At 42.3% G+C, this 576716-nt stretch overlaps 2 protein-coding genes across 4 annotated transcripts; both read right to left on the bottom strand.

The window, feature by feature from the left end:
* Positions 1-25024: 25024 nt before the first annotated feature.
* On the bottom strand, positions 25025-60715 carry LOC126458318 (telomere attrition and p53 response 1 protein). 2 transcript variants are annotated; one of them, XM_050095270.1, is made up of 5 exons: positions 60369-60715; positions 60177-60248; positions 59798-59966; positions 43791-43951; positions 25025-26312 (listed from the first exon to the last, which is right to left on the bottom strand). In XM_050095270.1, the coding sequence occupies exons 1-5, from the start codon at positions 60562-60564 to the stop codon at positions 26155-26157; spliced, it is 756 nt and encodes a 251-aa protein (XP_049951227.1). In that variant the 5' UTR covers positions 60565-60715; the 3' UTR covers positions 25025-26154. The 2 variants fall into 2 exon arrangements, with proteins under 2 accessions (XP_049951227.1, XP_049951228.1); XM_050095271.1 differs by having other exon boundaries at positions 43787-43951.
* Positions 60716-88926: 28211 nt separating this feature from the next.
* LOC126458319 (uncharacterized) lies at positions 88927-417525 on the bottom strand. 2 transcript variants are annotated; one of them, XM_050095273.1, is made up of 7 exons: positions 417315-417525; positions 249155-249278; positions 120598-120708; positions 112029-112166; positions 106635-106732; positions 100335-100500; positions 88927-90359 (listed from the first exon to the last, which is right to left on the bottom strand). In XM_050095273.1, the coding sequence occupies exons 1-7, from the start codon at positions 417438-417440 to the stop codon at positions 90253-90255; spliced, it is 870 nt and encodes a 289-aa protein (XP_049951230.1). In that variant the 5' UTR covers positions 417441-417525; the 3' UTR covers positions 88927-90252. The 2 variants fall into 2 exon arrangements, with proteins under 2 accessions (XP_049951230.1, XP_049951229.1); XM_050095272.1 differs by lacking the exon at positions 100335-100500 and adding an exon at positions 102992-103157.
* Positions 417526-576716: the final 159191 nt, after the last annotated feature.

The raw sequence follows: 576716 nt of genomic DNA on the forward strand, positions 1-576716 counted from the left end.
AAAGATGAAACGTTTACTATGTGATTCAGCGTATCGCAGAATCGATGCTGACCCCACAAAAAGTGTTGAGAGAAAGACCAACAGCCTCCTGAAGAAAAGTGGTTTGTTGCAGGACACTATCAAGAGTCTTAACACCTATAGTGCTGTTCCCCCTAGGTTATATGGCCTTCCGAAGATTCACAAGGAAGGGGTTCCTTTCCGTCCTATAGTGAGTAACATCGGCACTCCAACATATCATGTAGCCAAGCATCTTGCTGCTCTGTTGAGTCCACAAGTAGGTCGGTGTGAACATCATATCAGGAACTTGGCTGATTTTTTAAATCGTTTGGAGGGACTGTGGTTGAATGACTCTGATATTTTAGTGAGTTTCGATGTGGTCTCTCTCTTCACTCGTGTTCCTCTGTCTGATTCATTGCGGTTAATTGAGGCCAGGTTTGGTGCTGAATTAACTAATCTCTTTTGGCATGTGTTGACATCCACTTACTTTTTATTTAATGACCAGTATTACGAGCAGACAGATGGAGTTGCGATGGGCAGTCCGTCGTCTCCTGTGATCACAAATTTGTTTATGGAAGACTTCGAGGAATGTGCATTGGAGTCGGCGCCTTTGAAACCCGCCTGTTTCTTTAGATACGTTGATGATACCTTCGTCGTTTGGCCTCATGGTAGGGAGAATTTGAATGTCTTTCTAGAAAATCTGAACTCGATCCACCCGAACATTCATTTTACGATGGAGATGGAAGAGAATGGTTGCCTTCCCTTTCTTGACGTGTAGGTTAGGAGGAAGGATGATGGATCATTGGGACATGCAGTCTACAGGAAACATACTCACACCGACTTGTACTTACAGACTAATAGTTGTCATCATCCCGCTCAATGTGAAGGGGTACTTCGTACCTTGGTACACAGGGCACATGTCATTTCTGACACTGAGACTTTGCCAGCTGAGCTGTCCCATCTTGAAGTTACATTTCGTCAAAATGATGAATGTGCATTGCGCAATCGACCAACTGTACATCGGGTGCTTGATGGTAATTCTGAGTCAACACCTAAGTCTACTGCCTTTTTGTCTTACGTAGGAAACACGCCCAACAAGATCGGTCATATTTTACGGAAATACAATTTGAAATGTGTTTTCCGACCTACATCTAAAATTAGAGCACTTTTGAGTTCCGTTAAGGATGATCTTGGACTGCGTAAGGTGGGTGTATATTGTATTCCTTGTAGCTGCGGTATGGCATATATTGGTCAAACTATCACGACTATGGAGGACCAATGTACTGAGCATAAACGGCACACACGATTACAGCAACCAAGTAGATCTGCTATTGCCGAACATCGCTTGGATACTGGTCACCCCATGTTATATAATAACACTGAGATATTGTCATGCACATCCAGCTATTGGGACAATGTTATTAAGGAGGCAGTTGAGATTAAATTAGCGAGCAACCTCATTAACAGGGATGGAGGTTTCTGTTTAAACTCTGTTTGGAATCCGGCTCTCTCCCTTGCCAAAAAACAGAGGGACAGAGTCAATGCTACCTCACCTGCAAATTCATAGTCTCACTATCGATAGCTCTGACTTTGGTCATCTTTGGTGGCACTAGTGTTCAGTGTGTGTGTGTTACCTTTCCTGCTTCAGTCCGAGAACCGAGGTTTTAAATTTGCGTGTACGCCGCCTATCCATTGCAGTTTGCCTTGAAAATGGCGGGGTGTTCTCCCGCCGAATATCGGTGGTCGCTGAAAGTATTACCTGACTGAATGCCGGGAAGTTATTTGAAAGTTGTATACGCCAGGAGAAACTCAGGTCTCGATATGCCTGGTGTTGACTGGGTGAAATCATTTCTGAAGAGACGATGTGATCAACTGAAAGTGAGATTAAGTGAGAACATCAATCAAGGCAGAGCTGCTGTTGATAAAGAATCAATAACAAACTGCTTTAAAACATTAGAGGTAACACTAAAGGTTATGTATCCACTGATGCTATTATAAATTGTGATGAGACCAACTTGTGTTAAGATCCAGGAAGGAAGAAAATTATTGTTTGGCAGAGACGCAAATATCCAGAAAGATTGGTAGACTCTTCCAAGTCAAGCAGACCAATAATGTTTGCTGGAACAGCTAGTGGACATTCACTGCCCCCTTATATTATTTATAAGGCAGATCAACTTTACCAAACTTGGGTGGAAGGAGGACCTCAGGGAACATGATACGACAGAACAAAATCCAGGTGGTTTGAAGGTCCAGTTTCTGAAGATTCGTTCTTTACTTTAGGTTTACCATATTTGAAATCCTTAGGAGATGGGCCAAAGGCTATTATTGGTGACAATCTCTCAAGTCACATTTCTATAAGAGTGATGCAAGAACACGAGAAGAACAATATCAAATTTGTTCTACTACCATGCAATGCAACACATTAGCATCAGCCTTTAGACCTAGCATTCTTTACACCCTTTCAATTTGAATGGAGAAAGGTACTACAAGAATGGCAAAACAAACATTATGGAATGATTCCTAAGAACACCTTCCCACATCTGCTGAAGAAGTGTTTAGGTCATCTTGCTGAATTGACAGATGGATTCCAAACAAATGGAATCAGGGGTCTTGATGCATAACAAGTGTTGGGAAGGCTATTAAAAGAACTATTGAAGAGAGTCGCTGGAAAGCACCACTGCAAGAACTTTTGCATGAAAATTCAGACTTCTGAAACTGAAATACCGAAAACCCAAAGGAGACTTCAGCTAATTGCGGCTCAAAGAATTTCAACACAAATGCTTGCAGATCTTACTAACAACAGGAGCAAGGGTCATACTAAGGAGCATATAATTGCTGACACCAGTGAACTGAAACATGAGGGCAGTTCAATTTAGTTCTGACTGAGACCACAAAACAGGAAGCAACATAACAGAGATGACTCAGAGTCTGAATCTGATAATGAACCATTCTCAGTTTGTGAAATGAGTAAAGAATTGGAGTTTGATAATTTTGTTGCATCAACTGAAGAATGTGAATCCATTGCAAATGATGACAACAAAAAAATTTGAAGAATCCTTTGGAAACATCCAGCCACATGTTAATGATACTATGGTGATTAAACTCATGTATGACGAAGGCACCAAGAAAGAGAAGGAAAAGTTTTTGTAAAGCAAGTGCTTTCAACAGAAAGTGATGGAATCAGTCAGTGCAAATTTCCTTGTAACTACCAAGGAAAGAAAACCATTATATTTCTATTTCCTACAGATGATGACACAGACAGTGTTAAGACACGTCAAATAATGAAGGTTATTGTACCAACTAAAGTATGAGAAGGGTAGATATATATTCACCATGTTTGGCCACACCTGAATCAAGTGTAATTTTCTGTATTTAGATGTACTGTGTAATAAAGATGAGATAAATGTATTAGGTTGGCAATTAATCAATATTTTTTCTTATTGGTTATTTCTGCAGTGTCTCAAATAACGTAAATAAACTTTGACATAAGACTCAGATATCTAGATATAGGAATACTATTAAGCTACAGTCCGAAATTATCTCATCTCAAGGACAACTTGGGACAGCAAGAAAAAAGTACTTTTCAGGCCTAAGCAAGAGATAAACATTCATTTCATGATGAAAACTAACTAGAACATACAGTCACTGGAGTTTATACACAATCAGTGTGTTAGTGACACTTAATTTCTAAATTGTACAGTAATTTGAAAATGGAAACCGTCCTAAGCAGTCCAATTTGACGGTAGGTTTGAAACTGAGATTGCATTTTTGTGAACATACTACCATTTTCAGTGATACAATTTTGTGTGTTCCTCAGTGAGTTAACTGATCATAACAATGTCAAAACTAAAAAAAAAAATGTTTTTCTTGTTATATAATTTTTCCTACTTCTGTCTCTTTGTGTGGCACCTACAAACACATAGTCCAGTCACATCAATGTGGCAACCACCTATGTTTGACACCAATGAGCAATAAACACTCACACACTGCAGTTGGCAGCACTGGCAGTGGACAATATATAAATCTTATGTTGGGGCTGTGAAAAATGTGCAGCCGTTGCAATCTGGAAATGGAGCAATTTATCTGATGTCCAAAAGGGCACGATCTTTGGTCTTCAGGCCATTTCTGAAATGGCCAAGTTTGTAAACTGTTTGTGTGCTGCCATGGATAAAGTACAATGTGAATGGAGAAATGGTGCTATACAACACTGGCACTAAGGCAACTGGGGTGCACCACGGGCCATAGACGACAGGTGTGAACAATGGCTGCAGAGGTGAATGGGCGCCTAGACCTGCAACTGTCGAGCTACTGCCCACCCAGATGAATCAAGCAGCTACCAACAGTGTCTCCTCAATGACCATTCAGCGAATGTTCCTTATATGGGGTTCCGCAGCAGGCTCCTGGTTCATGCAGCCATGTTTACTGCTGTTCAGTGGCATCAAAGCCTGGAATTTGCAAGTCAACTGTGCAACTGAACATCAGTTGGCGACCATGGCCTTTTCAGATGACAGATAGCTACTGGCATGTGTGGTGTGAAATGTCTGAAAGCAAACGCTGTACAACAATTGTTGGAAGGGCGCAAGATGGAGGAAGTAACTTTATGGTGCAGGGAATGTTTTCGTGGCATTCCATGGCTGAGCTCATCATTCTGGAAGACACAGTGGATCAACACAAGTATGTGTCTATCCTTGAGGACTGTTTATATCTATCTTCAAGAGTGTTCCATTTCGGCTCCTTCTGTATCTCTGTGACACTCTCACATGGATTACACAAACCTGTGACCATTCATGTTAGTGTACATTCAATATCCCCCATTACGCCTACCTGGTTCATGTCTCACATACACGAGCAATATTCTAGAACCTGTCGCAGGAGTGATTTGTAAGCAATCTCCTTTGTAGACTGATTGCAATTCCCCAATATTCTACTAATAAACCAAGCCTACCACCTGATTTACCCACGACTGACGTGATCATTCCATTTCCTATCCCTACAAAGTGTTACATCCAGGTATTTGTATGAGATAATTGATTCCAACAATGACTCATGATATTATAGTCATGAAGTGCAAAATTTTACATTTCTGAACATTTAGAGCAAGTTGTCACTTTGAAATCTTATCAAGATCTGACTGAATATTTATGCAGCTCCTTTCCGATAGTACTTCATTACAGATAACAGCACCATCTACAAAAAGCCTGATTTTACTATTAATACTGTCTGCAAGGCCATTAATATACAATATGAACTGCAAGGGTCCCAACACTTTCCATGGGGCACACCCGAAGTTACTTCTACGTGTGATGATGACTCTCCACCCAAGATAATATGTTGCATCCTCCCTGCCAAAAAGTCTCTATCCAGCCACAAATTCCACTTGATACCCCATATGATCATACTTTTGACAATAAGCATAGGTGTGGTGTTGAATCAAATGCTTTTCAGAAATCAAGAAATACTGCATCTACCTAGTGGCCTTAATAAAAAAAACTTTCAGTCACACATGCGAGAAATGAGTGAGTTGTGTTTCACAAGATCAATGTTTTCTTTCAGTATGCCATATGAGAAAGTAGCAAGTTGTGTTCCACAAGACTGATGTTTTTGAAATCCATGCTGTTTGGCACTGAGCAGGTCATTCTGTACAAGATACATCATTATGTTTGATCTCACAATATGTTCTAAGATTCTACAACTAACTGATGTCAAGGATATTGGACAGCAATGTTGTGGATCACTTCTACTACCCATGCGACTATCGTTTCGATATACACTTAAATTTTCCCCAAAAATCTCACTCCTATCAATTTCAGGTATCAACTAGCTTTCTGTACCTAATATTATGTGAGCTTCACTGCTTTTCACAAGTGTCTCAAACTTTGTTGTGAATGCGTCAGCAGTTTACCATTAGGATTTTAATAGTCTGACCTGTAGGAGGCATTTCATTTGATCTTACACTTCCTGGATTTATATCCAATCGAGAATCTGTGGGACTGCCTCAGTCAGTCTGTTCATACCATGGATCCTCAACTCAGATACCTATCACATATGGCCAAGGAACTAGAGATGGCATGGCTCCACATCCCTGTCAGAACCACCAGAAACCTCACCGCCTCTCTTTCTGCAGTGGTCCACACTGCAAAAAGTGGTTATCCAGGCTTTTGAGAGGTGGTCACATTAATGTGACTGGACAGTGTGGATGCTATGCTGCTGAACATCTCTGCTGTACATTGTCATGAACCATCAACATGCCAGTGTCTGTGTTACTCACCAAAACATGGAACAGACATGTTGCCAATTGTTGTTGATTACTTACATGCGATAGTCTCGTCATATAATTTTCTGTAATGTGTTTTATTCCCAAAAATCAAGCAATGGAAAATACAGAATGGAATGTAACAATATTATGAAAAGGAAAGTTGCTACTCACCATATAGTAGAGATGGTGAGCCGCAGAGAGGCACAAAAAAAAATAAAAAAAGAAGACTGTCACAAATAAGCTTTCAGCCAGCAAGGCTTCATCAAAAATAGATCTCTCTCTCTCTCTCTCTCTCTCTCTCTCTCTCTCTCTCACACACACACACACACACACACACACACACACACAGAGCAACCGTGTGACTTCAGTTGCCAGATACTCTGTGTGTTCTATTTTAGATGAAGCCTTGCTGGCCAAAAGCGTATTTGTGACAGTCTTTTTGTTGTGCCTATCTGCGACTCAGCATCTTTAAGAAATTATAAGTACATGTTGTTCAGTGTATGCATGTATTTTGAGGACACACACACTGATGAGCCACAACATTATGACTATCTGCTTAATAGCCTGTTTGTCTGTCTTTGGAATGAAATATATCACTGATCCTGCATGTCAGGGATCCGACAGTTTGTTAGTTAATTTGTGACATTAGATGTCTATGCACAAGTTATGTAATTCATGTAAATAACGGGCCTCTGATTTGCTTATGTGGTGACGGCACCTCATAGCGATTCTGATGAGTTCCATAGGATTTACATCAGAAGTATTTGGTCATTGAGACATCAACGTGAGTTCATTATAATTCTCCTGAAACCACCGTAGTATGGTTCTTGCTCCGAGACATGGACAATTATACTGCTGAAAGGTGACATTGCTGTCGGGACGACATCAAGCATGAAGGGTTGCAGGTGGTTCACAGCTGTCATCATGTCTTCAATTACTACCATAAGTCCTGTGCAAGCGCAGGAGAATGTCTTCCATAGTATAATACTGCTCTCACCAGCCTGTGTCTGCAGTGCACTGCATGTTTTGAGCTGCCGTTCACCTCGATGACGGCATTTGTGGAGATGACAATTGACCTAGAGTAGCACAAATGTGATTCACCCAAAGAGCTACCATAGTTACATAGATCGACAGTTGAATTCCGATGGTCTCATGCCCACTGCACCATAACTGATGACGTCGTTGGGTCAACATGTGATGGCATAGGGGTGGTCTACTGCAGACATCTATGTTCAACAATGTACAATGAGCTCCAAAACACTTTTGCATGCACCAGCATTGTGCTCTTCCAGCAGAGATGCCACAGATCACCATCTACCCTCCTTTACAGAGCACACAAGCCTCCAAACCCCACCTTCTGTGAAGAGTCATGGACGTCCAACCATTTAGCGCCCAGTGGTAGTTTCATTGTCTTTCTACCTCTTTCCATAGATGCTCATGACTAGCACATGAACATTCAACCAATTTCACTGTTTTTGAGATACTTGTTCACAAGCTGTGTGTAATAGCAATCTGCCCTTTGTCAAAGTTGCTTATCTCAATGGATTTCCCGATTTGCTGCACATACCTTCGCTACGGTGATCCCCCATCTGTGTCTGTTCTGCTTGCATACTTTCGTTACCCCGTCATGTGCCTTCAAAGCCACCAGGTTGCATCTGACTTCACAATTGTCAGTGGTTATAATGTTTCGGCTTAACAGTGTAAGAGCAGGGCATGTACAGCCTTGTAGCACAGCTGGTAAAGAGAAATGCTACATTTTCATTATCAAGACATATAGTCTCACAGATTTCACAATAATATTGCGTAACTAAAAATGTTGTGTCATCAAAGAAAGAGTTCTCGCAGGAACAATGTGAGACAGAAAGTTTATAACCTTTCTGAAGAAAAAAAATAATTTGTAACCCCACTTGGTGTATTGGAAGAACTGAACTGTATGATTTTATTGATATAACTCAGTTTGGAGATTATACTGTACACATTGCACAAACAAAGTCCTGCAACTAGCTGGGGTACACCATAAATTCAACATAATCGTACTTATTTCAGAATCTGTCAAAAACTTGGTGGTGAAGAAGAACAACACTTCTAAGAGAAATGACACTCCAGAATTGTGCTACTCCTACCCTTAAAGCATCTAGTGAGTTTTACATGAATCTCAAAATGCACAGGCTCAAAGTGCTCATTATCTTGACATGATAACAAAAAGACACTTTACTTTTCTTTTTTTAAATCATCAATCTCTCTAGCAAAAATTATTACAGGTAACAATTGTGCATCACTTAACTTTTCATTTTCTGGTAAAAATGGCCATTCATTTTGCTATCTATTTATCCAGAGCTGCTCACGTATCAAGTATTCGAATACTACGACAAGTACTCCAATACTATGACCCACTTCACTGTCTTTCGAAAGGCTAGTTTTCTTGCAGTCCACATGCAACAGTCCCAAACAATGCTGTACTGCAGTGGTGAAAAAGAACAAGTTGTGATGTTTTACTCGTGGCAATGGCAGTGTTCTGGATTGATAGGCACATAAACAAGACTACATCATTGCTAAGTTTTTAAGCAACACAGGCAGCTAAGACAATATTTACAACTCAGTGCCCCACCTAGACAATTACTTAAATGAAAGTAGAGACTCCATGTCATATAACGGAGTCACAAGAGCAGGTCAAAGTGAGGGATCAGCCACTGTGACACTGATGGCAACCAATCTCTCTTTATTACACCACTGGAATATTAAAGCCATTTTTTATTCCTCCATAGTTCTTTTTGCAAAAATTTCAGCTGTAGGCTGTTCCTTAACCCAGAATACTAATAAGTCAATACATATATGCTGCTGCTGTTATTAGCACTGACCAAACCACAACTAAAAACCGCCAATTCTAAAAGCATATCTGTATATGTTTGTACTTGACAATTTCCTTTCTACGGTTTTCTTTTCCCAAAGAAACAGGTTTTAAGAATCTCATCACAAAACTTTGAGAGTGATAGGTCACTCAAAGTGGATCTATTTTAAATATCAAGCATACACTTTTCAATCTACTTTTTGAGTTGTGCATTGTGTTGAGTGAGGCATGTTCGAAACTGTGTGCAATGCACAGTAGTCAGTTCTTAATTGGTTACTCTAATCCTAGGCCTTCTGTGTGCGTTATGAGTTGTTCAGGCGCACATGGTATAGCATGAAATATGAATTGTTTGAGATCACCAACATGATTGTGTGTTCATCTAGGTCTACTACAAAATGGTATTGTAACATTTGATTTCTTATGCTGACACCTGCATTATATAACTAACTTTAATATATTTCGACAATGACTTCATCCTTAGATGTCTGACCATGTCCAACAGTGTGACACTTGAATCACAAGTGTACAGTAGAATAAACTATCTGTACAACCAAATGGTGGAACTTCCGTTAATGTGTCTTAACAATTTACGTTTTACATTAGAGCACTAAGAGCCTCACATACATGGTTCCACTGATCTAATCTCAAAAAACCTGCCATGTCTGCAACAAGAGTCCAAGGAAATATTTTACTCAGAGGTAATTGGGCAGTTTGGACGTCTACACTGGATACGTTACAATGAGGTTATGCTCACTGGACATCGCAATTTCGCACCAAGCTCTATATGATTGGCCACAAAAGGGGGAACTTGACAAAATTAGAGAGATAATTATTTGGTCAGTATTCGTAAAGCAGGAAATTAAGAAAACAAATCTGTCATGGCAGAAAAAATAGGAAGCTTCTCCAATGTGTCACAGAGCTAACAAATTTCTTCCTAGTGTGCGAGAATTAATTTAATTACAATATTTCCAGGGAAAAAGCCTGATGAAGCTGTGAATGTGGTTATCCTGAAGAAACGTCAGATCTCACAATATGCAAGTGCCCTAGGTAAACAGGAATTGATAAGTAAAAACATAAGTGGAATAGCCATAGCATGCACAATTCTAGGAAAGCTGAAGACAATTTTGCAAGGCACTTAAATTATGACTGTACAACAAATGACAATCAGAGAAAGTTTGAAGGTGGTTACTTGACATCCAGTGATCATACCAGGACCACTAATTAGCAGACTAGAGCTCACAAAAAGCTATCTAACACCTAGTGTGATATGGCACCAAGTGTGTCAGTTTCCAACAATTATATGATGACGGCACTGTATGTTAACATACAGGGAAAAGTGACAGCAGATGTAAATAAATATTATGTTGTTGTTGTTGTTGTTGTGGTGGTGGTGGTCCTCAGTCCAGAGACTAGTTTGATGCAGCTCTCCATGCTACACTACCCTGTGCCAGCTGCTTCATCTCCCAGTACCTACTGCAACCTACATCCTTCTGAATCTGTTTAGTGTATTCACCTCTTGGTCTCCCTCTACGATTTTTACCCTCCACGCTGCCCTCCAATGCTAAAGTTGTAATCCCTTGATGCCTCAGAACATGTCCTACTTACTTACCAGTCCCTTCTTTTTGTCAAGTTGTGCCACAAACTCCCCTTCTCCCCAATTCTATTCAATACTTCATCATTAATTATGTGATCTACTCATCTAATCCTGCAGCATCACATTTCAGAAGCTTCTATTCTCTTCTTGTCTAAACTATTTATCATCCATGTTTTGCTTCCATGCATGGCAACACTCCAAACAAAAAAATTTCAGAAGAGACTTCCTCAAACCTAAATCTATACTCAGTGTTAACAACTTTCTCTTCTCCAGAAACGCTTTCCTTGCCATAGCTGGTCTAAGATTTAATATCCTCTCATTTCGACCATCATCAGTTATTTTTCTCCCCAAATAGCAAAACTCCACGACTGCTTTAAATGTCTGATTTCCTAATCTAATCCCCTCAGCATCACCTGAATTTATTCGACTACATTCTATTATCCTTGTTTTGCTTTTGTTGATGATCATCTTATATCCTCCTTTCAAAATACTGTCCATTCCGTTCAAATGCTCTTCCTGGTTCTTTGCTGACTGACAGAATTTCAATGTCATCGGCAAATCTCAAAGTTTATATTTCTTCACCATGGATTTTAATTCCTACACTAAATTTTTCTTTTGTTTCCTTTACTGCTTGCTCAATATACAGATTGAATAATGCTCAATACACAGACTGAATAACATCGGGGACAGGCTACAACCCTGTTCATGCCCTTCCCAACCACTGCTTCCCTTTCATGCACCTTGACTCTTATAACTGCCATCTAGTTTTTGTACAAATTGTAAATAGCCTTTCACTCCCTGTATTTCACCCCTGCCACCCTCAAAATTTGATAGAGAGTATTCCAGTCAACACTGCCTTGTTTGTTCCTACATTTCTCCAGAATCCAAATTGACCCTCCCTGAGGTCGGCTTCTACCAGTTTTTCCATTCTTCTGTAAAGGATCTGGGATAGTATTTTGCAGCTGTGACTTATTAAACTGATAGTTCAGTAATTTTTGCACCTGTCGACACCTGCTTTCTTTGGGATTGAAATTATTATATTCTTCTTGAAGGGTATTTCGCCTGTCTCATACATTTTGCTCAGCAGATGACACAGTTTTGTCAGGACTGGCTCTCCCAAGGCTATTAGTAGTTCTAATGGAATGTTGTCTACTCCCAGGGCCTTGTTTCAACTTAGGTCTTGCAATGCTCTGTAAAATTTTTTACGCAGTATCATATCTCCCATTTCAACTTCATCTACATCCTCTACCATTTCCATATTACCCTCAAGTACATCACCCTTGTATACTCCTTCCACCTTTCTGCTTCTCCTTCTTTGCTTACAAGGGAACCTCCCCATCACACCCCCCTCAGATTTAGTTATAAGTTGGCACAGTGGATAGGCCTTGAAAAACTGAACACAGATCAGATGAGAAAACAGGAAGTAGTTGTGCGGAATTATGAAATAAATAAGCAAAACATACAAACTGAGTAGTCCATGTGCAAGATAGGCAACTTAAAGGATATTCTGAGCTCAGGAGCGCCGTGGTCCCATGGTTAGCATGAGCAGCTGCGGAACGAGAGGTCCTTGGTTCAAGTCTTCCCTCTAGTGAAAAGTTTACTTTCTTTATTTTCGCTAAGTTATGATCTGTCCGTTCGTTCATTGACGTCTCTGTTCAATGTAATAAGTTTAGTGTCTGTGTTTTGCGACCGCACCGCAAAACCGTGCGATTAGTAGACGAAAGGACGTGTCTCTCCAATGGGAACCGAAAACATTTGATCGCAAGGTCATAGGTCAACCGATTCCTCCGCAGGAAAACACGTCTGATATATTCTATATGACACTGGTGACGCCATGCGCGTCACATGACAGGAATATGTTGTCGACCCACCTAATTGTACACTTGGCGAATGGGTAAAAAGATTCTTCTACCTTGCCCGATTTAGGTTTTCTTGTGGATGTGATAATCACTTCCAAAAAAGTGATGAAAACATATGAGTTTGTCACATAAACTGCAACAAATGAATGCAACAGTTTCACAGTCGCACAGTTTTCCCTGTGCTCTGTCAAAACATATGTTTTTAACATTTTCAAATTTTTCCGTGTATAGACCGTCAAATCCTGCATATGTCCACGCAAATCTGAACATGTCCTGGAATTTTGGAGAGCGAAGTTGATTATGTGTGAGTGCCTGAACTTTGACACACGATCACATAAACAATACTGCTCTGTGTACTGGTGCAGCTTCGCAAAACAATTGTCTGAAAATAAAAAATTAAACTTTTCACTCGAAGGAAGACTTGAACCAAGGACCTCTCGTTCCGCAGCTGCTCACGCTAACCACGGGACCACGGTGCTCCGGAGCTTACACTATCCTTTATGTTGCCTATCTTGCGTATGGACTACTCAGTTTTTATATTTTGCTTTTTTTTTCATAGTTCCATACAACTTCTTCCTGTTTTCTCGAGTGAGCTGTGTTCAGTTTTTCAAGGCCTATCCACTGTGCCATAAATAACTAAATCTGAGGGGGGTACGATGGGGAGGTTCCCTTGTTAGAACTGGTAGATAAATATGTGTCTTTTGTAATTGTGGTCTCCAATAGGAAGACTTATTTGATGCAACTCAGTGAGCTAGTCCATCAGGTGCAAGCTTTTTTCATCCCCGCACAAGTACTGTAAACTACATCCATTTCTACCTGCTTAATATATTCACACCTGGGTCTACCTGAATTTTTTTACAACTAGACTTCCTTCAGTTAACAAATTGACAGTTCCTTGATGCCTCTGAATGTGTCTAATAAAACTACCCCTTCTTTTAGTCAAGTTGTGCCTCAAGTTGCTTTTTTCCCTAATCTGATTCAGTACATTACTACTCAATTTACCCATATTACCTTCTTCAGTCTTCTGTAGCACCACATTTCAAAATCTTCAGTTCTCTTCCTGTGTGAATTGCTTATTGTCTACATTTCACTTTCGTACAAGACTATGCTCAAGACAAATACACTAAACTCTTGGTACTCCAACACTCTGTAGTCCAGACTCTCAGTAATTTGGCCACATTCAGCCTCTAGTCGCTTAAGCAACATTCTGTACATGTTTCTTCTAAAATGAAACACATTATGCTAGACCTCAAGCAGAAACTTTAAATTAGAGATAAGCTGAACTGAGGTCCTATGCAAAAAGCCATTGCTGCGGAGTACACTATTGGACGAGCAGCTATTTATGAGCAAATTTAACAGACAAAGAGATAATCACAAGTGTACAGGTAAGTTACACTAAAAGTGATGAAGGGGACGTAAAAGGAGAGAACACGAAGATACCTCACACTTCTCGGGCTGTAGCTGCAGAAATCTTCCTGGAGTGCATTATGCAACAAATAGAAACTTTCACTACTGATTTATCGCTTGTAAAGCCATTATGTGATAAAGAATACTGACATCCCGTATCATTTTGACAACTAAAAATTTGGGGTGTTTCATAGTGAGTTATACAACTGTATATGCATATACTCAATCCTCGAGTTTTCTTTAAAAATGTATGTATATTTAGATTTAATAAAATATAACCTCTATATATTTACACTTAATTTAATACTAAATAATCCAGTTATTTCCATTAATCCAGCACCCATATGTACAAGGAATGGCCAGAGCAGCTGAAGTCTACTGTACCTTCAGAAAAGACCTAACACTTCAAAGTTTATACTAAATGTTAGTCAAGTCTTTTTTCTTGCTATAGCTTGTCTGCATTTTATAGCCCCTCTACTTTCACCATCAATTACTTTGCTGCTCAAACAGCAAAACTCGCCTACTGCTTTTAGTGACCCATTGCCTTGTACCACCCCTTCAGCATCAACTACCCATTCCATTCAACTACCCATTCCATTCAACTACCCATTCCATTCAACTACCCATTCCATTCAACTACCCATTCCATTCAACTACCCATTCCATTCAACTACCCATTCCATTCAACTGCTCTTCCAAGCCCATTGCCATTCTGGACAGACTTATAGTGTCACTGGCAAACTTCCCATTTTTTTTTTTTCACCCTGAACTTTCACTTATCAAATTTTTTGTTGGTTTCATTTAATGCTTGCTCGCTGTACAGACTGAATATCAGGGATAGGCTACAGCCCTGTCTCACTACTTCCTCAACCACTGCTTGCCCTGCACATCCCTTGACTCATTACTGCAGTCTGGTTTCTGTACAAGCCATAGATAATTTTTCACTCCCTGTATTTAATTCCTGCTACCTTCAGAATTTCCAAATGTATTCCAGTCAATATTGTCATAAGCTTCCTCAAACTCCACAAATGCTGTAAACATTGGTTTGCTGTTCTAACATGTTGACTGTCAGCTAACATGTCAGAGGTTTACCCCTGAACCATGTGCCTGCTGGCACCCACACACTGCACTGTGTTTAATATAGTACATAGTGCTGGACTGTGCCTTCACTTCTGGCAGAAGGGGTGAAAGAGAAGATGGTTGGTTGGTTGGTTGGGGTTGAAGGGACCAAACAGCAACATCATCAGTCCCCTGTTTCAAAGGTGGTCCATTTGGACGGATTTACATCCCACAAGAGACATAAGGATAAAAAATGTTAAAGTGCAGTCATTTTGTCAATGGTGAAAACAAAAGGAGGGAAGTCAGCAACTGGGCAACCACAAGGCTATGCTAGAGGCAGGAAATATCCCACCCCTGATGCTGTACAGGCAAGTTCACCTGCTATTCAAAAGCATTCAACCACTAGAATCTAAAAGTGTGTATTATAAAAGGAGACTAACCAAATCTATAAAGCGATAAAAACAGAGTAAAAGCGAGAGAAAAGAGGATCTTGGTCAGGGAGGGGAGTCAGGAATCTTTAAACACAGCTTACAGTGGGAGGCACTCCAACCCTCACCGCCCTGCCCCTACTCCAGAGGGACATTAAAAACCTTAGAACTGAAATAATGAACCAATTTCACAGAAGAAACTGAGAACCAGTTCCACCATCTGGGAATCATCTGCCAATATTAAAGGTAATGTGCGGGGAAGTTCGTACTTAGTACGCAGAGCCAAAAGCAGGGGGCATTCCACCAAAATGTGGGCTATTGACTGGAAGGCCCCACAACCACAAAGTGGGAGTGGCTCATTATGCAAAAGAAAACCATGGAGCAGCTGGGTATGGCCGATGCAGAGATGACACAGGGTGGCCGAGTCCTTTTGGGAGAGGCGGAAGGAAGAACGCCACGGGACAGGTGTCACCTTAATCGCACGAAGTTTATTAGACAGGAAGGTAGCCTCCCAAGAGTTGGTCCATGATCATGCGAAGTGGGATTTGATATGAAGCTGTAAATCTGCCGCAGGAGGGGTTACAGGGAAAGGGGGTAAGTGACTGTTCCCCAAGCCAAACGATCAGCAAGCTCATTACCTGGGATACACACATGGCCAGGGACCCAAAGGAAGTCAACGGAACAAGCAGCATGGTGAAGATCAGTGAGGGCCAAGACCAAAGGATGGCAGGAAAAACACTGGTCAATAGCCTGAAGGCCACTCAGAGTCCGTACATAACAAAATGCGGTTGAGTTGGGACTGTTTAATAAAGGTAAGGGCCTGGGAAATTGCCATCAATTCCGCAGTAAACACCCCACGTGCAGTTGGCAGGAGATGATTTTCCATGCCAACAGAGAACGTGAAGGCATATCCCACACGATCATCAGATTTAGAACCATCAGTGTAAAAAACAACAGCATCCCGAAACCCCCATAAAATTTGGCGGGAAAAAAAGAAAAAAGAGAGGAACACCATCGGGGGAATGGAATCTTTTGGACCTTGGCGGAGATCCATCCAAATCCGGGGCCGAGGAACTAATCAGGGGTGGGGGGGGGGGGGGGGGGCATTTGGGAGGGAACATGGATGGGAGACAGGACAAAGAAGGAAGCTGAAAATCACAGTGAAGAGACGCAAGGAGGACCCCTACCCGTAAACCACCCCGAGGGCGGGAATCATATGGGCGATGTCCTTGGTCTGGGAACAGGATAGAATAGGAAGGATGAGTGGTTGATGAATGGACAGTGATTGCATAAGAAACCAGAAGCTGGGACTGGGACCACCAAACAGAAAGGGGGGGGGGGGGGGGGGAGAAGGATCTCAGTTTCAACCAGGAGACTATCAACAGGGCTAGTAGGGAAGGCACCGGCGGCCAAACGGATACCATGATGGTGGACCGGATCTCTGAGGCGCAGTGTGGAAGGAGCAGCCGAACCATAAACTTGACAATCATAGTCCAAGCAAGACAGCACTAAAGCCCAATAAAGGCGGAGAAGAGTGGAACGATCCACACCCCAAGAGGTGTGGGCAAGGAAGCAAAGGACAACCTATCTTCAGAAGTCTAATATGAGGCAGCCAAGTGAGCTTGTTGCCAAAAAGAAGACCCAGGAAAAGAAACTGTGGGACCACAGGTAATCATTGTGCATTGAGGTAGAGGTCTGGAGTGGGGTGGACCGTAATACAACAACAGAAGTGGACCACCCACGATTTTAAAGGAAAGAACTGAACATCTTCAACTTTTGTAGTCCTTTCTTCCTCAGTTGCGTGTAATATTACGGTATATTGATAATTTATACTTATGGACCGTCTGACAGCAACTGAATAAAACTGTTTTATTCAGTTGCTGTCAGACGGTCCATAAGTGTAAATTATCAATATACCGAAAGAACTGAAACCCGTGTGAGAGGGTCCATGCAGAGGCATGCCGTATAGAACCCTGTAGCTGCCGCTCTGCAGAGGCCATTGAAGAGGAACTAGCCCAAATGCAGAAATCATCCACATATAGAGCAGGGGTGACCAAAGGACTGACGGAGGCCACAAGTCAATCTACAGCAACGAGGAAAAGAAGTACACTCTATATGGAACCCTATGGGATGCCATTCTCCTGGGTGCATGGAGAACTAAAAACAGTACCAACCTAAACCCTGAATGGCCGACGGAACAGGAACTGGCGAATAAAAATCGGGAGTGGGCCCCAAAGACCAAACTCATGAAGTGTAAGAAAGATATGATGGTGCCAAGCCGTATCATAGGCCTTGCGAAGGTCGAAAAATACTGCAACCAAATGGCAGCGCTGAGAAAAAGCCTGCCCAACTGCAGATTCGATCAGAGACTGTCCGTCTCGGAAGCCACACTGGTAAGCGGACAATAGATACCAAGATTCAAGGACCCAATTGAGCCAATGGGCTACCATCTGTTCAAATAACTTGCACACAACGTTTGTCAGACTAATTGGCCGATAGCTTTCGACAAACAGGGGGTTCTTCCCAGGATGGGAACCATGATGGTATCCCTCCACTGTGAAGGGAAGTCACCCAAGAACGAAATACAGTTAAAAACCCAGACACGATGTTGTTGTTGTGGAGCACTGAGATGTTTAAGCAACTGGTTATGAATGGAGTCTGGACCAGGGGCTGTATCATGAGAAGAAGAAAGTGTGGAAAGAAGTTCCCATTCAGTGAAAGGTTTGTTGTAAGATTCTGACTGACAAGGGGTAAAACATAAGGTGGAAGCTTTGGCTCACTGTTTCTGGTGAAGGAAAGCAGCTGTATAGGAAGTTGATGCTGATGCTGATGCTGTTGCTGTTGCAAAATGGGTCTCAAGATGTTCCGTGAGAATCAAGGGTCAGTGCGAAGGCAATCTGGGAGCGCAAGGGCCAGGAGGGTAGACTGCCGATGGTAACCTTGGAGAGAGCAAAGTGTAGACCATACCTGGGACAGAGTGACAGCAGAACCAAGGGAAGAAACAAAGTGTTCCCAACACACCCGTTTCATCTGTTTGATTAAGTAATGGGCTTTGGCGTGTAGGCATTTAAAGGTTATAAGATTGACAGCGGATGGATGCCTCTTAAGGTGTTGCAAAGCTCGACAGTGATCATGGATGGCCGTACTCAACCATGGGACTTGCTGGCGGTGAAATGGTCCAGATGAGCGTGGGATACCAAGGCTAGCAGCGCGAACAATCGCATCAGACACGTCACATAGGACGTCACCAATACACTCTGACAATGAGGGAGAAAAAACGTCTGTGCAGTACATAGAGGCCAGTCGGCGTGTTGGAAGGACCAACGAGGTAACCTGTCCATTGGGGAGAGGGAAGGTAGTGAGAGAAACAATGGGAAATGGTCACTATTGCAAAGGTTGTCATGAGGCGATGAGTGTAATGAAGGGAGGAGGGAGGGAGAGGAAAGAGAAAGATCAATGGCAGAAAAGGTACCATGACCAGCACTGCAATGGGTAGGGGAGCCATCATTAAGAAGGCACAAGTCGTGGTCTGCAAGAAACTGGTCTATGAGAAGATCCCGACTAGATCAAAATGCACTGCCCCACAAGGGATGATAAGCATTAAAATCCCCAAGGAGGAAGGGAAGAGGAAGTTGCTGAAGACGAGCAGTTAAGGCAGCAAGTGTAAGAGTCCTGTCAGGAGGGAGATAAAGATTGCAAAGTCCAGGTGGACCCTAACAGCAACAGCTTCCTATGTAGTTTGAAGAGGAATCCACGTGCTAGCAACATCCATAAGGACCAACGTACAAATGCCACCAGAGGCCCATAGGGATCTGACACGATTTCGGCAGAAAGCACGGAACCCACGGAGGGTCGGTGACTGATCATCAGTAAAATTAGATTCCTGTAGAACCACACAAGCTGCAGAGTAAAACGAAATAAGGGATTTCAACTCCGGAAAGTAACGGTAATATCCCTTACAATTCCATTGGTTAACCACAGAGCAATGATTCAAATGGGGGTGAACAGGCTAAAGCCGGTCATGCTGCCACGTCACCATCTGTCACCGACAAGGAGGGAGCGACATCCATGAATAGCAGGTCAGAGTCAGATTGTGAAGGTGGGGACAGGACCTCCAGTGACACCAGAGGCTCCTTGTCCCGGGACGTATGTTTCTTCTTCTTTTCTACTGAGATCGAGGAGGGCTGCGCTGCAAAATGGAGCCAGCTGCAGCAAGATCTGGATCAGAAAGAAAACGAGTGGTTCTTGTGTGGCAGCAGACCTTTCACCTGAAAGGTGCCGGGAAGGGGGGTCCCGGGATGGGTGCCTTTGACTGGCAGATGCCGAAGAAGTGGGACACTTCTCCGGCTGGGGAGGGGGAGTGGTGACCTGAGGGGAGGGTGCGGGAACCGCAGGGAATGGGGAGGGGGGGGGGGGGAGAAGAAGGGTTTGGGACTGGGGTAAGGAAGGGGTGAAAATTTAACTAAAGCATAGCTAGATGTCATTGACACAGGATGAAGACGTGCACAATTCTTACAAGCCTCAGTGTAGGTTAGAAGATCAAGGGACTTAATACTCCTGTATCTTCTTTTCCTTCTTACAAGCTGGGCAATTGGGTGAACGTGGAGAATGATTGCCATGACAATTAACACATACAGGAGGGAGAACACAGGAATTCCCCTCATGAGCGTCCACAGTCACCACAGAGAGGGGTCTGCGAACAGTGGGAAGATGTGTCCAAAACGCAAACACTTAAAACATCTCATAGGTTGTAGGATGAACGGCTTCACGTCACATCTATAAACCATAATCTTGACCTCCTTAGGGAGGGCATCCCCTACAAAGGCCAGAATAAAGGCACCATTATCAATGCAATTGTCCTTCGGGCTCTTCTGAACACGTCAAACACCCCGCCATCCAAGATCAAAGTTCCTCATCAGTTTGAAGAATGAGGTTCCTGTGGAAAATTACACCTTGAACCATATTCAACGACTGGTGAGGGGTAATGGACACAGGAATTGTGCCGAGATGGTCACAGGCACAAAGGGCCGCAGACTGGGCAGCTGAAGCAGTTTTGATCAACAACGAATCCGACCACATCTTTATCAGAATCCACTTCGCCAAACTTGTCTTCAATATGTTCCACAAAAAAAAAAAAAAAAAAAAAAAAAATTGGTATTGGTGAAAGTATCCCCATCAGTCCTGTTGCAAACCAGATAGCAGGGGAAAGGTTTCGCCCCCAGCTGACGAGCCCGACCCTCCTCCTAGGGGGTAGACATGGAAGGGAAGGCCGAAGGGGCAGAAGAAGCAGCACTAAAAGAATCAGTTCAATTCAAAGAGACGGCCATAGAAGAACGGCCAGAGGTCTGGACCCGTATGCATTTCATTTGCATAGCATCCGCCCTGATGCCACCCACTCTGATCAGGGGCTCTCCCCACAGATGCCACCCAGCCACAGCAAGGGCCGTCTGGCACGGCAGCCATTGCCAGGAGGTCCAATGCTCCAGGATGACAAGCAACCACTCCTAGGCCTATATGAGGTGGTCACAGCTCAGGTATCAGAAGTGTGATCCCTGTGTGTTCAGGGGGCTCAACCAAAAGGGTAAATAGTGACCCTACGACACAGACTGACTACCGTGCTGGCTATGTACCCTAGCATCAGACGACGACTTGAAGGAAAAGAGGGAAAGAACTAGGAGGGTACACACCAGTGACACTAGGTAAAGTGCTCTTCCCCAAATGGCTCACACTACGGAATAAAAATTTAGTAATGGAGGTCAAACTCCAAACGGAGACCAGAGAACGCCAAAAGGATGAGGTAATTACTCAACAAAACCAAAATGCAAAGTCAACATAACCAAGAGGATAGCAGGGCCAACATAAACAAGGACACCAAGGGAGGAAGAGGAGAGGGCAGAGGGGAAGGGGCAAGCACAGGAAACAAGGGGAAGGGAAAGGAAATGCAGCCTGGGAAAGGAAGGAAGGCGGGAATAGCTTGGGGCCCCGTGCTCGCCACGCGTGTACTCACGAAAGGACCGTGAGTGAAGAGGAAGAAAGAGGGGTGAAGGAAAAGCACTGGAGAGGTTTTACTAAACCTCTTCAGTCCTTTTCCTTCACCTCTCTTCCTTCCCCTACAATGCTTCTGCTGGAAGAAGCAGACACCAGCTCCAAAAGCTTGCATAAGTAAAACCTCCTTTTATGTGCATGTTCGCCTCCCAACACTTGGTGAGTAGATTTTTTTTATCTATCCAATTACATTATATTGTTAATATCTGATTATTTTAATTGTTATACTGGTCAACATTTTGAATTTTGCAAATTTACACGCAATCCAATGATACACTACTAAACTGAGTGGAGCGTGTGGCCACCAATAGGCACATGATGTCAGGTGTGAACCTTAGTGTCATCCAGCAGCCTCGCAGCAGTTAACCTATCTTGTTTGTTAAGACTTAAGGTCCAGCATTGTCTCCTATGTTCCCACATTTCTTTGGAACCCAAACTCATCTTCTCCGAGGTTGAGTTCCATCAGTTACCACATTCTTCTATAAAGAATTCATGTCAGTATTTTGCAATCGTGACTTATTAAACAGAGTTCGGTAATATTCACACCTGTCACCACATGCCTTCTTTATTATTACAGTTATTTCAGTAACCAGAATACTCATGTCTAAGACAACGAGATTCAACGTCTTGTTACATCTCATGAACAGAGGTACTCCATAAACATGCTTGTAGGTATGTATGTTACAATCTATGGCCTCTACTTTTACCAGCCACCTCAAATGAGCAGCTTACTGTCAGTTTCTGCATACCACATATGCAAAACTGCTATAATCAATAACCTCTGGTTCCAATACGATATTGTACCATATAATTGTTGATGCATGAGCAAAGGTACTGATGACTTTTGGGCCATCTCACAGGTTGAAAAAGATCTATTGTCCCTGCAGTGATTTATCCACCATTTGGAGGATATCAAGAGCTCAGCACAGATTCAAATTGCCACAACAGCTGACATTACTGGTTGAATTAATGATGTGCACATCCAACACGGAATAAAATCCTACTATGCTTGAAAGAAATTAGGTGTCTGCTGTTAAGATACTATACACGCAATGAGCCTGTAAGCAGATTGTCTGCACACATGCTGGATGTTTACTGAAATACACATTTTCACAAAATTTGCTTTGTATACAACTAATCATTCTCTTAACCACCTGGTTGCCTCGCATGAAAAACTCATAAATGACAGGGTTATAAAGGAATATGTCCTAATAGCAATGAATTTACCCACTAAGTGACTTATTAATTCTCAAAATTTTGGTGAGATCCTCAAACACCCCATAAAACAATTTCAATATTTCACTGTTTGAAAAAGATTCACTGGTATTAATAGTGCTTTGTGTTATTAATTTTATTATTTTGCTTTGCAGGGGAAATATTGCATTGCCATACATAGGTGGAAAGTTAAGAAGTTTAGACAGTCACTGTGATTAAGGTTCTAGAATAAATGTGCACTTCATTCCTTTCACCCAAGTGAATCACACACAAGGTTGCCACAAATGGAATGTGTGGTGCCTCACACAACTCTAGCAAAAAGTGAGAGGTGCTGATGTCCTTTGAAGAAATATTAAAACATTATAATGAAGAGAGCTCCGTTTGAGTTAACCGAGATTTCAAATGGTAGTATACTATCAACTGCAATGAGTCTTTGTACATGTAACGACGAGAATATATTACAGTTCACAAGCCATGAAGGAATGCTATTTGAAGAATTAGTAGTGTGTAACTGGGCTAATAAATTTAAGGTGGAGAAGACTGGTTGCCTGGATGGTGTACACAGTGGCGATGAGATCCAGAGCAGATTCAGCTAAGTGGGTACAAAAAGCAGGTATGATGGCATCACAAAATATTCATGTAACTTCAGGAAAGAAAAAAAAATCCACTACAAATGTAAGAGAGCTCTCTGAATAGAGAAATTTAGCAGTTGTGTCATTATGTTGTTTAGACCTATACCTCTTATTCAGTTGATGATTATTTTCTTTATCCAGTGAAAACACACATGCACACACACACTTTGCTACTATCCTGTCCTATTCCTAGATATTTACATAAATTAACAAAAACTGATACAGCCTCAATATTTTCCTTGAGTTCTGTTTTATGAAGAGTTGTAATGTCTACTTGTCTAACATCTTAGCTCAGCAGAAGACTATTCCGGAGATAAAGGTATGTGAGAAAGACCAGAATATGTGTGAACGCAAGTAACCTTAATCTGGTAACTGCCGGATGCTGTCTTTTGTCTTGTAATGTACTGTATTATCAAACCAACAGCTAGCATAAAGTCTGGTGGGACTCAAGCCACACAATGATCTGTACTACTACTTTCATTCACTGAGACAAGTGGAGAGTGCAATACTAGAGATAAAAAAAGAAGTACATTAAGCATGTAACAACAGCAAGTTATAACCAGCTCCCAAAACTAAACGCTGGACACTTACCTTTAAGTTCAGTAAGTACCAACTCAACAGAATATTGGAAATAAATTGCATCATCACCATCTATAGTTTAGTTCAGAGTACTCTGTGGCTATAAAAGTATCAGAGAAACCGATAAGGATGCAAATTATCATTACCAAGTAATTTCGATGCAGATTGAAGAATTTTATAAAATTGTGAAGCAGATATATAAAAAAGCAGTTTGCTGTAAAATATCTTCAACAATACTAAATGTTAAAACACACTTCACAGTATAACTGCACTTTTTAAGTGCTGTAGGGTGGCTCGAAATTCAAATCTTTTGGGATGACAGGTCACCGACATGCAGTATGTAAACACACTGCAACTCAGCATGGATACAGTCGTGTGTAAAGACAAACATAAGAAAAGTCATCAGGTCTCCAACTTTGTTTGTGCTCTTTTTTTTGCCATGAACATTTACACCAACACAAGTAAATAAAAATTTCACAAATGGAATGGTGAAAAATTTCAAGAAATGTAGCCTGTATCAATTAAAGATTACAGCCCCAGCTACTTTATTGGCAGGGGAGCAAAAATGGTGCTCTGGCAGAAACAGAAAGTGAAGTAACAATGTAATGTAGGATTCTAATACAAAAACAAAGAAGCCACTGAAATTCCTGGATGGAATAATATGAAGAATAATGGTAAGGCAACTACTCACCTATACTGAATTATTGTGCGGTTGACAGACAACAGATAACAGTATTCACTCGCTTTCAAAGCCCTGGCTCTTTTTCTCGTGCTTCGCGCGCACACACACACACACACACACACACACACACACACACACACACACACACTTTCTATGACTGGCAAGACTGCAAAATACTGACATCCAGACATTTAATATATGAGTACATCTGTATCAGTTTCCCATGACAATATACTTCCAGAAGTTCACATATAGTACCATTGATGAGTATCTCTTTGATAATTGTGGAAACTCATAGGTGGCACAGTCATTTCACTAAGAGCACACAAAATTCTCGTATCAATCAAATAAATCACTACACGTAACAATAATCGTCATCGTCATCATCATGTATGGTATTCTTCTTTACAATCATAGACAGACTTGCTTGTAAGGCAACTTTTATTCTTCCCTGAATTGAGGCACAATCCAAATATTTTGGCATTTAATGCTATAATAGCAAGATTTATCACGGGCATGGCATGGAGCATAGCAGCTTTAGAACCTTGTCTTTACTAAACACAGTAAATGAATACCATATGTAACATACTGATAGCGCAATAATTACAATTTATGCTTTTACACATCAAGATGCTTCCAATTAATTATCTCAGATGTGCTTCTCATAACACAGCTCTAATTATACATAAGATAAAATACTTTTCGAGACTTCAGCAAAGAGGAAGGAGTTCTGCACCAATGGGGATTTTAAAGACAATTTGTTTTTATTAAATGTGTGAATTCAGCTTTTTTGGCAAAGAATAATAGTAATACAGAAAACATATTATAAATATGATTTACACAACTGGTTTCCGTAGCAGAAAAATAAATAATTTATCTCTACCACAAATGTTTAAATCTTCACAACATTTCGTATTTTCATTATGATGGAAGATACTCCAATTATTGACTTTTCCAAAGACCTGAGTACACTGCTTTTAAATTAATATAATCACAGTTCAACAATGAATCACTTCAGTGTAACAAAATGTCTTCTATAAATTAATAACAGTTCCCCTAAAGTTCAAGTCTTATATTCTCAACTCTAAAAACTTGTCACCTGGAAATTTTTCACAAGCTACCTGAAACCAGCCATTGAAAAATTTCTTTCTGGACAAAGAAAGATCCCCTGAATGAACTTACAGTTGTGAATCACAGAAACAAAAGAATGTTGAGAATAATTTATGTGTGAATTTCAACCTGAGAATACTGTACACACCACATAAGTAAAACGGAAATAAAAATCAACCTTTTGAAGGTGATGACATATTACAAAATTCTGGCACTAGATGATTAAAGCTTCACAAACTTAACATCACAAACATATTGGCTGCACTTTTATAGTAATAAAGCACTCCTGCTTAAAAAATTTCTTACTATAATCAAAATTTTAAGTTTTGTATAAAGCAGCTTTGACGCTGCAAAGGCATACGTGCACACTTCTTTATTCTTCTGAAGTGTTCAAGAAATTGGTGTTTTTGGAGAATATCTGATACAAATACTAATTCAAGTAACTATGTTAGTCTTGATCGCTTGTGTGTTGGCGAGTCCATACTTATATCAGACAAAGGAGAACTTGACGGAGCCGGTCGCTTGTGACGGGCAAATTCATTTGTTATAAATGAACCAAGATCTGATGAACGCTGCCGGCGTGACGCTGCAGTTGCTGGATCTAGAACAATAACCATGGGTAAGAATTTAGTCACATATTTCGAAGTTTTTATGGTCTACAAAAGATGTGCCTCTATGGGAGACAGGATCATGGTAAAGTACTTCCACTCAAAAGTTAACATTCAAAATTCGTACAAATACACAAATGCCATTTTTCTACATACACCACCAAAAAGGACTATTTGTTACTAGTTTCAACTATTTTGTCACCACATGGGACATTTTAAAGATCAAAGTAACACATCATGTGCCCATACTCCGAAATTTTGTCAAATATATAGTTAATGCTGTGAAAGCCTGTACAGATGAGTAGGAAAATCAAATCTGTAATGTAAGAATATAGTACTAGCGGTGAACTGTTTGACCCAGTCACATTGATGAAATATCTATGCTCAAGACTTAAGCAACATGACATGGTTGGTTAGGGGGAGGGGACTGAACAGCGAGGTCATCAGTCCCATCAGATTAGGGAAGGATGGGAAAGGAAGTCAGCCGTGCCCTTTCAGAGGAACCATCCCAGCATTTTCCAGAAGTGATTTAAGGAAGCCACAGGAAACCTAAATCAGGATGGCCAGACAAAGGTTTCTACCATCAACCCGTGTGCAAGTTCAGTGCACTAACCATTCGCCACTTCACTTGGTTGTGGCTTATGGAGTATGTATGTAGATCTAGATGAAGACGAGCGTAGTATAGATCACAAGTTTTATAACCGCTATTCACCACGAACTGTAGGTTTTCAGGTGCAGAAGTAGGACTGGAAGTACAGAAGGATGGACTACAAAATTGGGCAAGTTGGTTCAGTGATAGGAGTACCAATATGGGCAACAGATTGAATTTTGAACAGGATATTCTTCATGTCAGTGTAAAATAAAAGTTAGTTTAAGCTCTGACAAGGGATATAGTTGAGAAACTCAACATCAGTGTGATAAAGAACAATTCTTCTTACTGGCTGATTTTCATGGTTGTGGGGTAAAGGGTAGAAAACTTTGCAGGATACCTTTTTTTTATTGTACTAGCAAGGCAGAGTAGTGTTTTAAATTTCTAAACATACTGTCAAACTGCCAGTTAGTTCCTCATTTGTCATAAAATTGCCATGAAAGCCTCAATTTTCTAAACTTACTGCTACTGTTAAGTCAGATGTGGTTTAAGCAATGGGAGAACAGGTCGTGTAAATTGATAGCCAAAGGCAGGTTTTGAAAAACAAAAGTGGGTCTGAAGAACACATTGTTAACAATAAATTCAGATAGCTCACTACCTACTGCACATTTATCCCACACAGGTACGAAGGCCACTGAGGACACTGACTGCTATCTCCAAAAAATGTATGTGCTCTTTTTTAGTACAATTGTATGGACCATGGTTTTATAGAAGTACCAGCAAGAGGAATATATACCTCTGGGAAGGATAGTCACTGAGATGAGAAGCGCCAGATGTAGTGGATTTGGGAGTAGATGTTTAAAGGAAGAGCAGATGCTGTCCTTGCCGTAGATAAAAATCAACTACGAATCTGAACCAGACATGTAGGTTACACTGTAAGGTGGATTGAAAGAATTCCTGTATGGGCCCATTAGAAAGATCCTTATACCTATGGAAGTTCTGAATGTTTCTTTACTCTGGCAACAAAGCCAAAGGTACAGGGTGGAGGTGGCGGCAGCACCACCACCGCCGCCGCCGCTGGATTTAGGAACATATTTTGCACAGTGCCCACAGTGGTCTAAGAAAACAAACACTGCTCAGCCAACACAAGCAGTATTAAGAAAAAGGTAGGTATCTAAATAAGGAATCAGTACTATAGCATAGCTTTAGGACTTGCTACTTGTACGAAATGTGTTTCTTAAGTAAGGTCCATTTGAACGTAAGTACACAACAAAAGGTTATTTCAAAAAAGTAAATTTTCAGAAAGTATATAGTTCACTCTATTTTTGACATAGTTGTCAAGTTTGTTCAAACACGTATCATACCTCTCAACCAGTTTTAAAATAACCTCTTCATAAAAACTTGGCACCTGCTCTGATAGCCAAGAGTTCTCAGCAGTTTTCTCGTCGACATCATTGTAACGGTTGCCACTGAGGTGTTGTTTGAGGTGGAGGAATAGATGGTAATCGCTCAGCACAAAATCAGGACTGTACAGTGGGGGTCTAAAACTTCCCAGCCAAAACTGTCCAATAAATCGCGGGTCTGAGCTGCAGTGTGAGGTCTTGCATTGTCATGGAGACGGACAACTCCCTTTGTCTGCATGCCACGTATTTTGATTAGGATCGCTCTGCATAGCTTTCTCTGGGTTTGGCAGTATGCTTCTGCGTTGATAGTGGTTCCTCGTTGCATGAAGTCTGCCAACTAAACACTGTGTCTATCCCAAAACACCAACGCCATGATTTTGCGCTGGGATGGAGTCTGTCTCGCCTTAACCTTTACAGGTGTGTGTGTGTGTGTGTGTGTGTGTGTGTGTGTGTGTGTGTGTGTGTGTCCACTCCATGCTCTGTCGCTTCAATTTGGGAATGATAGGTGAAACCTATGTTTCATATCCAGTTATGATCTGACTCAAGAAGCTGTCACCTTCTTCATGAGAACATCACACACTCAAATCTTTGGTTGTTGTGGTCCTCTGTTAGGAGTTTCGGGACCCACCAGGAGCACAGTTTCCTAAACTTTAGGTAATCAGAAACAATGTTGCAAAGCACTGATTTTCACACGTCAAGAAATTCTTTTGAGAGACCTGTTATTGTGAAGCATCTGTTCTCATGAATCCTCACATCAACTGAAGCCACCAAATCATCTAATCAAAGAAGTGCGACCGGAGCGGTCCTCCTCATGGATGTTGGCACTGCTATCTTTGAATTATCTTATGCACTTCGCTTTCACTCATAACAGTATCACTGTACACTTCGCAAATCAATGAATTTCTGCAGCAGACAGGTTCCTTGCTGATAAAAACCGTATCACTGAGCGAACCTCACACGCGGCAGGCAAGTTGATAGTCAAACATTTTGAAAGCACAGAACAAAACCGTACAGGTTAGCTACAGAGCTGAAATTTAGCACAGTTGTTCCCGAGGCATGGCGATACACGACACACGCGCTTATTGCGATATGCGCGTGAACTACTAGTGTCTATAACAAAACGGGCCTTACTTAAAGAACACACCTTGTATATAGTTAGTGATCATAAGCTTTTGTAACCATTGTTTATAGTTGTTACATGGCACATTATAACAAGGTTATTAACCTCATTTTTTATTATTCTTGTAGCAGGAATACACACATTTCCACAGTTAATGAGTATATGATCATAAATAAAATCTGACCAAAATCTTGCGACTTCTAGTGAATTCTCTGAGGCCTGTTAAAAATTATCTTCCACGTAGAAGTTCAGACACAGTTAATACTGAAGTATATGTTGTACTGTCTCCTCAATCATACTGCACACTGTAATTTATTGACACAGCCTCACCTTGCCATATTAACCTGGACCTGCCTGTTCTATATATTCAAGGGCTGGCTGTAACCAGGCTATTTCATCTGTGGTTCAGAATAGACCTTATGTTCTGAGGAAGCTCTTCCTGGATTTCAGTCTTTGCATGTGCACTTCAAGTTCATTTAATGGACGAGTTACTCCATGTTCCATCTTCTTCCTTCCCTTGTTTGTAGCTATTGCTTTTCTTATGTAAGGTGGAGCTATTCCTGCCAGGTAGTGAAGCCAAACACTTGGTGTAGGTTTTAAACAGCCCATTATTAAGTCTGCACACATGACTGAGGAGTCCATGTATTTGGTGCGAGTTTCGTTACAACCCACAGGACAGGAACTCTGCAGTGGAACAACACAGTGCCACTGCAGAAGTTCAAAATGTTTCAACTTTACTACCCCATTATGTAACAGTCCACTTTATAACAACACCGTTCCTGATGGTAACTTTCCACTTTGGTGTTTATGTACTGCTTTTACAGGGAAGTATCATAGGATTGCTATTACTTTCGACTTCCATAAATGAGGTGGCACACGTGGTGGTCAGGAATCAGTGGTTGTTTGCTGATGATCCTGTGGTGTATGGGAAGGTGTCATGTTTAATGACTGTAATATAAAATATGACTTAGACAAAATTTCTAGTTGGTGTGATGAATGGCAGCTAGCTCTAAATGTAGAAAAATGTAAATAGGTAGGAGAAACAAACCCTTTGTGTTCTGATACAGCATTATTAATGTCCTGCTTGACACTCACATTGTTTAAATATCTGAGCTTAATGTTGCACAGCAATGTGAAATGGAACGAGCATGTGAGGACTGTGGTAGGGAAGGTGAGTGGTCAATTCCAGTGTATTGGGTTAATTTTGGGAAAATGTGGTTCATCTGTAAAAGGAGACCACATATGGGATGCTAGTGTGATCTATTCTTGAGTACAGCTCAGTATCTGGCATCTGCACCAGCTCATATTAAAGGACGACACCAAAGGAGTTCAGAGGCAGGCTGCTAGATTTGTTAACAGGAGGTTCGAACAATAAGTAAGTATTACCGTATTTACTCGAATCTAAGCCGCACCTGAAAAATGAGACTAAATTCAAGGGGAGAGAAAAGTTTTAGGCCGCACCTCCAAATCTAAACAAAGTTGGTCCATTGAAGTATGAGACACAATTTAGGTCGAATGAATGACGATACAGTTACAGTAGTTTGGTTAGAGTCGTAAGCTTAGCAGTTAAGCTTTACCAGGTAGCCATTGTTACGCGTCAGGCGCTCCGTCCGTATTTATGCGGGTACCCACCCTTTTTCACATGCTTCGTCTAGTTTGAATTGATTGCTTATTTTTCTTTGATCTGATAAGTGCCGTTCTCTTTGTTATAGGTGTTTACATCACTCTAAGCTGAAAATGCATTATTGTACTGTGTCATGCATTGTTTGTCGCATTCTGATAATGAGTGTTTACGACCTGTCGCCGCTCGCAGCATGGCTTGCTTTTGTGCGCGCTACCGCCGCTTCCAATTTAAAAAAAAGCGAGGAATCGTCTCATTAGCGAAACAATGGCAAGAGACTGCTATTTGTTGTTACTTACACTGCTGCTTTCTTTGATAATGATCAACAAGAACCAAATAATAGACTGCGTGTGACAGAAGATGTTGTGAAGGAGAGTTTAGCGAAAATTTTTCCCCGTTTGAAAATCTTTGCAGATGCCGTTCCAGTACATTACATCCTGTAAAGAAATTGGAGTCATCTTAGATTTAAAAATCTAGTCAGTTGTCGTGCTTCATTCCTGACTGTATCACTATTCGGCGTTAGAATAATACGAATGTAAACATGGCATGATATGTGTATTCTTCCGCGTTTGCTGTTGTCTCACTTTAGTTTCGTGGCTTATTAGGCAGACAGGATGTAAAGAAGATAGCAGCAAACAAGAAAGAATACGTGGCAAAATGTTTATATTCGTATTATTCTTATGGTCAAGAGAATATTGCATGTGATTCACAATTCATAAAAGTTCCTATTAGCAACCATCTCTTGTCACAAGTAGGAAAAAATTCAGAACGTAGAGTTGGCCATATTGACCTACATACCAAACAGTCTTGCCAGTGGGATTTTTGTAGTACATTAAAAGGCTGCAACATCCGAAGATGAACAATACGGAATTTGTATTTACTTCGTTGGATAATGTATGAAAATGCAGTGGTAGAAACTTGGGGCGGAGTAAAAAGCTCGTCTTCTACCTTTTTTTTAAATTTATTTACTGACTCAGAGGTTTTGGCACCAGTGATTATCTTTGTGCCTGCAAAGCATGCCTATGTAGCGCTACATATATTTGACGGCAGAAATTAGTTGTGGCGGCACCTACCAAAATTTTACGGACCTTCCATTTACTTTGCACTCTATTCTAAGCCGCAGGCGGTTTTTTGGATTACAAAAACCGGAAAAAAAGTGCAGTTTAGATTCGAGTAAATACGGTACAGAGATGCTTCGGCAACTCAAATGGGAATCCCTGGAGGGAAGGCAACCTTCTTTTCGAGGAACTTAGGGAACCAGCATTTGAAAACTGACTGCAGAATGATCCCACTGTCACAAAAATACATTTTGCATAAGGGTCACGAAGATAAGATCAAGAAATAATAGCTCATTTGGAGGCGTACAGACAGTTTTTTCCCCTCACTCTATTTGTGAATAGAATAGGAAAGGATATGATTAGTAGTGGTACAGAATACCCTCCGTCACACACACTGTACAGTGGCTTGCTGCTTTATGTATGTAGATGTAGGTAAGAGAGATGTGGAGTGTCAGTCCTTGGTATTTTGGAATATCACATTCTTCCGGTTCAGCTCCTAACATGACCACCTACAATTTACTTTTAATTAATTAATACTTATATATGGATTGGTTCAAGGCAGTTTTGACTGTAGCATCTCGACATTCCTTCAAACTCATTAGCAAAGAGGGTTTCACACAGATTCAAAAACATGTGCTCTGTGGGACGAGCGACATCAAAAACATACAAGAAACTCCTGATATTGGGTGCTACACATTAGTCATTTGTATATATACTGAACAGGACTCGGGCCAGTACATTTCCTTGACGGAGATCATTCTTCCATAACCTCCAGTTGTGCTGCTCTTTGAAGTCAACACAGAACCTATTATTCAGCAGAAGAATGGCAATGAAGCTGGTGAGGAAGTCTCTGGTCAGGTTGTCAGTAGCCAACATGCTATTTGGTTGACAGTGATGTAAATGAGGCATTGAAGGCATCTTCAACTACACCAGGTGCGCCACACAACGTTAAGCAAGACGTTGCACTTTCAAATTTCCTGGCAGTGTACCACCAGGCAAGGTGGAGATGTTTGCTTTTGGAATGCTCAACAGTGTGATCACCAGTGCCCATACAAAGTCCCAAGTTTTACACAGTCCAATTTTTTCACAATCCAATCTAGCCACTGTCAAAAATGACAATGACGACGACGACGACAACAACAACAACACAAACACCCAGTCCCTGGGCAGAGAAAAATCCCCAACCTGGTCATGAATCAAACCCGGGACCCCGTCCACCAGGCATGGCTGTCCTTCCTTTGCTTGTGGTCTTCTCCAATGAATGGCACCACACATGCACGCCACCAGAGGATACAAATCTGCATGACCTCACGACTGACTGACCGACCAACGCATCCTTTTAACCAAGCACAGTGCATCTCCGGACACAACACATCGAACGTCAGATGATGCTACTAAACATTACCAATATCCAGATACTTACAGAAGTGTGTCAGCATTCAAGATTATCTGAGTCTATGAAGAACATTACTATCACTGCATACACTACACCACAGACAAACCTATAGCATTAAAAGTTATGTGAAACTCAGTTACTAGTATACATAGTATAAACGAACTTATTAGTGCGGTATTTTTTGTGCACGTCTGATTTGTAGTGCCACAACCCAGTCTTTGGTTGGAAAATTATTAGTCTTTAACAAAAATAAGGAAAAGTAGTGACGAAGCACCGCGGAGTACTGTGTTAGCAGCCATGGGCTGGTAACCACAATTATGATGACATGTGGGATACAATAACAGACTACAGTGGACTATGCAGCCAAGATAGAGCTCAACAGTAGGAGTGCTGCACAGCCGTAACCGTGTAGCAAATGGGGCAGTCACCATACCAGGCCTAGTATCTGTTTTGGAAACATGACTACGTGCCGGGTTTAATGAAACAAATGGGCACTGGATTTTAAAGCACAGATCATACATCAACGGAATCCAGCGCCAAGACGCTAGAGTAACATCCCAACAGCGAGATGACTGGGTTCTACTGGCTGCAGCCAAGGACTCTAGACTGGGCTGGGCAAGAAAATATTCAGAAACTTGTTAATTTTTTTTACGAACAATAAGCAACACTCTTCACCTGCTAGAACCTTCAGCATTCAGACATTCATTTTACCTATGTTAATCTTAAGGCTGTGACCAGCATTTCCTTGTAATCAAACCAGTATACGAAATAGTCAGGTTGTTTGATAGAGTTTTAAAATCGCAATATCTTGTTAAGGGCCGCAATTACATAAATTCTTATCTTGGGAAAGTTCAGGCCATAATATTGATTAGAGGTTAATTACTTTTAAATGTCTGTAGTGGGAAAGTGCTGTCTAGAAAATAAAGAAGAAGATCCTTAAACAGAAGGTACATTTACTTACCCATTTTCAACAATCCCTTAATTTCACATGAACAGCATCGCTTAGGTCCTTTAGAAATTAATGTTAACCGATTTGGTGGATGAGCCTGGTCATGGTCACAACTATTACAAAAGTCCAATTATTCTCGTCTATAATTACAGAAATCTATAAAACTACCAATCGTTTCTCATTAAGATACCATCATTTCACAATGACAAACTCCAGTGCATCTAATGCGAGAAGAATAAAGACTATTTAAGGTTTCAGTGCTGTCAAGATCTGCCACTTCAACAGAGAGACCATATTCTTTAGCACACACAACATAGACTCTAAACTTTTCTGCTGTAACGAAACTACTTTCGTACTATGACATCCACGAAAATATATCTTGACAAAATGTTCTTAATTCTGTGAACCATTAGGTTCAAGTTATCAGTTTCCTTACACTTGCACAAAGAATTTATTACACCTAAATTAGTCACAGACAGAATATTTAATTTGCAATTAACTCAAACCAATAACACGTCAAAAGATTTAAACTTAATTCAAAATACTACACAGATCCTCTTTGTGGTAGTACAGTAGCACAATGCTACTAAACATTATTATTCAGTGACTGATACGGTTACCAGCATTGCAGACTATCATCATATATAACTCTGCGACAGAGAAGAAAGTACAGCATTCAAAGTTACGTGCAGCTCAACTACCAAGTGTACATAGTATAAACAAACATATTAATGTGTTCCCTTTTCTAGATGTCTGATTGTATTTATTGGCCATCTCAGCTACCGACACAACAGTGATGTTAAGTGGTCAGTTGAATCATTGCTTAGGTGACTTAAACGTCTCCATGCTGTATAGCTGTCTCTATTAGCATACTGAATTAATGAAACTGGTCCATACAAGCTGTCAATTCATTCTGAAATATTTTCTTCTAGAACTATTAAGTCATTCTGTAAGTGTTTGACATAACTGTTTCATGCAGTAAATAGCAGAGCCAGGTGTGGTACTTTCTGTTCTTAGGCATGTCACTGTCCTACTGTTTTCAGACACTACCACAAAAACACAAAAAACAAACTTTTGTTCCAACATTTCTTTCATTTATTCAGCAACACCTTTTTAAGTGTACATGTGAAAAGAAGGTTGTATACATGGAAGAAGCCTGGAGATACTGACAGGTTTCAGATAGATTATATAATGGTAAGACAGAGATTTAGAAACCAGGTTTTAAATTGTAAGACATTTCCAGGGGCAGATGTGGACTCTGACTACAATCTATTGGTTATGAACTGTAGATTAAAACTAAAGAAACTGCAAAAAGGTGGGAATTTAAGGAGATGGGACCTGGTTGGTTGGTTGGTTGGTTTGGGGAAGGAGACCAGACAGCGTGGTCATCGGTCTCATCGGATTAGGGAAGGATTGGGAAGGAAGTCAGCCGTGCCCTTTCAGAGGAACCATCCCGGCATTTGCCTGGAGTGATTTAGGGAAATCACGGAAAACCTAAATCAGGATGGCCGGACGCGGGATTGAACCGTCGTCCTCCCGAATGCGAGTCCAGTGTCTAACCACTGCGCCACCCCGCTCGGTGAGATGGGACCTGGATAAACTAAAAGAACCAGAGGTTGTACAGAGTTCCAGGAAGAGCATAAGGGAACAATTGACAGGAATGGGGGAAAGAAATACAGTAGAAGAAGAATGGGTAGCTTTGAGGGATGAAGTAGTGAGGGCAGCAGACGATCAAGTAAGTAAAAAGACTAGGGCTAGTAGAAATCCTTGGGTGACAGAAGAAATATTGAATTTAATTGACGAAAGGAGAAAATATAAAAATGCAGTAAATGAAGTAGGCAAAAAGGAATACAAACGTCTCAAAAATGAGATCGATAGGAAGTGCAAAATGGCTAAGCAGGCATGGCTAGAGGACAAATGTAAGGATGTAGAGGCTTGTCTCACTAGGGGGCAAGATAGATACTGCCTACAGGAAAATTAAAGAGACCTTTGGAGAAGAGAGAACCACTTGTATGAATATCAAGAGCTCAGATTGAAACCCAGTTCTAAGCAAAGAAGGAAAAGCAGAAAAGTGGAAGGAGTATATAGAGGGTCTATACAAGGGCGATGTGCTTGAGGGTAATGTTATGGAAATGGAAGAGGATGTAGATGAAGATTAAATGGGAGATGTGACACTGCGTGAAGAGTTTGATAGAGTACTGAAAGACCTAAGTGGAAACAAGGCCCCGGGAGTAGACAACATTTCATTAGAACTACTGACAGCCTTGGGAGAGCCAGTCCTGACAAAACTCTACCATCTGGTGAGCAAAATGTATGAGACAGGCGAAATACCCTCAGACTTCAAGAAGAATATAATAATTCCAATCCCGAAGACAGCAGGCGTTGACAGACGTGAAAATTACCAAACTATCAGTTTAATAAGTCACAGCTGCAAAATACTAACGTGAATTCTTTACAGGCGAATGGAAAAACTGGTAGAAGCCGACCTCGGCAAAGATCAATTTGGATTCCGTAGAAATATGGGAACACATGAGGCAATACTGACCCTACGACTTAACTTAGAGGATAGATTAAGGAAAGGCAAACTGACGTTCCTAGAATTTGTAGACTTAGAGAAAGCTTTTGACAATGTTGACTGGATTACTCTCTTTCAAATTCTGAAGGTGGCAGGGGTAAAATACAGGGAGCGAAAGGCTATTTACAATTTGTACAGAAACCAGATGGCAATTGTAAGAGTCGACGGACATGAAAGGGAAGCAGTGGTTGGGAAGGGAGTGAGACAGGGTTGTAGCCTCTCCCCGTTGTTGTTCAATCTGTATATTGAGCAAACAGTAAAGGTAACAAAAGAAAAATTCGGAGTAGGTATTAAAATCCATGGAGAAGAAATAAAAACTTTGAGGTTCGCCGATGACATTGTAATTCTGTCAGAGACAGCAAAGGACTTGGAAGAGCAGTTGAACGGAATGGACAGTGTCTTGAAAGGAGGACATAAGATGAACATCAATAAAAGCAAAACAAGGATAACGAAATGTAGTCGAATTAAGTCGGATGATGCTAAGGGAATCAGATTAGGAAATGAGACACTTGAAGTAGTTAAGGAGTTTTGCTATTTGGGGAGCAAAATAACTGATGATGGTCGATGTAGAGAGGATATAAACTGTAGACTGGCAATGGCAAGGAAAGCGTTTCTGGAGAAGAAAAATTTGTGAACATTGAGTATTGATTTAAGTGTCAGGAAGTCGTTTCTGAAAGTATTTGTATGGAGTGTAGCCATGTATGGAAGTGAAACGTGGACGATAAACAGTTTAGACAAGAAGAGAATAGAAGCTTTCGAAATGTGGTGCTACAGAAGAATTCTGAAGATTAGATGGGTAGATAACATAACTAATAAGCAGGTACTGAATAGGATTGGGGAGAAGAGGAGTTTGTGGCACAACTTGACTAGAAGAAGGGATTGGATGGTAGGACATGTTATGAGGCATCAAGGGATCACCAATTTAGTATTGGAGGGCAGCGTGGAGGGTAAAAATCGTAGAGGGAGACCAAGAGATGAATACATTAAGCAGATTCAGAGGGATGTAGGCTGCAGTACGTACTGGGAGATGAAGAAGCTTGCACAGGATAGAGTAGCGTGGAGAGCTGCATCAAACCAGTCTCAGGACTGAAGACCACAACAACAACAACAACAACAACATGCGATATAGCAGATTCTCCAAGCCCATTGGTATGTGTGCAGGAGGTGTGCTTTTGTGTGTGTGTGTGTGTGTGTGTGTGTGTGTGTGTGTGTGTGTGTGTGTGTGTGTGTGTGTGTTTTACTGATGAAGGCTGCGGCTGAAAGCTTTATGTAAGTGTTAACTGTGCCCGTCTTCAACTTGACATGTCTTCTTCACAGGAAGTAGCAATCTGTCTTGTCCTACATCATAGATCAACTATGTTTATACAAGCAGTGTAACAGAGTATAATCGTGGATTAACAATGCTTTTCACGAGTTGTTATGATACAATTTTATTTCTTCTCTCTTCACTTTCTTACAAACGGTGGCCTTACTATCCTATGTCAAACAAAAGTGCTTCGTTTTTACTGGAGCAGCACTGGTGCAGTGAATCTTTCACAGCTAAATGCTGTTTACTAGTGTGGGCAAGTGCTGAATGTCTGCAAATCAACTCTACACAAAAAGTTTGAAAACTTAACTATCTAGGAATTTCGCTGAAACCAGGCAAATTGGTACAGTCGAAATATCCAGAAGAAAAAATGAGCATGCACATGTGTGTGTTTGTAAGTCCCCTAGATAAAATATTCAGGCAAAGGTAATTTAACTGATGAAACTAAAAATTCAGAAAATACAAACTCACTTTAAATCACAATAGCTCACACCAATGTTAACTAACCATCACCAAACCAGTCATATCCAATTGTATAAAATGTCAAGGTGCCAACATTAATATGTGCTTAGAATCCTAACTGATATACAGAGTGAAACTGAACTCTATCCACAAACTTTCAGAGCTACTGTGAAACACATTTCTACTTTGTTTTTAATATTCTGATAGGTGTAAATATGGATCAAAAGAAAAAAATGTCCAGTAAACACGCGCTCTAAAGTGCGTACAAATGAGCCATGAGCACTTTTTCCATCTTTGCTACTGTGAAACCTCTCTTCCATTGAAAAAGTGCTCATAGCATTTTAGAGCCCGAGTTTTGGTTCAACCTGTATATTATAAAGACTAAAATAATTACTCAGAAAACGTGGCTGGCACAATACTTACACAAAAACAGTAGGAGCCAATCACCCAGATATTGCATTACAATAACCTTCCTAATAATTTAGCGATCCGGTCAGATGTTTCACAAAATACTTTAAGTGTACTGAACTCATCTCATTGTATGGTAAAATAGAGAACACATCAGTTCGTAAACTAGGCTCTGTTGTCTTATCTGAATAAGAAACAAAGTCAGGTAAGATGGTCTTCTCACTTAATCTTTGTACAAAGCAATATTAGGATTTCATTGTTATCAATGCTGATATTACACATTAAGGGGAGTTAGAACTTTTTTCACATTTTTGGATTTTTATCTGATTATAAAATTGGCAATTTTCGAAATAAAATGATATATATATATATCATTTATAAACTCACATGGGAAGTATTTTATTTTTTTAAACATAATCTACACTGGTTTAAACTGTTAAAATGTTTTATGTGCATTACTCCAAGATCTAATAAAAGTGGTAGTTCTTTTTTTAACATGGAAGGCTGTGGATTGCTGTGCTGTAAAGGTCATGTCCAGAAGAGGATGGCAACCAGGTTCAGGAAGTTGAAACAAAGTTTGAGAGACAAGAAACTTCCTGATGGTAAGGGATATTCCACGTAAAGTAGTACACACGATATTTGATACTTTTTATATATTTTTTGTAAAGGCTGGACTTTTTACTGTAGGGCAACAATGGTTTGTGGCTCGTTATTCCTTTCCCTCAATAATTTGTAGCCATTTTTATAGCGCCATATTTTTTCATGTGCTGAGAGTTAACTGAGAATGATATTTTCACTCTGCAGCAGCAGAGTGTGCGCTGATATGAAACTTCCTGGCAGACTGGAAACTAGGAGGTGAGGTACTGGCAGAAGTAAAGCCATGAGGACGGCGCGCGAATCTTGCTTGGGTAGCTCAGATGGTAGAGCACTTGCCCCGCGAAAGACAAAGGTCCCGAGTCCGAGTCTCGGTCAGGCGCACAGTTTTAATCTGCCAGGAAGTTTCAGAGTGTGAATTATTGAAGATTTTAGACCTTTATTTCAGCTAACTGGCAGGTAAGAATTAGCATATAAGTATTTATATTACTGTTACATATACTAATGTATTGCATCAAGAGTATAAAACAGAAGTAGGTAAATTATAGGTTGGGGTAAATAATATCATACAACAGCATGAACTTTCACGTAACATGAGTCACTTTCATGTAATTAAGTTTTTATACCAAGAGAGATATTAGAGGTGAAGTTATCTTGTTCAGTAATTTACTTAGTGTGACTGTGTAACTAATATCACTACTAAAAATTTCCAAATTTCAACCAGTATTGTAAAAACAGAAAATTAAATGTGTAACATGAGTCACATAATCTGAGTCACAGTTGTACGATTTTAAGATTGGAAGAAGAGGATGTCCTAGTAGCATCAGAAAGACAGTGTAGGAGAAGGAAAAAGTTAAAGGATGAAGGAAAATATGAAGAATTTAAGAAGAAGCATCTGGAAGAAGCTTGAAAAACCCAGCAGAAGCAGGAAAAAGTTTCTACAGTTTAGTCAACATAAGCAAGGACTGTTATTAGAAGAAAATAGAGCTAAAAATAGGGAGAGAGTTAGAAAACATAGGCAACATAAAATCCAAGGTCAGCAATCTAGTAAAGCAAGTTCATCACTGTGTAAGTCACATAGTGCTCTGGATAAAACTATGGCTTGCAAGCTGCAATTGCTTACATTAGCAAGGTACTGTCAACTATACCTGAAAATGTGAAGGTAGTTTCAATCTACTCAGATGGAACTGGCTCACAATTTAAAAACAAATATGTTACTGCTGCTGTACTTAAATTTCAATAATTCCATAATGTGGAAATCTATTGGAACTTATTTGCTACATCTCATGGTGAAGAAGCCATAGATGGAATTGGTGCAATTGCAAAATGGCTAATGGGGGAATACAGTAAAAAAGTGAAAATTCGTAATAGGTAATGCATCAACTTTCACTCAGGTAGCTGCAAGTATCACAACTATGCAGGTTTTTCATGTGTCTATTGATGAAATTCAAGGAATCAATGTAAAACTTAATCTGGCTCAAATATTTTCTTCAGCACCATCAGTGGGCATTCACTGCTTTCACTACCAGAAAGGAGTACTACAAACATCTGCTGTCTCCAAAGAATTTTGCTGCTGCAGATCATCATACCGAAGAAACTATATAAAGTGTGAAAATTGGAGACTGGTACAAAGCAGAACATGACAGTAAATTCAATGCTGGAGAAGTATGTGGAGTTTTCGGAAATTCTTTCTTAATCAGTGCAATGGAGTGTGCTGTGCACTATTGGAAATGGCCCGTAAAATGCGATGAAATTATAAAGAAAATTAATCCACTTGATGTTGTCAATGCAAGAGGATATTTTCAGTTCTCTGACTTAATTGAATTTAAAGTTCATTTTCCAAGATGTGATGCTGTTATAATTTTTCATAGTGTTTGAAGAGTGAAATGTTAATGTTAAATTTATCTTATTTGGTACATGTCATATATTCATTTCTCTGCTTGTAGGAAATAAGCTTTTCCAACAAGAAGTAGTAAGTAACATGAGTTGCGTAACATTGAGTCACATGCCCTTTTCAGTATATTACAATATTTCACATGATATAAATATTTTTAGAAATTGTGACTGTCATTTGAATGCCAACCTAATAAGCATTTTCTGTATAAAAACCAGATCCATACTCCTAATAGTTTGAGGACACATTTTGACCTAAAATGCACATTAGGAATAGGATGTCCCAAATTTGTAACGTGAGTTAAAACAAAAATTACATTCTTGTTCTTTAATTTTAATGCTCTTTGCTGTTTAAATAACACTTCAAGATCTTTGCCTGAATAACACAATTTATAATAATGATTTACAAAAGAAAATACGGGTTTATAGATTGATAACATAATAAAACACTGATTTCAAAATGTAACACGAGTCAACATGGAATCTCCCGTAACACCATAATAGGCAGGCTGACAGACAAGATGATTGGTTAACTACAGCAGTGTTATGGGATGGCCATTAGACATAATACTGAGGACTTGTTGAAAATCAAGCAGGCAGTATGGGCTACCTTCTTCCACAGACTGTCGACTGATGAAAAACCAGTGCAACACCTTTGCCCTCCCAGACCCGATTCACAGTGCAATTACTGTAAAGCCCAGTACTCAAACAGTTCATACAGCCATAAACATTCCGTCCCAGCAGCAGTCATGGATATCATAAAACTTATTTACAGAGACCTGGTCAAATACTGAATTAGTATGTAGTAGATGTAGATATTGAAGAAGTGTCTATATGGTCAGACTTAAAATCCCAATGAATCGTTCAATAATCTTATAAGGGCTCTCTTACCATACAATGTTTTTGTTAGAATAAAGACACTAAAAGTGGGGGGCAAGTAAAGCTGTTATTGCTTTTAATGACAACAACATTGGCAGGGTGAAAGAGCTACAGCATATGGGAATTAATCCTGGAGCAAACTGCATCACAGACCTAAAACAGATGCACAAGGTTCGCATTGATAAAGAGGAGTATGCAGCACAGTTGGCCACTAAGGTGTCCAGAAAGAAGAAGAAGAAGAAGAAGAAGAAACTTGGGGAAAAAAATCAAGAGGACAATATACAGTATGGTGCAGGGTGCTACTGAGTGACTAAAAATAAAAAATTAAGCATATATTAAGTGAGTTGCAGTCTTTGAAACTTTAGAAGCTGTTACTGAACACTTGCATTTTCGGTTCCATTTTTCCCTAAATCTCTGAAACCACTTAGATTAGAGTATTCAAATTTTCAGGGAGTAATAACATAGATATCCTAAGTCTGCTGAACTAAAAGAAGAACATAATGTTATGTATAATTAACATTACTTAGGATAATGTACAAGAAGTACACCGTATTTTAACCGCGTATTTAACAAATTGTATTTCCGAAAGCAGTGGCTGAAATGCAATTATTGTAGTTCAGTAGACTCAGAACATACAGTTTAATGTCCTGTAAAAGTTTCATGTCATTGGCTACAGAGATTCCTGAAATACAGAGAAGCCAAGTCACTAAACTTAAGTGTCAGGATAGGACGTTCCAACTCTCCTTAAGCTCAAGTTCTGTTGGACAACAATGGAAAAGAAATGGCCACACACTCTTTCCAGCAATCATCCTTGCATTTACCTAACGTGACTTTCAAAAACTTTGCAATGTCTAAACAATAATGGAAATGGAGGGATCTGATGCCTGACCATCCCAACAGTGTTGTCAGTTTCTTAACCAATGTGCCCTCTTGACAACCCATGCATTTTTCTTCAGCCCCCTTCAGGTAGAGAACTATCTCTCTGAAGAGACTTTCAAAGTTGTGACTGCCAATCATTGGTGGTAACTCAAACTTTTGTATGTACTTATCAATCTGGTGCCAAATGGTAAATAAATGCTTTCTTCTATTTTATGGCAAAAACTCATCCTCCAATATTGTCACCAGATGGTCACAAATGAAAACTTATGTATTTTTTTAAGAAAACCAGGAACAAAATTTTAAGATGATGAAGAGATAGTATAAAGATCACATACTCACTAGCGAAAGTTATTGCTTCCCTAAATGTACGCATATTGTCATCAGAATAGACACTGTTACAATGATTGCTGCTGATATGGAATTCGTGGTGTTGTGCATCCATCTGGAAACCAGCTGGAGAACCATGTCGCTCGATCAGAGTTCTGGGACGTGGGGAAGACCTGCATATAAAATAGATTAAAAAGAAATTAATCAAAACCAATTTTGAGAATAAAAAGTAATAATCTCTTTAATGCTTAGCAGATCAACATTCATTCAGTTTAAATGCACATTGTTTAATTCATTTAAGCCAAGGCTAGATAACATGTTTGTACAGAAGGACAGAGTAGATAAACACTTATGTTGCCCTGTAACAGACACCCTGAGCATACTTTTACCGTGTGCGCCTGATTTAAGGGCAGTTGTGGTCATTAGTAAAGACAGGAAACGAGAAGGCTGTATTTTTTGAGTCTGCATCCATATGAACATGTGCTGTTCTTGTTAAGAAAAAGGAGGAGGGGTAAAAAAAGTGGAGGGAAATGGATTTTTGTGTTAAGATACAATAAAGGAGAAAGATTTATACATGAATATGATTGGCACAGTACTGAAAAGACAAGCCAGCAAAACAAAAACAACATGTACACAGTACAATGTTTGATGAAGACGTAAGTGATAAACATTTCAACTTGCTCCGAGTTAGGCTTTGCCTTGAGGACTTCTGTATTAGGCTTAGCTCAGTTTAATTATACACTGCTGACAGTTATGCGACTGACTTCTGCAAGGGCTGTTTGCAGATATGCCTGCAGCTTTTTGATGCTGATATACTAGATCTGTTTTGCAGAAGAGCTGATTGTTCCACTCCACCGTATTACCTGGTAATAAAATAAAGTAAGACATACAATTCAAAATACATTTCGTAATGTTCTGAGCTTGTCTTCAATCTGTAAAAGTTTAATACCTAGGAAGAGTAACAATGAGACATTAAATGAACAATCATTTCATTAAATAGCAAATTATTAAGGTCAACTTTCAAGCTCTCAAGTGGTATGTTTATGACTGTAGGGTTCACAGACAAAATTCATCTATGCACTTAAGTCAATGAGTCATCAAAAATAGAAGTCATTTAAGTAAACCTATTCCTGCAATTGGCATATCTTATCTTTCATCTATATAAAGAAGCAGCCATACTGAAGTGCAGGTGTTCAAGTATGTTGCACCAATTAACATCTTATTTGAACACCAGTTTTCAGCCAGTAAACCATAGAATCTACCATTACAAAATTAGTTTTCTAATTTGCACTGAAGTGCTTAACAGCCATTAAAAAGCAGTGTCATAATTAAAACAATAAGCATACTTTTTGTCACTATCTTTGAGAACACAATACTTTAGCAAATAAAAAGATGTACTCTGTAATAATAATAATACAAAACAAAATTTAAAAGGGGAAACATTGGAACTTCAGTGATCTCAGTCAAAAGAAAATTTACAGCAACAACAAATGCTGAAAAAAGCAATTCTTTATATCAAAGTTCTTCATTTACGTAAGAGTCAACAAAAGACTGGAAAACAATTTCTGTATGAAAGGATATGGAGAGGAGAAAAGAAGCATAGTCAATACAAGCAATGAGGCTATATCCATCACACATTCAGGTGCAAAATAAAGAGACCTTAACACATATGTGGTGGATGAAGAAGATGGGTAAAACGCGCGCGCGCAATTCTTTATATCAAAGTTCTACACACACACACACACACACACACACACACACACACACACACACACACACACACACACACAGCTACATGGTGGATTTTATTTCCATTTAAAAATAAAAATAAACAATGCTACCAAGATATCAAGTTGGCATTATTTAATCATTAATGTATGTTGCTTTGGCAAATGATACCTTCACAACTTATTGCACTTGCGCATTGGTTTGCGTGTGCTTTCTGGTAACTGCCTTGCTGCCTAAACTGATGACATGTACGGTTATCCACAGAAAATTTATGTTCTGTTTTATACTCTTACTGTTTCAATGCGCATTGTCACATCCTCCTGAAGGCATTCCAAACAATTTAGTTTAACTTAAAATATGTTATCAGACATCAATCTTTTGAAACATACTCTCATTTCTCATTAATAATTTTATGTCTCAATTAAGATTATCTTTTTACTAATAGAGTAAAGTGTAAATAACCCAATTTCAACTAGATAAACAAAATGAAATCAATGTAACTAAGTTAAACAAGTAAGGTACTCAATGACCACTATATCCAGCAATCAACTGGTATGCAACAGTTGAGAAATACAAAGAAATAAGAACTCATTGCAGAGTAGTTTTCTATTATTTCCCTATTGATTTCTACCCAATTTATTATTTAAGGTCCTCAAAACTGGAAACCACTTCATATCCTCCCCTGGTGCTGTCAACTCTTGCTAAATCAGGCACCTGCCTTACAGCTTCCTGATATGATCATAATTTAGTTCCCTATAGCACTTGCAGGTGAAATTAACTTTGGCCTACTCATCAATCACAGCAGTTATGATCAAGCTACTGGCAGAAATTAAGGATAGGTTAGGAGATTCCAATGCTATGTAAATAAGAGTTGTAATAGACTCAAACGAAAGTACAAAACCCTCAGATACAGCTAGAAGCAGCTCAGTGGACAAGATAGCTCTCAAATGAGTGGCAAAGGGAACTTAAAACTATTCAACTTGAACAGATTATTGGCTGCCTGTCGGTCAACAGGAGAAAATCACACTATTCAAGACCGAAACAGCCGAGAAAGAGAAGGGGGAGACCTTTTTTAAAACAATCTCCCAGATACATTTCACCTTTTTCTAAGGCATCATCAGTGGGTTATTTCTTTGCGTTTTTGGTTGGCATCTGCATTTCTTCTCATTTGGTCACATGCTGGAGGTTGGTCTACCGTTTTGTCTCCAAAACATAAGCATGTTTTTATGTTCTGAACTTTTTCTTCCTTTTTCCTCTTGTTTGCCCTTACTGTTATGATGCACTAGAAGTCTTCCGTCACTAGTTATCGATATTTGATCAAAAACCGTCTTTTCAAGACTTAACTACTATGAGTTCCCTATGTGTCTCCACACATACATCAAACAATAAGGGCAAACAAGATGAAAAATTGGAAGAAAAAAGTTCAGCTTCTGTTTTGGAAATAGTGCCATAGAGCAACTTCCAGCATATGACCATATAAGTGGTAATGCAGATGCCAACCAAAAACGTTAAAACCTATCCCACTGGTGGCTTAAAGTGAAAAATGTAAAATGTGTCTGCGGAAAAAAGTACAGTGCAGCAGGAAAAGGCAGTTTTTATGTACAAAGCAAATATTTCTGTGCTTGCTGCAGAGGATGACCGTGAAAACAAACTTTTTTTATTACATTATCTGACCAGCAGCACAGATGACAGAGGTTCCGCTGTAGTCATACTTTTGAGGTATCGCTGAAATATTTGTTAATGAAGTTGTCACAACAAATGAATCTCAAGTACTTCATTTTCTTAAATTCTAAAATATTTTCACCATTCCTTAAAGATGTATGTTGACACTGATTGAGCAAGGGATATGTTGATAGTGGTTGAGTAGAACTCAATCTCAAAATACATTTCAAATAATAATTTGATATACATATCAGGTGTTTTTTAAAATTTTTCTTGATGGGAAAAGAACTGTTCACAATGATCCTAATGAACTAGGCATCCATGTTACATGCATATGAAGTTTCAGGAATTGTTTGGAGATATTTAGAACCTGGGTGGTCCAATATCTGTCTTTTTAACTCGGTATCATACATTCGTTCAATGATTTACATTTGCAGTATGTGATTTAAATAACTGACATACACAGTTTTCAGCACAGCACAAATTACTAAATCTACTTCGACATGCCATCACCAAAATTATATGCCAAAATTCAGTATACAACTTTGTCAGGATGGCTATATATTCTCAAAAATCAATGCCTCACATGTTTCATGAATGCATTTCTTTTATTCTGCCACAGGAATTTCTTGATCTGGTTTAGCACTTAAATGCATACTAAGTATTTCACATATGCACCACAATCAGCACAAGAGACACTGATCTTTTTTTCTTAGAGTCATCAGTCATCTTGCAGTTTGATTCCTCTAGTAAATTACCAGCATCAGATTCCACACTATAATCAGAAAAATCCTTTGGTAGCTCAATTTTAAAAATTCAGAGGGAAGGCATTTTATTCCTTCTTCCTTAGGTGATACAACTTAGAACGCTCTGTTACACCCCACCTAATGCTGGATCCCCCATTTTTTTTTGGAGGGGGGGGGGGGGCACAGTCTTCTGACTGGTTTGATGCGCCATGCCACAAACCTCTCCAGTGCCAACCTCGTCATCTCCCAAGAAGTAGCACTTGCAACCTACATCCTCAATTATTTGCTGGATGTATCCCAATCTCTGCCTTCCTATAGAGCTTTAGCACTCTGCAGTTCCCCCTACTACCATGGAAGTCATTGCCTGATGTCTTAATAGACCTATCACAGTGTCCCCCTTCTGGTCAGTCTTTTCCACATACTCTCTTTTTTCCTCAGATTCTGTGTAGGGCCACCTCATTCCTTACCTTATCAGTTCACCTAATTTTCAACATTCATCTGTAGCACCACATCTCAAATTCTACAATTCTCTTCAGTTCCAATTTTCCCACACTCCAGGTTTCACTGCCACACAATGCTGAGCTGCAAACGTACACTCTCAGAAATTTCTTCCTCAAATTAAGGCCTATGTTCAAAACTAATAGACTTCTCTTGGCCAGAAATACCCTTTTTGCCGGCGTTAGTCTGCTTAGGTAGCAGAATTCCTTAACTTCATTTACTGCCTGATCATCAATCCTGATAAGTTTCTCGCTATTCTCATTTCTGATACTTCTGATTACTTTCATCTTTCTTCGATTTAATCTCAATCCATATTCTGTATTTATTAGATCGTTCATTCCATTCAGCGGATTACATAATAATTCTTCATCATCACTCAGGATAGCAATGTCATCAGGCGAATATTACCAATGATATCCTTTCACCTTGAATTTTAAATCCACTCTTGTACATTTCTTTTACTTCATCAGTGCTTCTTCAATGTACAGATTGAACAGCAGGGGCAGAAGACTACATCCCTGTCTCATACCCTTTTTAGCTTAGCTCTATTTTTCTCAGAATTTTGAACAGCTTGCACCATTTTACACTTTTTTTCCAGGTCGACAATTCCTATGAATGTGTCTTTATTTTTCCTTTCATCTTGCTTCCATTATCAACTGCGATCTCAGCACTGCCTCTCTGGTGCCTTTACCTATTCTAAAGCCAGCACGTCCTCAATTTTCTTTTCCATTCTTCTGTATATTATTCTTGTCAGCAACTTGGATGCGCTAGCTGTTAAACTGATTGTGCAATAATTCTTACACTTTTTAGTGCTTGCAGTCTACGGAATTGTGTAGATGATATTTTTCCGAAAGTCGGATGGTGTATCACCAGACTCCTACATTGAATCTTCATTTTGCTGCCACTTCCCCAACGACTTTAGAAATTCTGATGGAATGTTATCTATCCCCTCTGCCTTATTCGACCTTAAGTCCTCCAAAGCTCCTTTAAATTCTGATTCTAATACTGGATCACCTACCTCTTCTAAACTGACTCCTGTTTCTTCTTCTATCACATCAGACAAATCTTTCCCTTATTGAGGCTTTAAACGTATTTTTTCTACCTATCCGCTCTCTCCTCTACATTTAACATTGGAATTCCCATTGCACTCCAATGCTGTGACACTTGCTTTTAATTTCACTGAAGGTTATTTTGACTTTCCTATATGTTGAGTCAGTCCTTCCAACAATAATTTCTTTTTCAATTTCTCCACATTTTTCCATGCAGCCAATTTGTCTTAGTTTCCCTGCACTTCCTATTTACTTCATTCATCACCAACTTTTATTTCTCTATACCCGAGTTTCCTGGAACATTTTTGTACTTCCTGCTTTCATCGACCAACTGAAGTATATCTTCTGTTACCCAAGGTTTCTACGCAGTTACCTTCTTTGTACCTATGTTTTCCTTTCCAACTTCTGTTAGAGCTGTTTTTAGAGATGTCCATTCCTCTTCAGCTGTACTGCCTACTGAGCTATTCCTTATTGCTGTATCTATAGCCTTAGAGAACCTCAAGCGTATTTTGTCAGTCCTTAGTACTTCGGTATCCGCTTCCTTGCATATTGATTCTTCCTGACTAACGTCTTAAACTTCAGCCCACTCTTCATCACTACCATGTTGTGATCTGAGTCTGTATCAGGTCTTGGGTAAGCATTACAATCCAGTATCTGATTTTGGAATCTCTGTCTCATCATGATGTAATTTGTAAGCTAACTGAAATCTTCATCACTGGGCCTTTTCCAAGTATACCACCTCCTCTTGTCTCTTGTGACTCTTGAACAGAATGTTTATCATCACTAACTGAAATTTATTATGGAACTCAAGTCTTTCTCTTCTCTCATTCATTGTCCCGAGCCCATATTTTCCTGCAACCTTTTCTTCTACTCCCCCTACAATTACATTACAGTCCCCAATGACCATTAGCTTTTCATCTCCCTTTACGTACTGTATTACACTTTCAGTATCCTCATATACTTTCTCTAGCTCTTCATCTTCAGCTTCAGCTTGCGACGTCGGCATCTATACCCGAACTATCACTGTCAATGTTAGTTTAGTATCAATTCTGATAAGAACAATCCTATCACTGAACTGTTCACAGTAACACTCTCTTTGCCCTACCTCCCTATTTGTAACGAAACCTATTGCCGTTTTACCATTTTCTGCTGCTGTTGATATTTCTTTAAACTCGTCTGATCACAAATCCTCGTCTTTTTCCATTTCATTTCATAGCTCTCTCTTTCCAGATTTTCTAGCTTCCCTACCACATTCAATCTTCTGAGACTCCATGCACCAACTCTTAGAACATTAGCCTTTCGTTCATTACTGAATCTTTTCCTCTTTGTCACCTACCCCTGGGCAATCCCCTCCCGGAGATCCAAATGTAGACTACTCCGCAATCTTTTGGCATTGGAAAGACCATCATGACACTTTTTCAATTACAGGCCACATGTGCTGTGGATACACATTACGTGTCTTTAATGCAGTGGTTTCCATTGTCTTTTGCATCCTCATGCCATTGATCATTGCTGATTTTTCCACCTTTAGGGGCAGTTTCCCACTCCTAGGACAAGAGAGTGCCCCCGAATCTCTATCTGCTCTTCCACCCTCTTTGACAAGGCCATTGGCAGAAGGATGGTGACTTCTTATGCCGAAAGTCTTCGACCGCCAATAATGATTATTAATCAAAATTTAAGCTGTTACAGTTTTGAACATGGGATCGAAGACGTTTTGATTACTAACCAAAGACACTATGTCAAGATATTTCTTTCACCACCACCGCCACCGCCACCCAGGTCCTCCCCTCATAGAGGCCATCAATATACTCTTTCAATCCAGCCTCCTTGTACTTAACAGTGGAATTCTCACCCTCACAATACCAAGAGGGTGGGAGGTACTTTGGCCCACACTGTAAAAAATATTTTGATCTACTCAGTTACTGTACATTTTAAAATGTTGAAAGAAATATTTATTGTTTTTATGAATCCTTCTACAGATTCCATAAATGTTTATATTTTTCAGCTGAACTTAACCCAAAAATTTAATTTTAGTAGTAGATGTCACTTTCTACAATGAAAGACATATTCAATTTTTTCATGTTCAGGACCTTCCTCACACATCTATATCTCGTTAAATACTGTCATGAGTAAAAGTGAACAACTAAATAATTTTAAATTTTGCAATTTCTCTTAAACTTCAGTCCACTCTTAATAACCACTGAATTGTGGCGCAGATCTATATCTGGTCCTGCGTATGCCTTACAAACACATAACTGATTCGGATTCTATGTCAAACCATGACATAACACAACTGGAATCTTCCCAAGTCTTCATCAAGCATACCAACTACCCTCCTTAGCCATTCCTACTACCATGCCTATATTCTCCTGTAACACTCTTTTGTTTCTTCCCCACTAACCCCCATGATTATTAGGCTATCATCATCTTTTACATAGTGCATTGCCCGTTCAATAGCCTCGTAGTTCCTGCTCTCTTTTCATCTTTTATCTGTGAAGTTGGCACATATACCTGAACTACTGTTGTTGGCATTTGTTTGCTGTCCATTCTGATGAGAACAACCCTGTCACTGAGCAGTTCACAATAACTCGCCCTCTGCCCCACCTTTCAATTCATAACGAATCCTACCACCATTATACAGTTTTCTGTTGCTGCTGATATTACCCTATATTTGTCTGGCCAAAAATCATTTACCTCCTCACCACTTCACTGGTCGCCACTCCCTACCACTTTCAAGTCTTAGAATTTTACTCTTTTCTTGGATTTTAAATATTTTTAACACTTTTTCCATTTACAGACCACATGTCCTGAGCATACACACTGAGTGCTTTTAATGTACTCATTTCCACTGCATTCTGCTGCTCCATTCCATCAGTCACTGCTGATCCTTCGGCCAGTAAGGGGCACTTTCTGGCCTCAAATGTAAGAGTGTGCACTGAATCTATGTCTGCTTCTGCACCCCCTTTCGACAAGCCTGTTGACATAATAAGGGTGACTCGTACCAAAAAGTCTTTTGCAGCCATTGCTGCTGGTTTTTATTCAAAATTAACGAATTGGCTGAGTCTGAAACCAGGACCCACAACATTTTACTTAGTAGTCAAAGACACTACCCCTAGGTCACACTTACATAGCAGTGAAACAAATGGTTGTGGTGATTTGTTATCACAGTAACTAACTTCATCTGCCATCTGACATTTCAGTGACAACTGGGGCCATCGGACAGGTAGTTCTGTTGCTCTCTTCACTTCTGACAGCTACACGCACTTAATCACTCAAATGGGAATCACTGAAGTAACACCACACACCATAAGGTGGCTTGTAGATGTAGATCAGCCTCTCTGAATGGGCCTACACTAGTTGAATAAGTGATCTTGTATTAACAGCCTTCTACACAAAACGCTTATTTTATTTTATTGCTACGACTTGTTTCCATTTATCTAGATAATCTTTGGGTCTACATATAAAACAAAAAGAAACCTCTTTTTTCATCACTGTACTCTGTGTAATTCGGCCAAAACCAGTCATATCAAAATATGTGATCCAAAGAGTGCTTTGCTGAAAAAATTATTTTAGCTTCATTTGGCCCGTACACAGTCCAATTTATAATTGTTATCTCCTTTAAGAATAATAGGGGTGAATTGCACTAATGTTAGTGTCTTGTCATTTCTGCTAGGGAGAGGGACCCCACTTCGTGTAACACCACTCCCAACAGCTCTTATCTCTCTTCAAAGTCCTCCACCTCTCAAACCCCTGCTTGGAAAACACACTCAGGAACATCATCCTAGAAGCCAGCTGTGAACTTGAGTTCCATGCCACATACCACCTGAAAAAAACTGTCCACAGTGCTAGTGCAACACCTAAGAAGTGGGGTCCCTCTCCCTATCCCTCACAAACACCAACCACAACAGCACCTTCAACAAACCCACCTCATAGCCAACAAACCTAGCCTAGCCACCCTACTCAGTCTCCAAATCCCAGCACATACCCCACACAGACCAAATCTCAACTACAACCACAGTCAAATGCCACATATCACCAGTCCCAATTCAGTTCTAACTCATCCAAATCCCTCTCTCCTCCAGAGACATCTGTTCTATCAAAAGGCTTAACCTTTAGCCCCACGCCTAAATTCAACCACACTGCTCTCGTTAATGATCTCCTCTCATTCACCCAGAACCTCAACTGGAAATATCACTTCACCCAAACACAGTCCCCAAATACTAAACCCAGTGTTGAACCCTGTCTAGAACGGTTTCGACCGCCTTCCCAAAGGGATCCTCCTCCCCTCCCCCAAAACTATCCCTTGCAGACATTTCAGGAATTCCTCACATCCAGTGTTGTCTCCCAGTCCTTCTTGAAGAAAATCCCGACAACCCCCAACATCACCCCAACTGAATCCTGTGCCATTAAGGAGCTGAAAACAGACCGCTCTATTGTCATCCTCCTGGCGGATAAAGGCTCCACAACTGTGGTACTTGACCGTGTGGAGCATGTGGCAGAAGGACTGCGTCAACTCTCCGACACCTCAACCTACAAAGCTGTTACCCAGGATCCCATTCCCTCGATCCAGACTGAGCTGCTGAAAATCCTAAAAATCTAAGGCCCCTCACAAGGCCTCACAACGGCTTCCATAGACCTACTCACTCCACCTGAGCCACTTACCCCTACCTTCTACCTATTACCCAAAATCCACAAAGAGAACCATCCTGGCCATCCAATTGTGGCAGGCTTCAAAGCCCCAGCAGAACGTATCTAGCTCTGGTAGACCAACACCTCCAACCTATCACCTGCAGACTCCCATCCTACATCAAAGACACAGACCACTGCCTAGAATGGCTCAAATCCATTCCCACTCCCCTCCCACCTGAAACCCTTCTTGTCACCATAGATGCTACATCCATTTACACAAACATCTCACATACCCTTGGTGTGTCTGCCCTTGAATACTACCTCTCCCAACGCCCACCCAAAGATCTTCCAAAAACCTCGATATTTATCACACTTACCAACTTCATCCTCACCCATAATTACTTCACTTTTGAAGGCCAGACCTACAAACAAATCGGGGGAATGGCCATGGGAACCAGGATGGCTCCGCCTTATGCCAACCTCTTCATGGGCCGCATGGAGGAGGCTTCCCTGAAGACCCAACAGCTGCTTCCCCTGGCCTGGTATAGGTTTATATATGACATCTTTGTGGTCTGGACTCATGGTGAAGAAACACTCCTTAATTTCCTCCATAACCTAAGCTCCTTTTCGAATCTGAATTTCACCTGGTCCTTCTCCAAAACCCAAGCCACCTTCCTGGATGATGACCTTCATCTTGTTGAAGCTCACATCCACACCTCCGTCCACATCAAACCCACAAACAAACAACAGTACCTTCACTTTGATAGCTGGCATTCATTCCACATCAAACGTTCCCTTCCCTACAGCCTAGGTATTCATGGCAAACGTATCTGCTCCAGTGACGGAGCCCTCAACAATTACACCAATAACCTGACCAGTGCTTTCCTCCCCCGCAACTATCCGGCAGACCTTGTCCACAAACAGATCCCCCGAGCAATACATTCCTCCCCGTCCAACAACAATGTTCCTACCCCCAGACCACACAGAAGCATCCCCCTTGTCACCCAATATTATCCTGGCCTCGAATACATCAACAAATTACTCTGTCAGGGATATGACTTTCTCAAGTCAAGCCCTGAAATGAGATCATCCCTTGACAATATTCTCCCCACACCACCCAGAGTTGCCTTTCATCGCCCCCCCCCCCCCCCTCCATCCTCCATAACATCCTTGTTAAACCCTACAATATACCCAGACCACCTTCTCTACCCAGCGGTTCCTATTCCTGTAACCGACCCCGCTGCAAAACCTGCCCCATGCATCCCCCCCCCCCCCACAACCACCTACTCCAGTCCCGCTACTGGTAAAACACACAATTCAAGGCAGGGCCACATGTGAAACAACACTTGTCATTTATCAGCTGACATGCCTGCACTGCACAGCCTTTTACATCGGCATGACTGGCTGAGCGCATGAACGGGCACAGATGAACTGTCCGCCTAGGAGATGTCCAATACCCAGTAGCAGAGCATACCGTCCAACATAATTCAAGGGACCTAGGAACCTGCTACAACGTGCATGCCATTTGGCTTCTCCCACCCAACACCAGTCCCTCGGAACTGCGGAGATGGGAACTTGCTCTCCTCCTTTTTCCCTCTCCTCTTTAGCCATTCACGCATCTTTTCATCCTATGTAGTTGTGTTATCTTTATACTATATACTTCTTTATGCATACTCTTTGGTTTGAAGCTGGCACAGTACTTAACAGTAGAATATCTTTGGCTTCCCTCTGACAACCATGCCTCCATCCCTGCTACCACCCCCTGTTTACCTTTCCCTGTTGCTTCATAACCTGGGTTGTGAGTAACTGAATCCACTTTCCCTTCTTCCCTTTTTTCTCCTTTCTCCTCCCTGATGAAGGAACAAAGTTCCGAAAGCTAGGAATGTAAATACACACACACACACACACACACACACACACACACACACACACACACACACACACACCAACAACCTGACAACAGTTTTGGCATCCCGCAACTACCCTCCCGACCTGGTACAGAAGCAAATAACCAGAGCCACTTCCTCATCCTCTCAAACCCAGAACCTCCCACAGAAGAACCACAAAAGTGCGCCACTTGTGACAGGATACTTTCCGGAACTGGATCAGATTCTGAATGTGGCTCTCCAGCAGGGATACGACTTCCTCAAATCCTGCCCTGAAATGAGATCCATCCTTCATGAAATCCTCCCCACTCCACCAAGAGTGTCTTTCCGCCGTCCACCTAACCTTCGTAACCTCTTAGTTCATCCCTATGAAATCCCCAAACCACCTTCCCTACCCTCTGGCTCCTACCCTTGTAACCGCCCCCGGTGTAAACCCTGTCCCATGCACCCTCCCACCACCACCTACTCCAGTCCTGTAACCCGGAAGGTGTACACGATCAAAGGCAGAGCCACGTGTGAAAGCACCCACGTGATCTACCAACTGACCTGCCTACACTGTGATGCATTCTATGTGGGAATGACCAGCAACAAACTGTCCATTCGCATGAATGGACACAGGCAGACAGTGTTTGTTGGTAATGAGGATCACCCTGTGGCTAAACATGCCTTGGTGCACGGCCAGCACATCTTGGCACAGTGTTACACCGTCCGGGTTATCTGGATACTTCCCACTAACACCAACCTATCCGAACTCCGGAGATGGGAACTTGCTCTTCAATATATCCTCTCTTCCCGTTATCCACCAGGCCTCAATCTCCGCTAATTTCAAGCTGCCGCCACTCATACCTCACCTGTCATTCAACAACATCTTTGCCTATGCACTTCTGCCTCGACTGACATCTCTTCGCAAACTCTTTGTCTTTAAATATGTCTGCTTGTGTGTGTGTGTGTGTGTGTGTGTGTGTGTGTGTGTGTGTGCGCGCGCGCGAGCGAGTGTATACCCGTCCTTTTTCCCCCTAAGGTAAGTCTTTCCGCTCCCGGGATTGGAATGACTCCTTACCCTCTCCCTTAAAACCCACATCCTTTCGTCTTTCCCTTTCCCTCCCTCTTTCCTGATGAGGCAACAGTTTGTTGCGAAAGCTTGAATTTTGTGTGTATGTTTGTGTGTCTGTCGACCTGCCAGCACTTTCATTTGGTAAGTCACATCATCTTTGCTTTTAGATATATTTTTCCTACGTGGAATGTTTCCCTCTATTATAACTAATATATATATATATATATATATATATATATATATATATATATATATATATATATATACACACACACACACACACACACACACTTCACAACAATAATGTCATTCAAGAGCTCACTGTTCTTCATGTGTATTGGGGATACAATTAGCTTGTGTTAGAAATTCTTAATACAATAATTTAGCTGCTAACACTGAAGTACTATTATTAGATTTAAGTCAAAATACAATACTCAATTCTTGTCGGAGAATTGTCTCCTGATGTAGTTTGGGTACAATTTACATCAGCTGTAAACTAAAAGAATTATTTACTACTACTACTACTACTATTATTACTACTACTACACGCCTGTCTACAAACAGAAAGAAGAAGACTTTGTATCTTCAAAGTCCTTCTCATGAGGACCAAATGTAAGTGTCCCACCACTTGTATGACAGAAACACATTTAACAATATTTGGTGATATTTTTTCCACCAACTGAACACAGATCACATTCTGTCTCTCTACTGGTTCACCGTGCCTGTTCAGGATTTATCTAGTACTTCATTACAGCGTTGCACTACTCCATCCATTTATTTCCATTCACTGATTCGTCATGTTCTGTAGAAATCATCATAGATGAGGCCCTTTAGGGAAGTGGAACAAACCAAGATACAACTTAACAAAAGTTAAACATATCACAAACTTAAGCTGTACATACACTTCACTATTTCCACTCATGGTAGCTAAATTTAACGTACGAAACTTAATGTACGCCATGATTTGTTCCATATCCCAGAAGGTTCTCACTAAGATTTTTCAAGCATAATGAAGGAATGAACAAAAGAGTGTTCAATAGATCAAATCATCAGTGAGTACAGTCACACAATTAATAAGCACAGGTTAATTGTATCCAAGGAAAATTCAGTTAGGAAAACTACTCATTCTGATAAAAAGTCAATGGACTGTGCTTATCTCCAGCAAGAAAAATGCCTACTACTGCTGATACACACTAATAACAGGAGTAGACACACTACTTAGCTTTGAGAACTGATAGTTCCTTCATTGGGAAGGAGAGATGAGCTGGTTAAAAAAAGGACAAGTGACACACACCCTAGAATGGGAGAGACCCAACTTTACACATTAATAGAAACGAGAAACTGTCTATAAATTTTTCCTGTATTAAGCTGCTGTATTGTATTTGCCCCTGCATTACCTGCAATAATCAAAATAAATTTAAGAGAATGGCTGCTGCTTTCTTATACTAAGCAGCTTCCGTTTATCACAAAAACACCTACCTTAATATTAAAATGACTACTCTGGTAATTATCTGACAACATTCGTAACTACTTACAGTAACATATTTATACTTCTTTAGAATTAAAATTTGTCTATTGTTTTGCTCATACGAGTCCGCACATTTGAATCTAGATAATCAAGAACACGGTGAACCAAATAAGTTTTTATTTTCTCTTGCTTTGTTTCTGCACTCAGCCCACCTGCAAAGACTTTTTGCCAGCAAAACCATATAGAAAGGTGCAATTCCACACAGAGTACTTTCAAGTTTAATGAAACATGTTTATTTTTAGCACAAAAAAATCTTTAAATTACAAATGTTCTGGAAAGTGATCAGCACTTACAATGCATCTAACAGGTATTAAAAAGAATTTACTTACGGAGGAAAAACAATGTCAATGTTTACTTCTCAAAAGCAAGCTAAATATTTATTTTCATGGCATTTTCCTGTAAAATAATTCCATAAGCCAAGAGTGTGTTTAAATATGAAAACTGAACTAATATATTTCAAGTTACGAACTGATGCACCATTTTGAATTTATAACAAAATGAAGCAAACCATTTTTTCTTATGTAAATATTTCAAACTCTGAAAGAAAATTGTATATAGTTTACTTTTGTGTCTTTGGAGAGTCTATTTGATCACAATACAGTCTTCCACCACATAATTCACAAAAATAAACTGTTAAAGAATTTTCAGTTTTAACAATGAATGTGATGACTGATACAATTCAAGAGCTCATTTGTCAATAGGAGATGATCCTTTACCGAAATAAACAAATAAAATAACTCTCTGTAGAACATAAATCAGTAAGATTTGCTTGACACTGGGCTTATTTTGAACACGAATTTTGCTAATACACTTACATCCACAGGTAACGCTCCGAACTGTTACGTATGGGGCATTTGTAAACGTGGCTATCAGCAATTCGGGTATCAGAAGTAGCTTGTCGATTTTGTGTCTCTCAAACGAAAATAAATTACAAAAATACAGAGAATCCACGATTAACTGTGGCCTCCATTATTTCCACGAACACATCAGTTAACACCTATTTAATGCTGCAAAACGAAACTGTAGTTGAGTAGCAAGCGTGACCTGCCACAAATTACAGTAAACATCTGCATGACAAAAAAGTCACAGATTAGAAACATATGAATTACCTTTGTTAAGATTATGGCTATACCAGATGCTCCAACTGCACAATCACTGCCAAGGCCAAGTACTGTTCGATTACAAACAACTATACGTTCCAGCACTCACCAAAACACTTGGCAAACATAAGAAACTCACCTATGATGTGGTCGAGGTGGAGTTGGCTTTCCAGCCAGATAAGAAAGTAGATCCTCCCGTCTTATTTTGTGTCGCATTTTCCGAACCCAGCTCAACAATTCCTTGTTTCGTCTCTGATAACCGCACTGAATTCCAAGTTCACTAGTCCGCCTTATTCCTTCCGTTGAATCTGCAAATTTACGATTTTACAAAAGACAGGTTCACATAAAGGCGTCAGTTATTGTCTTACTTAATCTTTGATAGATGTGACATACCGCTCAGAAGTCTTGATTCACATTATTTTTCTACAACGAACATACATGAGCTATACATAGTAAAAGAATACAAGGTCAGCCATGTATGTTGACATTCGGCTCATCGGCATCCATGTTTTCATTACCTTTGTACAAATTTGTCACCGTACCAGCGGCGGTTTGGAAAGGTATCCATAACGAAAGGCCTTGCTGACGTTCTGAAAACAACACAGGAAAATTATTGTGGGTGGCTCGACAATCAATAACACGCCACACAAAATGGAAGGATGCACCACTCCTATCTTAGCAACAGTGATCAATATTGACATCACAATCACCTCTATAAAGTTGCGCTATTGCAGTTGCGCTGTTTTGAAAAGTCACCCACAGTTTCTGGTGAGTTTGTTCCCTCTCCCTCTGAAGCTGTCCTTCGTAGTCGGGTTCACTTTCAACATGTTGTATACACTGCTCCTCCCAATTGGTAATGAACATATCTAACAGCGGGTCATCTTCGCGATCTCTGTCTTCGTTCATTGTATTACGGACCTCAAAATCAAATACACGACACAGCCTCCCCCGTTTCTTGTAATGGCTTGCTTTGGAATGCTTCCAGCTGATGGCACAGATGAATCACATCACCTTCCATGTATTCTGTCTGTTTCTTTCGTCACTTCTACAGACGAGAACTACCAAAGATATAGTTGCCATTAATTTCTGGAGTTTAAATCGCAGCTGACGCTGTTGAAAAGTTATCTTTGGTATCCGGATGAATGCAATTTCTTCTAATATTTCCATCTCTACAGAAGGAAATAGGTTTAACTATGGTATTTTTCTAACGTAAAAGTATATTTTAAAATATAATCCAACAAATTCGCAAAAAGGTAGTAGCTTTTATTTCAATGCTTTATCGAGCAATTTGACAATTCAACTTCACTTCAAAAGCTTTATAATGTTGACATTGTGGAAATTTTAATTGGTTACTACCATTGATCGTTACGACTATAGCAGATAACAAAACAGGATTAGCTCAAATCCACCTTCATTCCACTACAGAGATTTAACTTATTGCAAGGGGGTACTAAACAATGAGTACACGAAGTTTCATGATGTTAAACTATAATCTGCACCGTCTATTCGACTGGTACAATCATAAATGTGTTAATCACAACTTGTCTCTATTCAGTTATAGCTTAGACCTAAAATGGTTGCCCAGATAAAGAATGAAGCAAAGTAGCAATACTTCACTCATAAAACGTTTGAATCTAGGGTGGCCAAGATAATGATTTCAATAACATGTGTTCTCCAAAGGAAAGTACTGTGACAATATTGCAGATTTTTGTTGCTGCAGTTTCTTGCTACTTTGCAAGTCCTAACAAATTGTGTGGTGGGTGGCTCATTGTTGAAGTGATATGGTAAACAGAAATTTCGGTACCACCATAATAGTAACAAGAACCACCGATTCAATTTCCAGTTTCGTAAAATGATAGTTCTACTCTTGCAAAACATTATAATAGCATCGGTGAAAGTGATACAAGTTCAATGTTGCTAACAGTTCTGGTCTGGATGCATTTTATATTTCATTTTCCACCACTACAGCGGTGTGCTGTTCAACAAACTGCAAGAACACTAAAAGAATCAACAATTCAGATTCATTTTAATTTCATAATTTCCTATCAGATTTTCAATATAAGTATATATGAAAGAAGATAAATGTTTAAAACCTAATTGATGTCGAGGTCATTGGAATCAAGGCCCAAACTCAGAAATGACAACAATGAGTCAGGAAATTTGCTAGTGTGTTTTGAAATGAACTGTTCTGATATTCACCTTATGTGATTTGCAGTAACCATGGAGAGCCTAAATCTGAATTATTCAATGGCAGTTACGACCCTCAAACAATCTGTTACACTGTGAAACCTTGTTTTCAGAAAGAAAAAGAAAGTTGCATGAAACATATGCCCTTAGGAGTTCTTCCCATTCCATTTGTGCATAGGATTCAGAAATAATGACAACTTAAATGCCTGTGTGTATGAGGTAATTAGACAAATCTTTTCTTTGTCCCTAAGGGAGTGATATGTAGACTGCAGAGGGTTGTAATATATTCCTAGCTTAGTCTCTGGATCTTGAAACTTTCTAAGTTGGCCTTCGCAAGATAGTTAGTGTCTATGTTCAAGCGACTGTTAGCTCAGGTTTTTCAACATTTCCCTGATGCTCTCCCATGGGTCAAACAAATCTCTAACAACTACTGTTGACCGTCTCTCAATACAGGTTCTACACACTAGAGTAGTATTCTACTCTGAGATGCACAAGTGATTTGCAAGCAATCAAAGGAGACTGATCGATTTTGCCTAGCATCCTGCCAGTATACCGAAATATATCATCTGCTTTACCTACAGTTGAGCATGTGTGCTCATTCCATTCCAAACCCCTGGAAACTGTGCGTGAATGGACTGATTTCAGTTGTAGCTCATTGACACTGCAGTAATAGGACACTAAGTTTTGCATTCCCTAACATGCACAATTTTACAGTCATGAACCAATTACACAAATTGCCATTCCTTCTGCCAATTTCAAATATCTTCACGGTCTGACTGGACTGAATATTTGTGTAGTGTGTAGCTTTTACTTCAGACTCTACTATATTACAGATAACTCCATCATCTGCAATAAATCTGAGGTTACAGTTAATACTGTACTTGAACATATAATATGAACAGCAACGGTCACAACTCACTTCCCTACGGCATACTTGAAGTTACTTCAATATTTGTCATTTAATCTCTATTTAATAAACATGTTGCTTCTTCCCTACCAAACAATCGTCAATATAGTCTCAAATTTCGTTTGTAATCTAATATGGCAATATTTTCTGAGTAACTCTATGAAAGCCTTTAACACATTCACACCCACTATCCTCGACTAGGAACAGTCCATTTTCCCATCATTATTACAATGTATGCTCCTCCAAACCAACAATAGAGTTTTGTTGTTGTAAAGCAAGTTTTCTATCAACAATGGGTACCATTGTTATCTCGCTGCTAAAGTTATTCAGTTGAAGACTGTTAACAGAAATGGAGCATTTTTGCAGAACCTGCTGGTAACTTCCATTTTTATTTTTGTGGCTGCATAAGGCGAAAATAGTTTATTACATTTTTTGTCCCAGTGCATGAAAACTTGGTCTCTTCGTTTGAGGACACTGGGCATTTCTGCAGTAAATTATATTTCTCGATCTTTTCAGATCTCTTTATCATAACTCATTATGTTTTTAAAAGTGTTGAATAGGCAGTAGAATATTTATTTTAGGAAGAAACAGTTGCAGACGTAGGAGCGCCACCTCCATATATAGATGAGCATACTGATGAGGAAAACGTTGAAGATGATTTGTTAGGAAATATGTATATTACATGAGAGAGATAACAAAGATATTCCTCATGTTTCTTCTAAAGGAACCTCTAAATAGGAAGTTAAACAGTGTGATCAGTTTCAGAAATATTCATTTCCTGACTTAAGGATGAAAGCTTCTTGTTTGTCCGATGAACTGAAAGAAACGTTATATGATCTTACTCCCGTGCACACTTTTGAAGAAATCTCTTCAGAAGAAGTTGTAAGTATGATAGTAGAGGAAACTGAAAAATAAATTTTTTAGTTTCACCTGATGGAATTTATGTATTTGTTGGGGTTTTGATCTTTACTGACTATCATAAATTGTCAAGTGAAAGAGATTATCGGCCCGAGGATGAGGATCTAGGTGTTCAAATAGCGAAAGGTATGATGAGTCGTAACAGGTATCTTGAGTAACAGGAATCTTGAACTGAAATCTGTAATATATTTCAGTGCTAACAAAAGGGCCAATAAAAATTCAAGAGTGACAAATCTTTCTAAATAAAACCATTATCAGATGCTCTGCTAAAATATTGTCAAAAATGGAAAGTCCTGCAGGAAAATCTGGCAGTTGATGGAACGATTGTGAGATACTATGCACAAAACCCTGTAAAGCAGTTTATCAGACTGAATCCCATACGCTTTGGATATAAACTTTGGACCATATGTGGTACTGATGGGTACTATCACAATAACAGGTATGATGACAAGGCAAATCCACCACTGGGTTACAAAGTAATTTTGAAAATGTGGTCCATTATTGATGAGACTAATAGTTACAAAGTATTTCTTGGCAGTTATTTTACTAGTCATCGCCTGCTCGTCCAACTGAAGTAACTGGGTTTTCATGCAAGTGGAGCTATAAGAGAAAGCAGAAAAATTAAGTGCCCACAATCACCAGATGATGTTATGAACAAGAAAGAAAGGGGATATTTTGATTTCACACTTGACAGAGAGAAGGCACTTTTCATCACAAAATGGAATAATAACAAGTGTGTTACATTAGCAGCTAATTTTGACACTGTGCTTCCTAGTATCAAAGTTCAACATTGAAATTCATCCCAAAAAGAAAAGGTCAGTGTTCCACAACCACATGCATTGAATATAAGAATTTCATGGGAGGCACTGATCTTCTCAGCTGGCTCATAGAGTAACCTACCATTGCAGTGTGGAAGTTAGAGGGGTCGGTGGAGCATTTCTTACTACGAGAGTTTTTCCACCTGACTACCATTATGACTAAACCAAATGTTGGAATGCGATATAACATGAGTCAAATATTATTATTAATGTATCAGTGCCAGTGGTTAGTCACCTGAGAGCCTCGGTGCCACAAAAATTGTATTAAATCAGGCGCACAGTGGGTCAACGTCCTCCTAACGTTTCTTATGTATCGTAAGCACCACAGACCACAACCTTTATATTTCTCGAAGATGTTTGGCTCTCAAAGGTAGTCCCGCTCTCCCACTCGCGATGCTACTCATTGTATGCAATCTTTGGGAAGCAACAAATCAACCAAGTAATTTTGTAATGAAGAACGGTGTTGCAGCAAATAAGAACACGGACCTACCGTGATAAATAAAATATAATTCAGAAGCGCAGTTTCCTTCTACAAAGCACATGTTGCAACTACAAGATATTGCTATTCAGTAATGTTTGGCACCTGTAGTTAATCCATGACAAGGCTAACGTCTTCCCTTACGTGCCTTACGAAGACACATCTCTCATTTATGTTCATAAATTATCTACTCAATGAATTAGGCTCTATCCTTCAGAACAACACAGTTACGTTAGCCCCTTACAGAGAAATCTGTCATCTCATTACATTCATAGAATTTAGATACTGGTTTCACTTCGAGTTAAACAATTAATTTTGCTCTACCATGCGGGACTTCTAATGATGCAACTACAAAAAACACTCGCTCATCTGAACATTACCACATTACACAATTAATTTAGATTTGTTTAACTGCACTTGACTCTACGACCTTGATGACTTACGGGAAAATCACACCAACGCCGACCCATGCAAGAAATCACTTACCCATGACGATGAGACTGCATCTTGATTGGGATAAGCGGTTCTACTGTTGTTCTGCATTTCATTACAGTTCCAATGGGACTTCGTACAATACAATCAAAATCACTGCCTTGCGTACACTTTTACTGGCGTATTAAATTGTGCAATAACCTGTCACTACTCAGCTGCTGTTCCAGACACTCGGAACAGTGCCTGGAAAGCCATTTGTCCTGTAAAAGTACTAACTGACCAAATAAAGATAGCATTTCATCGGACCAGTCAGATATGGTTCTGTCCATAATGAAGGACCCAGAGCGACTCTTCAGAGCGAAACCGCCAATGCCAAAACTAGCGCTCCCCTCCACTTTATTCGTACCTCAACACTGATGTATGATCATGTCGTTTCTCATTTTATAAACTAATGAAAGAAAATAGTATGTAAGAGAGGTGATCGTTTTCTTAGACCCTGTCCTCAATTACGTGCTTTAGACAACATTTAAAACATATTTTTCTTAACCTGAAGAGTTAAGAACAAGTGGGACTACTTTCTCTCGACGCTGATATCTCGCAATATGACCATCGAAGTTTTACAGGGGGGGGGGGGGGGGGGATCCTCTAGCATACACAATCCTGTGCCCTTTCTGATACTAGAACGGTATTACTGCGCTGAAACTGTTCTAGAAAGTACTAAAAACCTATTCATTTTCCTGCACCACTGGCACTCCCATCTACATCCAGCCACATCAAACAGTGTGCCTTCCCAGCCAATATGGCTTAGAGCCTTCCATACTGATTGTTTGGTGTATGCCTGTTCACTGCCTTCTGCATACTCTCATTTACATTTATTTTGATTAATAACGACAATATATTAATTCACGTCACCCTATGGGTGGCGTGAATTACTTTACTTTAAATGTGGGTGAAGCCCTTACATTATCATTATTAAAATTACTGTTGAAGCCTTAAAATAAAATTGCGAAATAGAATGAGTATATTTATACAGTACTATGTAATGTAATTGCTACTTTACAAGTGCATGGTAATAAGTGATACTTATGGATATTTACAAGAATGGTAAATATGACTATTGTGGATGTATACTTGGCTTTCAAGAGATTCAGTGAAGGAACTTCTCTTTCAGTGAAAGAATTTAGATGACAGATTGCATGAACATACCAGACGAAAGGTCTTGAAATCAGGCCAGCTGAGCGAAGACCAACAAAACTCATTTCACCTTCCAGGAGTGATGTAACAGATGTAAGTATGACCAGAAGCTTCACATAATCCAGAAACGAGAAAAGCAGAGACGAGGCCAGCACGAGAACTGCAATGGAAAGCTGAGACATATTGTGGGATGTATAATGTTATGCTCTGTATGGAATTATTTCCCAAATATCGTATCAAATTTCACTTTTGGAGAATCTTTAGGTTAAAACTTTTGTAAATGTTTCTTATCACAAAATAAATAGTAGTTTTGAAATTTTATTTTAGGTTTATTATTACCAGTTTGTTTAACCCTTGTCATTTTTCCTAGTAAGCAGTGTCATAACAAAACAACTGCCAAGTGCCCAGCATCCTCTAATAAGAATGGCCAAAAATTTCACATTTAGGAAGCAAGTGAAGAAAATTTCTTCTTATTTCCATAAATTGGGTAGCTAGGACACAGTTTTACAAAACACACACACACACACACACACACACACACACACACACACACACACACACAATCACACACACACACACACACACACATATATATATATATATATATATATATATATATATATATATATATATATATATATATATATATATGTGTGTGTATATATATATATATATATATATATATATATATATATATGCTAATTTAAAAAATGTGGCGCTAATGGGTTAAACTACTGTAGGTTACGCCATTGTACACTAAACTGAGTCTATTGGAAGGATACTTCCAACATTTGAACATCTAATGTTCATCAGGCACATTTCCACATCTGACAGATGTCTACTAAAAACTGAATCACGTTTCTGTAGGATGCTCCAAGAAGTGTTATCCTAGTGCATACTGTTTCCCTGTCTAGTGTTTACAGAATGAACACAGCAAATCTTTCTGAATAAGTCGACATTAAATAAAATTTGCTCGACCCAAAAGTCATTTCCTTTCCTGTTCCACTCTTAAACAGAGCGATGGAAAAACTACTGTCTATATGCCTCCATATTAAAGGATGGCTCATTCGTGAAACGAGATAAATATATGTATTACTGGTTTGGGTTGCGGTCTCTCAAATAGAAATTCCGTTTTAATACTAACATAACTTTGCCTGACTTTTATGGAGACTTTCTTTTCAGTAATTTTTGCAAAGCCTCGAAGGGATAATCTCGTAAATAAAAAAATTATAATGTTATTTTGTAACATACATTCGCTGGACAAGGAAACATCAGACTTTGATATTTAAAAGATACAGGTTGCTGGTCTGAAAGGACACATATTATAATAATATTAGTTAATAGCCATTCGTCAATTATCTTCACACTGATTGCTACAAAATATTATTATACAAACTGTTTATGACAGAAGAAATTAGGTATGGTGTACAGTCATCTTAAATAAAACACTGATACTTTTGATGACTTACTTCATTAACTGAATGATTCTACAGCGACTTGTAGATTACACTAAGACATTCCTCTCAAAACTCTAACATACAGAACAGAAGAATAATAACTGAAAGTTTTTGTCTCTTGTTTTAGAAATAAAAATTACCTAAGGTATTATGTCTTACACCTACCACATGTACTAAATTAATTCTTTGCCACTCCTCAGCGTATTTATTCCATACAAATTTTTCCTTTGCCCTTAAAAGACATATTACAGTATGAGCCCTAATTTCTCATATCTTATCTTCATGGTCCTTACACCCAATTTATGTTGGCAGTGTGGAGATACTTTTTCAATATCTGTTGATAAACCAGTTTGCCAGATATCGATCGGCCAATCATAGATAAGTCAGAGCACTGATAGAATCTGAGGGACAATGACATAATTCCAATCTTTAATTATTAACTTTAGTAGTGGTCTTCTGTTCTGTTCTTGTTTGTCATAATGTGTAGACATATATTTGAAACCTGGTACTACATTTATGAAAGTTTGTTTGTATACTCACCCGTTTAAATCAAAATGAAATCTCCTTGTTTACCATCATTTATGGAAGCCTAATAACACATTCTCACTGGAACAATATTGTCATTATTTATACGAGATGGATACTGATAGCAGCAGCGATCTTCAAGACGGCGTAGTACAAAAATTGAGGTAGGTGAACAAGCCCTTTTCTTACTTTGTGGCAGTCATTTTCATTTTTTAGTTTGGTCATTTGCCGCGACACTAGTACCTGCAATTTTTATATTTCTCTTTTCTAAAGAAGTCCGATTCCTTTTATTGTAATTTCTATCTGATTCTTATTTCCACTTTAACCGATATCGTTTGCCATCAGGCCACAAGGAAAGGTAAGTCTAAGAAAACACATACGTCCACCTCTCGAGTTCACTCGTCTTATGTGAGTGACTTTTACAATGATTACAATTTGTTACCAGTATCCCCAAATGCAGTAGTTATTAGACAGACCACTCACTCGCGAATGTACGCGCCTTTTCTCGTTGTTGCAGTCAGTCTGGTGTTAAACATTAATTATATTTTATTAATATTTTGTGGCACAGTTTCCACTTGTGTATATTTCTATTGTCGCAACATTGCTTCACGGCGAGAATTATTACGCGACTTTATAAGTAAACCCATTTTCGAAATTGCTGTAAGTAGGCTGTTTAGGTTTTTATGTTGGTAACGCCACGTAGCGCTCTGTATGAAAATCACTGGATGTGCTGTGTGCGGTCTGTGGCTGGTTGGCATTGTTGTAATATTCGCTATTGTAGTGTTGGGCAGTTAGCTGTTAACAGCGCGTAGCGTTGCGCAGTTGGAGGTGAGCCGCCAGCAGTGGTAGATGTGGGGAGAGAAATGGCGGAGTTTTGAGAGCGGATGATCTGGACGTGTGTCCATCAGAGACAGTAAATTTGTAAGACTGAATGTCATGAAGCGCTATATATATTATGACTTTTGAACACTATTAAGGCAAATACATTGTTTGTTCTCTATCAAAATCTTTCATTTGCTAACTATGCCTATCAGTAGTTAGTGCCTTCAGTAGTTTGACTCTTTTATTTAGCTGATCTGAAAGTCCGACTACTTTCTCTGATAATGAACTAATTTCCTCCATGTGTCTTTCTGAACCAATTTTCAGAGTATCTACTGTGTCCTTTAAGTTTTCCTGAGTTTTTGCAAGTAGCGTAACCGAATTGGTAGATGCAACTGAGTCAATTTTAGCCCACAAGGTCTCGTGATTTTCATGAACAATACTTTGCAGTTCTTTTATGGCTGCTTCATGATTCTGTAATGCATTTTCATGCTGCGAAAAATAGGTTGAAAATGCTCACAAATTTGTATTTTTACGTCATTACAGACTTTTTGACATTTCGATTCGATGTTACGTAACTCAGTAGTTAAATCTTCACGTGTTTGTTCAAGCGTGGTGTCTAACTTTAGAAGATTTTGTCCCATTTGTTGTATTAATTGTAATAACAATGCACTGGTGTCTGAAACATGTTCCTCAGTGCTTTTCGGCAGTGCATTTGCACGGGCAACATTCACATTCTGACAAGCAGAAAATGTGTCTTGACTTATTTGAGAAAACAGCGAGGACCCAAAACCTGAATCTACAGTATTTGTGAGATTGTGTCCTGTCATTTCGGATTCCTGTGGCGAGCTGTTGCCGACCGATCGATCGACAATGCTTCCCTGTTCACTAATTGTTTCACTGTCTACACCATTATTTGCCGCCCACTCCATTTCCCTATGCAGAATTACCAAATTACTACATTGAATGTCTGTTAATTCATTACACAGTGGTGCTGACACCACACTGCTTTCGTCTTCACTATCATTTCTCAGTTTACTTTGGAGCCTAGTATTACGTTTTTCACACGCCATTATTGTCACAATATTTCACATGATAACACAGAAAAGCACAATTTGAAAAGCAAAATAAGAAAACACATTAACATAGCATTGAAAATAATATCTCGGTAATTGCAAGCGCAGCTGCGAAATACTTGGTGCAAATCTACATGCATGCCACAACTGTTTTACTGTACAATAATGAAAAACTACAACTACACAGGAAATTCTCTCTATAATTACGCGCTAGCAATAAACAAAAGCTACACTAATTACACAAACTACAAGAAAAATCAGAAGATTCCAGTGAGGTATCCTCAGCTAAGGGTCGACATATGAAATGTCCCCTTAGAAAAATTTATGAATTACTGTGCTGGAAAACCTCTTACGTTATTTGCTTTTCAAACAGCTGAGCAAAACTGAACGTACTCAGACATTACCCTCTTTACTTATTCTGATCAACACTAAACTGACACACAATATTTTTAGCGCAACGCAATCTGACTTTCAACAATCCATGCAAAAGAATGGCCCTGACTAACGATAACCTATACCTTTCATGAATCACTTACCTCACAAAAATCTTCATTACTCGAACTACTGCAATACAGCGAGCACCACTACTGCCAGCTAAATAAAAGATTCAAACTACTGAAGGCACTAACTACTGATAGGCGTAGTTAGCAAATGAAAGATTTAGATAGAGAACAAACAATGTATTTACCTTAATAGTGTTCAAAAGTCATAATATATATAGCAGTTCATGACATTCAGTCTTACAAATTTACTGTCTCTGATGGACACACGTCCAGATCATCCACTCTCAAAACTCCGCCATTTCTCTCTCCACATCCACCACTGCTGGCAGCTCACCTCCAACTGCGCAACGCTACGCGCTGTTAACAGCCAACTGCCCAACACTACAATAGCGAATATTACAACAATGCCAACCAGCCACAGACTGCACACAGCACATCCAGTGATTTTCATACAGAGCGCTACGTGGCGTTACCAACATAAAAACCTAAACAGCCTACTTACATTACTGCACTGGCTGGTGAAATAATCAGAAAGATTAAAAAACAACGGAGAAGACAAATCACAGTGGCAGTAGAATCTTTCGGCAGTCAGCTTCCGATGCTGGTTCTCTAAGTTTTCTCAGTAGCGTTCTTTGATAAGAATGTCGCCTTTCTTCCAGGAATTCACAATTGAGATCCCGAAGCATCTCCATAACACCTGCGTGTTGTTCGAACCTACTGGTAACGAATTTACCAGCCCACCTCTAATTCCTTTGATGTCCTCTTTCAGTCTGATCTGGTACAGATCCAAACAGTCGAGCAGTATTCAAGAATAGGTCGCACCAGCGTCCTATACGTGGTCTCCTTTATAGGAGAACCACTGTTTCCTAAAATTCTCCCAATAAATCGAAATCGACCATTCGCCTTCCCTACCAGAGCTCTCACATGTTTGTTCCATTTCATATCGCTTTTCAACATTATGCCCAAAAATTTAAATGACTTGATTGTGTCAAGCAGGACATTTTCAATACTGTAACCAAACATTACAGATTTATTCTTCCTACTCATCCGCATTAACTTACATTTTTCCATATTTAGATCTAGTTGCCATGCATCACACCGAATGAAGATTTTGTCTAAGTCGTCTTATATCTTCCTTCAGTCACTCATCCTCAACACCTTATGTACACCACAGCACCATCGGTAAACAACCATAGATTGCTGCCCACCCTGGCAGCCAAATCGTTTATGTATATAGAGAATAACAGTGGTCGTGCACTTCCTTGTGGCACTTCTGGCATCACCCCTGTCTCTGATGAACATTCGCTGTCGAGGATAACATACTGGTTCTCTTCCTTAAGAAGTCTTCGAGCCACTCACGTATCTGTGAACTTACTCCACGTGCCCATACCTTCGTTAACAGCCTGTAATGGGGCACCGTCTCAAATACTTTCCAGAAATCTAGAAATACGGAATCTGGCTTTTGCGCTTCATCCAAAAATCGCAATATGTCATATGAGAAAACTGAGTTTCGCACGACCGCTGCTCTCTGAAACCATACTGATTCGTGGACATAAGCTCCTCAGTCTTAAGAAAATTTGTCGTATTCGAACTGAGAATAAGTTCAAGGATTCTGCAGCAAATCGAAGGTAAGCATATTGGTCCGTAATTGTATGCGTCTGTTCTTTTACGCTTCTTATATACAGGAATCACCTGCGCTTTTTCTCAGTCGCTTGGGACTATGTGACAGGCGTGAGATTCGCGATAAATGCAAGCTAGGTAAGGAACCAATGCCATAGAGTACTCTCTGTAAAACTGAATTGGGATTCCATCCGGACATAGTGACTTATTTGCGTTCAAATCTTTGAGTTGTTTCTCTGCACCAGGGATGCTCATTACAAAGTCGTCAACACAGGAGTCTGTCAATGGTCAAATGATGGTATGTTCGTACCATTCTCCTGTGCGAACCTTTTCTTGAAAGCATAATTTAAAACTTGCGCTTTCATTTTGCTATCTTCAACTGCCGCACTGGACTGGTCAACATGGGCGGAATGGAGTCCTCAGACCCGCTTAGCAATTTTACATAGGACCAGAATTTTCTCACTTCTCTGCAGGTCTTTTGCTGAGGTATGACGGTGTCGTTGTATGCTTTGTGCATAGATCTTTGCATAGATGCACGAATCGCTACTAACCTTTACTTGTTGTCGTTTGTGCATTCTCTTTTGAACCGAGACTGCAACAGCCTCTGCTTCCTCAGCACCTTTCGAATTTCGTTATTAAACCATGGTGAGCCTTTTCCATCCTTTATGCATTTATTAGGCACATAGCTCTCCATACCGTGTTTTACAATCTGCTTGAACTTTGCCCATATTCTCTCTATGTCCATCTTACTGGAACCAAGTGACGTTAGTTCACTCTGTAAAGTGAGATGCTAACAACTGCGTATCTATTCTACTAGCAGAAACACTCCCCTAACCTTCTTAACTGATTTACTCCCTAGTGTCTTACTAGGCATGGTCCTTGTAAACTCCATTTTGCAAAAAGCTGCAGCAACTTATTAAACTTTGGCAATCGAGGCTGTTAACTGTTAACTGTACTAACACTGAAGAATGTTCTGTATGCTATAAACAAATGCAATTCTGGTATGAATCCAGGGAAGTTGGAACGAGAAAAGTTTGCAGATGTTTATTTAATTGTTTTCAGTTAATCCTTCGAAATACAGAGCATCAAACAACATCTATTTTGAAATCACAGTTTTGTCATGCATAAAAATTAGTCCATTACTAGATACATCAGTTTTGATCTCTCATTCTGATTTATCGCATGACTGTAAATGTTCAGACTATGCTCAGCAGTAAAGAGTATTGACATTAAGTACATGTGCCATAAGTCAAATATTTCTAATGAATGTATTTATCCACAATAAATCTCAGTACTAAATTATCACAAAACGAAAACGGCTATGACGGAAAGCCATGAAGTTTTAATTATCACCTCAAAAAATCAACCAATGACCATGGAACCTGGTGATAATGTTCACCCTCTACACATTCACCCATTAACACGACAGTTTTCCCTGACAAGGAATGACTTGATGCAGTCCTTGGCTATAGACATCTGCATTTTGGCTGTTCAAGGGACGTTCCAGCTCGAAAATCACCACGTTGTCATTCTGGAAGTACCAGAACTGTGTCACACAATGGTTTCTTTATACGAATATGAAGGAAGAAAAAGAATAGAGGCTCAAAGCAAAATTTGATAGATTAAAGAAGCAGATGCTTAATAGAACCCTGTGTAGAATACGCTAGGGTGTTGACATGGAGCACTTGGACAGCTTCCTGTGACTCTACATCATCCCATAATCCTGTTGGGAGTTTTTGACAGCAGTGGCGTAGCCTGGAATTTTTTTGTAAGCTAGGCTGATAATTGTGAATTTCGAAAAAAGGAAAAAATCTGAATACAAAAACTTGTAAATCAGAAAGACTGCAAAAGTAGATTAGCCACATGTTTTTGCTAAGATAGAAACTACTACAGAAATTGTTATAAATAAATGCATAAAAATATTAAGCAGCTACACATTAATAAAAATATGACACATAGTAACTCATTGTTCCATCTTTTTATGAACTAGTACCATCCTTCTGTTCCATCTTTTTATAGACTAGTTCCACCCTCCTGTCCTTTTCTGGGTGTAAACATCGATAACACGAGATATGAAATCCTGCTGTATGGTTGAATATTTCAGAGTTTTCTTCTCCATAGCCAAAACAGCCAAGTTTTACATCTCATTTGCGATTGTGTTGCGGAAGTGGGTTTTAAAGGGTTTTAATGTACCCATGCTTCTTTCGCAAGACGCTGGCATTGTATAAACCAACGATAGTAATTTCATATATTCAGAGAAAACGTTTTTTAATCCATTGTTTGTCATGAATTTAAGGAGATCCTGAGGTTGTAGTAGTTGATCCTTACTGCTGTAAACAAGCATAAGTCCTCCTTTCTGTTTTTCACTAACAAAGAAAGGATATATTCTAAGTATTTTTTCGTTTTAACTCATCTGGAAAATTTTTTGCCTACTGTAACCTAAGAACTCTTTCTCATTTACAAGTTCTGCAAAATCCGTTTTATGGAAGTCCTGGAGTCTAATTTCCATGTTTACTACTACTGTGTCAATTATCGCAGTTTCTGAATATTTGTTTCTGTTTCGTTAAAATTAATTTCTGGTACTCCTGTTAAATTTATAAGACTCTTAACAACCAATATGCATTTCAGAAAAATTTCCTCCCAACTCGGTCTTTCAACAGCCTTAATGCAGATTTAAATTTAAGCTTACAGAGTCTCATGTCCACAGTTTTACTTTGCAAGATGTCAAACAAGATACTTGTATGCTAGAAACTCGAATTCTACAGCTGTAGTAGAAAACGAAAAGTTTGACCATCTAGTACACTATTTAGCCCCATTGCTTAATGTAAAGAATTATCATCCCACCCTTCATTGTTTTTCACATCATTAAATGCTGCTCTCTGGTCCGTAATGTGAAGAATAATGGTTTCTGCAGTGCGTGAATGAAAATTCTACCTTTTTTTCACAATGATGTGACAGTTTAAATCGCCTTTCCCTCACAAATTCACTTCTTTCACTAGAATGGCTAGCAAATGCGTGAAATCCTGATAGATCCGCCACAAAAATTTTTACTTTCGTAATTCTTTTTACAAATATAGATGACGACTAGCTTCAACCAATAAGCGTAGCAGTGGATAGAGAGAGCATGAGGGTATGTTTGTTTCACAATACAATGGACACCAAAATTTTTCCCTACCATTGCACTGAATTTTTACTTGCGTAATTCTTTTTACAAATGTAGATGACGACTAGCTTCAACCAATAAGCGTAGCAGTGGATAGAGAGAGTATGAGGGTATGTTTGTTTCACAATACAATGGACACCAAAATTTTTCCCTACCATTGCACTGCAGCAGTCATATGATTGCTGGTACACTAATTTGTTTTAATCGATATTACAATTGCTTAGCACTTGTAGCAAAACAGTGGCTATGACTCGTGCACTCCGGTCTTTGGATGCCTAATAAAACCCTACGAATCTCTCTTGTGTTTCTCCTGATTAGTTAACTGCAAAACGAAAAATTACACTCATTTAACTTCTAGTTGAGACATCCGCTGTTTCGTGTGCTTGCACTGATCTCTTCGCCTACTCACCACTTACGCTGTTGAAAACTGTCGTTATCCATTCCAAATAGTATGCTGTAAAAACCAAGAAGTTTGTTTCTTGCAGCGTTGCCACGTAACCATGGTTTTGAATTGAACCATTGTGTTTTGAAACGTCTTACAAATTTTCCGTAAGACTTTTAATAGAGGGGCTTGGTGTTCCCTTTCATACTGTCACAAGTTGATCTTCCAAACAAAGATGAGTGAAGAATACACGGTTTTCAGTTAAAAAATTCAGTGGATCTTGTGATAAAATAAATACATTCATGGAAGTTTGAGGTAGTCAGCAATACCATGTACTACAAGATAATGATTTAAATATTAGACAACTTACATTTTTCCTTTCTACAACACAATAACAAGACAAGCTGACAATAACACCTCACATGTGACAGGGCACACCAGAACATTCTTCACTAATCAGTTCATCCCTACCACTGCTTACTACATTTTAACTAAAAACTTCATATTCCAGGTTTCGCTCTAAGCACATCTAATACTGTTGATACGAAAAGGTACAGAAAAAATATTTGTCATGGGGAAGTGTTTCATCTTGAAAGTCTAAAGACTCTCGCAAACAAGTCAACAATTCTGACGTAGTATACTTACTAAGATATGTGGACCTTTCGCTCTGAAATTTTAACCACTTTTCAAGATTAATGTCGCTTTTCAGTACTACCTTACGAATTAGAGGTTCATATTTTGTTGTGTGGGGTATTTCTTCCTTACTAAGGAAATACAGACTTCGAATTAACGATGACAATGCTTTTACATTTTCATTTTGTTTAAATATCTGTGTATGAATTGGAGCGTTTAATCCCTGTAATCTACCATTTTCAAGTGCAACGGCTCTTGCATGTTTTTCTGAGTTGGAGTGCTTTTCTAGTTTTCCCGTGCTTCTGGTAGCTTTTATAAATTTAGTGAAAGGTACAGAAATGAACACTCCTCCTGTTTTCTGTAGAGCTTCGATATCGTTTTTTAAATGCATTTCACACAATTTGCAGAAAGCCCCACCCCACTCATGATCAAAGTACAACCAATTGTACTTACACTCCCATTTTTGCTGATACTTAATCTCGCGTTCAATACTTTGTTTAGAATTGCAATTTATGGATAGGCCAGAAATAGCACATTTATCGTTTGAAAACTGTCGAATGGAAACTGAAGACTTGGTAGACCTATGCAAATTCGTCGTCACAATCACTAGCACTTCTTTCAGTAGACTCACACTCGTCTTTGTCTTTTGCAATACACTATCTTCTATTAGAAAAGAAAGAAATTAAAGTTTGTTGTTTCAACACTGCATTTCGGCACTAACACTTCTTTTCATGTTATGAACTGACGAAGACTGCACGTAGAACACTACATAATCACATCACACTTCCATAGTAACTTGTCGACTGACTGTTACAATGTTACAACAGTTTCAACAATGCATTGAGTTTTTATACAACAATGAAAGCTCAGATTATACTCATAGAGCAGCGTTGCCAAACGTCCCGCTCATGGTACTGCTTCTTTAGGCAAAAATTGTGTATCCCCATTGACACTGCGAAAATCATTGTCAAGTGTACACAAATATTTGGTTTGAGCTTTGGACTCATCGATTAGGAAAAATCTATATGGCTGTTAAAATTTGGAAATATTCCCAGTAATGCAAGAAAAAAATTAAAACAATCTTTTATAATGTCACATCTGTAGCAATACCCGGGGACGTGTATTTCGACATCAGATTTATTCTAAGGGCAAATAAAGTATATACGAGTGGCAGATAAGAATAAATTTCGCACCGAGGGTGGGCTGCGTAGCTAAGGGATTAGCTTACACATTAGGCCGATTGGAGGTGCGCTGATGGAAGACATGAGAGAGGAAAGGCTGACTTATTCCACAATCGGCGTTGCCAACACACCTTGCAATGCTTATCTTTACCGCACATTTATCATACAGCAACTGCTAATTTTTTGGTCTTGGCAATAATAATAATAATAATAATAATAATAATAATAATAATAATGATAATAAACAGAACAATCGACGCTAAGTGTTCCAAACCGAACCGATAAGTAACGAAACCAAATTATAGGGACCCAGCCGCCACCTAATGTGTTACACAATCATTTTGCTTGTAAAAACTGCATGTCATTACGACTTCTCCATAGTTGACTCAAAACTTTGTTAGCAACAGCAGCTGGCGTAGTTTAAATTTTGTCACAACGGTACAAGTTAACAGACTAGGTGGCAATTTTTATGTTTCACTACAACTATAGATATGAATTTTTCGGGGGGGGGGGGGGGGGGGGGAGATTTCCCAGTTTCCGGGGGAGGGGGACTTTCCCCTCTGGGCCACCCCCTGAATTCATCACTGTCTGACGGGAACCGGTGTTACCACTGCAGCAAAGCCGCCGTTGGCCTTTAAGAACTGCAGCATGATTGAATCTGGGAGTGGAGCAAAAAGTAAGGTTTTGGAAAAAGACTCATACTTCTGTAGGACTAAGGCTTTTGAATGAGAGGTTCAGGGCTGTGTTTCAGGTCTGTATAGGTTCTGGCTTCTGTATGTTGGTGGGAGGGAGTTCCTGAAGATGTTGTAAATGAATAAGGTCTGCAAGGCAGGGTTTCGCAGCTATGAGGGGAGGTTGGAGGCTCTTGTAGAGGTGGTGGATAGTGATAGTCCAAGGTGGGAGTAGGAGGTGAACACACTCGATAATTTTTTGAGGTAACACCTTGTATGCTGCTCTAGGTCCTGGAGGGCAAGAGTTTCCATACGAGAGATGGGATGTAGGAATTTGGGATTGAAGAATAGGAGAGTTTTATGGATTGAAAGGAGATACTGCAAGTAGGTTTGAGCCCGATTTACATGGTTTCGCAGGACGGTTGGTGAGCGCTAAGGACCGACGGAATTCGAACTGAGAGACATTGTGGAAGGAGAGGTTGCAGCTAGAAATGGGTAATTTGATGGTCAGGCACTTTGAGTGGATTCCATGAGCTACGCCACAACGCAGGAACAGTATGTAATACTGGGTTCCAGCTAAGATAGAGAAACTTTTCTGTGTTGTGCAGATGAAAGGGACGAGGATTCATATTGGAGGATTTTAAAAACGTGGGAATACTAAATATATAAAAATATGGGGGAAAACTCGCAAAAATACGTAAAATTCGTAAAAATACATGGGAAATATCTCACAAAAAGGACGGAAAGGATGAAATGTGGACAAAAAATGTGAACCTTGAGGGAGTAGGGCCCATAATGAAAGGCGAAAACGTACTAAAATCGACATGAAAACACAATAAGATCAAACAGATAAATAAATAAAAAGACGATAATAGTGCGGTACAGGCCAGTAGGTAGATATGTGTGAAATTGGTGACTGCAGGTCAGAATGGACTCAGTGCGGTTAGTATATGTGTGCTGAAATAAGAGGAACAAGGGAAAAGAGAGGGGTGGAGGTCTTGGTTGATCGAGGTTCAACAAGTGCATGTAGTACACGAAGCTGCAGAAAATAACATGCGAAATTCCGAGTGAGCGAGGAAGAAAATGTGATCAATTTGAAGATCTAGGAATAAGTATATCAGCAGGAAGCAAGTGGGCACCAGATGCTGCACCAAAAATCCGCGTGGTCACATACCCATGTGTTGCATGCAGATGAGACCATTAATACTGAGTGGCTCGTATGTCAGAGTGTATGACATTTGAAACCACAGGAAACAAGAGAAAGAAAACGTCAGACAATGAGTAAAGTAATGAATTAGAGAGGAAAGAGCATAGGGTTATGGGACAGAAGAAAAACCGTTAGGCAAAATCAAGCAATGGGAAGTCCAGAGTGGAATAAAAACAATATTATGAAAAGAATAGATTGCTACTCACCTTATAAATGAGATGCTGAGTTGCAAACAGGCATAACAAAAACACTACTATACATTTAAGCTTTTTGGCCAAAAGGCTTCTTCCTAGAAAATGGACACACATTCACACAAGCACATCTCACACACACACATGACCACTGTTTCTGGCTTTTGTGGCCAGACTGAGGACAGTAACTGCATCTGATAGGAGCAGTAATCTGACGTGGGTGTGTGGGTAAGGAGGAGGCATGGGGTGGGGAGGGATAGCAGGATAGAGGTGGGGGGAGGCATGATGGTGGGGACAAGGTAGGGCTGCTAAGTGCAGTCGTAATGTTTTGGGCGAGGGGAGTAGAAAAGGATGGAAGTAAAGAAGGGTAAAAGGTCTAGTGGGTACAGTTGTGCAGTAGAAGGCTGTATACTGCTGGAGTGGGAGGAGGTACAGGGAGAGGTAAGCAGAGGACAGGGGCTAGTGAAGGATGAGGCCAGGGGATTATAGGAACATATGATATATTACAGGGGGAGTTTCCATCTGCATTACTCAGAAAAGCAGGTTTTGGTAGCAAGGATCCAGATGGCACAGGCTGTGAAGCAGTTATTGAAGTGAAGCACATAACAGTGGGCAGCATGTTTGACAATTGGGTGGTTCAGCTGTCTCTTGGCCACACTTTGTTGGTGGCCTTTCATTCAGACACATAGCTTGTTGGTTGTCATGTCCACATAGAGAGGTGTACAGTGATTGAAGCTTTGTTTGTATATCACATGACTGCTTTCACAGGTAGCCCTGCCATTGATGGGTTAGGATATGCTGTTACCTGACTGGAGTAGGTGGTGTTGGGCGAATGTAATGGACTGGTATGGGATCTAGGGCTATTGTAGGTGTATGGGCCTTGAGACATGGGGTTGGGAACGGGGGTGGAGCAAGGATGAACAAGGATATTGCATAGTTTTTGTGGGTGGCACAATACCTCTTTGGGAGGGGTGGCAAGGATATTCCTAATTTCAGGGCATTATGAGTGGTAGTCAAAACCCTGGCAGAGAATGATTCAATTGCCCCAGTGCTAGGTGGTACTGAGTAACAAAGGCAGTGGTCCTTTGTGGCTAGACAGTGGGTATGTGGGAGGTGGTAGGTGGCTGGAGAAACAGTGCACAAGAGATTTTTTTCTGTACAAGGCTGGGAAGGTAATTTTGGTCTGTGTTGGCCTCAGTGAGACCCTTGGTTATTTGGATAGGGACTACTCATAGCTACAGGTGGGACAACCACTGGTGCCAAGTCCATATGGAAGGGATTTCTTAGCATGGGACAGGTTGCAGCTGTCAAAGTGGAGGTACTGCTGGTGATTGGTAAGTTTGATATGGACTGAGGTAACGATGTAGACACCCCTGCAGTGGAGGTCAACATCAACGATGGTGGCTTGTTGGAATGAGGAGGGCCAAGTGAAATGAATGTGAGGAGAAGGTATTGAGGTTCTGGAGGAATGTGGATAGTGTGTCCTTACTCTCAGTCCAGGTCACAAACAGACACCAACGAATCTGAAACAGGTGAGTGCAACCACTGTGCTGCTTTCTATGTGGACATAACAACCAATAAGCTGTCTGTCCAAATGAATGTCTACCAACAAACTGTGGCCAAAAGACAGCTAGAGAACCTAGTTGCTAAAAATGTTATGCAACGCAGTGTGCTTCATTTCAGTTACTGCTTCACAGTTTACACCATCGGTATTCTTCAACCCATCTGCATTTTTTCTGAATTGCACAGGTGGGGTGTCTCTCTGCTAGATATCCTTCACTCCTGTAACTCCCCTGGTCACAGCCTTCACTAGTCCCTGTCCTCAGCTGATCTATCCTATTTCAGTAATACACAACCTTTTATACTGCCAATGCACCCACTACCCTTTTTCCCTTTCTCTATTTCTCTCCTTTTCCTCCCCCCCTCCCCATCCCCCAACCCCTCCCACCTCCTGAGGGCACCTAGCAGCAATATCTTGGCTCCACCATGTTCATGCAAGCTCCCACAAGCAGCAGTACAGCTTCCCTCACCCCCATCATGTCATCCATACTTCTCATAATATTGTTGAAAATGAAAGGATTTAGACCAGTGTTTGTTATCTAACAATGACATGGAGCAGTGAGTTGCACTCTGCTGTGCTTTGTTAACAATGATGTGCCTTGCTCAAGAATTATATTTGAAAGTGGGACGTATCACAGTTCACACAGGAGGAATGTTATTGCCTGGCCTAAGGAAAATCCTCATTACGTAAAAATGTCATAAAGGAACCCATGTCACAGTATGATTTGGGCTGAAATGTCACCACAATATCTGTTTGGACTGTATTGTTTTGTAGGGTATTTGAACGATAGTTCTTATTTGAACATACTGGAAATAGTGTTAGTACCTCAGTTGGAAGACATGCATTTACAGCAGGATGGAGTTCTAGCACAGTTTGCTACCATTATGACACCTAAGCAGGTGTGTACATTCATTGATGACCAGTTTCGAGGTATCTGGATTGGGTGTGGTTCAGAAGCATCTCCCACCCCACTGAAATGGCCACTATGAAGTCTGGACCTTACTACACCAGACAATTCAGTGGAATAATCAAGTCTTATGTGGCTCAATGCAAGTACAAAACAGATGAAGAATTGCACGAAAGTGCTGATGTAGCCTTGCGAAACACAGCTCCTCAAATATCAAGGAGAACATAGATGGACATAGATCTCTGTGTAAGGCAAGAATATTGTTTTTATATGTAAGTACTCCAATGTGCAACACAATGTTTACACATAGGAGTACAAGGGCTGATTAGACAAACTGCACACTCATTGTTCTCTTTACAGTCCTCCTCTTCCTCTGTTCTATCTCCCCTTCCCAACCCACTCCACCACTTCATTACGTGCCACGTGCAGTTTGTCCAGTCTGCTCTAGGGCAGGCACACCGGCAACACATTCCTGCCTCATTCCTTTGCTGCTTCTTCCTTTCCCGCCTACAAGTTTCCCTTCCTTCCACCTCTCTCCTCCTCCTTGTTCCTCGCACCCACCCCTCCCAATACAACCACTCGCCCCAATTAGGCTGCACTCCTGACACAATGTTGTCAGCTGTGACAATGAAGCCACACATGGTTTGCTTGTTGCTTGTTAGTTCAGACCCAGAAAACTCTCAGTTCTTTAAAGAATCACACTCCAACGCTTTTAAAAAAAAAAAAAATGGCTTCAGAATTCTGATAACTCTTCATATGAGTTAATGTGTTAAATATTTGGTTTTAAGCATGTAAGCACGAAACAAGTTAGAAAATGGTTGAAATTATGTTCAAAGTTTGTTGGAAGTCTCTACTGCTCTCATTCTCAGGCACTGGATGAGTATATTCTAGATAATGTACACACTATTTTTAGCAAAAGGTAGTTTTTCATGCATCTCAATGCTCATGACTTTATATCTTATGAATCACGTGTCATACATTGATATACACACTTCAAAAAAAGTTCTACATCGCCCTGATTCACAGAACTCCTGAAGATAGATGTTGACTGTGTGTATTGTATCACAGACACACTCCCTTTGACTGTTCAGAGATGTCACTAAATCCGCCCAAAGATGTAAACAACCATGCATGAGCAGCGCCTATTAGACGGAGGGGGTCCAATAGCCGATCAGTTCCAGTCATTCCACCAGGAAGGAAGTACATGGCTCATGCTGTCTGTAGTTTAAAAAAGCCTAGACAGTCAATACCATGGTTTGATCGTGTCCACATTGTTACTTTGTGCCAGGAAGGGTTCTCAACAAGGGAAGAGTGCAGGCATCTCAGAGTGAACCAAAGCGACGTTGTTCAGACATGGAGGACATACCAAGAGACAGGACATCTTTGCAACCATGACACCATACAGCGCGGTACGGATGGGCCCAACAATGTGCCAAATGGACTGCTCAGGATTGGCATCACATTCTCTTCACTGGTGAGTGTCGCATATGCCTTCAACCAGACAATCGTCGGAGATGTGTTTGGAGGCAACCTGGTCAGGCTGAATGCCGTAGACACACTGTCCAGCAAGTGCAGCAAGGTGGAGGTTCCCTGCTGTATGATATGTCAATGGCATCCTCCGACTGACAGTGCAACCCTAACGGCAGCATATTGGTGAGGCATTCATCTTCATGGATGACAATTCGTTCCCCCCTTGTGAACATCTTTTGAATGACTTCCTTCAGGGTAATGACATCACTTGACTAGGTTAGGCCAGCATGTTCTCCAAACATGAACCCCATCGAACCTGCCTGGGATAGATTGAAAAGGGCTGTTTATGGACGACGTGACCAGCCCACCACTCTGAGGGATCTACACTGAATCACCATTGAGCAGTAGGACAATCTGGACCAACAATGCCTTGATGAACTTGTGGATAGTGTGTCACGATGGATACAGGCATGTATCAAAGCAAGAGAATGTGTTACTGGGTATTAGAGGTACCAGTGGGTACAGCAATCTGGACCACCACCTCTGAAGGTCTTGCTGAATGGTGGTACAACATACAATGCGTGGTTTTCATGAGCAATAAAAGGAGTGGAAATGATGTTTATGTTGATCTCTATTCCAATTTTCTGTACAGGTTCCGGAACTCTTGGAACCAAGGTGATGCAAAACTTTTTTTGATGTGTGTAATTTTACAGGTACATTAAGTGCTATACATGGACACTGTCTGCAAAATATGTTGTGAACATAATTAGCGGCAAAGAAGAAATCAATTACAATGTATTGCCTGATGCCACAATTTTACTGCATTTACAGTGAAAATTGTAGCAAGTGATAAACATTTTGCCTTTCATCATTTTGTGGGTTGCGCCAATGAGGAAAAATTTCATAAGGGTTCAAAATTATATGTAGAGTTTTTTGTTAATCATGAAGTGCTCTCATTCTCAGATACTGGACGAATATAGTCGGAGTATTTGCATACAGTGAGCTACACTGTTTCAAGATATATACACAATTTATAACTGTAATATTTCTCTTACTGTGTTGAACCTTCACATAACTTCATAATGAGTGGATTATGTTGGCATTTCAAATTTTTAAATTAGGTCACACTGAAAATCACATTTTCATTGTTGCTGCAAGCCATTAGACAGCTTAGTCACTTAATAATGTAGATAATGATGATGTCCTACAGTTCATCAATAATTTAATTGTCATTTATGTGCCTGTGACTGCAAAATGGTAAATACAGTGAGTAGTACCCTTACTCATTCCATTATTCCAGTATTTTTCTAGGCATTTCCAACGCATCATATTAATGAGGCACCTGCAAGCTGCCTTTGGATATTTTCCAGCAGAGCTCAAACATTCAAACGAAACATGTATTTTGCAGTCATTGGCACCTCCATGACAGTAGCAGACTCCCAGACAACATCCTGCAGAGATGCAATGTGTTGAAGAACATTTTTGTGAATCCTACGATAATCAGGAGTGGTTTCCACTCAATGTCAACTTGATCTATATGAGACAACTGAGTTTCTGAATGCTAGTAATCTAATGTAATTCTCTGCAAGTATAATTGGTAGAATGCTATGTATGACTGAGGGAATATGGCACAAAAGTAAATACAAAATTATTAAGACCTTTGCAGCCACTTGTTTACAAACTGCCTATTGGCTTCTACCATGGGTTCTTCGGCCTCTGCAAGTATGATTGGTAGAATGGTATGTATGACTGAGGGAATATGGCACAATAATAAATACAAAATTATTAAGGCTTTTGTGGCCACTTGTTTACTAGCTTCCTATTGGCTTCTGCGGTGGGTTCTTCGGCTTATGTTTGTTTGATGATTTTCCTGATGTTCTGCCAGCTAGCTAGCATTGTTGAAGCTTCACCCTCCATAGCTGGTAGTGGACAGGGAAATGTGACAATCAGAACTTGGTAAAAAAAATATGATCAGACTTAGCAAGGCATGAGGTCCTAAACTTAGCATATTGAAGGTGGATGGGAAACCAGTGGGAAGAGTGACAACAATTGAGCCAGTGTAGCATGGCCCCACTCCCTCACTATGGTGGCAATCATTTGTGAGTGTAAGTACTGATAGAAATATAAAAGTATGCTCGACTGACAAGCAGTCACCTGACAATATCAGCATGTCTCACTGAAAATTTCTGTAGACCAAGAACAAAGTTAAGTGTATCCATAATGGCCAATGACTAACTCTATGGAAACTGAGTGAAGTGTAGAAAATTTCATATGACAATACCTCCACATAATTGAATGATCATCTCTGTGAGCAATGTTTGTCCTAGATTAAAGTCATCTAAGTTGACTCACTACAAAATATTATATGAAGAACAGGTTGAGTGCCTGGAATAAATTATTGCTGGCAGTTGGTGATAACTACACAGTTATGACTCTGAAATAAAACTAGAACTCAACACTGCAGAGTGGAAACACCTGGTTCTTGAATGCCTGAAACGGAAGATGACTTTTTTTTTCACTGAAGGTGCTCATGATGACATTCTTCTAATCAAATAATTTATCAGAATCACTCCTCTCTTGTGCTACCCTTATAGTAATTTATACACTCCTGGAAATTGAAATAAGAACACCGTGAATTCATTGTCCCAGGAAGGGGAAACTTTATTGACACATTCCAGGGGTCAGATACATCACATGATCACACTGACAGAACCACAGGCACATAGACACAGGCAACAGAGCATGCACAATGTCGGCACTAGTACAGTGTATATCCACCTTTCGCAGCAATGCAGGCTGCTATTCTCCCATGGAGACGATCGTAGAGATGCTGGATGTAGTCCTGTGGAACGGCTTGCCATGCCATTTCCACCTGGCGCCTCAGTTGGACCAGCGTTCGTGCTGGATGTGCAGACCACGTGAGAAGACGCTTCATCCAGTCCCAAACATGCTCAATGGGGGACAGATCCGGAGATCTTGCTGGCCAGGGTAGTTGACTTACACCTTCTAGAGCACGTTGGGTGGCACGGGATACATGCGGACGTGCATTGTCCTGTTGGAACAGCAAGTTCCCTTGACTGGTCTAGGAATGGTAGAACGATGGGTTCGATGACGGTTTGGATGTACCGTGCACTATTCAGTGTCCCCTCGACGATCACCAGTGGTGTACGGCCAGTGTAGGAGATCGCTCCCCACACCATGATGCCGGGTGTTGGCCCTGTGTGCCTCGGTCGTATGCAGTCCTGATTGTGGCGCTCACCTGCACGGCGCCAAACACGCATACGACCATCATTGGCACCAAGGCAGAAGCGACTCTCATCGCTGAAGACGACACGTCTCCATTCGTCCCTCCATTCACGCCTGTCGCGACACCGCTGGAGGCGGGCTGCACGATGTTGGGGCGTGAGCGGAAGACGGCCTAACGGTGTGCGGGACCGTAGCCCAGCTTCATGGAGACAGTTGCGAATGGTCCTCGCTGATACCCCAGGAGCAACAGTGTCCCTAATTTGCTGGGAAGTGGCGGTGCGGTCCCCTACGGCACTGCGTAGGATCCTACGGTCTGGGCGTGCATCCGTGCGTCGCTGCGGTCCGGTCCCAGGTCGACGGGCACGTGCACCTTCCGCCGACCACTGGCGACAACATCGATGCACTGTGGAGACCTCACGCCCCACGTGTTGAGCAATTCGGCGGTACGTCCACCCGGCCTCCCGCATGCCCACTATACGCCCTCGCTCAAAGTCCGTCAACTGCACATACGGTTCACGTCCACGCTGTCGCGGCATGCTACCAGTGTTAAAGACTGCGATGGAGCTCCGTATGCCACGGCAAACTGGCTGACACTGACAGCGGCGGTGCACAAATGCTGCGCAGCTAGCGCCATTCGACGGCCAACACCGCGGTTCCTGGTGTGTCCACTGTGCCGTGCGTGTGATCATTGCTTGTACAGCCCTCTCGCAGTGTCCGGAGCAAGTATGGTGGGTCTGATACACCGGTGTCAATGTGTTCTTTTTTCCATTTCCAGGAGTGTATAAAATGCATGTCCAGTGGCATTGTCAAGAATCAGCTACAACTTTGTCGGATTGAACAGCAACTTCATTATGATACTGTATGGTCCCTTGTTGTGAATCAAATTAATTATCTGCAAAAAAATCATTGCAACATATTTGAATCACCTTGTTTATACTCCATATCTCATTTCCAGTTTTTTTATATTTATATATTCATCTTACTTAGGATATTAGTGACAAGAAACGTATGATAATTGATCTCAAGTGTGCAATGTGGCACAAGCTTCTACTAGGCCTATCTTCCATTGTCCTTTGCTCTGTTTCCATTCTCTTTTCTACCTGTAGCTTTTTGCTTTCTACTTCCTTATCATCTCTCCCCTCTTGTTATATTTTTAAATTGTGTTTGATTAAATCTTTCTTATTTTTTAAGACTCTTTTCCCTCTCTTGCCTGTCATTTCATTTGTTTGGCTTTTTATTCATTTTCATACTGAATAGAGAATTGCTCTTGTATTAACATGAGCCTGAGAGCTGAAATCTTCCTATTCTTGTGCTCTGCTTCCTGTTCCTCTGGGTGCCATTGCTCCATCTACTTCTTCCAATCTTCAATGTTGATTTTTTTCTGTCGTAAAGGAGCTGATACATTTGCATAGATCATCTTAATTTTTTTAAATTTTTTGGCAAACTTGTATGTAAAAACTCTCATATACATCTCAGTTCCATCAAACACTCCACAAATGTGCCCTTCAGCATTTCTTCATTGGAAATAACATATTTTCTACATATTATTCATTGAACTTTGTATGCTTCTTGATTCATTGCAGTTTTCTCACAATGGAACAATCATACCACCAATTTTCATCTTGTAATTGATTTGATATCTACCAAAATTAATGATAAAAATTAAAAGAAAAAGAAAAGGATGAGAATTTAGGATTCAAAGAAGAAAGGAAACACACTGAATACTAGGTAAAAAAATTATTTTTATTGGATTTATACATAAAATATGATACAATCTTTGTAGAAAATTGAGGCTTCAATGCCTGAAATATATCTCACAACATAAAAAAAACCTCTTGTTAATGCACTGCAGTAATTTAATAATATACATCCATCTAAAGGTCTGCTGCTACCTAAACATCAAGCACACAACATAGATGATGATGTGAATTCACAGTTTCTTGTAACTTAAACATTAAGTAAATAAATATTCTTGAAAAAAAATTACATATTTTATTTCTAGAATTTTCTCCTTTCAGTATTTTCTGTTTTGAGCTCTCTGATGTTATACATACAAACAAAAACAAAAATGATTTAATAATATTAACCCACAAATTCTATTCTGGAACTTCTACAACTTCAATTTAATTCATATATCACACTTATTTTATGGAATTTCTTCATGAATTTTAACAGCAAGCAGTTGCTTTTGTCTCTCTCTCCCTCTCACACACACTCTGTGGAAGCACAAATCATCATTCATGTTCACTGACAAGAAATATTTTCACCTCCTCTTTGGTAAATTGCAGACCAGTTTGATTTTTTAATTATTTGTTCATGTGTCTAACTCCTGCCACAGAAGCACATCTGTCCAAACAGTATTACTACTAATATGTTCACAAGACAGCAAATTTCATACTTTTTTTACCATTATTTCAGTATTCAGTTCATATGCAATGTGACTATTCATACACAAAGACAAGCACCATGTATACAGACAGGTGCATGATTATGTATCTGGTCACTTACATATAAAACACACACACACACACACACACACACACACACACACACACACACACATTCCCATCCTCACTCACAAGTAAATACATATCAGCACAAAAGCAATGACAGCAGATAGAAGAACTATATGGTGAACAGAGTATACAGCATTTCACCATATAATATTCCATCATAAATTATAACAGTTCTATGACAAAGCACCTTCGAGATATGTATGTGGATAAAAAATTAATATGCACTCTCCCTTAGTGTCCACTTACACATTCCATGCACAGGATCATACAGTCATATGGATGTAGTAGGCTTTTGTTGTGAGGGAAGGCTAGGCACTTGTTCAGTCAGTTCAGAATCTAATGTCCAGAAAACCAAAATTACATAATTTTTGAATCCTTTTGTCTGACTGAAATTTATTATGAGCATTGGTCCTTCAGCAGAGAAAAAACCATATCTGCGAACATTTGGACCAGTTGAAGGAATGTGTTGTTTTCAACACATTAACAGTGCAGCTGGTCATAAATAACATCCTATTTCTTGTGCAGGCTGCACTTAATAGTTGTATGGCCCATACTGAGAACCATGATAGTACGGCCCAGGGTATGCCGAAGGGGCTGGGTATCCTGTGGCATAAGCATACTGCTGTTTCTGTGGGTACACTGAAAAAGAGAAACAGATGATTCAAAATAGGAAAAGTTAGAAGTCCTACAAGTTTATAAATAATGCCATTTTCATAATTTCTGGAATAAATTTCTACAGCACAAGAAATTCATATAAAAATGATTAACACTGTTGTCCCCATAGAATATTTGGGTTTGCTGTTTAAAAATATTATTTAAATGTATTTCTTAACATTGAAAATCTCATGTTAAAACATTTGATGTAATGTTGCTGTAGAATATTGAAGAACTCTGGTTTAATGAAATTATCTACCATCAGGAAAATCTTCTGCCACTGTGTAGCCTCTTGATAAAATAGGTTATCCATTATCTCAAGTAATCATTAGTCAAAGATAACGAAGCAAAGTGGGTGTGGGTGTGGTTAGGGCCTCCTGTCAGGTAGACCGGTCATCCGGTACACCTCTTTTGAGCTGATGCCACTCCAGCAACTTATGTCAATAGGAATGAAATGACAATGAAGACAACGCAACATCCAGTCCCCGAATGGAGAAAAATCTCTGTCACGGGCAGGAATCGAACACCGGTCCCTCACATGGCATTTTGCTGCACTGACAACTCGGCTTTGGAGGCGGACTGTGGTGCCGCAAAGTGCATGCAGCAGACTGAAATGTATGATATCTGGTGAGAACTACTTTATGTGCATAAACTAATCATGCAAATATAAGACACTCCATATTGTTTCAATTATTTGCAACATCAACAGGTGACCTGGTGGCTACTGCACTATGATTGAGGCCTGTGGTTGACGTTTGAGGTTTGTATCAGGTGGAATAGGTGAAAGAAGAAAGTAGGCAATGAGCGGAGGGAAGAGGGTAGGGTGGCTGATGGCTAGAAGGAAGAGGATACAAGATAAAAGGGGTAGGAATGTGTTTCATGAACTCACTCTGTTGTAGGCAGGAGGATATGCATGTGGCACACGATTAAATGAAGGAGTAGATGGGTGGGGGGAGGGAGGGGGGAGAAAAGGGAATGAGGGAGACTTCAGAGACGAAAGGTTGAGAGTAGATTAATCGGATGAAGTGGGACATGTGGCTACATGGATGAGTGTGCGACAGTAGGTAGAGGATAAGATGTAATTCCCAACTCTGTAATTCAAAAAGCTGGTAATGAGAGGGAGTTTCCATAAGGCATAGCCTACTGAAGTTTAGCATATTGTGCTTAGCACATTTTCTGTCACTGGATGGTCACACTAGCCCTTGATCCCAGTTTACTGGCAGCCATTCTTTCAGGTGGACAGCTAATTGATAGTCATGACCACCAGATTCAGCTCAATGGTGCCACTTCCCCCCAGCTGTCAGCTACCCTATGTGCCTGTCAAAGGCTCAATGCTGCAACTAAAAGGCGAGTGCTTCCCTATACAATTTACATATTCTTATTCAACCCAAGACTTTCTAGTTGTCTGTATGTGCTGGATTTGTATTACAAACACTGAATCAGAGTCATTGTCAGATAATGAACCATTCTATGGCTTTGAAGAACATGGACTTCCAGTCACTAGAGACCAAGAATTCAATTCTGACACTGACTTATCATGTGATGAAGACAGTAATTCTTCACATGTCACACCTGCTCAACAGTCTGTGCCAGGAGGAGATTCAACTGATGTTTCAATTCATGATGCTAACTTCATTTCAAATGCAATAGAGATCAATGTTTATGATGGCTTATGTGGTCCAGACCATTGTGAGTAATTTGAGACTACGTATATTGAAAATTAGGTCTCTGTTGAAAAATGATTCCTGGGACGTTCTAGACAGGCCTACAAATAAAAGAGTAATTGACTGTAGGGCTGTTTTGAGAAATAAATATAGAAATGATGGATCCTTGCTGAGAAGGAAAGCAAGAATAGTTGCATGAGGATTCAACCGACAGCCTGGAGTTGACTTTGAGAAAAAATTCTCTCTAGTTGCAAGAACAATCATTTAGACTACTCAAGGCTTTATCAGTCAAATTTGACTTGCGTGTCTCACAACTGGATATCACCATTGAAATTTCTCAGTGGGTCAACTGACACATAACTACCCATGGAACTGCTGGATTTGCTGGTCAAATTTTTACAAAAGATGAAAGATGTGGAGAAAGTTAAGCTTGTTGTCAAGAAGGCAAGTGACATGCTCCAGACATTTAAGTATGGTGGTAAACTGTGTAAGTTTGAAAAAGCCATTTATGGGCTGCATCAAGCTGGTTGACAGTGGTATGCCAAATTGAATGCAACCTTCAAATCAGTTGGATTGCATCCTACAAGTTCAGATCCATGTATCTTTGTAGACAGTGTAGGAAAATGTCCAGTCTTCCTACTCATTTAAGTAGATGATAATAGAATTGCTTCAGCTGACTCAGAAAGGGCAAATGAAATCAAGTGTGAGTTACCTGACATACTTAATGTCACAGATCTTGGTGCCATAAGGCGCTATCTGTGCATCAATGGAAATCAAAGTGGCTGCATCAAAAAAGGTTTAGACCAATTCAAAATGAATGAGTGCAAGCCAGTAAGGTCTCCATTGGCAACTGGGAGCAAGTTGGATGCAACAGCTATGAATGCAGAATATGGTATTCGTTAGCCATTTAGAGAACTGGTTGGAGGGTTGATGTTCAGCACCATCGGTACTCGACTAGACGTATGCTTTGCAGTCAGTAAGCTAAGCCAGCGCAGCAACAGCTGTACAATAACAGCCAGTCTTCTCTTCACTAGACAGTGGCTAAGTGAATCCTTTAATACCTCAAAGAAACCATAAACAAGAAACTGACCAACATGAAAGGATAAGCATCTTTGGCTTCGCAGATGCTGACTGGGGAAGTTCCAATGGTGAGAGGAAGTCATATACTACCTACAATCTCATATTATCCAGATCAGCAATCTCCTGACGTTCAAGCAAGCAGGGAATTATTCCTGTTTCATCACATGAAGCTGAGCACATGAGCCTCACCGAAGCAGCAAAGGAATTGATTCGCCTGTCAGCTATCATGAAGGAGTTGTACTTAGGAAATCTGTCATACATCACCCTGTTCAATGACAATCAGTCAACTGGAAATTTAGGACATAATCAAGTTTTTCACTCAATGGCAAAGCACATTCATATAAAACATCACTTCGTATGTCAGGTTCTACAAGAGTGTCCGCTGAAACTAGAACATCTGCCTCCATCACCAAAGTATGAGAAATTTGTTGAAGGACTGGGACTTACACCCTGGAACAATAAACTAAAGTCTCAATTCTTAATTTACAAGGTCCTGCTGAAAACTAAAGCCTCTGAATTTTTTGGGTGAAAACATTTAAAGCTTTTTAAATACAATGAACATTATTAACATTCTACATCTTTATTATTCATGTATATGTATTTATTTCTCAACATAGTCACCCTGACGACAAACACATTTCTCCCAACGAGAGACGAGTCTGTTGATGATGTCACTGTACAATGTCTGACTTTGCTGGTGGAGCCAAAAGCTCACATCTGCTTGCATCACTTCATTGCTATCAAAGTGAAGTCCTCAAAGATGTTCTTTAAGATCTGGGAACAGATGAAAATCGGATGTGGCAAAGTCATGACTGTATGAAGGATGATCTATAACAGTGCACCCAAGGTGTTGGATTGTTGCGGATGAAGTGTTGCAGCACTCATGTGTGGTCTGGCATTGTCATGCTGAAGGAGATGGTGCTCCAAGTGTGGACAAGCTCTTGGAATTTGAAACTCAATTACAGGACACTATTTCTCGTGCACCAACATAGTTACGTTATATACTGCCACGTTATACACTATAATTTGGAGCTCTCTAGTGAGAGAGGACTGTGAATATGTAGACATGAAGAACAAAGATGTTGAATTTTAATAACAAAAGCTTTAAGATTTTTCACATAAAAAATTTGGAGGCATTACTTTTCAGGGTGCCCTCATGTAACTGTCTATAAAAATTGGAAGTCAGTTGTTAGTAGTTCTGTTATTCTCCGTGCAGCAAGTTACAAATAAAGTTGTTCTGTAATTGGGTGTCACACCTGTATTGTGAAACCACACCCGAACAAGTTGTGAGAACTATTTAGATAGTATTTCCAAGTGATCCACTGAGTGGGAGGTCCCTTTAAAAGTGAATAACTGCAAGATAATGTCCACAAACGAGTGAAAGAACCTGGTAGTATTTGACTGCAACATTAATACTTAATTTCTGAAGCCTGTCACATCATGCAAATAACTAATGGTAATACTATGAAGCAATATGGAGAGAAACCAGTTCATGAAATCATTATTAGGGAATGTGATGATTCTGGGAAAGAGCCTTGAATCTGTTAAGGAGATCACATATAAGATTGAGGTGTTAATCAATTGGGTTTTAACAGCAAATGTTGACAGAAATCCAGCAGAATTCATGCTGATGCCTCATCTTTGGTGATGATCTATTTAATCTTCACAGAAGTCCACGTAAGTTTGTTTGGACTCAAAACCGCTGTGATCAACGAATCTTCCGTCTATTGACATATGAATCTTGTGACCTCGTGGTACCCATGTAAGGCTGCCTTTTGAGTAGTCAGAATAGGCAACAAAAATCCCATCTTTGGGTTTACAATCGAAGTTTCCTTTGTTTGATGATTGTCCATGATGACAAGCTTTGGACCAAATGTACAAAGGTGAAATAGATCAGGTCTTCTCTTCAGTCACTTCTCATATGGAGTTCCATCAGACAGTCCTTTATTTAAGCAACAATTTTGAATGTAGTTGGCTGTATTGATAGCTTTGGCCCTAAACAATGGCAGTAGTACTGCTTTGAGCAGCATACAATGAGTTACTATGACCAAGGAACAGTTCTTTGATTCAGTGACACCATTCTGTTGTGGTGTGTATGGAACTGTTTGATGACACTGTATTTTTGCCATTCCGAGGAAGGAGTCCATTCTTTCACTCCTTACTGTTGTCTGACTACAAGGATTTAATTTTAGAACTAGTCTGATTTTCAACTAGGTTCTGAATTCAATGAATTTGTCAACAACTCCTCCTTTCTGACAAAAGAAACAGACTTGAAACTACCTGCTGCAGTTGTCTATAAAGGTTATAAAAAATCTTGCACCACTTTGAGATGTTTCTCTCACTAGTCCACAGACATCAGAGTGAATTAACTCCAGAAGTTTATTTTTTATTTCACTTATCATTTGGTGAAGGCAGTGGACATGATTTTTCTTTTAGGACACATAGTGCATCTAGTGAAATTGACAGCACTGAATTTCAGACCTGTCACATACTTATTTTTGAGCATTTTGGTCATATCTCATGAGTTAAAGTGACCTACTCAAGCATGCCAAATTTCCAAATCAAATTATCATTACTTTCAGCTCAGCAATGACACACACCTCTGGACAATTTTCTTCTAATTAAAACAAGTTAACAACAAAATTTGCAATCACTTTACCTTTACCATTGGTATCTTGTATATCTGTATGAGTTTTCTCAAATGTCACTATGTGGTTGTTGTCCACAACCTTTGCCACAGAAATTAAGATTGGTTCCAAGTTTTGGCAAGTACAAAGTGGTTTTTCAGCATTATGGAGTTGGTGCCACTGGCTGTGTTTGCGATTTGTGTGTCACTTCCAACTGTCTTTTGCATAGTTCTTTTGTCTGTACACATTAAATTCTCTTGCATTTTTGTCACATGTGTGAACACTCAAATTGTTGCACATGTGTGATGCGTAACCACTGTCTAATTACCCAAACTTTTGGAGTCACAAATCTTTCATAGAGAAACAGCAACGACCTTCGTTGACATTGTTTGCAACTTGGACACCTAGTTTCTTTTTGAGAAAGCATTCATCTCCTTTGTGTCCCTTCTTGACACAATAGCTGCATTTGTATGCTGATTCTTCCCTTTTTTGTTTTTGTTTTGATTTTTTTCTGATTTGTCACTGTCACTCACAGAACGTTTTGGCTTGTCCACAAAATGTTTACCCAATTTAAGGAACACTGTTGCACTCATACTCTCACTGTCTTTCTGAATCCTTGCTTCGTGTTCTTCCTTGACTTTTACTTTCAGCATCTCAACATCTTGTACACTGTCACAGGATTCAAAAGCACATCTAAAATTTTTGCAGCTATCTGGGAGACTGTAGAGCAACATTATTGAAAACAGATTACTGTATATGTTGATATCCATTTCTTGTAACTTGTCCATAAGATCGAAGAATTCAATAACATGTTGTGCCATGTCATCAAGAGGTTGCATTTTATGAAGCATGAGGCATTTGACCAGCACTGCTTTGCGAGCAGGTCCTTTGGATGCATAGATGGATTCAATCCATACCTGAATTGGTGTAGTGCAGTTATTTACTTGCTTCAGCTCAGTGGGGTTGATAGATAAAATCAAATCTGCTATTACTTTTCTGTCTGCTACTATCCTTACTTTGCATGCATTTTCTGCAGCACAGAGCACTTCACCTTCACCAATCACTGCAGGCTGTGGTATGTCTCTAGATAGCTCCTCCAAGTAATGTTTTTCATGTGTAGTTCTTTGACTTGCATTCTCCAATTATCAAGTGACAGCATTTATAGCCAAACCCTGTATGCATTAGTCATATGCACCATATTTGTTATGTTATCAAACTTATTTCTCTAGTTTTCAGCTTATGAATTTAAGGTTTCACCTAATCGTAAAATGTTGGTTTTCCCATTTGTTTAACCTGGGCCCATAACCTTGGGGGATGTGGTTTGACAATACAGGCATGACATGTAACTACAGAACAACTTTATTTGTAATTCACTGTATGGAGAATAATACAGAACTACTAACAACCGACCCAAAAACATTATGCATAGTGACATCTGATGGTAAAATTTGAACCTCAACACAACCGTCTAGTAATGATACTTTCCTTTAGACAACAGCAACCCCACTGAACAATCTGAGTTTCCTGCCAGCTCTTTCTGATAAATAATTTGCGTAACATATTATTCCCCACATTTATGTTTACAAAACACTATTTTTTACCATAATCTGGGTTCAGTGTGATGGCCTTACACCACCTTGCTGGGAGGGCATGTATGCCCTCATGGTATCACCCTAGTGGTCAACGTTGGAGCTAACATCTTGCTGCACCAATAACCTCTCCACCATCCACCTACTTCTTCCCGTGGAGTGCATACCTCACTGGACCAAACAGATGGTAGACAGAAGGTGTGTAGGTGGTGAGGACCCCATCGGGCACACATCTTTGAATACCCCAAATGGTGGACGAGTGTGTCAGCACTACTAACAGAAACGTCCAGTTGTGCAGTGAGAGGTTTGATTGTGATCCCTTGACTGCCTCAAATGAGAGTGTCTGCTGCTCGTTCTAACATTGCAGGAATCGCACCTGTGTATGGTTGGCTGGCATGCATTAAATCAGACAGGTTGGTGTGACCCTGTTGCAGTGATGACAGACACTTCATCCGATGACTTATTACGCAGACATTCTGCAAGCACCTATGAATATCTTCAGTGCTATAATTTTCTGTAAAAAGAAACTCAATAACAGCACTCTGCTTGGAACACACCTCTGTTACAGACACCATTTTGAAGACTACATATAGTGCTGCCACCTACTGGAACCTGCATGAAGCTATATGGGCTGAAGTGAGTATATTCCACGATGTCCAACAAAAAATTCTGCATTTATCCAACTGAAACTAACCTAGAAAAACAATTTGTTGCATAAATTGTCAAAATTCCCCCCCCCCCCCCCCCCCCCCACAGCAATCCTATTACATTTCCTTGGGGCACATAACATGCGTCTTTTTTTTCTATGTAACATTTATTTCCCATCTTCTGTATTGGGTTCTAAAGCCAAAACCAATCACATATCTAAGAAGATATTATGTACCATTGCATTTTCACCATCTTTTGACAATGTGGTAAAGTATCAAATGTTTGTCAGAAATCTAGGAAGATGGAATCTATCTGTAATCAGTCAAAAACACTGGAAAATTTACTTGCTCTATTACCAAAAATCATGTTCTTAACTTAGTAGGCTGCAGCTATTCTCCACTGTTTTGCAGTTCCCATTCTTAAGTACCATATTGTATTTCAGTACATACACTCTGCAAACCACAGTCAATACATACACTCTGCAAACTGTAGTACAGCGCATGGTGAAAGGTATTTTGTACCAGTATTATTTATGCTCTGTTCTATTCTATTATTTATGGAGTCAGGAAAGACAACTGAATGTCTGCATCTAATATTTGTATAACACTGTTAGTGGGAAAAGTGAGCTGATTACTACCCAAGTGATGCTCTTGAACCCATGAGTCCTTGAGAGAAGTTCCTCAAGAAACATTATTATGTTTGAGCTTAGGGTACTCAGGATCCTGAGTAATATTATGACCTCTTTGTCAACAGGACATTCATAAACATCTGAAGCCATTCTCTGCAAACCACTGTGAAATGTGTGGCAGAGGGTACTACACTGTACCACTTTAAACCCTATACCACTTTAAGCCCTAAGATTTTATCTTGCTGCCAGGAGCAATATGTGTGCTTTCTAATTATGTGAAACCATTTGCTATGCAACATATCCTTGATAAAAATGGACTACGGAAAGTGTAAATTATAATAGTAGAAATTCAGCTGGGGCCTGGTACACTGATAACTTTAAGTAGTTTCAATTGTTTTTATGGTAGTTCTTTCATACCATATACATTCCTGAATTTGCTCAGCAGTCAAATCTAATAGGACTGCTATGTGTTACTGCATTTTTTAAATGCAGAATTCAATTTCTCGGTTGCTTGGTATCATATGTTTTGACACTGGATTGATCCATATCCATAAGACAAGATGGAAGGCTTTGGACTACTTACTGAATTTATATAAAAATTAGAACTTCTTAGCTCTTTTACGAGCAATTAATATTTAGATAGCAAATAAACTGGAAACTATTGTTGGTAACTTATCACTATTTATACCCTAATTATATTCTGATAGCCAGTACCCCCTTTGATGCAGATTAGATTTGCAGCAACTGCACTAGTATTCTGTGAAATCTAAGCCCTCATTGACTTATTTGCTCTGACTCATGGGATGACTGATTAGGCTTTAATAAACTGACTGTCAAATCCAACACTTTGATTAAATTTGAATCTTATTCTCAGTTTATTAGTTTGCTTTGTGCTCTTATCTCAATATATCCTTAACAGCCTCAACCAGATACATGAAGCATGGTCAAGTTTTAACTGAAGCAAACCCTGCCATGTGACAATCAGTTTATTAAGATCTCAACAACCATCCCATATCTCAGAGCGCAAAATCAAAAGGGGCTACATGCTTCACAAACTTTCAGCATAGTTATTAGATAGCAAAACTAACACTCACAGAACCTTATAGAAATCAGTCAATGAGGATGGAAGTGTCAGTTCAAACTGGATACCCAGTTATGTACTTTGTATCATTAACATTAAGAAACTCAAAAATTACTGTCATTATAATTAAAATCAAAAATTACTGTCTTTATTATTACTGCTACTTTTCCTAGTGTCTTATCTCACAAGCATCAAAAATTTATTCTTACTCTGACTGAAGAATCTACTCTGCTCTTCTACATGTAACTTTTTCCTTTTGACCCCTGTTTTGGCTTTACTGCCTTCCCTTTTTCCTTCCTTATAGCTTCTTGCCCATTTTTTTATCTTCAGCTATTGTAGGTGCAAGCTTGCTTCAAAATAATTCAAACAATACAGCTTTTGCATTTAATGATTTGTGATTATCCTTTTCTCCAATCAGGTCAGCTATGCTAAACTATGTCAATATGAGAGAGTATTTATCCAATTATGCCAATTTAAGATATTCAAATAAGTATTGTGAGCACTTTAGAATGCAAAAGCCATGCAAATCTGTTGTCTGTGTACACAATTTTACTTAAATGAAATCTATTACAGTGCCTGCTTTATTAATTAATTATCCATGATTATTAATATCTATCACAGCTCTAGTTAAATGAAAGCTTACCAGGCATTAAATACTGCATGTTCATTGCTTCCTCCTTTTCTCGCTCACCTCTCAAACAAATGGCAGCAGCTGAGAATAATATGGCTGAAACCAGGGCCCAGCCAACACCGATCCAAGCAAGAATATATGACCAGTCATATGATATATGTGAGTTATCCCTCAGCACCTGTTTCAAGCATTACATAAAGCAGTTATTGCCTGTTAGTAGCGAAATGTTAAGCTGTTGGAGATGTGTTTGTTTAGTATAGCTGAAACCAGAAGATCTGAAACCTCAGTCCCTTAAAAAAAAAAAAAACCTTATGGCAGTACTATCACCTGTACTACAGTAATGCATGTTATTTGCTTTGTATATTAACCTCAGGCTTTGTGGTTAAAGAAAAATAAAAGCATGTGACATAATTAATACTTGCAGCTAGTTACTGAATCATTACACTTGTGGAGATCAATGAGAGAGAAAAAAAGAAGTTGATTGGATCTTTGTATAAATCCAAAAGAGTTTCTGGAAAACAGAAACAATCATGGACAGTCTTGCATCAAAATGATCAAAACGGTTGCACATGTCATTTACCCATTTATTAAATTTTTGTTGTGGGTCAAAGCCTACTGCAAGCCTTTTGACTTGACACAATCTTAGCAGCTTGTTTGTCAGTGGTGTTGCAGTTCTTTGTTTGGCATCACAAGAGTAAATAGAATCACTTCTAGACTTATTCCCTACATTCCTTAGAAATACCACTTCGCTTCTTGTCTTAAATTCCTATACAAATTCAAACACAACTTTAAAGGATGATGAATATTGCACTGTTCAGCATTAACTAGCAAAGAACAGTGGGCACCTTAATTGGGTACTTTGCTGACTGCTTCTCTTTACACATACAATATTCCACCCCTTAAGTGCGAAATTGTATGGATATTATAAGCCCACAAATATTTGATTGTCTTTGATATAAACAACTTACACTTTATATCAACAACTTAAACTCATAGAAACTGTTGACTGTCAGTATCAAAGCACATACTTCAACACAGCCCATGTAGAGAACTAAACTCTACATTCAAAACCATTTGCCCCTCTTCTCTGCATTGTTTATGCCATGGTGTAACTGATGCTCCAACAGTATTCACCATACTATATTCTTTGTGGTATGCACATCATGCACAAGTTCAGGGTACCTATTGACGAATCTTCTTCCAAATGATCCAATACCCTCTCCTCAAATGCTACTGTCCAAACAATTCTTCACCAAGATTCTTCTCAGTCCTCTGTAGCTTGAATGACCTAACTTCTCATAGGTTTCTATCCACATGGACAAATTCTCTCCGATTACAACAAAGCCTCTTGGATTTTTTTCTGTATACTGATAAGGCTTCCTGAGTAATACATCCTCCACCAACATATGTTACAGGCATGTCTGGAAATTCCTGTAATTAGTAATGCACCATCTTTAACTCCATCTGAACAGGACTGACTTGAGGCCCAACGGTAACGACTGCTCAGTGTGTCATTCTCAGCCCACAGGCATCACTGGATGCAGATATGGAGGGGCATGTGGTTAACACACCACTCTCCCAGCCATTGTGTTTTCATGACTGGAGTCACTACATCACAATCAAGTAGCTCCTCAATTAGCCTCACAAGGGCTGAGTGCACCCTCCTTGCCAACAGTGCTCGGCTGACTGGACAGTCACCCATCCAAGCACTAGTCAAGCCTGAGCACTTAACTTTGGTGACCAGATGGGAACAAGTGTTACCACTGCAGCAAGGCCACTGGGACCTTTAACAAAGAGCTGTGGACTATAAACAGTTGTAAACTCCACCATGGACACATGCCATGTGTTTCTATATTATTGTTCAAGGTAGTGCCACCAGGATCAATGTCGCAGGCAGCTGTTATGAAGCATAAGCAGTTTACAAGAGTTACCCAATGTGCATTGCTCATTCAATAACTCATACCGCTCTCAAAATACTAAGATTTGGATCCTCTAGTTCCTCCATCCTAGTGTATTTAGTTCATACCTGTTACTTTTAATTCACAAACTGTATCTCTGACACCGAGTTTTGCAAGGTATTATTAGTGTGTTGGTCACTGTTACTGACAATTAATTCACTTGATACCTAACTTTATACAGTACCGTAAAGTAAGATAACATCACAACACTTTTGAAGTTATATGTTAGTTTTATTCTCCCTGTTTTTAAGGATGTCTCTAATATTGACTAACAGTAACTACATAACAGTTCCTCCATCCTAGTGTATTTAGTTCATACCTGTTACTTTTAATTCTCAATTCTGAATAAAATAAAGATTATCAATGGTGGCAACAACAATACTTTCAACATTCACTATCACATTTATAGTTTACTGCCAGGACAACTATTTCAACAAGAAAATAGTAAACATCATTTTCCATTCCAGTAATTTTAGTTAAACTTGTCCTATACCAATCATCAACTTCTTTTCTCTCTCAGAACATGATCTTCACTAAGTGCTTCTCTTTAATCCTAGTCAAGGTTCCTCTCTTTTCCATAGAAGGTAGAAGGGAACTGCAGATGGGAAACAATTACCACTCACTATTTCATTGTGAGATGTTTCACTAAATGCTGAAGCTTATCTAGAAAATACAAGGGACTGGGTTTACAGATGCCTCAAGCAGCTATACCTGGCATGATGTACTGCACATTCTTCACTTTTTCTGCCTCTTTCTCATTACGTAGGCAGACAGCAGCGCTGAGGAATAATGAAGATGAAACAAGGGAGAATCCAACACTGATCCATGCCATGATGTATGACCAGTCATAGGAGATGGTCGTCTCTGCTTGTAGTGCCTAGTACAAAATACTTCTTTAACATATTTTATTTTAGAAATTATAACTTGTAAGCAAGAACCAAAAAGATTGCTGCACACCTAAATAAAAGTTAAACTGCCATTAATTGTGGCACATAAATAAGGAAAAAGAATACAAGAAGTTAATTCTTGCACAAAAGTAACATCGGCAATCAGCCACTGTTAGTAATGCAGTTTATTATGAACAAATAGTGTCATTACGAATTTAAAACGGATAGATTCATCATTCTATTTTTCTTCATGTTCAAAATTTAAATTACACTATGTGATCAAAAGTATCCGGACACCTGGCTGAAAATGACTTACAAGATCATGGTGCCCCCATCGGTAATGCTGGAATTCAATATGGTTTTGGCCCACCCTAAGCCTTGATGACAGCTTCCACTCTCACAGACATATGTTCAATCAGGTGCGGGAAGGTTTCTTGGGGAATGGCAGCCCATTCCTCATGGAGTGCTGCACTGAGGAGAGGTATCAATGTCGGTTGATGAGACCTGGCATGAAGTCAGCAATCCCAAACATCCCAAAGGTGTTCTAGAGAACTCAGTTCAGGACTCTGTGCAGGCCAGTCCATTACAGGGATGTTATTGTCATGTAACCACTCCGCCACAGACCGTGCATTATGAACAGATGCTCAATCGTGTTGAAAGATCCAATCGTCATCCCGGAATTGCTCTTCAATAGTGGGAAGCAAGAAGGCGCTTAAAAAATCAATGTAGGCCTGTACTGTGATAGTGCCACACAAAACAACAAGGGGCGCAAGCCTCCCACACCATACCACGACCACCTCCAAATTTTACTGTTGGCACTACACACGCTGCAGATGATGTTCACCAGGCATTCGCCATACCCACACCCTGCCATCGGATCGCCACATTCTGTACTGTGATTCATCACTCCACATAATGTTTTTTCACTGTTCAGTCATCCAATGTTTGCACTTCTTACACCAAGCGAGGCATCGTTTGGCATTTACCAGTGTGGTGTGTGCTTATGAGCAGCTGCTCAACCATGAAATCCCAGTTTTCTCACCTCCCGCCTAACTGTCATAGCACTTGCTGTGGATCCTGATGCAGTTTGGAATTCCTGTGTGATGGTCTGGATAGATGTCTGCCTATTACACATTACAACCCTCTTCAACTGTCAGCGCTCTCTGTCAACAGATGAGGTTGGCCTGTACACTTTTGTGCTGTATGTGTCCCTTCACATTTCCACTTGACTACCACATTGGAACCAGTGGACCTAGGGATGCTTAGGAGTGTGGAAATCTTGTGTACAGATGTATGAAACAAGTGACACCCAATCACCTGACCACGTTCGAAGTCCATGAGTTCCACGGAGTGCCCCATTCCGCTCTCTCACAATGACTAATGACTACTGAGGTCGCTAATATGGAGTATCTGGCGGTAGGTGGCATCACAATGCACCTAATATGAAAAATGTACGTTTTTGAGGGTGTCCGGATACTTTTGATCACATAGTGTAGCTAATGCTAAACACGAGATGTTGGCTGTTTCTCATTGTGATGAAAGTTTCTTGAGGTAGTGTTACCACTGAAAATCTTGCATGATTTTATGCCATTTTTAATTGTTTTGAAACAATTCATATTTGACAGTTTATTATTATTATTATTCACCTATGAGCCCAATAGGACCACACAAAGTACAGTCCATCAATATCACTTTTGATGGTTGGCCTTCCATTGTGTCCAAATTTGTTTCATCCTTTCAGAATAAACTCTCTTACTTTCATCAGACCACAGTGTTCCAATCCATTTTCTAATTTACCTCTGACTAACTTTCCAAGCAAGTATCTTTTGTCTGAATCTTTTCCTATCTGTAACATCTGCCTGAGTTTAATATACAAGATACAGCACTTTTCTATTGAATGTTGCTTACTGTTCTGTGAAATACAAACTCCTTCAAAAAGTCAACACTATCACAAAATGGTGTAGGATTTTTGATGGCACCATCATCCTACCAAACTTTCAGCACAGCAAAATACAGCCAACATCTTGCATTTAGCATACACTATTTTAAATACTAAACATCTGATGCTGAATCTGTCACTTCAAAACCTATTCTTAATAAATACAATTATTAACAATGACTGGTTGCTCTTTTTACTTTTGTGTAGTAATGAAGAATTTACCTGTATGTTTATAAAGACATGGTCACAACATGTACGTTTTCACATAAATATACAATCAATTAAAACTTAATAACTCAGAGCACTTGTGATACAAAATAGAAATAAACATTTGTTATCTCCACTGCACAAAAAGGACTGCACCAAGGATGATAATATAACAGATGTGATATAACAGGAAATATGCACAGTTAAAGACTTTACAGGTCTAGCACAAAAGAAATAAAAACCTCTATTCAGCTCAGGTTCAAAGCTGGAGATGTAGTACAGTAGGACTCTCTACTTTCCCACACTGTACATTGTTTTCATTATGGGATGGTTAACAAGTTTGAAAGTGTCTGGCTAAGACCCCACAGATGTGGAGTTTCATCTCAGGTTGCTTTTGAAATTAACCGTTTTTAATAATATTTTGTGTACGAGAAATTTGGGCAGCTGAATTTAGAGTCTGGAAACGACATTAATTTCTTCGTTGTCCTAGCAAGTGAGATCATCCACAGGTTACAGTAGGCAAGAGTATACTACTTACAAAAGGTATCATATAATCTGACAGACAATGTGAATAGAACTGTCAGATTGTCTGGTAAACAAAAGAAAAATCCAATACCATTCTACAGCATAGAGCACAATTTGTGGTATGTTACTGGTCTCAATTACATTAATTAAAAGACACAGGACAAAATTTGCAGACCAATGCGAGTGAAATTAATACTGGTTTACTGCAAGAATTATAGGAAAATGCTATGTAAATTGAAATCTTATTTTAAGTTTAACTAATGTACTGAATGCAAAAACTGTATTTTGACTCATTCAGTTGTGTACAATGTGCCTATCTATATTCTTACAAGTTAATTATTAGAGATTTTCAACAAATCTCTATGCACATCTTAATCTAAAAATGCCTTTGAACTCATATTTCAGAATTTTTCTCTGCCTCATGTACATTTTTCTCTATCTTTACTGATTCATGTGAAATCACAAGTATTACTTAATGCCAATTTTCTCTTTAAAATTATGCATGCTGAAACAATGTTAGGAATGTTATTAATCATCTATAAACATGTATTATTCATTTTTAAATATTCCATATGCAACATGAGAAAATTAATATTATAGTCATCCTGGAAAATTAGAACCTGCCAGACCACATACAATATGTCAGCTTTTGGAAACAAGCTATGTAACTGCAACTGTACAGCAGTTTTCTTAAGACTTAAATATTTTCAATCATTTGGGTTTTTTAAACTAACATCAACTATGTTCCTAGCATTTGAATTTATGTGTTAATAAATGCAACATATAAAATGCTTACGGGGTTCCACTGCCGATAGAACTCCTCACCAACAATCTTCTCTTTCTCGTAATATTCAACCCCATGCCAGAGTCCCATACCTCCTGCACTCAGGAGACCTGCAGCAAGAAAATAAAAGTAAGTACTGTATTATTATTTTCAGTATCTGATAAATGTGTTTTTTCCTGTGAATTAAATGTACAAAATACACAGGGGTTTTACAACAGTAGTCCTTCCTGTGTTTTAGAAACATATCAGACCTACAAACTATATCAGCAAATTGTTATTATTACCTAGCAGTTTTAATCTTGTCTGTTGCACCCTACGGCTAGTTCCTTTCCCACTGCGTTCCTCCGCAACCACATTGTGAGGACATTAGATTAAACTCCCCTTCCCCCCCCCCCCCCCCCCCCCCCACACACACACACACACACACACACACAAACATACACTCACTAGTCTCACTTTTAGTAATTACTGGTCACAGATTAGCTGGGTAAGAGCAAGAGATTGCTGCATTTGAGACTGTAAAAGAGCCTGGTATAGGGTAGGATTGCATCCAGAAATGGGGACTTTCAATGTTAGGCCCTATGGAGTAACTCCAAGGGACAAGCTGGTTTCAGGAAACAGAATATGGGACCTTAGTTTTGATAGTGCAAAGGCGTGTTTTCAAAAGGAACTCATGTAATATGAGATGGGATTCATCATGGCAAGAGAGGACAGTTTGTAGAGCCCAATCGTCTGTCACCAATTTATTCACAAATATCGCATTTATTTTCTTTTCCACCATCCACTTATCTTGTGTCACTTTAACTGCCAAGCTAAGTAGCTTACATTTTCTCCTGTGACTTTAGCTTTCTTTTTACACAGGTTCAAAAATTTCGTCTGTTTTCAAGACTTTTCCGATCGATTTTTTCTTTTATCATTTTTTGTATCAATATAGATCGCCCACTCATTACCTCTTATTAACGATTTCCGTACGAATTTTTCTAATTTTTCTAACTTTTTTTGTTGTTTTTCTTCCATTTTTCTACCTTTTCCATCCTCTGCTTATTTATTTTTCTGCCACTCTCAGATTTTTAACTCTCCAATCTGTCCTCCTCTTGCCATGATGAATCCCATCTCATATTACATGAGTTCCTTTCAAAAACATGCCTTTGCACTAACAAAACTATGGACCCACATTCTGTTTCTTGAAACCTGTTTGTCCCTTGGAGTTACTCCATAAGGCCTGACATTGTAAATCCCCGTTCCTGGGTGTAGCCCTACCCTACACCAGGCTCTTTTACAGTTTCAAATACAGCAATCTCTTGCTCTTACCCAGCTAATTTGTGATCTATATGCCTCATCAACAAATTTCCACTCTACCAGACTTCTCTCCTTCTACAAAATCCTGCAGTTATCTGCACCTCATGTTTCATTGAATGGTGTCATCCTTTTAGCAATGATAGATAGATGGAGCCTACATTTTCTGCCCAACAGTATCTCCCGTCTTAATGTTTTTGTTTTGGTTTCTTTAAAGAATGGCATGCTTCTAATAATTTATTCATTTTCTGTGTTATGAAGGTTTAAGTTCTTGTACAGGAATGTGTCAATTGAAATGATTTTGAATTTGCAAAACTAGTTTTTTTATTATTTTTTTATTTATTTATTGTTCCGTGGGACCAAATTAAGGAGAAGTCTCCATGGTCATGGAACGAGTCAATACATGAAATTATAACACGATATTACAAACAGATAAAATGAAATATAAAAAAACATATTCAGGTGACAAGTCGTACGTTTAAATGAAGAAAATCAACAATGTAACACTGGAATTTGCTTAATTTTTTAGCTCTTCCAGGAGCTCCTCGACAGAATAGAAGGAGTGAGCCATGAGGAAACTCTTCAGTTTAGACTTAAAAGAGTTTGGGCAACTGCTAAGATTTTTGAGTTCTTGTGGTAGCTTATTGAAAATGGATGCAGCCGAATACTGCACTCCTTTCTGCACAAGAGTCAAGGAAGTGCATTCTACATACAGATTTGATTTCTGCCTAGAATTAACTGAGTGAAAGCTGCTAACTCTGTTATTACTGTAGTTTGTACATTGTTTTGCCTTGGTGTGAAAATTACAGTTTTTGTTATGTACTATGTTTTTACACATTTGTTGAATAGCTCTGGTAATCATCTCAACCAACAATTTTAAGAAAAATTGTTACCAACTCATTTAGGCCAATGGTCGTCTAACGTTTCTGATCAAGAGCCAATACTGGCATTATTGGGCAGCACCTCAGGTCACATATGTACTAATCTTATCATTAGTTGGTGACCCCAACAGGCTAACTATAGTAAGGGTGTGATATGTTAGCTGCCGGCCCCCAAGTACTGCTTGTTAAAGTCGGCACCATTCGGAACACTTTGTGTCGACTGTTCTCAATTTCAGATTACTCAACTCCAAAGTTGTGACACAGTTGTTGCCTGACTATGTGTTGTGTTGTCTGTGTGAGTGGGTGATTAACTGCTTATTAACAGTAATTTTATTTACATTTAAATACATTATACAATATGAGACACGCTCAGAAGTGTTTACTAAAACTTCTGTATGTAACTTTTCTTCTACTCATTGTGCTACATTACAACAGCCTTAGTTTAATTTCTTATTCCTTGCTACAAATACATACCACATTTGAGGATGACTATCTCTGTGATGCGCATATTAGAATCCAGGTTACTTCCATGTCAAAATTTATACCATAGCACCTGATCGGTACGAGTTGTACATGCCCGTGAGTTGTTAGTACTATATGACAAACAATGAAACTCTCCTCCTCTCACATCCTCTAAACCTGCAGTGGTCGTGCTACTTCCCTTCTCTGTCCCTGAGGTGCGCGGCCAACTTTACTTAACTCATAGCCAAACTCACCAATGTCAATTAAGATCAAGCACATTTTAAAACATTACCATCTCTGCATGAATCTTTCTTTCTTACTGAGCAGGAAAAAACTACACTCTTAAGAAGCTCTTACCATTAATTGATGTTTTTGGATTCAGCTGTTAGTTACTAGGTGCATATTATTATAAAATGTGGCTGAGAACTGAAGGCTGCATGAATACTTGATTCAGGCCACATGCTGCCCATGGTCTGCAGTTTGACGACCACTGATTTAGATCATGTATTTTTCTCCAACAGTATTTGATTTATAGATAAAAAAGTTACTACTGGTTCTATCAGGGATTTCTCATACTGAGGAAATTTACATCAAAATTTTTTTCAGAACTTCCTGGCAGATAAAGCTGTGTGCCAGACCGAGACTCGAACATTCTGGAAACATCCCTCAGGCTGTGGCAAAGCCATGTCTCCGCAATATCCTTTCTTCCAGGAGTGCTAGTTCTGCAAGTTTCGTAGGAGAGCTTCTGTTGAAGTTTGGAAGGTAGGAGATGAGGTATTGGCAGAAGGAAAGCTGTGAGGATGGGTTATGACTTGTGCTTGGGTAGCTCAGTTGGTAGAGCACTTGCCCGCAGAAGGCAAAGTTCTCGAGTTCGAGTTTTGGTCCGGAACACAGTTTTAAACTACCAGGAAGTTTCATATCAGTGCACACTCCGCTGCAGAGTGAAAATCTCATACTGGAATATTTTTCTCCATTTCGCAACTAACTAGTTACACTCATCTTAAGTGTTTTAGTTCACTATAAAACTATGTGACTACACACCACCTTTTCACGCTGTGCCATGTTGACAAAAAAATTCTCAAAACCTTGATAGTTTAACTCTGAGCATCTGAACAACAGAATTAATGTCAGATAATAAGTCTACTTTACACTGTATGTTCAATAACAGGGGTTACACTTATGGTTATTAACTATATGACACTGTAAGATTCATTCTAATGAATCTCCATGTACCTGTAACAGTGTCCACTCCACAGTGTAAAAAGTCAATCATCATCAAAGTCTATTTCAAGTATAGCAGCTTTTGATCCCCTACCAACTTTCAACTTCATTAACTGCCATAGCTTAACAGTTCATTTAGATGCGTTCTCTTATGATAAAACACTGTCTACAGGGAAGTCATTGTCCTGTGTATGGGGTTTTTATTTTGGAAACGAACACTTTATTTCATGCTTATTTTAAAAATAAGAATAGCCTATGCATGACAATGACTTCCCTCAAGGAATTTGCAGAGCTGTGGACCCATATATACAAAAGATAAAACGTTGTTCATATGATTCATTGTCTGGAATACTTCTATGACACAAAACACATCTTACTGTACCACTCTCTTCTTTACAACAAATTGAGATTGGTTCAACCATATTCATCAAACTACAGCCCAGAATGTAACTCACCGGTAAACAGTCAGATTAAGTACATGTAATAAAGTCGCTTATCTAAAAGATTGTTCCGAAATAAATACAACCTATCTGCAGGACTATTAAATAGTAAATTATGTTAAGTTATTATTCTCATGAATATTTGAAACTAAATACCCAGCTTATGTGTCACTTGTGGTTACAGTCATGTTAAAATGTAGTAACCCGATACTCTTGAATAACTTTTGTCTTGATAACGCCACTGAACACACGAATCTTGGAAATGTGTTGCTTGTATACTACATCAAGACTTTTTATCATGTCTTTCAGTGTAGACTCTGTGATTAATGATATCTTATTTTTCACTTGTGACATATTATAAAATGTTGACTTGAACAATGCAAAATATAGTGATTAAAGGTGGAAAATAAAATTCTGATCTAGTTCAAAATCAGATGACGTTATTGCCTTTTCTGAAATATGCACTTACATGAATCTTCAAGGTTGCTTGGCATATAGGTTCACAATATTGGTCTCAGATCTGCCATCAGATCACAGTTTGTGAAGCCCACAATATTTCTACTTGACAGCAATAAACAGCAGCCACCACCTGATGATGTCAAGAAACTGCCCTGAAGAAATACTGTGGGATTTACAAAATGTGACACATCAACAGATCCAATAGCCATATATTTAAAATGTTATACACCAGAGAGTAACAAAATAAATTCTGTAGAATCTGGAAATTTCAGACGCATAATAAGTTCCACTGAAAGGGGCAACAACATGAAAGGAACAAACTGATGAACACTGGAAAGTGAGGTGAAGAGAGAAACACCTTACTCTGAGTCTCAGGCTCAGGGCTCATACATAAAAGGGGAGGGAGAGAGACAGAGAGAGGGAGAGAGACAGATAGATAGGTAGATATAAAGAGAGAGAGAGAGCACTGAAATGTAGCAAGTAAAACAGCTCACACAAAATAACGAAAATAGGTCAGGCAAAATGATGATGTTCAGTACTAAATCCATGTCTAACAGATATTTCAGCAATTTCATATATTAATCACAATAAAACAATATTTTTAATATTACAGTATTTAAATGTTAATCAATTTACTGGGAACTTACATGCCAGCAGCATCATTATCGCAGTGGCAGTCACATTTCCTGGTGATCTTCTCCAGCAACCAGCAACTCCAGTCCAGAAGGCGACAAATATAGCAATAAATGCCACAATGAAGAGTGCTATCATAGCACGACCCATGTCTGCAGAAAATATAGAGGTATAATAACTGTTAAACCAAAAAATAATTTTTAGACTTACTTAAGGCAAGTAAAATATTCATAAGAAAACCTTATGATTATACATTTTGTAAGTATTAAATATCTGCAGGTATTTCTTAATGACTGCCTGAAATAATCCAGAACATTGGTCAATCAATCAATCACAAATTAATATTTCATTTACAAAGAACAACACTTGTCTCGCAAAAAATACTTTCCAAGTGACGAATTACACACCTACTAATTGGCTTGCAAATTTAGTTTTCAAGAGCTTCAGGAAGTCTTCTGGCAAATACTCTTCTACAGTCAAAATCAGTTTCTGATTAGCAGCATACATGGATCTTTTAACCAAATCCAAACAAATATTTTACAAAAGGTAGGTGAATCTCAAAGTTGTGATCACTAACTTACTTATCTATGTACCTCACAACTGAAACAAACCCAGTAAGGGCTTTCCTTTGTTAGTTTTGATGGTTGTTGTGATCTTCAGTCCAAAGACTGGTATGATGCATTTCTTCACAATAGTCTATCATGTGCAAGAAGAATCAACTCTGAATAGTTACTGGAGCAGAATTCATGATTTGAGGAACTAAAATCAGTGTAAAACGATCACATCAACCACATTACCTTGTCAGCAAACTTCATACTGGTAACAATTTGTTCCAGTATGTAACACTTATTTAACATTCACAAGAACCAAAAAGACCAACTGATCCATACAATGTGTAATGTAATTCAGTGAAAGGTATGGCAAATAAGATAATATTATTGAATAAATTCTCATGTATTCTTCAATCTCAGTTGCACATCTTTAATTACATGACATGTTTTGATCATTCTGAATCATCTACAGATCTAAAACAAAGCAGAGCTAAATATGTACCAACTAATAATTAAAATAAGTAGGAAAGAATTATATATAAATAACTGTATGAAAAAAGACTCAAAATTCATGGTAGCCAGTCTATATAAACTAATGTGTGGAAAAAGTCCAAAAGTTCATGTAGGCCAAACAGGCAGGACGTTTGGAATATGCTTCAAAGACCTCACTTCAGTTCTCAATAATAAAATAGCATCTGCTGAACATTTAACATTGAAGCACACTGTTGGAACCATTGATACAGATTTGGATGTGCTGCACATTGAACTTACAGGACACCTCCGGAGAATATTGCAATGATTGAAGTTTTTACATATCATCTGCAAGAGGCTGGCAACACATTAAACCGGCAGAATGATTTTATTAACAGTGCATTTTTAGAAACTTTCAAGGCCTCTTCCAATCACCCACCTCGATGCAGTGCATGTATGAGCAACAGTCCCACTCGCTGAGAAGGGACAACAGCAGAGGATCTGCTCACACCCAGCAACAAGTCAGTGTGCAGACTGGGGGCATACATTTCGTAAAACTGTGTACCATACAATGCCAGCAAGCAGAGGAAAATGCAATTACCTTCACCTGCCGTAACCTGTTCCCTGTAACTTTAGTTGACACACATAGTTTCACTTATATAATTAATTTTTCATACTTTTCATGGGTTTATACATTCAATATTTTAAAATATTTTTACATTTAAAGCACTTAATTCAGTTCTAGGCACTCTACATAATTCTATACTTTTATGGTCTTTATGTCTTTTACTATTTATACATCAATTATTCTATACTTTAATGTTTTAACAAGAATTTTGATATAATATTACTTTTTATATTCTTCATTTGTGTAGCAATTTTTTGTAGTTGCAATGACAGACTATTTTATCCCTTTTACATGTCCACTGGTCTAAACTTTCAATATTTTAATGGAAAAAATTATATAAGTTATATCTTGCAATTTTAGTATAATACCCTCTCTCATTAAACCAATAACAACCACTATCCCACCCCCTCCCCCCCCCCCCCCCCCCCCCCCCCCCCGTCTTCTTTCCCTGCTCTCAACCCTCCTTGCCCCATTTTATAATTTTACTATTTACAGTTTACACATTCATTATTATAGACTTTTAATACTTTAATGAGAATATTTACGTAACTGTGCTTTTTATAGTTTTAGCATGTTGCTGCTCTGTTAAACTCATGACATCCCTACCACTCAACCTACCAGCTTCCTTTCCCCTATGCCAATCACTCTCATTCCATTTTTCCCCTTCCCCATTCTTTCTTTCTCCCTCTCACGTGCCTCAACCAGATAATCTTTTTACAACATTGACTGTTGTTGTAAAAGAGTTTCTGAACAGGCAAGAAAGATGCTGCTGCAACTACTTAGGTGAAATCTATATGTATTTCTTCTCTACTTTCTATTATGCAATATTAGATGGAAGGTATTTGGTTTTTAGTTTTGAGATTCAGACTGAAAAAACACGACATGTAATTAAAAATGTGTAACTGAAATTGAAAAATAAATAAAAATTGTTTTAAATATCAGTACATTTGCTGATTCTCTTGGGATGAATGTTGGCAAAAATGAAAACATTTACTGAAAATAGGCAATGATGTGTACAGATAAAATATAAAATGGGAAACAGATTGGAAAATGTGCTTTCAACATTCAAAGGTGTAAAAACGTAGTGTACCACAATAGGACTATTTATCCTATATGTAACTGACATATCAGAAGCTATGAATGAAAAATGATTGTATATGTTGATGACATATCTTTGATAGTCACTAGTGTATCTGCAAATGGCCTTGAGATGAGGACACAGTTGAGGTATAGAGGGCATACAAATATTTGGGTGGCAGGGGTTTGCAATGTAACTGGAAACAAAATAACTTTTATAAGACTACAAGTGAATATGGCACCCAAAGTAGATGATCTTGATATCAAGCTTTGGGAGTCAAGTGTTTCAGAAAATTATTGCAACGCTTTCTAGGATGATGGTGGAAACTTTCATGGTGTGGGAGACTCATGTGGATATAACGTGCTCAAAATTGCCACAAATATATTTATCATGAGAAAAATGATACACACATAGACAAGTAAGATAGATAAAGTGCCACATTCTGGCACCAACTGGCCAGTCGTGCCCAACTGGCCGCCATGCCGTCCTCTGCCAATGGCATCATCAGATGTGGTATGGAGAAGCATGTGGTCAGCACACTGCTCTCCCAGCCATTGTCAGTTTTCTTGACCTTGGAATCATTACTAATTGGTCGAGCAGCTCCTCATTCGACCCCAAAACATTAAGTGCACCCTGTATTAGTCGTCCCACCAAGGAAAAATTCCTGGAAGTACCGGGAATCGAGCCTGCATGGAAGTCTGCCACACTTACCACGTAGCTATGGAGGTGGACAATATACACACATGTAGATTACTTAAAACCACATAAAAAGATTATAAGGCACACTGAAAACCTATCTCCAAGGCAAGAATTATGTATACTAGCAGTGCCTGCTCTGGACATATTTGAAACAATTGTGTGTTTTTTTTTTTTTTTTTAATTAGCTGCACAGCTTTGCTGAACAAAAATACACATAATTACAATGCTAGGTGTAAAGATCTCCACCACAAGTATACAAACAGACCTATGTTAAGTGACAAAGATCCTGAAATGGCTAGATGTATATTTTATAACAATCTGCCATGTAGTATAAACAACTTTAAAATGTTGTCTGCTTTCTGGCAAAAACTAAGGTATGATTTGGTCTCAGCTTGTTGTTACAATGTACGGGAGTTCTTAGGTGCAAGAATACAAAATCCTCAGATAATAAGTTTTTTTTACAAATTCAATATAAAGATGTTGTGCCGGCCACTGCACGTATGCACAACTGTATATACTGGTATATGTCTTAACTCTGTGTGATACTACTTTGTGTGTTTATGTGTGTGTAGTTTTATTTGTACTGTGAAAACTCTAATCTTAAAAATACCTGCAAAATATTGTAAACATACTCTAAGACAAAAAAAGACACATCACAAAGGAATTATCTGAATGTGATGGAAATCACTACATGTGATGTGGTACATATGCACACAAACAAATGATCACAACTAAAGAAAAATTGGATGAGTTCTTCAAGAGAAAGAGCTTCACAAATTGAGCAAGTCAATAACATGTTGGTCTACATCTAGTTATTTGGCTTGTCATTGATTGATAAGAGTTGTTGGATGTCCTCCCGATGGATATAGTGCCAAATTTTGTCCAATGGGCATTAGATCGTCAAAAGACCACAATGGTTTTTAGGTTCTGCCCACAGTGCTCCAAACATTCTCAATTGGAGAGGAAACTGTCGACCTTGCTGGCCAAGGTACGGTTGACAAGCACGAAGACAAGCTGTAGAAACTCTCACCACTTGTGGTCAGATATTATATTGCTGAAACATAAGCCCAGGATGGCTCGCCATGAAGGTCAACAAAACGGGGCACAGAATATCATTGACATACTGCTGTGCTGTAAGGGTGCCTTGGATGACAACCAAAGGGATCCTGCTATGAAAACAAATGGCATCCCACACCATCACTCCTGGTTGTTGGGCCATATAGCGAATGACAGGTTGGTATCCCATTGCTGTCCAGATATGTCTTCGGACTGGAATCTCATTGACTGGAGTAGAGTTGTCTTCAGTGATTAGCACCACTTCGAATTGAGCCCCGATGACTAGCAAAGACGTGTCTGAAGCCAACGCAGGCAATAGTGGGATACAAACCTGACTGTCATCCACCATATGGCCCAACAGCCAGGTGCATTGGTTTGGGGTGCCATTTTATTTCAAAGCAGGACCCCTTTGCTTGTCATCTGCAGCATTCTTACAGCACAGTGATGTGTTGACAATATTAAAGGCTCCATTTTGTTGTCCTTCATGGCAAGCCATCCTGGGCTTACATTTTGTCAAGATAATGAACGCTCGCACATGGTGAGTTTCTGCTGCTTGTTTTCACACCTGCCAGCAAGGTCACTGGATCTCCCCACACCTGAGAACATTTGGAGCATTATGGGCAGGACCCTTGCAATGAACTCAGGATTTTGACAACCTAATGTGCCAATTGGCCAGAATATGGCACATTATCCCTCAGGAGGGAATCTAACAACTCTGTCAATCAATGCCAAGCCAAATAACTGCTTGCATAAGAGCCAGAGTTGCTCCACTGCATTACTGACTAGCTCAAATTGTGAAGCTCTTTCTCTTGAATAAACTATCCAATTTTTCTGAAATTCTAATTATTTTGTTTGTCTGGACATGTACTGCACATCTAGCAACTTCCGTCCCATTTGGACAATTCCATCATGATGTGTCATTTTTTTGTTCTTAGAGTGTATATTTTTATGTAAATACCAAATACTTTGTTTACACATCCATGTATAGCCCAACCAACACAAGAGGCCTATCACTACAAACAGTGATCAAAGGATGCAAAATAAATGAATAAAAGTTTTCCACGTTTAGCAGTCTCCGGGCTATGAGCGATATGTGAATGAGGTTTCAGTGCTGAGAGCTGTGCAAGTTCCTGTCAGTAGTATTATTTTTTTTAATAATGGCTGGTGTTTTATGAAGTCCTGTTATTTCCATTTCTTTGTTACATAATTTGAAGAAGGGCACTATCAGGAACTTGGCTAAAGTATTGAGGATGAAACAGTCATGTGCAAATGTCCCTCCAGCCTCATTCATTTCTGTCTGGACAATACATTCATTATCACTGTTGTAGCTAGTAATAATTTTAACAATGTGTTTACACAGGCAAACAACTGAGTACTCTGCTTTCCTCTCACAGTAGTGTTCAGCCATTAATGACAAGCTAATGAGTAAAAGTTTTCTATGGTGATGCTACAACTATGTGTTAGTGGTAATATGTCTATATTAATTTTGAACAAAGAAGTATTTTAAGAGGATAGACGGTGTTGCTGTTAGCATACGCAGTTCCATTTGCTCCAGAATCTTGTAAGAACAAAAGTCGCTTTGTAGGTAACTTGAGATGTAACTAAAGAGATGAACAAGGGCTCTCTAGTTCTCGACTGGTGGAATTCAATCGATTTCGGCCTGCTCATGTTTTCTGTCTGGCCACTGCCAACCTCAAGAGATCTAACAGAATGTTGCATTTGTAGCTACTGCAAAGTGTTTGTTTTGTATGCTGTGCTGTGTCACGAAGTAATATATCTTGCAATGAGTGACAAATCAGTTTCTGGTCCATCACAGGCACTGCCAGAGACACTTTCCCCTCCTGCAAGAAGGCAATGGATAGTACTTTATGGAGTGGAACTAGAAAAATAATTAATACTGTGTCTCTCAGCCAATGAGACAATCAGTGATGTACATAGGAGGAAGATTCAGGTCTATGAGAAGAAATTTCTGCAGAGATAATCCTGGAAATTCAGTGGAAGTGCCTGACAAGATGAAGCAATTCCAATTTTTCAGGTCGACAATACCTTGAAACTGCCGTCTCCATAGCCTGAATTATTTTAAAGTGGTCATTTTGTTTGCATGTGTAAAAGCACCATTATTTATTTTCAGAATTCTGGTTCTGTTTCCCTTACAGGGAGAGGTCTTCAGGGGTGTAATTGCCTTTTTGTAACAACATATGTGGTTGTGTAGGTTGTGCACCCTTTACCCAGGTGGGTCTGTAATATTGCAATAATAACATTGATTTTTGAAACCACACTATGGTGTAGTGGTTCAATTATTTGGCAGGTATGCTGAATGTAGTGGGTAAGAAAAAAAAAATCCCATTACAAGCCAACTTTTTTACATCTTTATGGAAATGACTGTCATCATTATCTTTACCCAGTTAATTGTGATTGCAGAATGTGATACCGGGTCCCATAACCTGCATAACAGTATAGGTGGTCTCCAAAAGTTTTCCCATCCCTTGGGACCTCTCCTTGTTAGTTGCAACTATTTTTTCTTTTTTAAATTCTCTTTCACTTAAGCCAAGATCTACTGGAAAATACAGTTGGATAGCTTCAACAGGGTGTCACGAGAAAACAATCGAAGACCTCTACTTGGTGAAGAGGATTTCTCCCAGTTTATGGAAACTTGGATCATTACTCGAGGAAAAGATCAGATGGACTCAGGAAAAAAGTTCAGAACAAGAATTCTATGTTGCTAGAGTGTGGAGACACTATTGACTGGCAGTTGTGTTTCATTGTGGAAATGAAACATATTAGGGAAGAAGCCACGGAAATATGCTGTCTCAATGAAACTTGGATCGACATTAATTTGACACTTCGGAAATGTTGTTAGAAGGATGACGACAGTGTCATGGGGGTGGGGAACCTCTAACAGACTTATTATTGGAAATGATAGATTGAAGAAGGGGCTTCTTAGTGAGGCACAACTAAAATTATGGTCTAAATCAACAAAAGGTGACTATCATAGTCAGATGAATTTGGGAAACTTATTCTCCAAAATATTCTCCTACGGCTGTCATTGTGATGGACAACACTCCATATCATAACAGACAGGTGGAAAAAAAATCCCACAGAGTATGATATCAAAGTGAAGATGTTGCAGTGGCTGGAAAGGAAGTGTGTTGCCTATAACGAGAGTGCAAGGAACCAGGCTCTGGTTTCTATAATTCAAGGACACAGACCTGCTAAAAAGTCGTATGTAGTTGAGGAAATGGCAAAATAGAAAAGCCTCACAGTTGTCCACTTGCTGCCTCATAATTGTCTTGTAAGTGTGACTGAACTGGCACAGACCAAAGTGAGAAGGTTATTTATGGAGTGCTACATTTCAGGGGACATGACTAGTGACAATATGTTTAGGACTGCCAGTGAATCCCTTCCGTTAGTAGCTGTACACGACTGGGAAGGGTACTGTAGCGGGAAGGTCCAACAACTGGAAGAACTGGAGGTGCAACAATATCATCGAAATTGCAACAGACAAAATTGTTTCTGAATAGGACAGTAGCGATGAATCGTGAACAGAAGAGGAATACAATGAGAGTGATCCTTAGTGATTTATTTCTACTTGCAATTCATTGTTACAGATCTCAGAACACGTTCAAAATATTAATCATTCTTTTTATTGCCACAATTAATTTGGAGCTGCCTATGCGAACTACACGGAATTTGTAGCAACAGGCACAATCATTCAACAGGAAGCTATAACTCTTGATTTTAAGCTTTTGTTATGCCACTGTCTCAGTTTTTACTTTCGTAGATGCGCAATACATAGCAGTTGGCAGCTGGTACAGCTGCCAGGAAATGGCACTGACAAAGCCGCTTGGAGCATGAACTGATTTCCAAACGCAAGTGTAGTGCCAGCACTACAGGGCTTACGTGTGGGTTTTTCACCCCTCTGTGTCCTTTCTATTTACCCCTTTGGCAACCAGTGTGCTCAGAGTCAGTGGGCTGAGCTTGCTCCCTCCCGGCAGCCCCCCCCCCCCCCCCCCCTCCTCGCCCATCCCAGAATCCGTTCACCTTTTGAGCAGACTACAACTATCAAAGACACGGAGCATTATGTTGTGCATAGTACTTACGGATCCTGGCCATTGCATCTTCTGAGAATGTCTTGGTAGTGTCCTCTCCAGCATGGATGTAATAATCAATGTTGTGGCAATGTGTCTCAACTGGGCTGAGGTATGTGGCAACTGAAAAAAAAAATTGTAGTTATTAAAAATGGGCCAAGTAGTAGATAAGTAATGGTTAAAAATTATCTAGTTAGCACATTTAGTACATATATTTTTCTATGCATTCTGGAGCATAAAATAACTTCAGTTATGTGAAACAACAAACACTCTACCGGAAAATATACAATTCTTCAGAGCATAATATTATTACACACTGAATAAAAGAAAAAAAAGGAAGGAGCAAAATAAACCTCAACTCAGGTTTTGGAACAGAATGGCCTCATTAATCAATGATGTTCCTTCAGAAAAAAGTAATTCCTTTAGATACTTGAATCTACTAGCTTAACCCACATTAACAATGTATTAACACAGTTTATTACACTAAATTTCTTTTTGGATTACAGCACATTTAATGACCAGTACAGTTTGTCAGATGAGGTTGGCAGAACGTAGAAGAAGTTGCACTTGCATTTGGTCTGCTGACACCACATAATTTCGTAACAAACACGAATTTGATCGCAGCCTTCACAATGCAAGAAGGCGGGAAAATATGAAGAGGTGTCACAAATTAAAACAATTTAGTAATGAAAACCAAGGAACGTGACATTCGAAGAAAAATTTCAGCGTGTGTGTATGCAGAAAAGTTCGAAATGATGTTCACTTCATAACGACTACGGTACTACGAGGGTTGCATGTTGTTAGATCGCCAGTGTTGTTAGCGGCTGGGCACAGAGTACAGTAATATCGTTTTGTAGACAAATTACTCTGTAGCGCCTATTTATGGTGCTTGAAAATTATTTTGCCCGATTGTATTACGACAGCAGACTACAGTCTCTGAGACGAGCTATAAATGAGAACAATGAAGTACGGCACTTTTTAACGAAGGTTCTGAGTGTAAATATATTTATAGTCTACGGATGGCAGACGGAAAAATTTGAAAAATGTCATGATTACCCAACTGCCTCCCGCTGTTAAAAATTTTTCATTTAACATCCTGTTTCAGTCGACAGACCATCATCAGGTTATTAAAAACAGTTTCAGCATCATACTAGGCGAAAATAGAATCACTGACATCAGGTAATAAAACCGTGAATTTGTAACGTACATTGTCAGTATATAAACTGCGCTAGAAAGAGCTGCTTATATTACGATGTGACAACACTAACAAATTCATCATATTATTGTCTGACGTTAGTGACTATATTCATCTAATGTTATGCTGTAAATGTTTTTAAAAACCCGATGATGGACAGACGATCAAAACTGGTTGCTAAATAAAGAATTTTATCAGCAGGTCAAGTGCCTTACGAGTTGAGGGCACCACCTGAAAAAATACTGATGATACACACGTTTGTATTGTGTAATGTGAAATTGATTTGCAGAATGTTGTACTGTCCCATTACAGGATTCAGGTGCTGCAGTAATTACAAAATCCGGCAGTAACCTATTCATCGACATTCATTAGAGAGGTAGTTGTCTGTAAATTGTTACTGATATGAAGTAGTTTTTATTTTTATTATGTTCAGGATAGACAAAATGGTTATTTGCTCCTCTGACGAATGCAGTCATTAATTGTACTGATGATCAATAATGCAGCTGTTATAAATAATAACGCATTCTGTTAAGGCCCATACACGGTCAAACAATCTGTCGAACTGTACTACATCTGACCGTGTACGATGCTGTTTGAAGGAAAGTTTGACAAGATGGCAGACATTATTTGTGTTGAAATAAAAGAAACCGAAGTTCTACGGTTCTTCTACGGATGATGTGGGCTATATGTTCCCACGTTGTAGTATTTTAATGAACTGTCGTTGGAGAACAAGGTGCAAGAGAATAAATTTTCGCAGGCTTGCTTCTTTTTCAATGTGCGGGCGAAGTACAGAGCCAGTGTTAGAAATGCTTTATCTGCATTTGCATCATACACAAAGGCATCTGCTTCAAAAGTAAAGTTAAATTGACAAACTTTGCTGGTACGTGTACGGCTTGTTTGACCCATCCGTACATAGATCGGAGCGAATCTGACAGACAAGTTTCCTCTTTTCCGAGGGACTTAACAAGTTTTTAAAAGTTTCAATGTTCATTCGAACAAAGTTGATGCAATCATCGGTTTCCGAGAGTAATATCTCCTTTAGCAGACTTTCATGGGTAAATCTCTCATTTTAAGCCACTCGCTAGACCAGTGACGTTTTCTTGTTCTTCTTTAAGCACAATCAAAGGGTCAGGGCCAGGATTGCTTTGTCTGCATTTGTGGCAATTCTCACTACTGTCAAAACACGAATACTAACTGCTTCTGCTTCAAAGCGAGGTTAAACTGACAAACTTTGTAAGCGTATGAGCTTGTTTGGCAAACCTGTCGCTAGACAAGGGCGCATTTCACAGACAAGTTTGTTCGTTTACAGAGGATATGTGTCGATGCGGTATCCGTAACGTGGAAATTTCCACGCAGTGGAAACAACCACGACGCACCGTGTTAGCACAAGTAACAGGGAATGGCACAGTATTTTAGTCTCGGACAATGCTCGCAATGCTGCGGAGCCCGTGTCAGATGCACCGTGAGTATTCAGACGGGCGAGTGGGACGCGCTATCGGAAGTTCTTGTGAGTATTTCCGACCAAGGCGAGAGTGGCTGCTGGCGATATGGTGCGCATACCGGCGGAGAAAGCGCGCCAGCATCTCGGCATCAGCGGGAGCATCGCCCTCTGCGACGCACCTGCCGCGTCCACGCACAGCTGCGTTTCTGTCTGCCGGCCCGAGTTCGTCCAGATTTAATAAACGGTTGCTAAGCTTAGAACATTATCAAAACAATGCAAACTTCGATATTTCTTTACACGTTGTCTATGCACTGGAACACCATCATTTTGCCCCGTGGGCTCATCTGCTACAGCAAGTACGATTAAATAAAAATAAAGAAGAAGAATTAACACGAAAAAGTATAGGAAAATAAAAAGAACGAAATGGAATGGCGAAAGAATCTGGATCGTGGAATGTTGAAGAAGATTATCGTAATAAAGGGTGAAACAATGCGACAACACCAGACCTCAGCCAGATTTCCTCAATAATCTATTCTTTCAGTTATGTTCACAATAGAAAGAGCGTCAGCAGCAAACAAATGTGACATGGCCATTAAGTATGAACACCCACTACATCCGCAAACTAAGCTGACACCTGCCGCGGGGGCTGCTGGAAGCGACCTTACAGCCATTTTCCTACTTACAGTCGTTCCCATCAGACACCGCGCCGCGTGTCGACTTTCTTTGCGCGTATGACATGTAATGAGCATAGGGTACCTCGCAACATCAACGAAATGACACGTGACTTTTGGTTTATCGTTGTGGTTACATTTAACGCAGAGATCAGCTTTAATGTTGTACGAATTTGCCCTGATTTTGCCGGCCGAGGTGGCCGAGCGGTTCTAGGCGCCACAGTCTGGAAACGCGCGACCGCTACGGTCGCAGGTTCGAATCCTGCCTTGGGCATGGATGTGTGTGATGTCCTTAGGTTAGTTAGGTTTAAGTAGTTCTAAGTTCTAGGGGACTGATGACCACAGAAGTTAAGTCCCATAGTGCTCAGATCCATTTTTGTCCTGATTTTATGCATTTATTAATTAGTAACAGCAATGGTACTCGGAGGAGCTGTAAAATATAAAAACTGTGCAGGAAGACAAAGGCTGTAATGCATCCAGCAAATATCTGAGGACGTAGGTTGGACTCCAGATGTAACGCCTCGTCTTTCCATCTCTCGATCAAATTCTCCGTCTGGCCATTCAAATTTATTTATTATTTGATGGTAAGCGAGGAATGCTAGAACCGTTTCTTTGCAATGTCTACAGCCGACTTCCTGCCCCGACCCTCTCCAATCCCCAGTTGTGCTCCGGCAGTAATGATCTCATCGTCGACGAGATGTTAACCCCCAATACTCCCACTTTCGTTTTTTGTGACTCCTCTTTCTACACTCATGCTCATAAATTAAGGATAATTGCAGAATGTGATGCCACACAATGTGGTACTACACAAAACTGGCGCTAACAGCATAAGCACATAGGGAACACACACGACACAGATCTGTAAGTCCACGGTATTGGTGATAAGCTAATAAGACCGTCCCGAAACATGTGCTACAAAACGCCATTGTTTCCTGTGCATGTACCCCGACAGCAATATGGGATATGATAGCCATGCACACGTACACAGGCCGCACTACGGGTTGGCATACTCTGGATCGGGTTGTCGAGCAGCTGCTGGGGTATAGCCTCCCATTCTTGCACCAGTGCCTGAAGTGTCGTAGGGGTTTGAAGATCTGCAGCGATACGTCGACCGAGAGCATCCCAGACGTGCTCGATGGGATTTAGGTCTGGAGAACAGGCAGGCCACTCCATTCGCGTGATATCTTCTGTTTCAAGGTACTCCTCCACGATGGTAGCTCGGTGGAGCCGTGCGTTGTCATCCATCAGGAGGAAGGTGGGACCCACTGCACAAATGTGGCGGACATACTGGTGCAAAATGGCGTCCCGATACACCTGACCTGTTACAGTTCCTCTGTGAAAGACATGCAAGGGGTGTACGTGCACCAATCATAATCCCACCCCGCACCATCAAACCACGACCTCCATACAGGTCCCTTTCAAGGACATTAAGGGGTTGGTATCTGGTTCCTGGTTCATTCCATATGAAAACCCGGCGAGAATCACTGTTCAGACTATACCTGGACTCGTCCGTGAACATAACCTGGGACCGCTGTTCCAATGACCATGTACTGCGTTCTTGACACCAGGCTTTACGGGATCTCCTGTGACCAGGAATGCACCTTTCAGGTCTCCGGGCGAATAAACCACGTCTGTTCAGTCATCTGTTGATTGTGTGTCTGGAGAAAACTGTTCCAGTGGCTGCGGTAAGGTCCCGAGCAAGGCTACCTGCAGTACTCAGTGGCCGTCTACTGGCACTGATGGTGAGATATCGGTCTTCTTGTAGTTTTGTATACTGTGTACTTCCCGTACTGTAGCGGCTAGACACTTTTCCTGTCTGCTGGGATCGTTGCCATAATCCTGAGATCACACTTCGTGGCACAAGGAGGGCCCGTGCTACGACCTGCTGTGTTTGACCAGCCTCCAGTCGTCCTAGTATTCTACCCCTCATAACGTCATCGATATGTGTTCTCTGAGCCAATTCCAACACACAGTCACCATTGGCACGTCTGAAAACGTCTACACACTCGCTGCACCGTACTCTGACACGGACCAACACACCTCTGCGTATGTGGACTGCTGCCAGCGCCACCGTGCGACGACCGCAGGTCAAATGCACCGCATGGTCATACCCCGAGGTGATTTAAACCCCCAAACCGCCCACCAGAGCGTTGTTTCACCATGTATCAGCATTATCCTTCATTTATGAGCATGAGTGTAGAGCGGCATACGTCAGGAAAGCAGTTTCGGCGAGGTGCAGGATACGAGATGAGGCTCCATGTGTCTCCGGAGAGGCTATGCGCCATTTCCGAGACGTCCTTGCGACGGCAACTTCCGCAGTTCGCGCTTTCGATGGCCCCAGTGGCATTCCGAGGCGATTGGTGTTCTGGCTGCGAGCTCCGCCCTCGCGTGGAGTCATTCACACCGCCGTCCCGTTACATAGACTCGGCCAGCCTGCGAAGACACTGCGCCAGCCTGTGGAGCAACCGCTACGCCGATGCGCTGGCGTGCCGACTGCCAATTTACTTGCCAGCCCTGTTGGGGATTCCCTGTACACCCCGACGAAAAATAGGCAATATGAGCTTCTCACAACATAGGCTGAAAAGTCTGCACAGAGGTCTCCGGCCATATTGTTTTGTCAGTTATTAAATATGAGATGTGATAAAAAAAACCTAACGGGAATTTTTAATTTCGCAGGCTTTATACATCTGTGTTGGTGCACATATTGCTGATCTATGTTTGCGTTTTCAGCTGTTTTGAATACTTAGTTTATCGTTGACGGTCAAAAAGGTTATACGTGTTTTCCGAGTGCTCGGCGAATTTTTACTTTCTAAAAAGATAGATCAAAGAATTTGCATCAAATTTTGTTTGAAAACTGGAATAAAGCGCAGCACCGCATTGGAAATGTTGACTGTGGCGTTTGACGAATCTACGATGAGTAAGTTAAGAGTTTACCAGTGGTATAAATGTTCCAAAGAGGGTCGAGAATACTTTGAAGACGCCCTGGACGCCTTAGCGCGTCAGTTACTGACGATAATGTGGTAAAAGTAAAGAAAATGGTTCTGGAAAATCGCCGATCACCATCAGCAGTTTTTCGGATGCTTTGGGCATGAAACGTGTAGCTGCAAAGTTTGTTTCTAAACTGCTGAATTTCGACCAAAACCGATGTCGCGTTGACATCGCTCAGCAATTGCTGAATGAATTCGACAAGGATCCAGAACATCTAAAGAAGTTTGCAAGAGGTGACGAAGCATGGCCGGCCGGCATGACCGAGCGGTTCTAGACGCTTCAGTCTGGAACCGCGAGACCGCTCCGGTCGCAGGTTCGAATCCTGCCTCGGGCGTGGATGTATATGATGTCCTTAGGTTGGTTAGGTCTAAGTGGTTTTAAGTTCTAGGGGACTGATGACCTCAGATGTTAAGTCCCATAGTGCTCAGAGCCATTTGAACGAAACATGGGTGTACAGGTATGACGTCGAAGTCAAGGCCCAGTGGTCCCAATAGAAACTGCCTGAAGAGCCAAGACCGAAAAAACAATCAACAAGTTCGATCACAATTAAGATTTTTCTCGCAGTTTTCTTCGATTACAATCGGTCAGTGCATCATGAGTTCCTGCATTATGGTCGTAGGGTCAATAAGGAACACTACCCGGAAGTTATGCGCCGTTTGTGTGAAACAAACCTAAGAAAAGTCTAGAATTATGGCAAAACCACCCGTGGGAATTGCGTCACGATAATACTCCAGCTCACAATTCAATGCTTGTTCGTGATTTTTTGAAAAAAAAAAAAAAAAACCGTTGTACTGCCTCAGCCACCATATTCGCCGCACATGGCCGCCTGTAACTTCTTTCTATACCCGAGGCTGAAGAGAACCATGAAAGGACGTCGTTTTGCCACAACTGGCTATATATATATATATATATATATATATATATATATATATATTACAGAACTGCTAGAGGAACTTAACACCGTAATGAGAAGTGAGTTCCAGAAGTGCTTTCAGGGTTGGAAAAAGCGCTGGCACAACTGTTATATCCGAGTGGGATTACTTTGAAGGGAACAAAGCTGATGTTGATGAATAAATGAATAGTTTTTAAGAAAAACAAAAATCCCTGTTACTTTTTCATCACATCACGGTTCCATCTTGATTTCACTTAATTTTCAGTTAAAATCGGTACGACACGTTTCGGTAACTCCATTGTCAGAAACAAAAGTACTGAAGGAGCAAATACATTCAGACTTAGCTGGACCTTAAAGATTTTTTAATTCAAATAAAAAATGTGCGATCAAACGGAATATTAAATAAGTGCGAAACAGGGTCTCCCTCGAGACGACTGTTACCTCTATGAACGGTTTGATGCTACAAGGCGCATTTGAAAAGTGAGGATTGTTTGCTTATTTTTAAATGTTGACAGCTGAAAATGAAGTTGCACTAATGCAGTGCCATCCAGTGATTGTTTACGAAGCCACTGTAGTTCTTTAACTATAGGTGAAAAAAGCAAACGATAGTGGCCTCGAAAATCGTTGCTCCCACCAGTTGCGAAGTGCGTGTTGTAATTCGATTTTAGTGTGAAAAGGTATCTACAGTCGCTAAAATCCAACAGGAGCTGTGCCCTGTTTATGCGCCAACTGTAACTGGAGAAACGGGTATAATATTGGTTGGTGTCTGTACAAAGATGCATGATGACGAGTGGAATAGCAGACCCAGTATCCCGATCGAAGAAATCGTGCAATAAGAGGAGCAAAATATGCGATCTTTATGACGATTGCTGACGAATTTCCTCGTGTTGGACGCACCACTATTTAGCGATTCTCGAGGAAAACTTCGGATAGTAAGGGGGCCGGTTCGAGAACATTTTTCCACACAAACGACGTATCATTTGGCACCCCCTCGTCCTCGTCCTCCCTCAGACGTAAATTTGCCTTTCCTTGGGGTCAGCATAAACAGGGCACAACTCCTGTTGGATTTTAGCGAGGTCTACGATGACTTAAACTGGCGTTCCCTGTCAAAGACTTTGAAAACCCTAGAGATTTGGGTCAAACCGAAATATTTTCCCAACACACACAGGGTGACGCGCGGAGCCAGCACATGAGGGTGGGGGGAGCGGGGGAGGGAGGGAGATTCTTCGTTTGTCTTTCAGTGTTGACAACGCCAGTTTGCGGATCAGCAGCCATGATACGAATAAAACCATGAGGAGTTAAAAAAAAAATCTTTATGAATTGAAACGTACATATGCAAAGTTGGCTTGCCTGGGGACAATTGTCTGGCGAACGGGTAGGTGGCGCGGTGCATTCGATAGTTGATTGTCGACACACCTTCATTGTCCTCACAATCTAGTGATCGACGAAAAGGGTCTTTTTTTTCTTTTAAAATATGTGCTGCATAGGGGATCGTCTGTCTTGTAAGTTTCTTTGAGAGATACACTGATACACTGTCCGGCCACATAAATGTGACCGCCTCTCAAAAGCTCGGATAACCACCTTTTGCAGGGCGGACCGTTGCGAGACATGCAGGAAGAGAATCTGTGAAGTTCTGGAAGCTACCGACGGGGATGTGGAGCCTTGCCGACTCCAGTGCTGTGGCTGTGCTAGGTTCCTCGGTTGAGGAACCAAGGCGTGTACAGCCTGATCGAGGTGATACCATAGATTGTCAACTGCATTTCAATTCGGGGATTTTGGTGGACGGGGGAGTATGATAAACTCATTCTGGAGCTTTTTGAACCATGCACGTACACTGGGAGCTGTGTGACACGTTGCATCTACATATATGCTCCACTAGCCACCAAGCGGTGTGTGGCGGAGGGCACAATTCGCGCCAGTCATATTCCACCTCCCCCCCCACCCCCACCCCTCTGTTCCACTCGCGGATCGCGCGAGGGAAAAACGACTGTCTGAACACCTCAGTACGAGCTCTAATTTCCCTTCTCTTTGAATGGTGATCATTGCACGGTTTGAAAGTTGGTGGTAATAATATATGCTCTACATCCTCGGTGAAGATCGGATTTCGGAATTTAGTGAGCAGCCCCTTCCGTTTAGCGCGCCGTCTATCTGCAAGTGTGTCCCACTTCAAACTTTCTATGAGATTTGTAACACTCTCGCGATGGTTAAATGTACCAGTCACGAATCTTGCCGCTCTTCTTTGGACCTTCTCACTCACTCGAATCAGACCCAACTGGCAAGGGTCCCAAATAGGCGAACAATACTCTAAGACTGGACGAACTAACGTATTGTAAGCTATTTCCTTTGTTGAAGGACTGCATCGCTTCATGATTCTACCAATAAACCGCAATCTATAGAGTTTGCCTTACCCGTTACTTGTGGGATCTGATCATTCCATTTGAGATCATTTCGAATAATCACACCCAGACACTTGACGGATGTTACCGCTTCCAAAGACTGGGCATATATTTTGTACTCTCACATTAATGGGGATTTTCGCCTTGTTACACGCAGTAGGTTACACTTACTAATATTGAGAGATAACTGCCGGTCATTACACCACGCATTTATTTTCCGCAAATCCTCATTGATTTGTTCGCAACTTTCGTGTGATACTACTTTCCTATAGACTACAGCATCAACGGCAAACAGTCTAAGGCCGCTGTCAATACCATCAACCAGATCGTTTATGTAAATCGTAAAAAGCAGAGGACCTGTTACGCTGCTCTGGGGCACACCTGAAGTTCCGCTTGTTTCTGTTGAAGTCACCACGTTCAGGACGACGTACTGCTCCCTGTCTGTTAGAAAACTTTCTATCCAACTGCATATGTCATCGGATGGACGTAAGCTCGCACTTTTTGGAGCAAGTGACTGTGCGGAACTGAGTCGAACGCCTTTCGAAAGTCGAGAAATATGGCATCAATGTCGGAGCATTATCGTGCCGAGGAAAAACAAACTTAATGTATGGGTGGATATGATCCCCAAGGATAGATGCATACTTGTGTTGATCCATTGTGCCTTCCAGAATGACGAGATCACCCAAGAAATGCCACGAAAACTTTACACATACCATAACGCTTCCTTCTCCGGCGACAGTTGCAGTGTGTTTGCTATCAGACGTTTCAGAACGTACACGCCAACGGCCATCTGTCCGATCGAGCATAAAACGTGATTCATCTGAGAAGATCACCTGTCGCCACTCAGTGGACGTCCAGTTGCATTCGTCGCCTATGATCAGCAGTAAGGCCGGTATTACAGTATCAAATTTTTTTGTCAAAGATTTGGTTCAAATGGCTCTGAGCGCTATGGGACTTACCTGCTGAGGCTATCAGTCCCCAAGAACTTAGAACTACTTAAACCTAACTAACCTAAGGACATCACACACATCCATGCCCGAGGCAGGATTCGAACCTGCGACCGTAGCAGCCGCGCGGTTCCAGACTGTAGCGCCTAGAACCGCTCGGCCACTCAGGCCGGCTGATCAAAAATTTGATCAAATATATTTGACAAAGATATTTGACGTGGCGCTAGAAAGGGGTGTTACACTGGCATCATATTTTTCGTCAAAGTTCAAGATGGCTGACAACAACAATTTGTTATTAACCGCAGTAGTTGCATGTACCACAATTGCACTGTGTCCACATGCGGAAGAGAAGCGGGGGAAAAACGGAAACGTACCTGGATGAAGCAGTGGGTTTTACGACGGCACGATAAAAGCATTCAACAAAACTTGTTACGTGAGCTTATAGTGGAGGACCTCAAGTCGTACATCAGTTACTTAAGAATGGATGACCATACATTTCAGTATGTGGTCATATCACAAAGCACAATACTCACTTACGAACTGTTATATCTGCAGAATACAGGCTCACTGTAACACTCTGATTCCTTGCTACAGGAGAGGGAGGTTAGGTTAGGTTAGGTCAGGTCTCCGATCTTCTTAATCTATTTTTGTATTCAGGGTGCCTTACGTTGTAAAGCACCTCATCAGCTTCATACATCTCTATTAATTTTGAAGTTGTCGGTACACACCAATTGTATTTACCGGCAATGTTTATAAAACACTACAGATGACAGAACGCTGCAGCGATGCTAGCGCTCGACGTGGTAACATGTCACATTGCAGTGAACAGAAGACAAGCGACTTCTTTGATCACATCTACAGCGAGGTCCTACATTTGATCAAATTTATTTGACGACGGACGAGTTTTGACCAAGTTCCCTATTACACTATCAAATTTCTTTGACAAAGAAATTCAGTAGTGTAATACTGGCCTAAAAAGGCGCATGAACTAGGCGCCTAATGCGTAGGCCCATACGCAGCAACTTTCGCTGAAAGGTCTTTGAGGAGACGCTGTTGGAAGCTCCTTGGTTCATTTGGGCGGTCTGTTGCTCAACTGTTATTCCGTACACATATCCGCACCCGTCATCTATGGCCCGTTGTGCATCACAGCTACCTGGGCACTGATTTTACGTTAGCGCTATTTTTCCATGCGCAGTATACTTTAACCAGGGCAAGTACGCGAACAGTTTACAAACTTAGCCGTTTCGGAAATATTGCACTCTTGGCCCAAAAGCCAATGATCATGCCGTTTTGGACGTCAGATAACGAGTTCCGTTTCCGCCATTACGACGACGGCATTATATTCCGCATCCGCCTCTCCCCAACACGCTTTATATACCCTTCACCGCTAGTGCTGCCACCTGCCGGCTGTGAATGGTTATTGTACGTTGGCGCCGAAAATAGGCGATGGTCACATTAATGCGAAATGGCAGAAAGATCGAATAGCCGCAGAGACAGGTCAGCGGAAAATCGTTGCCAGAACGACGGGAGAGATTGATCGGGTGTTTGCTAAAGTAATTAGGGACAATTGACTTGGCGCTGGACAGAGTAAAAGAAGGAACGAATTGCAGGTGCAGATAAACTTTGGGCGTGGCTGGTATGGATGGAGAGAATAGAACAGAAAGAAGAGTATGGCATGAAAATTGCCAGAAGTCAATTAACATAAAAAAAAGAAATAGCACCGGTGCGATGAAGTATTTGCATCTGACTGAGTTGGTGGTATCGCTGTCACACATCTACAGACAGTTTCTGTTGCCTGTGTCGGCGGGGCAGAATGTTACAGCTGTTATGATTCAGCTCGAAGAATGCGTGCCACATCCGCTTGAGCTTGTGCAGTAATTCTTGTGACACAAGTCATTCAGTCATATTCATTTGTGACTCAGGGTAAATTGTTCTTCAGTGTTTCCTCTGTCTTACCTCGATTAATCATGGCGAAGAAATCTGACCTTCACGTGTTGTACTTTGCGAGACATTAGAACGAGGAATGACAAATAAGAGTCGCGTTGTTCAGGATAGCTTTCTAACTGATAGACTCTTCCAGCGCCAGCATAATATACATTTGTTGTTATTGCTAATAGTACCAGTCTAAACTGCAATAATTATACTGAATAACGATTTGGAGATTGCAACATAGACAATGTTATTAATGGAAATGTTCTACATTTAGAAAAATAACTGTATACTTTCAGTCAAGTTTCAACTAATTCACCCTATTTTGTTAGCGTATTGTATTGTGTACATTAACGCAACGTCGGGCACTGTGTATATTTGGGTGTGGTTAAAGTCACACCGTATTTGTGATTCCCCTTAATTAGCAAGAAGGGCCGATCCACAGAGAAAGACAAGGGTGTAGAAGCACCTATATCAGTGTCATGTTCTGTAAGTGTGACTTCTAAACTGATGACGCTCAACTGTTTGCAGTTGCTAACCCCGGGAATGTCGCTTCAATCGTCTCAGGCATGAATTAATATCTTTCGAGATCAAAATGTTCATAAAAATTGGGCCCCAAACAGAGAATTAAGGAGTTAGAAGTTACCTTTATATCGCACCGGAAGATGATCAGGAAAGGCTCCCATCGCACATTTCCATCCCCACTACTTGATGGTACTCATTTACTTTAACAAAAAATAACTTAACGCCTCGGCACAGTCTTGCAAGAGCTTATAGATGAGAAAATACACAAAAAAATCTCTCTCTTGCCAATGTACAGTTCAGAAATTTAGATATTATTTGTCTACGCTGACTTTAGTCGCTGGAATCAGTCACTGCTGACAAACATCTGGGACTCGAGTGAAAGGTAGGAAAACAGATGTCCCACTGTGTTTCAATGCAGGAAACAAAGGGGGAAGAAGAAAGGAAGATAAGGATTTGACGTCTCGTCAACGATGAGACAGACGGAACAGAAGCTAGGTTTGGCGAAAGAAAAGAGTCGTCACCATTCGTAGAAACCATGCCGGCACAATGCAGGAATCATAACGAGAATTTATCGAAGAGTGCTGAGGCAGCCAAATCGTACAATCTTGCTGATTCTTGACTTTCTTCGCCGACCTTCGTACGAGAAAGAAATAGAGAAGCTTCAGACAAGAACTGTGCGATACACACCGCGTTTGTTCAGAGCACAGAGGAATACTACGTTATCGGACCTCCTATGACATCTCAAGAAGCATATTACTTCCTCTCAAATTTCCGGTAATGGCCAGGTGGGACTAGTGAACAAACTTGGGTGTGTACTGAGGTGCTCCGATAGTCCTCCTCCCCATTTGTTTCCACATTTGTAGCTGTACTCGTAACAATGCGTACTGCAAATGTAAGTGAACTAAAACGCTTCATTAATTGTTCGGTGCGCCCTATCCGTTAAGACTGTGAAACACATGTAGTCCCACAAACTGCAAACTAACTTCTTCTTGTATTTTATAATTCGACTGTTTTAATAGCTTACGTTGTATGTGAAACACCGAATTGTAGACATAAGTAGTGAGTTGTGTCAAGATTGAATTATAGTACGTTTGTGTTGAAACACATGTTGATGTGTTCAAGTAAATCATTAGCTGCCTTTTCTTTAAGAAGACAAGTACTATCTTTTTAGTTCATATTCTTGTGTGTTCTCGTATGTTGTGCAACAAGCAGAAAGTTTGGATCTTCTGACAATACAAGTGGAAAATCATTTATGCGCATCAGAAATAAGGAAAGATCCAAAACAGAAACGTGTGGTACATCATCTCTGACTGCAGCACATTCCGAGTGCCTATTGCTATTTGATCGACACAGAGCTCATACGCGCCATTTTCTTCCATACAACGTAAAGTAAGAACCACGAATCTGCTGTGTCTACTATTCCACGATATTTTTAGCTTTTGCGTGAGGATCCTCAGGAATACATTATTCCCACAGTATTTTTATGCAAATAATGAGTCAGGTATATATGACATGTGGTTGAAATTTCTCCAGGCATTCCTGAGTTATGCTTTCACTCCAAGCCTTCAATCGTAGGGGTGCTTCAGGTGCCCTACTGTCAGTAAATTTCTCCTGACAGCAGATACTTTTACAGGTGTGTGCTAATTTTGGTTGAAATTCCATCAGACATTACAGAGGTGTGCTGATATGTCACTGACTTTTCATCCTTGAACCTGGATTCATCCGAAAAAATGACGATTTGGCATTCGTGCACCCAGGTTCGTCGTTGACTACACCATCGCAGACGCTCCTGTCTGTGATGCGGCGTCAAGGGTAACCGCAGCCATGGTCTCCGAGCTGATAGTCCATGCTGCTGCAAACGTAGCCGAACTGTTCGTGCAGATGGTTGTCGTCTTGCTAACGTCCCCATCTGTTGACTCAGGGATCGAGACGTGGCTGCACGATCCGTTACAGTCATGCGGATAAGATGCCTGTCATCTCGACTGCCAGTGATACGAGGCAGCTGGGATCCAGCACGGCATTCCGTATTACCCTCCTGAACCCACCGATTCCATATTCTGCTAACAGTCATTGGATCTCGACCAACGCGAGCAGCAATGTCGCGATACGATAAACCGCAATCGCGATAGGCTACAATCCGACCTTTATCAAAGTCGGAAACATGATGGTACGCATTTCTCCTCGTTACACGAGGCATCACAACAACGTTTCACCAGGCAACGCCGGTCAACTGCTGTTTGTGTATGAGAAATCGGTTGGAAACGTTCCTCATGCCACCACGTTGTAGGTGTCGACACCGGCGCCACCCTTGTGTGAATGCTCTGAAAAGATAATCGTTTGCATATCACAGTATCTTCTTCCTGTCGGCTAAATTTCGCGTCTGTAGCACGTCATCTTCGAGGTGTAGCAATTTTAATGGCCAGTAGTGTATTTTTAAACAAATTGATTGAAACTGCTCCAGACGATCCTCATTTAAGGTTTTCACTCCTTTTCATCCCCATCCCAGGGGCTGTAGGTTGTTCTTACCTTGTCGTGCGTAAGCACAACAACTCATCAATGTTTCATCGTAATCGGATGAATGGTATAGGAACTCATAGGAGACAGACAAGACTGTTGGAATGACTACGGAGCAAACAATCTAAAACAGTTGTATAAGCTGAAGTTCCGTAATGCGTTATAAGCTGCAAGTTACGTGATTCGTGAGTGGCGCTTCGTCGGCCGGCGACAGGACAAAGGGCGGTGGTTTTTATGTAAAAGAGGCAGCGCAGGCGACTGGCGAAACGGCGCCGGCAGAATAGCCCAGACGGAGCAGCGTCGCCTGAATACGAGGAAGCGAGGCGCGCGCATTGGGAACACCGGGTCAAGGGCCGCGGGTGGCTGCTCGTCCGCTTGCATACGCTTCACGCTGCAAGCAGCGCCAGCGGCATCCGCTGCACTGGAGACAGCTTCATTTGCAAGCCTCCGATCCAGTTCTTGCTAGCCACGTGTGTTGCAGCAGAGGACTGTTGTAGCCTTAATACCATAGTCCACTAGTACCCATCTGCGTTGTTTCAATCAGAAAAATGGCCCTGAGCACTATGGGACTTAACATCTATGGTCATCAGTCCCCTAGAACTTAGAACTACTTAAACCTAACTAACCTAAGGACATCACACACATCCATGCCCGAGGCAGGATTCGAACCTGCTACCGTAGCAGTCGCGCGGCTCAGGACTGAGCGCCTAGAACCGCTAGACCACCGCGGCCGGCTTCAATCAGAAAAACTTTCCAACGTACCCTATATAGTGAGGTACCAAAAGTCATGGAATACCTCCTAATACCGTGTTAGCCCTCCTTTTGCCTGACGTTGGGCAGTATCTCGACATGGCGCGGACTTCGCAAGTCTTTGGAACTCCCCTGCGGAAATATTGAGCCATGCCGCCCCTACAGCCGTCCACAATTCCGAAAGTGTTGCCGGGAAGGATTTTGTGCACGAACTGACCGACAGACTACACAGGGTGTTACAAAAAGGTACGGCCAAACTTTCAGGAAACATTCCTCACACACAAATAAGGAAAAGATGTTATGTGGACATGTGTCCGGAAACGCCAAATTTCCATGTTAGAGCTCATTTTAGTTTCGTCCAACTACGCTCAATGGAGCACGTTATCATGATTTCATACGGGATACTCTACCTGTGCAGCTAGAACATGTGCGTTGTGTGATGTCCCTAGGTTAGTTAGGTTTAAGTAGTTCTAAGTTCTAGGGGACTGCCGGCCGGAGTGGCCGTGCAGTTCTGGGCGCTACAGTCTGGAGCCGAGCGACCGCTACGGTCGCAGGTTCGAATCCTGCCTCGGGCATGGATATGTGTGATGTCCTTAGGTTAGTTAGGTTTAATTAGTTCTAAGTTCTAGGCGACTGATGACCTCAGACGTTAAGTCGCATAGTGCTCAGAGCCATTTTTCTAGGGGAGTGATGACCGTAGATGTTAAGTTCCATAGTGCTCAGAGCCATTTGAACCATTTTTTGAAGAACATGTGCCTTTACAAGTACGACACAACATGTGGTTCATGCACGATGGAGCTCCTGCACATTTCAGTCGAAGTGTTCGTACGCTTCTCAACAACAGATTCGGTGACCGATGGATTAGTAGAGGCGGACCAATTCCATGGACTCCACGCACTCCTGACCTCAACCCTCTTGACTTTCATTTATGGGGGCATTTGAAAGCTCTTGTCAATACAACCCCGGTAGCAAATGTAGACACTCTTCGTGCTCGTATTGCGGACGGCTATGATACAATACGCCATTCTCCAGGGCTCCATCAGCGCATCAGGGATTCCATGCGACGGAGGGTGGATTCATGTATCCTCGCTAACGGAGGACATTTTGAACATTTCCTGTAACAAAGTGTTTGAAGTCACGCTGGTATGTTCTGTTGCTGTGCGTTTCCATTCCATGATTAATGTGATTTGAAGAGAAGTAATAAAATGAGCTCTAACATGGAAAGTAAGCGTTTCCGGACACATGTCCACATAACACATTTTCTTTCTTTTTGTGTGTGAGGAATGTTTCCTGGAAGTTTGGCCGTACCTTTTTGTAACACCCTGTATACCATAAATGCTCGATGGGACTCACGTCGGGCGATCTGGGTGGCCAGTTCACTTGCTCGAATTTTCCGGGCCAGCCGGAGTGGCCGAGCGGTTCTAGGCGCTTCAGTTTGGAACCGCGCGACCGCTACGGTCGCAGGTTCGAATCCTGCCTCGGGCATGGATGTGTGTGTCGTCCTTAGGTTAGTTAGGTTTAAGTAGTACTAAGTTCTAGGGGACTGATGACCTCAGATATTAAGTCCCATAGTGCTCAGAGCCATTTGAACCATTTGAATTTTCCGGAAAGTTCTTCACACCAATCGTGAACAATTGTGGCCCTGCGACATGGAGTACTGTCATCCACAAAAATTTCGTCGTTGTTTCGGAACATGAAATCCATCCTTGGTTCTAAATGATCTCCACGAAGCCGAACTAACCATTTCCAGTCAATGATTGATTCAGCTGGACCAGTGGTCCATCCCTTGTAAACACAGCCCATATCATTATGGAGATATCAGCTTGCACGGTGCCTTGTTGACAACTTGGGTCCATGGCTACGTGGGGTCTACACTACACTCGAACCCTACCATCACCTCTTACCAGCTGAAATCGGTACGAGTGGCACTTGAAAAGTCCGTGCAAAAATAAAAACTGCTTACGTGTTTGGGGTAAACTTTTTTTAATTTTTCAACGTTGTCTCCTTTTAGACTAATTCACTTCGTCCAACGCTGTTCTAATTTGTTGATCCTTTCCAAATAATAGGAATTGTCCAAGTCTGCAAAGCAGTTATTAATTACTGTAATAACCTCCTCATTTTAATAAAATCTTGGACCCACCAGCCATTTCTTCATATTGGGGAACAAGTAGTAGTCCGAGGTAGCCAAGTCTGGAGAATAGGGGGAATGTGAAACGAGTTGGAATCCTATTTTCATTAATTTTGCGACCACAACTGCTGAGATGTGTGCTGGTGCCTTGTCGTGATGGAAAATGCCTTTTTTGCGGTCCAATCGCCGGGGTTTTTCTTGCAGCTCGGTTTTTAAACGGTCCAATAACGACGAATAATATGCACCTGCAATAGTTTTACCCTTTCCCAGATATTCGATGACGATTATCCCTTGCGAATTCCAAAAGACAGTCGCCATAACCTTTCCGGCCGAAGAAATATTCTTCGCCTTTCTTGGTGCAGATTCTCCCTTGGTAACCCATTGTTTAGATTGTTGTTTGGTCTCAGGAGTATAGTAATGAATTCATGTTTCACCCACAGCGAGGAAACGACGCTTAAACTCTTTTTGGTCAAGCGTGAGCAATCGCGGAACCCATCTTGCGGCTGGTTTTCTCATGTCCAAATGTTTATGCAAAATATTATATACCCATTCATTCGAGATGCCCACAGCACTAGCAACCTCACGCACCTTAACTCTTCTTGTCATCCATCACCATATCATGGATTTTATCAATGATTTCTGGAGTCGTAACCTCCACAGGGCGTCCAGAACGTTCAGCATCACTTGTGGCCATATGACCACTCCGAAAATTTTAAAACCTCTTATAAACTGTTCTTATCGAAGGTGCAGAGTCACCGTAATGTTTATCATGCTTCTCTTTAGTCTCCTGAGGCGTTTTGCCTTTCATAAAGTAATGTTTAATCACCACACGAAATTCTTTTTCGTCTATTTTCTGACAATCAATCGACTTCCGTGATTCACATGAATGCCAAACACAAAGAAATATACCAATATGGCTGAAACTTGGTGTGCGCTCTTTCCAAAGATGCTACTAACTAAACACGACCTCGATACGCGCCAGTGGTGCCATCTCTCGGACTTTGCACGGACTTTTCAAACGCCCCTCGCACTCATCTGATCTAGCAACGGTTTTTCAGTCGTCTGGGTCCACCTGATATGGCCACGAACGCAGGAGAGGCGCTGCAGACCATGACGTGCTGTCTGCAAAGGCACTCGCATCGGTTGTCTGCTGTCATAGCCCATTAACGCCAAATTTTGCCGCACTGTCCTAACGGATACGTTTCTGCGGTTATTTCTCGCAGTGTTGCTTGTCAGTGTTAGCACTGACAACGCAAACGCCGCATCTCTCGGTCGTTAAGGGAAGGTTGACGGCCACTGCGTTGTCCGTGGCGAGAGGTAATGCCTGAAATTTGGTATTCTCGTCCACTCTTGACACTGCGGATTTCGAAATATCGAATTCCCTAATAAGTTCTGAAATGGAATTCTCCTACTACCATTTCGCGTTCAAAGTCTGTCAATTCCCGTCTTGCAGTCATTATGACGTCGGCAACCTTTTCACGTGAATCACGGGAGTACAAACGACAGCTCCCGCCAATGAACTGTCCTTTTATACAAAATATTGCGCCATTAGTGTTTACTTATTTTTTTCCTGGCTAAACGTAACTCTGTGTGGTTTGCGTGTGTAGTGCCAACTTTACCGCTACTTATTGTTTTCACTTAATCGAGAAAAAGATTCTTTTTAAGTTCATACGTTCGTTTTTGAGTATGTAAGCGAGGTGAAGGTTAGTGTGGAAATTGATGAGCTAACTGGAGATTACTTGGGGCAAAGATGAGGACAAGGTAGTGAACAGTGAAAAGAAAGTAGGGGATGAAAGACTGATTTGGTGATGAGATCGAGAAGTGGGGACGAGGTAGAGCGATTGGAGAGAGAGAGAGAGAGAGCACTGTTTCATTCCGGATTAGTTTCACTGCTTTAATTCAGTAAAACTAAACGCTTATGGTAAAATGGATACGTATTTTATTCTTAGCGTGAGAGTGGCTTCAGTATATTGAAGGTTTGACACACTAGTACTGTCAATGTAAGTGGAACGCGTGCAGACTGCTTTACGTTGAGTAAATATATTGGTTTTAGCATAGGAGTTTTTGCTGATTGCGTATCATTTTCAATAAATATTTACAAGGTGTAAGGCTGTAGCAGGAAACTCATCTTCATCAACAGCATCATCGCATGATGAGCAGGAAACACTACTCAATTTACTAAGTTGGTGTTTTTATCTTACGGCGAATATTTCGCCTGTTTGGCCTGGCTTTCGGTCGCGTTTTACGCAGATCAGACATACCGAGGCCACACCACCGCCTTCTCCAGAACCGCTTGCGGCCTGTTCCTCTCATTTCAAAGCGCAGCCCGTGCTTCCAGGGGTGTCCAGTGGCGTGCGGAAGGGCGTACATTGTCAGTGGACGCTATTCAAGAGCCAGTCGGCAAAGGGAAATATTGGCAATAGTTCATCGATGTGCGCACTTGTGCCTTGTGGCTGAACGTTGAGTGTTTATGGAATATACTTAGAGACCTTAGGAACTGCATCACAGCGTGCTGTTGGAGCTCGGTAACTGGAAACGTACTCCGAAGCTGAAATACGTGTAAACTGCACGCATATTAACAGTAAAATTCAATCGGTATGAGGACCAAATGCAACGCCGTTTCTAGCTGTAGTGAAATGGTACCAAAGATTTGACCAAGGCCGCACCAATGTGGGGGTTTCTAAACGGGTAGGTCCGGATCTTGCACCATCCGATTTCCATATTTTCGGTAACCTGTAAGAGAATGTGAGGGGAAGAGATTTTCCAACTACGACGTTCACACACAGGTTCTCGGATGGTTCCGTGACCAAGGGCAGAAATTCTTTTGTCGAGGAGCTGAACAATTGGTGCATCGTTCCTACTGTAATTTACAGAGACTTGACGACTATGTTGAAAAATACCGTCATATATCAGTGTAGCTTTGAAGTGGAGCGCAGCAATCAATAAAAATTATTTTTTCTGCCATAATAATGTGTAACTTACTTTTCGAAGTCCCCCTCGTATAATCCAAGTGGTGTCTGTGCCTATGAGAATAGCGGCGTTTTTCGGACAAATCTCTATGTGCCAGAGGATCACTATTTCTTTCACATTTTTATCTCTCAATAGGAGAGCAATACGTCTGCAGAGTTTTTTATTGAAGTTCTCTTCTTTCCGCCCGCATCTCGTGGTCGTGCGGTAGCGTTCTCGCTTCCCACGCCCGGGTTCCCGGGCTCGATTCCCGGCGGGGTCAGGGATTTTCTCTGCCTCGTGATGGCTGGGTGTTGTGTGCTGTCCTTAGGTTAGTTAGGTTTAAGTAGTTCTAAGTTCTAGGGGACTGATGACCATAGATGTTGAGTCCCATAGTGCTCAGAGCCATTTGAACCATTTTTTTCTCTTCTTTCCTAACAGCCACTGTCGCTTTCATTTCAATCGTCTCCTCTTTCATTATCCCTTCCACTTCTTCTACCGCCGAACAAGACTTCATAACTGCTAAACTGATCAATATCATTCTCAATCTTACATTATTTTATTATTACTGTCATTATTGTTATTCTTATTATTGGGAGTTACTACTTTTTAATAACAGTGCAAAGTATTATTACTGAGTTTGTTAAGTAATACTTAATCAATGTCATTCTTAAATCCTCCATTATTTTATCATAATTATTAGTGTTACTATTATTATTGCCAATTATTTTTTTTGCTGATTATGCAAATTATTATTATCGTGGATGTTAAGTAATATTTTTTTAGTGTTGTTCCTGGCCAGATGTAAGTGAAGGCCTTAAGACCGTAATTTGTCAGGCTAAATAAACAATAAATAAATGAATAATATGGATACTAAATTGCTTACTACAGTGTTATTCAATCATTTGCTCTGTGAGCACCAATAACACCGTCTATTTTGAACCGAAGAATGAGATGGCACCTGGCGTACAGTTCGACAGACAATTTTAGAGGTATACACTACCTTTTTTGTGCGTAGCATGACACCTTTCAGCAATTTATTCCCATTCTCAAATGGTTTGGAAGATTTCATTCTCACTTGCTTTGGAAGTTTACGTGGGTTAAGAGGAACATTCGATTTTTCTTCTTTATTCGTCTCCATTAGCACTGGATGTGAAATGCGTGTGTGATGCTCTGCTTCCTTCACTGCATCCATTTTTATGTTCTTACTGCGACTGGCAGATTTAAATATTGGAACTTTGAATGCTAATGTTTGAAAATAGTATTTCTGCGTACGTTCTTACAGGACTTGTGCCTCCTTCATTACGAGAAATTCAAACACACGCAACATATAATGCACACTTCCGTTTAAGTTAAATCTGTAAATAAAACCGCAGTACGTAGATATTGCGACAGTACTGCTAACCAAAAAGTTTGGATAGAATCAAATGTGTTCTGTTTCAGCGGATTACTCGTGTACAACAGTCTCTTGTATTTACATCAAAGTGTCGCTCAGTTGCTATCAGTAGCAACAATGACTTTTTGAAATAATAATTACCGGTACTCTTTACATACTATTAGGTCACATAAACTTTCACAGCGCTTAAAAATTGCAATAAATTCTTTGCAAGAAAATAGCACAACTGTCGCAATACTAATCGCGCAAACTAAGTTGACACTGGGCACAGTGGCTCATGGATTCGACTGTAAATTCATTTCCCATTTACAGTCGCTCGCGTCACCCACCGTGCCGAGTGTCAATTTAGTTTGCATGAATAAAACATTGTTATTAAAATCATTATTGACACAGCTGCTTTTGAAAAGCATTGTTTATATGGATGAAAATGTGTTATTGAAAAATTATTCGCAAATCCCGTAAATTACTTTCAAGTAAACTACATATTTCCCTACGCTCTACCGAGCGAGGTGGCGCAGTGGTTAGCACACTGGACTCGCATTCGGGAGGACGACGGTTCAATCCCGCGTCCGGCCATCCTGATTTAGGTTTTCCGTGATTTCCCTAAATAGCTTCAGGCAAATGCCGGGATGGTTCCTTAGAAAGGGCACGGCCGATTTCCTTTCCCATCCTTCCCTAATCCGAGCTTGTGCTCCGTCTCTGATGACCTCGTTGTCGACGGGACGTTAAACGGTAATATCCTCCTCCTCCTCCCTACGCTCTTCTGGTGTAATTCACAAGAGATTTTTTTTGCGTGATCCGAGGAAACAACGTGGTGTTTTGATTTCCCCGCTTTTTTCCGGTAGATACGCGACGTAATTCGTGGACAACCCTGGCGAGGGCAGCACCTGGGCCACTTACAGAAGGATGAGTGGGGGGGGGGGGAGGGGGGGGGAAGAGAAGGGGGGACCCCGTGGCCCTGTGTTCCTCCCCGCATTCCACGCAACCTGTTGCTCCCAGCCTCCTGTAGTCTCCCTCATTCAGAAGATGCCTTGGGGCGCACAAAGCACGCGTTTTTGTCAACTGCAGACCGCAGTGTGTACCCGCCCGTTACCACCAACGGGTAATGAATGACGCGCCTGGTGGAGCTACTTTTTTTGACCGAGGCGCACTGCAGATGTACCTTTGTGCCGTGTCCATAACCGTTGCTCAAATAAATAGTTGAAACTTTTTTAACGTGGAAGTGTAGTACGATGGAAAACACCAGAATACGTTAAGTATGGCGAAAAAAATCCGCGGAGACGATATTCTATTAACATCTGTACGAAAACTGGGAGGTGACCATTGTTGCTTAGACAACCTGCAGGGAAAAATTACAGTAATCGTGACAAAGTACTAGAGACTTGTCATCAATTAACATACATTTCACAGTGAGAGAGGAAGACACACGACGAGTCTAAAATGGGAGTGCCATATCTGTAGTAGCAAATAAGAGGAAAGAAGCGAGTTTCATCACGTTTAAAACAGTGGGCAAGCATTTGTGTCGGAGACAAATTGACCACTGTACACCACTGTTTGTGAAAACGGCAACACGCAGAAGGAATCGTCCGAAGCATTCCAAAATGAGGACTTGTAGAACAGTGGAACCGTGAAGAGCGATCATGTGAAACTCAGCTCGCCCTATTTGCCCAAGAAATTCACAGTGCCGTAGACACTGGCGAGCAGATTGATGCCGTATTCCTGGACTTCAGGAAGGCATTTGATACGGTTCCGCACTTACGTTTAGTGAAAAAAATACGAGCTTACGGAATATCGGACCAGGTTTGTGATTGGATTCAGGATTTCCTAGAAGAAAGAACACAACATGTCATTCTTAACGGTTCAAAATCTGCAGATGTAGAGGTAATTTCGGGAGTACCGCAGGGAAGCGTGATAGGACCTTTATTGTTTACAATATACATAAATGACTTAGTTGACAACATCGGTAGCTCCGTGAGGCTATTTGCAGATGACACGGTTGTCTACAAGAAAGTAGCAACATCAGAAGACTCGTACGTACTCCAGGAGGACCTGCAGAGGATTAATGCATGGTGCGACAGCTGGCAGCTTTCCCTAAACGTAGATAAATGTAATATAATGCGCATACATAGGGGCAGAAATCCATTCCAGTACGATTATGCCATAGGTGGTAAATCATTGGAAGCGGTAACGACCGTAAAATACTTAGGAGTTACTATCCGGAGCGATCTGAAGTGGAATGATCACATAAAACAAATAGTGGGAAAAGCAGGCGCCAGGTTGAGATTCATAGGAAGAATTCTAAGAAAATGTGACTCATCGACGAAAGAAGTAGCTTACAAAACGCTTGTTCGTCCGATTCTTGAGTATTGCTCATCAGTATGGGACCCTTACCAGGTTGGATTAATAGAAGAGATAGACATGATCCAGCGAAAAGCAGCGCGATTCGTCATGGGGACATTTAGTCAGCGCGAGAGCGTTACGGAGATGCTGAACAAGCTCCAGTGGCGGACACTTCAAGAAAGGCGTTACGCAATACGGAGAGGTTTATTATCGAAATTACGAGAGAGCACATTCCGGGAACAGATGGGCAACATATTACTACCGCCCACATATATCTCGCGTAATGATCACAACGAAAAGATCCGAGAAATTAGAGCAAATACGGAGACTTACAAGCAGTCGTTCTTCCCACGCACAATTCGTGAATGGAACAGGGAAGGGGGGATCAGATAGTGGTACAATAAGTACCCTCCGCCACACACCGTAAGGTGGCTCGCGGAGTATAGATGTAGATGTAGATTGCAGAGAAATGACGAGCACTAGGCCCTTGGCGCTGCAAGATCTGTCCGTCGTTTCCGTTTCTTATTGGCTGATTTAATCTTCCATTTTTGTTTAGGTTTCGTTCAAAACGGAAGCTGGTCAGAGCTTTGTGTTCCTGATTACGATTTCTTGCGTGTATTGCACTCTGAACTACATTTACATCTGCATGCACATTTCGCAAGCCACCGCACGGTACATGGCGGACATAGTACTACTCACAGAACATAAAAATGTCAGAAGTGCAAGGCCTATGTTATGATACGGAAACAGATATCGACAATAGCGCTCTTAGTGACCCGGCAGTGAACTTCGAATTCGGGCAAGTATGGCGCGATAATCCGTATTCTTGCTTTGCGAAATACGAGTATTAGACGATATTTTTCTTTTATACCTTATGGTTGGGTCTAGTGGTAAAGGGTATTTATATGTAAAACCCAACATTGCAATTTCGACCGCGTGGTTGTTATCAAGTGGAAATTACGTTCCAGATTACAACCTTCTTGTGTATATTACACTCTTTGAAAAGCACTGTAAAAACGTTGCTCGTATTATGCCTAATTTTTGCTCTCATCCGTAATATCGGGTGGAGTGAATGTTTCCACATTTGTTTTCGTTTTGTATGAAACAGAAGATCGTCGCTTGGTATTCTGTGGACTCAATTCTTATTATTGATTACGAATCTGTGTGTGAACTGCTCCATTTAAATACAATGTAAGTATATTACTCGTATTCTACGTCATTTTTTGTTCAAAATGGGTCAAATGGCTCTGAGCACTATGCGGCTTAACGTCTGAGGTCATCAGTCGCCTAGAACTTAGAACTAATTAAACCTAACTAACCCTGCCCGAGGCAGGATTCGAACCTGCGGCCGTAGCGCTCCAGACTGTAGCGCCTAGAACCGCACGGCCACTCCGGCCGGCCATTTTTTGTTTCCGATTTTCACACTCTCGCGTTTAAGGGAGGCCACTGAAATTTTTATTGACTTTTGTTAAAATGTACTCCTTGTAGTACCTGTTAATAATGTGCGAAAACATCTGTGAAACAACTGTCGCATTTTTAGCATTTGCAAGGAAGAATGCTCTAGTCACCAACACTGAGCATATTCATCTACAGCTACATCCTTACTCTACGAGTCACTTTGAAATGTGCGGTACTCAAGAGGCAAGAAGCAACACCATTCAAAGCAGAATAACGTACTCTTTCCGTAACAAGATGTAATAAAGTTGAGTACCAATACTGTCAAAACCTGTTAACATGGAGTTCTCCATCGAACGCGAGAAAGTATGGAAAACGGATGCGAACAAAAATAAAGTAGAATAAAAACAATGTATTTAACATGCATTAAAATCGTACAATTCACACACTTGATTCGTAAGCTGTGACAAATACACAAACACCATGCAATGAAACCAGCTTCTGTTTTACGGTACATTAAATAAAACCAAATATAGAATCGTTTACTCCACCCAATATTACGCATGCGAGCAGAACACAATCAGAATACGAGCAACATATTTACAATGAAATTCAAAGAGTGCAATACACACGAGAATTCTTAAACAGAAGCACAGCTTCTGTTGTTAACAACGAAACGAAAACAAAAATGGAAGACTAAAAATCATCCAATAAGAAGGCAATATGATGGTCTGATAAGCTTTATGGGCTCCAGGTGTCCCGGCAGCGAACCGAGGTCGTGTTACCAGAAGTCATTACGGTCCTTTAAATTTCCGAAATAGTCCCTCGCGAAAAGAGCGCGATCTTCCTTCCAGCGATTCCCATTCGAGTTGACGAAGCATTGCGAATATCCTCAGCTCGATTTTTGCCGATGGCCGTGATATTGTGTGGAGTAAATGATTCCATATTTGTTTTTGTTCCATATAAAGCAGAAGCTGGTTTTGTCGCTTAGTGCTCTGCAGTCATTTGTTTGTTCTTGCCTACGAAACTGTGTGTGAACTTCTCGATTTAAATGCATGCGTTGTATGTACATTGCTCATATTGTACATTATTTTTGTTCACATCCGTTTTTCGTACTTTTTCGCGTTTAATGGAGAACTCCACGTTAACAGCTTTTGACAGAATTTGTATTCAACTTCAGTGACTCTTGTCACAGAATGATTAGAGGATGTATTTCTGCTTCGAATAGCGTTGCTTCATGCCACTGAGTATGCTTTGTGGTATTAGTGACAGAGTTCTGTTGTGCCAAGTACTATTTTGCAGTAAAAACTATTCCACAACGAAGTGCATATTTGTATGTGGAATTCTGTAGTATAGTATGAACATACTATCGCCATACTTAATTTTACGACATTTAGCGAACTCTAGTTAACCTAAGTCGAAACAAGGCCCCGAGTAGACAGCATTCCATTGGAACAACTGATAGCCTTGGGAGAGCAAGCCCTGAAAAACTCTACCATCTGGTGAGCAAGATGTATGAGACAGGCGAAATTCCCTCAGACTTCAAGAAGAATATAATAATTCCAAACCCAAAGAAAGCAGGTGTTGACAGATGTGAAAATTACCGATCAGTTTAATAAGTCACAACTGCAAAACACTAACACGAATTCTTTACAGACGAATGGAAAAACTGGTAGAAGCCGACCTCGGAGAAGATCAGTTTGGATTCCGTAGAAATGTTGGAACACGTGAGGCAATACTGACCCTACGACTTATCTTAGAAGAAAGATTAAGGAAAGGCAAACCTACGTTTCTAGCATTTGTAGACTTAGAGAAAGCTTTAGACAATGTTGACTGGAATACTCTCTTTGAAATTATGAAGGTGGCAGGGGTAAAATACAGGGAGCGAAAGGCTATTTACAATTTGTACAGAAACCAGATGGCAGTTATAAGAGTCGAGGGACATGAAAGGGAAGCAGTGGTTTGGAAGGGAGTGAGACAGGGTTGTAGCCTCTCCCCGATGCTATACAATCTGTATATTGAGCAAGCAGTAAAGGAAATAAAAGAAAAATTCGAATTAGGTATTAAAATCCATGGAGAAGAAATAAAAACTTTGAGGTTCGCCGATGACATTGTAATCCTGTCAGAGACAGCAAAGGACTTGAAAGAGCAGTTGAACGGAATGGACAGTGTCTTGAAAGAAGGATATAAGATGAACATCAACAAAAGCAAAACGAGAATAAGGGAATGTAGTCGAATGAAGTCGGGTGATGCTGAGGGTATTAGATTAGGAAATGAGACACTTAAAGTAGTAAAGGAGTTTTGCTATTTGGGGAGCAAAATAACTGATGATGGTCGAAGTAGGGAGGATATAAAATGTAGACTGGTGGCAAGGAAAGCGTTTCTGAAGAAGAAAAATTTGTTAACATCGAGTATTGTTTTAAGTGTCAGGCAGTCGTATCTGAAAGTATTTGTATGGAGTGTGGCCATGTGTGGAAGTGAAACATGGACGATAAATAGTTTAGACAAGAAGAGAATAGAAGCTTTCGAAATGGGGTGCTACAGAAGAATGCTGAAGATAAGATGGCTAGATCACATTACTAATGAGGAGGTATTGAATAGAATTGGGGAGAAGAGGAGCTTGTGGCACAACTTGACTAGAAGAAGGGATCGGTTGGTAGGACATGTTCTGAGGCATCAAGGGACCACCAATTTAATATCGGAGGGAAGCGCGGAGGGTAAAAATCGTAGAGGGAGACCAAGAGATGAGTACACTAAGCAGATTCAGAAAGATGTAGGCTGCAGTAGGTACTGGGAGATGAAGAAGCTTGCACAGGATAGAGTAGTATGGAGAGCCGCATCAAACCACTGCTTTACTTGTTCTACGGACTTTTATGCTGCGGCCGTACTTTGCCTGGTGCATTTTAATGTAGTGTTTTTTTTGTGCAACATACTTTTTTAGATTTTTATCTCCGATTTACAGTCACCGCTTTGTATGTTTTATTTGCTGCTGTTCCGCCCTTTTTGTTTCTATATTCCGCCATGTTATCTCCTTTATATTATTTTTAAATGTCTACCGGTCTATTTATGTCTCTTGGCTGAAGAGCAGCGCTTATTCTGGTGCCAGCCCGCCCCTGATGGGGAATGGAAATGACAATAAAGGAAAAAAAAATTGACACCTGGCGCGGTGGCTGATGCGTCAGATTCCACTTAGCACAAACGCTCCAGACTGCAACGGGGACGTGACGCCATCACTGGCGTGCTGAGTGGCAACATGTAGTGTTTTCGGATGCATTCCACTTCAGCTTGGCGTACAATGATAGCTACACCGTGGTGAACGCAATCCGGCAAAGCGGACAAACGCCAAGTTTGTAATGGTGCGATGATGGCTATAATATGTGATCTTGCATCTTATGTATTGAGGGCAGCCTGGAAAGCAGCCGATAGAGTGGCTGTAGGGCCCGTAGACGTTGCTCCTCGAACAGTTATCTCCTCATACCATATTTGAACAGGACAATGCCGGCTTCCAAATTTTTGACGTCATGGCAGCTCCGCTCGTTTTTACCTCTATGGATGGCTCAACGATCGAGTGCCGCAGGAAACTTTCTGGTCAACGGGGCAGCGTCTACAATACTATCTTTGACTGGCAGGTCGCTCTGCAACAGTAGCTATGTGCGCACGCGCCCTCCAGCGTCTCGCGATATCGGCAATAAAGTATACGTTATCTGCACATAGCGCCTACATTATTTCACTGCGGGTATCCCTTTCGTGAATCCTCTCAATAAATACTTTATCTTAAACGAGATGACCGTAATATTATTCGAATTACAGTTCCGCCTATCATTTCTTCTCCTTCAGCATATGGTGGATATGCGTGCTAAGCTGTGAGCGCTGCTGGCAGTGCGTGAGACGGGAAAAGTGATGGCCGACAAGAACGATTGGAGGAGGAAACTCGGCTTGTGTTGGCGCGGACCGCTGCTTCTCAGAAAGTCTGCGGCAGCTGGGTAGTCAGTCTGGCAGTACGGCGGCAGTACCGGCCTGAAAAGGAGAGTTCACGTCTCGAAACGAACGCTACGCGGTCAGAGTTCTGCTTCCCGCGGGTGTCCGCAACTGGCAAGGAAACAGGGATGGTACAGCCCAACGTACCTGCTACAGCGAGGTTATTGTGGAAAAAGAACATGCTTGTACTGATTGATCATTAATAAGAAAGCAGATGTGCCAAGTATTTTTCAACCAAACTATCTCGGCCTTTGATTAAAAAAAAAAAAAAAGTCTGGTGGCCATTTGTGGTAAACAGAGTGTGATTATTTACGTTTTCTTGTGTTAGCAACAGACAAGCAAACTTATTTGTAGAAAGTGCTAATTTCAGACGCTTTGTCTGCATTCGTGGCGTATTTCATTATATAACTGTACTAAATTACTTTACGATTGACAACTACGAAGGAAGTGATCGGATGAGGTTAACGAGGAAAGCGCGACATGCTTTCAGCAAATCCACCAGAGCTGCAGCAGCTACCGTTTTTGTAAAGTTTCCGCACATAGTCTTACAATTTTATTGCCACAAATACAAATAAAATGGAAACATTGGGCAGGTCCAACAGGAGACACTGATGTCAGTTCTATCTTTGTACATCGAATAGTTTGCGAATTTGAGCTATCTGAATGAAAGCGTAGAGTATAAATATCTCTGGAGTGAGTGTTCATACGTGCGGAATTGATTTTGTGTTGTCACCGCGATTTGCCACCGTGGTCACGTGATCAAGACATAAGTTCGCCCGTACTGCTTCCTATAAATTTTGAATGTCATTATATCGTTAGTACAGACAGATTCCCTTCGAAGGTACTGTGGATTCAGTATCGACATTTTGTAGACATCGTAACAATTAGCATCGGAGATCTGGAATATAGTGGGTTGTTAGCTTTGAAGAGCAAAATGAAAATGCATCACGTCACGGTACGTCAAGTCAGCGTGTAGTTACCTTGTCCGTCACGTCTCGTCAATTCGTTTAGTCCAGCAGAGAAGGGCGGAAGTTAGGTTATAATTCACAGTTCTTTGCACAAACTGTCAGAGCATAGTATCGAAAATGAGGAAGTAACAACGAGAAACTTTATTATTAAACAAAGCAAACTTCATAATGTGTGATCTTGATCAATTTTGTTTGGCAATGTGCGGAGAAGTGAAACAACATTTCAAAACATCGTCATTTATTTGCTAGGGAAAATATCTACGCATGAACATTTGGAACAACAGCTATAATGAAATAAAACGAGCCTGTTTACCGAATCCCTTACGTTACCAATAACGTCACAAGCAACAGTATTTTTCTCCTTCATTAAAGCTGACCTTTTTACTTAAACTGTTACGTAGTGTAAATTGCACTGTCAAGCTTAACTTCTTATTTTTAAACATCGTATCAGTTCTGTTCTATTATCGTAAAAAAAAAATTGTTCAAATGGCTCTGAGCACTATGGTACTTAACATGTGAGGTCATCAGTCCCCTAGAACTTAGAACTACTTAAACCTAACTAACCCAACGACATCCCACACATCCGTACTCGAGGCAGGATTCGAACCTGCGACCGTAGCAGCAGCGCGGTTCCGGACTGAAGCGCCTAGAACCGCTCGGCTACACCGACCGGCAACTGTAAAATCCTAAATAATTTTTCACTTTGCGATGTCTGACCTAGCTTGAGTAAGAACACTCGATGAAAAAACTTCCAAGCTGTCATTGAACATTTGCAATTAACCACGAAAACAAAGTATAATAATAAAAATTAAGATTACGAAGACAAAGAAGCACAAAATCCACTTCTCCAACATCTGTGAGCGCGGAGAAGATATGTTAACGATATTAACAGACGACGATACCGTCAAAACTTCCTCCCGTGAAACCTTGATGTGCCAGGACGTAACGTGACGTGGCGCTCCGTTGACGACTTGTGTGAATGCCGCTATTTGAGATTCGTTGTGGAAACGACGCACTTCAGAGATATTTCTCTTCTATGAATAAAATGTAAGATCACGTGTGTGTTCTATGCAGGACGTGACAACGCAGGTCCATGTGCTCCTGCCCATGTGTTAATCCTAAAGCAATTGTAAATGGACTAGTATCAAAATACTACGCGACACGATAGACATGTGAGAGCTGCATTAAAATGAGGTCAGATTCGACAAACTTGGTTTGCACGTCATCCTGTTTGTTTGAAAAACCAGTGGAAAGCAAATGGGGCATTTGAAGAATAAATCTGATCTATTACGGGGCCTTAACATAGTTACAAACGGGATACAACTGCGTCGTCTGAAAACAGCCTCACATGGGCATGTATCTCATCGCGTGCTTTATGCATCGTTATGTGCATCTATGAAATTTTTATAGTCTCGATGCGGATAGTACGGTCAATTGCCAGGAATCCGCAGGTATTGCAAGCGACGGACAAGAATTTATTTTATTTTATGAAGGAGGAACTAAACGCTGTATCATTTTCCGTCGCTTAGGTTAGTTATGATCTAAGGCGACTGAATGGGGCCTGAAATGTTCCTTCCACTAATTCATCCAGTGTCTGAAAAGCGTTACAGGTACTTCTTAGTGACCAGCGAACGACTGTTTTGAAAAGCGTTACAGGTACTTCTTAGTGACCAGCGAACGACTGTTTCTAGACTTTTTAGTAACATATTAAAAGTTTATCATCAAAAGTTAGTATGTTCAAGACTGGTAAAATACGCAACCCGCTGATGACTGAGATTCGAAGGAGCTGCAGCTTTACACAAGATGCTCCCAGTGAGGTAACGCAGTACAGGTCTGCCATTTAGAACGCTGTTCTCATCCTTACTTCCGTGTTGCTCCGCGCACTAGTTCCGGCCCGTAGGCTGCGCTCTCCACGCTTCCGTAAACGCCGAAACAAACCGTTCAGACGCGCTCGTGTTTTCAGCCGTACTTTCTCTGTAGCAGAGCTGTGCAGCAGGCTTTCCTCGCGCATGCGCGCAACCCGCCAGGTCTCCGGTTTGTCTCGCGCATGCGCGGCAGGTCGACCACGTCTCGCGCAGTCGCAGTCGGCTGCCTCGTTTCGCCTCTGATGCCTATCGGCCGACCGCTGGTTGCAGACGGAGGGAGTTGCACAAACGGGCTGCCTGCGCCTCCGCATACCACAGCGGGCCTACGACGGCTGAGGTGGTGGTGGTGGTAGTTGCTTGTTCAGCCCGGCGCACGGCTCTCACTGCATTGTGAAACAATGCCACAAACAGCGCAGCGCAACCGCAACGCTAGTCCGCTAGTACCCATTATTCAGTTCCAGTTCAACACGCTATTCATTTAGAGCGTTTTATTTTGTGTGAATCACCAACAATGTAAACTGTAATCCCGGCTGTAGCAGGAACTAACTTGACCGTGTATCTAGGTCAGGGTTTCCCAAACTGTGCTCCGCGGGAAGTGATTTTCCGACATTTTTCCTTATTATTTTTTAATTTTTTGGTGAATTCTGTATCATTAATTATGATTTAAAATTGAAGTAATAACTAAATAAACATTTTACCTCGATTTTTAAAATTTTATTAATTTTATTAACCTTCAAAGTGAATAGGTTATTCCATCAAAGTACCAACAGTCTCCAAATGTTCCGCCGGAGTAAAAGTTTGGGTACCACTGATGTAGGTAGAATCCCGTGACAGTCCCTTATGGCGCATGTTGCAGCCCAACAATACAAACATGGAAAGTATTCGCGGAAAATGTTACCAGTGACAGGAAATACTGCTTGCTGTTCCTATTGCTCGATCGTCAACCGAATAAGGTGTGTCTGAATCTTTTACCCATTCCTTTAGTTGTTCATTTACGCTAATGGCGATCAGTCACTGGAAACAATACATCCGCAAAATATATACGCGTCATAAAGAGGAATTACCGCACGGCACCAGATATAACACGAGCTGATGCTATACGTGTTCCAAAGAAATGCTTGTTAGGAAGGATTGGCTTACAAAACCCTCTATCGACCAGTTCTTAACGCTTCTTCTTCGCTCTGGAAACCTTACCAGATATGAGTAACAGATGGGGTGGAGAAGATCGCAAAAGATTTCACGGTTTTATTAAGCAAGCGCGGGAGCGTCACGGAGATGTGCATCCAACTCCAGCAGCAGACATTGCGAGGGAGGCGTTGCACGTCACGGAAATTCAAACACATTACGTTGCTAGAAGAGTCAGACATTACTTCTGCCCGCTACTGTCTCGTGAAACAGTCATGACGAAAAAATCGAACTCATGTGGAGTCTTACTGACGGGGTTTTTTGGAGAGCATTATTCACACATGGAACAAATTAGGGAGGGGAATGACGAGTTGTGATGGGCAAAGTAATCTCCGCAAAAACAGAAGGTGCCTAGCGATTTATGGCTGCAGATGCACTGTTACTGCGAACGTCTTTGCGGCAGGACCAGTTTTTTTCTTTTTTTTTATAGGTATGTTGATAACTCAGATGAATATGTGCATGTAGAGATTTTCAGCCAGTTCTGCAGTTCTCTGCTGGGGACAATCTTGGTTTGTACACTAATCGGCGCCGTCCTTTAGCCAAATTAGCCAAAGAGATAACTGTCTAAAGCCGTGTTATCGAGAAAACTTTCAAGTCATTTCTAGAGAAATTAACTAATCATACAAAGTACATGTCATTTCTTTAAAAGAGTACCCCGATAGCTGTGGATCGTTGCATTAGGTTGGTGCGTAAGTTCGAAGCGTTTTTATTTTGCATGTTTATTTATCGATTGTCATTTTCTGTTTTTAATTCACTATTTCTATTTGAATTTGCATTTTGTCTTTTGGAGATAGTGAGTGGAACTGTGGACGCTAGAAAATTGAGAGCCAAGTGGAGAAATCGGAGTATTTCCGATGTATTCTTCTGTCTGAGTTGAACATTAACAAAGGCAGCCAGAAACATGTGCTCCGTGTATGGGGATAACACCACTGAACAAAACACGGCAAGAAAATGGTTTCCTCGTTTTAAGGAGGATTGTTTTGACATTAGGGGCTCTCCACGTCTTGGAAGACTTGTGGGGTTTGATGAATATAGTTTAAACATATTAACCCACAATGATCCAAGTTAGTGTACTCGAGAACTGGCAGTGGTATGAACTGTGATCGTTCCACCATTGTGCGACACTTTCATGCAGTGGGGAAGGTTTAAAACTCGGGTGTATGGGCACCGCATGCACTAAGCCAAAATCGCAACAGTCAGGAGGTGGCCATGTGGGCATCTCTGGTTGCTGGTTATCAACTGACTCGTGAACAATACGAACCATTCCTGTCCTGTATCGTTACTGGTCACGAGAAATGGTATCTTTATCCCAACATAAGGAAAAGAAAGGGATGGTTGAGCCCAAACAAAGCAGCAACCTGTTGTGTCTAGACAAGACAGCCTAGACACAATGAGAGGAAGCCGAAAGGCACGCGCTTAAACTCACGCAGGCTGGCGTGAGGTCTGAAACAGGATACGTAATGAATGCTATAAAGAAAAGTACGTAGCTTCTGGAATACTTAACTTTAATCCACATTTGTAGAACATCTCTCTTGACGGTACATGTTATAACCACAATATATATATATATACACTCCTGGAAATGGAAAAAAGAACACATTGACACCGGTGTGTCAGACCCACCATATTTGCTCCGGACACTGCGAGAGGGCTGTACAAGCAATGATCACACGCACGGCACAGCGGACACACCAGGAACCGCTGTGTTGGCCGTCGAATGGCGCTAGCTGCGCAGCATTTGTGCACCGCCGCCGTCAGTGTCAGCCAGTTTGCCGTGGCATACGGAGCTCCATCGCAGTCTTTAACACTGGTAGCATGCCGCGACAGCGTGGACGTGAACCGTATGTGCAGTTGACGGACTTTGAGCGAGGGCGTATAGTGGACATGCGGGAGGCTGGGTGAACGTACCGCCGAATTGCTCAACACGTGGGGCGTGAGGTCTCCACAGTACATCGATGTTGTCGCCAGTGGTCGGCGGAAGGTGCACGTGCCCGTCGACCTGGGACCGGACCGCAGCGACGCACGGATGCACGCCAAGACCGTAGGATCCTACGCAGTGCCGTAGGGGACCGCACCGCCACTTCCCAGCAAATTAGGGACACTGTTGCTCCTGGGGTATCGGCGAGGACCATTCGCAACCGTCTCCATGAAGCTGGGCTACGGTTCCGCACACCGTTAGGCCGTCTTCCGCTCACGCCCCAACATCGTGCAGCCCGCCTCCAGTGGTGTCGCGACAGGCGTGAATGGAGGGACGAATGGAGACGTGTCGTCTTCAGCGATGAGAGCCGCTTCTGCCTTGGTGCCAATGATGGTCGTATGCGTGTTTGGCGCCGTGCAGGTGAGCGCCACAATCAGGACTGCATACGACCGAGGCACACAGGGCCAACACCCGGCATCATGGTGTGGGGAGCGATCTCCTTCACTGGCCGTACACCACTGGTGATCGTCGAGGGGACACTGAATAGTGCACGGTACATCCAAACCGTCATCGAACCCATCGTTCTACCATTCCTAGACCAGCAAGGGAACTTGCTGTTCCAACAGGACAATGCACGTCCGCATGTATCCCGTGCCACCCAACGTGCTCTAGAAGGTGTAAGTCAACTACCCTGGCCAGCAAGATCTCCGGATCTGACCCCCATTGAGCATGTTTGGGACTGGATGAAGCGTCGTCTCACGCGGTCTGCACGTCCAGCACGAACGCTGGTCCAACTGAGGCGCCAGGTGGAAATGGCATGGCAAGCCGTTCCACAGGACTACAGCCAGCATCTCTACGATCGTCTCCATGGGAGAATAGCAGCCTGCATTGCTGCGAAAGGTGGATATACACTGTACTGGTGCCGACATTGTGCATGCTCTGTTGCCTGTGTCTATGTGCCTGTGGGTCTGTCAGTGTGATCATGTGATGTATCTGACCCCAGGAATGTGTCAATAAAGTTTCCCCTTCCTGGGACAATGAATTCACGGTGTTCTTATTTCAATTTCCAGGAGTGTATATATCAAAGGATTATGGCGCCTTGCTAGGTCGTATCAATTGTAGCTGAAGGCTATGCTAACTATCGTCTCGGCAAATAAGAGCGTATTTGTCAGTGAACTGTAGCTAGCTACGTCGGCTGTACAACTGGGCGAGTGTCAGTCCGTCTCTCTAGACCTGCCGTGTGGTGGCGCTCGGTCTGCTATCACTGACAATGGCGACACGCGGGTCCGACGTATACTAATGGACCGCGGCCGATTTAAAGCTACCGCCTAGCAAGTGTGGTGTCTGGCGGTGACACCACACAACCTGCGCGCATCCATAGAAGATAATTTTATGATCTGGTAGGACAGCGACGTTGTGGTGTCCTACGAATTCCTTCCTCGAGGTATAACCACCACTTCTGACATTTATCGCCAACTGAGACGTCTTACAGACGTAATCCAAAGACAACGACCAGGGACACTGCGTGAAGTTATGCTACCCCACGATAACGCCCACCCGCATTCTGCTAGGCTGACAGAAAACACTACACAGGAGTTGCATTGAGAAGTTATTCCGCACCCACCTTGATCTTGCTCCCTCAGATTTTCAACTTCTCCGCTCTCCATTTAACAGCTTTCAAGGGACCTTCACCGATCGAGGTGTTAGCGCACTGGATTCGCATTCGGGAGGACGACGGTTCAGTCCCGCGTCCGGCCATCCTGATTTAGGTTTTCCGTGATTTCCCTAAATCGCTCCAGGCAAATTCCGGGATGGTTCCTTTCAAAGGGCACGGCCGACTTCCTTCCCCGTCCTTCCCCAATCCGATGAGACCGAAGACATCGCTGTTTTTGTCTCCGCCCCAAAACAACACTACCCAACGCAAGGGACTTCCTTTTCGGATGAAAATGCACTCCGAAGACGGCTTGACGAGTTCTTCGCCTCTGTATTACGTATTTCTACAGTCGCTGAATCTAAAAAGTTACCCCAGTGTTGGCAGGCTGTTGTAAATAGTGAAGGAGAATATACTGCCGGCCCGAGTGGCCGAGCGGTTGTAGGAGCTTCAGTCTGGAACCGCGCGACCGCTACGGTCGCAGGTTCGAATCCTGCCTCGGCATGGATGTGTGTGATGTCCTTAGGTTAGTTAGGTTTAAGTAGTTCTAAGTTCTAGGGGACTGATGACCTCAGATGTTAAGTCCCATGGCGCTCAGAGCCATTTGAACCATTTTTGAGAATATATTATTGAGGACATAAGTCTCTGTTATGTGTATCTGTTACGTTTATTAAATGGAAAAACGCTACTAACTTATGCACCAACCTAATACGTAACAAAATCTAAGCACCTCATGAAGTATCTTCTCCAAGCTGCAGGTAGACCAGAAATTGCTTTATTACTCACATCTAAACAGATAAATGAACTGATTGACAGAATGACACAACAATAACTATAAATGAATTATTATAAATAAATTATAATTGTTATTAGACGCAAAGTATTAATAGCGTGAAGTCTTCGAATTTCTGCCATGTCATAGCTAAGGAACCCCCTCTATCTACTGATTTACAAACAGAGAGTCTAGTGCATACATTTTAACTTGGTTGATTTTAAGTGGGGTTGCTGGGTGTGGGTGCAGGCGAAAAGTGCCGCTGGGGAAAGGAGTAACATGTTTTGTAACTAGTGGCTACCCTAACTGTGGATAGTTAGCTTTCTTATCTGAAAGGGGTTCTAGGTAGCACACACACACACACACACACACACACACACACACACTACCCGAACACAATACATGGAAAATGAGACAATCAAGATTTGTAAATGTGATTTGGAGATGAGTTATGATATGTACAGACTGAGAACGACTCAAAAATATTTGAAAAAAAGGTTGTTAGAAAGAAGCATGAACAGTTGCCTCATTGATTCATTCTTGACTTAGTAAAACACTCAGAAAAACTAAGTATCATTCATCGTTTATCATTTTAAAAATAAAAGTGTTCAAAGAAATTTCTTTTTTCATTTTAAGTAGTATGGCACAAAAGCTGGTGGGTAGCGACAGGTGGGGGAGGGGAGGGGTTTCTAGCTAAAATCTGACTGCACTCAAGGGTAACGATCTAAGAAACGTTGGGAGTGACTGCTCTATCCTGTGCGTCCGCAGCTCGTGATCTAGTCGCTAGCGTTGCTACCTCTGGAACACGGGGTTACGGGTTCGATTCCCGGCTGGGTTGGAGATTTTCTCTGCCCGGGGATTGAGTGTTTGTGTTGTCCTCATCATTCTATCATCATTCATGAAAGTGGCTAAATCGGACTGTGTACAGACTGGGAATTCATACGGGCGCTGGTGACCGTGCAGTTGAGCGCCCCACAAACCAAACATCATCATCTACGCGATCCAATCATCAGTGAAAGTTGGTTCGGCTGAATGATGTACATGAAAAAAAAAAATACTACTCCACTCTCCTCTTCGTCGAATTTAGGCTGTTATCAAAGCTAGAGCCGGTGTTAGTATTAGAGTGATATCTCTGCTAATGGTTACTATTTTACCCAGTGCGCCTACAAAGAAATTTCTCTGTCGACCCATCGTGGATACGGGACAATGGCCAGTCAGATATTTACCAAAGAAAAATCACCTAACAGCCGTATATTTTTAGAAGTTGTTATTTTATTTACGCAACCAGTTTCTGTATCTCATTAATGGCGTCTTCGGGCCCCTGTGCATTCCAGGTATAGTGAATCAGATACATTAATGCACGCATAACCGGAGCCCTCAGTAGCTGGACTCCGTGATTTTTTTTTTTTTTTGTGTAGTGTATACGTCGAAGACTTGACAACAACTGAGCACACCTGCAGTCGAAGACTGCGTGCCCAGTTGTAAAGTCTTCGAGGTGCGTTACTCGTGCATCAATGAATCTGATTCTCTATACATGGAGTGCAAGGGGCCTGACAACGACATTAGTTCGATGCCGAAACTGGTCGTATAAATAAAATAACCACTTCTGAAAATATACGGCTGTTTGGTGATTTTTCTTTAGTAAATACAGAGAAATTAGCTAGAGCAGGAGCTTTGTGCCACAGTTTCTACTGTCGCAAGAGAGAGTTTTATTAATAAGATCTACAAATTCCTGCCGCTCGTAAAATTTCCGCCGTGGCGGAAAAAGTTGTTCACGCCGGTGGCCGGTCGGCTCTTCCGCCGTTTTCCCTTTTTCAGCCATTAATTCATGCGCGTCACAGTGTAAAAACTTTCGCAGGCAGCCTGGAGCTCCTTTATGAATTATAAGGGAGGACTGAAGACAGGTGAGGTGGTGCAGAGCTATCCAGAAACCGCTCTCCACTTCTGCTTTCACCACACACTGGCGCGCCGACCTTCCCAAAGGTCGTCCGCTGCTGCACCCGCCGACATTTCGTAGTCAGCAACCTGGAAACAGCGCTCGCTGGCTTCTTAGTACGCATTTGGCAACGGTACAGCGTTACGCACGCCGGGCTGTTCACATACCTTTTAAATCCTGCCACCCGGATTCCAAGGATTCAAAGTTGGGCGTGTCCGCAGTAAGCGTAATAACATACAGGTACAAAGGATGGACAAAGATACGAAAACACCAAAAACGCAACACAGCAACACATTACCAAGCCTAAACCGGTGTAGGGAAAAACAGTGACAAGTTCAGGTAACAATGGTGGAGGCCGACAGCGATCAAGCACTCTTCTCTCCACAGTACACCACAAGACTCAATAATATTGAGATCTGGTGACTGCAGTGGGCAGGTGAGATGCAACAATTCATCCTCGTGCTTACAAAAGCAGTCCTGGAGAGTGTGAAATGTGCGACCAGGGACCATGTCTTCTCGGAACACAGCGTCACCACTGTGGAACAAATATTGCACCATTGGATAAAGCTTGTCGGCCAAGACGAGCAGGTTAATCTGTGGCAGTAATGTGACCTTGCAGAATAACCATGGGGCCCATGAAATACGACGACATTGCTGTGCGTATCATTACCGACACTCGCCATATTTCACTCTTAGGACGATGACTCGGCCAGAAGTTGGCAACAGTGTGAAACAAGACTCATCCGACCAAATGACATTCTTCCATTGCTCCATAATCCACGTTTTATAACCTCGTTAGTAAGCTTTCCTTTTACGGGCTTTGGCACCACTGATTGGTTTTGGAATTCCAGCTTTTCCTGCACTGCCCTGCTTATGGAGCTCCCGAGTTCGTTGTTCATACTATTCTTGTCCACCCAATGAACGTGATCTGACCCATTTGGTGTGTAGTGTGGTCACAACTTTTTGGTGTGGTACACCAGGTTGAATCAGTACAGACCATTCAAAAGCACTGATCCAGAGCAGCAATGGATGTTTGTGCCATTTTAGCCATCCTATGCGGCGCCCTTCTGTGGTATGATCACGGAGAAGTGCAATATTGATATGTGCGTAAATAAAACAGCAAAGGATTCCTCTAAGAACCCCTACTTCTCGCTGCTAACCACGCACCCTTATTTATACATCAAAAATTTACCTGTGAGTGACTTACACTCCTGGAAATGGAAAAAAGAACACATTGACACCGGTGTGTCAGACCCACCATACTTGATCCGGACACTGCGAGAGGGCTGTACAAGCAATGATCACACGCACGGCACAGCGGACACACCAGGAACCGCGGTGTTGGCCGTCGAATGGCGCTAGCTGCGCAGCATTTGTGCACCGCCGCCGTCAGTGTCAGCCAGTTTGCCGTGGCATACGGAGCTCCATCGCAGTCTTTAACACTGGTAGCATGCCGCAACAGCGTGGACGTGAACCGTATGTGCAGTTGACGGACTTTGAGCGAGGGCGTATAGTGGGCATGCGGGAGGCCGGGTGGACGTACCGCCGAATTGCTCAACACGTGGGGCGTGAGGTCTCCACAGTACATCGATGTTGTCGCCAGTGGTCGGCGGAAGGTGCACGTGTCCGTCGACCTGGGACCGGACCGCAGCGACGCACGGATACACGCCAAGACCGTAGGATTCTACGCAGTGCTGTAGGGGACCGCACCGCCACTTCCCAGCAAATTAGGGACACTGTTGCTCCTGGGGTATCGGCGAGGACCATTCGCAACCCTCTCCATGAAGCTGGGCTACGGTCCCGCACACCGTTAGGCCGTCTTCCGCTCACGCCCCAACATCGTGCAGCCCGCCTCCAGTGGTGTCGCAACAGGCGTGAATGGAGGGACGAATGGAGACGTGTCGTCTTCAGCGATGAGAGTCGCTTCTGCCTTGGTGCCAATGATGGTCGTACGCGTGTTTGGCGCCGTGCAGGTGAGCGCCACAATCAGGACTGCATACGACAGAGGCACACAGGGCCAACACCCGGCATCATGGTGTGGGGAGCGATCTCCTACACTGGCCGTACACCACTGGTGATCGTCGAGGGGACACTGAATAGTGCACGGTACATCCAAACCGTCATCGAATCCATCGTTCTACCATTCCTAGACCGGCAAGGGAACTTGCTGTTCCAACAGGACAATGCACGTCCGCATGTACCCGTGCCACCCAACGTGCTCTAGAAGGTGTAAGTCAACTACCCTGGCTAGCAAGATCTCCGGATCTGTCCCCCATTGAGCATGTTTGGGACTGGATGAAGCGTCGTCTCACGCGGTCTGCACGTCCAGCACGAACGCTGGTCCAACTGAGGCGCCAGGTGGAAATGGCATGGCAAGCCGTTCCACAGGACTACATCCAGCATCTCTACGATCGTCTCCATGGGAGAATAGCAGCCTGCATTGCTGCGAAAGGTGGATATACACTGTACTAGTGCCGAGATTGTGCATGCTCTGTTGCCTGTGTCTATGTGCCTGTGGTTCTGTCAGTGTGATCATGTGATGTATCTGACCCCAGGAATGTGTCAATAAAGTTTCTCCTTCCTGGGACAATGAATTCACGGTGTTCTTATTTCAATTTCCAGGAGTGTAGATACCCACTCATGCGAGTGGTGTCTCTTAGCTACTCTTAGCACCTGAGGTCGGTTGACCCCACGTGATGGGTGTCGAGCGGGTCGCCTGCTCTCAGGAGCTAGCGCAGCTACGAGGTACCTCTCACTCGAATGGGTGTCTTAAGTGTCTGACGGGTACATTCTTTAATGTGCTCAGTAAAGGTGCGTCGGTGGCAGCGAGGGTGTTGCCGAACTGGGGATTCTTAGAGGAATCCTTTTCTGTTTTATTCACGCACATGTCAATATTGCACCTCTCTGTGATCGTGCCACAGATGGGCGCCGCATAGGAGGGTTAAAATGGCACAAACATCCTTTGCCACTTTGGATCACGTTCAGATTTCTTCGAGTGCTTTTGAATGGCCTGTAGTGATTGAATCCGGTGTACCAGAGCTAAAAGTTGCGGTCACACTACATACCAAAGGGGTCACATCTCCTTCAATGTAGCTCCGTGCAGTGTCCTTGGGAGGGGTTTCAATCGTCTTGGAGGTTTCAGTAGTATTGAAGATTGTCCTGTTGTTCTTCGCACTGTCAACTGTCGTTTTCGACCGCGAAATGTGCGGGAACCGACGCCCAAGGCGAAGGGGTGGTTTCGTTGGCGCTCTTTATGATACTTCCCGAGGGTTTCTGGTGCCGGTTCTGAGCTACAGTTTGTCTGAAATGTATAGTCCTCGGCCACCCATAAGAATATCTCGTGTATCCAAAGCTAGATGTCGCGGTTCTGACCTCCATAGTAGTGACGTCAAAAGAAGGGATGACCGAGCGAGGTGACGCTAGCACACTGGAATCGCATTCGGGAGGACGACGGTTCAATCCTCCGTCCGGCCATCTTGATTTAGGTTTTCCGTGATTTCCCTAAATCGCTCTAGGCAAATGCCGGGATGGTTCCTTTGAAGGGGCACGGGCGATTTCCTTCCCCGTCCTTCCCTAATCCGATGAGACCGATAACAGCGCTGTCTGGTCTCCTCCTCCAAACAACTCAACCCAAAAGAAGGGGTGAAATGCGCGTAGGAGGACTTGTCACACGTCCACGATGGCGTTGGGCAGAATTTTGGTGAAATTTGGTGCAGTGTGACATCATTAACCCGCTATACCCCCGAAATGATCTTCTGAGCTGTGATCTTTTCTTCGCCCGCCCGACACTTTGCTGTTAGAAGCGTCGCCAGGCTTTTGTACCATTACAGAGAAAGGTTTAGGCACCTATGTGCCAAATTTCAAACTTATGAGTCGCAGTGGGAGACAATTATACGGCCTCACCAAAGTGACAAAAATTTATTTGGTTATTGTGTAATGGGGACACAACAATATTATGAATAACAAAGTCTTTCCTAAAAGCGACAAAAATGTTTTTTGTTTAGTGTATAGTTGGGAGACAATAATAGTATGAATAACAAAGTCGGAAATCTGTCATCATGAACGTGCTTACAAATATTCGATATCATATCACAGTACACATGTAAGTTATACAAATGAAATCAAATGAACGCATGGCATCGTTGGCCGGGAGGCCCCTATTCGGGGAAGTGCAAGTCTTATTTCAGTCGACTCCACATTGGGCGACTTGATAAGGATGAAATGATGATGGCAACAACACAACACCCAATCCCTGGGCGGAGGAAATCCCCAACCTGGCTGGGAATCGAACCCGGTCCCGCTTGCATGGGAGGCGAGCACGTTACCACCTAGCTAAGCAGACGGACAGAGTTATACAATATATGTAAGTACTTGTATGTCACGAGACTCCCTAGTTCGTTATTCATACTATTTTTGTCTCCCCATTATACAGGGTGATTCAAAAAGAATACCACAACTTTAGGAATTTAAAACTCTGCAACGACAAAAGGCAGAGCTAAGCACTATCTGTCGGCGAATTAAGGGAGCTATAAAGTTTCATTTAGTTGTACATTTGTTCGCTTGAGGCGCTGTTGACTAGGCGTCAGCGTCAGTTGATGCTAAGATGGCGACCGCTCAACAGAAAGCTTTTTGTGTTGTTGAGTACGGCAGAAGTGAATCGACGACAGTTGTTCAGCGTGCATTTCGAACGAAGTATGGTGTTAAACCTCCTGATAGGTGGTGTATTAAACGTTGGTATAAACAGTTTACAGAGAATGGGTGTTTGTGCAAAGGGAAAAGTTCTGGACGGCCGAGAACGAGTGATGAAAATGTAGCACGCATCTAGCAAGCGTTTGTTCGCAGCCCAGGAAAATCGACTCGCAGAGCTAGCAGAGAGCTGCAAATTCCACAATCAACTGTATGGAGAGTCCTACGAAAAAGGTTAGTTATGAAACCTTATCGTCTGAAATTGGTTCAAGCACTGTCTGCAGCTGATAAGATTAAAAGAATCGATTTCTGTGATTTTATCCTTGCTCAAATGGAAACAGATGAATCTTTCGTTTCAAAGATTGTGTTTAGTGATGAAGCAACTTTCCACACTAACCGTCACAATGTCTGTATATGGGACACTGAGAATCCGCGGAAAACAACTCAGTATGAACGTGACTCGCCTAAGGTGAACGTTTTCTGTGCCATTTTAGCCAATAAAGTTTTTGGTCCCTTTTTCTTCGAAGGTGCTACTGTAACTGGACTACAGTATTTGGAGATGTTAGAGAATTGGCTGTTCCCTCAGCTCGAACAAGAAGCACAACAATTCATATTTCAGCAGGATGGAGCGCCACCACATTGGCAGTTATCTGTCCGTAACTACCTGAACGTCAACTGCCCGAGGCGATGGATCGGCCGCCAGGCAGCCCGTGACAGAGCACTTCATCACTGGCCTCCAAGAAGCCCTGATCTTACCCCCTGCGATTTTTTCTTATGGGGGTATGTTAAGGATATGGTGTTTCGGCCACCTCTCCCAGCCACCATTGATGATTTGAAACGAGAAATAACAGCAGCTATCCAAACTGTTACGCCTGATATGCCACAGAGAGTGTGGAACGAGTTGGAGTATCGGGTTGATATTGCTCGAGTGTCTGGAGGGGGCCATATTGAACATCTCTGAACTTGTTTTTGAGTGAAAAAAAATCTTTTTAAATACTCTTTGTAATGATGTATAACAGAAGGTTATATTATGTTTCTTTCATTAAAGACACATTTTTAAAGTTGTGGTATTCTTTTTGAATCACCCTGTATTTTATTAATACGTTATACATTGACAGACGCTTGACAATGACGAAACACCAAACTGTACTATCAGAATAAAAACTTCTACAGCCATAACCGGAAAATGACGTTCTTTAAAGCCGAAATAGTCTGAGGGGTATAACGCACGACACTCACGTGCTCACGATACCACTTGGATGACAGTAACATGCCATTTGGATGAAAGTAATGGGCGACCAGCCGTGTATCGTGAAAGAGAATAGAGTCTCTTTTAAACGATATTCAATCGTAATATGACGCGAATACCATGGATAAACAGAGAACAAATAATTTTACCTTAAAAGTAAAAGAGATTAATGGTTCAAATGGCTCTAAGCACTATGGGAAGTAACATCTGAGGTCATCAGTCCCCTAGACTTAGAACTACTTAATCCTACACCAGTGGTGTACGGCCAGTGTAGGAGATCGCTCCCCACACCATGATGCCGGGTGTTGGCCCTGTGTGCCTCGGTCGTATGCAGTCCTGATTGTGGCGCTCACCTGCACGGCGCCAAACACGCATACGACCATCATTGGCACCAAGGCAGAAGCGACTCTCATCGCTGAAGACGACACGTCTCCATTCGTCCCTCCATTCACGCCTGTCGCGACACCACTGGAGGCGGGCTGCACGATGTTGGGGCGTGAGCGGAAGACGGCCTAACGGTGTGCGGGACCGTAGCCCAGCTTCATGGAGAGGGTTGCGAATGGTCCTCGCCGATACCCCAGGAGCAACAGTGTCCCTAATTTGCTGGGAAGTGGCGGTGCGGTCCCCTACGGCACTGCGTAGGATCCTACGGTCTTGGCGTGCATCCGTGCGTCGCTGCGGTCCGGTCCCAGGTCGACGGGCACGTGCACCTTCCGCCGACCACTGGCGACAACATCGATGTACTGTGGAGACCTCACGCCCCACGTGTTGAGCAATTCGGCGGTACGTCCACCCGGCCTCCCGCATGCCCACTATACGCCCTCGCTCAAAGTCCGTCAACTGCACATACGGTTCACGTCCACGCTGTCGCGGCATGCTACCAGTGTTAAAGACTGCGATGGAGCTCCGTATGCCACGGCAAACTGGCTGACACTGACGGCGGCGGTGCACAAATGCTGCGCAGCTAGCGCCATTCGACGGCCAACACCGCGGTTCATGGTGTGTCCGCTGTGCCGTGCGTGTGATCATTGGTTGTACAGCCCTCTCGCACTGTCCGGAGCAAGTATGGTGGGTCCGACACACCGATGTCAATGTGTTCTTTTTTCCATTTCCAGGAGTGTAAATAGTGTACCCACTGATGATGTCACAGCAGGACGAAACGTATACGAGCGAAAATAAAATAAAAATGTGTTTTAACATAACGTTTTTAACTCGATTTTGAACAGTATTTATAATCAAATACGGGAAAATGTGTGAATAGCCTAATGTTACAGTTATTGGAGACGAAAGACTGGATCAGGTCATTGATATTCTCGTCCAATCCCTCCGAGTGTTCCAGCTGCAACCAACCTCTTACTGCCTACACAGATTAAAACATCGGGTGAAGTCCCCGCAGGCTACGAAAAATTAAAGCCGTCCGAGAGCTCTGCCCGTAGGCAGCGTATCCTTGAAAGTAGTGGTGAATGGCTGCGTTGTGGTACATGTCTTGTTTCTGGGCAGCTGGCGGCTGGCGCCTGACCAACACATTCACCTTGCCGCTTGCAATGTGGCACGATTAGGAGCCGAGGCCGGCGAGTAACGCACATTGGAAAGCTGCTGCGCAAGTTGCCGGGAAACGGAACACTAATATCCATTCCGGTGAGCGAGCCGCAGAGACAAAGAACAAAATAGCGATGTAGGAATATTTCTACCGACGTGTCCACCGATACCGCGCCGCACAAAGTCTCGTTAGTAGCTAAAATCCCTCACAGAACAACAATAAAATAATGAGAATCGGAAGTCCCGCGTTAAAAGATGGAAATACAGAGCAACAGCAGCGCCCCAAGTAATATAGAGATGTACTAAAGAAAACTTAACGTTGTGGGTTGAATCTCCTGTTGCGTATATACACTCCTGGAAATGGAAAAAAGAACACATTGACACCGGTGTGTCAGACCCACCATACTTGCTCCGGACACTGCGAGAGGGCTGTACAAGCAATGATCACACGCACGGCACAGCGGACACACCAGGAACCGCGGTGTTGGCCGTCGAATGGCGCTAGCTGCGCAGCATTTGTGCACCGCCGCCGTCAGTGTCAGCCAGTTTGCCGTGGCATACGGAGCTCCATCGCAGTCTTTAACACTGGTAGCATGCCGCGACAGCGTGGACGTGAACCGTATGTACAGTTGACGGACTTTGAGCGAGGGCGTATAGTGGGCATGCGGGAGGCCGGGTGGACGTACTGCCGAATTGCTCAACACGTGGGGCGTGAGGTCTCCACAGTACATCGATGTTGTCGCCAGTGGTCGGCGGAAGGTGCACGTGCCCGTCGACCTGGGACCGGACCGGAGCGACGCACGGATGCACGCCAAGACCGTAGGATCCTACGCAGTGCCGTAGGGGACCGCACCGCCACTTCCCAGCAAATTAGGGACACTGTTGCTCCTGGGGTATCGGCGAGGACCATTCGCAACCCTCTCCATGAAGCTGGGCTACGGTCCCGCACACCGTTAGGCCGTCTTCCGCTCACGCCCCAACATCGTGCAGCCCGCCTCCAGTGGTGTCGCGACAGGCGTGAATGGAGGGACGAATGGAGACGTGTCGTCTTCAGCGATGAGAGTCGCTTCTGCCTTGGTGCCAATGATGGTCGTATGCGTGTTTGGCGCCGTGCAGGTGAGCGCCACAATCAGGACTGCATACGACCGAGGCACACAGGGCCAACACCCGGCATCATGGTGTGGGGAGCGATCTCCTACACTGGCCGTACACCACTGGTGATCGTCGAGGGGACACTGAATAGTGCACGGTACATCCAAACCGTCATCGAACCCATCGTTCTACCATTCCTAGACCGGCAAGGGAACTTGCTGTTCCAACAGGACAATGCACGTCCGCATGTATCCCGTGCCACCCAACGTGCTCTAGAAGGTGTAAGTCAACTACCCTGGCCAGCAAGATCTCCGGATCTGTCCCCCATTGAGCATGTTTGGGACTGGATGAAGCGTCGTCTCACGCGGTCTGCACGTCCAGCACGAACGCTGGTCCAACTGAGGCGCCAGGTGGAAATGGCATGGCAAGCCGTTCCACAGGACTACATCCAGCATCTCTACTATCGTCTCCATGGGAGAATAGCAGCCTGCATTGCTGCGAAAGGTGGATATACACTGTACTAGTGCCGAGATTGTGCATGCTCTGTTGCCTGTGTCTATGTGCCTGTGGTTCTGTCAGTGTGATCATGTGATGTATCTGACCCCAGGAATGTGTCAATAAAGTTTCCCCTTCCTGGGACAATGAATTCACGGTGTTCTTATTTCAATTTCCAGGAGTGTATTTTGAAATTACTGTTTGTTAGGGCTAGAACATTACTCGTTTTCATTTCTTATTTTGCGGTAACGGTCGTGAGCGTTAGTTACCTTTGAGATTGGACGTGGTAACTAGTTGTTAGTCAAGATCGCCTTTAAGGCGAGAAAAACGCCATTACGAACACCTCACTGAGTTTGAACGAGGTCGTATAATAGGACTACGAGAAGTTGGATGTACCTTGCAGAAGCGCTTGGCAGGAACGTAGCAACTGTACCTGAGTTCTGGCAGCGGTGGTCCCGAGAATGTACGGTCGCAAGGAGAACGAGCTGCGAAGGTCACGTGGCACTACCGAGAAGGAAAACCAACGTTTTCGGCGTGTGGCTCTGGCGCATCGTACCGCATCTGCAGCAGCAATTTGAGCGGGAGTTGGCACCACAGTGACACAACGAACTGTTACAAATCGGTTACTTCAAGGACACTTCCGAGCCAGACGCCCTGTAGCGTACATTCCACTGACCCCAAGCCACCACCATTTGCGAATTCAGTAGCGTCAAGCGAGAGCTCATTTGAGGGCAGGGTGGAGGTTCTTGTGTTTTCTTATGAAAGCTGGTTCTGCCTCGGTTCCAGTGATGGTCGTGTGTTGGTTAGAAAGAGGGCAGTTGAGGACCTCTACTTGAAGATATGGTCTGGGGAGCGACTTCGTATGACAGAAGGGACACCCCGTGGATATCTCACGCACCCTGATTCTACATCTATATCTACTGATTACTCTGCTATTCATAATAGAGTGTCTGGCAGAGGGTTCAATGAACCACCTTCAAGCTGTCTCTCTACCGTTCCACTCTCGAACGGCGCGCGGGTAGAACGATCACTTAAATTTTTCTGTGCGAGCCCTGATTTGTTTTATCGCGATGATCATTTCTTTCTATGTAGGTAGGTGCGAACAGAATGTTTTCGCAATCGGAGGAGAAAACTGGTGATTGAAATTTCATGAGAATATCCCGTCGCAAAGGAAAACGCCTTTGTTTTAATGATTGCCACTCCAATTCACGTAGCATGTCTGCGTCACTCTCCCCCTATTTCGCGATAATACAAAACGAGCGCCTTTCTTTGAACTTTTTCGATGTCATCCGTCAGTCCCATCTGATGCGGATCCCACAGCGCACAGCAGTACTCCAGAATAGGCCGGACAAGCGAGGTGTAAGCAATCTCTTTAGTAGATGTTTTGCACCTTCTAAGTCTTCTGCCAATGTATCGCAGTCCTTGGTTTGCTCTACCCGCAATACTATCTATGTGATCGTTCCAGTTTAGGTTATTTGTAATTGTAATCCCTAAGTATTTAGTTGAATTTACGGCCTTCAGATTTGTAATCGAAATTTAGCGGATTTCTTTTAGTACTCGTGTGAATAACTTCACACTTTTCTTTATTCAGGGTCAATTGCCACTTTTCGTACCACACAGATATCTTATGTAAATCATTGTATAATTCGTTTTGGTCATCTGATGACTTAACAAGATGCTAAATGACAGCATCATCTGCAAACAATCTAAGACGGCTACTTAGATTGTCTCCTATGTCGTTAATATAGGTCAGGAACAATAGACGGCCTATAGCACTTCCTTGGGGACCATCGGATATTACTCCCGTTTTACTCGATGACTTTCCGTCTATTACTACGAACTGTGACCTTTCCGACAGGAAATCACGAATCCAGTCGCACAACTGATTACACCTGTCGCGTTGCATTCATGAACAAGATTCCAGAAGGAGTTTTCCAACAGGATAACGCTTGCCCACATACCGCTGTTGTAACCGGTCATGCTCTACAGAGAGTCGACATGTTGGCTTGGCCTGCGGCCTGCTCGATCACCAGATCTGTCTCCAGTCAAGCACATGTTGGACATCATCGGACGACAACTCCAGCGCTACCCACAATCGTCCCTGTATTAACCTAGCAAGTGCAATGGAAATCTATCGCACAAATTGATTTCCGTCTCCTGCACAATACAATGCATGCACATTACCATGCTTGCTTTCAACATTCTGGCGATTGAACTGGTTTGAACCTAAGTCTTTAATATTTTTTTATCAAACACTGACCTACAGAATTTTCCCTAACGAAGACAACTCAAACTTAACCTATTCATTTACTACCCACAATATACAAGCCCAACGCAATCTCACTGCTATACATTGACAACATGACTTCCAATAATTAACACAAAAGAATAGTCATGAACTGCAAGAAATCCTAACAATAATACAAATCCAAAAATTATGAATTTAAAGAAATATGAAATTACCTCCAGCTCCAGAAAAGAAATAAGATAATGGTTGGTTGGTTGATTTGGGGAAGGAGACCAGACAGCGTGGTCATCGGTCTCATCGGATTAGGGAAGGATGGGGAAGGAAGTCGGCCGTGCCCTTTCAGAGGAAACATCCCGGCATTTGCCTGGAGTGATTTAGGGAAATCACGGAAAACCTAAATCAGGACAGCCGGACGCGGGATTGAACCGTTGTCCTCCCGAATGCGAGTCCATAATGGAAAACAACAGTTTGGTTAAGAGTATTCGATCACACTAATTTTTATAGTGTTCCAAAAACTCATAAACAGAATAAAGGCAAAATCATATCAGTTTCACTTTAAACTTATATAAATTCCGTATCTGTTTCAGACGGGATGGCTTGTAGTTATACAGCATAATGCTACTATGATATACGCCTCCTCTACAAATGTATGTACTTTCTGTATTGACATGTAGGTTATGCACCTGTCTAGTCCCATAGAGTGAAAATCGCAGCTATGCTTGAGCATATTTTCTTCTTTTAAGGTGCTTCCTTTTGGGAAGATTAGTGCTCTGTACATATATAAACAAGACAGGGGCAGTATACTGAGATTTTTAAATATTGGTATACAAGAGTCTCTGTATTTAGCTTGTTTTATTATTTTAACAATCTTTTATGTAGTCTAAATGGTTTTCTACTAATTGTGGAGTTCCTCAAAAGATAATTCTACCCATCAGTAGTCACTCTAAACTGCCATGGTACATTGACACCACACATGCACGGTTTGTGTTTTGTGAGAGGACTCTTACAGCATAAGAGAGTGTATTTAACTTTTTATTTAGATGCATCTACCATATACGAGTCCACTGTTAAGGAATTGAGGCCTAATTGGCAGATTCATTCTTTCTTCCATTATCGTCAACAAATCGTTCAAATAAAATACAAAGACGCAAATCCACAACATTCCTAATTTTTGTAGTAAGCACAAAAATCAGATACAGAGTCCCTCAAGGACCAGTTCTTGGACTCATTCTTTTCATTCTTTATGTTAATGATCCAGCAGAAAAAGTGAGTAAGTAATGGTATCACAGTACTGTTTGTAGACGAGAAAGCTGCCCAAATTAGATCGGGCGATGAAGACAGCCTACAAGAAACAACTGAAGTTTTAATACAAAATTTAATACAAAATCTCAAAACTAGCAGCCTTATAGTAAATTCTGGTGAAACAGTGACATTCAATTTCCACATTGCAAGAATATATATACATCGTCTCACTTGCAGAGGGGAGTTTTCTTGCAATGTGGAAATTGAATGTCACTGTTTCACCAGAATTTACTATAAGGCTGCTAGTTTTGAGATTTTGTATTAAATTTTGTATTAAAACTCCAGTTGTTTCTTGTAGGCTGTCTTCATCGCCCGATCTAATTTGGGCAGCTTTGGTCTACAAACAGTACTATGATACCATTACTTACTCACTTTTTCTGCTGGATCATTAACATAAAGAATGAAAAGAATGAGTCCAAGAACTGGTCCTTGAGGGACTCTGTATCTGATTTTTGTGCTTACTACAAAAATTAGGATTGTTGTGGATTTGCGTCTTTATATTTTATTTGAACGATGTGTTGACGATCATGGAAGAAAGAATAAATCTGTCAATTAGGCCTCGAATTCCTTAACAGTGGACTCGTATTGGGCGGACGATGGTTCAAATCTGCTTCCGGCATTCAAATTTATGTTTTACGTGATTTACCAAAGTCGCTCCAGGCAAATGCGTGGATGATTCATTTGGAAGGGCACGGCCGAGTTCCTTCCCCATCCTTGAAACAATTCGAGCTTGTGCTCCATCTCTGATGTCCCCAATCTTGACAAGACGTTAAACACTAATTTTCCTTTTCTCCTTCTTCCTAATTCCATAATAATTTAGTTCCTCCTAGAATGTCGTGAGCAGTTACATCAAACGCTTCACCAAGACCACGGAAAATGACACAACATGTTTCTTATCTACTGCCGTCAGTATTTCAGTTAGGAAGGCAGTAATAGCTGACTGGGTTCACCTTCCAGTTCTGAAACCATGTTGTGAAGCACTCATTATTTCTTTATTTAGGAATGCTGTTAGTGTCCTAAGAAACTGTTGTTCAAGAATCTTGCCAAAGCCTGACAGAAATAGAGTAGGCCTATAGTTCGCAGCTTCACGTTTGTCTGCTTTCCTGTACAGTGGTGCTACGTTTGTAGTTTTCAGATTTTTCGCGAATATACAACTCATTGGGCGGACGACTACATGGCAGTACCAGTGTACCGGCGAACCTAAAAGTGTTTGTGCTGCGCATGTAAGTGCGGAGAAGTAACTGCACCTAACTGAGAATTAAACGTAAATAGACAACACGAGAATCGTGGCAGCTAAACTAACTGTTATTTTGCTCAAGGGAATTGCAGTATTGAAAATGCAGGCGATACTGCCGGAGGTACAAACGTATCACGCCAAGTGAAGATGGGTCAGAAACACTTCTTGGCATAAATTTAAACAGAGCTCCATTTTTCTATAATGGATTGTGGGACTGCGGCTGGCCGATGAATTGTAAAAATAGTATTTCAACAGTCGTTAGGTTTATAGTTTTTTTAGTTTATAGTTTTTTTTTTATTCAGGCTACCGATGACATTGTAATTCTGTCAGAGACAGCAAAGGACTTGGAAGAGCAGTTGAACGGAATGGACAGTGTCTTGAAAGGAGGATATAAGATGAACATCAACAAAAGCAAAACGAGGATAATGGAATGTAGTCAAATCAAATCGGGTGATGCTGAGGGGATTAGATTAGGAAATGAGACACTTAAAGTAGTAAAGGAGTTTTGCTATTTCGGGAGTAAAATAACTGATGATGGTCGAAGTAGAGAGGGTATAAAATGTAGACTGGCAATGGCAAGGAAATCGTTTCTGAAGAAGAGAAATTTGTTAACATCGAGTATAGATTTAAGTGTCAGGAAGTCGTTTCTGAAAGTATTTGTATGGAGTGTAGCCATGTATGGAAGTGAAACGTGGACGATAACCAGTTTGGACAAGAAGAGAATAGAAGCTTTCGAAATGTGGTGCTACAGAAGAATGCTGAAGATAAGGTGGGTAGATCACGTAACTAATGAGGAGGTATTGAATAGGATTGGGGAGAAGAGAAGTTTGTGGCACAACTTGACTAGAAGAAGGGATCGGTTGGTAGGACATGTTTTGAGGCATCAAGGGATCACAAATTTAGCATTGGAGGGCACCGTGGAGGGTAAAAATCGTAGAGGGAGACCAAGAGATGAATACACTAAGCAGATTCAGAAGGATGTAGGTTGCAGTAGATACCTGGAGATGAAGAAATTTGCACAGGATAGAGTAGCATGGAGAGCTGCATCAAACCAGTCTCAGGACTGAAGACCACAACAACGACAACAACCAGTTTTGACTCCTCAGTAGAGTCATTTTCAAACCCTTTAAAAATTACAAGACATCATACAAATACATAATAAGATAACATACACAGTATTATATAAATGAAATAAAGGTTACATATGGGTATTAATATACAGGAGTGAAAGGAAACCAGAAATGAAGTAATTCATTCAAATCAAGGATGCACTACGAATATGTAATATAGTTTGCACACATAGTGCAAGACACAAGTCACCTATCGAAATAAGTCATAAAAACTTTAATCCTATGCTGACTGAGAATTTCACTCTGCAGTGGAGTGTACGCTGATATGAAGAGCTTCTGTGAAGTTTGGAAGGTAGGAGACTAGGTACCGGCAGAATTGAAGCTGTGAGGACGGGGCGTGAGTCGTGCTTGGGTTGCTCAGTTTGCTGCCGGCACCGTGGCTCAGCGTGTTCGGTCTGAGCTGCCCTCCGTAGTAAAAAAACTGAGTGACTGGATCTACGTCCGGCCCGAACAAATTCAACGAACAATATAGAACGAAATGTGGTTAAAAAAGAAAAAAAAGATGGTAGAGCACTGACCGCGAAAGGGGAAGGTCCCGAGTTCGAGTCTCGGTCCGGGACACAGTTTTAATCTGCCAGGAAGTTTCATTCGTGCTATGCTTCATTGTGCAAAATCTCTAAGGATACAAGCGAAAAGGATTTGTTCCTTTTTTGAGCGGAATAAAATGAATAATAGCATCAGACAACTAAAGTAAAATTGCAAGAAGCGTCAAAAGTGTAAAAAAGCAACGTAAAATAATAAACAGTCGCGTTAGGAAAATTACCATGATAATTAACTAACGAAATGGTTCAAACGGCTCTGAGCACTATGGGACTCAACTGCTGAGGTCATTAGTCCCCTAGAACTTAGAACTAGTTAAACCTAACTAACCTAAGGACATCACAAACACCCATGCCCGAGGCAGGATTCGAACCTGCGACCGTAGCGGTCTTGCGGTTCCAGACTGCAGCGCCTTTAACCGCACGGCCACTTCGGCCGGTTTAACTAACGAACGTTGTGAGGATAAAGTATCAGTACTACATAATATGAATAATTCAGTAAAATAAGCATTAGTGTTATTGACGATTTAAATTGTAACAGAGCGAGGAGGTATAGAAATGTGGCCCAACTATGAATGAGAGAGAAGCACCATATAGGTATCCTGTCACAGCTAGGTAATCTACAGATAAGAAAATTCATAGTTTTCTTGCAACTTTATGTTAATTATCTGATGCCCTTCTTCATTTTATGCCATTCAAAAAAGAAAAAAAAAAGTCTTGTCGCTTATATCGATACGTATTTTGGACAATGAACGTATAGGATTAATGTTCACATTGCAATAACACAACTATTTTTATGTTATTTCTGATAATTGACTTGTGTCTTGCACTATGTGTACAAACTATGTCATATATTCATACTATATCCTCGACTGTGACCTGAATGTATTACTTCATTACAGTTTTCCTTTTACTTATATGTATGTTTCGTTTATATAATACTATGAATGACATTATGTATTTGTCTGACGTCTTGTAATTCTTACTATATATGGCTTGAAGATGACTCTTATTCAGAAGTCACAACTGGTAGCCCGAAATAAACAACTATAAAAATAGCGGCTGTTGGAATATTATTTTTGCAAAATGTTAAAGCTATTTCGCACAATCGATATTGCTCGCCCGATAAATCTCGATTGCGAAGCGTGATGATGAGCTAGGCACTGGATAGTAGGTCGCAGTAACAGTCGCACTTCCTGATATAAGCGGTCGTATTCCCAAACACAGACAGGCACGCCGGTGCGGTGCGCATGCGCGGCCGGAAGCTGTTGGTGGGTTCTGTGCGGCACCGCTAGGCGCTACGGTACTCCGCACTGGTGCTCGAGTCCGCCTAGACCCACATACCGCGGCGGCCCACCAAGGTCGCCAGCGCAGGCAAGCTTCTGCTCTGCTACGTGAGGTTCCGCCGCTGCTTTCAGCGGTATGGTACAAATGAGGACGTTTCTGACTCCAGTATGTCGAATCACAACGTCTTTCAGCCGTCTAAAATTTCCCCAATTGTTATTTTATTGAGCAACCAATTTCGGCGATATACAGGGCGATTCAAAAGTCCTTGGACACCTTCATAAGTATGTTCCCATCATCACATTTCAGTTTTCCCTTTAATCTTCCAATTAATGAAGGTGTCCAAGGACTTTTGACTCGCCCTGTATTACGCCATCCTCAGGCCCCCTGACCGACGTGTAGGAAGATTCCCACCTCTGGTCCCCTCAAAATAGGGGCCAGCATTCAATGACTGTTATCCGTAGATTTCTACTTGACACAGCGATCCCTTCGATTCTCATTTTCCGACAAGTAATGATGTGTTAAGACATCAGGGAATAATCTCCGTGGTTCTAGAGGGAGCTGCAGAGGGCAAAAACTGTAGAGGAACACAGAGACTACAATATATCCAGCAAATTATACAAGACGTGGGGTGCAAGTGTTTCCCCGAAATGAAGAGTTAAGGGCAGGAGAGGAATTCGTGGTAAGCCGTATCAAATCAGTCAGAAGACTGATGACTAAAAAAGCGGTTCCTCTGTGGGCTGGCGTCAGTAAAATATTTTCGCATTCAGAGGAGAAATTTCTGAAGTTTCGTGAAAAGATTTCTTGTCTTTGTTTTAATGATTGCCATCCCAATTTGTCTATCACACCCGTGAGATTATCCCCCTTTTTTTAGCGATAGTAAAAAACGAGCTGCCCTTCTTTGAATTTTTTCGATGTCCTCTTCCAATCCTATCTTGTAAGGATCCCACACCCTACAGCAATATTCCAAAAGAGGACGGATAAACGTAGTGTAGCTAGTCTCTTTAGTAGACATGTTGTATTTACTAAGTGTGCTGCCAATAACGCACTCTTTGGCTCAACTTCCTTACAACATTTTCTGTGTGATTGTTCCACTTTAAGTCGTTCATAATCGGAAGAATGCTGAAGATTAAATGGGTAGATCACGTAATTAGTGAGGAGGTATCGAACAGAATTGGGAAGAAGAGGAATTTGTGGCACAACTTGACTAGAAGAAGGGATCGGTTGACAGGCACGTTCTGAGGCGTCAAGGGATCACCAATTTAGTATTGGAGGGAAGCGTGCAGGGAAATAATCGTAGAGGGGGACCAAGAGATGAATACACTAATCAGATTCAGAAGGATGTAGGCTGCAGTAGTTATTCGGGGACGAGGAGGTTTGCAGAAGATAGAGTAGCATGGAGAGCTGTGTCAAACAAGTCTTTGGACCGAAGACCACAACAACAATAACACCTATATATTTAGTTAAATTGACACCCTTTAGATTCGTGCAAAACACTAATTCCTTTAAGTATGCGTGTGAATGACCTTCTCGTTACGTAGATTTAATTGACCATCAGATTACGTGTCTGAGTGATTTTGCAATTTGTTCTGATCTTCTAATGACTTTACTAGACGGAAAAAAGAAACGATCATCTGCAGACAATGTAAGAGGTTCAAAATGGCTCTGAGGACTAGGGGCTTAATATCTTAGGTCATCAGTCTCCTAGAACTTAGAACTAGTTAAACCTAACCAACCTAAGGACATCACACTCATCTATGCCCAAGGCAGGATTCGAACCTGCGACCGTAGTAGTTCCGCGGTTCCGGACTGCAGCGCCTAGAACCGCACGGCCACCGCTGCCGGCTAATCTAAGAGGGCTCCTCAGATTATCTCATAAATCGTTTATGTGGATAAGGAACAGCAGACGGCCTATAACACTCACCTAGGGGACGCCATATATCACTTCTGTTATGCTGGGTCTCTATCCGTCGTTGATTGCGAACTGTGACCTTTCTGATAGCAACTCACGATGTAGTCGCAAAATTGAGAGGATACTCCATAGGCACACAATTTGATGTCTCTTGTGGGGAAAGGCGTCAAAAGACTTTTTGAAATCTAGAAAGCCGTTCGGAGTGGCCGAGCGGTTCTAGGCGCTACAGTCTGGAACTGCGCGACCGCTACGGCCGCAGGTTCGAATCCTGCCTCGGGCATGGATGTGTGTGATGTTCTTAGGTTAGTTAGGTTTAAGTAGTTCTAAGTTCTAGGGGACTGATGACCACGGCAGTTAAGTCCCATAGTGCTCAGAGCCATTTGAAGCATTTTTGAAATCTAGAAACATGGAATCTATTTGAGATCCCTTGTCGAGAGCACTCATTACTTCGTGGGAATAGAGAGCTAGTTGTGTTTCACAAGAACGGTATTTTCTGAAAAGGTGTTGACTGTCTTTCAACAGACCGTTTCCTTCGAGGTAATTAATAATGTTGGAGCACAGTATATGTTCCAAAATCTCATTGCAAATCGACTTCAGTGACAACGGGTGCGTAAGTCATGAGTTTACTTCTACATCCTTTTTTTAGCATTGTTATGACCTTTGCAATTTTCTGGTCTTTATTTCAATATTTGTTCCTTATAGTTACAATTTGGTAAAAATATCAATCAGCATTTCTTTTACATGTATTATTTATCTGCATTACCATGGCCTTACGTCAGCGTTGTGTAAGACCATGTGTTCTGTGTTGGTAGAAGCTCGTGGGTCTTTAGTCATGTTTTCACTGTACGAATTATGCTCTCGCCTTCTTCAAAGTGTGCCGTACCTAGAGAATCCTTAAGTGCCTCAAACAGATGGAAGTCCTAGGGCGCCAGGTCTGGACTATAGGGTATATGAGTCAATGAAGTCCAATCCAGTGGAACGGTGTGTTCCCGGATTCGGAGATTTGTGTGTGGGTGTGTGTTGTCGTGCTACAGCAAGATTTCGTTTGGATTACTGTCAGATCGAGCACGTCCGAAACGGTTCTAGTGTTTGTTCAAAATCTTCACCTCTGCTTCTGAATTAATGATTGACAACACATCCAAGAGAATTACACCATCACTATCTCAAAAGACTGTCATCATGACTTTACCAAAAGAATTAGCTGCCTTGACTTCCTTCTTTTTCGGTGTTTGCGGGTGGTGCCACATCGATGACTACCATTTTGTTTCCGTTTCAAAGTGGTGCATCCAGGTTTCGTCACTTCTTACAATGCTTGCCACAAAGGCTTCTCTATTGGCGTCAAATTCCTTCAGTAGTTCACATGAAATGAATCACTCTGCTACACGCTTAATTCCATTCACACCGTGTCTGGCGACGTTATTTCAACAGCAATTTCCATAAAATAAATATTTTAACGCTAATGACAGTGTAGAGGCTACGAACTCGTTAGCAATTTTTTTACAAGTCAAATCAGACACGCAAGCTCAGGAGAAAAAGATGCAAGTTCGTCATACTACATAGTCCCACAACAGATGATTATAGGCTACTAAGAATGTGGTGTCACCGCCAGACACCACACTTGCTAGGTGGTAGCTTTAAATCGGCCGCGGTCCATTAGTACATGTCGGACCCGCGTGTCGCCACTGTGTGATCGCAGACCGAGCGCCACCACAAGGCAGGTCTCGAGATACGGACTAGCACCCGCCCCAGTTGTACGGACGACTTTGCTAGCGACTACACTGACGAAGCCTCGCTCCTTTGCCGAGCAGATAGTTAGAATAGCCTTCAGCTAAGTCAATGGCTACGACCTAGCAAGGCGCCATTAGTAACATTGCATGTATCTAAAGAGTCTCACTTGTATCGCCACAATCTCCAGATGTACCAAAAGGATGGATTAAAGTTAAGTATTACAGAAGCTACGTACTTTTCTTTATAGCAATCATTACGTATCCTGTTTCAGACCTCACGCACCTTCTTTGGCTTAGCGCGTGCCTGTCGGCTTCCTCTCATTGTGTCTAGGCTGTCTTGTCTAGACACAACAAAGAAAACAGTGTACGTTGATTAAATATCGTGGTGAGGGTTCGATAGATGTGCTACAGCTGTTTCTGCAAAGTAGGCCAAGAGACTTTTCCCTGTTATCGCAAGAAGTGACGTAAGAGATAATTCTCAGCACCATTTACTTGTCTTGGAAATTCTCGATCGGGTGGTACAGTGCTTCGGACATCTGACTCGAACTGTAACTTTAATATGGGTGACAAAATTATCTTTCTTTCGAAAATTTATTTCATTGTGCCAGTTACGTCATGGCCTCTGCTAATGTGTACTGATTCCAAAGAAAAAAAAAACCGCTTTCCAGTTAGGAATTAGCAAACTATCCACCTTAGCATTGTAATGGCCCATATGGCTTGCGTTTCTCAGCTTTTCCATTCACATCTTATATGACTACAGATAAAGGCATGTTCAGTCATGAATTCGCTAGAACACTATTCCTTTAAAAAGCTTCTGAGCGCGTTGTTGTCTTACACCACTGCGACAGTTTAAAAGAGCATCACAACGTGTATATTTATAACTAGCGGCCAATTTGAAACGTCTAGGACCAAAGTGTGCAACCTATACCGGAAATGAAAATCTTACTGAGTAAATTTTTACAGAATTTTTTAAGGCCCAACCGTCTTACATTATCCCGTATCTCGTGTTAATCTAGCGCCCCCTGTGAACAAAGCGTGCAACAACTACATGGCCATCTACAATGAATGTTAACCACCTGAAGATGAGCACAAATATCTTGAAACGGCAATAGTCCAAATTAATACAGTTTTTGAAACATATATAACTGGTCACCGTCAGTCTAATGAAACCCGTACATGGTCTCTAATTCAGGTTCCGTAACGTCGAACTGATATTGTTGGTGTACCACGATCGGAAAACTTCAGAACCAAACGTTAGTGAGATCCCGAAATCTGGACAAAAACTTAGGTGAAGGCAAGCGCCACCGAGGGTTACTACAGATCACTCCAGCATATCTGTAATCGCGTAGTATTTTTCAGGTGACATTGGTTGTAATTAATTTCCCGGCCGCTCTGCTGGCGATTGGACTCGCTTAGATAGTAAAGGAGATGCGAACTTGGATGTGTAAGACGTCTGCTGCAGTGACGTCATGAGGCGTGGGCGGGGATGACGTCAGAGCAGAAAGGTACCTCTGCCAGCTGCGAGCCTCTGACTCGCCGAACGTCACCGCAAACCTACACGTTCTGATTCACTGTGCCCAGCAAGTCCAGGATGCGCATCGGGAACACACATCTCCCAACCGCGAGGTTGCACTTCGAATACATGCAGTTCCAAATCGGATAGACGTGGATCAAAAATTGAATGTAAAACTTAAATTTATCCGTGTTGTTGTTGCGATCTTCAGTCCTAAGACTGGTTTGAGACAGCTGTCCATGCTACTCTGTTCTGTGCAAGCCTCTTCATCTCCGACCGCGCGACTGCTACGGTCGCAGGTTCGAATCCTGCCTCGGGCATGTATGTGTGTGATGCCCTTAGATTTAATTAGTTCTAAGTTTTAGGGGACTGATGACCTCAGATGTTAAGTCCCATAGTGCTCAGAGCCATTTTCTTCATCTCCGAGTAACATTCCAACCTGCATCCTTTTGAATTTGCTTACTGTATTCATCTCTTGGTCCGCTTCAACGACCCTTACCCTCCACACTTCCCTCCAATGCTAAACTGGCGATCCCTTGATGTCTCAGTATGTGTTCTATCCCTCGATCCTTTCTTCTAAGCAGATTGTGCCACATTTTTTTTCTCCCCATTCTATTCAGTACCTTACTTACGTGATCTACCCAAGTAATCTTCAGTATTCTTCTGTAGCACCATATTTCAAAAGCTTCTATTAACTTTTTATCAAAACTGTTTATCGTCCACGTTTCATTTCCATACACAGCTACACTCCAGACAAATACCTTAGGAAAAGGCTTCTTAACAAATCTATACAGATTTCTCTTATTCAGAAATGCTTTTTTTGCCATTGCCAGTCTACATTTTATATACTCTCTATACTTGGCCCATCATCAGTTATATTGCTGTCCAAATAGCAGAACTCATCTATTACTTTAAGTGCCTTGTTTCCTAAAATAATTCCCTCAGTATCACCTGATTTAATTCACCACATCTCATTATCCTTGTTTCGCTTTTCGTGGTGTTCATCTTATATCCTCGTTTCAAGTCGTTTGCTGTCTCTGACAGAATTACAATGTCATCGCCAAACCACAAAGTTTTTTTTCTTTTACCTGAACTTTAATTCCTACTCCAACTTTTTTTTAGTTTCCTTTACTGCTTGCTCAGAGTAAGGATTGAATAACATTGTGAATAGGCTACAACCCTGTCTCAACTCCTTCTCAGCCACTGCGTCCCTTTCATGCCCCTCGATTTTTACAACTTCCGTCTGGTTTCTGTGCACTTTGTAAATAGCGTTTCGCTTCCTGCTTTTTACCTACGCTACCGTCAAAATTTCAAAGAGTGAGTTCCAGTCAACATTGTCAAAAGCTTTGTCTAAGTCTACGAATGCTGTAAAGATAGGTTTGCTTAACCTATATTCTAAGGTAGGATCGGTGTTGCCTCACCTGTTCGTACATTTTTCCAGTATGCCAACTGATCTTCCCCGAGGTTGGCTTCTACCAGTTTTCCATTCTTCTGTAACGAATTCGCGTTAATATTATGCAACCATCGCTTATTATACTGATAGTTCGGTAATTTTGATACCTGTCAGCAACTGCTGTCTTTGGATTTGAAAATATTACATTCTTCTTGAAGTTTGAGGGTATTTCGCCAGTGCCATACATATTTCACGACGGATGGAAGAGTTTTGTTATGACTGGCTCTCCTAAGGCTATCAGTAGTTCTGACGGAGTGTCATCTACTCCCGGAGTCTTATTTCGACGTAGGTCAGATTCTCGCATTATCATATCTCTACCTCACGTCCATCTACGTCCTCTTCCATTTCTATAATACTGCCTTCAAATTTACCTCCCATGTATAGATCCTCTATATACTCCTTTCACTTCCAGCTTTCCCAGAATTACTTAGGACTGGTTTTCTCTCTGAGCTCCTGCTATTCAAATAGCTGCTGTTCTTTCCTCCAAAGGCCTCTTTAATTTTCCTGTAGGCGGACTCTATCTTTCCCCTAGTGAAATATACTTCTAAATTCTGATCCATGTTATCCTTTGTCTATATTACAGTGAAAATTACTGAGGTCTGTAACTATATTATAAAATTTACAAAACTTCACATTTATTTTACTTTAGTCACTTTTTATTCCCGATCATACTTCACCATGACATGTTTTGACATTTTTCTGCTGTCTTCAGGAGCGTGAATGTTTCTCCCGCTTATGCCAGTTAGATTAAGACGCGAAACTTCGTTCCTGATCCTAAAATTTATTTATATTTTTCTGCGATATTAAAATTTGCGGTCAGAGCTGACATCTTTATTTTCTCATGCCACTAACCGGCCACATCTTGTGCTATTAGCTGCAACTGTATTTTTAGAAAAGATTAGCACAAAGAAAAAAAGCACATGGCAAAAACAGAAGGTGCGACCAAGCTCGTTATCTGGCAGGTTGATGCTGTGGTAGCTCTTTTGTACTCAGCTAGCTGTCAGTCACTTTATTATTCTGATCAGATATACAGTTCTTTCCCATACCTCTTTTCTGTTACTACTGTCGATTTAATTTTTTGTATTTCTCTGCACCACCGACTTTCAGCTACTTCCAGCTACTTCCAACTTCTCCGTTTTCCTCATGGCCCACATTCAGTTTTATGCAATGATTCTTATCAGACAAGCAGTTCCAGAAATATGCAGACCTCTGAAAAGATAACGTCTGGATGAAATTCTCATTGATTCTCCAAACCGTAATTATGATATTTATTAATATTTAAAAGATATTTTCGTTTTGTTATAGTGAACTTACAGCAAACCGCGCCAAAGACATATCTGTCTTTCGCTCTAAATAGACTAGTCAGCATCTATTTCGAGGGGGAAAAAACTGGCATTCTAAGTGGAAAAGTGGTAGGAGGCGTACAGGTCAGAGATTTATGATAGAATCAAATACCTCGGTGAGGTAGTGGGTTATTTATTTAGAATTAAAAAACATGGAAATTTGGATTCAGCATCTTCTCGACTAAGAGATCATTAGAAATGGAGCACAAACTTTGCATTGGAAAAGGATGGGGAACGAGATTGGCCCCGTCCTATTGAAAGGAACCATCAAAAGATTTGACTTAACCGATTCAGGGAAAGTACGGAAAACCTAAATATGAATGTGCAGACACAGGTATGGACCCCACTCCCGAAGACGAGACGAGTGCCTTAACCATTGCACTATTTCACTCGATATGTTGAGGGTACGCGGTGTGTGTGTGTGTGTGTGTGTGTGTGTGTGTGTGTGTGTGTGTGTGTGTGTGTGCATGATCCACAATATTCGGTGTTATCTTGGGATAAGGTTCGTTTACAACTGGATTACTTGAAAAAATGATATTGGTTAAAAAACATGTATCCTAAATACGACTAAATTAATATCGTCATCCAATTTTTTTTCGTATCCTTTGTTAATCTCTTCCATGCTATAATCGCTGTTCTCAATTCGGGCTACGTACATATCTTAAATTTCAGTTTCCAGTGCATACATAGTCCTCATTTCTCTTTTTCTTATGTTACCATATTGGCTGTCTCTGAGAGATTTGGCAAATACGTACGTAATCATATGTTAGACTTTCCCTTCCGATTGCTTTGTTGTTTAGAGCACTAAATAAGGAACACTTTCCGTGGTGTACATTTATGAACTAATTCTGCATAAAGAGGAAAGCGCCACAAGCTACCATTTACAGTTACAATTGCTGCTCTAATGACCCTAGTAGTCGAAAAATAGGGCTGTAAATATCGTACCGTACGTATCCGGTATTGTCGAGACACATACCCGTCACAAAGTATTCGTTTCTCGTTGCTTTCGTCACTGAACGTCATTACGTATAAATATTCTTTTTTCGTTAATTTATTAATTTGTTGAGAATCCTCCTCTGAATGAGTGTGATTGTCTACACAAATCACACGTTGCTTTATTTCTTGGCTCTTTTGTTTAAAAAATCAGTCTGCTTTTCTGATGCTACGTGATGATTGCGTTACTCAACGAAACATGTGCTACATTACCATTAATATTGTCAAGTGAATAGTTTAATGAGTAGTTGTAAAATAGAATCTCTGCATTCGGCTCAGACAGTAATTTAATCATCCAGTCGAACAGAACTTCTTGTCAGCTTCATAGGCTGGTCGAACTAATTGTTGTCAGAGACGTAGATTTCCCGCACTCTATCTGTTGCTCGCGCACAATATTTGGTTTCAAGGGACACAGCAGATGAAATCTAGGGAACCGGAAGGAATACGAATACTCCCGACTCAGACGGAGCCGGACATGAACTGCATGCGGGAAAGTGGTGAGAGGGGAAATGTATTAGGTACTCCTTGTTGATACAGACTTGGCACGCTGAGAACAAGAAATTGTAGGAATACGAGAAGTGCCGAGTCGAGACGAACTGCATATGGAGAATATGATAGTCGTGGAATGAAACATTTCCGTCACTCCCAAGCCCACTGAGCGTAACCAAGTGGAGGAATACGAAAACTATAGTGTCGTCTCGAGTCGAACAGAACTGCGTGCGGGGAAGAAACTATGCGCGTAACGAATAGTTTCAGGCACAAACGTAACGGTACTTCGAGGCTCGCGGCACTTCCGTTGCAACAGTAACGAATACATACGATATCCAACACTATCTACTAGGTCATTTATATAAATTGTGAAAAGCAATGGTCCCATAACACTCCCCTGTGGCACGCCAGAGGTTACTTTAACGTCTGTAGACGTCTCTCCATTGATAACAACATGCTGTGTTCTGTTTGCTAAAAAACTCTTCAATCCAGCCACACAGCTGGTCTGATATTCCGTAGGCTCTTACTTTGTTTATCAGGCGACAAACAAAGTAAGAGCCTACGGAATATCAGACCAGCTGTGTGGCTGGATTGAAGAGTTTTTAGCAAACAGAACACAGCATGTTATTATCAATGGAGAGACGTCTACAGACGTTAAAGTAACCTCTGGCGTGCCACAGGGGAGTGTTATGGGACCATTGCTTTTCACAATATATGTAAATGACTTAGTAGATAATGTCGGAAGTTCCATGCGGCTTTTCGCGGATGATGCTGTAGTATACGGAGAAGTTGCAGCATTAGAAAATTGCAGCGAAATGCAGGAAGATCTGCAGCGGATAGGCACTTGGTGCAGGGAGTGGCAGCTGACCCTTAACGTAGACAAATGTAATGTATTGCGAATACATAGAAAGAAGGATCCTTTATTGTATTATTATATGATAGTGGAACAAACACTGGTAGCAGTTACTACTGTAAAATATCTGGGAGTATGCGTGCGGAATGATTTGTAGTGGAATGATCATATAAAATTAATTGTTGGTAAGGCGGGTACCAGGGTGAGATTCATTGGGAGAGTCCTTAGAAAATGTAGTCCATCAACAAAGGAGGTGGCTTACAAACAACTCGTTCGACCTATACTTGAGTATTGCTCATCAGTGTGGGATCCGTACCAGATCGGGTTGACAGAGGAGATAGAGAACTTCCAAAGAAGAGCGGCGCGTTTCGTCACAGGGTTATTTGGTAAGCGTGATAGCGTTACGGAGATGTTTAACAAACTCAAGTGGCAGACTCTGCAAGAGAGGCGCTCTGCATCGCGGTGTAGCTTGCTCACCAGGTTTCGAGACGGTGCGTTTCTGGATGAGGTATCGAATATATTGCTTCCCCCTACTTATACCTCCCGAGGAGATCACGAATGTAAAATTAGAGAGATTAGAGCGCGCACGGAGGCTTTCAGACAGTCGTTCTTCCCGCGAACCATACGCGACTGGAACAGGAAAGGGAGGTAATGACAGTGGCACGTAAAGTGCCCTCCGCCACACACCGTTGGGTGGCTTGCGGAGTATAAATATAGATGTGGATGTAGATCTACTGACAAGTCACAAAACATGTACACCCTGTGACGACAGCCGGGTAATGTCAGGCGTCTGTGAGTTGCGCTGGATCGTGGTGCGAGGTGACCTGCCCGAAGTAACGGTGCGCAGCTGCAAATTAAAACACGTGGCCCGTCTGATTGGCAACGGCCTCGAATACCTTATGGGGCTGCCGGGTGCCTTCTGAGCCGTCAATGTACCGTAGTACATACATCACGAGCCGTACGCTGCTTGCTTCCTGCACCGATTAGCCGCAGTAAAACGCCATTCATTTAACATTGTAACAGTATTCTTCCGTTATAAAACGGTGGTGTTTGTAGAATGTCGACTTGGATATAAGTACTGTACGTCGATCAGGTCGTCGTCACTACATTTCTCTGAATGCGAAGCCATGAGTATTTCTGCCAAAAAAGGCAACTCACAAATAATCTAATACTATTTCTTTATATGTCATCAGTCTTCAAGAGTAGTTGGTACAGTTCTCCGAGTTGTTTTTTCTCAATCATGTGATGTCTACACATCGGTGTACCGACTACAGCATTTTCTTCCAAATCTACATACATACTCCTCAAGCCACGATACGGTGCTTGGCGGAGGGTACCTTGTACGAGAGGACTTCAAAGTTACACTTTATTATGGCAGTTCAAGTAACTTTTGTAGAATGCTTCACTACACTTGAATGTGACACAGATACATGATATAATTTTTCAACATTGTCTGTAGACAACGGTCGGAAAGTCCTGTCGATCGTTCCTTGACCATACAGATCCACTCCTTGGTCACTGGGCCATTCGAGAATCGCTGTGTGAACGCTCTCGTCGGTCGAAAATTTATTTCCCCCAGATGTTCTTTCAGCTTGCGAAGATCTGGACTGTATGGCGGATCGCCATCACCCACGCCTGTACGGCCTTCGTCAAATTATTGGCACCATCTTACTGTGGCTGGTAGCGATGTTGCATTTGATCCATATAGCGCCACAGTTTCAGTGTAAATCTGTGTGCATTGTGGACGTCTTGCCCTCAAGATGCGTACTGTCTCACGTACTTCAGCTGTGGAGTACTTTTCCAATTGCTGTGACATTTCGCTCCCTCATGTGCTGCACCAGCACAGCAGGGAACTGTCCCTGCATGAAACCCGGAACATGTACTGTCATCTGACCATGCTCCACTCTTGTTACGCGTGGGACGAGATGTTAACGTACTCTCTGAACTCCACACCTATTACTGCTAGTCATTGTCTTTTTTATCCAACTGGCAAATGGAGCGACGGAAGCACGACTGTTTGTACTTCTCTGTACGAGCCCTGATTTCCTTTGTTTCGCAGCCGTTAGCGCGAGATGTACGTTGGTGGCAGTAGATTCGTTCTGCAGTCAGCCGCAAATGCCTGTCCTCTGAATTTTCTCAACAGTGTTTCGCCGAAAGAACCTCTTCTACCCTCCATGGATTCTCATTTGAATTCACGGAGCATCCCGTAATACTGGCCTGTGGATCGAACCTACCAGTAACTAATGTCCCAGTAGGCATCTGAATTCCTTCGGTGTCACTATTCATCCCCATTTGATGGGAATCTCGAACACCCGAGCAGCACTCAAGAAAGGGTCGCACTTGGATGTGTCTAGCAAAAAAAAAAAAAAAAAAAAAGGCTCTGAGCACTATGGGACTTAACATCTGAGGTCATCAGTCCCCTAGAACTTAGAACTACTTAAACCTAACTAACCTAAGGACATCACACACAACCATGCCCGAGGCAGGATTCGAACCTGCGACCGTAGCGGTCGCGCGGTTCCAGACTGAAGCGCCTAGAATCGCTCATGTGTCTAGCAGTACACTACTACGAGACTGGAATAGAAGAGAGAACCTAGAGGTGCTCAGAGTACCCTCCGCCACACACCGTCAGGTGGCTTGCGGAGTATGGATGTAGATGTAGATGTAGAAATACTATATCATGCGTGCATACAATGAGGTGACACAAGTCGTGGAATACTTCCTAATATCGTGTCGGAGCTCCTTCTGACTGATGTAGTGTAGCAACTCGACGTGGAATGGACTCAATATATCGTTGGAAATCCTCTGCAGAAATATTCAGGCAACTGCCTCTACAGCCGTCCGTAATTGCAAAAGTGTTGCCTCTCGATTATGTCCCATAGATGTTCAATGGGATTCATGTCGGGCGATCTGGATGTCCAAATCATTCGCTCTAGTTGTCCACAATGTCCTTCAAACCAATCCCGAACAACTATGGCGTAGTGACATAACGCATTGTCATCTACAAAAATTCTACCGTTGTTTGGAAACACGACGTCCATGAATGGCTGCAAGTGGTCTCCAAGTAGCCGACGATACCCATTTCCATATGAAGATGGTATCTGTTCCTTCGGACATGTGCGAAAGAGCAGACACCGTCTTCACATAGTTAAGGTTCAAAACGTGTGTGAAATCCTATGGGACTTAACTGCTAAGGTTATCAGGCCCTAAGCTTACACGCTACTTAACCTAAATTATCCTAAGGACAAACACACACACCCATGCCCGAGGGAGGACTCGAACCTCCGCCGGAACCAGCCGCACAGTCTATGACTGCAGCGCCTGAGACCGCTCGGCTAATCCCGCGCGGCCATAGTTAAGGCTAACCGGCCATTGACCTTCTCCTTCTGTGCTGGATGCACACGCATTGCCCGGACTCTTACGGGACTCTGCCGCAAGCAATGAGTGTAATGGGCAGGGGCACTACGAATGTAGTGTGTGGACATTAAGGTGGGAATGTGGCTCACGGGGAGCGTGCAAGGGATAAGTCCCTGCAGTCGCACTATCCTCTGTGCCCTCGGTGGCTCAGGTGGATACAGCGTCTGCCCTACAAACAGGAGATCCCGGGTTCGAGTTGAGGTCGGGGCACACATTTTCCACTGTCCCCGTTGATGTATATCAACGTCTGTCGACAGCGTAGGGTCTTGATTTAATTATCATTTCATACCCATTTCCAGTCAGTGATCGGTTCAGTTGGACCAGAGGACACAGTCCGTTTCATGCAAACACAGACCACACCATTATAGAGCCACCAACAGGGTCTTGTCGACAACTTGGATCGATATCTTCGTGGGATTTGCGCCACACTCAAACTCTACCATCGGATCTCACCAACTGAAATACGGACTTACCTGACCAGGCCACGGTTTTTCAGTCGTCTAGGGTCCAGCCGATATAGTCACGAGCTCAGGAGATGCGCTGCAGGCGATGTGCTGTTAAGCCCGTCTCACACGAAGCAAGATTCGCTGTAAGTTTCCGAGCTGGCTCGCGCGACGGCTACCTTGCGGGCTCCGTCGTCTGCTAGCGGGCTACCTTGCTGGGAACCTTGTAAGATTTCCAGAATAGGTCCGGTGCTATTTTTCTTGGAAGGTTCCCTGCGTGCCACCTGCGTTGGCCAATCATGAAACGTTTCGTTTGTGACGTCAGTCGCGGAAAGCTTGGGCGGGAAGCCTTTGTTGATAGTCGCTTTTCTGCTGTTGTGAGGTGCGGTAGGAAGTTCGTATAATTATTAAATAATGGCACCGCAGTGGTCCAAGGAAGCGATTAAAGCATTGATATGTACTTATAGGGAAGAACAGTGTCCGTACGTCATGAAAAGCGCAAACTACTATAATAAACACTTGCATGCAGCAGCACTCGGAAGAGTTGCAACTGACGTGTGTCTTCTTCGACCATATCCATACGTATAAAATTTGCAAAGTATGTACGATCTTCTATCCTACAAAATAAAGTCGTATATAACAGTCATTATTGATATATTTGTAAAGTCAAACAGTAATGAAATGGTGATACTTTTCAAACAAAAGTAGGTGTTATGCGAACTAACCTCAACTCTTTATGAAGCATGAAGAGCACACCTTTTCCAGCGTTTCTCCTCTTAATACAGTTTTTCGTCAATTCTTTCTTTCTTCTTCTCTCATTAGCATGCATTTCTGCATCGTTTAGCACCAAAACAGCTAATAATGGCAGTTTGCTCTGAACATCTGTACCTGAAGCAGCCATCTTCGTTCGATACAACATGCAGCCGATCACAACACAACTAGCTGCCGATCTTGCACCGTGGGAGAGCTTCGACATGGAAGATAGTCGGCTCCCTTCCCTGCAAGCCGGCGAGCATGCACGCCATCTCGCAAACTTGCGGCGAACCTTGCTCCGTGTGAGACGGGCTTTAGCAAAGGCACCCGCGTCGGTCATCTGCTTCCATGACCCATTAACGCCAAATTTCGCTGCACTGTCCAAATGGATACGTTCATCGTACGTCCCACATAGATTTGTGCGGTCATGTGGCTAGGGCCTCCCGTCGGGTAGACCGTTCGCCGGGTGCAAGTCTTTCGATTTGACGCCACTTCGGCGACTTGCGCGTCGATGGGGATGAAATAATGATGATGATTAGAACAACACAACACCCAGTCCCTGAGCGAACATCTCCGACCCAGCCGGGAATCGAACCCGAGCCCTTGGAATTGACAGTCTGTCGCGCTGACCACTCAGCTACCGGGGGCGGACATTTCTGTGGTTATTTCACGCAGTGTTACTTGTCTGTTAGCACTGACCAACTCTACACAAACGCCGCTACTCTCGGTGTTTAAGTGAAGGTCATCGGCCACTGCGTTCGTAATGCCTGAAATTCGGTATTCTCCGCATACTCTTGACGCTGTGGATATCGGAATATTCAATTCCCTAACGATTTCCGATGTGGATTATTCCATTCGCGTAGTTCTAACTACCATTCTTAATTCCTGTCGTGCGGCCATAATCTCCTCGGAAACCTTTTCAGATGAATCAGTCGAATATAAGAGACAGCTCCTCCAATGCATGGCCCTTTAATACTGTATATGTGCGTATTATTCCGTAACTTTTTGTAACCTCAGTGTATTTTGTTTCGTGACGTTAAGCTTAATTAGACGGTTCTCTGTCCTACTTTTAAGAAAATTGAGCTGGAAAGCACGTTAGTCATTAGTTGGCATGCTACTCTCGCTTTAGAAACGAGCAAGGTCCAAATTGCAGTCTGTTCAAGATGATTTAGGTTTTGCTCGGTTTTCCTTCTGTAGCTTCGCAAACTGCGTTTGTGGTTCCTTCGAAGAGAAAGGCGTCGTTTTTATAATGACGGGATGAAGCTTATAGACACAGCACAGTGTCGATTAGAGCAAGACTGGGCGGATACCAACGATACCCTATCATGCCATCTGCCTTAATCGATTTCTGTACGCCAAACACCCCGTCTGAATCGGTACTTGATCTTCGCTGCTCCCGAAAGGAAGTCCATTTTGCGAACTAGCTTTCTGTTCGAGTAATGTCCAATCCGAACTAATGTAGTTTCTAATAACCTCGCTGCTGTCGGAATTTGCACAAATTCCTCTTAATAGAGAATCACATTAAATGGAGACCTCCCTCATAACCAAAGACTATTTTCTGTGCAGAATTTTCACGGTTTTCATTGCAGAACTCTGAGCCATTTCTTGCCTCCTCGTAATACATCCAGCTAACTGTCTTCGGTTGGAGTGACGAGTGTTTTGATCCAATAAAACAAATACTAGGTGTGCTCAGCGTGTGTGACTGCTATGTACAATGCCCGAGTTCAGTTCGCGGTACAGCCAGGAATTTTTCGTTGCACGCACCATCGTGATGGCCGACTATGGTCGCAGGTTCGAGTCTTGCTTCGGGCATGGATGTGTGTGATGTCCTTAGGTTAGTTAGGTTTAAGTATTTCTAAGTTCTAGGGGACTGATGACCCCAGATGTTAAGTCCCATAGTGCCCAGAGCCATTCTGAATCACCGTGATGTCAAATGGGGTGCTACTTGAGTGACGAAATTGCTTTATTGCTGACTTAACCCCCTTTTCCAGACGTGTGTCGATATGAACTTTTCCCTTTCCTGTCAGGAATCGCCTCCTCAAGTTTGTCCCCTTATTTAATATTCATCTCGTATACTTAAGCTGTGTAGTCTGTTCTCGATTCCATATCCAATGTGTTTAATTTTAGTGATTTTTTATTCCTCAATTTTTTTAGAATCCTTCGTAGCTAGAAATCGATTAGAGAGCACGCACGTCTACATCGATACTTCTCAGTCCACCTTAGGGCGCATGGTGGAGGGTACTCCGTACCACTACTAGTCATTTCCTTTCCTGTTCCATTTGCAAATAGAACACGGGAAAAACGACTGTCTATATGCCTCCGTGTGAGCCCTGATTTATCGTATCTTACCTTCTTAATCCATACGCACAATGTACGAGTATGTTGTAGACAACAGAGTCGTTCTGCAGTAAACTTCAAATGCCAGTTCTCAAAATTTTTTCAATAGTGTTCCTCGAAAAACAATGTCGCCTTCCTACCAGGGATTCCCATTTGAGTTCCCGAAGCACCTCCGAAACACTTGCGTGTTGTTCGAACCTACCAGTATTAAATCTAGCAGGCCACCTCTGAAGTGTTTCGATGTCTTCTTTACCCCAACCTGGTACTGATCCCAAACACTCGAGCAGTACTGAAGAATAGGTAGCACTGGCGTCCTATATGTGGTCTCCTTTACAAATGAATCCCACTCTCCTAGAATTCTCCCACTAAACCGAAGTCTTCATTCCTACTACAATCCTCATATGCTCGTACCATCCCGTATGCAGTATTGTAACCTAAGAATGACAGCGTAGCTAGATATACCACAGGCGATAAAAAGTCTGTTCTGCTGACCAGGAAACCGTCGAGGAAAACGAAGGAATTTAAACGCCCCTGGAGCGCTGTACTTCGCAACCAGACGGAGGGGGCCCACGCATGCGCGACTTCTGCCCACGCAAAACCACACCCACTGTCTCGCGCCGTCCACAGCAATGCCAGTGCACCAGTGGACCTCGCCGGCGTACGTTTGCTGCTTAAAGCGAGCAGGAGTGGAAAGACGCGCAGCCTCTTGCACGTACACTGCTGGTTGTAAAAAATGCAGCAACATCTCACAGCAAGTGTACAAGACATCGCAACCTAACCTAAAAAAAAGTGACAGCTTGGTTTCACATCGGCGCTTTGAGCGTCATTCTCCTCCCTCCTCCCCCTCTCCCTTTAAATTTGTTTTTGCTGAAGCAGTTTACCTGTTGCATAAAACAACCTCGGTTTTCTTGCTGCGTCAAAGCCGTGTAAAATTTGGAGCTTTCGACGGTCATCCCCATCGCCTTCCTCAAGAGCTGCTGAGTGTCATGGCTGCTGTTGTCGTAGACGGCTTGTGGTTGGTCGGCGCACGTCATCATTACGTCATGCTGTCAGAGATTGTGTTGATGCCTGCGTTGGAGGCGCCACCGGTGTTGCAGGGCGAACAAAACAGTTCGGCAAATACCTGCGTATCTTCTCAGCGTCGATGGCTCCCTTCCACTCACCAGTAAGAATATATCCACTGTCACGGTTGAAGCTCTTCTAGCACATTCTCATTTCTAATGCCTCTTTTATAACAGAATTCTGCTATTAGACATGCGGGACAAGATATTGGTTTCATCGCAGTATTCTTTGTTCATTTGTGAGGCTGTGCTCAACAACTGCTGATTTCTCAAGTTCTCGATTTTTAACGTGCCTTTGGTATTTTGCAAAGCGATGGGAAACGCTAGGAATGAGCTGACGGTGTAGCTGCTACCCAAAAAGACATTACAAATTCCAGGGAGCCTGAGGCCGAGACTGTCCTTAACCGGAATTGTTCAGAACCTCCACCATTTGTCTGCTTTTCAGGCACGTATCATCCCATAATACCATTAAGAACTGTTGTGGCATTTTCCTTGCCAACACAACTAGATCTCTGTTACCCCACACACCTATATCGGTTGAAGATTATCACGTCATATTTGATATGTTCCAAGTACACGACTGCACAATCAAACTTGTATAAGAAATTGGTTGCGACAGGTTACCCCCTCCCTACCAGTGTTCCTATTTTCCTCCAACGTTTTGATAAATACAGGGTGGTTCAAACAGAATACCACAACTTTAGGAATTTAAAACTCTGCAACGACAAAAGGCAGAGCTAAGCACTATCTGTCGGCGAATTAAGGGAGCTATAAAGTTTCATTTAGTTGTACATTTGTTCGCTTGAGGCGCTGTTGACTAGGCGTCAGCGTCAGTTGATGCTAAGATGGCTACTGTAACTGGACTACAGTATCTGGAGATGTTAGAGAATTGGCTATTCCCTCAGCTCGAACAAGAAGCACAACAATTCATATTTCAGCAGGATGGAGCGCCACCACATTGGCACTTATCTGTCCGTAACTACCTGAACGTCAACTACCCGAGGCGATGGATCGGCCGCCAGGCAGCCCGTGACAGAACACTTCATCACTGGCCTCCAAGAAGCCCTGATCTTACCCCCTGCGATTTTTTCTTATGGGGGTATGTTAAGGATATGGTGTTTCGGCCACCTCTCCCAGCCACCATTGATGATTTGAAACGAGAAATAACAGCAGCTATCCAAACTGTTACGCCTGATATGCTACAGGGAGTGTGGAACGAGTTGGAGTATCGGGTTGATATTCCTCGAGTGTCTGGAGGGGGCCATATTGAACATCTCTGAACTTGTTTTTGAGTGAAAAAAAAAACCTTTTTAAATACTCTTTGTAGTGATGTATAACAGAAGGTTATATTATGTTTCTTTCATTAAATACACATTTTTAAAGTTGTGGTATTCTTTTTGAATCACCCTGTGTAACTTGCTCACAGATTATCCGAAAACCGCCAGCATCAGAATTTAATTTATGAGTTGCCGAGGTCTTCATTTTCAAATGACATCAACCAGGTTCGTAACCGGGTGAAGAATTTTGTGTTTTAATTTGCATACGGACCTCTATTTGTACATTACATTTTCAATGTTTCTCTCTTGCGCATTTTGTGTCACTGTTCTACTGGCACTATTGTACATACCGTTGGATGTATTGTGTTTGTCTGTCTATACGTTACACTTCTCACATTGTTATATGGTGTTATTTGCAATTCCGTTCTTCTACTATTGCTGTACTTATTGTACAATGTACGATATTTGCTCTTTAATGTTTTGTCTTTTCTACAAGAGCATATTATTGTTTGTCATAACGTTGCTATATAGTCCTGTTTGTAATCCTCCTCCAGTGTCACTGTCATCACTACCGTCGGCTCTCTGGTGTTTGTCTAATTGCGCTTTCATTTTACTATAAGAGTGTATTTGTGTGCTAACTTCCTCATTTCGTGCTTTTCTGCTTTTATACGATTACGTTTCTTTGGCACTTTATAACCGTTGTTGGCTGTATAGTCCTTGTAACCCAAAGCCACAATAAAAAAATCTAGATCTTGATCTCTCCGAGAAGCACTGTTCTTCTGATGGTTGACCTGGACAGGCTTACGTCGGCTTGAACGTGACTCGTGGCAGTGCATCTACGCCTACATGATTGCTCGGCAATTCACACGTCAGAGGGTTCATAGAACCAATGTCTGTACTGTTTCACCCTCGAACAGCACATGGGTGAAATGGATACCAAAACGTTACCGTACGAGCCCTTACTTTATCACAAAGGTAATTACTCCGTTGCAGGGGGGAGTCACAAAATGTTTTGACATTCGCAGGAGAAAGTTAGTCATCATAATTTTGTGAAAAGATCTTTCCACAACTAGTTTATAATATCCGTGACACTATCTCCCCTTCTTCATGATATATAAAACGAGCTGCCCTTTTTACCTCATCGACGATATGTATAGTACGGCGACCGGAAAATAACGTCGTTTCTGCGCATGTCGATATTCGTTTGTCATTTATCAGCTCATTATGTGCTTGAAAGTCGCGTCAAAGACAGTTTAACGTTAGAGTGGCATGTCTTTTTTTTTTTTTTTTGTTTTGTCATCAGTCTACTGACTGGTTTGATGATGCGGCCCGCCACGAATTCCTTTCCCGTGCTAACCTCTTCATCTCAGAGTAGCACTTGCAACCTACGTCCTCAATTATTTGCTTGACGTATTCCAATCTCTGTCTTCCTCTACAGTTTTTGCCGTCTACAGCTCCCTCTAGTACCATGGAAGTCATTCCCTCATGTCTTAGCAGATGTCCTATCATCCTGTCCCTTCTCCTTATGAGTGTTTTCCACATATTCCTTTCCTCTCCGATTCTGCGTAGAACCTCCTCATTCCTTACCTTATCAGTCCACCTAATTTTCCACATTCGTCTATAGCACCACATCTCAAATGCTTCGATTCTCTTCTGTTCCGGTTTTCCCACAGTCCATGTTTCACTACCATACAATGCTGTACTCCAGACGTACATCCTCAGAAATTTCTTCCTCAAATTAAGGCCGGTATTTGATATTAGTAGACTTCTCATGGCCAGAAATGCCTTTTTTGCCATAGTGAGTCTGCTTTTGATGTCCTCCTTGCTCCGTCCGTCATTGGTTATTTTACTGCCTAGGTAGCAGAATTCCTTAACTTCATTGACTTCGTGACAATCAATCCTGATGTTAAGTTTCTCGCTGTTCTCATTTCTACTACTTCTCATTACCTTCGTCTTTCTCCGATTTACTCTCAAACCATACTTTGTACTCATTAGACTGCTCATTCCGTTCAGCAGATCATTTAATTCTTCTTCACTTTCACTCAGGATAGCAATGTCATCAGCGAATCGTATCATTGATATCCTTTCACCTTGTATTTTAATTCCACTCCTGAACCTTTCTTTTATTTCCATCATTGCTTCCTCGATGTACAGATTGAAGAGTAGGGGCGAAAGGCTACAGCCTTGTCTTACACCCTTCTTAATACGAGCACTTCGTTCTTGATCGCCCACTCTTATTATTCCCTCTTGGTTGTTGTACATACTGTATATGACCCGTCTCTCCCTATAGCTTACCCCTACTTTTTTCAGAATCTCGAACAGCTTGCACCATTTTATATTGTCGAACGCTTTTTCCAGGTCGACAAATCCTATGAAGGTGTCTTGATTTTTCTTTAGCCTTGCTTCCATTATTAGCCGTAACGTCAGAATTGCCTCTCTTGTCCCTTTACTTTTCCTAAAGCCAAACTGATCGTCACCTAGCGCATTCTCAATGTCTATTCGTAAATAATTAAATATTATTTTTTTTGCAATTTATGGTGAATTCGCCAGCCAAATACCAGAAGAGGTGCATACCCGGCATCGTATGCCACGTTGGGTTTGTTGTTGCCGCGGAGTTTTGGTGCGCTGCATACGATTCTGAAAACGGTTGTGGATGGCAGGTTACGCTTCGAGCCTGAAAATGACGACCATTTGGTGTTGGAACTGGAAGCATGTTTTAAAAAGAATAGACGACGTTGGATTCAAATACAGCCACTGGTTTTGTTATCATTAGAAGAGTTGTTTTTGAAAGTAGCGAAGATGAACAAGTGCTCATAGCTCTTAAGGTATGCATTTTAGAGTACATGTTTACTGAACTTTCTTTTTCTTGTTTTTGTCCATACTAATACTCCCCAAAATATGGAGAGCAAAGAGATTGCAATAGAAGAGATTTTTTTCACAGTATCGAAGATCAAGAATTGCTCATAGCTCTTAAGGTATGTGCTTTACTTGTTTACTTGACTTTTTTGTGTCGAATGATCATTCCTGTCATATCCCTGAATACTGACCATCACTTCTGAAACACCCTGTATTAGTACTTGTATGTCGATATACGAAACCCATCTCTTCTACTGCAAGCTCTTTGATTTGCCTATTTTGGGACGAGGTAGTATGGACCAACACAAGAAAACGAATGTCTAGTAAACATGGTTTCTAAACTGCCTACTTTAAGAGCTGTGAACACTTGTTCCCTAGAAAAGATGTGTTTCAAACTAGCGAAGTTAAATAAGTGCTCATAGTTCTTAAAGTAGGCATTCTAGACCCTATACATTTTTTTCTTATTTTTGTCAATACTTCTTCCCCCCAAAATCTGGAAAGCAAAGACCTTGCAGTAGAAGAGATGTTTTTCACACTAGCGAAGACGAACAAGAGCCCATACCTCTTTCGGTATGCATTTTAGAGCCCATGTTTGATAGACATTTTTTACTGCCCTTTTGGGACACCCTGCATATCGAACATTAGCATCCATTTCTTACCTCGTGTATAGTATTCTTTCTATAACAATCGCCAATCTAGTCTTCTCTAAAGTACTGCTCACTCCAGCCAATCTTACGTCATGGTTTACCACAGCAAACAAAGCCACAGTCTCCTTACCTCGATTACACTGAAGACATACCAAATTACTCTGCAACTGTAAATACTTCGCGCGCAGCTTCTCCAGCTGACTTATCTCTACGGGAAGAACATGGAGCGCAGCTCTAATCAGAACAGAGCTCAAAAACAGCTAAGAAATGTACAGTATTTCGGAAAATGCGACTTTCGTGTCCTTACACAGACAGAAATAAATATCTGTGGGGGCCATGAATTATAAAGAAAGAAAGGAAGAAGGAGAATGGAATCTCCGTTGACTGCCCGGTAGAGCAAAAAAAAAAAAAAAAAAAAAAAAAAAAAAAATCGAGGTAAGATTTATCGTTTCTGGCAGCCACTAGGTTTAACTAATGGTGAAGCACAAGCGTCAATGACAGCCTAATAAATCGACAGCAGAATTACGCTCCACGCCGCAGGCTTGCGACACGGCTGTTATCGGACATGGCTCCCGTCACGCCTCTGGCCGCGTGGGACGAATTAATAGCTCTCCGCCGGCGTTCGCGTAAATATCTCAGGCGTGCTCGCACCCGGGCTGGGAAGAGACGTTACGCGCAGGATAATGGCCGGAGGACACCTTTCAGCGCAGTGGTCGGCACGTCCCCTGCGGTCCTCCGTACCTAACCGCAGAGCCGTTACGGTAATTCAGAACCCCGTTCCTTCTTCTGCACTATGTTCCGGTAATACTTAAGTTTCTTGTCGCATCTTTAAAGCTACTTACTAGGCCGAGGAGGTTATGACCAAGGTTACAGCACGGAAAATTGCCTTGCAGTTCTTTTACGTGCTTCACGACTATTATTAGACGTCCAGGAGACACGTTTACGATCAACAAGACGATCTGACTCGAACTGCCGCTCTTTGTACTGTTGCACAGCTACACAACGAAACTCGGAAATGCGGAAGACGAAGATAAGTATCTACGTCGTTAAACCCCTAGAACGGTCACCCAGTTCCAACTGCAGGTAGTGTAACTAACAGCTACCCGGAGCAACAAAAATTTGATTTTCGGCCCTTCTAGTGATTATCGACCGAAATTAAAAATTTAAACTGTTTTCATATTCACTCATTAAGAGATTTAATCGTGCGTTAAAGGTTTAACACAAACGTTCCTTGACTTTCGGAAGGCATTTGATACAGTTTCTTGCTGCCGCCTAATGAACAAAATACGAGCATTCTAAATATGATATTGGGTGGTTAGATTGAAGATTTTATAGCAAACAGAACACAGCATGTCATACTGAACGTGTAGAAGTCTTCAGACGTAAAAGTATCTTCGGGGGTGCCCCAGTGACCTGTACTTTGCACCTATATACACTGAAGAACCAAAGAAACTGGTATACCTGCCCAGTAGCTTGTAGAGTCCCCGCAAGTACGCAGACGTGCTACAAAAAGACGTGGCATGGACTCCACTAATGTCTGAAGTAGTGCTGGAGGGAATTGACACCATGAATCCTGCACGGCTGTCCATAAAGCCGTAAGAGTACGAGTGGATGGAGATCTCTTCTGAACAGCACGTAGCAAGGCATCCCAGACATGCTCAGTCACCTTCATGTCTGGGGAATCTGGTGGCCAGCGGAAGTGTTTAAACTCAGAAGAGCAACTCTGTAGCAATTCTGGACGTGTGGGGTGTCGCATTGTCCTGCTGGAATTAAGTCCGTAGGAATGCAGAATGGACAAGAATGGATGCAGGTGATCAGACAGGATGCTTACGTACGTGTCACCTGTCAGAGTCGTATCTAGGCGTATCAGGGGTCCAACATCACTCCAATTGCTCACGCCCCACACCATTACAGAGCCTCCACCTGCTGACATGCAGGGTCCATGGATTCATGAGGTTGTCTCCAAACCCGTACACGTTTATCCGCTCGATAAAATTTGAAACGATACCCGTCCGACCAGGAAACATGTTTCCAGTCATCAACAGTCCATTGTCGGTGTTGACGGGCACAGGCGATGGGTGCAGTCATGAAGAGTACACGAGTGAACCTTCGGCTCCGAAAGCCCATATCGTTGAATGGTTCGCACGCTGACACTTGTTGATGGCCCAGAAATAAAGTCTGCAGCAGTTTGCGGAAGGGCTGTACTTCTGTCACGTTGAACTATTCTCTTCAGTCGTCGTTGATCCCGTTCTTGCGGAATCTTTTTCCGACCGCAGCGATGTCGGAGATTTGATGTTTTATCGGATTGCTGATATTAACAGTACACCGAGAAATGGTCGTACAGGAAAATCCCCTTACCGCTACCTCGGAGATGCTGTGTCCCATCGCTCGTGCGCCGACTATCTATTAACACCACGTTCAAAGTCTCTTAAATCTTGACGACTTGCCATTGTAGCAGCAGTAACCGATCGAACAACTGCCGACCGCAGCGCCGTGTTCTGCCTTTTTACATATCTCTGGATTTGAATCCGCATGCCAGTAGCAGTTTCTTTGGCGCTTCAGTTTATAAATAACCTTTTAGATAACGTCGTAAGTTCTATGAGGCGTTCTGCGGATGATGCTGTTATACACAGAGAAGTCGCGAAGCTAGAAAACTATAGTGAAATGCAGGAAGTCCTGGTGCAGGGAGTGACGACTGACTCTCAACATAAACAAAACGAATTGGGAGTACAGAGTCAGAAAGACCCTTTATTGTATGATTACACAACTGCAGAACAGTCCCTGGAAGCAGTTACTTCCATAAATACCTTAGAGTACACGTACGGAGCGGTTTGAGTTGGAACGACCGCATAAAATTAATTGTGGGTAATGCAGATGCCAGAGTGAGATTCATTGGACGCATTCTCGGGAAATGTGGTCCATCAACAAAGGACGTGGCTTACAAAACAACTCGTTTGACCAATACTTGAATATTGCTCTTCAGCGCAACTAGGGTCGTAACTGATCGGTATGGCCTGGAAGAAAGTGTGACAGAAATTTTGGCGGACGCTAAATGTGATTCCCTGGAAGAAAGTCGACTTAGTTCAAGCCAAACCCTATCGGGAGTATTTGGAGAACCAATGTTTCAAGAAAGCGGTGCAACAATGATGCTGCCACCATCAGATATATCGCTTATCGATCATGACAAATGCGAGAGAGAATTCATTTTCATCACCTTGGCCTTAGCCTGTTATGATCACAGTCACCTACTTCACATGTCAGCTGATCTAGCCGGCCGTTGTGGCCGAGCGGTTCTAGGCGCTTCAGTCCGGAACCACGCAACCGCTACGATCGCAGGTTCGAATCCTGCCTCGGGCATGGATGTGTGTGATGTCCTTAGGTTAATTAGGTTTGAGTAGTTCTAAGTTCTAGGGGACTGATGACCTCAATGTTAAGTCCCATAGTGCTCAGAGCCATTTGAACCATTTTTTCAGCTGATCTCAGCGCTGTGTCATTTAAATATACTCAGACATATACAAGGTGTAACGGGTGTAAATGCAGATATTTTTATGTGTGGTACCTCTGTGTAGAATAGTCTTGCCACAAACACATCACAAACTTGAAACCTGATGTTTTCCTCATGGCCGTAATGCACCACTAACAAGGGAACCTCCCCATCGCACCCCCCTCAGATTTAGATATAAGTTGGCACAGTGGATAGGCCTTGAAAAGCTGAACACAGATCAATCGAGGAAACAGGAAGAAGTTGTGTGGAACTATGAAAAAAATAAGAAAATATACAAACTGAGTAGTCCATGCGTAAGATATGCAACATCAATGAGAACGTCAGCTCAGGAGCGCCGTGGTCCCGTGGTTTGCGTGAGCAACTGTGAAATTAGAGGTCCTTGGTTCAAGTCTTCCCTCGAGTGAAAATTTTAATTTTTTATTTTCAGACGATTATTATCTGACAAACTCTTACGTTTTCATCGCTTTTTTGGGAGTGATTATCACATCCACAAGAAAACCTAAATCGGGCAAGGTAGAAGAATCTTTTTACCCATTCGCCAAGTGTACAAGTTGGGTGGGTCGACAACATATTCCTGTCATGTGACGCACATGCCGTCACCAGTGTCGTATAGAATATATCAGACATGTTTCATGTTTTCCTGTGAAGGAATCGGTTGACCTATGACCTTGCGATCAAATGTTTTTGGTTCCCATTGGAAAGGCACGTCCTTTCGTCTCCTAATCGCACGGTTTTGCGGTGCGGTCGCAAAACACAGACACTAAACTTATTACAGTGAACAGAGACGTCAATGATCGAACGGACAGATCATAACTTGGCGAAAATAAAAAAAGTAAACTTTTCACACGAGGGAAGACTTGAACCAAGGACCTCTCATTCCGCAGCTGCTCACGCTAACCACGGGACCACGGCGCTCCTGAGCCCCCAACTTCCCTTGATGTTGCTCATCTTGCGCAAGGACTACTCAGTTTGTATATTTTCTTATTTTTTTCATAGTTCCACACAACTTCTTCCAGTTTTCTCGATTGATCTGTGTTCAGTTTTTCAAGGCCTATCCACTGCGCCAACTTACAACTAAATCTGAGGAGGTGCGATGGGGAGGTTCCCTTGTAAGTAGACTAAAAAAACTCCTCCCGAACAGGCCATGAAGGCCCAAAGGTACCGACCGGCCGCCGTGTCATCCTCAGCCCACAGGCGTCACTGGATGTGGATATGGAGGGGCGTGTGGTCAGCTCACCGCTCTCCCGGCCGTACGTCAGTTTCAGAGACTGAAGTCGCTACTTCTCAATTGAGTAGCTCCTCAGTTTGCCTCACAAGGGCTGCGTATACCCCGCTTGAGAACAGCACTCGGCAGTCCGGATGGTCACACTAACTAGACTACGCCCGTCAATATAGAGCGTCCGCCTGCTTAGAAGGGTTTTAGCGTGCTTGCCCCCCATGCACTGGGCCCGGGTTCGATTCGCGGCATGTTTGGAGAGTTTCTCCGCTCAGGGACTGGGTGTTGTGTTGTCCTCATCATCATTTCATCCTCATCCTCGGTCGCAAGTCCCCCAATGTGGGGCGCCGACTGAAATCAGACTTGCACTTGGCGGCCGAACCCGAATGGGTCATCCCGGCCAATAATGCCATCCGATCATTTCATTTCAGTATAGAGTGACTGCTGTGCATCCACACGTTCACATATCACCTAACCTGCTGCCCAGAGGAAAATAAGCATTAATGTTTTGCTCTTGCCACATGTAATTGCAGTTACTACCCAATGTAAAAACATGCGGCTTGTAATACGTACAATTATTAGTCTACAAATGACGTAAATACTTATGTAATGTTGTTCAGTTTATTGTCTTTAGTTAGCAACAGAAATATCTGCACTTATACCCTTTGCACACTGTATATATAGACTTGAGTGAGGAAAATACATTGATGGAAAAAAAAATTGCAACCCAAAGGCGGGGTTGTGCGACGTAAACGAAAATTAGTAGGCCTGTTTCTCCTTCTGAAAGGTGATGCCTGTCGCATAAGCACCACTGTGAGGATACAAATTAAGTTTACCTTAAATACACACTGTAACGGTCGTGAGCATTAGTTGCCTTTGAGACGTGGTGAGTTGATGTTAGTCAAGAATGCCTTTAAGCGACAAAGACAGCATTATCAACACCTCACTGAGTTTGAACAAGGTCGTGTAACAGGGCTACGAGGAGCTGTGTGTTCTTCCTGCGATATTGACAAAGACTTGGCAGAAATGTAGCCACTGTACATGGCTACTGCCAGGGGAGGTCACGGGAAAGTACTGTCGCAAGAAGACCGGGCTCTGGACGGCCACGTGACACTACCAAGAGGAAAGACCATAGTCGTAGGCGTACGGCTCTGGCGCATTGTACTGCATCTGCAGCAGCAATTTGAGCAGTAGTAGCAACCACAGTGACATAACGAATTATTACAAATCGGTTACTTCAAGGACAGCCTCGAGCCAGACGTCCTGTAGCGTGCATTCCGCCGACGCCAAACCACCCCCATCTGCGACTTCAGTGGAGTCAAGCGAGAGCTCTTTGCAGGGTGGGGTGGAGGACTGTTGTGTTTTCTGATGAAAGCTGGTTCTGTATCGGTGCCAGTGACGCCCCTGTGTTGTTTAGGAGGCCAGTTGAGGGCCTGCAACCAACCTGTTTGAGGGCTAGATACTCTGGACCAACACTTGGATTTATGGTCCGGGATGCGATTTCGTATGACAGCAGGAGCACAATAAGTGGTCATCCCACGCATCATGACTTGAAAATTTGTATGCCAATCTTGTGATTCGACCTGTTGTGCTGCCATTCGTGAAGAGCATTCGAGGCGGTGTTTTCCAACAGGATAACGCTCGCCCGCCTACCGCTGTTGTAACCCAACATGCTCTTCAGAATGTCAGTTTGCTGCCTTGACCTGCTCGGTCACCAGATCTGTCTTCAATCGAACAGATATAGGACATCATCAGATGACAACTCCAGCGTCATCCACAAACAGCATTAACCGTCTCTGTATTGACCGATGAGGTGCAACAGGCATGGAACTCCATCCCAAAAACTGAGATTCGACATCTGTACAACACAATGTATGCATGTTTGCATGCTTGTGCCGGCCGGGGTGGTCGTGCGGTTCTAGGCGCTATAGTCTGGAACCGAGTGACCGCTACGGTCGCAGGTTCGAATCCTGTCTCGGGCATGGATGTGTGTGATGTCCTTAGGTTAGTTGGGTTTAATTAGTTCTAAGTTCTAGGCGACTGATGATCCTGAGATGTTAAGTCGCATAGTGCTCAGAGCCATTTTGCATTCTTGTATTCAATAATCTGGCTGTTTCGCCAGTTGTTAATATATTAGCATTTCACATTTGCAATGGCTTGTCGCGCGCTTACATCAATCCACGGTATTGCAATGTTAATTACGTCCATATGTTACCCAGAATTTCATTACTCTACAATAATTTTTGTTTTTTGTGTTGCGATTTTTTTCCCTTAAGGTCTCTGTGCTTTATCCATTACACCCTGTACATAAAGACATACATGTTATGAATCAGCACTTGAAAATGGCACACCGCTGAAATCAGCTGATCGTGTGAAGTACATGACTGTGATCGTAATAGGGTATAGCCAGAGTGGAAATTGGAACTGTCTTTTTAAAAACTTGTGACTGCGGCGTCCGATGTGAACAAGCTTAAGATATGAGAGATTGGGCTATGTACGGTGACGTACAATCGCACCAAAAAGTATTGTCAAGTTACATTTTAGTTAAATTGGTTCAAATGGCTCTGAGCACTATGGGACTCAACTGCTGAGGTCATTAGTCCCCTAGAACTTAGAACTAGTTAAACCTAACTAACCTAAGGACATCACAAACATCCATGCCCGAGGCAGGATTCGAACCTGCGATCGTAGCGGTCTTGCGGTTCCAGACTGCAGCGCCTTTAACCGCACGGCCACTTCGGCCGGCTACATTTTAGTGGTTGTAGGTTAAACGAAACATATATTTCAGAAAAGAACCCAGACACGTGCCGCCTTACATTACACAGGTTACAAATATGTCCAAATCACCTGTCCGTAAAGTAACATACAGTGTTATGAAAATAAACATAGCTCTTATGCAGTCAAAAAAGTATTGGCGCACGCGTATGAATCGTTCGTTTTCTTCATTGATGTTCACCTTCGAATAGCTAGTGTGCATCCCTTTAGCATCTATAACAGCACTTAAACGCGTAGGAATGCTTTATATTAAATTCCGGGTGATATCAGGGGTAATTTTCGACCATTCCTCCAGGAGCACTTTCTCCAAGTCGTTTTTACTATGCGGACGTCTTTTTCTGTGTGTCAAGATGAGCCCACAGGTTCTCAATGGGGTTCAGATCAGGGCTCTGAGGTGGTGTTAGAACCCTTCTGGGGGCGTTGTACAGTAACCACTCCCGAGTTTTCATGGCGGTATGTTTTGGGTCGTTGTCTTTCTGGAAATGAAACGCCTCAGTAACGCCCAATGTCTGTGCACTACCGTGGAAATTACCTCGCAACACGTCGATGTATCTCAAATGATCCATTGTACCGTGGATTACAGCTAGATTTCCAACGCCGGACGCCGCCATACAGCCCCCAGACCATGACACCGCCCCCACCGTGTTTGACTGTGGGATGCATGTGTTTGATGTGTAGGTGCGTATTCGGCTTGCGCCAAACTTCCTTTCTCGCATCAAATTCGAACACACTGAACTTCGATTCGTCGCTAAATATCACAGTGTTCCAAAACTCCATCGGCTTGCTGATGTAGTCCTCGACAAACTGCAGGCGTTTCTGCCAGTTAATTTCCGATATGTATGGCTTTTTCCTGGGAGAATGTCCATGCACGTCAGCCTCATTCAACACATTTCGTACAGTTTGAACACTAACCGTCTTGACGGACGTTGTCTGAACAACCTCAGCAATAGTTGCTGCACTTGTAGCAGTGCGATGATACGGCGACGCTCTCGGGTTGTAAGCACTTTTGGACGTCCAGGACGACACTTATTCACTGTTGTTACAGTCTCTTTATATTTATGAATGATTGCTCGTACGGTGGTAGCTAATAGACACCTCTACTCCGATTTGTCTATAGCTTCTCCCATGTGAATGGAGCAATAGCAGTCTCTCACGCAACGCCACTGAAATGTTCCTCCTTCTTCGGCCCCATGCTGACCACTATCGCGCGTTACAGAAACGTAGTAGCGACTGGGCCGTCAACAACACGCAGTGTCTATTGCGTCAGCAGATGGCGTTCGGGTTCCTGAAAATCCAGAAATATACCGAGAAGCCACGCTCTGTGCCAATACTTTTTGTGTGCAGGGGAGATACATTTTTGCCCTTAACACTGCATTTCTTTGTTAATGATAGGCACTGTGGGCAGAATTGTAATGTCTGGTATGAGAGGTAGCACGCTGTGTACCGGAAGATTCGGCGTTTGTAATCTGCAACGATAAATACGCACGTGTGCCAATACTTTTTGGTGCGATTGTATATGACACTCATTTTTCCTTCGCACAGATAACAGCTAATACTGCTAACAAGGGAACCTCCCCATGGCACCCCCCTCAGATTTAGTTATAAGTTAGCACAGTGGATGGGCCTTGAAAAACTGAATACAAATCAATCGAGAAAACAGGAAGAAATTGTGAGGAACTATCGAAAAAAAAGCAGAATATACAAACTGAGTAGTCCATGCGCAAGATAGGCAACATCAAGTATAATGTGATCTCGGGAGCGCCGTAGTCCCGTGGTTAGCGTGAGCAGCTACGGAACGAGAGGTCCTTGGTTCAAGTCTACCTCGAGTGAAAAGTTTAGTTTCTTTATTTTCGCGAAGTTATGATCTGTCCGTTCGTTCATTGACGTCTCTGTTCACTGTAATAAGTTTAGTGTCTGTGTTTTGCGACCGCACCGCAAAACCATGCGACTAGTAGACGAAAGGACGTGCCTCTCCAATGGGAACCAAAACATTTGATTGCAAGGTCATAGGTCAACCGATTCTTCCCCAGGAAAACACGTCTGATATATTCTATACGACACTGGTGACGGTACGTGCGTCACATGACAGGAATATGTTGTCGACCCACCTAACTTGTACACTTGGCGAATGGGTAAAAGATTCTTCTATCTTGCCAGATTTAGGTTTTCTTGTGGATGTGATAATACTCCCAAAAAAGTGATGAAAACATAAGAGTTTGTCACATAAACTGCAACAAATGAATGCAACAGTTTCACAGTCACACAGTTTTCCCTGTGCTCTGTCAAAACATGTTTTTAACGTTTTCAAATTTTTCCGTGTGTAGACCGTCAAATCCTGCATATGTCCAAGCAAATCTGAACATGTCCTGGAATTTTGGAGAGCGAAGTTTATTTTGTATGAGTGCCTGAACTTTGATAATTGTCTGAAAATAACAAATTAAAACTTTTTACTCGAGGGAGGACTTGAACCAAGGACCTCTCGTCCCGCAGCTGCTCACGCTAACCACTGTGGACCACGACAAACTGTGAGCTCTCCCTGTCCTTGATGTTGCATATGTTGCACATGGACTACTCAGTTTTAATATTTTGCTTATTTTTTTCAGAGTTCCACACAACTTCTTCCCGTTTTCTCGATTGATCTGTGTCCAGTTTTTCAAGGCCTATCCACTGTGCCAACTTATAACTAAATCTGAGGGGGGGGGGGGGTGCGATGGGGAGGTTCCCTTGTAAGATGTACTCACCGCTACGCGCTGTACGATGAGTTACGGGACATAATGTGTAGGTATAGTGCAATGGTTACGCTAAATGTCTTGCAAATGTCCCTCACACAGATCTAGAGGTCCATCAGTAGAGTAATCATTCATCTTTTATCTGAGAAAGTCGCAATTAAAAGTGTGTGAGTCGGTGCCAGACCACTTTGGAGTGTGGCGGCGGCGGCCGGTGCCGTGGTGCCGGGTTTCCCGGATCCCGGCCCAGCCCAGCCCTCCGCAGGCTGCGCTCCGCTCCTCGTGTCCTTCCAGCAGCGCGGCAGATGCTCGGCGGACGTCAGGCGGGCCGTGGAATGCCGCCGCCTCATCTCTTCACACCGCTCTGTTGCCCCTGTTCTGTGACGCAGTAGCCTTGCGCAAGGACACCAGCCTAGCAGGAGCTGACTCCGCACCTCGCAGCCGCCAGAAAAACACACCGCGTGCTGCTTGCAAGCTCGTCTCCCTGCCTCTGGCATTTCACTACATTAACGATAATTTTTCCCCACAACGATGTCAATACACTGAAGCGCCTAAGAAACTGGGATAGGCATTCGTGTTCAAATGCAGAGATATGTCAACAGGCAACGGCTATATAAGACAACAAGTGGCTGCCGCAGTTGTTCGATCGGCTACTGCTGCTACAGTGGCAGGTTATCAAAATTTAACCGAGTTTGAAATTGGTGTTAATAGTCGGCTCACGAGCAGTGGGACACAGCATCTCCGAGGTAGCGATGAAGTGAGCATTTTCCCGCACGACCATTTCAAATGTGTACGGTGAATATCAGGAATCCGGTAAAACATCAAGGCTCAGACATCGCTGAGGCCGGAAGAAGATCCTGCAAGAACGGGACCAATGATGGCTGAAGAGAACAGTTCAACGAGACAGAAGTGCAACCTTTCCGCAAACTGCTGCAGGTTTCGATTTCATTGCTGGGCCATCAACAAGTGTCAGCGTGCGAACCATCCAACGAAACATCATGGGTATGGGCTTTCAGAACCGAAGGTCACTCGTGTAACCTTGTTGGCTGCACGACACAAAGCTTTACGCCTCGCCTGGGCCCGTCAACACCGACATTGGACTGTTGATGACTCGAAACATGTTGGCTGGTCGGACGAGTCTCGTTTCAAATTGTATCGAGCAGATAGATGTGTACGGCCTATGGCGATAACCTCATGAATCATGGACCCTGCATGTCAGCAGGTGACTGTTCAAGCTGGTGGAGGCTCTGTAATGGTCTGGTGCGTGTGCAGTTGGAGTGATATGGGACCCCTGATCCGTCTAGATTCGACTTTGACAGGTGACATGTACGTAAGCATCCTGTCTGATCACCTGCATCCATTCGTGTCCATTGTACGTTCCTACGGACTTGAGCAATTCCATTAGCACAATGTGATACCCCACAGTCTAGAATAGCTACAGAGTTGCTCCAGGACCACTCTTCTGAGTTTAAACACTTCCACTGGCCACCAGACTACCCAGACGTGAACATTATTGAGCATATCTGAAATGCCTTGCAACGTGCTGCTCAGAAGAGGTCTCCACCCCTTCGTACTCTTGCGGATTTATGGACAGCCGTGCCGGATTCATGGTGTCAGTTCCCTCCAGCACTATTTCAAACATTAGTCGCGTCCATGCCAAGTTGTGCTGCGGCACTGCTGCGTGCAGGCGGGGGCTCTACACAATATTAGGTAGGCGTGCCAGTTTCTTTGGCTCTTCAGTGTATACACAAAATGATAACCCTATGTTTGTACACGAGCGACTTCCTAGTCGCAATGGGCTACTCACGGTGGATGCCCGCATGACTTGCCGGTAAATATAGCATTGACGTTACTGATCAGTCGTGTAATTCTAAATTCTTGAGTAGACGGATGACTGCACATGTGCGGAAACGATCTCCACGAACTTTGTTTTCTTTCAGCTATATGCCGAGACATTAGACGCTTGGTTCTGCTGCTGTTGGACTTAGAGAACTCGACTAGTTGGTCTTCAGCAATTGTCGGTAAATTTCCTTCAGTAAAATATTACTAAAGTGAAATCGCGTATTTTTCAGAAAGGGAACGGACAGAAAACGCCGTGGTAGCGTTGATCGTTGTACATCATGCATAGCATAAAGAAAACAGAAATTTTTGAGAACATGTCTCTTGGAGAACAACGCTTTTTTTATGAGGTGCATTCAAGTTCTAAGGCCTCCGATTTTTTTTCTAATTAACTACTCACCCGAAATCGATGAAACTGGCGTTACTTCTCGACGTAATCGCCCTGCAGACGTACACATTTTTCACAACGCTGACGCCATGATTCCGTGGCAGCGGCGAAGGCTTCTTTAGGAGTCTGTTTTGACCACTGGAAAATCGAGGAGGCAATAGCAGAACAGCTAGTGAATGTGCGGCCACGGAGAGTGTCTTTCACTGTTGGAAAAAGCCAAAAGTCACTAGGAGCCCGGTCAGGTGAGTAGGGAGCATAAGGAATCACTTCAAAGTTGTTATCACGAAGAAACTGTTGCGTAACGTTAGCTCGATGTGCGGGTGCGTTGTCTTGGTGAAACAGCACACACGCAGCCCTTCCCGGACGTTTTTGTTGCAGTGCAGGAAGGAATTTGTTCTTCAAAACATTTTCGTAGGATGCACCTGTTACCGTAGTGCCCTTTGGAACGCAATGGGTAAGGATTACGCCCTCGCTGTCCCAGAACATGGACACCATCATTTTTTCAGCACTGGCGGTTACCCGAAATTTTTTTGGTGGCGGTGAATCTGTGTGCTTCCATTGAGCTGACTGGCGCTTTGTTTCTGGATTGAAAAATGGCATCCACGTCTCATCCATTGTCACAACCGACGAAAAGAAAGTCCCATTCATGCTGTCGTTGCGCATCAACATTGCTTGGCAACATGTCACACGGGCAGCCATGTGGTCGTCCGTCAGCATTCGTGGCACCCACCTGGATGACACTTTTCGCATTTTCAGGTCGTCATGCCGGATTGTGTGCACAAAATCCACAGAAATGCCAACTCTGGTGGCGATCTGTTAAACAGTCATTCGGCGATCCCCCAAAACAATTCTCTCCACTTTCGCGATCATGTCGTCAGACCGGCTTGTGCGAGCCCGAGGTTGTTTCGGTTTGTTGTCACACGATGTTCTGCCTTCATTAAACTGTCGCACCCACGAACGCACTTTTGACACACCCATAACTCCATCACCACATGTCTCCTTCAACTGTCGATGAATTTCAATTGGTTTCACACCACGCAAATTCAGAAAACGAATGATTGCACGCTGTTCAAGTAAGGAAAATGTCGCCATTTTAAGTATTTAAAACAGTTCTCATTCTCGCCGCTGGCGGTAAAATTCCATCTGCCGTATGGTGCTGCCATCTCTGGGACGTATTGACAATGAATGCGGCCTCATTTTAAAACAATGCGCATGTTTCTATCTCTTTCCAGTCCGGAGAAAAAAAAATCGGAGGCCTTAGAACTTGAATGCACCTCGTACTTAAGAATGATCAGTAACAACTGCAAGAGACTTCTTTTTTTATGAGCTTACCAGTTTCGGTCTGTTTTAGGCCATCTTTACCACCATGAAGGTAGACGGTGGCGACGAAAGGAGCTGGCGGTGCCTCCACGATCGCTAGCTGGCGGGTTTATATCGATAGCAGGTCGGTGATCATAATGTTCTGGATGATCAGTTTATGTATGAAACTGGTGAGTTTTTGTGAGTTACGGTTATTTCGTGAGAATTGCTCAGTTTTTCGATTTGTTGTTGTTCCTAGGGCTAATACTAGTCTTGTTTGTTCTTTTTCTGCATTTGCTTTCACTATTCAATGGACCACTTCATTCATTTTCTGGTCGTCTTCTCCAGTAGGTATTCTTTCCGAATATGCCCAGTTTCTTTTCATTCTGTCTGATCTTATTTATCGTTCTTCATCTGCAAGTATACTTTTTTATTGCTTGTTGTTTGTTTATTTTTGGTTTAAATCTTATTTTTTATATTTTCGAGTTTCTTTAATTTTGTATTTTGCTTTGCAAATCGTCTCGGGGTAATCCTAGCCCTTTCATATTCTCACTGATATCCTTTATCCATACCACTTGTTGTTTCAAGTTCCAAAGTTTCTGTATAATTTTTCTTGGTGATCTGGTTTCTGGTGTCCTTACAACGTGACCGAAAAAAAGAGATTTTTTTCGTATTGTATATGGGATCGGCACCAGTTCACCGCACACCACTTCATTTGGCGAAATCTGCCACTACTCATCTTTTTTATATTTCTTATTTACACGTGTTACATTTAGGTTTTTGTGATTCCAAATTTTCTGGATGACTTTGAAAAGAGTTTCACATCCGCATGTCACCTCTGGCTGAAAATCCGTCTTACAATTTTTTAATTTAGATTGACAGAATTTTTTATTGCTTGTAGACCATGTTAATTTTTGAGTTTTTATCATTTTGTTCCTTCTTTCTTGCCACGCAGATTTCTTTTTTAAGTTGTATGTTATGATTTCTCTTAGGTATTTAAAATGTATTACTATGCTTACTGTCCTGTTATTTACTGTTCTAGGCGCGCAGTCCGGAACCGCGGGACTGCTACGGTCGCAGGTTCGAATCCTGCCTCGGGCATGGATGTGTGTGATGTCCTTAGGTTAGTTAGGTTTAAGTAGTTCTAAGTTCTAGGGGACTGATGACCACAGAAGTTAAGTCCCATAGTGCTCAGAGCCATTTGTACCATTTTTATTTACTGTTATGTGGTTGATTGCGAGCGGATCTACTTTCATTAACTCCGTAATTTCCAATGATATATGGAGTCCTATTTTGGCGCTATATTTTGTAGGCTTGCTACTTGATTTCTGGCTCCTAGAATGTTATTAGCAAGTAACATCAAGTCATCTGCGAATCCCAAGCGGAGGCCGGAGTGGCCGAGCAGTTCTAGGCGCTACAGTCTGGAACCGCGCCACCGCTACGGTCGCAGTTTCGAATCCTGCCTTGGACATGGATGTGTGTGATGTCCTTAGGTTAGTTAGGTTTAAGTAGTTCTAAGTCTAGGGGCTGATGACCTCAGAAGTTAAGTCCTTAGTGCTCAGAGCCGTTTGAACCATTTTGAATCCCAAGCAATTCATTTGATCTTTCTTGATTCCAATTCTTATATTCATAGGATATTCCATGTACCCTCATTACGTACTCGAGTGCACAGTTGAAAAGTAATGGCGATAAATCATCTCCCAGTTAAGCCTGTTTAAGTCTAAATGACTCAGATATTTCTCCTCTGAACTTTATTTTGGATTTGGTGTTTGTTAGAGTTTAGATTATCTTTTTTATTAATTTGGGATGGAGACTGAAATTACTTTGTTCGCTACAACGCCCTGTGCAGGTTCAGAGCCGCTGAGTTAGCTGCATCACGGAGGTGTCCACGCCTGGGCGCAGCCTCCCACCGTGGAAGCGCGTGGCTCGGCCCGCTGTGCACCCTTCCTCCTGGTACAGACCGTCCAGGTTCTGAGCAGCCGCACGGCAACAGCGCCTGCTGCCCGCCGCAGACGGCGCAGGTAGGTTAAGGACCCACTCGCCAAACCTGGCCGCCGCCGCCGCTGCAGGTGACACCTCGGGCGTATCTCCCTTTGTCACTCTCTCATCTAGTCAGACGCCAGCAGTAAAATACCGGGTGATCAAAAAGTCAGTACAAATTTGAAAACTTAATAAACCACGGAATAATGTAGATAGAGAGGTACAAATTGACACAAATGCTTGGAATGACATGGGGTTTTATTAGAACAAAAAAAAAAGAAAAAAAAGTTCACAAAATGTCCGACAGATCTCTTGCCCTCGTCGCTTGGTGATGATCGTGTGCTCAGCCGCCACTTTCGTCATGCTTGGCCTCCCAGGTCCCCAGACCTCAGTCTGTGCGATTATTGGCTTTGGGGTTACCTGAAGTCGCAAATGTATAGTGATCGACCGACATCTCTAGGGTTGCTGCCGGCCGCGGTGGTCTCGCGGTTCTAGGCGCGCAGTCCGGAACCGTGCGACCGCTACGGTCGCAGATTCGAATCCTGCCTCGGGCATGGATGTGTGTGATGTCCTTAGGTTAGTTAGGTTTAAGTAGTTCTAAGTTCTAGGGGACTGATGACCACAGCAGTTGAGTCCCATAGTGCTCAGAGCCATTTTTCTAGGGTTGCTGAAAGACAACATCCGACGCCAAAGCCTCACCATAACTCCGGACATGCTTTACAGTGCTGTTCACAACGTTATTCCTCGACTACAACTATTGTTGAGGTATGATGGTGGACATCTTGAGCATTTCCTGTAAAGAACATCATCTTTGCTTCGTCTTACTTTGTTATGCTAATTATTGCTATTCTGATCAGATGAAGCGCCATCTCTCGGACATTTCTTGAACTTTTGTATTTTTTTGGTTCTAATAAAACCCAATGTCATTCCAAGCATGTGTGTCAATTTGTACCTCTCTATCTACATTATTCCGTGATTTATTCAGTTTTCAAATTTATACTGACTTTTTGATCACCCGGTTTAATAGAGGTTGTGTCACGTTTTTGGGGGTGGTTTTCGTGCGTGGGATGTGGTCCTCTTAGGGGGGGAGGGGGGTAGGACGTTAAAAATGAAAAAAAAAAATTCGATTTTTCAAAAATATGCCTATTTTGTAGCGCACATCTTCCTGAATAGTTCGATGTATAAAACAAGGAAGTTCGCTTGAAAATTAACGCCCAAAAAACTAAAGGCATTAAATGAAGCAACAAGTTTACTGTTACCAGTCACCGTTTTATTTATTTCCACGACGCATTTCAAAGGTTTAAACCTCCATCATCGGGTTGAATAAATAAAACGGTGACTGCTAGCAGTAAACTTGTTGTTTCATTTAATGTCAATAACAGTCACGGTAAACCCTAACCTAAAATGTTCGCATTTAAAACTAAAGACATGCGGGCAAATGATAAAAGCACTGCAGAGCTTAAGCTTGGCAGCCAGGTAATTGAAAAGGTGGATCAGCTTTGCTACCTAGGAAGCATGATTACACCAGGTGGCGGTGCAACAGAAGACATTAACAGCAGCGTCAACAAAGCAAGAGGAGCTTTTACAACCCAACGCTGCATCTGGAGATCGAAGGAAATATCACTGAGGACCAAATTGCGGATATTTGAAAGTAATGTAAAATCTGTGCTGCTTTATGCATGTGAAACATGGAAAGAGACAAAACAGTTAATCCACAAGCTGCAGACATTCAATAACAGATGCCTGAGGAACATCCTGTGGATACAGTGGCCAAATGTCATCTCTAACGAAACTCTGTGGGAAAGAACAAACCAGAAGCCAATTGAGCTGCAAATCAGAAGCAAGAAGTGGAGATGGTTAGGACATACTCTTAGAAGACCAAATGGATATATTGCGAGAGAAGCACTTGACTGGATCCCGCAAGGACGACGGAGACGACGCAGGCCCAAAATGACATGGAGACGGTCAGTTGAAGCAGAAGGCCGTCAGTAAGGAATAGGATGGGAAGAAATGAAGATACTAACAGAAGACAGAACAAGATGGCGATCGTTTGTTGCAGCCCTATGCTCCACATAAGGAGTTGAAGGAATTAATAATAATGTGCACCAATATGCAGCCCCATACCCCTTCGCACAGCATTCTTTTGTCATACGTAAGTGTATCTCGCTCTGTAGAACTCCAATGTTAATATCTGCGCCAGAGATTCATACGTGAAACAAAGTAGTATTGATATCGATACTTTCTCTACTGCTATCGACGTGCATTCTTTTGATCGCTGATTTTGTTTGTTCTCTGTTTTGAAAGGCTTGCGGTGTGGTGTTACGAATTTCGAAACGATTTTCATTTGGCTGCTTTGTTTTGGGTTCGTTTGTGCCATATTATCGCACGAGATACCTAGAATTCGTTGCTTCAACCGTAAACAACGTCACCATGTGAACTTGTTAGGGTTTCCGTTGTGACTGTGGTTACATTTTCTTATTAGTTTAACTCTACATGTTGCTCACTGAACATTACGCGTTGACAAACTGCTTTTTGCATTAACTGTTTTTATTGCATTGTGACTGATTTTTTAGTTTCTTTGTATAGTGTGCGTCATATTCGAGCCGTTAGCTCTTTGTGTCTGAACACAAACTTTGCTTGGACAGAAATCAAGAACCAGTAAGTTTCTGTGGTCCTTAACAAGGACATCGAGATTACGGCGATTATGTCCCCATTCGAGTAAACAGTTGTGCACCACGTAGGCATTTACTGTTAAAAATTCCGAGAGAGAACGTTTCTAGAAGAGCAATGTGGCATATTAGTCCCTCCCATACAAGTCTCGCGAAATGACCGCGACGAGAAAATCGGAGAAAGTAGAGCCCATACGGAGATTTAGTCACAGTCCTACGTTCCGTGCTGTATTGTCAACTGGAACGTGGAGTGCTGGACGTTATCGTAGTACACAGGTTTGAAGAGGAATGAGCATCTCTAAAACGGGCAATCACAGAAGTTGAACAGACAAATAGAGTTACAAGGAAAGTAGCTGCGAAGAAACCGTTCAGATCCAGAAGAAATACTTCAACTGACGGACGAAAGACGTAAGTACAAACGTGTTCGGGGAAAGACATAAAGACAGCAATACAGGTACAAGTCACTTAGGAATGAAATATGTAGCAGGTGCATGAAAGCCAAGGCGAAATGGCTGCCGGTAAAATGCGAGGGCGTCGGAAAATAATATTTCATCGGAAGGACTGATGCAGCGTATAGGAAAGTCAAAACAACATTCAGTGAAATTAAAAGCAATTTATTTCCGCTGATAAACGCAGCGATAGCTGGGACGAGTACATTGAAGGCCTGTACGAGGGGAGGAACTGTGTGATGAAATGGGAGTCGGCATGCGAGACACAGGGAATCCAGTATAAGTCAACTATTCATCATTTTATTTTTCAGCTCCCGTAGTAGTCTCGTTTGCAGTCAAAATTACTAGATTTCAGGTCCGTCTGTTACGCAAAAAGTTTATTTCTTTATGTACAGGTAAACCCAAAATGTTTCGGCGGCTTTGTGCCATCGTCAGTGCCTTACTCTTTATTCGGTTCTGTAGAACGCAAACATATTTTACGTAATAATTATTCTAACGAAATAAGGCCTAGAACTGATTTTGTCTGTTATTATCTTAATTTTCTGAAAGCGTTTGACACAGGTTTGAATTTCTAAAGCATACGGGGAAGTGGCGATCAAACGATTATTGAAGTTAATTTGTAGAATCTAATCAAATGGCTCTGAGAACTATGGGACTTAACATCGGAGGTCATCAGTCCCCTAGAACTTAGAACTACTTAAACCTAACTAACCTAAGGACATCACACACATCCATGCCCGCGGCAGGATTCGAACCTGCGACCGTAGCGGTCGAACGGTACCAGACTGAAGCGCCTAGAACCGCTCGGCCACACCGGCCGGCAGAATCTAAGAGTTTAGATACATATCATCAGACTTACGGAAAAATATCATCCACATAATTCCGAAGATAGCAATGATAGATAAGTGCGAGAACTGTCGTGCTATCAGCGTTGCATCTCATGCTTCCTAGTTACTAACAAGAATAATATAAAGAAGATTTAGAAAAGGAAATCGGATAAAGGCCCCGGAGAGGCAGTTCTGACGTTTGGGCTTGATAACGGAAACAAGAGTTAAGAAAAATAAACAAGACACGTTCATAGGTTTTGTCGACCTGGTAAAAGCGTTTCGACAATGTACAGTGGTGCAAGACATTCCAAATTCTGAGAAAAATAGGGGTACGCTGTAGGTAAAGACGGGTAATATACATTATGTACAAGAATCAAGAGGGAAGATAAGAATAGAATACCAAGAACGAAGTTCACGGATTGAAAAGTGTGTAAGGCTAGGATGTAGTCTTTCGCCCTTACTATTAAATCTGTTCATCTGAGAAGCAATGGAAGGAATAAAAGAGAAGTCCTGATGTCGGACTAAATGTCAGGGGGAAAGTATACGATTGCTAATATTCGCTGATGGCGTTGCTGTCCTACTAAGTCAAAGGGAGGATGAGTATTTCAGTACATACCAAGTGGAATGAGCAGCCTTGTGAGCACAGAATGTCGGTTAAGAGTAAACCGAAGAAAGTAACGAGAGATTAGCGATAACGTCAAAGTCCAAATTTGGGGACCAAGATGTAGATGCAATGAAGGAATTCTATTACATTGGAAGCAAAATAACACATGACGGAGGAATCAACGAGGGCATTGTATCAAGTAAAGACCTTAATTTGTCGAAGAAATTTCTGGTAAAGTACGTTTAGAGAAAACGAAGCGTTTGAGATGTGAGTGCTGCAGAAAGATGTTTAAAATTAGGTGGACTGATGAGACAGGGAATGAGGAAGTTCTTCGCAGAATCAGTGAGTATATGGAATAAACACTAACAAGAAGAAGGAACAGGATCGTAAAGCATTTGCTAACCCTTTGAGTACCATCGAGACGTATGTGTCTCACTACAGGTTATCAGAATTCTTATAATTAAAGACAGCAGCTGTAGGTTGTGCTGTCTTCAAGTTTCATTGTTAACCTTCGTCTTCGTATTGATACATCGAATTAGTACGCACCAGCAGATGGAAAACGCAACTGCCAGATTCGCAACGCGGGCTGCCTTCGCGCCTTCGCAGACACCATGGGTTCAACGACTTGCACCCATCAATTGCATCGATTGACGCTTGCCACATCACAAACAAAGCTTGCGTTGTGCACTGACGTGTATCTGTTTACAGTATGTCTTGTAGTTTTTGCAAACTTGTCTTCTGAAACCTGGAGGTACTTACGAATAATCCTGTGTGGGCTACACCTCCCCCTCCCCAATCGCCCCTAACCCACTTGGAAAAAGAAACGACAGGAAATTTTTTTTTCATATTGTTACTTCTGACCAATACATTAATTAAAATAACCATACATTAATGATTTTGAAATAATAATGTCGTGTGACTAGGACCTCCCGTCGGGTAGACCGTTCGCCGGGTGCAAGTCTTTCGATTTGACGCCACTTCGGCGACTTGCGCGTCGATGGGGATGAAATGATGATGATTAGTACAACACAACAGCCAATCCCTGAGCGGAGAAAATCTCCGACTCAGCAGGGAATCGAACCCGGGCCCTTAGGATTGACATTCTGTCGCGCTGACCACTCAGCTACTGGGGGCGGACATTTTGAAATAAAATTGGTAGTCAGTATTGTTAAGCAGTTACATAAATGAAAACATCATTGTAAATGTAATAATATGAATGCGATATAAGTTTTTTATGAAGTAAGCAAGCAAAATGAAACACTGTAAATACACAACAGAAACAGATCTCGCATATTACGCAATTATACAAAATTAATGTGTCTACTACTTAAAAAAGTTGTAGAGTTATTCTACAAAAATGTTTTTACGAGATTAATAATAGGTTAGTGATGTTATTTCTCCTACAGTTATGTAGGATCAGATTACATTGAGGCAAGATATTGTTCCGAATCTATGCATAATTTGTTTACTAACTAATTTAATTGCATTAGTTGTTATGTAACCTAACAAAACCGAGCGAGGTGGCGCAGTGGTTAGCACACCGGACTCGCATTCGGGATGGTGACGGTTCAATCCCGCGTCCGGCCATCCTGCTTTTCCGTGATTTCCCTAAATCGCTCCAGGCAAATGCCGGGATGGTTCCTTTGAAAGGGTACGGACAACTTCCTTCTCTGTCCGATGAGACCGATGACCTCGCTGTTTGGCCTCCTCCCCCAAACAACCCAACCCAACCCTAACCTAACAAACGCTGGACTTGGGATGTTCAATTCCAATTCCACTTGCCCAGGTGATGTGGGTGAAGATATACCCATATCTACTCTTTCCTGTATCCTTTTATTCTCTTCTTAAATTATACCATAAATTTATAATTTCCTACTTCCAAATTCCTGTATTTTTCTTTAAGAAATCTTTCATTTACTTACAGCAGTTATATGCTGTAAGTCAATGAAAGATAACACCAAAGTGCAGACAGAAGAACTCCATGCAGTCCCAGCCCCACGTGGTGCTGCATGAGCAACAGTGCCTCAAGTGCGCAGCACAATTTTGCTGCGCGGTAGTAGCCTTGGGTACTGGCTAAGAGATCTGTGTGGAGCACTAATGCCTGTGTAAATAATAAGATGTCAGGCCCCAATAGTTGTAATGCAGCTCGAAAAAAGAACAAAAAAATCAGTCAGAAGGTTAAGGCATAAGGCACTAGCCTCCATTGTGCGTAGAGGGAGCAGTAGGGCATAAAAACTGTAGGGAAGGGCAGAGATTGGACTACATCCAAAAAATAATTGAGACGCAAACGCAAGAGATACTCTGAAATGAAGAGGCTGGCCCATGAGAGGAATTTTTTTCAGATATTTTCGGTAATCTAGTGGCAAGCTGCACTGTTTTCCCGGTTCTTATTCCTCCTCGATGCTTAATTAGCACGTAAAGCTATTGGGCGTTCGCAAGCAGTTTCTCAGCCGTTACACAGACGCGCGCTGACGAGCTGTTCATTAGAAGGGAGCACCAACTCTGCAGCAACGACGGCCAACAAGTGGCGCCGACCACTCGCACGAAATGACGTACTCCACTCAGGCTTGCGATCTGGGCGCGATTTAAGAGAACCGGTTTCGGCGTCCTGCCGGAAGTCGCACGGCCTTTCTTTGTGCCTCTGGCGAGCCCGCCATTAGTACCACCTGATACCGGCTCTCTCATGACACACTGACGTCTTGGCAAGGGTCACATTGTGTGCTCAACACTTGCATTGTTAACCTGATCGACCCTTGTCATAACGTTTCTCTTTATCCATCAAAGTCCCGTAAGCTACTTTTATATTTGTTTTTGTTTTTTTGTTTTTGGGTCATGAGTCTTCTGACTGGTTTGATGCGGCCCGCCACGAATTCCTCTCCTGTGTCACTCTCTTCATCTCAGAGTAGCACTTACAACCTACGTCCTCAACTATTAGCGCGATGTATTCCAATATCTGTCTTCCTCTACAGTTTTTGCCTTCTACAGCTCCCTCTAGTACCAAGGAAGTCATTCCCTCATGTCTTAACAGATGTCCTATCATCCTGTGCCTTCTCCTTGCCAGTGTTTTCGAAATATTCCTTTCCTCTCCGATTCTGCGCAGAACCTGCTCATTCCTTACCTTGTCAGTCCATCTAATTTTCAACATTCGTCTGCAGCACCACATCTCAAATGCTTCAATTCTCTTCTCTTGCGATTTTCCCACAGACCATGTTTCACTACCGTACAATGCTGTGCTCCAAACATACATTATCAGAAATTTCTTCCTCAAATTAAGGCCTATGTTTGGTACTACTAGGCTTCGCTTGGCCAGGAATGCCCTTTTTTGCCAGTGCTAGTCTGCTTTTGATGTCCTCCTCGTTCTATCCGTCATTGGTTATTTTGCTGCCTAGATAACAAAATTCCTTAACGTCATGTTCTTTGTGACCATCAATGGCGATGTTAAGTTTCTCGCTGTTCTCATTTCTGCTACTTCTCATTACTTTCATCTTTCTTCGATTTACTCTCTGTGAACATTCTATACCCATTAGACTATTCATTGCACTCAGCAGATCATGAAATTCTTCACTTTAACTCAGGATAGCAATGTCATCAGCGAATCGTTTAATCGATATCCTTTCACGTTAAATTCTCATTCCAGTCCTGAACCTTTCTTTCATTTTCATCATTGCTTCTTCGATGTGCAGACTGAACAGTATGAGCTAAAGACTACATGCGAGTTCTACACCCTTTCTAATCCGAGCACGTCGTTCTTGGTCGCCCACTCTTATTATTCTCTCTTGGCTCTTGTACATATTGTATATTACCCGTCCCATCCTCTAGCTTACCCCTATTTTTCTCAGAATTTCGAACATGTTGCACCATTTTACATTGTCGAACGCTTTTCCGAGTTCACAAATCCTATGAACATGTCTTGATTTTTCTTTAGTCTTGCTTCCATTATCAGTCGCAACGGCAGAAATGCATCTCTGGTGCGCTTGCCTGTCCTAAAGGCAAACTGAACGTCATCTACGAGTAACACATCGTCAATTTTCTTTATTGTGTATTATTCTTGCCAACAACTTGGATGCATGAGCTGTTAAGCTGGGTCCGCAGCTCGTGGTCGTGCGGTAGCGTTCTCGCTTCCCATGCACGGGTTCCCGGGTTCGATTTCCGGCGGGGTCAGGGATTTTCTCTGTCTCGTGATGACTGGGTGTTGTGTGCTGTCCTTAGGTTAGTTAGGTTTAGGTAGTTCTAGGGGACTGATGACCATAGATGTTAAGTCCCATAGTGCTCAGAACCATTTTGTTAAGCTGATTGCACGATAATTCTCGCAGTTGTCAGCTCTTGCAGTCTTCGGCATTGTGTCCGACGATATTTGTCCGAAAGTCAGATGGTATGTCGCCAGACTCATACATTCTACACACCAACCAGTTCCCCAATGACTTTAGAAATTCTGACGGAATGTTATCTAACACTTCTGCTTTATTTGTTCTTAAGTCCTGCAAAGCTCTCTTAAATTCTGATTCTGATACTGGCTCCCCTATCTCCTCTAAATCGACTCCTGTTTTTTTCTTCAATCACATCAGACAAGTCTTCCCCTTCGTAGACGTCTTCAATGTACTCTTTCCGCTCATTCCTACCCGCTCTCTCCTCTACATTTAAACTACCTGTAATATTCCGCAAATTGCCAACGCGGACGTGTGTTACTGATACACTAATAGTGCTGCCAACTCGCAAAAAGGACGGAGATCAGCGTTTAGCGTCATGTCAACGTAGACGTCATAATGTAGATGTAGATGTAAGGAGATAGTTGCAGAAATTTTACGAGAAACTTGAAGGTTTGAGATTTTTCTCTAACCAAATTACGAAACGGCTCTGCACGATGTCCCGTAGTTTATTTGTAAACGTAACTAGGCAATTTTCGATTCAAAACTGCCCAAAAAAGCGATACATACTGCCGAAAGTAAATACGTTACACAGTGTCGTCTGCTTTAGCCCGAATATGGCGGCCCCATAGGGAACATTGGTGTCCAGGCCATGGAGGTAAAAATAAGAGAAGTTGTCATGACGTCACAAACTTGCTGCCGACCCGAGTGAAGACCTGCCATGTTAGCTACCCCAAAACATTCGCTTCTGGTGTTGTGATTCCGTGTAGTCGTGAAGCGTTTTTGGATAAAAAAAATGCCGGCTTGCCTCGCTTACGGGTGTATTAATCGTTCTGATTGTAGTCTAAAGTTTATAAACAAATCACATTTCATTCGTAAGTGGACTTATTTAAGCGCTATTTTCTTATATATACTTGAAATTTTGATGCACTGTTAAGTTTTACAGTAAATTTTTATTTGTGTGATTTTACTTTAGATTGCCTATCAGTTCAACGCGAAGAGCTCTCTGGAGGTGAGCAATACACTTGGTTTTCATAGTTTGGTTATTCCCTAGTAACTGAAAACTCCTGGCAAGAAATATCCTGGAAGTGGGGACTAATGTTGTAAAATGCAATAATTTAATATAAAAGTAATGTAATTACATGTAGTTAATTAAATCTTCAGTAAAATGTGTGGAACATCTGTTACAGTGGTTAAATTAGAAGTACTTAAAGGGTTACATATTTGTTAAAGCAAAGTTCCGTATACAAGTCCAGGCTATTTAGATCATTACATAAATCACTGTGTTGTCGTGTTACCCTGTAAATTGCTATTATTTGCCACACTGAATGTCGCTTGGTAGGTACAATTTAAAAACAAAGCAGATGTGTAAACTACAATGGGTCTGACAATCTTAAATTCACTTCTTTTCCTTCATAATTTAAAGAATCTTTCACTTTGTTGACGTGACAGCTGGCTTGTTTATATCATCCCTGCATACATCTATGGGATACCAAAGGAAATAAGGTAAGTTTCTTGCAAACTTGAACATTTAAAATTTGCATTTGATTTGAAAATGCAACGAATACAAATCGGCGCCTCTAAACTATCAATCATTGTTTTTGGAGTTCCGGCCTTATCAATTATCGACACAAACACAATGAAAGCGAATAGAAATGGATTACGAAAACACGCTTTTCGTGGCACACACTTCTCTTCTCGGTTATTCGAAATGAATAAACAAAAGTACTGAGGCCAGAAGCATCATATTTTCGTGTCTTATTTCTGTATCGAATACGCATTTAAGACCAGAAAAACGTTTGAAGTTGCGTTCCTTATGCGGTGTTTTTCACTAAAACAGTGTAACATTTACTATATAAAACAAATATGGCGTGCAAACGACAGAAATAACGAACAAGAAGCAATTGTAAACACTCGTCTGCTAATGTTTTGGGGGATCCAAGATGGCGACAGGCTCCGCCCACTGGCTTCAAAACAACGTACAGCGTCAAGTCTGTAAAGCCATCTCCCCTTATCCTACCTCCATGGTCTAGGCCGTTCTGTATCGACCCTGCGTTTAATAAAAATCGGAGCGAGTGTCGCGACTGGACACTCGACGACGAAACAAAGGCAGCCGTGTTGTGGTAAGAGGCGGAGGTGTTTGTCAGCAGGGCCAGCCCGTGCCACGGTCGGCGCGTGGCGCAACGAGGTGCGGCAGAGATCCGGCCGCGAGGCGGAGCAGCTTAGCATACAATGCCCACCAGCCACTCCATTCTTACACTACCTGCTGCCTGCCATTCATATGTTCGCCGCACTAGTCCCAGGCCAGTCCACTCCGGGCTCCAGAGGTCTGCGTGCGAGTCTAGTATCGTGGCGCGGAAACTGGGCTCGGGAATTCTCACGTCGAGCATATGGACTATCAGACCAATTGTGTGATTGGATTGAAGAGTTCTTAGATAACAGAACGCAGCATGTCATTCTCAATGGAGAGAAGTCTTCCGAAGTAAAGTTACGTTGTGCAAGACGCGACACTTGGCTGCGACTGCGACGCTGCCCCCTCCTCTTTCCCCAACCTGGCAGACGGCGACACGGCCGCAACACGACTGGAGTCGTCGCCGTTTCCCAAGCTCCGGTCGGCGGCGGCGGATTCAAATACATAAGAAAAATAAGAATTCCGATTTTCTTGCTGTAAAAAATATTGTATGTTAATGCAACAAAGTTACATCGGCTCCCAGAGTTAGTTTTTCGATACAGATTCTCCTTTTAATTTAAAAAATTGAAAAGTATCTCTTTCGGTTTTGCGTGTTTTTTTCGCTGTATATTACTTCTCTATCAATTGTGAGGAAAGTAAAAGGCACAAAAAATTGATGTTTGCGTATCTTACAGTTTCACATCACAGCTTGATAATGAGGTGTCTATTTTTCCGATATTCGTCACAGTTATCCCGATACTTAATTTACAAGTAACCTACTGCATAAAATTTGAATTGTGTACAGTGAAAAATGTGGTCGCTGGCTACTTTACGTATGGTTCACGTTAGGTCATACATCGTTGCCGATGAAAAGAAGCTAACATATCGAAATTATTTTTTAAGTTGAGATCAGATTGATATCGATCTCCGTTTCCGAGATTTGGGCTCATATATCTCCGGGAGCGTCGCGACTAGCCGCCAGTTCTGTCGACGCGCAACGAGAATCGTGTGGTCATCACACGATAGAGAATGCATTTGTTTTGTTTCGCTGACACATTTGGACCTAATGAAACCATTTTATGTCATATTCCTCCGGTATGAGTTACTAATATTTCTCCATATGCTCTTGACAATTTCATTTAAAATGCCACGAAACGTAGGTTTCTTAAAGCCAAGTGATCAAGCAGAACCCATTTTCTTGGTTTTGCTGAGGCATCTGAACCTGTTCCAAGCTTTCTTTCTCGTTTATTTCTCTGATACGAGTCCCGAATATTCCTCCATCTGTTTTTGCACATTTCACCTAAAATTCCAATGAAAGATAAGTTTATTAACAATAAGCGCACGCTAGCTTCATTGCATTGTTTCAAGTTCTTGACAACAAGATAGGGTTACACCTTAAACATCTGTAGAATTTTGATTCTGAACGTCTACAGTATACACTGGCAGAAATGTGGAAGAAATAATGTCCGTGCTTGTTCACAAAATTTCCCCAAATTATACTTGTCAGTTTCTCCCATGCAGAAACTTTTGGAACAAGCTAAGGCAACTTTCATAGCCGACTGAATCTTTATTCCCATCGAAATGAACTTCCATATTCTTGTATTCTGACAGCATACATCGTTATGGATGACATCAACATTTAATCCATTTAATCTTGCCAAGCTGCACTCAAAAGATGACTCCAGGATTTACAAAAGACGAATTTCAATTGTGAACTGTGTCAGACCAGAAGGGCCTTGTAAAACAGTAGTGCACTTTTGGCACAAGTTTTTTGAGCACCATCTTCTACCAATGAATTGAAGTGAATGTGACAAATTACTTATTGCAGCATACTGTTTGCGCAATCTGTTGAGAAACGCCTTCCTCAAAAACGAACATCTATTGATTACAGAAAGCTGTACAACAATCTGGCGGTGGTTTTTCACAACTAGAAGGTATCATCAAGACACCAATCTACCGTTTACTTTCAAAGTGAAGGTATTGTAAAATGTAACTTTCTCGTTGTACGTTAGATTGTTCATTTTATAATGTATTTGCCGTTTTCAATTTTTATCGTCACAAAAAAGAGTAATGCGAAAATTGACCTTCAAGTTCATTTTCATCATTCTAATTCTACATCTGCATGGATTATACTGATTTTCATAACAGGCCTGAAAAATTTGCATTAATGGGAAAATATTATATATTTCACTCACCTGCCAGTTTCAACTGTGCACAAATTTCTTCCCAAATTCTGTCTCTGAACATAGTGTCTCTATATTTAGGGTTCTTCAAATCGTAAAGGCAAGGCTGTTGCGAGACCAGCTCACAGAGCATCACATCCTGTGAGTGGCTCATTTCAGTTTTCCTTGACTGGCTCGACATCTTCTCGCAGCTGTACGTCTTTGTGTCGTGCGACTTCCGTCGCAACACTGCTCACTGGTGCAGTGCTGCGACAGCTGCCGCAACAGTCGCGCGTCGCATCCCAAAGTCGAACTGCGCATGCGCCAGCGGACAACTTCTGACGTCACGTAGCGACCCGTCGCAGTCGCTGGTGTGCGTCGCGTCTTGGACAACGTACCTTAGAGTGATTTCAGGTGTGCCGCAGGGGAGTGCTGTGGTATATCGAGAGATTGTAACAATGGAAAATTGTACTGAAATGCAGGAGGATCTGCAGCGAATTGAAGCATGGTGCAGGGAATGGCAATTGAATCTCAATGTAGACAAGTGTAACGGGCTGCGAATACATAGAAAGAAAGATCCCTTATCATTTAGCTACAATATAGCAGGTCAGCAACTGGAAGCAGTTAATTACATAAATTATCTGGGAGTAGGCATTAGGAGTGATTTAAAATGGAATGATCATATAAAGTTGATCGTCGGTAAAGCAGATGCCAGACCGAGATTCATTTGAAGAATCCTAAGGAAATGCAGTCCGAAAAGAAAGGAAGTAGGTTACAGTATACTTATTAGCCCACTGCTTGAATATTGCTCATCAGTGTGGGATCCGTACCAGACAGGGTCGATAGAAGAGATAGAGAAGATCCAACGGAGAGCAGCGCGCTTCTTTATAGGATCATTTGGTAATCGCGAAAGGGTTACGGAGATGATAGATAAACTCCAGTGGAAGACTCTGCAGGAGAGACGCTCAGTAGCTCGGTACGGGCTTTTGTTGAAGTTTCGAGATTATACCTTCACCGAGGAGTCAAGCAGTATATTGCTCCCTCCTACGTATATCTCGCGAAGAGACCATGATGATGAAGTCAGAGAGATTAGAGCCCACACAGAGGCATACCGACAATTTTTCTTTCCACGAACAATACGAGCCTGGAATAGAAGGGAGAACCGATATAGGTACTCAAAGTACCAAAATGGTTCAAATGGCTCTGAGCACTATGCGACTTAACTTCTGAGGTCATCAGTCGCCTAGAACTTAGAACTAATTAAACCTAACTAACCTAAGGACATCACACACATCCACGCCCGAGGCAGGATTCGAACCTGCGACCGTAGCGGTCGCGCGGTTCCAGACTGTAGCGCCTAGAACCGCACGGCCACTCCGGCCGGCCTCAAAGTACCCTCCGCCACACACCGAAAAATTCGGAGTAGGTTTTAAAATCCACGGAGAAGAAATAAAAACTTTGAGGTTCGCCGATGACACTGTAATTCTGTCAGAGACAGCACAGGACCTGGGAGAGCAGCTGAACGGAATGGACAGTGTCTTGAAAGGAGGACATAAGATGAACATCAACAAAAGCAAAACGAGGATAATGGAGTGTAGTCGAATTAAATCGGGTGATGCTGCGGGAATTAGATTAGGAAATGAGACACTTAAAGTAGTTAAATGAGTTTTGCTATTTGGGGAGCAAAAAACTGATGATGGTCGAAGTAGAGAGGATATAAAATGTAGACTGGCAATGGCAAGGAAAGCGTTTCTGAAGAAGAGAAATTTGTTAACATCGATTATAGAGTTGAGTGTCAGGAAGTCGTTTCTGAGAGTATTTGTATGGAGTGTAGCCATGTATGGAAGTGAAACATGGACGATAAATATTTTGGACAAGAAGAGAGTAGAAGCTTTCGAAATGTGGTGCTACAGAAGAATGCTGAAGATTAGATGGGTACATCACATAACTAATGAGGAGGTATTGAATAGAATTGGGGAGAAGAGAAGTTTGTGGCACAACTTGACAAGTAGAAGGGATCGGTTGATAGGACATGTTCTGAGGCATCAAGGGATCACAAATTTAGCATTGGAGGGCAACATGGAGGGTAAAAATCGTAGAGGGAGACGAAGAGATGAATACACTAAGCAGATTCAGAAGGATGTAGGTTGCAGTAGTTACTCAGAGATGAAGAAGCTTGCACAGGATAGAGTAGCATGGAGAGCTGCATCAAACCAGTCTCAGGACTGAAGACAACAGCAACAACAACAACAACAACATCGTGGTATTTCGTGGGCCCCATGGGTACTCTGCAAAGTCGCGTTACTGCCAATTATTATATGGCCACTTCGGCTGATCAGGTCCAACCCGTGGAAGAATGTTTGTTCCTCAATGGTGATCCTGTGTTCCAAAACGACACGGCTCCTGTTCACGCAGCTCACATTGTCGAGACTGGATTTGTGACGATGAGGAAGAATTGTCGTATCTCTCCTGATCACCACAGTCACTAGATATGAATATACTGAGCCTTTGTGGTCCACTTTGGAGAGAGGGGTGCATGATCGCTATCGACCTCTATTATTGTTACCTGAATTTGCCACTATTTTGCAGAAAGAAAAGATTACCTCGAAAGCAATAAAGGACCTGTATTTAGCCATTCCGAGACAAGTGGAAGATTTTTTGAAAGTCAACGGTTGTCCTAAACAGTATCAGGCATGGTAATGTGTTTTTAGTGTTTCCAATTTCTGTCCACATGTTCTGCACAGATTCCATAACGAAATTCCGTCTCTGATAGAAAATCCAAAGAAATTCTGGTCATATATTAACTACACCAGCCACAGGACGCAATCAATTCCTTAACTGTGCGATAGGAATGGTGAAGTTACTGACGACAACGTCACAAAAGCAGAATTACTAAACACGATTTTCCGAAATTCTTTCACCATATTAGATCAGCAAATATTTCAAAATACGAATCGAGAACAGTTACCAAAATGAGCAGTTTTGAAGAAAGTACCATCGGTGCAATCAAGCAACCTAAATCACATGATAAAGGCAAGTCTTCTGGTCCAAACTGTGTACCAATAAATTTCTTTTCGGAGTGTTGTTGTTGTTGTGGTCTTCAGTCCTGAGACTGGTTTGATGCAGCTCTCCATGCTAATCTATCCTGTGCAAGCTCCTTCATCTCCCAGTACCTACTGCAACCTACATCCTTCTGAATCTGCTTAGTGTATTCATCTCTTGGTCTCCCTCTACGATGTTTACCCTCCACGCCGCCCTCCAATGCTAAATTTGTGATCCCTTGATGCCTCAGAACATGTCCTACCAACTGACCCCGTCTTCCAGTCAAGTTGAGCCACAAATTTCTCTTCTCCCTAATTCTTTTCAATACCTCCTCATTAGTTATGTGATCTACCCACCTAATCTTCAACATTCTTCTGTAGCACCACATTTCGAAAGCTTCTATTCTCTTCTTGTAATGAAATAGCTCCATCTTTGGCAATCATACACAATAGCTCGCTCATAGAAGTATTCATAACTAATGATTGTAAACTTGCACAGATCGCACTAATAAACAAGAAAGGAAACATAAGTAATCCGCTGAATTACAGACCCATGCGACTGTGTTCAATTCGTATTAGGATTTTGGAACATGCATTGAGTTCCTGCGTTATGAAATAGCTCGAAGAAAACGATTTATTGACACGCAACCAGTACCGATTCGGAAAATATCATTTATATGAAACACAAATGTGTCTTTAGTCATACGAAGTAATGAGTGCTGTCAACAGGTGATTTCACGTTGATCCTGGATATTGGTACTGTCAGGGAGCTGACGTCACAGCTGGTCTCACGGATGTTCTATTGGTGAGAGATCTCGGGATCTCGCCGGCCACGACAGTACCTCAACATGAGAGGTAACACATGAGTACGCAGAATGTCTGTGACCGTTTTGCCGTCAGAGTCCCTTCAGACAATACCAGCCGTGACGTGAAGTCATACTCGTTGCTCCACCACGCCATGACTCCAGGAGCAACACTGATGTGCCTCTCCAAAACAATTGCAGAATGCGACCTTTCACCAGGACGCCGCCATACTCGTCCACGATGGGCATCCGATGTTCTGCGGAATCGCAATTCGTTGCTGAACATAATGCGACGCCATTTATTAGTCGTAGCATCATTTCAAACGCAGCCGTTTGTGTTGTGGTGTCAGAAGCAGCCTGCACATTGGATGGTAATTCCCTAGTCCGGGTGCTGCTAGTCTCCGACCAATGGTACAGTAAGACACTGAATCTTACAGGCAGTCCATTATTTTTTTAGACTTTGTCAGCGATTCTATATCATCTCGTGTACTCGGGTGTACAGTCGATGGTCTGCGTCTCTTCAACACAATATTTCGACGTTGTAGCTCGGGGTCTTCATCAGGTGTTTCCTGCGACTGGTCGACAAATTTTTTTTTTAGTACATTTCATTCCTTCTCCTGAGGGGAGAAGGCGGGCTTTTCTAGGGCTTATCTGTTTGCCCTTTATCAACCAGAGGTTACAATTTTTATTTTATTTCCATTTTTTCATATATTTGATTATTTGCTATTATTTTATATTGAGTGTCTTTAGTTTTACGTTACTTTTTAGCGAATTTAATAGAATATTAAGGAAAAATGATTGAGTTAATTTTTATAAAAATCGAACTAATTTAACAAAATAATTAACCTAACAGAACTAATTGGACAAAATAATTGAATTAACATGAGAAATGGTGATAACAAGTTAAATGAAATGAGTGAAATGATTTAACAACGTATATGGGGGTGATTTGACAATATAAATGGAAGTGACATTTTAACCTAATGGGAGATTCTTACAGTGTTTACACTTATTTTTTCTATGCTATTATCCCAAGATAGTGCAGAAGAATGGAGGAGGGCGTTGGTGTTGTGGGTCATATCTCCTAACTTATAACTAATCTTAAAACTAGTGTTACATGTTCTCCTTTCCTGCTTCGCAGTACTTGGAGCTGGTTGCCTTATATCTAGTTTTAGATGTTATCCTTTCCTCTTTGGTAGTACTTGGAGCTGGTTTTTACAATGGGTCTTGAACTTATCTAACATTTCCTTAAAGCTATTGTGCTCAGTGCTATGAGGTGTGTTGAATGCGGGGGCTGTCGTGGTGCATTAGGTCGTTCGTTTCTGTCTCACTGTCTTTCGCCTAGGTGGGGTGGAGTAGTTTCTCCTTTTGTCTGTTGTGTCATCGTGGGCGCTAAGTCGGGGAACTCGTCTGATGTATTTTGCGCTACTGTACGCACTGGGTAAATGTACTTGGTTTTCGCGTGCCTCGTTGTGTGTGGCTTGGTCGTCAGTATGTCTTCCTTGTCGGGTCGCTTGTGTAGGATGTGTGAGCCGTATCTTGCCCTTAGTTTTGCCAGTCTTGTCTGTAGTGGGGTTATTCCTGTTGTCTCGTATACTTCGTCGCTAGGGGTGCGGTATGGTAGCTTAGCTATGCTGCGCAGTAGTCGGCGTTCTGTCGAGTACAGTCTGTTTGCTACTGTCTTTGGTATTCCGCCCAGTGGTGCAGCGGCGTATTCGTGATTGGTCGTATGTATGTCTTGTATGTGTGTATGTCTGTCCTAGTGGAGCAGCCATACAGTCGTCCTTATACTTGTCGAATTAACTGTTGTCGTTTCGTCGTTTTGTTGAGCAGGTGTCGTAGGTGGGTTTGGTAGTTCAGGTGCTTGTCAAGGTAGATGCCGAGGTATCTTGCGGTGTCGGTCAGTGTTAAGGGCTCGTTCCATAGTCGGAGTGTTATGTCTTCCTGTTTCTGCTGTCGGTTTCTCGTGAGGTTGCGGTATTGGAGTAATAGTAGTTGTGTTTTTGTCGGGTTGGGTCGAATTCTCCATTCGGTCATCCAGGACTCTAGTTTGGTCAGGTATTTTGCAGTTTTTTTTTTGTATTACGTCAGTTCTGAGTCCCGTGCACCAATAGGCGATGTCGTCTGCATATGGGGCGATTTTTTCATGTTGGTCTGTTGGGGTCGGTATGTCGACAATCTGACCATGTCCCTTATTTATGGCTGAGCGGTGTCTGGTGTTCTCTACGCCGTACGCGCCCGCTGCGGAACACCAGACCCGCTCAGCCATTAGTAGGGGACACGGCCAGCTTGTCGACCAGCCGCTGGAAACACCTGATGAAGACCCCGAGTTACGACGTCGAAATATTGTGTTGGGAAGACGCAGACCACCGGCTGTACACCCGATTCCACGAGTATTCCGTTACTTGTTCTCGGATGGCAACCATAGATGTGAAGGGGTTAGAAGGGGTTTTAGAAGGGGTTACAATGTCCTTGGTGTACAATATGTCGCTCCTTCTTTGTGGTGGTGACATGTGGTCGGCCGGAACAGTGATGACGAGTATGTTCCCACGCAGCCCATCATAGGGTCAATGTCCCCTCCGAATGCTCCACAAATCTAGATATTAAACGATTCGACCAACCGGCCTAATGGGGACCCACAATGAGACCCTTTTCAATCTTTGCCTGGTTCCGATAACGCTGTCTCGCTGGTTACGCGGCATCTTCCTGTCCTTCACAGTGATCCCTCAACAACTAACACAGTTCACGCCCATTGTATATGCTACCAGGCCAGGTAACAACACTAAACACAAACAACATTAACGCACTCCGGTGGTCGTTAAATATGTCACAGATAACTGCAGGTCTAATCATTTACATACTCGCCGATGGCGTGCACAATAAATTACACTGACGTCCGACCATGTCATCTGGATGCTTTTTAGTTTTTTTCTTAGGCGTGTGGTACTTTACCCCCTTGTCAAGATCGCCACAACCTTGATTATTATATCTAAGGTACCTCCGCACCCAAACAGAGAATAAATTTGCTTTCCGCGATAGGAGTGTGACAGTTCGTAAAATAACGTGGATGAATGCTGTGTCTTGAGGAGTCTGTGGACGATGGTGCCCTTCTCTGACGCTTCCTAACGCCTGCGGTTTCCTGGCAGTTGGGAACAAGCAGCCGGTATCCTGCTTTCTGTGAAGGACGCCGGAGTGTCGTCATGCTGCAGGGGTCTTGCGATGTACGGAAAGACACGGAAGGCCTTTCCCACAACAAATGGCCGCAGCGCCGCTTCCTCCAGAGTGTTCGTGCTTTTGACGTAATGCCCGAAGTGGCAGAGTGACAAATGAACAATTTAAGAGCACGATGATAAGGGACATATGGAGATACTGCTTCAAACATTAAGGTTGAAGTCCGTAACAATAACAACCATATCTTCGTCATTTTATTGCTATTTGTAAATTTTCTGAAATAACGGATATTCATTTTTGTAGAATAATTCCTGTTTTATTCATTTCCATTTTTATTGTTAAATTTTACGAATGTACCGACAGACCGCGCATATGACCAAAATTTAACATGCTTCTAAATGTCTGTATGAGCTAGCTGCTGACGTTGCCCAAGTTATCTTCGAAGTGTCATTTATGATGTGCTCGTTGTGGACAATCCGTCCACGCTGTAAAGCTTTAAGTGAGCTCTTCCGGGACGAAAGAAGAAGAGTGTGTGGTTAGTCTTCCAGGCCCCATCAACAGACACCAGTCCTCCAGTGCCCGTGACACGGCTCGGGAGCTCATTCTTGTACTCTGACACAGCACGTTCCCACAATTTAGGATCCTCAGCTATGGTCCGTCGATTGCGAGGTCGGCGGACAGAGGCCTGGAAATGACTTTTAGTGTAGTTATTTAAGAATTACAGGATCGACCTTAATGTCATCATACATGTATTCGTTGTCAGGCACTCTACAGGTCATGATGGAGATACGCTTTCGTATTAGTCTGAAGTAAGGATAGATGTCTACGTACTCCATAGGTTTCGCAGTATGTGTTAACTTTTCTTAAATGAAATATATAGTTACACCAGCTGAATTATTTGAATCCGTCTCAAGCACTGGTTCTTCAAAATCAATAGATACCCTTTTTTTGGGGTAAAGACGTCGCCTTCTTCCATCTATCCTACGAAGAGTCTTTTGAGTCTTTTGAACAACGTAGCACTACTGCACCGTTCTCAGTGGCTGGCTGCAGCCGTACCAGCATGTCTCGGAATTCTTCTGTCTCCCTCTTCAGCATAATCTGCTAAGTCTTCCAAGCATCCTTATAGCACACACACCTAAGACGCTGCTGTATTCTCATTTGTGGTCTCCTTTGCTCATCCCATAATAAAAAAAGAAAAAAATCTCGTTTAAGGCACTGGACTCGTATTCGGGAGGACTGCGGTTCAAATCCGCGTACAGCTATCCAGAATCAGCTTTACCGTGGTTTCCGTAGGTCACCTAAGGAAAGAGCCGCAATGGTTCCTTTGGAAACCACATGGTCCACATCGTTGTCTACCCTTTTAGCACCGGAGCTTGTACAATGTCTCTAATGACGTCGTCGAAAAAAGGAATGTTTAATCAATGTTTTTCCGGGGGATGTGCAGAAAACTCAGTACTTTTGAAATAAAAAAATTCAGCGTTTTTGATGGATTATTACTTGCGTTAAACATGACGTGGTAGATAGCATGAAAGAGCTGTATGTCTTCATATCGTTTTCCTGGAAATAATGATGGTCACTTTCGAGAAAAGAAGCTTCTTACTTACGAAACTACTCGTGAGCACCAGAAAGACTTTCCCCTACACAGCAGGTTTCAGTACGTCACCCGATAGGCGAACATCTTGTGACTGCCAGCTGTGGCTCTTTCTACTGACATTACAAGCAGGAAATGTCACTGATGGGCATAAAGATCTTGTGGCTGGCAAATATGACTCTTTTCCCTGATATTAACTCAAGGAATTTTCACCTGAAGAGTGAACATATTATTGCTTAATATGGCTGTTTTAACTAATTGTACTTGAAGGAAGGCAATCGCTGACGAACATCTTTTTGAAGCACAATACGCTGGACGAAAATATGTCTGTGAACCTTCCTTATCTACTACAGGATGTATTTTGAGGAAACTTTAGTTTCTAGGTTTGGGTCTAAGAATGCGAAACTTTACTTGCATAGATGTTGTCCATGCCGGGTTTGTAAATATCCAAGCAGTCGTCCACAGAAGTGCTGCCGAAGAAATTTTCGAACCGTTCCAACCCGAACCGGGTCTTCTGTGACTGAGGGCGCAAATTTACACGTAATGATTAACGCATGACAGTGCAGAAGCGACATGAAATAGATTGAATTTCTGCACTCCAGAGAAGGTTGGAAAATTCACCGTCTAAAAACGCTCTGCGTCGCGACTTTTTTTCCGCTGTCAGGTTGCTCAGACCCTGGACACGTATTCAGGAGGAAAAACAGAACAAGTCGCTGGCAGGCTTTTCAGAATCGGATTTACGGTGGTTTCGTTAACTCTTATCGAGTGCCGGGGGGATTCCTTTAATTAATCACAACAAATAAGATACAGCTTTGTTTGCAATCTGTCTTTAGTTCCATGATAGCAGTATAAGGTCACGCAGCTCCTCTTACTTGCTTCACTTCCTTTCGTGCGTTCATTCATGGACAAGACGCACATTTATGTACTGGTGGTGATGGTCATTCCGGAAAGCATCTTTGAGTAAATACGATAATATTAATTCTGCAGATTAGTGTAGGACACGAAAAGTAAGCTGTTCCATGCACGCATTGAAATCACCGGGATAAAGTCGTTCTACAAGGCTTGGTTGAAATGGCTCTGAGCACTACGGGACTAGGCATGTGTGATCGTAGCGAATGCCACTACATTTTTGTGGGAAGAGGCATATTTTATAAATATCTCATAAAAAATCTGTGCTCTAGAGGGTTCCATGTATTATAGATGCTCACTAAAGAGAATAAAGGAGGGGGTAAACATTGATGCAAGTAAGCTACTTCCCAAGGTTTTACCACTCACTTTGGAGAACCGCAAAGGAACGGAAAGAAAATTTTATTTTTAGCAAGAATTTGAGAGCAATTTATCAGGGGATTGACACATAATTTGCACATGAAGCGTAGTCTTTATTTTAGATTGTCAACAGCTTAATATGTGATGTCCACTACTCAACATTTTTACCGCTTTGTGAGATTTCGTTCTGTCAGCACGTGGTCGATGTTTGGTTGATTGTTTATACACTTTCTTTTCCGGTGCTCTAGTGAGAAATGATTAACTTTGAGCGCCTGTATTTGCTGAACTATTAGTCGTACTGACATAAGTTGTTTATAGACTCGCAAGCTGTAGCTTAGAAGTTACGCTAGATGCTCGTATACGTTTCTGCATAGGCCTCAGCCGCCGCACCGCAACTCTCCCACAGCGCGGTTGTTGCTCGCGATGGACTCTCCACCACTAACTTTGTCACCTCCCGTAGGGCACTATTTGCGCATCTGTGTGCCTTTTTTTTGCGAGCACTCAAACTACTTATACGTTGTATAACGTGCGTTATTGTATTTGCACCTATTATTAGGTTTGTGCATAAATTCGTAGCGCTTTTGTTTTGCATGTTGGTATTCCGGTTGCTACGATTTGTTTATCGATTGTCATTTTTTATTTGTAGTTCACTATTTCTGTTTGAGTTTAGATATTGTTATTTTGTCATCTGGAGATAGTGAGTAGACCTGTGGACACTAGAACATGGCGTGCCAAATGGAGAAATAAGAATACTGGAACATATTATTCTGTCGCTTTGAGTTTAACAGAAGAGTGACAGCAGCGGAGGAAGACAGAAGCATTTCTGCATTGTCTGGGGCTAATGCCACTGGACAGAGCACGGCAAGAAAATGATTTTATTGTTTTAAGGTTCAAATGGCTCGAAGCACTATGGGACTTAACATCTGAGGTCATCAGTCCCCTAGACTTAGAATTACTTAAATCTTAACTAACCTAAGGACATCACACACATCCATGCCCGAGGCAGGATTCGAACCTGCGACCGTAGCAGCAGCACGGTTCCGGACTGAAGCGCTTAGAACCGCTTGGTCACAGCGGCCGGCATTGTTTTAAGGAGGGAAGATTGTTTCAACGCATTAATCCACTATGATACACGTCAGTGCATTTGAGAATTGGCAAATGTAATGAACTGTGATCATTTCAGCGTCACATGACATATGCATGCAATAGGGAAGGTTAAAAAATCGGGTGTGTGGGATCGCATGCTCTAAGCCGAAATCACAAAAGTCAGTAGGTGGCGATATGTGCATCTCTGCTTGCTTGTCGTCAATTAACTTGGAAACAAGAGCAACCATTCCAATCCTGTATCGTTAATGGTGACGAGAAATGATGTCTTTATGCTAACATAAAGAAAAGAAAACAATGGTTGAGCCCAAACAAAGCAGCAATTTCCCCTACAAGGACACGCGCGCATTCACAAAACATGATGTTAAGGATCTGGTGGGATGGCGACAGTGTGGTGCGGTACGAATTGTTTCCTCGAGGTGTACTCATCAAATCTGTCATTTATTGTCAACAACTGAGGCGTCTTGCAGAACAACGACCAGAAAACGGCGTGAATTGATTCTATGCCACGATCACGCCCGCCCGCATTCTGCTTGTCTGACGAAAAGCACTGTACAGGAGTTACTAGACTGATCTTGTACCCTGAGATTTTCACCTTTTCCGCGCTCTGTCGAACAACCTCCAAGAAACTTCTGTTCCGGATGATAATGCGCTCCGAACATAACGAGTTCTTCGCCTCAGAACCACGTGGTTTGTATTGCCGCGGAATCACAAAGTTACCTCAACTTTGGCACATTGTTCTAAACAATGACGGAGAATATATCATTCACGACTAAATTCTTTGTTATTTGTATGGGAAAACGCTACGAACTTAAGCACTAACCTAGTATAATACACTACTGTCCATTAAAATTGCTACACCACGAAGATGACGTGCTACAGACGCGAAATTTAACCGACAGGAAGAAAATGCTGTGATATGCAAATGATTAACTTTTCAGAGCATTCAGACAACGTTGGCGCCGGTGGCGACACCTACAACGTGCTGACATGAGGAAAGTTTCCAACCGATTTCTCATACACAAACAGCAGTTGACCGGCGTTGCCTGGTGAAACGTTGTTGTGATACCTCGTGTAAGGAGGAGAAATGCGTACCATCACGTTTCCGACTTTGATAAAGGTTGCATTGTAGCCTATCGAGATAGCGGTTTATGGTATAGTGACATTGCTGCTCGTGTTGTCGAGATCCAATGACTGTTAGCAGAATATGGAATCGGTGGGTTCAGGAGGGTAATACGGAGCGCCGTGCTGGATCCCAACGGCTTCGTATCACTGGCAGTCGAGATGACAGGCATCTTATCCGCATGGCTGTAACAGATCGTGACGAACAGTTCGACGACGTTTGCAGCCGCATGGACTATCGGCTCGGAGACCATGCCTGCGGTTACCCTTGACGCTGTATCACAGTCAGGAGCGCAAGCGATGATGTGTTCAACGACGAACCTGGGTGCACGAATGGCAAAACGACCTTTTTCCGGATGAATCCAGGTTCTGTTTACAGCATCATGATGGTCGCATCCGTGTTTGGCGACATCGCGGTGAACGCATATTGGATGCGTGTATTCGTTATCGCCATACTGGCGTATCACCCGGCGTGATGGTATGGATTGCCATTGGTTACACGACTCGGTCAGCTCTTGCTCGCATTGACGGGACTTTGAACAGTGGACGATACATTTCAAATGTGCTACGACCCGTGGCTCTATCCTTCATTCGATCCCTGCGAAACCCTAAATTTCAGCAGGATAATGCAGGACCGCATGTTGCAGGTACTGTACGGGCCTTTGTGGATACAGAAAATGTTCGACTGCTGCTCCGGCCAGCACATTCTCCAGATCTCTCACCAACTGAAAACGTCTGGTCAATGGTGGCCGAGCAACTGGCTCGTCACAATTCGCCAGTCACTACTCTTGATGAACTGTGGTATCGTGTTGAAGCTGCATGGGCAGCTGTACCTGTACACCCCTTCCAAGCTCTGTTTGACTCAATGCCCAGGCGTATAAAGGCCGTTATTACGGCCAGAGGTGGTTGTTCTGGGTACTCAGGATCTATGCACCCAAATTGCGTGAAAATGTAATCACATGTCAGTTATAGTATAATATATTTGTCCAACGAATACCCGTTTATCATCTGCATTTCTTCTTGGTGTAGCAATTTTAATTGCCAGTAGTGTACTTTCTATGTTCTCATTGCACTGCGTCCAGAACAGCGTTTAGAAAGCCTGTAAATTAACGACTGTGCTGCGTGTGAAAAAGCATTGAAACAATACAACAGTAATGAGTGATTTCTCCGTATTACTCAGTGTTTCTGTTCACTTTCTAGACAGCAATCAGATCACTCATTCTTCAAAAAGTAGAATTAAAAGTATGTTTTTGGTATGCAGGGAAAGCGTTTTGCTTATTTTCCAGCAAGGAAACAAGAGCGTCAGTACTATGTAAAGAAAGTTATGTGACGGTGGTAGTCTTGCGCGAAACTTGAGTCTGAGGGCGGCCGACGGGCCGGATCGTGTTCGGCTGCCACCCAGCCGGCAGCATTCGATACGGGTGCGCTCCTCTGCTACGTCGCGGTGCGGGTACCATCGTGGTCGTCTCACGCGAAGCGTGGCTATCACCGACTGGAGACTCCACAAACCAGCCGCGGCCCCCGTGCTGGCCGCCGCAGCCTTCACCTCGACCGCGCCGCCGTCCCACTGACCAGCGACTAGTAGCCCGGAAGCGATAAAGTGACCGAGCCACGCCAAGCAATGCTGCCCGGGACTCTGAGATAACGCGGACGCCTCAAGCTTTCCCTGCTTGTGGCGCCCGTCCGCCGCCGCTGTTATCTGCCACCCCACTTCCTGCGGTGCCTGCGGGTACTTACCTTGATCACATCTCATACAGCTGTCCGTTAAAATACGAATAAATACACGGTTGGCCCCTTTTTTTTTTAACTTCAAGTACGAGGGGCGTTTCAAAAGTCCGTGCAAAGTCCGAGAGATGGCACCGCCGGCGCGTATCGAGGTCATGTTTAGTTAGTAGCATTTTTGGAAAGAACGCACACCAAATTTCAGCCATGTTGTTGTGGTCTTCAGTCCATAGACTGGTTTGATGCAGCTCTAAATGCTATTCTATCCTTTGCAAGCTTCTTTATCTCCCAGTACCTACTGCAACCTACATACCTCTTAATCTGTTTAGTGTATTCATCTCTTGGTCTCCCTCTACGATATTTACCCTCCACGCTGCCCTCCAATACTAAATTGGTGATCCCTTGCTGCCTCAGAATATGTCCTACTAACCGATCCCTTCTTCTAGTCAAGTTGTGCACAAATTTCTCGTCTCCCCAGTTCTGTTCAATACCTCCTCATTAGTTATGTGATCTACCCATCTAACCTTGAGCATTCTTCTGTAGCACCACATGTCGAAAGCTTCTATTCTCTTCTTCTCTAAACTATTTATCGTCCACGTTTCACTTCCATACATGGCTACACTCCATACAAATACTTTCAGAAACGGCTTCCTGACACTTAAATCTATATTCCATGTCAACAAATTTCTCTTCTTCAGAAACGCTTTCCTTGCCATTCCCAGTCTACATTTTATATCCTCTCTACTTCGACCATCGTGAGTTATTTTGCTCCCCAAATAGCAAAACTCATTTACTACTTTAAGTGTCTCATTTCCTAATCTAATTACCGCAGCATCACCCGATTTAATTCGACTACATTCCATTATCCTCGTTTTGCTTTTGTTGATGTTCATCTTATATCCTCCTTTCAAGACACTGTCCTTTCCGTTCAGCTGCTCTTCCAGGTCCTTTGCTGTCTCTGACAGAATTACTATGTCATCGGCGAACCTCAAAGTTTTTATTTCTTCTCCCTGGATTTTAATTCCTACTACGAATTTTTCTTTTGTTTCCTTTACTTCTTCTTCAATATACAGGTTGAATAACATCGGGGGTAGGCTACAACCCTGTCTCACTCCCATCCCGACCACTGCTTCCCTTTCATGCCCCTCGACTGTTGTAATTGCCATCTGGTTTCTGTGTACAAATTGTAAATAGCCGTTTGCTCCGATTGTCAAAAAATGTACGATAAAGAATTTCGTGTGGTGATTAAACATTACTTTATGAAATGCAAAACGCCTCAGGAGATTAAAGAGAAGCTCGATAAAAATTACTGTGACTCTGCACCTTCGATTAGAACAGTTTATAAGTGGTTTTAAAGTTTTCGGAGTGGTCATATGGCCACAAGTGTTCCTGATCGTTCTAGACGCCCTGTGGAGGTTATGACTCGAGAAACCATTGATAAAATCCATGATATCGTGATGGATGACAAGAAGAATTAAGGTGCGTGAGGTTGCTAGTGCTGTGGGCATCTCAAATGAATGGGTATATAATATTATGCATAAACATTTGGACATGAGAAAGCTATCCGCAAGATGGGTTCTGCGATTGCTCACGCTTGGCCAAAAACGGAATCGTGTGAAGTGTCGCAAGGATGGTTTGCAGCTGTTCAGGAAGAACCCGCAAGACTTTAAGCGTCGTTCCGTCACTGTGGATGAAACATGGACACATTACTATACTCCTGAGACCAAACAACAATCTTAACAATGGGTTATCAAGGGAGAATCTGCACCAGAAAAGGCGAAGTCTAGTCCTTTGGCCGGAAAGGTTATGGCGACTGTCTTTTGGAATTGGAAAGGGATAATCCTCATCGACTACCTGGAAAAGGGAAAAACTATTACAGGTGCATATTATTCATCGTTACTGGACCGTTTGAAAACCGAGCTGCCCGATAAACGCCGGCGATTGGACCGCAAAAAAGTCCTTTTCCATTACGACAATGCACCAGCACACATTTCAGCACGTGTAGTTGCAAAATTAAAGCAAATAGGATTCCAACTCGTTTCCCATCCCCCCCCCCCCCCACATTTTCCAGACTTGATTCCCTCGGACTACTGTTTGTTCCCCAATTTGAAGAAATGGGTGGCGATACAAAGATTTTATTCAAACGAGGAGGTGATTGCAGCAACTAATAGAACTAATAGCTATTTTGCAGACTTGGACAATTCCTATTATTTGGAAGGGGTCAACAAATTAGAACAGTGTTGGACGAAGTGTGTAAGTCTAAAAGGAGTCTATCTCGAAAAATAAAAAAGGCTTACCCGAAACACGTAAATGGTTTTTATTTTTGCACGGTCTTTTCAAACGCCTCTCGTAGGTATGTTCGGTGATAATTGATATCGATATCATATAATATCGATGTCATACGTTTAAGAGTCGTAGTTTGAATATCGATCATTAAGTCCTTGCAACAGTGTGGCATCGATGTTAAAGAGGAAGCCAGGCTACTTGTTACCATTGTGCGTAAATTTTTCATCGTGTAAACGAATCTGTTTGTGAACGTGTCTCATAACGGCGCCAGTACAGCTCATGTCAAATGTGGCGACGGCTAAAGCTGGAATACTGGATACTGTTGTAGCTAAGCGTATTCATTGCTCATTCAGTTCACGCTTTACTGGTGTCAGGTAGTATGCGCCCGTATTGCTTGATATGTTTTCTTTTCAACTGTTAAAAAATGTTACTTCAAATTACGTGAGCATATTTTCTTTTCATGATACGCAAGAATTACGTTTGATCCACGTAAATACCGGTTGTCCCAGAAGGAATGGTCAATATTCCGAGATAAGACAGGAATGATCGTTTGGAGGAAAACAGTCTAGTAAAAATTGGCTCTTAAATATATACTTAAGAGCTACGAGCAATTCGTCTTCGATAGTGTGAAACAAATCTCTACTACTGCAAGCCCTTTCGTTGCCTATTTTGAGGGGTGGTGGTATCTAACGAAACAAAAAAAGGGTCCAGTAAACACGGGCTCCAAAGTGGACATCTTAAGAGCTATGAATCCTTCTTCAGTAGAAAAGATATGTTTCACAGTAGCGCAGATGAAAAAGTGTGCATAGCTCTTACCGTATTTATTTTTGAGCCCATGTTTAGTACACTTTTTTGCTCGAATGATCGTTCCTATCATACCTCTGAATGTTGAACAATCTTCTTGCTACATCCTCTACAAGCGATTATGTAAAGGATGCCAACATATCTACAATTAAGGTTTCTCAAATGTTCTGCCAGTGTTAGAATAATTTACTCGCTCGTCTGTTACTCTGAAAGATAATTATTGCGTCATTTTTTTTTCGTTTCCCGTCGTTTAATTGTTGCGAGTGATACAAACTTTTAACTCTCTCTAATTCTGTCACAGTCTGCGTACCGTTGAAGATCTTCACGATATGATGCGACAGTGAAGGGACGTTGTATTCGTCGACAAGCGATGGCAACGGTTGTTACTTTTTGACACTTTCGTTATTACGAAAAACACTACCAAAATGGAAGAGAATTCCATGTTACGATAACTGTGGAGTGAACAATAAGAATAAATTTACATCTGGATTATTAGTGGAGCTACGAATAGCTAATAAAATGCATTACAATCAGTACGCAAAACGTTGCGAGAACATAATGTTAACTATTGATGTACTTATTGATTAATAAATATGACATCAGATGTATTTGTGTGTTGCGATCACGCCGTTCTTCAGAGTGGACACCATAAAAGTGCCCTGGAAAATATTTCATGCAACTAAAGATAGGCAACCCAACTTACATCATATACTCCCAGCATGGATGTGTAAGTTGGGTTGCCTATCTTAAGGCGAATGCAATATTTTCCAGGACAGTTTTACTTTGCCCACCTGTATGCCGGGTACAAACGACAACTGTTTACAACATACACAATGGTGTTGATGAAGATGAGACGAACAAACTGATGCAGGACATTTGTGGTTACCAAGTCAGGAAAGAATCTCAGGCTGTCCTACAAAAGCCTCCTAAGCTACAATGCATGAGCGCAGCGAGGGTTTATTTCTTTTTATCGCAAAAAGTGTCCTTTTCACGTCAACATATTGTGAATTTTCACAGCAAAAAATGAGCAATTACATCGTTTTTTTCTGACTGACTTTCTTACTATGAAACTTCTGTCCTTATTTAGGTTAAGTTTCGATCAAATTGTAAACGTAATTAGTTTTAAAAGTCTTCTTCCTTTACTACCCTCACGGGAAAGTGCAAAGCATATTAACGAAATAGCTGTCTAAGACGGTGACGTAAGAGTGCGAGAGGATATTGAAAATCTCGCGTGATGCGCATGCGCATTAGCTTAGGTGGCTACTGTAGACCAATTTGGTATTGTATACCGGCCTGACAGACCACAATTGTCATGTATTAATTTGTTCGTCTCGACTTCACCAACAACAACGTGGAACTTTGTAATCATTTACCGTTTACACCCTGTATATGCATCACTTAACATCGATGTTACATATATCGATGTTCTGAGATCGATTATTATTGGCTATCGGTGTTTATACTCCAACAACGAAATCGATATCAACATCGACGATTTGCCAGCATAGCACATGCCTAACTTTAAATGAAACCTAATTAACACTTCTGCATCACTGACAGATTGTGGATAGTAGTATGAGGGACACCTTTTTAAGTTTTTACCACCCAGATGTTGGTACCTGTTTTTCGAACGTTTCAAAAGTTTGTTGATATGATGAAAATCGCTGTTTGTGCGTGTCACACAAAAGCACTGCGAATATCTGTTTAGGGATTTTGAGTGCTACGAACAGAAACGGCCTATGCAAACGGGTGTTCGAAACTTTTACGATCAAAAGCTAAACTATTGTAGAGAACCAGTGATCACAAATGAATGTTTCAGACAATACGACGTCTTGAGTGAGCGATACGTGCTATACGCTTGTTTATAACCTGCTTTATGTTTCTGCATCGTCGTTGATAGCGCCACCTATTCATTTCTTACCATGTCGAGTACACGGTTTAGAATCTTTTTTGCCATCTGTGTAGTTTGACCCTAAAGACTGAGCAGGTATTCTGTGTGTAGGACCAACAGCCAATAAATAAACAGTACATACACACACGCCTAGTCTGACTGTATGTCGATTAAAAACGAGGCCAGCTACTTACTTGTGGGCGGGCGCTCCTTGGGGTAGCAGATGCGGAAGAGTCCTTTGGTGCGAGTGTAGTAGTAGTACTTCTTGTTCATGTTGTCCAGCAGGTTGTCTTGGCCGCCGCGTTTCGCCGCGTATTGCTGCACACACAAACAGAGACACGTCGTCAGCGCATGATAAATACTGTAAAATTACAGGGTGGTCGTAATTAACTTTCGCTACTTGGGCCAGAGCAGACGGAAAACTGTTTACCGTATGCGTAGGCAACTTTATAGGAATGATGTTGAGACTGTGCAGTGCAGGATTTGCGTTGTTAGTAGTGTTAGTGTAATGACTTGTCGTTAGGTGCCGGTACTGGTACGGCGTCGTGGGATTGACAAACAAACACCAATGTACATTACAATGACAGACAGTCAACGTGGGTCTGGACAAGGTGAGTAGGGATTCACTCGTAAAGCAGTTTTATCAAATCAACAGCAATAGCACTGCTGCTCTTCGCCAGTATCGACGCTTTAATGGAATATGGAGAGGTCCTCTATCCACACTGTGATTGAAGAACGCGATTCGGAAGGTCGAATTAATTGTCGTTTTGGGAATTGCTCCTGGGAGAGACCGAAGGCCGAATTCGCCAAAAATTGTTGCAGAAGTTCCTGTTGCCATGGCTAAGAATGCTGGGCACAATATGCGATCATCAAGCAGCGCACAAGTTCTGTCACGGCAGGTAAACATTCCATGGTCCACCGTTCGAAAAGTGCTGTCGAACAATTGTGAAATGGTTTCTCTAATGCGCTTACAGGCAGATGGTACGCAATTAAAAAATGTTTCCTATCATGTGGAAATTAAAATGTATTTCTTTTAATGGTTTATTCAGTATTTATCTTCCACATGTCCTTACAAATGTTTCAACAATGTTTCATTATCCTACGATCACTAGTTTTTCATGGGGCCCTCTCAAGTAGCGGAAGTTTAATCGTAAGCGCCCTGTGCACCCAAGAGTAAGCTACAGTTGGTTGGAGTGGCCGACGAAATAAACGAGTATTTGTGCGACTGCCAGTAGATACAGTCTACGATGGGTGTTTGCCCACTAGAAAAAATGGCTCTGAGCACTATGGGACTTAACTTCTGTGGTCATCAGTCCCCTAGAACTTAGAACTACTTAAACCTAACGAACCTAAGGACATCACACACGTCCATGCACGAGGCAGGATTTGAACCTGCGACCGCAGTGGTCACGCGGGTCCAGACTGTAGCGCCTAGAACCGCTCGGCCACTAGAGCTTGCCCACTAGAGCTGATGATGGTACTGTCTATTGAAACTGCCGTCCGTGACCACTGACTGAAATGGTTTCTCAAGAATTTACATTGCGTTGATAATTGGCCATGGAAGTGCGATCGCTAAGACTTAACAGTATATCGTGGAATTAAAGTTAAAATCTTCTGGGTTGTTAGGCCGCTTCATATTTCCTTCTAAAATAGTTGACGTTTAGAGTTTGGCGTATTTCCTACAACACCGATAATATCGAAAGTTATACCAGTGAACAAAAAAGCCGACAAACATGATCTCAAAAATTACCGACCAGTTTCAATGGTTCGTATTTCCTCCAAAATATTTGAATCTCTCATTTGCAGCTAACTAAACAATTACTTTGAGTCACATAATCTAAATTCTAATAATTAATTTGGCTTGCGCAAGGGAAGTAATACTACCACTGCTGCCCTCTCAATTGTGAATGAATAGTTTCACTTCTTTTTTGTGATTTAAGAAACGCATTTGACTGTATTTCTCATGATATATAACTTGCTAAACTCATATTATATGGTGTGCAAGACTCTGCATTGGCAGTAATTGTATCATACCTAAACAATAGGAAACAGTTTGTCAGAAACAGGCACTCACAGCTACAAGAAGTTAAAACAGTGGTCCCACAAGGTTCTGTCCTTGGGCCCTTCTTTTTATATAATTGCAGTCTATGATTTACCTCACTGTGTTCCCAATTGTGTTATTTGTCGTGTCGATGAGACATCATTGCTAGCTCAGCATAAGAACACATTAGTTCTTCAAGATATGATTCAAGATGGCATGCAAGCAGCACTAATTTGGTGCTCATCAAATATACTGCTGTGTAACCTGATAAAAACCAGCAGATTATACTAGGATTGTCATAAGAGGTAGAGGTGAAAACAGTTAAAATTCTAGGAATTCAAGTAGACTCCAAGTTAACTTGGGAAACACACATCAATCATACCTGTGCAAAATTATCTCGAGATTCTTGTTTAATGCTGAAACTGAGTGGCTTAGTAACAAAACAATTTCAGCCCAATGTAGAGTATGGGCCGCAGATATGGGGACATTATCCTCACATCAGTAAAATTCGAAAAATTCAAAAGAATATGATATGGGCGATGAGCAATGCTGGTAGATTAGACACTGCCAGGGCTCAAAATATTAACAGTCATTAATCTATCGGATTTTGAAATGAGGAAAGACATACACCACCATAACACTAGATACAAAATAAAATTAGAAACAACAAGGAACAGGCTGCCAAGAATAGGGAATTCCCGTCTAATCAACAGCTTAAGGATATTTAATAAACTTCCATGTTCTGCCCGATCAGCTCACATAACCAGTTTCGGAAGCAAACTATGAAACTGGTTATTTATTAATCCTTTTTATAATGTAACTGAATTTGTGAATATAAAATCAATTGACATTAATTTTTAATGTTTTCGTTATGTGACGTCACAGACTGTATTTGTTTATTATTTTATTGTATATCCTATGATTTCTAGATTCTATTTGGAATATTTGATGCTCATTGTAGGAAAATGTAATATGCTATCAATTTAAAATGCCTATTCCTACTCAGGTGGTCATTGATAAAGACACTGAAGGGTGCTGCTCACCACTTCTTCCCTTCACCCAGAGACTGCCTCGCATGGTGGAGTGAAGGGCTCAACTTGTGTTAGAGTGTGCATTGGCGACAGTGGTAGTGGCTTGCGAGTGGAGCTTCGATCAGATGAACAGCAATTACCGGAGGGTCTTAGGCAGCGACACAAAGAATCAACGCCACGCATAATGACCTATCGATACTCCCAGAATTGTCTGAAAAACAACGTTTTCATCTGCACGGTTTCGACGGTAAGGACATTTTCAAGTGGAAAGTTTCATCCTTAACCACCCATCAGAATATTTAAGTATCCTCTGATAGATATAAACATTTCAAGCGAGAGTCAATATGAGATTTCCACTCTGCTGCGGAGTGTGCTCGAGTCAATATAGTTCGTATCCAGCATCATCGCAACAGCTGCACAAGTCTCAGCAAATGGCTTACTGCTGTGTACATTATAGCAGTAAGTTCGTAATATGAACGAATTTTCTCAGACCGTTGCTGATGTCTTGAAAATGTGGTTGGGCACCATGTTTAGTACACCGTACATCAAGTTTTGGAAAAGTCCACGAAATTTTCCACTTGAGTATGACCCAGCAAACTGCAGTTCTGGTGACTGGAAGTAAAGCTAAGAGTGAAAGACGAAAATATTGGACTTGAAAAATATGACATGACTTTGTTCTAAACCCAGAACAAGGAAATATATGGTTGTCACCATGTACTCGAATACATCTACATCTACATCTACATTGATACTCCGCAAGCCACCCAACGGTGTGTGGCGGAGGGCACCTTACGTGCCACTGTCATTACCTCCCTTTCCTGTTCCAGTCGCGTATGGTTCGCGGGAAGAACGACTGTCTGAAAGCCTCCGTGCGCGCTCTAATCTCTCTAATTTTACATTCGTGATCGTACTAGTTTCATTCAGTTGTAGCTAGTGGAGGTTCTACTATTGGCCAAGGCATTCTGTCGGAAAGTGTACTACCCCGTGATCATAAGGACACATACTATACAAATTTTACTAAATGTAAGTAATTACTTAATTCGTAACGACCATTTCCTCACCGAAATCACTTCTCGTTATTGGACAATTATCTCAAGGCGTAATAATAAAACTTTCGTCTTGTTGACTGTCATAGCACTCCATTGGGCTACATGGAACTAATACCTAAGTGAACAATCTGTTTACCAGCTGAACGTTAAACTACATCCAGAGAAAACTGTAGAAACTCAGTTTTACCGGTCATATATGAGCTTTGCAGCGCCACAACTTTATGAAACCCCTGGTGGAGATAAGCGCTACTTCTCATGCGGGTGCGGAAATGCAGGCAAGCACTGTGCAATACTGAGAGCAGCGTACAACAGTTCGCAGTCCCACTAAGAGGTAAAGGTTGGTTGGTTGGTTGTTTGGGGAAGGAGACCAGACAGCGTGGTCATCGGTCTCATCGGATTAGGGAAGGAAGTCGGCCGTGCCCTTTCAGGGGAACCATCCCGGCATTCGCCTGGAGCGATTTAGGGAAATCACGGAAAACCTAAATCAGGATGGCCGGACGCGGGATTGAACCGTCGTCCTCCCGAATGCGAGTCCAGTGTCTAACCACTGCGCCACCTCGCTCGGTAGAGGTAAAGGGAACCCGTCTTTATGAGCGTGGTTTTCGTCTTGTTTTCCTGTGAGGCGATGTCCTCTATTTTCTTGACCCTCAGCTTCAACGAAGATAGAATATCGTGAATTTCTAACAAGACTGGTCTTCCTGCAATTACGCTGATGGACCTGTTTTGCTTCGTCCGAAAACTAACAGTAGATACTTCACGATAAAGGATGACAGCCAAAACAGTTGCAGGCTGTCATCCTTTATCGTGAAGAATTTCAACAGTTGCTGTTTCAGCCATGTTTAAAATCTTGTAACCGTAGATACCCATGCAGAATACTGAAGATCACGAAAGGTAATATTCCTCAACGATTCTTCCTCGACTTTAGTGGAGATTTTCAGAGTAAGAATGTTGAGCACATGATTCTGCCAGGCGGAAATTATACGGTAAAAAATTAAAAGCTTTTGTGTATAGTGCGGTGATTTACTACAATTACCAAACAATATTTGCGGACACTGAGAGAAGTGGTAAGGCAGAGGACACTGAATGGGAGGACGACGGTACAAATAGTTGTCTGGGCAACCACGATAGGCTTTCCACACTTCCACAAATCCCTTAAACAATTGTCGGGATGCCTCGACATGTTCCTTTCCAATCCATTTGCTCCGTGCCTAACGACCGCGCCATCAAGGGGACGTTATACCTCAATATTCCTTCTGTCTTCTTACTGCGCCCCAGTCAGTCTCGTCTAAAGGAATAACAATCACTAAACTCACTTTTCAATTCAAAATTTCACATTCTTTGCACTGCATAAACTGTTTCGGTGTCACACCAACCATCTTTAGTTCTTATTAGTGTCACGGATCTCTAGTAACATATTATTGCATTTGCAAATACAAGCGACGTCAAAACTGAAATGCCTTAAGTCCCAAATCACCATACAAATAGTTCAAATGACTCTAAGCACTATGGGACATAACATCTGAGGTCATCAGTTCCCTAGACTTAGAACTACTTAAACCTAATTAACCTAAGGACATCACACACATCCATGCCCGAGGCACGATTCGAACCTACGACCATAGCAGCAGCGCGGTTCCAGACTGAAGCGCCTAGAACCGCTCGGCCGCAAGGGCCGGCAAGTCACCATACACTGCTCATTCGTGACACACAGTGTCCTTTCTACTTACCACCTAAGACAAAAAAAAGGACGCAGCACGAAGGAATTAAAAGGAATTACCCAGTTGGGATGGAAATCGGTAGAAGTGTTGTACATCTACAGACAAACAAATGATTAAAAAAAATGGTTCAAATGGCTCTGAGCACTATGGGACTCAACTGCTGATGTCATTAGTCCCCTATAACTTAGAACTAGTTAAACCTAACTAACCTAAGGACATCACAAACATCCATGCCCGAGGCAGGATTCGAACCTGCGACCGTAGCGCTCTTGCGGTTCCAGACTGCAGCGCCTTTAACCGCACGGCCACTTCGGCCGGCTAAACAAATGATCACAATTTTAGAAAAATTGACTTATTCAAGAGAAAGAGCTTCACTAGCTGAGCAAATGAATAAACCGTTGGTGCACCTTCGGCCCTTATGTAAGCAATTATTCGGCTTGGCATTGATTGACAGAGTTGTTGGATGTCCTGAGGGATTTCGTGCTAAATTCTGTAGAAATTGGTGCGTTAGATCGTCAAAATCTCGAGGTGGTTGGAGGGTCTTCCCATAATGCTCGAAACGTTCTCAACTGGAGGGAGAGGTAGGGTTTGGCAAATGCGAAGATAAGCAGTAGAAACACTTGCCGTGTATGGGTGCACTTTATCTTGCTGAGATTTAAGCCCAGGATCGACTGCCACGAAGGGTAGTGAAACAGGGCGTAGGGGCGCAGAATATCGTCGACGTACCGCTGTGATGTAAGGGTTCCGCGGATGACAACCAAAGGGAACCCGCTAAGAAATGAAATGGCACCCCAGACCATCACGCCTGGATGTCGGGGCGTATGGCCAGCGACAATCAGGTTGGGATCCCACCGCTGTCCGGCGTGTCTCGAGACACGTCTTCACTGGTCCTCGGGGCTCAGTTTGAAGCGAGACTCATCACTGAAGACAATTCTACTCCAGTCAGTGAGACTCGAGGCCCCGATGACCAGCGAAGACTTGTCTGGAGGCCGGCCGCGGTGGCCGTGCGGTTCTAGGCGCTTCAGTCCGGAACCGCAAGACTGCTACGGTCGCAGGTTCGAATCCTGCCTCGGGCATGGATGTGTGTGATGTCCTTAGGTTAGTTAGGTTTAAGTAGTTCTAAGTTCTAGGGGACTGATGACCTCAGATGTTAAGTCCCATAGTGCTCAGATCCATTTTTGAACTTGTCTGGACACGGTGAGAATTTCCGCTGCTTGTTACCGTGTTTACCAAACCCTACCTTGGCCAGCAAGGTCGCTGGATCTCTCCTCAATTGAGAAGCCTGGAGCATTATGTTATGTGGCGTCATAGCCTCAAAATTAGGCACTGGTGGAAATACTAATTATTTTTCGCCTTATGGTATCAGCAACAATAAATATCCCTGAACGAGATTTTCACTCTGCAGCGGAGTGTGCGCTGATATGAAACTCCCTGGCAGATTAAAACTGTGTGCCGGACCGAGACTCGAACTCGGGACCTTTGCCTTTCGCGGGCAAATGCTCTACCATCTGAGCTTCCCAAGCACTACTCACGCCCCGTCCTCACAGCTTTACTTCTGCCAGTACCTCGTCTCCTACCTTCCAAACTTTACAGAAGCTCTCCTGCGAACCTGACAGATCTAGCACTCCTGAAAGAAAGGATATTGCGGAGACATAGCTTAGCCACAGCCTGGGGGATGTTTCTAGAACGAGATTTTCACTCTCCAGCGGACTGTGCACTGATATGAAACTTCTGGAAACGTCCTCTAGGTTATGTCTAAGCCATGTCTTCGCAATATCCTTTCTTTCAGGAGTGCTAGTTTTGTCAGGTTCGCAGGAGCTTCTGTAATGTTTGGAGGGTAGGAGACGAGTCCTGGCAGAAGTAAAGCTGTGAGGACGGGGCGCGAGTCGTGCTTGGGTAGCTCAGATGGTAGAGCACTTGCCCGCGAAAGGCAAAGGTCCCGAGTTCGAGTCTCGGTCCGGCACACAGTTTTAATCTGCCAGGAAGTTTCAACAATAAATTTCCTTGAACTGTAGAATACCACGTCTTGCTAAATTGACTGTTTTTCAATAGGTTGGGCTCATGAAGTTAGTTTGACCACAAGCTTACACACTACTCAACCTAAATTATCCTAAGGACAGACACACACATCCATGCCCGAGGGAGGACTCGAACCTCCGCCAGGATCAGCCGCACAGCCCATGACTCTAGCGCCCTTCACCACTCGGCTAATCCCGCACGGCCGATTTCTTTGTAATGTGAGCCTAAACACGACTACAGTTGACGCCGGGCTTCGTGTGAAAGAGCATGCAATCAGTCTTTTTCTGAGTTGATTCAACAGAGGCGATAAGAAAACAAAATTGTAAGTATCTCACGAAACACCAAATAAACGGCGTCTGAAAACTCTTAATATGTAGTATCATACGTTACGGCTGAGTGTGTTGCTTGCTAATGGAGAGTAGTGTATGCATGGAGTGAACGGGTGTTGCGAATGTTGCTGCTTGCTCAAAATCTACTCCTTCCAAAAATCTTAAAGAAGACCGCCAATGTTTGATATTTGATCCAGCTTCAGTGGCGCGCAAAAGGGACTTTCAGATTCATTTGTCTCCTCCCGCTGGAGGCCGCATTTTAGCGATTAAAATTTCTTCTGCTGTCATGTTTCGAATCGGTTACATGTAGGTAGCGATTCACCGGTTCTTATATGTAGCCATCTCGACAGCATAGAAGGGACTTGTATCATTCACGACATACGGCAGTATCGTCAATAGTGCATCCAGACTTTTACCAACTACCGCCGTCGGTAACGATCTGCCTCGACCAGTAGCGTCCATATGAGGTACGCCCTTGCGTGACGAGGCAGCGGATCGATGTCCAGGTCGCCGCACGCCTTCACGCACTGCCGGTGACTCACTCGGCAGTCCTGACAGCCAAGTGGCGGCTTCGCCAACGCGACGTTCTCATTCCTTGCCTACACAGCGGGCCCTAAACACGATCATTCCCCCGTTCCAGTGTGCGGCTCTACGTTACTAGTTATTGGTGATCTTTTCTAGCAGCAGGTTTTGTACTATCCCTTGCATTTAATTAAGTCACTTGAGAAGTGTTCGTGTCCCAATCAAGAATCGAAGTCTCCAATGTTTTATCCACAAGTTAAAAAAGGCACCTTAATAATGATATCGGTTCCTTACCTATCTTCGATAGATTTTATGCATTTTTTCCCGGTGGAAGGTACTACCGTTGTTGAAACATGAAAGGCAGCCAAAGTAGGTGTCATTGCAAATGATATGGACTATATTGTAAATCTTTTAGTCAGTAGAATAATGGGCAGCATTAGCGAGTGGCTTACAGAAAACAGTATGCCACTTTACTGCAACTTCTCTGCGATTTATCACACATAATTCTCTAAAACTATGACATTTCAAGATCAAATGATCTATGAAAACTTGTTTACCGTCAAGTGCAGAAATCCGCTAGAGCTGAATTATTTAAATTTATTTTATTGCAAAATAATGCTGGAGTTTTTTACATTGCTTACCTGTGACGTTCAAGCACTGAACGTATGCGGATTACAGTAGCAGCAGAGTAACCAGTAGTTTGCAGGTACTGTACACAGTATCCATGGATCACTAAGGAATTTTAGGTTCCTTCAGGTGCCTTAGCGACTCTTTGACGCTGTACACATCTAGGAATGAATGTGTGCTTTGCAGTTGTATAACTCAAAGATTTTGAAAACTTGATTGTGTATAATTTTAGACTCCAATAAAAGACATTCCGTTCAAATAATTAGTTAAGTCCAAACGACTGAAAATAGACATTTAGGAGAACAATCCTGCGTGTTTTGTTTGTGACCCATCTGTCTTCTGACTGATTTGATGCGGCCCACCACGAATTCCTCTCTTGTGTCAACCTCTTCACCTCGGGGTAGCACTTGCAACCTACGTCCTCAATTATTTCTTGGGTGAATTACAATCTCTGTCTTCTCCTGCAGTTTTCGCCCTCCACAGTTCCTAGTACTTTCGAAGTCATCACCTGATGTCTCAACGTATGTTGTATCATTCTGTAACTTCTTCTTGTCATTTTTTTTTCTGTCTTCGTAGATTCTGCAGAGAACTTCATTCTTGTCCTATCCGGTAACCTATTTTCAACATACTTCTACAGCACATACTAGTACATATACTACATGCAACTTATCGTCTGCAGCATAGACTCAGTTGAGGAGATACTGTAGTATTTCATAAGTGAACAGCATCTAAAACTCATTCGTCTGCATTTGATATAAAACTCATTCGTTGGAAGAAACCATACTTGTTAGCACATGATCGCGACGCAAGCAAGCAATGAAGCATCGATGACCACCAAAATGTGATCTTTCCAAGAGAAGAGCTTGGAATGTACACCACGTTGTCCACATGCTCAATAATGAATACAAGGGTTTAGTTGCTGCGTTTACATGTAACACGACTTCTAGAGGCGGAACCCGAATGTCGGAAACCGATTTTCGTTGACGAGTTTACGTATCATTTACCGTCTTGTAAAGTCATCAGATGACCAAAAAGAATTGCAAAACTATTTAGATAAGACATCTGTATGGTGCAAAAAGTGGTAATCGACGCTAAATAAGGAAAAGTCTGAAGATATTCGCATGAGTACTAAAAAGAAATCCGCTAAATTTCGATTACGCGATAAGTCACACAAATCTTAAGGCTGTAAATGCAACTAAATACTTAAGGGTTACAATTACAAATAACCTAAATTGGAACGATCACATAGATAGTACTGCGGGTAGATCAGAACACTTAGAAGATGCAACAGTTCTACTACAGAGACTGCTTACACCACGCTTGTCCGCCCTATTCTGGAGTACTGCTGTGCGGTGTGGGATCCGCATCAAGTGGGACTGACGGATGACATCGAAAAAGTACAAAGAAGGGCTGCTCGTTTTGTATTATCGTGAAATAGGGAAGATAGAGCCACAGACATGATACGTGAATTGGAGTGGCAATCATTAAAACAAAGGCAATTTTCTTTGCGACGGGATCTTCTCATGAAATTTCGATCACCAGTTTTCTCCTCCGATTCTGTTGGCACCCACCTACATAGGGAGAAATGATCATCACTATAAAACAACAGAAATCAGGGCTCGCTCAGAAAAATTTAAGTGCTCGTTTTCCCCGCGCACCGTTCGAGATTGGAACTGTAGAGGGACAGCTTGAAGGTGGTTCATTGAACCCTCTGCCAGGCACTTTATTATGTATAGCAGAGTAATCACGAAGATGTAGATGAAGGCCTGAATCGATTTCGCTATCAATGTTTCACGCGAATGATCTCTGAAAGTCAGCTGTTCGGTTTCTGATGTAGCCAGCACTACAGTCGTTTTTCTTAAATTAAATATAGGAGGTGGGTAACTTCTTTGCCAGCCCAGTGTATCTTCTCCTCCTTCGCCACACAAAAAGTAACTAAGTTCGGATTAGCCGACATTTTTAAATGCAAGTAAGAACGTGATGACGAAAATATGTTTAAAGAATGCTTGTGCATTTACAGGGGAATGTAGCGTGCCCGAAATAAAACCGATGAAGAGAGCGAGATCAATTACAATGAATTAGATGACCTTTCTAACACAACTTCCGTATCAGCAGATGAAATAATTCTTACCAGCAGAGCTCCTGTGTCCTAATCGTGGCAGCATCAGATGACGACACTGAGGCAGGTGTTTCCGGCAGAATGAGTGATACTCTGAGAGACATTGGTAGCCAGAAACAGTAACAGACAAGCAATAATTAATGGAGTAATGCATTAAAATGGCAGGTAGTCTTGTTACAGTATGGGACGAAATCCATCCACTGGATAGCTGGTCGTGCATCAGAAATAAAGTAATAAAGATCGTCAGGCCCAAAGGAAATTGAGAAACAATCAGAAGCAACGTACAGGAGATACAGTGATTGATCATGAGAGATACGAACACAAAGGATGATAAGCACGGGTTTTCTTACCGCACCAGCATTGGTGGGTGCGTGGTGAAGATAGCTCGCAGCGCGTAGTTACGTCAGGCGAAGTAGGCGCGGCCATACTCCTGCGGAAAGTCCGAAATTCTATCGATGTGAAATTACACAAGACTGATTCACAAGTAATGGAAATAAGTTCATATTACTGAAAGACAGTAGCGACTCTCGCACCAACGACCGACAAAATTGTGCGGTTGAGTGGCTCCGTCAAAAAGATGCATCCGAATGGGCCCGGAATGTCTGTAATTAAAAAGCGTGGATAGCCATTCTGGCAATGAAATAAAAGCAGCTGGACATTTAACATACGTTCTATGAATAAATACTGTTTCAAAACACCAGCACATTGAGGTTCTCTCGAAAACACGTCGTTATTGGCACACTTTGTGGGTAATAAGACGACGAAGAATGTCACACTGGCGTTTAAAGATGTACTTTAATTGAAGACATTCTTGTTTGGCAAAGCTGTGTCCTAGCAGAATCAGCTTGTAAATTTAATTAAAACTTTAAAGATATGTGAGATGAAGCTAATTTTGAATTCTTTTGCTAATGTATCGGTATTATCTATGGTTTACATTCTGACAAGGGAACCTCCCCATCGCACCCCCCTCAGATTTAGTTACAAGCTGGCACAGTGGATAGGCCTTGAAAAACTGAATACAGAGCTATCGAGAAAACAGGAAGAAGTTGTATGGAACTATGAAAAAAATAAGCAAAATATACAAACTTAGTAGTCCATGTGCAAGATACGCAACATCAAGGAAACTGCGAGCTCAGGAATGCCGTGGTCCCGCTGTTAGTGTGAGCAGCTGTGGAACGAGAGGTCCAGGGTTTAAGTCTTCCCTTGAGTGAACAGTTTGATTTTTTATTTTCAGACAATTATTATCTGTCACCAGTGTCGTATAGAATATATCAGACGTGTTTTCCTGTGGAGGAATCGGTTGACCTGTGACCTTGCGATCAAATATTTTCGGTTCCCGTTGGAGAGGCACGTCCTTTCGTTTACTAATCGCACCCTTTTGCAGTGCGGTCGCAAAACACAGACACTAAACTTATTACAGTGAACAGAGACGTCCTGATGTTGCCTATGTCGCCCATCGACTTCTCACTTTGTACATTTTGCTAAATTTTTTCCTTGGTTCCACACAACGTCTTCCTGTTTTCTCGATTGATTTGTGTTTACTTTTTCAAGGCCTATCCACTGTGCCAACTTATAACTAAATCTGAGGGGGGTGCGATGGGGAGGTTCCCTAGTGAGTGGTAGTTTGTGTTACCAAACGTGTTTTGAATATTTATTAGCATCTCCGTGTCCCCTGCTTAATTTGTAAATTGTTGACAATGACAACTCACTCCTGAGAGAGCACTCTTATTTGTACGTAGCATCAAATACAGAAAATATTCCTATTAAATTAACGAGCAAGTCCCAGAATCTTTCAGAAACGCAAAGGCGAAAAAAGAAAGAAAGGAGGAACATTGGAAACTGTTTTATACTTCATAAATCCACACTCATAACCACTACATCACGATGACCTGACGGAAGTAAAAATCGCGCAAACAGAATTGAAACTCGGCGCGGTGGCTGATGGGCGCGACTGTAAATGGGAAATCCCATACGGTCGCTCCCATCAGCCACCGCGCCGAGTGTCAACTTTGTTTTGTTTGCGATTATAGTACAGTTATTATGTTGTAGCTTAGGCCTCATTACATTCATTATGTGGAGTTTAATTATAAAAAATGGTAGCAAGAACGACGTGTCTTTATAAGTCTGCTGCGTGTCGTTGCTTCGAAACATTTTGATAACATGCAAGCTATGATACGAAAACTATCAACTACGAAATCCAATACGGCGATCCCCAGCGCCTCACATCGAACGCTAACGATAGTCGATAGCAATTCCTGCTGTCTTTGATACTGAATGTAAAATCAAAAAGACGTCAGGCGTGTGTGAAGTCTTGTGGAGTGAGTATTACCGTGGCACAGATTGGCAGAGTCGCCGATTTCCTTATGACGTCATCGGTCTGCAGCGTGGACGGAGGCAAGTAGTCGAGAGCTGGACAGACGGACATAAAAGTGTGGCGTTCGTGGGCGCGGCAACAGCGGTCAGGAGTGGTGGACGCGGAGGGGTGGGATGGGGGGAATCCCCGCAGCAACAATGGCGCCGCATAATTAAGCGTCGCGTCCCGCGCTGTTAATCTGGCGATCCTCACAATGAGCATTGTGTGAGCGGCGCGGCCTGCGCGTGTGGGCCGCCCAGGGACGCCGGAGATTACTTCGGCCTTCAGGCGACGCGTCTGGGTGTTAATTGTCTGTTAAGGCTTTTCAAGTAATAATTCCATACATGAAATGTATGTAGGGCCTATGTAATAATAATACCGCGAGAGCCAACGTTAATGGCATCCGGTTATAGAGTCGTCGTTGATACAGCTTGTCCTGGAACCAATTCTTTTGATGGTACAGAAGAAGCCACTTATTATTTTCCCGTACATTTTGCAATCTCGGAAAAAGAATCATTACGAGCTTTTCATAGCTAAAGAAATGTGTTGTTCAGTGACTCGTCAGACCGGTTGTGGTTGCTCACCACATGGAAATATGTCACCAAGTTGAAGCAAACGTGTATTCAGCCAGAGATTGATAAGCAGAGGGCGCAAGTGGGTTAAATTATATTGTGGTAAATAGCGGACTATGAAATCCTGTCCTTGCAGACTCATTGATGGCACCGATTGTCGGGTTCACGGCTGACAACCAAACCAAGTGATCGCTGAAGTTTTCAGAGGGCATGGCCGTTTACGAGCGCAATACTTCATTTAAGGAGGATGTTGCGAATGAAATTAATTAACTTCTCGTAGTTGATGTCCACAGCCACGTCAATTTGTTTGAATGGTAGCGTGATCGCGGTTGCCGGTAATCGTTATTTACTTGCACTATTGCAATTCCAGCCGTGTGGCCGTTATCAAATTGTGCTCTGCAAAATACGGGGTGTTCAAAAAGTCTCTCCGCAATGCCGTATGATTGTTCCGCGCGCGTGCCGTATGATTGTTGGCCTGCCTGCGTTACTTCCCTTCAAGTGGACTCCCCCAACATTCCACTGTTTCGTTTATCTCAGCCAGCGTTGATGTGTGTCGTCACGTGCTGACCTGAAGGTTTTAGTTCCTTTGTTTCGTTTTGTCACTGTTAAAATGCTAACCACTCAAGAATGTGTGTTTTTAGCCGAAGAGGTGTTCAAAGCTGGCGGTAAATACACAGTTTCAGTTCGTCAAACATTTAATTTAGTTTTCCCAGAGACAACACTCCCACATCGCGATGCTGTGCGAGGTTTGATTAAGAAATTTCGAAGTACGGGTTCAATGACAGATGCATCGAGCAGTGGTCGTCCAAGCGTTTTGTGTGAGGATAAACTACTCGATATTTCCGATAAAATGTCCACGAGTCCGTACAAGTCAGTAAGAAAACTCGCCCTGGAAATCGATGGTAGTGTCGGAACGGCCCACACAGCTGTAAGGAAAAATTGGAACTGTTCGCATACAAAGTGACAGTCGTGCAAGAACTGAAAAATGCTGATCATGGCAAGAGACTGCGTTATTGTCAATGGTTCAAAAATTTCGTTCAACAAAATAGAAGGGTAATCCATCGATGAATTGAAGTCTGCAATATCCACTTTCACTGCTTCTGTTCAAATGTGTGTGAAATCTTTCGGGACTTAACTGCTAAGGTCATCAGTTTCTAAGCTTACACACTACTTAACTTAAATTATCCTAAGGACAAACACACACACCCCGCCGGGACCAGCCGCACAGCCCATGACTGCAGCGCCTTAGACCGCTCGGTGCTTCTGTTACTGAAGAAATGTTACAGCTTGTATTTGAAAACATGATTAGACGAATTGAATTGTATATTCAACAACAGGGGGGTCACTTTCAACATTTAATGTGAAAATTTGTAAGTAAAAATGAATATTCAATAAATTAATAACTTGTATTTCACTGAGTTTCATTTCGGTATATTCACTGCGGCATACGGCACGCGCGACTAACAATCATACGGCACTGCGGAGAGACTTTTTGAACACCTCGTATAAATCCCTATAGTGTGCATATTCAATGAAGCGCCAAAGAAACTGATATAGACATGTGTATTCAAATACGGAGATGTGTAAACAGGCAGAATACGGCACTGTGGTCGGCAGACCTATAAAAGACAAGTGTCTGGCGCAGTTGTTACACCGGTTGTTGTTGTTGTTGTTGTTGTCTTCAGTCCTGAGACTGGTTTGATGCAGCTCTCCATCTACTCTATCCTGTGCAAGCTTCTTCATCTCTCAGTACTTACTTCAACCTACATCCTTCTGAATCTGCTTAGTGTATTCATCTCTTGGTCTCCCTCTACGATTTTTACCGTCCACGCTGCCCTCCAATGCTAAATTTGTGATCTCTTGATGCCTCAGAACATGTCCTACCAACCGGTCCCTTCTTTTAGTCAAGTTGTGCCACAAACTCCTCTTCTCCCCAATCCCATTCAATACCTCCTCATTAGTTATGTGACCTACCCATCTAATCTTCAGCATTCTTCTGTAGCACCACATTTCGAAAGCTTCTATTCTCTTCTTGTCCAAACTAGTTATCGTCCATGTTTCACTTCCATACATGGCTACACTCCATACAAATACTTTCAGAAACGACTTCCTGACCCTTAAATCTATACTCGATGTTAACAAATTTCTCTTCTTCAGAAACGCTCTCCTTGCCATTGCCAGTCTACATTTTATATCATCTCTACGTTGACCATCATCAGTTATTTTGCTCCCCAAATAACAAAACTCCTTTACTACTTTAAGTGTCTCATTTGCTAATCTAATACCCTCAGCATCACCCGACTTAATTCGACTACATTCCATTATCCTCGTTTTGCTTTTGTTGATGTTCATCTTATATCCTGCTTTCAAGACACTGTCCATTCAGCTGCTCTTCCAGGTCCTTTGCTGTCTCCGACAGAATTACTATGTCATCGCCGAACCTCAAAGTTTTTATTTCTTCTCCGTGGATTTTAATCCCTACTCCGAATTTTTCTTTTGTTTCCTTTACTTCTTGCTCAATATACAGATTGAATAACATCGGGGACAGGCTACAACCCTATCTCACTCCCTTCCCAACCGCTGCTGCCCTGTCATGCCCCTCGACTCTTATAACTGCCATCAGGTTTCTGTACAAATTGTAAATACCCTTTCGCTTCCTGTAATTTACCCCTGCCACCTTCAGAATTTGAAAGAGAGTATTCCAGTCAACATGTTACACCGGTTACTGAGGTAAAATGCTGGAAGTACCCTAATATAGCGAGAGGTGGGAACACGGAATGGACCCAGTTTCGTTGTCAAACGTGGTCGTTTTGGTGCGCCGGGTGTTATGGTGAGGAAAGGCATAATGTTACATGGGCGTACTGTCATCCAAATGTTTGAACATGGTACACTCACCACTCAACGTTATTTTGGCACTGCGTGTGCGTCTCTTTAGGGGTTCATCTGACGCTGACTTCATTTTTATGGATTATAATGCGTGATAGCAGAGAACTGTGCAGGTGGAGGAGCTTCTGGAACAACAAGACATGGTGCGAATGGACACGTCTGCGCGTTCCCCCGACTTAAATCCCATCAAACACTCACTCGTGAGATGCATTGAGGAGACTCAATTGCAGCACGTGCACATGGAGAAAAGACCATACACCAGTCGTCAACCGCACTGGTGGAGGAATGGACTGCGGTACCTCTAGAACTGATTACCGACCTTGCCGCCAGCAAGGCAGCACGTTGCCGAGCGCGCACTGCCGTCTATGGTGACCACGCACTCTGTTAAGACCCATGACCCGATTTTTACAATGTGGGAGGTAGCATCATGAATCGCGGTGAGTTCAGTGTGTAACTACTGTCTGTTCTGTGTACCTATTGTCTGTTCGTCTCATTGTGCGTTCTTTTCAGATATCTTCTGCACTATACCGTAGCAATTCTTCCTATGAGTGTTCTAAGCTTCATCGAGCTATGTTACTTGGCAGTGACACACCATGCGGAAGTTACTTTCGCCCTTAAGTTTTGCACATCAGTATATATACCCTGAAGAGTCAAAGAAACTGGTACACCTGTCTAATATCGTGTAGGATCCCCGCGAGCAGGCGAGAAGTGCCGCAACACGGCGTGGCATGGAGTCGACTAATGTCTCAAGTAGTGCTGGAGGGAACTGACACTATGAATCCTGCAGGGCTGTCCATAAATCTGTAAGATTACGAAGGGGTTGAGATCTCTTCTGAACAGCACGTTGAAAGGCATCACAGATATGCTCAATAATGTTCATGTCTGGAGAGCTTGGTGGCCAGCGGAAATGTTTAAACTCAGAAGAGTGTTCCTGGAGCCACTTTGTAGCTGTCCTGTACGTGAGGGGTGGAATTGCCGAAGTCCGTCGGAATGCACAATGGACATGAGTGGATGCAAGTGATCAGACAGGATGCTTACTTACGTGTCACATGTCAGAATCGTATCTAGACGTATCAGGAGTCCCGTATCACTCCAACTCCACACGCCCCACACCATAGCAGAGCCTCCACCAGCTTGAAGAGTCCCCTGCTGACATGCAGAGTCGATGGATTCACGAGGTTGTCTCCATACCCGTGCGCCATGTCACGAACCGCGCGGCCCCTCCCGCCGGAGGTTCGTGTCCTCCCTCGGGCATGGGTGTGTGTGTTGTCCTTAGCGTAAGTTACTTTAAGTAGTGTGTAAGTCTAGGGACCGATGACCTCAGCAGCTTGGTCCCTTAGGAATTCACACACATTATTTCTGCTTACCCGTACACGTCCATCCGCTCGATCCAATTTGAAACGACACTCGTCTGACTAGGCAACATGTTTCCAGTCATCAACAGACGAATGTCAGTGCTGACGGGCCCAGGCAGCCGTCAACCATGCAGGTGGAGGAATGTAATGTGCTACCAGTACCAGCCTTGTAGCCAGCATGGGGGCACATTGTAGAGCATGCTCTTTTGTTCATGGGGATCACGCCCACAGCAGTGTGTTAAGTCCAAATGACAATCACGAACCGCGGTGACTTCAGTGTAATTATTGCCTCTGAATAAAAGTGTCTTTTCTGTTCGTCTCACTGCGTATTTTTTTGTTACCTTCTGTACTATACTACAGCGGTTTCCTATTTTAGCAGTAACATAACATGAGAAAGTTAGTTTTGCACACTAAAGTAGAATGCCATTAACGTGGTACCATACAGACGGTAGTTATATTATGAAAAGATCCCGAAAATAACGCATTACCTAAACTGTGCTTTAGCACATGTCAAAATCTAATAATCTTGTCATCGTCATATCCGTATGCTGGGTCTTTCAACTGTACGACGCAGTCTTCTCATGCGTTATCTTGACGTCCGGTCTCCCTTTCCGAACCAGACACGTTAACTCACACGTTCTCGACATCTTATTTCCTCCTCGTTCTCTTATTCAATCTCCTCTCAGCACGCTGCAACCACCGAACCACCGTTTTACTGAGAGACCTTACCGGAAGAGATGTTCAATGTGTAGTACCTTTACACAATCGATACCACGCAGATGACTGCCACCGTCGAAGACTCTGAAGTTGGCGGCACGATTGTAGCGGCCGTCCACCAGCGGTCGCTATTACAAAGGGCACCCTCCAAAACCGAACGGCACCAGCCAAACGCCCTAATGCGGCAGCGCCACCAGGGCCAGAGACTCGACCGCATAGAAGGTGGCGTCTGCAGCGGCAGCTCTTCAGTATGCTGATGTCCTTGCCCTCTAGCCTACCCTTCAGTGGTCCCAGCGCTCTCTTCAAACCCAGTTTATCGCTTGATGCAACCAGTGCCTCCTTCGAATCAATCCTTTCAAAACCCAGGCAATCAATAGACGACATACCACCCCTCCTCCTGGCTCCGTGACTTCTACCTGACTATCCTACCTGACTATCTAACTTACCTCCACCTTGAAATTCCTTGGCCTCACCCTTGACGGACACCTCACCTAGACTCCCCATCTCCTTACCATCCGAAATGAAGATCCACAGTGGACTCTGTCTCCTGAAACTCTTGTCTGGCCAGACATGGGGACTGCACCCTTCCACCTTTGTTATGCCAGTGATGCCCCTCCTAAATTCTATAATGCCTTCCAAATCCTTGAACGCCAAGTGCTCCGCCTCGCTTACAGTATCCGTCTCCTGTCCCCCACGAGGATCCTCTATGACCTCATCCCCTTCCCACATCTCCTCCTTTTCCTTGAACTCATCCATATCCTCTAGACCAACCGCCGCCTCGATCCCCCTCGCCCCCCCCCCCCCTTGTGTCTCCTTTCCTCTCTGCTCCCCGCCTGCTGCCGCGCCTTTACCGATGCGTCCTACCCTCTCTCCACACACTCCGCCCTCTCTCCGTAAGGAATTTCCAACGTCTCCCAGTCCCAGATGATGTGCTTCGCCGCGATGTTTATAATTTCTTCCAACTCTGACCATGCTCTTCCCCTGCGCTCCTTCCTTGGTCTCCCTCACCTTCCCCTTCCCCACCACTCTTTCCTCCCTCCTCCCCCCTGTCCTTCTCAATTCTCCTTTCCCAGTCCTTCCCGAAAGAACAGACACCACGCTTTCGTATACAATGACATTTCTTTATTCATTCCAAGTCTGATTTACTCTTCAATTCCCGTGCACCTTCCGGGAGACAAGTGTATTTTGTACGCATGTCTGCCGTTCGGAAGCCGGCCGGTGTGGCCGAGCGGTTCTAGGCTCTTCAGTCTGAAACCGCGCGACCCTGCGATCGCAGGTTCGAATCCTGCCTCCGGCATGGATGTGTGTAATGTCCTTTGGTTAGTTAGGTTTAACTAGCTCTAAGTTCTAGGGGACTGATGACCTCAGATGTCAAATCCCATAGTGCTCAGGGCCATTTGAACCATCTGCCGCTCGGACACATATCGTTTGGCGCCGACGCTAAGTGCCATGAAAATGTTATCTCTACAACACACTGGCAGCAATTAACTTTGCAGAGCTCTAAATTTCAGTACAAAAATTTTGCAATCTTTTGCGATGTGTTTTACTTTTATTGGATTGGTTTAACGGCGACTTCTTTTATATAAAATATAAATTTCAATGTAATTAAAAATAGTAGTGATACAGAGAATAAGTGAAGAGCTTCTGGTCCTCAGGTGGATCACAGCCGGCGGTGATGTCATTTTGCGCAGGCTGAGGCGGGCTCCTTGGCCTTCGTGCGCGCAGTTAGACACGGAAAGCAGTCTCGCCGTCTTCGGTCGTCCGCTTTTGCTTTGTGGGCGCTGGACGGCCGTCCGCGTTGCAGCGCCTATTGTCGAACGTAAAAGCTTATCTCGCCGGTTTACGCCGTCAGCCTTTGTGTGCGCCGTGCGAAGGTTGCAGCTGCCACGCAGCGCTCGGGTTTTAGTCTTTTGTCCGGAGGAACGACCCGACTTCCCCACAGTAAACGACATATATTCGTCCCGACCGCCAATACGTCATGCACTTTACGTCGTGGATCAGCTGCACATCGAGACAGGCCAGCCCATCACCTACATTCTACAACATACAGCGACACACAGAACAACGCTAAGAAACAAAGCCGAGAACATAAATTTTTATTTGTGTGACATCCACAACCGTTCTGCAACACGTTCGTAGTGAACAAACGAACCACAGTTGTAAAATTCTTTTATTGGCCGAAGTCTTATACGACAGAAGTCTCTATACACTACCACGGTTTCGGAGTCTTAGGCGCATCATAAGGTGTATCTGAAATCTAGCAGAAGTAGGACATCATGTCCATGCCTCTGTCTCCTATAACTTTAACTGTATGTTCATATTTGTTTACGCATGAGTCACGATGGGAGTAGAGATTCCTAATTAAATGTACTGAAGAATTCGTCATAAATGTGGGTGGACGCTTAGCTGTGAACTGCACTATCTATTGCAAATATGGTTTTCACATGTTTAGATTTCAGAGTGATCCCGAACGAAAACAAGTTGGACCAATAATTGCCGGAAAGACATCTGGAAACCACGACCTGGTGTTTAGTTGTATTTTGTAAATATACGTTGCTAAAAGTAGTTATAAACATGAAACAGGTTGTATGCAGTTGCGTTTCTTCCTCCAGTCGAAAACTATACTCAAAATATTTCGATTCCTGAGATATTTTCGCAATTGGCAAAATGCGATACTTTTAGGTCGTTATCATAAACATACGTAAAGAAACTGAATAATACAGAGCGCGGCACGTAAAAAATGTTTCAAATGGCTCTGAGCACTATGGGACTTAACATCTGGGGTCATCAGTCCCCTAGAACTTAGAACTACTTAAATCTAACTATCCTAAGGACATCACACACATCCATGCCCGAGGCAAGATTCGAACCTGCGACCGTAGCGGTCGCGCAGTTCCAGACTGAAGCGCCTAGAACCGTTCGGCCACACCGGCCGACGCGGCACGTAAAGCCGATCCGTAAAGTCAACACATGAACACAGACTGAAAGCCCTATCTTCTCGCCTCATATTGTGTGTGGCGGAAATGGCACACCGCATACCAATCTTCTCGTCATGCAAGGGTACCTGATGGATCGCCTGTGGATTTCCTGTTGACCAACACCGGTTATTTTGGGAATTCATGTAACCAGACAGGGGGAATGACGCCTCGTCACTTATGATGACCCTTAGTGGGTCCAAAACACCACAAGCAACATTTCTCAGCAGCCATGAACTGTAATTCAGTCTCTTCTGGAGGTCAGGCTCCTTCAGTTCTTGCACAATACTTATCCGCTACGATTTTAACTTCAGGCCCCTTAAAAAAGGTCTACAACTTCTCTCACTCGCATGAACCTGGTTGGAATCTCCTGGTTGGAACATTTTGAATCGATCCTGTGCGCCGCCATTTTTCAATCAGTTCCTTTATCGTGATTTTTGCTGCCACACAACGTACTGGAAATTTCTCCTGCAACAAATTCTTTGTTTTCACAAAAGATCCAGTGCGAATGAACGCTTCATCAATGGAAACACCCTCGGGTAACGAATATGGCATTATTACGCACTCACACTAACCCGGCTCAACACAACGAAGCCTTTTTCTTGACTGGTTTCGACAAGTTTCACTGACTGCGGCTGCAGCTGCCAACACAACAACGAAGTTCCGCGCAGTGTCGCATCAAAGGAAATGGTTAGTTCGCGCGCGATTGCTAGGGCGGTGTTTCTCGTTTTTCATTATTATTTACGCGCGCTTGCGCACTGGAACATTATCGTTGCGTACGGCGGGAGCCGGCCTGTGTGACCGAGCGGTTCTAGGCGCTTCAGTCTGGACGCGCGCGACCGCTACGGTCGCAGGTTCGAATCCTGCCTCGGGCATGGATATGTGTACTGTCCTTATGTTAGTTAGATTTAAGTAGTTCTAAGTTCTAGGGGAGTGATGACCTCAGATGTTAAGTCCCATAGTGCTCAGAGCCATTTGAACCATTTCGTACGGCTGACCGGTTTTACGTGCCGCACCCTGTACTTAACCCCATTTCTTACGTGGGTACGGAAGGACGAGTGATAATGAAGATATTTTTATGGCGGGTTGGTCACTGTGAGGGAACCTGTATAAGTAACATAACCGTCAAAGAATAAAGTTCTTACGACAACTCAACAATTAACAAACCTATCATGAAGTAAAAGTTACAAAATGAATACTGGTTAAAGGACAGATGAACCTATTAATAAAAATTCGTTTCACTGTAACATTTAACTATACTCTCTCCCGCCCCTCCCCCCTCCCTGTACAATAAACACGCCGTATTTCGTAAAGCGCCTATATATAGGAAAAAAGTAATACGTAGGCACAGGCTGTTTCAGCGGAACACCTATATTTGAAGATACTGGTACCGAGTTCTTAATTCATAACATTTAATATTTACGAACTGTGGTGTCACCGCCAGACATCACACTTGCTAGGTGGTAGCCATTTAAATCGGCCGCGGTCCGCTAGTATACGTCGGACCCGCGTGTCGCCACTATCAGTGATTGCAGACAGAGCGCCACCACACGGCAGGTCTCGAGAGACGTCCTGGCACTCGCCCAGTTGTACAGCCGACTTTGCTAGGAAAGGTTCACTGAGAATTACGCTCTCAATTGCCGAGAAGATAGTTAGCATAGCCTCCAGCTAAGTCAATTGCTACGACCTAGCAAGGCGCCATTTATCCTTTGCTATGTATCTAATGAAGCATATACTGTATCAACAAGACCAATGTTCACCAATTGTGGATTAAAGTTAAGTATTCCAGCAGCTACGTACTTTTCTTTATAGCATTCATTACGTATCCTGTTTCAGACCTCACGCCAGCCTGCGTGAGTTTAAGCGCGTGCCTTTCAGTTACCCGTCACTGTGGATTGGCTGCCTTGCCAGTCCACAACACAAACTACCACGTAAGTTCCGAGCCTACATTTCTATAGCCGTGTAAATTTACATTTCAGTTTTTCTCTTATATGAAAAGAGCATTCTAAAAATCTCAGTGCACAGTAATTGCTAATCGGTACACTTCATCCATGCAACTTCAAATATTTTATAACAAATACTGCAAAAAGTTGCGTGAATCGTTTAACCAATCTCAAAGTAAACATTGAAGAATCCTCAGAGTTGGGGGAAACATGGCGAACGATTCAGCATATTACAGTGGAGCTCTGTGCATGCCCAAACAACTAGTGGGCAAACATTTACCACAGTGGAGCGTCAAAAACATCCCAATTGCCACATTTTGGGATGTTACTTGACGGTCTACCTAAGCACCCTGAAGCACCTGGCTGATGCGTTTCAGAAGGCAACTAATTTCCTGACCACATTGTTGCAGGCGACGAAAACTGGTGCAACCACTAGGAACCGAAGCCGAAAACGTCGAAGATGCAACAGTGTCATCCATCCCCTCGTCTGAAGAAGTCAGAGCCACAGCGGTCTGCTGGAAAGGTAATGCTCACCCTGTTCTGTGATTACTGGGGCCCATTGCTTGTTGAATGTTCAAGTGTGTGTGAAATCTTATGGGACTTAACTGCTAAGGTCGTAAGTCCCTAAGTTTACACACTACTGAACCTAAATTATCCTAAGGACAAACATACACAACCATGCCCGAGGGAGGACTCGAACCTCCGCCGGGACGAGCCGCACAGTCCATGACTGCAGCGCCTGAGACCGCTCGGCTAATCCCGCGCGGCTTGCTTGTTGATTTCAAGGAACATGTTGTCCCCATCACAGGGGGGCGGTATTACGCAACGCCGGCCTTGTGACGCAGAAATTACGCCAACTCAAGTGGCAGACACTCGAGCATCCACCCTGTAGTGGTGGTCTCTTCCCATGCGATTATCACTCCTTTGGTCCCTTAAAAAATGCCTTGAAGGGTCGCCGATTCCTGTAGGACAGGGATGTACAGTAGGCAGCTATGGCCTTCTTCACGCAGTAGGAGTCAGGACACAGTGTTTTTCCAAATGGGTATATTCAACCCTGGTGAGTCGGTGGAATGATTGCCTCAACGTTCACTGCGATTTTGCATGACCGGCACGGAGATTATGGACTGTACAGCCTTCAAACGGAAACTTGTTAATCGCCGTTTATATAATTATATGGATGAAAGACTCCATACGTAGTGGAACAGCACCACCCCCTGTATAGCACCGTGGCGCTGAAAACAATCTTAGGGTTGATTACAGCTCACTTCTACCTTTCACAGTTGCCATATTAGTAGCACAGATGGAACTAAAGAATGTTACAAATTACTTTTTTATCAATCGAACAAAATAAGCCAGGTTTTGTACGGACCTGTACCATGAGTGTAAAACCACCAACAGCGTTACCTGTAACCGCAGTCACGTCCAGATAATATCACACAGAAGACGAAGAAGTGGAATGGCGTCGTGGAAAATTCCCAGCGCAGGTGGTCGGTCAGTAGTGGTTAGATTGTAGTTCGCCGTTGAAAAAAGAAGCGCGGCCAAACATTGTCACGCACGAGTCAATCTGGAGTTTGGCCTGTAGTAAAACGCGACTCGTCAATCACACGGCGGCATGGGCAGCATCGTTTCTTGCGCACTTACATAAATCGTTTACTGCCGCAGTTTTGGCCGGCTTACGGCAGAATGCCGAGACTTCAGCCAGATGAGACAGCGCATGCGCACGAGCAAGCGAACGGCGACCAGTGACCAGTGGCAGAAGTGTCCCGTTTCCCACAGGATCGGGCAGACACGGGGGGTCAGCAGCGATCTTTTATCGGAAGTAGTCTCCAGCTTTCGAATCGCTCTTCCGTGTCATACGGCTGACGCAGCGAGACATGGACCGCAGCCGTGAAATTTTGACCGCCGAGGTAACGCTTTCTGAACAGGGCGTCTCTTCTCACGGCATCTGGCATACCGCCTGCAGTCTTCTTTCTACCTGCGGCCAAGCTTGCAGACATCCCAGATTCACACTTACCGGATCACGGCAAGCGCCTAACACACGCGACACATAATATCTGCTTTCCGTTTCGCACACGTCTAGAGGAAAGGACATGTATGAACTTGGTCTTAAGGGACTGAATCATGTCTTCTTCTGCTTCCTGAAACGTTTTTGCTTATGCAGGTCTTTCATAGAACCTCTTCCAAGCTTCTCTTATCTCAATAAATAGCTCTGAGCACTATGGGACTCAACTTCTGAGGTCATCAGTCCCCTAAAACTTAGAACTACTTAAACCTAACTAACTTAAGGACATCACACACATCCACGCCCGAGGTAGGATTCGAACCTGCGAACGTAGCGGTCGCGCGGTTCCAGACTGTAGCGCCTAGAACCGCTCGGCCACTCCGGCCGGCTCTCTTATCTCTTTTAGCATTTTCTCCCATTGCAGTCCACTTCGGTTCACATCATCCTTCACCTGGTCTCTCCATCTTGTTCGTGGTCTTCCAGTTGGTCTTCGGCCAGATTCTATCTATTCCAGGGCTCGTCTCGGCAATCTCTCTGATCACATTCTGTTAATGTAGCCAAACCATTTAAGCCTATTGCCCATTACTGCAAGGTGTTTCGTATTGTTTACATTCCGTATCTTTTAAATTTAATCGAAACACAGTGTGTAGCGGCGACGCAAGCCGTCGGAAATGCATATACTCAATTTCATTTCACAGGATTTCACACATTCTGCAAAACGAATACACACCACTCCTCGTCCTACCCAGAACGATGCAAGCAGTTTCACATAAATTCAACCCGCGATAAAGAATGCCTCTGCATTGTTGTATTTAAGAATAAAATGCACACAAATGTTCTGCTAGTTTTGATTTTGTACTTTAGAGTGAAAAGAAAACAAATGACTTTTTGTTCCCCCAATATTTGTTTAACGTAAATCAGTTTTCTGCCTCCTGGTGCATCATCAAGTACAGCTCACTCGCGTACACATTAGACACCAGTGTGCAAGTAATCAAACCTTGAAAACTAAAGGCGTTACCAAAACACAGAATCTTCGGCAATGAAGAAAGAATTATTTGATTGAGTTTGTCACAAACCGGTTTTAGACCAATGTTCAGGTAGCAACTAATCAGCGTCCGGAAAAGTGCCAGCATGCAAGTGAAAACACTGAAGAGTGAAAATATAACAAAGTTCCTAGAGTCTTTGGTCATGACAGAAGACAAGAATTTAAGACAGAACTTCAGAATCTTAACTAATGCCTTATGAGCGTCAATCACGTTAGAAATAAATTGCGCTTACTATTTAATGGCGTACTGCTCTACTATCGGTATATTATGCTATAATCAAGGCTCGCATCATTACATGCAACGTATCTAGACGTATCAGGGGTCCCATATCACTCCAACTGCACACGTCTCAGACCATTACAAACCCGTCACCAGCTTGAACAGTCCCCTGCTGACGTTCAGGGTCCACGGATGCATTAGGTTGTCTCCACATCCGTACACGTCCATCCACTCGATACTATTTGAAACGAGACTCGTCAGTCAGGCAACATGTTTCAGCCATCAACAGTCCAACGTCGTTGTTGACGGACTCAAGACGAGGCGTAAAGCTTTGTGTCGTACAGTAATCAAGGGTACACGAGTGGGCCTTCGGCTCCGAAAGCCCATCATTGTAATCTGCAGCAATTTGCGGAAGAGTTACACTTCTGTCACGTTGAACGATCTCTTAAGGGGCTCCTGAACGCCCTATACTTGCAATGTTAAAATAACGCTTATAAATTACATCTTTCCTCACAAAGTATTTGAGGTAGGAAGTTGAACTTTTTACAGATTATTTATTGGAATATGGGCTACAACTTAACACAGGGATTCTACAAAATTTTAGTTCAGTTATTAAAGATGATTTTTTTTTCAATTGTAATGAAAATTCACAACATTTTTTTGCAATTTTTTATTTATATATTCAAAAATATACAGTTTTTTGGAAAAAGGCTGTGTTAAATTATGCAGAAGGTACTGTGTAACATTTACTGCAGGTATGAAACAAATATGTTTGGAAGGTCCTTAGAAAACATGTAATTAGTATGAGAAAATAAAAGTGTTGGGAATCGCATTCCAGGTCCATAGGATGGATTATCTTCATCCTCTGCAAACTCCTCCTCCAGCTTCCTCTTGTTCCTCCTCCTGTTTACTCTTGCTTGTATTTCTAGACTCTTTACAGCCCTGTCTGCAGCCCGAAGGCGTTCCTTGTCTAAAGCAAGCATCGCTCGTTGTTGTGTTCGTAGATTTTGCTACCATTTTCTTCAGTTGCAGTTACTGCAACACTGTTCCAAAAGGTGGTCATGTATGAACACTTATCACATTTCAGTTGTATTTCACTAGCAAGTCCTACGTGCTTTATAATGGAGAGTTCCAGACCAACTTCACTACAATGAATACATCTTACACAGTTTGAAAAAATTCCTTTGAGAACCGACATATCAAATATTTCATTCACATCCGATTCGCCCATAAAACATTCATAGTTTTCACTCATTGAACCAAGCTTCTTCTGTGAAGTATTTTCTTTCCCACTTTGACTGCTATGGGCAGGTGTACTTGAGAGGTTAGGTTCACTCACTTGGTTATCGTCTTTATTGTTTACAGTAATAACACATACCTTTGGCTTTCCAACATTTCTCCTTTTCTTAAAAGCCTTCAGAGGATTTCTAATAACTTTACTTTTACTCATTATTATACTTCAACAAAACAGAGACTCAAGAAACAGAATTAATTACGAATATTTTCGAGATAACGACAGAGTAAATAAACATGAAACAATCGACAATCACACCAGCGATATATATTGAACCATCACAGGTTAGCCACAACACATACTTTATCTCACATCACTAAAATGTACCTGATGAACACGGACGTTAATAATAACACCATTTGACAGCAGTTTAACAGCGCCACAGTGGGTCACGCCCATGTAGAACACATTTCAAAAAAAAATTAAAAATAGTTGTAGTCTTCGGCATTGAATAAGTTATATATCTATTAAAAGGTAATAGTCTGCAGATTCAGAAAACGCAAAAAAGTAAAAATTGAACTTTTCATGATTTTGAGCCTTTCCGGAGCCCCTTAAGTCGTCTTTGGTGCCGTTCTTGCAGGATCTTTTTCCGGCCGCAACGATGTCGGAGATTTAATGTTTTACCGGATTTCTGATGGTCGTACGGAAAAATCCCCACTTCATCACTACCTCGAAGATGCTGCGTCCCATCGGTGTAGCGCCGACTATAACACGAGGTAGAAACTCACTTAAATGTTGATAACCTACTATTGTAGTAGCAGTAACCGATCTAACAATTGCGCCAGACACTAGACTTATATAGGCGTTTCCGACCACACCGCCGTATTCTGCCTGTTTACATATCTCTGTATTTGAATACGCATGCCCATATCAATTTACTTGGCGCTTCAGTGTATATCCGTCTGAGGCAACGGAACACCAGGATGAGTGCGATAAAGAGATAATAATCTGTGAAGCCCGCGTTCTGGAGAAACAGCAACTTACGTTGAGGAGGAAGATTAGAGAAGCGATAGAAATAGCCAAGCGACCCGCCAAGGTGAATAGAGAGGACGGGGTTATGCTTCCGGCATCCTGGCTGCCATTAGTGACAACGCTACGGGAGGACAGCGCTCGCAAAGCAACTCACACAGGCGTACGGGAGACCGCGATGGTCGTACGTACACAGAGCACAGGCACGCCGCAGCCTGCACCTGGCAGTAAGTAAACAGCGCTACGTCACAGCCACCGCCGGTTTCTAATTCGCCTGTTTCCACCATTGGCAAGAAATAATAGAAACAACAATCAGGCTCGTCTTGATCCATCAGTGACGAGGAATAACATAAAGAGCAATAAAGAACACCTAACACTCTCTGCTCCTACCCTCAGTAGCCCATCAAATTACGTAAACAGCTTTCTCTGCTAATATATAAGATCTAAAGTCTGTCTCATTCAGCAGTCTAGCTCACAAGGGGAGGCCGCCAATTGTGAAATTCAGATTCAATTCATACTGCGCATAATAAAAGCTCATGGCCAGAGGTGTAATGTGGCAAAGCACCAAGATGCACTTCTCAGCCGTTGTCGAGAAAATCGACAGTTAAAAGTAACCGTTGCGGTGAAATACTCTCGACGATTAATAATTTTCTACAGCGTCGTGGCGCAGCGGTAAGCGCTCGAGTTCGTATCCGAAGGTCGCCGGGTCGAATCTCGCGCCATGCAATTTTTTTTATTATTAGTTTTTTGTAATTCAAATATATATATATATATAAAGTATTAATGAATTGCTTATGCATGTTGGTGAAGGCGGATCGCTCTCCAATTGTACCGCCTCCATTTTTCCGTTTTTTTTTTAACAGGGTGTACCAAAGCTCTCCCGTCCGCACTGATTTTCGACAATGTTATAAGTTGCGCTAGGGACCGCATCTACCTTCTTTCGAAGTTAGCAGGCAACTACGCTGTTATGCGGCGGCTCGTTTCGGCCCATTAAACATCTGTCCTTCAAGTGTAACGAGCGAGTAACGGAGTCTATATTTCATACCTGCCACAGCAAATTTGTGTTCGTGGGGTCTCTATTCTAATTCGAACGTTTGACTTACGCTATACGTATTCGTTTCGGAATATCGTTTCTACGTCTTCCGTTAACTATACGTGGTTAACATTATGAAGACAATTAATAACATTTGTGAAATACAACTTTGTTTGCGGAAAACATAATGATGTTCGAAGTCGCCAGTTTTTCCACGACAAACGACTTTCAACAACTTATTATATGCATAATTGTTGCAACCTTATTGCCGAGAATTATATATATATATATATATATATATATATATATATGTGTGTGTGTGTGTGTGTGTGTGTATAGACACATTTGAATAACAAAAAACAAATACTAAAAAAAAAAAAAATTGCATGGCGCGAGATTAGATCCGGCGACCTTCGGATTACGAACCCGAGCGCTTACCGCTGCGCCACGACGCTGTAGAAAATTATTAATCGTCGAGAGTATTTCACCGCAACGGTTTCTTGTAACTGTCGATTTTCTCGACAACGGCTGAGAAGTGCATCTTGGTGCTTTGCCACATTACACCTCTGGCCATGAGCTTTTGTTATGCGCAGTATGAATTGAATCTGAATTTCACAATTGGCGGCCTCGCCTTGTCAGTACAAAGCGCTGAGGAAGGCCGTTTGCAATAGTTGCCGAAACGTCGGACAATTTTATATATTCGATTATTAGCTCACGCATCACGCATGCAATGGCAGTAGTTACCTTCCTCGTCTATACATATCGGTTTCTAGTCGACACGGAAGGACATCCGGTTACAGAATCTACCGTCCGAGGTCTCGCCGCTGCTTTAAGGTCACCCACAAACGGGGCAACAGAGTTTTTTTGCTTTGTTCGTAAGAGAGTGGAGAGATGAACGTGATGCTTCTACAGCACTTGAATTCTAAAGCCGTCTTCACACGGGACGTGAAAACGACTGCGGACGTGATGGAGCTGGACTAGTTTTGTAACCTCACGACGTTTCATGCTGCGGACCACTTTGAAGTGAGAAAGGCAGAATCAGACACGACAGATTTATGCGGAGGGGTAAACAACTTGGCCAATGAGATACAAAATAGCTTTCTGCGTCAATAACAGAACTTACAACAGATCACACTGGATTACTGCGTTTGCAGCTGAAGCAAATGCTCAAATGTTCAAACGTGTGTGAATACCTAAGGGACCAAACTGCTTAGGTCATCGGTCCCTAGACTTACAAACTACTTAAACTAACCTATGCTATGAACAACGCGCACACCCATGCCCGAGGGAGGACTCGAACCTCCGGCAGCTGAAGCCCAAGTGGTTTTAATACTATGAGCTGTAGACATAAGTAGTCCCGAAAAGCCAGTACATTGAGGATGTCTCGAAACCGCGTCATTTTCGGTGCGATTTGTTGCATTAAACGACGGGAAAAGGCATATCGATGGTTAAAAACTTTTTGTATTTTGTGCTTTTTGTATTATAAGTTTTGTGCTACGAAAAAATATCGTCTCAAGAGGGGCGCAGTGGTTAGCACACTGGACTCGCATTCGGGAGGAGGACGGTTCAGACCAGCGTCCGGCCATCCGGCCTTCTTGATTTAGCTTTCCTTGATTTCCCTAAATCGCTTCAGGAAAATGCCTAGATGGTTCATTCGAAGGGGTACGGCAGATTTCTTTCCCCATCCTTCCCTAATCCGAGCTTGTGCTCCGTCTCTAATGACCTCGTTGCCGACGGGACGTTAAGCACTAATCTTCTCCTCCTCCTTCATATCAAGGCCCTAACGAATTGAAGATTTATTAAAACTGCACTGTTTGTTGTAATTAAATATCATATAATAACCTTTTGACGCTTAATGATTAGGGTATGGAAAGATCAAAGACAAGTAATAAGGTAACATCGGTGAACATTTGTTTCCTTATTGAGCTACTTTGTCAATGACATCTTGCTGAGGAAAAAATTGAATGTTTTTGTGCATGTTAATAAAAACCTCTCCAGCCATCCATTAACTTCATAGAAAATGGATCCGCAGCGTATATAAATTTTTGAAAGGACATTATATTCAATTTATGGGCGAAGATTTTCGATATTACAGTTTCGACATTACGCCATTCTCTAGCATGACACCAACTGTTTATGTTTAACAATATGTTGCGACTTGACCAGACAGTATGCTCAACACTACAATGGATTGTCGATTAGTGACTGATGGAAAAATGTATAAGATAATGGATACATGTAGGCCTGTGGATGACAGTTAATGCAGTTGATGGTTTTATTATGTATTTGATGCCAAGGAGTCTTGCTTTACCCCAAATGTAATGAACATCCGTAATTTGAAAGTAGTCGTTTGACAAAAACTGGTTGTCCGTGCGCAAACACAAACATTGCAGCAGTTGATGGTGGTTTCCGTGATGCCGTTGTTTAAAAACAATGTCAGCTGACAAATGTTAACACAAACTTTTAGAATGCTGAAGTGGTGCAAACAAAATTGAAGAGTGAAATTCGAAAACATTCGAATCGCCAAATCTCAAATTTGTGAGGAGAATGAATATGCGATGTATCTTTTTTGTACAAAACGGATGAGTTGAGTAGGACTCGCGTTCTGTGGGCTCCGTACAAACAGAATTATTTATGTAGACAGTTCATTTACAGGTTTTGATGAGTGAGTTTGCATCAAAATATTTGTTGTAAATGTTCGTAACTTTTGATTGCATTGACGTAGAAGGTTAAATTTTTTACACCGCCTAGGGGCCGCAGATCTTAGTATTTGATAGAAATTTCAGCGGTGGAATAACAAGGTGATGCAGTAAGGGTTCCGTTTTTACCGAATGAGAGGTTGTTGTAGCATAGAACTGTTGTCCCTACCTCATAAATGATTTATTAAGAACCTTCTAACTGTCCTGTCAGGAAACTGGATGGTGCTCAGTGAAAATAAGAAAGTTTTCGTTCCAAGTGCCATTAACACAGAGATATAACGTTTTAGTTGTGATAGTACAAGTACAGGAGCCATATTGTAACCAGTAGAATTGTAGTTAACAAAACCCATCGCTTATATCTTTTACATTTTTTTACAAGGAAAAAATAACATTAAAGCCATGAAGAAACGTCCCTCAGTATTGACTTCTGTTTCTCACACGACTCTATTCTTGGGATCAAATTGGGAGAATTTTAGGAACGTGTAGCTCATCTACAAAGGTTCAAATGGCTCTGAGCACTATGGGACTTAACATTTATGGTCAACAGTCCCCTAGAACTTAGAACTACTTAAACCTAAGGACATCACACAACACCCAATCATCACGAGGCAGAGAAAATCCCTGACCCCGCCGGGAATCATCTACAAAGGAGACGGCGTATAGAACACTTGTGCAACAGACTCTGGAATAGTGTTCGAGTGTCCGGGATCCCCACCAGGTCGGATAAGACAAAGACATCGAAGCAGTTCAGAGGTAGGCTGATAGATTTCTTACCGGTAGGTTCGATCAACACGCGAATGTTACGGCGATGCTTCGGGAACTCATATGGGAATCCCTGGAGAGAAGACAACGTTCTTTTCGCGAAACGTTATTCAGATAGATTTAGAGAATCTCCATTTGAACCTGACTGCAGAACGACACCACCATCGTTAGTGTACATTTCGCGCGAGGACCTCAATGACAACAGAAATTAGGGCTGGCACGGAGGCATAAAGAATGCCGTTTTTCCCTCACTCCGCTTGCAAGTGGAACAGGAAAGACAAGGACTTGTAACGGTTCAAGGTACCCTCTGTTATGCTCTATACGTTGCCTTGCAAAATATATATTTAGATGTAGATACAAACCAGAGTTGCAAAGTTTAATATAAAACTCTCTGTGCTGTTGAAGAAATGACAACAGCGTCAACAGGTCTTTCTGTTTTTCTACTGATAATCATGGCAGGTCTTTCAGATGAAGTTCGGCGTCACATACGTCTGCCATGGTCTTCCCTCTTTTGAGTACACTCACATTTTTCCATCCTTCTGTTCAAAGTAAGAATTTTTAATAGCTATTTGAGATGGATCAGCATGAGACACTTTGATCATACTGCGTTTCTAGATCTTACATGCCTGCGTTGACAACAATGTTTTAGCAGCATCTTTAAAATCAAAGAAGCTAACAATTTTGTCTGCGTGGCCATCCTCCGCAGCAAGCACAGAAATATTTGCTTTGAAAATAAAACCGCATTTTCTTTCTGCAACTGTAATTTATTTTTACCGCGTGCGTTTCTCCTTTTTCCTACTCTAAGGCATCTTCAGTGGGATCTAGAACGATACACTTTTGTCATTTTTACATTATCAAACACTTCACGTCGCATTTTTTTATGTAAATAAGTAATTACTTATAGTTTGTTGGCATCTGCGTTTCCTCTTATCTGATCTGGAGGTCGCACTACCACTTCATTTCCGCAACATAAGCACTAGTCGCAAAAGAGCAGTAGTACACCATTAAGAAGAAGGAGAACCATGACGAACAGTGTGAAAAAAAGTTGGGAATATAAAAATGTGCTTATTTTTCGGAAATGAAGTGGTAGTGCGACCTCAGACCAGATGAGAGGAAACGCAGATGTCAACAAACTGTAAGCAATTACTTATTAACAGAAAAAAACGCGACGTGAATTGGTTGATGATCTGAAAATAACAAAACTGTATCGTCCTAGATCCCATTGGAGATGCCTTAGGCCAAGAGTAAGAAAAAGGTGAAATGCGTGTGGGAAAAATAAACTACAGTTGCAGCAATAATGCGGTTTTATTTACAAATCAAATATATCAAAGGGGTTAGTTGCATGCATTTTAATTACATGGAATGGGTTTATAGCCTTAGCTCACGGAACTCCCGAGGGAAACCTGCTTGGCACAAAGACCATGCACCTTTTAGTAATGAAAGTTCGAAACGTTTTCTCCACGATTTGACACTTGGAACAAGTCTAGGGAAATGCAACAGAAAACCGAGAACAAATTATCACTGAAAAGGGATTTAAAAAAAAATGACACTAAACACATTTTCCATATCCATCTTTCGATTGACCAGACCCATATCTTAGCCTCCAAGGAAATCTCGAACAGGCAGCTTCTGATCATTGATTGTGTGAACCAAGTGCGTTCCGTCTCTACACACACGTGTTACTGGATTACCAAATGCAGTTCTTCACGCTGAGTTCGCCACTAAATCGCACTCAGCTCATCATTGGCTGACATGGGAGAAGGCCACTTGTATGCACACGCAAGTGCAAAAACTTTTCCAGTCAGGTAAGCAGCGCGGTTGATCAAAACAGTATTCTACACTCGAAATTGAATTCAGCCCATTGACCTCCGTGGCAGCATTCAACAGTACAAAAGAGCGTCACGTCTTCGACTCGTAACCTTAACCGCATCTGCAAGTTCGCATTCCCCGTTGCCTTTACCGCACAATACGAGAAAGCGTGTCTCGCGGTATTGTTCGGGGTGAGGAGACCAACGTTCAATGACTAGGTCAAGTCAAGCAGCTGGGTGAGCAAGCACAGATAAGTCACGCGGCTGGGAAATTACCTTGACGTCCTCAACCACTTGAAGCTCATTTTCTGCGTCGCTTAGTTGTTCCGTCACGCTGTGCTGGGTCAACACATCAATGGACGGAGAGGATATCCGCTTCGCTGCCTACGTCACGGTGTGTTCGGACCTCCGCTAACTGAATAATCGAAGGCGCTGGAGCGAAGTATAGAGAAAGAACACTGCTCGGATTCTTTCGCTGCTCGTTCGTACTGAACCTGAGCTCTGCACAACGATCGACTAATGCCGTCTGTTTCGAACACGTAACATATATTCTAGGGCCGACCACGGCTTGTCAAACTTCACGCTGGCCCCTGCGGACCAAATCTCAGTCTCGGCTTTGCCCGTTGTGCATCTACATCTACATCATATTCCGCAAGCCACCTAATGATGTGTGGTGGAGAGTACTTTCGGTGCCACTATCTGGCCACTCCAACCCTGTTCCACTCGCGAATAGTGATGGGAAGAATGATTGTCGGTAAGCCTCTGTATTGGCTATAATTTCTCGAATTTTCTTCTCGTGGTCAATACGCGAGATGTATGTGGGGGGGGGGGGGGGGGGGGGAAGTAATATGTTGTCCGACTCCTCCTGAAAATTGCTGTCCCGAAATTTCAATAGTAACTCATTCCGTGATGGGACAACGCCTCTCTTGTAACGTCTGTCAGTGGAGTTTGCTTAGCATCTTCGTAACGCTCTCTCGCCAACTAAACGATCCCGTGACGAAACACGCCGCTCTTCGTTGAGTCTTCTCTATCTCTTCTATCAGTCCTACTTGATACGGGTCCCAGATAGATGAACAATACTCAAGAATCGGGCGAACAAGCTCCTTATAAACCACTCCTTTCGTGGATGAGTTACATTTCCTTAAGATTCTTCCGATGAATCTGAGTCTGGTGACTGCTTTTCCCATTATCTGTTGTATAAGTTCAGACCACTTAAGGTCGCTCTGGACAGTTAAGCCTAGATATTTTACGGCAGACAATGTCTCCAGCTGTTTTCATCAATAGTGGAGCTGTACAGCAGTGGATGTCTTTTGCTATGTATGCGCAATATGTTACATTTGTTTACTTTCCGGGTCAACTGCCATAGTCTGCACCATTCACCAATTCTCTGCAGGTCGTTCTGCAAATTCTTAATATCTTCTGGGGTTTCTACTTTGGTATAGACAACTACATCATCTGCGAATAGTCTTAAAGGAAATCCGACGCTTTCTACTAGATCATTTATACGTAAAGTAAACGGCAACGGTCCTATCACACGTCTCTGTGGTTTTCCGGATATTACCTTTACCTCTGTCGATTTAGTTCCGTTAAGAGCGACGTGTTGAGTTCGATCCGCAAGAAAGTCTTGAACCCAATCGGAAGTCCGCTCCGATACTCCGTAAGCTCGTATTTTTTCCACTAAAGAGCAATGCAGGACGGTTTTTAAATGCCTTACTGAAATCAGGGAACACGGCATCAACCTGAGCGCCTTTGTCCACTGCGTTGTGGATCTCATGGAGGAACAGAGCGAGCTGAGTTCCGCAGGATCTCTGTTTGCGGAATCCATGTTGATTTTTATAGAGGAGATTTTCGTTTTCCAAAAATGTCATAACTCTTGCACATAAAACATGTTCCATAATTCTATAACAGATTGACGTGAACGATATAGGTCAATAATTGTGTGGATCTGTCTTACGGCCTTTCTTAAAAGCGGAAATGACCCGCGCTTTTTTCCAGTCGTTAGGTACCTTTCATTGCTCAAGCGATCTACCATAAATTACTGCTAGAAGAGACCCAAGTTCTTTCGTATAATCTTTATAGAATCTTATAGGTATCTCTACCGGTCCTGACGCCTCTCCACTATTAAGCGATTTTAGCTGCTTTCCCCAAGTACTCGGTACAGCGCGACATTTTATTTAATATTGCCGCGTGGGATTTTTCGGTCGACACAACTCTCTTCACTTCGTCTGGCTGAATTATGATGTCACAGCTTTTTACCTTGCGTTATTTGTTCGTGGTGTGAAGGGCATGGATGTTTGTACAAAAAGAGGCAGCTAGTCATCTATCGTCACAAGCCTTTAAAAATAAATGGGAATGGGAGAAGAGAAGGATGTGAATTCCCTACATATACTGTGCAGTCGCATAAGCGACGAGTACTGCAAATTTGCTATGAAAGGATATTACAATACCGTGCAGAAAGGATTTACAGATTTAATTGACAATGAAAGAGCAAAATATTACAACGATCGACAGACGGGATTCATTGTACAGTACATCAAGAAGACATGCAGCACATGAAGATATTGGTAATATGAATACGAAAATTTCTGAAGTCGTCCGCATCATTCCAGTCAGTTGTAACTCTCTTCGATGGAAAAGATCAAAGAGTATGGAGCTTTATATGTTAGTGCAAAGTGCGTTCGTCAAGTCAACTTGCATACCTGAAACGACTTTTTGATTTAAAACTTGCTATTGTCGAATTTACGAAGGAAAAAGAAGTGCAGGAACGAAAATTAGAACATTTGAAATGGATCGCAGGCCTCGCATTTTAAATGGACTTGACTGCGCATTGTCCAGAGTAACACACTGCAAGGTGAGAAACAACTTCTTTCAGATCTGATAGAAATGCATTTGAAAAGAAAATCGCGTCATAGAAGTGATACATTCTGACAAAAAGATTTCAGTTCCCTAAGCTTATTGCCGTTAAAGAATATTTGAGGTTCGAAGACTTCATTATGACTTTGAAAGAATTACGGCGATAGTTTCCTAAACTTTTAAGGACACTGTCAATCGTACTTCCGTTTTCGAGACTGTTTGCCGTTTCAGTTGAAAGAGCCCCTGTGCTTAACAGATGTAACTGATTGACGGGCAAGGTAACTCCGGTTTTAATGACAAATCCTTTTACGTTTAAAACTATCCAGCGCGTCTGCATTGATTTCCTCAGGTAGAGTTTCTACGTCTCCATAATGAACTTCCAGCATGCTGGAATAATTGCAGGTCAGCAACTTCTGTTAATCAGCACAACGAAAAAGTTGTACTTTTTTATTTACACAGTGAGTAGCTTCGGCCCGTTACCCATTTTCAAATCAGCGTGCCAGATAGTCAGAATCGTATTTCCAAAAATACAAAAACTATATAAAAATATATATACATATTATGAAGTGCAACTGAATAGTTACTGTGGATACCGATAACTCATAATACATATATATTTTTGACATGGTTTTTTATTTTTGGAAATACCATTTTCACGATCTGGCACAATGATTTGAAAATGGGTCGTGGCGCGAAATAGTCATCGAGTACATAAAAAAATGAAATTTGTAACGTTGACTGGGTTTTCATTGTACTGGTCTCCATAATGAGTTTACAAAAGTGCTCCAAAACTTCGATCGACACATTCGTGTGGAAGACCTTTCTTCGACTATGAAACTAAATTAAGCCGTGGCAACTTGAATGCGATAATATGAGAAATTGTCTGCGACTGTCAGTATGCAGAGAATTTGTACCGGATAAAAATTAGGCCTTCAGTGCGCCACACATAATTAAATGATACTGAAAATTTGATTTGTTTATGCTCTATGTTATTGAGAAATGAGAAATATAAAACCAAGCCGTATGCAGCGCGACTGCACAGCCATTTAAATGCGTCACGTTCGCAGTTTTCCCATCTTTCTCCTCCTCCCTCAGACAGCGTGGCGTAGCAGTGGGGGAAGTTCAAAAATGGCTCTGAGCACTCTGGGACTTAACATCTGAGGTCATCAGTCCCCTAGACGTAGAACTACTTAAACCTAACTAACCTAAGAACGTCACACCCATCCATGCCCGAGGCACAGGATTCGAACCTGCGTAGCGGTCGCGCGGTTCCAGACTGAAGCGCCTAGAACCGTTCGGCCACAGCGGCCGGCTAATTGAGTGGGGGAAGTGTGCAGTGAGATTGAGACACTACGGCAGTCGTGCCTGGCCACAGCCCATGAGCCGAAACTTGACTGTCCCTGCTATTTCCGTGGATGTTGGGAGTTACTAAATGCTTCTTTCTTCAGTCATATTATGCAAACCATTGTTAAGTGCATGGCAGAGGTACTTCCTGCTCTAACACATGGTAGGATTTCTTCCCTTTCCATTCTGTGTGTGGGAAGAGAGGATGCTTAAATGCCTCTATGCGTGCTGTAGTTACTCTAATCGTGTCTTCATGGCCTGCAGCAGCGATACAAAGAATGCTGTACTTTATATTTAAATTCCTCAATTAACATTTTAAATACTACTGGTAAACATATACATATATCACTGGTTCAAATGGCTCTGAGCACTATGGGACTTAACATCTGTGGTCATCAGTCCCCTCGAACTTAGAACTACTTAAACCTAACTAACCTAAGGACATCACACACATCCATGTCCGAGGCAGGATTCGAACCTGCGACCGTAGCGGTCACGCGGTTCCAGACTGAAGCGCCTAGAACCGCACGGCCACACCGGCCGGCTTATATCACTGGTCTTAAATGCTGTTTAGTACTGTATTTACCACATACAATGCATATTATTAGTGTTAGTATACGCAAAATAGTACTGAGTCGCTTACTATTCGGAGTTTGAGTTTCATGAATCTTGCTCAGGGTACCACAGCATAGCTTACTGTGGTGTTGATAAGGATGCTGGAACCGGCAGGCAGAGCGTGAAGTGCGACGCTGGTCATCACTACCAACTGATGGGGCACAAGACGGTTGGCCCCAAGTTAAATGGTAAGGACTCTGCACCATAGGAAAAAATAAAGCAAGGACTATTGAAATTTGATGTCCCGTTGACGATGTCATTAGAGACAAAAGGAGGACGATTAGGATTTAATGTCCCACTGACGAAGACGTCACTAGAAACAGTTGAGGTCCAGAAAAAGAGAAAGAAATAGGCCATTGCAGCATACTCTTGAGCCATTTGGAATCTGGAATTAAAGTTCGGCGTGCTATCCTTTGCGTCACCTCGCTCGGTGCCAGGAAAAACAATGTAAATAAATTGAAGACGGCCTGGTGCCAACAGTATAAATTTGAAAGTGCAGGTCATTTGTTTCTGAAAATAAAAATCAACAAGTACCTGAAGTAAATTAATCTGTTTATCCGTGGTAGTGGCCGGCCGCGGTGACCGTGCGGTTCTAGGGGCTACAGTCCGGAACCGCGGGACTTATACGGTCGCAGGTTCGAATCCTGCCTCGGGCATGGATGTGTGTGATGTCCTTCGGTTAGTTAGGGTTAAGTAGTTCTAAGTTCTAGGGGACTGATGACCTAAGATGTTAAGTCCCAAAGTGCTCAGAGCCATTTGAACCATCCGTGGTAGTGGTGATTCCGGTTTCTAGCCGGTAGCTTCATCTTTAGGTGTGCGGAAATAATTAATTTTTTAAAAAAAATATAAGATGTCATAATGAGAAACTAATCAGTAAAAGAATCTAAAATACGTAAAATAAAAGTGTTGATTACAAACCAGTTACGACACAATTTTGAATAAAGTGAGTAATTAGCCATGGTTAGTTGCTGTTTTTATTTTCACTCGTGTTTTCACGTAACCACGGTTTCGTGATTCCATTGTTCGATCAGATAATATAGAACGTTATCCTGAATAAGTAGTAGGACGTGCTGTGCAAATGACTTTTAATCATCAAGAAAAATACTGCTACACTTTTTTTTTCTTTGGCTTCTAGCACCGTTTGTTAATACGAGAAATACCGAACTGCGTCGTGGTTTCGAGTCTGTTTTCTACTTCTGGTCTCTTTTAAAAAGGCTGGATAACTTGGTGCAGAGGTTGGAGGAAGGAAATGTTATACCATCTGCTAATACGACCGCGAGCAGTGAAGCATTGTGATAAAATCAATCTTCCGTTTCCTGACAGTTTTACTTTATATTTCAAAAGCGACAAACGACACAGGTGCATCTCATAAGCACGTATTTGGACGACATAGGCTTAATGACGTCGTAACATGAAATACTTGGGCGTAATAATGCACTTGGCTTGGAGTGGAACGATGTTGTATAGATTGCCATTCACTGATAGATTACTGCGAATTTGGCCTAGTGTTTGTGATTGCGATTTGTTACAAAATTATTTGTTGGCCTGCATGGCATTCGGAATTTTGCCCAAATGCGTGAGATACATCTAGAAACAGCAGTATTATTAAGCTAGTACAAAGATGGGTAGTGCGAATGGTTTACTTGAGTAACGGGGCGAGTGCCAAACAATACATAAAAAACTATGTTGCCGTACAATTAATAAAAACTTGCTTGGAATTCACCAGGATCAAGTTTGCAATTGGATTCAGTGCGTGTCCTTCGCTCTCCATAAATGCTCCATGCATTTCAAGCTCAGTGTGTGAATGGAACTGGAAGAAATCTAACCGCCGGTATAATAACAGGCCCATTCAGCTAAGCACACAACCGTGATCTGCCAAGTACAGAGGCAGACGCAGAAACCTTAGCAGACGTAATGGCAGTCTAAATGCCGCATTCGCGCTCGCGGATCTGTGTAATTATGAAAGGGAGAAGCAGATTTAAGGACAATCACAGGAACTACGGAAGTGGAGCCGGTAATACGCACTTTCGCTGGGGGTAACGCACTTTCTCCGGAGACGCCGTTCGCCACGCTCCGGCAGGAAACGGCCGGGACCCCGTAATGATCGATTTAATTACGGCCGTGTTACAAAATAGCCCGGTGGCACCCCCTGGGGCGACGCTTTCTAAGCGCCGAGAAGCCGAAGGGACGCCTTTCACCTGTCGCCATCCACTGCTGGCCAACCTGTCTCCCTTCAGCCACACAAAAGCCGCCCCGGTGGCACTGCGACGTCATTAGCTGCGAGAGCGAGTCGATAATGACAGAGACAACAAAGTACAGCGTGGAGACAGACGTTTCCCGAGTGGACTGGGACACGCCGACACAGAAATGAAATGCCCAGGCGCCAAACATCTGCGCTAGAACAATGCGCAGATGGTAAACAGTAGCACTTGCTTTAGCACGACCCGAAGTACTCGATAGTTTACGTCACAGCTCGAGTTAATCTCGGGTTCTGCTCGATCTTTCGGTCTTTCGGGGACTGCTGTCGGTACTACCTCTGCTTGTCGTAGGGGTATTAACGTACTGTGGATTTTAATAATAAAAATAATTCTGAAACATTGACTGTAATCTCTTCTAGGGTGCAGATGTTTTACAGAAACAGCAGTTTACAGACCCGGAACGAGGACAAAAACTTGATAGTGGCGCCGCCCCCCCCCCCCCCCCCCCTTGAGTGTTTGAGATAGGACGCCAAAAATTAAAACAAATTAAAAACTATGTTCATTTTGTAGCGCATATATTTCTGAGGAGTTTGGTATGGAAACATATATGTTCGAGGAAATGCAAGACATGTTACTTGTTTTTAAGTGTGTCAAAGTGCAGTGCTACGCCTCTTCACACAGCATTCTTCTATCGCACGTCACTGTATTTCCCTCTGTGGAATTCAAGCGTATATATTTTGTAATGGAAGCCATCAAAACAATATTCAGGGCAGTGGAAAGTAAAATGTCCTGTGGTGGCTGTTAGTCGGCCGGTTTGACATCCTACCCTCCTTAAGGGGGGTAGGACGACAAATGGGCCTACTTGGAGCAGGAGAGACACCACAGGACATTTTAATTTCTACTGTCTATACTTTTTACAAATAAATTCATAAAACTTTGTCAGCATGACCAGGAAGGATTCAGAATCCACACTCATAGCAGTGGAAGTTCGAAAACATAACAACATAAATTTTTTTTTACATGTGAAATTTCATCATGTTTTTCAGTTACTAATGGCAGTATTTGTTGCTATAGGCACACTTTTCTTCGTAAGTAAGAGAGACTCTTCGATGAATTTTGCACACCATACAGACCATACTTAAAGGTGTCTGAAACTCTAGAATTTTCCAAATCTATTAAAAAATGTGGTAAAAATTGAGGTAATCAAGTATAAAAATTGTGTTTATTCTAAACGTGAAGTTTAAAATATAACACCTCATTCGTTTTTTCATAAATTAAACAAATTCTAGAGTTTCATACACCTGTGAGTATGGTATGTATGCTGTGCAAAATTCATCGAAGAATCTCTGTAACTTATGAAGAAAAGTGTACCTATAGCAACAAATGCAGCCATTAGTAAGTGAAAAAAATGATGAAATTTCGTACGTAAAAAAAAAAAAAATCATTTTGCTATGTTTTCGAACTTCCACTGCAATGAGTGTGAATCCTGAATCCTTCCTGGTGATGCTGATAAAGTTTTAGGAATTTATTTGTAAAAGTATAGACACCGGAAATTAAAGTGTCCTGTGATGCCTCTCCTGCTCCAAGTAGGCCTGTTTGACGTCCTACCCCCCTTAAAAAAGAACACAATCAATGCTTGGTGGGATTATTTGTGACCGGGAGAATAAGAACTATTCAGAAAACTTGCACTCTTTTTTGCCTATTAGCTAATAACTTTCTCTTTTGTGTGACATAAAATTAAATACAGGGATCATAAAACCAGTAAAGACAGTACACATTTCTTCAATCCTTACTCCCCAGCAATTTTTTTTCTCTCCAATCTTGCTACAGCTTTACACTGCGTGCTTTCCTTTCTGCGAAACAATCTATTGCTTCAAAGTTCGCCAAACATTTTGCTGTACGAAAAATCAAAATGTTGTCTAATACTGAAAAAGCTTTAATGCGAATAGTGCCCAAGACCGGTGTTGTTTATCGATTTGATTACGTCTATTTTGTAACTGTCTCCTAGATAATACGAAATAGGCCTTTCTAATATTGCAGCAAGTGTAACACACGCCAAATAAGCGAGACTGTTTGGATTCAAATGGTGATTTTTATGTACCTCATTTACATAAATAACACGACAGAACATAATTCACAAAATAGCAGTATCAAACGCCTACTACAAGCAAGAAGTTATATGTTAGGAAATAGTTTCACATTACTTTCACACGCTGCAGTTTCTCAAGCTTGAGATCGAAAAGTAGCTAGTATGAAATTTTGATATAAATTTGGAATCGTCGTATTCTTCCATATAATTTGTGTGATGTCCTCGTTCCTTCTCTTTCCTCGTTCTATCAAACAATCATATCATCACTAATTCTGTAACTGGTCCTGCCGTTGTCAAAACTTATTCTCCGGTTAACTTCACTAACCCTGCCAGAATTACAGGTTCAGTTATCCCGCGTTTATTTCCGATTAGGCGTTATTATAGGTTCGTACGACTCGTTTTCCGCACTATCCCTAGAATAGAACTTAAAGCGGCTGCTTACCGAGGTCTGTACAACTGGTAGTGCAGCAATCTGGCAAAAATTTTCTGTCAAAATTTGATTTTCTTGGCTACATCAAGAAGCTAAAGTGGAATCTTTCTTATATGTTATTCCTGTTGGTTATTTATTTCCACTCTGGTAATCCGAACCTATGAATTCCGCTAATAATTATAACAACGCTGATAATTCGCTCACCTAATCATCCACACAAACAAACAGTAACTGGCACTCACCCGTTCGGGTTTATTCGGCTCAGCTCTTATATTGCTGCCCCCTTTTGTCTGCGGGGAAGTTTTTTATTTCTAGATACGACGGGATTCCCTTGGCAGATAAATCACGTACTCTATGCACGCATCCAAAAATCAACTTATAATTCGTTCAGAAACCAACTTAGAATGTGTTCAAAAATGTCCAAAAACCAAGTGGGATGCGTGTCAAAATCGTATGAATAATTGATACAGCTACGTGCGTATGATTATAGGAGCTTTGTGAAACAAGAGCCGGTCGAAGTGGCCGAGCGGTTCTAGGCGCTACAGTCTGGAACCGCGCGACCGCTAAGGTCGCAGGTTCGAATCCTGCCTCGGGCATGGATGTGTGTGATGTCCTTAGGTTAGTTAGGTTTAAGTATTTCTAAGTTCTAGGGGACTGATGACCACTGAAGTTAAGTCCTATAGTGCTCAGAGCCATTTGAACCATTTTTTTGTGAAACAAGGTTTTTTTTCGTCAAGAATTATGGCATCTCCTGAAATTGCCGCCTGGGACAGATATCCCGGTTTGCATCCCTCCCACCCCTCCCCCCAGGGGACTGTTCAAGCTGGTGAGGGCTCTGTAATGGTGTGAGACGTGTGCAGTTGGAGTGATATGGGGGCCCTGGTACGTCTAGATACGACTCTTGACAGATAACACGCACGTAAACATTCTGTCTGATCACGTGCATCCAATCACGTCCGTTCTGCATTCCGACGGACTTGGGTAATTCCAGCAGGACAATGCGACACCCCATACGGCCACAATTGCTACAGAGTGGCTCCAGGAACATTCTGAGTTTAAACACTTCCGCTGGCCACCAAACTCCTCAGACATAAACCTAATTGAGCATACCTGCGATGCCTTGCAAAGTGCTGTTCAGAAGAGATTTCCACCTCCTCGTACTCTTACGGATTTATGGACTGCCCTGCAGGATTCATGGTGTCAGTTCTCCCCAGCATTACTTCAGACATTAGTCAAGACCATGCTACGTCGTGTTGCGGCCCTTCTGCTAGCTCGCGAGGGCCCTGCACGCTATTACGCAGGTGTACCAATTTCTTTGACTTTTCAGTGTATTTTGATACTCGCAAACTTACTTATTAGAACCTATAGGGTACTTCCCGTTTACCTACAGTCATGATCCACAAGAAGCAAGGTTTCACCCTATAACCCAAGTAAAAAAATCCGAAACATGTTAATTTGTTTCTATAACACACACAAAAAATATTTTTTTCGGTGGTTACATGACTGTCTGTCCGTCCGTCTTTTTAAGACCAGTTTTTCTCAGGAATGGGTAGAGGTATCAAGTTAAAATTAATGTCACGTGCTAAGGTGTAAGATCCCAAGGCGGTATAAAAAAGTCAGCCTCCAAGTCAATGCAATCAAAAGATACCGGGTACTTTAGTTCATGTCGCATATTTTGATACTCGCAAACTCACTCACTAAATTCTCCATGGTACTTCCCCTTGACGCGGAATCATGACAATTGGCAAGAAAAAAGCTTTGACAGGACAAGTAAAGGAAAATATTAGAAAATATGTAATTATATCATGTTGTTGTTGTGGTCTTCAGTCCAGAGACTGGTTTGATGCAGCTCTCCATGCTACTCTATCCTGTGCAAGCTTCTTCATCTCCCAGTACCTACTGCAACCTACATCCTTCTGAATCTGTTTAGTGTATTCATCTCTTGGCCTCCCTCCACGATTTTTACCGTCCACGCTGCCCTCCAATACTAAATTGGTGGTCCCTTGATGCCTCAGAATATGCTCTACCAACCGATCCCTTCTTCTAGTCAAGTTGTGCCACAAATTTCTCTTCAATTCTATTCAATACCTCCTCATTAGTTATGTGATCTACCCATCTAATCTTCAGCATTCTTCTGTAGCACTACATTTCGAAAACATTTGGAAAGCTTCTATTCTCTTCTTGTCTAAGCTATTTATCGTCCACGTTTCACTTCCATACATGACTACACTCCATGCAAATACTTTCAGAAACGACTTCCTGACATTTAAATCTATACTCGATGTTAACAAATTTCTCTTCTTCAGAAACGCTTTCCTTGCCATTGCCAGTCTACATTTTATATCCCCTCTACTTCGACCATCATCAGTTATTTTGCTCCCCAAATAGCAAAACTCATTTACTACTTTAAGCCTCTCATTTCCTAATCTAATTCCCGCAGCATCACCCGATTTAATTTGAGTACATTCTATTATCCTCGTTTTGCTTCTGTTGTTGTTCATCTTATATTCTCCTTTCAAGAGACTGTCCATTCCGTTCAGCTGCTCTTGCAGGTCGTTTGTTGTCTCTGACAGAATTACAATGTCATCGGCGAACCTCAAAGTTTTTATTTCTTCTCCATGGGTAGAGGTATCAAGTAGAAATTAATGTCCCATAAAATGTAGACTGGCAATGGCAAGGAAAGCGTTTCTGAAGAAGAGAAATTTGTTAACATCGACTATAAATTTAAGTGTCAGGAAGTCGTTTGTGAAAGTATTTGTATGGAGTGTAGCCATGTATGGAAGTGAAACATCGACGATAAATAGTTCGGACAGGAGGAGAATAGAAGCTTTCGAAATGTGGTGATACAGAAGAATGCTGAAGATTAGATGGGTAGATCACAAAACTAATGAGGAGGTATTGAATAGAATTGGGGAGAAGAGGAGTTTGTGGCACAACTTGACGAGAAGAAGGGACCGGTTGGTAGGACATGTTCTGAGGCATCAAGGGATCACAAATTTAGCATTGGATGGCAGCGTGGAGGGTAAAAATCGTAGAGGGAGGCCAAGAGATGAATACACTAAGCAGATTCAGAAGGATGTAGGTAGCAGTGGGTACTGGGAGATGAAGAAACTTGCACGGGATAGGGTAGCATGGAGAGCTGCATCAAACTAGTCTCAGGACTGAAGACCACAACAACAACATGGCGGTATAACAAACGTCAGCCTCCAAGTCAATGCAATCAAAAGATACCGGGTGCTGTAGTTTATGTCGCATATTTTGATACTCGCAAACTCACTTACTATATTCTTCATGGTACTTCCCCTTGACGCAGAATCATGACAATTGGCAAGAGAAAAGCTTTCGCAGTACAAGTAAAGGAAAATATTAGAAAATCTGTAATTATATAAAACAAAAAATACTTCTTTTCTCATTTGTTATCCGAATTCAAACTTCAAATGTAAAACTTCCTGGCAGATTAAAACCGTATGCCTGACTGAGACTCGAACTAGGGACCTGTGCCTTCCGCGGGCAAGTGCTCTACCAATTTTTTTTTTTTTTTTTTTTTTTTTTTTTTTTTTTTTTTTTTTAATCTCATTTTGTTCGCTTTTGTTCATTGTATATGCTCGGGGCGGACGTCGTAAGACATCCGATGAAGTTCGTTGTTGATCCATTAACTCAGTTTTTTTTTATTACAGGGAGTACGTAACACTCTGACCGAACACGCTGAGCTACCGTGCCGGCTCCAACTGAGCTACCCAAGCACGACTCACGCCCCGTCCTCACAGCTTTACTTCTGCCAGTACCTCGCCTCCTACCTTCCAAACTTTACAGAAGCTCTCCTGCGAACCTTGCAGAACTAGTACTCCTGAAAGAAAGGATATTGCGGAGACATGGCTTAGCCACAGCCTGGGCGATGTTTCCATAATGTCTCGGTCCGGCACACAGTTTCAATCTGCCAGGAAGTTTCATATCAGCGCCAACTCCGCTGCAGAGTGAAAATCTTATTCTTCAAATGTAAACATTCTCCAATGTCTTGGACTTCCTGGAAGCGAATCTTGCCAGCATCAATGTAGATATCGGGCAAAAGTCGTCGAAATCCTCGATGGATGAACTGCTACATACTTAGTTAAGTTTTTACGGAGCCCTCAGGGCGCGAGGCCTAGTCACATCTGGCTTTTTCTTTTTTTTATACGCTGTCGCATTTAATTGCGTGCACACGCACAGTGATGTATATATACTGCGAATGATTGATGAAGCAATTATTATTGCTGTTTCTATCTTCCGACACTGGACGGCTCTGCCACGCTTTGATAGACGGCAAAAATCAAAGGACCGAAAGACGGTGAAATACCACGGTGGCAGCTACGTTTGTGGGCTGTCCCGCGGTGGCCGTGTTTGGTGAGAAACCAACGACCTGGACTGGAAGGTCAAGGCTGGTGTTGGCAGCTGGGTGCGGCCGGGCTGTCTGCGAGCCTGGATCTGCGTGTGCGTGTGTGTGTGCGTGCGTGTGTGTGTGGCCCGGCGAGAGTACAGTTAGGAGGCTGGATTAACATAGCGGTCGCTAGCGCAGCAATAGCCTCCAGCCTTCGCAGAGAGCAGGTAAAAAGCAGAACGCCATCACCAGCTGACCGGTACACACTTGCTGCACCGCCGAATTTTACCGCTGCAGGTTCACGTGGAGGAATTTAGAGCGGTGGCCTGCCACTGCCCGTTTTCTGACGCTAGAATTATGAAGAGGCTTACACACTTGTTAAAAAAAAAGCAGTAACTATTTTTTTAAATAAAAAAAAGGTTCCTCATCGTAACTCCATTGCGTAACATACATCTTGTCCGGTGTTTTACCGATATCCTTTTTCTATTTCTTCTTCTCCGTGATTTCATCTTTTGTGCACCGCAGCTAAAATCTGATTTTCTCCTCTTCTCTGCAGAATTCCTTCATTTCTTTTTACATGTACATTCACACAACGCAAGCCACCGCCCGGTGCTTAGTACCTTTGTCCCACTGCCTGTCACTCCCTTTGCATTTCCACTCACAATCGGAACGATGGAAAAACGACTGTGAATATGCTTCCGCACCAGCTCTGATTTCTCTCGTACTGTCATCGCAGTACTTGCGCCAGATGTTCGTTGGTTGCAGCGGAATCGTTCTGCAGTCTGTCGCAAATACCGGTTCTCTGAACTTTGCGAATAGTAATCAATGATAAAATCAGCTGGAATTATCTCAATGAACTAAAGTCGACCATTCGTCTTCCCTGCTGCCGACTTTACATGTTCGGTCCATTTCATGTCACTTTGTAACGTTACACCTAGATTTGATCGACATGACTGTGAAGTAGCACGCCACTAATACAATACTGACACGAATTATTTATGGGAGAACGGAAAAACCGGCTCATATCAAAGCAGGTGAAGATTAATTTGAGTTCCAGAGGAAATTGGAACTCATCAGGTAATGCTATGAAAATTTTGTGTGCCTGGTATAAGTCTTTTATTGGACGCCGCTTGGGCTACTTGCGTGTTCCTTACTTTCCACGGAATCCTACTGGGGAAAGGGGATTTAAAGTTTAACGTCGAATCCGGACCACGTGTCATTCCTTGCGAATCTTCGCATAGCTGAGAGACAGACAGAAAATTCCATGGCCCGACGGAGATTCGATCCCGCGACCTTCCCGTTTCCATGCACGCGCTTTATCACTTGTTTTCTGTCTGTTTCTTGGTTGTCTTTCTGCTTGAAGGAGACCGATGTTGTGCGGAAGTCGCAAGATGTCTCTCATCGCTTAACGGCAAGAACGTCCGCCCCGATAGCTGAGTGATCAGCGTGACGGATTGCCGTCCTACGGGCTCAGGTTCGGTTCCCGGCTGGGTCGGAGTTTTCCTCCGCTCAGGGACTGGCTGTTGTCTTCATCATCTTTTTTCCCCATCTGGCGCGCAGGTCGCTCAATGTGGCGTCGAATGTAATAAGACCTGCTCCAACGCGGCCGGACCTGCCCCGTAAGGGGCCTCCCGGCCAATGACGCCAAACGATCATTTCCATTTCACGGCAAGAAATTCACTCTGATTTTTTTATTAGAGAAGGGGTGCAGCCTCCTGAGCGATCACGCTGAGCTACCGCGCCGGCTTTTCCACTAGATCCCCAGGCACGACAATAAAGCACTGGTCCTACGACATATCCAAGAAGACAGATTGAAAAGATTGGTCAGGTGCTAGTACGACTTGCGCACTGAGCGTCCAGTAAAACCTTAATTATGTATTTAGGCAGTTTATCCTTTCTGGGAACCGAAAATCTCGACCGTTTTGCCTTTAGTTACCATTAATACTGGCAGGATATCGGTCCCGAAAATTCCAAGACTTTCGAGAATGTTTTAATTTTTAGTTGGAAGTCGGATAACAAGTGACAAAAATATTTATTCGTGTAATATAATTATAAATTAATAATTTTCTGATTTCTTTTTCCTTTACTTGAACTGTGAAACCTTGCTTCTCGCCAAGTATCATGATTCTAGGTCAACAAAGAGTAGCCTAAAGATTTTGATGAGCGAGTTGGCGAGTATCAAAACGTGTGACCTAAATGGCCGTAGCTTTTGGATGCACTGACTTAGCTCGCATTTACTACACCGCCAAGGGCTACAGACCTTAGTATGTGACAAAAATTTCAATTTGATACGTACCCATTCTTGAGAAAAAAAGAATCTTAGCAGCCGGATGAACAGACGGAGAGTCAGATATGAAATGACTTTTTTTCCTTGTGATGTAATTACTATTTGACAATTTTCAAATTTTTCCTCTGATTGTACTGTGAAACCTTCCTTTTTATTAAATTTCGTGATTCCAGACCAACGGGAAGTACCGAAGTACGCTGTGGGTTTTGATGAGTGAATTTACGATTATCAAAACATGTGAGATAAATGAAGGCATCTCTTGACTGCATTAACTTAGAAGCTTCAGTGTTTTACACCGTCATGTAGCGACTTGATACGTGTCACCGTTCCTGAGAGAAAGGGTTTTAACAGCCGGACAGGTAAGCAGGCAGACGTACAACAAAGCAATCCTGTAACGGTTCCGTTCTAACCGATTGCGGCACGGAACCCTAAGAGAGCGAATTGTACACCTACAGCTTTTCTAGATTTAGAGAAGACTTTTGACGGTGTTGACTGGGATACACTCTCTGAAATTCAGAAAGTATCAGTGATAAAATACGGTACAAGGAGCGAAAGGCACATCTTCCACGGAAATCAGACTTCAGTTGTAAGAGTGAAGGATTAGCCATAGTTAAGAAGGGAGCGAGTGAGGTTTATAACCTATCCCCGAAGTTGTCCAGTCTGTGTATTGAGCAACAGCGAAGGAATCTCAGAAGAATTTTGGACAAGGATTGAAGTTCAAGGAGCAGAAATAAAAACTTTGACGTCTGCGACAACATTGTGATTCCGTCAAAGACGGCAAAGGACTTGGTTGAATGGAATAAATTCTTGAGCCACCCTTCAACGGGTTTCTAGATTTTCGCTTGTACCAGTTCACGTAAGTAGAACTGTGACAGGGCAGTTGTTTGACTGACAAAAACGGTTCGCCTTAGATATGGCTGTACGGATTTACACATAACCGAAGTTACAGTAGTTCAGACTCCAGCAGGGCAGGAAAGCCGCGCGAACTGGAGTCTGCTGCCTTGTCTGGGTCTGGGAACTGGGTTAACCCTTACAAAGAAACCGCCGCACGCTCCCCGCTCGCTGTTTTTCCACGGCGGTTTCGCACAAAGAAGGTAAGATAGTCACTCCACTTTCTCATCCGCCGTTGACAGACATCTGCTCCTTCCTCCACGAGGCGCACTTATCTGTTAGTCTGATCCTCAGTTCTCAGAGGCTATTACCTCGGACTGTATGTACTGCATGTATTCGGTATCATTCTTACAATAAAAGTAATAGAAACGATACGGCAGGGGCTGAAAAGAGGCCACAGGTTATTGGCAAACCAAGTTTCTTTCTTCCGGAAGATCTAGTCCCGCAAGGTATGCAGGAGAACTTCTGAGAAGCCTGAAAAGTAGGAGACGAGATATTGGCGGAAGTAGAGCAGTAAGGGCGGTTTTCTTGTTACTTGTCCCACAGATCATCTGAACGATTCTTGTATCGAAATTATTTGGAACGAGTCAGTTTACAGGATACGTATACGTGATTAGTGCTAACACTGATGAACACGTTATTATTTTTTTACTCTCTACCAGTTTTTAAGCAGGAATTCGTCAATGAAATGGAAGGAGTACCCCAGGAGAAATGATTTTAAATTAGATTTAAAACTTGCTTCGCTTCCTGTCAAGACATTTTTTGTTGTTGTGCATATGCTCAGAATGCTGAGCCACTGACAGCTTTAACAATGGAAAATAAAGCCCACTTTTCCCTCTAGTGTTGCATGTACGTACATCACTCTCCTCAAATTATGATGCATTATTTATGATGAATTTCATTAGTGAATATATGTATTGTGACGGCGCAGTTAAAATGCCTAGCTCCTTGAAGAGGTACGTACATGACCTCCATGGTTGAACGCCACAAATTATTCTTACTGCTCGCTTTTGTGCAATCAATACTTTCCTCCTAAGAGATGAGTTACCCCAGGACATTATTCCGTACATTATTGAGTGGAAACAGGCAAAATATGTCAGGAGATTGACAGGTTTATTTCCAAGATTAGCAGTTATACGAAGAGAAAAGTAGCGGAACTAATTTTTTTTTTTTTTGAGAAGCTCAGTAATATTATTCTTCTAGTTCAAGTTTTCATCAATACATACACGCAACAATTTGGATCGTTGTACCCTACTTACTGATTCCTGCTAATGTGCAACATCAATTGTCGGTACGACTCTATTTGTTGTACAGACCTGAATGTAATGTGTTGTTTTTTTTTTCAAAATTAGGGAGTGTCCATTTTCAGAGAACCACTTAATAATTCTTTAGAAAATATCATTTACCAACTCTTCCTGTGCTTTTTCTCTAGTAGGATTTATTATAACGCTAGTATCGTCTGCAAAAAGTATCAATTTTGCTTCTTAGGTGTTAAGTGGAATGTCTAACTAGTATAAGTAATATAAGTGGACCCAAAATTCAACCCTATGGGACTCCTTTGTAATTTTTTTTATCCCAGACACTCAAATATTATACCTTACCGACACTGTCTCAATTATTCAGCATCATTTTTGGATTCTGTTTAAGTAAGATTCAAACCAGCTGTGAGCAAGAAACTATCGTCATCTATACAACCATGCACCTTGGAAAGATCACAGAAAATACTGTGAATCGTGCTTGGGTAGCTCAATTGGTAGAGCACTTGGCCGCGAAAGGCAAATATTCTAGATTCGACTTCCAGTCCGGCACAACCGAGCGAGGTGGCGCAGTGGTTAGACACTGGACTTGCATTCGGGAGGACGATGGTTCAATCCCGCGTCCGGCCATCCTGATTTAGGTTTTCCGTGATTTCCCTAAATCACTCCAGGCAAATGCCGGGATGGTTCCTCTGAAAGGGCACGGCCGACTTCCTTCCCCATCCTTCCCTAATCCGATGAGACCGATGACCTCGCTGTCTGGTCTCCTTTACCAAACAACCCAACCCAACCAGTCCGGCACAAAGTTTTAATCTGCCAGGAAGTTTCAAAGCAGCGCACACACCGCTGCAGAGTGTGAAAGTCCATTGTGTAAATTCTTTGTAATTTTCTAAGTGAGTTTATTTTGAGAGATGTTATAAGTCTTTTTACCGTATGTCTGTTAGTTGAGAGTTTCCAACAGTTTTGTAAACGCAGGCAACTTTATGACGACAATTCGCGCTGTCCTTTATATAAATCCCTGTCTAGCTGTCAAGATTTAGTCTTTCCGTGGTTCCTCTATGTCGTTTACGTGTAAAGGTGGGATGGTTCCCCTGAAAAGAACACGATCGTTTATTTCCTCGAGCTTCTGTTTCGTCTCGAATGTCTCCGTTGTCGACGGCAGGTTGAACCCTAGATCTACTTCCCTTTCTTCGTTCTTGGTGTATCTGGAATATTCCCTACTTTGCAGGTTGTAATGTAATGCTACTAAGGTTATCCTAAAAGGAAAGATACGAATCTGCCAGAAGTGGTAGGAAACCTATTTTCACAGATGTTAACGTTGCCATTGTACCCTCAGTATTGTCTACATACATCATGGTATACAAAACTTTAATTACTACATAGGGACTTCAGAAACTGAGTTACATATGTCATCCCACGTTAAGACCATTCCGCAACAAGAGTGGTGCATTGTCAGTAGAGCGTACGTGTTCCGGGTGTCCTGCAGACTCAGTTCTGCTGCGTTACGGATAATATGTGGATCACAGAGCGGGAGTGAAACGGCGCAGCAACTGGACACGTGCTCCAAAGTTGAAGTACGCGGGGCAGTGCAATTGTCATGGGCGGAACGTCTAAATTGCACACACAATTCTGGCGGTATTTGGGCCCAATACAATGTCGCGTTCAGGCGTATTGAAATGCTGCCATGTATTCCACCCAGGCCGTATAGAAGTGGGTAGTGCCACAGAGTCCAGTTTCTGCCCCTGCGATTTCCGTCCTTTCCGCATACTGAAAGAACATCAGGCCGGGGGGAGGGGGGGGGGGATGGGGGGAGGGGGGGAGAGAGAACTTTTCCAATGAACTGTGACGACGGTCACACAACGGTTCTCCAATGGCTGCGTGATGAAGGCGCGGGTTTCTATCGCCAAAAAAAGAACGATTGGTACAAAGTTCTGACTATTGTTTACAGAGACTTGGTACGTCGCAAAATAGGTCAGTTTGAAAAGTAGTGCAGCACTCAACAAAACTTACATGGCCTATGTGTAATTTACTTTCTGAAGGGTGCGCGGAGTGGCGGCGCGGTTTTAGGCGTCCTGTTACGGGTTGCGCGGCCACTCCCGCCGGAGGTTCGAGTCCTCCCTCGGGCATGGGTGTCTGTGTTGTCCTTAGCGTCAGTTAGTTTACCTTAGTTTAAATAGTGTACTTGTCGAGTGGGTTGCTGATCAGGCAGCTGGCTAACGTGAACGTCGCTGCCATTGGTCTCTAGTTAGGTGATTCGTGGTAGAACTGTGTACGTTATCCCTAGAATTGTACCTAGATATCTTTAAATGGCTCCTTCTTTTTAAAATGCAGTTACTTTAGTCATACATGAGACATTTAGTAATTATGTACCAGTCTTCAATTTTACGTGGATTTACTTACATTACCTTAACTTAAGTTCCGCTCGATACGACTCGTGGCATAACCCTGGTTTTTGTTGTAATAGTGTACGTGTTGCCAACTTATAGATTGCTATCACGCGTTCACAGTTTTACATTTGACAGACATATTACAATTACTTATGACTGAATTACTGGCGTATTGTGTGGCCTCCTCACTGATCAATTAATAATCTGGCTTGTCTCTTACACTATTTGTATGATTGGTATTTTCGTTTGAACATTGTAATTGCATGGCTGTAATGGCTTTTGGTTTTAATGTCATCGAAAGACCTAGGTGTGTGCTGGTTACAGTATATTTATTCATAACTATATGTTATTTTAGATCTCATTTATTTCTTCGTGATCGCTTATGTTTAACACATATGAGTACTTTTTGAATGGTGTGCTAGTCCGAAAGATTTTCTAATATTTCGTGTATATATATTGTTGAGTCATTCTTTGTGATGCACTGCATCCTTGCGGGCTACTAAGTGACCCTGTGTGGGATTGTTTCATGGCAGTACATCATATGGTTCAAATGGCTCTGAGCACTATGGGACTTAACTTCTAAGGTCATCAGTCCCCTAGAACTTAGAACTACTTAAACCTAACTAACCTAAGGACATCACACACATCCATGCCCGAGGCAGGATTCGAACCTGCGACCGTAGCGGTCACGCGGTTCCAGACTGTAGCGCCTAGAACCGCACGGCCACACCGGGCGGCAGTACATGATCTATAGATACTTTCACACATGAATGCTTTTCATCATGAACAGGTTCCTGTGGCATTTTTCATAGGTTCTACATATGTTATGATTTGACGTGGGTCTTATATTCCATCTTGTGACACGTCTTGGTCATTCGTTTTATGTATATGACATAGTGCATGCCCCTCAACTGTGTGCAACTTTGTACTTCATACTTTGACGCGACACATAGGTCATGTTCCTTTTCTTTATTTGTTTATGAGGTGTTGTCTCCATTATACATTTATAACCTTTTACAGTTATTTTGTCTTTCAGTAGATTACTTCAGGGTTGTGCATATAATGTATGTCCGACTGGCCAATAAAAATCATTGAATAGTTATGTAAAGAAGTTATTAATAGATAATATAATTGCACAATGGATTGAGTGGAAATTCGTTGTGGTGTATTTTAGATATGTGACAATGGATGTATCTGTTCGTTCGATCTAATGTTTGCTATAAATTCACAGGTAGAGTTTTCTCCTTGTTTCTTATTCGGTTTTCATGTTGCTTGATTGATAAGTTGACAATGCTGTCGTTACAGGGCTGAAGATGGCACTTTGAAGCGCCGAAACTGGTTGCAAGAAAATAAATAAAATGATAAGGATGGCTGTAGGAGTTTTATTTTCTCCCAATAGTAAACGACTGTCGTCCCAACAGATTTCCTGTCAGAAGGGTGGACATACAAAAATTGACACCAATAGTTTGCAGTAAATAGGGGCACCTCTCCTGCAATAAAACCAGTCTTGCCCTGAGGAAGGCCGCTGTAATACGCATTTTAAAGTATCTGATATACAATGACGCGGTACAACAGCTAGAAGAATTTTAATCGAAGCAAGCCATGTTTCACACGGGTGCTTTTCTCTTAACTCGTGCTGTTTCTCTGCGTGAAACATGCTCTCCTCCAGAATTGTGGCGTAATCAATTCGATACACGACCAAGACAACGAATGTTATAAGTGTCGGACCGATTAATAGGATATCACATGGTGTAGTCTGTCGGTTTACAACCGTTAAGTTTGCCACGTGGAATTTTCCGCAGTCACAACAGCAAACCGACATAGCAAACATATAGCTAAAAAAAACTATAAGAAAAAAGAAACATACTAGTAACCTTCCCTGTCAATTAAAGAACGCTTCTCGTGTCGCGTTTGGAATATAGTGTTTAGCCACGGCAACTCGGTTATAGGAGTTTTACGTCCTCCTGGCTACCTGCGCCATTAAAACGGTACCATCCGCGAGTCGGCGGTAATGGAACAGGTTCCCGCCGCCACTTAACAGGCGGATTGGCACCTCTGTTAACTGTTTATGCCCTGTTTGACTCGCAGCTCGTTTTCGTAGCTGTTGCACCAGCGCCGCGATCTCTGTCCCCATGCGTTAAGTGTCAGGCAAGTTGCGAAGACGAAAACCGTATTTAGGAAACAGTTATCCACTGTCATGTTTACATATCGCCAGCCCGATGAAATATCGGTTTTCCAAGCGTCAGTTGATTTACACGAATGGTATCTGTCAATCAGTTGTTCCAATTTCGCCAGCATAATGGTGATAAACAGTATTTTCGTAATATTTTTTATAAACTTACTTTACTACAGGAAATGTATTCGCAGTTGTGAATATGAACCACCTTATGACAATGAAAATTTGTGCTGGACCGAGACTCGAACCCTGATTTGCCGTTTTACGCGAGCAGTTGCCTTACCCGCTTCGGCTATCTGTGCACGAATCACTGCCCGAACCACTCTCCCATACTAAGCATCTGACTCTCAATAACTGTGCCCTTCCTGGACGGGAGTATACGTATAGTATGAGTGCGGGTTGTGACACAAGGACGACGACATATGAAAGTTTGGCAGATGATCATTCAGATTTGGCACAACTTCTAAATATAGAAGGGTCTTGATCGTACAATTCTTTGCTAAGCGTTAAGGGTTTCAAAATTTCATCGTCAATTTGAACAAGTGCCATTCTCTTCTAATAGACAACGGCACTGTCAAATATGCATATATGAGATCTGTGTTATGTTCAGTCTACGTGCTCACTTTCGTGAGCTTTTTACTAAAATTTGATTTAAATCTTCAGTCTGATGATGAAATTTTGAAAAACGTAATTCTTAAAAAAGAACTGTGCGATCTAGAGCTTTCTGTATTTCAAAATTGTGCAAAATATGGAACGTTTCAGACGTTTTTCGAGTCACAGTCGCTACAGTAGCTTTGAGTAATAGTAGAATATGGTGATCATCTAGTTGGTTCCGTACACTCTCACCATTATTTGACTTGATAATAATTTGATCACTGTCAGATTGCTAATTTAAGTATTGGAGATGCTAGTGTTGATCCTAGATATGCTTCTGTCACTGAACATTGCCGAAGACAAATTCGAAGTCAGATTCTGTATTCAGCTGTAGTTCTCTTCAATAAATTAACAGACGTTCTAGATAAAGTCTCAAGTACAAAGGTCAGCATTAACATCAACACTAATATCATAAATGAATCCAGCAACACCCTCATAAATATCCTTCAAAGTTTTGGCATGTCCATATTGGTCAACAGTGCAACAAGGGTTACTGCAGTTACTTTATCAGTAATTGACCATGTAGCCACAAATATGGACAGGGAAAAATGTGATGTAGCTGTAAAAGATCTCGGGCTATCAGACCATCTCTGTCAAATAACAACAGTAAAATCAGGCATAGAATCATTCCCTGAACTACAAGCCTACAAACGACATCTATCAGAAATCAAAATAAAAGATTTTTCAGAAGAACTAGCAAAAAAATGCCGGGATGAAGTGTATAAGGAAACCAATGTAAATAAGATATTCCCTAAATTCTCCACATATTTAAATTGAACTTTGAAACGGCATTTCCAAAAGTATGCATGTCTATATCAACATCATACAAAAATAGATGGATACCAGCGGTATTAAGAAGCCCTCCCAAACGCTTAAATATCTCAGTTCCATGAAAAAGAGACGCAATGATCCAGAATTCTTAAATTTCTATCACAGATACAAAAAGATCTATAGGAAGGTGCTGATTGCTGCAGAAAAGTCATTTAATGACAAAATAATATATAATGCAGAGAATAAAAGCAAAGCAGTCTGGAATGGTATGAAAAAGGAAACGGGGAGAGGTAAACAAATGTAGAATAACATACTGATAAGGGGGGGGGGAGATAAGGTAATAAATAATCCACAACACTTAGCAAACTATGTAAATGAGCATTGTCAAATATTGCAGAGTAGTTACAGCAAAAATTCCCCAAAACAAATATAACAGCTGTAAATAATTTTGCACTAAATGCAATGATGTTACTTCCAACCACAGAGAATGAAGTCAATAAAACTGTTCAAAAGCTAAAAAATAAAAAGTCAGTAGGCTTAGATGAAGTACCAATGTGTGTACTAAAACAATGCATAGAGATTATACAAGGTCCTTTAACAAATATAATAAATGAATCCATAACATCCCTGCTGTCACCATTCACAAAAATAATAGAAGCAATTATGAAAGACGGATTAATGAATTACCTGAATAAAAACAATCTTTTAAGCGAATCGCAGTTTGGTTTCCGAAGTGGCAAAAATACGGAGTCAGCCATAGTAGAATTCACAAAAGTTGTACTTGATGCTCTTGATAAAGATGAGTGTGTCACAGACATATTTTTGGATCTTTCTAAGACCTTTGATACAGTCGACCACGAGATTCTATTAAATAAATTAGAAGCATTAGTAGTAAGAGGGGTAGCTAATGACTGGTTTCGATCATACCTAGCAGATAGGATACAAAAAGTCGAGATAACACATACTTCAAATAGATCTAAACATTTAGTAAAACACATATCAGAACCAAAATACATTAATATAGGGGTTCTGTAAGGTAGCATATTAGGACCAATATTATTCCTGATCTACATCAATGACTTTCCCAGTAGTGTTATTCATGGTGAAGAAATTCTCTTCCCTGATGGCAGCAGTATTATAGTCACTGAGAAAACAAGAGAACTCCTCGCAGAGAAAGCAAATGAAACTCTCAAAGAAGTTTACGATTGGTCAATAAGCAATAAAATGACATTGAATATAAAGAAAGCTAATGTCATGAATTTCAGTTTGAAGAGGGAAAATGACAATGTTAAATTAAATACAGATGGCACCTCTATAGACTGTGTAACATATGCAAAATTCCTAGGAATGAATATTGATTCTCAGTTGAAGTGATGTGAATACACAAAGGTATTTGCAAACATAATGTCATCAGCATGTTATGCCCTTAGAATCCTGTCATCAGTATGTAACATGCAGTGTCTTTTAGTTACATACTATTCATGTATACACTCAATTCTTAGCTGTGGCATTCCGTTTTGGGGAACAAATGCACAAAATATGATCACAATTTTCAAACATCAGAAAATTGCCCTAAGAATAATAACCAAAAAACAGTAGTCGAGCTCATTGTAAAGATCCGTTCAAAACATTGGGGATTTTAACTGCACCATGTGAATACACTTACCAGTCAGTTGTACACATCAAAAATAATATTGGTAATTACTGCACGAACAGCTCTTTCCATGACCATGGAACAAGAGCTAGACTCAACTTACATTTACCAAGAAAAAATAAACATAAAACTCAAAACAGCATTTTCTATCAAGGAATAAAACTGTACAATAAATTACCAAAATAGATTAAAGAAATTGCAAAAATGCACTTATTTAAAAAGGCAACTAAAAAGTACCTGTTATGCACTACATTTTATACATTGAAGGATTACTTAGATAAAACAGACTAGGGGTTTGGTAAAAAAATGTTATACAAGTAAATAATAGTAATGATTATAAAACATTCAACATTCCACATAACACCTTCACACTATGTTTTTTTCCTTTTCTATAAATACTTACCCCTAAGCTATGCATAGCACAACACTAACACCTCTTCCTGTTTCTGAGCTCAACATCTCACTCATTATAGAAGGATGCTGACTCAGTTTTACAGGATAGCAAATGGGAGGTTGTGGTACAGAAAATGACCCAGAGATCACCGGTTTGTGTGTGTGTGTGTGTGTGTGTGTGTGTGTAGTGAGTGAAGTGTTACGAAACAATTTGTATATAGTGTGTGCAATGACTGATAGTGAGATATGAGTGAACAGTATGGCATTACATTATTTAATAAGTTATTTGTAAAAAAAGTATTGTATACCAGGAGTAAATCTAATAATTGTCTCTACCTACAAGTCTGTAAATGTACACCTCTGGCCATTAAAATTGCTACACCACGAAGATGACGTGCTACAGACGCGAAATTTAACCGACAGGAAGAAGATGCTGTGATATGCAAATTGATCAGCTTTTGAGAGCATTCACAAAAGGTTGGCGCCGGTGGCGACACCTACAACTTGCTGACATGAGGAAAGTTTCCAACCGATCTCTCATACACAAACAGCAGTTGACCGGCGTTGCCTGGTGAAACGTTGTTGTGATGCCTCGTGTAAGGAGGGAAATGCGTACGATCAAGTTTCCGACTTTGATAAAGGTCGGATTGTAGCCTATCGCGACTGCTGTTCATCGTATCGCGACACTGCTGCTCGGGTTAGTCGAGATCCAACGACTGTTAGCAGAATATGGAATCGGTGGGTTCAGGAGGGTAATACGGAACGCCGTGCTGGATCCCAACGGCCTCGTATCACTAGCAGTCGAGATGACAGCCATCTTATCCGCATGGCTGTAACGGGTCGTGCACCGAGCGAGGTGGCGCAGTGGTTAGCACACTGGACTCGCATTCGGGAGGACGACGGTTCAATCCCGTCTCCGGCCATCCTGATTTAGGTTTTCCGTGATTTCCCTAAATCGCTTCAGGCAAATGCCGGGATGGATCCTTTGAAAGGGCACGGCCGATTTGCTTCCCTATCCTTCCCTCACCCGAGCTTGCGCTCCGTCTCTAATGACCTCGTTGTCGACGGGACGTTAAACACTAATCTCCTCCTCCTCCTCCGGATCGTGCAGCCAAGTCTCGATACCTGAGTCAACAGCTGGGGACGTTTGCAAGACAACAACCATCTGCACGAACAGTTCGACGACGTTTGCAGCGGCATGGACTATCAGCTCGGAGACCATGACTGCGGTTACCCTTGACGCTGCATCACAGACAGGAGCGCCTGCGATAGTGTACTCAACGACGAAGCTTGGTGCACGGATGGCAAAAAGTCATTTTTTCTGATGAATACACGTTCAGTTTACAGCATCATGATGGTCGCATCCGTGTTTGGCGACATCGCGGTGAACGCACATTGGAAGCGTGTATCTGTCATCGCCATACTGGCGTATCACCCGGCTTGATGGTATGGGGTGCCATTGGTTACACGTCTCGGTCACCTCTTGTTCTCATTGACGGCACTTTGAACAGTGGACGTTACATTTCAGATGTGTTACGGCCCGTTGCTCTACCCTTCATTCGATCTCTGCGAAACCCTACGTTTCTGGATACAGAAAATGCTCGACTGCTGCCCTGGCCCGCACATTCACCAACTGAAAACGCCTGGTCAATGGTGGCCGAGCAGCTGGCTCGTCACAATACGCCAGTCACTACTCTTGATGAACTGTGGTATCGTGTTGAAGCTGCATGGGCAGCTGTACCTGTACACGCCATCCAAGCTCTGTTTGACTCAATGCCCAGGCGTATCAAGGCCGTTATTACGGCCAGAGGTGGTTGTTCTGGGTACTGATTTCTCAGGATCTATACACGCAAATTGCGTGAAAATGTAATCACATGTAAGTTCTAGTATAATATATTTGTCCAATGAATACCCGTTTATCATCTGAATTTCTTCTTGTTATAACAATTTTAATGGTCAGTAGTGTATGTGTATACGAATAAGCTTATTTTAAATTGATCTAAATTTGTAAATACTTTGACATGTCCTACATCCTTGTAAAAAGACATCTACGGATGAATAAAGCTACTACAACTACTGCTACTACTAACGGGTTGGTTCAAATGGCTCTGAGCACTATGGGACTAAACTGCTGAGGTTATTAGTCCCCTAGAACTTAGAACTAGTTAAGCCTAACTAAACTAAGGACATCACAAACATCCATGCCCGAGGCAGGATTCGAACCTGCGACCGTAGCGGTCTTGCGGTTCCAAACTGCAGCGCCTTTAACCGCACGGCCACTTCGGCCGGCTACTAACGGGAAGAGAACTGTTTCTCAGATCAGGAGATGGCAAGGGAAGGCAATGCACCTGCAGTAGGATCGCATCACAGAATATTCACACCAGCCTTTAGGCTACTTCGTGCTTTGCCGCCTCGTATTGTAGTCTCCTCTTTCGGTTCACAATAGGGGTTCCGAGGCGCTCCGCTGCACGTGCAGCCAGCCACCTGCTGAACGGAAGTAAACAGCAGACGGTCAGCCCCGAGGGGCCGATCTGCAGGCAGAACAGGCGCCTCCGCCGGAAGCAGCGGAGTGGTGGGGGTAGCAGGTTGTGGAGGGGTGGAAGCACCGGCCGCGCACAGGGCGACGTCCGCCCTCCGGGGTATTTTTATGGTCGGCCGCAAGCAACAGGTAGTCCGCCATGATGCAACACTTCTCTCTGGCTCCTGGCAGTCTGCTACTGCAATTAGTCGGTTGTACGGCTCACGTGGAACCAGTCGTTAGACGAGAAACACGTGTTATCTAGACAAGCATCATTTCCTTCCCTCACTTGTGGCACACTAACGATACAACTGTGAAGGAAACTTAGAGCTGAAATTCAAACAAGCAATCTACCACCCGTTATTTACTGTAGTCATCATTGGTTACCAGAGTGACAGGTTCATTCGCACAGTAGTTACTTAATATGATGTCTTTAAGTAGAAATTTGGAGCGGGAATTTCAGGGAGAAGGAATAAAAACTTTGAGGTTTCACGATGGCATTTTAATTCTGTCAGAGACGACAAAGACTAGTTGAACGGAGTGGATAGTGTCCTGATATGAAATTACGAGATGTGCATCAAGATAAGTAAAGTAGTCGTAATCGAAGAATAGTGGAATTAAATCAGGCGATGCTGAGGGTATTAGATTAGAAAATGAGACGCTCAAAGTAGCAGATGCCTTTTGCTGTTCGGGCAGCAAAATAACTGATGATGAGAGAACCTGAAAAGCAGACACGCAATATCAAGAAAAGCATTTCTATAAAAGAGAAATCTCTCAATATCGAATAGAAACTACTCGTAAAATGTCAGGAAGTCGTTTCAGAAAGTATTTGTCGGCAGTGTAGAGCTGTATCGAAGTGAGACGCGCAAGATAAGACGTGCAGATGAGAACAGAATGCATTTTTCCAGAGAGACCGTAATATGCCGTTGTCAAACCCCTATTGCAGAAAGGTGATAAGAGAGGTGTCAATAACTACCGACCTATTTCACTGCTGACGTTATTTTCCAAAATTTTTGGGGAGGTAATTCAATCTAAAACAGTATCTCACCTCATCAACAATAATATCCTCAGCAAATAGCAGTCTGATTTACAGAAGAATTCCTCTACTGAGAATGTCAGTTACATGTTCACTCACCAAATTTTACAAGCATTAAATAATAAAACTGCGCCAGTTGGTATTTTCCGCGATCTATCTAGGGCTTTTACTGAGTACTCTCATTGAAGTTTCATGAGACTGATAACATTGCCGACCAATGGATATCATATCTTCAAAATAATGGAGAAAGTTGTACACTGTAGTTAGTAAACCAACCAATTTACTCCGGGGGGCGTAATTCTGACTGGAGAGAAATCACGTATAGGTTTCTCCAAGACTCAATTTTAGGTTAATATTGTTCCTCACATATGTAAACTATCTTCCGTCTAATATACAACAAACAGAATTGTTTTCTTGCCGGTGACACTATAATCTATCCACACATATATACAGAAGCAAAAGAAATAATAAACAAATGTTTTTAAAACTATCATTGACTGGTTTTCTGCGAATTATCTCACTCTCAAATTGAAACAGACACAATATATTCAGTTCTACACATGTAGGAGAACTACAACAATGATAAATGTAACACTCGGCGTAGAAACAATAAATAGGGTGCAAACGGCAAAATTTTTAGGTGTTCATATTGATGAGAATTTAAATCGGAAAAATCACGTTTTGAAACTCTCAAAAGAACTTACTTCAGCCACATTTCCACTTAGAATCATTACAAATCTTAGAAAGAGACATGGTAGTAAATTGAGATATTTCGCATATTTTCATTCAATAATGTCATATGAAATAATGTTCAGGTCTAGCTCATCTTTAAGGAAGAAAGTCTTAATAGCTCAAAAAACGTGCTGTACATGTAGTGCTCATCCACGATCATCTTGCAGACATCTGTTTAAGCAGCTACGAATTCTGATTACTGCTTCACAGTATATTTATTCCATCATAAAGTTTGTTGTACATAATCCAATGCAGGCAAAGAGGAACTGATGTGCATAATTTCAATACCATAACGAAAAATGACATTCATTACTCCACATCACGGTTGTCTTTAGCACAAAAAGAAGTGTACAATGCTGCAACTAAAATTTTTGATCACTCACCCAGGGGTATACACTGAAGAGGCAAAGAAACTGGAACACCTGCCTAATATCGTGTAGGGCCCCCGCGAGCGCGCCAAAGTGCCGCAACACGACGCGACAATGATTGGACTAATGTCTCAAGTAGTGCTGGAGGGAACTGACGTCATGAATCCTGCAGGGCTGCCCATAAATCCGTAACAGTACGAAGGGGTGGAAATCTCTTCTGAACAGCACGTTGGAAGGGATCCCAGATATGCTCAATGATGTTCATGTCTGGGGAGTCTGATGGCCAGCGGAAGTGTTTGAGCTCAGGAGAGTGTTCCTGGAGCCACTCTGTAGCATTTTTGGAGGCGTAGGGTGTCGCTTTGTCCTGCTGGAATTGCAGGTGATCAGACAAGATGCTTAGGTACATGTCACCTGTCAGAGACCTATCTAGATGTATCAGGAGTCTCATGTCACTCGAACTGCACTTGCTCCATACCATTACAGAACCTCCAGCAGCTTGAACAGTCCCCTGCTGACATGCAGGGTCCGTGGATTCATAAGGTTGTCTCCATACCCGTACACGTCCATTCGCTCGATACAATTTGAAACGAGACTCGTCTGACCAGGTAACATGTTACCAGTGATCAACAGACCAATGTCGGTGTTCACGGGCCCAGGCGAGGCGTAAAGCTTTGTATCGTGCAGTCATCAAGGACACAAGTGAGCCGTCGGCTCTGAAAGCCCATATCCGCATCTACATTTATTCTCCGCAAGCCACCCAACGGTGTGTGGCGGAGGGCACTTCACGTGCCACTGTCATTACCTCCCTTTCCTGTTCCAGTCGCGTATGGTTCGCGGGAAGAACGACTGTCTGAAAGCCTCCGTGCGCGCTCTAATCTCTCTGATTTTACATTCGTGATCTCCTCGGGAGGTATAAGTGGGGGGAAGCAATATATCCAGAAACGTACCCTCTCGAAACCTGGACAGCAAGCTACACCGCGACGCAGAGCGCCTCTCTTGCAGAGTCTGCCACTTGAGTCTACTAAACATTATTGTAACGCTATCACGCTTACCAAATAACCCCGTGACGAAACGCGCTGCTCTTCTTTGGATCTTCTCTGTCTCCTCCGTCAACCCGATCTGGTACGGATCCCACACTGATGAGCAATACTCAAGTATAGGTCGAACGAGTGTTTTGTAAGCCACCTCCTTTGTTGATGGACTACATTTTCTAAGGACTCTCCCAATGAATCTCAACCTGGCACCCGCTTTACCAACAATTAATTTTATATGATCATTCCACTTCAAATCGTTCCGCACGCATACTCCCAGATATTTCACAGAAGTAACTGCTACCAGTGTTTGTTCTGCTATCATATAATCATACAATAAAGGATCCTTAATAGTCGGCGCAATAGCGTTGGGACACAGCATCTCTGAGGTATCGATAAAGTGGGGATTTTCCCGTACGACCATTTCACGCGTGTGAATAATGTTTCGTTGAATGGTTCGTATGCTGACACTTGTTGATGGCCCAGCACTGAAATCTGCAGCAATTTGCGGGATGGTTGCGCTTCTTCACGTTGAACGATTCTCTTTAATCGTCGTTGGCCCCGTTCTTGCAGGATCTTTTTCCGGCTGCAGCGATGTCGGAGATTTGATGTTTTACAGGATTCCTGATATTCATGGAATATCGCGCGTGAAATGGTCGTACGGGAAGATCCCCACTTTATCGCTACCTCGGAGATGCTGTGTCCCATAGCTCTTGCGCCGACTATTAACACCACGCCCAAACTCACTTAAATCTTGTTAACCAACCATGGTAGCAGCAGTAACCTATCGAACAACAGCGCCAGACACTTCTCGTCTTATATAGGCGTTGCCGACCGCAGTGACGTATTCTGCATGTTTATATATCTCTGTATTTCAATACGCGTTCCTATACTAGTTTCTTTGGCGCTTCAAAGTAAAATGTCTGATAGACAGGAAAGTAAAATTTGAAAAGGCTGAAAAAGTTTTTCCTTGACAACTACTTTTGTTCCGAAGCAGTACGTTTATTATTGTAATGAGTAAAAGGTGGTGGGCAGGATTTGCTCTCAGCCGTGTACTAAGAAAAGGCCTCATAAATGTTCAGCATGTAGCCATATTTAGAAAATAATTTGCGATGTTTATGTAAAATGATTCGTTCCACATCATTATGATGTATCATACCAAATTAACCATGGAACATGAAACGAAGCCACTAACTAACTAGTATTTGAAGTGTCGTGTTATAGAGGAATGCTTAAGATTAAATGGTTATATCGAGTGACTAATGAAGAGGTAGCGCCGTGCGGGATTAGCCGAGCGGTCTGAGGCGCTGCAGTCATGGACTGCGCGGCTGATCCCGGCGGAGGTTCGAGTCCTCCCTCGGGCATGGGTGTGTGTGTTTGTCCTTAGGATAATTTACATTAAGTAGTGCGTAAGCTTAGGGACTGATGACCTTCGCAGTTAAGTCCCATAAGATTTCACACACATTTGAGGACATTTTTTTTGAAGAGGTAGTGAATCGAACTGTGGAAGAAACGGATTTATGCCACAGCCTGACTAAACGAAGGGATCAGTTGATAGGATATGTCCTGAGTTAAGAGCGGGAAGTGTGGGACGTGATAAGTGGGAGACGTAGGTATCTATACAGTAAGCAGCTTCAAATGGATCTAGGTTTCAGTAGTTATTCAGAGATGACAAATCTTTCTCAGGACTCTCGTGTATAGGTATATTAAACCAGTCTTCGGATTGAAGACCGCACCTGCAACAACAACTTTAACAAATTATGACAGTTACTTGCCGTAGTTGTAATTTTTGTGATGGTAGTGACCAACAGAAAAACAGATACCAGAAAAGGAAGACTTATTTTATTCAGTGCCTAATAGCATTTGTGGCAAACGTGGTACTTTTTATAGGGACAAATAAAGTATTGTTGGCGGTTCTTACGTGTAAAACATATTTTTATTAATAATTGACACTTGGTTTCCGGAAGTTCCCGATACAACAAACGAAGCGGAACACTTTTCTTCTCAGCTTTTGGAAGTAAACTCGGTGTAGAGTAATAAACGCTCCTCGGCATTTCAGCCACCTGGTGACTTGAGTAAAAAACTGAAACGATTAGTTCTTCATCATTATATGTAAGAAGTCCGTCAGGTCAGAGACTTCAAATGGCTTTGATATGTATGACTTCGAGCAAACAGTTTAAATACACCTAGGGACTATCTACATAAAACTGGCTCAACAACAAATCATGAAAACAAATGGAAATAGTACCGAATGTTGGCCTGCTTGTTACTTAAGAATAAATACTGTAACAGTGCACAGCTTCATAGATTAAGCGTTCTCTAAGGAAAAGGCCCCGCTTCCTTACAGATCAATAAAGAGTTTACACATAATCCTTGAGTCACCCACCAGGGTAGCCGAGAGCGCGTTAGCTTCCGGGACTCGGGTAGGAGCGCCGGCCCCGGATAGAATCCGCCCGGCGGATTAACGACGAGGGCCGGTGTGCCGGCCAGTCTGGATGTGGTTTTTAGGCGGTTTTCCACATCCTGCTAGGTGAATACCGGGCTGTTCCCCACGTTCCTCCTCAATTACACGCGTCGCAGACATTTGAAACACGTCCGCACTATTTCACGATTTCCACTAGACGCAGAAAGTTGGGGTACACTGATTCCGTCCTGGAGGGTACAGGGTGGCGGCAGGAAGGGCATCCGGCCATCCCTCAAACTAACATTGCCGATTCCGTTGTAACCACGCCGACGCTGCGATCGATGCGGGACTACGGCGTAAGCGAAAGAATATAATCCTTGAGTCATAGCTACTAAGTGACCTTTGAACTGTTTTATCTGTAAACTGAGAAGAATGAGCGCTGTAAAGATCATGATTGAATGGTATTCAAACCGGGATTTTAAGCCAGTTCCCTCGGAGTTCACAGTCAGTTATCTCGTTAGGGCATAATAAAATATTTCTAAACTTACGTTTGATAACATTGTTCATTTGTCTCAGCAGGCGCCTGAATCTGCCATATGCTCCCGGCTGTCGAACTCAAACGTTGGGCATAGATACTGCTGACGAATCGTGGCAGTACAGCACTGATGTTTTCTCCTACAGCTCACTTTATTTTCCCAACGGTTTCCTTGACCTACTGGTAGCGACCTCCTTGCTAATTGCGACGCTCACCATGTAATGCGCACGTCAAACCTCGACGCGCTGCGGCTGTGGTATAAAGAGTGTTTCATTTATGGTTGTCATTGCGGGAAATTTGTGTCTCAAATTGCGCAGACGGCATGTTTTCTAAGGGCAAGGTCTGTTCTTGGGGTCTATCCTAACGGTTGCCTTTCCGCGGAAAGTTAAATTACAATAGCAGTTATGATGAACTATTTTGTCTTTGGCTCCATCAAGCGCAGAGCTCAGAAATGGACGGAGGGGGTGGGGGAGTCATGGCCCAACCAAAAGGAAATTATTAAAAACATTTATATTTGTACAAATATCAGTTTTCAAATTTCGCGGCTCACTTTCAGAATATAGAGTAATTTAAGTACTAATCGATGTCTCTAAACTAATCGTTCTCAAACTTCCGATTACGCGGACCCCCTGCTGTGCTATCTAAAATTTCACGTGATATTAAAAAAATCTGATAACTGGAATTACCACTCACAAAAATATCAAGGAAAATAATGCGATAAGTAATTTTTTCTAAAGGTACGTGATTGTTGCCTAGTGAAGGGAATGCCAATTGAAAACAGTAACTTACAGTAATACAGTAGCAGTATAGTAATACAGAAAATATAGTAATAAAAATGTTCAAATGTGTGTGAAATCTTATGCGACTTAACTGCTAAGGTCATGAGTCCCCAAGCTTACACACTACTTAACCTAAATTATCCTAAGGACAAACACACACACACCCATGCCCGAGGGAGGACTCGACCTCCACCGGGACCAGCCGCACAGCCCATTACTGCAGCGCCTTACACCGCTCGGCTAATCCCGCGCGGCATACAGTAATACAGTACAGTAAGTATAATAACTAGAAAGCAATGTCTTTTTTAAAAAAAGAAATCCACTTGATAAACAATTTTTTGAAATGTGGGGTCGCTAATGTGAGGAACGAAATTCTTTGTGTTTTTCCATAATTCCACTGAAATCTGGAATAAGTTTTGTCATCATCGATATTACGTCTGATTCCACATTAAGACGATTTCTCTTTAAGGTTTCAATACTGCCAAGAGCAGGAAGGGTCTGCTCAAGTAACTAAGTGGTAGGGACACGCATCAATTGTTGCAACGCCTCTTTAGACAACTCTTCATACTCACAACGCAAACGTAACCAAAATCTACGAAATTCATTTTCCTTGAAGACATTTGTCCATGAAGTGTTGTAGGATAATTGCAGTAGCTGTTTTTTCTCTGTGTCTGAGAGGTTCAGCCATTAGCCGTCGTGCCCAGACTCCGTTGATAAACAGTGATATGGCACAATTTACTTTCACGACACACTAAATAGCTACACAGGAACACAAATACTTAGGTCAACGGGTAAATGTCCCAATTGTAATCTTAACGGTTTTTTAACGTAAATATAATTATTCTAGCAGTTAGCCTACTCTTCCAATTAATCATTAACGTAAGTCAGCAGGCTGTTGCCATACCTGTTCCTCAAAACACCGGCCTGTTTTCTTACCCCTCGTTCAGCTGCTCCATCTTTAACGATCTCGATGCCGACGCGGCGTTACACTTTAACGTTAGCTTTCTTCCCTTCAGGCTATAAATTTACAGCGAAGTTCCCTTATATTTGTGACATCTGACCTGTAGCAAACCTTTTTACTGACGCCACCTCGACAAATAAGGGCTTGTGGACCCTCTCTCAGCTCTCTCCTACATAAGAAAATTCAAAGTTGGTAAATAGGAACTGAACCTCGGGATTGCGGTCAGTAGTCAATGATGTAACCATGTCGCGGCAATCAGTCAGTTGTTGTTGTTGTGGTCTTCAGTCCTGAAAAATGGCTCTGAGCACTATGGGACTTAACAGCTATGGTCATCAGTCCCCTAGAACTTAGAACTACTTAAACCTAACTAACCTAAGGACATCACACAACACCCAGTCATCACGAGGCAGAGAAAATCCCTGACCCCGCCGGGAATCGAACCCGGGAACCCGGGCGTGGGATTCAGTCCTGAGACTGGTTTGATGCAGCTCTCCATGCTACTCTATCCTGTGCAAGCTTTTTCATTTCCCAGTACCTACTGCAACCTACATCCTTCTGAATCTGCTTAGTATATTCATCTCTTGGTCTCCCTCTACGATTTTTACCCTCCACGCTGCCCTCCAATACTAAATTGGTGATCCCTTGATACCTCAGAACATGTCCTACCAACCGATCCCTTCTTCTGGCCAAGTTGTGCCACAAACTTCTCTTCTCCCCAATCCTATTCAATACTTCCTCATTAGTTATGTGATCTACCCATCTAATCTTCAGCATTCTTCTGTAGCACCACATTTCGAAAGCTTCTATTCTCTTCTTGTCCAAACTATTTATCGTCCATGTTTCACTTCCATACATGGCTACACTCCATACAAATACTTTCAGAAATGACTTCCTTGCCGTTAAATCAATACTGGATGTTAACAAATTTCTCTTCTTCAGAAACGCTTTCCTTGCCATTGCCAGCCTACATTTTATATCCTCTCTACTTCGACCATCATCAGTTATTTTGCTCCCCAAATAGCAAAACTCCTTTACTACTTTAAGTGCCTCATTTCCTAATCTAATTCCCTCAGCATCACCCGACTTAATTAGACTACATTCCATTATCCTTGTTTTGCTTTTGTTGATGTTCATCTTATATCCTCCTTTCAAGACACTGTCCATTCCGTTCAACTGCTCTTCCAAGTGCTTTGCTGTCTCCGACAGAATTACAATGTCATCGGCGAACCTCAAAGTCTTTATTTCTTCTCCATGAATTTTAATACCTACTCCAAATTTTTCTTTTGTTTCCTTTACTGCTTGCTCAATATACAGATTGAACAACATCGGGGAGAGGCTACAACCCTGTCTTAATCCCTTCCCAACCACTGCTTCCCTTTCATGTCCCTCGACTCTTATAACTGCCATCTGGTTTCTGTACAAATTGTAAATAGCCTTTCGCTCCCTGTATTTTACCCCTGCCACCTTCAGAATTTGAAAGAGAGTATTCCAGTCAACATTGTCAAAAGCTTTCTCTAAGTCTACAAATGCTAGAAAGGTAGGTTTGCCTTTCCTTAATCTTTCTTCTAAGATAAGTCGTAAGGTCAGTATTGCCTCACGTGTTCCAGTGTTTCTACGGAATCCAAACTGATCTTCCCCGAGGTTGGCTTCTACTAGTTTTTCCATTCGTCTGTAAAGAATTCGTGTTAGTATTTTGCAGCTGTGACTTATTAAGCTGATAGTTCGGTAATTTTCACATCTGTCAACACCTGCTTTCTTTGGGATTGGAATTATTATATTCTTTTTGAAGTCTGAGGGTATTTCGCCTGTTTCATACATCTTGCTCACCAGATGGTAGAGTTTTGTCAGGACTGGCTCTCCCACGGCCGTCAGTATTTCCAATGGAATATTGTCTACTCCGGGGGCCTTGTTTCGACTCAGGTCTTTCAGTGCTCTGTCAAACTCTTCACGCAGTATCATATCTCCCATTTCATCTTCATCTACATCCTCTTCCATTTCCATAATATTGTCCTCAAGTACATCGCCCTTGTATAGACCCTCTATATACTCCTTCCACCTTTCTGCTTTCCCTTCTTTGTTTAGAACTGGGTTTCCATCTGAGCTCTTGATATTCATACAAGTCGTTCTCTTATCTCCAAAGGTCTCTTTAATTTTCCTGTAGGCGGTATCTATCTTACCCCTAGTGAGATAGGCCTCTACATCCTTACATTTGTCCTCTAGCCATCCCTGCTTAGCCATTTTGCACTTCCTGTCGATCTCATTTTTGAGACGTTTGTATTCCTTTTTGCCTGTTTCACTTACTGCATTTTTATATTTTCTCCTTTCATCAATTAAATTCAGTATTTCTTCTGTTACCCAAAGATTTCTACTAGCCCTCGTCTTTTTACCTACTTGATCCTCTGCTGCCTTCACTACTTCATCCCTCAAAGCTACCCATTCTTCTTCTACTGTATTTATTTCCCCCATTCCTGTCAATTGCTCCCTTATGCTCTCCCTGAATCTCTGTACAACCTCTGGTTCTTTTAGTTTATCCAGGTCCCATCTCCTTAAATTCCCACCTTTTTGCAGTTTCTTCAGTTTTAATCTACAGGTCATAACCAATAGATTGTGGTCAGAGTCCACATCTGCCCCTGGAAATGTCTTACAATTTAAAACCTGGTTCCTAAATCTCTGCCTTACCATTATATAATCTATCTGATACCTTTTAGTATCTCCAGGGTTCTTCCATGTATACAACTTTCTTTCATGATTCTTAAACCAAGTGTTAGTTATGATTATGTTGTGCTCTGTGCAAAATTCTACAAGGCGGCTTCCTCTTTCATTTCTTAGCCCCAATCCATATTCACCTACTATGTTTCCTTCTCTCCCTTTTCCTACACTCGAATTCCAGTCACCCATGACTATTAAATTTTCGTCTCCCTTCACAAGCTGAATAATTTCTTTTATTTCATCATACATTTCTTCAATTTCTGCGTCATCTGCAGAGCTAGTTGGCATATAAACTTGCACTACTGTAGTAGGTGTGGGCTTCGTATCTATCTTGGCCACAATAATGCGTTCACTATGCTGTTTGTAGTAGCTTACCCGCATTCCTATTTTCCTATTCATTATTAAACCTACTCCTGCATTACCCCTATTTGATTTTGTGTTTATAACCCTGTAGTCACCTGGCCAGAAGTCTTGTTCCTCCTGCCACCGAACTTCAGTAATTCCCACTATATCTAACTTCAACCTATCCATTTCCCTTTTTAAATTTTCTAACCTACCTGCCCGATTAAGGGATCTGACATTCCACGCTCCGATCCGTAGAACGCCAGTTTTCTTTCTCCTGATAACGACATCCTCTTGAGTAGTCCCCGCCCGGAGATCCAAATGGGGGACTATTTTACCTCCGGAATATTTTACCCAAGAGGACGCCATCATCATGTAATCATACAGTAAAGCTGCATGCCCTCGGGAAAAATTACGGCTGTAGTTTCCCCTTGCTTTCAGCCGTTCGCAGTACCAGCACAGCAAGGCCGTTTTGGTTATTGTTACAAGGCCAGATCAGTCTATCATCCAGACTGTTGCCCTTGCAACTACTGAAAAGGCTGCTGCCCCTCTTCAGGAACCACACGTTTGTCTGGCCTCTCAACAGATACCCCTCCGTTGTGGTTGCACCTACGGTACTGCTATCTGTATCGCTGAGGCACGCAAGCCTCCCCACCAACGGCAAGGTCACCAAGTCAGTAGCAAGTAGAAACGGCCGTCCAAGACGCAGCTGTAGTACTCTTGGTTAGTATCTTGAAAAGAAGTTATAAGATGAACGTGAATGATCTAAGATAAGAGTAGTGGAATGAAATATTAAATCTGGTGATGCTGAAGGAGTTAGATCAGGAAATGAGACATTGAAAGTAGTAGATGACTTTTGCTAGTTGGGCACAAAAAATAGCCAAAGTAGAGAGAATACAAAATGCAGACTGGCTCTACCACGAAGAGATTCTCTGAGAAAAGAGGAATTTCTTAGCACCGAATATAAATTTAAATGATAGCAAGTCTTCTGTGAAGATGTTTGTCTGGAGTGTAGCTTGTACGAAAATGAAACGTGGACGATAAAAAGTTTAGACAAAAAGACAATAGAAGATACTGAAATGGGGTGCTAGGGAAGAACGCTGAAGATTAGATAGGTAGATTGGGTAACTAATGAAGAGGCACTGAATAAAACAGGGGATAAAATGAATTATTGCAAACTGTGACAATGGAACGATTGGTAGGTCATATGCTGTGGCGTGAAAGAATCACCAATTTTCAAATGGTTCAAATGGCTCTGAGCACTATGCGACTTAACTTCTGAGGTCATCAGTCGCCTAGAACTTAGAACTAATTAAACCTAACCAACCTAAGGACATCACACACATCCATGCCCGAGGCAGGATTCGAACCTGCGACCGTAGCGGCCGCTCGGCTCCAGACTGTAGCGCCCAGAACCGCACGGCCATCCGGCCGGCTCACCAGTTTTGTACCGTAATGAAGTGTGAGGCGTACAAATTGTAGAGGGAGACAATGAGATAGATAAAATAAGCAGGTTCAAATGGGTTAGGTTGCAGCAGTTACTCGGAGACGAAGAAGCTTGAAACTTCCTGGCGGATTAAAATCCATGCCGGACCAAGCCTCGAACCCGAGACCTATGCCTGGCACTCTCTGAAGTAAAGCTGTGAAGACGGGTCGTGAGTCGTGCTTGTGTAGCACAGTCGGTGAGCATTTGCCGGCGGAAGGTAAAAGTTCCAGTTCGAATCTCGGTCCGGTACAGTTTCAATCTGCCAGGAAGTTTCATATGAGCGCACACTCCGCTGCCGAGCGAAATAATCATTCTGATTGATGCAGCTTGCGCAGGGTAGAGCAGCATGGATGGGTGCATCAAACCAGCCCTTGGGCTGCAGACCACAAAAACAGTAATAAGAGCTGGTAAAACTTCCATGCAAAATGTTTCCAAGAAGGAATAAAGCTGGATTCGCCAATGGTCTTTAGAGAATTTGTAAGTAGGCTGTTAAGGTTTTTTTTATCGCCACGTAGCGCTCTGTACGAAAATGACTGGCCGTGCTGTGTGCAGCACCTGCACAGTCGCAACAGATGGCTGCTGGCCGTCTCTACAAGGACTGCAGTGGGTCTGGACCTTTGATGACCCACCAATACCATTATTTCTACAAGGACTGCAATGCGTCTGCACCTCTCGTGGCTCACCAATGCCATAATCTCTACCAGGACCACAGTGGGTCTGCTCTGTGATGACCTACCTACCAATATTCTTCAAAGCTTCGACTGACTCTGCTGTGGGTTTGCTCTGTTGTGGCCCATTACCGTCTGCATGTCAAGAGTCAGCACTGTCTTTCTGTTGGAAGGACAACACTACTTCTTCAAGACTGCATGGAAATCCACTACTTCTGTGTGCATTTTCTTTTACTGCTCAGACTTTGTGCATAAAATTGTAATTAATACTGTGACCAATGATCAGGACTGTATTTATGGACTGTGAGAAAATCTTTGATTTTGACCAACAGTGTTTCAATAACTGTGTGCATTGGATATCTTTGTTATTGTAATTATGAAAAATTTCTTCAAATCTGTATTGGCCACTGCCCAAAACAATTTGTAAAATTTTTTGTGGGGAGCATGGGGAGCAATGTAAGTAGGCTGTTTAGGTTTTTTTATTGGTAACGCCACGTAGCGCTCTGTATGAAAATCACTGGCTGTGCTGTGTGCAGTCTGTGGCTGGTTTGCATTGCTGTTTGCTATTGTAGTGTTGGGCAGATGGATGTGAACAGTAAATTTGTAAGACTGGCTGTCATATATATATATATATATATATATATATATATATATATATATATATATATAGGGTGTTACAAAAAGGTACGGCCAAACTTTCAGGAAACATTCCTCACACACAAAGAAAGAAAATATGTTATGTGGACATGTGTCCGGAAACGCTTACTTTCCATGTCAGAGCTCATTTTATTACTTCTCTTCAAATCACATTAATCATGGAATGGAAACACACAGCAACAGAACATACCAGCGTGACTTCAAACACTTTGTTACAGGAAATGTTCAAAATGTCCTCCGTTAGCGAGGATACATGCATCCACCCTCCGTCACATGGAATCCCTGATGCGCTGATGCAGCCCTGGAGAATGGCGTATTGTATCACAGCCGTCCACAATACGAGCACGAAGAGTCTCTACATTTGGTACCGGGGTTGCGTAGACAAGAGCTTTCAAATGCCCCCATAAATGAAAGTCAAGAGGGTTGAGGTCAGGAGAGCGTGGAGGCCATGGAATTGATCCGCCTCTACCAATCCATCGGTCACCGAATCTGTTGTTGAGAAGCGTACGAACACTTCGACTGAATGAACCACATGTTGTGTCGTACTTGTAAAGGCACGTGTTCTAGCATCACAGGTAGAGTATCCCGTATGAAATCATGCTCCATTGACCGTAGGTGAACGAAACTAAAATGAGCACTATCATGGAAATTGAGCGTTTCCGGACACATGACCACATAACATCTTTTCTTTATTTGTGTGTGTGGAATGTTTCCTGAAAGTTTGGCCGTACCTTTTTGTATGACTTTTGAACACTATTAAGGTAAATACATTGTTTGTTCTTTATCCAAATCTTTCACTTGCTAACTATGCCTATCATTAGTTAGTGCCTTCAGTAGTTAGAATCTTTTATTTAGCTGGCAGTAGTGGCGCTCGCTGTATTGCAGTAGTTCGAGTAACGAAGATTTTTGTGAGGTAAGTGAGTCATGAAAGGTATAGGTTGTTGTTAGTCAGGGCCATTCTTTTGTAGGGATTTTTGAAAGTCAGATTGCGTTGCGCTAAAAATATTGTGTGTCAGTTTAAGCACAGTCATTTTTAATTTTTCTAAGGGGACGTTTCATAAATTGCAGGGAAACCTTGTCAAGATAGTTGAATCCACTACTCCCTAATAAGAGCTTAGAGACTTAGCACTATCAATCAATGAGGAAGGGAAAAAAATGAAAACGACCATTGTCAACATGAGTGTGAACCGCTGAGCCGCTTCCCCGTCAGTGGTTTCATTGTGGAACCGGATCCCCTGGAGGCTAGGCGAGAGGACTTCCTGCTGCGGACGGCTGCCACTGCGGGTGCGGGCGGTGGCGCGGGTTTTTGAGTCCCCTCTATCCGCAGCTGGGCAGGCTGGCAGCAGCTTTCACCAGGAGGATCGCGACTCAGCCGTAAATCCGGGCCGCCTGTTCGCCAGCGCTTTCCTCTCCCGAGGTCTGCGATCCCCACGCCTTCACCTCTCAACGCCAACTACCTGCTGCGGCGATGCCTCTCGACGTCAGGCACGCCTCTGAGAGGACGTAAACAGCGCCGAGCTAAGTGCGGTAAGTGAAGCTACTGAGTGGACTGTAATGACTCATGGCTAAACTGGGTGGACTAACAACACAACGGATCTCAGATCGATTCAGTATTCCTAGATTTCCAGAAGGCCGCGCTAAGTTCCTCACAAGCGACTATTAATCAAATTGCGTGCGTATGGAGTATCGTCTCAGTTGTGTGACCGCCGGCCGCGGTGGTCTTGCGGTTCTAGGCGCTCCGTCCGGAACCGCGCGACTGCTACGGTCGCAGGTTCGAATCCTGCCTCGGGCATGGATGTGTGTGATGTCCTTAGGTTAGCTAGGTTTAAGTAGTTCTAAGTTCTAGGCGACTGATGACCACAGATGTTAAGTCCCATAGTGCTCAGAGACATTTGAACATTTGAAGTTGTGTGACCCGATTCGTGATTACCTTTCAGAGAGGTCACAGTTCGTAGTGATAGACGGTAAATCATCGGGTAAAACAGAGGTGATATCTGGCGTTCCGCAAGGTAGTGTCATAGGCCGTATGCTGTTCCTGATTTACATAAATGATCTAAGTGATAATCTGAGCAGCCCCCTCAGATTGTTTGCAGATGATGCTGTAATTTACCGTCTAGTAAAATCATAAGATGATCAATTCCAATTACAAAATGATCTAGAGAGAATTTCTGTATGGTGCGAAAAGTGGCAATTGGCACTAAACAAAGAAAAGTGCGAGGTCATCCACATGGGTACTAAAAGAAATTCGATAAATTTGGGGTATACGATAAATCGCACAAATCTAACGGCTGTCAATTCGGCTAAATATCTACGAAATACAATTACGAGCAACTTAAATTGGAAAGACCATATAGATAATATTGTGGGGAGGGCGAAACAAAGACTGCGCTTTGTTGGCAGAACACTTAAAGATGCGACAAGCCCACTAAAGAGACAAGCTACATTACACTTGTCCGTCCTCTGCTGGAATATTGCTGCGCGGTATGGGATCCTTACCAGGTAGGATTGACGGAGGACATCGAAAATGTGCAAAGAAGGGCAGCCCGTTTCGTGTTATCACAAACTTTCTCTTCCGAATGAGAAAATATTTTGTTGACACCCACTTACGTAGGGAGAAATGACAATCATAATAAAATAAAAGAAATCAGAGCTCGAAAGGAAAGATTTATGTGTTCCTTTTTCCCACGCGCCATCAGAGAGTGGAATGGTGGAGAAGTAGTATGAAAATGGTTCGATGAACCCTCTGCCAGGCACTAAGTGTGAATTGCAGAGTAACCATGTAGATGTAGAACACGGATTTACATGCGAAACGTCTGTACTTACAGAACAGGCTATGCTGTCGTAATTCTGATTTTAGTGATAGAAATCACACAGGTGTTCTTTGTGATTATCTACACACCCCGTATGGTGCGTGGCGGCGGGTGTCTTGTATCACTACTCTTTTTTTTTCTTTTCACAGTGACTTCCTCTCCTATTCCGCTTGCAAATGGAGTGAGGGAAAAACGACTACCCATACATCGTCTTCCCTCCAGACAGCTCGCATAGCATCTCCGTAATACTCGCGTGTTGACCGAACCTACAGATAACAAATCTAGTAGTCCGTTTCTAAAGTGCTTCGATGTTTTCCTGTAATCCGACCTGGTGGCATCTCAAACACTCGAGCACTAGTTTTCTATACGCCGTCTTCTTTACGGATGGACGACACCACCTCAAAATTCGTCCAATAAACCGATTTTTTCCTACTATGGCCCTTACGGGTTCCTTCCATTTATATAACTTTGCAACGTCAGGCCCAGATATTTAATCGACATGACTGTGTCAAGCAGCATAGTGCTAATGCTGTAATGCTGTATGCGGATTTGTTTTTGCTAATCATCCGCATTAACACGTGTTGAAACATTCATCACACCAACTAGCAATTTTGTCTCATTCATCTTGTATCTTCCTATGGTCACGACGACACTTTACCGTACACTACATCTTCAACATCTTCAGCAGCCTACCGCACATTACTGCCCACACTGTTCGCCAGGTTATTTATGTACGTATATAGAAAGTAACGACGGTCCTATACGCTTCTCTGCGGCACTCCTGACTATACTCTTGTCTCTGACGAACCCTCGCCGTTGAGGCCAAAATAATGGGTTCTGTTACTCAAGAAGCCTGCGAGCCAATCACGTATCTGGATACCTATTCCATATTCTCATACCTTCGTTAACAGTCTGCAGTGGGGCACCGCATCAGACGCTTTACGGAAATCTAGGAATATGGAGTCTGTATGTTGCCCTTCATGCATGTTCAAAGGATATTATATGAGAATGGGGCAGGCTGAGGTTCGCACGAGTGTTGCTTTCTAACTCCGTGTTGATGTATGAACAGACGCCCTTACGTCTCACGGAAATTTATTGTATCTGAATTGAGAATATGTTCAAGAGTTGTGCAGCAAACCGATTTTGAGGATATGCATCTCTAATTTTGCGCGGCTTTCTTTTGCACTTCTTATATATTGAGTTGCCTCAGAATTTTTCTAGTCGCTTGGGGCTTTGCGCTGAGCGAGAGATTCGCAATAAATACAAGCTAAGTAAGGGGCCAATGCAGTAGAGTACTCTCTGTGAAACTGAACCGAGATTCCATCCGGATGAGGCGCCTTATTTGTTTTCAAGGCACCTATTATCGGGTGAGTATGTGTGTGTTACCAGTTTTTGATAAGGACTTTTGATGGGAAAACCATTCGAGATGTGAACGGTGTGCAGTGGCACGGAGAGATGTTTCAGTGGCTGTGAGAGAGACAGGAAACTAATAAACTGATCTTGGAGTGGACTGGAGTGGAAGATATAGCTATGAATCTAATGAGAATGAAACTGAATCAGTCGAATGGATGGTCTATGGAACAACGGCGCCTTTTTTTTCTTTTTTGTCCCAGTCGTAGAAATAAACCGAATCGACTAACTAATGGAAGCTAAGTGGACGACTTGGAAAAAAATGAAAGGGAGGGGCGGGGAAAGGATACAAAATCGATGCGACAAAGTGAATTCTGTAGCGTTTGGAGATGTGTAGAGGTTGCCTGAAATTGGTATATGGTTCTATTTTATATGTGGGACTGTAAATATTCTTCGTATATTGTTGTTTTCGTAAATATCGCTGGAGTTCTGTCGCACAAGATTCTATCTAATCTAATCATAAAATTGAGTTTTCAACATTTTGTTGGTAATGGGACTGAAAACAACATATACCGTTCATATACGGCTCGCGTGAAATCTTTTGTGTGATTCTGATTTCCACAACACGTCATGAAAAAAGAAATTAAAAATATTTCACAAAAAATCACAGAAAGGGCACCTGACGACTCGTAGGGGAGACTTTAACGTCGTGAGACATCTGGTATTTCACTAAAGACTCAAGATACCGACATAAGATTTATGGACGAGTATTTTGCTGTATTGGGCTAATGCGAGTACTTTCTTCTTTCTCATCAACGGTAGTAAAACAATAATGAATTTTTCCAATCGAAAACAGTTACTTTCTTACAGGCACCTGTAGTTACTGAAAAATGGTATGTGTCATGGTATAGTACGAAAAATTTTCCAAAAAATTGCGGGGAATGAGTTAATCAAAAACGTTACATTGTTGGGACAGTAGATTCGCATACTCGGTCATGTAAACATTGGAGGAGGGGGGGGGGGCGACATTATCTCCGGTCCCATCATTCCTCGATGAAATGGAAGTTTCCTTGCAGGGAACGGTATCTTGATCGCCACTCTTGATTGATGCATATCATTCCCTAACAAGATTCAAACATCGTCCTAGGCCCCAGCTGTTACCGTGAATATACAGAGCTCCGAGTTTGTGCATGCTGTAAGGGAAAAATAGGTTTATCAGTAGAGAGGCTCGTCTTGTAATTTGTCCAGAAGTTAGACAGCTTTCTGATTTCGCTGTTACATCATTGTCTGCCTGTAATTCCCGGAAGAGAAACACTTTGTGAATTGAAACAGGTAATGCTTCTGAAGGACCACGCGCAAACTTCATAACAGCACGAACTGTGGAACAGATTGGACCTTTTAGTTTTGTATCAACTGCGTCACGTTCGGAAATATTTTATTGTACACGATGTCCTTTAACGAGAAGGACATTATATCAACATCAATTCCACCTAATGAACTAATCGTTTAGGGCTACAAGCAATCTTGAATCTGCTCAGGTCGCAGTATTTTTCATTTACTCTTGATGTTCAGTTCTACCAGAACAAAATGTCCATAATGAGAGGGCAGTGTTGATGAAGTATCAGTTAACTGTCAGTTATTTTATGCAGTTGACTCGTACCTAGTACAGCATATTACTTCGTAAGTGCTGCCATCACATCGTAGGCAGACAGTCGCAAGGTAAAATTTTTATTTTATCTAGGTTTCGATGCCAATAATGGTATCTTCTTCAGAACAGTGTGTAATATGTGTCCCTAGGGGTTAATTTATAGGTTCTGAAGAAGGTACCGTTATTGGCATCGAAACATAGGTAAACTAAAAATTTTACCTTGCAATTGAAGGCTGAATTTCTTTGAACAATTCACGGTTGGTGAAGCGCTGCATTATGTTAAAGACTTGTACATAGTAGACATTGTCATCCGAGGATGGTCACCGAGAATAAATTTGAATAGCAAATTGATCTGCTTTAGATGTCACTTTAATTGCACAGCAGCTATGTCTAAAATTTACAATCATTACTGCTTTTTTTTTTCAGGCGTGAACTGCGCACTGTGTAGCTACGGTGTATGTTCTACAAGCAAACTTCTAAATAAAGTATGCAACAACTTCCTTTACGACATCAGAGGGGAAATTTAAGTGGTCATCTTGATATATCACGGGAGTAAATACTTTATTTCAATTGTATTTGATGTTTGCATTCTGGCACAAATGATGTGTTTACCAAAAGAGAAATAATGGAAACTAATGTTCTGCGAAGATTGTCCACTAGATAACGTTTTCTAAAGTGTAATTACGATTTACTATTGACACTTGATGTTATTCTGAATGGTGTAAGAAGTCACCATAATTAATCTCACCAAATTTAAGATAGTCATACACACAAGGGCACACTCGCTAAAATCGCCACAGTACTCCATCATCTATTTCACAGATATCGGTGTCTACGAAGGCCAGAGGAATAACTGTAAGATCCGTTTCGTGATATTCAACTCAAGTAGTGCGTAAATGCAAAAGTTCCACTCGATACTCAGCAGCTTCGTCACGTTAATTTGCGAAGACTGTTATTGTTTGAAAGTGTGTAACAGACTTGTACTTCAGGTTCTGAACGTGTTTTCACCGAACAGTACGACAAATTTTAAATGTATCTGCATGTATCAGTCATGTAGTTAGCTTAATCCTAAATCAGCAGTAATCATTTTAGATCGACAGTGCATGATGAGGTCACAGCGAACATATCCTGGTACTGCTTACAGACATGTCTCTGGTATTGGACCACAAACTGTCAAGATAAATAGCTTCTTTAAATTCCGATGATAATAACAAATAAGCCCACCACAGCAGTTTGTTACCGTTTCTCAAACTGGAACGCTTATATTATTTAAAAAACTCAATTAATCAAACTCCCTGTCGACAAAAGCGCTCGCTTCCATAGATGGTGGTATGTAATTACCTTGTTTCCATAAAGTGAGAGCCTTTATAACTCTGTTGCATCATAATAAAGCCATTTCGTAGTTGCATTAAAAATAAGCGATCAAGGTCGTTTTCGACGAATCAAGGTCTCCAATAACTCTCAGAAAATTTACAACCAGGTGCTCTGGAGGTCAGCACGTATTATTTGCTGCGTCCACTTTCTCAGAAACGTGTTTGGTACAGAAACCTCTTATTACAAAACCTGGAATCCAGTCTGATCTGGTTGGAGGTTTTTCGGCTTCTCATTGAGACTAACGCATCGAGCGTCCCGCTATTTGGTAGCTCGCTTCTCAGTCAACCCCCTTGGCTTCGGCTTTGCTGTTAAAATCAGACACCTTGTTTCCTTTTAATGGAAACGAAGTTCAGTTTGCATTTTTATGTAGTTTCTTTCAAAATACGAGTAACATGGACATTGATTACAAAATTATTTTGAATCATTTTATGACAGGCGTTAAAATATACATATTCAAGAGTTTAGAGCACATCAAGCACTTCATCGACCAAAAATATTTCTTATAATTGTTTACAAGACAGAGTCTGTAGAGCAAAATAAATATTAGACTGCTTTCAATCTTCCTTGCGTAATTTAAATGTAAAAAATTGCTATCCAAACATGATTGTGGAGTATTACCATGAGATAGGCTCCCTTGACATCACGAAATCATATAACGCGTGAGGAAGTTCACAAAAAATGAATGTAGGTAGATTACAAAAGCGTGAGATTGTGCAAAGTGCTATTAATAAGGACCTCTACTCACCTTTTCGAACGTTTCAGCGTTTTTACCCCCACAGTTAGGAGAGTGTTATGCAGATGTCGGAAAGGGCAGGTTCAGCCGCCTAATTGGAAAGGTTTTCTCTATCCTTCGCGCCCGCAGGCACTTTCCCTTCGCGAAAGCATGAACTGTGTGCGTCAGTGGATCTGTAATGGGAGCGAGTACAGTACAATCACTTCGTATACGTGCGACACATCTCCCGAAACACGAAAATCGATTTTGGAAACCGGCTTCCGCCCTCGTGCTTACATGTTAACGTCTGAAGCGGATTTACTACCCCAATTAAATATGACCTTTGGAAAGCCGCTGACCCAGTTGCTGATTCAGTCAACACAATCGTTATTTCTCTTCGTTTAAATATTACAGTTAGTCAACTACATGCTCATTGTAATATTTCTGTTTCTCCTTCACTGCACAATAAGTCCGTATTAAACGAATATTCTGAAAACAAGGCGTAACTTAACAAAACCAAGCGCGCTTCAAAACGGGTTGCGTTTACATAAGCGAAAATCGATAGCGAAATTGAAAATCCGGCAACTAGAAGCGGATTTCCAGAATCGATTTTGAATTGTTAACATGACCACCAGAAGCGGTATTGGGAAATCGGTTTACGAAATCCGTTTTTGGGAGTCCCAAGTAAACGGGGTGAGTGTCATGTACCTGTTGGAAATGATGAAAGAAGGGAGAGCTGAAACCAGGTGCCGGCACATAGCCTACTACTATAGAATAGCACCATGGGGACCGCCGAGTTTAACGTCCCCTTCCAACGGACGGATCATCATTTCATGAGATCCTGCGGAGACGTCTGGAATTTAATCCAGCTAATTGGCACAAAGACTGGTGATCAGGAACTTTATGCCACCAATCCTCCTGTCTTCTCTGCCGTAAAAGCAAATGGAAAATTTCAGTTGTGCATGGCTTACTCGGACGGTCACACATCCAAGTACTGGCCACGCCCGACGAGCTTAACTTCTGTGCGCTAATGAAACCGATGTATCCACTTCGGCATGGGCGCTGACCACACAGGACAGTAATCGCACGTGCTGAACATCAGTACAAGAAATCGCATACGAGACATTAATGCTAACAATTCTACGGTCCAGCGTTTGGATACCTTATCAAATAAGCATGACAACATACATGTAAGGAATTCAAAGATTCATTAGTAGTACCATAATAGGACGACACAGTCCAGTGGTTCCCAACGTGTGAGTAATTACCACCTGGGGGGTAAAATGAAATATGCTGACGGTTTCAGTCACGAAATTATATTACTTCCAAAAGATCATTACTATTATTACACTTCTGCGAGACTCTAATATTGATTGTAGAAGTTGTCAATAATCACTTTTCTCAGTTAGTAGCAGTAATGCGGTGGGGGTTACAGGTTCCTCACATAGTCCACCCTATGTTGTGCTTTCTGCTGTACTTCAGTGAGATATATGTAACAAATTCTAAATATTTCAAGAAAATGTCTTCTCTAAGTTGTAGATAGTACCTACAGTACTCCAGAAATTGCTTCATTATTAGCTTCGAAACGATAAATGAACTAAATGACAGCACGTCACTGCAGTAACTATACAGGGTGTTACAAAAAGGTACGGCCAAACTTTCAGGAAACATTCCTCACACACAAATAAAGAAAAGATGTTATGTGGACATGTGTCCGGAAACGCTTAATTTCCATGTTAGAGCTCATTTCAGTTTCGCCAGTATGTACTGTACTACCTCGATTCACCGCCAGTTGGCCCAATTGAAGGAAGGTAATGTTGACTCCGGTGCTTGCGTTGACATGCGACTCGTTGCTCTACAGTACCAGCATCAGTTCGTAGCATCAACAGGTTAGTGTTCATCACGAACGTGGTTTTGCAGTCAGTGCAATGTTTACAAATGCGGAGTTGCAGATGCCCATTTGATGTATGGATTAGCACTGGGCAATAGCCGTGGCGCCGTGCGTTTGTATCGAGACAGATTTCCAGAACAAAGGTGTCCCGTCAGGAAGACGTTCGAAGCAATTGATCGGCGTCTTAGGGAGCACGGAACATTCCAGCCTATGACTCGCGACTGGGGAAGACTTAGAACGACGAGGACACCTGCAATGGACGAGGCAATTCTTCGTGCAGTTGACCATAACCCTAATGTCAGCGTCAGAGAAGTTGCTGCTGTACAAGGTAACGTTGACCACGTCACTGTATGGAGAGTGCTACGGGAGAACCAGTTGTTTCCGTACCATGTACAGCGTGTGCAGGCACTATCAGCAGCTGATTGGCCTCCACGGGTACACTTCTGCGAATGGTTCATCCAACAATGTGTCAATCCTCATTTCAGTGCAAATGTTCTCTTTACGGATGAGGCTTCATTCCAACGTGATCAAATTGTAAATTTTCACAATCAACATGTGTGGGCTGACGAGAATCCGCACTCAGTTGTGCAATCACGTCATCAACAGATTTTCTGTGAACGTTTGGGCAGGCATTGTTGGTGATGTCTTGATTGGGCCCCATGTTCTTCCACCTACGCTCAATGGAGCGCGTTATCATGATTTCATACGGGATACTCTACCTGTGCTGCTAGAACATGTTCCTTTACGAGTACGACACAACATGTGGTTCACGCACGATGGAGCTCCTGCACATTTCAGTCGAAGTGTTCGTACGCTTCTCAACAACAGATTCGGTGACCGATGGATTGGTAGAGGCGGACCAATTCCATGGCCTCCACGCTCTCCTGACCTCAACCCTCTTGACTTTCATTTATGGGGGCATTTGAAAGCTCTTGTCTACGCAACCTCGGTACCAAATGTAGAGACTCTTCGTGCTCGTATTGTGGACGGCTGTGATACAATACGCCATTCTCCAGGGCTGCATCAGCGCATCAGGGATTCCATGTGACGGAGGGTGGATGCATGTATCCTCGCTAACGGAGGACATTTTGAACATTTCCTGTAACAAAGTGTGTGAAGTCAAGCTGTTACGTTCTGTTGCTGTGTGTTTCCATTCCATGATTATTGTGATTTGAAGAGAAGTAATAAAATGAGCTCTAACATGGAAAGTAAGCGTTTCCGGACACATGTCCACATAACATATTTTCTTTATTTGTGTGTGAGGAATGTTTCCTGAAAGTTTGGCCGTACCTTTTTGTAACACCCCGTATAAGGGCTACTATAGTGCTGTACACAGTTATTATTATTATTAGAGTGGTTAGACCCACAGCATTAACAGCCTGAAGTCTTCCAATTTCTAACAGTTCAGATATAAGTAATGCAGCAATGAAGTGATTTCCGAGCAGTAAGTATAGTGCACATATTTTAACTTGGTTGATTTCAAATAGGGTTGTTGTGTGCGTGTCAAGCAAGTGCAGCGATGGAGAGGACTAGAGCAAGGGAAGTTGTTTTGTAACAATTGTCTGTCCACACTGTGGATAGCTATAGCTTTCTTATATGAGAAGGAGTTGTGGATGGCACTGCAACGCACCACGACTTCCTTCGTCATTCATTGTAACGCCCCCCTCCCCCTCCCCGTTCCACACACACACACGCACTCACACACACACACACACACACACACACACAAACTAAATTTGATGCACCTTTCATCATTTTAAAAAAAGTGTTCAAGAATAGTCTTTCATTCTACAGTTTATTTAGTTACTAAAGTCGGTAATAATGTGGAGGGGGGAGGGGGCGGTTGTAGTAGTCAATATCTGATTGCACTCAGGGGTAATGGTCTAAGAAAGGTTATGCACTCGATACGAAAGTGCAGCAGAGATACTCAGGGAACTTAAACAGGAAATCTTTGGAAGAAATACGACGTTGTTTGAGTGAAAACATGTTGGATGATTTTAGATAAATGGAAATACGGATTTGAGTAGAAGGAGGAACTGAGTTAGTGACAGTTATCCGGAGCGACACTTGTGCGAAGATGGAATGTGTTGACATTTCTGCGGAGCCCAAGGCAATTGAGGGAGTGGACCTCGGAAGTAGGACCATCAGCTACGTGGATCCTACGGTGCGGTCTCTGTTTCTAACGGATGGAGAAATTTCTGTGCGGGAGACTACACCGTAACAACATCACCACAATTTCAGTCGAAAATAGCTTCCGTTACACTGAACAACGGAGAGCTGGTTCTCTCCATTGCCGGAAGTGGGTCACTGTGTCGAGGACTTGGGAACCAGGTTTCCGACATCTGCATACCACTCTTCAAGTGTGGGTTGAAAACGCTGAAACTTTCGAAAAGGTGAACAGAATTCCTTATTAATACGATACTGGGCAATCGTATGCTTTTGTTAACTACTTGCGTTCATTTTTTGTAAACTGGTTCGATAGAAAGGTTACGAAATTGTGACAGGCAGGTGATTGTCAACAAGATGTCGATGTGCATGTTCACCATACATTTGAACCTTAAGAATTCGCAGCCCGGAACTGTTAACGAAACAGTCACAGACGCCGTCGGCTTATTATTTAAAGACGAGTCTAGAGGGCTTTTTAGGAGTTGGTAGTGTAGACTAATTCGAATAAAATAGTCCATATAGAGTGTGTCACTAAATTCCCCTTACAGACTTTGAAGACTTGTGGTTGGGGAGTCATGTCCGGAAGCGTACAGTTTTTCCGCTACGCGCAAAATACCACAACACACGCTCAGATCTCCCGATTTTCGCGCCAGAGACTAGAATATTACGTACTTCATTCACCGGTCACTTAGCCGGCCGCGGTGACCGAGCAGTTCTAGGCGCTTCAGTCCGGAACCGCGCGACTGCTACGGTCGCAGGTTCGAGTCCTGCCTCGGGCATGTGTGTGTGTGATGTTCTTACGTTAGTTAGGTTTAAGTAGGTCTAAGATGTTAAGTCCCATAGTGCTCAGAGCCATTTGATTTTTCACCGGTCACTTGATGTCCCATGCCCAATACGGGTTTGTTTACACGCCGTTCAGTTGAGTTCATGGTCTGCCCAGAGAGGTCTGCGTCTGCTGTTGTGCCTGTGACCTTTGTTCATACCGCACTGCTGTACAGTAGTAAACTTTCACTACAGTACAGAACGCAAGCTGCACGTACATTTCATTTTAAGTGCATTCCTGTTGACCTTGGTGAACAACGCTTTTGCGAAATACGCCGACATGATGTTATTGTACGGCGAAGCTCGGTGTAATGGGAGAGCTGCTTGTCAGTTGTGTGCAGAGCGTTTTTCACACCAGCACTCTCTTTGCTACGGTGTACCAACAGACCTCTGAGAGGGTACATTTACCACCTGGAGGTCGACTGTGGTGCTCACCGACGGCGCCGCAATTGCTCTTCAGTTTCACAAACAAAGGGGCAGTCTTACCTGATGTGCTTTCGCAAGACTACTAGACTGTAATAAATCAGATAATTGCATCATAAAACATTTTTTAACACACGGCAGGGATAGTACAGCAACCACAATATACGATGAAGAAACAGTCTTGGTTGCAGAGATGTAATTATTATTCATTTACCAATGACGTGTTTCACCTGATTCAGGTATCGTCAGATTCGCTGAATATTAGATGGTGTTAGATATATGGGATACCGAGCATACAAAAGGTTTCAACAAAACACTGTGCCTAACACCATCTAATAATCAGCAAATCTGAAGAGGCTTGAAGCAGCGTCATTGATAAATAAATGATAATTACACCTCTTCAACCAAGACTGTTTGCTTCTTCGTAATTTTATCTGATTCTTCGAGGGAAGTTGTTTATTTTCAAGTTAAACAGCATCACAAAAATAACTACAGCACGTTTGTTGGTTGGTTGATTTGGGGTGAGGGGATCAAACAGCGATGTCATCGGTCTCTTAGGATTAGGGAAGGATGGGGAAGGAAGTCAGCCGTGGCCTTTCACAGGAATCATCCCGGCATTTACCTGAAGCGTTTTAGGGAAATCACGGTAAACCTAAATCAGGATAGCCGGTCGCGGGTTTGAACCATCGTCCTCCCAGACGCGAGTCCAGCGTACTAACCAGTGCGTCACCTCGATAGCGACGATTAGAGGATTAAATTACCGTCAGATGAACAAAATATATTACATGCATTGAACACTCTAAGATATGTTTGAAATTTATCGTGAATTTAACGCTACAATTTTAATGTCAAGGTCATTAGAGGCAGATCAGTTATTCAGCCGAACAAGGACGAAGAGGGATACTGGCCATGTTTCCGTTTGAATACTATCCACAAACTCGTCTGAAGTAAAAAAGGGAAACTATGCAATATATACTGATTGCGGAATGGCGGTCTGAGCTCAATACACACAGTTTACACGCATACACTGAATCATTCTTCTGCCAACTGCTGGGGTGTCATTTTGTGTGGTATTGTGGACGTGGGTCTTGCACGTATTGCTTATCTGTTATGACAGCCAGCTAGTAGCCCAAAAAAGGATATGTACCTTTAATCGATTAGATATATGTGACAAGGTACCTCTGAAGACGGGGCAGGTAGTCCCGAAATCGATCATGAATTACAGAAATTAAAAATCATCCTTGCGGCTAGAGCTTAATTTATTTATAAATGCAACACTTCTGACATATGTCTCTTTCCGTCTATGGAAAATGCCCTCGGAAATGCGGGCAGGTTTGTCTTGCTTATCCGCAACCCGAGTCACCACAGTACTGCTCACAAAGAGTGAAGATGGTGGTGTGTAAATTACGTCCATCTGAAAATGCGTCGATGAGCTGATGGGTAAGTTGCAATACGGTTCGCGGAGGTCCATCGTCCATTACGTCACCAGCTGCGCCTTTCCGAGAATGGAATCTGTGACTTCATCACTTGTGCCTTTAGTAGTAAAGAATATCTGCCACTTCACCTGTTGGCGTAGGGATACAGGAATCTAGGGAAAGTACCATTACCCCGCCACAAGGAATGTCGCAAACATCTCACCAGACACGGAACGCATTCTTTGGGACATAGTAGAATGGACTGATTATAAAAGATGATACATACACTGATTTCAGTTAATCAGGGTAAAGTCATTCTAATACATCTACATGGATACTCTGCAAACACACTTTAAGTGCCTGTCAGAGGGTTCATCGAATCAATAATAATTGCAGTCATAACTCATGAAAATAGTAGTCAAAACCAGTTATAGAAATATTTTACGTTTTCGTAATTATTTCTCGGCGTACTTCCTGTTATTACTTTAGGCATCCGGCGAACGTGAAGCGTGCAGCAAAGGCGCGCAGCATAAATGGTCAAAAGCATGATTAACTGAGGGATAGAGTAGAAATAATACTGAATTTTTTTTTCTAGAAGACACTGTCGTCGCCTTCGACTGTTAAAATTATTAATTTATAAGGTCCAAGATAGAACTTAGGCGTTTTTGCCATTTCAAGTACTACATTACGAAAATTCCATTCTTTTGCACATGTCAGCATTTGAAAATTGCAGTCGTGGACTTTATAAATAAATAATTTAACAGTCGAAGGAAAAAATGACATCTTTTTAAAGAAATTTTTACCCCTGCACGCCATCCAGAAACAGATAAATGCTGAATTTGTCAAATGACAGACATTCAAATAAATATGTCTAATATATTACGAAACGAATACAAATAAATTAAAGAAAAATGATATCCAAGTGGAATGTATGAATTTTTCTGTCAATCCTTTATCGCCACACAATTCATTTAACATCTGAATGCAATAAGGCCAATTAACTGTGGTCTTTGAAGAGCTTTGGAAATTCGGTGAGGGGTGCTAGGAGACGTGAAGATGCTGGTCGAACTGGATAGATAAGTTGGTATTAGCATTTCCCGAGAAAAACAAGGTTTCGAGTTATGGTGTGGCACACCATAAACATTTTACATGCCGCTGCTGAACGGAAATGACATTCCAGACAGAAATTGATGATGGCGAGTTGTTATGTTAAGTGCAAAACTGCCGAATAGCCAAAAAGTGAAACAGTATTTACAAGAACAAACACTCGGGACAAACTGTCGCTCCCACATGAATAACAGCTGGTAAGGAGTTTCAAAGCAGTGCGTGATCTGTGCACCTAGCGTGAGAATCTGTCACTACCATAGTCGCCTCAAAGGAAAGAAATTCTCATTATTTTCTTATTAATTTGGGGGTCCCATTCGAAATCACTTGTTCCTATGAAAGCTATTCTTTTTCCTTGTGTCGGTGGTTCATGTGTTCTGTTTTATGTGGGCTCGCATTCGAGAGGACGACGGTTCGAACACGCGTCCGAGCGTCCTCATTTAGGTTTTCCGTGATTTCCCTAAATCACTTCAGGCAAATGCCGGGATGGTTCCTTTGGAACGAGACGGCCGATTTCCTTCCCCATCCTTCCCTAATCCGAGCTTGTGCTCCGTCTCTAATGACCTCTTTGTCGACGGGACGTTAAACACTGATCTCCTCCTCCTCCACTGTTACGTTTTACTTATTCATTCGCATAACCCTTTTAGATAGTACGGAAAATCAACTTTGGTGTTGCTTCTTTGTGTTTAGTTCTCTCTATTCGCAGACTTGCTTCATCCATCGAGAGTGTCGTTCCTTTTCGTTCTGCGTCCATTTCATTCCATTTGCTGACCTCTTTCTTTCTTGAAATCCTACCTTTTGTTTACTTCTCTAAAAAGTTTTCTGTTACCTGTTATGTCAAATCTACTCCCTGTGTCTTTCTCAATTTCAGAGAATCATGTGGATATGGCTCTCCGACTGTTTAGCAAAATGGTTCAAATGGCTCTGAGCACTATGGGACTCAACTGCTGAGGTCATAAGTCCCCTAGAACTTAGAACTACTTAAACCTAACTAACCTAAGGACAACACACACATCCATGCCCGAGGCAGGATTCGAACCTGCGACCGTAGCAGTCGCGCGGTTCCAGACTGTAGCGCCAGAACCGCTCGGCCACCAGCGGCCGGCGACTGTTTAGCAATTTGAAGATCTTCTTGGTTAGTGTTACTATCCATTAAGTATAAGTCTTCATAGGATTGCAGTCTTTCTTTCCTCGCTATATCAGCTAGCTTTTCCATTTTCAAACAGAGCTCTCTGATTTTAATTTATTTCGCCATTACTATTACTTTTAGGTCCCAGTACTTTCCTTACAATTCTTCTTTCAACTTGCTTTAGTTTTTCAGTCTCCCAAAATCTTGTTAGTTTAAGTGTTTCTTCTGCATTCAGTGTTCCAGGTCTCACCACTGTTTGGGAGTGTCTTAGCTTTGTGGTCCAGGACAAAGGTGTTTTTTGTTATTTTCTGTCACATGGAATTTTCTTCCCATTTTTCGTATTCTATTTACTATTGGTATCTTTTCTTCTGTACTGGATGTTATCCATTCCGTTAAGCAATTAAAATAATTAATTTTACATATTGCCTTTTTATGAATTTTAAAATTTTTGGTGTCGTCACAGATATTTGTCATGAACAGTGTTTTTTCAAATGATGTTTTCAGACCCATTTTGACTGCTTGTTTCTTTAGTTCTGTGATTTACTTTGTGGTATTATCCAGCGAGTCAATAATTAACGACCTGTTAAAAAAGCTACATCATCACTCGTGATTATATTTGGATTACTTTCTAGTTGAATAGTCTTGCGACGAATGCGATACTACGACAATTACACTGTATAAGTATGTCCACGAAGATTGTGCAGTCGTGATTATATTTATTATTTATATTATTATTTATTGTATATAGTCAACATTCTAGTTGAATAGTCTTGCAACGAATACGATACATACATAGCCCAATTAGACTATATGTCTCCGAAGATTCTGCTGTACTCCCGCATTGCCCTGCCAATGGCTGTACACGCATGTGATATCTCGAAAATGTCACCAAAATCAGCACACAAGCTCACTGTATTTCACCAGTGATGCTTGAGACGAATTGTGAAGGTCAGTTATCGCGATCACGTTCCAGATGATGAAGTGATGAGAAGAAGTGGTCTATGCAGACTGCACGAAATCGTTGCTGAGAGGAGACTGAGGCTTGGATGAAAGATGGAAGAATCTCCAAATCAGCACTGTTGTGGAAACGAACGGACGGATGCAGAAGTAGAGGAAGATCTAGGAATGCCTGGGAACAAACTTTCCCAAATGACCTTCAGTACATACTGCGTACTATCGTACTGGAGATGGTACGCACTTTCGGACTGGCTTGTAGTAAGGATACCTGCAGTTTAACGTGGATTCCGGACCAATGTGTTACTCGGCACTTTTCACTGTAACTAACATTGCCGAAGACGAATGAAGCGATTAGTGACAGATAAAAATTCTAGCAGTGATCGGGCACCGAGCCCCACATATTTGGATGCAAAGTCTGACACACATTGACGCTACCGCTACTGCACGTAACTGGCTACAGCTGCACTAGTGTACAATTTCGGCCTTAGACCATTTTCAAGTATCCGTACAAGGATGCAGCGATGCCACATCTTACCATGCTAGACTCTGCACATGTTATATTTGTATGGCGTCCTCTGTCATTGTGCTGTCATTGTTTTTATTTATTCTACATAATTACTATTATATTACAAATACAGGTCGGACGGACGATGGAACAAGCAAAAATTACGACTACTCAAGTTCAAACCCTCTCTTAAAAAGCAATATCCGAATATAATAATAATTATAATAATAAAACTCGAAACTGAAATTGACGCCACCAAACGAAAATAATGACAGGCAGCAACAGAAAAGAAAAGTATCTGACATCAGTACCGATAGAAGAAAAATTTTGACAATGAATAAGAAATTCGAAATTAGTCACTAATAAAAATATTGTTTACAACAAAATATTATTTGCAACTGTCATGGAAATACTAATTTATAAATTACAATTACACAATCAATTAATAGTGTCACATGACTCTCCAGTTGGAGACTATGTTTGTATAGCTCAACAAGAATTTGTATTTTGACAAAATAATTCAAATACGATCAGACTCAAAGTTACCAACAATAGAAGGAAGCAGATAAATCATAAAATGACTTAAAAATAGCACAGCATCATGAAATGACAATATAGTTCTTGAATTCTGGGAACGTTCTAGCAACGACATTATTTCATGTTCAACCATAAATGAAATCTGTACAACAAACAAATACCATTAGAATAGGTCTTGGCATTCCTACTTCCACTACATAAAAAAGAAAAAACAACAGATCTTAACAATTATAGAGGAATCTCCCTCTCGCCGGTAACCTATTAGTTTCTGCTGACGCACTTGTGAAGAAAAGTGAAGCAATGCTTCACCCACAACGACGAGAGTATCAAGTAGTATTCGGGAAGGGAAGAGGTGTTCTGTAGAGCAGAATAGAAAGGAAAAATTATAAACTTGAAATAGGTGAAGAAAATCAAAAACTTGAAATATGTGATTACTTTTGAAGATTTTAAAAATGCCTATGTGTCAGTCGTTAGAAGGGCACTAATCAGCATCACAAAAGGAATTCGGATTCGGTTATAAAGCAACAGAAATATTAAAAAACTTTAACAAGCACGACAACGATAGTAAAATTTAAGGGGAAACTGTCAAGGTTACGAGAAGGAAATGGTTCGTCTGCTTTTATGTGCATCACAGAAGATGGTGAGAGAAGGAAATAAATTCATCGATAATAAGAATGTTCAACTTTCCCGAACTACAAATCCCACATACAACTGTTTGGAATGTGTTGAGAAACCGTTTGCATCTGAAACTGTACAGACTGACGATCGTATAAACAATAGAAGCCACTGATAAAATTGCTCGCAAGAACTTCTGTGCTGATATGTTAAATCGATTACAGGAGGATGAACATTTCTTGGACAAAATCATCTTTTCTGACGAGTCGACTTTTCACGTAAGTGACAGGGTTAACACACATGACTGTAGGATTTGGGGCAGTGAAAATCCACATCAAATATTGCAACATGTTCGTGGTAGCCCTAAACTGAACGCTTCTTGTGTACTGAGCAAGAACAAAGTGTATGTCCCTTTTTTTTCCGTGAGAAGACCATGAATGGGATAGTGTTCCTGGATGTGTTACAACAGTTTTTGATACCACATACCGATGAGGATGACCTACAACGAAATGTTTACTTCATGCAAGATGGTGCACCACCCCACTTCCTGGCTGACGTCCGGGATTTTCTCAGTGGCTGCTTTCTAGTCAATGGATTGGCCGTGATGCGCCAATTGCATGGCCCCCACATTCCCCAGACCTGACACCAACAGATTTAATTTTTATTTTTTATGGGGACTCATCAAGGATATCGTGTTTGTACCTCCTGTGCCGGCTTCTCTACCTGAACCTAGAGCAAGAATTTACGCCACCACTGAGCAAATTACAGCTGCAATGCTACAGCGAGTTTGGGGAGAAAATGACTTCCGATAGGATGTATGCAGGATAACCAACGGAAACCACATTCAACATCTTTAGTTTAAGATAGAAAAAACTTGATGTGTTTCCTTACAAAATAACACTAAACCCGGCTCTATATCTTCTTTCAGTAAAATTATATGAATTTTTAAAGTTGTGAAGTCCCTTCTGAAACACCCTGTATATCAGAATTTGGGCTGTTTATCAAGACTTGAAGTACAGCTGAATTTAACACCTCCAGTTTTCCCTGGTCGCATCATCGTCGCATAATAAAACGAGGACGTGCTGCGCGGGTTTCACGCGCCGACTAGCTGCAGTGCAGGACCACAAAGACTGGTAACTGACGTGCGAAAGCTGTGAGGTAGGTGGGGCTCGGCACGGCTGGCATTTGGCGCTGCGCCGCCGGTGGCCGTAACTCAGCCAGCCGCAAGGACGACGTCGGTCGGTCGCGCCCTGCCCACGTCTCAGCGTCCGTTCACCATCGGGCAGCCGCTGCCCGACTCTTTGTCCGTGGCGCCACGACGTGCTAACACTGCACGTTTCCGTATTTACCTACCCTTTCCTCTGCAGCGATACAGATGAATGATAAAATACCGATGGATTGGAGCAGAGGCAGGCTCATTGTGGTGTCACCGCCAGACACCACACTTGCTACGTGGTAGCCTTTAAATCGGCCGCGGTCCGTTAGTATACGTCGGACCCGCGTGTCGCCACTATCAGTGATTGCAGACCGAGCGCCGCCACACGGCAGGTCTAGAGAGACTTCCTAGCACTCGCCCCAGTTGTACAACCTACTTTGCTAGCGATGGTTCACTGACAAAATACGCTCTCATTTGCCGAGACGATAGTTAGCATAGCCTTCAGCTACGTCATTTGCTACGACCTAGCAAGGCGCCATTACCAGTTGCTATTGATGCTGTAAAACATGTACCGTCAAGAGCGATGTTCACCAATTATGGATTAAAGTTAAGTATTCCAGCAGCTACGTACGTTTTTTGTTAGTCTCATTTCCTTGACCTGTTCCAGACCTCACGCCAGACTGCGTGAGCTAAAACGCGTGCCTTTCGGCTTCCTCTCATAGTCGGTTGGCGCTCTTGCCAATCCACAACACTCATCAAGCTCTCCAAGAAAGGAGACCTATCGGTTTGTGATAATTGGAGAGGCATCACCCTGCTGTGAGTCCCAAGCAAGATCCTCTCGCGAATAATCCTAAACGGGATAAAAGCATATGTAGACAAGAAAATAAGAAGAGAACAAGAAGGATTCAGGGAGGATCACTCTTGCATTCAACAGATAAACACCTTGAGAATCGTGATTTCCCTAAATCGCTCCAGGCAAATGCTGGGATGGTTCCTTTGAAAGATCATGGCCGACTTCCTTCCCCATCCTTCCCTAATCCGATGAGACCGATGACCTCGCTGTTTGGTCTCTTCCCCCAAACAACCCAACCACCTTGAGGATAATAGCTGAACATTGATATGAATAACAGTAGCCGCCTTACACGTTGTTTGTACACTCTGAAAACTCCTTCGACATCATGATCAGAACAAAACTATGGAGCGCATTGCAAATTTTTGTTATTCCCAAGAAAATAATTGCTCTTGTCAAGCGTAGCGTCCTGTATGAAAATCACTGGCTGTGCTGTGTGCAGTCTGTGGCTGGTTGGCATTGCTGGTTCTAAGGACAATGGCAGAAACTTTTTGTGTGCACAAGTGGTGGTTTATGGACTTGCTATATTGTCTGCAAGACTCTTCGATGGTGATTGTGCATCTGCACAGTCGCAACAGATGGCTGCAGGTCGTCCCTACAAGGACTGCAGTGGATCTGCACCTTTGATGGCCCACCAATACCATACTCTCTACTAGGACTACAGTGGGTCTGCTCTGTGATGACCTACCTACCAATATTCTTCAAAACTTCGACTGACTCTGCTGTGGGTTTGCTCTGTTGTGGCCGATTACCTGTCCGCATGTCAGGAGTCAGCATTGTCTTTCCATTGGAAGGACAACGCTACTTCTTCAAGACTGCATGGAAATCTACTTCTTCCGTATGCATTTTCCTTTACTGCTCAGACTTTGAGCAAAAAAAATGCAATTACTATTGTGATGAATGATCAGGACTGTCTTTATGGACTGTGAGAAAATCTTTGCTTTTGACCAACAGTGTATCAATAAGTGCGTGCATTTGATATCTCTGTTATTGTAATTATGAAATTTTTTTTCAAATCTGTATTGGCCACTGCCCAAAACAATGTGTAAAATTTTTGTGGGGAGCAAGGGGGCTCTGTAAGTAGGCTGTTTAAGTTTTTATTGTCTTTAAATAAATGTGAGAAATTACGTAAACAAACCAATAGTAACTGATTCGGACCCTGTCCACAATCGTAACCGAATCCTGCCTTCCTTGAGTATCAGGTCTCAGATTTTTAGTAAAACGGGCCAACAGTACTCACCGTGCTGAGAACCTTGACAAGAGTGCTCGAGATGTTCTATCAGTAGAGGACAATCAGGAGAGACAATGGAGTCTCCTGGCATCCGCCTGGTCTCACGATATTTACCTGTGGAGCAAATCGAAGGGTCAGGTGCACTCCAATAAAAATGTTCAACTGTGTGTGAAATCTTATGGGACTTAACTGCTAAGGTCATCAGTCCCTAAGCTTACGCACTACTTAACCTACATTATCCTAAGGACAAACACACTCACCCATGCCCGAGGAAGGACTCGAACCTCCGCCGGGACTAGTCGCATTGTCCATGACTGCAGCGCCTAAGACCGCTCGGCTAGTCCCGCGCGGCATACTCTAATAATCCTCACACACTGAACACTGAAAACGCTATTGCCCTTATCCCTCACTCAGAGCTTCTACGTATATATCACAGTTGGATAAACCGAACACAGCCCTGTTTCCAGATGGCCTTTTCTCTTATGTTCGTTAGTAATCCCGCATCAGCGTTACTACAAATATTTGCAGCGTCAGTTTTATTTTATTCAGGCTTTATGAGTGCCAGGCACTTTTGAAGAAAGGGATAGTCATCTATAAATCGATCACATTACAATAAAAAATTGAGGATCATTTAATCGTGGATCGCTTCCGTAGTCAAGTGCCCAAGGCTTCTGATTCTCATGCGAAGGACCCAGGTTCAGTTATCGGAACTACCACGGAGTTTTGCTTGTAGGTGTATTGGAAAGGGCTGCAGTCAACTTCGTGATGTCAACTGAGGAGCTACTTGAATGAAAAGTACCATCTCCAAGGCCTGTAAAGTCGACAATGGTCGGGAGAGCGGTGTGCTGACCCCATGTGCCACCTGCTGTTTATCCCTTCAAACACAACAGAAAGGAGAGGTGGGCTACAGATGCGTGCGGCCGCTGTCGTCGCATGAAAGCTGTACAGGAGTAGAAATGATTAGCCAACAAGTTAACACAGTAAACAGCAGATTTACTTGTATTTCTTCAAGCCTACGAAGCCTCATTACAAATAATGCAACATGAACTAAAGTCCAGCTGTTAAAGTAGCAACAAGGATGTGGCTCTCTGAACTCAAGCGCGAACGAAGGTGTTGGAGCCGCAACTAGGCAGTATCTGCATAGCTTCACTTAGCGAACAGGCTCCGAGTACGAGTGGGCTGTATGGCTGCCGCTGGCCATCCTGTATCGTGGCCGCACAAGGCGCTCATAGTCCACAGCCACTGAAGGCATGGCTCAGCTGGCGTGCTCCATTGGGTCCACCTGATCCCGCGTGACTGCTGCTGGCGTCTGATGGAAACCTGCAATCCTGTTGCCAACTTTAAGACGCCCCTCGGCTAGTGTCGATACGTGATACCCCACCTCCATAACGCATTATTTGATGCCACATGCCGTGTGGTGTTCACAGCCTGACTGCGAGTTTAGTTTCAACTTCAATGCAGTCTAAGGCAAAGTTATACGAATAAAACAGTCTAAATCAATAAATGAAACCTCTTTATTTATTACGACATTTCAGCATCTGCCACCATTATAGAGGGTGTTTATAAATGAATATCGGGGTTTTAACGCTTTATAATATTTATTACATTAAACTTACAGTTATAAATGATGTGTCAAATGAAAGAGCAACTCAAACAGTTTTACCAAGAACCTTATAAATGTTCAATGTGAGCACCATTTGTCACACGGCACACATCAAGTCTATTTACACATGTACCCAAACGATGGATAGGCCGCAAGGGGCCCAATGACAAGGGCTTGCTTTGCATGGCCCCCACGTTCACCCGACCTAACGCCACGCGATTTTTGCCTTTGGGGCTTCATCAAGGATCGTGTGTACGTGCCTCCGCTACCAGCAGACCTCCTTGAATTAAGAAACCGGATTGAAGCAGCTGTTGCTACAATCACTGAAGGTACACTTATCAACGTTTGGCAAGAACTCGGCTATAGACTTGATGTGTGCCGTGTGACAAATGGTGCTCACATTGAACATTTCTAAGGTCCTTGGTAAAACTATTTGAGTTGCTCTTTCATTTTACATATCATTTATAACTGTATGTTTAATATAATAAATATTATAAAGTGTTAAAACCCCAATAGTCATTCATAAACACCCTGTATATCAAAAAACTTTGAACTTGTGAAGCAAGGTTCAGTGTCAACATTAAAATCTGTACTTAATAATTACACTGAACCTTGTTTCGCAAGTTCAAAGTTTTTTGATATCTAATGGTGGAATGTGCTGAAAATAATAAAAAATAAAGAAATTTCATTTAGCAATCTGGAGAGTTTTTTTCTCTTTTTTTTAAAGATATAAGTTTTGTCTCCATGGTCATGGAACGATAAAATGAAATGTATATGAATCCTATGAGACGACAAGCCGTAAGTTTAAATAAACATAATCAACAACGTAACACAGTTATTAGATTATTTAAAAAAAATTTCCAGTTCCTCAGTAGAACGGAGCAGTGGAGGGTAAAGCTTGGACAATACCAGCCACTCGTGCTGGTGAAACGTCAGAAAAATCGTCAAAGAAACATCGGCGGAAGAATCTGAGACAGAAGCCAACAGACTGTTTGTCTTGAGAGTAAGCTGATATCGTTAACAACAACCGACATTAAGAAAATGTGTATCGAGAGGCCAATGTCAGAATTACCATGCTACTGAACAGGAGGCGGCAGGAGGTTCGCGAACTTATAACACATATTGATCGAACCGCCCGTTTCTGAGCCGAAAAACCCTTTTTGAATCAGAAGAGGACTCCCAAAAAATAATACCATACGTCATAAGCGAATGAAAATAAACACAGTAGACTACTTTTCGTCTTGAACAATCACTTATTACAGATAGTGTCGTAACGGTAAATAAAGCAGTATTTAGCTTTTGAACAAGATCCTGAACTTGGGGTTTCCACGACATCTTACTGTCCATCTGAACGCTTCGGAATTTGAACTGTTTAGTTTCACTAATTATGTGCCCGTTGTGCGTAATCAAAATGTCAGTTTCTGTTGTGAGTTCAGAATTATAAAAACTGAGTCTTACTGTGATTTAACATCGATTTGTTTTCTACAAGACATGAACTTACGTCTTGAACTGTGTCAACATTGCGCACAACATCCTTCACTACCAAGCAGGTGTCATCAGCAAACAGAAATATTTTAGAATCACCTCTAATACTATAAGGCATATCATTTACATAAATAAGAAACAGTAGCAGCCCCAGCACCGAAGTCTGGGACAGTCGCCACTTAACTGTGCCCCATGGGGACTGCATGTCGCAGCCATTCTCAGTGCTGCGGAGAATGACCTACTGCTGTCTGTTCTTAGTGGGAGGTTTACTAGCTTTGACCCGATAAAACCATGTTCTTTGAGAATTTTTTTCTCGGATGTGATATAGATATCAATGTCAAATTGTTCAAAATGTTTATTGATATTTCCTCTACAAACTAATTTTTTCGACCGGAAATGTCGAAGAGCAAAGGCGGAAATGCCGTTGGAACGAAACAAAATTTCGATGTAGACCTCCACGCGCGGTATGTCACAGGTCAACCGGCTCGTCTGTAATCAAAACTGAGTTGATGTTAGCGAAGTATATAAGATTCTTTAGGAATTGTACCTCGCTTAAGATATTTGGACCATTGGAAACAAAATGGCGGCCATTTGAAAAAAATAGGTTTTTTTTTCATCGATTTTTCGAATTCGTCGGCCAAGTAAAAATATTTACAGTTGATGGATCGGAATAAAAGTGGTACAACTCCTAGACAATTTAGTTAGCTTCGTTGGAAACAAAGAATCATGCCAATCCGTTTAGTAGATTTGAAGTTACCATACCGCACGATAAGAATAACGTCATTTCGAGAAAAACGCGTTTGAAGTTTTGACTACATATCAATGCAATATCATGCAACTTAAGTTCAATCTGTTATTCCGGGTCCATAAACTAGTCCTTCCTCTTCCTCACGGAGGGCGTTCTGCTCGATCTGGGCTATCCTGCGCTGCTCCGAGCCGCTCGTACGGCCGGTGACAAGCGGTTTTCGGCCGCTTGAATCCGGTCGTCGTCTGAATGCATGGCGAACTGCGTCGAATAGAGTCCCCGGGTGACTTCCATCGTTGTCATGGTCTTCACAATTGCTGAATACCCTTCGCTGAAGCTGCTCACTGCCAGGAAAGTCGCAATCTCCACAGTCTTCGCACCAGAATGCAAATGCTTGGGGGTTAACTTCGAAACACACGCGTTCAAACTTTCATTTGAATTTTGTGTGTTTCCTCCAAAGCAGCGGAACAATAACTCGTCCTCCGAAAGAAAAAATACTGGTGCGTGAGAAAGGCCGATTTCAGGCAGGTGCATTTTTTTGTTCAACTGTGAATACCAAACATTTCCGTTCCGTATTCGGATAAACCGTTTCAGGGGTGGATTCTAAACCCTTTTATGGATCCAAAAATGCAATTTTAAAAATTCGATTTTTTGAACCAGGAGATAGTAAACCTCCCCTTAAAGTAAGTGGCGAACAAATTGTGAGCTGCTCCCCTTATTCCATAGTGGTCCAACTTCTGCATTAATATTTTGTGATCAACACAACCAAACTCCTTAGTTAAATCAAAGAATGAATAAACTATTCATGATAATTGCGGACTCATACCAGAAAATTTCCGTTGACGGAATGGATAGTGTCTTGAAAGGAGGATATAAGATGAACATCAACAAAAGCAAAACGAGGATAATGGAATGTAGTCGAATTAAGTCGGGTGATCCTGAGGGAATTAGATTAGGAAATGAGACACTTAAAGTAGTAAAGGAGTTTTGCTATTTGGGGAGCAAAATAACTGACGATGGTCGAAGTAGAGAGGATATAAAATGTAGACTGGCAATGGCAAGGAAAGCGTTTGTGAAGAAGAGAAATTTGTTAACATCGAGTATAGATTTAAGTGTCAGGAAGTCGCTTCTGAAAGTATTTGCATGGAGTGTAGCCATGTATGGAAGTGAAACATGGGCGATAAATAGTTTGGACAAGAAGAGAATAGAAGCTTTCGAAATGTGGTGCTACAGAAGAATGCTGAAGATTAGATGGGTAGATCACATAACTAATGATGAAGTATTGAATCGAATTGGGGAGGAGTTTGTGGCACAACTTGACAAAAAGAAGGGACCGGTTGGTAGGACATGTTCTGAGGCATCAAGGGATCACCAATTTAGTATTGGAGGGCACCGTGGAGGGTAAAAATCGTAGAGGGAGACCAAGAGATGAATACACTAAGCAGATTCAGAAGGATGTAGGTTGCAGTAGGTACTGGGAGATGAAGAAGCTTGCACAGGATAGGGTAGCATGGAGAGCTGCATCAAACCAGTCTCAGAACTGAAGACCACAACAACAACCGGAAAATTGTTTCGTTTGTCAATAAATTCATTCTTACCCTCAGCTTGTCATACCACTACGTTACAGCGGTTCCGTCAACGATGGAACGTTTAAATAAGTGATTTCGATATCCAGTGATCTCTATTAGTACATCCTCTCGCTGGTACGGGTCTGCTCCGAGGTATGCGACAATCGCGCAAAGTGCGTAGAATGTTTGTGGCACCTGTGTGCAGCACGCGGCACGCACCTCATCGCGTCTGAGATCCTTGTCAACCGCTGGCACTCATTACGAACGGCCTTGGTGTAAGCGAGCGCTGCTGGCACACAACCTTAACCGCAAAAAGCAGCAGCTACGCGAGCTGTCTGCCCACTAACCCATTACGGGCTTAATTGAAACCCGCGGTCCGGTTATACCTGAAGAAACGACAAGCGTATTGGTCCTGGCGCACTTGAATTCCGAATCGCTTGTTCCACGAAAATGAGTCGGGGGGAAGCACGCTCAAATGACAGGAATATTAACTGATCACTCTGGACAGTTTTGTCCACTGAAGTATGCAATACAACGAAACGCTTCTGCAAACTACAACCCCGTACTCCTAATTAATTTTTTGAGGAACGTGGTTTAAGAAGCAGCAGAATTACACCCAGTAATTCAGCCCAGTTCCACAAAGGTTTCTTCTGTGTAATCGGTCGCAGAATTTTTAGGTAACGTCTACGTAGAACTGCTCAAATCTTAAAGGAATCTAGAAATACCTAAAACAAAAGAAAATGATGTTGTGCCTCTAACAACTAGCAAAAAGTGAACATGGGCCCCTAGATGTTTCAGTGTAATTTATTATTCACCTTCTAGTTTCCATAGTGTTATTGTCTTCCAGCTGTCGAAACAACAGTTCTAAAAACGTCAGGTGGTGGCTAGTGTGTGCATAGCACTGAAATGTGTGTTTAATAAGCCACGGATGCAAAATACTGAAACGAATTATCCACAGAAGAATGATGCAAGTGGTGTAATCCGATCTGGAGGAATATCGTTTTGGATTACGGAGATATGTACGTACATGACAATCAGTAATTACCCTATCAATTATTTTAGAAAAATGATTGAAGAAACCCACTTTTATAGCATTTGTAAAACCGAACTGCAGTTATCAAAGTCGAAGGACACGAAAATGGAGCTGCAGTTGAAAAGAGACGCACAGTTGTAGCCTATTCCCCATGATATTTAGTCTATATATGGAGCAAGCAAAAAAGAAAATCAGGGAGAAAATTGTACGAGAAATTAAAGTTTCCCCATGCCACTGTAATTCTATTAGGGACGGGAAAAAGCTTGGAAGATCAGTTGAATTTAACGAATGATGTCTTCGACAGATCAGGTGAACATCATCAAACATAAAACAATAATATAAACTAACCACAATTATAAGTTTCTAACATCGGACTAAAACGATTTAATAAATAAACCCCAGCAGTAACAAGAGTGGAAGAATGGTTAATGGAGAGTACTCGATTCATAAAACAAGGTTAATGGAGAGCAACCGATTTAAGTCAGGTGACGCTACGAAAGTTAGATTAGGACATCAGACACTAAAAGTAGTAGATGAGTTTTGCTACTTGGGTCGCAAAATAACTGCGGGAGGCAGAGGTAAGGAAAATGAAAGATGCAGACTGACAAGAAAAGTTTTTCTTAATAATTCTGAACATTAGATGGGTAGATCGGGTAAGTAATAATGAGGTACCGGAAAGAAATTTATGGCCCAAATTGACTAAAGAAGGGATAGGTTGATAGGACAATTCCTGCAGCATCAAGTCGTTGTTAACGGAGGTAAAAATTCTAGGTAGAGACCGGAGCTTGAATACAGTAAGCATCTACATCTACATCATATTCTGCAAGCCACCTAATGGTGTGTGCTGGAGGGTACTTTCGGTACCACTATCTGATCCCTCCAACCCTTTAGCTCTCGCGAATAGTGCGTGGGAAGAATGATTGCCGGTAAGCCTCTGTACTGGCTCTAATTTCTCGAATTTTCTCCTCGTGGTCAATACGCGAGATGTATGTGGCGGGAAGTAATATGTTGTCCCACTCCTCCCGGAAAGTGCTGTTCCGAAGTTTCAATAGTAAATCTCTCCGTGATGCACAACAGCTCTCTTGTAACGTCTGCTAGTGGAGTTTGTTTAGCATCTCCGTAACGCCCGCTCGCCAGCTAAACGATCCCGTGACAAAACGCGCCGCTCCTCGTTGGATCTCCTCTGTCTCCTCTATCACTCCTACCTGATAGGGGTCCCAGATGTTGTTGTTGTGGTCTTCAGTCCTGAGACTGGTTTGATGCAGCTCTCCATGCTACTCTATCCTGTGCAAGCTTCTTCATCTCCCAGTACCTACTGCAACCTACATCCTTCTGAATCTGCTTAGTATATTCATCTCTTGGTCTCCCTCTACGATTTTTACTCTCCACGATGCCCTCCAATGCTAAATTTGTTATCCTTTGATGCCTCAGAACATGCCCTACCAACCGGTCCCTTCTTTTTGTCAAGTTGTGCCACAAACTCCTCCCCAATTCTATTCAATACTTCATCATTAGTTATGTGATCTACCCATCTAGTCTTCAGCATTCTTCTGTATCACCACATTTCGAAAGTTTATATTCTCTTCTTGTCCAAACTATTTATCGTCCACGTTCCACTTCCATACATGGCTACAGTCCGTACAAATACTTTCAGAAACGGCTTCCTGACACTTAAATCTATACTCGATGTTAACAAATTTCTATTCTTCAGAAACGCTTTCCTTGCCATTGCCAGTCTACATTTTATATCTTCTCTACTTCGACCATCATCAGTTATTTTGCTCCCCAAATAGCAAAACTCCTTTACTACTTTGTCTCATTTCCTAATCTAATTCCCTCAGCATCACCCGACTTAATTCGACTACATTCCATTATCCTCGTTTTGCTTTTGTTGATGTTCATCTTATATCCTCCTGCCCATTCCGTTCAACCGCTCTTCCAAGTTCTTTGCTGTCTCTGACAGAATTACAATGTTATTGGCGAACCTCAAAGTTTTTATTTCTTCTCCACGGGTTTTAATACCTACTCCGAATTTTTCTTTAGTTTCCTTTACTGCTTGCTCAATATACAGATTGAGTAACATCGTGGAGGGGCTACAACCCTGTCTCACTCCCTTCCCAACCACTGCTTCTCTTTCATGCCCCTCGACTCTTATAAGTGCCATCTGGATTCTGCACAAATTGTAAATAGGCTTTCGCTCCCTGTATTTTACCCCTGCCACCTTTAGAATTTGAAATGAACAGTACTCAAGAATCGGGCGAACAAGCGCCTTATAAGCCACTTCCTTAAGATTCTTTTGATGAATCTGAATCTGGTGTCTGTTTTCCCCACTATGTTATGTTCAAAAGTGTGTAGGGTACAGTCGTTAAGCAGACATGAGCTACCTGGAGAACTATATTATAGCAGTCTTCGGACTGAAAACCGCAACAAAAACTGTCCCTATCCAACTTCTACATCATTCGAACATTATAACAAGTATTGAAGGTCGCCAAGTTTCATATAAATGCTCCATTAAGTAATCTGCGTGTCGTTTTACAACTCATGGTGAAGGTAACTATCGAAGACTCCGCACTGCAACAGGAGCGAACCCATGAGCAAAAAACCGAGACTGGATCACAGTCAGCGGAAGTCGATCCATAACAGAATATTACGGCCTAACGGTTTATCGGCGCTTTAAACTCGCCGTACAAGAATTGCAGTGGTTGCAGAACTCGGAGTGTGGCGGCCTCTCAGCCAGAGCTGCGGCGCGAAATGCCAAGGATGGCTGCCTGCTGGCGCTGTGCACGTGACGAGAGCTGAGCTGAACAGAATGCGCTCCGGGTAATGTGCAGGGAAGCACAAATACCAGATCTGCTGCCATCAGATGGCCGCAAGCGCCGCGCAGCGACCCTCTGCTCCCGGTTCCATTCTCGGCACTCGGAAGAATTGTCTTAATCCCGACGAGAGTATACTGTTGTTGCCTGCCGATAAGGGAAATGCTACCATCGAAGACCGATGATTATGAGCAAAATATCCTGGACGTATTGACGTGTTAGATCCGATGACGTACAGTAATCTAAGCGCAGATCCGGTACAGGGAATGCCATTCGGTTAATCAGGGCTTCTTCTCTCTTGGTGGACAGACAGAGGAACCTGTGAAACACAGAAGGCCTGCCTCCTCGGATGTATGAGTTACCAAAGAGCCATAAGGATAATGTTCATTTAAGACCGACTGTTAGCGCTCCTTGCTTGCCGGTGTATAAACTGTGTTGTTCACAAGGCTTAGGCCTGTCCCACCCCTCGTTAAATCGGCCAATACTTATACGAATAATTGTAAGAATAGTTATTATTATTATGTTCTTTAAGTTTGTTTTTGGGTTTTCAGAAATACTGTGGGAAGAAAGTTTATTTATGTTGCAGATAACGTGGAAGATGTTGCCCAACGATCACCACGATAGCGGCAAGTGGGCAAGGAATAAAACGAATGCTGCAAACTACCGCGAGCCATGGAGGAGCCTGGGCCGCGAGGGCGTCGAGCTTCCTAGATCGTTGTTGGACAACGTCAAATGGCTCTGAGCACTATGCGACTAAACTTCTGAGGTCATCAGTCGCCTAGAACTTAGAACTAATTAAACCTAACTAACCTAAGGACATCACACACGTCCATGCCTGAGCCAGGATTCGAACCTGCGACCGTAGCGGTCGCTCGGTCCCAGACTGTAGCGCCTAGAACCGCACGGCCACTCCGGCCGGCGACAACGTCAAAGGAAGAGATATTCTGCTTTCTCTTTGTAAACAGATCGATCGAGTTTCGAAAGGTTCATGTAAAACGTATAGGCGGGTGACACATTTGGTGGGACCCGATGCCTGTAATAGTTCCACAGTTATTAAAAAGTTATTATACGGCAAAACCAATAGTTCATCATTTATATAGATAAAAAGTAGTAAAGATATAGGAAAGGAAGAGTTGCGGCCTCAGAACGAAAAGTTATACATCGCTCAGCAACGAAGAAGGACGTAAACAGCGGGCGTTACGTGGTGAAAACAAATCAACTGATAAAATAGTAAGTCTGTAATTAAGCATAAAGCCACGTAACACTGCAACTGTCGGAACACTTGGCCTCTCTCCTCCAGCCGCACATGGGGAAGAATGACACATACAAAAAGGCCTCAGGGCATTTCACTGAGAAGCTGAAGAAAAACGACATCATGGTCAGCTTTGACGTTTGCTTCTTTGTTTACCACGCGCCCCTCAGTCACTATGCAGTACATCGGTTCCATTTTCCAGCAAGGAATCACCAAGCTCCTTCATGCATGTCTCACCAAGAGCTATTTGATGTGGCAATATAAGATTAAATAACCGACCGGTTGCACATAAACATTAGGTACATTTTGTAAGTAGGCTGTTTAGGTTTTTATGTTGGTAACGCCACGTAGCGCTCTGTATGAAAATCACTGACTGCGCTTTGAGCAATCTCTGGCTGGTTGGCATTGTTGGAATATTTGCTATTGCAGTGTTGGGCAGTTGGATGTGAACAGCGCTTAGCGTTGCGCAGTTGGAGGTGTGCCGCCAGCAGTGGTGGATGTGGGGAGAGAGATGGCAGAATTTTGAGAGCGGACGATCTGGACGTGTGTCCGTCAGAAGGAAATTTGTAAGACTGGATGTCATGAACTGATATATGGCAACGGCCTTGCCGCAGTGGATACACCGGTTCCCGTGAGATCACCCATGTTAAGCGCTGTCGGGCGTGGTCGGCACTTGGATGGATGACTATCCAGGCCGCCATGCGCTGTTGCCATTTTTCGGGGTGAACTCAGCCTCCTGACGCCAATTGATCAGCTACTCGACCGAATAGTAGCGGCTTCGGTCAAGAATACCATCATAACGACCGGGAGAGCGGTGTGCTGACCCCACGCCCCTTCTATCCGCATCCTCCCCTGAGGATGATACGGCGGTCGGATGGTCCCGTTAGGTCACTCGTGGCCTGAAGACTGAGTGCTTTTTTATAGATATATATTATGACTTTTGAACAGTATTAAAGTAAATATATTGTTTGTCCTCTATCAGAATCTTTCATTCGCTGGCTATGCGTATCAGTAGTTAGCGCCTTCCGTAGTTAGAATCTTTTATTTATCTGGCAGTATTGGCGCTCGCTGTATTACAGTAGTTCGAGTAACGAAGAATTTTTGAGAGGTAAGTGATTCATGAAAGGTATAGGCTATTGTTAGTCAGGGCCATTCTTTTGTAGGGATTATTGAAAGTCAGATTGCGTTGCGCTAAAAAATATTGTGTGTCCCTTTACTGATGATCAGAATAAGTAAAGAGAGAAATGTCTGACCTCGTTCAGTTTTGCTCAGATGTTTGAAAATCAAATAACGTAAGAGATTTACCAGCACCGTCATTTATAATTTTCCAAGGGGGATGTTTCAGTTTACCTAGGTTTCGACATCTACTAGGGGTGTCTTCGTCAGAATGAACAGTTGCTAAATTGTGAAATTACATTGTTAAAAAGGAATAGTCAGAATTCTGACAGCTGTGCTCATGTCAAAAGTAAAGGAAAACATTGTAGCTTTTGCCACCTGTACCCAGCTGGGAACAACATCAGACGATTGAGCAACTGTTCATTCTGATGAAGACACTCCTAGTAGGTGTCGAAACCTAGGTCAATGTACCTAACGTTTTTGTGCAACTGGTTGGCTGTTTAATCATATATTGAAACTAATATACGGGTGCTGAATAACAACCATGTTCAAACCTTTAAGTACGAGTATTTCATGTGGAACGGAGGATTCTACGAAGGTGTCGCCGTGGGTAGTCCACTTAGTCCAGTGGTGGCCAACTTCTGCAAGGAACATTTCGAGGCATGGACATTGGACTTGGCAATCCACTTAGTACAGTGGTGGTCAACTTCTTCATGGAGCATTTCGAAGCACAGACAATGGACTTGGCACCTTGTAAACCTAAGATGCGGTACAGATACGTCGACAATACCTTCATTGTGTGGAGCCATGGTGAGGAACCGCTCGGTGACTTCTCAAGACTCCTGAACAGCCTCCATGCAAACATAACATTTTCCATCGAGTTAGAAAATGACCAAGAGTTACCTTTTCTAGATGTGCGGGTCAAGAGGGATGGTGAAAACCTGGGCCACAGCGTGTCGCAAACACCGACACACACGGACCAATACCTGCAGAAACTGTCAGATCACCACCCGGGCCAGAAAAGAGGCATGATTAATACGTTCATAACGCTAGCAAGTCGAATACGTGAGCCGCATCACTTCAGACGCGAGATGCAAGACCTGAAAAGCGTTTCTGAGGAGCAATGGGTGTTCCACCAGTTACATAAGAGGTGTCACAGAATAAAACACTCGGCGAAGTGACACACCGGAAAAAGAATGTCGACTACGGTCTTTCTGTCCCGCCCGGTTGCCCGTGCGGTCTAACGCACGGCTTTCCGGGCGGAAAGGAGCGCCTGGTCCCCGGCACGAATCCACCAGGCGGAGTTTTGTCGAGGTCCGGTGAGCCGGCCAGTCTGTGGATGGTTTTTAGGCCGTTTTCCATCTGCTTCGGCAAATGCGGGCTGGTTCCCCTTATTCCGCCTCAACTACACTATGTCGGCGATTGCTGCGCAAACAAGTTCTCCACGTACGCGTACACCACCATTACTCTACCATGCAAACATAGGGGCTACACTCGTCTGGTGTGAGACGTTCCCTGGGGGGTCCACCGGGGGCCGAACCGCACAATAACCCTGGGTTCGGTGGGGGGCGGCGGAGGGGTGATGTGGACTGCGGTAGTCGTCGTGGGGTTGCGGACCATTGAGGCTGCGGCGGGGACGGAGCCTCTCCGTCGTTTCTAGGTCCCCGGTTAACATAACATAACGGTCTTTCTGTCATACATTCCCAGAGTGACGGACAGAATCGGCCGTATATTGCTCAAACACGGTGTAAAGACTATTTATAGACAGACAAAAACGTACATGCCATGAACATGCGGAAAAGTATAAACGGACTATCAATCAACTCAGGATCATCGAACATAAGCGCTATTGCAGGTTGGGGGAGGTGGAGAAATCGGTGTTATGTGGGATCGACCACATAGTAAAATTCGCAGCCACGAATGTTCGTGCTGTAGACAAGAGCTGTCACATCCGCTCATTCGGAGAAGCTATTGGAATACACAAACATGACAATAGCTTGATCGAGAAAGAAGAAAGACTCAGTGTGAACGGATCCTGGATTCCCGTGCTGCGGCGAACGACCGTTGCAGGTAACGAGGGGAGAACCGCAGCGGAAATGGCCACGGAAAAGCCCTTGGACGTTGGCGCGTGTGGTACTTATAACTGCTGTCGCGAGCTCGACTCCAGTCCATCACCAGCGGTGGAGGGTAAAGCTCTGACCATGCCAGCCACTCGTACTGACGGAAAGTCAGAAAAATCATCAAACAAACATCGGCCGAAGAATTGTAATTGCTCTCAGCGGGAAAGTCTGCGCACATTATACCACCACCAAAAGCTACTACCGGTTTCGGTCAACCTACTCGCCTTCAGGTATCACAAAATTATTTACAACAGCCTGTATGGCATCACTCTTAATTCTTGTTTCTGATGTGGTACCCAGTCCGAAGTCTGCTTTGCTCTATATGCTGTTTTATCCCGTCCAGCCCTCTTCATTTGTGCATAAAACTCCAACCCACGTCAATTTGAACCTACACTGTTGTCAGGTCTTGACCTCTTTCTCTACAATTTTTACCCCCTTCACTTTCCTCCATTACGAAATCAATTTCCCTATCCAGTTCATCTATCCTGGGTAAGTCTCCATCTCTGCATCGCTGTTGCAACCTACAACCATTTGAACCTTCATTTTGTATTCCTCCCTTGATGTCTCTGTGCATTTTTTGTCCTCCCTTCACTTTCTTCAATTAACAATTGACAATTCCCCTCTTGTGTGAAAAACTATATTCTTTTTATACTGTCTAGCCTAGTTGATTTACTGCCAACGATGCACATAGACTCTGGACTATGACGCACTTTTCGATGGAATATTGGTTTTTTTAGTTTTCCATATTGATATTGTTTTCTTTTCTTGTAATTAATTACAGAGTGATTACAAATTAGTTATTTCAAATTAAGCCGCGCGGGCTAGCCGCGTGGTCTTAGGCGCCTTGTTACGGTCCGTGCAGCTCCCCACGCCGGAGGTTCGAGTCCTCCCTCGGGCATGACTGTATGTGTTGTCCTTAGCGTAAGTTAGTTTAAGTTAGATTAAGTAGTGTGTAGGCTTAGGGACTGATGACCTCAGCAGTCTGGTCCCTTAAGACCATACCACAAATTAAAGGGAAAAAAAAGGTTCAAATGGCTCTGAGCAGTATGGGACTTAACATCTGAGGTCATCAGTCCCCTCGAATTTAGAACTACTTACACCTAAATTAACCTAAGGACATCACACACATCCTTGCCCGAGGCAGGATTCGAATCTGCGACCGTAGTGGTCGCGCGGTTCCAGACTGTAGCGCCTAGAGCCGCTCGGCCACTCTGGCCGGTACAAATTTTCATATTTACATATCAAAATTAGCCTGCTAGTGTGAAAAAGTAAATAACTTACAGAAACGTATGGTAAAGCACATAATGCAGTATATCTTGAAGTTTTATTTACAAATGTTCAATGTGGCTACCTTCTTGTAACACAACAGATATCCGAACTTGTTGCAAATGTTCAATGTGGCTACCCTCTTGTAACACAACAGATATTCGAACTTGTTAAATTGCTACGTCAGAGACTGCTGGCTTACCCTGACCTGGCATGCTATGTGATATACGATTGTATCACTTATGAACAGTTTATCTTTGAGGTGGTCGCTTGCGATATTTAATCCTGAATTATCTCTGAACTGTAGTAGCGGATTTGGATTCGTGAAATCGTAAACAACACTGAGCACGCTCTGACACCATGGTGGCTGTTGGAATAACTCATTTGAGCCTGCCACCTAGCAGGAACGTCTGGAACTAACAGTGTTATGCGAGGATAAATATTGAAGATATACTGAATTCTATGCTGTATCAAACATTTCTGGAATTTATTTACCCTTTTCACAATTAAAGGTTACTTTGGTGTAACTAATATATAAGCACCCTGCTTTATATAACTCGTTTTCCCTTTCTCCTATTTCTAAGTATTCGTGTAGATACTGAACTTCATTAAATGGTTTCCGTGCACTTTTGCTTGTACTGTTTAAAAAATTATTTGTGATTTTAAAATGTAAATTTCACTTCTTTTATATTTTCTTCATTTCCGCTCGAGAGTCACCCATTGCCAATTCGTTTTCCCTCCAGCGTGAGCACACGCTGCTTGCTAATCTGCTTATTGCTCTGAATTGGTCTCAGAGCACATGTTGCTGACAAATGTTGAAACGAGACTGGACATAGAAGATTAATGTAGCATTTTGTTTTGTAAGGAAGATTTGTTCCTAATGTACTTACGCTGGATTGGTGGCATTTGCGTCACGTTTTGTACTGCTTTGGCTGCTTACTTTTTGGGTTTTACTGTCATCATGTTTCATCGTAATGGTACACTCCATTATTTCATTGTGATCAGTCTTATATTCGAGCTATTGCTATGTCGATGAGTACGATCAGATACTGCACTTAAAATATCAATTGACATCTATTGGACTCGTTCATATTTTTTTGTAATTTTAATTAATTCTTCATAGTTGTACCCTTCTTAAGGGCAATTTTCTGTTCACATATCAGATCTGAAGATGGCTGAATTTCCAGACGAAACTAGTCATCACCGAATGTTACACATTTGCCATCTGAATTATTAAAAGATTTTATCTCTAATAATAGAACCGACAATTCCTTGGTGCTCAGGAAGTGTCCTCCTTTTACTGAGGTTGCTGCATAAATTTCTTTTTTCTCCAGTTCACTTCGGAACCCCTTGATTCTTTACTCGATCTACCCATCCTGTTTTCAGCATCCGTCTGTAGCACCATGTTTCAAAAGCTTCTCTGCTTTTTTGAGCTGCTTATCGTGCACGTTACATTTTCATAAAAATAGTATCAAGCTGTAGGGAAAGACTGGTACTAGAATAAGTTTCAGCAACGGACAATAAAAATGGAAGACCAAGGACGAAGTGCTCGGATTGAAGAGATTGTGAGACAGGGATGCACTGTTTCTCCCCTAGCGTTCAATCTGCACATCGAAGAAACGATGACGGAAATAAAAGATAGGTTCAGGAGTGGGATTAAAACTCAGGGTGAAAGAACATTAACGATAAGATTCGCCAGTGATTTTGCTATTCCCAGTGAAAGTGAGGAAGAATTACAGCACGTATTGAATAGAATGAACAGTCCATTACACACACAGCATGGATTAAGAGTAAAGGGGAAAGTAATGAGGATTAGGAGAAATCAGAGTAATGACAAACGTAACATCAAAATTATGAACCACAGAAAACACCTAGTGAAGAAATTCTGCTAGCTGCATGGTGCTGGAGAGAGCTGCAGAGGGTTAAGGCGATATCAGAAGACAGAGATTGGAATATATCAAAGAAATAATTTAGGACATTGGGTGCAACTGCTACCCTGACATGAAGAGGTTGGCACAGGAGAGGAAGTCTTGGCGGGCAGAAGTGCATATGTCAACGATGACAAGTAAACAATGACGGGTAGCGACAATTGTTCTTCCCGCGTATCATCAGCGATTGGCATAGGAAATCAAAATTGGCCAGGTGCGAATAGGACTCCCGCTCTGAGTGTTCTGCCAAACTTAACTAGATTGTTTATAGACAGTTCATCTATCTCAGGAACCGAGAATCTGGAAGATTTTTGCCTGTTATTCAAATAGTGCTCAGAGCCAAGGCTTTCGAGGATTTTTTTTATTTTAAATTTGAAGTCGGATAACAAATGAAAAAAGAAATATGTTTTTCGTACGCTATAATTAGAAATTAACAATTTTCTAGTTTCTTCCTTTTTTTGTAGTGTGAATCATTGCCTCTTGCCAAATTTCATTATTCTGTGTCAACAGGAAGTACGTTATAGGTTTTAAGGAATGATTACACTGCAGTAAATATTGCAACCAGCCACAAGCTTTCTTGTATGATTTTATTATATCATTATTAGTTCCGGGCCTGAGCCCATCGTCAGATGGTAGCGTTGATTTCTTTTACATGTGTCGTTCTGAAAAGCCCTCCTTTACGTATTATTGGACAGAGGTTTGATTTTCTTTTCCAGTCCATATTGATCAATGAACTGAACTAAAACATGATTTCAAGAAATCTCGTGGCTGGTTGCAGTATTTCCTACGGTGTTCTCGAATCAAAACGGAGAAAATAATAATTTAGTGAATGAGTTTCCGAGTATCGAAATATGTGATATAAAAGGCCGTGTCTTTTGATTGCATTGACTTAGAAGCTTAGCATTTTTATAGCACCAAGGAACCATAGACCCCAATATGTGAAAAATTTCATCTTGATACGTCTAACTGCTCCTGAGAAAAAGGGGTACAGACGGACAGACAGATAGTCACACAACAAATGATAAAAAAGATCTTTCTCGTATGATGTTATTACAAATTAACACTTTTCTTATTTTTCCTTTATTTATGATTCTAGGCCGACGGGAAGTACCCTATAAGTTTTGATGAATGAGCTTGCGAGTATCAAAACATGTGACATAAATAGCTGTTTCTTTTGATTTCGTTGACTTACAAGCTTATATTTATTACAAGGCCAAGGGACCATAACTTCAGTATGTGACATGAATATCAACTTGATGCGTCTACCCGTAACTGGGAAAGAGGCTTCTTAAGAGTCGGACGGACAGACAGATAGATAGGTAGACAGAAAGACGTACAACAAAGCAATCCTCTAAGGGCTCAAATTTAGGTATGAAACCCTACTTGGTTGAGGTGTGCGGGTGGAGTGAAGTACTGGTACAATGTACTGTATACCCTCTTCTACACACTGTACGATGGCTTACGGAGTACAGACATCGATATAAGTCTACACTGCATAACGATTGCTACTATGGGAATGAACAGAAATTGCACGAGCTGTAAACAGTTGGAGAACATCTGGTGTATTTTTGGAGGGATGCGGCATCTTATTGGCTGCTCTGTTGCATCCTACTCCTGCGTGCAAGATGCGGGAGGATCTGTTTAGATGGGTGGTGCCGAAATGACGTCCCTCCTTCGATGTGGCCATGCCAACCACTGGGTTCAAGGGCACGTTGATATTACATCGAAACGCCACATGTGCACAACTGCAGGAACCTCCACCTAGTCCCACTGCGTTATACAAGGCAGTTCTTTTCCAGGTTCCCTCAAGTGCTGTTGCTGCTGCCCGCCCGGCTAGCCGCGCCGTCTAACGCACTGCTTCCCGAGCGGGAAAGCGTGCCGGTGCCCGGCACAGTCCGCCCGGCGGATTAGTGCCGAGGTCCGAGGTGCCAGCAAGCCTGTGAATGGTTTTTAAAGTGGTTTTCCATCTACCTCGACGAATGCGGGCTGGTTCCCCTTATTCCAAATCAGTTACACTACGTCGGCGATTGCTGCGCAAACACTGTCTCCACGTTGTTGTTGTTGTGGTCTTCAGTCATGAGACTGGTTTGATGCAGCTCTCCATGCTACTCTATCCCGTGCAACCTTCTTCATCTCCCAGTACCTACTGCAACCTACATCCTTCTGAATCTGCTTAGTGTATTCATCTCTTGGTCTCCCTCTACGATTTTTACCCTCCACGCTGCCCTCCAATACTAAATTGGTGATCCCTTGATGCCTCAGAACATGTCCTACCAACCGATCCCTTCTTCTGGTCAAGTTGTGCCACAAACTTCTCTTCTCCCCAATCCTATTCAATACTTCCTCATTAGTTACGTGATCTACCCATCTAATCTTCAGCATTCTTCTGTAGCACCACATTTCGAAAGCTTCTATTATCTTCTTGTCCAAACTATTTATCGTCCATGTTTCACTGGCATGTTCCTCCACGTAGTGTACATCATAATTACCCTACCACACAAACATTTGGGGTTGACACTCGTCTGGTACGAGACGTTCCCGGGAGGAGAGAGGGGGGGGGGGGGGGTCCACTGGGGGGCCGAACTGCACAATAACCCTGGGTTCGGTGTGGAGCGGCGGTGGGGTGAGTGCTGTGTGGCCTATTGTGGGGTTGTGAACCACTGAGGGCTACGACGGGACGAAGCCTCTCCGTCGTTTCTACGTCCCCATTTCAATACACGCAGTACACACTGCTGCTGCTACGTAGACGCTAGTACAGTACTTTCTCAGCATTACTTCTCAGTTCAATCTAAGCATGTAGCTCAATTTCGGCGCAATGCGCATTTTTTTTGGGAGGGGGTGGTTCGCGGAGGCGGACACACCAGTCTTCGAAGTTGGCTTAATTACACTCGCCGCGAATTCCTTTCCTTATCCGAATGTTCATCTTCTCGCCCAATCTGTGAGCAACCACCTCAATTCTTATCAGTCCCCCTATTTTTTGATACCCTCCTACAGCACCACATCTCAGGCGCGTCACTTGTTTCCCACTTTTTCCACAGCATTTCCATGTAATTCAGCTCTCGAAATGCATGTTTTCAGAATTTCTTCCTCAGATTAACGCCTCCCTACGTGTGATATTAATAGACTTCTTTTGGACAGAAAAGCGCTCATCGCCTGTGCTAGTCTGCTTTTTAAGTATTGTAGCTTCGTCCATAACGCGTTATTTGCGTTCTAAGGCAGCAGAATTCTGTCACTTCATCTACTACGTGGTCCTCAATTTCGGTGTTAAGTTTATCATTAATTTCTTTTCTGCTGCTTCTCATTACTTTCACTAGTCTTCGATTTAGTCTCACTTTGTAGTGTATGCTTCTTAGACTGTTCATTCTATTTAACCTGGCATGCAATTCTTCCTCACACTCACTGAACAGGAAGGGCGCAAGACTACATCCCTGTCATACACTCTGTGACCCGAGCAGTTGGTATTTGCTCTTCCAGTATTATTTTTCCCTCTTGGTGCTTGCCCAAGTTGTTTGTTATTCACCTTTCCCTACAGATTACACCTATTTTCCGAAGAATGTTGGCCATTTTGCACCATTTTACACTGTCGAACTATTTTTCCTACTTCGACAAATCCTGTGTTCTAACTTTTCTTGACCGTAGGACAGCTTTCATTATCAAGGGCAACGTCAGAACTGCCTCTCTGCTGTGTTTCCCTTTCCTAAAGTCAAACTGATCGTCGCCCAACAGATCCTCAATATTTTTTGCCCATTCTTCTCTATATTTCTCATGTCAGAAACTTGGATACGTGAGGGATAATTCTCGCGCTTAACTGCCATTGCTATCTTCAGGATTGTGCTGATGATATTTTTGCGAAAGGCTGGAGGTATAGCTCTAGATACATTTGAATAGTCCTCTGGTTGCTACTTCCCCCAGTGATTTAAGAAATTCTGAGGAATATTATGTATGCCTCCCGCGTATTCGACCTAAAGTCTTCCGAAGCTCTATTAACCTCTGACTGTAATATTCGATCCCCTGTGTCTTCCGTATCGGCACCTGTTTCTTCTTCTATCACAGCAGACTGTTTCTTCTCTTCGTAGGGGTGTGGAGTATACTCTCTCTACTCATCCGCTTTCTAGTCTGCTTTTAACAGTGGAAATCCTGATAGTACTAACAAAAGAAATTGTGGTTCCCGTAGGAGGTACAAATAGTGGCAGCTTTGATTACTAATATACACACCAAGTGTAACGTTCCTGTGAAAGCATAAGGACCAAAGCAAGAAAAAGCCGCTTTTTCACCTTATATCTGATCAAATGCAGACACATTAACATGTTTTTGTGTACCGGCATGATACCCCAAAAGCGGCTATGGCACTGAAATAAAACTGTTTAAAAGTTTTGTGCTCAGTTGGGACTGTGCTTTTCCTTTTTTCTGTAGATTCAGAAGATTAGAGACAATTACTTAACGCTATAAACGAAAGGGAAGGCAATTAGAGAGAAAGCATGTTAGGAAAAAAGTGAGGGTTGCAACATCAGTCTTACAACGGTTTGTAGAAGGCATGGGGTGAGGGAGGAAAAGATTTAAAATCCTGAATCACATGCCGAGCTGCAGCACATACAGCAGCATTAAGAAGGAAGCGATTGACACCCAGAAATGGAGACACAAAGGACCTGCTAACATTGCGGAAACCTTTTGGTGATGAGACTCTGTACTAAGTATCGACATTGCGCTGCAGCGGCCTTACTAAATCTTTACCTCAAATTCGCAACAACTATGCTCGTCGTATCTACAAGCAAGAAAATTTTCTAACCGCTTGCTACACGGGATGTCATGTTGCATGTAAACGAACAGTAGCATTGGCCCGAACTTGTGGCACTCCCATCGTCCCAGTGACCCACTTACAGATGTCCACTTCGTAACGCTGTACGAGGGCCATTGACGTGGGACCTTCGAAATAAATTTACGTCAGCGGTGACATGATGTGCACTGAATATTGCACTCAACAATTATGCTAGTTTCCTATTACTCTGTAATTATAAGGTGCAGTAAAATCTGTAGTCTAACGGTATGATATGGTGACTTCTAGACGATTTGCAACTAAACAATTTCCCACAAGTAGAATTTCTTCGCCTCACTGGTGTACCTTTCCTATTGTTTTTCACTTGATAGGTCAACTTCACAATCCGGCACCTTAGCAAAAGGATCAAAGCATTCGCAGCGGATACTTCGTTATTGGTTAGTCGGGCGGTCTCGTTCGAGACTAATGAAGGACGTAATAACTTCCAGCGCGCATTTATTAGTGACGCTTGTCAAAAGTGCACAGTTACATGGTGGTCGCTGTGGTCTTTTTTGGCGGAGTCGGCGCTTTGCATAAATACCGTCCCATTATGTGCCGAGATATTTATTCAGGTTTTTGTATGCATGGCCTTGGGCATCAGCTAATGTCAACACCTGCAGGTGATTAATTCTTTATGGCCCGGTAGCTGTTCTCGCCGGAGCGAAAGTATCCAGTAGGAGCTGACCCTGTGGAGGCCTTTGTGTTATTCTTTTAATTGAGGCCTATTATTCATTCAACGGGGCTCTGATACATGGAGTTCGAATACTGTGCAGACTATAATCCGTTATCAGCCCACTTCTACGGGCACACACACACACACACACACACACACACACACGTAAATTTACTCACGAACACGTGTCATGATTAGAAATTCTGAAGTCTTCTGGACACAACACTTGATTTGTATCAGGTTACAGCCATCCTGACACGACAGAGAAACGTAGAAGAGGACATGGTTGAAGATATCTCAGAAGCGTTCACGTGGGATGTGCTTACCAAAGCTGCATGCGTCTGCAGCACTCTCTTGCGGCTGTAGTCACCTACATCTGGCGCGCTTACAGCACAAATTTTGTATCTGAATTCAATCACATTTAACTATGTTGGAGAATGTCGAAGAGGTGTGGAAAAAAATCCCTAAACATTGTGGGGATGTACGTAAATAAAAGGGTGCGTAGTTAATATACTGATTTAATAATATTCAGTGTGTTCCTTGAGAACGAAATGTTGACAAAAGCTGGGAACAAGCCAAGTTTCGAACCTATGAGAAGTTAAGTTATGTGTCTGGTCGGGAATCGAACAGAGATGTACTGCTACATACTTCGAGAGTGGTATTTTTCAGTAAGTCAGTCTTCTTCGTTGTCGTTTTGGCCTAATGAGGACCCCGGGGCTCATCTCTACTCTCCAGTAAGAATTTTAGTCCTTTCTTCTCCCAGTACATTTTCTGCTGTGAACCACCATTCTCTCCTCCTTTCAGTTGGTCCCTGTGGTCTTGTTGCTGGTGAGGGACACTGGAAAAACACCCTGTCGGATGGTTTGAGGAACCACAATCTGGTATTTTCTCCAGTGGGAACTCCAGTTCCAACTATATCGATGCGATCCATTTTTTCTCGGAGATCTTCCCTCTACCTGTCACTGTTCAACAAGGCTCTGAGCACTATGGGGCTTAACATCTGAGGTCATCAGTCCCCTAGAACTTAGAACTACTTAAACCTAAGGACATCACACACATCCATGCCTGAGGCACGATTCGAATCTGCGACCGTAGCGGCCGCGCGGTTCCAGACTGAAGCGCCTAGAACCGCTCGGCCACTGCGGCCGGCACCTGTCACTGTGAAGATCCTGTTATTCATGGGGATTAGACGTCCATGGAAGGCCTGTGGCCTTTTCGTTACATACATGACCAATTGGTACAGCTCGTCTTTGTCCCGGATTCTGTGAATTTCTTCCTGTTCTCTTACAGGTCCTAGTAATCTCCTCTGGATTTTCCTCTGCTCGATCTGCAGTTTTCTGAATGGATCCTTCCTGGTCATTACGAGGCATTTGCAGGCAACAGAACAGCAGGTTTCACTACCAGCAGTTGTGTCGGAGTTTGAGGACACTTGGACGAATAGCTACTTTTGAAGGAGTGGTAAGCCCTTTCAGACTTGGTGTATCTAGTGTCTGTGACTAGATTCTCGGTCTGGTTTGCGGAGATCCACTCTCCTAGGTTACCTATGGCTGGACATACTTTTCTGGTGGCGGTGTCTTTTAGTGGACCAGTAGAGGGGGCTTCCCTGGCGGTGGTCACAGTAACACAATATTTTACTTCTCGCTCTCCTGTAACTTCTAATAATTTCCATTTTTTATAATACACAACCACTGACTGATAAGACGCCTGGAGAAGTTCCTGTTCCCTTCTATACATGTCTACACGCAAACATTGAATTAAACGCCTGGAGAAGTTTATATTCCCATCCACACATTCGCAGTTAGGGGCACGGTAGAAATTTTAAACCACCGACATGGCACTTCCTGACATTTTACTGTAACAGATGTACCAAAAATAACGCTTCTGCTTGCTAAACGTCTGGCCATAAAAATGTCATTGACTGATTTTCTTATCCCATTTGTAGAAAAAATGATTGCAGTGAGAAAAAAGCGGTTGTGAAAAGAAAGGGATCTGCTGGTCGCCCAAATCCTGTATCCAAATCTGTAAGTGTGTTGAATGTTGGGGACCATCTGCCAACTCAAAGTTTAACAAAAAGATGATCAGGGTGCGCCAAGAGAAAGAAGGAAACTAGAGCAAGGACATTATGTACCATGTGTCAAATTGCTTAGTGTGAAAAGTGTTTCACACCGTATCACAAGTAGAAGGACCGATGTTGCTGTCACATGGGACTCTCGAATTCGCATGTAAAAGTAAAGAGCTTGCCATCTGAAATAATCTAACGAAATGTAAAATATTTGTAATCCTAAATATAATGCAAGCGCTTTTTTGAAAATACGCTTCGTGGATGAAAGTACAAGATGATCAGACATGTCATAACCACTGGAACCTCATATTGATTCCATGTAAAAATAGTCCTCTGTCAGTGGGTCGATAGAGGATTGTTCATAAGTACCTCCGTGAATGCATAAGATGATTGAGCGAAAAGTAAAAGATCTACTAAAAAGCCACACGAGTGGGTAGGGCATCTCTTCAAGTTTCTACTCGTAGTATACGCTGTGGCGTAGTTGCGATAAGGAGCAGGTGTGTCAGAAAATGTACATAGATCGTCAGATGCGTGTTGTCGCATTGAAATAGTTCGCACCTGCAGGTAGGCAATTCTTTGAGTAGATTTGCAAAGCGGGCTGCTGTCACGCCTTACCGGACAATTGGTGGCAATGAACTTCACGCAGGTAATGACGTTTGGTTCAAATGGCTCTGAGCACTATGGGACTTAACATCTGAGGTCATCAGTCCCCTAGAACTAAGAACTACTTAAACCTAACTAACCTAAGGACATCACACACATCCATGCCCGAGGCAGGATTCGAACCTGCGATATTAGCGGTGGCGCGGTTCCAGACTGAAGCGCCTAGAACCGCTCGGCCACACCGGCCGGCAATGACGTTTGCGCGTCCCGAACGGTGCCCATATGGAACACCTGTAATGTGAGTTACGAACTTGGAGAGACGTTCTATCCACTGACGTGCGTCTATGTTCATTATGTCCTTTTTTTTTTATTTTTGCCCAGACATCTTATGAAACCCTGGAGCTACTTACGAATAACGCTCTATGTCCCAAGCCACCACGCGTCTGAAAACGGAACTTTGGGAATTTTTTTTTTCCATATTGTTACTTGTGACTACGACATTAAACAACCATACGTTAATGTCTTTCACCCCGAAGAAAATGGTAGTGACATGGTTAAAGTCGGTGGCTGCCACTGGCGGAGGTGGTCAACGCGCTGCCTATGCTGTAGAGAACGCCTGGTCCCGTGGCCATGAGAGGCCGTGTCTGGAACGCGCAGCGGCCTTGGCGCCGGCCGCTGCTTCTACCTGCCCTGCTGCCTGCTGCCTCCGGGAGTGGGCTCCGCGTTCCCCCACTGTCGCCTGGAGGCGGCTCCTGCACTGCAACCATATCAGCATTTACAGGACCTACTGTTCTTCAGGCGAAGAAGGAAGGCAGACCATGCTCCAGTCTGATACCCCTACTGTCAGCGACATTTTTCAAACGCTGTGTGTAACTGGGATAACATACATGTCATACGTACATGTTTTAGTGAAGTTTACATTCATCACTGCGTTCCGTTTATTTTTCGAGCAAATTGTGCATACTGAAATAGAATCCTTTTCCAGAACATATTTGTCTGTCATACAATCTTTTGTAGCGTCCAGTGTGTTCACTGATATTGAACATTGATAGTAATTACGCTACTGGCCATTAAAATTGCTACACCAAGATGAAATGCAGATGATAAACGGGTATTCATTGGACAAATATATTGTACTAGAACTGACATGTGATTACATTTTCACGCAATTTCGGTGCATAGATCCTGAGAAATCTGTACCCAGAATAACCACCTCTGGCCGTAATAACGGCCTTGATACTCCTAGGCATTGAACCAAAGAGAGCTTGGATGGCGTGTACAGGTACAGCTGCCCATGCAGCTTCAACACGAAACCACAGTTCTTCAAGAGTAGTGACTGGCGTATTGTGACGAGCCTGTTGCTCGGCCACCATTGACCAGATGTTTTCAATTGGTGAGAGATCTGGAGAATGTGCTGGCCAGGGCAGCAGTCGAACATTTTCGGTATCCAGAAAGGCCCGTACAGGACCTGCAGCATGCGGTCGTGCATTATCGTGCTCAAATGTGGGGTTTGGCAGGGATCGAATGAAGGGTAGAGCCAAGGGTCGTAACACATCTGAAATGTAACGTCCACTGTTCAAAGTGCAGTCAATGCGAACAAGAGGTGACCGAGACGTGTAACCAATGGTACCCCATACCATCAGGCCGGGTGATACGCCGGTATGGCGATGACGAATACACGCTTCCAACTTGCATTCACCGCGATGTCGCCAAACACGGATGCGACCATCATGATGCTGTAAACAGAACCTGGATTCATCCGAAAAAATGACGTCTTGCCATTCGTACACCCAGGTTCGTCGTTGAGTACACCATCGCAGGCGCTCCTGTCTGTGATGCAGCGTCAAGGGTAACCACAGCCATGGTCTCCGAGCTGATAGTCCATGCTGCTGCAAACGTCGTCGAACTGTTCGTGCAGATGGTTGTTGTCTTGCAAACGTCCCCATCTGTTGACTCACGGATGGAGACGTGGTTGCACGATCCGTTACAGCCATGCAGATAAGATGCCTGTCATCTCGACTGCTAGTGATACGAGGCCGTTGGGATCCAGCACGGCGTTCTCTATTACCCCCCTGAACCCACCGATTCCACATTCTGCTAACAGTTATTGGATCTCGACCAACGCGAGCAGCATTGTCGCGATAGGATAAACAGCAATCGCGATAGGCTACAATTTGACCTTTATCAAAGTCAGAAACGTGATGGTACGCATTTCTCCTCCTTACACGAGGCATCATAACAATGTTTCAGCAGGCAACGCCGGTCAACTGCTGTTTGTGTATGAGAAATGGGTTGGAAACTTTCCTCATGTCAGCACGTTGTAGGTGTCGCCACTGGCCCAATCTTGTGTGAGTGCTCTGAAATGCTAATAATTTGCATGTCACAGCATTTTCTTCCTGTCGGTTAAATTTCGTTTCTGTAGCACGTCATCTTCGTGGTGTAGCAATTTTAATGGCTAGTAGTGTAACAACTGTAAATGTAATTGGGAGCTTGTATCGTCATGTTAAACAGACTAGCAGGAACAATTTCGAGATGTCAGGTAAACACATCAAATGCCTCAAGTTTGGCTCTTGAGTATAGAGTGACTCAGTATCGTGCACCTGTGTGTTCCACCAGCAGAGCTCCAGCGAGGTTTACTCTGCCCCTGGGAAATTACGAAAGCTGCGCCCCTACAACCCCGCTCCCCTCTCACCGAGGTAAAACTACCTTTCTGCAGTGTTTCAAGGCAGTTTGCCTAGTTTCATTATTTTCTAAGTAGGTTTGGTAAAAATGAAGCGTTAGTGAAAAATATTGCTTAAATGTACCACATTCATAAAAAAATATTGCGCACAAGGTAAATGTAAGTCTACCATTATAGTAAATAAATTACAAAAACCTAAACGTCCTATAAAAATTGAAAGTAACACAAGAGTTGTATTTTATTATTTATGGCAGCTACTATATACTGGCTTTTCGTATGATGTGCAATAAAGAACAGATTTTATTTACTCTTCATACTTTATTAACAGTGCATAAATTCTTAAGTAGAATACTAAATAGGAAACGCTTCCTAATGCTCAGCAAAATTGTGTTTATATTCGATCAGGAATCGGCTTTCGGCTCCTTAGGCCATCTTCAGGTGACAACTGAATGTTGCACAGACATATAAAATGACGTTCGACTTCCACAGATATTATTTGCATAGGAGATACAAAAGATATAAAAAGTAATGACAAGATACAAAAGATACCAAAATGATGACATGTAGAGCGGTTTTTTTTTTTTTTTTTTTTTTTTTTTTTTGGTAAAGTATTAATTTTTATGTCACGCAGAAACGGTTAGATTATCTAAGAAAAAGGAACAGTTTTTTTTAGGTGGAGGTACATTCAACAAGTGATGAAAAATAAACACTGAGTAGACAATTTCAGTCTAACAAATATAACTATAACGTTTCGTTACGGAAGTCGTCGAAGAAGAGTGCAACTAACTTGAAAATACTTGAAAGGTGTCAGTAAACGGTTGATGAAACGACAAATGCGTTAGATGGTTTTATAACTGAAGTTACTCATATCAAATTTTAGCATTTATATCAGTCTTTATTCGATAACCGGCTGCAATCACTAAAGCTTATTTTCAAATCTTTGCGTGTTGATAGAATTGTGTAAAAGCATCTTAAAATGTCTGGTATAAAATTTAAAATTTCATGGTCAGTTGTACAAAAACACACACGACCAATCAATGCTAGTAAATACAAACGAAAATTTAATTTTGATTTCCTTCACTACAAGGTCGTTAACTTCTGACAAGATTGCCTGCTACTCCGAACAGTACAGCCGTCATAAAAACGGTGTGCACAAATCCCTAAGAGTGACAGTCTTCCAAGTTCTAGGTCATGAGCCTGTAGCTGAAAACAGAAAATTTCCATCAAAATTTTCACTATCCCATGACATAATCAATTATTTACGACATATATTCGGCCAAACTAATGCCTCTGGAATGTTGTATCCAAATCAGCATAATACATAGAAAGAATTTTTCTGCGCTGGAAAGCCTGTCGTCGCCTCCATGAGGTAATACGCATTTTTCGGTTTCTCCTTCACTCTCTACTGATGCCTGATCCCGGTGATTTTATTCCATTAATTTTTAATAATTTTCCCCATAGGTTGGCTTTTAGTATGTTTTATGTGGCATCGTGCCTTCCTGGTGGGTGCTTTTTGGCAGACAATTTCTGATCTTTTAACGTGAGTTACATTGTGTTACTCTATATAATTTTTTTCGGTCGGTTTTTGAAGCTTATTTGCCTTTATTGTAGTCCAGAATAAGACCATGCCGGATATACTGTAATATCGTCGTTCCGTTATACACTAAAGCGCCAAAGAAACTGGTATAGATATGGGTATTCAAATACAGAGATATGTAAACAGGCAAAATACGGCGCTGCGGTCGGTAACGCCTACTTAAGACAAGTGTCTGGCGCGGTTGTTAGATCGGTTACTGCTGCTACAATGAAAGGTTATAAAGAGTTAAGTGAGTTTGAATGTGATGACACAGTCGGCGCTGGAGGGATGGGACACGGCATCTCCGAGTTAGCGAAGAAGTGGGCATTTTCCCTTACGACCACTTCACGAGTGTACCACGAATATCAGGTATTCGGTAAAACATCAGATCTCCGACGTCGCTGCGGCCGGAAAAAATATACTGTTATAACGGGACCAACGAAGACTAAATAGAATCGTTCAACGTGACAGAAGTGCAACTCTTCCTCAAATTGCTGCAGATTTCAATGCTGGGCCATTCTCAAGTGTCATCGTGCGAACCATTCAACGAAAAATCATCGATATGGGCGTAAGGAGACAGAGGTGCGCTCGTGTACCCTTAATGACTGCACGGCACAAAGCTTTACGCCTCGCCTGGGCCGTCAACACCGACATTGGACTGTTGATGACTGGAAACATGTTGCCTGGTCGGACGAGTCTCGTTTCAAATTGTATCGAGGAGATAGATGTGTACTGGTATGGAGACAACCTCATGAATCCATGGACCCTGCATGTCAGCAGGAGACTGATCAAGCTGGTGGAGGCGTGGGGCGTGTGCAGTTGGAGTGACATAGGATGCTTGATGCGTCTAGATACGATCTGACAGGTGATATGTACGTAAGCATCCTGTCTGGTCACCTGCATCCATTCATTGCCATCGATTCATGTCTATTGTGCATTCCGACGGACTTGGGCAATTTCAGCAGGGCAATGTGAAACGCCACACGTCCAGATTTGCTACAGAGTGGTCCAGCAACACTCTTCTGAGTTTAAACACTTCCGCTGGCCACCAGACTCCCCAGACATGAACATATTGAGCATAGGTGAGATGCATTGCAACTTGCTGTTCAGAAGAGATATCCACCCTCTCGTACTCTTACGTATTTATGGACAGCCCTGCATGATTCATGGCGTCAGTTCCGTCCAGCACTGCTTCAGACGTTAGCCGAGTCCACGCCACGGCGTGTTGGGGCACTTCTGCGTGCTGGCGGGAGTCCTTCACGATATTAGGCAGGTATACAATTTTCTTCGTCTCTTCGGTGTATTTTCAATTAACCTGGTGATGCCCTGTCCGGGCCATATGCGTTATTCTTAATAAAGAACATTCTGCAACCTACGACAGTTTTTAAATAATATAAGAGAATTTGTCTTTTATTGCCCGTCTATGATATTATAAACAAAAGGTATGTTCAAACTGAACTGGGAAACATGAAGTGATATTGTTTAATGAATCGCCTAAATTGATTTATTTACATATAGAGTATAAAAACTTGTTTACGATAAATACGCAACTGATAACTGTCTCCTCTATTGTAGTGAAGTATACAAGAATTACCACTTTTTGGCCTAACGTTAACATCTTCAGACATCTGTGAGTCTATGAGTCACTATTTATACAATAATTTATTACTTACAGTTCTACATTCACCAAGATTGCAGCTTAGACGGAAAACAAAGGAAAACGTCAGTCGTATTGATGTTAATAGAAACTTACCTTTTTGCTGCTCGTATGGTAAATGACTCTTCCGCTCTATGACACATCTAAATTGTATGAATGTCTGCACTTACCTGAAACAAATCGAAAGAAAAATTAATCAATAAACCAATGCCATCCTAAATTTATAAATAAAGTTATTAAAGATTTCGTAGAGCGATGTCACACTTCCTGCCTCTGTAGCACAACTGACAATACCGAAAATTATGCGTTTTAAGGAAATATTTAATGCGGTGTGTCATTGAAAGTGTGTATTTTCGTAACACGAAAGTATGAAAGCGAAAACCACCAAATATCTTTGGAAAGGATGAAATCAACATGGTGGCTGTTCGTTTAGCTTCTGTCAGCCTATCACAGCGCAAAACACGTGAGCTACTCAGCCAATCACATGACAGGACAGGTGACTGAGGTTACGGTTAGGCTGGGACCATAGCATAGATTGTCACAAATATTTGGCTGTTTTTTTTTCTGAATACGTCGCTATTTCCTATTGTTAGGCTGGGGCTAAGAGCACAGCTAAAATTGCTATGAGCGAAAAGAGCAGCATTTAACTTCCCGAATACATCACCAATTACGAGACGTTTGTGCGTTAGTGTAATGAAAAGGTGACGTTTTCTTGAGGTCACGCGTACTGTGCTGTGAATGGCTGATAAAAGCAAATCTAGCAGCAGCCATGTTGCTTTCAGTGTTTTCGAAGCTAACATGCCACATTTAGTAGTTTTCGTATTCATACTTGCGTACTACGAAAATACAGTTCCAGTGATACACAATATTACAGACCTCATCAAAATTCGTCTGTTTAAAAATTTTTTGCTACAGTTTGTTGTGTTAAAGAGGTGGAAAGAGTGACGTCAGTCTAGTGTAATGGTACCATACAGGACAGTTCAAATTTCCGGAAAAATATACTACATCATTTAATTCATAGAAATTACATTATCTGACAAAACTTTATGGAAAGATTGTGTCATTTGTAGGAAACGTTGGTGAAAGGGAGTGCTAGATGCTTGTGTGGTGAGATGTTTAGAAGTACGAGGAGTATTCTTGGCAGCTGCACAAAGTGCTTCCTTATCTTGTATGTCAGTTTATACAAGCATAAGATGTGGTAACAATATAAAACCTATACACTCTCGTGTGCAGTTGAGATACAGCCGTCGTGTTGCACAGAGAACGCTCCTGTCCCCACATACCTTGGACGGGGTGGTTCAACGTGCCAGTGATTGGGATGTGGCAGATTTTAACCGTTGATGCAACAGTAAAAGAAGGAAAGAAGGTTAGGTTTCCACCTTCTGTTGAAGGAAGAGACGGAAGGATGGAGAAGGAAATCAACTGGACCCTTTCAATGGAACCAACTGGGCATTTGCCTTAAGCTACGTAGGAAAATTTCGGAAAACCTGAATCTCGATTACACAGTGCAGGCTTTCACGGTCAGTCATATCCCTTGGACCATGGCCTAATTCCCACAAAACTAAAAACCGGACTAATGCTAGTAGGACTCCAGTTATCAGGGTTCGGTAAAACTTAATGTCTCAGTGTAAAAGTCAGTGACACGACTGACTGATGCGTCATCGCTCAGCCCAAATCGCAGAGGATAAACACTTGAAATTAGGAGAGGGTGTTGACCTTACACTGTAGATGTCGTTTAAGAAGGGATTTTCCAAAACTCCACCCCTAAGGGGGTGAATTGGACGAAATTTTTTTTGAGAACATGTCGCTATTAAGGCAATTTTAAAGCTAGACCTACGAAAATTGGTATTTGGTTTCTTGGTGAGAAAAAAAGAGATACGTATTTTAGAATTTTTGGAAATTTAACCCATAATGGTGTGAAATAGGAGGATGAAATGTTTTATGAAAATATTTCACTGAATGCATTCTTAAAGCTATTGCAATTCGGCCGAAACGTCGGTTTTAGTTTATTGGTGTTGTTAGTTTTTAGCAATGACGCGGCATAATACCCAGAAGAATTTTAATCACTAGCACTAGACTGATTCGACCCGTCATCGCCAAGCTGAAACCACTAAGCATAGGGGCTCGAAATTTGGACAGGATATGGATCTTATACAGTAGGTGGAACATGTGATGAAAGACTTTCAAAAATATTTCGCTATGAAAGTAGTTTTGAAGACAGATCCACGAAAATTGATATTTGGTCTTTCAGTCAGAAATAAAAAAAATACGTGTTTCAGCGTTTTTGGACATTCAACCGTTAAGGGGGTAAAATAGAGGGTGGAAGTTTTTTTGAAAAACTACCATTGTTAAAGAACTACTAAGGCATTTTTAAAGCTACTTCTGTAAAAATTGGTGTTTGACTCCTCGGTTAGAAACAAAATTAAACAAGTGTTTCAGTGTTTTTGGAAATTCAGCTGCCTAAGGGAGAGAAGTAGGGGATGAAAAGTTTTATGAAATTTTTTCGCTACGAAAATATTTTCAAAGCTAAAGCTGTTAGAAATTAAAAAATATAGTCGTTTCACTGTTTTTGGAGATTCAATCTCTTAGGGGGTGACACAGGAAGCGAAAATTTTTAAGAACGTATTTCGTTAGATCAAAAAAATTTTGAATCTAAATTGATATTTGATCTTTCTGTCAGAAATAAAAAAATACGTGTTTCCACTTCTCAGTTGGATATAAAGAAATATGTGTTACAGGATGGAAGCGCTTGTGGAAATATCAGTACAAGAAAGGTATGATTAACAATTAAGCCTTGGACTCTAGCTATCAGAATTCTTTTTCAGTCAGAGGTGCATTCGGAAAAGACCATGCTTCTACGGACTTAATTAGCGTGAAAAGTGTAGAAGGCGTTGCTGTTTGTGAACAACGTAAAAATTTGATTAAAGAAACTCACTAAAAAAATTGTGCAGACCATGTAGACTACGCAAGCGAAACAACGGTTGCTAAGCCAGTTAAGAGTAAATTTGCGAGTATCAAAATGTGTCACGTAAATGGCTGTGTCTTTTGAATGCATTTAGATGCTTTAATGTTTTACACCGCCAAGGGACGGTACCTTAGTACTTGACATAAATTTCAAGTTGATGCTGCTACCCGTTCCTGAGAAAAAGGGATCTTAACAGACGTGCAGACAGACAAACAGACGTACAACAGAGTGAACCTATAAAGATTCCTTTTGTACCCACTGAGCTACTGAACCCTAAAAATCTCCAATCAAATTAAATGTGGATGGTTTTGGATGACGATCTGCTGCAAAGACTGTCGTAACTTGGATTATAGTTTCCTTTTGTTTCGTAATCTCCATTACCGCAAAGTTGCGGCTTTGAAGTCAGTTTCAAGAGGGCGAGTATAGTGTAACCCATCAAACGGACTTATTTATGTTACAGTCTTAACTTACGTTGGGTGGCCGGACTTGTAAACAGCATCTGAGATTAGATTAAAAGTGTGTGTGTGTGTTTTTTTTTGTTCCAAAGATCCACGCTGAGGAGATTGACATAATACATAACACATACATATATTTTCAAAAAGTAGCCGCAAGGGTAACCGAGAGCTCTAGTGTGCTGCTTCCTGGACTCGGGTAGGGGCGCCGGCCCCGGATCGAATTCGCCCGACGGATTACCGACAAGGGCCGGTATGCCGGCCAGCCTGGATGTGGTTTTTAGGCGGTTTTCTACATCCCACTAGGTGAATCCCGGGCTGGTCCCCATGTTCTGCCTCAGTTTCGCGACTCGCAGACATTTGAAAACGTTCGCAAAATTACATGGCTTCCACTAGGTGCAGACAGCTGGGGTACATTAATTCCATCCCGGGGGCTTCGGGGTGGTGTCAGGAAGGCATCCGGCCACCCTCTGCAACTAACACTGCCAAATCAATAGTAACACAGCCGACCCCGCGTGAAGCGGGACAAAGGCCCCAAGAAAGAAAGAAAGAAAACACATATTTACAAAAAAAGAGGTATTTACGAAAAGAGGTATGCCAATGTCTCTTCCATAAATCCTAAGTGAAATGTTCCACATGGATATAAAGTAAACCAAAAAATCTTAAACGTGTTTTCACATAAGTGCTATCACAAAATATACTTTCTTACGGCGAACATTTTTAAGACACGTAAAAAAGCAAAGTGTCCACGCCACATAAACAAAAAAAGCTTACACCAGGCCGCAAGCCAATACAAGTAAAAATCACCTTTTTTTTATTTCAGCGGAGGTCTTCTAACGATCACCACCGGCGGGTGAGCGGCGTGGTAAGAACGTCCTGTCCGTACCTAATGAGGCTTCACCTGTTACCACACTGGCCACGCCTGCAAGTGCGGACCCGGAGACCCAGAAAGACTCCGGATGCTTGGGCAACGTCCGGAGGGCCAAGGTGGGTCCCGCTTGATACACCGCCTTTATCACCGACCTAGCGCGCGCGGCCAGTGCTTTCACGAGTTTACCCATTTCCACGACGCTGGAAGTTCTTACGGTCCGTCTGTCGATAGAGGGACAATTTTGAACTGTAAAACTTCGCTTTTCCTTGTCCCACACCAGCCCATATCGGGGCCAGGGGGCAAGGAGCACAACTTTCTCCACAAGTAATATTTTATATACAACCTCTTTCTCCCTGAGTGTAAAAATTTCTCAGAGAATCCTGTTAACTAGTCAAACGACGTCTCCATTTACAAGCTCTAGCTAGCTTTCGGCCATAAAGCTCATTCTTTGTTATTACACTACTTCTCTCTCTTCCAGCGGCTATCGCTTCGTTTGCGGTCCACACATGTTGCAGCCCTACGACTGGTCCGTTCCCAAGCACAGAATAGCAACATAAAACCTTGCATGTTGTGAAGTTCCAAGTTGTGAGAGTGATTCGGCAAATGCTTATACTCTGTTTCTGTATGTATTTCTACAGCAGGTTGGAAGAGGTGTCACAGTAAGCAGATCGTACTGTGGGCAAGTAGCTTCATTTCATACAACATTACGGGATGAGCACAAACGAGGACAAGTGACCGACGCTGCCTTCACAGACCTTAGCGCTTCTTATGATACCACAAACCATAAACGAACTATCTATAGACTCTATCAAACAACAAAGTATTATTAAAATCAAACGCTGGAAAATCCAGGATGAAGTAATGACAGCATTATAAAGAAAGGATAGATTGCTGTTACCATATAGCAGAGATGTTGAGCTGCAGATAGGCGCCACAAAAAGACTGTCAAACAAGTAAGCTTTCCGCCAAAAAGGAATTCTTCGGAATTAGACAAAACACACACGCAAACGCAGCTCACACCCACATGACCACAGTCTCTGGCTGACGAGGGCAGTATTATTGTTTGACAAAATTTACAAAAATAATCCTGCAGAATGAACACTTCTGTGTTTCGCTCCAAAATAAGAACAGCCACGGGAGAACACAGAGTGTGGGGTTAGCTCGAGGCAGTGTTCTTATCTCCCTCATCTATAGCATCTACACCAACGACCAGCCAATTTACCCGACGGTCAAGCAATATATGTAGTATATGTTTGAATCGTTGGACACGATTTGAAGGTTACATTATTCTTGAAGAATCAAATTTGCCAAGATCGCTAGTAATTCTTTTCATTACTATTATCGATTTCGACAAATTTAAGTCGTCATCATCGGATTTTGTAACGTTGTTAGATGTACGTGAGTTTTACAACACTGAAAATCACATAGTGATGTTGTCTCAAATTGTGATAAAAAGTGGCCGGGAACATCACCATGTTACAAATAAAATATCACACGGTTAAAACATACATGTTGTGCTGATGTCTCAGCATACACTAATCAAGCGATTAGTGTATGCTGGGACATCAGCACAACATCTTGTTTGTTTTAATTTGTGGTATTTGACGCAAAATCACTAAGTGTATGCTCGGATATCAGCACATGTTGTTTGTTTTAATTTGTGGTATTTAACGCAACATCACCATGTGACTTTCAGTGTTGTAAAAAGTATGTACATCTAATGGTGTTACAAGATCAGATGATGACAGCGTAGATATGTAGAAACCGATAATACTCGTAGTTGTAAAAAGATATACTAGCGATCTAGGCAAACTTGATTGTTTAAGAATAATGGAACATGTGTAGGACGATGATACAATGGTGGCAACACGGGGTTACTCATTCGAAAAGGTGGAAGACAAAGTGAGTAATCACGGGAAGAGTTCTCAACATACTACACCCTCAACACTCTGAAGTCGAATGCCGTAAAACCAGCGTGCTTTTCACTTTCAGCTAAGAAGCAAACAAGATAGGAGGAAGCTATAAATAAAATGGAGGCAACGAAACATTGTCCACTGCTCTGCAATTACAACAAACTACCTCGGCGTAAAACTAACAACAACTTTAACCTTTAAAAAACACTGCCGAAATGTTAAACAGAAATTGAGCGCAAGAAACAACATTATGTGAAGCCCGCCCGGCTAGCCGCGCAGTCTAACGCCCTGCTTTCTGAACGGGAAGGCGTGGCGGTACCCGACACGAATCCGCCCGGCGGATTATTGTCGAGGTGCCGGCCAGCCTGTGGATGGTTTCTAAGGTGGTTTTTCATCTGCCTCGGCGAATGCGGGCTGGTTCCCCTTATTCCGCCTCAATTACACTGCTCAAACACTGTCTCCACGTACGTGTACACCATAATTACTGTACCGCGCAAACATTTGGGGTTACACTCGGGACTGCTGTGGCCTGTTGTGGGGTTGTGAACCACTGAAGGCTACGGCGGGACGAAGCCTCTCCGTCGTTTCTAGGTGCCCGGTTTCAATACACATACACATACATACACACATTATATGAAAACTGACTGCCAATGGTTTGGATGCGCAAGCTCATGTCCTCTGCACATAAGCCATTGCTACACTCTGCTTGTCAGCTGCAAAATAGGCGGTACCAATCTGGAAGACAAGTAGATGTCGCTGTCAATGAGACCAGACGCAGTGTGGCGGGGTATCTGACACCAACCACTGCTGAGAAAATTGATCCCGTTACAGAAATTACTCCGCGTAAGAGAAGGGTCGTCACAGCAGAAGTCGAGCGCTAAAAAGCAAACTGCTGATTTGTACCATCCACTGCGTGACTATGAGATGCCACCATTCAGACTTAGATCTCGAAAGAGCTTTTTAAGAACAGATAAGCCACTTGTTGGTAACCTCAGATGTTAAGTCCCATAGTGCTTACAGCCATTTGAACCATTTAATTTAATTCTTCTTTACTTTTACTCGGGATAGCAATGTCATCAGCGAATAGTATCACTGATATCCTTTCGCCTTGAATTTTAATTCTACTCCTGAACCTTTCTTTTATTGCCATCATTGCTTCTTCGATGTACAGATTGAACAGCAGGGGCGAAAGATTACGTCCCTGTCTTACACCCTTTTTTAATCCGAGCACTTCGTTCTTGGTCGTTCACTCTTATTATCCCCTCTTGGCTCTTGTACCTTCTGTGTATTATCCGTCTCCTCCTATAGGGTGAGACGGGTAATAGCCCGGTACGGTTTAGTAACTGAATGGTGGGTTTACATATTGAAACTCCCGTCCTCAGTTGATTAAGGGACTTGCACGTGAGATATTAAAGGTGAATGCCAGCAGAGGGGGACTTCCAGAATGTGACAGGCAGCCCTGCATGACCTCCCCACAGTTCCATTCTGCGTGTTTCAGCGTTACCAGTAAGTCATTCACTCGTCCTTAAAAAGCTCCTCCTAGGTTAGTCTGGATGGCGGTATTTGAAGGCCACGCAGCGGATTTCCCAGATAAGCTATTTGTTTTCTCCGTTTGACTTCTGCTGCGACGACCCTTACATGAAGTCGCGTAATTCCTACAGTGGGATAAAGTTTTTCAGTAGGAGTTGGTCTCAAACACCCTGAACATTACGTCTCCACTAGTTTGGAGTGGTTAGAAGTTTTCCATATCGGTGCTGCACATCTGTACATTCTGCAGTTGACAAACTGAGTGCAGCAGTGGACTAGGTGCAGAGGTTTTGCGGCTGCGCACTCCAACTAGTTTGACTATCGCCAGAAAATGCATTTTTATAAAGCTTCCGTGCATCGTCTTAAAAATTTATTGCGGCATATAAAACTACACTACTGGCCATTAAAACTGCTCCACCAAGAAGAAATGCAGATGATAAACGGGTATTCATTGGACAAATATATTATACTAGAACTGACATGTGATTACATTTTCACGCAATTTGGTTGCATAGATCCTGAGAAATCAATACCCAGAACAACCACCTCTAGCCGTAATAACGGCCTTGATACGCCCGGGCATTGAGTCAAACAGAGCTTGGATGGCGTGTACAGGTACAGCTGCCCATGCAGCTTCAACGCGATACCACAGTTCATCGAGAGTAGTGACTGGCGTATTGTGACGAGCCAGTTACTCGCCCGCCATTGAGTACACGTTTTCAATTGGTGAGTGATCTGGAGAATGTGCTGGCCAGGGCAGCAGTCGAACATTTTCTGTATCCAGAGAAGCCCGCACAGGACCTGCAACATGCGGTCGTGCATTATCCTGCTGAAATGTAGGGTTTCGCAGGCATCGAATGAAGGGTAGAGCCACAGGTCGTAACACATCTGAAATGTAGCGTCCACTATTCAAAGTGCCATCAATGCGAACAAGAGCTGACCGAGACGTGTAACCAATGGCACCCCATACCATCACGCCGGGTGATACGCCAGTATGGCGATGACGAATACACGCTTCCAATGTGCGTTCTTCGCGATGTCGCCAAACACGGATGCAACCATCATGATGCTGTAAACAGAACCTGGATTCATCCGAAAAAATGACTTTTTGCCATTCGTGCACCCAGATTCGTCGTTGAGTACACAATCGCAGGCGCTCCTGTCTGTGATGCAGCGTCAAGGGTAACCGCAGCCACGGTCTCCGAGCTGATAGTCTATGCTGCTGCAAACGTCGTCGAACTGTTCGTGCAGATGTTTGTTGTCTTGCAAACGTCCCCATCTGTTGACTCAGGGATCGAGAAGTGGCTGCACGATCCGTTACAGCCATGCGGATAAGATGCCTGTCATCTCGACTGCTAGTGATACGGGGCCGTTGGGATCCAGCACGGCGTTCCGTATTACCCTCCTGAATCCACCGATTCCATATTCTGCTAACAGTCATTGGATCTCGACCAACGCGAGCAGCAATGTCGCGATACGATAAACCGCAATCGCGATAGGCCTTTATCAATCCTCCTTACATGAGGCATCACAACAACGTTTCACCAGGCAACGCCGGTCAACTGGTGTTTGTGTATGAGAAATCGGTTGGAAACTTTCCTCATGTCAGCACGTTGTAGATGTGGCACCGCCGCCAACCTTGTGTGAGTGCTCTGAAAAGCTAATCATTTGCATATCACAGCAACTTCTTCCTGTAGGTTAAATTTCGCGTCTGTAGCACGTCATCTTCGTGGTGTAGCAATTTTAATGGCCAGTAGTGTAAAATGAAAACATAGTCCAGCCCCACCAGAAGACACTCACGCCAATTGCATCTCTATACATAGAATAGTTTGCGAGTTTGGGCGAGTTGAATGAAATGTGAAATTGTGCGGTTGTTCTGGGCGGGACGGTGCAACTCCGCTCCGCGCCTCCAAGTGTTCGTGCTGAAGTGTCGCTCCTGAACCAGTTCTGAACAGACCACAGTGGCGACCTGAGGGCTGTGGAGCAAAGTGGCTGCGCGGAAGGCCTGGCTGTCGCAGGGTGAGGGCAGGTGTCGTGTCGCGTGGAGCGGTCCACCGGTAGAAAGCGACGGCCCACTTGCCATCCAGGTCGCCGCCGCCGCCGCTGCCTCTGCCTTTGGCTGGTATCACAGCTGGAAGCTGGAGCTTCTTCCGCCTCCGGAAGCGCGGGCCGTCCTCGCTCACGTATTGCGCTCCTTGTCTCTGCCAGACACGTGCACAGCCAGCATCCGTAGTCGGCGCACCTCGGCCTTCCCGTGCGCGTCCAATTAGTCAATGCACGTAGGTGTTCGCACAGCTCTTCAGCACGGCACTAAGAATCAGAATTAGCGTTTTATGTCCAATCGATGTCAGGTCCCTTGCACAAACGAACAAGCCACGAGGAAGTAAAGAAGGAAATGACCTGGGTGGTTTTTGCGCCAGCATTCACGTACAGAATTTTCTCCGTATTCGAGTCCCGTCATGTTTTAATTGAAACTCGAGCTTTCGAATACAAACCCCTCTTCCAACTTTCGAATACGAACCCCTCTTCATCGTCGGGGACTGATTGACTGCAGGGATCGATGTAGTTTTATTATACAGGGTAGATCAGTATTTAGTGCCGGCCGTTGTGGTCGAGCGGTTCTAGGAGCTTCAGTCCGGAACCACGCGACTGTTACGGTCGCAGGTTCGAATCCTGCCTCGTGCATGGATGTGTGTGATGTCCTTAGGTTAGTTAGGTTTAAGTAGTTCTAGGGGACTGATGACCTCAGATGTTAAGTCCCACAGTGCTCAGGGCCATTTGAACCATTTTTTCGACGAGATGTGGTTCATGCAAGACGGATCTCGACCCCATCGAAGTAGGGGAGTGATGTCCTGGAAGAGCACTTTTGGGACCACATTCTGGCTGTGGGGGGGCCCCAGAGGCCACTGGCATTGGCCTCGATTGGCCGCCATATTCTCCGGATCTGAACACATGGACTCCTTTTTGTGAGGCTATATTAAACACAAGGAGTACAGCAATAACCCCAAAACCATTGCTGAGCTGAAAACAGCCACTGAGGAGGTCATCGACAGCATCGATATTTCGAATTTCAGCGGGTCATGCTGACTTTCGCTATTCGACTGCGCAACATCATCGCCAGTGATGGCAGGTATATCGAACATTTCATAACCTACATCCGAATATCTGTAGTGATGTTTACATGTTGAATAAAGTGTGTGCAGGCCGTAGTTTATTACTAAATTACGTTTTATTCATATAGTTCAATAACTGTCGCCCTGTTTATAGATGAGTGAAGTGATGAGTGGATGTAGAGTGCCAAGGATAAGGCTATCACAGGAAAGTGGATGGATGTTTGGGAGAGGGATCTGGGAAGAGTGGAAAGGGATGCGGTTCCGAACCAAGAATTAGGAAGTGGGCGGAGAGGAGTGGGGGGGGGGGGGGGGCAGAGAGCCCTGACAAGCAGAGGGAGGGTAGTAGAGATCTGCTAGATCTCGTAGGACAGATCAGGACGGATTTCATGGCCAGATAAGAGAAGGCAATTAAAGTTTCGTTGGTAGAGGACGTGGAGTGTGTGGAGGTGTCGTTTTGGGGGAACCTGGTGATAGAGGCGCGACAGAGTACCAGGTGCAGTGAGCATGGAGAGAATTAGACCGTGGGTAGCGTCGAGTTTTTGGGTAACGTAGGATAGTTGGAGGCGTTCAAGATGGAAGATGATGGCCGAGAGTTTTATAAGGTGGTAGAGGAGAGGCAAGGTGGAGTGCACGGCGTTCGAGCAAGTGTAGGGTGTGGTAAAAGGAGAGAGGAGCGGAAGTCCATGCCACATTTGCATAGCAGAGGATGGGTCGGATCAGGGATTTAAAGTGTAGAGGATCGTGGAAGAGTGCAGGCCCCATGTTCTGCCGGTTAGTAGTTCCAATGATTTTAGTCTATTGTGGCCTCTGTGTTGAATGGTTAGTAGATGGGGCTTCCGAGTTAGTCGGCGAGCAAGTGCTGGCCTGAGGTGTTTTTAGTGTGCTAGACAACTGGATAGGACGGTCGCAAATGGGAAGATAAAAGTTGTGGCGGTGTAATTTGCTGGTGGTTCGGCCGATAATTATAGCCTGGGTTTTGGTGCGGTTGATTTTGAGGAGCCACTGGTTGTATCAAGAGGTGAACTGACTGAGATGGAGCGGGAGGGATCGTTGGGATTTCTGGAGGGTAGAGCAGAGGGCAAGGAACGCGGTGTCATCGGTAGGGCCGGGCAAACAATACTCGCCTTCGAACGGGCTCGAGATTTCCCGATACGCCGCAGAGTTCGATGCAGTATCGAGCTTCTTCGAACATTCACTTGATATCTGAATCGCGCATCAAGAGTGCAAGCGAAACGCAATAAACTACGTACTAGCTACAACAATAAGCTATGGCTCTGCTTAAAGTTTAAAAATTTCGTAAACACTACACAAGTTCTTATTGTTAAAAAATGGTTCAAATGGCTCTGAGCACTATGGGACTTAACATCTGAGATCATCAGTACCCCAGAACTTAGAACTACTTAAACCTAACTAACCTAAGGACATCACACACAACCATGCCCGAGGCAGGATTCGAACCTGCGACCGTAGCAATCACGCTGTTCCGGACTGAAGCGCCTACGACAGCTCTGCCACCGCGGCCGGCAAATTCTTATTGTGTTTGAATGAATTGAGAACACGAGCTCTCATACAGTAATGCTATATATGGATAAACAAACATCTACGTTTTTTAAGTAATGTTAACAAAGACGAAAATGTTGTCCCCCAAAAAATAGTACTTGACCGAACTTAGTATTACGCTTTATTTATTAGAGGCGGTAATGATTTACCAAGTAGGTTGCAAATGAGCAATTCACTCTCTGCTTACGTATTGGAATAAGAAATAAGAACATTACCACATTTTAATCAGTTTGAAAACAAGACGGCAAAGCTCAGATGAAAATATCATGACAGTTACTCAAGAATTAAAACCTGAACAAACAAAATATATCGTAATAAAGTGACTGGAATTTTTATCACGAGAATGGATTACAGCGGCAAGAACCGTCTTGCAGATAGTACCATCAGACGTCACTAGTTCACGGGACGAGAAAAAGTTCGAGAATTAGAGAGAACCATGATTGAAACTTTTTATTTATTAATAGTAGTCGTTGTTACGCATGGTCTCTACTCTATAAGATATTTCAGTCTGTGTTTCACACCTATTTTCATTCTTAAAATCCACAGTGCACTAAAAACGGTAAGACAGTTCGTTGTGATAGTACCAACAAAAGTCACTAAGTGGCAGGCCGATCAAAAGATCGAAAAGAACCCGAGATATCCCGAACTGTCGCGTAAACTGCCGTTCGAATCGTGTTCCAACACCGTATATTGGAGGAGATAAACACGTTACCTATGTCACTTAGTGCGAATTTTGTTACGAGAACAGCAGTTTCCAGGGTTTTCTGTAGGTCCCATTTTCCGTCGATTATAATCGATACGTCCTGACTCAGCGTTCATTTCTAAGTTTTCCTTCTTTGAAACATAGCTACTCTGTTTCCGTTTCCGGGGTAATGTTTGTCGTCCCAGGCGAGGGTTGTGCTGCCTCGCCGACTGCGGCCGCATACACGAGCAGCATGTTGACAGCGCCGGCCGTGCGTCCATGTGTGGTAGATGGGCCACAAACCGCCACGAGCGTTCAGCACGCACATGTTCAGTGGAGCTGCACACTGCACACGTCCTCGTCTGTCCGTCGTAGACACCTAGTGCATGGTAGCCGGTTACATGTATGAATGACAAAACGTATTTCTATAAATCGATTTGAACTTGCCCAGCTCCATGGAGAACAAAATACACTGAGATGACAAAAGTCACGGGATAGCGACATGCACATATACAAATTTTTCGGAATTTTGTGGTAAGTTCCTAAGGGTTGGGTTGGGGGGTTGTTTTTGGGAAGGAGACCAGACAGCGAGGTCATCGGTCTCAACGGATTAGGGAAGGACGGGGAAGGAAGTCGGCCGTGCCCTTTGAAAGGAACCATCCCGGCATTTGCCTGGAGCGATTTAGGGAAATCACGGAAAACCTAAATCAGGATGGCCGGACGCGGGATTGAACCGTCGTCCTCCCGAATGCGAGTCCAGTGTCTAACCACCGCGCCACCTCGCTCAGTAAAGTTCCTAAGGGACCAAACTGCTGAGGTCATCGTCCCTAGGCTTACACACTACTTAATCTAACTTAAAGTAACTTACGTTTAGGACAAAACACACACACACACACACACACACACACACACACACACACACACACACGCACACACGCCCGACAGAAGCCGCGCGAACCTCGACAAGGCGCCCTAGACCGCGCGTGCAGAAAACCTACATGGAGACTTGGCGAAAGGCCCACTTCTGAACAAGCCCAACCAGAAACATCATGGCGGGATGAGTGGTTCACAGCCAGTCCTGACTATGAAGGTCTCATAGACTACACTAACCCTTGCTGGATTCCACCTAGGAGATTGTGGACAACACTAAACCGCATACGCACCAAGAACGTAAGATGCTAGGACTTGAAGCACGAGTGGGGAATCGCTGAAAGAGCCAAGCGACAAACAATAAACCACAGTCGCAGAATGTCCACTGTGCGGCTGGTCCCGGCGGAGGTTCGAGTCCTCCCTCGGGCATGGGTGTGTGTGTTTGTCCTTAGGATAATTTAGGTTAAGTAGTGTGTAAGCTTAGGGACTGATGACCTTAGCAGTTACGTCCCATAAGATTTCACACACATTGGAACATTTTTTCGTAGAATGTCCTCTACGGAAATTTGCTGGAACTCTGTCCAGCATCGTGAGGTCCTTGAGGATGCAGTCTCCTGAAAGGAAACTTTAGACACCTCCCATAACCAGTTGCTTGCAAATATTTAAAGAATTTTCCTACCTATTACAGTCTTCGAATATCTATTCTGATCATAAAAATCACCTTCTTTTCTTTACGCGTTATTCATCCAAGTATGCCGTCCGTTGTGGCCGAGCGGTTCTAGGCACTTCAGTCCGGAGCCGCGCTGCTTCTACGGTCGAAGGTTCGAATCCCGCCTCGGGCATGGATGTGTGTGATGTCCTTAGGTTAGTTAGGTTTTAATAGTTCTAAGTCTAGGGGACTTATGACCTCAGCTGTTAAGTCCCTTAGTGCTTAGAGCCATCTGAACCATCCAAGTGTACTTTAAATTTATTCCATTCACACTGATAATATTGTCTTATCGATTTGATCTAGAAATTTCCTAATTAGGAATGAATGTAATTTATTTTATCTGTGCTTTATGCATATTGTGTTATCATTAACACCATTACTGTTCAATATAAGTCATGTATTCTTGATGCCATACGAAATAAATAAAAAAAGTAGATGGTAGCTTCGCTTATTTGGTAAAATATTAGGCAAATGCCATGTCTGCAAAGTTGATTGCTTACAAAAGGCTCTTACGACACTTGCTGAAATATCGCTTGTATGTGTGAGACCCGTAGAAACAGCACTCAAAGGGAATATTGAAAGTATACAAAGTACACCAATCACACGTTGGATTGGCCCATGGGAAAGTGACTGAGAAATGATGAAGAACCTGACCTGGCATACTGTTGAAGTCAGCACTAATTATCCACAGAAAGCCTGGTAACAATCTTTCAATCAAATCTAGAAATCTACTAAAACCTACTACGTATCGTTTCCGTAGGGAGGCTAAGACAATATAAGAATAATTACAGCAGACAGAGAGAAGTGTAGCAATGATTTCGCGCGCTCCATGTGCGGATGGAACGGGGAGAAGGTACAGTGGGAAGTACCCTCTGTCATGCACTTCTTAGTCGTTTTCAGATTATGGATGAAAGTGTAGTTGTGCAGTGGATGCTTGAGCGTAAATGCAGATCGTAGCGCTGTTGTGTTTGATCACGACGGCACGTGTTCAGTGCTCTCAGTAGGTTGGTAGTTTCAGTCGTGGTCAGAATAGTGTCATGTGTAGTTATGAGTCACTATGTCGGAGCTAAGTGAATTTCAACATGGGGAAACATTTGGTGGTCGTATGGAGGGCGCTTCCGTAACCAAAGCAGCCTAAGTGTTCGATGTTTCAAGACGCACCGTATCTAAGATTTGTACCGCACACGGTGAATGCTGGAAAATATCAACAGCTACGTCCACTTAACTACAGGTCCATATCGTTAACGTCGATATGCAGCAGGATTTTAGAACGTATATTATGTTCGAACATTATGAATTACCTCGAAGGAAACGGTCTATTGACACACAGCCAGCATAGGTTTAGAAAACATCGTTCCTGTGAAACACAACTAGCTCTTTATTCACTTGAAGTGCTGAGTGCTATTGGCAAGGAATTTCAGATCGATTCTGTTTCCCTGGATTTCCGGAAGGCTTTTGATACTGTACCACGCAAGTGGCTCGTAGTAAAATTGCGTGTTTATGGAATATCGTCTCAGTTATGTGACTGGATTTGCGATTTCCTGTCAGAGGGGTCACAGTCGTAGTAATTGACGGAAAGTCATCGAGTAAAACAGAAGTGATTTCAGGCGTTCCCCAAGGTAGTACTATACGCCCTTTGCTGTTCCTTATCTATATAAACGATTTGGCAAACAATCTGAGCAGCCGTCTCGGTTGTTTGCAGATGACGCTGTCGTTTATCGACTAATAAAGTCATCAGAAGATCAAAACAAACGGCAAAACGATTTATAAAAAAATATCTGAATGGTGCGAAAAGCGGCAGTTGACACTAAATAACGAAAAGTGTGAGGTCATCCAGATGAGTGCTCAAAGGAATCCGTTAAACTTCGGTTACGCTATAGATCAGTCTCATCTAAAAGCCGTAAATTTAACTAAATACCTAGGTATTACTATTACGAACAACTTAAATTGGAAAGAACACATAGAAAATGTTGTGGGGAAGGCTAAGCAAAGACTGCGTTTTGTTGGCAGGACACTTAGAAAATGTAACAGACCTACTAATGAGACTGCCTACACTAAGCTTGTCCGTCCTCTTTTAGAATACTGCTGCGCGGTGTGCGATCCTTACCAGGTAGGACTGACGGAGTACATCGAAAAAGTTCAAAGACAGGCAGCACGTTTTGTATTATCGCAAAATATGGGAGAGAGTGTCATGAATGATACAGGATTTGCGCTGTAAGTCATTAAAAGAAAGGCGTTTTTCGTTGCGACGGAATCTTCTCACGAAATTCCAGTCATCAACTTTCTCCTCCGAATGCGAAAATATTTTGTCGACACCGACCTACATAGGGCGGAACGATCACCACGATAAAATAAGGGAAATTAGAGCTCTTACAGAAAGATATAGGTGTTCATTCTTTCCGCGCGCTATACGAGATTGGAATAATAGAGAAATGTGAAGGTGGTTCGATGACCCCTCTGCCAGGCATTCAAATATGATTTGCAGAGTATCCATGTAGATGTGAATGTATACATCACGTCGCTGACGTAAGTATGTGTTGAGTGCTGGTGACGGAGGTTCACTGAAGAGGACTGTGATGAAAAATAAGAGAATGACAGTTAGCAAATGTCATTGCAGAACTGAATGTCGCACTCTCGAACGCTTCCAGTGCAAAAAAGAAAGAAAGGAAAAAAAAAAAAAACAGACAGCTACATAAGCTGGGAATTGGAGGGTGAACTGGAATTCCAAAACCACAGGTGAGTAATGCATATGCACGTAACAGGAGATGGGGGTGCCCATATACAGAAACAGAAAAAAGTCATTTGGTGGAATTGATCTCGTTGACACTGTTTCCAACTTCTGGCCGAGTTAACGCCCCAAGAGTGAAACATAGGGCGGGGGGATCGGTGATGAATTGGACAGTCATGTCGTGGTACTGCATGGGCCACTTGGGTACTCTGTGAGGTCGCATTGCTGCCAAAGGGCTTTGTGACCTTTTTGGTGGATCAGGTGCAACCCATTGTACAATGTTTGTTGTCAGACAGTGACGCTATGTTCCAAGAGGCCAGGACCCCTGTTCACATTGCTCGCATCCTCCAGAACTGGTATTGTGAGCGGAGGATGAATTATTACACCTCCTCTGGCCGCCACACTCACCAGATCTCAATATAATTGAGCCTTTGTGGTATACTTTCTAGAGAAGGATACCGTGATCTACCGCATCCGGCCATCCTGGTTTTCCGTGATTTCCCTAAAATCGCTTCAGGCAAATGCCGGGATGGTTCCTTTGACAGGGCACGGCCGACCTCCCTCCCCATCCCTCCCTCATCCAGTGAGACCGATGACCTCGCTGTTTGGTCTCTTCCCCCAAATCAGTCCAGTCCAGATACCGTGATCACTATCCACCTCCATCGTAGTTACGTGAATTTGCCACTATATTGCAGGAAGAATGGAATAAGATTCTCTTGAAAAAAAAAAAAAAAAAAAAAAAAACCACAGGGGACCTGTACTTATCAATTCCGAGACGACTGGATGCTATTTTGAGTACCAACTGTTTTCCTACACCGTATTAGACGTGTAAACGACGTGTGTGTTTGGTATTACCATATTTTGGTGCGTCCCCTGTGGAAGGTGTGTTTCGTGCGTCTCGTGTGGTCTCCCCGGCAGATGCGGACGCGCTGGCACGCCGGGACGGCAGGTAGCCAGGGAAAGCGCGCGCCTTCCCAGAAGACGGAGCGTTTCTACGGCACGGATTCCGTCGTCGCCGCCGCTGCGTGACCCACATCGCTCTGCTGCCACACGCACACTCGCGGAACCCCGCACGCGCACCTCACCTCCACACCTCACCACACCTGGACACTTCCGTTGGCACGCCCCACACCGGTTACACACGCGGGATCTACGAGCAAGCGAGCCACTGACCAAATCTTTCGCAACAGCTCGCCAAGTTTGCCGCGGCCGTAAAATCGACACGTACACCACAATGAACCGTCGATGACTAACAGGCCCAGATCCAAGGAAGGAGGTGTGTGTGTGTGTGTGTGTGTGTGTGTGTGTGTGTGTGTGTGTGTGCGCGTATATGTTGGGTGTCCTCTCAAAATAATATTTACTTAGTGGACAAAACATTCTGATTATGCGTAAGTTAAAGGTGGAGGTGGGAGAAAGGAAAGGAAAAGGGTTACTGATGTAAGCTGCATCGGGACATTACTCGGAATCAGCAGTGACGAGTGAAAATGTGTACCAGACTGGGATTCGAACCTGGGATCTCGTGCTTACTAGATGAGTGCGTTAACCACTGTACCATCCGGCACACAGTTTTATCGCCACTTTCGCGCTCTATCTCGGCACGCCTCACGGCCTATCCACACTCCTACCGAGCGCCACCTATCTTTAGTCCCTGTCCATTTCCTCCATACTCGCGACTCTGATATCCCGCGGGAAGTCAGACGTACGTTCGATACAGTTCCCCACAGTCATTTAATGAACAAAGTAAGAGCACATGGACTATCAGACCAACTGCGTGATTGGATTGAAGAGTTCCTAGATAACAGAACGCAGCATGTCATTCTCAATGGAGAGAAAAGCCTCCCGAAGTAAGAGTGATTTCAGGTGTGCCTCAGGGGAGTGTCGTAGGACCGTTGTTATTCGCAATATACATAAATGACCTTGTGGATGACATCGAAAGTTCACTGAGGCTTTTTGCGGATGATGCTGTGGTATATCGAAAGGTTGTAACAATGGAAAACTGTACTGAAATGCAGGAGGATCTGCAGCGAATTGACGCATGGTGCAGGGAATGGAAATTGAATCTCAATGTAGACAGGTGTAATGTGCTGCGAATACACAGAAAGAAAGATACCTTATTATTTAGCAACAATATAGCAGGTCAGCAACTGGAAGCAGTTAATTCCATAAATTATCTGGGAGTAGGCATTAGGAGTGATTTAAAATGGAATGATCATATAAAGTTGATCGTCGGTAAAGCAGATGCCAGACTGAGATTCATTGGAAGAATCCTAAGGAAATGCAATCCGAAAACAAAGGAAGTAGGTTACAATACGCTTGTTCGCCAACTGCTTGAATACTGCTCAGCAGTGTGGGATCTGTACCAGATAGGGTTGATAGAAGAGATAGACAAGATCCAACTGAGAGCAGCCAGCTTCGTTACAGGATCATCTATCATTTAGTAATCGTGAAACCGTTATGGAGATGACAGATAAACTCCAGTGGAAGACTCTGCGGAGAGATGCTCAGTAGCTCAGTACGCGCTTTTGTTAAAGTTTCGAGAACATACCTTCACCGAGGAGTCAAGCAGTAGATTTCTCCCTCCTACGTATATCTCGCGAAGAGACCATGAGGATAAAATCAGAGAGATTAGGGCCCACACAGAGGCATACTGACAATCCTTCTTTCCACGAACAATACGAGACTGGAATAGAAGGGAGAACCGATAGAGGTACTCAAGGTACCCTCCGCCACACACCGTCAGCTGGCTTGCGGAGTATGGATGTAGATGTAGATGTACTTGTGCGTCCACACTGAAGAAGGTGGATTCATTGTCCATCTAGGCGATACAACTATACGCTATGTGATCCAAAGTATCCGGCCACCTGGCTGAAAATTACTTACAAGTTCGTGGCACCCTCCATCGGTAATGCCGGAATTCAGTATGGTGTAGGTCCAACCTTAGCCTTGATCCAAAGTATCCGGCCACCTGGCTGAAAATTACTTACAAGTTCGTGGCACCCTCCATCGGTAATGCCGGAATTCAGTATGGTGTAGGTCCAACCTTAGCCTTGATGACAGTTTCCAGTCTCGCAGGTATATGTACAATCAGGTGCTGGAGGTTTCTTGGGGAATGGCAGCAACTGCCTGGGCGATTGATGTAAGTTGGGTTGCCTATCTCAAGGTGTATCAAATGTTTTCCGGTCCCATTTTATGTTGTCTATCCCATATTTTTACACGCAGGGAGAAACAGAACTTCACTGGCAATCTGTCAGAGGTTATTCGGGGATATCTTTCGAGTATTTTGTTGTAAGAGACTCATGATCCCCGGTGGTTCGTTACATATCACATTTCGTTCGGTTTCTTGCAGCAATTAGCTCTGTAACTGTGCTGCCGCCCAAAATAGTGCATAACAGTGCAAATGTCAACGCTATGTGCCCTCTGTCTTGTTTGGGAACGTAGTTGTTCCATACACTCACGGCACTTGCTGTTGACAACAGAAATCGCCCACTGCAGTTTACGCCTTAAAGTTTGCATTCAGCACTGCTCGGTTACGTCTTGCATTTGCTTTACCGTCAGTGTTAGTTGTACGTTAACAGCGGTACACAGCAGTAGGGATAGATTTAGTGGCAAAGAATAGGCCTTCCATGTCCTTTTCTGTCTCTGACCGCTTTACAATGTCATCAGCAGACTTTATTGTTTTTATTTCTTCCCTCTAAACTTAAATTACCTTTCCAAATTTCTCCATCGTTTTCTTCTCAGACTGCTCACTCCACAAATTGAATGTCATCGGGGATAGGCAACACCCCTTTCTCACTTGCTTCTGAATCGCTGTTTCCCTTTCAAGTCCAAAAAATGGTCCAAATGGCTCTGAGCACTATGGGACTCAACATCTGAGGTCATCAGTCCTCTAGAACTTAGAACTACTTAAACCTAACTAACCTAAGGACATCACAAACACCCATGCCCGAGGCAGGATTCGAACCTGCGACCATCGCGGTCGCGCAGTTCCAGACTGAAGCGCCTAGAACCGCTCGGTCACAACGGCCGGCCCTTTCACGTCTTTCAACTCGTATAACCGCAGTCTCGTTTCTGTACACGTTGTAGATAACCTTTCGTTCCTTGTATATTGTCGGTGCTACCTTCTGAATTTCAAAGAGTGTAGATATTCAACATTGAACATTGTCTAAATCTACAAATATTGTAACCGTAGGTTGTCTTTCATCAACCTATCATATAGGGTTCGTCGTAGGACCAATATTATCTCGCACGTCGCTACATTCTTCCGGAACCCAAACTGATCGTCCCCGAGCTCGGCCTCTACCAGTTTTTCCATTGTTCTGTAAATAATTTGTGTCAATATTTTGCAGCCGCTTCTTACTAAACTGATGATTCGGTAATATTCACGCCTATCACTTGTCTTCCTTCTTTGCAACTGGATTTAATACGTTCTTCCTGACGCCTGAGGGTATTTCGCCTGTATCATATATCTTGCACAGCAGGTGGAATAGTTCCCTCATGACTGGCTCTCTGTGGGGCGGCGGGTGGAATGATTGTTAATGTTCCTATTATTTATTTAATGCTGTTGTTTGCCGTTCTCAACACTGGCTCTCTAACTACAATATTGGCAACCAGAATGTGATTAGCAAAACGTGAAGTCTGTAATTAGAATTCCTAGTGCCCACTTCATCTGAGAAATGCATTTATAGCTACAGCTTATAGCTCTGAGGAATTAGGAGATTGTCTCGGATTCATAATCAAAAACCATTATCTCTAAAATGTTCACTATATTCTAAAAGTCACAGACCAAAAAGAATCCACACAATCCAACTACCAGAGCAGTTCAGAGTCTAATGCGCTGATGCAACTATAACTGTTCAAATTAAATGTTTAAGTGAATGCTCGCCATAATTTGATGATAATGTTCATCAAACGCCACGCTAATAATGGTAGAATGTCTGTCCTGCGGCGGCACGTGAAAATACGACATACGCAAACTAAAGATAGATCATTAACGTCATCCCAAAATTAACACTTCACTCGGAAACGATTTCATGGTTACGCGTATCCCGAGTAACTTATTACTGCATCCGAGGCTGTTTACATCAACGATACCGACGCGACGCGACTCCCGGAGGTGGTGCGCTAATCAGCGTCTGGAGAGAACTGGGGCCTTTCTTCTTCTCGCGCAGCGTTCTTACATATAAAGCCGCGGTGCGGACGGCTAAGGGAACGCCTGATCAAATCTGCTCTCCCGACTAGCCGCTGGGCTAGTAATGCACCAATTTAAGTTATCGAATAAATCATTGCTTCCTTTGCTGATGGCCGATGAAGCTTTCAATTTAATTGTGCAATCAGCACACAAGTAAGTAATCATAATAAAAGTCTGACGTGGCTAAGTCAAATATTTTTGGCGAGAGAATTAATTTAATTACACTACACGCATCTCTTTGGAGATACGCTATAGCTATAGTTTTATAGTTATTCTGTTGAAACTTCTCACATTTTTATGATTATAACGGATCTCCCTTCTACTTAAATTTAAACATCCTAGCCTTATTCACCTACTTAATCTATCTTGCTTCCTTAATTTCTTAGACAAAAACCAGAAAATCATGAATTTCAACTAAAATTTTAATTTGTGTGATCCAGAATACTGTTTCTATTAAATTATTATGCAGAAGAAATCTAAATATAAATTTTAAAGTTTCTAGCTCTTTTCTGTTGCGCCAATGATTTTTACAGAAAAACATCCAAATTTCGAAAATGGTTAAAGTTATTGAACTGATATCCAACACATATTGATTTTGTATTACTCCTGACATGCTAGAAACGTTTCATCTCCCAAGGATATCAGTAGTTCTGACGGGATCTCGTTTACTCCACGAGTCTTGTTTCCATTTTTCCATGTTCCTGTCAAATTCTTCTAGCTGCATCACATCTTCCACCTTGTCTTCATCTATTTCCTCTTCTCTTTCTACAATATTGTCCCAAATTTTGTTGTCCCTTATAAAGATCCTCTGCATATTCCATCCACTTTTCAGATTGCTCTTATTTACTTAGTACTGGGCTGGCCATTTGAGCTCTTGATGATGTGCGAGGGTAATCCCTAAAGTAAGGTCTCCTATTATTTTATAAGTACAGGACTCTGTTTGTGTGGCAGTTGGTCACACTGTTATGAGGAGTGCTTCACGCGCTGTGTTAAACATGCGCATTCCGCGCTGAGGCGCTGTCTTGGCTTGGCAGCCGTTGAGAATGCAGCTCCCGTTCGATGTTACCGCCAAGTGCGAATTGCGCGCAGTAATTCGGTTTTTGAGTGCAAAGGGCACTGCGCCGATTGAAATCCATCGCCAATTGACGGAGATGTATGGTGAGTCGTGCATGGATGTCAAAAATGTTCGTGTAGAGAGTTTGCAGCTGGTCGGACCGAAATTCACGACGAACAAAGGAGCGGGAGACCATCAGTTTCTGAGGAGACAGTGTTGAAGGTTCAGCAAAGCATGCGTGAAGATCGGTGGATCACCCTGGATGAACTCTGCACGTTGGTTTCTGAGATTTCCCGAAGCACCACTCACTGATGTAAGCCACTGTAGTAATAAACAGGTCTGTGTACTTATAAAATTGAACTACCGGAAGGTGTGCGCAAGATGGGTGCCACGCATGCCGACTGAGGACCACATACGGCAACGAGTTGATGCTTCCCGCGCATTTCTTCACCGCCTTGCAGCCGAACAGAGCAACTTTCTGGACTCAATTGTCACTGATGACGAAACCCTGGGCATACCACTCTACACCTGGGACCAAGCAGCAATCACGCCAGTGGCGGCATCCTTCTCCGCCAAAGCCGCGGAAATTCAAACAAACACAGTCTGCCGGTAAAGTCATGACAACCATTTTTTGGGATCGGAGAGGAGTATTGTTGGTCGACTTTATGCCCACTGGGACCACAATTAACGCTGACAGGTACTGTGAGACTGAAAAGTCTCAAACGGGCAATTCAGAACCGGAGAAGAGGAATCTTGAGCAAGAGCGTACACGTTCTCCATGACAACGCTCGCCCACACATCGCTCGGCAAACCGTTGCTCTCCTGCAACAGTTGCAGTGGAACATAATCACCCTGACTTGGCACCCAGTGACTATTACCTGTTCCCTAGGTGAAAAGAACATTTGGCCGGAAAGCGATTCAGCTCCGACGACGAGGTGAACGGAGAGGTTCATAACTTCCTGAACAGCATGGCGGCGAGCTGGTATGACATGGGCATACAATAACTGCCACAGCGTCTACAAAAATGCATCAACAGAAATGGTGATTATGTCGAAAAATAGCTAAATGTTCAAGCTGTAAAATGATGTAAGCCACTGTAGTAATAAACAGGTCTGTGTACTTATAAAAAAAAAAAAACCATAGCGGACCTTACTTTTGGGATTACCCTCGTATACAGCTGGTCTTCTTTCATCCAAAGGTCTCTTTAATTCTTGTACAGGGGGCATCTACCTTCCCCCTAACTGTACAGCCTTGTATTTGACCTCTAGCCATCTCTTCATAAAATGTCTGTATTCCCTTTCGGTTGCTGCGTTTGTTAATATATTTTCTTTCCTTTTTTCGTCAAAAAGCATTATACAACACGGGCCATTGTAATTAAGAGTGAAAGCGTTCTGCTTCGTCTGCACAAAGTTGTACGTGATGTCTCAGTATTGCAGCCAGCCTCGCCTGCTGCTAAATAGCTGGAGCTGCTGCTGCCAAAGAGACGCGTGGCCTCAGGGAGGCAGCACTGGAGACAAACCTCTTTGAAAGCAGTTTCGTGTCTCCCGGCCTTGTCACCTCAGCCTAACGTGCCGTCAGTACAAAGCATTCTGTGACCTCTACCTGCGGCCCGCTACACAGTGGTTCCCAAATCACGTGCCTTCCACTCTATTTAGCTTCACACTTAATATAAATTATTTAGGCATATCGAGGCATAGGTGCCCGCAGAAGTTTATCCACGCGAAGGCATGATCGTAAAACTGCCATTTTACACAGCTGATTCGGGGAGTTTGAGAAAGTGTTGAGTCCTAAAAATTTAATGTGGTTGTTTGAATGACCATCTTTCACTGCAACTATTAATAATCAATTTTATTGGTTTTTCCGTCTTATGTTTACTGCAGTTAAGGAGTATTTTTCACCAGACACGTTTCGCTTTTATTTACTGTATAAAGCACCTTCTGTGCTCATGCTGAAAATATGGTACCACACGTATATCTCCACATTTTGATATAGATTGAAAACAACATTTCTTTATGAAATTGTCGCACAGTTAACTTACAGTCTTTTTGCCTTTTGTACATGTTCCCGAAGCCCTGTACGATTTTTCTTCGTTGTCAGCGTAGGTAGAAATCGAAAAAAAGTGGTTGCACATTCACTTTTTATTAATCTGCATTTTTCATGCTGCTTTTATTCCACTTCACCTCACTTTTGTAAATCTTAAAGAGAAACAGTACTGTAGCTTTCACCGGTTTCGCTTTCAGCAAAGTGTTCGTGTCTGTTCACTTGTTTTCTCTGTAGGTTGCGCGTATTGCCAACTTTGCGAATATCATCGTCTTCTACGTCTTCCTCTTATTGTCGCTTTGGCCTGGGAGCAGATATGCGTCCTCTATGGACAGCTGCATCAAACCAGTCTCTGGACTGAAGACAACAACAACAACAACAACAACAACATTCCTACACCAGCCGTCTCTGTGCCTGGCTCTCGTGCTCCACTCATACCCTCCGTATCCTCGTTGATATCATTCGCCAGCCGGGGTGGCCGAGCGGTTCTAGGCGCTTCAGTCCAGAACCGCGCGACTGCTACGGTCGCAGGTTCGAATCCTGCCTCGGTCATGGATGTGTGTGATGTCCTTGGTTAGTTAGGTTTAAGTAGTTCTAAGTTCTAGGGGACTGATGACCTCAGATGTTAAGTCCCATAGTGCTCAGAGCCATTTGAACCATTTGATATCATCCTCCAATCTTGTGCGTGGCCTTCCTCTGCCCCTTCTCCCCTCCGCGGATCCTGAGAATACTACTCGCGGTAGTCTTTCCTCTCTCATACTAATTAGATGTCCTGCTAACATTAATGTTCTTTTGTTCATCTTTTGGTTAATTTCAGCTTTTGAGTATAAGTCTTCCAGTTCCTGGTTTTCTAATATCAAATGGTTCAAATGGCTCTGAGCACTATGGGACTTAACATCTGAGGTCATCAGTCCCCTAGAACTACTTAAACCTAACTAACCTAAGGACATCACACACGTCCATGCCCGAGACAGGATTCGAACCTGCGACCGTAGTGGTCACGCGGTTTCAGACTGAAGTGCCTAGAACCGCTCGGCCACACGGCCGGCTTTCTAATATCCTCCATTCCTATGACTGGGTGTTCATCTTGGGGTCAGATATTTTTCCAAATGTTCTTCTCTCGAAAACCAGCTGTTGTTGTTCATCTCCATCGGTTTCCCCTAGTGTACATTTTTCAGACCCGTATATAGCTAACGGGGGAGTTACACTTTGCTATAGTCTGGTTTTAAAACTTCTCGGAACTGCTCTACTACACTGGACGTTCCGTAAGCCAAAATGTGCTCTACTTTGCGCTGTGATTCTTGCCTTAATCTCAATTTCCATTCTATTCTGCTAGCTGTAAAATTTTTCCATATACTGAAATATGTCTGTTCTTTTAAAAGTGACTTCGTCAACTGCCGGCCGGAGTGGCCGAACGTTTCTAGGCGCTACAGTCTGGAACCGCGCGACCTCGACGGTCGCAGGTTCGAATCCTGCCTCGGGCATGGATGTGTTTGCTGTCCTTAGTTTAGTTAGGTTTAAGTAGTTCTAAGTTCTAGGGGACTGATGACCTCAGAAGTTAAGTCCCGTAGTGCACAGAGCCATTTTTTAACTTCATCAACTGTCAATGAGGTCCGTTCAACGGGTGCCTTGTCCACTACCATGTACTCAGTTTGCCCCTTATTAACTTGTAACCCTGCTTTCCTTGCACTATTTCTGTAACAACTTGTCATGATATGCAAGTTCTCTTTGCTACCAGTTATTATAACAACACTGTCCGCATTCGTTGTTCGTTGTGGTCTTCAGTCCTGAGACTAGTTTGATGCAGCTCTCCAAGCTACTCTATCCTGTGCAAGCTTCTTCATCTCCCAGTACTTACTGCAACCTACATCCATCTGAATCTGCTTAGTGTATTCATCTCTTGGTCTCCCTCTACGATTTTTACCCTCCACGTTGCCCTCCAATGCTAAATTTGTGATTCATTGATGCCTAAAAACATGTCCTACCAACCGATCCCTTCTCCTAGTCAAGTTGTGCCACAAACTTCTCTTCTCCCCAATCCTATTCAATACCTCCTCATTAGTTACGTGATCTATCCACCTTATCTTCAGCATTCTTCTGTAGCACCACATTTCGAAAGCTTCTATTCTCTTCTTGTCCAAACTAGTTATTGTCCATGTTTCACTTCCATACATGGCTACACTCCATACAAATACTTTCAGAAACGACTTCCTGACACATCTATACTCGATGTTAACCAATTTCTCTTCTTCAGAAACGATTTCCTTGCCATCGCCAGTCTACATTTTATATCCTCTCTACTTCGACCATCATCAGTTATTTTACTCCCTAAATAGCAAAACTCCTTTACTACTTTAAGTGTCTCGTTTCGTAATCTAATTCCCTCAGCATCACCCGATTTAATTTGACTACATTCCATTATCCTCGTTTTGCTTTTGTTGATGTTCATCTTATATCCTCCTTTCAAGGCACTGTCCATTCCGTTCAACAGCTCTTCCAAGTCCTTCGCTGTCTCTGACAGAATTACAATGTCATCGGCGAACCTCAAAGTTTTTACTTCTTCTCCATGAATTTTAATACCTACTCCGAATTTTTCTTTTGTTTCCTTTACTGCTTGCTCAATATACAGATTGAATAACATCGGGGAGAGGCTACTGTCCGCATATGCAAGCTAATTTATTGTGTAGTAACCCAGTCTTATTCCAGCTGCGTATAATATTTGATGCTGTCTATTTTTTATATACAAAATTAATTTAAAAAGTATTGGAGATAATGCGTCTCCTTGTCTCTGACCAGTTCCAACTTCAAAATGTTCTGACATTCCTGTGCTGATCTTTACACTGCAATAGGTTTCCTCTAAACATATTGTACTAGATGTATTAACTTTTGTATAAACAGAAACTATTTCAAGACAATGGTGTAACTATATTTCTATTGCTTTTTTTTCAGAAAGCTGTCTATACACACAACCTACACAGAACACAAATGAATTGGCAATAAATACTGTGCTGAATGCGGAACGTGTGAAAACTACAGTACTGCTTCTCTTTGAAGTTTGCAGAAGTGACGTTAAATGGAAAAATCACAAATGCAATGTAAGAAAATATGGGTCACGTCGGAGAACTTAATTATTCTTAATTATTCTGAGTCCTGCTGCTAGGTACTACATTGTCTTGAAGTGTGACACCAAAGCCCCTGAAACTCCTTTGATGAAATAAGTTTTTCTTTTATCTTCTAACAAATTACGGGGTGACAGAAGAAAATGTAACATTCCAAACAGATTGTATTTCCTCTGCGGAACATCGATTGTTAGTAATATCCATCATATTTTCTCGGTCTGTCTTGCGCAAATATATTACGCAGATTAAACAGACAATGCTTAACAATGCCTTGTGTGACTAGTTATCATCGCGTGCAATGCTCCATTTGAATTAACAGCCTTGGCGCACGTTGTCTGGGACTTCCAATGGGACGAGACGATATGTCTCGTAGGCGTGCTAATGGCTGGTCGCAGATAGGGATATCTACCTTCTAGACAGTCAAAACATTAAAGCGATGCTACTCTACTTGTAGATTCCAAAGCATCTGAAAGCACAGTCATATAAGGGGACGCAACTCGTATTTAAGAGACGCACGCCGCAGATTTTTGGATCAGTGACCAATTGCTCCGTTAAGCACACTTGAGTTCCATGCAACACGAACTACACAAACAACTGACGAAATTCTGATCCGGTGAGTACCAGGTAAAGTACGTCACATGGCGGAAGGTGTTTCACGGAATACTTGAAGGTGCTGTCATGTGTAAACCCGTTCAAGAAGTGGAGTGGTGGGGTATCGCAACGTACGAAACTGCAGGTAACAAACCTGTTAGCAGAAGAATGAAAACAACAAAGTTTTCAAGCCAACCACATAATTAGTCGGCAGTGACAAGAAGAAACTTTACTCAACATAACAGATTAAACTTTGACTTCAGTGTTGAAGGCAATATTAATGTAATGGCTTCTAGTGATTCTATAAATTTTTGGAAAGTTTTGGTAAGGGCTGTGGGACCAAACTGCTGAGGTCATCAGTCCCTAGGCTTACGCACTACTTAATCTAACTTATGCTAAGGACAACACACACACTCCCATGCCGGAGGGAGGACTCGAACTTCCGACGGGAAGAGCCGCGCGAACCGCGACAAGACGCCCTGGACCGGACGGCTACCCCGCGCGGCAGTGATTCTATATTGTGTATGGAAGAGGCGATGGAAGCAGTCTTCTCGACGTGCCAGTTGTTTGTTTGTGACGAACAGAAAAATTAGCGTGATACAGTTCGCTGATTTCATTGCAGTAGTTTCCAAATGTGTAATCGCCCAAAGCGGAAATGAGCTGACTGGGATGCTCAGCCCTCACATACCTTTTAAAAATGTTGTAAACTAGCTAGCTACTTTATATTGTAAATTTTTGAAATTTGTTTTGTTTTTTATTGAGTCTTCTGCTACATTCCATAAATGTTTCCAGTTGAACTTAATCCATAAATTTAAGTCTCAGCAGTAGATGTGACTTTTCACAATGAACGTCATATCCAGTATTTTCATGCCCCGGAGCTTTATTCAGTTGTAGCGGTTTCAGCTGTTTCGAAACAGCCGGCTGGGGTGGCCGTGCGGATCTAGGCGCTACAGTCTGGAACCGCGTGACCGCTACGGTCGCAGGTTCGAATCCTGCCTCGGGCATGGATGTGTGTGCTGTCCTTAGTTTAGTTAGGTTTAAGTAGTTCTAAGTTCTAGGGGACTGATGACCTCAGAAGTTAAGTCCCATAGTACTCAGAGCCATTTGAACCATATTTTTTTGTTTCCAAACATCACTTATCTTTGCAGTGGTGCGAGAATTAAATTTGGGGAATACTTTTGGATTTTCCTATGTAAAGGAACATTTGGAAACAGAATTCAGTATTTCTAATTTTACTTCGTTACTCTCGGTTTCATTTCCTGTTTTGTCCATGAGTGACTGGACACTAACTTTGGTGCCACTAACAGCCTTTACATAGGAACGGAATTTCGTTGGGCTTTGTGAAAGAAGTTTCGACAGTATTCTGCTGCAGTAGTCATTGAACGCTTCACACGTTGACCCATTGAAAGCCTAGCGCGTTACATTCAGCATATTGCCATCTCTGGTCCTATTTTGTGTTTTACACCTGTTTTGTTGTACTGTAGTATCTGTTTCTTTGCCGGCCAGGGTGGCCGAGCGCTTCTAGGCGCTAGTCTGGAACCGCGCGACCGCTACGGTCGCAGGTTCGAATCCTGCCTCGGGCGTGGATGTGTGTGCTGTCCTTAGTTTAGTTAGGTTTAATTAGTTCTAAGTTCTAGGGGACTGATGACCTTAGAAGTTAAGTCCCATAGTGTTCAGAGCAATTTGAACCATATTTTTCTGTTTCTTTAATTTCTTTACAGTAACCGTATACCATTGAGTGTGCCTCTCATCACGTACTGTTCTACTAGGTACTTATTTATGAAGATCGTTTTCAATTATTCTATTAAAACTTAGCCACAGTTTCTCCACATGCTCCTGTCCAGAGCAAAATGTTTCAGTTTCCTATGTGTAAATATGACACTACTGCCTTGTTTCTACTTCTCAGATGATGATGATGATGTTTGGTTTGTGGGGCGCTCAACTGCGCAGTCATCAGTGCCCGTATAAAGTCCCAATTTTTACACAGTCCATTTTCTTTTCACAATCCAATCTAATCGCTCTTACAAAATATGATGAAATGATGAGGAAAACACAAACACCCATTCCCCGGGCAGAGAAAAATCCCCAACCCGGCCGGGAATCGAGCCCAGGACTCCGTGATCCAGAGGCAGCAACGCTAGCCCCCCCCCCCCCTTTTTTTTTTTTTTATAAATCTCATTTTGTTCGCTTTCCTTCGTTGCATCTGCTCCGGGCGGACGTCGTAAGACATCTGTTTACGTTCGTTGTTGATCGATTAACTCAGTTTTTTTTACTTTTTTATTATTATTTTTTTGTTATTACAGAGGGCTGCTAACCCTCTGACCGAACACGCTGAGCTACCGTGTCGGCAGCTCCTAGACCACACGCTGCGGACTTTCTTGTTCCCAGAAAAAAACTGTTTGAATCAAAGGAAATTTTGGACTTAGAGCAATAGTAATAAGTTCATGTGTTTTCACGTAATATAGAGAAAGTGCCACACCTTCCTAGCAAAATCATCGGACGACTCAGAGAGAACGCGGCAGCAATTACGAGCCTGGTCCGACAGGATGTAAGGAAACACCGCGATCCATATACATTTGGAACATCGAATAGTATAAGATAATCTCTCCATAGTTTGGAGCCACAGTCATATAATACTGTTTAAATGAAAATTCATCCACATGACTGTAAAGAGGCTACAAAGCAGAATGGCGGAACTTTCATTTAAACAAATGGTACAAGGTTTCGTCTGATAAAAATTGACAGACCGTACGGCAGTGGATAAAATGGAACTAATAAAGTTAAATCGTTGCTAAAAGTGATCAAACTTAATTACTTAAATCTGAGAAATGAGAAGAAGATTAGTCTCGCAATTGCTTAAAAGCGAGGCAAAGTTGGTATTCCAAACACACGCTCCAACTGCAATTAGCTGCAGAGTTGTATTATGTCAGGATACTTTTTCACAGAGACATTTCGGTACATCTATGCTATTATCTAAGGACCCTTATTTTTTCAGATAATATCTTAATGACAAGTTTTCTTAGCTTGCATAACAGCCATTCATTTTGTTTGGGTAACTTGCCCCAGCTGTTTCCACTCTTGATAACACGTGTGTGTCGAAAGTCATATGGGCAAGGAAACTTAAGAATTTTTGTTTTGCCAAAAACAGGTTGTAGCCAGTCCTATAACCTTATTGCGAACACTTCTACTTAACTGCATTAAAAATTAGTGGATGATTCCGCGGTACTTGGAATGCAAAGAATAACCTAACCTAACCTAACTTGCCACTTGCTAACGCATTAATGTGGTTCAGGCGCTAGGTGGGTGTCACAGTACAAATCCGTAGTTGCAGAGTTGAATTTCAGTTCAACGACGTTTTTTGCCATTTATTGCTTGTGTCATCCCTGGCAGTGATTTTTATATCAGGCATATGCAAAGTTGTACCATGGTTTGAAGTCCACATTAGACTGCAGATCCCCATACAACGGCACGGCAAAGTTAGTTCAAAGCTTAGAGAAAGGAACATACAATAGGACAATACCTAGTAATGCACTGAGATGTTCAAATCAATGTTAAGGTTGATGACGGCTTTAACTAAAAATCTGACTGGCTGTGAAAATTGCAATACATACAGGATTTCATAAGGGGAATGGTCAATATTCAGGGATGTGACAGGAACGACAATTCGGAGCAAAAATGTTTGGTAAATGTGGGCTCTAAAATGCATACAGGTACCTTAGGGCTACGAGCACTTCTTCTATATTGTGAAACAAACCTCTTCTCCTGTAAGCTCTTTGCTTTCCATATTTTGATAGTATCGACCAAAAGAACAAAAATTTGTCAAGTAAGCATAGGCGCTAAAGTGCATACCTTAAGAATTACGAGCACTTGTACACCTTCGCTACCAACTCTACTACTGAACAAGTGTCAGCTCATGTTTACCAGACGATTTTTTCTTGTTTTGGCCCATACTGACTCCACCTTAAATATGGAAACCAAAGAATTTGTTTCACGGTATTGAAGATGAAGAAGTGCTCATAACCCTTAAGGTATACATTTTAGAGCCCATGTTTGCTAGACTTTCTTTTTGCTTCGAATGATCATTCCTGTCATGTCCCTGAAAACTGGCCATGTCTCTGGGACACCCTGTATAACTGTCTTATGACCACGCTCGGAATTAGCTGCGGAATTAATTACTAAGTTCACACTTGATAATCTGTGCTTTATGAAGAGAATGATTAAATTCACACTCGATCATCTGTGCTTTGTTAAGAGATTATATGGCCACGCATTGCTCCTATGACCTGAGAGTGGTTTCGTAAAGTGGCTTGTACAACTGGGCTCCACCTTTCTTTTCTGCTTTTTGTTGTTGGAAAAACATATATTCACCTCAAATTACTTGCTCAAATATGTGTCTGTACATGAGTGCCATCAACAGTGGGTTCTTACGTTTATTATGTATTTTATTTATTATTTTCTTCCGTCTTTTAGAACATTCGTTTTAACTGAATGACTCCTCTTGGCGTTTTAGTGTAGCATGTTTATGTAGTGAGAAGAATTCGTATTTTTTTTTCTAGGTAAGCTCTATCCAGTCCTGCAATATTTCTGCAAACACATGTGGGGTTGTTATTGTTGCGGTCCTCAGTCTGAAGACTGGTTTGACGCAGCTCTCCATGCTACTCTATCCTGTGCAAGCCTCTTCATCTCCGAATAACTACTGCATCCTACATCCTTCCGAAACTGCTTAGTGTATTCATCTCTTGGTCTCCATCTACGATTTTTACTCTCCACGCTTCTCTCCAATACTAAATTGGTGATCCATTGATGCCTCAGAACGTGTCCTACCAACTGCTCTCTCCTAGTCAAGTTGTGCCACAAATTCCTCTTCTCCCCGATTTTATTCAGTACCTCCTTATTAATTAAATGATCTCCTCATCTAACCTCCCGCACTCTTCTACAGCACCACATTTCAAAAGCTTCTTTTCTCTTATTGTCCAAATTATTTGTCGTCCATTTCACTTCCATACATGGCTATACTCCATACAACTACTTTCAGAAAAGACTTCCTAACACTTAAATCTAAATTCGATGTTGTGAAATTTGTCTTGTTTTTTTCTTGCCATTGCCAGTGTACATTTCGTGTCCACTCTACTTCGGCCCTGCTCTGTTATTCCGCTGCCCAAATAACAAAACTCATCTACTACTTTAAGCGTCTCGTTTCCAAATCTATTTCCCTCAGCATCACCTAATTTAATATGACTACAATCCATTATGCTTGTTTTCCTTTTCTCGATGTTTTTCATTCTGTATCCTCCTTTCAAGACATTGTCCGTTCCATTGATTTGCTCTTCCAAGACCTTTTCTGTCTGTTTTCCAAGTTATTCTTTGGTTCTCTTTGTTGTTTGCTCAAAGTACAGACTGAATAACGTTGCGAATAGACTACAAACTTGTGTCACTTCCTTCTCACCCACAGCTGTCCTTTCATGCCCCTAGACTAAAGTAGCTGCCGTCTGGTTTCTGTAAAAGCTGTAAGTAATCCTTTGCGCCCTGTATTTTATCCCTGCTACCTTCAGAATTTCGAAGAGCGTATTCCAGTCAACACTGTCAAAAGCATTTCCCAAATTTGTAAAAGCGATAAAAGTAGGTTTGCCTTTCCTTAACCTATCCTCTACGACAAGTCGTAGGGGCGCATTATCTCGCACGTTCCTATATTCTCCAGAATCTAAACGGATCTTGCCCGATGTCAGCTTTTTTCATTCTTCTGTAAAGATGTATTAAAGTGATTATGTGGAAGGTGGTATCTGAAGTATTGTACCCCTAGGTAACTTTCGCATTCACAATGACATTATGCTCGAAATGAAAATTGTAATCCAGAACGTAGTCTGAGGATCAACAGAATTTTCCCACGCTGAGAAATAAGAAGTAACTATTTTAGTTGACAAAAAGTTTCTAAAGCCCACTGATTTCGACAGACTTTGCTGTCATCTTCAGGTCTTCAAAAAAGTTTGTTATAAAATGTGTTCATTTCGAGTTGGAACCTCACGACATATTATGATGTTAGTGACTAAAATGTAGCACATTATGAAAAGCTTTGTACAAATAAAGTCTCTAAAATAAAAAAGCGTTACATATGCGGATATGGCCTTGTCCACAATGTGCTTTTTGGTTTTAAATCTTTTATTTATGGCAAACATTTGCGTATGTGTAACTTTTTAGCCATTAACTTGACAGCTTGGCGTTCGATTTCAACTCAAAATGAACACTTTTTTAATAAATATTTTTGAAAACCTGAAGATGACAGCAAAGTTGGCCGAAACCGGTTGTTGTAAATAATGAAAAAATTATGTGAGCTTCGCTTTAGAAAGTTTTTATTTGAGGATCAACCTCGGAACCAAGTGGAGATCTTGAAGAACTACGTTCACACTTGGTCAACTGGTCAATGGCGTTACACTTGTGGCAGAGCACAGCTGGAGACCACCACTTTCCAGTCGATGAGACCTGGTAGCTATCTAGATTTCCGCGAACATATCTTTTCTTTCCGTCGCTTAGCAGATCCATTGGCGGAGGGGGACCAGAAGCCAGCGAGCAGCAACGGGAGCGTTGGCCACTGGCTGGCGCTGGCGAGGCGAGAGGACCCACCTGTATCTGGGCGCGCTTCACTTCGATGTAGAGCCAGTTGTCGGTGGAGAAGGCGATGGCCAGCAGGGCGACGGCCACGATGGCCGTGATGGTGGCCATGGACAGCGTGACGGCTGAGCAGGGCATCTTGATGATCGCGCGGCGGCCTCCTGCTCGGGATCTGGACGACGGAAACACGGACCTTCCTCGAGTCACACCTGAGCGCTACTGGGTCCGCAGCCAAGGCGCGCTAGCAAGGCTGAGGAGGCGGAGGAGGAGGAGGGGCGGCGCAGGGGAGGTGGGCTGCGGGAGGTGGTGGGGGGCGGACCTGGAGGAACGCGGGCCGCCGCCGGCAGCGGCAGCACATTAAAAGTATCGCCATTATTGCCGCCGTTACTGGCACAACTTGAGTCATCGTCCGTAATGTCTCTGGACACTGTACTGACCTCAGCACCGTACACCACCTCAACAAAAATATGTGGACGTCTATTAGTGGACATTAATGTGGGGCGTGTCCACCCTTCACCTTTATGAAAGCTTAAGTTCTGCTGGGGACACTTTCAATGAGATATCTTCCTCAAGAGCCGAAAACAGAGATGCTAGTGATGTTGGACGCTGGGGTCTGGAACGAAATCGACATTCGAACCCGTCACAAAAGTAAAGCAAACCAACCACCACAGCCGTATAATCAAAGAAATTTATTTCAATCCACTAGTTTCGGGCGGTGGCCGAGCGGTTCTGGGCGCTTCAGTCCGGAACCGCGCGACTGCTACGGTCACAGGTTCGAATCCTGCCTCGGGCATGGATGTGTGTGATGTCCTTGGGTTAGTTAGGTTTAAGTAGTTCTAAGTTCTGGGGGACTGATGACCTCAGACGTTAAGTCCCATAGTGCTCATAGCCATTTGAATCTTTTGAACTAGTTTCGGCACAAAACTTACATCTTCAGGTTCACCGTAAACGAAATGAGTACTTTAATCCCTTGAACGACGAATCGTGCACCTCATGTAGTGCAAATTACTGTGGACTGCACACATGTGGAGTATATTCTCTACAACGTGTTGAGTGGTGACAAGAAATAAAAGAACTCTTTTTATCTACAGTGGACCTGAAGATGGCGTAAATGTTTCGACGCAACTAGTCGTTTGAAATAAATTTCTTTGATGATACGGGTGTGGTGGTTCATTTTCTTTATCTACATCAGCAGCCGCCGTCCCGCGTCCACGAGAACAATGTACCCCACATGCATCACAAAGCTGTTCTATTGGGTTCGTATCAGGACTCTGGGAGATCAGTCCATTTCAGGAATGTTGCAGTCCACAAACCATTGCCTCACAGATGCTGCTTTATAATAGGGTGCATTGTCATGCTGAAACAATCATCGTCTATGAACCGCTCCTTTAATGTAAGCAGTACACAATATTGTAAAATGTGTTCATAGCCCTATGCTTTCAGCGTTCTCTTAAGAGCAATAAGGGCACCATATACCTTTTTTTTTTTTTTTTCTCTCGGGCCATTTGTGGTTCTGGCCCACAACGAAATCCTCACCTGTGCCAAACTCTTTATCTAGAGCAGCACTTGCAACATAGGTCCTTAATTATTTGCTGGATGTATTCCAATCTCTGTCTTCCTCTTAGTTTTTACTCTCTAAAACTTCCTCTAGTACCGTGTAAGTTATTCCCCTGATGTCTTACTGGATGTCCTATAATCCTATCCCCTTTTCTTTTCAGTGTTCTCCATGTATTCCTTTCCTGGACGATCTCGACAGAACCTCATCATTCCTTACTTTATCAGTCCACCTAGATTTCTTCTGTAGCACCACACCTCAAATGCTTCAATTCTGTTCTATTCCGGTTTTCCCACTGTCCGTGTTTCACTGTTATACAATGCTGTGCTCCAAGTGTACATTCTCAGAAATTGTTTCCTTAAATTAATGCCTATGCTTGATACTAGCAGGTTTCTTTTCGCCAGAAATGACCTTTTTGCCAGTGGTAATCTGAATTTTATGTTCTCCCTGTTCACCGGTTATTCTGCTGCTTAGGTAGCAGAAGTCTTTAATTTCATCTACTTCGTGATCGCCAATCCTGATGTTATTTCTTGCTGTGCTCATAGCTGCTACTTCTCATTACTTTCGTCATTCTTCGATTTACTCTCGATCCATATTCTACACTCATTAGACTGCTCATTCCATTCAGCAAATCCTGTAACTCTTCTTCACTTAAATTGAGCATGGCAATGTCATCAGCGAATCTTAGCGTTAATATGCTTTTACCTTGATTGTTAATTCCACCCTTCAATCTTTTATTCTTATTTCTGACACTGCTTCTTCGACTTATAGATTGAACAGTAGGGGCAAGAGACTACATCCCTGTTTTACACCCTTCCAGTCCGAGCACTTCGTTCTTGGAATTCCACACTTACTGTTTCCTGTTGATTCTTCTACATTCTGTATATCACCCGTCTCTCCTTATAACTCACCCAAATTTTTCTTAGAATTTTGAACATCTTGCACCATTTGACATTGTCGAACGATTTTTCCAGATTGACAAATCCTATGAACGTGTCATTGTCAACTGTGACGTCAGAAGTGCCTCTCAGGCGCCTTTCCCTCTGCTAAAGGTACACTAATCGTCGTCTGACATAGTCCCAGTTTTCTTTTCCATGTTTCTGTATATTATTCTTACCAGCAACTTGGATGCATGTGCTTTTTAGCTGATTCTGTGATAATTCTCACACTTGTCGGCTCTTGCAGTCTTCGGAATTGTTGGATAATGTTTTTCCGAAAGTCAGATGGTATAACGCCAGTCTCATACAGTCTACACGGCAACGTGAATAGACGTTTTGTTGACACTTCTCCCAATGATTTTAGAAATTCTGATGGCATGTTAGCTAACCCCAATGCCTTATTCTATCTAAAGTTTTCCGGAGCTCTTTTAAATTCTGATTCTAATACTAGATCCCCTATCTCTCCTATATTCGCCCCCTGTTTCTTCTTCTATCACGTCATCTTTCCACCTGTTCGCCATCTACTCTGCATTTAACAGTGGAAACCCCATTGCACACTTAATGTTGCTTTTAATTTCACCGGAGTTTTCGGCTTTCCTGTATGCTGAGTCAGTCTTTCCAACAATCATTTCTTTTTCGATTTCTTCACATTTTTCATGCAGCCATTTCGCCTTAGCTTTCCTGCAGATCCTGTTTATTTCATTCCTAAATGACTTGTATTTCTGCATTTCTGAATCTCCCGGAACATTTTTGTACTTCCTTCTTTCGTCGTGTTATCCATGATTTCTTCGCAGATATCTTCCTTGTACCTATGTTTTCCTTTCCGGCATCTGTGATTGATCTTTTTAGAGGTGTTCATTCCTCTTCAACGAAACTGCCTACTGAGTTACTCCATACCGCAGTGTCCATAGGCTCGGAGAGCTTGAAGCATATCTCTTCATTTCGTAGTACTTCGTATATCACTTGTTTGTGCGCTGATTCTTCCTGAATAGTCTCTTTAACTTCAGACTACTCCTCATTACCACCAAATTGTGATCTGAGTCTATATCTGCTCCATGGTATGCCTTACAACCCAGTATATGATATCGGAATCTTTGACCATGATGTAAAAAAAAACTGAAATCTTCCCGTATTACGCGGCCTTTTCCAACCATACATCCTCCTCCTCTTGTGATTCTTGAATTGAGAATAAACTATTAGTAATTGATATTTATTAAAGAACTCAATTAGTCTTTTCCTCTCTCATTCCTAGTACCAAGCCTATATTCTCCAGTAACACTTTCTTCTACTTCTACCCCTACAATCGCATTCCAATTCCGCATGACTTATTAGATTTTCATCCCCCTTTACGTATTGAATTACCCGTCCAATGTTCTCATATACTGTCTCTATCTCGTCAGCTTCGGCTTGCGACGTCGATGTATAACAGAACTATTGTTGTCGGTGTTGGTTTGCTGTCGATTCTGATAAGATCAACCCTACCACTGAACTGTTCACGGTAACTCATTGTCTGTTCGTAACGAATCCTACTCTCTTTATAGCATTTTCTGCTGCTGTTGGTATTACCCTATACTCTTCTGACCAGAATCCTTGTTTTCTTTCCATTTCACTTCACTGGTGCCCACTGTATCTAGATTGAGCCTTAGGACTTCCCTTTTCAGATTTTATAGCGTCCCTGCCACGATCGAACTTCTGACATTCCGGGACCCGGCTCGAAGAAGGTTATCCTTTCGTTTGTTAATCAATCTTTTTCTTGTGGTTGTCTTCCCCTTGGCAGTCCCCTCCCGGAGATCCGAAGGAGGAACTAGTACGGAATCTTTTTCCAATTGTAAAGGAATTATATAATTTTTTGTGAATATATAGACACTAGTTCAACTACCAGAGATTAATGCGTAAAGCATTTGCTGAACAAAAGAAGCTTTACGGTCTTCGTTTATTAGTTTTAGAATAAGTTACCTTTCGCTGTTATCCTGTTCTAGTGTTAAGAAGTATTGTGCCATTTTTTACTAATAACATTGGGTTAAATAATGAAAGTGATTTTGAAGCAGAGCGATTTCGTCTTTTGTGATACCATGAGTCCCAGCTCCTGAAATTCTGGAAAATTATTACTATTATTTTAATTTTATGCAGAGAATTTGGATGGAGGCGATGATCTTCACGGCGACGCTGCTCAACAATAGAGGTACGTGAATGTGTTCATCTTTTTCCTTTCGTGGCCGCTACCGTCAATTTCAATATATTTGCCGCAACATTCAGAACCTGCAGTCTTTCTTTTCATTTAATTTCGAAGTCCACGCATTTACGTTCTACGATGAATAAATGCATTTTTATCCAGGCCACGGGGGATGATTACACTCAAAAAGTACGTGTCTCTATCCCGTTCGTTATGTTCGCATAGATTTGAGTGTGTACAAGCGTAACTATATTTCCTACACAGTATTAACGTTTATTTATTTATTTATTTATTTTGACCACTCATTCGCAAATGTACGTGCCCTCTTATTTGATGTGGTCAGTCGGCCGTATTCTTTAATAACATTATTTGTAATATACAGTGGCTTAGTTTCCACAGATGACCTTTGCCTGTGTCGCAACAGCGCTTCACGCGAAATATTTATTACGGGACATCCACAATAACTTTTATTTCAAAATGTCGACGACCGACTGAATAATGATTTTTCTAACAACAACAACAATAGCAAAACATAATAATACAAGAGGACGCGTTACACAATGGAGAGATCATCATGACACTTTTTCAGTTACAGGCAACATGTCTTGTGAATACACATTACGTGTTTTTAATGCAGTGGTTTCTACTACCTTCGCCATCCTCATGCCGTTGATTATTGATGATCTTCCGCCTTTACAGGCATTTTCCCACCCCAAGGGGAAGAGAGTGCCCTGAACCTCTGCCCGCTCCTCCTCCCTCTTTGGCGAAGCCTTTGGCAGAATGAGGGCAACGTCTTATGCTGGAAATCTTCACCCGCCATTGCTGATTATTTTTACTCAAAAGTTAAGCAGTGGGAGGGTTCGACTCGTGACGTTTTGATTACTAATGAAAGTCTCTGCCCCTAGACCACTCTGTACCCACGAAAAATACTCCCATATCGTACCGCCACCTACTCTGTACATGACTATTGGCACTACACAAGTTGGCAGGTAACGTACTCCAGCTATTCACCAAATTCAAACCCTTCTATCGAATTGCCACAGGGTATAGCATGATTCATCACTCCGGATCACTCCTTTCCGGTGGCATCGCTCTTTACACCAACTCAAAGTCCGCTTGTCTCTGACTACTGAAATGTATGGTTTATGAGGAGCTTTTCAGCCGTTGCATCCCACTATTTGTAACTTCCAACGTACTGTCAATATGCTAACTGAACTGCTAGCAGCAGTTTGGAACTCACGAGTGATTCCGCCCCCCGATTTCATGCGAATTTTTACAGCTGTCCTCCTCACTACTCGACGGCTCGACAGTCACTGTCCATCAGTACATAAGGTCTACCTGGGTTTGCCTTAGCTGTGGTTGCTCCTTCGCGCTTCCACTTCACAATCACATAACCAGCTGTCGACTTGGGCAGCTTGAGAAGGGTTGAAATCGCCCTGATGGATTTGTTGCTCGTGTGACATCCGGTGAATAAATCTACATCTACATCTGCATCTAAATGGTTACTCTGCAATTCACCCTCTGCCTGGCAGCGGGTTCATCGAACCATTTTCATACTACTTCTCTACCATTCCACTCTCGAATGGCGCGTGGGAAAAAAAGCCTAAATCTTTCCGTTCGAGCTCTGATTTCTCTTATTTTATTATGATGATCATCTCTCCCTACGTAGGTGGGTGTCAACAAAATATTTTCGCATTCGGAAGAGAAAGTTGGTCATTGAAATTTCGTAAATAGATCTCGCGCAAAGAAAACCGCCTTTGTTTCAGTGACTGCCACCCCAACTCACGTTTCATATCAGTGACACTCTCACCCCTATTGCGCGATAACACGAAACGAGCTGCCCTTCTTTGCACTTTTTCGATGTCCGCCGTCAATCCTACCTGGTAAGGATCCCATACCGCGCAGCAATATTCCAGCAGAGGACGGACAAGTGTAATGTAGGCTGTCTCTTTAGTGGGTTTGTCGCATCTTCTAAGTGTTCTGCCAACAAAGCGCAGTCTTTGTTTTGCCTTCCCCACAATATTATCTATGTGGTCTTTCCAATTTAAGTTGTTCGTAATTGTAATTCCTAGATATTTAGTCGAATTTACAGCCCTTAGTTTTGTGCGATTTATCGTATACCCAAAATTTATAGGATTTCTTTTAGTACCCATGTGGATGACCTCGCACTTTTCTTTGTTGAGTGCTAATTGTCACTTTTCGCACCATACAGAAATTCTCTCTAGATCATTTTGTAGTTGGAATTGATAGTCTGGTTATTTTACTAGACGGTAAATGACAGCATCATCTGCAAACAATCATGGGGGCTGCTCAGGTTATCACCTAGATCATATATATAGAACAGGAACAGCAGAGGGCCTATGACACTACCTTGCGGAACGCCAGATATCACTTCTGTTCTACTCGATGATTTACCGTCTATCACTACGAACTGTGACCTCTCCGAGAGGAAATCACGAATCCAGTCACACATCCACCGAGACGATACTCCATATGCACGCAATTTGATTAATAGTCGCTTGTGAGGAACGGTATCAAAAGCCTTCTTGAAATCTAGGAATACGGAATCGATCTGAGATCCCTTCTCAACAGCACTCATTACTTCATGGGAATAAAGTGACTGATCTATTGTGACCGACCCATTCTGCTCTTATTGCTTCTCCACTGACAACTCTACACTCCCTGCCATTTTTTATAACGGCAGATCCTCTTATCGTGATATCCAGTGGTGTATTCCACATTGTGTACTTTTGAGCAAATAGTGTAGAAGGACAAGGCCAGAGGTGGAGTCGTTCAGTGTTTGGTCCCACTACAGCCAACCGTAATTACGACATATTACAATTGTCACCATGTATTTCCACACCACGAGAGTCCAGGCATGTATGCCAAACACTCTTTCCTGGCACTGAAATCAATTAATCTACAACACTTCGGATCTGTAAATCTGCATACTTCGCCATTTTGTTGTCATCAACCTCATCTTAATGTGCACCAATGCTAGTTGACAGAAATAGTATCATACGGTATATTATAGGAAATTTATGGCTGGTTCGAGGCAAAGAAAGGAAGATTAGGGTTTAACGCCCGGTCGACGACGACGTCACTGGAGCGCGGACTTAGATTGAGGAATGACGGGGAAGGAAATCGACCGTGCCCTTTGAAAGGAAACATCCCGGCATTCATCTTAAGCGATCATGGGAAATCTAAATCCGCGCACGGGAAATGGAACAGTCGCCTTTGCGAACCCGAGACCAATTTCTTACCACTGCGCTGGATCGAGGGGTAGGCACGACGCGGTATGTTATTTTGGATGAAAATTTGTCGACATAATATAGGAGTAACTTGACACATGCCCCAGTGAACTGTGTTAAGCCCTTGCTGTTAGTCACAGATGGACTCAATCGACTAACACAAATACGCCGGTGTAATAATTTGTGGGGATACGAAATGGAACGATCACATAGACTCAGTCGTGGTCCCTGGGAAAATGCTGTCGGCCTACAAAGAAAAAGTCTTAATACTTTATAAGTGGACTACAAGTCGGATTCTGCGCGGCATCAGTATAAGAGTGAATATGGGTGTATCCGAAACAAGGATGCACGAGATATAGAAAAAAAAGCAGCTGTTGCGTTCAAAATGCAGCCAACATAAACTTAGTTATGATGACAATTAACAACTGTGTCACTCTATTTGAATACTTGTGAAATCGCAAAAAAACCTTTCGTCACACACAAAATAAATAAAATGATAAGGATGGCTGTAGGCGTTTCATTTTCTTACAATACTCAGAAGAATACCCAGCGAGGTGGTGCAGTGGTTAGCACACCAGACTCGCGTTCGGGAGGACGATGGTTCAAAACCGCGCCCGGCCATCCTGATTTATATTTTTCGTGATTTCCCTAAATCGCTTCATGTAAGTACCGGGATGGTTCCTGTGAAAGGACACGGCCGACTTCCTTCCCCATCCTTCCCTAATCTGATGGGACCGATGACCTCGCTGTTTGGTCCCCTCCGCCGAATCAGTCAACCAAGCTACCATAAAAAGTGAGTGATATTTGCAGCAATGTAATGTCATGAATCAGTAACTGCTATCATTTACATAGCTTGCTGGTTCTCAGCGTCGTCGAGTTTCTGCGTATGAGCCTGCAGGACAAAATGCTTCCTTCTGACTACGGAGAAATTCTCAATCTATTCACAAAAGTTGAAAGGAAGCGAAAGACAAATGGGCCAGAGAGTTGTAGAATGTGGAATAGCGATCCAAAAGGCATAGAAATTCGGGAAGACACAACAGAAGTAATCAAGTTTAGAAGAGACGTGTGAAGCCGAATGATGTACGAGACGAAAAAAATGGAATGAAATTTTTAAAATTATACAACTGAAACACTACGCTGATTAGGAGTAAAAGAAATAAATCTTTGAAAGGTAATCGAAACGACCAGGCTTCCGGCTTCAATCCCAGCCACAACTTAAATTTTGAATGCAAGTCATCAGCATTGGTGGCCGAACATTTACGGCATAAGAAGTCACCCTTGTTCCGCCAGTGGTCTTATCTCTGAGGGGAGAGTAAGTAGACACAATTTCAGGGCAACCTAATTGCCCGTGGGGTTTGAAACCGCCCCCAGAAGGCGAAAGATAATCAACGATCAACGGCATGAGGATGCAGAAGGCAATGGAAACAACTGCATTAAAGACATATTATGGGTATCCACAGGACATGTGCCCTGTAACTGAAAAAGTGTCATGATGATCTCTCCATTGGCAAAAGATTCCGGAATAGTCCCCCATTCGGATCTCCGGGAGGGGACTGCCAAGGGGGAGGTTACCATGAGAAAAAGATTGAATAATCAACGAAAGGATAACGTTCTACGAGTCGGGGCGTGGAATGTCAGAAGCTTGAACGTGGTAGGGAAACTAGAAAATCTGAAAAGGGAAATGCAAAGGCTCAATCTAGATATAGTAGGGGTCAGTGAAGTGAAGTGGAAGGAAGACAATGATTTCTGGTCAGATGAGTATCGGGTAATATCAACAGCAGCAGAAAATGGTATAACAGGTGTAGGATTCGTTATGAAGAGGAAGGTAGGGCAGAGGGTGTGTTACTGTGAACAGTTCAGTGATGGGGTTGTTCTTATCAGCCACATCAGAAAATCGAAGGCAACAATAACGCCATCGTCACAAGCAGAAGATGAGGAGGTAGAGAAAGTATATGAGGAAATTACATGGATAATTCAGTACGTAAACAGAGATGATGACCTAATAGTCATGGGTCATTGAACCGTGGTAGTTGGGGAAGGAATTAAGAGAATGGGTTACGGAGGATATGGGCTTCATAGTATGAATGAGAGAGGAGACAGAATGAGTGCTGCAATAAATTTCAGTTAGTAAAAACGAATACACTGTTCAAAAATCTCAAGAGGAGCAGACATACCTGGGAAGGGCCTAGAGACACAGAAGGGTTCCACCTGGATTACATGATGGTCAAATACAGATTCTGCAATCAGATATTAGACTGTAAGGCGTACCAACGAACATATGTAGACCCCGATCACAATTTAGTAATCATGAAGAGTAGAATGCAGTTTAAGAGAGTTGTCCAAAAGAATCATTGTGGGAAGAAATGGGATACTGAAGTACTGAGGAATGATGAGTTGCGTATCAAATTCATTAAGAATGTATACAATGCAATAATGAATACCACAGCAATTCAGTTGAAGAGGAATGGGCATCTCTAGAAAGGGTAATCATAGAAACTGTACATACGAACGTAGGTTCAAGGAAGGTAACAGCGAAGAAACCTTGGGTAACAGAAGAAATTCTTCAGCTGATCGACGAAAGAAGGAAAAACAAAAATGTTCAGGGAGAGACAGGAATATAGCAATACAGGGCTTTCGGAAATTCCAGTTACAAACTTCTAGACTTGTAGAGAGGAGTGAGTGCAAAATATTTTGTTTGACTCATCCACGTCTGTTTGAGGAACTGAATTAAGCTGACGCAATGCAATTATCAGGTAAAAACTGGAGTTACAAACTTCTAGACTTGTAGAGAGGAGTGAGTGCATAATATTTTGTTTGACTCATCCACGTCTGTTTGAGGAACTGAATTAAGCTGACGCAATGCAATTATCAGGTAACAACTGGAAAGGAAACATAACGAAACATTAATTTATCACTAAAGCACATTGGTTGTATTAATTAAACATTACATGTTTACCCATTATTCAAAGTACGTGCAGAGCAGTACTGATGCATTACAAGCACGGCTCGATGTGGCGACCACCAACGCTGTTACCGACATTGTACCTACAAAGCATGTTCTGGTACGCACTCTCCATACCACCTGACGTCTTTAAATGTCTAGTACATGGCAGGAACCCGTGCCAGCAGATCTTCCTCTGTCTCTACTTAAACTCTGCATACATTAAGTGACATCAGGTAACCGTCTGACGTAGTACAAGTTGTCCTGTCTACCCTATTGCATACCAGGACAAGAAACTCTGAGACTTTTCTCTTTTCCCCAGGAGACGTGGACGCGTTGCATATCTGAAATGAAACCGTCGCGGAACGGAAACGGTACGTTCCTGTTCAGAATATTAGGTATTCACTCCCCTCTGCAAGTTATGCCCGCACATCCACCGTTGTCGCGACTGCATCGATATCGCTTCGCCGTCCCCCTCCCCCTCCCGGCAGCGAAGCTGATCTCAAAAGTCTGTGTATATATTGTCCCGGCTAGTTAAGAACCATTCCCTACCGTGTGGGTCGGGCATAAAACACCTCTGACTCATGTTGTGAATCTAGTCGTGTGAACTAGCACTTGAAAATTGATCGCGTTTTTCCAGAGATATTTCAAACACTTTCAACCATGACGGATCCAAAGATAGTTTTTTTTTATTACTCTGAAGTAAGATATCGATTGTGTTCCAGTCAATTTTTACTAATTTGTTTCCCCTGAGTAATTTGATTTAGTTACTTTAGCAGTCAGTATGCATTCGTTGAATACTATTAAATTTGTTTGTAAGAAGGTTTATCAGCTTCCTTCAATAACCCTTGAATGTTCACAGATATTATTGTCTATGTACTAGCTGATTACGGAATTTAGTAAACACTGGGAATGTCTCGTATATTTCTGTTTTATTGACACAATGAAGTTCTTGAATTAATGAGAGATGACACCTGGGGGTCAACGAAAGGAGAGTTGATCCTAGTGTGTATTGTTTCGGTATGATAACAGTCAGTCAGTACTACATTCATCGTGTACCTATCACCAAAGATGTGCTTTCCCATGAAACTGCCCTTTGCCATTAATGTCCGATAAATTATAAATATGTCTCTGGGCCTTACAATGTCTGAGCTTCTCAATTCTCAAGACACGATATTAATTATGGGTTCGAATCCTTTCAGTGTCTGTTCAGCACAAGTTTAGTCTTTTGTGGGTCACTATTTTTCACTTCTCGTTTATTAGCGGAATTACCTTGACAACGAGCGGCAAAAATACTAGTGTGATAAGGTCCAAACTATTTTCGGTCCCAATACTCTTTAATAGTTCGCATATAGCGAATAAAGTTCTAATTCAACATAAAAGTTTCCGTATTGTCAATAAATCTCTTCACAATCGTAAGTATACGATCGTAGCGTTTCGTTTAACACGTTCAATCACCATTCACTTGAATATCAATGTTCCTACACCCAATCACCTCTAATTGACTCCGTCTCTGAATTTATCCCAAAATACTAAACTCTCCACCACTCCAACGTCTAATCCAGTTCTAAGAAAGCAATTTAATTAGGCTTCTAATCCCAAAATTCCGACTACCACGGAAGAACTGCGAACGCACTCGCCACCGCTGAAAACAAAAACTCAAGAGACCTAACAATGCTGCGCATTGGTTTATATATTACATTCAAAACAAAACGCAGCTCTGGATTCCCTTTGTACTACTTTGCGTTATTCTATTTCGAATATCTACTCTTTGTAAAATGTTAACTAACTGTTACTTCGAAATACTACTACCGTTTTTTGGCTCTAGGGTCTTTTAGTATTACAGAATTTAATCTAATACTCGTTTCTGTATAACCACTCTCTAAAGAGCGGTTAGAAAGTCCTAGACGTTTGTACTTGGAACTTCCGAACACCCCGTATACGTCACTTAGGAGTGAAATAAATTGGGGGTGTAGGATACGAAATCGACATGGCTGCAGGAAAAATAGCGAGAAACCGAAAAAGAAATGCTCGTCGAAAGACAAACTGCTAGCACGAAAGTCAAAACAATCTGCGTTAAAATATAAAGCAAATGCGGCATCACTGAGTGCAATGGAAATTCTTATCGGAATCGACAGCAAACCAATACCGACAATGATAGTTCAAGTATGCATGCCGACGTCGGAAGCTGAAGACGAAGAGATTGAGAGAGTGTATGAGGATATTGAAAGGATAATACAGTATGTAAATGGATATGAAAATCTAAAAGTCATGGGAGGCTGGAATGCAGTTGTAGGGGAAGAGTAGAAGAAAAGGTAACTTGAGAATATGGGCTTGGAAAAAGGAATGAGAGAGGAGAAAGACTAACTGAGTTCTGTAACAAGTTTCAGCTAGTTACGGCGAATACTCTGTTCAAGAATCACAAGAGGGAGAGGTATACTTGGAAAAGGTTGGGTGATAAGCGAATATTTCAGTTAGATTACATCATGGTGAGATGGAGATTCCGAAATCAGATAGTGGATTGTCAGGCGTACCCCTGAGCAGACATAGACTCAGATCACAATATATTAGTGATGAAGAGTAGGCTGAAGTTTAAGACATTAGTCAGGAAGAATCAATACGCAAAGAAGTGGGATACGGAAGTACTAAGGAATGACGAGATACGGTTGAAGTTCTCTAAGGCTACAGATACAGCAACAAGGAATAGCTCAGTAGGCAGTACAGTTGAAGGGGAACGGACATCTCTAAAAAGAGCATCACAGAAGTTGGGAAGGAAAACATAGGTACAAACAATGTAACTGCGAAGAAACGATGGGTAACAAGAAATACTTCAATTGATCGATGAAAGGAGGAAGTGCGATAATGTTCCGGGAAGCTCAGGAATAGAGAAATACAAGTGGCTGAGGAATGAAATAAATTGGAAGTCCAGGGAAGCTAAGACGAAATGGCTGCAGGAAAAATGTGAAGACAACGAAAAATAAATGATTGTCAGAAGGTCAGACTCAGCATACAGGAAAGTCAAAACAATCTTCGGTAACATTAAAAGCAAGGATGATAACATAAAGAGTGGAACGGGAATTCCACTGTTAAATGCAGAGGAGAGAGCGGATAGGTGGAAAGAATACACTGAAAGCCTTTATGAGGGGGAAGACATGGCTGATGTGATAGAAGAACAAACAGGAATCGATTTAGAAGAGGTAGGGGATCCAGTACTAGAATCAGAATTTAACAGAGCTTTGGAGCAGTAGGGATAGATAACATTCGATCAGAATTTCTAAAGTCATTGGGGGAAGACGGCAAAAGCTGACAAGTGCGAGAATTATCGCACAATCAGCTTAATAGCTCATGTATCCAAGTTGCTTACAAGAATAATATACAGAAGCATGGGAAAGAGAATTAACGATGTGCTAGATAACGATCAGTTTGGCTTTAGGAAAGATAAAGGCACGAGAGAAGCAATTCTGACGTTGCGGTTAATAATGGAAGCAAGACTAAAGAAAAATCAAGAGACATTCATAGGATTTGTTGATCTGGAAAAAGCGTTCGACTGTGTAAAATGGTGCAACGTGTTTGAAATTCTGAGAAAAATTGAGTAAACTATAGCGAAAGATGCGTAACATGCAATATGTACAAGAACTTGGAGGGAACAATAAGAATGGAAGACCAAGAACGAAGTGCTTGTACTAAAAAGGGTGTAGCCGGCCGCGGGGGCCGAGCGGTTCTAGGCATTTCAGCCCGGAACCGCGCGACCGCTACGGTCGCAGGTTCGAATCCTGCCTCGGGCATGGATGTGTGTGATGTCCTTAGGTTAGTTAGGTTTAAGTAGTTCTAAGTTCTAGGGGACTGATGACCTCAGATGTTAAGTCCCATAGTGCTCAGAGCCGTTTTGAAAAAGGGTGTAAAACAGGAATGCAGTCTTTCACCCCTACTGTTTATCGAAGAAGCAATGATGGAAATAAAAGAACGACTCAAGAGTGGGATTTAAATGTAAGAAGAAAGGATATCAATGATAAGATTCGCTGACGGCATCGCAATCCTCAGTGAAAACCAAGAGGAATTACAGACCTACTGAATGGAATGAACAGTCTAATGAGTACAGAATATAAATTGAGAGTCAACTGAAAAAAGACGAAATAAGTGAGTTGTAGCAGAAATGAGACTAGCGATTAATTTCATGTCAGAATTGTTGAATACAAAGTAGACGAAGTTAAGGAATGCTACTCCCTTGGAAGCAAATATAACTTAATGTGAACAGAACGAGGAGGTCATAAAAATCAGACTAGGACAGACAAAGAAGGCATTCTTGGTCAAGAGAAATCCACTGAAATCAAATATAGACCTTAATTTCGAGAAAAATTGAATTACATGAATGTGTGGTGTCTATTCTTTTGGACATATGCGAAAGAAAAGACACTACACATTCAGAATGCGGATATGAGGCGCTGGAGGGGAGTGTGGGTCCGGCGCGAGGCGCGCTGAGATAGTTCGCACATTTATAACAAACATTCTGTCCCGGTGGCTCAGTGGTACAGTTGGCCTTTGGCTGTGGTGAGGCGAGCGCGCCTTGTTTGCGTCACGCCTGTTGCGCTGCTTGCGAGCGAGTGCCTGGTTTGTTTACTTCCGCAGAGTCCGACTTCATCGACCATCATGGTGTTTTCTTACGCCAAGCCAGATCACGAACGACCAAAGGCGTACGAAGTTGAACGTTTTACACGGGATGAAATGCGTCTCCCGCCATAAGACGTTCTCGGAATACATTTTTCGATCCTCAATACTACTGTGGACATAAAGCTGGCGAATGACGAGCTGTGCGCCGACGTTGTGCGGCACCAGGCTAACGGTCTCACGTTTCGATACTCTGACGGACATATAGGGACTGTCGTGGTGGTTGATCACGCTGGTTCTGGCCTCAGAACGTTGCGGGTTTTCGAACTCCTGTTTGAAGTACTGTCGGACGCTGTGGTGGCCGCTTTTAAACCTTACGGCAACGTCGTCAGTCACGTGGCTGAAACGTGGAAAACGTTCGAAACATACCGTGTCCTCACATACCGTGTCCTCAATGGTGTCCGTCAGATAAAATTGAACTACGGAAACACGTGTCTTCCTACTTGCTTATTGCCGGCTGCAGGGGTGTCGTCATGTACGATGGCCAGCCGCGCACCGGTTCAGGTTGCGGCCAGGAAGGCCATGTCTCCTAACAGGCCGATCGGAGACGTCGCTCCTCGTGCGGCGCCCACTGTATTACCTCTGTCTTACGTGTCTACGGCCGTGCTGCCTGCAACGCCCCTCTGAATCAGTCGGTGGCGGTGTCGGCTCCTCTCGAGGACGCCATGGACGTTTCGCCTGTCTCTCCTACATCCCTTCCGGTGGCAATACAAATGAACGATGACCGTGACCAGGCACAAGCTGTCTGTCCCGATCCCATGATTGCTGATCATGGAGCAGTACCTATCTCCGCCTTTCGGCCATCTGGCCACATGTCGGACGATAGCCGCCCACCATCCGTCACGGAACAGCATGTTAGGAAGCAACGGTCGCCGAGAAAACGGAAGAAACAGCGCCGTACCCCTTCTGGTGACTGCGTCCATCGGATGTCTGCACGAGATGACGACCCTGCTACTGATGGTGCGCTGTCCTCTGACGCCCTGACACCTCAATACACGACGTCCTTTCCCGCCTTCAACTCCAGTCAGGGTCCATCTTCGGATACTGACCTTCCCTCTCCTGCGTCTGATGCGGTTGCCTCCCTTTCTGTGTCTGATGCTGCTTGTGGGCGCACCTCTGACAGTGTTCCACTGAACCGGCTCGGTGACACGTCTGTCCCCTGAGCTGACGATGTCGATGCTGTGGCTGGACATTCTGGAGGTGTACAGAAGGGATGAAGGGTATCAGATGGATGCCATATTCCTTGACTTCCGGAAAGCGTTTGACTCGTGCCCCACTGCAGGTACGAGCATATGGGACTGGTTACCAAATATGTGAGTGGCTCGAAGACTTCTTAAGTGATAGAACCCAGTACGTTGTCCTCGATGGTGAGTGTTCATCGGAGGTGAGGGTGTCATCTGGAGTGCCCCAGGGAAGTGTGGTAGGTCCGCTGTTGTTTTCTATCTACATAAATGATTTTTTGGATAGGGTGGATAGCAATGTACGGCTGTTTACTGATGATGCTGTGGTGTAGGGGAAGGTGTCGTCGTTGAGTGACTGTAGGAGGATACAAGATGACTTGGACAGGATTTGTGATTGGTGTAAAGAATGACAGCTAACTCGAAATATAGATAAATGTAAATTATTGCAGATGAATAGGAAAAAGAATCCCGTAATGTTTGAATACTCCATTAGTACTGTAGAGCTTGACACAGTCACGTCGATTAAATATTTGGGCGTAACGTTGCAGAGCAATATGAAGTGGGACAAGCATGTAATGGCAGTTGTGGGGAAGGCGGATAGTCGTCTTCGGTTCATTGATAGAATTTTGGGAAGATGTGGTTCATCTGTGAAGAAGACCGCTTATAAAACACAAATACGACCTATTCTTGAGTACTGCTCGAGCGTTTGGGATCCCTATCAGGTCGGATTGAGGGAGGACATAGAAGCAGTTCAGAGGCGGGTTGCTAGATTTGATACTGGTAGGTTTGATCATCACGCGAGTGTTACGGAAATGCTTCAGGAACTCGGGCGGGAGTCTCTGGAGGAAAGGAGGCGTTCTTTTCGTGAATCGCTACTGAGGAAATTTAGAGAACCAGCATTTGAGGCCGACTGCAGTACAATTTTGCTGCTGCCAACTTATATTTCGCCGAAAGACCACAAAGATAAGATAAGAGAGATTAGGGCTCGTACAGAGCCATATAGGCAATCATTTTTCCCTCGTTCTGTTTTGGAGTGGAACAGGGAGAGAAGATGCTAGTTGTGGTACGAGGTACCCTCCGCCATGCACCATATGGTGGATTGTGGAGTATGTATGTAGATGTAGATGTAGATGAACGGTGGACCCCGATTGGTGGGATCTGCTCCATCCCCGTCACAGTGACGTGCCATTCCGTGCGGGCCTAACAGGGAGTTCTCTGTGCTGCCCCTTGTTTGAATCGCCTGTCCTCCTGGCTATGGCAGCTTTCTAGATTTATCTCAATTATCGCATAGCCGCGGTCAATGTCAACACTGTTCGCGTACGCCACAAACTGGCTTTACTCCATGACATGCTGTATGCCGCGGGCGTTGACGTAGCTCTCCTTCAAGAAGAGCATGTTGCAACTTTCTGTGCTCCCCATGATTTTACAGCACACGTCTCTAATGCTTCCCCTCCTGGTAGTGGGGTGGCGATCCTCTTACGTGACGGTATCGTCGCTGATGCAGTTGCCTATCTCCCCGATGCCAGAGGTATGGCTTTCACGTTTAGAGGCGTCAGGATCGCCAATGTCTATGCACTATCTGGTCCGGGTCGCCGCCGTGAGCGTTCCACCTTCTTCTCAAGAGACAGTCGCGTCTCTCTTCCTGGGTCGGCTGGATGCATTGATCGTGGGAGGCGATTTCAACTACACTTAGGTACCCAAAGGCCAGCTACCACGTCACTCTCCGTGCGCGACGCTAGGAACAATTCTCCAGCGTCTCGGCATGGGAGCACTCAAATAACTTCCGGGAATTCAGCCAGGTAACACTTTCAGCGACCGCCGATATTTCGGCGGGAGAACACCCCGCGATTTTCAAGGCAAACTGCAACGGACAGGCGGCGTACATGCAAATTTAAAACCTCGGTTCTCGGACTGAAGCAGGAAAGATAACACACACACTGAACACTAGTGCCACCAAAGATGACCAAAGTCAGAGCTATCGATAGTGAGACTGTGAATTCGCAGGTGAGGTAGCATTGACTCTGTCCCTCTGTTTTTTGACAAGGGAGAGAGCCGGATTCCAAACAGAGTTTAAACAGAAACCTCCATCCCCGTTAACGAGGTTGCTCGCTAATTTAATCTCAACTGCCTCCCTAATAACAGCCCGCATCTCGTGGTCGTGCGGTAGCGTTCTCGCTTCCCACGCCCGGGTTGCCGGGTTCGATTCCCGACGGGGTCAGGGATTTTCTCTGCCTCGTGATGGCTGGGTGTTGTGTGCTGTCCTTAGGTTAGTTAGGTTTAAGCAGTTCTACGTTCTAGGGGACTGATGACCATAGATGTTAAGTCCCATAGTGCTCAGAGAGCCTTAATAACACTGTCCCAATAGCTGGACGTGCATGCCAATATCTCGGTGTTATTATATAACATGGGGTGACCAGTATCCAAGCAATGTTCGGCTATAGCAGATCTACTTGGGTGCTGTAATCGTGTGTGCCGTTTATGCTCAGTACATCGGTCGTCCACGGTCCTGATAGTTTGACCAATATATGCCATGTCGCAGCTACAAGGAATACGATATACACCCATCTTACGCAGTCCAAGATCATCCTTAACGGAACTCAAAAGTGCTCTAATTTTAGATGGAGGTCGGAAAAAACATTTCACATCGCATTTCCGTGAAATACGACCGATCTTGTTGGACGTGTTTCCTACGTAAGGCAAAAAGGCAGTAGACTTAGGTGTTGACTCAGAATTACCATCAATCACCCAATGTACAGTTGGTCGATAGCGCAACGCACGTTCAATCTGTCTATCACTACAACCATTTTGACGAAATGTAACTTCAAGATGGGACAGCTCAGCTGTCAAAGTCTCAGCGTCAGAAACGATATGTGCCCTGTGTACCAAGGTACGAAGTACCCCTTCACACTGAGCCGGATGGTGACAACTATTAGCCTGTACTAGTCGGCGTGAGTACGTTTCTTGTAGACTGCGTATCGCAATGATCCATCATCCTTCCTCCTAACAAACACTTCAAGAAAGGGAAGGCAACCATCCTCTTCCACCTCCATCGTAAAACGAATGTTCGGGTGGATCGAGTTCAGATGTTCTAGAAAGGCATTCAAATTCTCCCTATCATGAGGCCAAACAACAAAGGTATCGTCAACACGTCTAAAGAAACAGGCGGGTTTCAAAGGTGCCGACTACAATGCACGCTCCTCGAGGTCTTCCATAAACAGATTTGCGATCACAGGAGACAACGGACTACCCATCGCAAATACATCTGTCTGCTCGTAATACTGGTCATTAAATAAAAAGTAAGAGGATGTCAACACATGTCGAAAGAGGTTAGTTAATTCAGGACCAAACCTGGCCTCAATTAACCGCGACGTAGGAAACACGTCCAACAAGATAGGTCGTATTTTACGGAAATACGATGTGAAATGTGTTTTCCGACCTCCATCTAAAATTAGAGCACTTTTGAGTTCCGGTAAAGATGATATTGGACTGCGTAAGATGGGTGTATATCGTATTCCTTGTAGCTGCGACATGGCATATATTGGTCAAACTAACAGGACCATGGAGGACCGATGTACCGAGCATAAACGGCACACACGATTACAGCAGCCAAATAGATCTGCTATTGCCGAACATTGCTTGGATACTGGTCACCCCATGTTATTTAATAACACCGAGATATTGGCATGCACGTCCAGCTATTGGGACAGTGTTATTAAGGAGGCAGTTGAGATTAAATTAGCGAGCAACCTCGTTAACGGGGATGGAGGTTTCTGTTTAAACTCTGTTTGGAATCCGGCTCTCTCCCTTGTCAAAAAACAAAGGGACAGAGTCAATGCTACCTCACCTGCGAATTCACAGTCTCACTATCGATAGCTCTGACTTTGGTCATCTTTGGTGGCACTAGTGTTCAGTGTGTGTGTTATCTTTCCTGCTTCAGTCCGAGAACCGAGGTTTTAAATTTGCATGTACGTCGCCTGTCCGTTGCAGTTTGCCTTGAAAATGGCGGGATGTTCTCCCGCCGAAATATCGGCGGTCGCTGAAAGTGTTACCTGGCTGAATTCCCGAAAGTTATTTGAAAGTTGTATACGCCAGGAGAATCTCAGGTCTCTCATGGGAGCATGTTCATGGCGATCGTCCAGGGTATACGCATTTCACTAGCCATTCTTCTAGCCGACTCGATCAACGTTTACATCTCCAGCGATAATTTCAGTGGGGTGCAGCCTGCTGAAGTCTGGCGTTCTCTGACCATGTTGCATACATCTGCACCATCAATCTCTGCCGCCGAAGGGTGTGGCGCGGCCGTCGACTAAGGAGACTGAACACGACCTACCTTACTTCACCCAACTGTCGGCAGCTCATCGACACCACGTGGGCAGCTTGTCGTCGACGCCGTCGTACCTATCAGTGTGCCCTGACGTGGTGAGTGCTCTCTGCAAAGCCTACTCTCGGCAAGGCGTTGATCGGTTACGTAAGGGAGGTTGCGGAGTGGCGGCGACGGACTCAGGAATTCTGTTTCACCATTCTCCGGGAATGTACTCTGATGCCAGAGCGCCAGAGCGCCAGGCGACGGCGAGTCGCGCCAAGGCACAGCTCACGTCCCTCTCTCGCTGCCACCTTGAGGGAGCTATGGTCAGGGCGCGCACACACGACGGGTTAGTGCTAGAACGCCCATCTACGAGGGTTGGAACTTTAATAGTGGCAACTATTTATTTACAGCTCGTGCAAAATAGGCACGTGTTTCAAAGTTTTACTGTCCTTCATGGTAGTCCCCAGCAATGTGTATAACCTGTTGCCAGCGATGTGTTTGACTGGTGGGGCTGCTAAGTGCTATACCACCTACTGCACTCCCCTGCTTAAGCCCTCGGGAGTTCAGCTCCATTTATAAACTGAAGGAAACACTTCACGGCATTCGCTTCAGAACTTCTACAAATTCGCCGGGCAATAGACCGCGCCGCTCGAACTGTCAATAGAATTGGCACTGCTAAGAGTATCCTACGACTTCCACAACGCTGGCAACGGGTTATACACAATGCTGGTGACTGCTATGAAGGTCAGTAAAACTTTGAACCACGTACCTATTTTGTACGAGCTGTAAATAAATCCCGGCCGGAGTGGCCGTGCGGTTCTAGGCGCTACAGTCTGGAACCGAGCGACCGCTACGGTCGCAGGTTCGAATCCTGCCTCGGGCATGGATGTGTGTGATGTCCTTAGGTTAGTTAGGTTTAATTAGTTCTAAGTTCTAGGCGGCTGATGACCTCAGAAGTTAAGTCGCATAGTGCTCAGAGCGATTTGAACCAATTTTTTTTGTAAATAAATGATTGCCACTATTAAAGTTCCAACCCTCGTCTGTATAATGTCATAGCAGAACGACGCCACCGTCGGAAGAATTTGATTAATGTTCTTACGACTGATGACGGCCAGCGTTTTGATACCCAACGGGATATCGAGTCTTCCCTCCATGCACGTTATGTTACGCCGTACTCTTAACAACGTCACCTCCCTGCCAACATTACGGCGGTCTCCAGACTTTCCTTTGGCTCGGATCCCGTGGATGTGACGATGAATATGGTTGCTAATACCACGGAGGACGAAATCCATGACGCTATCCAGGCGGGTTCTACGAAAAGGTTCCCTGGTCCTGACGGCATCCCTCTTCTGGCGACAGTGTGGACGAAAATTTGTCAGGTCCTTATGTCACCTTTCGTGCCGATTCCAGACGGTTTTCTCGATGGTTTCCTCATTCCCATACACAAGCCTCGGGTAACTCACGGATACGCGATTACCGCCCCTTGACGTTACTCAACAGCGATACAAAGATCTTCACCCGGCTGTTGTCTGTACGGCTTAAACGGACAGCTCGGTACGTGATTTCCCCCGATCAGACTTATTTTTTTTGGGGGGGGGGTACCAATAACATCCGCACTGCCCTCTGTCGCTATCGGGACATAATCGCTCTTGCTCACACCGTCGTACAGCTGGACATTTGGCAGCTCTTGACTTCAGCCATGCGTTCGATCGAGTCGATCAGGACTTTCTGGAAGGGATGCTCCGCAATATGGGCTACCCTGATACTACCATCACCGTCGTAATGCGCCTCCTTCGTGGAGCTACGCCTCGTGTACCCTACAATGGCCGTCTGACTCCTCCAATCTCGATCCGTTGCTCGTTGTGTCAAGGCTGCCCGCTCTCTGCACTGTTGTATGCATTCGCCATGGAACCATTGCTATGCGTCCTCCGTTAACGCCTTTTTGGGATGTCTCTCAGCGGCCATGTCTTCCGATGCACCGCCTATGCAGACGATCTCGTTATCGTTCTTCGTAACAGTGCTGAGGTCAGGGCGGCACCACCTACGGCGAGGCTTCTGGTAGCTGCCTTAACGTCCGCAAGTCGAGCGCCATGGCTATAGGTGCGGGACTTCCTGCGGACACTGCTGCTCCTTTGCGTGTAGCTGATACTCTCCAATGCTTAGGACTCGATTTCGCAAGTAATCTGCGGCGGACAATTGCCCTCAACTGCCGACATCTACTTTCCTAACTACGAGCTGGGCTCTTAGAACACGAGCACTCGATCTTCTGCAACGGACACAATATGTAAATCTATATTGGCTTCAAGTATCCCCCACGTGGCTCATACACTTCCTGTTCCTCCATCCATGGCTCGCCGCATGCTAGCGGGATTGGGTTCGTTTGTTTGTCACGGCTTGCTGTTCAAGATAGGGTACGAAATCCTCACCCTCCCGCCATGCAGGGGCGGTTTAGGTCTCTATCATGTGCCTGACATAATGGTAGCCCTTTTCATTGGCTCTCGCATGACTTTGTGGCGCCGTAGTCCTACGTGCCTTACCAGCCTAATGCTGAGGCCTTTGCACCACACTCTCTCTCAGCACCTATCCAACCTTCGGAATTACCGCCGCCCTTCTTTTACTTCCAATACTTTTTCGTTGAACTGAGCTACGTCCGTGCTGTGATACTGCCGGCGCAATTGACATCCACGAAGAGGATCTATGATTTCCTTCAGCAGCACAGGTCACCGAATGTGGTTGAGGAGAAGCTTCCCCACGTCGACTGGCGTGCCGTTTGGCGATCGGTGTGCGCTCCTTATCTTGACACTGACGTCCAGTCTGTATGGTGACTTACTGTCAATGGGAAGCAAGTATGCCGGTCATGCCTTCACAGGACTCACTTCGCAGACACTCCGCTGTGTGTCGACTGTGATGTTATGGACACAGACGAGCACCGCCTGGTGTGCAGTTCGGCGAGGGAGGTTCTTGCTGCAGCGCGTGTTGTCCCTAACTACCCGTACGACTCCTCATCAGATACCTACTCAACTGTTCCTCTTTCCGGACGCGGATACTTCCCGCAAGCGAAGACGAACTCTGTGAGGTGGTTTTGTGGGCACGCAGCACACTACCTGGCAGTTCCTTAATGAACGCCATTGTGTAGTTTTCCGCAAGCCAAAATACAGACAATTTTTCTCCAATTTCTTCTGCAGTGTCTTTTTTAACCCACACCAGAGCTGGGGTGTTCCTGTCATGAAGAGTTGATCCCCGCCTCTTCCACACTTAGAACCGATATATTAACTAGTTATCGGAATGTTATTCTCGGAGAAGCTATACGTTGACAGTATGAATCAGTCTGATATCACCGCGCGGGATTAGCCGAGCGGTCTTAGGCGCTGCAGTCATGGACTATGCGGCTGGTCCCGGCGGAGATTCGAGTCCTCCCTCGGGCGTGGGTGTGTGTGTTCGTCCTTAGGATAATTTAGTTTAAGTAGTGTGTAAGATTAGGGACTGATGACCTTAGCAGTTAAGTTCCATAAGATTTCACACACATTTGAACATTTAGTCTGACGTCTTGCTGCGCTCTCCTCCTCGCGTAACGTATTCTCATCAGTATTAATGATAAAAATATATAAATAAATAAAAAAGAACGAAAAGAAAAACAATTGAATAAACGATTTTCATCGTATCTCTTCTCTACGTTCCCTACGCTTTCCGAGTGGTTCTAGGCGCTTCAGTCCGGAACCGTGCTGCTGCTACGGTCGCAGGTTCGAATCCTGCCCGGGGCATGGATGTGTTTGATGTCCTTAGGTTAGTTAGGTTTAAGTAATTCTAAGTCTAGGGGACTGATGACCTCAGATGCTAAGTCCCATAGTGCTTAGAGCCACTTAAACCATTTGAACCTACGCTTTCCATGGTTCCTGGAGGGTGGGAACGGGACGTGGCGGTCAAGTCTCGGGTTGCGACCCCTGTCCACTTTGCCCTGACCACTCCCTTTGGGCGCCGGGAAGGTCCCTTAAAAAAAAAAGTGGTTAAAGGAACTGCATAGTGAGCATGAAATCGCGGGTTCGAATCCCAGTGTGGTACACATTTTCACTTCTCGCCGCTGATTCTGTAGTGACTTGGCAAGACAGCCAAGCCACTAGGAGGTAGCCGAAAGGCACACGTGCAAGCTCACGCAGGCTGGCGTGAGGTCTGGAACAGGTAAAGTAATTGAGACTAGCATGTAAAGTACGTAGCTTCTTGAATACTTAACTTTAATCCATAATTGGTGAACATCGGTCTGACGGTACATGCATCACAAGATAAATAGCAAATGATAATGGCGCCTTGCTAGGTCGTAGCAAATGACGTAGCTGAAGGCTATGCTGACTATCGTCTCGGCAAATGAGAGCGCAATTTGTCAGTGAACCATCGCTAGCAAAGTCGGCTGTACAACTGGGCGAGTGCTAGGAAGTCTCTCTAGACCTGCCGTGTGGTGGCGCTCGATCTGCAATCACTGACAGTGGCGACACGCGGGTCCGACGTATACTAACGGACCGCGGCCGATTTAAAGGCTACCACCTAGCAAGTGTGGTGTCTGGCGGTGACACCACAGATTCCACGTCAAGTCTCGATGAAGCTGACATCAATAATACTTTCCCCCCTTCTCTCTCCCCTCACCTTCAAATACATCACCCACCTTCCGCCATGTTCACTCTCAGGTCGTAAACTCGGCCAGTAGTTGGAAACCATGAACCAAGACTCATCCGACCAAATGACTTTCTTCTCTCGCTCCATACTTCAGGTAATATGGCCTTAGGGACAACGTTTTCCTCTTACAAGCATTTGCGTCACTGACGAGTGGTCCTGGAATTCCAGCTCGCCCTGCAGTTTCAAGCTTATGAGATTCCCTTTGTGTTGTTTTGGTGCTGAATGCAACATTGAGTTCTGGAATGGCTTCTGCAACTGTCGTCCACTTATTTTGCGTCACAGTCCTCTTCAATGGCCGTTTGTCACGATCACTCAACACACATTTTCACCCGCTTTGTGATTTAGTGGATGAAGTTTTTCCGCTTTCCCTGTGTGCAGTATAAATCTGTGATAAGTTGCCTCTCGAAACACAAAACTCTTTTGCTACCTTGGTTAACCTGGTTACCACCAACAATTTGCCCACGTTTGAAGTCACTTAGCTCCAAAGTAATGTACTCACATCTACATCTACATTTATACTCTGCAAGCCACCGAACGGTGTGTGGCAGAGGCCACTTTGCCTGCCACTGTCACTACCTCCCTTTCCTGTTCCAGTCGCGTATGGTTCGCGGGAAGAACAACAGTCGGAAAGCCTCCGTGCGCGCTCGAATTTCTGTAATTTTACATTCGTGATCTCCTCGGGAGGTATAAGTAAGAGGAAGCAATATATTCGATACCTCATCCAGAAACGCACCCTCTCGAAACCTGGACAGCAAGCTAGACCGCGATGCAGAGCGCCTCTCTTGCAGAGTCTGCCACTTGAGTTTGCTAAACATCTCCGTAACGCTATCACGCTTACCAAATAACCCTGTGACGAAACTCGCCGCTCTTCTTTGGATCTTCTCTACCTCCTCTGTCAACCCGACCTGGTACGGATCCCACACTGGTGAGCAATACTCAAGTATAGGTCGAACGAGTGTTTTGTAAGCCACCTCCTTTGTTGATGGGCTACATTTTCTAAGGACTCTCCCATTGAATCTTAACCTGGCACCCGCCTCACCAACAACTACTTTTATATGATCATTCCACTTCAAATCGTTCCGTACGCATACTCCCAGATATTTTACAGAAGTAACGGCTACCAGTGTTTGTTCCACTATCATATAATCATACAACAAAGGATCCTTCTTTCTATGTATTCGCAATGCATTACATTTGTCTATGTTAAGGGTCAGTTGCCACTCCCTGCACCAAGTGCCTATCCGCTGCAGATCTTCCTGCATTTCGCTGCAATTTTCTAATGCTGCAGCTTCTCTGTATACTACAGCATCATCCGCGAAAAGCCATGGAACTTCCGACACTATATACTAGGTCTGAACAGAATACTGTTCTAACCATGTCTGATTCTTGAAAAATATTGTTGCAAAGGTGTGATTCTTGATGAAATAGCGTAACCTGCAGGGTTGGCTTACATTTTCTTTTATGTCCAAGCATCCATTTCTCGCAGTGTTTCCATATTTTTGTCCAACATCTGAATTGTTTGCCCAGTGCAGGATCGTACCTCGAAACAGAAGTGCTCTTGTTTGCAGCAAGACAAGTATCCACACAGACATGCGTCGACGTCCGGAGCCACACGGACTGTTTGAACAGCGACGATTGCTGTGGCTGCTGTTGGGGCGACAGCTAAAAGTGCCGCATCGACAGTGGTGTGCCGCCGGCCGAGGCGGTCGTGCGGTTCTAGCCGCTACAGTCTGGAACCGTGCGACCGCTACGGTCGCAGGTTCGAATCCTGCTTCGGGCATGGATGTGTGTTATGTCCTTAGGTTAGTTAGGTTTAAGTAGTTCTAAGTTCTAGGGGACTGATGACCTTAGAAGTTGAGTCCCATAGTGCTCAGAGCCATTTGAGTGGTGTGCCCAACCACCTTACTGGACGAAATGACGTCTTTCCAGACGGGTTCCAGTTCTGCGTACAGCATCACGGTGGACGTATCCATGTGTGGGGTCTCCGAGGAGTACGAACGTTGCCAGATTGCAGTTGTCATTCTCCTGCAGGGCCAGCACCAGATTTGGTGGCCTGTCATCCCATTGGGTACGCTACGTAACTGGCACCTAACGGAGCAGTCGTGCTGCTGTTTTCCCTGTGTCTGCTTGTTTACTCGCTTCCTCATCTCTCTTTTCTATCGGGTTTGCTTGAGATTTGTTAGTTTTCAAGTTACTGCCGAAGGCAGAACGCGGAACTAAAATTTGTTTACGGACGGACAGGACCAAAGGCATCTGACAGTACTCCGCAGTACACGATTGACACATGCGCGTGGGCTCTGCACAGTCACGTTATAGTCATAATGTGTTATTACTTCTGTGTATTCTTAGCGTCTGCTGAAATGGATAGTCATCGCACAAATATACATTATCGGACAGTCTGTTCACATGGAAATGTGTTGGTAAGTAACGTAGTTCAGGCCGACCCAGAACAAACAAGGAAAGTTTCCAGAGTGAGATTTTCACTCTGCAACGGAGTGTGCGCTGATATGAAACTTCCTGGCAGATTAAAGCTGTGTGCCCGACCGAGACTCGAACTCGGGACCTGTGCCTTTCGCGGGCAAGTGCTCTACCATCTGAGCTACCGAAGCACGACTCACGCCCGGTACTCCCAGCTTTACTTCTGCCAGTATCTCGTCTCCTACCTTCCAAACTTTACAGAAGCTCTCCTGCGAACCTTGCAGAACTAGCACTCCTGAAAGAAAGGAGTGCTAGTTCTGCAAGGTTCGCAGGAGAGCTTCTGTAAAGTTTGGAAGGTAGGAGACGAGATACTGGCAGAAGTAAAGCTGGGAGTACCGGGCGTGAGTCGTGCTTCGGTAGCTCAGATGGTAGAGCACTTGCCCGCGAAAGGCACAGGTCCCGAGTTCGAGTCTCGGTCGGGCACACAGCTTTAATCTGCCAGGAAGTTTCAAAAAAGGAAAGGTTTGCTTCGTTTTAAAAAATGTAAAAATACGACATCTCTAATTGGAAAGGAGAACATTGTAGCATGGCGTGCACATTTTATTACAACAATGAGAGAAAACGAGAATGATGCGAAGAAACCTACAACTTTGATCTGAACCTCAACTCGAGATATTAAAACAACAATTTCATCTTGCTTTCGTACTCTTTTCTCCAGAAGAATGTATTAATATTATATTACACATTGCTTCAGTTATTAGACAGTAACACAAGTTTCATTTTGTTTTCTTCATTTCTACATTTTCCTCTGGAACATAATAAAACCGAAAGTACAGTTGTCTCCTACACGTACAGCTGCATTGTTCGACCTATAAGAAGATCTATTTTCCCGTCGTTCATTTCGACTGTTTTTCTGCAGATATGAGTTAACAGAATGTATGTTTGATTTATTTTCACTTATAGAAAGTGCAGTTCAGAAACTGTGTTAACATTTTGACTATGCGCAGTTATATCGCTCGTGCGTCACTCGAAACAGCCAATAGCAGAAAACGTCAACAGTTCACAGTGCTCTCCGCTAAAACGTCAATTGCAAAGTAAAATGGAAATGAGCGTTTGGCGTCATTAGCCGGGAGGCCCCTGTCGGGGCAAGTCCGGACACCTTGGTGCAGGTCTCATTACGTTCGACGCCACCTTGGGCTACCTGCGCGCCGGATGGGGATGAAATGATGATGAAGGCAACACGACACCCTGTCCCTGAGCGGAGAAAATCCCCGGCCCAACCGGAAATCGAACCCGGGCTCGTAAGAGGGCAATCCGTCACGCTGACCACTCAGCTATAGGGGCAGACAATTTCAAACTGAACAACAGTTTTTTTTTTTTTTTTTTTTTTTTTTTTTTTTTTTTTTTTCCCGGAACAGTTTACTCAAAATCGAATGAGAAAGACTGCATAGCTGAGAACATGTGCGAATCCCAAAACAATGGTTTTACTGAGATACTAACTACAGAAACGGATGTAACTTTGCTTCATCTACGTGAAACAATTTTTTAAAGGGAAATCGGATGACATGAAATTTTACTCTCCATGTACTGTGCGATACGTACTTCATGGTGCGACTAGCACGTTATTGGTGGTTGTGGGTATCTAGATAGAGGGGGAGAGGGGGAAGCTTGACACACCTTGCGTAGCCCGAAGGCCACTCTATTTATTTCTATGCTCTGTGGTTTTATCCATGACGTGTGAGCGCTTTGTTAGACGGAACATTGCTAGAGGGCAGTGACCTAGCCTGTGGAGTGTTATTGGCGCCATCACGACAGTTGGAGTTGGACTGCGAGTTACTCTAAAGTTCGAGGAAGGGAGCCTGCTCGGGGGGACCGTTGCTTGCCTATATAGTGGACTATATGGGCAGATTAGCCATTATTCAACGCCTTATTTATCGAACCCAGGGGCGAACACGAATAGGGCCTCACTTTGCTTTGGTTGGTCTTGCCACATTCACAAAATCACTTTTAACGTAAACTCCTAGTAAATCCTCATTACTTGTCATTAGGTGTTTTCCGAACTAGCTGCCTGTGTGATAACTATTTTGTAATTTGTCTGTTTGCTATCTCTGCATACCAGGCTTGGCTGATTCCTTCTGTACATTTGATCAGCTATTTCCGTTGTTTGCTTGCTTTTAACCCCTGAGATTAAACATTTGCCTTGCTTTGGTGTTCTATATTTCAGTTGTAAACGGTGCTGATAAGGAACTCTTTATATTTATAGTTAATTGTCCTTATGATTTAATGCAACTGATTTCCTCTAAGTTCCTCTTAAGTAAATCGAAGCAACACTGCCTAGAGCCGGCTTCTAATATAAGTTCAACCTAGTATTTTGATTAGCCATTTCCCATAAAGATCACTGTCTTTCTAAGCCGAATAACCTATCTGCCCACGTAGGAACTGTTGGTCATGAGCTTTAGACCACTCAAAGTAGATACCTACGGATTTCTTGTATTTTAACCAATGTTCATGTAATAAAAAATGTAAAGTTTGTTTGCATGACCGCCGGCCATTAGTACAGTTATTTTGTATTTGTCTTAAAAGCTGTTTAAGTTCCTTGTGGCGAAATTCTGTTCACTTAAGGTTGATCAGTGTTGCCATAAACTGATCTTTATTGCCGAGGAGTCGTATTCCTTAATGAAATTTCTGTGCAGAACTTGAATACTTTAAATTATTTTGGCTCCGCTGTGGTAGTCATTTACGAGGGTGAGTCAAATGAAAACCTTAAATTTGTAATAACAAATCGAAATTTCACGCCGTTATCCTGTAAGTTGGTGAGCCTGCTACAAACAGCGTGCAGAATGGTCTTTAGGTGGCAGCATAGTGCAGATGCACACATACCGTCGCAGTATCAGAATAAAGATGGCCGCCCCACTTGCGACTTGCACCAGGGAAGAACAGCGTTCTGTCATTCGGTTTTTGCGTAGTGAAGGTGTGAAATTCATCGACGAATGAAGGTTCAGTACGGTGATACATGTTTGTCACAGCAGCAAGCCTACGAATGGAGTAGGAAGTTCGCAAATGGTGTGACTTCTGTGGAAGATGCTCCTCGTCCAGGCCAGGCACAACGAGTTGTGACTCCACAGAACGTTGCAGCAGTTGAATCCATAGTGAAGGAAAACCGCAGAGTGACACTGAATGACATTGCAGCATGTTTACAGATTAGTCATGGGTCAGCACACCACATTGTGCATGATGAGCTCCAGTTTCACAAAGTGTCTGAAAGACGGGTGCCACGGTAGCTGACTCCTGAAATGTGAGAACGATGCGTTGATGCTTGTGAAGAACTTCTTCGACGCTTTGAACGAGAAGGTGATGGCTTCCTTGCAAGAATCGTTACTGGGGACGAAACCTGGGTTCACTTCCACCAACCGGAAACGAGGAGAGCGAGGAAGAAATGGCGCCATTCATCATCACCAAAACCAAAGAAGTTTAGAACAGAACCATCAGCAGGGAAGGTTATCCTGACTCTCTTTTAGGACGAAAAAGGCGTCATTTTGGAGTATTACGTGCCTAGAGGGACCACTATTACCAGTGCATCGTACACAGATATCCTAAAAAATCATCTGTGGCCTGCAATCAAATCAAAGCGACGTGGATTGCTGTCAGCAGGTGTCCTTTTGCAACATGACAATGCAAGGCCCCACGCTGCCCGTACAACAGTTGCAACAATCACAGACCTGCATTTTGAGTGTCTTCTTCATCCACCATACTCACCAGACCTTTCCCCAAGTGATTTCCATATGTTCGAACCACTCAAAGATGCAATGGGAGGAAAGTTCTGTTCTGATGAAGAGGTACGCCACACAGTGCATGAGTGGTTGATTGGACTACCAAAAGAATTTTTTTCTAAAGGAATTTATGCACTTTGTAAGCGCTGGAGGACTTGCAAAAGTGATACAGCTTTGTACCACTTCTGCACAATAAATAATATTTAAAAAAATATTTAAGGTTTTCATTTGTCTCACCCTCATATCATTGGGCCTCAAGCCATTTGTGCAGTTGCTATGTGCAATTGTGTGCATAATCAATTGATGTTCTTCACCTGTAATTATCTGTTTATAATTATTGATATCGCTGGTGTGGGAGCATATTCCGCCTTTTTTTTGTTCTGCAGACGGAAAAAAACTATTTTGCACAGATCACCATATTGCACCGACAATTAAACCCTGCAAAGTGGCCTACAGATCGTCAAATATGGAAACACTCTTGCTCAGTTACACTGCTCTGCCACTGAGGACAGAAGATTGAATATTAGAACGTGAAACCGATCTCCAACCCAGCTATATATCACTGCGTACCGTGTCGATGTAGTAAATGTATAAATTGTATCCTGCGCCATATTAAATCTCCCTTTTTACATCATTCATACAGCTAACGACCTCCAGACACTCATACATATACCATGAAGACAGACAGCATAAACACATGCACCGTAGGTATACTCCTTGCTGCACTAGATATTTCCTGCGAGGTCGGGTGGTCACCCACTCCTGACGTGTGACCATGGTGCCCTTAGTGGACGGTAGTCACTCTCAGAACTGCTCCACAAATTCGGGGTCGGTTCCCCTCGGTACAAAGACGTTACTGTCTGGTCCCGACCTGCTTATTGCCTGCTTTTCTACACGTATCTCTAGACTCTGGGATTACAAGAACATACGTAATTTTGCATGGTTTGTCAGAATATTATACTATTTACGTGATACTTCTCGATATCAAGTATCAAGCACATAGCAATATCGCTTGCATAGCAGTACCGCTCATGCAACATAATTCCGAAGATACAGAGTGGAAATTATTTCTCTAGAAACCCGAAACTTTAGCCAGGTGGAGTAACTAGGAACTTATCCTGTCTGCAAAGACCTTTACATGAAAACTCGAAGAAAATAAAGGAAACTGATATTTCCACTCGCGAATACCGATGTCGGTGATATAACAGATTCCAAATCACCCCTACAATTTACAAAATCAACTAATGTGTTTCTGATGTCTAGAGAACCAGCAAACGTGTCTTTCACCTATCTTTCACCTGCGAGATGCACACGCCACAATCGATGTTCTCTCAACTAAATAAAGGCGCGAAATTTGCAGCCACACGTCCATATTGCATCTTCTCACATTTCCACTCTATCACGAAGCTGTTCAAAACATACTAAGTTCGCTATTTGGCCGTTTAGAGGAAGAACATGGTTCAGTCAGCTACATTACTACACCCCAACAGGTCTCTCCATTCGGACAGCTCCTACTGTTAGCCGGAAAAGTGAATCATTCCTGCCATAGGCCACCAGCACTGCACGCCAAGCACGCATAGACAGAATCATCTAGAAAAAAACCGGCCTCATATATATTTTATCCCTGTACTTACAATTAAATATTACTATCGCGGTCTCAATTGGATGACATTTGACAATGAGCAAAGTATCGGAAATACACCCCGCTGACGGCTGTGGTTCTGGGAATAGAAATATCTGTACCATTCTTATGACTTGACATACTCTTCCCTTTTCTAACACAGTATTCCACGTCAAATCCATACCTTTCTTTCGACTTCACATAGTCATTTCCTTTGCACATGTCGATACACGCACACATACTTTATAAGCCTGATGCTCATGGCAAACCTGTCACACACCCCCTACTACTAAGTATAATACTTCACCAATAACTGATTGCCGGCAATATGAAATAATACTGAGAGATGTATCATAAGTTTTTCCTGCGAGCGCGACCACTGTGTCTTAGAAAGAGAGGCGTAATCGTCTTACAAACCGCCAGATGTTAAAAATCACGATCGCAACGACAATGTTACTATCACAAGCGGTCTTGATTCTATAGGTGCACACAAATATCCATGTTAAAAGCTATATCGGCTTTACAAACCGAGGTATGGCATTACCTCCGAATGAAATGGTTTTTCCAGACAAATACCGCGAAATTGAATATAGACAGTGATCAGACCAGCAGACCAGCAGTGTAGTTACATGTCACCGATGGTGCAACCTCGTGATAAAATTACCGATTTCAGAAAGTGATTCGGCTAATGAACGTGGTATGAAGCCAGTATTTGCAACTCCCTCATGCAGCCGCTAGACATTTCTCCAGAATTTGTAATGCATTCCGTATGTCATAGGTTCTGCGATATATCCACTGAGTTATAGGCAATGGTTGATGGAGAAGGATCACAAACAGTAGTAGATGGTGTGCTGATTGAGGTCGTAAGAAAAGTACACTAGCTTTTCAGGTCTCTAGTGCTACACTTTCGGTAGAAATGACGTCTATGATTTGGAATCAAGACTTTCCCTCAACCACATACCTGCGTTGGATCCTATGGAGAAGTCCTTTAATGATTATAACCACTAGTGAATCGTATTTTTGGCACTCTCATATCTCGAAACGAGTCACCTTTCTCGAACCTATCTGCTACAGTAAAATTCCAACTTGGCTTTAGGTGGTCCCTATGCATCTTACAACTGCCCCTCAGACTCTGCGCGACCATCCCTGCAGCTTTGCGCATGTGATTGTTCTAATGTAAGTCAGAACTGAGTAGAAGTCAGAGAAAGCCATATCTACCACCTTCTGCAACCCGTGTAGAAAAAGGCTAAGCTGAGTTACTGCGACAGAACTGTGATTTGACCATTCGATGGAAATAAAGCCTGCTCCTGCAATATGAGGTAGTATAAAAGACAGTACGGGAACTGGGGGAAGGACATGGATTCTGCTACTGCATTGTTGTGCTTCTACAAACTACAAACAGGTACTGCAGAACCGTGTCCCTCAGGGCCCATTCACCTCTATCACCCGAACATCATCGTTATTCTGTACCATCCGCCAGAGGAATATTACTTACTATAAAAGCTCCACTATCTTTATCCGATAGAGAACTCATAACACTTTTACCACATCTCTCTCCTCCTATATATCAAAAACAAATACCGCATGCATAAAGGCATAGAGCACATGTGATGATCCTATTAAATGTACAGGTATTGATCCACTGCACAGACCAGTTTCAAGTTTCATCACCTGTACTGTAAGAGGATGACCGTATCCCACAGAATATACTGTAAGTCGCAAGAGATGCTCCCTAGGACCCTGTGTCATTGTTTGAAACATTGTTTTGTTCTGCTGTAACACCCTTTGTACACTGCCATACATTTTGTTTTTCCGCCACAACTTTGAGGTCTGTCTCAGGATCTAAACTGACATCAACACATTCTGATCCATTGCCTCTCGCAGAAAACTAGATGTCACACAGTGTAAATCATGTTGTTTCTGTAGCTACCATAACACACCACACATACTGGATGATTTTAAGTAAAAGACAGTTACAACATAAGGAAACTGGAAGAGTGCATAGCTGGCCCTGATGTAGGCAACTCGCAATAACAAAATGGGCTAGCGTCCTTGTGGCTCCACTACTGATGTCTGACCATATACTGTGCAATTCCCATAGATTGGAGGCTGATGGTATGTGGGTGCAATGCTGGTGCTCGATAGTGTCCCAAATGTTTTCCGTGGGGTTCAGATCAAACATATTTGATGGATAAGACTTCACTGTGAGTTCACTATCGTGCTTTTCAAATCACCGTAGAAATATTCTGAACCTACAACTCCGACAGTTTGTAACCTCCTCCTACATAATTGGCCTATTGGACTGTGATGTAATTGATCATGATCGTGTATGCATACTGAAAATTTGACAGTGAGCAAGGCTATTGTTACTGAAACAAAATAATACTGGTTAGTAAGAGGAAAGTGTACAACAGACCATTCTGAAGGAAGAATCTATTCTAAACCTAATCTAAACAGTAATAATAATTTTTAAGTGGGTGGAATATAGTGCAACTGCTCACAGGCGGAAAAGGATACCACATAATATTTTTAATACAAAAAATACTGATTAGCAAAAAAAGGGATAGTTAAACGGTCGCCAGCCCACTAGGGCAATGATTCTTCAAAAGCATAATGGCAAAAAAAATTAAGCAAATAATAACTGGCATGGCAACAGAAGTTTGTCGCGCTTTTCCACAACACATCAGTTCACGAGAAAATAAACGACTCAGAAAGCACTGAGTTTGCAGTTACATAATCTGCAAACTAAATTTTGAAAGCAAAGTTAAATGAAGTTTCCAGTTTTAAATAAAGTTGCTGGTTAAATTAATGACTGGCTGTAACTGAAATTTTTTACGTAAAAAAAAAAGACTTTAAGTAACCTGACAGTAACGTAACGCAAAATTTGGAAAATGGCAAGCAATTTACATTTCAGAATGAGATTTTCACTCTGCAGCGGAGTGTGCGCTGATATGAAAGTTTCATATCAGCGCACACTCCGCTGCAGAGTGAAAATCTCATTCTGGAAACATCCCCCAGGCTGTGGCTAAGCCATGTCTCCGCAGTATCCTTTCTTTCAGGAGTGCTAGTTCTGCATGGTTCGCAGGAGAGCTTCTGTAAAGTTTGGAAGGTAGGAGACGAGGTACTGGCAGAAGTAAAGCTGTGAGTACCAGGCGTGAGTCGTGCTTCGGTAGCTCAGTTGGTAGAGCACTTGCCCGCGAAAGGCAAAGGTCCCGAGTTCGAGTCTCGGTCGGGCACACAGTTTTAATCTGCCAGGAAGTTTCAATTTACTTTTAATTATTGAAAGACTGAATTCAATTTACAACAACTGAAATTACTTTTAACATGAGAGCAATAAGGTACTTACAAAGCCAGCAGAAGTCACTCGCAAAGCTAAATACAAAATAAATGAAACTGTACTCTTAATGTGTGGTGTATCTTTAGTTGTTAGATTAGCGTGTGAAATTTTACATTACTTTAAGTGAGTGAAGTTAATACTCAAAACTGCATATTCGTTAAACCTCTGGTACGCAATACAGGAATGAACTGTTACTGAGGCAGAAAAATTTAGACTGAAACTGGTCATTAGCAAATAAACAAAATTGGCAGCAAATAGCTAGTCAGTTTTCATGTTTTTAGGACACTCAGTGATTGCATGGGAAGGAAAGGGACTCTTTAGTAATACTGTCTGCAGACAATGACAACACAGGTGTCCTACAAGTTTTTACTATTGCAGGTTATTATTCAAGGAAATTATTAAAGTTTGTGAAAAAATGCCACAAGGTAACGCCTGTACAATATTAGTGATACTCCGTCAGTTAACAGTCTTACAATGCAGTAGCTGTGCTGACGACGGAGAATGTAGCCGACGACATCTACGCTATATCACAGTAAGAGCCAGTTTTTATAGTTTCTAACAAATAATTCAACAAATCCTGATGTTTTAATTTCTCAGAATTGGTTCGAGTTGATAGTACATACATACAGGGTTATTACAAATGATTGAAGCGATTTCACAGCTCCACAATAACTTAATTATTTAAGATATTTTCACAATGCTTTGCACACACATACAAAAACTCAAAAAGTTTTTTTAGGCATTCACAAATGTTCGATATGCGCCCCTTTAGTGATTCGGCAGACATCAAGCCGATAATCAAGTTCCTCCCACACTCGGCGCAGCATGTCCCCATCAATGAGTTCGAAAGCATCGTTGATGCGAGCTCACAGTTCTGGCACGTTTCTTGGTAGAAGAGGTTTAAACACTGAATCTTTCACATAACCCCACAAAAAGAAATCGCATGGGGTTAAGTCGGGAGAGCGTGGAGGCCATGACATGAATTGCTGATCATGATCTCCACCACGACCGATCCATCGGTTTTCCAATCTCCTGTTTAAGAAATGCCGAACATCATGATGGAAGTGCGGTGGAGCACCATCCTGTTGAAAGATGAAGTCGGCGCTGTCGGTCTCCAGTTGTGGCATGCGCCAATTTTCCAGCATGTCCAGATACACGTGTCCTGTAACGTTTTTCTCGCAGAAGAAAAAGGGGCAGTAAACTTTAAATCGTGAGGCATCCAGAAGCTTTAAACTGCGCATACCATCGCCGAATGGAGTTAGCAGATGGTGGAACTTTGTTAAACTTCGTCGTGAAGTGTCGTTGCACTGTTATGACTGACTGATGTGAGTGCATTTCAAGCTCGACATATGCTTTCTCGGCTCCTGTCGCCATTTTGTCTCACTGCGCTCTCGAGCGCTCTGGCGTCAGAAACCTGAAGTGCTGCTTCAGCCGAACAAAACTTCATGAGTTTTTCTACGTATCTAAAGTGTGTCGTGACCATATGTCAATGAATGGAGCTACAGTGAATTTATGAAATCGCTTCAATCATTTGTAATAGCCCTGTATAAGCTCTCTCCAGTAGTAAGGCTACACCAATGAGAAGTAACAAGTTAGTTGTTGATCAGTGTTGGCAGTAGTGCGCTGCCCACATTAGTTAGTGAAACTGAACAGTTCAAATTTCTAGGTTTTCAACTATATAGTAAACTGTCGTGTAAAGCCCACGTTCAGGCCGGCTGCTGTGGCCGAGCGGTTCTAGGTGCTTCAGTCCAGAACCGCGCTGCTGCTGCAGTCACAGGTTCGAATCCTGCCTCGGGCATCAATGTGTGTGATGTCCTTAGGTTAGTTAGATTTAAGTAGTTGTAAGTCTAGGAGACTGATGACCTACCTCGGATGTTAAGTCCCATAGTGCTTAGAACCATTTGAACCCACGTTCAGGATCTTGTTCAAAGACTTAATGCTGTCATTTTTACTATTTGAACGGTATCTGAAGTAAGTGATTGTTCGACACCAAAATTAGTCTTATTTTCATTCTCTTATGTCGTGTGGTATTATATTTTGGGACAATTCTTCCCATTCTAAAAGGATATTTTTGGCTCGAAACGGGCAGTTCGGGTAATAAGTGGTGCAAGTTTGCGAAACTCTTGTCGACCCCTGTTCACTAGGCTGGGTATTTTGATATTGCTCTCTCAATGTATATATATATATATATATATATATATATATATATATATATATAATTGCCGTTTCTTGTTAACAATATCAGCTTATTCCCAAGAATTAGCAGCTTTCACTCAGTTAATACTCGCCAGAGATCCAATCTGCATTTGGATCGCACTTCCTTAAATCTTACGCAGGAAGGTGTGCAGTATACTGCTGCATACATTTTCAATAAGCTACCACAACAATTCAAAAATCTTAGCAGTAATCCATGCACTTTCAAATCGAAACTGAAGAGTTTCCACACGGGTCACTCCTTCTATTATGTTGAGGAGTTTCTTGAAAAATTAACCTGATTCTTATGTTATATTGTCGATCGCGTTTAACCTGCCAGGTTTTCCGAGATCGCTAATGCGCTGCTTTCTGGACTCGGGTAGGCGCGCCAGCCCAGGATCCAATCTGCCTGGCGGATTAAGGACGAGAGCCAGTGCATCGGCCACCCTAGATGTGGTTTTAGGCGGTTTTCCACATCCCACTAGATGAATAGCAGGCTGGTCCCCACGTTCCGTCTCAGTTACACGACTCGCAGAGATCTGCAACATGTTCACACTATTTAATGATTTCCACTAGATGGAGAATGCTGGGGTACACTGATTCCGTCCCCGGGGGGTATGGGTTAGCGGAAGGAAAGGCATCTGGCCACCCCTTCATATTAATCTTGCCAAATTCGATTATAACCAAGCCGACCCTGCGAAAACTGCGCGACAAATGCATCAGCAAAAAGAGAAAAAGAAATTGTTGACTGCGTTTATTTAATCTTATGGCTTGATTTTTTGGGTTTATAAACATTTTATTTTATCTTTTTTACTTTTATGTTGTAATTTCAGGTACTCACACATCCATGATCTTGGAGATTTGCTCTTCAATTTGAAAAAAATAGAAAAGAAAGAAACGACAATGCTGAACTGCTATTGTTTGCGAACCACGATTTGTCTCCAGAGCCAAGGATAATTTTGGGACAGGCAATAGTTAGAACTGCAGCTCCCTCCACCTGTTCATTCCTACCGTGCTTTCAATACTCGCAGGTTAACGAATTAGGTGCACCCACGCAGCTGTGGTCATAGCTGCACACCGCGCCTGCGGGAGCGCCCAACAAACGCTTCCGCACTCTTTCATGTCTCAAGCTGCCCCGCTTCCTTTCCCCACACGCAAAGATAAACAACGGAACAGTTACTGCCGTTTCGTCGTTGCTATCGATGTATTTAAATAAAATTCCCTTTGCCATTACCCAGCAATTTGCAATATTTACATTATAATTACAATCAGTTGTATATAGTCAGAAATAAAAACACTGTTACATCCATTACATATTAACAGTTGTTTCTGTAATAAGGCTTACAGATTCAGAATGGGCAGTACAGTACAAGGTATCAACGGATATTAAATGGCGAAAAATTTAGGTGGTCGAGAAGGCATTTTATCTGCATTTTCGGTGTTGCAGGTTATTCTGTTGGAGTAGGCTGTCGACACCAGGGAATACATCAAGCACGAAGGAATGCAGGTGGCTTGCAGTGATGTTCTTGTACTCCACAGCTGTCATACTGACTTCAGTTAGTACCACGAGTCCCACAGAAGCCCAGGTGAATGTCCCCCAGAGCATAATATAGGCCCCACTGGCTTGCATCCTTGATGAGGTGCATGTTACGAACAGCCTTTAGCCTGGATGACGGTGTATCCAGACGTGACCATCGACCTGATGTAACGAGCAACATTATTAATCCGAGCAGGCGACATGTTTCCATTGATCCACCCCAAACTGTAACACTGAGTGCTATATCCACCTGGTGGTCGATTCTTCCGCAAGCCAGTCAGGTCGAGCGGGCAGCCGCCCCGCCAGGAGGACGTGCGTAAACGGCTGCTATCAAAACAGAGATATTTTCCATGTATGGCCTCGGCTGTTTACCATAGAATTACGTGTCGCCTCTACACCGTCTGGTGGCGTCAACCTCGCCGACAGACAGCGTGCCTCTCGCAGCAGAGAGAGCTGTCGGCAGGGCACTGGTTTGCTATGCCAGGTCACGTGCCATTGTAGCTCTAATCAGACAGCCATCTGCGACGACCATTTAGAACATCGCCAGACCGTGCGAAGTTAATTACACCCTACACCTCAAGTCGACAGTACCAGCAGCTTTGCCTCGGGCATGGATGTGTGTGATGTCCTTAGGTTTAAGTAGTTCTAAGTCTTGGGGACTGATGACCTGAGATGTTGAGTCCCATAGTGCTCAGAGCCATTTGAACCAACCAGCAGCTTCCGGCATCAGCAATTCAATCTCAGCGCTACAAGTTGGCAGTACCAGCAACTTCGCCTGCGTCAACGCCCCAGTAGAGTCCCAGCTCTTCACGCTGCTGCCTGTCACGACTCTGGGGTTCGTCTTGGAAGCACATCACAGACAATATCACAGGATGTGATTACGAAGGCTTTCCCGGCGTAATAATTGATGATATTCTTCTCGGGTGTGCAGCCGGATCATGACGTCAACTTGACACAATATTTCAGCGGCCCAATTGGCCGCCATCTTCAGGTGAGAGTGCTGGTACACGATCTCGTCGGAACTGAATATTATCAGTATCACAGGAGATACGTTTCTGTTGTATGTAGTTGTGTGGATGTTCATCCAAGGACGTTATGACTAAGTTTTGGGTTTGTTAATTAACAATTATTCTTTTAAAGTGTTTTAGATTACTCCTCAGTATGAGGACACTTTAATTTCTGCGCTGCAGAACCCCATGTTCAGCGCCATCCACTGAACCATGTGTTCCGAAACACTTGTCCCTGCCCCAACATTGTGTTCTGTCTTCTGATCTGCCACAGACTGGACAAATCTCCAACATCCACTTTTGGTTCAAATGGCTCTGAACACTATGGGACTTAACATCTGAGGTCATCAGTCCCCTAGACTTACAACTACTTAAACCCAACTAATCTAAGGACATCACACACATCCATGCCCGAGGCAGGATTCGAACCTGCGACCGTAGCAGGCAGCGCGGTTCCGGACTGAAGCGCCTAGAACCGCTCGGCCACAACGACCGGCAACAGCATCCACTTTCTGTGATGGTGCATGGGCCTCCAACACCTTGCCACCTACTCGTGGTTTCACCATACTCCAGCCATTTTCCACATATGCTCTCGACAATTACACGCAATAAACCGACAGGCTTAAACATTTCAGAAATGCTGGTTCCCAAGCAGCAGGCCTTGACAACCCATCCGTCGTGATGGCTGCAAATGTCGCTGGATTTCTTTATTTTAGGGGCATACCGTCGTTAAACCAGTTCCCCATTCTTCTTCTTCTTCCCTTTATTCAGGGTGGATCAGCTAAGGCAGGCTGCCTCAAATATATACAGAATGAATAAATACATCGAGATATGGTTTTTCGCCAAGCTATAGTCGACAATACTGCGAATTTCTTGACGTTCGTAAGTAATTTAAATCGTTTATGCTCGCCGAACTGCGACACTGACTTTGTTTCTTTTTAAAATGGAACTATGTACTTTTTTCTGTGGCATTTGAAAGAAGCTTCTGAAAGAACGTCAGTAACATAACATGTGTGGGAGCTGATCAAATGGTGTCAGGATAACGGCGCAACAAAACACTGTCCCACTATCAGGAGAAGAGGTTCCACAAACGTCTGCCCTGTTATACCAAATGTAAGCAAGCACGTAACTCAGGTATGGTTCGTATGTTTATTACCACGTCTGTCAAACCAAGTGCTCAAAATGTTGACCTTGAGCATTACTACACGCCATAAAATTATTGTGGGGAAGCAACGCTGCACGTTGAATTTAGTTTGGAGTTAACGGGAGCACATGCCCGTGTTATAAGGTATTTCATGCCTTCGGGAGTCGGCTGTGTTTCCTACTAGACCTCTTCTTTAATTTTTTCTACAGATAAAGGTACAGATGTGTTGAGTTTGGTGACTGTGCACACCTTTTGCGTTGCCTGAACGACAGTTCCAGTGATCTCCAATTATGTCCTCTTACGAGAATATGTCATTGATGTGCGCAACGTGACTGACAACTGTCATGTTGGGACCACGCTAACTGCCTTATGTCCAATGAGATATCTTCCAATAATCGTAGCAGCAGCATATCTTAGAAACTCGAGGTACTTGGGTGTATTTAGATTCCCATCAACAAAACAGAGGCCAATGATGCGGGTCTTGGAAATTACGCACCATACGTTGATAAACCAAGAGCGTTGTTTTTGTCTGTTTCTTTAAGACAGCGTGAATTTTCACCTGACGATTAGTGGATATTGCAGAGATTGACTTGCCCGCGGTTTGTAAACGATGCTTCTTCCCCAAACAAAGCTTTGCGTAGAGATGCACTTTTCACAGAAAACATTCAGAGAACTGTAACCAATTTTGGAAGTCATTGCAGGAAACTTTAGACGCAGCGAAGCGCTTAAAAAAAAAAAAAAAAAGATACGTAGTGGACAGTAGTATTCGCAGAAAGCTCGTTTGGTCGATCCCTGTCGTACTTCAGAGGTGCGCCTTTGGGATATTTGCATTGTGTGTTTACTGCTGCTAAAATATTAGTTTCATTCCTTTCATCAGTTGCTCTTCTTTTTCCCTTGCGTATTTTACTCTCCACACTTTCAGTTTCTAGAACTTTTTTATGGTGTGTGTAAAGACAGATCGTGAATGAATGGCATGATCTGGATACTTTTCTGCATACAACCGCAACGCTGCTCTAATAGGGTGGAGGCATTCGCCATAAACAATATTCACTTTTTCGACTGTCGTATATACATTGTGAGTGTCTCAACAGATTTATGAGAAAGTTACCTGGTTGCTACAACAGCAGAAGACAGACCGACGAACATGAAGTGCACAGGTCAACAGAAAAACCATACACGAATTACGTGTCTGCTTATATTTGATGTAATAGGGCAGACGTTTGTGGAACTTCTTCTCCTGACCGCGGGACGGTGGTTTGCGGGGTTGTTATCTTGATACTATTACATTAAGTTCCATACACTTTACGTCGTTGAAGTTCTGTTAGAAGCTCCTTTTAAATGCCACAGTAACCGTACAGTTCCATTGAAAAAAACACAGTCGATATCGTAATTTGGCGACTCTGAAGGATAAAAATTACTTTCGAACCTCTGAAAATTCACCATGTTGTCCCCCCATAACTTGGCGAAAACCGCATCTCGATACATAATTATATTCATTCTGGATATACAGGGTGAGAGACAACCATTAACATTACGCTCGACCCCCTGCACCCCCGGGGGGAGAATGGGATGACTCTGAAATTTTAAAAAGGAACCTCTGTCTTTTATTGCTGATTTGGATTCTCCGTTGCAAAACTGTACTATCTCAAACAAATACACATCGGAATAAGATAATCGAAGTACTTTTTTTGAAATTTTTGATAATGTTATCATATAACACCTCCCACGATCGAATGAAGCACAGACCGTGTTCATGCGCTAAGTCTGCGGTCAGGCTGTGCATTTCTTTCAATGATTCAGACTGTGCACATCTCTTCGCAATTGTTCCACTATGTTAACGATTACAGAGAGAGTAGATATCATTGCCGCGTACTTTGAAGCTCATAGAAATGTTGACGAAGCTCGTCAAACGTATGCTACTCTGTTCCCCAAGTAGGAATGTTCCGTCTGCAGGGGCGTTTCGCAGTATTGTTCATCTGTTGACTGAAAAGGGAAGTGTTAAACCTAGAGAAAGAGTCCGACCGTGGCCTGTGACAAATTAAAATAACACAGTGAATGTTTTAGCTGCGGTTGCTGCAGATCCTCACATTAGTTCTCGGCAGATTGAGCGAGGTTCAGGAATTTCGCAAAGAAGTGTTTTGTGCATAGTGCATGCACACAAATGGCATCCATTTCATTTATCGCTGCATCAAGATCTGCATGGTGACGATTTTCACAATCGCCTGAATTTCTGCAACTGGATACAGGAACAACTGGCAGTCAATGATAATTTCATTTCACAGATACTTTTTCTCCGATGAACCAAATTTTACAAATTGTGGTCAAGCGAATCGATATAATATGCATTATTGGTCAGTGAAGAATTCCCTGCCGGCCGAAGTGGCCGTGCGGTTAAAGGCGCTGCAGTCTGGAACCGCAAGACCGCTACGGTCGCAGGTTCGAATCCTGCCTCGGGCATGGATGTTTGTGATGTCCTTAGGTTAGTTAGGTTTAACTAGTTCTAAGTTCTAGGGGACTAATGACCTCAGCAGTTGAGTCCCATAGTGCTCAGAGCCATTTGAACCATTTTTTGAAGAATTCCCATTGGGTAAGGCAAGTCGAACAACTCTCATGGAGTGTCAACGTCTGGTGTGGTATTTCAGGTACGCAGGTAATTGGCCCATACTGGTCAAATGTACAGCGACTTTGTGGATAATGTTTTACCCATACTAATGGACGACATTCCACTTCAAACGAGACTGGTTATGTGGTTTCCACACGGTGGACGCCCAGTACATTGTTCACGACTAGCTCGAGAGTTTTGAATCGAATCTATCAGGGTCGATGGATTTGACGAGGGGGTCCTCAAACGTGGACCGCGCGTTCACCCGATTTGACTTCTGGCGATTTTTTCCTGTGGGGATGGCTAAAAGAGAGAGTTTACAAGGATGTACCAACAGCCCCCGAAGATATGCGGCAATGAATTTGCAAACATTAGAGCAGAGACACTGATACATGACGGACTGTCATTTAGACACAGAATTGAAATGTGCTTTAGAAACAACGGACAACATTTCGTACATTTTTTTTTTTTTTTTTTTTTTTTTTTTTGTCATCAGTCTACTGACTGGTTTGATGCGGCCCGCCACGAATTCCTTTCCTGTGCTAACCTCTTCATCTCAGAGTAGCAAGCCGGCCGAAGTGGCCGCGCGGTACTGGCGCTGCAGTCTGGAGCCGCGAGACCGCTACGGTCGCAGGTTCGAATCCTGCCTCGGGCATGGATGTGTGTGATGTCCTTAGGTTAGTTAGGTTTAACTAGTTCTAAGTTCTATGGGACTAATAACCTCAGCAGTTGAGTCCCATAGTGCTCAGAGCCATTTGAACTATTTTTGATCAGAGTAGCACTTGCAACCTACGTCCTCAATTATTTGCTTGACGTATTCCAATCTCTGTCTTCCTCTACTGTTTTTGCCCTCTACAGCTCCCTCTAGTACCATGGAAGTCATTCCCTCATGTCTTAGCAGATGTCCTATCATCCTGTCCCTTCTCCTTATCAGTGTTTTCCACATATTCCTTTCCTCTCCGATTCTGCGTAGAACCTCCTCATTCCTTACCTTATCAGTCCACCTAATTTTCAACATTCGTCTATAGCACCACATCTCAAATGCTTCGATTCTCTTCTGTTCCGGTTTTCCCACAGTCCATGTTTCACTACATTTGCTGCACTGAAAAACTTGCGAGAGACAAGGAGACTCACAGCAGTCAAGCATCCCGAGAGAGTGAGAGGCAAGGGGATCCAGCAATGAAACACCAGTCAAGGGGACTCACCAAAATCAAGCACCCCGAAGGGAACAAATTACTGCAACGTCCACGTGGTTGTTCCTCGGTAAAGCAAAATGTAGACTAAGAATGCATTGCGGGAGGGTAGACGGTGTCACATGATAGCATTTACCGAAATATCTAATAATGTACTTTGATTTTCCTAATCAGGTGTGTATTTTTGTGTGATATTACCGTTTTGTAACATTGTCACCCCATATTCATGTGTGCCGATTACAGCGCTATGTATCATGAAACGAAAGAAATGTTTCATACAAAAGTTACATATTTTTTCACGGAGAATCCAAATCTGCAACAAAAAAAAATAGGAGTTCTTATTTAAGTTTTCAAAGTCACTCCTCCTCCCGCCCCCGGGGGTGATGCGGGAAAATCGAGCGTTATGTTAATGGATGTCCCTCATCGAGGGAAACAACGTTTATTATCACTTTTTTTTAATCCGGTGTGTATTTCGCCAAATATTCCGACAAACTGTTTTAAATGCCTCACCCTGTGTACCCCTCAACTATCGTAAAATGTAGCCTATGGTACTAGAGGTTTCATTGACCTAGGCACTTCATTCATTATCCAATTTGAGCCCATATACTGGTCGATGTTTACTACTGGCACGCTTTGTGGCCGTTTCCCAATCATGTAAACATACCGCTGCCACAGCGGCACGCAGTCCATTATCAACAACGGCTTCATTCAGTTTGTGCTGAGCGCTGCAGTAACATGCAGCGTAGAGGCGTACAACACTTTGATAGATTTAGGATATTGTCTTTACTTTCAGCAGGTCGTACACAGGAAGAGGCTGCCGATCGGTCACATGTCACTCAAAGTCACTCTCAGGTGTGGAGAAAATACAGAGAGGCGGGAAATGTGAAGGATGGATCTCACAGTGGTCGTCATCGTATGACAACGCCAATGCAAAATTGTTTCCTTCAGCTGCCGGCACGTATGTGCCCAACGTCAACTGCCAGAAATATTGGAAATGACTTCTTCGTATCTCAGACCAAATAGCGCGTAGAAGGTTCCAGAAAACCAATGAGGAGTTTTGTAATGAACCAAGGGAACCGACGCAATCGAAGAATCTGGATTTTTGCACATCAACAATGGACCATTGCAGAATGGAGTAATGTCATGTTTGCTGACGAGACCAGGACTGGTTTGCAACCGGACAATAGATGTGTTAGGCTTTTGAGAAGCACTAGACGACCCCAGGAACGCCGATACGTTCAGGAAGTCCATCCGTTTGCGGGTGGAAGTGTAATGTTCTGGGCGGCAATAATGATGGAACGGTGGAGCTTGGCTTGATGAATTAACCCAAAAATAATCCCATATGACATTATGGTGTGAAAGTAAGCATTGTATGCCAGCTAGCTTTTTCATTTTTATATCCCATATGCCTGACAGAATTCGATTTGCAAATAGAGATTTGTTTAGACGCTTCGGCAGTTCTGTGGTGTGCTCCTCCCAGTTGAATTTATTATAAAGCTGTAATCCCAAAGACTGGTAATCATCATCAACGAGAGACGATGATTTTCACTGTTTTGTTTTCAAGATATTCATTTAGGAGAGACCCTGCATTGTTCTGTAATGCGTTTTCGTAACTAATCAAAATCGTTCTTGTTTATGTTTATTTTGTTAATAAGGTAGTGTACAAAACCTTAATGGGTGTACTGAAAGAAGTCATTGTACTAAATTATGTATTTTCCAAACTTTTATTGAGCTGTTGTACTAATATCCGATTTCTATGATGTTACTGTCAATGTTCGTGTAGCACAAGATATAATTAAGATGAGGTATTCAAATGGTTCAAATGGATCTGAGCACTATGGGACTCAACTGCTGAGGTCATTAGTCCCCTAGAACTTAGAACTAGTTAAACCTAACTAACCTAAGGACATTACAAACATCCATGCCCGAGGCAGGATTCGAACCTGCTACCGTAGCGGTCTTGCGGTTCCAGACCGCAGCGCCTTTAACCGCACGGCCACTTCGGGCGGCAAGATGACGTATTCTCAGTATCAATGGTAAATGCAGTTGTAAATGCAGAACACTCAATTCTACTAACACGTAGTGATGTTCTCTGGTATGAAAGGTTGCAAATTGGGAAGTGCAACACCATTAAAGCCACCTTAATGGAGCTTTGTTAGTTTCAATAAAAAAAATGCACTTTTCCTTGGGCGCCTTGGCCCCATACACTTAAGATTTCTGAGGGCCTGTCGTTATTAGAATATTGTTTCACGTACCTTTCGTCGTTTGCAGACGCGAAGTGCCGCTCCGCAACACGAAGCTGAAATGCTGTGTTAAAGTGCACCAAAATCTTGACGGTTACGTGAAAGTCTTTGATCGTTGCGCGAGTAATATTCATTTCTTTTCAACTGCGAGTTTAAGCAGTCTAGCATGTTTGTGTTTAACGTATTAGACATGAAACGTAGCAAAACTAAATGCAAGGTTGCTAAATGTCGCACACATTAAAATCCGACCAGCTTCATTGTTCTGTTAATGGGAAGAGACTCTGGGCTTTCTGTGAGGTTCGCATTGAAATCTTGTTATAGAACTGATTAAAATTCTTTGAAAGCTATTGTCTATTTACGTCTGAATTACAATTATTTTTTATGTAGTGAATCGTGTGAGACCTGATCCGTGCTGACTGGTCCAGGCTAAAACAAAAACTGTTTCTACAAAGAAATATTAATTCACTTTCAAGTGAAACACTTAAGCAGATAATTCTCAGCGAGTGAGTTCCTACTTTTAAGCCGTGTGGCGTAATGAAAAACTTAAAATTATGTTCTCGCCCGTAATGGCGTCTCTGAAACAAAATCGGCTCAGTATATGAAAACTGCAAATTATTCAGTAATAGTTATGGGACGCCTTTCCCGACACTATTGAAAGGAAAATACAAGTTTACGCATTTGTAGAATTAATTATTATTATCATAAGAATGCTTTTTCTTACAGTATTAGTAACAAACACATACCATTCTCATAACGAATCGTCAATGACATCCTTTTACAAGCAAGAACAAAACGAAGAGTCGTTAGAGGACTGTCTATTCATTTTTATCTTTGTTCACAGATTATCCTTGAAATACATAGTTTTCGTGTTAATGGTGATTTTCATTGTTCTTTTTCTTTATCATTTTACAATATTTCACTGCAATAATCGCAACACATCGTCTTTACGGCTTATATCAATATTTTCGTTATTACGATTGTTTTTATATCGTCGCACTATTTCGTAAATTTTCACAATAACGTCATGGGGATGGCACAATGTGTATTTGGGGTGCCGTGTCTCAGCTGCCTCATGCTGTATACTTACTTTATCGCGTCAACTGCCTGAAAAACCCACCAGCAGACGTCATTCATTGACATGGTGTGCAGTGGTTGTCTTGTTTTCGCTCATTAGTGCACAGGCTACAAAAATGATTTATTCGCTTTCAGAGTTCTATGTTTCTCAAAGCATTACATATATAGATATGATTGATGGATGAATAGAACCGTACTCTCACAGACTTTGCATTGTACCCACTAGTTGGCGTTACGAGTGCAGTGCCTCGACAAAAGGGCGACAAAGCAAGGAAAGAGTTTGTGCTTGTTGGAATAAGCGAGATGTTTATCTGTTACAACAGCGCAGTGTGCATTCAGAAGGAATTATCGGAAAGAACCAACATTTAAACATAACATTCTGCGTTGCTCAACAATTCAGGGAGAGTGGTAGTCTCTGTAAACAGAAAACTACCGTTCGACTAAATGTGCCAGTTGCAACTGTGGAGGGAGTGAGGGAACGTTTCGTACACAGTCAAAATAAAAAAAAAAAAAAATCAACGAATCACACAAGCCACGAAAATGGAAAACCGCAGAAGACGGTGTGGAAGATTTTGCGACGGCGTTTACAGTTGTAACCAGGCCGCGTGCAGATAGTGCGACGATTGAAGCCGGAAGATTATGGCCGGCGCTTTCAGATTAGATTAGATTAGATTAGATTAGTACTTGTTCAATAGGTCATGAATACGACACTTCGTAATGATGTGGAACGTGTCAGGTTAATAAAAGGTGTCTATACAAGATATTACATTACACAAAACATTACATGACACTTAATATTTTTAATTTTTTTTTGTGGGTGTTGGAGAAATTACCGACTTACTATATCCAAAAATTCATCTAATGAGTAGAAGGAGTTGGCATTAAGAAGTTCTTTTAATTTCCTTTTAAATGCTATATGGCTATCTGTCAGACTTTTGATGCTATTAGGTAAGTGACCAAAGACTTTCGTGGCAGCATAATTTACCCCCTTCTGAGCCAAAGTTAGATTTAACCTTGAGTGGTGAAGATCATCCTTTCTCCTAGTGTTGAGACATGTACACTGTTCTTACGTTTGAATTCGTTCGGATTGTCAATAACAAATTTCATAAGTGAATATGTATATTGTGAGGCTACAGTGAAGATCCCTAGCTCTTTAAATAAGAGTCTGCAGGATGATCTTGGACGAGCTCCAGCAATTATTCTGATTACACACTTTTGTGCAGTGAACTCTCTTTTACTCGATGATGAGTTACCCCAGAATAAGATGCCATACGAAAGCAGAGAATGAAAATAGGTGTGGTAAGCTAATTTACTCAGATGTATATCGCCAAAATTTGCAATGACTCTAATAGCATAAGCAGTTGAACTCAAACGTTTCAGCAGATCCTCAGAGTGTTTTTTCCAGTTCAACCCCTCATCAATGCATACACCTAGAAATTGTGAATATTCGACCTTAGCTACCGATTTCTGATCGAAGTCTATGTTTATTAATGGCGTCATTCCATTTACTGTGTGGAACTGTATATACTGTGTTTTGTCAAAGTTTAATGAGAGCCCATTTGCAGAGAACCACTTAATGATTTTCTGAAAAACATCATTTAAAATTTCACCAGTTAATTCTTGTCTGTTGGGTGTGACAGCTATACTTGTATCATCGGCAAAAAGTACCAGCTTTGCATCTTCGTGAATATAGAATGGCAAGTCATTAATATATATTAAGAACAGCAGAGGACCCAAGATCGAACCTTGCGGCACCCCATTCTTGATTGTTCCCCAGTATGGGAAATCACCACAATGCAGGAAGCACTTAAGGCTGAGCCGGGTGGTGTGGCCGTGCGGTTAGAGGCGCTTCAGTCTGGAACCGCGTGACCACTACGGTCGCAGGTTCGAATCCTGCCTCGGGCATGGATGTGTGTGATGTCCTTAGGTTAGTTAGGTTTAATTAGTTCTAAGTTCTAGGCGACTGATGACCTCAGAAGTTAAGTCGCATAGTGCTCAGAGCCATTTGAACCATTTGAACCATTACTTAAGGCTGAACATTTCAAAAAAAATGGTTCAAATGGCTCTGAGCACTATGGGACTCAACACATTAGGTCATAAGTCCCCTAGAACTTAGAACTACTTAAACCTAACTAACCTAAGGACATCACACACACCCATGCCAGAGGCAGGATTCGAACCTGCGACCGTAGCAGTCCCGTGGTTCCGGACTGCAGCGCCAGAACCGCTAGACCATCGCGGCCGGCGCTGAACATTTCGCCTCTAAGCTGATATTCAGCGCCGAAGCAGCCTGTCATTTATCTGGAAAGGTTAAACGATACAATGTGAGACTGTGAGGCACTGCGAATCCTCATGAAATGTGGTGCAAGTACCAGGTTCTCCGAGGGTTAATATTTTTTATGCAATGTCACATACGAAGTTGTAAGGGCCATTTTTCTTCTGTGAGAAGACTGTGATAGGTATATCTTACCGTGATATGTTACAGTTGCGGCTGTTTCCACGACTGGCGCCTGATTCCGACTTTATCTTGCAGCAAGGCAGGGCACTCCTTCATTCGAGCATCGTTGTTCCTCACTACCTAAATAACCAAATCCTGCATCGTTGGAATGGGCGTAGTGGTGAAGATGATGTGACTCTGTTCCATAGTCCCCCCCCCCCCCCCCCCCACGTTGCCTGACTTACCTCCTTTGTGCTCTTTCATTATGGGATGTATTAAGGACCGTGTCTACGTACCCCCACTACCAAGAACCGTGGGCCTCGCCAAGAACACTGGAACAGCTTAAAGAATGCATCAGTGCTGCTGTGGTGACTATTGACCGTTACTACATAAGGTATAGAACGATCTTGACTACCGCTTGGACGTGTGTCGTGTGACCAAAAGGGACACTCTTGGAGTATTTGTAGATTGCCAAATGCAAACTTGGTGAGTTCACGGTTCTACTCATGCATCAGTTATATTCGTACATGTCTTTTACTGCCGGTTCAAAATGGTTCAAATGGCTCTGAGCACTATGGGTCTTAACATCTGAGGCCATGAGTCCCTTACAACTTACAACTAATTAAACCTACCTAACCTAAGGACATCACACACGTCCTTGCTCGAGGCAGTATTCGAACCAGCGACCGTAGCGGTCGCACTGTTGCAAACTTAAGCACCTAGAACCGGTCGACCACGACGGCCGGCCTACTGCCAGAAAAGAATAGTACATCTGGAAAGACGACGCCGATTTTGATCCGATGCCGACATACCACCTGGGGGATAAATGTACTGGTAATGATTTCAGCACCCTTCGCCAACAGACAGCTTAGTGGCACAGATACCAGAGCGCCGTCTGTGTCTGTCCTTTAATAGGGAACGCTGACATTCAGAAGACTCTGTGTGGTGGTACCGTGTGAAGCAAGCAAGCAACCAACCATACCATGTACTCGTTCTTCATACAGTCAACCGAGCAGGTTTGAAAGGAGTCAAATTGTGGCCTTCTAAGTGGCGGGATGGAACTTTTGGAGAATTGCCACACAAGTTGGACGTGCTGTGTCAGTTGTGCAAGATGCTGGTATCAGTGGTCACGTGAAGATTCTCATCAAAATGGTTCAAATGGCTCTGAGCACTATGGGACTTAACAACTGAGGTCATCAGTCCGCTAGAACGTAGAACTATTTAAACCTAACTAACCTAAGGACATCACACGTATCCATGCCCGAGGCAGGATTCGAACCTGCGACCGTAGTGGTCGCGCGGTTACAGACTGAAGCGCCTAGAACCGCTCGCCCACACTGGCCAGCAACATTCTCATACCCGTAGACAAGTTTCTGTGGGTCCACGCAGCCCAGGCACGCCAACAACAACTGCTGAGAACCAGTTATTAGCATTAGACTACGGGCACGCACACCTCTGGCACGGCCGGCCGCGGTGGTCTAGGGGTTCTAGGCGCTCAGTCCGGAACTGCGCGACTGCTACGGTCGCAGGTCCGAATCCTGCCTCGGGCATGGATGTGTGTGATGTCCTTAGGTTAGTTAGGTTTAATCAGTTCTAAGTTCTAGGGGACTAATGACCACAGATGTTAAGTCCCATAGTGCTCGGAGCCATTTGAACCATTTTGAACCTCTGGCACGGCTTCCACTCACGCCACAGCACTGACGTGCACGGCTCGGCTAGTATCGTCAGAGCATTTCTTGGAAGATGAGATGGCACGCCATGGTCTTTAGCGATGAAAGGAGATTCTGCCTGCACCCAAGTGATGGCCGTTTGCTCGTGCGTCGTAGACCTGCTGAGCAGTGTCTCGTACAATGCATTCGTCCAAGGCACACTGGTCTCATTCTAGGACTTATGGATGGTCTGGGGTGCGATTAGTTCAACTCTCTTTCACCTTTGGTGTTTCTGGAGCGGATGCTAACCAGCGCTCGGTATGACCAGGATTTTGTTGGACCAGTTCCTTTGCCGTTCTTGCAACAGAAAGGTGATGTGATGTTCCAGCTGTGGTGTCACCGCCAGACACCACACTTGCTAGGTGGTAGCTTTAAATCGGCCGCGGTCCATTAGTACATGTCGGACCCGCGTGTCGCCACTGTGTGATCGCAGACCGAGCGCCACCACAAGCCAGGTCTCGAGATACGGACTAGGACTAGCCCCCAGTTGTACGGACGACATTGCTAGCGACTACACTGACGAAGCATCGCTCATTAGCCGAGCAGATAGTTAGAATAGCCTTCAGCTAAGTCCATGGCTACGACCTAGCAAGGCGCCATTAGCCTTACATAGCAATTGATAATTATCGTCTAAAGCATGTCTCAACAAGAACGATGTATACAACAAGGATGGATTAAAGTTAAGTATTCCAAAAGCAACGTACTTTTCTTTATAGCATTTGTTGAGCGTCCTGTTTCAGACTTCCCGATATTCTGCGTGAGCTTATAGCGTGAATATCGGCCCCCTCAAAATAACACGGTGTCGGCACTTCTGTCGACACATCACCAACATTATAATGGTCGTCCACACACTGCCCGTGAACCTCAACGCCGGCCGGTGTGGCCGAGCGGTTCTAGGCGCTTCAGTCTGGAACCGCGCGACTGCTATGGTCGCAGGTTCGAACCCTGTCGGGCATGGGTGTGTGTAATGTCCTTAGGTTAGTTAGGTTTAAGTAGTTCTAAGTTCTAGTGGACTGATGACCTCAGATGTTAACTCCCATAGTGCTCAGAGCCATTGGAACCATTGGAAACTCAACGTGCTCTGCTAAACGTGCAGCATCTTCCCTGGCCAGCACGATTTGTGGACTTGTCTCCAATCGCGCGCGTGTGGGATAACACGTGACGAGAACTTACTCGTGAGACTAATCAGCCAACAACTCTTACAGAACTACACTAACAGGTCGAGCAGTCGTGGCATAACGTCCCCCAGGACAGTATTTCGCCATATGTACGATCGACTGGATTCCAGAGTCAGCACCTGCATTTCCGCCCGTGGAGGCTACACCATGTACTAATACGGGTATTTCAGCATGGGTCGATATCTGGTCCCTCAGAACCGCTTGCACTATTCATCTCTAAATGTAAGCATTTAGTGTACTCCATATGCACTGTTCAAGTCTTGAGTGAATTGGAAACCTCTAATAGGGTGTACTATTATTTCCGGGAGTGTACTTAGGAAACTATAGAGCTAACAGAAAGGTGGAAGGGGTATATAGGGGGTCTATACAAGGGCAATGTACTTGAGGACAATATTATGGAAATGGAAGAGGATGTACATGAAGGTGAAATGAGAGATATGATACTGCGTGAAGAGTTTGACAGAGCACTGAAAGACTTAAGACGAAACAAGGCCCCGGGAGTAGTCAACAATCCATTAAAACTACTTGGGAGACCCCTGACAAAACTCTACCATCTTGTGAGCAAGATGTATGAGACAGGCGAAATACCCTCAGACTTCAAGAAGAATATAATAATTCCAATCCCAAAGAAAGCAGGTGTTGACAGATGTGAAAATTACCGAACTATCAGTTTAATAAGTCACAGGTGCAAAATACTAACACGAATTCTTTACAGAGGAATGGAAAAACTAGTAGAAGCCAACCTCGGGGAAGATCAGTTTGGATTCCGTAGAAACACTGGAACACGTGAGGCAATACTGACCTTACGACTTATCTTAGAAGAAAGATTAAGGAAAGGCAAACCTACGTTTCTAGCATTTGTAGACTTAGAGAAAGCTTTTGACAATGTTGACTGGAATACTCTCTTTCAAATTCTAAAGGTGGCAGGGGTAAAATACAGGGAGCGAGGGCTATTTACAATTTGTACAGAAACCAGATGGCAGTTATAAGAGTCGAGGGGCACGAAAGGGAAGCAGTGGTTGGGAAGGGATTGAGACAGGGTTGTAGCCCATCCCCGATGTCATTCAAACTGTATTTTGAGCAAACAGTAAAGGAAACAAAAGAAAAATTCGGAGTAGAAATTGAAATGCATGTAGAAGAAATAAAAACTTTGAGGTTCGCCGATGACATTGTAATTCTGTCAGAGGCAACAAAGGACCTGGAAGAGTAGTTGAACGGAATGGACACTGTCTTGAAAGGAGGATATAAGATAAACATCAACAAAAGCAAAACGAGGATAATGGAATGTAGTCAAATTAAGTCGGGTGACGCTGAGGGAATTAGATTAGAAAATAAGACACTTAAAGTAGTAGATGAGTTTTGCTATTTGGGGAGCAAAATAACTGATGATGGTCGAAGTAGAGAGGATGTAAAATGTAGACTGTCAATGGCAAGGAAAGCATTTCTGAAGAAGAGAAATTGGTTAACATCGAGTATAGATTTAAGTGTCAGGAAGTCTCTTCTCAAAGTATTTGTATGGTGGTGTAGGCATGAATGGAAGTGAACATGGACGATAAATAGTTTGGACAAGAAGAGAATAGAAGTTTTCGAACTGTGGTGCTACAGAAGAATGCTGAAGATTAGATGGGTAGATCGCATAACTAATGAGGAGGTATTGAAAAGAATTAGGGAGAAGAGAAATTTGTGGCTCAACTTGACTAGAAGACGGGGTCAGTTGGTAGGACACGTTCTGAGGCATCAAGGGATCACCAATTTAGTATTGGAAGGCAGCGTGGAGGGTAAAAATCGCAGAGGGAGAACAAGAGATGAACACACTAAGCAGATTCAGAAGGATGTAGGTTGCAGTAGGTACTGGGAGATGAAGAACCTTGCACGGGATAGAGTAGCATGGAGAGCTGCATCAAACCAGTCTCTGGACTGAAGACCACAACAACAACAGAGCTTTGGCTTGTGTGAAAAGTTCGTGTCGAGTATTTCGCGGGGGGTCTCTGAAACTTGGCAGAAAGCTGTTAGCCAGCGGAGCAAACCGGAGAATGGTACCCCCTGGCAGATCTCTGCATCGGCGACACGCTGGCTGCACCTCCGCGCCGTGGCTGCATTAGTCCAGTGAAGGAATGTGAAATGCCTTCGCGCCGGGAGAACCTGTTGTTAACGTGGGAGAGATAAGCCGCAGGAAAAGTGAGGCTGGTGTCGAAACAACTTGCTACGCGGATGCAGCGAGCGCTGGAAACGACGCGTGCTGAAGTTACCTGCGGAGGTACAAGCACCTAGATCGAACAGCATCTGTCTCATTCATCATTTAGTAATTAGCGTTCGTGTCATCTGCTGGAACCAATGCCGTGAGAGAACATTCACTGATCTTATTATTTGTTTACTTCTTGCCGTAGTTGGACTGACAATTTTGTGATTAGTTTCGAACATGCCGTTCATTATCGAACCATCGTCTGAGTGGTTCTGAGATGATTAATAAAGTAATATTTGCACATTTTGAGCATTTTAACAGCTGTTCAACTACGAACATTCTCAGTCGTTAATGAAAGCGCCTACTACAGATTGAGTCGTGACTCAGTAGATGACTCCGTGTGTAGTAGGCGCTTACATTAACATGACATGACACAGTTCCAGAGACTTTACTGGTCTCATACAGATATGACTTCATGTACAGGGTGGCGCAAAAGTCATTGGACAGTTGGTTCGAAGAAAACAAAAGCAACAACAAGACGTAGTGCAGTAGGAAGTTTTAACACATTAAGTTGTTATTACCAAATGGTGAAAATTATGCCTTTCAAGGTGGTGTACAATGCAATGACAAACACAACAAACTAGTGAATTGTTGAAAGCCTGATCTGTGAGACGTGTTTACATTAGTAGTTTTCGAAACTGTCACGATGTTAACGAAAGAAGAAAGGATTTTCGTTCTGAAAAATTTCATAAAAGTTGTGCTACTGCAGCTGTTAGTGAATGGAGAAGACACTTTAGATTAAAATCACCTTACAGACAAACGGTATACGACATACGAGATAGATCTGAGGAATATGGATTTGTTATGGATGCACCAAGATTTGGCCGCCCATCAACAGCCACAACAGAGGAAAATGAATTCCGGGTATGTTTAGCCGTGACCCAAAGGCCGCGAAAATCAACCAGACGATTAGCAGCTGATGTGGATTTATCACGAAGCCGGTGCAAAGAATATTAAACAAACAGAAGTTAAAGCTTTACTTTCCACGTTTACGACACGGGCTACTTGATGATCCAGATAGACGTCTTCAATTTTGTGAATTGATGCTTGAACAACAGAAACATGATCCTAACCTTCAACTTTTTGCAGTCCTGTCTTCCTCAGTTGCATGTAATATTACGGTATATCGATAATTTTTACTTGTGGACCGTCTGACAGCAACTGAATAAAACACAATTTTAGTGCCAGATTGTAACCTATTCAAGAGAGTTGTGTGGTCTGACGAGGCCAATTTTAAGTTAAGCGGACAAGTTAACAGACATAACTGTACATACTGATACACTAACAATCAAAATCTTTTGTTAGAACAACCACTAAATCAACCTGGTGTGAGTGTTTTGAGAGGCAATTTCATCATTTGGCGTATTTGGATCATATTGTGTGCTGAAAACTTTCACGAAATTTACTTTTAACACGATGATGCTCCACCACGTTTGCCACTGCCGTCCGCGATTATTTAAACTAAATTTTCCAAAGAAAGGTGATTGGTCGAAGCGCAGATGTTGACATGCCTCCACGTTCAACAGATATCACGTCTACGGATTTTTTCCTATGGGGTGTCGTCAAGGACTCTGTTTATTCCCAAAAGCCTCAGACCATTCCTGAACTAAAAGACTAAATACACGACGCATTTCATAATTTGGACAGTGATACCGCACTATATCATGGAGTATGTAACAGTGTTCCAAAAAGCCTTCGAACTTGTGTTAATGACGACGGCACATAAAAAAGTAATTGTAAGTGTTGTTTGTATTTGCAATGAAACACAAATTCAAGCTTTTGTTTAAATCAGTGCTCAGTGTGCAGTGACTTTTTCGCCATCCTGTTTATAAACAGGAGCACTTCAATCTGTACACATAAAATCGTATCTGTGTGAGACCAGTGAAGTCTCTGACACTGTGTCATTTCATCTGTATATCCTGGGTTTCAGGCTGGCTCTCTCACTTAGGTACACTAGTGCCCATTAAAATTGCTACACCAAGACGAACTGCAGGGGATTAACGGGTATTCATTGGACAAATATATTTGTAAGTAGGCTGTTTAGGTTTTCTTATTGGTAACGCCACGTAGCGCTCTGTATGAAAATCACTGGCTGTGCTGTGTACAGTCTGTGGCTAGTTTGCATTGTTGTCTGCCATTGTAGTGTTGGGCACCTGGATGTGAACAGCGCGTAGCGTTGCGCAGTTGGAGGTGAGCCGCCAGCAGTGATGGATGTGGGGAGAGAGATGGCGGAGTTTTGAAATTTGTAAGACTGTATGTCAGGAACTGCTATATATTTTATGACTATTAAGGTAAATACATTGTTTGTTCTCTATTAAAATCTTTCATTTGCTATCTATGCCTATCAGTAGTTAGTGCCTTCCGTAGTTTGAATCTTTTATTTAGCTGGCAGTAGTGGCGCTCGCTGTATTGCAGTAGTTCGAGTAACGAAGATTTTTGTGAGGTAAGTGATTTGTGAAAGGTATAGGTTAATGTTAGTCAGGGCCATTCTTTTGTAGGGTTCATTGAAAGTCAGATTGCGTTGCGCTAAAAAATATATTGTGTGTCAGTTTAAGCACAGTCATGTATAATTGTTCAAAGGCGACGTTCCATATTATACTAGAACTGACATGTGATTATATTTTCACGCAGTTTGGGTGCATAGATCCTGAGTAATCAGTACCCAGAACAACCGCCTCTGGCCGTAATAACGGCCTTGATACGCCTGGGCATTGAGTCAAACAGAGCTTGGAAGGCGTGATCAGGTACAGCTGCCCACGCAGCTTCAACACGATACCACAGTTCATCAAGAGTAGTGACTGGCGTATAGTGACGAGCCAGTTGCTCGGCCACCATCGACCAAACGTTTTCAGTTGGTGAGAGATCTCGAGAATGTGCTGACCACGGCAGCAGTCGAACATTTTCTGTATCCAGAAAGGCCCGTACAGGACCTGCAACATGCGGTCCTGCATGAGCCTGATGAAATGTAGGGTTTCGCAGGGATCGAATGAAGGGTAGAGCCACGGGTCGTAACACATCTGAAATGTAACGTCCACTGTTCAAAGTGCCGTCAATGCGAACAAGAGGTGACCGAGACGTGTAACCAATGGCACCCCATACCATCACACCAGGTGATACGCCAGTATGACGATGACGAATACACGCTTCCAATGTGCGTTCACCGCGATGTCGCCAAACACGGATGCGACCATCATGATTCTGTAAACAGAACCTGGATTCATCCGAAAAAATGACGTTTTGCCATTCGTGCACCCAGGTTCGTCGCTGAGTACACCATTGCAGGCGCTCCTGTCTGTGATGCAGCGTCAAAGGTAACCGCAGCCATGGTCTCCGAGCTCATAGTCCATGCTGCTGCAAACGTCGTCGAACTATTCGTGCAGATGGTTGTTGTCTTGCAAACGTCCCCATCTGTTGACTCAGGGATCGAGACGTGGCTGCACGATCCGTTACAGCCATGCGGATAAGGTGCCTGTCATCTCGACTGCTAGTGATACGAGGCCGTTGTGATCCAGCACGGCGTTCCGTATTACCCTCCTGAACCCACCAATTCCATATTCTGCTAATAGTCATTGGATCTCGACCAACGCGAGCAGCAATGTCGCGTTACTATAAACCGCAATCGCGATAGGCCAGAATCCAACCTTTATCAATGTCGGAAACGTGATGGTACGCATTTCTCCTCCTTACAAGAGGCATCACAAAACGTTGCAACGCCGGTCAGCTGCTGTTTGTGTATGAGAAATCGGTTGGAAACTTTCCTCATGTCAGCACGTTGTAGGTGTCGCCACCGGCGCCAACCTTGTGTGAATGTTCTGCAAAGCTAATAATTTGCATATCACAGCATCTTCTTCCTGGCGGTTAAATTTCGCGTCTGTAGCGCGTCATCTTCGTGGTGTAGCAATTTTAATGGACAGTAATGTACATTCGATGCTGAGGTGCTGTTCCAGAACGTGGAGGGCCTCGACAATTCTGTTCACGTGTATGGAGAAATTTAAAGTAGACTGGGGCGGCAGCGAGAATTTGGATCGAGGAGGAAGGCGTGTCGGAATTATGACAGGGAAGCTAAAACAGCTTTCTTCTAATCCGCCACTTCGCGCACCGAAACCGGGTTTATTGTGCAGTATCTCTCCCTGTGTATCTAGTAAAGCCAACCAATGCCATTAAATAGTGCAAGGAGTCCCTTTACCAGTTTTTTTTTAAAATTTTGTTTTATTCACTATGGGACTTAACTTCTGAGGTCATCAGTCCCCTAGAACTTACAACTACTTAAAGCTAACTAACCTTAGGACATCACACACACCCATGCCAGAGGCAGGATTCGAACCTGCGACCATAGCTGTCGCGCGGGTCCAGACTACCAGTTTTTTGTTACACACAATTTCTTCAGGTCTAGTTGTCCCGAAGATTCTGTACCTTTTGCTCTCCAGTGCCAAGCATTCGCAGGTTAGGTCTGATGCAGTTTCTTCACCCTCATCACAGATCTTACATTTAGGGTCTTCTTCCGTTATACCCATTGTGTGTAGGTTTTTTTTGAAATTCCCATGGCCGGTCATCAGCCCAGTAATGAGTTTAATCTCTTTCCTGATCAATCCCAGGATTACAGAGCCTCTTTTAAAACACGACTTAGGCATCATTACCTTACCATGTTTGTGTTTATGGAGCTTGGTCCAATATTCTACGTGCTGTTTCCTAAACAAGTTCCGTAGTTCTCATTTGATCATAGCGTTGGTGATTGTCAGGACAGATTCCGGTCTAATAAATGAATAAATGAAATCGTTGCTCCCATCCTGGCCAATCTGTCGGCTTGTTCATTGCTACAGATCCCTGAGTGGCCCCCTAGCTCCACCAGAGCCCAGTGGCATTCTGCAACAATCTTAGATCTGGTTGCAGGAGCTGCCAGTGATTTCAGGGCTGCCTGGCTGTCTGAATAGATTCAGATGCTACGGTCCTTGTAGCACCTACGCATATTGTCCTCCACACATGCCCTGATTGCAGTAATTTCAGCTTGGAATACCGAGGCCAGTTTTCCTAGAGAGATGATCCCCTCCAGTCTTGGCTGAACCCCATACACCCCTGCCCAATGCCATGGTCTGATTTCGACCCATCGGTGAACCAAACAATGTCCTACGTACAGTGTCGAACTGTTTTCTCCCACTGCTCCCTGCTTCCAATTATCATATTGTAAGGCTTGTTGAAGCAGTTGGGAGTTATTATATATTCCGCCGGCATTTCCCCAGCCATTCCTATATTTACCTCACTCAGTATCTTAGTGTGTGATTCTGGATATCACAATGAGATCCAGTTTTTACCAGTTTTAAGTCTGTATGCCCCAGATGCTGCCTCCATTTGACCCAAAGGTGTAGTGGAGGCATGTCCAGCATGGCTTCCAACCCAGCGATTGGTGTGCTGCTAATTCCGCCAGTTAAGGCTAAGCAGGCCAGTCTCTGTACCTTAGCAAGCTCCGTAGCTGCAACTTGCTGTTCTACCTTCTTCCACCACACTACGGCCCCGTAGGAAATCCTAGATCTAACCACCCACTGCATATCTCTGTGGCTTAGGCCGCGGTGGCCAAGCGGTTCTAGGCGCTTTAGTCCGGAACCGCGAGACTGCTACGGTCGCAGGTTCGAATCCTGACTCGGGTATGGATGTGTGTAGAGTACCTTACGCCTAGGGGCAGATGCTCTTAATGTGAGGGGTCCGTGTTAGTTGCTCATCTAAGGTTACCCCTAGATATTTCACTATCCCCTTCGCTGGTAGAGTTTCATCGAAGAGCTTTAGGTTCCAACTTGAGTGCTGAATATGCTCTTCGTGAATGCCACCTCAACAGTCTTGTTAGGATTAATCCTTAGATCCTGTTTACTGCACCAGTCTTGCACAATGTCCAACGCACCTTGTACCATATTTCTAACTGTTTCTACTTAACTCGGGCTTGTACATAACCTTTTATCATGACTCGTCTGCAAAAGGGGTTCGATTGTGCACAGCTGCATTCGCGCCCTATATTGAGTAAATAACCAGCCTAAGTACAGCAGTGAATGAATTCAAGTATTTGTCTAAATCACGATCGTTCACAAATGATTTATACCGACAACAGTTTAGAATGAAAACGTTTTTATTTTACTAAATCACATCCACAAAACAAACTGATGGCCACGTGATACTATGTCGGCGGCTCTTAGCCGCACCGACCTTACCACACCGACGGACCACGATCAAAAGACCACGAAATTTGTCCCCTACCCCCTGTCCTGTGCCCGGTCACGTGACACTACATTAGTCAAATATATTATTTCTAAACATGGCCATCATGCATTTACAATATTTCAATATTAAAATACGTAAAACTAAATACCTTATTTTATTTTGTAGACAATCATTAGGTGATTTACATATTTAAAGGGCACTCCACTTTTTGGAAGTTTCACCCCTCTTCTTTTGTTTAATCACGTCTTTGCCTAAAAAGTGTGGCATGCGAATTACTCATTTTGCTCTACATAGATCGAAAACTGAACAGTACCTTCACAATAAAAGACAATAACTTTTATGGAGAGGTTCTCAAACATCCTTACAACTTAATTTTTATATAAAACATGTTCTTTAATGTCCAAAATTTATCCCTGCTACTATGCTTTAAATTTGAGTTTTGAACTGTTTTGAAGAGCTCTTATGTTGATGGAGTACTCCTATTTCAGTGATCAGATACCCAGCAAATCCAATGATTAGCAAGACAAGCACACCTTACATTATTAACATATGTAATAAGTTATGCACTGAGACATAGGCAATTATTAACTAAGTAATTCAATGTGAAACTGTTATATGCTGCCTCCTCTCTTTGTCAAGAAGGTGACTCCATAAATATATTGACTTGTGCTTGCTACACCTCAACTGTTCTTCCACTGTAAACATTACCACATCCAGAAAATTAGTTATGCTATTACAGTATCCCTTGTAACCTCACACTGTGTCAGTAAATTTGCCAAGTATTACTATGACAAGGTCATCTGCGTATCCTTGGCAAAAACATTGTCTAGAATTTAGCTCCTCAATGAGTACGTTCACCAGTATATTCCACAATGAAGGGGACAGAACTCCTCCTTGTGGACAACCTCTAGTGGTGTTAATTACGATTTTTTCATTCATCATGGTAGCCTCTACCTTCCTTCCACTACGCATGGCCCTGGTCCAGCTACATATAGTGGTCCCTAGGTCACGGACCTCTGCTGCCCTTACCATGGAATCGAAGGTCGTATTACTGAAGGCCCCCTCTATGCCCAGGAAGATGCAAAGGGCTATTTCTTGTATAGTGGTGTTAATTACCATCTTTTCATTCATCATGGTAGCCTCTACCTTCCTTCCACTACGCATGGCCCTGGTCCAGCTACATACAGTGGTCCCTAGGTCACGGACCTCTGCTGCCCTTACCATGGAATCGAAGGTCGTATTACTGAAGGCCCCCTCTATGTCCAGGAAGATGCAAAGGGCTATTTCTTGGAAGTGAAGTGCCTTATTCACCCCCCCCCCCCCCCCCCAACGAGTTGATGGAGAGCTGTCTCACACGATTTACCTGGTTGAGGCGTGTCGGGATAATCCGTAGTTGTGTGAACCATTGTGCAAAGGTGGCTTAGTGGCTAACGCACCTGCCCAGTAAGCCGGAGACCCGGGTACAAATTTTCACTCGCTGCTTCACTCTATATACCTAAAAACTTACATTAAGAACGTTCGAAGTTGAACAGTTGTGAAAATTCTGAGCATGTGCAAATGCTGTTTTTAAATCATTTCAGATCCACTCAGATAATGGTTCGATAACGAATGGACACTTTCTGAACTAGCCACCAATGACCCAAATTGTCATCGCACCAGAGACAGAAAAAAAGTGTTGACATTTAATACAGTTGCTTACACTTCTGCCAATGTAATGTTGGAATTCCGCTTTCACTTATCTACTTGAAAACAGCTGCAGAAATATTCAATCAGTTGAAAAATACTTCTACCAGAGCACAAAAAATGTGAATATGTTTCTGTTTACTTAAAATACTCTCACCGAAAAGTAGGGGACCAGCAGCCTCATTCTACTTTCATCAGCACCTTTAAAAATCTTCCCAAAATTTTTTGCTTGCGAACATATTCGCACACCTTTTAATATACAGCTCACTTCTCACTCCCATAAGCCCCCCTAATTTTAACTCGCTCACGCCCACTAGTCAATTGCTGTAAGGCGCTCATACCCATCCACTCCCTCTTGCTCGTTCTCATCCACTCATTCCGCCCAACAACGCATTGTCGTTATCTCTTTGTATCTCTCTGTCACTTGTAACGCCGGAAATGCATATCCTCCTATTTCCATCTATTGTACTTAGATTTTTCCTTATTTTGTTACCTGAAGATATAACATTTCTGTGTCTTTATATATTGTAATTGTTTTACTATTTGCATATATATGCATTTATGTCGATGTATAATTGGTTTGTTTTGTGAATATTATTTGTATTTTTCACTGGGTCTGGCCTAGGGAAAACTATGGTATCGAACGAATACATCGATAGGTCGTGTGGAGAACCAAAGTGTTTAGAATCTTTGGTAGTGTTAACTCTGTCGCGTGGAGCGAGAGCAGAGAGGGTCTGGCTGGGGTGGTGCAGTGGAGCAGGTGTGTTGTGTGAAGCTCCCGCGAGTTGCCGCGCTTTCGGGGTTTGGCAGCATGTAATTGCGCTCGACTTGCGATGATAGTTTCTGACATGGTGTCGCGGACGGGAAGCATTAGCTGGCGCACATCAAGAGCCCGTTTCGTCTGGTGACCGTGTCGAAAAGAAGGTGCGCCAACATCCAGCTTCTGCAACAGCGATGGCCGACATGAGTGACTGTCGCCACCTCCTCGATCGACGGCTTCAAACCTTCAATCAACCAACAAGGAAGACTGGAAGCACGTAAAGTTTTAGAACTGTATGGCAGACCTCAGATTTTCAAACTGTTCAAATCACAAAATTACAGCAACGTAGCATGAACCTTTGTTGCTCATTGTCCCAATTACATTACCAAGCAGGGTCCCTTCCTTTTCCGAAATGGGCCCGAGTGTCGTTGAAATTCAAACGCCAGCATCATTCGATTTCACTGCTTTAATTTCAAAGTTCAGTTAAGGTATTCATAGCTGGCTACAATATTTAGATTACACAAGCACAAATTAAGAGTGCGAGTATTGTTACCGTATTTTAGCTTACCTGTGACTGCAGCTCAGCTTGGTACGTACTAAATTTTACTATTGTTAATTGTTCAGAATCATTTAATTCAAGTTCAAAGTTAAATCTCTTATTTCTAAATTGCGTAGATTCAAGTAGCTTTTGAAATGATTGTTGAGGTAGTCCAAGACTAACCGCATTTTACTGAATTTCGATGTGCTTCAGAAAGAAAGCTCACTATTAACTTCAGTCACTAAATTAACTTTCGATTTTCCGGTTTTATTAATTCTTTTGCTAAATTAAGTCAGAGTGTAGCCAAATTTATTACTTCTGACAAACTTTCAGTTTTCACACTAAACGTGTCAACCTTCAGTTGCCACGCTTCTAGTGCTAATTATATGTGTAATAACCTTTCTTTTTCAGTTACTATAGTAATTGTCCATAGGACTGGCGACCGTAATTTCCCCCAAATCTCAAATATCTAATTACCGCTAGTTAATTGTTAACGTAACGGCCGCACATTTACTTTCTTTATTAACTTTACCCCTTTTCAAAATTAATTTCCACCAGTTTCATTGGCATTTTTCCTTTCATTTAGATGTAACCCTTTCCTCCCTCTTTACCGACAAATTGATTTCGGTGACGATTGCTTTTTCCCAAATTTCCATTAGGTACACGCGGTTTAATTTTGCACTGTCATTGAGGTCGATAAGAGAGGGGGAGGTTACACACTATCCCCTGTGTCACAGCTGCAGTCTGTAGTAGTAGGACAGAACGAGTAAAACTGTGAGGGACGGGAAAAACCCACTGTGGGACAACAACAAAGTTAGGAAACTACTACGAAAGCAAAGAGAGCTTCACTGCAAATTTAAACGCAGCCAAAACCTCCCAGACAAACAGAAGCTAAACGATTTCAAAGTTAGCGTAAGGAGGGCTACGCGTGAAGCGTTCAGTGAATTCGAAAGTAAAATTCTATGTATCGACTTGACAGAAAATCCTAGGAAGTTCTGGTCTTACGTTAAATCAGTAAGTCGATAGAAACAGCATATCCAGACACTCTGGTGTGATAATGGCATTGAAACAGAGGATGACAAGCGTAAAGCTGAAATACTAAACACCTTTTTCCAGAGCTGTTTCACAGAGGAAAACCGCACTGCAGTTCCTTCTCTAAATCCTCACCCGAACGAAAAAATCGCTGACATCGAAATAAGAGTCCAAGGAATAGAAAAGCAACTGAAATCACTCAACAGAGGAAAGTCCACTGGACCCGACGGGATACCAATTCTATTCTACATAGAGTACGTGAATGAACTTGCCCCCCTTCTAACAGCCGTGTACCGCAAGTCTCTAGAGGAACGGAAGGTTCCAAATGAAGTTGCAACATTAGAAAATTACAGCGAAATGCAGCAAGATCTGCAGCGGATAGGCACTTGGTGCAGGGAGTGACAACTGACCCTTAACATAGACAAATGTAATGTATTGCGAATACATAGAAAGAAGGATCCTTTATTGTATGATTATATGATAGCGGAACAAACACTGGTAGCAGTTACTTCTGTAAAATATCTGGGAGTATGCGTACGGAACGATTTGAAGTGGAATGATCATATAAAATTAATTGTTGGTATGGCGGGTGCCAGGTTGAGATTCATTGGCAGAGTCCTTAGGAAGAGTAGTCCATCAACAAAGGAGGTGGCTTACAAAACACTCATTCGACCTATACTTGTATATTGCTCATCAGTGTGGGATCCGTACCAGGTCAGGTTGACAGAGGAGGTTATTTGGTAAGTGTGATAGCGTTACGGAGATGTTTAGCAAACTCAAGTGGAAGACTCTGAAAGAGAGGCGCTCTGCATCGCGGTGTAGCTTGCTGTCCAGGTTTCGAGAGGGTGCGTTTCTGGATGAGATGAGGTATAGAATATATTGCTTCCCCCTACTTATACCTCCCGAGGAGATCACGAATGTAAAATTAGAGAGATTCGAGTGCGCACAGAGGCTTTCCGGCAGTCGTTCTTCCCGCGAACCATACGCGACTGGAACAGGAAAGGGAGGTAATGCAGTGGCACGTAAAGTGCCCTCCGCCACACACCGTTGGGTGGCTTGCGGAGTATAAATGTAGATGTAGATGTAGAGACTGTCGCTGTCACTATCTCCCTCTTGCCCTCTCTTACTGCTGCTGTCTCATTCATTCCTTCCCACTGCTGCTGTCTCTTCTCATTGTCGCTATCTCTCGTCCTTGTTCTCATTGTCATACTCTTTCTCATCATCAATGACTCTCAGCCATTCCTCTTTCTCTTTATTCCTCCCCCACCTCAGGCACTGTCTCTCCTTCACTCTTTTTCTAGCACTGTTCTGTCACTGTCAACTTGTTCCATTGCCACTGTGCCCCTCTCTTTTTCTCACAGTGTGCCCCTCTCTTTTTCTCACATTGCCATGTACTTCGCACTTTCTATACCACAACCACTGTGTTCCAACATTTACTACTTTTCCGTCTCTTTGTCGCAACCACAAAAAAAGAAGAAAGTGCGAATAGTTCGCATGCCAAAATGTATTCGGAAAATCTTTAAAGGTAGTGAGGAATCTAGAACGAGGCAGGTGTTTCTCCACTTTTGAGTCAGTCTTTTAAATAAACAGTAATTTGCCTTTTTTGTGCTCCGATAGGAAGATATTTTCGCTGGTTTCATTCCTTTCCCTGCTGCAGCAGGACAAATTACTCATATGAAAAGAAATATATTGGCCAGCAAATTTTGATAGTTTAGTTATGTGCAATTGAAATAACTTAAAAATTACATTTACACCTCAGACCGGATTTTACGTGCAAAAAAAATTTCCGGTGCTTGAGTACTACAACATAGTGTTCCCAGAACCAATAGAATGATAATGGAGACACTTTACAGCATAATTCTCCACCTTCCGTGAATTTATAAACTACGTTCTCGCCTCACACCTGATTTAAAAAGCGTATTTCACGGGTACTAGTAGAGTAACTTTGAACCTCTGTATCTTGGAAACGGAAAAAGATACCAAGAACATTTTCAAGGCTGTCTAAGATTGGAATCTTAGGAATATAGAGTAAAAATTACAGCAATTTGCTTTCCACAGCCGTTCTGGAATCTGCGGCTCGGTTTTGGTACGAAAAAAGGTAAGAAGCGCTTTTTTCAGATTTGCTAAGGAATTGCCTACGAACTAATGGTGCATCCATAAACCGCTTAAGGCCCACTGTAGACCACCTCAAATGCAAAAAGAATCAACCGATTTCCTCCATTTGCCTAAGGTGTAGGATCTTGACCTTGTACTGTAGGATAGTGAGAAAGAGACGTTTCTTTTGTTGGGAATAAGGGATGATAACTAGCCCAAGGCCTATCCGAAACACTTGATTCTACCTTCCTATCACCGATATAACTCGAAATATGAGGCCCAAAAGAAACCCGTTTTTATGCGCGACGTTTGGAACACATTGGGAATCATGTTGTTGCGTGCCTACCGATAAGATTTCAAAGTGGGGCAAAGGTTGTAACTTACTTTAAACGTACAGAAATGTAAAATTATGCACTTTATATAAAGGAAACGAAAGCAATATCCTACAATAGATGGGATTACCTACCGAGTTTACTATTCGCCGAAGATCAGATAACATTGGCTGCAGACGACTATGATATAGATTACATGATGAAGACAATCGTAGAAACACACAGTTTTTCTTAAAACAAAATATCTCTTTATAGGAAGTAAACAACGTGACATTATCATACATGAAATACTATTAAGGCATGTCGAAATTATATATACACTACTGGCCATTAAAATTGCTACACCAAGAAGATGACGCGCTACAGACGTGAAATTTAACCGACAGCAAGAAGATGCTGTGATATGCAAATTATTAGCTTTTCAGAGCATTCACACAAAGTTGGCGCCGGGGGCGACACCTACAACGTGCTGACATGAGGAAAGTTTCCAACCGATTTCTCATACACAAACAGCAGTTGACCGGCGTTGCCTCCTGAAACGTTTTGTGATGCCTCATGTAAGAAGGAGAAATGCGTACCATCTAGTTTCCGACTTTGATAAAGGTGGGATTGTAGCCTATCGCGATTGCGGTTTATCGTATAGCGACATTGCTGCTCGCGTTGGTCGAGATCCAATGACTGTTAACAGAATATGGAATCGGTGGGTTCAGGAGGGTAATACGGAACGCCGTGCTGGATCACAACGGCCTCGTATCACTAGCAGTCGAGATGACAGGCATCTTATCCGCATGGCTGTAACGGATCGTGGAGACGCGTCTCGATCTCTGACTCAACAGATGGGGACGTTTGCAAGACAACAACCATCTGCACGACTATCAGCTCGGGGACTATGGCTGCGGTTACCCTTGACGATGCATCACAGACAGGAGCGCCTGCGATGGTGTACTCAACGACGAACCTCGGTGCACGAATGGCAAAACAACCTTTCTTCGGATGAATCCAGGTTCTGTTTACAGCATCATGATGGTCGCATCCGTGTTTGGCGACATCGCGGTGAACGCACATTGGAAGTGTGTATTCGTCATCGCCATACTGGCGTATCATCTGTCGTTATGGTATGGGGTGCCATTGGTTACACGTCTCGGTCACCTCTTGTTCGCATTGACGGCACTTATAACAGTGCACGTTACATTTCATATGTGTTACGACCGTGGCTCTACCTTTGATTCGATCCCTGCGAAACCCTACATTTCAGCAGGATAATTCACGACCGCATGTTACCGGTCATGTACGGGCCTTTCTGGATACAGAAAATGTTCGACTGCTGCCCTGGCCAGCACATTTTCCAGATCTCTCACCAACTGAAAACGTCTGGTCTGTTTTGGTTGGCAGGAGAGCCAACACCGTGTTACTAGAGGAGGCCGAAAGGCACGCGTTTTAGCTCACGCAGGCTGGCGTGAGGTCTGGAACAGGACAAGGAAATTAGAATTTAGAAAAAGGGACGTAGCTGGTGGAATACTTAACTTTAATCCGTTAATGGTGGACGTCGGTCTTTACGGTACATGATTCACAATATCAATCGTAACTGATAATGGCGCCTTTCTAGGTCGTAGCAGATGACGTAGCTGAAGGCTATGTTAAACTATCGTCTCGGCAAATGAGAGCGTATTTTGTCAGTGAACCATCGCTAGCAAAGTCGGTTGTACAACTGTGCGAGTGCTAGGAAGTCTCTCTAGACCTGCCGCGTGGCGGCGCTCGGTCTGCAATCACTGATAGTGGCGACACGCGGGTCCGACGTATACTAACGGACCGCGGCCGATTTAAAGGCTACCACCTAGCAAGTGTGGTGTCTGGCGGTGACACCACATGGTCAATGGTGGCCCAGCAACTGGCTCGTCACAATACGCCAGTCACTACTCTAGATGAACTGTGGTATCGTGTTGAAGCTACATGGGCAGCTGTACCTGATCACGCCATCCAAGCTCTGTTTGACTCAATGCCCAGGCGTATCAAGGCCGTAATTACGGCCAGAGGTGGTTGTTCTGGGTACTGATTTCTCAGGATCTATGCACCCAAATTGCGTGTAAATGTAATCACATGCCAGTTCTAGTATAATATATTTGTGAATGAATACCCGTTTATCATCTGCATTTCTTCTTGGTGTAGCAATTTTAATGGCCAGTAGTGTATCTGTCAGTTATAATCTCAGATCAGGGTTCAAGTGAATAAGAAATGAGGCAGAGGACAAGACAAGTTGCAAAGCATCTACCTCTACATGGTTACTCTGTAATTCACACTTAAGTGCCTGGCAGAGGGCTCATCGAACCATTTTCATACTACTTCTCTACCATTCCACTCTCGAAGGCACGTGGGAAAAAGGAACACCTAAATCTATCCGTTCGAGCTCTGATTTCTCTTATTTTATTATAATGATCATTTCTCCCTACGTAGGTGGGTGTCAACAATATATTTTCGCATTCGGAAGAGAATGTTGGTGATTGAAATTTCGTAAGTAGATCTCGCGGCAAAGAAAACCGCCTTTGTTTCAGTGGCTGCCACCCCAACTCACGTTTCATATCAGTGACACTCTCACCCCTATTGCGCGATAACACGAAACGGGCTGCCCTTCTTTGCACTTTTCCGATGTCCTCCGTCAATCCTACCTGGTAAGGATCCCACACCGCGCAGCAGTATTCCAGTAGAGGACGGACAAGTGTAATGTATGCTGTCTCTTTAGTGGGTTTGTCGCATCTTGTAAGTGTTTTGCCAACAAAGCGCAATCTTTGTTGCGACTTCCCCACATTATTATCCATGTGGTCTTTCCAATTTAAGTTGCTCACAATTGTAATTCGTAGGTATTTAGTCGAATTGACAGCCCTTAGATCTGTGCGATTTATCGTATACCCAAAATTTATCGGTATTCTTTTAGTACCCATGTGGATGACCTCAAAATTTTCTTTGTTTAGTGCCAGTTGCCACTTTTCGCACCATACAGAAATTCTCTCTAGATCATTTTGTAATTGGAATTGATCGTCTGTTGATTTTACTAGACGGTAAATTACAGCATCATCTGCAAACAATCTAAGGGTCTGCTCATATTATAACCTAGATCATTTATATAAATTAGGAACAGCAGAGGGTCTATGACACTACCTTTCGGAACGCCAGGTATCACTTCTGTTCTACTCGATGATTTACCGTCTATCGCTACGAACTGTGACCTCTATGAGTGGAAACCACGAATCGAGTCACACAACTGAGACATTACTCCATATTCACGCAATCTGGTTAATAGTCGCTTGTGACGAACGGTATCAAAAGCCTTCTGGAAATCTAGGAATATGGAATCGATCTGCAATCCCTTGTCGAAAGCACTCATTACTTCATGGGAATAAAGAGCTAGCTGCGTTGCACAAGAACGATATTTTCTGAATCTGTGTTGGTTATGTATCAATAAGTCTTTTTCTTCAAGGTGATTCATAAAGTTCGAATACAGTAGCCGGTCGAGAGTGGCCGAGCGGTTCTAGGCGCTACAGTCTGGAACCGCGCGACCGCTACGGTAGCAGGTTCGAATCCTGCCTCGGGCATGGATGTGTGTGATGTCCTTAGGTTGGTTAGGTTTAAGTATTTCTAAGTTCTAGGGGACTGATGACCTTAGAAGTTAAGTCCCATAGTGCTCAGAGCCATTCGAACCATTTTTTGAGTACAGTATATCCAATCAATAAGCTGAATTTGGTCAGATAAAACTAAGAAAAAAACACGATTGAAGGTTATGTGAATCAATACTACAAAGTATACGTTTATATGAAGTGGGAAATCACAGAGAAAGACAGAAGAAGACTTGTAAACGCACAATATTATTTTTTGAAAATAAGTTTTAGAGTTTCTAGTCGAGAGAAGATCCCAAATAAAGAAATCCGGAAGGAGTCAAATTTCCTGCGTACATCACTGAAGAGGTGGAAAAACGACCTTCAAAGCCGTATAAGCATTTGATGAGTTTAGGAGTAAATGATGGCATGAGGTTTGGATACAGGATTGCGAGAAATGGTCCATGACTCGCAAACATCAATGATTCACGGTTATAATCACTCAACTCGTACAAATAAGTGGGCGTAACAGTTTGTAGAGGTATGAAATGGAACCTTCATGTAGGCTCAGTCGTATGCAAAGCAGGTGGCAGACTTTGGTTAAACTGCAGGTTACTGGGAAATGCAGTTGGTCTATAAAGGAGACTGCTTACAAATCACTTGTGTGTGCCATCTTAGAATATTCCTCCAGTGTATGGGACCCGTGGCAAATAGGAATAACAAGAGACATTGGAAGCATACAAAGAAGGGCAACATGTATGATCCCAGGTTTGTTTGACTCGCGGCAGAGCGTCACTGAAATACTGAGAATCCTCAACTGGCACACCTGTAAATATTGACGCAAATTATCCCTTGAGAGCTATAACAGACGAAGATTCACGGCAACTTCCTGACTCAACCGAAGTTTGCGAACCCACATTCTTTTCAGAAATGTTTTTTTCCAATTTTCGGCTACAAAGTACGAGATTCATGTTTTTCACCTAAATGCGCACTGCACTAATGTATTTATGAAAATTTATACTGTACTAAGCTTTTCCATTAGGTAATAACAATTTTGTATGTTTCTGTGTGATAATATTGTGCTACGAAGATTACACGGTCTAGTCCCAATCATGTGACCACCGCCTATGTTCGACGTCAACGTGCAGTAACCGCTGACACACGGCAGGTGGCAGCACTAGCAGTGGAGGGTATATAAAGAGAGTTGGGGCAGGCGGGAAACAGTGCAGTCGTCGTCGTAATGCGGAAGTGGAGCGATTTATCTGCCGTCCATAAGGGCGTGATCATTGGCTTTCGGATCAAGGCTGGAAGCATTTCCGAAACGGCTATGTTTGCAAACTGTTCGCTTGCCGTCATGGTTAAAGTATACGACGGACAGTAAAATGGTGCTATCCAAAACAGGCGCCGAAGCAACTGTGGTGCACCACGGGTCATAGCTGGCACGGGTGAACGACCAGCGGCGGTGATGTTTATGGACGAAAAGACGTGAAACTGTTGAGCAACTGACCGTACAGATGAACTAAGAGGCTACCAACAATGTCTCCTCAGTATTGCTGCGTATCGGCTTCCGCAGCAGGCTCCTGGTTCATGCATCCATGTTGACTACTGTTCATCGGTGACGGAGGCTGGAATTTGCGCCCCATTACTGCAACGGAATGTCTATTGAGTGGCGACGGGTAGCCTTTTCATACGAATCACGTTTTATGTCCCATCGGACTAATGGCCGTTGGCGTGTACTGCGTGAAACGTCTGAGGGCTAAGGGTCCAGGCGGGAGGAGAGAGCGTTACGGTCTGGGGAATGTTTCTGTGGCGTTCCTTGGGCGATCTCGTCATTCAGGAAGGCACAACAGATCAACACACGTATGTATCTATACTCAGGGATCTTTTCCATTCCTACATATAGTTCCTTTTCTACTGTTCGATTGCATCTATCAATACGCCAATGCAACGCGTCACGCATTTCGTAGTGTATGAGGTGCGACAATAAAGTAATGAGACTGATGTGAAGAAAAAAGTTTCTTACCGTTTTAGTCAAGTTTAGTGTTGTCTCCTTCAAAGTAGTTCCCTTCTAATTGCACACACGCTTTCCAGCGCTTCTGCCATTGATGGTAACATTTCCGGAACTCATCTTCTGTAATATCCTCCAAGACCCTCGTCTCAGCTTTTTGAACATCTTGTTTGAAAATGGTGTCCCTTGACCGCCGTTTTGACTCTTCGAAATAGAAAAAAGTCGCACGGAGCGATATCTGGTGAATAAGGTGGCTGTGGTAGTACTGAAATTTGTTTTGAGGATAAAAATTGCTGTACTGACAGAGCAGCATGGGATGGCGCATTATCATGATGCAGAATCCAATTATCAGCAACGTTGGCAGAGACACGAAGAACTCTTTTACGAAGTCTTTCTAAAATTTCTTTGTAGTAATATTGGTTAACTGTTTGTTCAGGAGGCACCCACTCTTTATGAACAATTCCCTTGGAATCCAAAAAGCACACAAGCATGCGTTTCACTTTTACTTTGACATGCGAGCTTTTTTTGGTCTGGGTGATCTCTTTGCGAACTTTGGCGTTTTGTCTCTGGACCGTACTGCAAAAACCAACTTTCATCACCAGTGATATCATGGCTCAACAATTCTGTATTGATTTCCGTTTGCTCCAACAGATCGGCTGCCACATTTTTCCGTGTTTCTCGCTGTTGTGGTGTGAGATTTTTAGAGACCATTTTTGCACAAATCTTTCTCATACCAAGATCTTCTGTTATTATTAGACAAACCGTTTCTCGATTGATGTTCAGTTCTTCTGCAATCATTTTCATGGATAATCTTCTATCAGATCGTATGAGTTCACGCACCCTGGCCAATTTGACATCCGTCCGTGAGGTTGATGGTCGTCCACTGCGGTCTTCATCTTCAACATTCGTTCTGCCTTTACTAAACATCTTATGCCAACGAAAAACTTGAGCTCTTGACATAACCTCCTCTCCAAAAGCCTTCTGAAGCTTACCGTAAGTTGTCGTCGCGTTTTCACCCAATTTAACGCAAAAAGAAATGGCATACCGTTGCGCAGTATTATGCGGTACCATTTCTGTGACGAGAGACACAAATACGTGTTAACTTATTACAGCACAACTCACGACTGAGCAGTTGCATCGATGTGCTGCTTGGACTAGAAGCAGCGTATAGACCAAGGTCAAAGATATTGTGCCTACGCAAGCTTGCAGATTGCCATATCTTGCAAAGAAAATCAGTCTCATTACTTTATTGTCGCACCTCGCAAGTACATGGTTCGAAGAGCACCAGGATGAGTTTATTGTACTCCCCTGGCCACCAAAGCCCCAGGATTTAAACTCAATCGAGAATCTGTGAGACCAACTCGATCTGGCTGTTTGTGCCACGGATCCTCAACAGAGAAACCTTACGCAGTTGACCACGGCACTGGAGTGACTCCACATTCCAGTTGGTAGCTACAAGAGCCTCATTGACTCTCTTCCTGCATGTCTCACAGCAGTCCACGCTGCAAAAAAATGGTTATTCAGCCTTCTGACGGGTGGTCACATTAATGTGACTGGACGGTGTAGTTATCCTGTAGATCTCACTAACTTTGCAATAACCTAGATTAAAAACAGAATATGTACATATGCAAAACATAATCTGATTTTTACTTGTTTCTTTCATATCATTCATAATTAATGCCATGCTGATGTGTTTATTTTCCAAGTTTAATTTACATAATCTTAAACCAAACTTTATTGCTCACTAAACGAAGAATCATTTTAAAATTCCAAAATCATGGTTAATTTATACAGGAGTAACTTATGTCAATCTGAAAGCTAAATATAAACAAACTTGTGACGTGCCATATTTTGAAAGTTATTGAATTTATTTTCATAGCTATATGAATACGAGGCGTCTTTTTTGAGTAAGTACCGTTTTGAAATTAAAAAAGACGTGCTAAGATATCTCAATAATTTTATTTTTACGTGAAAGCCTGTACCTTAATCTACTTTTCTACGTAATTTTCGTCAATATTGAGGCACTTGACATAACGTTGTACCAATTTTAGAATACCCTCCTCATAGAAGTCTGCCGCCTGATTTGTTAACCACTACATCACCACTGTTTTGACTTCGTCATCATCTTGAAGACGCTGACTGCCCAGGTGTTTCTTCAAGTGCAGGAACAGATGGTAGTCACTGGGCGCAAGATCGAGGCTGTACGGAGGATGATCTAGAGTTTCCCATCGAAAAGATGTGATGAGATCTTTGGTCTGATTAGCCACATGTGGACGTGCATTGTCTTGCAGCAAAACGATGCCCTTGCTCAACTTGCCACGTCTTTTGTTCTGAATTGAACAGCGCAGATTGTGCAATGTCTTACAATAAGCTGCTGCATTGATTGTCTGATTATGAGGCAGAAATTCCACAAGCAATACTCCTTTTCTGCCCCAAAAAACTGTGCACATGATTTTCCAGGCAGAAATTGTTTGCTTAAACTTCACTTTTCTGGGTGAATCTGAATGCCGCCATTCCATGGACTGTTGCTTTGATTCTGGTGTGACGTAGGCCACCCATGTTTCATCACCTGTAACAATTTGGCTTAAGAAATCATCACCGTCGTTGTGGTATGCTCAAGGAAAGTCAATGCACTGTCTAAACGTTTGGTTTTGTGCACATCCGTCAACATTTTCTACATCTACATCTACATCCATACTCCGCAAGCCACCTGACGGTGTGTGGCGGAGGGTACCTTGAGTACCTCTATCGGTTCTCCCTTCTATTCCAGTCTTGTATTGTTCGTGGAAAGAAGGATTGTCGGTATGCCTCTGTGTGGGCTCTAATCTCTCTGATTTTATCCTCATGGTCTCTTCGCGAGATATACGTAGGAGGGAGCAATATACTGCTTGACTCTTCGGTGAAGGTATGTTCTCGAAACTTTGACAAAAGCCCGTACCGAGCTACTGAGTGTCTCTCCTGCAGAGTCTTCCACTGGAGTTTATCTATCATCTCCGTAACGCTTTCGCGATTACTAAATGATCCTGTAACGAAGCGCGCTGCTCTCCGTTGGATCTTCTCTATATCTTCTATCAACCCTATCTGGTAGGGATCCCACACTGCTGAGCAGTATTCAAGCAGTGGGCGAACAAGCGTACTGTAACCTACTTCCTTTGTTTTCGGATTGCATTTCCTTAGGATTCTTCCAATGAATCTCAGTCTGGCAGCTGCTTTACCGACGATCAACATTATATGATCATTCCATTTTAAATCACTCCTAATGCGTACTCCCAGATAATTTATGGAATTAACTGCTTCTAGTTGCTGACCTGCTATTTTGTAGCTAAATGATAAAGGATCTATCTTTCTGTGTATTCGCAGCACATTACACTTGTCTACATTGAGATTCAATTGCCATTCCCTGCACCATGCGTCAATTCGCTGCAGATCCTCCTGCATTTCAGTACAATTTTCCATTGTTACAACCTCTCGATACACCACAGCATCATCCGCAAAAAGCCTCAGTGAACTTCCGATGTCATCGACAAGGTCATTTATGTATATTGTGAATAGCAACGGTCCTATGACACTCCCCTGCGGCACACCTGAAATCACTCTTACTTCGGAAGACTTCTCTCCATTGAGAATGACATGCTGCGTCCTGTTATCTATGAACTCCTCAATCCAATCGCACAATTGGTCTGATAGTCAATATGCTCTTACTTTGTTCATTAAACGACTGTGGGGAACTGTATCGAACGCCTTGCGGAAGTCAAGAAACACGGCATCTACCTGTGAACCCGTGTCTATGGCCCTCTGAGTCTCGTGGACGGATAGCGCGAGCTGGGTTTCACATGACCGTCTTTTTCGAAACCCATGCTGATTCCTACAGAGTAGATTTCTTGTCTCCAGAAAAGTCATTATACTCGAACACAATACGTGTTCCAAAATTCTACAACGTGCTCACAGTTTTCGGTAATTCAAGTACTCGGTCACAATGCCATACAAAAAAATTCGAGAAACAATAGGAAAGTCATCCCATAAGGAGGAAGTCGTAAAGCGTCTGTTTTCTCTCACCTTATTGTCCACTTCCTGCACCAAACTTTCATTAACAACAGAAGGACGCCCACTCCGTTGTTGATCATGCCCATTTGTGCGGCCATCTTTAAATGCTCTCACCCACTTTCTTACCATTCCATCACTCATAATGTTTTCTCAATATACTGCACAGATCTCACAATGATTATCGATTGCTTTTAGGCCTTTAGCACTAAGAAATCTTATTACAGCTCGTACTTCACAGTCGGCGGGACTCACGATTATCGGAGGCATCTTAAACACTCAGTACACAGCGTAAACAAGTAAGAATCAGACTGTAATGGCGTCAGTGCGTAGACAACAGATGTAGGTACCCAGTGCACATGCGCAGAACGCCGACTGCAGCGCTGCAGCTGCGGTATGGCAAAACGGTACTTACTTAAAAAACACGCCTCGTACTTTTTGCTTCTGTTATATTTCTGAGAGTTTCGCAGTCATAAAAAGTATAACTTCACTTAAATATGTTACGTTATGAAAAGCGGAAATTGTACAACTTACTACACTGAGGTGGCTAAAGTCGTGGTATATCTCCTGACATTATGTTGAACCTCCTTATGCCCGGTGTGGTGCAAAACTGGACATGGCATGGACATAAGAAGTCAGTGAAACTCCCCCGCAGAAACATTAAGCCATGCAGTCTCTATAGCCGTCCATAAGTGCAAAAGTGTTGCTGATGTAGGATTTTGTTTCTGTGCGCGAACTGTCCTACTGATGGGCTTCACGTGGTGCGGTCTGGGTGGCAACACCATTTGCTCGAGTTGTCCATAATGTTTTTCAAACTAGTCATGAACAACTGTGACCCGGTGACATTACGCATTGTCATTCGTAAAAATTCCGTCGTTCAAAAATTTTGGTTACATATTCGGAAAGCAGCGATCTTACAATCTATGTAAAATCAGTGAAAAAGCAGTTTAGATTGCGATGGTACTTTGTTAAAATGACCGGTTTCAGCCTCAGCTTAGGCCATGTTCAGACAGTCAGTTGAACTGCTCAGTTTCAGCCACTGAGGCCAACTGAGTGTTCACCGCATCATCAACTTCAGCTGATGATGCTGTCTGAACATGGCCTAAACCTACGCCGAATCCGGTCATTTTAACAAAGTACCATAGAGACTTAGACCATTTTTTCACTGACTTTTATATAATGCCATCGTTGTTTGGGAACATGAAGTCCATGAATGGCTGAAAACGGCCATCAAGTAGCCGAACGTAACCATTTCCACTCAACGATCGGATCAGTTGGCCTTGAGAACCCAGTCCATTCCACCTAAACAGAGCTCATACCATTATAGAGCCACCACCAACTCGCACAATCCCCCTTGTTCACAACTTGGTTCTATGGCTTCTGCACCACACTCGAACCCTCCATTAGCTCTTACCAAGTGAAATCGGGACTCTTCTGACCAGGCCACGGTCTTCCAGTCGTCTAGGGTCCAGTCGGAATGGTCACGAGTCTAGGAGAGTCGCAGCTGGCGACGTCGTGCTGTTAGCAAAGGCATTCGCGTCGGTCGTCTGCTTCCACGACCTGTTAACGTCAGATTTCGCCGCACTGTCTTAGCGGACACGTTCGTCGTACGTCCCATATTGATTTTTTCGCTTATTTCACGCACTGTCGGTTAGCACTGACAAATCTACGCAAATGCCGCTCTTCTCTGTCGTTAAGCGATGGCCGCCGGCCACTGCATTGTCCATGGTGAGAGGTAATGCCTGAAATTTGGTATTCTCGGTAAACTCCTGACACTGTGGATGTTGGAATACTGAATTTCCTAACGATTTCCGGAGTGGAATGTCCCAGACGTCTAACTCCAACTACCATTTCGCGTTTAAAGTCTATTAATTCCCGTCACGCGGCCATAATCACGACGGAAACCTATTCGTATGAATTACCAGAATAAAAATCCCAACTTCGTCAACGCACTGCTCCTTTATACCTTGTGTACACGATAATAGCGCCGTCTGTGTATGTGCGTATGGCTGACCCAAGACTTTTGTCACCTTGGTATAGTTTGATGGACTGAAATTTCAAGAACATTCTGGAAGCAATACTGTTTTATATATAAACTGAGATGCTAGTCAAAGCACAAACTCCTTGTTAGCTCTCAGTGTGTGTCAGTCAGGATGCGATCTGTAAGAACCGGTACTGCTCATATAGAGTGTACTTTCTTTTGAAAAAAATAAAATAAATGAAAATAAAATGTCTCTCTTGTGAGTAAAAACTGTATATAACGATTTTCTGAATAAATTCTTCATGTAATTAAAACGTGTGATGAGAAATAGACAAAATAAAAACGTCAAAGTTAAATCTCAATGAACAATAAGTTCTTCGGTCTTTTATAACAAAAAGCCTGGGCGACCTTAAAATGATGAAAATTGTTAATGTGTAATTTCCACCTAGATGTTGACGCCGAATGAAGATAAGTACTAATATAACATGTTCTCTTGCAATATTAAATAAAAAAAGGCCATATTAGTGGTACTAGAGGTGAATGCATTAAGTTTTATGCGTCAACCAAGAGGAGGTGATTCAAAAGTGTACTAACAAAATGTGAGGGATCTAGGCATATACTTTAGTCCTCTACGTATCGCTATCGTAGGGACTAATTACAGCACGCACAATGGATTTAAGCAGTCTTTCTGCGCTCCACACGTGATTAAAATTGAACCTAATGTATGGTACTGCGTTTAGCACTGTAGCACTGTCATCCCCCCCCCCCCCCCCCCTCCCGGAAGATGCAGAAGATTATGAGAACCCTCCAGTAAGCCATTGGTCCATCGTTAGATCACGAAATATCTACAATACCACGTAGTCAGGGGTAATTAAAAGTACTAGGTACGTGACCAGAGATGAATGGTAGGAGACATCCACGCGCTGTTGATGAAGTACCCGCATTTAGAGAGCTCTGCAGCAGTTTAGATGGGGTACGAGTCGCTTGAGGTCCAGTGAATTTGAGTACAGGCTACCCCACTAACGCACCCCTGAGTGGTGGCACTCGAGTCGGAGGTGGCCGCTTCGAACCTTGGTGGTGGCAAAAAAGTTCACGAGAGGAGAGTGGTGGTGGCAAAAGTTGCAGATCATCAAGTTTTGCGCCAGTGTCCTGGACTAAATCCCAAACCACTCTGTAGTGTTTTGGGAAGTGAGGGCACTTTGATGGCCATCGATCCTTCAGATGAAGTTGTTAACCTCGTTGGTCTCTTCGGTGTCATTCTAGAGGAGTTGGCTATGTGGTGACGCCATGTTAAACGCTCTCCCATCCCTCATCATCGTACAACAAAACGTGACAGTACACTGTAGACACATCCATTACTGTCCCGTACACTTTGCGGACATACTGGAGATTTGTCCAGTCGTAAGAAGTACTGTTTGACGAGCGGGTGGGAGCAGGGAGGCCACCAACCAAGATAGGGATATTAAGTCGTCGCAATAATATGGACGCAGTTTTCATTGTTTTGTCTAAAAACCGAATGGTCATAACGAAGCAAGATGAACGATCACGGAATAGTACTACATTTACAGAGTGGCAGAAAAGGTCTGAAAAGCTGGTGAGGGTGTTGCAGGGTAGGCTGTGCTGAGAAATACTTGTTAAGAAACAAAGTCGATATGTTGCCCCGTTTCCGAGTTAATTAGCATTGAAGTTAACCCATCAGGCCGTTGTGCGCGAAAATTCAAGCGGCCCGCCAGATACAATTAGCGACAGTTGTTCTCACGGCGTAGATGATAGCGCACGAGACTGCTCAGTCTTTGGCTCGGGTTCGATTCTTACTACCGTCCCATGTCCAATTTTTGTAACACTGTCTTGTTCGATTTTAGGAAACCAAACGAAAACATATTTGGCGACACCGTCTCTGGCGGGCTGCTTGAATTTGTGTGGGCAATGCCCTGAATGGCTGACTTTAATACTAATCAACTCAGAAACGGCGCATTGTATCGAACTGTTTTCTTAACAACTATTTCTGAGCGCAACCTACCTTGCAACACCCCTACAAGCCTTTCAGATTGTTTATGACCACTCCGTAATTCATCTTGAGGTTCGCGCTCTCAGTCTTATGTCTGTGCTTGCTTAAAATAAATAAATAAAAAAAAGTATTGTAATAGGTTATCCCTTGAGGAAAAACAATATATTGTTCTTTTTTATACATAAGCTGTAGCCGCTTCTAAGTTTCTTATTTGTTTTCTATCAAATAATGGGAAAAACAGCTTTTTATTGTAGGCACATACAGAATTCAAGATTGTAAGTAAAAAAAATCCAGTAAATTGAAACAGGCATTTTTTACACCTTGCTATCACAAGCTATGTTTTCCGTGGATTTTTGTACTTTGCATTAAAGACATTTTTCTTTTACAGTTTCTCGTCTGCTGTCATACAGAAACATGACATAGAAAACTTATTTATGCCGAATATTACACCTAGAATGTTCAGCTGTTGTGGTTCGCATTATCTTCTTCTATGTAAAGCTTAAATATGCCATGCGTAAAATTCGATGTACACACACAAAGAGACGTTTTGTACCACCCATATATTTGGAAATTCATTGCACATAAAATACTGACAGGCTCTGAAAGATATGATATATATTCATGTGCTTTGTGTCCAGATCACCAAATAAATAAAAAAAGAAACCAAAAGGAAACTGTGGTGTCACCGCCAGACACCACACTTGCTAGGTGGTAGCCTTTAAATCGGCCGCGGTCCGCTAGTATACGTCGGACCCGCGTGTCGCCACTGTCAGTGATTGCAGACCGAGCGCCGCCACACGGCAGGTCTAGAGAGACGTCCTAGCACTCGCCCCAGTTGTACAGCCGACTTTGCTAGCGATGGTTCACTGACAAATTACGCTCTCATTTGCCGAGACGATAGTTAGCATAGCCTTCAGCTACGTCATTTGCTACGACCTAGCAAGGCGCCATTATCATTTGCTATTTATCTTGTGATGCATGTACCGTCAGACCGATGTTCGCCAATTATGGATTAAAGTTAAGTATTCCAGAAGCTACGTACCTTTTTTGATAGTCTCTATTCCTTTAACTGTTCCACACCTCACGTCAGCCTGCGTGAGCTTAAACGCGTGCCTTTCGGCTTCCTCTCATAGTGGCTTGGCTGTCTTGCCAAGTCCCAACAGAAACCAACATTTGTGTAGCGTGAAAATCTTTTGTTTCCCATGGAGGATTTTTCGCATACCATCATTGAAATCATCAAACTGTGTCATTATTCAATGACGATCTTGTGTACGTCACGCAGAGTACGTGATCATTATCGACATACAAAAACAGTTCGTTTCAGTCGATTTCACACATGTTCAGTTGGGTTCCTGTCTGGGAAGCAGACAGGCTATTCCATTCAGGTGATCCTAGCATACTGGACAAAGGTATTCTTGAGAACAGCACCATTAGTATGCGAGTTATCATCCATCAAAATGAAACTGTCATCAGGATTTTATCAATACAGTCCCACTACTGGTTGCAGAATCTCGTCCCTATACTGCAAAACGTGCGGTTGCCCTCAAGAACCACGAGAGGTGTACCGTGACTCCATTGTAATGCACCCCAGAACATCACCCCACTACAACCTTGTTGCACACAGGATGACAGTGTTCGAGTCATTCAGTATTATCGACTTGCCTCCATTTATGTTGTCTACAATTATCTGAGTACAAACAGATCCGAATGTCATCCATAAACAACACCCGACGCCAGTCCTGCAGTGTCGTTCTCCATGTGTTATGTCCAACGTGGTGGTTGCCATGTTCATTAGGAGTGGAGATATGCATTATACAATCATCCACTAACAGTTTGATGCGATACACAATGTCCTATAGCACCTTCGAACACCAAATTCCATTATGGAGTGTTCAGTCCATTGGTACTTTGACTCAAGTTGTAGCTATCGATCTTACTGTGCACATGTCGAACATGGACGGCCTAATAAGCATGTGCAGTAACCACCAGTTCAGTTCAGTTACAAATAAGTACCAGAAGTACCATGTCACTATCAACTCATTTTGTACCTTTACCACAAAGCAAGGCCAGAAACAAATATCTCTCTGACAATGCTGGCTCCTTCACTGCCAAACCAGTTCATTTCACTTGATAACTTAAATATCTCCTCTTTTTGTTGTCCACGGGTTTTACCTTGCTGTTAGACATGAGGTATGAACGCTAACCCTAAAGTAACAGGCTTCCTGTACAGTGATTTCAGTTTAATATTTCTTAGTGTTTATTTCTGGAACAACTAGATATGAATGTTGTCATAGTGATATCATTTATGATTTTATTTGGTGTCTGTTGTATGTTGCTCTACCATGAGACACAAAGTCCCAAGCATTGTCTTGTCAAACATCATAATTGTTTGCTAACATTTATCTTGTTTCTGAACTACACTCTATGTATCTCCGTGAATTAAATTTGCTATATTCCTAAGCTTCCTATGTTATTGTAGTTGCTTGATCTCTGGAATAAAGTTGATATTATTTCTGTCAAAATCAATCTTAAGTTTCATTTCTGTGTCAATGAGATCATACCAACCAGCTAACATGTCCCTTTTAGGGTATTGTATTGTTATGCTACTTACTTGCTTATTTAAATTTGTGTTTGCTTAGAAGCATGCTTACAATTCTAGGACACAGGTCTGATTTCCACAGTCGTAATCACTACCAACACCGCTCAACAAAATTTACTTTTTTCTGTAACTGGTATGAAAACAGCTAATCTTTATGTTTTCAGGTGTGCTGATAACGAAAATGTTGAGAAAATGCAAGATTAGCCCTCTTTTTGAAGTTATGATAACTTTAAATTATTGCCTATATAAGCTTGTGCATGTATTTACTTTGATTTATGCCCTGGAGGAAGGTCACTGAAGGAACAATTGCTTTACCTGGCAGTTCTGCTGATGTTTTCTTGATTAGTGCCCAGCAGTAATCTGCTAACATTGATGCACTTCTCTCTCTGTGGTACCTCATTCCCATGTCCCAAAGTTTCTGTTGGACCTTTCTCAGTATTTGTTATTTATAGCACCACAGTTGTCAGAAACTAATTCAAACGGGATCTAGGAAAATAAATAGGGGATTTTTGTGTGTCCCTAGATTTGCAGATTGTATCTAGGAAATGTAACTTTAAAGACGTGTTGCATCCCAGTCTGTTGTAGCTTGTAGTTTCTGCCGTCTTATTCCCTAGAAAGTTTTTTGACACCTGAACAAAGGCATCCCAAGCTAACTTTTCATCATCTGCCAGGATGGTGTTGAATTGCTCATCTTTATACAGTCTGCATATCTGGGGTCCCACAAAAATGCGCTCTTTTATTTTCGCCTCTTTAAGGTTCAGAAATTTTCTTGCACACATAGAGAAATGTTTCCCCAGTTTTGTCCATGGCCTTAATGAAGTTTTTCATTGGGCCCGATTTTATGTGAAGAGCAGGGGGAGTTATTCTCTCGGATTCAACAAGTACCTCACGCGTAACATTGTGAAAGCGTGGTTCAAGTGACTGGCACTTAGGCCACTCCTTCTTTTTACAATAAAGTTCTTTGGCATGGCTATCCCAGAGGAACAGGAAACAACAGATTTTGGCAAAGCCACACAGGTAAAATGTCTATGATTTCCAGATCCCCAGAAATCTATTTAAACTTGTCATAGTTCAGTCAAAAAAACAATTGTTGCATGTTATAATTTGTTTGTTGCATGTAAGGGGTATACCCAATTGGAATCAATGATAACACATTGCCATTATGCAGCAGCACACACTTGAGACTTACTGTGGGCAAATCACTGGAAAACCTTTTCTGATCACTTTCATAGTCAATGCCCATAGCTGTCACTGGTCTCTGTACATCACTACAAAATACCAAGTTCTTTTCAGTTTCAAAAAATGGAAGGAATGGAATGTAGTGGTTAGGGAAGGTAGTCACAGTTACCATATTATCAAGACAATTCCATTATCACCAGCAGTTTAGCTTCACCTTTTGGCAATTCCAGATCTCTCACTTGATAATTAAATTCACACTGTGTTATTTTGTGAATCTCTGTACACTTATTCTTACACACAAAATGAGGATCTTTCGAAGAACTGAGTTTTGATCGTGATGATGCAGCAGTAGTTTCACTACCTCTCATACCGCTATCACAGGCAGTTGGGACAGGAACAGGCAGTCTGTCTCCGTGAGGCACTGGTCACATGGCTGGCAGTATGGTAGGATATGTCAGGAAATACCATGTGTTAATGGAACTGTCATACAGAAGCAACAATCATTCACACAGTTTGATGGTTCTCAGCAGATCATGGGTATAGCGAAGCCCATGGAAGATCTTTTACGATTACGAATGAAGACTCTAGACATAAGATTTGCAACATACATGAGGATGGTGAGTTACCCAGAAGGTGATCCCTTACTTCAGAACAGAATGTACTGGGTGATCAAAAAGTCAGTATAAATTTGAAAACTGAATAAATCGCAGAATAATGTAGATAGAGAGGTACAAATTCACACACATGCTTGGAATGACATGGAATTTTATTGGAACCAAAATAATGCAAAAGTTGAAAAATGTCCGACAGGTGGCGCTTCATCTGATCAGAATAGCAATAATTAGTAAAACAAAGCAAAGACGATTTTCTTTACAGGAAATGCTCAATATGTCCACCATCATTCCTCAACAATAGCTGTAGTCGAGCAATAATGTTGTGAACTGCACTGTAAAGCATGTCCGGAGTTATGGTGAGGCATTGGCATCAGATGTTGTCTTTCAGCATCCCTAGAGATGTCGGTCGATCACGATGCACTCGACTTCAGATAACCCCAAAGCCAATAATTGCACGTACTGGGGTCTGGGGACCTGGGAGGCCAAGTATGACGACAGGGGCGGCTGAGCCCACGATCATCACCAAACGACACGCGCAAGAGATCTTTCACGCATCTAGCAATGTGGGGTGGAGCGCCATCCTGCGTAAACACCGTACGTTCCAGCAGGTGTTTATCAGCCAGGCTGGGGATGAGCAATTCTGTAACATATCGGCGTACCTCTCACCCGTCACGGTAGCAGTTACAAAACCAGAATCATGCATTTCATCGAAGAAAAAAGGCCCGATAACGATAGATGTGGTAAATCCAACCCGTACCTTGACTTTCTCATTGTGCAGTGGAGTTTCCACGACAGTTCTAGGATTTTCAGTAGCCCAGATTCTGCAGTTGTGGGCGTTGACAGACTCTCAGAGCGTGAAATGAGCTTCGTCGGTCCACAACACGTTACTCAACCAATCGTCATCTTCCGCCATCTTTTGAAACGCCCACACCGCAAATGCTCTCCGCTTCCCTAAATCGCCAGGTAACAATTTATGATGCCGATGGATTTTGCACAGATAGCACTGGAGGGTACACCTCAGTGCCAACCAAACAGTAGTGTATGGAATGCCAGTGCGACGTGCGACTGCATGAGCGCTGACTTCCCCCTGCATAGACGAACCCGCTATAGTCTCCATTTCTTCCTGAACTGTCTCAGCAACATTATGCCTTGTGCTCGGTCGGCCACTACGGGGGCTATTGTCTAAATAACCCGTGGCTTCGAACTTCGAAATCATTCTCGCCACAGCTGCATTTGTCAATGGACCTTTACTTGTTCGAATCCCCTTCCTATGGTGATAGGATCGTAACGCTGAACTTGCACATTCCCCATTCTGATAATACAGCTTCACTAAAAGTGCCTTTTCAGGTAACGTCAACATATTGAGACTGCTGGTGCATCTGATTCTCTCTCTCATTACGGCTCCTTTTATACAGGATTGTCATGCGCCATCTGTCGGACATTCCAAGCATGTGTGTGTCAATTTTTACCTCTCTATCTACATTATTCCGTGGTTTATTAAGTTTTCAAATTTATACTGACTTTTTGATCACCCAGTATATTGGCATAGTAAGCAGTCATTAGACAGTCTTCATGACTACAGTTTACAACACTAGTTAATGTATCAGATAAAACTTCTGTTGTCTTCCCACTGACTAAAATGCTTGTCATCTGCGAACTGGATAGTGCTACGACACTGTTTGGTTATTCTAGGTAATTTATATATATCAAAACTAGGATGGGACTCAGTATTGGGCCCTGCAGTATGCCACACTTTACTTCTTTGTAATCGGAGTACTGTCTGTTTGATTTATCTTTTTGAGATTGTATGTCTACTATATGCTTGTGGCCAGTAAGATTTGATGAAGCTAGTTGTTAGGTGTACCTCTGATACCAATACTATCAAGTTTCTGCAGCAATAGGTGAGCCCTACTATATTAAAGGCCTAAGAAGGTCAAGGCATATGTTAGTTACTTTTTCCCCACTATAAAATTTATGGTGCACTTCACTCAGAAATTTAAATATTTCTGTTTCTGTTGATCGACCTTTCCAGAAACCATGTTGGGCTGTGGACAATATGTTACACTTTTCTAGAAAATCTAGCAACTTCTTATGAAAAGTTTTTATAGTATATTTGAAAAAAATTAACAAATCAATAGGTCCATAATTGGCTATGTCTTTTTATTACCCTCTTTGGGCAATGACATGTGTTTTTGATGACATAATCTGGAAGTTCATCCATAACTGTTGAAAAATTGGTCTTGAGGGTTGGTTGGGGGAAGAAATAGGGAATCAGGGTTTATATTTAGATTTGCTGGTGGCCAGGTAGAATTTTATAGAGGATTTTATACCATTCAGTAACTGTTCACTAATTTTTGAACAGTATGTATTAAAGCTCTGGCTGCTTCTTCTGGATTTGTAATTTGTTTGCCATCTAGGTCTAGTGGGCTTCTGCATGGATTTCTTTTTGTTCCTGGCTATTATTGTATGGCGATCATCTGTCATTTTTTGAACAAAGGCAAAATAGTTCATTTTTTGAACAAAGGCAAAATAGTTTTTCAGTTAAATGAAAGACATTTCTGTTATTAGTAAGTGTGATGTGATGGGGAAATTGCAAATTCCTGATGCTGCAACTCAGTTGGGACATATCAGATGAGGAATCTGGTGTGTATTTTATGGTCCTGTTGATGTCTATGGGGGAAAAAGTGATTCTTTTCTATATCTCTTATTTTTGTACTAGTGTCATATATTAAGTAGTAATTGCAAACAGTCCCTACCCATTTTTGGTTGACTTTATATTGTTAAAAATAAAAAATCAAATAAAGCGCTTTTTATAGCTTACTCTTATGTAGGTTTCAAGCCATAAATATGCCAGAAATATCCTCCTCAAAAAACCCCAGTCAAACTTGCTTGAGTAACTTGGGTCAGCAACTTCTCTTCATCAGTATAACGAAAAACCAGACCAAGTTGCAAATTTTTACTTTTTGTTGATTCGATGACCAGTTTCAGGTTAAGACCCATTTTCACATCATCATAACATAGTCAAAAATGGTATTTCCTAAGATGCCAAATATGGGTCTTGGCTCAAAACTAATCATCGAATGAATAAAAAGTAAAAATTTGCAACTGGGACTGCTTATTCATTCTACTGATATGTATCATTTTTTTAGGTTTGCTCTCATTTTTAAGATCTCAGATTAGATTATATTAGATCAGATTAGATTCAGCTTTCATTCCATAGATCCAAAAATGAAATGATTCTAATGGCTGTGGAACATGTCGGAAAGTATAATATAAAAAACATAGAACATCTGAGTACAATACTCACTTCCATAATCACTTATTAGGAGATTGTCTAAATACGTGAATACATTACAGTCAACTGGAACTGCACTTTTAATAAATTTATGATACACAGAGAAACCTGATCTTGACTAGGTTTTCAGAAATTACCACAACCAGTCATCTTTAAATAGATGACTGGTTGTGGCAATTTCTGTATTTCAGTAAACTATGACTGGTTTCCAGCTGCCTTGCAGCTCATCCCCAGGTGGTACAAACAACATTTGGTGCTCTTTTGTTGTAGCTTTGTGAGGAATGTTGTATATCTGTGGCAAGATAGAAAAGACAGCAAATAAGCGCTACATATGGTACAGTTTCACAAGTATATTTACAATATTCTTGACTGTTGTGAACAAGTGCTGTCGAAGCTGAAATTTAACAGACATTTTATTTAAGTTGGTATAAAAGTCTGTGTTAGGATATTGATTTGTAGAGTAGAAGGAGTTGCCTATCAAAGTATTTCAAGCTCTGCTCAAACTGTGCTTTATCTGAAACCAAGTTTTTAGTGGTTGCTGACAATTTAATGAAAATATATGATCCTGAATATTGGACCGCTTTTTGGACCAAGGTAAGTGATTTTAGGTTTTTATGTAGATTGTTCTTATTCCTAGTACTGATACTATGTATTGAGCTATTGGTCAGAAATTGAGACAAATTATTTGCAACAAATTTCACTAAGGAATAAATATACTAAGAAGCAGTGGTTAGAATGCCCAGTTCCTTGAACAGGTTTCTACACAATGTTCTTGAATTTATACCACAAACGAGTCTTATTACATGCTTTTCAATAACTTGCCAGCAGCCATAAAAAGCTTAACAACCAATGAAATTCAGTTTAAGATAGGCCTAAAGGATTTATTGGTGGCCAACTCCTTCTACTCCATTGATGAATTTCTAAGTAAAACCAACTGATTTGTATATATATATATATATATATATATATATATATATATATATATATACATATATACATATATATAATACTTATTTACAATGGACACATTACTGCACTGAAATGGTGCAGAAGTTATATTGTACTTATATATATATATAACTTCTGCACAATTTCAGTGCACTAATGTGTTCATTGTAAATATGTGTATGTGTGTGTGTGTGTGTGTGTGTGTGTGTGTGTGTGTGTGTGTGTGTATGTGTAAGTACAATCTAACTTCTGCACCATTTCAGTGCAGTAATGTGTCCATTGTAAATAAGTATTATAGTAGTTGTATTACATGTTTATTACCTTATAAATAAATTAAAAAAACTTTTTTATTTTAAATTCAGTGCATTAGTATTTGTAAAATGACTCTTTCATACAGTGTTCATTAAAAAATGACGATCATTCCACTTGGGACCTGTGGAATGGTACATTAGCTTATTTGTTTTAGTTGTAAATAATTGTCATGTGTTGTTGTATTTCTGACATGTTCTACATCCTGGAGGACCTCCTCACTACGAATCAATTGGAGTGAAAGTAAATCTAATCTAATCTAATAACCTTTTGTACTCTAATAAAAATTTGTACTTGGTTTGACATGTTGCCACAGAATATGACCCCATTACCACTCATATCTCCAGTGTCTGTCAGAATATCACACAAGTATCATATTTTGGACCAGCTGTATCAAATTTAAGATTTTAAGAATTAAATACAAGTTGCAATTCATAACACATACATTTTTTTCTTCACAGGTACTTCTATGTAATGAAAAATACACACAGAATTTTTGGTTTATAAACACGCTCATTCCACTTCAAATTGCTATGGAATATTATGCCTAGATATTTTAATCAATGTAACTGTGTTAAGAAGTATATTACCAAAACTATATTTGAACATTACGGGATTGCTTGTCCTAAACATTTCCATTAACTTACATATCCCACATTTATAGCAAGCTGTCATTTATCACATCAAATAAAAATCCTATTGAAGTCATCCTGTATTCCCTATAGTCACACAAAAACAACACTTCCCCATACACTACACGACTGCCTGCAAAAAGTTGCTGATAATTGCTAACCCATTTATCTTGACCAACCTAAATAACTGTTTGTCCAGAGGCAAATTACAAAATGTTTCAAGCAAATGTTCTTTAGCTGTCAGGGGGACATCAATCAGCATGATTGCCTGTGTTGTAGCTTTGTTTTTTACAAAGATATGAACAGCTGTATGACTTTTTTAAATGGCACCCTTTATTTTTTTATCCAGTAATTTGTTTTCTCTCCTAAATATCTATTCAAAAATGTATCACAGTGTACCATTCACTGAAACACAATGTTACTAATTATATAACACAACTTTGATGTTGACACTCCCAGCACTTAGTGCAGGGACACGGGGTATTGGAACACATCCACGTGCTAACGTTGACAGTGGACAAATGTAAACATAAGTAGAATGCACACCCATCATTCCGTCAACCATCATCAGATGGAGAGTTGTGTGAGTAGAATGTACACCAATGAAGAGAAGGTAGAAATGCTACTCATCCATGGGGAATGTAATTTAATAGAACAGTAATTTCAATACTGTTTTCTTAAGTACGGTCGCATTTAGTACAGTAGTTTAGTCCTTTTAAATACTGTTGTGTAGAGTAGGCATACAATAAAGGCTGTCCTTCCTACAAACTGCATCGACATATCGTTTCTTTTATGGTTTTTGTTGATGAAGGTTGGTGAAATACTACGCAGGCAGCAGGAACTGTATAGAGAGCGATATCCTGACAAGAACCCACATTCCCAATGGATGTTTTCTCATCTTGTTGCAATGCTTTAGGAAACGAGAAATTTCAACCCATGACAATGCAATCATCGTAACACTCACGCAGATGAAGCTGCTGAAGCTACTGTTCTCGTTTCCATTGCTATTAATCCACATGTGAGCACACGACAGCTTGAACATGAGATTGGCATTCCTAAGACCAGTGTGCATCGTATTCTTACACATCACTAGTTGCATCCTTACCATGTACACCTACATCAAGAATTGCATGGGAATGATTTCCAGAATTGTGTACAATTCTGTCAGTGGGCACAGCAGCAAATTCTTGCCAACCCGAACATCTTCTACAATGTTCTATTTACTGATGAATGTTCCTTCTCAAACAAAGTACAGGTAAATACAAGAAACACGCATTATTGGTCCAGCGACAACCCATGATGGCTTAGACAGGTAGAACATCAGCATCAGTGGACAATTAACGTCTGCTGTGGGATGCTTGGTACTAAAATTATTGGCCTTATTTCATCAATGGTAGTCTAAACGGCACAGCATATGCCAACTTCCTCAGATGAATTCTTCCTCCTCTTGTGGATGAAATGCCGCTAAGAACCAGAATGCTTATGTGGTATCCACACGATAGATGTCCAGCACATAATGCCTTGCGTGCACGTCATATTCTGAACCGAAGGTATCCTGCCAGATGGATTGGTCGAGGAGGAACAGTTAGTTAGCCTGCTAGGTCTCCTGATTTAAATCCTCTGGACATTTTTCTTTGGGGATGCATTAAAGACGTTGTCTATCGTGATATTCCAACAACTCCAGAGTACATGCAAGAACGTATTATGTTTGCTTGTAATTCTCTTCAGCAGACAACACTGGAAGCAGTAAATAATTCTTTCATTCAACGAGTGCACCAGTGCACCGGTGTCCAGGGTCACCACTTTGAGCACCTTTGAATGTTCTGCTCCTGGGCAGTGGTACAGGAGAGTCAAAGACAATTTAGTGTTATGTTGTTACTTGGTTTTCATTCATTTTCTGACAACTCCAGCAAGTGGACGAGTTTGTGATACTGGGCTCAAAGTCAATGTTGTGTAATGTAATTAACAACGTTGTGCTTCAATGAATGGTACACTCTGATACTTTTTTGAATAGGTCTTTAGGAGAGGAAATGAATTACCACAGAAAAAATATAGGGTGCCATTTAAAAAAGTCATACTGCTGTTCATATCTTTGTAAAAAACAAAGCTACAATGAAGGCAATCATGCTGATTGATGTCCCCATGACGGCTAAACAACATTTGCTTGAAACATTTTGTAATTTGCATCTGGACAAACATTTATTTAGGGTGGTAAAGATAAATGGGACACCCTTTATATGTTATATAACATTTCAGCCAGCACATTTGCCGGGTAAAGTCATTTTCTTCATTCTCCACCGACCGTTTCTGTCATTAAGACCGACCAAAAAATGCCTGCTCTGCAGCACACGCCGGCCTATGTGGCCCAGCGGTTCTAAGCGCTTCAGTCTGGAAGCGCTCGACCGCTACGGTCGAAGGTTCGAGTCCTGCATAGGACATGGATGTGTGTGATGTCCTTCGGTTAGTTAGGTTTAAGTAGTTCTAAGTTATAGGGGACTGATGGTCTCAGATGTTAAGTCCCATAGTGCTGAGAACAATTTGAACCATTTTCTGCAGCACTCATTGAATAAACTGCGTCAGTCAATACCTCTTACTTTTTGTGAGCAGATTCTTTGTTACTTTCTTATAATGCGATGTATCGTAAGGAACTGTAACATCGATAAAAGCATTCCTGTAATCTGCTTTCTTTCATACCCCCTCCTCGAGGTGCTAGGTTGAAGTACCTGACTGGTATATAACTTCCCTGGTCCAAAACCTGATTGTTATTTAATTATCTTCTTGACGACAGATTCACAAATTCGATTCAAAATCTTTCCCTTCAACTCTTACAAAGAGATGCCACTGAAGTGATAGAGGTCTGATGTTCTTAAGGTTATTCGATTCTTGTTCAAACAGTGCTACGACTTTTGACTTGCGCCAGATCTTATGGATTATCACTCTAACAACACAAGTGTTACCTTGTTCAGGATCCAATTGGCTGTTAAAGGGCCAAAGTTCTTTATTTTCTCTGATCTCACCTCATCGAAGCCTGCAACTTTTTCGCACGACTATCGAAAATTATTTCGAAGTAAGGAACTCTAGGCTTACGAACACATCCGACTCTGAACGAGACAAAGACGAACTGCGTGCGTGAAGGAAAACGTGGCGAGCGACAGCATGTATTCGATTCTCCCTGCCACTACTGACTAGACCCTCAGAGAATTCGAAAACTACGAATCGCAACGACGAACTGCGTGTTGGGAAGAAAACGAAACCTTTCAAGCAGTAACGAAACTGAACGTACAGATTCCCTGAATATTCGTTACACAGTAACGAATACATATAATATGCAATAGCTGTATTTCGGAATGTTGTAGACTCAACAACATGATGCTAGACAGTTAACTGTGTCTGAATGCCCACCCTTTCATAGACATTTGCGGGGTCTTACTGTTCTTAAAATTTCGGTGATTGCCACGCCGTTCAGATATCTGGTTATACTACGAATATGGGAAATCAATGGTAGGTTAAGCGACTGGAAAATTTTCGTTTATTGGAAGTAACCTGGGAGAAGCGTTGCATCGTTAACTGAGGCCACAAAGAGAAAAGTTGGTGCAACCAGTTCTGCAGTATTGCCACTGTGTCTCGAATCCTTGTCAAAGTACTGTCACTGTATCTCGAGTATTTATCAAGTAGGCGTGGCAATAGACATCGAAAAACGATCAACTAGGACCGCATCACGTTAATACACCGCAGATCAAAACGTAATAGAATTTCTCTGGGAACTGAATGGGAATCTTTGGAAGAGAAAGAATGCTGCTATCGCCAAAGCCTGTTGGGTGAATTTCAAGAGACGGTTGAAAGGATAATGTTCAACTTCTACACTCGTGTGTGTAATAGAAGCTGTGTGAAGCTTATTTACATATCGAAATGTGTTAACGTCGGTGCAGGCCAGCAGAATTACGTGGAAGTTTAATTTTGAATGCAGGTGTGTAATAGAAGCTGTGTGAAGCTTATTTACATATCGAAATGTGTTAACGTCGGTGCAGGCCAGCAGAATTACGTGGAAGTTTAATTTTGAATGCTAGTGTGTGTAGCGCACGCTACACGATGCGAAATCCCGAATAGAGAGTAAATGAAACAATTCGGCTGCGAGAGAGCAATCCGTTTCCAATGAAATTAATATATGCTATTTCACTGAGAAACAAAGACTATATTAAAGTTTTGGCCCCGAATACTGTTAATCTTTATGTTTGGTCTTGCAAACAACGACTGTACCACGACTGTTAGTTTAATAACACAGCTATGAACGTAAAATTTAACACGTCTGAATATCTGATAAAATTGCTTGAAAACTCACAAGATAGCACTTTCCTGAGATCTTCTACTGGTATCAAGCTTCTGACCTAATAAATTATTTTCACAAATAAGACTCTGGCAATCACTGTGCCTTAATATGCACATAAATTTTGATGATAATTAAATTTGTTGGCCTACTAGTGCGCACAGAACGCTCTAATCTGACCATCCAAAACCATGTTACATTTGGCATACTTGCGATGTGTAATGCTGCACAGTATGTTACCAATTTTCACAAAATGCAGCAGACAACTCGCGATGTACAATGTGACTACGCAAACTCACTCACAAAGGTAAAGAATGAAAACTGAGGAACTAAACTTAACGACTGATAAATGAGAACAAAGACTCCAAGTATAACTATGCATCTTTAAGCCAGAACAACAGTACACATTTACATAAACTTCACACACCTAGATAAGTTAGCAAAATATTTCTTACTAACTTTCCTGTGTACAATTCCTTCAATTGACGGGGCGCCTGCAGAGTCATGTACACATTCTGTACGCGCTCAGCGATGGGTCGGAAAGTCGCTAACATCCCCACCATGCATTGCAGAATATGTTTTGTAGAATAAAGAAAATTACGCTATCAGTTACCTTGAACAGAAGTATCTATTGACACCTGCTGAGCACGGATTCGGAAAATATCGTTCTTGTGAAACACAGCTAGCTCTTTATTCATCCGAGGAAATGGGTTCTGTCGACAGGGAAGCTAAAATTGATTTTCTGTTTTTAGATTCCCAATGGGATTTTGATACCGTTTCTCGCTAGCGATATCTAATCAGACTGCGTGCCTATGGAGTATCAATTGTGTGACAACATTTGTGATTTCCTGTCTGGAAGGTCACACTTCGTAGTAATTGACGGAAGGTTATCGAGAAAACAGAAGTGATATCTCGCATTCCCCGTGGAAGTGTATAGGCCCTCTGCTGGTCCCCATCAGTATAAATGATGTAGGAGACAATCTAAGCAGCTCTCTAAGGTTGGTTACAGATAACGTTCTCATTTACCGTCTAATCAACTCATCATCATATCAAAACCAATGCAAACTGACTTACACAATATCTCAACGTGGAAGTGACTCTAAACAATTAAATATGTGAGATCATTCACGTGAGAACTGAAATGTGTCCGGTTCATTTCGATTACACGGTAAATTACATAAATCTAAAAGCTGTCAGTTCAACTAAATACCTAGGAATTAGAATTACGAACAACTTCAGCTGGAACGATCACACAGACAATGTTGTGGGGAAAGCAAACCAAAGACTACTTTTTATTTGCAGAACACTTAGTCAGATGTAAAAGGTATTCTAAAGAGACTGCCTACATTACGCCAGTTCGTCCTCTGCAAGACTATTGCTGTGCTGTATGGGATTCTTACCAGATAGGGTTAACAGAGAACATCTAAAAAGTTGAAAGAAGGCCAGGTTGTTTTGTATTATCCCAGAATAGGGGAGAGAGAGTCATTGATATGATACGCGAGTTAGTATGACCATAACGAAAACAAAGGAGTTTTTCTCTGCGGCAGGATCTTTTCATGAAATTTCGATCAACAGCTTGATCCTCTGAATGTCAAATACTTTTTGACGCCTGCCTAATAGGGGGAAATGATTATCGAAATAAAATAAGAGAATACACAACTCCCACGGAAAGATTTAAGTGTTCGTTTTTCCCGTACGCTGCTCGCTTTGGAACGGTAGAGACATAGCGTGAAAGTGGTTCGATGAACCCACTGGCAGATAATTGAGTGTGAATTGCAGATTAGTCATGCAGATATCGATGTATACTGCAACATCAACGAATTTCAAGATTCGAAATTAAATAGCGTGACACGCCGAATATTTATTTGTGTGTTGCAGTGTAGCAGACCAGTTACTATTAAATTCACGTTTTTAATTAGGAACGCAAAGTTATTTTAGCTTACTTCCCTAGTGGACGTGGACGTGCAAAATACGTATTTTAGAAAAATGACGAAACTGTAAGGCTGTTGGCCTGCTCATGAGAATATCTAATATTTCCAAACGGCCAAACGGCACTGTCTTAAGAATAGCAGCATCTTAGACGTTCTTTTCAAATAAACGAGGCGTATCACAGTGGTTGCATCCTGTAAAGATCTAATGTGTGTTGAGGTCTCTCATATTTTGGTACTTGATATACAAGTGTTGCATAACGTGTAAGCAACCACGTAAAATTCGTCTGCCGCTCGCGCCTTCTCACTGTTCTCGCGGCTCCCCCTGTCGGACGTTCGAGTCCTCCCTCAGACATGAGTGTGTTTTTTATCCTTAGCGTAAGTTACTTCAAGTTAGATTAAGTAGTGTGTAAGCTTAGGGACCGATGACCTCAGCAGTTTGGTCCCATAGGACTTATCACAAATTTCCAAAATTCGACTAACTGCTTGTTTTTAATCTAGTGTATTTGAAACTGCAACTGTTTCATTAATGTTTAGGTATTCCCATCTTTAAGGCTGCTCCGTCAGGTATACAGCTCCATTTGTCTACTTGTTCCTTTGATTTCTAGAAACTAGTTATTTCTCCACACTAAAATTCAGATAAAAATTACAAGAGATTTCTTTGTTGAGAAAGTGCTGCATTAGGCATATGCCTGAGGAGCCTAATCAACGAATTATACTAAATAGAAGCGACCGGTAAACAAGGCGGACTGCAGAAATCTGGGCATGATTAATTCACCTCACACAAAAATATAGGAATAGTTATACGTTAATGGCATACGTGTGCCTAGTTTTATGATAGTCTTGGTATTTTAAATAAATCTTGCTCAGAGGAGACCTATGTAAGGCGGTATTTATGCTTAGAGGTCGAAAATTGTCATAATCACGACTTAGTATAGGTGATGGACCACCTGTTCACGAACAATGAAGCTCTGCTTGTTCGTTGGCGTGTTTTAGCTTTTGTGTTACTTATGTGATGTGGTTTTCGTAAACCAGCACAACATTATATAAACTGGTAAGAGAAAATCCTACATTTTGACACTCGAACTTGTTAGAATGCAACACCAATGGTTGTCAATATGAAGCTAAATCTCAATTCGAGATAGGATAATTCCTTTGTTTTACTGTGACACATTTTTCACGATGCAGTATACGAGCAATGGTATAACTGAAAACATGCAGCGCTTCAGTATTCACGACAGTGAAGTAATTTTGCCACATTGGTACCGAATATGTTTCACATGTCGCGCTGTCGTACGTACATGTAAGAGGAGACGTAATCAAAGCAGAATTCGCTGATGTAAATCTGCAAAACGTGCTTTTGCCAAACGTGAAGAATCCCTGAACATAACAGCGATATTCCACTGAACTAGCAAAGCGGACACAATCCGATTTCTTTTAAGCGCCCCAAATAGATTGCGAAGGCTGAAGTCTGGCAGTCCACAGCGGTAAGATGTACACAGTCACACAGATATACAATGTACACAGTCACACAGATATACAATCTCGATGTAAACTCAAATGTTCGTCCGTTTCGTTTCTATAAGAAACCGCACGTATCACTGCAGAAAAATTTAAGAGAGCGTTTGCTGTAGTCTGTCAGACACGTATCGCTGTATAAATTGGAAAAAGAAGTGAGTAGCAAGCAGTGTTGTATGTCTCAGTGCCACGTACAAATCAGCCAGAAAAGCTACCTAAATCTAACTTAACGAAAAAAAACGAGAAAAAGAAAAAGTGATTTTTTTTATACCAACGACGTACAAAGTGATTTTTGTTTTTTTTGCTAAGTTATTCACCCTTTTTTTGCGTAGCTATTTTTCAGTTTTTTTCTGCTGGAACCTTGTCTTTTTTGCTAAGTTATTTTTCAATCTTTTTTGCTGGAACCTTGTCTTTTTTGCTAAGTTATTTTTCAATCTTTTTTGCTAGATCTTTTTTGCTGGAACCTTGTCTTTTTTACTAAGTTGTTTTTCAATCTTTTTTGCTAGAACCTTGTCTTTTTTGTTAAGTGATTTTTCAGTCTTTTTTACTTGAACTTCGTACATCAGCCACAGATGTCCACTAATCTGTTTCTTTGCATAATAAAGACATCAGATGAAGCTTCCTGCCTTAGGCAAAGTAAATGGGTAATGTCATTTATTACTCAACGTACACTGGTCAAAAATAATTGAACACAAGGCATCTAAGCTTAAAGCATTTATTTCTCAATTTCTTTTTTACATTAATTATCTCTTTCTCGATGGGAGGGGATATACAGTTCCGGCATTCGCCTTACAACCAAGGGAAACCTCCCGAAAACCCTGGTCGGAACTGAGGGACCACGATGAACTGTCATGCAGAGGTGTCGTCCTCAGGGTCGACGGTGCGTGGCAGACGTAGTGGGTGGAGTGGGTAGAGTCGCCGCTGCGTAGTATGGCCGACTCGTAGCGTAGACTCGTGGAAGTGCAGTCTAGACTCGCGGATGCGAAGCGTACACTCGTAGAGGCGAAGCGTGCACCCGTAGATGCGAAGCGTAGACTCGGAGTCGCGCAGTGTACAGACCCAGCTGAGTTGACTGGCAGATTTAAAGAGTACGTAGTTTTTCCGGATGTAATCTTACACGCAAAGTCACAGACATGTAGCACCAAACATCTTGGAGTCACTGACAAGCAGGCCCAGACGGGGAAGAGTGAGATGCGTAGCCACAGCCGGTGTGTAGTCCTGCAGGCGTCTGGAGTCGCAGATGTGCAGAGCCACAGACGTGAAGAGTCGCAGAAGTGGAGTTGCAGACGAGCATTCGCCGACGCACCTGTGGACAGACGTACTTACCTATACTTACGTGAGAAGTTCTCGCCGCGCAAAGCTGCCGTCGCCCCGTGTTGCTCTCTCCCGCTGCTGAAGTGGACTGAATTTCAGGCACACACACAAGGATGGGGCCCCTCCACGCCCGCACCAACGTGGTGACCAACACAAAAGTTCTACTGTCACCTCCGTATGCATGTTAGTTTTGAATCAAGGCGTCACAGGATGCAGGCTGTGATGTTATCCATGCGTCTGGGTAAGACTACTCATTAACATGGTCCATCGGGAGATAGAAGTGGTCGAAAGCGATCGAAGGGTAGCGGTTGTAAGAGCAGAGGAAAAAAAGTGCCAAGGCCAGCGCCAAGGGAAAAAAAACCTCTGCGACAGTAGGACGGGTAGTAAGGGCAGTAGCGGCTTGCTATCTGCGACAGTGCATGCAAGGTGTGGTTGTGTTAGTTCGAGGTATCGTGCATCGTTACCTTTGTCGTTGTTGGAGCTTGTTGCGGCGCTTGCTGCAGTTGCTGCGTCCCTGCAACAGTTCAAGGTCGTTGTGGATTAGTGGGCGATCGGTCATAGATCGGCTCACGGACTGTGTAGGGGGGTGTGTGTGGCTGGTTTGCGTGCTGTATACAGTACGGTTTCCCTGCGGTTGCCTGTTTTTCGGCTAGTCGCACATCTGGGTTTCCAGTAATAACTGTGTTGCAGGGGCTCGCCAGTACTGTCGTGTTAGCGTTCTATAGACCATAGATGTTCAGTTCCTAGCCAGTAATGTCTTTGGTCTGTTATGCTTCCATCTATGGTTGTGGTCGTAGTTACCCAGAGAAAGGATAAACGGGTTGCGCGAGTGTCTCGTGTTATTGTACAGTCGTGTGGAGAGTTTTTGGAATACCTGCAAGATAGTATCTAGCCGGTATTCCCGGTGAAGATCCGCGATGCGTGTGTAGCGCGGAGCGTTGCTTATGATTTTGAGTACTTTGTTCTGTATGAGCTGCAGACGGCGCAGGCGAGTTGGCGCAGCGTATCCCCAGACAGGGGCTGCGTACGTCATCAGGGGTCTAATAAGTGTCATGTACATGGACCTAGACACCCTCCTGTTTAGTGTGCTACGCCTGTTAAGCATAGGGTAGAGCAGGGCCAGCGCGTCTCCTTATATAGCCACTGGGCTTTGTTGTGTCGCATTTCCGAGGAAACCGTCCGTGTACGGTATTGTTGTCCTGGTTCTAACTAACATTATAGTAATCGCAATAAGAATTGCAAGAGGTCTTGCTACAGTTTTTGTTAAGACGTTATATATGCTAACGTTTCTGAGACCGTGGCTTTTAGTTCTTTTGACGTTTTAATGATTTGTAGCTGGTAAGCAACTACAGAAATAAATTTTCGAATCGTGATTCTCACGACGATTTTACGACAGCTACTACGCTTTTCACGACTAAAACAGCAGCCTTTCATCCACGCCCTTCTAAGATCCCACTCGTCTGAATCTTTTGGTTGAAGCCGAAAGCGACGTCAATAATTTTTCTGAAATAAAATGTCCTATCGTTACTTAAAATCTCCGTCTCTGATCCGTTTAGTTCATATTTTCAAACTGTACTACCGTGGACATATGTGAGTCAGCACCACTTTCCATTACAATCACAGAGGCAACATATCACGGTTTCCTATCAGATCATTGGAAATACGAGGGTTGTCCAGAAAGTAATGCACCGCATTTTTTTTCGGCCGAAAACAACGCTACGATTGCGAAACGTTACGTATGTATAATTTGAAGTCTCCTGAGTGGGCGCTCCAAGATTCTGTCACTTCCGACAGATAGCGTAGCTGCAGGTTAGTTTCAAAATGGCGTCTGTAGGTGATGTACGTTACAAGCAACGTGCCATCATTGAATTTCTCACTACATGAAAGAAACTGTTGGGAATATTTACAGACGCTTCTGTAAAGTCTACGGAGCATCTGTTGTCGACAGAAGTACAGTTAATCGCTGGGCGCGGAGGGTGAGGTTCGGCGGTGCTCCACGATCTGCAGCGGTCGGGGAGACAATCTACACCTGTCACACCTGACAAGTTACAGCGAGCTGATGTCATTCGCGAGGACAGACGCATTACGATTCGGCAGTTGGCGCTGCATCTGTCAGTCAGCAAAGGATGTGTAGATACAATTATCCGCCGTCGTGAAAATTCAAAAGTGTGTGCAAGATGAGTCGCGTAGTGTCTGACGGTGGATCACAAATCGAACAGAAAAAACATTTGTCCTGATTTGCTGCAACGTTTTGAAGCTGAGGGGGAGACCTTCTTGTCCCGACTGTGACAGGTGATGAATCCTGGATTCACCACTTTGAGCCCGATACAAAACTACAGTAGATGGGATGGCGCCATTCCCACTCCCCACAGAAGAAAAAATTCGAAGCGACTGTTTCCGAAAGCAAGGTCTTTATCACCGGGTTCTGGGTCAGTGAAGGTGTGATTCTCATTGACGTGGTGCCAAGAGGCGGTACCATTAATTCAGAAGCTTATGTCGACACATTAACAAAACTCAAGACGCGTTTCCGGAGACTTGCAAGCCACAGCAACACAGGCGGTGTTTTGCTACACACGATAACTCTCGGCCCCACGTAAGTCTGAGGACTGCTGAACACATCGCAAAACTGGATTGGACAATGTTACATCCTCTCTACAGCCCTGACATAGCCCTCCCTCCCCCCCCCCCCCCCCCCCCCGCCGGACTTCCAACTGTTTCAGCCATTAAAGAATGCCAGAAGGCCATAGAACGGGATGGAGATTACATGGAAAAATAGGGTGTGTAGATAAAACACCATTCTCTCTTGTGTGTAATTCTGATTATGTTCAGTAAAGAACTGTTGAAGAAAAAATGCGGTGCATTCTATCTCTGTAACCCTGGTATTTAAAGAAATTTCTGTGTGTCAGATAATGATGGTCCGCTAAGGATGACGTCCAACGCTCTACCACAGAAAAGACTTCGATGACTTCATATGTAAAGCGGTACGATGAGTATATAATAACGCCAGAGGTACAAGGAAACGATTCGACAAAATTCCTGTCCAGATAGTGGATAAACTTGATATTTTATGTAACGTTGACAAAGGCAGATCGTTAGGGCTTTGTGGCTCTACAGAAACACCACAAAAAGGCAAGGTCCATCACATTTATTTCGTGTCTTTCCAAAGTGAGGGACATAGCTAATGGCCGTGCAGGTGTTGGATGTCGACACCTCATTGACGAAAATGGGCGTTGTCCACCTGGTAAAGCAAAACTCTTAGTTACCTGAGAATAAATTGCCAGACAGTAACACCTCTCGCGCTGGAACAAGCGTTTTCGGTTAGCGAATCATGGAAGCTGGTACATCACACCGATGACCCAGTCAAAAACTACGTCTTGCATTCAAATACCTGGTCGGTAAATGAGGCAGAGGCAGATAGTTGCCGTGTCGCATTGTGGAAAACACTGAAATTTCTAATACTGGCTCTTGCATTTCTCTCTTAAAGTAGCAAGTCAATAAGACGTTTCACAGCGTTTACGCACAGAATTAGTGAGTGACATGCTCAGACTGGCTGAAGAGTAGAGGCACTAGCCCTACATCGCCTCCGGAAGGTAGTGCTCCCGCACGTCCTGCAGTAGGAAGCGTGTGTGATTTTGCAACTACATATTCATCATTAGAATTAACATATTTTACTGGAAAGTTGAAATGAGGAGAGGGGCGTAAAAAGATACGCCATTACAGTTATATGGCTCCGAAAGTTTTAGAGGATACCGCAATCTTACACGCAGAAGTAAGAGGGTGTAGATTATATTTATGGGAAGCGTTCGAAATTTTCAAACACTTGGCGAAAAATAATCGCTTGTACTTGCAAGTAGACACTTTCTGGAAGGTTTCAAGCCTCTACTTCTGGCCGAGTAACCAAGTCTACCGCACCTTGCTGGCCTCTGGGCGGTGTTCGTTTTCCTCAAAGTTCTGTGTCAGTAAGAAACAAGATGTTTGTTATCTTACAACGGACGTTTAGTCATCCACACTTAAGATGCTGTTCAAGATTTAAGTAATGAACCACCTTAAAAAAAATTCCACCTCTTTTATTTTTAATGTCTTTTATTCTGCCTGTAACATCGCGATCTCTAGAGATACATACAATGCTTAGTGTAGCTTCTTTTGTTCATTATTTTGCTGGATACTTATCACGACCACTTCCCTTAGAATGGTGCTTCACAAGTGACGATCCACCCCCGCGCCCCACCACCCCTCCTACCCCTTGTTTTTTCCCAGTTAGCAGTTGTCTTTTAATACTTGCAGCTTCTCCGTCACAGTGTGTCCTTTCACAGTATTCCTTCACGTCAGGGGTCAACGTAATACGTTAACTATTGAGCCTCTTATACGCCGATAATATTCCCTTAAAAAGTGTTTACTACGACACTCATGCATGTCACAGTTTCGTATTACGTGCAAGAGCTTGCTATGTTTACCTGAGCTTGCAGGCTCTTCACACACACACACACACACACACACACACACACACACACACACACACACACACACACTCACACACACACAAAGTAATGAATATGTACTTCTGAAATCACACACGCCGCTCACTGCAGCTACTCACATACAGAACCAGCATGAGTGTGAACTACCAAAGGTGATCTAAGGTCGGTGTGTCTACTCTTCATCCAGTTGGTGCATGTCACTAGTTATGTACATGGCGTACTCACGCTCTTTAGGATCCGATGAACGTTTTATATTTAAATGCCATGTACATACAAATGTTTCAAGTCGAACATTGCAAATTATTGAATCCATTGCCAAAAGTGTGATATTTTTTAAATTGTTTTAAGACAAAGCTCTGCAGAAGAGAGCTACTACTCTTAAATCAACTACTACACTCGTGTACTAAACAAAGCAACGACTCTCACATCAGATAAATACACACATCAAAAAAAGTTTTGCATCACCCCGGTTCCCAGAACTCCTGCAGATAGACGGCGGCTGTGGATATTGTACCACAGACATAGTCCTTTTGATTGTTCAGAGGTGCCACGAAACCTGCTCAAAGATGTAAACAACCATGCATGACGGAGGGGGTCCGACAGCCGATCAGTTCCAGTCATTCCACCAGGAAGAAGATACATGGCTCTTGTTGTCTGTAGTTCAACCATGCCTAGACGGTCAATGTCGTGGTTCGATAGCGTCCTCGTTGTTACTTTGTGCCAGGAAGGGCTCTCAACAAGGGAAGTGCCCAGACGTCTCGGAGTGAACCAAAGCGATGTCGCTCGGACATGGAGCAGATACAGAGAGATAGGAACTGTCGATGACAGGCCGCCCGAGGCCTACTACTACAGTGGATGACCGCTACCTACGGATTATGGCTCGGAGGAACCCTGACAGCAACGCTACCATGTTGAATAGTGCTTTTCGTGCAGCCACAGGACGTCGCGTTACGACTCAACCTGTGCGTAATAGGCTGCATGATGCGCAACTTCACTCCCGACGTCCCTGCCGAGGTCCATCTTTGCTACCATGACACTATGCAGCGCGGTACAATTGGGCCCAACAACATGCCGAATGGACCACTCAGGATTTGCATCCGTTCTGTTCACCGATGAGTGTCTCTTATGTCTTCAACCAGACAATCGTTGGAAACGTGTTTGGAGTCAACCCGGTCAGGCTGAACGCCTTAGACACACTATCCAGCGAGTGCAGCAAGGTGGAGGTTCCCTGCTGTGTTCGGGTTGCCTTATGTGGGGCCGACGTACGCCGCTGGTGGTCATGGAAGGCGCTGTAACGGCTGTACGACATGTGAATGCCATCCTCCGACCCACAGTACAACCATAGCGGCAGCATATTGGGGAGGCTTTCGCCTTCATGGACGACTATTCGCGCCTCCATAGTGCTCATCTTGTGAATGGCTTCCTTCAGGATAACGACATCACTCGACTAGAGTGGCCAGCACGTTCTCCAGACATAAACCCTATCGAAAAAGCCCGGGATAGATTGAAAAGGGCTGTTTATGGCCGACGTGACCCACCAAGCACTCTGAGGGATCTACGCCGAATCGCCGTTGAGGAGTGGGACAATCTGGACCAACGGTGCCTTGATGAATTTGTGGATAGTATACCACGATGAATACAGGTATGCATGAATGCAAGAGGACGTGCTACTGTGTATTAGAGGTACCGGTGTGTGCAGCATTCTGCACCACCACCTCTGTAGGTCTCGCTGTATGGTGGTACAACATGCAATGTATGGTTTTCATGAGCAACTAAAAGGGTGGTAATGATGTTTATGTTGATCTCTATTCCAAGTAAGTGTACAGGTTCTGAAACTCTGGGAACTAAGGTGTTGCAAAAGATTTTTTGATATGTGTGTATAATACGCTATCTACAGCGAACTTCAACCGTATCTCGTTATTCCTTACAAGGGAACCTCCCCATCGCACCCCCCTCAGATATAGTTATAAGTTGGCACAGTGGATAGGCCTTGAAAAACTGAACACAGATCAATCAAGAGAACAGGAAGAAGTTGTGTGGAACTATGAAAAAAATAAGCAAAATATACAAACTGAGTAGTCCATGCGGAAGATAGGCAACATCAAGGAGAGTGTGAGCTCTGAGGTCCTTGGTTCAAGTCTTCCCTCAAGTGAAAACTTTGCTTTCTTTATTTTCGCAAAGTTATGATCTGTCCGTTCGTTCATTGAAGTCTCTGTTCACTGTAATAAGTTTAGTGTCTGTGTTTTGCGACCGCACCGCAAAACCGTGCGATTAGTAAACGAAAGGACGTGCCTCTCCAATGGGGACCGAAAACATTTGATCGCAACGTCATAGGTCAACCGATTCCTCCACAGGAAAACACATCTAATATATTCTATGCGACACTGGTGACGGCATGTGCGTCACATGACAGGAATATGTTATCGACCCACCTAACTTGTACACTTGGCGAATGGGTACAAAGATTCTTCTACCTTGCCCGATTTAGGTTTTCTTGTGGATGTGATAATCACTTCCAAAAAAGTGATGGAAACATAAGTTTGTCACATAAACTGCAACAAATGAATGCAACAGTTTCACAGTAGCACAGTTTTCCCTGTGCTCTGTCAAAACATATGTTTTTAACGTTTTCAAATTTTTCCGTGTGTAGATCGTCAAATCCTGCATATGTCCAAGCAAATCTGGACATTTCCTGGAATTTTGGAGTGCGAAGTTGATTATGTGTGAGTGCCTGAACTTTGATAATTGACACACGATCACGTAAACAATGCTGCTCTGTGTACCTGTGCAGCTTCGCAAAATAATTGTATGAAAATAAAAAATTAAACCTTTCACTCGAGGTATGACGTGAACCAAGGACCTCTAGTTCCGCAGCTACTGACGCTAACCGCGGGACCACAGCGCTCCTGAGCTCAGACTCTCCTTGATGTTGCTTATCTTGCCATGGACTACTTAGTTTGTATATTTTGCTTATGTTTTTCATAATTCCACACAACTTCTTCCTGTTTTCTCGATTGATCTGTGTTCAGTTTTTCGAGGCCTATCCACTGTGCCAACTTATAACTAAATCTGAGGGGCGTGCAATGGGGAGGTTCCTTTGTAAGTGTTCGTGCAGTAAAATGTCGGTTTGCCCTCCCCCACAACATTATCTACATGACCTTTCCAACTTAAGTTGTTCCTAATCGTAATTCCAAGGTATTTAGTCGAAGAGACAGTCTTTACATTTGTGAGATTTATTTTGTAATCTAAATGCAACGGATTTCTTTTTGTATTCATGTGAATGACCTCACACTTTTCGTTATTGAGAGACAACTGCACTTTTCGCATAGTTTACATCTGCGTGACTCTATATTTGTCTACATTTAGAGAAATCTGCCATTCATTATATTAAATCCTGCCTAGTCGCTCGTTGAATATGGGTTCTCTACGAAACCTGCTTTCTCGGATCGCTAGACAACATTCAATCAAATCGTCTTAATGAGTTTTATTACAACTGGAAATGATTACAATACTTGTCACTGTAAATTACACAGATGTGTTGCAAGTAAAGGGCGACATGCAAAATAATCAAGTTTCTTCAGAATATACGGTTCCTAAGTCGCTGCTGTACAAGTGCCCAATCTTCAAGCTGCTGTTCGACTTGGCCGCGATCAGTTTGGCGCAGCGCTGATGTTGTTGTCCTGGAGAGGGGTCGGTCAGTGTGCAATTGGCTTACGTCGTCTCACAGCGCTCTCGGTTCTGTCGTTCCCGACTGGCGTGCCGGCGCTTGATTTCACGCCCATTCTCCCTCCCCCCCCCCCCCCTCCCTCCCCGTCGTGGTATAAGGCCCGGTCCACACGCAAATATCTGTCTGCGCAGACATCGGCGCAGATGTCTGTACATGCAAAAGATCGCTGCAAATGTGGTGTGTTCACACGACACAAACCCCAATCTAGTACTCGCCCGCCATCTGTCGGTGTAGAAAAGAAATCAGTGGCAAGCGACTACGCTCCCCGTAAACGTCAAAAGTTTAATTCAGTTATTCTGAAATATAGAAATTGAGGAAGTTCTGTTAGAACACTGACGAGTTATCAGCCATGCCCTGTGCGCAAAAGTTCAAACACTAGACTGAGCAAACAGCTGTTTCGCGTCAGATTTGCGGCGATCTCCTGTCCTCATGCTCCAACTCGTCTGCGCAGATGTGGTTTGAACCCACAGATTTGAGAGGTTTCGCTCAAACCTCCAACTCCAACTTCCAGGTTTGCACACACCTCAGGTTGGTGCAAATCTTCTGTCCACACGCAACGATCTGTCTGCGCAGATGTGATGTGCGCAGACATTTGCGCAGACAGATCGTTGCGTGTGGACGGCACTTAAGGAGTACGACAATGGGAAGGGAGGCAGGAGGGTGGACGCTGCGATGGACTGGAAGCTGTGGCTGGCAGGGGACGTCAGACTCCCAGTTGTACCCCGCTAACCGGCCTTCGCTCTGGTGGATACGTCCCCTGGAAAACGCCCACAATGGTATGCCTCCACCCCCTGAGGCCCTTAACCAGATGTAGAAGGTGTCGGCTGCTGCGGCCTGGGCGGGTCCAGTTACATCGGTAGGACGAGAGGAGGCGAAGGCTCCGTCTCCATTGGGTCGCCCGCGGTGTCGTGATGACACCTTCTGGCGGCTGCTGTGGCCGCGCTGCCCTCGGGATCCGCGAATCTCGAGGAAGAGATTAGAAGGATCGCCGTGCACATGACAGTGGGAATTTGGTTGTTGTGTCGGCGCTGAAATCCGTCGGGGCCTGAAATGAGACATATGTATGCGCCAAGTCGACGAAGGATCTCGTCTCGAGCCCACCGTCTGCTGCCGCTAAAAACCCTAAAAAACACGATGAGGCGCGAAGCGAAGCTTGCGGCCTTCCTTCGGCGCCGGATGCTGAGGAGGGTGGAACAGGTGGAGCAGTGTCCGATGGTGGCGGCCGTGAAGCAGTTCTGCCGGCGATGCCCCATCTCGTGGATGTGGAGGCGAAAAACGGTTGCAATCCTTGATCCCTAGTGTGTGAGGTGCGAAGTTTGGTCACGTGCGGCTTGAATATTCTTACAAAACGTTTCACTTCGCCGTTTGACTGTGGATGGAACGGTGCACTAGTTACATGCTGTGCGCCATTGCGTTCAGAGAATGTTTCCAATTCATTTGACGTGAACTGAGGGCCGTTGTCCGACACTATGACTTCAAGCAAAGCTTCAAAGCAAAAAATAGAGGACAACGCCTGAACTGTGCTACGTGACATTGTCGAGTTCATTCGCAAAGCAAAAGGAAACTTGCTATAAGAGTCTACCACAATCAACCAACGCATGTTCCAAAAAAGTCCCACAAAGTCGACTTGCACACGTTGCCATGGTGGTTGCGACGTAGGCCAAGCAGAGAATTTCTGCTGCAGAAAGGACTGATTTCCCGCACATGCGTGACACTGTGGCGTCATCTGTTCTATTTGGGTGTTCATATCCCGCCAAGTACAGTGTCGAAACGCTAACTGTTTCGTATGAACAATCCCCAAGTCCATGTCAAATGTTTTTACAAAGATTTTAGGGAGAGGATTTTAATTTGCTCACTGTGTGACAAGCTCGCCCATATTTTATGTAAGGGGCCAGCCAATGACAATTTCCTGTGGCATTCTTGTTGCTATGTTTCCCCTTTCCTTAGGTTTTACTTTCTTATGTAGCATTTTCCTTCTTTTCCTACTTTCTTTGAGTGTGTGCTTCAGTTTTATTAGGTCTGTCCACATTCGTTCCTTCTAATGTGTGTCAGGGCGCTGATGACCTCGATGTTGAGCGCCCATAAACCCCAACACACCACACACCACACACAATCCCCATGTGCTTCTGGTGAAGTAACTGTATCACTTCTGTTTGCAAAGCTTTTGGCATCAGCACACGTGACTGTCATGTTGAACAAGAATCACAGCCTGCTGTATAGCGAGGCTATGCTGACGTGCGAAGTATCGGCTCACTAAAGAGTTTTTTCTGAGAGTCCAAGATGTGCGAATGTAATTTAGCAAAATGTTCAAATCTGAATCAGCTTCCGTGGCCTGTGCAATCCTCCTATAGTTCAGAGGAAGGGATAGAAGCAATTCAGAATCCTGAATATCAATGTGACAACAAGATGCAGCAGAATCGTCGAAATCTGTATCTGGGTCAATCAGAAGAAGTGAAAGTTCTTCCGCATTACCATATTGAGCTGTCAGGCGATACACAATCTCGAACTGGTATTGAGACAACAACAAAGCCTATCTGTGATCGATGTTTGGTTCACTTTGATCCTGAAAAACCGATTGTGTTGCAAGTTGAAGCTTCCTCTTACGGAATCGGTGCAATGCTTTCACACAGAATTGGTGATAAAGACAGGCCTTTTGCTTTCGCCTCAAAAGTGTTGTCCATTGCTCAGAGTAACTATTCACAAATAGAGAAAGTGTCTCCAAATCCCACCACTATTTGTATTGGGCAATTAGTACAGGAGCCGGCTTCATCGGATGAAACAAGGGCTGCAGTGGCTTCTGATCCGTTATTAAGTAGAATTTTCTGCAATGCAAGTAGTGGTGGAATTTGGTGACACTTTCTCTATTTGTGAATAGTTACTCTGAGCTTTGGACAACACTTTTAATCCGAAAGCAAAAGGCCTGTCTTTATCACCAATTCTGTGTGAAAGCACTGCACCGTTTCCGTGAGAGGAAGCGTCAGCTTGCAACACAATCGGTTTTTCAAGATCAAAATGAACCAAACATCTATCACTGAGCAATGCATCTTTAAGTTTCTGAAAAGCTTCGTGGCACTCATCTGTCCAAACAAAGGCAACGTTCTTGAGACGCAAGCGATGCAAGGGAGCTGTGATTTGTGCCGCACTCGGTATGATCCGAATATAATAGTTCATATTCCCTAAGACTGACTGCAATTCTGTGACATTGCGAGGACCTGGCAGGTCGCGTATGGCTAACAAATGTGACTGAAGAGGACGTATACCTTGACTGTTTGTGACACGACCAAGGTACTGCAACTCAGGTTTGAAAAATCACACTTCCCCAGTCTACACATTAGTCCTGCATTAGATAACACACGAAAAAAGGCACGCAAATTGGCAGTGTGTTCTTCAGGTGTAGGACCTGCTACGAAATATCGTCCAAATAGTTTGAACAGTTTGGTACTTGAGCAGTCAGCTGTTTCAAATATCGTTGGAAAATGGCGGGTGCGGAAGCACTGCCATAAGGCAAACGCAGATATTTAAACAAGCTCAAATGAGTGTTCACAACACACACTTTTTGAGATTCTTCATGTAGTGGTATTTGAAGATATGTGTCGCGCAAATCAAACTTTGATAAGTAACGACCAGCGCCTAATGCGTCGAGATCCTCTAGGCGTGGCAATAAACCTGAGTGTAATTTGAGTGCATGAGTTGTCCTGAAGGATGGTAAATTCAGAGATTTTGTTATGAATGCTTCCTCATTTTACTTTTAAAATCTTGATATCTGAAGTGTCTCTACTTTGAATGCAGTCTGATTTTGCTCTGTGTGTGTAGATTGATGAATGTTCATCAAAGAATTATTTTTGTATCTGTCATTCAATGTTTCTATTGTTTCAGACTGATAGGTATCAGGCAGTGTCACCTATCTTCAGATCATTTCTTGTAGTTACTAAGTAACTAATTTTCAAGATGATGTTGCCCGAAACTGATCACTTTGAAATAGTAAAAACTGTGATCAACAGATGGAAAATATGTCAATTTTCTAAAAATAACGATTGTTGGTAACTTCCTGTGACAGGCAAGTCCAGTTTAGAGTTGTAACTCAGACTTTACTTTACTCTGCTTTACTTTACTGTACCATAATGCAGGTTCATAAATCTGCAGTCAAACCCCTAACAGAACTGATGGAGCCTGTGGTTGAGACTTTCCAGTCACCTCAAAACCAGTTCTCTTTCAATTTATTTATATCTGTCCTGATTAGTTTCTAGGGTCCTTTGTTTACATTTTAGTCAGTACTTAAATCAGTTTATACGATTTCTGTTTTTACCATGAGTGAGAAGTGTGTGACATGCCATAGGATCGTTAGTTCCGGGGTATGGTGTGTTGGGTGCTGTAGTTTCTTTCATTGGGGCGAATGTAGTGGCATGGGAAATGGGGACATAAATGAGGCTCACCAGTGGTATTGTAGGATCTGCAGTAGAAATAGGAAAATACTGGAACAGGAAGGGAAAATTGCAGGTCTTCAAGCTGACCTAGACAAGGCAAGGGAGGATCTGGACAGGTTAAAGAGGGAGAGGGGTGAACAGAAGTGGGAAGTGGCAACAGGTAATAGGGGGAACAGGCAAAGGAGAGCATCAGACAGCTTTGTCATAAATCTTGAAAATAGATTTGACCTGTTACCTCAGTCAGAATCAGATGAGCCTCATGTAGCTGAAGGTGTAGAAAGGGTACAACAAGCTTTCAAGGACTTGAGGAAGGTAAGGAAATTTGTAAAGAGAAAGAAAGTTGTGTTGTTAGGTAGTTCCCATGGTAGAGGTGTTGGCCAACTACTGCAGGAAACTCTAGGTCCAGAGTACCAGGTCACAAACTTTTTCAAGCCTAGTGCAGATCTGGGTCAGGTAGCAGAGGATGTAGGTTCTTTATGCAAGGATTTCACAAAGGAGGATGCCGTGGTTATAGTGGGTGGTCTGGGAAATAGCATTGACAGAGACTCTGAATATTCCATAGAGAGTGACCTGGTGAAGATAGCATCAGCAACGAAGCATACGAGTGTGGGATTTGTGTCTGTGTTGAGACGCCATGATCGGCCTCATTCGAACTCATCTGTAGGGAGGGTGAACTTGGAGTTGGAGTGGCTGCTTAGGACAGATAAAGGGTCCCATATTGGTTTGATTTCTGTGGATGCTATCGATCGGCGGGACTACACTAGGCATGGCCTTCACCTCAATAGGAAAGGGAAGGGAAAACTGTCTGGGTTGATTGCAGAAAACTTAAGGGAGGACACTGTCACATGTGGTAAAATACCGTCACAGGTGTCAGAGGGATGCCTTTTTTGGATAGGGAAGGGGGAAAGAAAACGAGTTTTAAGAGAGATTGGCAGACACACCCAGTTTGAGATGAACAGGAGTCAGATTTTAGCATACAGCCTCCATTTAAACAATGTTTAACAGAAAGTAATCAGAAACTGCCAGTTCATCTTCGCCAAAGCAGTTATAATCCTATTAGCATGCTGTATCAGTTATCTTTATTACACCAGAACATTCCAGGACTCAGAAATAAAGTTGATGAACCTCTCATTTGTATTGATGAAATGAATTCATCTAACCAAATTGACATAATCTGCCTCTCTGAACATGAAGTGAGCACTGGTATAGATATGTTAGACATTTCAGGACTTAAGCTAGCTTCCTACTTCTGCAGAGTAGATATGGATGGAGGAGGAGTTGCCACATTTACTAAAAACTGCCATAAATTCAAGAACATTGACATTAATAAATTCTGTTTAGAGCAGCATCTAGAAGCATGTGCAACAGAAGTAGAGTTCCATATCAGATCCTACATAAAAGTAACTATTTACCGAGCACCTGCAGTAAATTATAATCTATTCATAAATCATCTAGAAGCTGTTTTGGGTTATTTAACAGGAAGAAACAAAGAAATTTTGATTGCTGGTGACTTTAATACAGATTTTCTAATGTAATCTTCCAGTAAACATTTACTGCAGTTAGTAATGTTGTCTTTCATTCTAACTCACAATGTAAACTTTCCAACTAGGCTTACTAAACCCTCAAGGACAGCCATTGATAACATTTTTATAGACAAATTAAAGGAACAAAATCATATCATAAAACCTGTAATAAATGGACTATCAGATCATGACATGCAGCTCCTTGTTTTAGATTTAAATTCTAAGCAGATTATCAAGACTGCTAAGTCTGAGTAAGGAGAGTAGTCAAACAACCAAAAATTGTGTGTTTTAGAAAACTGCTCAAAGATATGAACTGGAAAGATGTTTATAGTGCTCATGACATGAATGAAAAATATAACACATTCATGAACAATGTCAGTACCATGTTTGAAAACTGTTTTCCTCAAAAAAGTTACTCAAATTAAACAGAAGTCTATAATAAAACCATGGATTACACAAGGAATCAAGATTTCCTGTAAGACAAAAAGGAAAATCTATCTGTTGACTTAGAACAACTCCAGTGCTGATGATTTAGCTAAATACAAGGATTACTGTAAAATATTAAAAAAAGTAATTCAGACATCTAAACAAATGCACTATGAGAAGAAGATAGCAATGTCAGGGAACAAAATAAAAACAATATGGGATATAGTGAAAGAGGAGACTGGTAGAACCAGAATGGAACAGGAGCAAATAGCACTAAGGGTAGATGACACATTAGTAACCAATGGGCATAGTGTGGCAAATCTATTTAACAAGTACTTTATATCCATTTCTGATAGAATGGGATTGTCAGGATCAGTAAATAATGCCCTTGAATATCTGAAACTAACCTTTACAAATAGCTTCAGCTACATGAATACGTCACTCACTTCACCAAAAGAAATAACTTTCATAATAAAATCTTTGAAAACAAAGCATTCTAGTGGCTACGATGAAATATCAACAAAGTTAATTAAGGCATGTTCTTGTGAGTTTAGTACAATTCTAAGTTATTCTAAGTTACCTGTGTAACCAGTCAATTATAACTGGGACATTTCCTGGCTGGCTAAAATATGCAGATGTTAAGCCTCTATTCAAGAAAGGGGATAAAGAAATACCATCAAACTACAGACCGATTTCACTTTTGCCAGCATTCTCAAAAAGTTTAGAAAAAGTAATGTACAGGCAGCTTCTCAACCATCTGACCACAAATAACATATTATCAAGAACACAGTTTGGATTTCTGAAGGGTTCTGATATTGAGAAGGCTATTTACACCTGTATTGTATTGTATTGTATTGTATTTTTATTGATCCAGGCAATCATAGTATTGTACAGCTGTACATATGATATTGGATAGGTCAAGAGAGCTATTTACAAGTAATTTTTACAAATTGATTTTTACATTATTTTGTAGCAAGGAAATTATCTATCTTAAACAAAACAGTTAAAACAAATCATAGAATTGTAAGGTTGTACATACGATATTGGACAGGTGAAGGGAACATATTTGCAGGTAATATTTAACAAATTGATTTTACATTATTTTGCAATGAGGAAGTTAGCTATCTTTAACAAAACAGTAAATACAAATGTTGTATGGTAAAATACAAACAGCCAATATAAATGTAATAGTAAAGTAGTCCGGTGTATTTCATAGACATGCACAGTATATAATAATCCAGTATATTTCATAGACATGCACAGTATATAATTTTCAGACCTAATTGAACATTTATCATATTGTTTACATTTTTAACCCCTTTCAAAAAAATGATCAACTATATAAAAGCAATGGTCCAAGAGATATTTTTAGCTTATGTGTGAAGGCTCTTGGGTTATTTGTTGCTTTGATTTCATTGGGTAAATTATTATACATTTGTATCCCAACATTTAAAACACTTTTTTGGTAGCAGGTAGTTCTGGATTGAATCCTATGTAGGTCAGATTGCTGCCTTGTTGCATAGTTATGAATATCTCCATTGAATTTTAGTGTGCAGTCATTGTTTAACAGGTATGACTTGACAAATGAGACGATATTATAAATGGAAGCAGAGGGCAGTGTCATTATGCCATTTGTTTTGAAATGTTGTCTGCAAGATTCGTTATGTCTTAGATTACATATTATGTGTATTGCCTTTTTTTGCATTTTGAAAATATATCTACCTCCAGGTGAGTTCCCCCAAAATATGACTCCATACTGTAATGTAGAATGGAAGTAAGCATAATATACATGTATGAGAACAGATTTTGTGACTGATTTTTTGAGTATCCTTAAAATGTAACACACAGTTGAGAGCTTTTTTGAGATATAATTTGTGTGAGTCTCCCACTTAAGATTTTCTTCAAGCCATATGCCAAGAAACTTGACAGAGTCCACACACATAAGCTCTTGGTTATTTAGAATCACATCAGGCATTTCTTGTTTTTGGGATGAGAGTCTTAAGTTGATGTACGTTGTTTTCTGTATGTTTATAATCAGTTTGTTCTCGTTGAACCATTTTCTGAGTGACGACATAAGTGGTTTAATTTTTTGGTTGCGGTCCTCTGTATCAGTACTCATTATTAGTATACTTGTGTCATCGGCAAATAGTGTGGTATGTCCTGTGGCAAGCTTCGTGCTTATATCATCAATGTATAGCAGTATAGGTCCCAGGATTGAGCCTTGTGGCACACCATATCTAATAGGTATTGTGTCAGAGGAGTGGACAGTAGATTGATGGGTGGTTGTATTCTTTTTTTCAAAATTAATTTCAACTTTTTGAAATCTGTTTGACAGGTAAGATTCTAACCATTTGTTTGCAATTCCTCTTATGGCTTTATTTGCTAACTTCTTAAGGAGTATGGTATGGTCAATTACATCGAAAGCTTTGGATAAATCTAAAAAGATACCAGTAGTGATTTCCTTATTATCCAGTGCTTTTAAGGTTTTGTTGAGATACTCATAAATAGCTGTGGTAGTTGTCTTTTGCTTTCTAAAAGCATGCTGGTGTTTTGTCAATAAGGATAGTTTATTAGTAAAGTCTTCCAATCTGGTGTAAAATAATTTTTCAAATATTTTTGAGAATGAGCTGAGTTGTGCTATGGGCCTGTAATTGGCTACATCATTTTTAGAGCCCTTTTTGTGAAGTGGGGTAATTTTAGAAGTCTTTAGTAGGCCAGGGAAAACCCCATTTGTAAAGGATGCATTTATTATGTGGGTTAGGGGTTCTACAATGGATTCTCCACATTTCTTTACAATTAAATCAGGAATGCTGTCACTACCACTGGAGCACTTATTTTTTAGTCCTTTTATAGCTGTAAGTACTTCAGTATTGGAGACTTTGTGAAGAAACATTGCCGGCCGACGTGGCCATGCGGTTAAAGTCGCTGCAGTCTGGAACAGCAAGACCGCTACGGTCGCAGGTTCGAATCCTGCCTCGGGCATGGATGTTTGTGATGTCCTTAGGTTAGTTAGGTTTAAGTAGTTCTAAGTTCTAGGGGACTAATGACCTCAGCAGTTGAGTCCCATAGTGCTCAGAGCCATTTGAACCATTTTTTTTTTGAAGAAACATTGATACCTGTACTGGTATGGTTTCTATTAGTGTTTGGTGTTGAGTATTTGGTCTGTGGCAGTTGTTCTTTATCAGGTTTTCTGCTATTTTGCTAAAATAGTCATTAAAACCATTCACTATTTTTTGGGGATCTGATGTGACTTCATCATTTAGGTTTAGTTTTAATGTTTTGTTTATAACATGCTGCTTACTGTTTGTTTCATTTTTAGAACTGTCCACAAGCCTTTCATTTTATTGTTAGATTCCTTTATAAATTTATCATTGTATAATTTTTTTGCTTGTTGGATAACTTTCCTGTAGATTGCAAAATAGGTCTTACAATATGACCTAAACTGATCATCGACGTTATGGTGTTTCATGTGATTTTTTTGGCTGGAAATCCTTATCCCTTTTGTACCCATGAGTTTGTGTGTTTGTTTCTGATTTTCCTGGATTTCAGAGGAAATGCAGTATTGAAGTGGTGGAGAAATGTTTCATGGAAGGAATTAAATATGTAGTTTACATAATTTTATTTATAGACCTCTGCCCAGTTTTCAGCCCTTAACAGATAGTTAAAAAACCTTATATTATCATCATTAAATTGCCTTTGCATTTTAGTTATTGTGGGATATTGTCCTATGTAATTTAAATTCACTGTTAGTATTTGGGCTTCATGGTCACTGTAACCTGTGCTGATGACTTCGATTGAGTGGTGTAGTTTGTCTGCATTTATGAAAATCTGATCTAGAGCTGTTTTTTAATTTTTTGTGGTCCTGGTTGGTGTGTTTACAGTTGAGGTTGAATGAATTTGTAATATTCAACAATTCATCTTTGTTTTTTCCAGGTGTGAGGAAGTCAATATTAAAGTCTCCACTTATTAAAAGATTTCTGTTTAGTGAGTGAATTTTTGTGAGTAGTGCTTCGAGGGAGTGTTTGAAGATTTGGATGTTCCCATCAGGGGCTCTATATACATTCAGTATCAATAGGTTATAGTCTGTTAAGGTAATTAAGGAGAATTCAAAGTCTGTTTCTATTTGCATATTATTGTACTTTGTGAGGCTTTTGTATCTTAAATATTTTTCGACATAGATTGTTGTACCAGCTCGCTTACTTTTGTTCCGACAAGAATAACCAGCTAGAGTAAATTCACCAAGTGGTTTTTTTTAAATTTTGTCTTCTGTTAACCAGTGTTCAGTAATACAGAGAACATGTAAGTGTGGCTTTGTTTTTAGGAAGAGATCTATTTCTAGTAACTTATTAAACATTGACTGCACATTATGGTGTAATATTTTAAAGTATAATAGTGACTGTTTTGCAATGGAATGATTTTTGACACCACTCACTGGGTTTTCTTGTAGTTTTGGTTCATGAAAATTTTGCTCTGCACCTGTTTTCCTTTGGTTTGCTGCTAGCAGGGAGCTACTGGTGTTCTTGCCCATAAAAAATCCTGGCTGTAGGCTGGAGGTCTGCGTTTTCGTGTTGAAGATCTTGTCACAGTTTCCAGTGGTACTGATTTGGAGTGTGGCTGCACATTTTTTGCTGTTTCCACTTGGATGTCGTGGGCTGACTGATTTGTGGCACTTGAGATATTAGCATAGGATGTTGGTGGTGACTTAGTGCTGATTGTGGATACCTTCTTCTTTTCTAAAACTGTTTCTGGTGTTTTCCTTGATGACCCTGACTGCATATTCACTTTTGTTGTTGGTACTGATGGCTCTTCAGCTCCTGGTGTTGCTGTTGGTTCAGCTCCAGTATTGCTCATTCTTCTGAGATTGTCCACCAAATTAGCTTCATTGGGCCACAAATATGTTTGATGTCCTGGTGTAACACGTTTTATGGCACTTATTGTTACCAGTGGACTCTTGATGGCATTCAGCAGATTAACGTACAGTTTCTTTTTCCCATTTTTATGTAAGTGAAGCCCATGCCTGGTGAAGTCTTTCCGTTGGAGGAAGCTATTTACATCTAAAACTCTGATGTGTTCTTTGTAAGATGCCTTCTGCATCAAGTAACTGTTCATTTGGTAGATTTTGCAGTTTTCATTTGGCATATCATATCTATACAGTATTGTGCATAGAATTAGTTGTGTGTGCCTAGTTTTTGCAATGGTTTCATCTAGTGATGTCATAAAACCACGTTTTGATCCATTGATATCATTTGCACCAGCTAAGACGACAACATAACCATTTTGTCCTTGACTAGCATTTTGTTTTGTATATTGCATGTTGTTTCTTTGAATATAGCATTTGGCTTTATCAAAGATGTAAATTTATAGCTGGTTGTTGAAATTTCGTTCAGTACTTTTGCACAGTTCCTACCATGACTCTCTGAAAGTAACAGTACCGGTTTTTTGTTATTTGTAAGCTGACTCATGTTCGTGTTTGTTTTCAACTTACTGCAGTCATTTTTATTAACCATTTTTAAATTACACGAGAAGTGTTCAGAAGCACTTTGTAGGTTACCTTTATTTACTGTTTCACATTTTTCATGTTCACTCTTACCTTTGTTTACTGTTTCACATTTTTCATGTTCACTCTTTTTCAATGGAGCGTCATTTCTTTTGTTAGTACAAATATTTAAAACAACATCACTGTACAAATTTCGAACTTTTTCCTTATGTGGCAGTTCAGAAAAGTTTTTGATCATGCTTTCCAGTAGCAGAGCATGTTGTCGTGTGGCTTGAAGTTCTTTCTGCAGAGTTTCTAATACATTGGTTTCGCGATTTTCACGATACATTCCAGTCGCATCTAGATAACCGTTGTACTTTGTTCCACAAGCACACGACATGTTTTCGAGATTTACTTCCGGAAAGCAGTGTGGATGATACCACATATGCATCACTGGACAAGTTCTAATACTGCTTTTTACTATTTTATCACACGATATGCACTTTGTAGACGCTAAATACTCATAGTTTGCCGAGTGATTTATTACTACATCAACGCGCGATACTTTGAAAATGTACTTAATTCATTAAATAACAAGTTACAAGCAGCAGGTATTTTCTGTGATTTGTCAAAGGCATTTGATTGTGTGAACCACAACATCCTTTTAAATAAATTAGAATTCTATGGTGTCACAGGCAGTGCTGCAAAATGGTTCAAGTCATACCTCGCTAACAGGAAACAAAGGGTATCAGTACAAGGGACTACTGAATTGAGTCATCAGTCATCACCAGAATGGGAAGTACATGTGGTGTCCCACAAGGATCCATCTTAGGGCCATTGCTTTTTCTTGTGTACATTAATGATCTCTCATCAGTTACACTGCCAGAATCAGAATTCGTTTTGTTTGCAGATGACACAAGTATTGCAATAAATAGTATGTCGAGTGTAGTTCTAGAAAGATCTGCTAATGATATTTTCATGGACATTAATAAATGGTTTAAAGCCAACTCACTGACATTAAACTTCGAAAAGACTCACTATATGCAATTCAGAACCTGTAAGAGGTTTCCATCCAGCATATGTATAAAGTATGAAGAAGAGCAGATAGAAGAGGTTGACAGTCTTAAATTCCTGGGATTAAAACTTGATAATAAATTCAGTTGGGAGGAGCACACCACAGAACTGCAGAAACGCCTTAACAAATCTGTATTTGCAATTCAAGTGTTAGCAGACATAGGCGACATAAAAATGAAAAAGCTTGGATACTTTGCCTATTTTCATTCCATAATGTCATATTTTCAAGTCAAACAAAAATTTTCAGAGTCCAAAAGCGTGTAATACGTATTATTTGTGGAGTAAATTCATGGACGTCCTGTAGAAACCTCTTTAAAGAATTGAGTATACTAACTACTGCCTCTCTGTATATTTACTCCTTAATGAAATTTGTCCTAAATAATATATCTCTTTTTCCAACAAAGAGCTCAGTTCATACATACAATACGAGGAACTAAAATGATCTGCACAATGACTTAAAAGCACTTACTTTAGTTCAAAAAGGGGTCCACTACTCAGGAACACTTATCTTCAATAATTTGCCAGCAAACATAAAAAATTTAGTTACAAATAAAGATCAGTTTAAAAGGAGCCTGAAAGACTTACTAGTGGCCAACTCCTTCTACTCCATTGACGAATTTTTTAATGAAAACAAATGATGTATTGTATATATTCATACTATTAGTATTGTTATTTCAGCTCTTTAAAAAAAAAAATTGGCATGTTCCACATCCATGAGGATCTCCTCAGTACGGATCTATGGAACGAAAAACTAATCTAATCTAATCTAAAAGGACTTGACATCCCTTCAGCATTGGGTCATTAGAGACTGAAGTCTCCATTCCTAAGGACCCCATCAACCCTGGGTATGATGCTGCGAACTGTAAACTTTACTTGTACCCTGTAAGGAAAGCAAGCAGTCTTCACCACTTCCTCCAGCGGCTTGAAGGAACTGAGGGTGGCCTCAGAACCAAACTGACTGGAGAAATTGGTGTCTACATTCATAACATTAAGATGACTGCAGCCTGTATCCTCAGTAGCCATGGACAGGGCCGCATCCACATCCTGGATTAAGTCCCACAGCATGTCAAACTTCTCTCCAGCTTTAGTCAGTGTGTCCAATGGGCTTTATAATGCACCTAACATTGGAGCCCCTGATAGCTAATAAACATATCCCTTCCATATGCCTCCCTGAATCCTGCTGAAGAAGTGGACACTTGTCCTTCACAGGATGTGAGATCAGACGTCCAGTCCTTAATATTGGCCTCAGTCTCAAGTGGTACAAATGGATTTCAACCTGCCACACACTGTTGAGATGAGCATGGTTCTCTCATCTGAGACATGGTGGGAGATACCTCAGCAGGAGAGCTCATGGGTGAAACAAGTGACACTTAAGGTGCCCCATGTACTGCTACATCCCAAGGAAGCAGCCTGAAGATAGCTGTACGTGGCCAGCAGCTTCTTTAGCTGTCCACAAACTGAGGCCAGCTCCTCTTAATTCTACACACAACAGGCACACTTCCTGTGCATCCCAATACTAAAATTCGAAAAAAAATCAACCCATAAGTAAAAGTGAGCTCTGTTGTTCTTTAAACATAAAATTGTACTACCAAAGTTCTTAAGATCAGAAGTGCAAGCAACTAAGAAACATTGAGCCTACCACTGATATTAATTAACTACAAAGTGACAGACAAGAACAGATTGGAATTTGCTATATTTAAAATTACACAACTTTGGTGCTGCAGGTAGTGCTGAGCTATACATCACTAAAACTAAAACCTGCAAAGAATAAAACATTAAAAAAGTGAATCTGGTTGTCTTTTAGAGATAGATTTGCATAACGAGACTTCTTATCACAAGTGAAGCTACTATACAACACTGAGATTGTGATTGAGGGTACTTCACTATATGCTGGCAGACAGGAGAATTCCTGATGTTAATGAAGACTTTACATTACTGTGTCTTGACTTCACTACATAAGTGCAGTGTTAGAATGGAAAATACAAAAACTCTGCATAACATCACCAAATGGGGCAAATGTGTGTACTAACTTTATTAAAACAGTCATGATTTGTCATGAAACGAAAATTAATAGTATTAAATATTTAAAAGAGGAAGAATTTATAAACAGAGAAATATCAGAACTAGACACGAATTAGTCAGGATTTAGAAAACTCATAGATATCCCCCCCTCCCCCCAATGGCCTAGCTGTAAAGATTCCTTTCTCCGGATCCCATCCCTCCTTTCATAATGACCTACACCTTTTCAGATTCCACCAATCCCTGGCTCTCACAAATATGGTACTGCAAAAACACATCCCCACAACAGGAATACCAAGACCACCTCTGCTCCCTCCACAGGATACTTCTATTCTGCAATCCCTACTCCATACACCATATCCCTGAAATTGAATCCCTTGCTCTCCAGCACCTAGAGGAGCATTCCAGACACCACCTCCATAAATTATCCAACCTGCTGACATCCTACTGTCATATAGGGACACCACTATCCAACCCATATTGTACCCACCGTGTTCCTCCTTGTCCTCCCCCCATAGCAGCTACACCCTGCCCAGTGTGTGATTTGTGCTTTTACCAGTGGGGGGGGGGGGGGGGGGAGGGATATCTTAGGGGGTTAGTATAATTATATATGTTACTAGCTTGGACCGTGGTGTTACCCATGGTTAAACAGTTATTTATAAATAAATGTTAATGCCGAAACTCACTATTCACGCGTATGCACTATCAGAAAAGCCACTTTGTGAGATGTTTTAGTAAACCTTCAAATTTAGATCTCTCCTGAGTTGATCAGGAACCATCATGTCTCAGTTTTTCAAAAAGATGGACAAGAGAACTGTGACTTTCAAGAAAAGCTCGAACAGCATTAAATGATGAAGCAACCCAACGTACTTGAAAAATACCACCTAGTTTTAATAGCTGCGAGGATAATTCTTGTGAAACACTTTGTAGTAGTCTCTGATTTTTGAGACTTTGAGAAAACACAGAATATAAGTAATCTAAAAAAACCTGTATATGGTATACATCTACTACATCACTCACAGCATCGTGGACAGCTAATTTCATTTTGTGGTTCATACAATGAACGACAGTTAAATCCTTATGTAAATGACTACGCAGTAGAGTGGCTATGCCTTTGCAGGGTGCAAGCATTGCTGAGTCACCATCTGTTGCAATACCTACAAGGTGGTTTTTTGGTTCATCATTTGTAATGCCATACTTTTCAAGAGCTGCTAACAGTGTGCTGAAAATGCATTCTCCTGTCCCACTTTCTAATTCAACAATGTTAAAAAAATAATCACAAGCAACTCCCTCAAAGGACAAATGTATATATATTATTAAACAAGTTTTATTGGAAACCGTTGTACTTTCGTCCATCATGATACTAAAGTTTGTACCCAATTCTACAAGGAAGTGAGCAAGATTCTTTTTCATTTCTTCTCCTACAAACATAATGATATTTCGGCATGCATGGTCAGAATGAAGCGTATCACCGACTGATAAACCATTAAGCTTTTGTAGTTCGATTACTGCAGGATATGATTTGAATGATAATTTCTGTTTAGCTATTACATATGCAGATCTGAACAACGAAGCAGTTGCGATTACTTTTTCTTGATGCTGCTTTCCCCACAACTTTGCACTTCAATGACGCATTTTTCTAAACTTTTCTTTTCTTTTATACTCATGATTTCTATGCACTTCATGTGTGATTTGCACTTTGCATGATCCCCGATTTTATCATTTAGTTTTTTGGCATTATTAGCAGAAACACCAGCTAAAAACGCGTTATCGATACGCACACGTTCACTGCTTTCCAACTTAAGTTCACAAACTTGTGAACACACTGTGCATATTACTATGTTTTTGTCATTAACGGACAGCCGCGGCTTAGTCTTTTGCCAGTTTTGAAAACGTGATAAGGCAACACAATTTCCTACTATAATCTCAAGAGTACTGTTACTACCATTCCTACCTTGAGACGTGTCACAGTTTTCAGTCACCGGAGATTCAGTCTCTTCCCCTGTATTAGCACCATCATTACCGTTTTCTTTTTTACATTCACAGTCTATTTTTACTCTTTTAGCACCACTGTTAGTATCCTGACTGTCAGAGTTTGTACACGTATCAGGTAATGCACTGCTCTTAAGAAAATCAGAAATTTTGCTTTGTTTGAATGACATACTGAAATTCCATAGTTCTTACAGGCCTGGACGCACTCAACTCACTAATGAAGCTACTGAAGCAGGAACGTGTGAAGATCACCGTGTGTTTGGCGGATGCTAGGCAACGAACGAACGGCACCAATTAGTTTGGAGTACGTGATGCTGGGGAGCCTGTGTTAAGCCCCACCCATGTGGTTTACGGCTAGCGAGGTCAGACTGTCCGATCCCCTCTGACCAGTACCGTTGCTCACTTCGCACTACTTTGTGCTTTCATCCCAGGAGCATTAGTCCATGCTATACCATTGCCAAAAGGTGGCATAACAGTAAATGTTCGCACAGGTACCGGGCCGGTCACCACCCTGTGTCAGAGCCCGGGGTGGGAATTTCAGCCCCCAGCTCACCCAACTCTGCGGTACAACTGCTGTGGTATGACTGCCACACTACTTCCCTCACAAGCTCGCAAGTAAACGGATGACGCACCTTAGACGAAAGCAACAATGACAACATGATAATGATGATTTAGTTCTAAACGTTTTGAAATGCTTAACTACTACATGCATGGAGAGCTGCATCAAATCAGTCTCTAGACTGAAGACAACAACAATAACTACTAGATAACACTTTTTCAAAATTAATAAGCAAACATATTAAAAGTATTGATAGTAAGACTGTATTAAAAACTTTCAGTGTTCAGCTCCACAAATTTAAATTATATGTAAAGTTTTACTCCAGTGCATGTGAAATAAACATCCCAGGTTGGGATGCATAAACTAAAACCAGAGGAGGGGATGGTCTGTTGCAGAGAGGGGGAAATCCCCCCCATCCCCCCCTGCAAATCACACACTGACCCTGTCTAGCTGACCTTTTCAACTTTCACACATCCCCCCAAAACTCCCTACAAACCTTGCATCAAATCCAGAGTCAAAACATTTCTGTAAAAACTGTTGTTAACCTTTCCACGAAAATCCTCAGCTCCACAGAAGTTTCAATCCTATCCAAAGTCCCCACCTTCAGCCCTACACCCAAATTTAACCATGTTGGACTTATCAAAGACCTACCTCCTTCTCCTGATCCCTGTGATGGAAGCACTTCTTTGCCACCAATCCCTCCAGCCAAAACCACCCTAATTCCAACATTGAACCCTACCTCTTTCAGTTTCCCCGTGATCCCCCCACCACCTTCCACCTAACCATCTGCTGGTCACCTTCCAGAAATTCCTTACCTCCAACTTAGCCTCACCATCCTTCTCCAGGTCCCTCCCTCAGAACACTAACCTTTTAGTAGAAGAAAGAATGGCCATACACAACATCAAAACAAATTTTGACCAAATCATACTACCAGCAAACAAAGGTTTCACCATTGCTGTTATGAATCACAGTGACTACTTGGCAGAAGGCCTCCGCCAATTGTCTGACTATTCCACCTATAAGCTTTGCCAGTGAGATCCATCCCAGAAGTCCAACACAAACTCTGATCCCTACTTAAAACGTTAGGCACTTCCGAGAACATCTACCCTGAATCTATTTCTCTCTTCACCCCTATCACACCCCGTACACCCACCTTCTACATGCTCCCAAAAATACACAAGCCCAGCAGTCCTGGATGCCCCATTGGTCTGGTGATTGTGCCCCCACAGAAAGAATTTCAGTACTCATTGACCAACACCTCCAACCAAATGCCCATAATCTAGCCTCCCACATCAAATACACCAACCACTTCATTCACCAATTTTCTACCATCCCCAACCCTTTATTTCCTGGATCCCTACTTGTTGCTGTTGATGCCTCCTCCCTATACACCAACATCCCTCATGTGCATGATCTTATCACCATTGAACACTACCTTTCTCAATGTCCTTCAGACTCCAAACCCATTACCTCAGTCCTCATACACTTTACTAACTTTATCCTAACACACAACTACATCTCATTTGAAGGGAAGGTATATGAACAAATCTGTGGCACAGCCATGGAGACCATGGCACCTTCCTATGCCAACCTTTTTATGGGCCATCTAGAGGAGATCTTCCTAGCTTCCCAAAACAGCAAACCTCTGGTCTAGTTCGGGTGATGATATCTTTGTGATATGGACCCAGGGCCAAGACACTCTATCTTTGTTCATTTATGACCTCATCACCTTCTTTCTCATCTGCTTCATCTGGTCCTCCTCAACCCAGAGTGCCACCTTCCTAGATGTTGACCTCCTCCTCTCTGATGGCTCCATCCACACCTCTGTCCACATTAAACACACCAACCACCAACAGCACCTGCATTTTGACAGCTGTCATCCATTTCATATGGAAAAATTGCTCCCATAAAGCCTGGCTACTAGGGACCATACATCTGTTGCATGCTGAGGGTCTCACCACTGCTGTCAATGACAAGCACTATCCCCAGACCTAGTCTGCAAACAGATCCCCCTCACAATCATAATCCTCCCACCAGTCCCAAAAATCAGCCACAGAGGAGTGTCCCCTTCATCACCCAGTACCACCCAGGACTGGAACAACTAAACCACAGCCTTTGCCAGGGGATTACCGACCATCGTGCCCTGAAATGAGGGACATCCTACCCAAGATACTTCCCATGCCTCATAAAGTAGTGTTTCATCATCCACCCAATCTCCAAAACATCCTAGTTCATCCCTATGCCACTTCCAATCCCAACACCTGTTGCTGTGGACGACCCAGATGTAAAACCTGCCCAATCAGCCCACCCAGCACCTCCTATTCCAGTCCTGTCACAGGTGTTCCCTACCCCTTTGGGGGCTGGGTTACTTGTGAAAGCAGCCATATGATTTACCAGCTCTGCTGCAATCATTGCACAGCTTTTTATATTGGTATGGCTACCAACCAGCTGTCCACCACAATGAAAGACCAATGCTAAATTGTGGTCAAGAGCAAAGTAGACACCCTGTGGCACGACATGCAGCTGAATGTAACACACTTGATTTCAATGGCTGCTTCACTACCTGAGCCATCTGCATCCTTCCCTCCTCTGCCAGCTCTTCTAAACTGTGCTCCCATAATTATCCCGGCCTCAAGCTGCGGTAGCATACTGTCCCCACACCCTTCACCCAACAGTTTCCACCCCCCCTCTCTCCTATTATCTCCTCCCCATTCTCATCTCCCACCCTGTTTATTTTAAGTTATCTACCAATGCATCCAAATGTCTTTCCTCACACCTCTCCTTTCTTGTTCCTTTTTTCCGCACCTTCCTACCCCACAGCCTCCTGACACTGCACCTGCTGGCAGTATATAGTCCCTGCACACACCACCAGGCAGTGTTCATTGTGTGTGTGTGTGTGTGTGTGTGTGTGTGTGTGTGTGTGTGTGTGTGTGTGTGAATGTTGCATGTCGTTCTCTCTCTTTCTTTACTGATGAAGCTGCATGTAAGTGTCCTTTAGTCATGCCTGCTGCAACTTGACATATCTTCTTTACAGTAAGTAGCATTCGATCTTTTCCTTCATTGTTTATATTCCTACTTGAAGTTTTCATTGTTTGACTTATAGATATAAGAATTTCTGAAACTAAAGGACTAATATCACTGAATATAATGATGTCCTCAGCAATATTCCAGGGAGAGTTAGATGTTACCAGTGTACTTTACAACTCAGACCACATCAAACTTTTTCATAAAGCCATAAGGGGTTTCTGTAGGAAAAGAATCTGCAGCTTAGAAAGAGTTAAAAAAACGGAAATTTTTTGAATCATTGAGAGTATTAGTCCTTATAGTAATAGGTTTGTTGTTTTAGCTAAGAAAGATGGAGGAATAAGATTTATGTTAGATCCCAGACATCTTAATAAATGTATGTACGGAGAAACTGATATCCAAAAAACAGTGACAAATAATTACATTGAAATGTATTCAGATTAAACTGACCACCTCAGGCCCTCCTTACCCCCACCACCCAGACTGCTTCTCCCATCGTGGATAACTGCTAGCAGTCCAGCCTTGGTGGAATGTGTGTGTGTGTGTGTGTGTGTGTGTGTGTGTGTGTGTGTGTGTGTGTGTGTGTGTGTGTGTGTGTTGTTTACTTTTGGAAGAAGGCCTTTTATCCAAAAGCTCACTTGTTAGCAGACTTTTTGTTGTGCCTGTCTGCGACTCATCTTCCCCACTACATGGTGAGTGGCACTCTATCCTTTTCATAATATTGTTATTATTCCATTGTGGATTTTCCATTGTGAAATTAAATCAAGTCTGATTTAGCATCAGATTTGTCTTGTTCATGAATCCAGTAAAAAATTGCTTTTCTTTATGGAGAGCCCCCCCCCCCCTCCAATGACCCCTTTTATTTATTTTTTTATATGGCGTGAATATAGTGCCAAAAATCTTGAATATTAACACATGGCTTTTCGAACTTTATTATCCATTACATTCATTTGGTCAGTTAGAATCCATTGGTGTGTCTAATTTACCTGGAAACTATGCTAATTACAAACACCAATAATTTTAGATTTTGTTATCATTGCTCCTGTGTAAACATATGTATCTGATTACTAACTTCCTGATAAAGTTGATCAAAAGTATGTATATATGAAGTATCTACACAGCTCAGGATGAGGACATGTTAGCAAAACTTACATTCATTTAGCTACAGAGTAATTACCATTCTTAGTTAAAGCATTGTTACTGAAGTAGAATCCCATATTTTGGCAAATTAGACCGTGTAATTCAATAGCAATTATTGTTGTATCTAAAACTTAACATTCAGAAGAATTTCCCCACTGTTCATTTTGTCAGGAATGTAAATTTTTAGTTGTATGTGTAAAAACATTGAACAAAAACAGACAAATGTAGTTCTGATTATTGTAATCTTATAAAAGCAGCTCCTCAGAATCCATTTTAGCCAGTCTGCAGAAGATTGTGATATGAGCAAGACTATGCTCAAAACTACTAGGCAATGTGTGTAGACAAGTTCGGACATGTTACAAGTCATAAAATGTGCAGAGTTTTATCCAAATTCCATGTCCAAGAGTTTATCCACTGACTGTTTTTAATGACTGATTGTGAACTGTTAATTAATTTTATGAACTGTATTAAACTTAAATAGTAGCTAATGCAAACTGTGACAATATATTCTGACTAAGAACTGTATTATTTCTGAATGGTATGTACTGTGCACATTGTTTTCATATTAATATGACTGTTATACTTCAAGGACAGTGATTTGAGAACTTTATTCAGTGACACTGTTAATGACTTGTTTGCCACATTTGAAGTTTTGTGTCACTTCAGTGTTAGGTTACTGCACTTGAACAATCACAATATAAGATATCAAGTGTTGTAGCATGTGGCTAACTGATTATCTGTGCATAAATAATAATGAGACTTAATTTAGCCATAAACCATAGGTAATTCAGCATCAAATACAGTTTAACTACTTGAACTGCAAACCTGGTGTAGACATTGTCATTTGAAACAGCCTACTTTCCACAATCTCTTTTCAGCCAGATTCGATGGAGGCACAGCTACTGGAGGCATGTTATCACAGGTAAATACAATCACGCCACGTTTCTCCTGTAACAGAATTTACTAGGCATTAGATAATTTACTTGGCAGGAACTTGTATCTAAATTGACAGTCTATTTGGATGTCATTTTGGTTACTGGACAGAATTGGAAAGAACATATTGAACTTTTAATATAGATGTGTGAGACATAGACCAGAAAGAAAAAAATGGAAACTTCAGGTTGGAATATAACAATGCAAGGAAAACAGATTGCTACTGACCATCAGGATGGCATGTTAAATTGCAGACAGGCCCAACTAAAAGACACTCACACATTAGTTTTCAGCCACAGCCATTGTCAGATAAAGAAACACATGTAACTCCATTCATACAAGCAGGCACACCTGTCACACACATGACTGCCATCTCCAGCAGCTATGATTCTGGTACAGGCTGCAGGAGATGGCAGTCATGTGTGTGCGAGGTGTGCTTGCTTGTGTGAATGAATGCGTATGTGTTTCTTTTTCTGTTAAAGGCTGTAGCCAAAAGCTAATGTGTAAATGTTTTTTAGTTGTGTCTGTCTCCAATGTAACTTGTTATCAGTACAGTAAGTAGCAATCTATCTTTTCCTTACGGGAAAGAATTGTATTAAAATTAGAAGAGAGAAAATTTATAGTAGCTTAATTAAAATTTTTAGGACATTTGATTACTGAAAAAGGAACTTTGCCAGTTCCACATAATCAGCACTATTACTGACCTTTCATCTCCTAGAAGTAGAACACAGCTGAAATCCTACTTTGATATTATGTGAGTTTTCTACAGGAAATTTGCAAGTGGTTAAAGTTTAGATGCATAGTGTATAAGTACTCTTAAAAAGGGCTGAGGAGAAGACAGGAAGAGATTAATTAAATACGTTCATGAAAGTTATGGTCATTGTAGGATATGCCAAAATTACCAGAAAATGTCTATTTTTTAATAAGACTAAAGAAGTAAAGAAATAACTGTCAACCTGTGATAACTGGCAGCAAGAGAAGGTAAGTAATAGGACATGTTAAGGACATCTACATCCTTGAGGATCTACTCACTATAGATCTAGGGAACAAAAGATGCAACTAATCTAATATAATGCAAAACATTATTCCTGCTAAACCAACTGATACTGTTGCTATTGATTTCTATGGAAAATTACCTAAAAGTAAAGAGAACAGTGTTTCTTATTTGCTATGGTAGATATATTTTCTAAATTTACTGGATTGTGTCATGTCAGAAAATAATTGGTCATAGTTTTTGTCTAAGAATAGGAAGTCTTTCGTAGAAAGATCAGGTATCAAACATACATTGTCTATGAGAAAATTTCTAAGACTGATTTTATTTTTGGTTTTTAAATGGCATTGGCACAGAATCTGCTTTGGCAGCTTGAACTAACAACTATGAACAACATACGTGTATTAAACCAGTCAGTTATGAGCAGGCAGCACTAAATAAAAGAAGGGTGGCTGTAGTGTGTCAACACTGTTCCATCATAAATCACAACTGAGCAATGAACCGAACATCTCTGAGTGTTCAAGACATTCCCTCGACTCCCGAACAAAAACAGAGATGTATGGACAATTGCACTTGACTGAAATGAGAAACATGGACAGGTCTTCTGGAAAAATCATCGTAGATGATGAGACTTGGTGTTATTAATAAAAACCTACCAAAAATTGACACACTGCAGAATGGGTCTTTGGTGGTTCCCCACACCATGGAAGCTGAAAATGTGAAGTGTGAGTTGAACAACATCCCAGAGCAGGACTTTACTGACAGTTTCATATGGTTGTATGAACATTCTGTGTATGGTGCTCATGTGGGGGGAGACTATATAGAACACCTGAAACATTAAGCCCACCATCTTAACTTTTCTCTGTTTTGTATTAATCCAGTATTAAAACTTTTTGGACTGACAGGGTATTTTAATTTCCATTTATCATCAATCAAGCAACCAAGCAGAGAGATATATGCAAGACCTTAGTCATTAATTTCTGAATTAGCTGAATTTCTGCTATCGAAAATTATGCCAGCAACAAGGTGAAGAAAGAAAAAGAAAGGCATGACAGTAAAGTTAAGATGGCATGTGACAGAGTGTGCTGGCATAGGCTGTTGTAGCACACCAGTCGGCAAAGATGTAGTGTGAAGATCGATAGTAGGAGCTGGTTCAAGCACGCTAATCACGAAAGAGGCCAGAGACACACTGACAAGCAACATGCCACCAATGCCATCTCGCCAGCATGTATTTATACTGTTGCCACTGACTGGAGGGCCTCACTAACTCACACACTGGTTTGGCATCTGTCACTACTTTCAAAGTGGGTCACAGGCTATGACAGTACATAGTGACCAGAAATGGATTATAGCAAGACTAAAGTTTATAATAGCAAGATTAGCGATATTGTGTGCAAGAGGACTATTACTGATGAGCTTGTACCACAAACATGGACTCTATTCAGGTTAAGTAGCAGCTTCATGTAAATAAAGAACCATATTAATCCATGTGTGCATTTGTGTTGTAGAAAGAGGGCACAGGCCACACATTACAACATTCTCTCCCTTCCTTGCTTCCTTGGTACAAGATTCTACAGTGGCTATGAGGATACTACAGTGGCGATGAGGAAAATTCAGTAGTGATTGAAGGTAATCGATTTTGCCAAAGATTTTGCTTACTTCTCTTGTGTTTTAGCTTGCTGGGGTGATTGTGTTCAACTGTTTCTCACTGCTAATTTGTTGTTGTGTTTCTGCATGTATTCCATGAGGGGAGCCACAAAACTGATCAAATTCCTCATTTCAGAGGCTTTTCTTGCTTTGTGATACAATGTATTTGTGTAAAGCATGAATTCCCCGGCCCCTCCATCCCCTGCCCCCTGCCACAGCCACAGATGGTCAATGCGATGGATCTAACACAAGCTTTTCAGTTTCAAAACCAACAAATTGCTACCCTGCTGATGACGGTACATCTACTGGCTGCACAAGATCGGCGGCTGCACAACCACAACCAACCAACCAAACAGCCCAACAAGTGCTGCCGACCAGCATACCAACGTTCTGGCAACTTAACAACACAGAAGAGGAATGGCTTAGATACCTGACTCAGTTCCAAGCACATTGTCGAGTTCATCATATTCAAGGTACTGTAAAGCTACAAAACTTCCTTTCAATTGTGGAGTCTCCATTGTTCAGGTTAGTAGAAAAAGTATTCCCAACTGCATCTCCCGATGAACTCGGCTATGACAAAGTAATCACTGCATTGACTTAATACTGTGACCAGCAAGTCCAAGTAGCTGCAGCTATATATCAGTTCTTTAGCTTGAAGAAAAAGCTGGAACAGATGTACCACCAGTGGTACGCAGAATCAATGAGCATTACCAGGAAGCATAAATTTAAGTGTAGTTGTTGCAACTTTTACAGTGATTTAATGATTCAAGATGCAATAACATTCAATGTACATGGGAATAGATCTTAAATTACTCTGATTCATCACTTCCCCAAGCAATGCAAATTTTAGAACAATATGATTCAGGTGCCATAGTGGCCAATACATTTGAGCAGGCCCTGATTTGTTGGGTCAAGTTGCCCCTTGTTCACAATCACCCTAATCAGCCACAACAATGAGCGCATACACAGTTATGTGAACAGACATGTAGACATGCAAACAGGCCTGTGAAGTTAGTGAAATCTTTCCCTAGATGTTTTGCTCATGAGAAACGACAGGAGTGCCCATTATGTAATGCAATGTGTTATAAATGTGGAAAACAAGGCCATGTCCAAGAAAGTTTTTTGCAGTGGCACAAAAACGCCAAATTTGCCCACTCCCAGAAAAAACAGGCTCACACATGTGCAGTGAATGCTGTGTTTTCAAAATCTACAACAGGTTCTGACCAAAGTAAATTTAAGGTTGCGCCTACATCTTGCCCTAGTGCTGCGCAATGACGTTGTAACAAACTATTTGTCTCATTTCAAATTGCTGTCCATCATGTGAATTTTCAGTTAGACAGAGGTGTCTCGGTAACATTGATTAATCGTGCCACATAGGATCACCACGCCTTTCTAAATCTAGCAAGTGCCTCACAGCTTACAATGGACATGAAATTCCAGTGCTTGGGCAATGTTCTTTGCCTGCCACTTACAAGTCTCACACTAGGATAGTGAATTTTACTGTGTTGAAATCAGGAGACAGTGAGAACATATTCGGCTTAGATGCCTTTGATTTGTTTGGACTTAGCATCCAAGGCAATGTACTTTCAGTGACTGATTTTACTCCAAAAGACAGTGTTGCTATCTTGCTTAAAGAATTTCCTGAACTATTTTCAGAGGGAATGTGGAAAGGTAATAACTTTTTAGTGCATGTTACATTGAAAGGCAATGCATAGCTTAAGTTTTTCCAGCCAGCCCCATTCAAATTACTTTAAGAGACAAATTAGCCAGTGAATTGAAGTGGGCAAGTACACTCATTTTGTTGCCTAAGCCTTCTGGTTGCATTCGCATTTGTGTTGACTTCAAGTCTACAGTCAACCCACAGACATTAGTTGACACTTATCCGTTACCTCACCCTGAGGAACTCATGGACAGGCTTGGTGCAGGATGTTATTTTCTAAGATAGCTTTGCCTGATGTCTACTTGCAAATTCTATTGGATGAAGAATCACAGCAAGTGTTTGTTGTAAACACATGCTTAGGACTGTTCAAGTATTTGTGTTACTTGGAACAGCTGACTGTAAAAATGCCATTTTGTTCAAAGTACTTTGATGATATTGTCATCTCAGGTTATACACCAGAGGAACACATTGCCAATTTGTGTACTCTTTTTTGAGTGTTATTATAAGCAGGACTCGTATATCGTCTCAAAAACAGTGAGTTTTTTCAAACTGAACTACAGTACTTAGGTCGTGTGATAAACAGTAAGGGTGTGCACCCCCTCCTTAATTGTTTGCAATCTGTGATCTGTCTGTTCCTCAAAATGTGTCTGAACTGCAGTCAGTACTAGGCAAGATGACGTGCAACATTTGGTTTGTAATGAATGCCTCTCAGATCACTGCACCATTGCATTGCTTGCGTCGGAAAAATGTGCCTTTCTGACCAAAGACTGTCAAGACACATTTCAAGAACTATAAAATGCTTTCCTTAGTGACAGATGTTTAGTGCATTTTGACCTGCCAAGTCAGTAATTTTGCAAATTGACCCTTCTTCTGACAGAATTGGTGCTGTGCTTTCGCACAGAATTGGTGAACAAGACAGACCTATTGCTTTTGCCTCAAAGCTGCTCACTCAAACTTGGTTTAACTATTCTCAAATAGAAAAAGAGGCTCTCCTTATTGTGTAAGGTGTGACAAAATTCCATCACTATCTGTTTAGTTGCAAGTTTTATTTAGTGACAGATCACAAGCCTTTGCAGTCCTTGTTTCATCCATCAAAGCTGGTTCCTACATGCATTGCTCAAAAATTGCGATATTGGCCTCTGTTGCTTTCACAGTATCAGTATGGAATTGCGTGTAGACCTATGGCAAAGCGTGGCACTGCTGACACCCTAGCTCATCTTCTGATTGGCCCAGACTCTGATTTTGATGCATCTGCCAAGTCTTGTTGCCAGATTGATGCGCAGGACTCTGAAGTGCTGGAATCTTTTCTCTTGCACTACAGAAAAATTGCACAGGCCATGGAAGCAGACACAGATCTCAAGATTTTGTTGCAGTACATTCACATGTCTTGGCCTTGTTCATTGAATGGTATTCAGAACTCAGTTGTATGCTGATATTTTGCAGGTCGGTATAACCTTTCAGTTCAACAGAGTGTGATTCTAGTTCAAAATGACAGTGGACAATCCTGTGTGCTTATTCCCAAAGTGTTACAAAAGGATGTGTTGTGTTTGCTCCATGAAGGACATTGGGGAATGGTTTGCACCAAACAATTAGGGCACTGACGTTGTACTTGGCAGGGTGTGGGAGCCCAGATTCAACAGATGATATCACAGTGTCACGCATGTGCTGAAAACCAAACTGCTCCACCATAGATATTTGCAGCTTGGCCTAAGACTCAATCCCCATGGCAATGAGTGTGCATAGACTTTGCAGGACCATTTTTGAACGCTCATTGGCTCATAGTGGTAGACTCTTTTACCAAGTTCCCATTTGCGGTGCCTATGACTTCTACCACATCATGTAGCACCAGTCAAGTGTGGTCCTCAGTATGTTGCATCATAGAAAGTTTGCCAGATTTACTTGTGTCAGACAACAGACCAAAGTTCATTTCACGTGATTTTGAACAGTTTTGTGAACGGAATGGCATTCATCATCTAACAAGTGCTCTGTTTCCCCCCGCGAGTCCAATGGAGAAGCAGAACACTTTGTACACACTTTCAAACAACAGATGGCCAAGCTACACACCACCCACGCACAGGAACAAGCACTGCAACTCTTTCTTGCCTCCTATTGCTCTCATCTACGAGATGGATCACCTTCGGACCTTTTGCATGACTGCTGCCATTGGGCACAGCTACACTTGCTGCACCCACCGCAGCATCCGGCGCCACCAGTGATCCACAAGTATTGCTTTGCACCGTGTAATCTTGATCTTTTCAGGGTTTATGGAAACCATAGGCACTGGGGAAGTGGCATGATATGATCCAGGAACGCTTTGGCTCTTTTATGTTCTTGATCGCAGGCCCCAATGGTTTGCAGCACTACCACCAGAACCGTATTTGTGCATGTCATTTGCCCCATGATTCTGCTGCTTTTCTTCCCCCAGACTGACGGGCCCATGGGATGTTGCGACCTTTACAGCCACACGCTGGTGACACCAGGGCACCCCAGGAGGGAAGGATGGATGATGCACCCTTGCCCCCACCATACTCCCTCACCGACCCGATTGACGTGGAACCATCATTGTCACTGCTGTCACCGCCACTGTCACCACCATCACCACAGGACATGCTCTCAGGCCTGGACGTGTGGCCTGGCAGCAGTTTTCTGGAAGATTTTCCTGTTGGCTTGTGAGCTGGATGGTGGGGTACAGTCGGTAGTATGTCGTCCTCCACAGTCGAGGCTTGGTGCAGCATTTTGAGGGAGGGGAGGAGGAGGAATGTGATGATGTAAGCTGTCGCCAGCACACTGGTCAGCAAAGATGTAAGGTGAAGATCGATAGTAGGTGCTGCATCAAGTGCCCCTATCATGAGAAAGGCCAGAGCCACACCAACAAGCAACACGCTGCCAATGCCCTTTTGACAGCACAGATTTAGGCTGCCACCGCTGACCGGAGGGCTTCACTTATTCACACTCCAGTTTGGCATCTGTCAGTTATTTGCAGAACAGGTCACAGGCTACACCAGTACATAGAGACCAGATTTGGACTAAAACAAGACTGAAGTTTGTAATATCAATATTACCAATATTGTCTGCATGAGGACTATTTCTAATGAAATTCTACCACAAACATTGACTTTGTCAAGTTAAGTAGCAGATTCACGTAAATAAAGAACTGTATTAATCCACATGTGCATTTGTGTTGTAGAAAGAGGATACTGGGTGCCCATAACAACATCCTGTCCCTTCCTTGCTTCTTTGGGACAAGATTCTACACAGTACCAGTCTGCTATTTTGCTTTTGGTACCTTAATTATTGTGAACAATGTGACATACTTAATCAATTGCTTAAGCCATTAATTAAGTTTTTTGCATAATTTACCATACCTTTCAATATGGCACTTGTACTCGTAAGTAGGTTATTCCAATGGGAAAGCATAAAATAGTTCCATAAATTTTTCTGAGTTCCAAGACCACCACATTTTTCACAAACCATATTTTTATTAATACTTATAGTCCATCCCAAGTAGCAAAATCCAAGCCAACAGTTTTTCATTTGATGGTGTGCTGTCTGAAGTGATGATTTGTTCATATGCCAGTTTTTACATAGTCAGTCCTGATCGAGTTAGTACTGTACATGAGCAACGCCTATGTCAGGTCTTCTTCTGATGATTATTCACACAAGAACTAAGCACATTGTCCTATCCATGAAAATATGGATGTCAGCAGCCACAAATACTCAGTAATTCGAATACCTTAAAACTGACAAGTGTTACCTTAATTCAGATTGGTGAATGATTTGAATGAATTGTGTAGTGGTTGTTAGAAGAGTTGGACCTTCATTTTAATGAGAACAAGCAATTGTTCAGTGGTCTGACTTTTACTAAGGACTAACTAAGTGAACTGGTGTAATTTTAGCTGATGATTATTGCTTTAACAATGCATGTCTACTGTGAAACATTGTGTAAATATTAACTGCATTCCATGAAACTGTTAACTGTTTTGTTTAGTGTCTTGTTAGTACTACCACTGGTTTTTGGACACTGTTTCCAAATAACTGTACTTCAATAACTATGTAATTTATTTGGTGAATTCTGCCATTGGACTCTAGTTTGTTTGTGAGTCCCAATTTTATTTACATGCTATTTTTACTATGAAATTAAGAAACTGGTAATCATCCAAACAATAGGACTTCGGGAATAATAAATCTGTAAAAAACTGAAACAAAAATTGTGGTAATGGAAGCTGAAGAAATGAATTAAAATTTGTGCTGCAGCTGTGACTCAAACCTCGATCTTCTTGCTTACTAGGCACAAATTTTAACTCATTTCTTCATATTCCAACATTATTGTAGATAAAGATGAGACTTAAATGTCTCAGGGAAAATTTAATTATAAAAATTAAGATTTTTGTACATTTTTGAACAAACACTATTTATACTCATTGACATCTTCAGCTTCATGACTACAGACTGGCATGCTGCTGAGGAGGTGATGGAGAAGAGATTACAGAAAGTAGATTGGTGGGCTTACGATTCATGCCCAGTGGATGAGGAGCTGATTGCAAAGAGGGCACAGAAAAAGGACTCAGAAAGTACTGGAGTGAGAGAGAGGTGCAAAAGTGAACATTGGGTATAAGGTTAATAGATGTTTGAAGTGTGTAAACAGTGACAGAAAACAGTATAAACATCTTTATGCAAAACTGTGAATAGGACAGTGTGTTTAATGTGAATGACAAGAACAAAATTAATTACAGCTGTGTGCAGCCAATAACAAATGGGTGCCACTATATTTTGAGGACATCAGCCAATCCATGATGAGAAGATCTATGCCCTTTTTGATAGATGGGTAACAAATCAGCAGAGCTCAGCACTAGAAAAATAGCACTGGCACCGAAATGTGAATGAGATGACACGGAGATTATGAGCAGAAGCAATAAGTAGAGGTCAGCTATGGGCAGCAACAGAAACTGACTTTGGAACAGTTTAAAGGTAAAATCTTCTTGTTATTGAGAATAATCAACTATTTGCCAAGATGAGTGACAAGAAAAGAGAAAGCAACATGTTTAATGTTGAGGAACACATGCTAAAAACTGAAAATGAGCCTTTTGTTGAAAATGTGTTTGGAAAAAAAAAGAAAGAAAAAAAATGTATAAAAAGGATTCAGTAATTCGAAGAAGTGATACTTGATTTAGATTGGAGCTAGACTCAACTTTATAGAACAAAGAAAATGACTGTCAATTTATGGACAAGATGTCAAGGGCCTCACCAGCTAAAATAAGAGGATAGCCTTGAAGTGCTGTATGAGATGACATTAATTCAGGAATTGTTTGAAGAAAGTTGGAGTTCACAGGAAGGGTCAGTAAATGAGAACTTTAAGTCATGGTTTTTAAAAGTTACAAATAAGAATATATGTAGTAAAAGTGACATTACTAGTAGTTTGGGTACAAAACTAAACCAAACTGACATAGAATCTGGTATAATTGATGTTAACTGTACTGATTTGGACAAAATGATAGATTCAATAAAAAACTTGTTTTGAAAATAAGTTAGAATCAATCACTAATGAATTGGTCATAAAAATAAAAACTCTCAGCAAAGAATGTGAAGTAAAAGAAGACAAAATCGTACAGTATTGTGAAAAGAGGGTAGTAGCTGTTTTTTAAATCCTGTGATAAGAGCCATATAGGATTACATAAAGTTTGTTCTGAAAATAAGAATGAGCTTGAGATGCTAATTCAGCAAACCAAAGTAGATCTGAGTAATAAAGTAGAAAAGGAAATGGAAAATAACAGTTTGATTACTATTGAAAGGAAAGTGGAAGAAATCAATAAAACTGTGGAACCTAAGTTTTTTGATATTGAAAACAGTCAGCAAAGTACAAAGTGTCAAGCCTTGTGCTTGTAATGTATGTAATGGATCTGCTTTCATTAGCTGTAAAATGTTCAGTAATTTTAAATGATATGGTAATGTACATCCTCCCGATTTTATTAGGGAATTTAATGATCTGCCTGGAAAATGAATTGATAAAGAGAAACTGTCTTTTGTGAGAAGTATCTTTAAAAGTGATTCTTATGGATGGTGATATGTTCCTTGGAAGGAGATTCTTATGGATGTATTGCTGAAGTGGGAGAATCATATAACTTATGTGAATAATTAAAAAAAAATATTTTTGGAATAGTATTGGTCTGAAGATTAGCAATAAAGAATTTTAATTGAATTTTTGGGTGGTGATAGATATGATTCAAGAAGGAGCAGTGTTAAAGGCTTTTGTCAATATTGGGTTAACAAACATAAGTACTTGGACAAGGAGCTGGGCAGTGAATCTACAATCATGCGGTTCGAAAACAAACTTTCACAGAGAGTTAGAGAATTGGTTTTGATTAGTCCCAGGAGTAATATTAGTGTCTTTTTGAATTTTATAGGAATAGCAGAGAGAGTCAAACTCGTACCAGAGGACAGAGTGAGGAATTTTGAAGCTGGGAACCAACCAAGAAGAGATAATCAGGTGAATAGAATAAGTAGGACAGGTTCTGGGAGGAATAATGAAGGTATCATGAATAATTGGGTGGTAAATGGTCCAAATGGAAATAGAAATGTCAGGAGGAATCCCACTGATAGATGTATGAGGAGTGACAATTATAGACACAACCAAGGAAACTGAAGTTTGCCCCTTGACCAAGACATAGAAAAGAGCCACTAGTAAATGAAAATATACCACTCTCAAACAAGAGTGATAGTGAGAAAAGTAGAAAATCATGTCAATTGCTAACAGAAACTGTTGCCACTGAGGAGGACCCTGTCAAGTTAAAAGTAGTAATTACAAAACAAACTTGCGAGATAAATTTTTCAACTGTTCACTGTAAGAAATACTATCAAAAGGATTTCCAGGATGCTATGAGAAAGTGTAAGCAATTGCAGAAACCTAAACAGTTTAAATGTCTTGTTTTATGGTCAAATAGTGAAGACAGAGAACAACAGATCAGCAAAGAATTTGAAGATGGTGAGAGTGACACTAGTAGCAGTTCAAATAATGGTGAAGATAGTGAGACTGGAAGTAGTGATGAAGAAAATAAAGTGGTTCAGTTTACTTATTATAATGAAGAAAATGTGTTGAATAAAGAAAGTATAAAATATATTAGTAAACAAAGTGATAATGTTGAATGATTAGGAGATGAAGAAGAAGCAGGTGGGGAAGAGAGTTATGCTATGTGTCACTTTGTTGTAACTGAGAATAAATTTGATGACCGGGATGAAAGTTTTTCTTAAAAAAACCATGAATGAGAGTTTTTTACATGAAGAAAACGCGGAGGTAAGTCAAGTGAGGTAAGGCAGCCTGTGATTTTGGCTAATATTCAAGGTATATATGTTAAATATGTGCTGGACAGTGGAAGTGAATCAAGTGGGATTTCACGTATTTTTTGGGACAATTAAAGACAGAGAATGGGTAGTACTGATGCAAGTTTCAAGAATCAGAACTATAGCAGTCACTAGAGATATCCAGAAGTATTAAGCAAGTATTATCTATTAAATTGGTAGGCCAACAATTAGAATGTAAATTGTTAGTGATACTTGAGTAGTTAGATTTTCCACTGAGATACTTAGCTGCTGGAAGTGACACATATAAATCAGAGGAAGACAAAATACTGTTAAAAATAAAAGAGGCAATTGAGAATACTGGGCATATAACAACTACCAAACAAACCTGAAGTCACATCATTTCATCATAACAGATAAGCTCAAAGAACTCTAGTTGAACATAATCCACACCCTGCATGACTTGGTGTCACTCTTGAAGGAACACTCACCTTCGAAAATCATCTGAAAAAATTGTCAGAAAAAAACAAAACGAGACCTAACCTGGTTCAGACCCTGGCCAATATGCCACAGGTTACTACAGAGAAACTTTCTACATCTACACCTATACTCTGTAAACCACTGTGAAGTACATGATATATTCGGAAAATAAGATTCAATCGATTGGTTGTGAAAATCAAAAACGTTTTATTTGCAAGAGTTAGCTGCAACTTCCAGCTGCTTATCTACATAGTTGCTGATCTGACTTAGACGTTTCCAATAGCCTTGTTACAGAAGGCATCCACCAGTGCTTTCCACCATTTCTCCATGCTGGCCTACAACTTGTTGTCTGTGCCAAAATGTTGTCCTCATAGCCAGCGGTTCATGTGAGCAGAGATAAAACTCAGAGGGAGCCAATTATGGGCTGTATTGTGGCTAATCAAACACTTACAATTGAATATGATGCAGGAGCATCTTTACTGTCCCTGCAGAAGGTGCCTGAGAATTGTCTTGAAGAAGAAAATGCATGACAGTTATGTGATGTGGGCTGCAAAGCTTCAGGCAAAATTTCTCACCAGGCCCTTGTACTTGGTGGGAGACCTATTTTATAGGCATCATTATGTGCTCACTGTGCACTCAGAACTGAAAAGAGCAGTGTGATGTGGTTAATGGGCATACTAGAGACATCGCCCAACACATCTGAGCAAAGCTTCATTCGATTTTCACAGTGGTTTCCATTTCACAACTGATCGGACCTTACTTTCCAAGTGCACCTCATATATGGAACATGGTATGTTCCAATGCACTATTTTATTAGGGTGTTTTCCCATTCCATTCACATATAGAGTCCAGGAAGAATGACTGTTTGACTGCATCTGTGTGTGCTGTGATTTTTCTAATATTTTCCTCATGATCCCTATGTGAGTAATATTAGAGGGTTGTAGTATATTCCTAGAGTCATATTTTAAACCCAATTCTAGAAAATATGTTAGTTGACTTTCTTGGGCCAGTTTCCATATATCTTCATGGGTCTGTCAGTTCAGGTTCTTCAGCATCTCTGTGGTAAACAAGCCAGTGACAATTTGTGCTGCCCTTCTCTGTATACATCCAATATCCCCTGTTAGTCCTATTTTGTATGGGTCCCATACTCTTGAGAAATATTCTAGAATGAGTCACATGAGTGATCTGTAAGCAATTTCCCAGTATTTTACCAGTAAACTGAAGTCTGCCACTTGCTATACCCCCAAGTGAGCCTATGTGATTATTCTATTTCATGTCCCCACAAAGTGCTGCACCTAGTTATTTGTATGAGTTCGCCAATTTCAGCTGTGACCCATTGATATTATCTATTTTGTGAAATACACTATTTTACATTTCTGAATATTTAAAGAAAGTTGCCAGTCCTTATGAAAATTTGAAATCTTATCAAGATCTGACTGAATGTTTATATGGATTCTTTCAGACAGTGACTCTCCTTCCAAGATATCATGCTGCATCCCCCCTACAAAAAAATCCTGAATCCAGTCACAAATTTCACTTGATACTACATATACTCATACTTCTGACAATAAGCATATATGCGTATATGTGGTAGCAAGTGAAAAGCTTTTTGGAAATGGAGACATGCAGCATCTACCTGACCACCTCGATCCAGAGCTTTCACCATGTCATGGAGAAAAGTGTGAACTGGGGTCCACATGCTCCACGTTTTCAGAATCCAAGTTGGTTGGCATGGAGAAGGTCATTCCATTTCAGGTACTTCATTACATTTGAATGCAGAATACATCCTAAAATTCTCTTGTCTAAGATTGAAGTCAGTGATATTGGATGGTAGTCTTACTACCCTCCTTGTAAACAGGTGTGACCTATGCTTTCTTCCAACTACTGACCACAGTTTTTCATGCAAGGGATCTACAATACATCATAGTTAGAAGGAAGGCTAACTCAGCTGCAAATTCACTATAGAATCTGAGAGCAATTCCATTGAGCCCCAGAGCTTTGTTCAATTTTAATGATTCCAGCTGTTTCTCAATACCACTGACACTAATACTTATTTGACTCATCTTTTCAGTAGTACAGTGATTAAACTGAGGGAGCGGGGGCAATTCTCCTGGATTTTTGTTTGTAGAGAAATGTTTGAAATTAGAGTTAGGTGTTTCAGCTTTTGCCCCCCCCTTTCAGAGTCTGTCTCATTTGCTAGGGACAGGACAGTAACTTACATGCCACTAACAGCCTTAACATATGGCCAGAATGTCTTTGAGTTTTGTGAAAGATCATTTGACAATATTCTGCTGTGGTAGTCACTGAAGGCTTTATGCATTGCCCTCTTGACAGTCAATTGCAGTTCACTCAGCATCTCCCTATTTGTAGTCCTATGCTTTGTTTTATACATATTATGCAGTAGTCTTTGTTTCTTTAGAAGTATCTTTACAGTGACTATACCATGGAGGATTGCTCCCTTTATGAACTGGTCTACTGGGTACATATCTATCCAGTGAATGGTCAGCTGTTCTTTTAAACTTGAGAAATCATTACTCTACATGCTCCTACCCTGTGATGAAAGTTTCAAATCCTCACTTTACTGAACATATATGTCTCTCTGCTTGTTTTAGCTGTCCTTTGTACTTTAGTAGTCATTGTTTCCACAACTGCATTGTGGTCACTGATATCAGCTTCGATGTGGAATCAAAGGGGTCAGATCTGCTTGTTGCCATTAGTCCAATATACATACATCCATCATGAGTGGGCTTCCTAACAATCTGTTCTAGGTTGCTTTCAGGGAAGGCATTTAGTAACTTTAAGCATTAACACAACAGCCCTCATACACTCAACCACAGAATATTGTGATCCTGCTTTTGTCAGTAGCTGCCATACCAACCTCATCGACACATAGCTAAACCAGATAATGTGAACCATAACTGGAAGTATTAAAACTACTGCACCCCAGCGGAAACCATTACTGATTAACAGCCCACCTCCCCAAAGCAGATGCCGGGGAGTCTTCAAATCACAATTAGCAAAATGTGGTGACAACCCATCACTTCCCATTCATTTTGATGCATATTTCATTAAGCAGAAGCAACTGAGACTGAAGTTGAGACATCTACCTGTAGCAGTTACCAGTCAACTTACTGGAAAAAGTTGCATGAGATCAGAACATCAGGAATTCCTGTCACATTTCTGGTCCAGCTTTGAAGGTACCAGGATTTTCTCCAGCCAGAAGACAGTGATACAACATCAATAGGATTTACACCAGCCATGGTATCTATAGCAAGAGCCTGACTCAATGGAGAGTTGCAGAATGTCCCACTGCAATGGAACTGGAGCTGAAGAGAAAATAATTACCCATCTAGTCCTGGTTTGCCTGCATTCTTCATAGGTGCCTTACGTTACATCTACAACATCATCACCAAAGCATTAGAATGGCTGGCCCACAGTGACCTGCATTTGTGGTAAAAAAGTTCAATGGACAAAATACATATCTGTTTTATTAGTTCAAGTTTTCTATAGTTATTGTAATTTTAATTTATTTGTCAGAATGTGTGAAAGTTCATTCCAGTACACAGGGTGAACATTAAACCGACAAACTGCAGAGATGGATTCCTGACTGGAAATGGACAAAAAAAGTTCATATGTACATGTGTCTGGAAATGGATAATGTGTGTGCAACAACAATAAGTCATCCCAGAATGCAGTACAGAGCTGCATCACATCCACACCAGAACACACGTTCAAAGTGGCCTCCAAGAGACTGCAGGTGAAAGGGATAGTAGTGGTTGTCATGCAGGACACACACAATCATAATTTGGCTTACATCATGATGACAGATCACTTACCTGGAGCTTTTACTTGGGCTCATTTCAATTTCCTGTAGAACCCAGTTCTCCAAATCTTTTGTGCACACTCTCCACTGCCTCCCTACATGTTTGCCTCTCTGAAAGGATGCATGATCACACAAACACCCAAAAAGTGCTTGAAATGTTATGAGGTGTGGTTGGTGTCTGTGAGGGCAGATGTCTTGGTATAGCTGTGCTGCCTCTCAGCCATTTACATCTGCTTGGTTGTACGCAAGTACTATCTTGGCTTGTTCCTAACATGAATACTGGACCATTCTGTTGCTTACAGTGCACTGCACCCATCACACAGCCTGCAACACACAAGGAACACATGGTACATTGGCAGAGAAACTGTTATTTGTCAGTGCCATTTACCATGGCAGTGGTGGATTTCCAGACATATGTTCGTATAACCTTTTCCCCTCCATTTCCAGTCAGGAATCAATCCCTGCAGTTTGTCAGTTTTATTAATGTTCATAATGTACATCAAAGAATGATCTGGAGAATGTGTTTGTGCAAAATAGTAAAGTGTTTTCAAATAAACATGGATTAGTGAAAGATTTTGATGCAATTTAAAAATTGAGGAACATGAACCTTTCTTCAGTAGGCCCAATGCTACTCCATTTTCTGAAACTGTGAAGAAGGAAACAGAGAAGATGCTGGATTGGGGAATTATTGAGAGATCGGAAAGTAGGTACAACAACCCACTGATTGTAGTTGGGAAAAAGAATGGAGGTGTTAGAGCTGTTCTGGATGATAGAAAATTAAATTAAATAGTGTTGAGAGAAAGGGACACAGCAGCTAACATTCATAAAACCCTACAAAAATTCCATGTCTCCAAATCCCTTACTTCTTTTGCTGTGACTTATAGTTACTGGAATATTATGAGGGCTGGTCAATAAAGAATGTTCATAATTTTTTTATGGTCATAATTTCTCGCACTAAAATTTAATCTTATGATATTCTGTTAGCTTAATGTGCAACAAATATGCTGTAGTAATTTCATTGTTGAGACTCCTGGTTCCCATCTGTGAGAGGCAGCCGAGGTCAGACATGTTAAGTATCGCCTACTGCTGCAATGGAGGTAACACACGTGGAACAAAATGTGCCTTTGAAATTCTGCTTTCGCCTCAACAAATCTTCAGCTGAGGCCTATACAATGTTACAGGAGGCCTATGGGAGTCTGTTCTTCCCTACAGCACAGCTCAAAGGTGGTTTAAAATGTTTAAAGAGGGGAGACAATCAATTTGAAGGGAAGATGGACCTGGTGCTCCAGTTACCGCTCTTACAGAAGAGAACATCAACACTACTGCTGTCATTGTGAGAGAGGATAAACAAATTACCTTAAGATCACATTTCATTGGGTGCCACCCACATGTTGCTGACAGAAAAATTACATATTACACTTGTTTGTACTGTGTGGCTGGTCCCGGCAGAGGTACGAGTCCTCCTGCGGGCATGGGGGTGTGTGTGTGTGTGTGTGTGTGTGTGTGTGTGTGTGTGTGTGTGTGTGTGTGTGTGTGTGTCCTTAGGTTAATTTAGGTTAAGTAGTGTGTAAGCTTAGGGACTGAGGACCTTAGTGCTTAAGTCCCATAAGGTTTCACACACATTTTTTTGAACACTTGTTTGTGTGCAATGGGTTCCAAGACTGTTGATTTCTGAACAAAAGGACATTCGCGTGCAGGTCTGCATGCAGTTAAAGTTGATGTTAGAGGAAGATCTGGAGTTTCTTTCAAATGTAATCACTGGTGATGAAACTTGACTACATCATTTTGATCCTGAGAGCAAACAGCAAAGCTCAGAGTGGGAATCTCCTTCATCACCAACCCCCAAAAAAGCAAAAGTGGTTGCTCCTGCTGGGAAAGTTATGATCATCTCATTCTTTGATACTCATGGAAAGATTTCTGAGCATTTTGTACCTGTACACACATCAGTAATTGTAAAATACTACAGAGATGTCCTGAAAACATTGCAAGTCCATATCAGGCACAAAAAACCACATTTCTGTGAAGCAAGCTGAATGCTGCACCATGATAATGCCAGGCCACATATTGCCAATGTTGTTGCTGAATATCTTGCAAAAATCAACGTAAAGTGCATCCCTCACCCTTCCTATAGTCTGGATTTAACCCCATGTGGCTTTTTTTTTATTCCCTAACATGAAGAAATGCCTTCGTGGGAGGCATTATCAATCATCAGATGCAGTGGTGAAGGCTGCGGATGCGATTTTGAAGGATCTCTCAAAAAATGGTTTCCCGCATGTATCTGAAGACTGGCAGAAATCCTGGGACAAGTGCATCGGATTCGTGGGAGACTACTTTGAGAAGGCCCATCAACATTATGAGGATGAGTAAAGGTATGTTGTGAAAAAAAAGGTATGCCTTGTACTGCCTTTTGCATCAAAGGAAGTATTATTAGCATAGTGTGGTACGTTGTAGTGTAAATTTATCTGTTTGTGTATTCATTAGAGCAAGTGATAAAATACTTATCATTATGATAAGTATGATATGAAATGTAGATCTCAGGAATCAGGCTGCCACATTTACAGACTTACATAAATTTTGCAACATTCTTATTTCATTTATCTGGTCATTTTTAGACTCAATTTATTATAGTGCTTCATATGTTGTCATTATTTTCATTTCAATTTTATCAAATACAAAAATATCTCCATTCTGGTTCAGCTGCTACTAATCTATAGTTAAACATACATCATAAACTGTTCTCATTTTGTGATTCTATAATACTTTCCACAAGAAGTGAAACTAGCTTTTTGTTTGCATTTATGCAAAGAACTTACATACGTGTCAGGAATGTTTTACAGCCAATAGCTTTCATGATATAAGTGATTTTGTAAAACACATTGTCTGCAAATATATTTTGTAAATTTCAGTACTAAAAAGTAAAACACCAAGCAATACTTATTATTCCAATTTAGAAAGAACAAATTACCATTTAATACTATGCTACCTTCCTCAAATTTTCTATCTGTAATAATGGATAATGTCACCTGTAATTACTGAAATGATATAAAAGCAGTGGTCAGTCAGCCATAGGTGAGTCAGTTTTGTAACAGTTTTAGTGCATGAAACCTGTACCAGGTGAAGCAATAAATATGTAATTTAAATGCAAAACTTTGTGTTGATTTCGCAACTTACAATACTTCTTTGCATACATAGTTGTTAGCTGTGCTGTGATGAGCTCAAGAAGTTGCAGCAAATTTGGTTGAGCAGATACAATGAACATTTTTTACTAACTGTTACATCCACAAAAGCAGTGTGTCTTAACTAGAGATAAATCATGATTGAACCCCCTTGACCCAGTTTATTTCAAGCTCATTAGTAAAATGTATGTTTATGTGGATGATGTCCTAAGTGCCAATCCTTACTGGTCTGAACACTGTATAGTCATGGATGAGGTACTTAAATCTATTTTCAAAGGAGGGTATGAAGTTGAAATAAGTAAGTCTGAATTTGGTAAGAAGAAAATTTCATTTTTAAGTCATATAATTAATGAAAAAGGAATACAACCTCATTCAGAAAAATTTAGAAGTATTGCACATTTTCCTCACTCAAAATAAAAAAAAAAAAAAAAATAAAAAAAAAACAGCTAAAAGCTGTGTTTCATTTATTTGGATTCTATTAAAAATTTGTGACAGACCAATCATTTCACCATATTTGGTTAGATACTTTATTAAAGAAAAATGTTGTGTGGAATTGGACATCTGAAACAAAAAAAGCTTTTCAAAATTTAAAGAAGGAACTAGTGAACAGTACATTTTTGTGCCATCCAGATATTCATTACCATTTAGTATGAGCACTGACTCAGGTTTTTGTGTTTTGGAGTTTCAGAACATTTGGTTACAAAAAGAAAAGGGCCAGAGTTTGAGTCCCTGTTTTGTACACAGTTTTAATCTGCCAGGCATCTACATCTACATCTACACAGATACTCTGCAAGCCACTGTACAGTGCAAGTATCAGTATTTGCCATTTCCCCTCCTGTTCCACTCCCAAGTAGAATGAGGGAAAAATGACTGTCTGCATGCTTTTGTATGAGCCCTAATTTCTCATATCTTATCTTCGTGGTCTTTACTTGTGATGTACGTTGGCAGCAGTAGAATTGTTTAGCAGTTAGCTTCAAATATCGAATCTCTAAATTTTCTGAGTGGTGTTTCTTGTCAGTGCACACTCTGCTGCAGAGTGAAGATTTCATTCTGGAAACAAGGTGTCTAAGCCATGTCTCTGCTGTATCCTTACTTCCAAAAGTGCAAGTTAGGCAGGAGAAATTCTGTGAAGTTTGGAAGGCAGGAGATGAGGTGCAGATTAAAGCATCCTAGGATGATCAGATGGGCATTGTGTTTATAGCAGTTTCACTTACAAATTAAATAAATGAATGTTAAAGACAACATTACCTTAAATGGGGGTCAGATAAATGTTTTTTACCCCCATCCCCCCCAGGACCCGAGGATGGAAAACTGATTAGGCATATTGGCAGAACATGAGAAGGGAACAAAATGAAGATCCACATTTAGAATTAGTTAAAATTACAATTCAGGTGATGAGGTCAAGGTTAAACAATATTAGACAATATTCAAAGGTTTATCATTCATGAGGAAGTCTTTTGACAAGCAAAAGTGGAAACAGTGTTTCTGTAGGCAATGTGAAGATACATTAACTGATTACTTACTCAAAAGATATGATCATTATGATGCCAGTAAAGTTGTTGCTGGAACAGGAAACTGTAATTTACAATAACTTGCAGAGAAGAACAAACAGGAGCTTGGATGGGTGTGACAAATGCCAGAAAGTAAAGACCACTACTGTTCCATCCAAAGCTTTGATGCATTTAGTGATTCCTTATGCTCCAAAAGAATTAACTGCTGTTGGTCTTCTATGCCCACTGTGAACATCTACAGGAGGATGTATGCATATTTGTGTAGTTCTGGGTACTTTTTCAAAACATGTGGAACGTTACCCGACGTAGAAGGTCAACACCAAAATTATTGGAAAAAACTAGAAAATGTTTATTTTACAATGAGGGGGGACCAAAATCACTTTTATCAGACAGTGGGCTCCAATTTAAACTGAAAGTTTTATGCAATCCATGGGGATGCACAAAATTAATCATTCAAAAATTTCCATGTAAGTTTTGACAAGGGATTATGAGTGAAAGGGTTCATCATAATCATAATAATCAGCATCATCATTTATTGCATTTACAGGCCTTTAGGCCTACAGTAGAATAAAAATAGATACAGACCACAATTTAAAAAGAATACAACAAACTGCACATTATAAAAATTTGCAAAGGTACACATTACAAAAAGAAAACAAGAGCACCATTGAGTCACAATCTCAGTACAGGAGACATTTATTGCAGATGGGAGTCCAACCCTGTCGGTCCCCAGCCTCATCTTCTTGCCAGTACCCAATCCTTCCATCGTGTCCTCGGTCGTTCTTTTGGACGTCTCCCAACAGGTTGAAAATGGAGAACCCAGTTAGAGAGGGATCCATTGGCTCGGAAGCAAATCACTGTAGCCTCTTATGCCCCAACATTCAGCTGATGTGTGGCTTCCCATTTTGCTGGTAAAGGTCTTCTTTGTTCTTTGTTCCCATTTACCTTCCACGTTATTGTAGACAGGTCCATATATCTTTCGAAGTACCTTCCTCTCAACTGCACAAATTGCTTCTTAAGTTGTTGCTAAAGTTGCCCAGGTTTCACAATCACATAAAAGTACCAGCTGTACTAATGTCATGTACAACTGAAACTTGTTTTTTAGTGATATCAGCCAGGATTTGAATAGAGTGTTTAGGCTTAAGGAAACATGATTGGTGAGTGAAAGGGTTGTGAAAGAAATCAATAGCTTATGCAGGACACATAGCAGTAACAAACACTCTGCTTTGGCTGGCCATGTACATAGTTTTGAGAAAATTATTAATAATCTCTGAAATGAGTGTACTGGATTTACTCCTTCTTTTTCTCCTGTTTGGAGAAAAACTTACTACATAGTATTATTAGGGGCAAGAGAGAGTTTCTCATGTGAAGTGATATAGCTCGAGATGACAAGATCAGGATAGCAAAAGAGATGATGAAGTAAAAGGCTATGGAAAGGAAGAGGAGATATGACAATAGTGTTAAACCTTTAAGACATGAGACTAAGAAAAAAAATCCAGTAAGGTAAAAGGTGAGATAAGAAAATTCTGCATTGTGCCAAGATCCATTCAAAGTAGTCAGAACTGCTCATAACAATGATTAACCAAATTAAAAAAAAAATGTTTGGACTGAAAAACATGATTGACCTGAAACCACACATTATGTCTGTCACATGTTTGAAATTTCATCAACCTAACTTTTAAAACTTACTGAATTTGGGAAATAGCCACTTTGCAAAAAGAATTGGAAAAATTTTGGGTAACAAATGAAGTAACTGGACAGGGAGACCACTCCTCATTAGTGAATACATAACATGGTGAGTAATGATTTCCCTAGCTGGGTCTAACGATTCTTCCCTTTCTCGTATGTTCATATCTACAGCTTTCCCGTCCCACTTGGCCATCAGATTTTACACACATAGATTTCTGTTTCAGTTTCATTATTCATGGTATCCTGCATCTTCATCATTGTATTCATTAAGTGTACATCTCTCATAATTATTTGGATTTATGTGATTCGTTATTTGTTGAACAGCTGGTTCATGCTTTAGATGATAACAGTTTTCTATGAGACTACATGGGTATCCTTGATAGAGGATAATGACACAAGTGGTAGGGTTGGGAAGAACAGGAAGCAGAGTTTAATTTTTTGAATGACATATTTTCATATACATGAAAAACATGTTCATATACTGAAGAGTACTTACGAGAGAAAGAGAACCTAGCTGTATAGTTTTCTTGTGTACATTACGTTTAAGCTAGGTGTAAATATGATCATCTTGCCATGTGTTTATATTCTAGCTTTATGACTGAATTTCTGCATGTCAATGAAGATCAGTGGTATGTTTCCAATAGGATGGAAGCAGACACAGTTAATATTATGTCAGCTAAAATTATGTGAAAAATATAGCTGTATTTGGATTTAATAATGATGAGAAATTAGTGTAATTAATATCAATGTCTCTTCCAGCTTAATGTATAAATCTGAGAATGTAGTCAACCAATAAGGTAGTTGCAGTAGGAATAGATTTAAAATCACTTTGCTCACTTCATAATAGAAATTAAATCAGTTTGTCACCATAATGAGCCAGTGTGCATAAGAATATATCATGATTTTGTCCTTTAGGATGAAGTAAATAATTTTCAGATGGAATAAACAGTGTTGCCTGCCTACAGTTACAAATAAAGATCAGTTTAAAAGGAGCCAGAAGGACTTACTAGTGGCCAACTCCTTCTACTCCATTGACGAATTTTTTAATAGAAACAAATGATGTATTGTATATATTCATACTATTAGTATTGTTATTTCAGCTTAAAAAAAATTGACATGTTCCACATCCATGAGGATCTCCTCAGCATGGATCTATGGAACGAAAAACTAATCAAATCTAATCTAATTGTAAAAGAGAGGTGTTTCTAATAGAAAAGTCCATCAGGCAAGTTAAGAACAGAGAAAGTATTCCAGAAGTAAAGTAATATCCTCATATAATAAAATGTGGTGAATAGGCTTTTGTCTGTGGAGTAATCGGAAGTACAGTTTTGTCAAATGATATTGGTGTGTTGATGTAGAGTTTCATTTTTTAGTTACTTGTGTGGAAGAGAAGACAGCAGAAATTTTTATAATTAAGTAATTATAAGATGATGCAGTAATAGAGCAATGGTATTGAGTTAATGAATTGATGAGGTATTATGAGATATGTTAATGACAAAATATAGTAGTATATTTGAAGTAGTAATGAGAAATATGAAAAATATTGTATGGCATAGCAATAGTTATGAACTCTTTCTTTATTTTAACTTGCAGAAGCACTTTACTGTTAACAAGTTTTGTTGGGGGAAAGTATTTGGTGAGAGTACAGCCAAAAGAACATAACAAAGTGTATAACTATGTGAAGATGAATTTAATTTTGTTATGATAAAACATCATTGTGATTTGAGGCAATGTTTGATATCTTCATCTTTCGTAGTAATGATGTTAAGTGAATATGTATTGAAAGAAAATATGCTATTGTAATTATGTAACTGCAACATATGAAGCAAACATGAACATTCCAACAAGGAAAAACAATAGCAAAACAATAATTTTGGAATTACCAAGTACAGTCCCAGAGTTTCAGTTAACTTGACTTTGTGTTCAATAAAGTTAATTAATTTGCTTTGAGTGAAACCAGTTGAGCTAAAAGCAACTTCCCATCCCCTTAACTGAAGTAATTAATAATTATATAATGTATTGTCCTACAATGGCAATAAATGTTAAATCCATTGGAAAAATCGGAATTGTTCTGTTCTGGTATTGAATAAGTGTACCATTTTGTTAATGTAAGTTATTTGGTATATTATTTTTGTGTAACTGGTTGCTGGACTTGAAATGACTGTGGACACTGACAGGAATATTTGAAATGAACTCACCACGTGGACGTTTGGAGGCTGTGGACAGGGGTGTTAGTGAAAGCAATTGGATTACATGTTTTACAGTGACCACCAAAGGTAAAAATACTCTTATTACTCATATAGTTTCATAGTAAAATCACATGTTGCAACTAACAAACAAAAAAGATACTGTACACCCTAAGTGCAAAAACTGTAACTACTAAGCATCTGTAAAATTGTACAAATTCTTTTCATACAAGAAATTTATTGCCTATACATGTATAAAAGTATTGTATAAAATTTCTAAAAATTATGGAAAGGATAGTTCCTGCTTACCATATAGTGGAGATGCTGAGTCCCAGATAGGCACAACAAAAATACTGTCATAAATCGAGCTTTCGACCAATGAGGCAGTGTGGACTTAGCAGCCAGAGTCTATGATCATGTGTGTGTGAGTTGCATTTGCCTGCATGTGTGAGTTGCATTTGTCTGTCTGTGTGTGTGTGTGTGTGTGTGTGTGTGTGTGTGTGTGTGTGTGTGTGTGTGTGTGTGTAAGTTATCTATTTACAATGAAGGACTTGTTGGTCGAACATTCAGAACATTCACTTTCTGACAGTCTTTTTGTTGTACCTATCTGTGCCTCAGCATCTTTGCTACACGGTGAGTAGCAATATCCTTTTCATGATATTGTTACATTCCATCCTGGATTTTTCATTGTTTGTATAAAATTTGTATAATTTATATGTGGATGGCAATGACTAGTACTAGTTTCTGCTGTGTGATTTAAAAATGTGCAAAAAAATTTAAGTTGCAGTTCATTTTAAGAATGTTTAGTAATCACTTACATACCACTGAATTATACAATCAGCTCTTTCTCAATATCTGTCTATATAACTAAATTTTGGTCGGGGGGGGAGGGGTGCTGATGCAACAGAGCAAGCTGGCATGCTCCATCTGCTCTAGTTACACCCCTACTAATAATAATGATGACTTTTTACTTTCACTTTTCACAACCCCCCATATACACATTTAATATGGCCAGTGTACTATAGTTCAACTTTCCCTAAGCCGCATTAATAGTTTGCAGGTGAACCTCCACATACTGCCACAATATTTCACTGTTGTACATCTACGAGCAGTAAAAGCCTAACCACACAGTTCACAGTCTTTCAAATAAATTGAACAGTCACTGTCATTGCTTTAACACATGGCCTGTTGGTGTAACACTTATTTCACTGTCACTGTTAAGTTGATAGATTGTTGTCAGTCTAACCAACACAGGTTCCTCGTCTCAAACTCGGCCGTGGACTGACTGTCTCATGACCAAAAATCTGGCCCTTATATATCATCATAACAATAGGTACTGAAACTTAACATTGTTTGATGTTTAATTTACAGAAATAACAATTAAAACTTCACTCATTAAATTAACTGAATACATCAAAAAATCCGTTCCTTTTTAATAGATTCTTCTACTGTAAAAGTTAGGCCAAATTGTTTGTTTAAATCATGAAATTAACAAATATAATTAGGCAAACAATATTTTTGACACAACTGTTAATTACTTTGGAATTAATTAAGGGCTGGCTTTGCTAACATGTTTTCAAATAGAGCCAAATAAATACTTTAAGATTACTTATATCTTTTCTCCCAAATGTTTATAACTAGTACAGAATCTATATTTGTTTATACGCCAACAATAGAATTTAAGGTACAAAACAATTACTGATTTCACCCTATAACAAAAGATACTAACTGGGAATAGTCAAAATAAATTAGAAAATCAATTACATACCTAAAACTAAGCACAAAATTAGATCTAGTGTTATATCCTTTAAAACTGAGGGCAAACCTTTCTCTTTTATAAAAATGCAGATTATAT

Source organism: Schistocerca serialis, chromosome 2, assembly GCF_023864345.2.
Source record: "Schistocerca serialis cubense isolate TAMUIC-IGC-003099 chromosome 2, iqSchSeri2.2, whole genome shotgun sequence".
In the NCBI taxonomy this organism is placed as follows: Eukaryota; Metazoa; Arthropoda; class Insecta; order Orthoptera; family Acrididae; genus Schistocerca; species Schistocerca serialis.

Coding starts and splice junctions, on each gene's coding strand:
- LOC126458318 (XM_050095270.1), bottom strand. CDS start 60,564: ATGAACGAAGACAGAGATCGCGAAGATGACCCGCTGTTAGATATGTTC. Junction 59,967..60,176: donor GGTGACAAATTTGTACAAAG/GTAATGAAAACA, acceptor GTAAATTTGCAG/ATTCAACGGAAGGAATAAGG. Junction 43,952..59,797: donor CCACCTCGACCACATCATAG/GTGAGTTTCTTA, acceptor TTTTATATGCAG/GTCTTCCCCACGTCCCAGAA.
- LOC126458319 (XM_050095273.1), bottom strand. CDS start 417,440: ATGCCCTGCTCAGCCGTCACGCTGTCCATGGCCACCATCACGGCCATC. Junction 249,279..417,314: donor TGAAGCGCGCCCAGATACAG/GTGGGTCCTCTC, acceptor TTGTGTGTGCAG/CAATACGCGGCGAAACGCGG. Junction 112,167..120,597: donor AGATGCAATGGCCAGGATCC/GTAAGTACTATG, acceptor TATTTTCTGCAG/ACATGGGTCGTGCTATGATA.